This window comes from Artibeus jamaicensis, unplaced genomic scaffold (genome assembly GCF_021234435.1).
Source record: "Artibeus jamaicensis isolate MK-2021 breed Jamaican fruit bat unplaced genomic scaffold, CSHL_Jam_final contig_685, whole genome shotgun sequence".
Lineage (NCBI taxonomy): Eukaryota > Metazoa > Chordata > Mammalia > Chiroptera > Phyllostomidae > Artibeus > Artibeus jamaicensis.
Window position 1 is genome coordinate 51,720 of NW_026521924.1, and position 576,716 is coordinate 628,435.

The 576,716-nt window shown below is 40.2% G+C and overlaps 1 protein-coding gene across 6 annotated transcripts; it reads left to right on the forward strand.

The window, feature by feature from the left end:
• The first annotated feature begins 92,189 nt into the window (after positions 1-92,189).
• Positions 92,190-409,324, forward strand: KIF16B (kinesin family member 16B). Of its 6 annotated transcripts, XM_053671041.1 has the most exons (27): positions 92,201-92,373; positions 126,157-126,226; positions 128,172-128,285; positions 145,024-145,140; positions 147,292-147,389; positions 148,112-148,221; positions 152,651-152,793; positions 154,234-154,402; positions 154,580-154,711; positions 157,009-157,184; positions 164,174-164,239; positions 167,185-167,244; positions 256,762-256,881; positions 257,974-258,025; positions 259,676-259,813; positions 276,352-276,434; positions 277,812-277,900; positions 306,954-306,986; positions 307,333-307,386; positions 308,871-310,229; positions 313,947-314,099; positions 315,368-315,464; positions 316,650-316,700; positions 330,692-330,814; positions 352,150-352,239; positions 377,692-377,775; positions 408,044-409,324. In XM_053671041.1, the coding sequence occupies exons 1-27, from the start codon at positions 92,327-92,329 to the stop codon at positions 408,200-408,202; spliced, it is 3,987 nt and encodes a 1,328-aa protein (XP_053527016.1). In that variant the 5' UTR covers positions 92,201-92,326; the 3' UTR covers positions 408,203-409,324. The 6 variants fall into 6 exon arrangements, 5 of the variants coding, with proteins under 5 accessions (XP_053527013.1, XP_053527015.1, XP_053527014.1 ...); XM_053671042.1 differs by lacking the exon at positions 306,954-306,986 and having other exon boundaries at positions 92,202-92,373; XR_008392618.1 differs by lacking the exons at positions 330,692-330,814; positions 352,150-352,239; positions 377,692-377,775; positions 408,044-409,324 and adding exons at positions 316,874-316,951; positions 318,341-318,372 and having other exon boundaries at positions 92,198-92,373.
• Positions 409,325-576,716: the final 167,392 nt, after the last annotated feature.

The following is a 576,716-nucleotide window of genomic DNA, read 5'->3' on the forward strand; positions in this document are numbered from 1 at the left end:
TAGCAGTGGAATTGCTGGGTCAAAAGGCAGGTCGATTTTTATTTTTCTGAGAAAATTCCATACTGTTTTCCATAAGGGTTGTACCAGTCTGCAATCCCACCAACAGTGAACTAGGGTCCCCTTTTCCCCACAACCTCTCCAACATTTGTTGTTTGTTGCTTTGTTTATGATAGCCATCCTGACTGGTATAAAGTGGTATCTCATTGTGGTTTTAATTTGCATCTCTCTGATAGCTACCGATATTGAGCATCTCTTCATGTGTCTCTGGATGATACCTCAACCTCACAATTTTTAACTTAATTGTTCTAGGTCACAGGTAGCAAACACAAGGCCCAAAGGCCGAATCCTGCCTTCTATCTTGTTTTATCCAGCCCAGCACCTTGTTTCTACCCAGCCATAGCACCAAACTCCTTACCCCTAGTTAAGGAGTAGTTACATTTATACAGCCCTAAAATTATTTTCATCCCTTTGAAGGCAACCACAAGGCTGATGTGGCCCCTGGTGAAAATGAGTTTGACACCCCTGTTCTAGGTACAAGCAAATTAGAATCACCTGAGTGCTCATTAAGATCATTTGAGTGCTACCACAAATCAGTTAAATCAGGATTGCTAGCAGTAGGTTGTTGATTTAACAATTCTGCCTCAGCTCCAGGCCGAGACATGTGGGCAGGTTCCACACACCTCCTGTGTATTTTTGTGAGTGAAAAGGAGCCTTTTTAGGTTGCTTTCTCATTATATAACGCTGCATCATAAACTACCCTAAAAACTCAGTGGCTTGAAACAACAAATACTCGTGAGCTCTTGAACCTACAATTTTGGCAGGAGTCAGGAAGAACTGCTAATCTCTGTTCCAATCAGCATCTGCTGAGACAACTCACCTGGGGACCATAGGATTCTCTTCTAAGATGGTGCACTCACATGGTTGGGAAGGTGGTTCTCTCCATTAGTGGAAAGCTCAGCCAGGGTGGTGGGTTGGAAACTTTGGTTACTGTCACTGTGGTCCTCTCTACAGGCTGCTTGAACTTCTTCACAGTATGTTAACTGGGTTCTTTGAGTGTTCCACAAAAGAGCCAGGCAGAAGCTATACGGCCTTTTATGGCCTGGCTCCAGAAATCGTTGAATCACTTCTACCATAATCACAACATCCAAGAGGAAGAAATTAGTGGGAGGAGTATAAAAGTCACTACATAAAAAAGAGCATTATAGGTGAAAGATAGTGTTGTAGCCTTCTTTGAAAAATATGATCTTCCACAGACCACTTAGAACATGTATATATAGTGATAAAGTGATCAGTGATAGAGCTATTCTATCAGCATGATTACTACGATAAAAAAAAAACTTTTAATATCCAGAAGAAAGTAAAGCCTGGCTCCAATATCTAGAGACTTGTTTTAAAATTACTGTATTAATGGAAAATTTGAGATATAGAAATGCCAACACATCACATGTGGGATAACACTTAGGACATGGACGATCTCAGAGAAGAGATGGCTCCCTGGCCAGCAGCCATAAGGAATGAGGAAAACAGTCTGTATCTGGATGTTCCAGCCCTCTCAAGGCTCCTGTGTCTCAAGCCTCTTGTGTTTATTACAAAAGTGTAGAATTTTCACATACAACTGCTGTTCTTTCCACCACTGTGACTCCTCCCAACCCTATAAGTAGTGCAAAGGCTAGAGGCAGGGTGCAGTCTCTCTTGCCTGATCTGCTGCCATTGGGCACTCTCCTGTAACATGAATAATAAGTAGCATGTCCACATCTGCTGGTCCTCCGGGTGGGTTTTTTGTAATATTACAAACACAAGTGCTTGGAGCTCCTGCATTACAGTTGGTGTCACAAACAGGATATTCCAGAAAATATCCCTGTTCAGAAAAACTAGAATGCCAATAGCAGAGCTGGGGACATAACCAAAGAATATCCTGGAGTGGTCACCAAGAGATAAGCCCAGGGAGGTCACTGAAAGGAATCCCGGGGAGATTACTGGGAGTATAAATCTAATTTGCTATTAGATTCTTGGGGCCCTCCTTGAGATTGGAGGGATGCCCCCAACACTGCCGTGGGCCTTGTAGAACTTTTACAGGTGGCAGAAGAACACTGCTACTGGGGGAAGAGGAAACAAGCATGCACTGCAGTGGCAGCAGTGGATTGGCTTCAACTGCACGTGCCGCATGATTGCATTACCTATCATCTGGTGGCCAAAGCAAAAGTACGCTTGTTAGAGGGTGAGCTTAAGTCAGAGAGGGAAATGATGGGGTAATGTCTCTGCTGTTTGAGCTTCATACAATTTGGACCTCATCAGGGTCATTTGGGGTACCAGTTGATGTGAGATAAGATTCTAAGGCTAGTCCCAGTCCCTTTTTAAAACTGTCTTTGTTTTAGATTTGGTTTTTGCTTGTTTTGAAAACGAACAATTTGGTCTCTATTCCATTGGAACATCCTTTAGGTGGCATTTTAGACTAATTAGAATTGTTTTGCTAAAGGTCTAGTAAATGGGGTAAGATCTCTAATGTGCAAGCTTTTGTGTTGTTACATCACAAGGATTCTACTCAGAAAGGATTTTAATTGATGGTTCAAAGAAGGGGAAAATATATCACTCCCTGCTCAGACTGTAAAATTCAGAAGGAGGAAGAAATGAGAAAATGAATATTTTAAACACTGAATTCTCCTTCTGGAGCTCCAGGAACTGCAGTCCCAGGAACAAGCCCTAGGCTGAAACCTTCTATGCCTCCTCTCCAGCTTCTGTAAAAGTTGTCAAGGACACTAGACACTGAAACAACTCACTTCTGAGCTCACTAAAGGAATGCAGTAATCACCAAGAATAAAAATGTGAGTGTGTTTGCCAAAGGGGGAAAATTGTTTGTAAAAATTATGAAATGCATTAATAAATTTGTCAATCTAAACATGCTAATTACTTTTAGTTATTGCTAAAAATTAAAAATTCTAATTTAATTGGGAAAGAATATATGGTTTTGATAATAAAAAGTGTAGGTTATGGCCATATATTTTGAAGAAAATAATATTTAAAGTAAATTGTTCTAATTTCTGGATGAGTTAAAAGAGCAAACTAAATGGGACTAGGGAAGTGGCAGGATTGCATAAAGGGAAGAAGCAAAATTACCAGCAAATGAAACAATCTTGTGCTTTCTCTATAAAAATTAGTAATTCAAATTATGTATATACCTATGTGTTCAGTCTTTATGTGAATGGTCTTTATGTGATGTATGTTCATCTGTGTAGCATATGTGGTATGTTCTCTGCCTCTGGATGGAATAACTAAGGGGCAATATTTTATTGGCCTAAAGAAAGTAAACACATATAAATTAACCACAATCATGTGGCCTAGACAAATTCTTTGATATTAAAACTGGTTTTAAGTTTAATTAATGTTTTTTTAAAGTTATTACCACAAAATGTGTGTTTTTTTTACAAAAAGTTTATGTTATACTCTTTTGGTCCAGTTTATTTGAAACCTTCCCAAAGTCCAAATTTAAGAGACTTTGTAACTGTGAAATGACTTTCAGTTATTCCAACGGGCCCCTGGAATACCTCAAGAATTTGTTCTTTCTACTTATTAAGAAGAAATTTTGAGCCAAGTAGGCCTATTTAATGTGCGTCAAGTACATGGGAGTCTTTGTCAAATAAAGAAGTTGTAAGTGCTCTATTCGTATATACATATTTTTATTATTAGAGTAGATGTCCTAGAGATTATATAAAAATCCCCAAGATTCTACAAAGTTCTGATATAATTTTGTAATTTTAGTTATTGTCTGAAAACATTGTTACAGGGAAGCAAATTGTTTTATTAATTGCATTTATTCATGTGTATAAGTATGTCATTTTAAGTTTTGTCAGTTATAAACAGCCATTATTTTACTCTAATGCACCTGCAACATTATAGTGTTTTTGGAGGTGTTCATGGAGAGGATTCTGACTTATTTGGGGTTGAATATTTCTGAAAATGGGTTTTTGGACCATATCTTTGAACTGGGTAAAGATTACTGGAGCTCTAGGAAATAACTGGATTTATAGATGTGCTTACAGGTGATCAGAATGGACAGATGTCGATTATTAAACATAATAAACTGAAGATAATTCTGACTTTTATAACTTTTTGTTGAAAAAATATTGCTAATTTTTAATCTTGTCTTTCAGACATAAGAAAATTTTTAATTTTCATAAAGCAATTTGGTAAAAGTATACTTTAATAAGCAATACTGAAGCATTTATACTTTTTTTCCTACCTGATCCCTGCAGTATTTGGCAATTCCCGATGAATGAGTAATAATTTTTCCATGGCGATACGTTTATGTGCATAAATCCAATAGGAATCTGATTTCTTCATAGCAAGTCACATAAAGCCAGTTTCCAATTGCAATTTTATTAACTAAGTCTTTGTCTGGAATGTCATGATCACACAGACATGCCTGAACTCTGGATGTCACTAGAAAACCTAAAGAAATTCAGATTGACTTCTGACTTGATAAAAGACCACTGCAGAAATGGCCTGGTCCCTTGCTTGGTCAGTTGGTTCATGGCTGTCTTTCCAGGTAAGGAGCAAAAGTTGCTTTTCTGGGAGATGGCAAGGAAAGAACCTAAAACATTCGGCGGACCTTGAGAACTTGAGAAACTCACCCAAATCTGCAGGTACTACCAAGAAAGCCTGATAGCAACTGTGTGACTTGGCTTCCCATCCCTGAGGGGCTAATTAAGTTCAATCTAGAAATTTCTTGTAACATTCCAGCAAAGTAAATTTAAGAAAGTCTATATGATCATTTGCTATTCTTGTTGTGTTTATTAAAATAAGGCCAAATTGAAACTGGACTTAATGCAGTCAATAAATTGATGTTGATTTAGCTTATTTTGATGTTGATTTATCCTTATTTTGATCAAAATAAGGATAATTTTAGGGGAAAAACTATGTACCAATAAAACCTATTATACACAATTATGGAAATTAGACTAATTCAGTGAGTTTTCTGTAAAATTTTCTCATCTATGAACTAAATGGGATCCTGAGTTTTTTTAGTTTTCTTCCAAACTAAGTTTCATTTTTCTTTCATCTTTTGATTGGGAATTACTGAGAACTACTGATGCAGTGTCAATCATACAGAATTTACCTGAGCACCTGATGATATCACCAGAGACACATAAACTACAGAAAAAGAGGATCTATCAGATTGTCACCACTTAATTTAGTTCCAGCAAAAGCCTTGCATTTGGAAGTTTTTTTCATCTAACCCTCTTGCAGACTCAGAAACTGGTTTATGATTTACTGTATTAATTAATCTTTGTGTTATTTCTGTTTTATTTTCATTAATGTATGTATCCCTGATATCTCCAATAATGCGTCTCAGGCCTTGGCCACCTTGGGTGATAAAATCACACACATTTCAGCTTTGGTCATGGACCCTTTCACCTCTTGGTGGAATTTTTTGGAAAGCTGATGGTGTCATGTCCTCCTTGGCCTGTGCCTACACTGTATTTGTGGCATGTGGGTGCAATGTACCAACACTCTTACCATGCAGGGATTCCCTGTCCTGAAGGACTGATGTGAAAATTGTGAGGTGGAGGAACAATGTCAGGATGGAGTGTGGGGTAATTCAGGACACTGCCCATCGATGACCTCAGAGAACAAACGGCTGCCTGGCCAGCAGCCATAAGGAATGAGGAAAACAGTCTGTATCTGGATGACCCAGCCCTCTCAAGGCTTCCTATGTCTCAAGGCTCCTGTGTTTATCATGAAAGTATAGAAGTTATATACTCAACCACTGTTTCCTCCACCACTGCTACTGCCTCCCTTACCCCGTAAGTAGCACCAAGGCTGGAGGCAGGGTGCAGTGTCTCTTGCCCAAGCTGCCACATCAGGCCCTGCCCTGTAACCTGCATAATAAATGACATGTGCATATCTGATGGTCCTCTGAGTGGCTTCTTCAGAATCTCACAAATATAAGTACAGCTCCCCAGCTTGGAGATTCTATGTTAAATCAGGAGACAATCATTATTGAAAAGATAGTTTGCTATTCACAGTTCCCAAAAAGAGTTGAAATGCCACATCATAGGTTGGTCACTGGCAGAAAATGAGAACTTAGCAAGAGTCTTCACCATGCATTGTACAGGACGAAATGGAAGAGGCAAGATAAGCAGGTTTGAGATTGGATGGTTTGAATAATTTCAGTGGGCTCTGGGACAGAGGTGCTGTGGTTGTCTAGTACCTGGCCATGGGATGGTTAGGCAGGTGGATAGTGGCCCTGAGTGTGAAAGCCTGATGAAGGAGATGGTGGCATATGAGCTTTGGGTTGCTTGGTTTGTTCTGAAAAGCGTTCTCATGGGTGGGTTGTTTATTGTCTCTAGGAATTGACTAAGCATCAGAATAAAAAAAATAATCAATATAAGACTTCCATAAGGTCTATGTCCTTAAGGTTTTATTTTAAAATCTCATTGTGGCAACAACCTTCACTCAGTCTAGTCATTCAGCTAATATCCTGTGCTTCTATACTTTCATGATAAACACAGGAGCCCTGAGACATAGGAAGCCTTGAGAGGGCTGGGTCATCCAGATTTCATGGTCTAATAGCCCAACATTCTCCTCCGTGTTAGGCAGGCAAGGGCATCTCTTGGATGCTTGCCCCAAAACAACATTTTGTAATACCCAGACAGAATATTTAGGTCTTGGCAGTGAGGAGGATTAAATGATATCACAAGGACCTCAGAGATATACCAAAAAACTACTATTTATAATTTCATTTAAAGGATTAGCTAGGAAAAGGAGGCAATTCTCTTAAGTGTAAAGAATCTATGGATACCTCCTTTAAGAGGTCCCACTTTGGTAATGAAGGCGGTAAAGTGTGAGAGGATTATTAAAGCCTATCTATTTCAGAATTTTCCTTCCCTAATGAGGATTGTCATTCTGGCTACTCATTACACTGCCCAGAACATAAACTCAGTTGGGCTGTTAACAGGAAAGCCAACCAGTGGCCTCTCCATGTGGCTTGGGCCTCCTCACAGCAACCAAGCTGGACTCAGAGAATGACTGTCTCAAGTGCAAGCTTTCTAAGAAGCAGAAGTAGCTAATCCTCTTGCAGACAAGGCCTGCAACAGGCCCAGCACCATTCTGTCACATTCTACTGGTTAAGCAGCCCCTGGGTCAGCTCAGATTGTAGGGGAGAAAAAAGAGTGATGGAATCTGCAGTCTTCTTTAATCCACTGCACACAGTGAGGCCAAGTAGATGAGAAATTTCACTTAGAGCAAATGTGGGGTCAACCTAGATCAGGGCTGAAGCAACAGTTTGATGCTGATATCAACCTTTTTGCTGTACTTAGAAAAGTAACATTTCACTGTTTATCTGAATTCATAATTTTACCAGGATGTGCTGAAGCGTGTGTCTTTTTTTCATTAATCACATTTGGAACTCTGTGAGCACTTTTATCTGCAAACCCAGCCTTTTGACAAACGAGCAAATTTTCCAATTATGTGTGTGATTAACTCCCTTCCATCTGTTCCCTGCACTCCACTAGGAATATCTATTAGTCTCACTTAAGTCTCCTAGATCTAGCCTCCAAATCTTTTTTCCTTGTGACTTCTGTTTCTGTATTATTCTGTTTTGAGAAAGATTTTTTTTCATTTTGTGCTTTATCTTCCCAGCCATTCACTCAGTTGTCAGCATTGACCATTGTCTTTTTTTTTGGCTTGGCTAGTCATTGGTGATACAGGGTGCAGCGGGAGGGGGGGAGGACAAAAAAGATTTGGAATGGTGTCCAGAATTCAAAGTGTATAGGAATATTGGAGAGACATAGATGTCCTCACTGCCCCCACCCAGGGCCATTGAGAGCTGTTTTGCATAGCAATAGTTTTGCAGCTAACCTCTGGAATGATTATTTAACATATCTATAACCTTTAACTGGTTTCATAGATATGTTAAATAGCTGTGGCCAGGTTTTGAGCCAGGGAGAAGGTAGTGGCTGGGACTCAAGATGGGAACTCGGGGGCTGCGCTCCAGAGTGAGGAGGCTTGTGTGAGAGCTTGGAAAAGACTGGCTCTGGGACAGGAGGGGATAACTGCCCACATGAAAGGGAAAACCACGCAGCTTTGTCAGAATGGAGATCCCCACAGCCAGGTGAAGAAGAAAGCCACATGCTTTTGGTGGAGTGCAGACTCCTGCAGCTTTGGTAGAAGAGGCCCACGCGGCTTTGGGGTGCCCCCTTTGGCCGCGGGGCCTGAAAAGCAAGAGAGGCTTTGACTGGAACTGGGTACAAAGGACTCTTGCCAGTGGACCATAAGAGGGTACCACAGTACTTTGGATTAACTCGAGATCCTGCACAGTGACACAGCTGACGGTGCCAGCGGCCTGAAACACAGACGTGTGCTCTTTTCCTGATTTACGGTACCCGGAGTTGGGACAGTGGGAGAAGGGAGAACTGTGCGGGTGTAGGTGTATACCCTGAAGGACTTTGATATTTTAGTGGAAGCGTCAGGCCTGAGTAGCATTAAATAAACAGTTTGTTTCCTTTTCACAAATCTCTGGCATTGAGAGATGTCTTTCCAATTGGCAGCGGACAGAAGAGCCCAGTAGATATTAGTATTTTGGTTTTGGGAGGGGCCCCTGTTGTATAGCAGTTTTGGGCATCCCTAGGTGGGCCAAATATTGTATTGCCCCTCCCTCGGACCTCTTGTTTGGCAACATTGGGACAGAGGTTGTGTGTGTGTGTTGTCATGTGGGAATAGGTCCCACATTTAACATTTTTTTAAATTTCCAAATTAAAATGTGAAAACGAAAACATTTAAACAGGGAGGCTCTCTGCCTATCAGGTAGTGTGTGTGTGTGTGTGTGTGTGTGTGTGTGTGTGTGTGTGTATAACATGCATGCAGAGATTCTTTACATGTGGAAAGATTGTATAAGTGGGCATTTTCCCCTTTTGCCACTTTTAGAAAGATATGCCCTTCAAAACTAATCACAGCTTCTCAAAATGCTTTTTAGTATAATTAACATGAATTATTAATGTTTTGATATAAAATATAATTTCTTAAAGATGTATATACATTTGGTAAGAACAAATAAGTACCTTCTCACATAAGAGATTATATTTCCTCCTCAAAAAAGGAAAAATTATAATATTTTAATAGAAATGGAAGGATACAAAACAGATAATATGACCAAAATAATTGTATCCATGCTCCTTGAAGATTAATTCTGTGTGGGTTTCCTCACTTCTGAGTCTTTACCTACAATCACTTGCCTGTGCAAATGATCTGTTTATTTGTTGAGTTGCTCACAATAAAAAGAGAAAGTATATGTAGGTTAAAAGACAAAAGTAGTAGCAATCACTAACTAAAGCCTTTTCTTCTCAAAAGATGAAGTTGGGCCAGTCATAGTAGCAACACCTGAGAACTTTTTAGAAATGCAAATGCCTTGGCCCTACACCAGACCTAAATTAGAATCTAAAGAACTTGAGACACTAAAGGGGGGGAGAATGGTGGGGGAGGGGTGCGCAGGGTGGAGGGGAATGGAGGGGGGTAAATAGAACAACTGTAATGGCATAATCAATAAAATATATTTTAAAAAAAGAAACACTGGAGTGTGGCCCAGTAGTTGGTGTGTTAACAAGTTCCCCAGTAGAATGTGATGCACACACAAGTTGGAGAACCACGGCCCTAATCTTTATTGTAATCAAATAAGGTTAAAATTGTCACCTTTCTTACATACCAGGAAGCTAAGCTATTAACAATGGAACACTGGTCAGGTTTCTTGAATCCACTTCCTTTTCTACCCTTAATACATCAAATCTACTCCATTCTTCTGGAACCTCTCACAGTTTGTATTTCCATACTCACAGATGACTACTTAACTCATATTTGATGTTTTAAAAATAACTTTTAAATATTTTCTCCATCTAAACAAGTTTTCTATCTCTATCGAGTCTGTTCTGCTAATTTCCTAAACATTTATGCATAGCCAAATGTTTTATTCATCACTAAATATTTTTATTCCTTTGAACTATAATACATCCTAAGTTTTTCATTTGACACAATAATTATTGTGCTTACATTTTTCTACCACTTTATTACAAAAATCTTCAAACATACAAAAAAGTGAAATAATTATTCAATGAGAACCCAGAAGCCCACCATCTATATTCTACAACAGTTGACACTATTCTTTGTTTTCTTTATTACAAACAGATCTATCACTTTTTGAGACATTTATTAGTAAATTGCAGATATTAGTACACTTTACCCCCAAACACATCAGCATGAACATTATTAGCTAGGCATCAATACAGGGTGGGGAAAAAGTGGGCTTACAAGTGTTTATATGGACAATAGTACCATATTAATAAATAATAATACAAGAATAAAATGTATTTTGTGTACTCACAGTAGTAAATCTACTTTTGCTTCACCCTGTATTTATGTTTTATGTTTTTAAAAAGTGTTACTTATTTATTTTTAAATTTTTGTATTGTTGTTCAGTTACCATTGTATTTTTTTATATTTTCCATACAGTGTAAATGCTTAAATCACAAACTGTTCAATTTGATGTATTTAGTAATAGGCAGCTTGAGGTTTGAATGCTCCCTCCCTCCCCCTGGTGTCTGCTGTGACTATACATGTGGATTGAGTTTTGTATAAGGGTTCTTATATGAGTGAAGTCCAGGGTCTCACCATCAACTTGACCACCCAGCATTGAGCAAACAGTACATGTCCCTGTAGTGAGAACTAGTGTCACCAAGCTGTGAATATCCATAGCTCTTATTATCTGTATTAGGAACTTCTCTGTGATTGGTTTCCTCAAGGATCTTAATTTTGTTGGCTTTTTTAAAATTTTATTTAATTATTTTTCAAGTACAGTTTTCTGTCTATTTCTCCCATCCCAGCCCACCCCGCCCTGTGCTCCCCACCTCCCTCCCATTTCCACCCCCCTTAGTTCTCATCCCTGTGTCCTTCATACTTGTTCCTCCAAATCCCTCCCCTTTTTTCTCCTTAAATTCCTTCTCCTCTCCCCTCTGGTCACTGTCCCCCTATTCTCTATTTCAGTGTCTTTTGTTTTTATTCTGCTTGCTTGATTGTTTTGTTTTTTAGCTTCCTGTTAAAGGTGAGATCATATGGTATTTGTCTTTCAACACCTGGCCTATTTCACTCAGCATAACGCTTTCCACTTCCATCCATGTTGTTGCAAAGGGTAGTAGCTCCTTCTTTCTCTCTGCTGCATAGAATTCCATTGTGTATATGTAGCACAATTTTTTGATCCATTCATTAACTGACAGGCACCGAGGTTGCTTCCAACTCTTGGCTATTGTAAATTGTGCTGCTATGAATATTGGGGTGCATAGGTTCTTTGAAATTGATGTTTCAGGATTCTTAGGATATAATCCTAGCAGTGGAATTGCTGGGTCAAAAGGCAGGTCAATTTTTAGTTTTCTGAGAAAATTCCATACTGTTTCCCATAATGGTTGTACCAGTCTTCAATGCCACCAACAGTGAACTAAGGACCCCTTTTCCCCACAACCTCTCCAACATTTGTTGTTTGTTGCTTTATTTATGATAGCCATCCTGACCAGTGTAAAGTGGTATCTCATTGTGGTTTTAATTTGCATCTCTCTGATGGCTAGTGATATTGAGCATCTTTTCATGTGTCTCTGGATCTTCTGTAGATACTCCTTGGAGAAGTGTCTGTTCAAGTCCTTTGCCCATCTTTTAATTGGGTTATTTGTCTTCTTAGAGTGGAGTATATTTTGGAGATTAAACCTTTGTCTGTGGTATCATTGGCAAATATATTTTCCCATACACTTGGTTGTCTTTTTAATTTAATACTGTTTTCTTTAGCCATGCAGAAGCTTTTTATTTTGAAGAAATCCCATTTGTTTATTCTTTCCTTTATATTCCTTCCTCTAGGGGACATATCAGTAAATATGTTGCTGCTTGAAATATCTGAGATTTTCCTGCCTATGTTCTCCTCTAAGACTTTAATTGTTTCACAGCTTATGTTTAAGTCTTTTGTCCACCTTGAATTTATTTTGGTGTATGGTGTAAGTTGGTGCTCAAGTTTCATTTTTTTGCACGTAGCTGTCCAGTTCTCCCAACACCATTTGTTAAAGAGGCTTTCTTTACTCCATTTTATGTTACTGCCCCCTTTGTCAAATATTAATTGACTGTAGAGAGTTGGGTTGATTTCTGGGCTCTCTGTTCTGTTCCATTGGTCTATGTGCCTGTTTTTATGCCAGTACCAGGCCATTTTGATTACAGTGGCCTTGTAATACAGTTTGATATCAGGTATTGTGATCTCTACTACTTTGTTCTTCTTTCTCAAAATAGCAGCTGCTATTCAGGGTCGCTGATGGTTCCATATAAATTTTTGAAGTGTTTGTTCCATGTCTGTGAAATACGCCATTGGTACTTTAATAGGTATTGCATTGAATCTGTACATTGCTTTGGGTAGTATTGACATTTAGATGATGTTAATTCTTCCAATCCATGAACACGGTATATGTTTCCATTTGTTTGTGTCTTCCCTGATTTTTTTTCTTCAGTGTTGTGTAGTTTTCTGCATACAGGTCTTTTACCTCCTTGGTTAGGTTTATTCCCAGATATTCTATTTTTGTTTTTGCTATATCGAATGGGATTTTTTCCTTGATTTCTGCTTCTGCTGTTTCATTGTTGGTATACAAAAATGCCTTTGATTTCTGGATATTGACTTTGTAACCCACTGTTTTGCCAAATCCATTGATTAGTTCGAGCAGTTTTTTGGTAGAAAAAACTATAGGGTTTTCCATGTACACTATCATGTCATCTGCAAACAGTGACAATTTTGTTTCCTCCTTTCTGATTTGGATGCCTTTTATTTCTTTTTGTTGCCTGATAGCTGTGGCTAAAAATTCTAATACTTTATTGAATAGAAGTGGTGAGAGTTAACATCCTTGTCTTGTTCCTGATCTTAGTGGAAAAGCTTTTAGTTTTTGCCCATTGAGTATGATGTTGGCTGTAGGTCTCTCATATATGGCCTTTATTATATTGAGGAATGCTCCCTCTATTCCTATTTTGCTGAGTGTTTTTATCATAAATGGGTGTTGTACCTTATCAAAAGCTTTTTCCGTATCTATTGATATGATCGTGTGGTTTTTGTGTTTGCTTTTGTTTATGTGATGTATTACATTTACTGATTTGCAAATATTGAACCATCCTTGCATCCCTGGGATGAATCCCACTTCGTCAGCATGTATGATCTTATTGATATATTGTTGGATGTGATTTGCCAATATTTTGTTGAGTATTTTAGTGTCTATGTTCATCAGCAATATTGGCCTGAAGTTTTCTTTCTTTGTTGTGTCTCTATCTGGTTTTGGAATTAGGATGATGCTGGCTTCATAAAAAGAATTTGGGAGTTTTCCATCCTTCTGGATTTTTTGGAATAGTCTGTGAAGAATGGGGGTTAGCTCTTCCTTAAATGCTGTGTAGAATTCTCCTGTGAACCCATCTGGTCCAGGGCTTTTGTGTGATGGGAGTTTTTTTTTTAATTACTGCTTCAATTTTATTTGCTGTTATTGGTTTGTTCAGGTTTTCTGCTTCTTTTTCATTGAGTTTTGGAAGATTGTATTTTTCTAGAAATGTGTCCATTTCCCCTAGGTTTTCAAGTTTCTTGGCATACAGTTCTTCATAATTTCTTACAGTCCCTTCTATTTCTGTGGTATCAGTTGTAATCTCTCCTCTTTCATTTCTGATTGTGTTTATTTGGGTCCTCTCTCTTTTCTTGATGAGCCTACTTAAAGGCTTGTCTAATTTGTTTATCTTTTCAAAGAACCAATTCCTTGATTCATTGATCCTTGGAATTGTGCTTTTAGTTTCTATGTCATTTAGTTCTGCTCTGATCTTTGTTATTTCCTTCCTTCTACTTGCTCTGGGCTGTCTTTGTTGTTGTTCCTCGAGTTCTTGCAGGTTTCCTCAATGATCTTACTGCTCAGACCCTTTCTGTGATGGACTAGATGCAAATTAGCCAACCCTAATACATCCTGACCCTAGATATGATTAGTGCATATGCTGGCTGTGCTACCAAACTTCCCCAACTGGATGTGTGTGTTGTGGATTTGTGAAACAGCCACCCTAACCAGGAAGTAGATAGTTCTCAAGTGTAGATCCTGACAGAGAAATGACCAGAACTGGAAGTTTTAAGTCATAATTTATGTGTTTATTACACTCAGTCTCCACAAGATGTAAAGTTCTCAGAGGATGTCCTCAGTGCCCTTTTCCCTAGGCTGGAGATGGGGGCAAGCAATACCCCTACCCCAGGGTTTTGGTGAAAACTGAGGAGGACAGAATGTCTTATCCCTTTTATACCCAAGTGGTGACTAATGACCTAGAACTTCACTGTGAAATGTGAAGAATTTGGCATCTGTTGTTTTCTTTTAACCCTGTGGAGGCTTGATAGAAACTTAAGACCAAGATTCTTATTTTAATATACTATTAAATATTACTATTCTGTTTAAAAGACATGAAAGTTTATAAATAAAAAAGTATTCATGAAGCATTTGCAAAATTGATTAATTAAATATACCAAACATGAACAAACAATAACTGTGGTTTAAAGTATTAAAGGGCATACTTGTCTTGATGACTTGGAAATTCCACTAGTACTATTATTAATAAACCCACTGACATTGTTTTAATAAACCAACATCCCTGCAAGTCATTTTGGAAGGAAACAGAAAATTGACTTTTTTCTCATTAAATAAGAAAAACAAATAAAGCTAAAAGTCAATAGCTTGTTCCATTTCTCGGTGAAATAAACTCATCTTCACAATTGTCATCTTTTCATTTTGAGCCTCCTGTGTTACATAGATTTGAATATCTAGGTGGCACCTGATAAACAGCTGTACGTATGCTAGTCCGAAATTGTCCATGGATGTCTGATTCTCCCTTAGTTACTGATTAGAACTATGCCACTTGTCTCTGTTGTATCTTTATCACATAGAGTAGTAGTGATCAATGATCTCATCTAATACTATGATTGCATACAAGTTTGCTTTTGATATTTTCTAATTTTATAAAGGGTATTTGATTTTATAATCAAATGTGTTATGATCACCACATACATTGAAATATTATACATCAGCAAGGTGGCTTAACTTAAATAATATCATAGAGAATATTTAACCTATTCTTACCTTTATTATTAGTTAACATTCAGCAAATTTACCAGTTAGAAAAGGCAAAATTCAGAACAAATATTTAGTTTACCAACCAAACCATTAGATTAGTAAGAAATAAAGAGATTTAAAACATAAAGTTCCAGCAAGAGTATGATGAAATAGGCACTCTGATTAAAAGTCTGATAAAATTATAAATTTCTATCAATTTAGAAGAAAGAAAAATAATTCTAGCATATTTATTAGAATTTAAAATTCTTATACATTTTGATGCAGTTTTGTAGAAATAAAAGCCCCACAACATAAGCATATCAGTCACTTATTCTTTTCCTTTTTTGTCCTGGTATATTTTTTAAAAATTTCCTGCAGAAGGAAACTGGGCAAGGATGTGAGTGGTGAGGCTGAGAAACTTCATGGAACATCCTTTAGGGTCTATCCAAGTCCAAGAGAAATAGCTTTCATCCTGAAGATGTTAATTTTATGTTTTCCAAACTGTGAATTTCCCTGGAATGCTATGAATGAAAATAGCACTTATGCATCAAATAGTCCTTAACCACCAGAGAAGGTTTCTGAGGTAAACCTCTTTCCCCATTCTCTGACCATGTAATTTCTTTATTTCTTGACATCTCTTATAAAGGATTCTGGGGAAACAAGTGACAGAATTTCAAGAAAGAGGAGAAAAAAGAAAAATAAGCTGTTTGACAGATGAGAATTTTTAAAAGTCTTTGACTGCATATATAACACTTCTATCAAAACAATACCCATAGGTTTACGACGGCTCTATTTTTCTCCCACTTTTCTTACAATTGTGTTAAACTGCCACGGGTGACCAGTTACAACTGAAATCTAAAAGCAAAGTGTATCTGGTTTTGATGTTTTTTGTTGTTTCTTTTGTTTCATTCACAATAGCCACTGATCTCCTCCCTATGTCCCTCCTATTCCATTTTCATCTCTAAAAAAACACTTTTTCTGTAATACTCTGTTAGGCATTTGGATGGGAGAGAAAAAACAAACAAACAAAACAATTTCTGTTTTTGAGGCCAAACCTCAGCAAAAGGTACAGACACAAGAGGAAATCCAGTAACAAAGACTGAGGAAAATATGCCATATGGAAAGAAATGCAAAACAGCATAAAGGCGAGGCGTTATTTCATTTTACATTTGCCAAATGGACATCACCAACAAGGGTGTGGTAACACCGTCTGCTGTGAGATGTGTGCCAATACGAAGGCAGTCAGGTAGTACATATAGCACACACTGGTAGCCATTTGGGGGAAAACATGACAGGCCATAGTGCAAAAGATGCTTCAGTGTTCATGGTCTTTGTCCAATAAGTCTACACAGCAGGGAGATAACTAGGCAAATACTCAGATATTAAAAACGATAGCTTAAAATATATGGGTATAGTTACCCAGATTAAAGGAGGCTAAAAACCATGACATCTACATACAATATTATACCTTATACTGGATCCTATACTGGAAGGAAAAACTAATGCTACAATGGAAGTGTATGTTCACATGCTGAGAACACTGTCATGGTTATGGAAGAGAATATACCTATTCTTAGGGAGTGCATCCTTAAGTATTAGAAATAAAGAACTGTGGTGTACATAATTAACCTCATATGGTTTAGAGACTTTGTCTAGCTAGCCAGCTATCATCTACAGGTTTCTACCACTATTCCAAAGCAGAGTGTTCCTATGAAAACTTTTGTAAGTCAAAGTGGCATAAAACAAACAGTTACTTTAGGATGCATCTTGTCAATGATGCACAGAATAAATCGAGATAGAGCACAGATGCACACCGACACAGTCCAGAGCTCTGGCTGCTCGATGTGGAGATGTTGAGTGTGGTTGCTGGGGAAAGAGCTTGGCAGGGCTGCCCCTGTAATGACCCACGCAAAAGAAACACTGGACACTATTTTCACTTTTTGTAAAAGTGAAAATGCTCTGGGGATTTTTCTCAGCTAGTGAAAACAGGTATTACTGTAGGTCTTTCATAAAAGCAAAGTGGCATAAAGCAACTTTTAAAAAGCAGGGGATACCTGTATTTATCTATCTACCTACCTAGTGAGAGTGCACAAAACATAAAACTAATGAAGTAAAATGTTAACAACAGATGAATTTTGGTAAAGGGTACATGGATGCTCCCTGTAACATTTTTACTTTTCAACATTTTTTAGTTTGATATAACCTCCAAAGTGTTTTTAAAGGAATGCCCCTCAGGGGAAAAATGATAGTGACAAATAATATGTGAATGGAAAGAAGTATTTTTATATTTTTAATAATATGAAAAAATATGCAGAATATAAAATGTGTCCCCAGTTTCAGCTAGCCAACCAAATGGATTCCTGCTAAAATCACTTTCCCTGTCCCACCCACATTCTTCCATTCTAGGTGCTAGCTCTTTAGGGACTTCGCAATGCATGCCTCCTGACCCCACTTCCCTTTCCAGCTCTGGGCTTCCAGGAAGAAATTGTTAACAGACTATCTCAGGAGCCAAGGAGATTCTGCCAATGCCCTGCCTTTCTGACTCACTTCTTGAGTTATTTACTATAGGAGACCACCCTGCATGGTATGGGCCCAGCTGCCACTCAGAAAGACTAGTGGAAAGCAAGGTTTGGTGCACAGGACCCACGCCCATGGATAGGTTTTCCTGGAGGGAATCAGGCCTGTATTGTACCTAGGCCACTTTAAGACTTGTTTTTTGCTAAAACTCTTTCACCCTGAATTGAGACACCAAATGTTTACTGCATATCTTTAAAGTGACTTTCTAAAATCTATGCTAAGCCTTCCAAGGACTAGTGTAACCAGTTCAACTACTTTTTCCTTGCATTTGCAAATATCCTTCTTCTGTGATGTGATTAGCAGCATCCTCTCCTTTGTTTTCTGTAAAAGGTAACCACCTAAAGCAACCTGTGCATAGTAAATGAGGACTATCTTCAATGTAATGTGCCCAGAAAAGCAATAAAAGCTTGTCAAGGCAAGGGTCAGCTCACTCTCCCCTTGAGAGAATGGTTGTGCTATCCCTTTTCCTCCATAGGACTCAGTAGTTCATGTGAATTTGTCTCATCTCAGCCACAACACCACAGACCCCACAAGCCAGGTTCTGCATCAGTTTTCCTACGACTTGTATTTTTTATGAGCACATCAAGTCCACAACCCCTCCATTCTCTTCTGACAGACTTCTCTTTGTTTCACTTCCCTCCATATCTGGTTTAGATCCCATGACCAATCAATCATCATAATGATGCTCTTGGCCATGCCAGAAACTCCCCTAACCCTCTGTCATTTTCCATCTGGCCATATCTCTTTGTATTTGTGATTAGGACCAACCTTTGTGGCGCCTCAAAAAAAAAAAAAAGGCCCTCTGCAGTGTTTCCCTACCTTTCTCTCTCTGGGTGCACCAACTGGTATGTCTTTCAGCTCCTAAAATAACTGTGCTCATCCCTCCACAGGACAGGCTTTTCTTTCTGCTTGGTGCTCTCATTTCCCCCCTGTTCCCTCTTAATCCTTTTCTTCAGCTTTCACTCAGTTTCCACTTTTACAGTAGAACATCCTCTGACCTCCCTGAACAGATCAAATCCCTTTGTTCTAAACTCCCTTATTATCACATACCTCCCATCATAGCCCAAGTTTTCAGACAGTTCTAGGAGGACAGAAGCATCACCAGTGTACTCCACTTTTGGGGGCTAAGCTACCTCCAGCCACGTGTGGCCAGGGCAACAAAACCAACCACATGCCCCTAGTGGGACATGGCTACTCATAACCTGTTTGTCCTCAGTGAGAACTGGCTCAGAAAATGGGCGTGCTGCACCTGAAGATTCCAGACATCAGCTTTCAGCTGACTGATGAGGCAAATGAGATGGAAGGTAAGGTCAGTCCTCGGGCATTGTCTATGGTGAAGGAGGTAACCCTCTGATTTAGGGGAGCATGGTACTCAGAGCTTGGCTGAGTACCAAGTCTGAATTCCAGGCTGGTAGCAATGTGTTCTAGTGGGCTTTGTCTAAAACATTTGTGTCTTTAGAGTGGTCTGGTATAGGCTGGAGTGTCAAGGCTCATCATTAATAGCAACTGGCAGTGGCTGGGATGCTAGAGGTGACCATGAAGCAGTGACTATTTATAACACCATCAATCATTGGCACCTTTGCATGCAAATGTATATCAGACCATCAATCCATCAATGATGTTAGAACAAATATGGGTCAGATGAAGAAATTCCAAAGGCATAGAGGCAAAGGGGAAGAACAATGATTTTTGGACAGGTAAGCCTTTGAAAGCAAAACTATATGAAAATGCAACTAAGAACATGTAAGTAAGAGCATATAGACCAACTCTTGGTAACTGAAGAGAGAAGATATATGTCTACCCATTCTCTCAACCAACCAGAGAGAGGAATGCATAGAGGACTCATAACAATTTGATTTGCATTAGCCTTGTATTTTATTTATTTTTGTCCCATTTTCTTCTGGCTCAGCTGGCCCAGGAAGAATTGTGTTTATTTTATATTGAGGAGCTGGATCCCTTGGGCTCCTACTTGCTTTGAGCAACAGTGGAACCAAAGAAAAAATGAATTCCTAACACTCCAAGAAAACAGATTTGTGGAAATACACTGGAGATGGTGTTCAAGAAGAGTTTATTCAAGTGAAACCAGAGCTTTTATAACCCTGCCAAGGCCAGTGAATGCCATGGTGCTGGATTGCCATCCATGCTTCCACCCAAGGGGCCAATCCTCCCCTTCCAGTCTGCTCAGGAAGCCCCTGGCTCATCAGGTCTTGCTATTCAAAGACTCATTATTCAGTACCCTCGCTTCTGCCTCCACTCTGCCACTTTGGACCATTTCACTGTTCACTGACATTGCTGCCAGAAGTAGGCAGCAGGGGAAATTAAAGGAGTTAAACTGTGAACCCAGCATTATTGCCACTCCTGTGCAGACTGGTGGGTGATGGCGCTGAAAGTGAGGTAGAAACTCATGCCCTAGATTCTGGATATTCTGAGAATCTTAAGAGTTCATCCTATCATTGTCTCATAGAAATTTGACAGTTGACCGTACATAGGCTAAAAGTCAAGCAAGACTCAGACCAAACACGAAAGTAAGTTTATACTAAGTAATTGCTTTGAGAATTTGACTTTGGGGACTAAAGCAGGAAGGGAAGATGAGTAAGTAGTGCGTCTGAGTCCTAGGCAGACCATCCTATTCTAGAAAAAACTCCCATTGGATCATGATGCTAAAGTAGCCAGATGATTTTGATCACATGACCAGGACTCACCAGCAACCCAGCTAATGAGTCAAAGGGAAGCCATCTGATTCAAGGGCTGTCAGTTCACAGGCTTGTCATCAACCTATGAAAAATTGAGTTTGAAATTTTTTGAGCACTTAAAAAAAGTACCCTGAAGAAAGACTTATTTTACAAAATAGAACTAAAGCCAAAGAACCCTTACTGGGCTATGTTCCAGCAGAAATTAAAAGGGAGTAGAAAACCTGAGGAAAATGAACATAACTGAGTCTTGTCAGTGGCAGCAAAAGATCTGGGAACCCTGCTCCTGGTGTCTCTGGAGCAGTCTTATGAATCTGTGTTTTTGTTTGTGCAGATTTCTGAACAGTAATTATCACTAAAATGACAAAAGATCTTCAGGTATCTCCAAAATGGATTGTCAGAAATGATACAGTGGTGATGTCTGCTTCCAGGGATCGAGAAGGAGTTGAGCACTCTGAAAGTCAGTGGCCATTTGACTCCCTAAATTCAGTCTCACATTCCCCCTTTGCATGTCCTACAGAAAAAACTGATAGAATGAGGTACAGTTTGCTGCTTACCAAAGTTAAGACTTAGCTGAGTTTTGTCTTTTCTATTCAATAGTTCTTGTTTTTATATTATATGTAAGGTTTTATTGAAAGATAAATGTTAAGTGTATAGCTCTGTGAATTTTCACATACTGAACGCATCAATGTTACAAAGTCACCAAAAGCCAGATCAAGAAATTGAACATTGGGGAGGACTTCTGCCGAGATGGAGGCATAGCTGGAGATGCTGTGCTTCCTCACACAACCAAGTTTAGAGACAACTAAATAATAACAACAGAAAACAGCCAGAACACAGGAAATTGAACTTTTTGGAAGTCTGATAACAACAAATTCTTCAGCCTGACTGGTAAGAGGGGCGAAACCAGCAGCTGGCAGAGCGGGGTAGCACAGGAAAACTTGGTCAGACGGACTCAGGCGCGTGGAATCCAGGCGCAGGGTTGGACCTGGTGGGAAACTCAGCAAGCAATCACAGGGAAACAGCGAGGGAGCCGGGCTGCGGGTTGACTGTGGTCGCGCATTCGTGTGTGGATAGACAAGCAAGGGAGTGGGTGATTGGACGAGAGCCAGCAGCCCCAGCGGCAAATGGAGGCAGAGGGCGCCCCCATTTCCCTGCTCCGACCCGCCTCCACATATAGCATCATAATCCAGCGACCTAAGTGGCTGGTGAACAACCTAAGGCTCTGCTCTTCACCCAGCTGCAAGAACAGCAGAGGGGGCCGCCATTTCCCCGCTTTGGATCTGGGAGTCCAAGACTCCGCTCCTCAGGCTTAATGGGCGTAAACAGACCAAAAATGGCTCAAGAAGATCTCAAAGCCCCAGAGCCTATGAATCTAAGCAATGAAGAAATAGCAAAACTCTCAGATGCACAGTTTAAAACACTGGTGATCAGGATCCTCACAGAACTGGTTGATTATAGCCACAAATTAGACAAACATATGAAGGCGAAACTAATTGAAATGAATGGAATTGCACAGGAAACCAATAGCGATAAAAAGGAAACTGGGTCTCAAATCAATGGAGTGGACCAGAAGAAAGCAAATAATGGCCAAACAGAAAAGAGTGAAGAAGCAAGAATTCAAAAAAAATGAGGAGAGTATTAGGAACCTCCAGGACATCTTTAAACGCTCCAACATCCAAATTATAGGGGTACCAGGAGGGGGGAAGGCACAGCCACCAGTGGAAAACTTATTTGAACAAATAATAAAGGAGAATTTCCCCAATCTGGCAAAGGAAATAGACTTCCAGGAAATCCAGGAAGCTCAGAGAGTCCCAAAGAAGTTGGACCCAAGTAGAAACACACCAAGGCACATCATAATTACATTAGCCAAGATTAAAATGAAGGAGAGAATCCTAGAAGCAGCAAGAGCTAAGGGGATAGTCACCTACAAAGGAGTCCCCATCAGACTGTCAGTGGATTTCTCAAAAGAGACCTTACAGGCAAGAAGGGGCTGGAAAGAGATATTCCAAGACATGAAATCCAAAGACTTACAACCAAGATTGCTCTATCCAGCAAAACTTTCATTTATAATGGAAGGACAGATAAAGTGCTTCTCAGATAAGATCAAATTCAAGGAGTTCATCATCACCAAGCCCTTATTATATGAAATGTTAAAGGGACTTATCTAAGAAAAAGAAGTTAAAAAAACATGAACAGTGAAAGGACAGCAAACTCACAGTTATTAACAACCACACCTAAAACAAAAGCAAACTAAAAGGACAGCTAGATCAGGAGTGGAAACATAGAAATGAAGATCTCGAGGAGGGTTAGCAACAGGGGAGTGGGAGGAGGAGAAGGGGGGAGAAGGTATAGAAAATAAGTAGCATAGACAGTAGATAGAAAATAGATGGGGGGGCAAGAATAGTATGGGAAATATAGAATCGAAAGAACTTGAGACACATGGTCATAAACTAAAGAGGAGTAATGGTGGGCATGGGGGTAGGGTGGAGGGTAATGAAGGGGGGAATAGAACAACTGTAACAGCATAATCAATAAAAAAATAAATTAAAAAAAGAAATTGAACATTGTCTGCTGGCCAACAGTCCCCTTGCGTACATTTTGTCACTACCAGCACTTTTGCACTATATATGAAAGAATAACAGATTATGTAATTTGGGGTACCTGGATTCTTCAAAATCATTCAATATTATGTTTATGAGTTTCATCCCTGTTTTTGCCTGCAACTGTAAATTTCTATGATGTGTAGTATTCTGTTAGGTGAATACATTAAATGGGGCTCTCACAAATACTGCTGCTATGATTATTCATGTATATGACTTTTGCAGAACACATGTAACATTTCTCTTGGTCATGAAAAGGAAAGGAATTCTGGGTAATAGAGTGTGCAAATGCTTAGTTTTCATGGATACTATCAAAGAATCTTCCAAAGTGATTGCCTACTAGCTTTCTCTTTAATGCTCTCTTATTTCTGCTTTAACTTCTATATTTTTACACAGTCCTCACCCCATCCCATCACCCACTTCCCATACCCCTAAACATCAAGCTTGCCTACTGCCTCAGGGTCTGATCGAAGATATGTACACCAAACCTTGCACAAAATCAGATACTCCGAACCTTTCCCTTTGGAAAAGAAATCTTTTCTGAAAACCTGACTGTATGCATTCAGTCTCCCAAAAGGCTGCCTAGTTGCCTCTAGAATCAAGTCTATTTTTACACAGCAACACTTGAAGACTCAAGGCCATATTGTATTGCTCCTGCTGTGGTTTTCATGTGTGGAGTTCTGATTGTTCTCTTTTGTGTGTGACCTGATCCAGTGTTGACTAAGCTCCATCAAAGCTAATGTGTGCTGTGTCCCTAGCTCTCTGCAAGTGCCCTACAAGAGCCAGGCTGCATTTCCCCTGTCCAAACTGAGTGTAACAACATGTGGTGCTTCAGTGTCCCATCTGTTGGTCCTCTTCTCCTGGTGCTCACTAAGGAGAGTCAATGAAACTAGGTGGCTTCTTTGGATGAGACAGCATTTTGAGATCTATACAATGGCAACTTTGATGAGTGGGCTTCTGGACCTCACCAAACATTCCTGCAATGCTATGTACTTCTTTGACATGCTTAGCTGCCTACACAAAGAGGAGAGATCCCCAGGGAAACAATTTGAGAAGGCAGATCTTTTTTTTCTGAAGCCTCTGTGCTTCAATGACACTTGTCAAGACTCCCAGTTCCTATAATTTCTTAATTCACTAAGGATCAAGCAAGGTTGGGATAGTTGTGGGGTATTATCTTGAGACATAATTGCAATTCTTTTTTGTTCACTGAAATTAAAAAATCAGTAACCTAATAGAGTGCCTAGTTTAGTTTATAGTAGTAGGCACTAAACAAATATATGATTTTTATTGTTTATATTATATCAGTTTTGCTTCTGTGTATAATTCAATTCAACAAATATTTGTTGAGCAATTATTATGTGTAAAGTGTTGCAAGTAAGTTGTAGATTTAGTCCTCAAGGAAATTATAGAATGTAGTCCTTAGGGAAATGATTATCCTTAAAGAATCAGGAGCCATCAAGGATGTTACTAAAGTTAGTGTTTTGGGTTCAGCTTGCCTAGAAACAAGCCCTGAGACAAATGTATGAGGATAAGTTGCATGGGAGGTGTTGTAGATACGGGTTTCTTTCCCACATGCCTCAAACTTGCACTCATCAGGGTAGACCACAGCCAATGACTGAATATTGGGGATAGGAGGGAGGTGATAAAAGGTCAGTGCCTTTGAACTAAAGGTATGACAACCTTGTGATATCGATCATGCTCCAGAGTGCCACATGGAATCTAACTGAAGCTACACTTCTCAAGAAACTACGTCCTTACTCATCTCTTATTCCTGCCCTATTCTGCTTTCCTTTCAGGTTTTCAGGTTTCTCCTAAGAGCACTCTCTCAATAAATCACTTGTTTAAGAATCCCTATCTCAGACTTTCCTTCTAGGAAACCTGCCCTGAGGTGATGGGAGGGGGATCCCAGGAAGCACAGGTGGGAGGGAAGTGAAATGATATAGTTAAAAAGACTGAAACAGTAATATCAGCAGGTCACCATGTAGGCAACTGGAATTCAGTTCTCGGGCAGAGTTGTCAAATTTGGCAAATTAAAATCAATCTATAGAGCAGGATGACAGCTATTTGGGAGAGGGAAGTAGGGGGTGAAAGGTTAAAGCAAAAAGAAAAAAGGACTCATGGACAACAGTGTGGTGATTTTGGTGAGGGGGAATAGAAGTGAGTTAAATGGTAATGGAAAAAGTACAATAAAAATTTTAAATATTTTGAATGTCTGACACATAGCAAATAATTTCTTTTAGTTCAATAATGTCCCATGCAATATTTAGGGTATATTGAAATAAAAAAATTATTTATTGTTTATCTGAAATTCAAATTTGACTGCATTCTATATTTTATCTAGCAACCTTTCTCTACAGGCCTCTAGATCATGGCTTAAAGCCATCCAGCTCAAGGATGAGGAAGTTGGAGTATTTACCCTTAACTTTCATCTATTGTCAACTAAGTCATATTATTGATGGCATTAACTCTTTGACATTTTTGGTTTGGACCAGGCGCAGGCTAAGACAAAGCCATCACATAGAGGGCAGCAGTCTCGCCCAAGAATGCTCTCAACAGGTATTGGAATATTGAATGCAACAGCATACCGGCAGGACACCAGCGCCTCTGCTACATTCAGCAGCTAAAATTGGAGCTTTAGTGAACTCCTGAGAGCAGTTAGATGAAAAGGCAACTTTGTCTTTACTCATTTCTCTGCATGAGTTCAGATTATGACCGCAGGATGTGAAGGAGAGAATCAGACTGAAAGGAACTGTTACATTAAATTATGGCAGACTGAAGTGTGTGTGTTACAAGGAGAGAGGGAAGACAGTATATACTGTTCCAGAAATGGTGTAAGAAAATGAAGATTTTCTACCTGCCACTTTCACCTGAAGTAATTGGGGCAGTTATAGAAAGTCTCTGAGTATTTCTAATTTTTTTTCTGAAACTATGGAGTTCTCTTTCCACTTTCAGTTCAGATAGTAAAGCCAAATGATCGCTCTGTCATCAAAGCCAATTAAATTTTCAAAATTCTCTTTACACCAATAAATGTCAATACTATGAGTGTGTATTTTTATCATCAGTTCATTGAGTTTTCATACACCATCTGCTCTAACACATGGGGAATGTATATTTTCTCTTGTTTTTACCATTTTGGGGGAATTATTGAATCTCTAATCAAACCCAGAAAAAATGAACTAGTCATAATTTCAGTGTTATTTCTTCATTCATTGGGTAAATGTGTGCATTCTTCTGGTCTGAAGGGTCATGGCATCACTTATGCACAATGCAATTCATTTAGACAGTGGTCAGAAATCATTCCTTCCTTTATGGGTTCTCTTGGCTCAGCCTAGTTTTAAATTATTGGGAATAAATGTAATTTGGTCTTGTGACATGTAATGTACTAAATTTCTTTAGGGAGAAGGCATTAAATATTAATGAAATGAAATGTCTCTTTGTGGCATGGCAGAGGTTGGAAGGCAAGTTTCATTGCTCCTAAATAACATTAAGGACATTTGAATTCTTTCTTTTCCCTCACCTTAAAGGATGCATATCCTATTTGACTAATTTTTAAAGGCAGGGTAATAGACTATAGCCCAACAACAAACCACAGTCTGTCCAAACTGGTCTAAGGGCCAGCTGTATTGTTCCCCCACTGTACTATCTCTGTCTTGAGAGGCAATGTGCACAGAAGGTAGTCAGAGCCACCATGTAGTTACACAGGTTGTCTATTTGGACTATGGCTGAAATCCACCCACTCTCCGCTTACCAAGTCATATGTGCATATGCGAGAGAAGTAGGGTTACTTCTCTCTCAGAGGAAGGGACACTTTTCCTCAAAAAGCACAAAGGTGGCCAAATGGACTAATAAAAATCTTAACCATAGACTTCAAAAGCATGGATTCTGCTAATTTTGAAAACAAGTTATCTAGGCATTTTTTTTGAATTTTAAAAAAATATATTTTATTGATTATGCTATTAACAGTGGTCCCATTTCCCCCTCTTCATACCCCTTCACCCTGCACACCCTCTTTAACCTTCTCCCACCCACATTCCCCCCCTTTAGTTCATGTCCATGTGTCGTAAGTTCTTTAGCCTCTACATTTCCCATACTATTCTTGCCCTCCCCCTGTCTGCTTTCTACCTACTGTCTATGCTACTTATTCCCTGTACCTTTTCCCCCACTTCTCCTCCTCCCACTTCTTTGTTGCTAACCCTCCATGTGATCTCCATTTCTGTGGTTCTGTTTCTGTTCTAGTTGTTTGCTTAGTTTATGTTTGTTTAGGTGTTGTTAATACCTTTGGGTTTTCTGTCATTTTACTATACATGTTTTTTTTAATTTTTTTTATTGATTATACTGTTACATTTGTTCTATTCCTAGGCATTTTTAGCAGCATTCACTTTTAGTATTTCTACTACTATGCTTCATGCAGACCTGGTGATTTATAAATAATACCATCCAGGATCTCCGTGCATTGCTGTACAGCCCTTTCCCCACAATGCCTCCAAAAACATGCAAAGCAGTTTAGTTGTTCCACAGTGCAGGAAAAATGGCTGCGGGATCGCTGAGGCAGGTAGGAAGTCTTAATTGGGGTGAAGAATTTTCCAGGCCATGTAAGAATTGTTCATCACCACAGGTTTCTTGACTCTCAGAACCGTCATGACAACCTCTGCAGCACAGCTCTTTGGGGGACAATTCTGTGGAGACAGGTTAGTTTGGTTGGGGGAAAGCAATACTTATTACTTTGACGTGGTCAGTGAGCAACATAAATATGAGATGTCTGGAAGGCTACTACCAGTTTAAGCATCAATTATTTAAGAAGTATAAGTGCTATAAACTTACAACAATAACATTTGAAAGATTAATTTAAAAATAGTAATATGTTTTTATGAAATTCAACATAAACACTGTCCTGTGCTATGTATCACTCCAGTCAATTTTGAACCATGTAAAACTTAATCAGCAGCTGTTCAGTGATCATCCAACAACTGAGGCTTCAATACATACCTGATCATTTGATGTGCCCCTCACATGAAGCATGTTAAAACCATATCAGGTGATAACTTTGCCAAGCAAGAGAACCCCACCACAGATCCACCTGCCTGGGAAATGATCACCTGGAAACACTTAAGTATGAAAAATCAAATTAAAAAGGTATTGCTTAAAATTTTTGAAAGTAAACAACTGTAAAGTAAAATTAGTAATTTAACTGTTCAAGGACTTTTTTTATAGATTTGTAGCATTGATATTTCTACAGTTATTTAAGCTCAAAATTGCACAAACACTGCTGGGACCCCCTGTGTGGTCTTGCAGAGATGACACACAGCGCTCACACATGATCATATTTACTGAGGACAGAGCACCGCCACGAGGGTATCTGATTGTCCCCACTTTATAATCCAGTGAACTGGGTCTCTAGTCCAGTGCTGTCCATGTAGCAGCCACTAACCCTTTGTGGCTACTGAACACTGGAATTGTGAGATGGGATTGAGGTGTGCTATAAGTCTGGAATACATAAGATTTTGAATACTTGGTAAAAAAAGATGTAAAATACATTATTAAAAATTAAATATTGATAATATGAAATAAAAAGGAGTTCAAATAGGATTAAATAAAAATTAAAAGTAAGTCTACCTATTTTTATACATTTTTCAGTTTTTTAGATTTTTTATTGTATTTTCTCAATTACCATATATCCTTCTTATACTCTGTCCCCCTTGCAATCACCACACTGTTGTTCATGTCCATGAGTGCTTTTTCTTTTTTTCCTCAATCTCTTTACCCCCTGACCACCCCCAGAGACTCTTTGTCTATGATTCTGTCTCTATTTTGCTTGTTAGTTCAGTTTGTTCATTACATTCCACATATGAGTAAAATAATATGGTTCTTATTTTTCTCTGACTGGCTTATTTCCCTTAGCATAATATTCTCCATATAAATCAATACTGTCACAAAGGGTAAAACTTCTTTATTTTGTATGGCTGAGTAGCTTTCCATTATGTAAATGTACCATTTACATAGTAGTAGTAGATGAGTTGTTTTATCCACTCATCTACTGATGGACACTTGGGCTACTTCAGTTTCTTGGTGAATATAAATAACTATGCAATGAATATAGGAGTGTTTATGTTGTTTCCAATTAGTGTTTCAGGTTTCTTCAGTTAAATTTCCAGAAGTGGAATCACTGTGTCACAAAGCAGTTCCATTTTTAATTTTGTGAGGTATCTCCATACTGCTTTCCACAGTGGCTGTACCAATCTGTATTCCCACCAACAGCACAAAAGGGTTCCCCATTCTCCACCCTCACCAGTACTTGTGGTTTGTTGATTTATTGATGATAACCATTCTGATGGTTGTGAGATTCTCATTGTGGCTTTAATTTGCATTTATCTGATGATTAGTTATGTTGAGCATCTCTTCATATGTTTATTGGCCATAGCTATGTCCTCTTTGGAGAAGTGTCTATTCAGGTCTTTTGCACATTTTTAAATTGGATTGTATGTTTTTTTGGTGTTGAATTTTATAAGTTCATTATAAATGTTGAGTATGAACTTTTCATCAGCTATATCAGCAAATACATTCTCCTATTCAATGGGTTGCCTTTTTATGTTGTTCATGGTTTCCTTTGTTGTGCAAAAACTCTTTAGTTCTGAATTTGAAACAAAGAAGTAAAACTGTATTTGCAGATGACAGGATACTGTACAGAGAGGACCCTAAAGATTCCACCAAGAAACTACTAGAACTGATAAATGAATTCAGTAAAGTAGCAGAATAAAAAATTAATATCCAGAATTCAGTTGCATTTTTTATGCCAATAATAAACTACCAGAAAGGGAAAATAAAAAAGAAACAGTTCTATTCAAAATTGCTTCAAAAAAGAATAAAAACCTAGGAATAAATCTAATCTAGGATGTAAAAGACCTGTGCTTAGAAAATTATAAGACAATGAAGAAAGAAAATGAAGAAGATGCAAATAAGTGAAAACACATAGTGTTCATGGATAGGAAAAATTAACATCATTAAAATGTCCATACTACCAAAGCAATCTAAAGATTCAACACAATTTTTATTGAGATACCAGTGGCATATTTCACAGAACAAGAACAAATAATCCAAAAATTTATATGGAGCCAGAAAAAGATTCACAACAATCTTGAGAAAAAAGAACAAAGTTGAAGGAATCATGTTACCTGACAACAAACTATACTACAAGGTGATAGTAATCAAAACAGCATGGTACTGGCATAAAAACAGACATATAAATCATTGGAACCAAATAGAGAGCTGAGAAATAAACCCATGTCTTTATAGTCAATATTTGACAAAGGAGGTAAGAACATAAAAATTGGGTAAAAATAATCTATTCAATAAATGGTGTTGGGAATACTAGACAGATACATGCAAAAAATTAAACTAGTTCATCTTCTTACATCATTTCTCCTTATAAGGAGAAATGAAAATGCATTAAAGAATTAAATGTTAGAATCAAAATTATAACAATTTAGAAAAACATAGGCAGTAAAATCTGAAACATTTCTTGTAGCAATATTTTTTTCTGACATGTATCCTGGAGTGAAGGAAATAAAAAGTATTTAACAAATGGGACTACATTAAACTAAAAAGTTTTTGTACAGCACAGGAAACCATCAACAAAATGAAAACACAACCCACTAAATGGGAGAACACATTTGCCAATGATACATTTGATAAGGCACTAATACTAAAAATTTATAAAGAATTTATAAAATTTAACACTAAAAGAAACAAAAAATTCAATTAAAAATGGATAAAGGACCTGACCAGACACTTCTCCAAATAGAACATAGCAATGGCCAATAAACATATGAAAAGATGCTCCATATCACTAATATCAGAGAGATGTAAATTAAAACCACAATTAATTATCACCTCATACCTGTCAGAATGGCTTCCATCAATAAATCAACAAACAACAAGTGCTGGTGAGGAAGTAGAGAAAGGGGGACCCTCATGCACTGTTGGAAGGAATGTAGGTTGGTGCAGCTACTGTGGAAAACAATACAGAGTTACCTCAAAAATTTTAAAAAAGAACTGTCTTATTTCCCAGCCATTCCAAAGGAACCTGGGAATTTATCCAAAGAAACCCCAAACAATAATTTGAAGGAAAACATGGACACCTGTGTTCACTGCAGTATTATTTACAATAGACAAGATTTTGAAGCAGTGCCAGTGACCATCAGTAGATGAGTGGCTAAAAAAGCTGTGGTACATTTATACAAGTTGGACATTAAAAAAAACAAGTGTACAGATGTATACAGATGATGTGTTGTAGAAATGTGCACCCAAAATTTGTAATTGTGTTAACGAGTGTGACCCCAATAAATTCAATTAAAAGGAAAAAAAATAAGACTAGAGATATAAAAGCAACAACCACTGGATATACCAGTTAGCCCCTACTGCATAACAAATAATTTCATAATTTAGTGACTTAAAATATATTTTTTCTAAAAAAAATTTGTGGTTACCCTCATGGTTTTTCTGCATTGGGTTGGTTTTTCTTGGACTCACTCATGCAAATGAATTCAGCTTCAGGATGGGCTGGGCCTCTGTCTCCATGTGGTCCTTCCTTTTGATGGAAAATGGGCTTCCTCTGTTGTAAAGGAGACAACTTACCCCAGAGTCACTTGTCTTAAATCCCATGGCAGCAAACCAACACTTAATGCCTAACCTAGTCAGTTTCAACCTCCTCCTGGAATGTGACCTTTAACCAGCCAACCTGGACTTTCCTGGTGAGCACTAGGATGTAATCTTCTAATAGACCCCCATCCCCGTAGGTTGGAGACCTGGCCTAAAACAAGGCATTCTTTGCCAACACCTTCCTTTTGTTCTGCTCTTTATCTGCTTTTAAAAACCTCTCCTTTTCTGCAGCTCTGTGGAACTCCTTTTTGTTTGCCAGATGGCAGAATGCCTGATTTACCGATCATTCAGAAAAGCCAATCAGATCTTTAAAATTTACTCAGCTGAATTTTTGACATTTAACACCACATATGGAGGTAGCTGTGTTCCCAGAGGGAATGCTCCAATGCATTAGCGCTTATCACGCCTCTACTTCAATCACGTTTGCTGATACCCCATTGGTGAAAGGAAGTCACATGGCCACATCTAGAATCACTGTGAGAGAAGTCTGTACCAGAGACATGTTTCAACTGGAGGCCATTGATTAAACAACCTACCATACCAGGCCACCATTTATTGCATCCTTACTATATACCAGGCACTGTACTAAATAGTTCACATAGGCAATATCATTTAACTTATTGACAACTTGGAAAGGTTGCTGGCTTTAGCTAAATTTTACAGATATGCAGCTGAGGCTGAACAAGATTAAGCAACATGCCCAGGATTCCACACCTAGTAAATAACAGAGCCAGGAGCCACACATCATCTTGGCTTTGCTAAAGTTTGTATTCTGAAACCACTAATTATGCCTCTCACTACATATTAGGGGAAGGGAAGAGAAAGGGAAAGAACGTAGAAGATTCTGCTCTCTACAGAGCCTTGATTACTCTCCAGAATAGTCTCTGGTCCATATCTGGTCTAAAGAAACAAAACAAAGAGCTAAATGAACTAGGCAGCCCAGCTTGGAGCAATTCAATATGCCTTGCCTCTTCAAGTGTATACCTCTTAGCATAATAAGCCAAAGGAAGGCAGACAGATAATGTTGGAGTTCCTACTGCTATTATACATAATCTCTGAACTTGTTGGAAGCTAATAAGAACTACAAAACCCGTTGAGAGTTCAGTAATATTCAGTTCCCCCCACTTTGCCCAATTCCATGTTTAATTTTAAACCCTGCTCATAAAGAAGCAAAGATATTAAACAAATTACATATTCCACCCAAAGTCAATGAAAGCAACAAGCTCCAGAAGAATGGGAGTGCCATTATCTTTCTTAGAAAATGGGATATGGCTTAGAAAGGGAGCATCTCCATAGAGAGGTAGAAACACTCTTAGATAAAAATCTCATTAATAATATCTTCTCAAACAGGAGGAAGAAAGGAGAGATTTGTTGAGATGAAGACTGCAGAAGCAGACAGCAGCAGTCCCTGGCTGCAGCCTGGAGGAGCTGGAGGATGGCTGTAAAGGTTATATGAATGAGGGCCATTAATATTCACGGCAGCATCTGGTGCTATGTTGCCAGGAGACAGTAATGAGAACAGAACGTCTTCCAGATCTAATGGCACTGCAGCGGCCACATCAATCCTGCCGTCCCCAGAAATGAGATCTCTATCATTTGCAAACAGTGAAGCATTGGTGGCTTAGCTGTCATTTGGGAAGGTCAATAAAAGATATGCAGATGAGCTGCCTATATTTCTTGAGCTGACACCCACCAGGTTCCCCACACAGCTTTGCCTTTTCAGGGACACTGCCTGAGAAGGAAATTCATACAGGAATAGAGGGATCTGGGTCTCTGCTCTTGACCCTCAGGATGCTTTGCAAAGTGCTATCTTCTTAGATTGTTTTCCTTCCAAATATGTGCTATAGGCACTTCTTTGGAGGCATTTAGCCTTGTCAGTCTTGTACTCTCAAAACTTGTTTGAATGTCTTAGCTTCCCCAACTCTAAGCTCCTAATCAGCTAGCAAAACATATAACCATAACCTCTTAGCTCCGTGTCTCATGTAGATTCTCCCAGGAGCAGACCTTGAAACAAAGATTTGACTTAAACAAATTGTCCATTTCTTCCCATGGTTAATTGGATTCTAAATGGGATAGGTATTTCAACAGTGTTTCTGTCTACTTCCTCCCTAATGGGGCCAGAACTTTTCCTCACATGTGTTTAGGGACCCAGTAAATATAAAGCTTTTTTTTACATTGGCATCAGGATTTCCTCCTTTCTTAGCACATTTAAATACATGCTTTCATGTTATCCTTGTCACAGCTTGGTGGATTAAATCATTCAGAAGCTATTATTTTCATAATTGCTATGTGTGGGTGAGGACACAGCAGTGAGCAAAACTAGACAAAGTCCACACCCTCATGGAATTACATTCCAGTGTAATAGAGTGGAAGCAGACAATGGACAAATACAAGCATGAATTCAATTCATTCATTTATACATTCAGCAAATAGTTATTAACCACATATTCTGTACTACCTTCTAGACACTGAGTAAATGGCATGAAATGAGACAGAAATTCTGCCTTCTTGGAGATTATGACTCAGTAGGGGACAATGAAAAATCTAAAATGTAACCAAATGCAGGTTCAGCTGCCTGTCACTTGAAAAGCCAATACTCTCAATAGGCAAGTGCTGATGTAAAGGAAAGTGGTTTATTCAGATGCCGGCCATCTGGAAGATGGGGGACTCACGCCTCAAAGTCCATCTCAACATCAGCATAGGGAGAGGTTTTTATAAGGAGGGGGAGGGGAAACAGAACAAAGAGATCAAGGGAGTGGGCTGAAAAGTTCTATACGTGCAGACACAGTCCATTCTGATAAGGCCAGGGATGATCCAGTGTGGGTCATCCTGGTTTAGTCAGGCTTCACCTCACTCCATCTCCAGTTTAAGTTTTGCAAATCTCCCAGAGATGGGATGCCTGAAGGTGAGAGTCTATATATTTTAAAGTTAGTTCCTAGGATTCTTACACAAACATGCTGTTTATCCACAAGCTACATACTAGTCAGAATCAGCACTAACAGAAAAACAATGTCAAAAGTATGGAAGAGTGGGTTGCAGTTGTCTACTATTATAATTTCCCACTCTTACAAGAACAGGAATCTATCATATGTGGAAATTAATGTAATACACTAAGAGGAGAGAATGATTAAGGATGGTTATGCTGTTTTATCTGGTGATCAGGAAAGCCTTCTCAGAGGAGGTGAAATTAAACAGAGATAAGAAGTCACCCAAACACGGGTGCATGAAACCAGCTCATGTTGGCTCCTGATGGGACACATCTCTTCTTGACTCTATGTTTAGTGACATCACTTTAAAATCAGCTATAGTGGGAGGACTCACACACCAGAAATCAGCAAATGCTATGAATCAGGACTTCTGTTTTTAGAGAGTCAGTCATTACGGTATCAACATCCAATTTCATGCCAATACCCAAAGAATCTTCCTGCAGATAGAACATCTAGTACAAAAGGCCCTAAATTGGAAGAGTGCTTTATTTGTTGAGAAATGGCAAGACCAGTATGTCTAGAATAATGTTGCTCATCAGCAGAAAAGCTTTTGGAATTACAAAACCTTGGCTTCCACCTTAGAATTACTGAATCAGAAACTGGGGATGGGGCCCAGAAATCTGTTTTTAAATGCCGTTCAGGTGATTCTGCTGCATGGGAAAGTTTGAGAGTGAGTGGTCTGGACTGAGCACAATCACCCGGCAGGAGTGTGGTGAGAAGGAAGGTTAGAGAAGGGAGCCTGATCACAGGGAGTCCTATAGGGTTTGATAAAGGCTTGTGATAGTTAATTGTCAGTGTGGCTGGGCCACAGTGCACAGGTATTTGGTCAAACATTATTCAGGATGTTTCGGTGAGGGTGTTTTAGGATGAGATTTACATTTAAATTGCTGGACTTTGAGAAAATTAGATTGCCCTCCAAAATGGGGACAGGGCTTCAGCCAATCAGTTGAAGGCCTAAACAGAAGAAAAAGACTGACTTCCCAGAGCAAGGGGGAATTCTGCCAGCAAACAGCCTTTGAACTTGATGTAGCATGGGTTCTTCCCTGAGTCTCCTGCCTAATGGCACCCACTACAGATTTTAGACTTGCCATCCTCCATAATAGCATTCTCAGGTTGGCCACAGTATCTTCAGGCTTACATCCTTTTTACAGCTAACAATACTATAGGAAAGAAGGTTTCTCTTTTTTTTTTTCTTTTCCAGGTGGTCCTAGTATTACAGAAAACAACTCAACCTCTTTCAGGTGTATGGAGTGGCACGCGGACCCAGAGGAGGCAGTATCCAAATTCTGGGCCCCGAGCTCGGGCAGGGGCTTGTTTATATAGTGTGGCATGTGGAAGTGATTTTATTAAGCCTACGTGACAGAAGCAGGTTTATAGAAGCAAGAAAGCAGGGCTGCTGAGAAACCAGGGCTGCTGATAGGGTCAAACAATGTTCTTTTGTTCTTACTTCTTAGTTACTTAGTTGCTCACCCTTCCTTATCTTAGTGGCTCGGCAAAAGGACCATGTCCTTCTGAATTGTCCAGGCTTGTCTAAGCAGGTTTCCTGCTACACTAGAATTAGGTAATTAGGCCAAACTTTGGGTCCTGCTCCCATCGCTGTGCCAGCTTTGAAGGAAACCAAAATATGTCACTCTCACATATGCTTGACATAAAAATTATATTGAGCTGAAGGCAATTAATAAGCAGTAAATGCAGAAAAAGCCCCCCATTTATGGTTAAAGGCAGGAAGTATTTCCTCCATATACTAGATAGAGACAGATTCTTATCAACCCAAAGATGGTGCTGAAGGAATCACACAAACATCATTAAACTCACTCTTGTTCTCCTAGTTACTCCTTCACCATTCACTACTCCAAGCCCTAACCACTATGCCTTCTCAGTTCTTCAAAAATTTATTGTTTCTTTGTCTAAAAGATATAAAACTTTTTTGTTCTTGTCATTCATGTCTTCAGGTTTTCATTCTCTTTTGAATGCTTCCATGTAAACATAAAAACTTAATAAAATGTGTATGTTTTTCTCCTCTTTGTCAGTTTAATTTTCAGAGCCCACCAGTGACCTTAAGATGGTTGAAGAAAAACTTTTCCTCCCCTACAACCTCATGGGAAATCCACAAAACACACTTATTGGCCAGTACTGGGTCATCTGACCACTGTTAAGATATGGGGTGAAGGGAGTCATCTTCTCTTAAACCCATGGGCCAAGAGTGGGAGGGAGGTGGTTTCCTAAAAGAAAAGATGCTTTGCTTAGTGGGACATGAGTGATAGAAAGATCAAATTAACCCAAGTCCCATATGATAATGTAAGTAGACCATATATTTTAGTATTTCTGGACAAGTCAAGGTGACTCACTTGAAAGTCTAATGGTGAGTAAATGTCTAAGCAGGTGCTTTAACCACTGTCTCAAAATTCATTTTTGGGTGAGTCTGTGTCAATTCCCCAAATAAGAAAATTTTAGAAGCCAAAGTTGAGAAATTAGACATTTTCTTTACTTGCCAAATTTTCTCCAAATTGTTAAGAAGAGAGAACACAAAACTGACCTAAAATTTAAAAAAATTTGAAACCTTAACTCTCCTTTCTTCACAAAGCCAATCCCACTTGCTGAAATTGAGACTGCTCTTCCTTCTTCCCCCCATCCACCTATTTTCCTGACATTCAGTTACACTAAAGGGAAATGAGAGAGCAAAATCAATTGTCCACCAGGGGGCCAGAGCTCTGCAGGGCTCCCAGCAGCCCAGTGAATTCATCAATCTGTGAGTCTGCATAATCCAGAAGCAGGGCTGGGGAATTGGGAGTTTGAAGCCGGGGCACCAGGACAACAGAGGGGAATGTGGCAGGAGGGGGATTAGGAAACCTACCCATCAGCAGCTAACTCAGTTTTGATATATACCAGCTCTCAGAGCTTTCTTCTGAGATGCAGTGATAACAAGCAATCAGGAGGGAAACAGAAGCAATTAAAGAAACCAGACTCAGGGGGTGGCAGGCTGATTGCCCTTAGTACCTCCCAAAATTTCTGCCATTGATGCAGACAACGTGGTCTTGTGATCTGATCCTCACCTGTGGGTGTTTATTGTCTCCTTCTGATCACAAACCTAGCCCATCAAAGACAAGTATGTGTGCCAGATGATGCTAGGTTACTAACTTTCAGTAGAAAAGATGTCTTTTCAGTAGGCAGAGTACTCAAGTTCTCCACCCAAGACACCACCTTCCCAGAAGTAAGGTAGTTGGGAAGCCAAAGTAATCATTAGAAGGTCGCTTATAGCTGTTGTGGAAGCCAAGAGCATCGGAGTGAAGAGGGTTGGGAGGTCTTATGCAATCATTTGTCCTGCATGTGGAAGAGACTAGCAGATTTAGCCTGTAACAGACAGCCCTTTTCCAGGAACAAACCTGGAGCCAGGTAAGTAAGGTAGGCACACTTCTGTCCTTCACAAGGGTGAAACCTGGAAGAATTTCTACTCTTTTACTTTAAAAAATATTACCAGCCACAAACAGTCCCAAGTCATGGACTTGCTATGGTCTCCAAGATGTAGTTTATCTCAAATTAATGTAAGTGATGCCTTCATTTTTATTTCTTTAGTTTTCATTTTATTTGTTAATAAAAAGTTAGTTTTCCATTACAGTTGATGTACAATGTAATATTAGTTGCAATGTACAACCCAGTGATTAGACATTTATATAACTTATAAAGTGATCTCCTTGATAAATCCAGTACTCATCTGATACCATACATAGTTATTACAATATCACTGACTATATCCCCTGTGCTGTCCTTTACATCCCCATTATTATTTTGTAACTACCAATTTATACTTAATCCCTTTACCTTTTTCACCCTTTCCCTCAATCCTTTACCCATCTGGTAATAGTTCAAAATGTTCGGTTAAGTGATGCCTTTTTTAATTAGTGTATAACACTGGCTAGTCATTTTACTTCATTCTATTTTTTATTAACTCTACTGGGCTGACATTGGTTAATAGGATCTTATAAGTTTCAAGGGTACATTCCAATGACATAAGATCTGTATATTGCACCGTGTGCCCACCACCCAAAGTCAAACCATCTTCCATCACCATATTTAGGCCCTTTCTACCCTCTACCACCCTTCCACCCTCTTCCCCCTGATAAACACCACACTCTTGTCTGTGTCCACAAGTTCAGTTTTATATTCCGCATACAAGTGAAATCATATGGTTCTTATCATTTTCTGACTGAGTTATTTCACTTAGCATGATATTCTCAAGGTCTATCCATGTTGTTGCAAATTGCAGTATTTAATCCTTCCTTATGGCCAAGTTTGGGGGCGACTTTTCCTCAAGTCCCCCCGGTGCCACCGACGAGAATGAATATGACAGAGACATGATGGGATCTGCCTGGAGAGGAGGGATGGCCGATTTCTCTGGGGAGACAAAGGCCTGCAGCAGCCAATTTCTCCAAGGAGAAAAAGGCCTTGAGCACCTTTCTCCATAGCCTTTTATTGGGTTGTAATACACAGGAAGGATCAAACAGTAGATAACATTTCAAAGAGGTCTGAGGGTTTCAGTCTGAGTGAGTGTCTGTCAGGAAGAGAGCTGCAGAAACTTTGGGAGACATACTCATTTCCTCTCGGACCCTTATCATATGAATGAAAGCACTTTAAGCAGAGCAGATTTCACAGGTTTATCAGCAAGTCTTTGTGTTGCCAGATTTTTCCCCAGGGCACGCTCTAGCAAGGCAAGGAGCTGCACTTCTCCCCATCAGGTATTCAGGCTTAGGGGGATTAGAGCTAGGCAGCGCTTCTCCCAGAGAACATGGGGACTCGGGCTATGTCAAGGGGGGGGGGGGGGGGGGCAAGAGTCCATTGCTCTCTGTTGCAGCGCCCCCCCCCCAGTCCTTCCATGAAGGCCTCCCAGGTGATCGAGTCTGGCTTAGGTTGCCCCCCGCTGTGAGGGGTCTTACCTGTCATTGACTTCTGACCAAGCTCTGGGGGCAGGGAGAGGAATTGAGGTAGCATTTGCTACCAGAGACAAGCTTTGTCTCCTGTGGCTCACATTCCAGAGGCAGTTGGCTCACTCATCCTTAAGCCACAAGGGGCAGAGAGCTACAGTTCCTGAAATCAGGCAGAGCAGTACGCAACAGCTGAGTAGTATTCTATAGTGTATATGCACCACAGCTTCTTTATCCAATCATCTATCAAAGGATCCATGTCTTGGTCACCATGAATAATGCTGCATGAATATAGGGATGCATATATCTTTGCAAATACATGTTTTCAAGTTTTGGGGGTAGATACCCAGGAGAGGGATTGCTGAGTCATGTGGTAAAACTCTATTCTTAATTTTTTGAGGAACTGTCAGACTGTTTTCCACAGGGGCTGTAATGCCTTCTTGATGAGATTCTAGGTGAAAACTTTGAGTTCTTTCAATAATTCTGAAAACATCTCAGCTTAATCCAAAAACATTGTTCTGGAAGTCCAGTGACATTTACTGAATTTATCCTCAAATTCTGGAGTAAACTTTGCTTTCATCTTGAAGGTTCCTGGGCTTGGGATTCCAGACCCAGCTGTTGATTCTTTACCTAATCCCTTCTTTCTCTTCCTTGTCAGCCTTAAAGCAAGATTACTGAGTCTATTCTTGAATTATCCTTGTCTGCAAGACTGTGGACACAGGGCATGTGACATTCAAAAAGCAGGAAAAGGGGTGATCTTGTCAGTGATTTAAGCAATCCTGGCTAATAAAACACACATACACAACAGCTCTAATAGAGAATCTCTGGCTCCTAAGGGCACTGCTACTTCATCAAAGAGAAGCTGGTTAGTGGAAATTATCATGCCAACTCACAGAGAGAAATCAGCCATGTTAAGACATATCATCCCCACGGTCACAAGGGTGAATGAATATTTGGTTCTCACCTAACAAAAGAATTTTATTAGTTTCTTTGAATTAGGAGTTAAATGCTTAAGAATTAACAATAACTCCAAAAATTATTAGAGGTAACATCGGATAATATTTTGATAATTAAATACCATCTTTCTCATTCATTACAATTTGCTTTTTTATTTAGAAATTTATATACCACACAAGATTTATGCTCCTGCTGTATTTCAGTTTATTCACAAATTGGGATTTTGAGTTCCAAGCAAGTGTATTGAGAGAAAGCTCAAAATGGTAACAGAAGGGTACTTGACCTGGGATATTTAACACACAATACAATATACAGATGATGTATTGTAAAATTGTATAACTAAAACTGATATAATTTTATTAACCAATGTCACTCCAATAAATTCAATAAAAATAAATCAATAGGAAATAACATAATACAGCTAGAGCAATATTTTCCAGCTATTTTTATTATGTCTGCAAAGAAGCCAGTGTTCTATGAACCATTAAAAGGGGGGAAATAATCATGAGTTTCTTGAGAGAATATATTCACGATCTTAATATCCGCAGGTCCGTCATGTATAGAATATTTTGGGCTCCTCTGTCCCCGCCAATGAGTTTGATACAACACAAATATGGACAATGAATTTCTGTCATTCAACTACTTGGAATGACATAAAAAAAGAGTACTTTGGAAGTCAACTATTAACAATTTTTGATATTCAGTGCACACAAGAAAATGACAATAGGGCCATAATTGATTTAACATGTTTGTGCAAAACCTGAAACCAAGACCATAGGAAACACTGCAGCAGTAAAGTCAGACTGCTGTTGGTTTTATCTGTCTCATCAGGACCATCAACATGTGGGTTTCCCCAGGGGAAGCCTGGGTTGGGCATCTGAAGTATAGGAGTTGGTCAACCTGAGATTGCCTCTTGAACATAATAAGAAAAACACTCATGGAATATGATGTAGGTTGAAGTCCCAAAGCAGCCAACCACACAATGTAAGTAGTTTATTTGGAAGGTGACCTCAGGAAGCATCAGGGGAGGCAGAAAATGAGAGAAGGAAAAAAGGAAGCTATATTAGTTTGGGTCTTCTAAGAAAGATGAGATTAGATGTGCAAGAAGTTTATTGGGTAAGACAATTGTAAGGTAAAAATGCAAATGGAGAGAGGTCTCACTCCTGTGGAGGCAGCAGAAGAAGAGGGTTGGCTAGAAAAAATCCTAGACTGCAGCGAAATTCTAAGGAAGTTTTGACAAAGTCCATGGCAAGCCCATTAGCCCCAATAGACAGTCAGAAGAGCCTGGTGTCTCCCAAGCCTGGGCCTGCCTAACTATGCCTGCTGTGCCTAGACACAGTGCACAGCCCATGGGAAGGGCAGAGGCCTGGCCAATGCAGTAATGGATTTCAGAACGCATTAGCTGGGCCTGGGTCTTTAACACTCCATGTAGTCAGAGCTTTGAAAGGTGCATTTTCATGAACACCACAGAAGTCAATCCAGAGTGGAAAGGGTGAGGTTAATAAGCAGGTTACAGATGTGGGCAAATAAAGCTTAAAACTAATGGCAAACTCCAGGAGATTGTGCAGAACAAACATCAGAGATGTTACATCCAAGGGGTGAGGAAGCTTGGGTATTTATCAGCTCTGAGTTACTTCCCACCCTAGCATATAGACCAAGCTAACCCCTAAAGCCACAGAGAGCCCTCAGGAAGAGAGACCAAGTGCTTGTAATAGGAAGTAGGAAGCTGTCTCCTTGCACAGAATAGGGGATACAGGTGGAACACTGGAAGTACCCTGTGTAGGCATTCTAGGAAGGGGAAAACAGTGTGTGCAAGCATTACATAATGTCATGGGCAAATCATGGTAATAGAACATTCTACAGTGTTTCATACTGGCGGGGTCAGCCCAGGACTGTGCAGAGCCCAGGCAGTGCATATTAGTCACCCTCCCAGGTGAATGCAGCCAGCAGAGCTCAGAGCCATGACTCCCGTCACAGTGAGGCAACTGTCAGCGTCCAGTCCTTCATAATGTGCAGTGTCACTGGGCAACCAGTTCCATGGAATAAATTATGGAGGATAAACTTCCGAATTAATGCCTTTCGCAGGTTTTGTCCTAGAGGAAAGACATACTCTCAGATATCACTAATTGATCCCGGATCTATATAATTTAGGTCAAGCCAAAACACAACTTAATTGTACCGAATTATTGGCACTGACACATGAGATGATATGTTTTAGGAAAATATATCTATCTGCAGGTATCTATAAATTATATTTATAAAATATATACTATATTAGATATATATTATACATAATATTATAAGATATATATCTAATATATAGACATAAGTATAGATATAGATATATAGATACGGATATCATTTTCAGTTTGAAGATGGTACAAAAACAGGCTGTGGTCAAATTTGACCTGAAAGCTATAGATTTTTCAATCGTTGCTCTATTTTTAAAAGTTATTTTTTAAACTCTGGTCAATAAAAGCTAAGCAAAAGGTAATGGATTTCTGGAGCTGGACACAAGCAGCAACTTGGAGTATCTGGTGCTTTCCATGACTGGAGATACTAAGACCTAAGGGTGACCACGGAGGACAACCTGGCAGAGTGTACACCCACACAGAAAGTGAGGGTGGTTGGCGAGCAGTACGCTATGGGTCAGCATGCTCCAGTTCCAATTACCATGTCAATGGGAAAGTTGGAAGCCATAGTCCAGAGACCACAGTGCCAATGACTTAGCCTTGTCAGTCAGTCATTTTGTCTTCCCTTGTTGGTTTCTCTTTTGTGAGATCAGTGGCAAAACCGGTAAGAGATCTACATTTTTGTCTTTAAGGGCACCAGAGAAGAAGAGGGCTGAGGAGCCCATGTCTCTCTGCCCCCCAAGTCTCAGGTGGGGGCCGAGAGATATGGGTAAACAAAACGGGTAAAGGCAGAGCCAAAGCACACAGGGAAGGATGAGCCTTGGAAATCAACCAGGAAAGAAAGAAGTTTGGTGGATTCTGGACTCCAGAGATGACCCTGGGGGCCATGCAGTGAGGAGATGGATTCCTTCTTTCTAGTGCTAGAAATGAGATCTGACTCAAAGACTGTGCAGAAAACTGAGCACTCAAAAATTCTATACCAAAAGCATGGACCCTGGACAGAGCAGGCCTAGGATCTGGTATCTATCTATCTATCATCTATCTATCTATCTATCATCTATCTATCTATCTATCTAACTATCTATCTATCATCTATCTTTCTCTGCCCTCCACTACCACCTCTTGCTCTTGCTCTTATGCTCTGAAAGTGAGATTCACAATGAGACAAAATTCTGCACATGTAGAATTCTTTTTTAAAATATTTTATTTATTTATCTTTAGAGGGGAAAGGAAGGAGAGAGGGAGAGAAATATCAATGTATGGTTGTCTCTTGTGCATCCCCTGCTGGGACCTGGCCTGCAATCCAGGCATGTGCCCTGACTGGGAATGGAACCTTGACCCTTTGATTCGCAGGCCCACACTCAATGCACTGAGCTACACCAGCCAGGGCTAGAATTCTTACAGAGAACAGTTCTGCTGTTGTTATACTCTATTAACTTTCTAAGGCTATTCTTTCAGGAAATTGTTTTTGCTTACATACTGTTAGACAAGGGAAAAACAGTCTTTTGGAAAGCTGCAGAGGCTTAAATGGATTCGAGAGGTTTTCAAAAGCACTCCAAGCCATTGTAGATAGCACATGTGTTGACCTAAGTACTGAAGAACCCACTTCATAATATCTTCAAGTTTGGTCCAGCAAATTCCGTCTCCCCATTCTCTGTTATATAGGGCTGGAAGAAATAGAAATAAAGGTGGGTTGGATTGTGAGTCTCCCGGCAGCCAGATGCTTTGGTGTGGAACAGACTCCCTTTAAAAAAATTGTTTTTAAAGGAACAAAAAGACAGAAGTGGCTGAGAAGATACCTGGGATACTGGGATACCGTATTCGGTAGAAATTCACCAGTAGTCTCATTGAGCTGAGAAGTTAGTCTGAGAGATGACTTTGGTCATCTTTATCTAGGGAGATGTTCAGTGAGGAGAAGCACTGGGGGACAGGGATGTTACACGTTCCCAGTGTGGCTTTGTTATTTCCCAAAAGCAATACAAACTTTGGAGCATGAAACATTTATATTAAATTAGAAGGTCTAACGCAATATTAAAAGCCAAATATAAATGTTTCAGTTTGGTCTCTTCTGGATATTATTCGTTTCATTACCAAATTAAAATGATTCATTTCCATTAATACATGTGAGTATTGAGATGCTCCGTGTTAGTGGGTGGGTGTATATTCTTTTAGACCTTTCTATGTTGTACTTTTAATTATATATGTGGATACATAAACATAATTCCTATATAACCATATGTTTTTGTACATGTATATGTGTGTGTATTGCTACATCTGGATGCAGCAATAGAAGATAATGTGAGACAGAAGTTTTCCATTTTTATAGCTTTGTAATTTTTGAAAGTTTTATAAAGAATCTATACAACTATTTGAAATATTTTAATATTAAGTCTTTAAACCATATCATCTGGGAAGAGCCATGGCGGGGACTTCCATGGTGCTGCTCTGTGTGGTGGTTACATCGGCATCTACATACATAAATATTCATTACACATAGAAATTCACTGTGCACATAAGATTTGCATAATTTACTGTATGTGATTTATTCTTTAATGAAACAAAGTTTAAAACTGAAAAACAACCAACTTAAGTGAAATAGATAAAGGATATAACAATCTCAGATATTTGCAAGGTATTATTACCGGTAGACAGTATATCCAGAGCACCAGGGCATTTCCCCCACTGGTCAAAATGGTGCAGCCAGAGGTGCTGGACTAAAGACGCCTGTGCATCTGGAGAAAGAAGGGATTGGCTGAGGCGGGCCCACCCAAAGCACACGAAAGTTGGGGAAGTTAATTGGTTATTTTGAGAAAACACCTGACCTATCCCACACCTAAATTGATATAATCCCAGGGGAACTAAGAGGTTGAGAGCTCTTGAATCTCTCTTGCTCATGGATTGCTTGCTTGTGACCTGCACTCACATGTGACACTTGCCTGTTTCTCCATGGGCCACATGGCCCATGGCCTCCAAAAGAGAGCCTCTTTGTCTCTCTTGCTCATCTCTATCTGGTGATGTGCTATCCAGTGTGTTCACGCACCCTCCTGGGAGTAACGTGACCTTGCAGCCGTAGCAGCTGCATGGCCCATGGCTGTGTCGGTTCCACGTGCAGGCTTCAGGACAGCACCTGAAATGAACTGCAGTTGGGTAAAAGCTAAGCTACCTGAATTGGGACTATGACCAGTTAGCAGCCACCTGTGGGCTCCCAAGGACTATAATTTAAATTGGAGCAGGAACTTTGAATTCTGGCTTCTGTCTTGCTTTGAAACGGAAGTCTGCCATGCTCCTGGATTGCACAGCGCCTGAATGAAAGACCTCTTTCCTGTTTGTACCAGCATCTACCTCGTGAGTGTGATTTTATGGTGGCAGGCAGCAAGCCTCTGTTTTTCTGTTTGGTTACAGTATGAGACAACACACGGTAGCCGCACCTAAATAATTTCAAGTTATATGGCCTTAGACAAGTTATTCAGCTTTTCTGAAACTCATTTTTACTCAATTGTAAAGGAGGTGTGATAATAGTTTGCTATCTTAGTGTTATACTGAGAACCAAATGAGTTAATTTATAAACAATACTATGTGCCTGGCACATAGTAACTGTGAAGAGATTCATTGTTCTTATCTATCAGAGCAAGTGTACTAGTTTTCTAGGGCTGCTGTAACAGATGGCCACAAACTGGATGTCTTAAAACAGAAATTTATAGTCTCACAGTTCAGGAGTCCAGAAATCCCAAGTCAAAGTGTCTGCACAGTTGGTTTCTTCTGGAGATTCTGAGAGGAATCTTTTCTGTGTTTCTCTGTCATCTAGGGCTTTGGATTCCCTGGTTTGTGGACTGTTGATTTAATTAAACAAGGAGGCCATTAAACTAAAGTGGCTCTATTGCTTTGGTCATCTATGTAAGCAAACCAGAACCCCAGCCTGTAAATGCCTCAAGGTTAAGAAATGGAAAAGCAGGAACAACCGATCGCCAATTAGTCAATCAGGCTTTAAACTCAAGCCAAACACACACACAGTTTCGTTTCTTTGCTTCTGCACCTCCCTATCAGTCTTCCTCTTGCCCCCGCTCCCATAGATGCGGTGCTCCTACCCACTTCCGGTTTAGTGCTACCTGATTGAAATCGGTTTTTACTGAAGGAAACTTGTCAAATTTTTAATATGCCTGTTTGTCTTTTAACAAGATGCATCAGTCCAGCATCTGCCTCCATCTCCACACGGACGTCTTCCCTGTGTGTGTGTCTCTGTGTGTCCTCTTTCTATAAGGACACCAGTTACTGGGTTCAAGGCCCACCCCAAACGTGTATGACCTCATCTCGACTAATTCCATCTGAAAAGACCCTACTTTCAAATAATATCATACTCTGAAGTTCCAGGTGGATCTGAATTGATGGGTGGGTGGGAGGGTGACACTATTCAACCTACTGCAATAAGGCTTTAATACTCCGCTTTAGTTCTCACAAACATGTAAAGGGCAAGGGAGGAGTGGAGGAGTATCTCATTCTCCCCCGAGGCAGCCAGGAATCAGAATCCCTGATTACCCAGTATTTGTAGACTTGTAGTTTATTGTTTTTAATAAAAAATAAAGTGCCAAGTGAGGATAAATCACAAAACTCCTACAGCTATGAGCCAGCCTGTTATCTTGACAGCAATACCACTTGCATAAATAAAATGCAAACTTCACCACAATCCATAATAAACAAATATTATGACTCTCCCAATTCTTGTGTCAACTCTCTATTTGTTTTCCTTGTTTTAATAGGCAAGACTGTCCTCTGTGATACTTGAGGTTGCTTTTTAAATGTGCCACTAGAGGGAGAAAAGGTTGTATGTTTGCTTTTGAAGTGTATATTGCAGGATAATGAGGTTTTCTTTGTGCAATTATGCAAGTATGAGCTCTGTGTGTGATTGCAGAGTAATTTCATCTTAATGTTGATAATGCATACTGCAGTGTAGATCAAAGTGAAATAGTACAAATCACAAGCTGTGTTTCTATTAAAAACACATTGTTTGGACAGAGATGGGAATCTTTAACAATTAAAATGCTTTCTTTAATAACTGAAGTTCAAATGCTGTCTTTAAAATTGGACTTTTACAAAGTAAAGGCAGGGATTGCATTATACATGGAACAGCTTCTAAAAACAACTGTGATGCAGCAATTTGTGAAGAAGGATGATTCAATCAAAAAAGGCTTCAGAATCTGCTGTGTGCAGTCCAAAGGATGACCTCTCAGCTTTGTTTGTACATAATCTGGGTATTATGTAGCTAAGCAGAGTGATCAGCTCTAAAAAGAAAATAGAAGTACTAATGAATACTTACTTGGTACTTATTCTGTACTAGTGCTTTACATGTATTTACTCATGTAACTTTCACAACAACCTTTTAAGGTAGATATCCTACTATTACATCTGCATTATTTCACAGATGAGGAAACTGAGGCTCATGTTCACAAAGGTAGAGAATACCAAAGTTGGATGCAGGGTTTGGACTCTTCATCACAATGCTGCACAGCCTTTCAATCTGAACTTATGTCCTCCAAAGTCCCAGTCACATGCTTTAATAATGTACTACATCAGTATACACCTATTGGAATGACTGAAATTAAAATAAAAGCAAAATTAAAAACTGACAATGCCAAGTGCTGACAAGGATGTGGAACACTGGAACTCTCATACACTTTTGGTGATAATGCACAATGATTCAGCCCCTTGGTAAACAATTTGGCCATTTGTCTTACAAAGTTAACCATACAATTACCAAATAATGCAGAAATCCTATGTCTAGGTACTCACCCAAGCAAAAAGAAACACTCGTGTTCATATGAAAATCCACACATGAATGCTTATAGCTGCTTTATTCATATGAACTCCACACTAGAAATAATCCAAATGTTTCTCAATCACTGAATGGAAAGTTATTGTACATCCACATGAAGAAATACTACTCATAAACTAAAAGAAATGAACTTCTGCAAAAACATGTATGACTCTCATATGAAATATGGTGCTAAATGAAACAAGCCAGACTCAAAATGCTATTTCTATATGGTCTGTTTACATGAAATTCTGGAAATGACAAAATTTTAAGAATAGAAAATGATCAGGGATTGCCAAGAACTGGAAGTAGAAGGAGAATTGACTATAAAAGGACATCATGAGGAAATTTAGTGTGGGGGCAATGAAACTACTGTATGCCTTGATTACAGTGGAGGTTACACAATTATGTGTTTGTCTAAACTCATAAAGCCATGGACTAGAAAAGGTAAACTTTGTTGTAAGTAAATTAAAAAGTGAAAAACAATATAAATAGTGAGGGCAGAATCTGAACTCAAGCTGCCCAACATATCCTAGATGAATAAACTTGGAAAAGCTACTTAACATTCTTTTGTAGCACTGTCTTTCATCTGCAAAACAAAGTAGTGATATCTACATCACAGGGTTGCTAAAGGTGATGTGAGAGCCAGTATCCAATCATAAAACAAAAGCCACAAAAGGTGTTTTAACAGAGAGAATGTAATTACACAAGTACTGGAGGAAAGTGAGAGGAAATACAAAGGTAGTAGATGCAGGAAAAAGCCTCCATTCTCAGGGAAAGGAATAAAGGGAAGAAATCCTAGCTCTGATAGGACTTAGAAACTAGAAGCCCTATGGAGCTTGACCCAAGACCAAGAGTGTATCAACCAGTTGTGCCTGGTTTATACCATAATTATGGTCATAACTTACCATAACTTACCATAACTTACCATAACTCACGTAAGAGGACGTGAGGCCAGTTTTGAGAGAGCAGAATGAAGTTTTAAGCTAGAAGTCACTGATGTCACAGGGGAAGGTGCAATGGTAGGGCCACGATGACAGAAACAGCAGCAAAACGGACTGATGAAGTTCACCCTTCCCCTACCTTGTCCAGCCTCACTTTCAGCCTTCCAATTTCACTTAGAGCCTTTTACTGGCAGAAACTACCCTGGAAGCTGGCTGAAAAGGAGCCATGGTATTCACAGGGCAGAGGGTAGAAGGGAGGGTTTGGACCAAAGAACCTAATAACTGTCAGAGGCAAATACTCAGCATCCATTCATTTATTCATGAAGTTTTGGAGAAGATCAGATACTCAATTAGGAAAGAATCCCATCCTTACGAAGCTAAAGTTAAAAAAGCAAGCTAAAAAAAAATAAGAAAACAAGGTAAGCATGGGTGTGGGTATACATATTAGATTGGGTATTGCAATCAGATATAGGACTCTTTCCCTAGGGAAATCACCTCTTCCAGGTATTAGATGCTTGGAGCAATACAGATGTCATACCATTGCTCTGTATGAAACTCTGGCTCTGTGTGTTCTTCTGACATCCCTGGGTCACTATAAGATGGGCAGGATTCAATAATTTGAGTTGCTAAAAAGGAATCCTTGTTGGCCAAATATCTTTGAGATTTCAAGTGGTCAGGTCTCTCCTGGATTCTTCCTACTTCCTAAAAAAGGTCTAAAAAGTGCAGATTTCCCCTTTAGAACAAAGATGAAGTTCAGCTGCCTTTTGCCTATTACACGTATAGATACTCATGTAGCAATCTTTATCAATGTACTGATCTGACTCAATTATCCAGCTTTAGGAATACTTTGTTTGCTCTAGCTGGCTTATTACTAACTGTAGGTAAAATGTCTTCTGAATGTAAGGGGAATGTAAGTCCCTCTTACATTCAAACAAGACCTCTTTCCCCATCCCAGTAAATTGACTTCAGGTTCTAGGGAACTTGACCCAGACAGACATCAGTATTCCTGTGAGCTCTCAGAGTAAATCCTTACAGGCCCCCCAGAGAGTTAGGTACAGTCACCAACTGCTGCTGATGGTTCTCTTTCATAATGAGAACACTACTCTGCATAACAAGGATGACATCACAAGGTGTGCTCAGAACTTAGAATCCTCACTCAGGCAACTGGGTTTTGTGCAGTAAATTGGGGATGAGACAGAGATGCAAAACAGAGTGCATGGGCTTCAGTGCCTGGTGGCCCCCAAATTGATATCAACCCAACATATCAGAGCAAATAAAATTGATTACCTCCTTGTGTCAAAGCCAAAGACTTAATGTTGAGGGATGCTTGAGCTGATGTGCTCAATCTTCAAGTTTAGTTTTTGCATAACAGAATCTTTTTTCTTAGTGATTTTGAGTTGTGTAGTGCTTGGCAGAGGAAAGACCACATTTTTTTAAATCTAGTTCTGATGCAAAGAGTGGCTTATAGATTACTTAGCTTCCGTGTGCCTCAATGTTCTCATCTGTAAAAGAGAATAATAATACCCACATCATCAATTTCTCATGAAAATTACAATTAATCTGTGTGAAACAATCAATACAAGGCCTGATGTTTTTCGTTTGTTTGTTTCAAGTATCAGCATGGTAGTTATGGGGCAATGACTACTTTAACTGCAAGCATTGTCTTCACTCCTCTGTTTGATTTACCTACTTTATTTCATATAAATGAGTACAAATACTGACAGTACAACCCGCCTACAGTACAAAGACACTTCATAATACCATCTTCCACTTGGGACTTCCTTCACTTTATTATTTTCTTTCTTTTTCTTCCCTCTGTCCCCATCCCTGCTTCTTCACCCTTTTCCATTCCTCTTCTGTCTCCTCTCTTCTTTTTTCACCCCTCATTAGAAAGATAAATGGAAAGATACATAGAAAGATAGGCTAATCTATTTGGGGGATAATGTAAAATCATCACAGATCTACCCCTTACACGTTTGACTCTGGAAAGGTGCTGCCTCCACCTGAACCCCCTTGGCACTCACATTTTCTATGCATGCATTGTAAAGCAGGGTCACCCCACGGGATTTCTCTGGCATGTTCAGTCCACCCAAGGACCATCTGTAAGTGGTAGGGCCACATCTAGGAGTGGCTTTCAGCCAAGAGAAATGAGAGTTGGAGGATAAGAGCCCAAGTTTCTTGCTTCTTGGGTATATCAATTCTGAGGTATGTTCTCTTCCATCTCCCAAATATCCACAGCAGAACCGAACTTCAGCTACCCACCAGTGAAGCGACCTGATTAGGATTGGCTTCCCCCTCCCCATCTTCTCCTCCCTTGCTGGTGCATTCAATTCCCTCTCTCAAGTTCTGCCACAGGAAGCAAGCAACTCAACTTAAGACACCATCCAAACCTACACAACACCTTCAAACTCAGGCAGGGCCGTTCCTCTCACAATCTAACAGTTGGGAACCAGACAGCCCATATTAGAAAGGGAATAGAGGTAGTGAAGTTCTGCTACAGGATACCTGCTACCAGTTTTCTTTGTTTATTTCAAATAGAAAACATAATTATGGTCATAACTTACCGGATATTATTAAACCTTTCTGGCTCTTGCTGCAACAGGCATTTGTCACCCAGCATTATCTCTTTATTATTTCACCATACACTTCTCTCATTTCCCAAAAGACATAGCAACAGTTCTGTGAACAAAGGAGACAAAACTGGCTGATAGGGGAAATATAAGGGGCGGGGCAAGAGCTTACCGACAAAGAGTTGTTAAAACATCTCCCTGGTACAGTTAAGAGAGAAAACCAACAAATTGTTCCATTTCAGTTTATGTGAGGCAGGGAACCAGGGGAAGAGGAAAGAGATTCCACAGAGACATTCTCATTTTTCTACTCCCTCGTTCTGTAGCAATTAGATGTCAACCACAAATACCTATTCTTCATTTATTCCCTTATGTATTTTTCTCCAGTCAACATTCTTGCCTGTAATTGGAAAGCTGAGAGAGGTAATTTGTATTTTTCTTTCAGGGAACTTAACACTAATGGTCTAATTTAAGTGACAAACATTCCTCATGATAAAAATAAGGCCCAAAGTTCTAGCACTGGGTGCACATCGTTTTCAATACTTCCAAACCCTTTACAATAGTAGAAGCTTAAGGGTATAGCAAGCAAGGACTTCTACAAAATATGTTCATAATGAATTTTTAATATTTCAATTTTTAAAAATAGAAAACCCACAAAAATTAAGTAAGACTATCATTTCCACCACTTAAAAATTTATGTAAAATAAAAAAAATAAAATTAATTCTTCTTTCCACCCTTCCAGCTTAAATTCCACTCCAGAGGAAACCAAATCCTTGCTTTAAGGAGCTTACTGGCTAATGCAGTCAGTGAAAGCAGTCATCCCACTGGTACCAACCTGCCATTAGTAAAAGTCACACATTGTTTTGTGTGGTTTTCCCAAAAGCTGACCTGGAGTCAGGAGTCTAATGCAAGGAATATGTATTTGGGGATAGATTCCAGAAAATGATCAAAAATAGAAAAATAAGAGAGGGAAGAGATATAAATCAATAAATGATGATTCACCAAGCCCAATTGTTAGCAAAGACAGCTAGATATTAATAAGAGAAGGAAGGAAGGAGAATCAGACATTAAGAAGCCTAATAAACTAGGGAACATAAGCCTGCTTCACTAGGAAGTGGCAGCATTCAGAGCACCCAAGGGGACTGCAGCATTTCCTTACCAAGGGGATTAACGTCCCTTCCTCCCCGTGCACAGAGAAGGGACTAGCTTCCCAAGCTATCCCTGGGTACAACCAGTCCATTCTCTGCAGATTATGGGGGAAGAATAAACCAACAAAGGACAAATTCCTCTGCTGGGCGTAAACCCAGTAGAAGCCAAAATGGCACAAGGGGAGGTCCTTCTACTATGAGGCATGCATAGTAGGAACAAAGATGGCAGCCATAAAGGCCTGTCTATCTAGGCTGGGAAAAGAATCAAATTGGATAATGGACACAAAATTCTGGGAAATGGATTGGTTAGCGGTAGAAACCAGCAGAAACCTGCAAAATTTTAGGAAGTTAATTTGAAAGGGTGCCTGGTCCAGAACACTCACGCTCTTTCTCTCTCTCTCTCCCTCTCAGTAACACATGCTTGCCCATTTCACACACACATTTTTCTCTCCATAGCAGCCATGTAGCCCTAGCAGCTTCCTGGGGCATGTGGCCCAGCCTCATGGGCTCCAAGTGTGGGCTTAGGCACAGCCAGCCAGAGTACTAAGCCAGCCAGATGGTGACATGGACTGGACTAAACTGAGCCAATAGCAGAGAACTTTTGGACTGGCCCTTGTGGTACAGATAGGGACAAGGCACCAGAGCTGAACCTGGTACAGTCCTTTGTGTTTGCTCCAGCTTCTTCAACAAATCTCACCACAAAACCTCATCCTCCCATGCATGGATTTCCCGACTTTTGTTACAACCTTTTGAAAGAGCCCCATTTCCACCAGCAACACTATGTGTGTCTGTTTTCACACCACCAAGCAACCAACTTTATTCTGAGACTATCCATGTAGATATAGCATCAGACCCCACAAGTTAAGGGCTGTGTTGCACAACATGCCTGCCTATCCCCTTCAGATACCATTCACAGGTCTAGGTCGGCACCTAGATCAGAAGTTTCCACTCCTTCTCAGATTCTATTCATTTGCTAGAGCAGTTCACAGAACTCGGAAAAATATTTTACTTACTACATTACCAGTTTATCACTAAGGGATATAACTCGAGATCAGCCAGATACAAGAACTGCATAGGCCAAGGTATGTGAGAAAGTGAAGATTCCATGCCCTCTGCAGTAGGTCGCACTCCCCGAATATCCACGGGTTTATCAACCAGGAAGCTCTCTGGTCCTTGTCTTTTGTTTTTTTTCATAGAGACTTTGTTACATAGGCAGGATTGATTAAATCATGGTGATTGAACTTAACTTCCAACTCCTCTCCCCTCCCAAGAGGTCAGGGGGGGTGGGTCTGAAAGTGCTAGACCTCTAGTCACGCGGTTGGTTCCTCTGGCAGCAAGCCCCTAGATTAGGTTATCTGGGGCCTTCCAAAAGTCACCTCATTAACATCAAATAATACCTCTATTTCTCTCCTCAGGAAATTTTGAGTGTTTTAGGAGCTTTGTAACAGGAACTAGGATGAAGTCCAAATATATATTTCTTACTATAAATCACAATATAGCACCCAGTGAGTTACCATTTGACCAGCTGGGGCTCAGTCTTACAGGGAACTCTTAGATAATGAAGAACCTGTCTCGGTGTCATCTCATGTGATAGGAAGAAGGAGCTGGGGTTTTTATTAACCAGCTCCTTTCAGTCAATCGTTGAAAGCTGCTTGGGGGAGGGATGGGTAATAACTTTCCAGCATTTCTAGTTTGCCATATACTTGGACTGAACAAAACTCCCCAGACCAAAAAGTTCTCAAAAGAATGATGCTGGTGCTGTCAGCTGTCAATTCCCAAGTCTCGCCATGGCTTCAAGGTCTTCTAGGGGCTGGCCTCTACCTGCCTCCTCAGCCCAGCTCCCAGCCCCTACCCCCAGCCTTGTTTGCATCAAAGGCTCTTGTTCACTTCACCAGATATTTGCCATTTATAAAATGGACCACACTGGTTACAACTCCTAACTTTTTTATGCTATTCCTTCTGCCTGAAATACTCTTCCATATAGGTAAGACTTTGTCATGACTCAATGCATGGATCACCTCCTTGATGAGGTGATCCATGGTCTCTCCAGAAGACCTGACCATTCTAGCTTTTACTCCTTCTGCAAATGTTCGTTTTAGCACCTCTAACAGTTTGTCACTTTCACGAAATTGACCATGCCTATCCCTGAATATTATGGAGCTGACTTTCCAGCAGTGAGTAGCTTACTTCTACTTTTGGTTTTCTGCCACTTGTAGCAGAACTGAATTCCACTTGATCACTGCACTGTGCTTTACCCTGTGTCTCCATTCAGCTCCTGGCCCTGATCTAAAACACGCATGTTAAGGAAGATGGCTCTGCTGTGCTAAGCAGGAAGAATTCACAGAGATGGTATACTACAGAACCACATCAGGTTTTGTTTGGCCTTCCCAGTGCTTGCTCGACATTTAAAAATCAGCAATTTTGCAGTTAAAAATCCAGATCTTTAGCTCCTTACGAAATGTCAGATGAACGGCAATGCTGAGCCAGCCATAATTATGTGAGATGGAGGTTCAGGTGGCCCCTTTAGACAGAGCCTATATTCTGCATTTGCCACGGTTCCCTACTCTCCTTTAAAAAAGAAAAACAACTACTATGGGTATATTTCACTTAAAGATGGTTAGTAGATATTGGATGTGACCCAATCAAGCCTCTCCATCCTCCACCTCCTTGAAGTACTACAAATCATTATTCTTAGCCAAATATGAGTAGCCTCCCTGGAAGTCTGTATGTCCTTTCCCATTAGGGTCAGGTCATAACCACTGATTGGCTGTCATAGGTATACGAAAGTCTGATCTCCTGCCCTCAAGGTGGGACACACTCTGGTTTAATTCACACTCCATAGCTCTCTGTGGTAAGAGGCTGAAGCTCTACTCCAGCTGAGGCCATCTCCTAGCTCAGCATCTTTCCCTCCTCTCTCCTGCTTCCCTCACTCTTCTGAGTGCTCCTCTAACAAAGTAAATGCACCAAAATTCCTGTACCAGGCTCAGCTTCTAGGAAACAAGCCCCTCATAAAAATGTGAGTTCTCAATTCTAGGATTGAAGGAAGAACTGACATGTGCTGAAAAAGCTACAGAACCTCCCACCAAGCAGGACTGTAGTAGCTGCCCAGAAGAGGCATATTTCAAGTAGTCACAGTCAATCTTCATAGATCAATACAGACCATCAGATTGATGAGTATCATAAGGAACCCAGAATGCATTCCTGCAGTGGCCTGCAAGAGTTATTGTTCTGAGAAAGTACATGATCCTTTGTACCAAGCACCATGGGCTCACCTGTGTTCTAATTACTGCTTACCCTGACTTGGGTTTCCTCTCTCTATCATCATCTAGGCAAACAGCTCATCCACAGTCAACACTATGAGCAACATGACCCACAACTGCTGCTGGGAAGGGCCAGCCAATGAGGGTGTCCTTCCTTGACACTGGCCTAGCAAAAAAAGCCTAGTTTCTGGGCATACAATGGTTAGCTCATTATTTTAGACTAATGATATTACTCCATCTTCACATCCTGCTGGAAATGACTGACTCTCCCAAAGCATGCATATGGTATCCATGAAGCTTCAGAAAGAACCTGCTGAGGAATGGCATTGGCTGAGAGCTTCCAGCTACTGCAGTGCTCGCACTGAGGCCATGCTGCTGCCAGCAAAAGATGAAGCATGGTGGGGATATTAGACTCACGTTATTTCAGCCAGGATTCTCCTAATGGGCTTGTAGGCTCCCCATTGTCCCAGTTGCTACTTTCTCAGAGCTACACTGCAGTTTGAGGCACATCCACCCAATCCCCCTTCCTTCTCCCTCTGTTCTTTCACAAGACTCAGACCTGTATCTGTTCTGAAGACTACCTCTGCCTACTCCTAAAAGAGAAAGGGATTTCTCTTTTGTCCTTTAAAGGCATTGCCCTCAGAGAATTACTTGCATTTCTCATTCTATCTTGGCATCTGCTTTTCATAGAACCCAAGCTGACATATTGGATTTCAGCCCTTAGGTCTGATTTGTGGAGCTGTGTGTGGAAAGCGAAGATCAAGTACAAACAAGACATTTCAGTGGAATCCAAGTTGGCAACCTTTAAAATTGTGGCAAACATTTGTTAATTGGCATGGAAAACTGTTTGTGGTAAAGTAAATGGCAGCATTGCAAAACAGTAAGTAGGGTGTATTTCAGATTTATTTTTTTGAAAATGTGTATATAGAAAAAGTTTAGGCCGTTCTACATCAAGATATAAGACTGGTTTGCAGGAGTAGTGTTTTTGTGTCTTTTGAACATTTGCATTTTCAGATTACCCCATGATAATTTGTTTCAGTCTTGAAGAGGAGCAAGTTAGAGCATATGGCATTTGGGGAGGATCATGTTGGCATGAGATTCCACAGAGCCCCAGGCTGCCCCATGAAGGATCAGGGACCACCAAGGGCTTAGGGAGATGGGAACTTGGAGACCTGAGAACATGAAGACCTGAGAGAAGGCCTCAGAGAGTACAGGAGTCTCCCTCCCTTGTCAAAAAAAGAATTAGTCAATTACAGTTACTTTTACCCCTCCTATCTGATACCAATGCCTTTCTTTTATGTCCCCATATCTCACTACATTGTATGAATTATAGTTCATTCATCCACTCAACCAATATTTACTGAGCCCTAATCTTAGCTAGACCTTAAAACTATTAAGGTCTAAGGATTCTGAGATGTGACAGACACAGTTGCCTCTCAACATCCATTCTCTTCTTTTTCCTTGTTAAAAATTATCTTGATTCTGTTCAAGCATCAGGGTGTCTGGTTAAAAAGCTTCCGTCACAGCCCTCCTTGTAGCTGGCAGCGGGCGGGTACCATTTGCAGGTACCTTTGTCCTTTACCCTTTACCATCCTTGGAAAGTAGATGGGATGCTGGAGACAAACAACCCCCTTAGGACAAGGAAATGGATATGAGGAACAAAGACCATTTATTACAGAAGTTGGGCAAAAATCTTGAAATATCAGTTGCTGAAGGTATTATCAAACCACTGGAATGGACCTCCTTCAAACTTTGAGTTATGTGAGAAAAACAAACTGCATGATCTGTTTAAACCACTGTTGGGGCAATTTTGTAGTAGGTAGGTAGATAGGCATGAGCAGAGTAGGAATGGTAGACCAGATACAGATGGTCACAAGAGCATACAGCCCTGGTTACTTAGCAATGAGCAAAACTAAGACCCTTGTATGACCACTTCCTTAAGCATTAACCCTTGGAGATGACATCTAGGCCTCAGCTGTGTTTCAGCTCCAGCCTTAGAGAAAATACAAAATCAGAGAGAGTGAGATGCCATGGCTGACATCATGTCCACCTGCAATTACTAATGACCCTCTTCCCTGGTGCCGACCAATTAGTGGAGATCATGACCCTGAGGGGGCACACCTGGAAAGCTGATGAATATTCTATTGAGATTCTCCTCTGAGCTCTTCAGATAAAAGCCCTTAAGGAGCCTTCGAGTTCTCCCCCGTCCCTCTCCCCCCTCACCTCCCCCTCGACACTTTTCCCCCTCCCCCTTTCCTCTTTCCCCATCATCCAATCCCATTCCCCTCTCCCCTCCCTTTCCCTTTTCCTTCATCTCCCTCTTCCTTTCTCTCTCTCCCTCCCTGTCTCTCCCCCTCTCTTCTCCTCTCTCTCCCTGTATTTCCCCCTCTCCCTTAAGTTCCAAGATTCCTTTTTTGCCTCTGTAACTCATTTCCTGAGCCCATTTCCCCTAAAGCTCACTTATTCTACCTATGAGACTTTCTAAATTTTCTCTTATCATTTGAGTCTTGGCTGTTAATTCCTTTTTAGCCAGAACTCAAGTACCAAGGTTGCTAATCTAATGTCTAACACCTGGTGCTGTTTCACTGCCAACAGTTTCTGTAACTTACAGCTCAACAGAATCCTCAGTGGTGCAAACAGAAAACTCATAAACCTCAAACTGTGTATGTGTAAAGCAGGTAAGTAAAAATCAATTATAAAATGGTGCTATTAGCAGTACATAGGGAGATAACCTAATATTCTAGATGCATATTTCAAGGACAATCTACAAGAGGGTGGGAATCAGAGAGAATGTTTTACAGAATACAACATTTGGGTGTAGTCATGAAAAGTAAGTAGGGAAACAAAGAGGTGGAGAGCGTAAATGGTTCTGGGGAGAGGCAGTTTACAATGCTTGGAGCATAGAACAACAATAGTGTAGAAAGAGAACTGGGATGATAGGAGATGGGGCTTAGGGAACAAATCTTACTACTATAACCAAAGTAAGGAGCAAGATGTTTATCCGGAAGACAATGGAGCAGTTTGTTTGCATTTCAGTGTGAATAATTTTTTACCACTCCCATGGAGAATGGGTGGGGAAGGTGGGCCTGAGTGAAGCATTACTGATGCTGTCAAGCAAGAGAAAGGAGGTAGTGAGCCAGAACCTCAGAGGATGGCAAGAATTCCAGAAAGGTGAAAGGGTCTGAAAGGGAACAGGAGCCATAACGCATCCAAGCCCCGAAGAGTAAGGATTGTGCAAGAAGGAGAAGCAATGATATGGGAGGATTTGGGGAATGGCCAACCTGGGGCAGAGACAGGGAGGGCTCAGTAAGGCCAGAGGTGGAGGGAACATCCAGGAACAATACACTGCTCACTGTGTGGTACTTCTGAAGTTTCCTGGAAAGATATGGCAGGGCAAGTTGGGCAGGTAGCTGAAGGGGAAGATGCCAAACAGTGTGGGCAGAGGAAAATAAAGGTGGACGGCCATGTTTGCTGCTGATGGCAAAAATGTGAGGCACAAGGAATTAAGCTGGTTTCCAACAGAATTCATCCCTGCAATCCCAGTCCAGAATCAATCAGTTCACTAACATATGCATGAGACACCTACTATGTGCCCAGAAATCTGAGTTTTAAAACACCCTCTTAGGACTTCTAATGCCCATTAAAGTTTGCCTATCACTGGCCTAGCACTGTCTCTCTCAGACTTAAATGTACATTCTTGAGATTACTGCAAAGGGGGTGGGCTTCTAATTCAGTTGATCTGGGTGAGGGTGGAGAGTGTTATTAAGAAGTTTCCAAAGAGTGCTGCTGTTGCTGGTCATAGAATACACTTTGAGTAGCAAGAGTGTAGACAAGAGAAACTGTTGTTGGGGAAACAATTTCTACAGAGAGAGATCAAGGAATTGGCTGCTTTGGCCTCCGGGAGGCTGAGAGACAACTTGGTGGCATTCTTCAAAGTGAGGCAGGAAAGTTAGGATAGAGGAACAAAGGCTTCAATCTCTACCCCTTCCCTGTTCCATCTTGGCTGGAGCATCACAGATGTGCATTTCACTGACAACTTGTTCCCTCGCCTCCTCCCCAGTTTCCTGTAATTGAGATAAACAAAACTGGTCTCAACCAGATTCTACAGCCAAACTGACTTAAAAGTGACCAACAGGACCACTATAATACCTTTGCAATAAATATGCATTATTATTTGGGGACAATCTGCCCCAAATAAGAAATCGCTATTGGAGAGGAGGGACAGAGATGAGCCAAGTTCACAGTCACCCCACCAGCATAAAAGCCAAGGACCATATGTATCCCACTATCTCAATCCTCTCCCCCTACCCCTACCCCTGACTCTTACTGACCCTACCCCCTCACCCCCACCCACATTTAATAAAAACCTTCTGCCCAGACCCCATCAACATACCTTGTTCTCCCAAGTCTTCCAGTCTCACCTCTCAAGTGTGTACTATCACTTTAAAACATTTTCTGTGTTTCAGTAAATCCTCTGTCCTGCTCTCAAATCCTTTCTGGGCTATAATAAGAACCTGGACCCTAGTATCATGTTGAGGCCTCCCTTGGCCACTCCAGGTGCCACCTGCCTTCAAAAGGACATTGTTTTAATCTTTTATTAAAGATTTTTATACAAGCCAAGGCAGTGTAAAAATGGGCCAGTTTAAAGCAGGCATAATTTAGGATAGACTGCTTTCCTCTTGGCCTAGGTAATGAAATCATAAGAGGGAGCTCATCCAAGGGTTACACCAACTTAGGGTTTTTAGAGGTTTTCCTCTCTGTACCACTCTGCTAGCACCCAGTGTGTCTGCTGCATTAAGTCTGAATGTGACACACTAGGGGTGAGGCAGGACAAGGGGAAGGGTGAGTGCCTTTGTTGACAGTGATGGAGAAGTGAAGCAGTTTTAAGTGACTGCTGCTGTGCAGCAGCCAGAGGAAACCAGAGTCAAGAGCTATGGCTTCTCCCAGCTTCTCAAGCAGCCACACTGGAGCAGGGAGGGGCGAAATGTCATGTCACAAATGCCATTCATCCAACTTGACTATCAGCTGAACTTGGCAAAGGCAAAGTGGGAAGCGAAAGTCTCCAAATCCATTTAGACTGCAATGCTTAGACCAGCAGAACAAATCATTGTCTCCAGGAACCACCTCACAGCCTCAGGCTGGTGAAAGATGGATTTGGGTAAATATAAGCCCTTTCCAGCCCCCACCTCCACCCACATATCTGTACACCATTGAGCAAAACTTTAGCAACCAAAAACTCTCTTCCAAAGGAAATTTCACTGAGGAAAATGCCTAGATCAACAGTTTTCATAGTTCAGGGAAAGACAACATGAGTAGGAGTTAAATTGGCCAGGCTTTGGAATCAGAGTCTGAGTTTCAATACAAACTCTAATATTCAGTAGCTGTGTGTCCTTGGGTAAATTACTTTACCTTCCTGTACTTCAGTTTCTTCAACCCGCTATATTTGTTCTCTCACTTTTACCAGGCTATGGGCTAAGGGCAGTGACTGCATTTTGCTCAGTTTTGCCTTCAGGTGGCATCTGACTGAGAAGTTTAAGGTGAATAAGTGCCCATTTCGAGATTTAAGTTGGGAGCTCTAGGCAGTGAGTGCCACCCAGATTCCAGAGAGGGAAAGAGGATGGCTGTGTGCTGTGGCAGCTGTGCTGGGAAGCCTGTGGAGAAGAGAGGTCACTCAGGTGAGGACGGCATAATCAAACATTTCAGAGGAGGTGACAACGGCAGGGACTCAGGTGATGTCATCAAGCTTCAGTTCTCTTCCCTTCCCCAGAGAGTCCAGCTTGTCTTCATCATTGGCTCCATCTCCAGGTAAGCTATCCTCATTGTAACCAAATGGAACCTTCACCCAATTCCCACTGAGCTGCCTTAATACTAATGATATCAAAAGTTCTAGAATTGAGCCCTTCCTGGGCTGTGATTTGTTCACATACCAGTACCTCTAGCCAGGGTCTGCTCCTATTGGCTAATCCAGAGTCACATGTTCAGCCAGGCTGCTGAATGGGGGTGGAGTCCGCTCTACCTACTCCAGATGGGCTGTGGTTGGGGGAAAGTGTTGTCCCCCAAGAAAATGGGGCCTTGGAACCAGAAGCAGCAGGAATATGCTTTGCAGGACAAAATCACAGATGTCCCTCAGAGCTTCCAGGCCTGTGCTCTTGACTCCCTGACTCTTCTCACACCCCATCTTCCTTACTATGGGAGTTGTGCATAGACTGATTCCCTGTTTCTCAAACCTTTCTGTGCCCCCTCTGATTCCTGAGGTCAGCCTATAGAATTTAGCAAGATTCAGGGAAGACCAGAAAGAGTAAGTGATTCTACACTTGGAGCAGCTCAGCCCCTATTTGGCTTAACTTGGGTCTTTATAGCCAAACTTCATTACATTGTTTCAATGAGAAAATGCATTGTGATTTCCAGACATACAGACAATGAAAGGCCAGCCAAGAAACCTTTTGAAACAGGGAAGTGATATGATCAGACCCTTGTTATTTCACACCTAAAAGTGATGAATTTTTACGAAAACAATCTTTTCACATACTCAGCACCAAGATCAAGAAACAGGACATGACCAACCTCTAAAAGTCTCTCAGGTCTTTTTTCAGCAACTGGCCCACTGTTATCATGACTTCTCTGCCCCCATTCCTCTTAGGTTCTTTTCGTTTTTATTAGTTATTTTTTACTTGAAAAAGAGTATTAGGACTCATTTGTGTCTTCTGTATTTTGCTTGACATTACATCTGCAAGATTCTTCTGCATTGCCCCGTACAGCAGTAGTTGGTCACTCACTGAACTATCTTTTAGGAAAATGTGACAAAGATGTGAATGAGTGTATTATGCAACTCATTTTCTTCCCTTGCTTTACAGTACATATAACTAACCAATAACCTTGGCTCCTTATCCTTCACCAAACTGAAGTAGATGGGGCTGGCTTAACCCACTTATTCATTTCTCACATAGCTTACAATGTTCACCTAAGCTCTCCTGTATGTCTGTGTATGTATATTATGTACCTGTGTGTTTGTGTCTGTGCATGTGTATTGGTGGGATGAGAGGAAGAACTCTGTAGGATTTGCTCTAGCCTGTTCCCCACTAAGAGGGTGGCAAGTGAGGTGGAGAGAGGCGCTGGGTTGCAGGGTGTACAACTGTGATGGGCAAAGTAGAAATTAGAGCTGTGGATAGAGTGGCAGGGTGTGAATGATGAAGCCAGAGCTCAGGCTGTCCCAGTAATGAAGGGACCACCCTCAGAGGAGACCTAAGTCATTACTGTCATTCTAACTGCCACCCTCTCGAATACTTAGGAAGCTTGCAAATCCCAAAGCAATCCATTCTCTATTTCTGCTGGAGGAAAAATGAGAAATCATACACTGGGAGGAATAAGTAATCCCCACCTGTCTTCTTAAGAATACATCAAGCCCTGGAGAGAATTTGCTTTCAAATCAAAGGCCTTCAGATACCGAGCAGTCAGGCAGCTTCTTCTGCCAAGGTCCATGCTGCCTGACAGCACCCCATAAAATTCATGAGGGAAGATGTTATAGTCCTAATAAAACCTACCTTTGGAGACCCTCGGCTGAGTTTGCTCCTAGGAGCCTTTTATTCTTTCCCTCACCTGTTCAGAGGTTAATAAGCTCATATTTTCAAGGGCAGATCCAGATGCAAAGAGAGCTGGCCCTTTTCCCTCCCCACCTAGAATGATGATTTGCTCTTTCTTAAACTGACAGCAGAAATGTTTTGAGTCTTGACCTGATATTTGGAAGAACCCTGATGTAAATCCTGTAGGACTGAGTGCCTTGTGAGCAGTGGTAGCCTAGAGTGTGCAGAAAGGCAGTGACTCCTTGCCCCCAAAATATGCATTAACTTTCTCTTTGCGGGCAATCTGCTGCTTTGCCAGATTTCTTCACCTGCCCCTCTCCCTCTCCCTATCCCTCCCACTCTCCCTCTTCCACTCTGGGAGTTTCCTTGTCTGTGAGTCTGATTATCTTATATATTGGCAGGGTTGCCTGTGGCTTAAAAGTAACATCCCCCAGTAGCCTTAGATTATTGGTTGGGAGCCACCAAGATCCTGAGAAACAGAAGGGTCTGTCTGCAAACTTCCAGCTGTGTAGAGACACAATCAGGACCAGAGAGTTTCAAAAGTCAGTGTCTCTTCCTTCCTAAACTGAAATGTGTCTCTTCTGTTTATTTTACAGCAGCCTCCTGGTAAGGTCTCTGATATCATCTTTCTGTGATTTAAGTCACTGTTTGCTTCTAGTCCCCATGAATTATTTTCCTGATCATGTCAAGACTTAGTCTCAAGAAAAATATGGTATAATAACCACATCAGGCTATAACTGGCTGCTGATGGGTAATGTGGAGTCCCAGCCCCCCCGAAGATTTGCATTTCAGCAAGGGTACAGACATGCACACAGCTCGAGTGGGCATTCCTGGAATTTATAATGTTCTGATTTCTTGCCTTCTCGGCACATGGTAGGTTGAACTTCTCCATCCCTGCTTAATCAGGTGTAGCCACATGACACTCTATGGCTAATGAAATGTAAGTGGAAGTGACACGTGTCACTTCTGATGGGAGCTTTAAGAACCAGTGTGTGTATTTCACATTCTTTGTTCTTCCTCCGCAATTGAAAGTATATGTCAAGGTGGGTCTTTTGACTCCTGTTAGACCTGTAAGGGAGTGAGAAATTAATTTTGTTGGATTAAGCCTCTGAGATCTGAGGGATATTTGTTAGTGTGACATAATTTAATATACTCATTCTGATAAATACTCTGTGGAACTTCAGACATTGAAAACTGCATGCCCATTAGCACTGGATGATTAAAGAACAAGGGCTAAGTCATTATGCCTAAGATTTCTCCTCTAACCACCATGCACAAAGCCACAGTTTTGGGCATGTGGAATATATCCAGCACTTCAACTATATTTATTGGGGGCACTCATTGACTTGAAGGAGGAAGAAGTGTCAGAAAGCAAGCCCAAAACACCAAATGTTTGCTCCATTCCTCTGGGCCACACACCTCCAACTGTGTGTATGGCCAATAAAGACTGTTGGTCAGGCCCAGGAGCTGATATAGAATGGGCTATAAGCCCAGGTCTGTACGTTATTGGATTATAAGTGGCGTTTCTTTGCTTTGATTGGGTCTTTCCTTGTAAACAATCTATGTATTCCCTTTTACTTTAATAAATAAAGTATAAATCTTTATGATCAGTGTTGTAAGTAGAAGCCAAATCCATCTATTTATATTCTCAAACAGAGCCCCAAAGTCATTCATTGTAAATTCAATTCCACATAGTTTGACTAAGAACCCACTATGTGCCCTTACAGATGGTCCCTGCCTTGGTATTCACAGTCTACCAGAGAATATGGCACATTAAAAATAACTAGAACAAAAAAAAATGAGTACATTCATTCAATAAACATTTAGCAAAAACCATCAAGTTCTAGCTAGTGGAAGTTATAAAAATTGTAAATATCAGATTAGAATGTGTTACAAACATTCTGGGGGAAGGGAGGTATTCTAGATATGACTGTTTAATAACAAACCACTGAAAATCCTAGTGGCCTAACATAGCCATTGTATTAAGTTCATGATTCTGTGGGCTTCCAGGCAGCGCACAGTGGTGGCGGGGGTCGGCAGGGGGTGGGGGAGCGGCACGTGGCTTATCTCTGTTTCTCAACATCTTGAACGAAACTAAGGCTGTAAGTGACCTCATAGCTCGGGACTGGATTCATTGGAAGTTCCTTTACTCACATGTCTGGTGCCTGAGCTGGGATGACACAAAGACTGGGCTCAGCTGGGACTGAGAACCTACATATGGCCTTTCAATGTGGCTTGAGCGTCTCACCAGTATGAAAACTGGGTCACGAGAGAGAGCATTCAGAAGGGCTTTCAAGAGATTGAGTGTTCCAAGAGAAGCAGGAGCACTTGGTAGGACTTTTGTGGCCTGGACTCAGAAGTCTTGAAGCGTTACTTCCTCTGCATTCTGTTGGTTATAGCTGAGCCACTGAGACCACTCCATATTCAAAGGTAGGACATAGATGCCACCTTTCAATGCCATCTCCAAGGATATGCCCCGGAATGTGTAGACATGTTTTAAAAACATAGTAAGGGAGGTGCGGAGCTTTCTAGTTGTCTAATTTGGTCCTACTTTTACTTGCTTAGTAACAGAACCTCTATGTTGTTGTACAGTTGACTCAATCTTTTTCTAAACCTTCATTTCCCAGCTATCTTGATGGTCATGGTGTCTGATGAGAGGTGAGTCAAAGTCGTTGGATAAGGCCTCATAGAAAGTTTTGTAAAGGTTATAATTTTCTGAAAAGTGTCCCTATTCCCTATTCTTTATATTTCTTTATATTTCCCATCTGGAATGATATAGTTTGAGTGCCAGTAACCACCCTGAGATCATGAGACAAGCTTAAGGATGGAAGAGGACTATAGAGTATAAAAATTAAAGAAGACTGGTCTCTAGTCCACTGTGGAGCCAAATGCCAACCCTGACTTCTACATTTGAATTTCATGTCGTGAGAGAGAAAACCAAGCCTCTTATTTGGCTCTTATGTGGTAATCAAAATCAATCCCTTAACTGACGCAGAAGATAGAAAGAGTTACAGGAAGGAGGAAATGTCATTTATTTTTATAAAGTTGTAATTTCATAAGCACTTGCTAAACTGAGTAGGAGGTTGCCAGGTGAATAGTGTGAGGAAGAACATTCCATGCAAAAGGAATAGTGTGGTTAAAATGTCAAATAAGTAGAAAAGTTTGTAGTAAAGATGCTTCATAACTTCCTCTTGAAGAAGAGAATGTGTTTATGGTTGTTGAGTATGCTAGCTGTAATTTATATTTGATGATTTCAGAAGTAAAGATAACAACACTTCAATAAAGTTAGAAGAGGTAAGGCAGGTAGCATATTAATTTTTACTATTTATTATAATAAATTGTAACTAAATTCCTTATTTTGTATCCCAGTGAATAGAGAGGTACAGAGAGCCCTGACTGGTGTGATTCAGTGTGTTGGGCATTGTCCTACTAAACAAAAGGTCATTGGTTTGGTTCCCAGTTAGGAAACATGCCTGGGTTGTGGGCCAGGTCCCCCCCCCAGGGGGTGTGCAAGGGACAGCCAATCAGTGTTTCTCTGGCACATTGATGTTTCTCTCTCTCTTTTTCCCCCTCCCTTCCCCTCTCTCTAAAAATATAGATAAATCAAATCTTAAAATAAAGAGGTACAGAGAAACTCCAAGTAATATGCAAATCGTCAAGAACTACTTGGAGATTTCAAGGCTGATTTTGGAAATGTCTACACCTTAGTCAGTGATGGAGTATCTTAATCCATGAGCATAACAATAGTGTTATTTTTGACTCCATTTTGTCATAACCCATTGGGATATGATCCGCCCAAGTGCCAGAAAATGAAACCAATGTGCATCATAAGAGATCATTTTGCTCTGGTAATTATTGATATAATCAGAAATAATAAAAAAATTAGTGTTCTTGGGTCAATGTTGCCTTTTGCATTTTAATCACCTTACTTGCAGAGGCCCCAAGAGGGTTGTGCAATTTCTAAAAACAAACAGGAGATTATTTGTATTTCGTGGGTTTTTTCTTGTGCACTTTCTTTCTGAATGCCCATCCCACTGTCACCTTTGGCTGCTCTTCTAAGGGAAAATGCAATGTGGTGGCAAACAGCACAGGCTCCCAAGGTTTGGCTCTGAAGAGCTGTGTGATCTTGAGCTAGTAACTGTGTCTCCCTGAACCTCAATTTCTTCAATATAGAATGGTAATAATTTATACCTACTTCAGAGAGTCATCATGAAGTTTAAAGTGATCAGCCTTGAAAAGTGCTTAGAACAGTGTTGAAAATATAAAAAGAATTCAGTTAGTGCCTGTTACTGCAAATGTTAATTTTCAAAATATCTGTAACTTTTAGAACACTATAGCTTTTTTTGTGGGCATGCACTTGCCATTTTCACACAGTGCAAGTATAATATACATATAATCAGTGCTCAGTAAATACTTGCTGGTTAAGTTGGTTGAGTTTAATACACTCAACTTAAAGAAGTTGACTTACATATAAAATTGGAAAGAAGCAGGACTGGGGAGAAATTTGTCTTTTTAATGATTTTACAGCTCATATTCATGATCCAGAAATCCATTTTGATTCACTCATGATACATTTTATTCTTCAAGTTTTTAACAATAAAACAATGAAAAAGTCTATTAAGTAATTACAGAAGTAAATAAATCTGCTCTTCCCTCAAGTTATTGGTGCTGGAATAGTATTTGTGTAGGAAAGCTAATGTTTCAATGCCATTCTCTCCTCATCATGAACCTCTCCCACCCACCCATTCATGCACCAAACTGTCACTGAGCTCCTACATGTATGTCACTGTCAGTGCTTGGCAACGAGTCCATGGTGCTGCATAAGTACCAGCATGTTTCATGCCCTTCAATGCTTACAACCTAATGAAAAGATACACTTCAAATAATCACACAAAGAGAAGCAAAACTGCAACTGCAACCAGGGCTCTGAAAAGAAACAGCTGTGGTAATGATCCCTGAAGAACCAAGTCATATGTATATCTACATATGTAGATACCTGCATGTATGTGTTCCCACATGCATAGCCTTACATACATGTACAGATATGCACAAAGGTCCATGTGTTTTTAAACATGAGCGTGTTATGGGTATTACTGGTCAACAGTTATGATCTAAAAGAAACTGCTACTTGTATCTAATATTGGTATGAAGATAGATGACCACTCTTTTTTTAAAATATATTCCTCTCTTGCTCCTTTCTAATAATAGTCAATGTTTGTTGAGCACTAACAGATACTGCATTAAAATCTTGAGCATTCCTGAAACAATGAGGTAGAAAGTGGGGATTCCCCACTTTCAGATGAGGGACTGCAACAGGTTGAGTTCAGTACCTCGTCCTTAGTCAGCCATGTCAGCTGGTGTCTTCAGCCCTCTGCTGTTGCCTGTCCTCAGACAGATTAGAGAAACAGATTCTGTGGAAGGCAGAGGTGTGTAAGATCTATATGGAGATGCAAGGATGTGGTAACAGTTTAATCTGTTCCATAAGAGGTGGGTTTGGGAGAGCAGCAAGACTGGGATCTTCTTGGTACCCAAGTGGCACCTGGCTCTCCCTGTGACCTCGACTGCTTCCCCATTTCTACAGCCTCTTCTGTTTGGATGCCCTCTCATCTCAGCTCCTAGTTGAAGTTTCAGGCATGAAACTTCATGAGCCTGAAGTTGGCCGGCTCTCTTCTGGACACCTCTATCTAATGGTGTCCAGCCCTGCGAATTCAGTAGGACCAAGCTTATCATCTGCCTTACCCCATCTTCTCTTTATCTCCTGTTCTCTCATCAGCATTTATGGCATGAATTTCAGATTCATCTCCAACTGCCCTCCAACACTGAGTTCATTGTATTAACCCCAAGATACTTCAATCCTGTGTTTCTTATCTAACAATGCCATGGCTCCCAGAGTCCTCCTGGGGAACTTGTCTTTCTCCACTGACATTTCTCGTCCTCTTATTCTTAGAAATATTGGTCCCTGCATTACAACCCATATGCTTGCCTCATACCTCTCAACTTAGGTGTTAAGAATCATTTCCATGATTCTCATTTCATGTTTTAAATGGAAATGTCTTTGGCCACACTGATGGTTCTAAGGGATTTTTGTGACAGGAAAGAATCAAATTTCTCCTCTGGGAAGAGATACTGGTGTCAGCAGATGTGCCACTCTTTGAAAACTGAACTTGGCAATTCCTCAAAACTGCTTGGATCCCCCCCAACAACATGCTGGCAGACCCTCCAAAGAAGCTGGTTTCTGACTTCTCTGAAGTAATCTTGAGGGAAGCCAGCTGCTCGGAGAATCCAAAGCCAATTTTTCAGGGGCCTGTGCCAGGTTATACTTCTGTGTAATGTATGTTTCAGGCTGTATGAGTAGGGGACGTCATGTATGTGTCTGGGTGTTTTGGAGGGCAGGTGGCATCTAAAATTTCCAGAGCAGCAGGGTTAGGGGAGGGGTGTTCAGCCAAAGAAATGGATAAAATTACTAAAAACTGTTAGTGATTAGGGCATGTTGTGAAGGAATGAATTTAAAAGACAACTTCCATGTCTGCCCAAATATTAATGACCATTAATACTTGTAAAGAACTTAATGGGTTTAAAAGTATTGATATTAGAGAGAGTGGAAGGGGAAAAGAGAGAGGGAGATTGAAACATCAGTGTGAGAGAGAAACATTGATCACTTGCCTTCCATATGCTTCCTGACCAAGGATCGAACCAGCAGCTGAGGTACAGGCCCCGACTTGGGGTCACAGCAGCGATCACTCGGTCTTGGATGATGCTCCAAACAACTGAGCATCCGGCCAGGGCTTGGCTTTTTTTTTCAGTGCTCATAATTTTATATTTATTTAATATTAAATGTTAAATAAAAAAGTACTATAAATCTGACCAATGAAATAATGCAGGTGATACATCCATAATGTATTTTAAAATATAATTATGTTAATCTCTAATAATATACTCACTTCAGTTGACATGCCTCTCATCATGTATAAAAGAAGTATCACTTTCAATTAAAAAAATTAAAAGTTAAAAGGTAGCACACTTTTAAAATGCTTGGTGGTGCAGGAAAGCTATAGTAAAGCATAAAGATACAGTAAAAGTTGTAAACATGTGTATGTTTTCATAACTTTAATGTGAGGCCACATGAAAGACAGTACATCTGTTAAATCTTATAAACTGGTAAAGCAAAAAAAGGAAAGCTTCAACACTCTCCATCCCCTATTATTCCAATACTTGGAATTCTAAGTATTCCAAGCACAGCTGAAATATTAGTATTTAAATCTGATACATCCCATGTACAGTAAATACCTTTCTGACATTTTCATCCAGCTGCGGAGAAACTCAGTGCTGTTATTAGGTACAACTTGCCTTTTTTTCTTTCTAAAGCTTTTTAAGCTTTGTTATTCATCGAGGTACAATTGGGATTAGTTATTTTAACTGTTAGTCCTCCAATTGCTGGTGAAATTGGGGATTCTTTCCCATCATCCTTCAAGCTTCCCTGTCTGTGAATTGCTTATCCACATTCTTCACTTCTTCACCCACTGTCTTTTGATTTCTTGAGTTTCCTTATTTATTTGCAAGTGTTTCTTATATATTTTAAATATTAACCCCCATTAATTTTAGCTAGTGGAAATATTTCCTTCCAAGTAGCCACCAGTCTATTTTTTATTGATATCATTATTCATAAATACATTTTACTTCATGAAGTATATAGATTTAAGGGATGACAGTGGTCTAAGCTTGTTGCTTGAGAATGTATAAAACACTTTAGAAGTATGAGAGATTGGAGCATCCATCCTCTCAGATCCAAAAGAAGCCTCACCACCAGCAACAAGATTCCAATGATTGTGGCTGTTTTCTTGTAAAATGTATACACACAATACACACGCAGACAGACACATATACACATCACGTAAGTTCCTCTAATTTTTTGGTTTAGGTCTCAGTGGCCTCTTATCATTGGTTTTCTTTCCATGTTCCTTCTTTTCCCTTTATTTTGAAGCAACTTTGTAAATGAACAGTGATCACTGCATTAAAAAATATCAAGAGGACATCAGTAAGGATGCCTGTGATTAGTGCCTTTCCTGCATCCCCCTACTGGGGACCCAGCTTGCAACCCAGGAATCGAACTGGGAATCGAACCAGTGACTCTTTGACTAAGAGGCCGGCATCAGTCCACTGAGCCACACCAGCTAAGATCAAGGGTGCCTGTTATCAGGAAAACAAAAACAAAAACAGAAAATAAATGTTGGTGAGAATGTGGAGAAATTGCAACCCTGTGCATTGCTAAATAGAATGTGAAATTGTTCAGCCTCTGTGGAAAACAGTATCGCGGTTCTTCAAAAGAATTAGACATGGCCCTAACTGGTATGGCTCAGGGGACTGAGGGCTGGCCTGTGAATCAAAAGGTTGCCAGTTCAATACTGGTCCCGGCACATGCCTGTGCTGTGGCCAGGTCCCGGCTGGGACCCTGTGAAAGGCAACTGATTGATGTTCCTCTCACACATCATTGTTTCTCTCCCTTCCCCTCTCTCTAAAAAATAAATAAAATATTTAAAAAAATTAAACATAACATTAGCATGTGATCCAGCCATCCCATCTCTGGGTATATAACAAAAGAATTGGAAGCCAAGACTTGAACAGAGATTTATACACATGTGTTCAGAGCAACATGATCCACAATACCCAAAAGATGAAAACAACCTGAGAGTTGACAGATGGACGAATAAAAAAATGTGCTATGTACATACAATAAGGTATTCAGACTTACAAACAAATGAAAGTCTGATATGTGCTATGATATGGATGAAACTTGACAACATTATGCTACATGTAATAAACCAGTCACAAGAGGAAAATACTGTATGATTCTACTTATATAAATTACCTAGAGTAAACAAATTTATAATAGGGAAATTTATAGAGACAGAAAACAGAATGGTAGTTGCCAGGTATGGGAAAGGGAAGAATGAGGAGTTAGTGTCTCAGTAGGGGAAGATGGAAAATATCTGCCAGTGGATAGTGGTGATGGATGGACAATAATGTGAATTGTACTTAATGCTACTGAACTGAACTGCACATATAAAAATGGCTAAAATGGTAAATTTGGGGTTGTGTGTATTTTACCAATTAAAAAGAACCAACAGACAAGTTGGTGGCTGTATATATTTGATGCACTACCTACAGAAATGAATTAAAGATATTTTGAGGGGTGAGGAGAAGCAACAGAACACAGAACCTTCTCCTATTCCTTGTGTGGAGATGTGCAGGGCTGGGCTGCCGCCTGGTGCCTGGAATGCCCCTGGGGCGGAAAAATTCTTTGCAGTGTAAAGTCAGCAGTCTGATTCCTGAAAGTTATTGGTAGGTCCAGCCACAGGCTGTTGTTGAGTAAAACAGGGTCAGGGGTCAGGACATTAATGACATGGCTCCCTAGCTTAGCAGGGGGTAAAAGTGTAAGAGGGAGGTTATTGAAGGCTCTCCTGCATCCTCACTGTGGACAGGCCACATGAGCCCAATGACCTGGGCACCCCTTGGTGATGGATAAGAAATGCACTGGGGACCTGGTGTGTGTCAACATCAAGTATATCACTGACCTGCTTAAGCAAACACTTACCCTCATAGCATCCACATGTCTGAGTGTTTCATTTCTGCTGACCGCTGAGCAAATGGGGGTCTCTGTCTCTCATAAATGATTCCCTGCACATTTCCTAGAGTGCCTGGGCCTGTGTGCTACCTGATAGCTCAGTGGGGCTAATGGATGACTACGGCACCATCTTTTTCAAAAGGCAAAACACCCAGGGATAAGGTAGACCTAGAAAAATCATTTCTGTGGGAAAGAGTTCACGGAGATTGGAGGCTGACTGTGGTGATGAACTGATCTGTAACTGTGACAGGCTAATATTGTTCCTTGGTGCTGCAACAGGCTTCAAGCATGAAAGAGTTCAGAAAACAATCTCTTTAAAAAAGATGAAGCACAGATAATGGTTTTATTTTGTCTGAACCAAATAGGAAATCACATCCCAAACCCTTTCAATCATTCTGCAATGTCATTACCCCACTCCATCAAGACTGCTCATAACCTCTGACAGAGAAAAGAAGACCTCCAGGATGGCATTATTTCAGGGAAATAGATGTGCCAGCTATTTGTGTGACCTCAGAGAGGAAACATTTGCAAGCTGAGAAGTGTCCACAGGAGCCATCCCTCTTGGTGGCTGTTTGTGGGCATGAAGTTGACATGTTGTTGCTGGAATTAGATCTATTTTCGAAAATAGACAAATGGGAGAAAACGCCGGCACTCTCCCTCCTCACTCTGCCCTCTCTTCAGCACTCTCTGCTTCATTCCAGTTCTCCCTGGTCCTGGGACATATGCCAGTATCTGTAATCAGCAAAGAAAGAAACGGGACTGGTCGCTCCACTCTGGAACTGCACCTGTACCCGATCGTTGCTGTAGGCAGCCTCTGCGAGCTGACACGTGGCTCTCCCTGCCTGAGAACCCCTTGCACAGGCTCCCCTGAGTGAACACATGCTCTATCAGCCAAACTCTCCCTTCGGTTTTCTCATTCCACTTCCACTTTTAATTTATATTTTTAAATGCAAAATTAAGTATACCCATACCCTTACGAGGAATATAAAGTTGTGAAACTTTGCAACTCCACAGTTCTCTTTGTTAAAAGAGGTGGCAACTCTAGGCAGTTTTCCTGGTCTAGAGTTTGGAGACTAGCACATTTGAAAAGACAAAATATTTTTCTTCCTTTAAAAACAGAGGCAGGGAATTAAAACACACACAGATAAACTGATCAAAAATAGTTGATGAGGTCCTAGCAACTGTAGACTCTCAAATAAATGGTGGCTATAATTATATGAACATCATAAATACATTATATAGTTGTGCATGTACATGTAGATATGCATAATTTGCTTATATACACACATACAAATAGATAGATATAGACATATAATTTAAGCCAGGCAAATTCTTTGAGGTAGGTAATATTATTTCTACTTTACAGATGAAACACTTAGTTTTAAGCCACTTACCCAAGGACACCCAAAACTGAGATTCCAACTCAGATGGCCTGAGCCCAATGAATGTATGTTCTGTTTTATTCTGACTAGTATCCATCTCCTTTCTTCTGGCGATGCCATTGCCATTGGCCTTTTTAGGGGACTACCTTTTTTCCATATTGTGCTGCCTTCTGGGGATTTACAGTCAATGGGCCACACCCTCCTCTGAACAAAGGGCAAGTCAGTGATCAAAGTGAGGTTAAGTAGACTTTTACTCCTATGAATCTAAATCCTGAAAAGAATGGCATATTGATAATTGGGGCTGATTCATTCCAATGGTTGTTGCCTGGTTGCCTAGAGAAACTGCTGCATTGTTCCTGCATTCCAAACCCTCATGGCCACACTGGGCCATGTCCGAGTTCTGCTTCTTCAGGGTGTCCCTCCAGGCTGTGAGCTTCTCTTCTGCACAGGAAGGTGTGGTGGGTGCAGGAGCGCCCCATCCCCAGGTCCTCTGTCTAAGACAGGACACTTGTTCTCACACTGCCCGCAGTGCTGGCCCCTGATGGTCCACAGCTGAGGTCCTCTGAGAACTTACTCTCAGCCACATGGGGCTCCCTCACCTAAGTTTAGACCTTATCCTGGAGAATAGCCTGCTGTTGTTCAAATGCCCTACCCCCTTGCCTCCATCAGGACAACCCTGAAAACCACCCCAGGACCAGAGCTTCACTTAGAATCAGCTGAGTCCTCTGCTGCAATTACATCATAGTTCAACTTCTCCTCCTCTCATTTCTTTTACTCCCTCACAGCTGTGGCTGCAGGAACACTTCCCTTGCACTTGCCACATGCAGACCCCCGTGGCAGAGTCCAGAGGACATGACTCAACACAGTAGCCCTGACTAAACTTCTGAATCAGAGTTCTGGAGGCCAGAAGTCTGAGGTCAAGGTGTCATCAGGGTTGGTTTCCCCTGACGCCTCTCTCCTTGGCTTGTAGGTCACTGTCTTCTCCCATTTCTTCACGTGGTCCTTCCCCTGTGCACGCCTGTGTCCTGATTTCCTTTTCTTATAAAGACAGTAGTCATTTGGGATTAGGGCTCACCTATGTGACTTCATTTTAATTTAATTGTCTTTTTAAACAAGATCTAAATTCAGTAGTGGTACTGAGAGCTACGATGTCAACTTATAAAGTTGAGGAGAATACATATCAGCCCCAAACCCCCTCCAAAGCCTGAGTCCCTTCCCCTACAATTTCCTGAAATTTAGAATTATGTAGCCAGTCTCTAGACCATGAGCAGATGAGTCTGAATATGTGAATATCAAAGTGCTTAAGCCCATTTGTTGGCAAACTGGATTCAATTGCAATATGTAACTAAAATGTAATGAATAATACCAATGGCAGTATAAAACATATGAAATAAAAAGTGGTATTAAGAGGCACTACTCATTTTAAGTCAAAAAGACTACTGCTTCCCTTCAAGAGGCAGCCAAGCTATCAGATTAGTGGAAGGAGATGCACAGGTCACTGGGACCAGGATAATGAGAAATCATGTTAAAATAAATCAAATTACAGCCTCTTTGTAATTGTTATTAGTATGAAAAAGAAAACCATGAGAGAATTTTTATAGAATTTCCATATGGAAGCTGCCTTCCCCTAAAATGTCACAAAACCCAGGAAAAATTTTAAAAAGGAATAAATGTAACCACTTAAAGAAATCACCATTGATATCCTGAGTGATGTGCAGCTGATTAAGACTGGAGAGAAAGGCACAATGCAGAACATGCTAAATATCTTCCCTGTCCTTCTTGGGCTGATCATCCAGCAGGCGTTTCAGAAAGGCAGTGTCTATCTACAAGACAAGGATCTTGACATCATGGAGGGTGTCTATCCTGTTAACAGCATATGTTTGCAGATTGATTCCCCACCTGTTGCATTGGTACCCCATTCTATCATCAATGGGTACAAGAGGATCCTTCCTGCCTTTGTCTGTGGAGACTGATTACACCTTCCCACTTTCTGTAAACATCAAGGCCTTCTTGGCTGATGCATGTGCATTTGCGGCTGCTGCCCTTGTGGCTGCTCCTGCTGCTGACACAGCCTGGGCCAAGGCTGGTTCCAAGGAAGAGCCTGAGGAGTGGGAAGAAGACATGGGCTTGGGTCTCTGACTATTTAGGGGAAAGTAACTGACTCAGCCAGCTTTATTTGTGAATCAAAGAAATAAAGATTTACTTCTCTTCCCAAAATCTGCATGGAACAAAAACCCAACAAACAAAGCCAAAATTGTGGGGAACTATTTATAATAAATACTACTGAAAATGCTAATTTCTCCAATTTAGAATTTTTACAGGTTAACAAGGGAATACTTTTAGAACTTCTACAGATTTACAGGGAAATAATTGATGAGCAAATGGGAAAGTGATGCAAACAGTTCAGAGATAAGGAAACTCAAATGGTTTCTAGACATTTGAAAAAGCACTCAAATTCACTGAAGATAAAAGCTCTAATAAATCCAATTTAGATGATTCAGGATACTATATTTTAGCTATCATATGGTAAAGGACAAAATATAAAAAAAATGTGAGCACACTCAGGGCCATTGAGGGTGTAGGGAAATAGGCACCCTCACATGTCAGCAGAGGTGTGAAGTGTTCCGTTGTCAATGGATGACAATTGATAATATTCATGAAAATAAGAATGTACATACTCTGTGATCCAGGAATTCTAGAGAACTTCCTACATGGTATGAAATAGGATGTTCACAGATCACTGTTTCAGTATGTATCAAAGAGCCAAGGACTGGCAATAATTCTAAAACAGAAACTGACTGTGGCATTCCAAGAACCATTCTGTTCTCCTTTCTTCTTAATAGGATCCACGATTTTTTTACAGGATCCCTAGATTATGACTATATTTTACATCCTCCCTTTGCAGCTAGGTGTGGCTTTCTGACTAGGTTTTGGAAAATGAGATATAACCGGAAGGACTTTGTGAGCCAGAACATGCCCTTCTTGGGGGGGGGGGAGTATGTTGTTCTTTCTTGATGATGGGAATGCAGACTTGAAGGCTGGAGCTTTAGCAGCCACTTTCAAGCACAAGGAGAAATTCATATGGTAAGAACAGAGAAACAAGATAGAAGGATCTTTAGTCTCTGAAACTGTAGCTACCAATACCAGCCCTGAGCCACTTGGCTCATCTTTTTCATGATATAAGCTTCTATCTCATTTAGGCCACTCAGTCATTATTTCAGATACTTTAAAAATAAATCAGAATATATATACAACATGTAACATATAACAACTCTTTGAAAGATTGAAGCAAATCTAGTGAAGTACGTGCAGATATACTGAGATGAAATTCTTCATACGACATGTTTTATGTGAAAAAAGCTAGGTGCAAAGGGTGTTATAGCTTGTTATTATTTCTGCAAAGAATAAAAATAAATTGTAGGTTTATTGATTATGGAATATATCTTACTGGAAAGGCACAAGACACTGGTGACGGTAGTGGTTCCTCTGAGCAAGAAACGTGGGGAATGGAGGAAGAAAATGAAAGAGACTTCCAGCTCTATGCCCTTTGGTACATTTTGAATTTATTCTCTGTGCACATTTTGATATAAAATAAGAAAAAAATGCAGCTAAAGCGGTCTGGTGTGTTTCTTTATTTGGGGATGAGGCAGAAAGATGGAAATAGCCAGGGTTGGGTGGGGAGGGAGAAGAGACGTCGTAAGTAATGTGTAGGAGGTGGCACATGTATCACAGTGTAATTGCTGACAGCACACCATTAGAACCAGCAGACTGGGTGGATGCAAATGAATAAGGCATTAGCACTGAGATTTAAAGAGAATCTAAAAACAGGCGGGGGGGGGGCATTTGTGTGACAAGTCCGAGAGGACCGGGTTCTGACTACTTTAGAGCCACCTTCAAGCACAGTGTTTCTGATTTGTGCTTTCTGCCCATCAGAAAAACCAGCAGCAGCTAGTTCCAGAGACTAGCCACATGCAGCCCTGTACATACTGAGGGCAGAGCAAGAAAGTGATTGAATTCTCTAGCAGTCTCCTCAGTGTGACAATTTGTTCATTGCAATGAAGCCTTTTTTTTTTACCCTTCCTCCAGCTTAGAGTGTTTTTGATAGATATAGTCTTAAAAGTAGGAGCTGGAGGAATGTTTGATATTCTGGGTACAGAGAAGACACTTAAGGTAATTAGAAGTAGGTAGTTGATTATTTTAAAAATGGCAAGAGGCAGTGAGGAGCCATAACCTCTAGGCATAACCTGTAGAGCAGCTGCAAATAAGATCCAGGACCTTGCCTTTAAGAAGTATGCTAAGGAAATTGGCATCAATGATGCTTGAGACTGAATGAGGAGAAGTAACTCCAGGGAGGATCATTAATATCAACTGCCTAATTAGTATGCAGCCAAGTAGCTTTCATATACATAGTTAGATGTTCAGGATTAATTTTAAGTCTACTCTGAACACAGCATAAATCGTGTGAACATATTTACTTAGCTTCAAAAATCTGTGCCACACACCTGGTGAAATGACTTTAAAAAATTGGCATTGCTAAGTACTGGTGAGCATGGAGCAACTTAGCCCATATGGAGCAACTAAAAGTCTCATACTCTGCTGGTGGGAATACAAAATGGTACAAGCACTCTAGAAAGTGGTTTGGATTAAAAAAAATAAATTTCTAATATGCATTTAGCATACACCAAAAAATTTGCCTCCTGGGTTTCTACCCTCCACCCCTAAAAGAAAAACTTAAATTCATGAGAAACCCTTAATGTGAATGTTTACAGTGGCTTTATTCATGATTGTCAAAAACTGGAAACAATCAAATATCCTTTAACTGATGAATGGACATGAAGATTGTGGTCTAATTAGGTACTGCTCAGGAATGAAAAAGAAGGAATTATACACAAAACTACATGGCTAAATTACAAATGTATTATGCTAAGTGAAAGAATTCAGACTTAAAAGACCACATACTGTTTGCTTCCACTATATGACATTCTAGAAATCAAAAACTACATATAGGGACAGAAAACATATTAATGGTTGCCAGGGTTGGAGATGGAAGGGGGGTCTCACCAAGGAGAACTTGGTGAGAATGAGCGTGATGATACAGTTCTAGATATTGATTGTATTGGTGGCCAAACGACTTGTCAAAACTCATAGAACTGCACACTGAAAAGGGTGAATACAGCTGTATGAAAATGCCTTTCAAATAGAAGCCTGTAGCTCTAGGGAGGTTTAGGAAATAATGGTAATGTCCTGAATCTCATCTGGGTAGCAGTTACACATGTGTATATATAAAATAATTTATCGAGCTGTACATTTAAGATTTGTATCATTTATGCCCTGCCGAATGTATTTTATAACTGTTTTTAAAAATTAAAGAAAAACGTCTGGGCATATCACATAGAGAGAGAGAAGAGAGAGAGGGGTGATACTAGAGGAGAGAGGACTAAATGACTTGTACAGCCCTGATGGGATTGGTACAAGACCCTAAGTATGATGTTTGATAATGGCAGGAAGGAAAGCTATGGACACTAAAGACTAATGTAACCAATGTCACAGTCTTGCTTAAGGCTGATCCTTTGTATCAATGGCATCAATGTTTGTATTTTTTTTGTTTTCTATCTATTCAATTCTGCTTCTGACAGCTGCTTTTGAATTTCTGGCATTTTGCCTAACAAATCCTCTGCTGAGGAGAAGGGGGTGAAAAGAGAAGGCCTAGTTGTGAGGCCATTCTCTTAGGCAAAATGTAGGGTCTTAACCCTACATTTGGGTTAAGACCCCCAATTTCCATCCTTAGAAGCTACAGGACTTAGAGCAAATTTCTCCCTATTTTCTCATCTGGCAGATATTTTGTCTCAATGATTCACACTTTTATACAGAAGACTTGGTATCTCAGAGATTTTCATGGACATTACAGATCTTTTAGCAACAATTGGGAAACACCTATTTTGTACTAACACTCCTTTTAGAAGGTTTGAATGATTTCCATAGCATGCCTTCTGGAGCAATAATAGAGAATTGTAAGAATTTCATGGCCTCATTATCAAGTCATCTGCACAGGACCAGCTGATTTGCATCATATCAGTTTTGTTAATCTTTTGCAGGAGTACAGTGGGCAGAGGCCCACTTATTTATTTTTAAGTACATTTTATTGATTATGTTATTACAGGTGTACCATTTTTTCTCTCCCCATTGTATTGGTGGCCAATTGTGATTATATCCCTCTTCCCTGAGCCCCTCCTCCCACCAGCATTCCCCTCCTTAGTTCATGTCCATGGGTTGTATGTGTAAGGTCTTTGGCTTCTCCATTTTCTATATTATTATTAACCTCCCACTGTCTATTTTTGCACCTATAATTTATGCTTCATATTCCCTGTACCTTTTCCTCCATTTGCCCCTCCTCCTTGCTAATAACATTCCATGTGATCTCTATTTCTGAGTTTCTGTTCCTGTACCAGTTGTTTTCTTTGTTTTTGTTTTTTTTAGATTCAGTTGTTGATATTTGTGAGTTTGTTGTCATTTTACTGTTCATAGTTTTAATCTTCTTCTTTTTCTTAGATAAGTCCCTTTAACATTTCATATAATAAGGGCTTGCTGGTGATGAACTCCTTTAACCTGACCTTATCTGGGAAGCACTTTATCTGTCCTTCCATTCTAAATGATAGCTTTGCTGGATAGATTAATTTGGATGCAGGTCCTTGCTTTTTATAACTTTGAATACTTCTTTCCAGCCCCTCTTGCCTGTAAGGGTTTTTTGAGAAATCAGCTGACAGTCTTATGGGCATTCCTTTGTAGGTCACTGTCTCCTGATCTCTTGCTGCTTTTAAGATTCTCTCCTTACCTTTAGTCTTGGGTAATGTAATTATGATGTGTATTTGTTTTTCCTCCTTGTATCTAATTTCTTTGGGACTCTTTGAGCTTCCTGGACTTCCTGGAAGCCTATTCCTTCACCATATCAGGGGAGTTTTCCTTCATTATATTTTCAAATAAGTTTTCAATTTCTTACTCTTTGTCTTCTCCTCCTGGTACCCCTATGATTCCAATGTTGAAATGTTTAAAGTTGTCCCAGAAGTTCCTAAGCCTCTCGTCATTTTTTGAATTCTTGTTTCTCCATTCTGTTCTGATTGGATGTTTCTTTCTTCCTTCCGTTCCAAATTATTGATTTGAGTTCTGGTTTCCTTCCCCTCACTGTTGGTTTTCTGTATATTTTTCTTTATTACCCTTTGCATAGCTTTTACTTCTTCCTCTATTTTGCATCCATTCTCAGTCATTTCTGTGAGCATCCTGATTACCAGTATTTTGAACTCTGTATCTGAAAGGTTGACTATCTCCTTGTTGCTTCATTCTTTTTCTGGAGTTTTGATCTGTTTTTTCATTTGGGCCATATTTCTCTGTCTCAGCGCACCTGTTATATTGTAAGGGGCAGAGACTTAGGTATTCATCCGGGTGGGGCAACCCACTTTGCATTGTGATGCTGCATGTGGAGGAGAAGTCAGAGATGGAACAAGACCACTTGATCAGCTCTTACCCCACTTTCAGTCACTTTCCCTGCTACCCACCCTTCTGGTGCCCATTCTTGGGTGGGTGGGTTTGTGTATATTCTAGGACCCCATGGGTCCCTCCAATGAACTCTCCTGTGAGTCTAGGAGTTTCTCTTGTCACTGCAATCCTCACAGGTTTTTACAACTAGAGGTTTTGAGGTGTTAGTTTCCCACACTGGAATCCTGGGTTGTGCAGTCTGTCTCACTCCCCAGTTGTTCCTCCCAGCTTATCCACATGTGAATGTGGGACCACATAGTCTGCCAGCTACCACCTTGCCTGCCTTGTCCATGGCTTCTCCGTGTGTCTTCTCCACCCTGGCTGCCTGTCTCTGACCCTCTTACCAGTCTGGATGAATGTTTTGTCTTTAACTTCTTGGTTGTTGGACTGCCATAGAATTCAATTTTCTGGCAGTACTGGTCGTTTTTTGTGTTTAACTTTGTTGTTGTCCTTCCTTTGGTTGTGTGAGGAAGCAAAGCCTATCTACCTACACCTCCATTTTGGCCAGAGGACCCCAGTTGTTTTATATAGAACAAAAACTTCTGCAGCTCCTATGAAACCCAGCTTTATTTCTAAAAATAAGCAAAAGCTCAAATGTGTGTCCATCCCTACTGGCAATTGACCTTAGTCACATGTCAGTATGGTAGACTCCTCTTAATGTGGATGTTAAGATCAAGTACCTGACCTCTGAGGTCAGAAAGAAAAAGAACTTAAATACAATCTCCAATATATTAGAATATGGTGGGAGGTGTTTTTGTTTTTTATATTTTGAGTAGTAGGTGGAATTTATTTTCAGTCACTCTGAGCTTTTTGGATTCAATACCTCTAAGTGCTCACTGTTGAGCATCTTTAACCTGCTGACCTAAAACCCTGGGCTTATCTCAGAACAAAAGTGATTTTGACCCCAGAATTGTTGTCATAAGCCTTGGGGGCTGTTTTGCTGTGACTAGACAATCCATCTGTCTGTCACCTTTGAAATACTCCCTCTTTTGGTTCAGCGATGAAATGAAGCAAGTTAATTGGAGCTGTGCCTTTAGTAATCCTACCTGAGGTTTAAACAGCTGTATTGTGGGTTTGTGGGGTGAATGTCTAATCAGGTAAACCTGATGAACAAAGTATTTTGTTTTTAGTCTTAGTTTTGTCTGGTACTATTTTTCTCTGTGTAGAGAGTGCAAAGTGCTAACCCGTCGTCTTCTATATTGCATTGAATTACTGATATAAATGTAATAAGCACTTTTGCAAAGTGCTGATGGCCTATTTTATACTTGTTTGTGTTAATTGATGTCAATTACAAAGTAAGTATGGGGTTAACAAATTATAATGGACTTAATTAAGCTTGACAGTAACAAATGGCATAACTTTTATTTATGACCTGATTAGAGGGACAAAAAAGGACAAAATGGGCCAAAGAATTATCACATAGAAATTCATATTTATATACTGTTTATCTGCAGAAACCAAATAATGTAATGAGTTTATTAGTTTTGCTAATTGTAAACTTCAGCATTTACCAATCTGGCACTACTGAGAAAGCAAAGAATTGTAATACTTGCTCCTTGCCATTAAAGGATTTCTAGTTTGATTAGAAAAGAGACACAGAAAAGCAAGGTTTAAAATTCTCCAATGAGTAACACTGAGTAAACATTGAGTAGCATGGTATTGACCTTGCTATGGGAGCAGCTAGAAGAGAGACCTATTGGTGCGTCAGGGAAAAACCAAGGACAGTAGAACTCCAAGGAAGAACTGGCCATAGAAGAGAGGTAGAGGGGATGGCATTTCTGCTGGATACACAGAAGAAGCGAAGGTGTGGTGGTGGGGATGCAGACAATGTGTTCAGAGAGCATTCATTCTTCCATAAATCTATTTCACTGCCTTCAGTTCCATTGAATAGTATGGGTGGTGAGGAAAGTGGTATCTGCAGTCATGTTGCCTGCCAGTGCCTTGGTCTCCTCATATGTTGTAACACAGAAGCTCCAATTGGGGGAGCTGCAGTTGTGCTCCTGATATTTGGGGGGGAACCAGCTGGGGGACCAGCAGATCTGGGGAACATGCTGTTTGTTAGTCACTTTACAGGAGAGTGAACTGATGGTGGTGGTGGTGGACTGCTTCCAGCCTTGGTGCTATTCGTAGGGTTAGGGAGGAAGTAGTGGCAGTGGAGGGAGTGGGGGTTACATGTGAAAGTTCTATACTTTTGTGATAAACACAGGAGTCTTGAGGCATGGGGGCCTTGAGAAGGCTGGGACATCCAGATACAGACTGTTTCACTTGCACCTTTGGCTGCTGGCCAGGCAGCCATCTGTTCTCTGAGGTTGCGGAGGGGCCATGTCCTGAGTTACCCCACATATGTAACATACAAAATGATCTTTAAGACTCTTTCTATGGCAAACTACAATTCTAAAGGCCCTTGTTTAGGGCTGAGTTCACAAGTGTTATTTTTTTCTTAGTTCACACATATTTCTGTATAATTGAAAATGCTCCTGAATTACCACATCCATCTAAACTTTTCTCATTTGAATGCAAGCAATAACACACACATACCCTGAACCAAATGGCTTAAGCAACAATCATTGATTTATTGCTTATAAGTCTTATTAGGGAGGAAAAAAACCCCTTTCCTCTAGCCTCTTAAGTTTACTACCTGAACCACAAAAATTAAACCAGCAAAGATTAACAGAAGAAAGGGTTTATTTTGTACCCACATGAAGGGCATCAGAAAAGAAAGGAAAACCCCAAAAGCGAGTAGGCCTTGGAGCTCATATACCATTTTAACAAAGAGTGACAAATTGTAGAGAAGTGACTAGACAAAGGAAAAGGAGTTTGGGTTTCTAGTGACAGTATATTTTGGTAAAAATATGGGGGAAACTAATAGAAGATAGGGTTACTTTAGTAAGCTTTGAGTTTCTGTTTCTAGTAGTAGGAGTTACTCTTCTCTTGGTATGGGAGAGGAAGGAAAAAGACTTTCACAAAGGGAACTTATGTCTTGCTTTTAGAAAGATGGGGAGGGCAAAAAGCTTTTTCTGTCTTTGCTTCTTGTCAGTGGCCTTCAGCTTGAAATAATTCTTATGTCAAAGTGGCATATTTGGGGGTAACATACTCTGATGTCATTCAGTCTACCAGTCACTCGGTGGTTCTGCTGGTTTGGGTGGGCTCTGTTATTCTGGGCTCATACACCTCACACATACACCTGTGATCAGCTAATGAGTTGCCTGGGGTTGGCTGGTGCCAGGTAGCCTCATTTCCATGTGTGGTGGATGGCTGGCTATTGTCTATGGCACTAGGTTTGACTGGGTCATACTGTCATTCAGCAGGTTAGCCTGGGCTCGCTCAGATGACAGCAGCAGGTGCCCTGGAGCACCTAAGGCCTTTTGAGGCCTAGAGTTGGAAATAACAAAGTTAATTCGGTTGCATTCTATGGGCAAGAGTACGTTACAAAGTCAACCACATTAAAGAGGAAAAGAACCAGACTCCTACCCTTATTCAGGGTTGCTGCAGAGTGACATTGCAAGGACAAATTTATAATGTAGACAAGAAAAGGCCATATACTAACCTGACAAGGTCATGGGAGGCCTGCATGGTGGACTCAGACCAGGCCTTGGTTCAGCAACCTCAGTACTTCAATTCTGGCTCAGAAAGAATTCAGAGTCAAGATTCAAACTAGAAGAAACCACTTATCTACAAAGTCACAGAGGTAGAACTAATGGGCTCAGGAAAGAAGTTACAGAGGCAAAAGTGGGTCTTTGCTGCTTAGGAGAGAGAAAGGTAAAGGTAGTGCACCTGGCAGGGAAGAAAGAGTGAAAGGGGAAAGCCACGGACATGCTCCCGGGAGGCAGAGCCACAACGGGTCCTCCTTGAGGGTATTTATCTGGAGGTCTCAGGGGAGAATCCCAGTAGAATATGTACCAGCTTTCAGGGTGTGTCCTTTCAGGGTTGTGATCTCTAATGATTGGTGGGTCCCAGAGCAGAGGGCTTATTGGTCGATGCAGCTGGTTGTAAGGTTGGCCATGGCATTGCTTGTCTGTTTTTGCTGCTTTTCTGGGCCTGGAACTGAAACACAGCTGAGGGGCCTGGATGTATTTGATGCAGGTCAGAATGTCACTGTCCTGGGGGCTTAATGCTTAAGGGCTATTTTCCAGCCCCTTTAGAGGAGGTCTAACCTACATAACTGACAAGATGCCAGAGGAGTAAAGGTCAATGTAGGTCTGGAACCACATGACCAGCAATATGAAAGGCCAGGGGGTCTAAACCCCATGATCAGCAATATGCTAGGGGAGAAATGATCACCCTGTGGGTGAGGTCTCAGCCCAGTTTTTCCCATTGCTTTGTACTGGGGGCTTTCAGCCCTGGTGACCTTCTATACCTGGCCTAATGTCCTTGCTCTGCTCATGTCTGTCTAACTGACTACCACAAAAGTCAGCAGGTCATGGAGGGTAGTCATGTCTTAGGCCTGTAGTTTCCCTGGCAAGGATCCATCTTTACTTTAAGTGAAACTTTTGTTATTTTGCATGAAGGATAATGTACCTCTGAAATGTCAGAATAATCTTTTTCTTCAGACAATCTCAGAGGACATCCCCTGCACCACAGCATGAGCTCACAGACCCTGCATTGTTGTTTTGTTCCCCGAATGCTATCTCTGCTTGCTGTAAATGTTAACTCTCCTGCACCCACCAGTGTAAAAGAAGTATGTGTTCTACCATTTTAGTTTTTATTTGATACCAGAGATTTCTCCACTTAGCTTTCTCCTACTCCCTTAATCTACCACCAATAGATCTCATGTAACTCTTTTTCAGTTTCCTCTTTTGATTCTGATGCAGAAACTACGCTGTAAAACTGCCATCCTCCAGAGAATTTTCTCAGTTCCTTGAGATTTTGCTTCTCGGCCATTGTCATTAGTTTGGCTCAAATAAATTCATAAAAATTCTCTACAGGTTTGGATGTTTCTTAGGTGGACAATAACTATCTTTAAATCACTCACACTTTGCTTTAGGTAAAGGGGCTTTCCCACTATTCCCAGAGCAAAACTCTTGCTTTTCCAACATTTGTTTAAGGTATTTTCTCTGCTCAGAACATCAGCTCCTTACCCATCTTGGTGTTTGAATTCCATCCCTCCTGCAAGGCCCATCTCCAAAACTAATTCATCCACAATTTTTTTCCTCATCACTTCAACTAAATGTGATTTCTCACTCTGAAGAAGTTGAAAGGCTGCCAGAGACTCTACGAAGTCCATCAATCCTGAACTATTTGGGACCATAGGTACAGTTACATGCAATTGAAAACAATCTTATTTCATCTTAGTATATAAAATGACTATGATTTAGGGTGGTTGTTTCTATTAAATTGAATCTGCTGTGATTTCTTTATTCACTTCTGCTGTAATAGAAAGATGGCATTCATAGTTGCCTGCCTATAGTTTTGCAGCAAAATTACTATGTATGACTTTTGTGATGATCGTTACCATTACTTTGGAGCTCAGATTTCACTCATAGGCCCTAAAGTACACTTTTTCAAATTATCTTTGCTCTCAATGTTTAGTATTTATAAGATGCTAAATTTACCTTACATTTTATGACTTAGAAAATGAAAATGGGTTTAGATTCAATATCTATGATTTCTTTCTCTGATACTATTATGTATTTGTTTGAAAACCAGGAGAACACTTTTGTTTTTTGGCTCACCTCATAGCTCCCAAATTCAACTTAAGTCTCATGGTGTAAAGTACCCCACAAGGAGATATTAAGTGCACTGTGTGATATAACTCTTGAGGTCAGTGCTTCTAGCCCAGAGGAAAACAGCTGAGTCTCTGAGATGTCAGTGTATTCTTTGTTCCAATTTCAGTGCGCCAGGTTGCTGTTTATCAAGGTTTTTTCAATGTCATGCTTGTGAGAGAGTAATAAATTTTATTCCTTAGAGGTTAGGGGGAAAATACATAGCTGCATATATAGCTGGTAGGGATATAATCCTTTTTTTCTGATAATGGTATTTCAAGATGATTCAAATATTTTAAGGTGGAGTGAACATTCTATTTCAGTTGCTATGTCACTTTGAAATGAAGAAGCTAAAACTCAGGGAGTTTAAATCACAACTATTTGGCAGTAGTAAGATTGCTGAACATAAAAAAAAAGAATTCAACAATAAGTGCAGGGCCAAATAAACATCAAAACAAGCAAATAAAATAAAAATAACGTACACAAACACCCCTTACTGGTGACTGGATTAATACTTTCATCTCATTTAATACCATTTGGGTTTTTAACCCAGGTGCAGAATCTTTTTTTTTCCATCACCATTCAGCCTTTTTAGGAAAATAGAAATACCCTTCACTCATCCAAATGAATTTCTAAATTATGGATTCTTAAATTTGTTTGTGCCATGGACACTTTTGGTTGTCTGGTGAAAGGAACATTTTGAGAATAACATTTTTAAATGCATAAAATAAAATACATGAGGTTAAAAAGAAAATCAATTATAATGAAATACACTGATCAAGATATGAGAAAAATACATTTGTTTTTGAGTTACGTGTGGTTATATTAAATAGCAAGATAAGACAAATAACATTTAGTGTCAGTCTAATGACTACCATAATTTCAAAGTAATAATGATTTTAACATTTGGTGTAAGCTGCAGCAATTCTAATTTAAAACGAAAGTATCTGTGATTTCTAGAGGTGCCACATCTCTGATATTACTAAACTAATACATTTTAGTTAGTGGCTATTACAGAAATACATTTTTTCTCATCCAAGTTCATGAAAGCTTCTGATAAATTTGTAACTTTAGTGGTTCCCGTGAGTACCCCCTCCAAGTGGGTGACATCTCCCACACTGATGCTAGGCTTGCTGCCTCTGGCTAGTGGGACATCAATCACTGGGCGTGTTCTCCCAGAAGGCTACTTTGCCAAACGGAGAAACCTGGTCTAAGCTTTTTTGAGGATGAAAAGGAGAAAGAGGCACAGGCTTCCCAGTCCTCCCAGCTGAGTCCAATCTTCAGCCCTTAGCTCCACAGGTAAGTTGTTATCCCAGGTGAGACCAGCAACCTTCATGACAGTGAGAAATAATAAATGGTTCTTGTTGTAAGCCGCTAAATTTTGGATTCTTAGGTTATGATACATAACTGATATGAACTCCTGAATTCTATTCACTGACCCTTGGGACTCTGGATTGAGACCTGTGACTGTCTTTCAGTATCAGCATTTGAAAGCTCCCATAGTTTAGAGACCACCAAGTCGTCCCGCCTCTTAAGTGTGGGTCCCTGATCTGCGGCATCCGCAACCTCAGGTGACTGTTGGAAACACAGCATCTCAGGCTTCACTCCAAATCTGCCGAGTCAGAATTTGCAGTTTGTCAAGCCCCTCAGGAGACTGGTATAAGCGTTAAAGTTTGCAAAGCACTACAAGTGTGCACGTTAAAGTTTGAGATGAGCCATCCACTTATTTTCTAGTTAATATTTTCTTTCAAAAACTTTTTAATTCTCCACTAGAAATATTCTCTGGCTAAATGTATGTTCCATCCCACCTCGGGTGAGCAGAAGTCCTACTGCCTCCTGCCTATTAAAACGCCCCAGGAGCGCTGTTTGGGGTCTTTGTGTCAAAAGGCCAACGCCACGGAAGGACAGGGCGTTTAAAGGCACGCGTAGGTTGCTGGAAACACAAGAACGAACGAACTGATGAATAAAAGAAAGAAACCCCTCAAAAAACCAACTACTAAAGTCTCAGGAACAGATAATCCCCTTAATGAGTAAACTAAAACTTTCCCTACAAAGGTTAATTTGTTGTCCTTAAGAATTGGGGTACTTCAGCTGGGCGTGAGGTCCTCTTGGTGTTCAGTGCGCTGAGGCCCGGAGCTCCAGCAGGTGGCTCGCAAAGGTGCCGGGTCAAGCGCCGCCGGCGAAGGCCCACGCAGTTTGTCCCCCCGCAGCTCCCATATAATGCAGGTCCGCCCCTGCCTGGGGCAGCAAGGGCACTGAGCTGGCTTCATTCCCCAGCTGCCAGCCAGCCGGTCGTTACCGCGCATGCCCAGCCTTCTCCAGAATCTGGCGCTACAGGTTTTATCACAGCCCGGTGGTGTGATCTGCACACAGCTCTGCGCTTTGGCACTAGGAAAGGACACTCAGGGTTTTCAGTGCTCTAGAAACCAAAGGGGCGCTGATACTGGGCTACCTGCGGGGCTTTAGGGAAGCTGATGATATAGTGATTCTTTTTCTTAGTGGGTCACATGTTTGCAGGCACCATCTCAATGCATTAACCAACTCCGCATGGAGTTGTTGATGATTTGCAGTATAGCAGAAGCCTCAGAGGTGCCCAATAATTCAGATTGCAGGACCCTAAAACTAGTGTTGGAGCTAGCGTTCAAATCCTGGAGCCCATCCTGTACTTATTTTGACCTCCATTATAGCTTGACTTCCTGGGGAAACAGACCCACTTACCTGCTTCTGTCCCCTTTATTTGAACTAGGGCTGCAGCTAGTCAGTTCTGGGTGTCTTGGAGGTGTGAAATACTGGCAGGGAGTGGGAGGGATAGGGCAGAGCATCCCTTTGGGGCCCCATTATGGGCTTGGGAGCCGAAGTGGATCTTGAGGGCTGAGCACTGTATTCAGTGGACTCGCCCGCACCCCTGTGTTAGCTGTGGGGGTAGGAAGAGTGGTATCTGGGCGGAGGGAGGTGGAAGGAAGGCTGTTGTGTTGAGCCTCCCTGAATAGGGGAGCAGGAGGGAGGCAGAACAGATGGTTTGTTACATATGGGCTGCAGGTAACCCTGTGGCTCATAGGTGGGCTCTTGGGTATGTGTAAATGAATGCACAATGAATGAATGAATTTACATCCTGCCGATAGGAAAAGTGGCCGGGTAAGACCTCACTTCTACTACAAGCTCTAACCCTTAGTAGGGTGTTCAACCCACTGCCCCCGGACTGCATGCAGCCCAGGATGGCTATGAATGAGGCCCAACAGAAAATTGTAAATTTCCTTAAATCCTTTTATTTGCTTATCAGTTTTTGTTAGTGTTTGTGTCTTTAATGTGTGGCCCGAGACAGGCTGGACGTCCCTGCTAAAGAGAGGGTCCTCCCCACCCCTAAACCCTTATGGTTAAAAGTAAACTATTAAGCTGTAAATAAGTGCAAAAAAGTACATCTAAGACCTGGTTTCAACCAAAATAGCTAATTTTATCCAACATTAAAAATATTTAGTACCTTTTTATTTTCATTTCTCGGTAGCCCTGAATGGAGGTGTCCAAAACCCATGCTTGGTCAGCCTTAGAGCTGCAGAGACGGCCGTAGAGGGGCTCCCCACTAACAAGCTGCGATCATCGCTGTGCCCGTTTCTTCCTCCCTAAATTTGATTAGCTAACTCCTGCACTGTGGGGCAAAGCCAGGTCGGTGTTTAAGGCTGAAATACTGTTTTTACTAAGCTGCCCTCCAGGACTCGTCCTTGCTCAGGCCCTGAGTTACTGAGACTCCCTCTTCTTCCTCCCGTTTTTAGTGGGATTAGGTTGAGGTTCCAGTTTTCCTGAAAGCACACCGCTTTGGTCGCTGTCAGTGACTGCCGTGCCACTGACTTCAGTGATATCTTCCCAACCACGTAACCTCAGGCGGCGGCGTTCATGCCTGCCGGCCCCGCCCTCCCACGCCTCCCAGGCGCGGCCCGGGCCCGCGCACGGATCACGCGGGTCGGAGCCGCTCTGAGCATGCTCAGTGGCGGGGCAGGTGGAGCCGCCGCGGGCGCCCGGTCCGAGCGACGGGGGCGTGGGCGGGTCAGAGGGAAGTGGGCGGGAGAGGCGGCCGGAGTCCGGAGTAGCCGCTGCGTCGGTGAGCTGAGCAGGTTTGATCCCCAGCGCGGGCTGGTCCGGGATGATCAATGGCATCGGTCAAGGTGGCCGTAAGGGTCCGGCCCATGAATCGCAGGTGAGTTGGGGGCAGTGCAGGCGGCTGCCCTAAGTACCTCCACTCGGAGGAAGTTGGTCTCCGACTCCCTTCCAAGGCCAGCCTGGACTTAAGTGTCACGGGGTGGTGTCTGGCCCCCTGGGCCCTGCTCGTGGCCTCTGGGGGTCCGGAACCCTTTAGGCTTTGCTCTCCCTTTCACACTCCCCCGGAGACCCTGGGGGGTAAAGAGTTCAAGAGGCACGGAGAAGATTCCTATAAACTCTTCCCCACTCCATTAACTTGAGGTTTGCTTGTTCCTTTTTTTTTTTTTTTTTTTTTTTAAATCAAGGGATCACTTTCATGAAGGTGTAAGAGCCTTCAGGGACATGAGAGTGGTCGTGGGGTTCCACGAGCTGTCAGACGAACTCTGCTTAGTTATGCCAACTCAGAAGTTCTTTTGAGTATTAGCAATGATACCTTTAAACATAATAAGAGATGATTTCGATTCCCTGAATGTGAATCCTAACTTCTAATCAGTAATTTACAATTCTTCAGATTGATGAATATAGGAAAAGTTTTAACCAAGTTTTGACTCCTGGGCGCAGGAGGAGGACACTTAAGTACACGTGTTTGAAATATGCTGGCAGTAACAGAGGGAGAGTTACCAGCACATGTAGAATTTATCTTCTATGTTGCTACAAAGTAGTGCTCTTCAGAATGATTTGACTCTTCATTTACCGAAAAATAATCTGGACTTCCTTTTCACTGACTTCTTTCAATCAGTTTAGAAAGATGAATTAGAAGAGTTACTTTTAAAATTGGTTTAACTTTGAAGAATTAAGTGTCCTCCGGGTTCATAGACACAGGCCATTTGTATTGGCTCTCAGTGAAGTTTGACGAGCCGTATGGTCTTCCCCCTTTCATCATATGGGTTTGTGTCCGTCATTGCTTTATGGTTCTGACAGGTGATTGGAGTATCACAAGATCATAAAATCTGGAGATTGCCAGAATGTTCTTTGGCTCATCCGAATCTCTTTTTCTATTGGTGAATAGGGATTTTTTTATTATGGTTTATAACTGCATTTTTGTGATTTTCATATTATTTCTAAGGTTTTTAGGAAAGGAATTTACCTTTCTGTAAATTCTAAGAGAATATTTATATTTCTATATATATTCAGTCACACAAGACAAACAGATCCCAAAAGCATTTAGATGATTAAAATTTTTTTCTCTTGTTCTGGATTTACATGTGCTATATAGATGTTCCTTTCCTTATTTGGAGTAACCGGAGCACCTGCCAGAAGATTGTATCCAGTAACTTTAGAGAACATTTGTTAAGCACCTACCAAATGCACAGCAGTGCGCTGGGTGCCCTCTGAGGTCCAGGGTGAAGGAGGCAGGGTGAATGTCTTCCAGGAGTCCAATGTGTGGTGAGAGAGGGACAACCTGCTGGCAGAACTCCTGTAAAACATTTAGTGCAGTGCCTTCTTGTTGTAGGCCAGGAGCCGGGTATATGGTGAGATGGCAGGGAACACGTCCAAAAGTCATGTGCTCTAAGGAGGTAGATTGAAGTGATGATATTTGTGCTGTCAGCAGAGGGCTCTCGTGGCATCAGGAATGGGGCAAAAGGTAAGGAAGCAGCAGTTTGGGCCAGAGGTGGGGATGGAAAAGCTGGATAGATACACCAAGACAGTTACTGGCAGAATTGACCAGATTTGGCAGCTTCTTGGATAAGAAGAGGGGTGAAGAACATGGTCACTGATTGAGGTTTGATGATGAAGGAAGTGGAAGAAGTTTGGGAAGGTGGACAGTAAGGTAGTTATGTTCTCTTGTGGATATGAGGAGTTATACGAGATATAGTAAGTATCAAGTACAAGCACAGTGTCCAGCACAGAGTGCTGCTTGCATGTTGACCCAGTTTGTTATCTGGAGTATGGTAAGGACACCCATCTCTCCATGGTCTTCATTAGACAGACCCATAGGTTCAGGTCTCAGACGATCTGAGGATTGACATTGGGAAGTCTTTGCACATAGATGACATTTTAAGAATGTTATAGTAAGGAAAGGGAACCAGAGATTTGACATTAAGATATGCTTGCTCCTCTTTAGGATTCCAGGGAGAAGATTGGCTTGCACCTCATGGAGAACCAGCACAACAAATTGTCATAGCAGGGGAAGAAGCATCTCCTGAGGGAGGTGGTTGTTGGTGTCAGATTTTGTTAAGATGGTGATCTGATGATTGGAGTAAGATGAGGTTCTTGGTCTTGGAGAGAAAGGCATTGATTACCTTTCAAAGAGCAGTTTCAAGGAGAGAAAATGATCTAGAATTTGGCAATGAAATGGGAAGAGGTATACAAATGGCCAAATATACTAGACCTAACTCATAGGAAAGGCATACAAATTATAATAGCAATAAGAAACCATTTTTTACTATGAGATTGGTGACTGTAAACAGAACATCAAGTGCAGGTGAAGTGGGGTAACAGAAGCATAGAGGTCAAAATCTCTAAACTCTTGTATTGAAAAATTTAACAGTAGTTGTCAAGATTACAATTATATAAACCCTTTGATCAGGCAATTTTATTTCTAAGAGTTTGTTTTATAGGTTCTACTCCTACCTACCCAAGATGTGTGTATGGATGTTTGTTTATATCATTATTTGTAACAAAAAAATCATTACTGACCTAAATGTGCAACGTTGGGGGATTTAAGTTATGGCGTATTTGTTTGCTGGAATGCTGTGCAGTACTTAAAAAAGAATGTGTTGATAAAACAGTCCAAGATAGGGGACTAAGCAAGAGGTCCCCACATACTACAATAGAGTTGTATGGATTCATGTTAAAAAACATATACGCACATGCACAGCGTATGCACGCAGGACTACATCTGTGTGGAATGACTCATAAGGAGCCTGGGAGTGGTAACTCCAAAGAGGACCTATGAAGAATTTGTTAGGTGAAGACCGAAAGCTTTTCTTTTTTCTCTTTTTACTGCTTGAAGTTTTACTTTGCCCAGGCATAGTTTTATAGTCAATAATTAAAAATTGTTAGTGTAATTTTCTAAAGTTACCTAAAGAGTCATTGGCACTGGAAAATGAATTTTTAGCTGGTTGTTTGGGAAGATTGAAGGAAGTTGTTAATTTTTTTCTTCCAGTTATTAAGTTTAAGGTGTACAGCATAATAACTTGACTTACATATATTGTGAAGTGATTTCTATACTAAGTTTAGTTAGCATTCATCATCTCATATAATACAAACAAAGTTTTTTTGTGTGTGTGTATGTGAGGTGAGAACTCCTAGGACTTACTCTTTAACGTCAGCTGTATCACACAGCAGTGTTCACTGTAGTTATCATGTTGAACTTGACATTGCCGGTTCTTAATTGTTTTATAACTGGAATTTTGTCCCTTGAGTCCACCTTTATCAAATTCCTCCACCCTCTGCTTCTGGTAATCATAATCTGATCTGCATTTCTATGAGTTTTGTTTGTTTGCTTGCTTATTTGATTGTTAATTTTTGTTTTTAGAGTTCGCATAAAAGTGAGATCATAGAGATTTGCCTTTTTTTGGTCTGACTTCATTTCACTTAGTATATGTACTCAAGGTCCGTCCATATTGCCACAGATGTCAGGAATTTCTTTTTTTTCTATAGTGAAATGATAATCATTCCATGGCGTGTATGTATATGTATGTATGTATCAACCACAGTTTCTTTAGCCACTCATCTGCTGATGGACACTTAGATTATTTTCCACATCTTGGCTATTATAAATAATGCTGCTGTTAACATAGGGGTGCATTTATACATTTTTTAATCTTAATTTTTAGAGTAGAGGAGCCTCAGGCAAGAAGGAAGCAGCCAACAGATAGGAAAGGCCTGGAGTATCTGGAAAGTGGGGGCAGCTGTTGCAGCAAGGCTCTTAAGGAATGGGGGCAAGGTCTTAAGGTACCGAGATTTGGGGCTGGGAGCCTTGGCAGTAATCAGTCCTTGCTAGAAACACCTGGTGCTTGATTCAGGCCAAGACGTTTTTTAATTCGTTTCTGATATCTTGTAACATTTGGTTATGTGTCAAAGTATTAGTTTCAAATTTAAAGAACCGTTATGTTGTATCACGTCATAATAGCATCTACCTTTATTGAGAATTTGCTCTGTGCCAGAGGTGCAAAAATCTAATATTTGCAGCAGGTTTAGCAGGTAGAGGCTACTATTGCCGTACCCTGTTACAGTTTGAGAAACATAGTTAATTGCCCAAAGTCAATTTCTTAGGACAGTCACAGCTCTGATTTTTAAAACGAGGAAAACTTTAGCAGAAACGTAATCACTCAAAACTTATGTGCAAAAATTTAACATTTATTTATATATTGTCTGTACACCTCTTGTGTGTGTGTGTGTGTGTGTATGTGTGTGAGTGTGTGTTTGTGTGTGATTTCTTCCATTGTTCTGATGCCTAGTTTTTTTTACTGGTTTCATTTTTTTACAATTTTACAAGATACGATTGTTTTGTACTCTGAAGAGACAAGCAAAATGATAATTTAGTAATTAATTTGCCCATGTCCTGTCGATTTCATGTGCTTATTTTTTTGTGGAAGCACTAGATGATTCCTCAGGGCCAAGCCCAGTCCCACAGCCCCGACGGTGTCCCCAGGACCAGGGTCTGAGGGCAGCCCACCCGGGTCACAGATTTGGCTGCCATTTATGAGCCGGCTACATTTGAGCACTGACTTAATTGTTGTAAACCTCAGTTTTTGCTTCTGAAAATGGTGATAATAATTTTTGTATACCTTAAAAGTTGTGAGAAGAGGTTTTTTTTTTCCAGTGTATATTTTTCTACCGTGACTCACAATAAGAAATGTTTTAAATTGAAACTGTAGATAATGTAAAAGATTCATGGGGTGTTTCATGCTATTTACTCTTGTATTTCTCATTCTCACTCTGTCTCAATTTTTAAAAAAACGCTATTTCTAGAACTACTGAATTGACTTCAAGACCAGCTGAGGAGTTGCAGCCGGCAGTGTGAAAACACTGTTGGGAGGTTCAAATAATGGGGTGTGTGTGGGGACCTTGATCCTGACATGTAGCCAGAGCTGCTAATGATTGGTTATTACTGTTTTTCTCTTTTACAATTTAATCACTGTAACTTTATTTAGTAACAACTATTTAAAAATGTTTTACCAAAAAAATAATTTGCCAAGTGCTGGCAAGGGGTCAGGTGATAGCTTTGTAATGTGCTTTTTTATTAGGTAAGTCAAGTCCACCTCATTCCTTCCATTTTCTGACTGTTTTTAGCTTCTCTTGCTGACTAACCTCTCAGGTGGAATTCAGTGTCTTGCCCATCAAGTTAAAAAGAGCAAAAAAAAAAAAATGCCAGTGGTATTTTGACCAGGATTGATATCCTTGGGGCATACGGAAGTATTCCCATTTTGAGAGCAAGAACTATGAGCAAACACAGTTCCTGGTCTGTCTCTTAGGTCCGTGACAGTGATGGCAGACGTCACTTACGCTAGAGGTGAGGGACATCTGTGGGGTTGCTGCCCACACCTGGCACCATGCGCATTTTTTGTTTTACCTGGCACCTTCGTTTCCTCCTCCCATTCACTGACTGACCGAGGGCCTTTTATTCTCAATTTACAGAGGGAACTGGGGACCCCTAAGATAGTACTGATAATACTGGCTGAGCTGGTCCAGTTCCCTCTAGAGCCCTTTGTATGGTGACTTGTTGCCTCCAGGCTCACTGATGACAGAAGCCTTGGGCTCAAGGGTTTGCTGGTCTAGTGGCAGAGAAGGTGCAGACACACAAAAATACCATTGAATCTGTGGGCAGTAGACATGGAGCCTGGGTGAGGGCAGGCAGAGATCTCCAGGGCTTCAGCTGGCCCCTCTGAGAAGAGGTGGAGTTTGAGTTGTGCCCTGAAGGTGTATTACCAGCAAACATATAGATGGCAGGTGTTCTTCAGCAGATGCTCTTTAGAAGATGCCACTCTTACCCCATTCTACAGATGAGCTCACAGGCTAAAGCAACCTGCCCAAAGTCCCACAGCCAGGTTTATGTGTAGCCTGGGTTTGAACCCACATCTCTCTTACCGTAACTTCAAAAGCCCCTCCATTCACAGAGGACTTGGATGAGATGAGGGTAGGGGATGGCTGGAGGTAGGAATGAGTACAATTACCAGGGATTTTAGACTTCAGCGTTTTGTAAGAATTAGTTGAGAGGTAAGTAGGCAAGGTGTTATAAGGACTTTGATTTGTTAAGCTTGGGAGTTTGTGCTTTTATATTCCAGTCCTGTGCTGCCCAGTGTGGTAGCTGTTGGCTGCATGGGCCTATTTAAATTAACATGAAATAAAGAAAAATTAAGTTACCCAGTTGCACTAGCTGCATTTCTAATGCTCAGTAGCCTCATATTTAATCATGCAGATACAGAAAATGTCCATCATGAAAAGTTCTGCTGGACAGTAAGACTGAACTGGGTTTGAGTGCCAGCTCTACCCCATCCTAGCTCATTCTCTGTGCTTTGGTTTTTCATCTGTAAAAGATCTCGCAGATCCTCTTCACGGGGCTGAGATGGTGATTGACTGAGGTACTACTTGCTAATAGTACTAGGCCCAAAAGTAATGGCTTTGTAAATATTGGCTATTATTATTAGGCACTGAGAACTACTGATGGTTTTAAAATAGGGTTGTCATTTGCCAGTTAGTGTTCTCAGAAGTTTCATTGAATAGCAGTTTTGTCTAACAGCAATAATGAACATTTATTTGCTCATTGCCAAGTGCTGTGCTAAGTGTCTGCAAAGCACTAGTATCCCATCGACTTTCCTGCCATATTCGGTGATGCAAGACCCCAGGGCCTCAGGGGCCAGAGCAAGAAGACCATAAAGAGAACTGAAATGTTGAACCACCATGGTGTGATTCTGGACTAGGTCTGAATTGTAATAGGAAAGGGCATGCTCAAGGGCTAAAACTTACAAATAAGCCCATGGAAGCTTTCACTGTATGAAAATCATATATCTGATAGGGGGTTAATAGTCATGATATATAAAAAACCCATGTGACTCCATAGCAAAAAACCAAAGATTCCTATTAAAAATGGGCAGAGGATCTGAATAGATATTTTGCTAAGAACATATAGAGGCGGCCCACAGGCATGTGAGAAGGTATCACTAATTAGGGAAACGCATGTGAGAAACTGCAAATCATCAGGGAAATGAAAAAACTCTTGTGAAGAAGAGAGTTCTTGTGCACTGTTGGTGGGAGTGTGAATTGGTGCAGCCACTGTGGAAAACAGTGCAGAGGTTTCTCAAAAAAGTTAAAATATAATTACCATACAATCCAACAGTTACACTGCTGAGTGTTCCCTCCTCCACCACCTAAATGAAAATGCTAGTTAAAAAAGCTATGTGCATCCCTATGATTATTGCAGAATTATTTACATCAGCACAATATGGAAACAACCTAGTTGCCCATTGGTGGGTAGATGGATTAAAAAAGATGTTTTCTATATATAAAACTATATATAACTATACATGTGTAGATACATATGAAGGGGGAGTCCCCCAAAACAAAATTATCTTCTGTAGAGTGGGCTCTTTATAGTACAGGCTTTCCCCACTGGGTTCTAGGAACCCATCTGTATCAGTGTACCAGCTGGTAGTGTGAGGGGCTGCATTTGGCTTCAGTGAATTTATTTTTGAAGACTCTTTCAACATGTTTGCCTGTTTCATGATGAGTAATTTATGAGAGCACCTGCCCACACTGCACTGATTGTTCAGTAGTTTTTGACCAAAAAACGTCATGACCCAGGTGCCCCACTCTTCCTATTCACCTGATCACACCTCACAAGTGACTTTTCTTTGTTTCTTTTGATAAAAGAAGTCCCCAAAGGGAAGAGTTTTTCCAATGAGGAACAGATGAAACAAAAAATGGCAGACGCACTAAAAGGCATCAGAACTGATGAGATCAAAAACTGTTTTGAGCAGTGGAAAGAAAGTCTTGATAGGTGTAGTGCATGTAATGGAGAGTACTTTGAAGGGGACTGAAGTTTAAGCATGTAAGAATAAATGCACAATATTTTAAATAATAAATTCCTTTTCATATAGTATTTTTTTGATTGTGAAAATACATATGCTTAAAAAATGTGTGCTATGCAAAAAGTGTATTAAAGAAATCAGATAAAAAAAACTTGCTCATACTTCCATGATCCAGAGATAACTCCTTGTAAAGTTTTGGTGCATCCAGTCTTTTTTCCCTGTTTTGTGTAGGGACATAATGTATACACTTTTTAATATCCTATTTTTTGCATTTGCAAGACCAATTAGCAGGAGAGAGAGAGGTGAAGAGCTAAAGCTGACTGAGGGGTTTGGGGCCATATTAAGCGGAAGAATGACTTTTCTGAGAAGTTAGATGCCAGGATGAGCTGGCTGGAGTGAGGGTTGTGGTAATCAGTTGAGTTGGCTCAGGTGCTGGGGGCATCCAGGTGGGATGAGCTCAGGTGTGTTATGGGCTCTGTGAATGCACACTCGGAGGTGGGCCACTTGAGGGGATAGTGGCTGTGGTGGGAGTGATCGTTGTTTCTGACCATAGCACAGAAAGAGGGAAGGGTGAGGGGGAACAAAGGGGACAGAGGGGACAGCAGAACTGCATAACCCGGGCTACGACAGCCTCTCAGAAGACTGGCTGGGTGATCAGGGCAAGTTGATTTCACTCTTGAAGGTTCAGTTTCTTTTCTGGTAGGACGGTGATTCTCCAAGTGTGGTCCAGGGTTGCCTGGGAATCACTGAGATGCTTATAGAGGCGGTTTTAGTTAGAACTGTTTTCATGGTAGTACTGCTGGGATGTTTTGCCTTTAAAAATTTTTTTAAAAGATTTTGTTTATTTAATTTTAGAGAGAGGGGAAGGGTGGGATAAAGAGATGGGGAGAAGCATCAGTGTTCGAGAGATACATCGATTGGTTGCCTGTCACATGCCCCCAGCTTGGGACCTGGCCAGCAACCCTGTGCCCTGAACTGGGAATCAAACCAGCAACCTTCCTGTCTGCAGGCCAGCACTCCATCCGCTGAGCCACACCAACCAGGGCTGTTTTTGCCTTTTTAACCTCATCTCTCAAGGGGTACAGTGGAGTTTTCCAGAAGCTACAGGGTGTGTGGTGATGCTGGGGTGCTGTGCTGTGCATCGTGTTTAATTTTTTTCAGTTTTAATTTCTAATATGGGATGACAGCTTCGCCCTGCGTCCTTTGTATTAAGTTAATTATACATACATTACACATCCATTGTTCATATGTTTATTATGTCTTAGGGTTAGAGAATTGGAGGTACACCACTCTTACTTGGTTTAAATGATACAGACTTTGTGGGGCAGAACACTCTTGTTTCTTTCTTCAGGAAAAGATCTTTTAAAAACTTTGATCTTGAAATAATTTTAGAGTTGTAGTGAGGTTCCCATATACGCTTTGCCCAACTTCACGTAATTAACATCTTACATAACCATGGTATCACAGCCAATAAATTAACACTGGCACCTCACTGTTAATGAAACCACAATGTTTCCTCTAATGCCCGCCTCCTGTCCCAGAATCCAGTCCTGGAGTCCACACTGCATGTAGTTGCCAGGTCTCCTTAATCTCTTCTGCATGGTGAGAGTCTCAAGAGGAATGTCAGTCATTTTGCAGAATGGCCCTTCATTTGGGTTTCTCTGATATTGTACCATGATTAAATTAAAGTTACGTGATTTTGATAGGAATACCACTTAAGCGATATTGTGCTCTTTTCCTCATCATTTCAGGGGGTGCATGATGTGAATACATATATCTTACTACTGGTGATGTTGACCTTGATGGCTTGGTTAAGGTGGTGTCTGCTGGGTTTCTCTTCCGTAATGTTATATTTTTTCCTCTATGTAATCAATAAATATCTTAGGGGAGACACTTTGCAGGATGTTTTTGACTTTCATTTACAAGAGAATTTTTCCTCTGTGGGAACACATTCAATAAAAGTGATATTGTACATATAAGATAAATTTAAAAACCAATTTTCCCTGTGACTTTTAGTGAAAAAGGATTTTCATATTATTTAAAATGAAGGCTATTTGTATGTTGTAGGGCTGGTGATGATTGTACAGGACTGTGTGCTTGAAACATGATCTGCAGCAAGACATTTATCAGATAGCTCAATGCATGCTGATATTTTCTTTCTTTTTAAAGATCTTTTTAGGATTTTACTTATTTACTTTTAAAGAGAGGGGAAGGGAGGGAGGAAGAGAGAGAGACATCAGTAGGTTGCTTCCCACATTCTCCCAAGTGCTCAGGCTGATATTTTCTACTCTTTACCATTTCATTAAAAAAGGAAAGATGGCTGTTACCTACTAAATTGATTTTATGATCTGTGGTTTGAAAAACACTACTGTAGTGAAGTTCCTATCCAGAGCAGATGTTGACAAATCTGATTTTGTTCCTTGAGAGGACGCTGAAATGAGGCTGCCATTAGAGTAAGTCAGTTGTTTCCTTCCTTTCGGGAGCGTGGGGGTAGAGGGTGGGGGCTCACCATCCCAGGGAAAAAAGCTTTGAATGGGAATTTTAGGAGGCTGGGATCCTGAACCCACTAAGGGATGTGCACTCTCAAGAGCTTTCTTTCTTGAGCCCTTGTGACCTCATGGTCTGTCGCTTGGCTGTACCTGCTGATTCTTGTTTTCAGGCTTTATTAACAGAGTCTAAGGCCTCCAGTGGTCCTGCTTAGAAATTTGGCTTGGAGCACAGGTGAATCACTTTGTGAACTCCCTCTGGGTGGGACTTAAAAGGTCCCCAGGGAGTTTTCAAAATAAATGATTCAAGGTGATGGAGACAAGCTCAAAAGTGAAAAAAAGTTGCAGAGATGAAGCCTTGAAAAATAGCTTTTTGGGGCCCTGGCTAGTGTAGCTCAGTGGATTGAGCGCGGGCCTGGGAACCAGACAATCGCGGTTCGAGTCCCAGTCAGGGCACATACTGGGGTTGCAGGCCAGTTCCCAGCAGGGGATGCATGAAAGGCAACCATATATTGATGTTTCTCTCCCTCTCTCCTTCCCTTCACCTCTAAAGATAAATAAATAAATAAATCTTTAAAAAAAATAGCTTTTGGTCTTTTTGCTTTCTTTTCCTGAAGTTAATGTTCCCATGGGAGCTCTCTCTGCTTGATCAGATTGAAGGCCAGTCGTGAGAAAGTGTCAGTAGCCCTGGGCTGCTGCTCAGATAGGATGAGCCAATCAGGGCACTTTTATTTTTATTTTTTTAAAATTTTTTAAATGACAGCAAACTCACAATTACTAACAACCACATCTAAAACAAAAACAAACTAAGCAAACACCTAGAATAGGAACAGAACCACAGAAATAGAGATCACATGGAGGATTAGCAAAAGGGGAGTGGGAGGAGGAGAAGGAGGGAGAAGGTACAGAGAATAAGTAGCATAGACAGTAGGTAGAAAATAGACAGTGGGAGGAGCGCAAGAATAGTAGGGGAAATATAGAAGCTAAAGAACTTGTAAGTATCACACATGGACATGAACTAAAGGGGAATGTGGGCAGGAGGGGGTGTGCAGGGTGGAGGGGAGTGAAGGGGGAAATGGGATAACTAATAGCATAATCAATAAAATATATTAAAAAATAAAAATATTTTTAAATGTTTTAAATTTTGAAGTATTTACAAAAAGTCGCAAAAACAGTGCAGAGTGCTCATGTGTCTTCCACCCAGCATCTCCAGATGTCATAATCTGATATTATTACAGTATAATTGGAAACTAGGAAAGTAACATTGATACGGTATTATTCACTGATCTGATGTATTCAGATTCCTCAAATTGTCCTTTCTTCTGGTCCAAGATCGGGTCCAAGATCACACAATGCATTTTGTTGTCTCGTAAAATATTTCCTTCTTAATTAAGCTTTTCTGGCTGTTTGGGGACTTCACCTATACTGATAAGATATTAAGGGTAAGAACAGATAGCATTTCCTCCATAACAGCTCTATTCAGTCAAAAGGTTTAGGAATTATGGCTCTGGTGTCCCTTGTTGGACTATAAATAGGCACTTAGAGCTGTTAACACCTTGATTGGGTTAATTGTTCAGTTCCACAGGTCAAATGAAAAGGACACGTGGGGACCTTTAATCCTTGATGGGGAGAAAGGGTTGGAGTTTTGAGTGAGTTGGGAGAAAGCAGGCCTCAGGGGTGTGTCAAGGATTGGTTTTAGGCAGAATTAATTAAACCTATAGTACAGGGGCCACAGACTCAACACCTGCAGGGGACAGAAAGTCTGCAGTAATCCACAGTAGAAACTGAGCACAGAGGAGAGGATGAGTAGCCTCAGATGATCAGCTTCAAAGTCAGAGAGGGAATCCTGTGTGGAGGGGCACTTCCTAGCTTCTATAATAAGTTTACACCCCCCCCCCCATTTTAATGGTTTGGCACCAAAGTTACCAAAGAAATTTACCTTTGCTTATGTAAGCGGGTTTCCAGTGAGCAGGTGGTTTGTCTCCTGCTTCCTGGAGCCCTCCACTCCTAGGGCCTCAGTGTTGTCTCTCAGGCCAGTGGGAGGGAGCCTGGGAGGTTGGGAGGGAAGCTGCATTGCTTCTTGGCTGCCTTGGCATGGGAGGGACACACGGCTGCTGCTTACCTTCCATGGGTCACATGGCCACAGCTGGATGCAAGGAAGTCTGGGAACTGTACTTATACTTATTGCCTGGGAAACCACTTTCCAGTGAAACTGTCATACCTGAAGGGGAAATTATTTCTACTGCACCCTGTGTCTAGAGAGATGGTGGTTCTCCATTCCAACCAGTGATCCACTCAGGACCTTGCACTCACCGTTCCATCTGCTGGAGGTGTAGAAACCCAGACGTCCGCATGTTCTCCTTCTTCCTTCTTTAGTTTTTTGCTCAAATGTGAACCCCTCAATCATTCCATTAGAAATACCATCCCCCAGTCCTAATGTTTCCTATCCCCATTCTTTACTTTTTCTCTTTACAGCCCTTATCACAACTTCCTCTACTATATATTTGTCTTATTTATTTATCATCTGAACCCATTCATGAGGACAGGCGTCATTTCTATTTAGTTCTTGGGTATGTTCCTTGTGCTTTTTGCATGTAGCGTGTTCAAGTGTAAAACAAGAATGAGAACCTGGACTGTTAAAATCCCTAAAATGTCAAGCGTTGGCAAGGATTACAGCTAAAATATACAAGCAAACAGATACCATGCAGGCCAAGCAGACCATGTCTGTGGGTGTGGGGCTGGCTGCCAGCCTGGGCCTTGGGTGGAGGGTCAAGTATCCAGGACTAGAGCTGGAAGACTCGTGTTTGCTTTCTTGGTCTGCCAGTTGCTCATTGTATAGGCTTGGGTGTGTCATTTCATTTCTTTGGGCCTTGTATCCTTTTTCTAAAAGGAGCACTTCTAATAGTCCCCCCTCGTCTTCCTCCTGCATTGCTATGATAATTGAATGAGGTAGATGATTCATAGATACTTACTCAGTTAATGGTTGCTAAGTTATTTATTAGACTTATATCTGGACCCTATGCTAGGTGCTGGGGGAACAAGTGTCAAGTGGGGTGATCTCAGAAAGCTTCCAGGAAGAGGGAAGGTGTGATATGCATCTTGTAAGATGGGGAAGATTCATAGCAGGGGAAAGTTCTTTCAAGCATTAAATATTTGTTGAGCACCTCTATGTACAAGGTTCTGTTTAAAGTTCTGAGGTTCATTGGTGAATAGGATACATAAACTGGCTGTCCTCAGTGAGCTTATATTTTAGTATACTGCTGTATAATAGAAACACCATGTAGCCCTATATACAAATTAGAGTTTTTCTGATAGCCAAATTAAAAAGCTACCCTGGCCAGTAACTCAGTCGGTTGAAGCATCATCCTGATATGTCAAACTTGTGGGTTTGATCCTTGGTCAGGGTACACACAAGAATCAGCTAGTGGTTACATAAATAATTGGAACCAAAAATGGATGTTTTTTTTTCTTCTCCCCTTCCTGCTCTCCTTCCCACTCCCCCTTTCTCTTTTGCTCTAAAAATTAATAAATAAAAAATGTTGAAAAAGTAAAAGGAAATAGATGAAATTAACTTTAATAATCTATTTTATTTAACCCAGTGTATTTAAAATATTATCATTTCAATATGCTATCAATAGATTATTTCATAGATAGTCTTTGAAATCTGGCATGTATTTTACACTTTCATAACAATGCAATTTGGACTAGTTACATTTTAAGTGCTCCGTAGCCGCCTGTGGCTAGTAGTTGCCATATGGGACAGCATAGGTCTGGTGAGGAAACAGGAGATCATATAATGGCAGGCGGTTGGAAGTTCTATAAAGAAAATAAAGCAGAGTAAAGGAATAGATATCTATAGAAAAAAGTAGTCAGGGAAGGACTTGTTGTGCTGCTGAAAGAAGGTAATGAACTGTGGGAATGTTTGGGAAGAATGTTCTAGGCAGAAGAAGAGCAAGTACAAAGGCTCTGGGGCAAGAGTAAGCCTGGAATGTGCACTGGACACAGGAGGCCAGTGAGGCCTGAGTTCAGTGAAGTAAGGGAAGTGTGGTGGATTATGTAGGGTCCAGTAGGCTTTATTCTAAGTGTGGTTAGGGCCATTGGAAGAGAAGGGGAGTGACTTGATCTGATTTAACATCAAAAGGTCACTTGGGCTGTTGGTGGAGAATGGACTCTAATGGAGAAGAAGAGAAATGGGTGATTTGACAAGAGGCACGAGTATATATGATCGTGATCATTTATTCCTATGATCGATCGTTCACCCTACAAGCATTGATGGGCCAACTACCAAGTGCCAACCATTGTGTTAGGCATTTGGGGATAATGGGCGTGGTCTCTGTTCTTAGGAAGGTCAGGCTAACAAGTGAGTGACTAAGTGGCTTACAACGGAAAGGTGGAGTAGAAGAGCAGTGGGAGAAAGCATTCTGTTGAAGAGGCAGGTGTGCTGCCCCCTGGCTGTGCTGGTTTTTTGTTGTTGTTGTTTATTTGTTTTTGTTATCGTTGGGCTGATCACCAGCTAGAGTGTCAGGCTTAAAGAGCTTGCATGTAAGTGACTTGTAAAGATCTTTGTAGCACTGAGATCAATAGTCTTTATTTTGTTGACAGTGGACAGCTATTGAAGGTAAGTTGAGAGATGGGGGCTCATACTCATTGTGTCTGGTCAATGGACCAGTGTTGGAAGGAGGAGGATGGTGAGAAGGGAAGATCAGAGCTTTCCAAAGGCAGGCTTTCCTTCAAGGGACCTGATTTTTAGCCTGCACTTTCTAGTGGGCTGGCGAAAAAGTTTGTTTGTTTTTTCCTGTAAGGTGGCTATAGGAGCCCTTAGTTGTCTTAACTTCTTTCGAAACAATTTTGTTAGATTGTATGGTGATGGTTGTGCATGTAAAAAACTTATCAAGATGGGTGAATTTTTGTGTAGGCATTTTAATATTGAAGATGGGAAAATATGCAACATATTTGGTGTATTATGCTTTATTATTTCAAGAAATGTAGAAATTCAGCTGAAATACAGACAAAAAATTGTGCAAGTACAAAGTAACAAATACTTTGTAGATTTTCTGCTTATTCTGATGACTAATAAATGATTGATAAAGAATCAGTGGAAGAAATTCATTCCTCCCTTCCTGAAACATAAATCCTTATGGAACTGATCCGATTGTCTTTAATTCGAACTTAGCTAGAATTCTTCTTTGAATTTTAAAGAGTCAGAGGATTTTGTGGTTGTTTCTGCTTTTGCCATCTTTCCCCTCTTCCTTTTATTCTACTCTGACTTGAAAGGTAGCTATTGCTAATCATTTCTGGATAAGTGTGATTTATTTTCTGTACTGTCTTCCTTAGCCTTGAGGCACGCTTGTAGTTATTGATCTGTCATTTCTTATTCATTCATCCATCCATCCATCCAGCAGACATTAAGTGCTTTCTGCATATGAGAAATTGCCATTTTTAAAAAAATTTTATTTATTTATCTTTAGAAGGGAAGAGAAGGAGAGACAGAGAGAAACATCAATGTGTGGTTGCTTCTCATGTGACCCCTGCCGGGAACTGGCCCCTGCTGGGAACTGGCCTGCAACCCAGGCATGTGCCCTGACTGGGAATCGAACCGCAATCCTTTGGTTTGCAGGCCTGTGCTCAATCCACTGAGCTACACCAGCCAGGGCAGAAATTGCCATTTAAAAAAAAAAAAAAAAAGAGAGAGCTTTTTCTTAGAAGTATACCTGTGGACTATAATTTGATTAAATTAGGGAGGCAGAGGTTTTGCTGCCTCATAATCCCAAACTTTCTGACAGTGCTCAGTACAGTGAAGATGTGAGATAGGCACAGATATGAAAGGGTAGGTAAATCAGATGGTCCTAGGGTTGCATCCTGGTTTTGCTACTAGTTACCTGAATGGTTTGCTAAAGGATTCTTTAGTCTTCTGATCTCTTCTTTCCTCGTCTGTACAATGGGGTTAATAATAACCTTATTCATAAGGTTATTTTGATATTTTAAGGAATTAATGGCTATAAAGTACTTGCACAGAATAGGTACAATTATGATTTTGTCTTGTACCTCTTAGGATTTTACATGAATATTGTGATGATAACTCAGTGATGAATGGACACAGTCCACCAGTCACCAAGTATTAGGTCCTGCTCTGCAGGTAATGAAGTCCAGTAGGTGTTTGAAGAAAGGGAGATCAGTGTGAGCTCCGGTCTACAGTGAAGGTGCGATGGTAGAACTTAAGCTTTGAAGTCTAAGTAGGCTTAGGTTGGTAAAGAGCAGATGTTTTCCTGGTGACTTTGACATCTGTCCAGCCATCCAGCTTTTATTTTGCCCTTTATTTGGTCAGAGAGGAATGAGAGCATGATGCCTATTCTCCAGTGGCTCATGATCTAGTAACAGGAATAAAGAGAGCCTCACAGGTTCTCTAGGTAATAATGGTGTATGATAGTGGGAATAGGAAGGTGCTGAGAGGGTCATCCTAAAGGATGACATGGCTGAGGGTAGGACTCTGCAGAATAAGTCAGTCGAGCACACAAGGTGAGCAATTGCATTTTAAGCAGAAAGGGTACAGAGGCCCTAGACCGTAGAGTGTGATTGGGGAGCTGCAAATATTATGGCATGGCCGAAACTCCAGATGGCTGGTGAGAGTGGGGGCAGGAGAAATGGGAGGTTCAGATTACAGGGTTGTCTGGTTTGACCAGTCGTGCAGTTTGAACTTTATTGTTGTTACTTCCTATCCATTGTTCTAAAAATCGTTTAGCTTTAAGCTGATTCTGTAGGTAATGGAAGCCATTTTATAAATGGGTGTAACATGATGAGATTTGTGTTTCAGAAAGCCAGGGAGTGAGACAGCTGTCAACGTATTTTGGAGGTCATCACATATAACTGGTCAAACAGGGACCTGAACTAGTGCATGGCAGTTGGAATGGATCCACTCTCCCACTCAGCTACTCAGGCACCGTCCAGCCAGCAAGTCAGTTATCTATCCACCCATTACCAATCTTCATTTGCCCACTCACCCCTTTTCACCAACTCATCCATCCACTCATTTACCCAACTACCTACCTACTCAGTCAACCAGCCACCTGTCTGATCACTGAAATCCCATCACTCACCTACCCACCAAAGCAGCCAACAATCCATTCATCATTAAGCTCCTGCTCTGTCCCAGACTCTTGGGGCAATTGCTTGGGATACTCTGGATGGACTGGGTAACACTGTCTTTTGCCAAGGCCAGCCCATTCCAGTGCTTCTGGAGATCACAGTCTAGTTGGAGAGTCAGGCATGAAAATCCCACAAATGGGTGTTTAGTTAGAGGCTAAAGGAAGTGCTCTGGAATAACAGGAAAAGCTTCTATTAAAAATCTGTAGTAGACTTAGCTAGGGAAATGGGCCCAGGAAATCTGCCTGGAGCAGGGACAGCCACACTAAATCCAGAAGGATTTAAGAGTTAACAGTGACTGACAAGATGCAGGTGGGGGAAGGAGCGGGTGACAACTACTGGGTGACTGGAGATGGACTGGGTAACACTGTCTTTCGCCAATTTTTGTACAACTTGGAAGGTAGTATTCATTACACTAGAACATGCTGGATAGATGGAGTAACTGGTGTGGATTCAAGGACTTGTTGCGATGGTCCTGGCTCTTTCTCACTCGATGATTTCCCCAAATCTGTTTTTTTCCTCTTTAGCCAAGAGAGAGTGAACTGACCCCTGGGAACCTCTTTTTTCCATATTTTATCTATAACAGACCTTGAACTAGACATTAGTCTATTGATAGAAAGAATTACATCTACCCCTCATTGACTGAGTATTCACATAGTGTTTAAATGTTGACAGGTATATGCCAGGCTTTGTACTAGGCCAGCAGTCCTCAAAGTATTTGGTTTTGGGGACCCCTATACTTTAAAAGTTATTGAGGACCCCAAAAGTCTTTGCTTTGGTGGATTATATCTATATCTATACCTATACCTATATCCATCTATATATCTATCTACCACAGTTGAATTAAAACAGAAAAAGGTAAGCATACATTCCCTTAGCCATCAAAATGATTTGTCATCACACTCTTGCAGCCTCTGGGAAACCCCACTGTGCACTCAGGAGAGAATGAGAGTGAACAGGGCAGATGAAAGCTGGTATCATTATAAAAATAATTTTGAGCTTGCAGATACCCACTACCCCCCTTAAATCTTTAAAAGCCACTGGACAGACATATTGGAGATACAATGATGCCCAAGTCAGGCACAGTCCTTGCCTCAGTTGGACCAGGTGTTGTGGTACCACAGAAGCCTGTGGCGGGCTGGGCTGTAACTCAGACTGAGGGCATTAGAAGGAGTTCATCATGGCTGCCTGTTAATATTGCCTTTGCTGAAATAACAGCAGTTTACTTTCTCTGTGACTTCAGTGTGCTGTGGTTTTATCCACTTGTTTGTTTTCAGAGGCATTCCTAGCTGTTCTCAAGTCCCTTTCCTGTAGGAAGTTAAGGGTCTCCGTTCTTTGCACTGCTGTTGGAGAGCTTCCCATTTCAGGTGAGGACTGGGTTTGTCAAGCGTTGGAAATGCAAATAGAGCAGAGCCAGGAAACACAAGGACACTCAGAGGAAGCCTCAGCTTGCAGGATAATAGAGGCTGAATTAAAAGCACGACTAATAAAAGAATGGAAAGGCAACATTTGAGAGTTGAGGACTTGAGTGAAACAAGTAGAACTGGTCATTTGATGTCATCTTGTTATCTCCAGAGGAGGCCTCTGGCTTCAAACAGCGAGTGCCATTACATTATGTGCTGGCCCCTGCCCCTCCTTCTTTCCTCCTTTGAAATGAGTTCCAAATTAGAGGTGTAAGTATTATGCCAGGTGCAACTGGAGACTTCCTTCTCCCTTATATGGCTGTCCTGGGAGGGGTCCTGTGTTATTGTGTATAGACTATTTGGTCAGTTGAGCTGCAGAAATGAGGCCAGACTGTTTTGTTCTGTCTCTCCTTTATTACAAAGAGCATGGTGATGTCAGAGGGCTTTCTTACCTCAGGCCCTTCTGGCTCGATGACAAGGTTATTTCTTTTATTTCTGCCTGTAAATTGTGGTAGTATATTCAATTTCAAGGAATCTGGGATGGATGAATTCTTGAGTGTTAAGAACCTGCTAATAGTGTCTGCATTACAGCTCTGGGGAATAGCAGCTTTATTCTGCAAAGCCGCATACCTGGAGAGCCTCGGGAGGGGAGAGTACAGTCTAGGAGTCAGAGAGATTGTAAATCAGGGAGGTGTAGCCCATGCTGAAAAGACAAAGAACTATGGGAGAGAAAGCCCCCTCACTGGTGATTTCTGAAATAAATTCTAAACAGGGAATTAGAAAACCTGAACAAATCAAACCTTATTTGCTTCTAGCTGGATTAAATCATACATTATTTTCTTAAAATTCAGCTTGATTAGTTCCATCACCTTAGCAAGCATTTTAATTGCTTTCTGTCCCTTAGGGGCACCATGGGTGGGAAAAGATAATACAATTCAAAAGAAAGTACATAAAATTTGAGAAGTGACAATCAGGTCCTTTAAATTAGTTGCCAACTAGTCACTTAAAAGTTTATTGCTGTTAAATGCATAGTCCCTTCTCTGAAGGAGGCCAGTTAGGTTCCTACATGGGCCCTAACCCCAGTGTGCTGGGGTGACAGGTGGGTGGCCCTGGCCACAGTGGGCTGGGTGGGACTGTGGCAGGAAGTCGCACCTGCTGTTCCATGGGACACAGCAGTGCCCTGTCCTTCCATATTTCAAGAGAATCAGAAATCCAGATTTGATGTAAAATCATCTGATTGTTAAAGCACTGAGAACTAATTAAAGAGTTTTAGAACACAGAATGCAACAGTTCTAGCCTGGATGCCATTTTAAAACTTCTGGTTTAGAATGAATATTTCAAAATCTTTCTCCTTTGTTTGCTTCATTTAAAACTTTGTTTACTCTAGACCATTTACTCTTACTGCTTTCCTACATTATCAGTGTTTTCAGTGTGTTTGGGAGGTAACATCTTTGCGTGCCCTTTGCTCATTTCCTGATTGTGCCCCCAGCATCCCTGAATTACACCGAATGCTTGCAGAGACTGGTCCTTGTTGCCACAAAAATCAGGAAAGGGGCACCATGGGATACGGGGGCGGGGGAGGGAGGCTAAAAGATAGCACACAGCTCTAAACGGGCTTCTGCAAGTTATGCCGGCAGTGCTAAGGAAGGATGGAGATTGTGTTTGTGTAAGCCTCACTTTGTGCTTCACATCCATCCTCTGCATTGTCACCCTTCTGAGGCAGTCCCATTTGATGTATGGGTGGTGGGTAGGCATGTTCAGTGGTTATCAAAGCACCAATCAGTTAGAGATGCAGAGCCTCAAACTGGCTCTTCAGCCACGTGGTGGCACTGCTCTGGTTCTGTGTACGCTGCCCGCCGTCTCCGCCTTCTTTGCTGATGGTTTTGGTGGCCTGCTTGGTCCTTTTCCCCGTCTCTTACGTGGCTTAACCCAGGTCCCTGCCATGGTTCATTTGTTTCTCCTTTGGGCTTAGGTCGTGGCATCCGATTACGTGGGAGCCTCAGGTTTTTCCTCTGAGACATTTAATGGGTGCTGAACAACAAAACTAACTTCAACTGAGTAAATTTAAAGATCTTGGGTTTTATTTACCAATTCATGAGTCAGGCAGGCTCCCATCTTAGAAACAGCAAGGAGCTCCAAGAAGTTGTAAAAAATGGAAGGCACTTACAGGCAGAAGCAGGTGGGACAAGGAAGCTACTAGCAGTTATTTGAGGTACCAGTGTCATCTTTCCTTAGAGGCCAGGATGGCAGGCAGGGTTCTGTCAGGCACATCACCTTACTGTTGTTGAGCGGGAAACTCCAGATTGGCTGGTTTCAGACTCCATTCCCGGGAGAGGCTGACACTGTAGGGAGGTTAGATATGACGTCTGGCTTGCTGACCTGAGCCTTGGCACATGTGACTCCATTTGGGCTGTTGGTTCTTTTTTTTTTAACATGGGGAGGTAGAGAACCAGGAGGTTAGAACTCTGGCCTCATGTCTCAGCTGGTGGCTTTTCACCACAGAGAGTCAGATTTAACTGGTGAGGGGTAGAGAGGGGGCATCAGGAATTTTAAAGCCCCCAGGAGATTCTGTGTGGGGTCAAGTTGGAGAAGTCGTGGGCTGGGAGTCCTTGCTGGCAGTTTGAGTTCCTGGACATGCTCCAGGTACTGGATGCCCTGGATAATGGTTGGTGTGTTTTCCTCCTGCTGATGTTTCCTGGGTCATAGTAAAACGAAAAATCTGCCCAAGTGGAGAGTGTGACTTTCTCCTCCTGTTTTGTTGTTTTGCTGCTGTGTGTTACATCACTGCTCAGAAAGCACAGGAGAGCAATGACATTCTGTGTGTCCGACTAGTGGGGTCTGCGAAGGAGCGAGAGAAAAGGAAGAGGGGAGCAGGCACTGAGGAAGGCAGTATGGCTCAGTGTGCTGTTCTGGGAATATCCTGGGAAGGAACTTTCTGGTGACCCATGTATGCCTTTCTCTCCCAGGATGCCAAATGTGTGTGCATTAGGCAATGACTGGGGTTCTTTTTCCGACTGTGTTTCACCTACCACATCTGCTGAAATCAGGTCTCTCCTTGACCTTGCCTCCCATACCTGAATTTGGTGAGCCACCCATCCCACCACCCAAGGGGCTTTTAGAGGGGCTTTTTTTTGGCTTGTTTGTTCTCAGCGATATGGGGTCATCCTGGGTTGTTGAAGGGCAAGAGCATGATTATACATTTCTGCACCCCCCGCAGAGAGCCTTGTAAAGTGGAGACATCTGCATTTGTCCATTGGCCCATTCCTGCCTCCAGCTACTCTCTTTATTTAACATGCGAGTGAGCATTGCTAGCTTGCTCTAGGGAAGACTGGGGGAGGGCTGCCAGGCACCGCAGGACATCTTTAAATGGGACCTTCACTATCTAGTCAGAATTACCAGATGCAATTCACTGGCATTTAAAAATAAGTGAAAGAATTTTGGGGTTTCTGATATTTGTGTCTTTCTTAATGAACTGTGGCCTCCAGATTGTATTGATGAAGATAAACCGTTTGTAAACAAAACTTATGAAAATAAACCATGTGGTGGTTCTTCATTTTTTTGAGAGCTGGCTAGAAAAGTTGGCAAAATGTATTTTCTGGATTTCCTCCATTTCCACACTTTTTGGGAAAACATTGGAAAGGTTTCGTGAAAATAAATCTCCCTCCCAGGCCGTAAGCTCCAAGAGGGCGGGGCTTTTTTGCTGGTTATGTTTGCAGTTGAATGTCAGCGGCCTGCACAGTGGAGGCACTGTCAGCATTTGTTGAACGAATGGACGGATCTTGGGTTTGTGGTGGAAATAAACACATTGATTGTCTGTTGTACACCTGGCTTCGTGTTGCCTGCTTTCTTCTGTCACATCTTTCAAAAAATATATACATTGAGATAGCTTCCTACTCACAGCATTGCTGCACAGTTAGTACTTTTCAGTAGCTGTGTGTGGTAGGGTTTATTCAACCCTTTTACAGGTGCAGAAACCAAGGCTCGGCAAAGTTGAATGAGGTGCCAAAGTCACAGTGTGATTGTGAATTGGGAGTAGAACCCAGGTCCCCAAGCCCAGTGCTCCCCCCACAATGATTAAACCACGCTGCTTGGCAGCGTCAGGTGCTGCGCTTGATGAGAAGCTGATCGGATGATGATTGCATCTTATCCTGCCCTGACTTGAAGGAAAGTCTTTGGAGGAAAAAGCCCTTCAAATTTAGTGTTTTGAAGCATATTTTTCTCCTATATGGTATATTTGGCAGGCAATGTAGTAAAAGAAATCAATTTTCTTTTTGTAGGCCAGCTATATATATTTTTTTCCAAAAGCTGTCACTAAGAACATTTTTCTACAACAGATAAGTCTAGAAGAAAGGTTGTAGCAATGGTGTGGGTTAGAGCAGAGAATACTCATTTCTTTGTGCTCCTGGTGCTGCAGCACTAAACTGGAACATCTTGGGGCATTCAACAGTTGGTGTAATGTCTAACACAGGAGCACAAAAGGACCTATTATATTTATATTTATATTTACACTCCTCTTAAACTTCCACTTTTCTTTTATGAATATGTTGTGTGTGAGTTTTGGAAGTGTGTTGAGGAAGATTGGCCATAAGCCCACCCTTTGCTGAGTCTCCGAAGGGACAGAGGCCCCTGTGCCTGGGGCCTGAGTCGGAGTCATGATGGTGGGTCTGCGGGGAGAACCCAGCTTCCTTTCTGCCTTTGGAGTTAACATCTGCCAAGTTAACTGATATTTATAGGGAAAACACACCTGCATTTAAAAACTAAAAGATATAATAAACGTTGGAGCATTAACTTTATTTTAGTACTTGAGTTTAAGAATAGTATCATGTTTTTAGTTCATCTGTTTATTCACTCTTTGATTGCTTACTCATTCATTCATCCGCGTGCTTGCCTGTGTGGAAGGACTGCTGGGCAGTGTGGATCTGTAAACGGGAGGGCATGAACTCTGCCCCCAGGAAGCATCTGGACTGGTGGGGGAGACAAACATGTCACCCAGCAGTTAAACAGAACATGGAAACCTCTGTGGTGTGTTATGGAATATCACACAGGAGGTAATGACCGGGAGGCATCTGGGAAGGCCTCCTGGAGGAGGATGCATCTTTAAGGGCTTTGAAGGAAAAGTGAGAAGGAGAAGAAAAGTATATTTGAGGCAGAGGGACCAGCATTAGAGTCTTTGTGAGTCCTGGAAGAAGGAGTACTTTGGAATGGGATGGGGAGCTGGGGTGACTAACTTTGTACCCTGTTCAGAGAGTAATATTTGTATGGATTCCTTAAATGTGCTGAGTAGTCCATTGTGTTGCCACGGGAGCCCAAACTTATATAACCCCTGCCTTGAGGAGGATGTAGCTGAAATCAAGTTAGGGGGCTAGCTTTGCTCTCAGCAGTTCTCTGTGGCTTTGAAGTATTGACTTCTTGCTTAATTCCTCTAACCCTTCCTAGTGCTGACTGTAGAAGCAACTTTGAATGAGTCCCCTAACCTCCTGGGTCATCAGTTTCTCTGCATGAGATGAGGTCACGGGCAAGGTTTCTTCCTCTTTTCTGAGTTCATCCTCTTTTTGTCAAGTGAGCCTCATCTTGGCCCTCCGGCCCTTCACCGTCTTGGCCCCCTGCAGAGTATCCAGAATTACCAAAAGTGTCATTATCATCTTTAGTCTTGAGCAAAACTTAATTATTGACGGTTTTGGGCTTGAATTTTGTAATGTTTGAAAGTCTTCAGCTTCTCTCACCTGGGACCAGGCTTGCATCACAGAATGAAGCCTGATGCTCTTGAGTGAATTAACTTCACTCCTGCGCTTCTGGAATGGTACCAATTACGACCTTCTTTCAGGTTCTTACTCAGTAATGTGTATATTATCCACACCGCCCCCCACGTTCTGTTTTACCACAAGCTGGACTAGTTTTCACACTCCTTTGCTACTTGCTCTTTCTCCCCACTTCACAGTGTTTCTCAGTGACTTTGGTGTTTTAGAGTTCAGATGAGAGGCCCCAGTTGGGAGGCAACAGTGGCAACCTGAAAGGTGTAGGTCTCCTCCGGACTTCTGTTTGGAATTGGGGGCAGTTGGGTTGGGCTCATGTAGAGGATGGCCGAGACCACCCGGTGAAGCACCATCTCAGAGGGAGCTGAAGGCATTTAAGTTTCCACACTCTCTGGAGTCCCAGTTCCTCTAGGTGAGGAGGGAGTACAGGCCGAGGCAGTGGCGCTCAAGCCTGGTTGGCCGTCAGCATCTCCTGTGTTAAGTATACAGATTCCTGGTCCCTCGCCCTGGGATTCTCACTTGGTAGGTGTGGGTTGGGCTCTTCAGATGACTTGGGAATTCCAGCAGGTCTTGGGAGTTCAAATCTGGCTGCATTGTCTTTTGGGCACATCTCCACTCTCACCCCTTTGGAGTCCACACAGCAGCTGGAGGGATCATTTAGAAACCTGCGTGTGACTGTGCCACTCCCCTGCACTCAGTACCTTCCTGTGTCCTTCGCTTCAGATCACATTTTAGTTCCAAAGGCTCAGCCATTGAACCAAGGCCTTCAAGGCCTGACGTGGTGTGGCCCCAGCCTCCTCTCTGGCCTCGTCCTCCATTTTGCATCCTTTCTCTCTTCGGCAGTCACACAGGCCCTGTTGCTCCTTCCCGAGCCTCTGGCTGGTTCCTGCCCCAGAGCCCGCGCACCTGCTGTTCTCTTTACCTGAAATGCTCTCCCTGGATCTTTGCGGTGCCCTCTGTCCTGTTCTGGTCAAGTGTTTGCTCACACATTCTCTCTGGTGAGGTCTTTTCTGGCTACTTGCCTCCCCCTGCCTCTGCCCCGGGCACCCTTTCATTTCTTTATAGTATTTAGTAGTATCTAAAATGTAGTTGCATTTATTTTTTTCTAACCCCCTCACTGAAATGCATTTTCCAGGAGGACACAGTCCGTACCCTTTACCACTTTTTCCCTGCATTGAGAGTATTATCTGGCATGTCCAAGGTACTCACTAAATATTTGTGGACTGAATGAACGCACAAATCTCCCCATACAATTACCCGGGTAAGGATTTGTTAGCCAACAACTAAACCTCCATAGTCTCAAGGCAACTATTATGCATTGAAACAGTTCTGATTGTTAGGCTTTCTTTACTTCAGCTGGAAACAAAACCAGTATCTGCCTTCTTTGTTGCCCATCGCTGTCTGTTGGGGAGTTGGGTGTTGGCTGCTGCCTGTCAGTGTGCCCTATGGCATCAGTTTAGGGGAGGTAGTGTGGCAGACCCCTTGTTTGCTGACCAGATCTTCCTTTGCTGAAGCTCGTTGCCCAGTTGCTGGAGTGCTGTTGGCTTGGCCTTCATTGTCAGCGCCTCAGGGCCCCTTCCCTGGGAGGAGGGGGGATAAAGACCTAGTTATCCTGTTTCAACCTGGGCAACTCTGCAGGGTCACTGTCGCTCCAGGGCTGCCTGTGGGCTCCACCGAGGCAGCTGCAGTGTTCCCTCTGCCCAGTCCTGCTTCCGTCTCCTCCTCCTCAGGTGTTAATCCCTGGGGCACACCTTAATGAGCAAGCACGTGCATGCTAAACCCGCCCAGATTGTCTGCCTCTCTGGGATCCCAACCTCTAACAGCTGGCTCTTTGCCTAATGTTATAGGTTTATTACACCCTTTCTAAACCAGGGTAAGATAATAAAAGGCTCAGCTTAATAGCTCCCTCCTGTTTTAGCAGCAGGTCAGCAGAGGATTTCATTTAGCATGTGATGCTCATAGCATCTGAGACTGTGCAGTGCTGCTGTCCTTGGCTCACTCATAGTGGTAGCCCATGGGGAATGGGGTGGAGGCCATGCAGACTTGGCTGCCATCAAGGTTGGTGCTTGGATGTAGCTCACGGTGCTGCTGACTTCCACCTGCCTGCTGTGTGGTGAGGTGCATTCTGAGCACCTGAATTGAAGTTGGGGTAGTTGTCTGAGAAACCCCTTGCATGTTTTTTTCAGGGTCTGTTTTCCTCAAAAACTGCGCCGTGGGCTTTTAGGGATTCCATGAAGAGCTACTAAGTTTAGTTAGCAGCCCCAGAATCTTTGAGTGCTCAGAATCGGCCATAAGGATAAAGAAAATATGGCTTCAGGAGAACAGCCCTCCCTAAGTTTGTTACAAAACTTTAACATAACAGAAGTGACACATTATATTTATGGAGCCTCCAGTACTCCACTGGTTGCTGAGGGTGTAATTGAAGACTCCGTTCAGTCACTCTCTATGGAGGCTCATAGAAATGCACTTCACTGGAATTGCCTGCTGGGTGCACACCCCTGGGTAAGAGATGGTGCTGTCAGAGTTAGCAACCAGCAGTAAAGTATGAGTAGGTCTCATGTAATATTTGGGGTATAGTTATACTGAAAATTTATTTTTTTATCCGAAACTCGAATTTAATTTGGTGTCTTGTATTTTTATCTGGAACCTGAATGAAAGAGAAGAAAGCCCTGTTGGGCTGAGCGGAGGGACTGAGCAAATCATTGAGCACAGGGGATCAGGAGTGCTTCCCGAAGGAGGGGAGTCTGGGCCTGGATTTGAACGCTGAGCACTGTTTTGCAGAGAGGTAGGGAAAGAGAGAGGCACAGCTAGGCAGCGCATGAAGATACCTGTGGCAGGGGCCGTGTGAAGTGCAAGGCGAAGGTGAGGTGTCCTCTCTGTGGCTTGACAGTCAGGAGAGGAGGGTAATAAGCCCACCGTGTAAGGATATGGACTTAACCCTAGAGCACTGAGGAACATCCAGAGTTTAAATTCAGGGGCTTTTTGTCTTTTAATTAACTAAAGTTACTTTAATTATAAAAGTAATATGAAGTCATGCTAAAATAAATTTCAGCACTGAGATGTTCAATTTATTTTCTCATCCCCCGAGGTCCAGAGGTAACCACTGTTAACAGGTTCCTGTTTATCCTTTCAGAAATGTTCAGAGATGTTTTGTGCATCTGGAAGCATGTGTGTGCATATTCTGCCTTATTGTAGTTATTGAACTGCAAACTCGATTATGGTCAGCTCACAGTTTTGCACCTGTTCTTTCTCCCACTTACAGTGTTCCTTGGGCTTTGCATAGTAGTACACATGGAGGTCATACCTTTTTTTAAAAAAGATTTTATTTGTTTATTTTTAGAGAGAGGTGGAGGGAGGAAGGAAGAGAAACATCAAAGCGTGGTTGCCTCTCCTGCGCCCCCTACTGAGGACCTGGCTCACAACTCAGGCATGTGCCCTGACTGGGAACTGAGCCAGCAACTCTTTGGTTTGCAGGCCTCCACCCTCAATCCACTGAGCCACACCAGCCAGGACACTTTCTTTTTTAAAATAGACTTTTTTACTTTTATTTGTTGAGTGTCCTGTGATATGAAGGCAGTTAAATATTGGTTCCTAGTCTGTAAGTTTTAAAGTGAATTTGGGGGATACTGATTTACTTCAGAAGCTGGGGTCAGTAAGCCACTCTTTAGAGTTTTCCATGCGGGTGACTCAGTTTGGAGATCTTACACCATCTAGTCAGGCTGTTTATTATGGAATGCCAAAAATGCCATCAGTGAACAAATGGAATCAATTTGCATCACTGAGCAATTATAAAACATGTTCATAATATTTGAATGAACATAGGGTTTTTTTTTTCAAGTAAGCTTCCTCCTACTCACATGTCTGAAAGCTCATAATTTTTATCTTTTTCTGATTTGATATTTTAAGTATTTTTCTTCTTCCCTCCACAAAAATATTGTTCTGTAGCTCAGTTTACTTATTCTAGCTGGTCCATTTGTGGCATTTTATGATCTAGTTTCTAGACCTTGCAAGTAAATTCCTTATTTATATGAAGGGACCATAATTGACTTTTCGGTTGAGAAACCTAATTCAACAGAGTGGCCAGGGAAAGACAGAGTTCATTTTGCTCTATTATCAGATCAATGTTCAAATAATATTTTAGGATTATTTATTTTCTTCAATATGAGAAAAATGTCAAGATTTATTTCTTGTGTTTCTGAAATGTCAGAGGACATTGACCTGAGCTGGGGGAACTCTCAGTACCTGTTGTTTTACAGTTTTGAGCCAAAGGATTATGACAAAGCACTGAGCAGGGATTGTGAATGGTGTCCTCTCGTGCTCAGTGGACTCAGGTGGGAGGGTGAAGGAATCTGGGTTCTTGCTTCTCTGGTGTTCTCTAGATCAGAGATGGCAAACACGAGGCCCACTGGCCGAATCCGGCCCTCCACCTTGTTTCTGCCTGGCGGCAGCGCTGACCTCTCACTTTAACTGTTAAAGGAGTGGTTACATTTATACAGTCCTAAAATTACATTTGGCCCTTTGAAGGCAACTGTGACACCGCTGTGGCCCCCAGTGAAAGTGAGTTTGACACCCCTGCTCTAGACTAATTGGAGGGATGAGTGACATCAGTAGGAATGAAGTCCACATAAGCGGGATAGGTAGAGGAAGGGTAGGCATAGGAAGGGTAAGTGAATCAAACTAGATATGAGACAAGGCTTGCTAAAGAATGAAGATAGGAAGACACCATAGCTTGTGAGGAAGCAAGAACAAAGGACTCTAGGAGGGCTGGTGAGGGATGTGGCTTCAAGTAGAAGATGCCTGTGATGAGGAGTAGGCTGGGGTAAGAAGCATTCATTCATCACTTCAGGCAGTCCCTCACATTCAGCAGCCACTTTGTGAGCACCTCGAAGTTGCAGGTGCTGTGCCAGGACCTGGAGATGTACATGTAGGCTGGCAGGGTCCTTACTCTGAAGTTCTCTGTCTGGCGGGTGAGACAAGCATGTGGTCCATCTGATGAGGGGACAGGGCAGAAAGAAGGCTTGCACAGGCTCTACTGATGACATGTGATTACTTTTAAAATGACTTCAAACTGTTGCCAGCCTTACACTGGCATTGGGAAGCAGCCTGGAGGTGGACAGAGCTGGTAGCTGGGCAGAGGGCGGGGAGTGAGGGGACCTGGGTGTGGGGACACTCAGGTGACTCCTTAGGTCCGGTTAAGTCAGACCATTTCTGCTCTGGGTTAGAAGCTAATGTACAGTATAAGAGCAAAGTGTGGGGACAGTATCAGCTGACTTAGGTTATATCCATATTCTTGCATGCAATTAAAAAAAATAAACTTAAAGGTCAAAGTAAAAAGTTAGTGACTTTCCCAGGGTACAAAGTACGAACATTGTGGAGTTTGTTTCATGAGAGTAAATGTAAGACTAGTCATCATACTGCCGTAGTAATACAGTGTCAGAGCTGTGCTTGTCAAACGCTAGTGTTCATTGGAATCTCCTAGGGCTCTTGTTAAAATGCAGGTTTCTTCCCAGTCCGTAGGTCTGGGGTACAGCCTGAGATCCTCCAAATCTAATGAGTTCCCAGTGGCTGCTGCTGCTGCTGCTGGGTCCTGGGCTATGTTTTGACTGATAAGGGTTTGAGTGGGGTACCTGTCCTTGGGGCACAGAACTTTTTGAGAAACAGGAAGGCTTCCTCAGGACAGTGAACCTGTCGCCACCGCCTTCCCGATCACCACACTTGAGTCATGCAGCATCAAGGAGGCGGTGAATGTTTTGAAACCCACCGAGCATGTTCAGTTTTGATCTCAGAAGTGCTCATTGAAAGACACTCTCATATTACGTCATGGTCTTTCAGTCAGTAGCTTTCCTAGTATTTTTATAGAGTGGATATTAATTTAGAAGTAGGAAAGTACTTTTGTGGTTACCTACAGCTTAGACTAAATGGTCGCGTAGAGGGCCCTTGTACCTCCAAAGGTATAAGGCCCTGGACCTGTGGCATTACGTAACCTCGGGCTTCTGACACAGTGGCAGGGCAGGCGTGGTAGCTGCTGAATTGCTTCATTTTATAAACAAGAATTGACAGGGCCACTTCTAATCTTAGATCCCTGGATAATTCTGTGCTCCCTCCGCCCCACCCCCCAGGTACTTGTTGATATTAGTGGTTTTCAAATGAGAGTTCTAGGCAAGTTAGCGAGCGACTGAGAAATAACTCACAAGGAATGGGAGGAGTCCAGATGGGACAGTCCGGGGTATTAAACTCATTCACACAGTTTTCTTCACCGGCGGGGTATATACTCTAGGAGGCAGTTCGGATGCTTCAGGAAAGGGACCGATTGGTGGCGTATTTGTTTTGTGGGCCACAAGAACACGGGATTTCCCTGAGGCACGTCTCACTTTCGGGCCCAAGGCCTGGAGGGTGGGAGTGGAAGTGCCTTGCGTGTGGGCAGATTCCACGTGGCTCGTCTTCACTCTGGCTGGGAAAAGTCGAATGGGTGCTGGTGACTCTGCTGTGGTTTTTGAATGGTGTCGACTGCAACGTGCTCTTTTGGTTTATGTGTTTTGTCTGTTCATCTTGAGGTGGTCAGGATGCTACCAGCACCTGGTTCCTCTACCCCTGAATTATTTTGAAGTAAATCCCGAGCATCGTATCATTTAATTTGTAAGTATTTTAGTATGTATCTCTAAAAGGTTAAGACAGAAAATCATCATGATACTGTTATCACATTGAAAATAGTAATAATAATTCCTTAATATCATCAAATACCTAGTCATTGTTAACATTTCTCTACATATAATTTCAAAAAGTCTTTTCTGTTTGAGATCCAATTGGTTACATCTTTTAAGTCTATTTTAATAGGTTACTCTTCCATCTTTATATTCCTAGCAATTTGTTGTTACCGTCACTGAGTAAATCTGCTCATTTATCTGCCGGCCTTCCCAGACGCTGGACGGTGCCGACTGCCTCCCTGCGCTCTTGGCGGTGTTCCCTTGCCCCTGCGGTCCCGGTGGTTCAGCAGGCCTGGACTCCGAGGACAGGACGGCCGTGGCAGGGCTGTTGGCCCTGCAGTTAGGACGTGCCCATGTCTGACTGTGTCCTGGAGGCTGGAGTTAGCAACCCTTAATGGTGACTCTTTAGAGACATTAATTCACCATGGTTTGCAAAATGTCTGTATTCTAATTCTTGCATTCCATCTTCATTTCTTAGCTGGAATACCTTGGAAAGAGAAACTTCCCTTCAACAACTGTGACAGTTGTTTGGCTACTCTGGATTGCAGATTGTTTAGGGAACGCAGGGGATACGCTTGAATTTTTTTCCCCCTGTATCTAATAGCGTTCAAAATAATGAGGTGATTCTCTTGATCCTCTAAAGGAGACCATTCCGTTTCTATTTTTCAGATACGAGTTCATAAACCTATGCGTATTCTATCTATTTCTCTAACAGTTATTATTCTTTTTGCTGCTCAACTTTGGCCAGTAGGAACTTACTCAGGCTGACTCTTGAGTCCTTTTGACATGGCCTTTGCGTCAGTTGTTTCTTCCTGTGTAACAAGTTACTCCCAGTGTGGGGGCTTGAAACACTGGTTATTATCTCACAGTTTCTGTGGGTCGAGGGCCTTGTCTCTCAAGGCTGCGGGCAGCCTGCTCCACAGCCAGGGCCTGGTGTGGCTGCCTGTTCACCGAGTGGCAGGCCTCCGTTCCTCAGTACAGGGGCAGCTGGCTTTCCTCATTGCCACGGCCCTCTCTCTCCATCAGTTTTAAATAAAGTTCATGCTAGTTTTTTCTCATTCAGATTTAGGATTATAGAGCTTTTACTTAATCTCATAAATTTTATGCTTGTATCTCTTTTCAACCAAAAACTTTCATTCTCAGTAGCACCTGCATAATTACTCATGTATTATCCCACAGTACACAAACGGACATCTCCCAATGATGATGCCTCCTTTACCACCAAAAGCATGATTACGGAAAATGCTGTGAGATTTCTTTAGAGTTATTTGTCTCCTCACACTCTGTTCCATCACATTGTACAGTCAGATTCTTCCATGCAGTCATAATTGAAATGGTTTCCTACTGTGCAGTACATAGTTAGGTTTATTTGCTTCAACTTAAAAGTTTGCATTTTAGATTCTTTTAATACATAATTTGGAGAAGCATTTTTTTTTAGTCTGTTGATATCTTGCTTCCAGGCATATCCTGTTTAGATCAAATGAACTCTAATATACTCTTACAAAATTAAAAAAAAATTTACATAGCTTTGTTTCATTTTGTGTAAATTATTTTCATCATTCTAAAGGTGATTTACAGAATAAGGTATTTATTTTTTAGAAATCTAGGTTCCAGCCCTGTTTGTTCTACTACATTTTCTTCCTTTTCCAATGGTAGCTTTTTGAAAAGTGCCAGGTTATCCTTCTTATCTTTGAATGAATGGTAGCATTCTTGGATACCTTTTTCCACCTTGCATTCCCCACTTAACAATAGATCCTAGCTTCCACTCCATGGAGGTGGGTAGAGATCTCTACACTCTGTTGTGTAGACATGGTCATTTGTTTTAGGGAATGACACTTTTTTAGGAGTTCTCTTGACTTCCTGTTCTGAATAGAGATGGAAGGAGGATGAGAGGAGGTGTCGGTGCCCCTGCTACTTCCCGAAGCAGCACCTGGTTGTGACCACTAGGTCCACTTTTTCTCTTTGCTCTCATCCTGGCTGGAGGGATAAAGTGTCTTTCTTTTTATAATCAGCTGAATGGGGCTGCTTTTCTCATGATTTACAGCCCTCCAAAGTTTCTGTTACTTCATCTACGTTCCTTTTGACTTACAGTTAGAAATTTGTCCAGATTTTGACAACATGTGATTTGTCAGTTTTTGATAGTGCCAGCTATTTTATGTGTCTTCTTGTTTATATTAGTAAGGATTTGGCAATAGTGGTATCAGGGATTGTACTTCAGATGCCATTTAGAAACAAACTCCCATATGTAAAAAGTAAGAAAGAATTCTTTTTGTAACGATCTTTTTTTCTCCTAACCGAACTGAATTATTTATGTTGCAGGGAAAAGGACTTGGAAGCCAAATTCATTATTCAAATGGAGAAAAGCAAAACAGTAATCACAAACTTAAAGGCAAGTAGTAACCTGGTCTCGTTCCCCTTCTGTGAGCCCGGCGTTCATTGCAGTGACTTGCAGCCGCTTCTGCCCTTTGGCATTCCTTTCTCAGTTCAGTTTGCCCTGTCAGCTGGCTCTTGGATTGGGGTCAGTCATCAAACAAGGGGGTTGAGCTACCGTTTCCTCTTCTATCCCTGGTTTCGTTTGGTCTGAAAGCCAGATCCAAGCTGTAGCACTGGTAGTAAGCTCACTGGCTTAGTCTAGACCCAGGCATTTTTATCCTGTATCCTGTGTCCTTCGCCTGGACACTGACTGCATTTTGTGAATTACTAAATAAGCTTTGGCCCTATTTATTTTTAGTAAAAATAATGATGTTTATAAACTTTGAAAGAGGTGCTAGTATCATTAAAAATTCAAGGGATAAAAGATAAAAACACTGAATTTTTTTTTGGAAGAAAAATTGAAAAAAAATTTTCTAGGTTGGCAAGTTCTTTCTTTTGCACTTAAAATACTCTGTTATTTTCTTTGATCAGTGAATTGTTAGGTCCCTGAATCCTTTTTACCTAGGGAGGAGATAAGGGTGTAAAATTAATAATAAAGACATCACATGCTTTATGGATTCATCCCCTTTTTCCTTAAATATTTGTCACGAACTTACAGGTTTGAATTTCTGAGGCCTGCTGCTGCTTGGTCAAGTGCGGGTCAGTCTCAGGTTGGATTTCTCTTAATTTGTGGCTCAAGGGACTGGGCACTTTGAAATCTAATTTCACAGTGGTGCAGCTTGATCTCCAGTGATAGAAGGTGGGGACGGCCTGCATCTTCCAGTTGGGTGGTGCCCTAGATAATCCGATAGGCCTCCTTTGAGGCTCTGCTGTCCCTTAGCCTGAGGCATTCTCCAGTGGAAGGTCCTTCTTTCCCCACCCACCGCAGTCCTTGTACATTCTAGCTCTGACTGGCCCACACTTAGCTTTCCCTGCTTTGACCTCCCCTGTCTTCTCACATTTCTGCCAACCACCACGAGTTCTTTCCCTGCTGTTAGTGACTTTTGCTTTGCTTCGCTTCATGTACCTTTGTGTACTCATAGTACTGTGGTAAAACTTTAATCATTAAAAAATTGTATTTACTGAAACAGAGTGAGAGACTTTTCTTTGTGCGTGGTGAAATCAATTTTCCTTGATTGCTCTGTTGCTTTTTCAGATTTACAAACATTTCCTTGACTGATATAACCAGAACAGAAACACTCACACTTTTAACATTTTAATAAGAAGAACCTTAAAAAATCTTCTTTACAGTGTCTGAATTTTGTTGAAAAAATATGTTGCTCATTGAATTTATTTAGGAAGCTGTGTGAGGCTTTGGTGGCATATGAAGATTGTTAAATATGTTTTTTGGTTCAGTTTAGATATGGAGCAAGGTAGACAAGGTATATGCAAACATTTGCAATAACGTGATGTGTCTTTGGAGAGTCTAGTCTCTCGGGTGGAAGGAAGTGTTTCTGGATGGAATACTCAAGGGACACTTCATGGAAGAGGAAGCCTCTCACCTGGAGTTTTCACAGGGGCCACAAAATCACATGACTCTAGGGGATTTCAGTTACATAAGGGTCTATGTGAGTAACTGCCCTAGAGTTATGCAGACCCCAACTCTGATGGTTTCACTTATATAAAGGGAACAGTAAAAAGCATTGAAGATAGGATAAAACAGAGACAGGCTAGAGTGTTGGGTTCATATAAAGTAATCATGCTAACAAATCTAGGAAAGTAGCTTTGGGTCCTATCATGGATTGACTCTAGATTTATTTATTTCTGGTGTGGTGGGGGTGCTCAGGAGGAATTAAATGCTTCTTAGGATATGAAGATGAAAAATGGTGATCATTGTATGTTTTTTAAGAAGGAAAAACTTTAAATGAGATCAGCTGTCCACTGACAGTGCTCCTATTATTATCATAATCTTATCTCTCCAGATACCAGAAGGAGGGACTGGGGACTCCGGGAGAGAACGGACCAAGACCTTCACTTACGACTTTTCTTTTTATTCTGCTGATACAAAAAGTCCAGATTATGTTTCACAAGAAATGGTAAGATATTTTCAAAATCTTTATTTTGGTTTATTTCCATATTGAGGAAAACATACCTACCCTAAAATTCTTAAAACATCTAAATAAAAAATATAATTTATGTAAAATTAGTCTTTGCTAACTTAGCTTTTTGGTGGTTATAGAGCACCATTTATCTTAAGCCTGAGAATTCAGTCCCTAAAATGCTGATATTTCTTTTAGCCTCAAAGCATGATGATCATAAGTTTGTTTTAAAACTTTGACACTACTATTTTGAAGGAGCTCTGCAAATAAATCATTTTTAGGCAGACATTTATATGCTGCTGAACTAGACAAATAAGCCACATAGCCTGGAGTCTTGCTGTGGTGCAGAGCTTTATGAGGTGGACTTCAAACACAAGTCACATCTTTCTTGCTGGAGTGGGTCATTGTAGGTTCCAGAAAGAAAGAACATTTTGTCCAAAATAATTATAGAACTTCTAGTAACATGAAACGTGGGCTGTAGGCTTTTACAGTGTGACATGGGCAGATAAGAGTAGACTCAAAGATATTCCTAGGATGCTATTGAATATTGACATTTCATGTGAGCAGAAGGACAAGGGTATTTCCATACATGGGTCAGGGAGGGTATTTGAGCCCAGTGGTGATAGGGAAGGCACTAGTGTTGGGGGAAGAACATGGGTTTCATGGCTGGGCCTCCTCTTGGCCTGTCTGTTACTGCTTCAGGTCTTCATGAGTTTAAATAAGGATAAGAATTCCGGCATGTCCTGGGTTGTAATCCATGCAATGGCATCTCGTCTGGTTTGTTGCAATTAGATGTATCCACATACTTAAATAAATCATCGACACTGTCTGGGAATGTGCAGAAATGCAGAATCTCAGGACCTCTCCCTGATCTGCTGAATCTGAAATTGCACTTTTTACCATGATCCCCAAGTTATTTACATGTACCTTAACATTTCAGAAATTTAGTTGGTTTAGAAATGGATTGTGGAAAAGATTGGTTTTCTGGGGCAATGTAAATGTTGGCATAAGATAGGTTATGGAGCAGCACCACCGACGCTGGCCTTGGGGGTGACGGCCACGGGCAAACTTTCTAGTGGCTTCAGCTGTGGAGGTGGCTGCGGCAGCGGGCTCTGTCCACTAGCAAGTTATCGTGGGGAGCTAGTGGCTTTGGCTTGGAGCAGCTGTTGTCCTCTGCCCTTCACTGCTCTGCAGAGGATCAGCTGCGAGACTGGGATTGTTGACTGCTGTGAGGACCAGCATGGGATCTCTGGGCACCATCTACACACAGTAGATCTGGTATTTATTGGCGCTATATCCTGGGTAAAGAAAAGAATTCAGAGATGGCTGCAAGGTAGGTGGGAGTGGAGCCCAGTTCTCCCTGTGCCCAGCTGGAACACCTAGCTGATCTTTCGAGGAACAGAGTGAACAGCCAACGGAATCCCAGCTTGTATGAAGTTTGGAGGCAAAAAGTTTCAGAGGGCATTGAAAAACCTATGGTGAGGAGATTACCTGGGATGGTAAGATCCCTGAGATCTGCACCAGGATCCAGGCTGCTGCTCTCCTGCCAGCTCCTGCTGCAGGATATCGGGAGGAGAGTTAGATCAACAGTTCCCTTCCCTACCAGAGCAGGAGGGCAGCCTGGCACCAGGAGGGACCTGGATGCTGGAAGTCCCTGCAGGGAAGAGAGGTGAAGTGGGAGACTCACAGAGGTGGTATACACCTGCTAGGACTGTGGACTTGGCACCAGAGAATTGGGGGAGCCAGCCAACACCTGGAGAAAAGAGGAGCCGGGCCGTGTCGGACCCTGACGTGGATAGTCTACTGACCGGTTGGAAAGGGGGGCTGTGTGAAAAGCCGCGTGCTTGTTGGGAGCTGTGGGCAGCTGCTTTGTAAGGAACTCTCAGCAGTGGCTGGTGTGCACCAGGGTGATTTTAGCTCCACACGCCCAGAGTGAATGGCTGAGGGGAATGCTGCATTTTATTGTGTATGTGTATTATTTTTATCTCGTCATTACTTTTTACCACTTTTATTTTATTAGTGTTTTTTTCTTTTCCTTATATTTAGTTTTCCTTGTTTTATTTCCCTGTTTAATCACATTGATTGGTTTTTCTTATTCTCTCTGTCTTGTATTTTAATTTTCCTCCTTTTACTTAACCTGTATGCCAATAACACACAACTCTTTGATCGGGTACTTTCTATTCTGGTTATCCAAATCTTGTATTTCTTATCATATTGTTGTTGTTCCAGCACTATTGTAAATAATTGTTGTTCTATACAGTTGTACATACTACAAAGCAACTCTCCATGATCTCAGCCCACTTCACTTTAATCCTGAGCATTATTATTGTTGTGATTAACTCTATTCTCTCTTACACTGCTCTACTTTCTATACTTTAATCTCACTATATCTCATCCTCTAAACTTGCACAAGTGCTCCGTTTTCTGGATTCAGTTCACAATCCTCTTCTCCTCTAAAAAGAGTGTTATTTCTCTTTCACCTTTTATAAAAAGTGGCTAATTGGGTGAAATATCACAGTTAATGCTATACTTACCCAAAGAATCTCCTATCTCCTCTCTACTTGCTGGTACTTAAAATCCCTTAAAATACTTTCCTGCTGTCTTAATCCATTCTGCTTGCCCCCTGCCACTGATCACATACAAGAATAGGTGGGAGCTGTGAGCATCAGTATACCTGCTTGAGGAGAAAAACCACCAATAAATGAACCACCGAAAGGTAAAAACCCAAGTACAACAAGAGAGCCCACACAAACAGAAGAAAGGGCAAACCTAGAGCATCCAGTCAAGGAGATCAGAGATCACACCACTGAACCTCATAGAATTCCTACCATAGAAGTTCACCCTACAAAGACAGCTGACAAAGTGAAACAGCAGGAAGCACAGAAACAAACAGAAAGAGTCACCTAAAATGGAGAGACAAGAAAAGAACATGCAATAAAAAGAAATGGAAGACTCCCCACTAAAACAGAAAATGAAGGTAACCAAACTATCAGATATAGAATTCAAATTAATGGTTATAAAGATGTTCAAGGAGCTCAGAGACAATTACAAGGAACTGAGTGAGAACTACATCAGCATGAAAAAGGAAATAGAAACTATAAGCAAAAAACAGAAAGAAATGAACAGTAAAATCTCAGAAATAAAATATACACTAAAAGGAATTACAAGCAGGCTGGATGAAGCAGAGGATTGAATAAGTAAGTTAGAGGACAAGGTAGAAAAAAAACACTCAGAGCAGGAAAAAGAAAAGAGACTCAGAAAGAATGAACAGGTGGTAAGGGAACTGTAAGACAACATGAAACGTAACAGTGTCTGTATAATAGGGACACCAGAAGGAGAAGAAGAAGAGCAAGGAATGGAAAACCTGTATGAAAAAGTAACGATGGAAAACTTCCCTACTTTGATGAGAGAAAAAGTTACACAAATCAAGGAAACACAGAGAGTCCCAATCAAGAGGAACCCAAAGAGGCCCACTGCAAGACACATCATCATCAAAATGGTAAAATTCCAAGACAAAGAATCTTAAAGGCCACAAGGGAGAAACATGAAGTAACATACAAGGGAGCCTTGATAAGGCTAGCAGCCGAGTTCTCAATGGAAACACTCCAAGCCAGAGGAGAATAGCAAGAAATATTCTAGGTAATGAAAGTCAGAGGCCTGCAACCAAGCTTATTCCATCCAGCAAGATTCTCAATTAAAATGGAAGGCCAAATAAGAATCTACCCAGACAAAAGAAGTATAAAAGAATACACCTCCACCACACCAGCTCTGCAAGAGATGCTAAAGGGATGCCTTTAAGAAAAGGAAAAGAGTGAGAGAGAGAAGAACACAGGTACAAAAAATGGCAATGAATACTGTATTTTTTGGACTATAAGATGCACTTTTTTACCATATTTTAAAAAAGACTTTACTTATTTATTTATTTTTAGATAGAGGGGGAAGGGAAGGAGAAAGAGAGGGAGAGAAACGTCACTGTGTGGTTGCCTTTTCTGCACCCCTTACTGAGGACCTGGCCTGCAACCCAGGCATGTGCCCTGATGGGGAATTGAATGGCAACCCTATGGTTCACAGATCTATGCTCAATCCACTGAGCCACACCAGCCAGGGCGTTTTTACCACATTTTTTTGCTTCAAAAATTTTTTTTCCTGTTTTCCTCCTCTAAAACCTAGGTGTGTCTGCAAAATAGATGCACCCTAGGTTTTAGAGGAGGAAAAGATGAAAAAAATTTTGAAGCAAAGAATGTGGTAAAAAAGTACATCTTACAGTCTGAAAAATGTGGTAAGTACCTATCAGCAATCACCTTAAATGTAAATGGATTAAATGCTCCAATCAGAAGACATAGAGTAGCTGAATGGATAAGAAAGCATGACCCACACATATACTGCCTATAGGAGACCCAACTCAGAACAAAAGACCTACACAGACTGAAAGTGAAGGGCCGGAAACAAATAGTCCAAGCAAACAGACAGGAAAAAAAAATCCAGGCTAGCAATATTCATATCAGACAAAATAGACTTCAAAAAAGGAGCCATACAAAGAGACCCAGAAGGTCACTTCATAATACTCAAGGGAAGAAACCATCAAGAAGACATAAACATTGTAAATATATATGCACCCAACATAGCAGCACCCAAATACATAAAGAAAATTTTGGAGGACTTCAAGAAAGGTATTGACAACAGCACAATTATAGTAGGGGATTTCAGCACCCCACTGTCAAAATGGATAGATCTTCCAACAAAACATCAACAAAGATATTGCAGCATTGAACAATACCCTAGATCAAATGAACTGAACTGATATATATATATATATATATATATATATATATATATATATATATATATATAGTGCCTTTCATCCCAAAGAAGCAAAATTCACATTTTTTTCAAATGCACATGGAACATTTTCAGAGATAGACCACATGATAGGTCACAAAACAAACCTCAACAAATTCAACAAAATCGAAATCATATCAACATTTTCTCTGACCACAAGGGAATGAAACTAGAAACCATCCTCAAGGAAAAGACTCAAAAACACTCAAACTCATGGTGATTGAATAGCATGCTATTAAACAATGAACCGGTCAAGAAGGACATCAAGGAGGAAATAAAAAGGTGTCTGGAAAAAAATGAAAATGATCTCACAACAACCCAAAACTTATGGGACACAGCAAAGGCAGTCCTGAGAGGGAAGTTATAGCAATACAGGCCTACCTAAAAAACACAAAGAATTATTTCAAATAAACAACCCAACCCTACACCTACAGGAACTCAAAGAACAACAACAAAGACAGCCTAGAGCAAGTAGAAGGAAGGAAATATCCAAGATCAGAGCAGAATCAAATGACATAGAGACTAAAAGCACAGTTCTAAGGATAAGTAAATCCAGGACCTTTTTCTTTGAAAAGATAAACAAAATCAACAAGCCTTTAAGGGGGTTCATCAAGAAAAAAAGAGAAAAGACCCAAATAAACACAATCAGAAATGAAAGAGGAGAGATTACAATTGATACCACAGAAATACAAAGGATTGTAAGAAACTACTATGAACAACTGTATGCCAAGAAATTTGAAAATACTTAGGTGAAACGAACAAAGTTCTAGAAAAATATAATCTCCTAAAACTCAATGAAGAAGAAGCAAAAAGCTTGAAAAGGCCAATAACAGTAGATGAAATAGAAAAAGTAATAAAAAACTTTCAACACACAAAAGCCCTGGACCTGATGGTTTCAGAAGTTCAGGTTTGAATGGACCTGTGAAACTATTCAATGATGGTTTGAATTCTACAAAGCAATTAAGGAAGCGTTAACCCCAGTCCTTCACAGACTATTCCAAAAAAATCCAAGAAGATGGAAGACTCCCAAACTCATCATCCTAATCCCAAAACCAGATACAAAGACACAACAAAGAAAGAAAACTTCATGCCAATATTGCTGATGAACATATACGCTAAAATCCTCAACAAAATATTGGCAAACAGCATGCAGCAATATGTTTAAAAGATCAAACACCATGACTAAGTGGGATTCATCCCAAGGATGCAAGGATGATACAATATTTGCAAATCAGTAAACATAATATATCACATAAACAAAATGAAAGACAAAAATCACACAATTATATCAATAGATGTAGAAAAAGTACTTGATAAGGTACAGCACTCATTTATAACACTCAGCAAAGTGGGTTTAGAGGGAGCATTCATTCGTCAATGTATATGGGAGAGACCTATAGGCAACATCATATTCAATGGGCAAAAACTAAACATTTTCTCACTAAGATCAGGAACAAGACAAGGTTATCCACTTTCACCACTTCTATTCATTCAACATAGTATTGGAAGTCCTAGTCACAGCAATCAGACAAGAAAAGAAAATAAAAGGCATCCAGATTGGAAAAGAGGAAACAAAAACTGTGATTGTTTGCAGGTGACATGATAGTGTACATAGAAAATCCTATAGACTCCACCAAAAAAGTGCTTGACCTAATAAATGAATTTGGCAAAACAGTGGGATACAAAAATCAATATCCAGAAATCAAAGGCATTTTTGTATACCAACAATGAAACATCAGAAACAGAAATCAGGAAAAAAATTGCATTTGATATAGCAACAAGAAAAAGAAAATACCTTGGAATAAACCTAACCAAGGAGGTAAAAGACCTGTACTCAGAAAACTACACAATACTCGAGAAGGAAATTAAGGAAGACACAAACAAATGGAAACATATACCATGTTCATAGACTGGAAGAATTAACATCATCAAAATGTCCGTACTACCCAAAGCAATTTATAGGTTCAATGCAATACCTATTAAAGTACCAATGGCATATTTCACAGACATAGAACAAACACTTCAAAAATTTATATGCAACCATAAATGATCCCAAATAGCTGTAGCAATTTTGAGAAAGAAGAGCAAAGCAGGGGGGATCACAATACCTGATACCAAACTGTATTACAAGGCTACTCTAATCAGAGCAGCCTGGTACTGGCATAAAAACAGGCACATGGACTGATGGAACAAAACAGAGAGCCCAGAAATAAACCCAGGTCTCTATGGTCAATTAATATTTGACAAAGGGTGCAGCAGCATAAAATGGAGCAAAAAGCAGCCTCATCAACAGTTGGTGTTGGGAGAGGTGGACAGCTACATGCAAGAAAATGAAACTCAAGCACCAATTTACACCATACTCCAAAATAAATTCAAGGTGGATAAAAGACATTAAGTTGTGACACCATAAAAGTCCTAGAGGAGAATATAGGCAGGAAAATCTCAGATATTCTATGCAGCAATATATTCATTGATATGTCCCCTAGAGCAAGTGACACAAAGGAAAGAATAAACAAATGGGATCTCATCAAAATAAAAAGCTTCTGCATGGCTAAAGAAAACAGCATTAAAATGAGAAGAGAACCAACCATATGGGAACACATATTTGCCAGTGATACCTCAGACAAGGGTTTGATCTCCAAAATATATGAAGAACTCACATGTCTCTACTCTAAGAAGATAAGCAACCCAATTAAAAATGGGAAAAGGACTTGAACAGACACTTCTCCAAACAGGACATACAGAGGATCCAGAGACACATGAAAAGATGCTCAGTATTGCTAGCTATCAGAGAGATGCAAATGAAAACCACAATGATATACCACTTCACACTGGTCAGAATGGCCATCATAAACAAAGCAACAAACAACAAATGTTCGAGAGGTTGAGGAGAAAAAAGAACCCTAGGGCACTGTTGGTAGGGATGCAGACTGCTATAACCACTGTGGAAAACAGTATGGAATTTCCTCAGAAAACTAAAATGGAATTGCCCGTTGACCCACAAATTCCATTGCTACGATCATACCCTAACAACCTTAAACACCAATTCAGAAGAACCTATGCACCCCAATGATCATTGTAGCATAATTTACAATAGCCAAGTGCTGGAAGCAACCTAAGTGTACTCACCAGTAAATGAATGGATTAAAAAACTATGGTACAGTTACACAATGGAATTCTATGCAGCAGAAAGAAAGAAGGAGCTCCTGCGTTTTGCAACAGCATAGATGGAACAAAGAGAGCATTATTCTAAGTGAAATAAGCCAGGCAGTGAAAGACAAATACCATATGATCTTATCTTTAACAGGAACCAACAAATCAACAAAATCAACAAGCTTGTTAATCAACAAAATCAACAAGCAAACAAAATATAACCAAAGACTTTGAAATTAAGAACAGGCTGACAGTGACCAGAGGGGTGAGGGGAGGGAATAATGGGGGAAAAGGGTGAAGGGTTTACAGGAACAAATATAAAGGACCCATGGACAATAACAAGGAGGGGAGATAAAAACAGGGGAAGGAGATTGTGTGGTGGGGAGGGGTGGGGGGAAAAGGCAGAAAACTGTACTTGAACAACAAAAAATGTTTAAAAAATAACTACGAAAAATTAAAATATTTTAAATTAAAAATGTACAAAAAAGATATACGGTGATTTTATATTTTAAAATTTGTATAAATATATTTTGCATATGTATTGTATAATTCGTTTATCATTGTCTTGATGTTTATCAAGTTTGATACCAGTAATTCAAGTTGACCCATTTTAACTGTTTTATAGTAGCGCATTGAATGACTGTTCTTCATTTGTTATTTGTTAACCTGCTGTGGTTGGTAATTTAGATATTGTCATGGCTGTGACAAATACTATAATAAGCATTCATGTATATGCAAAAACAAAAAAGATAGGTTGTGAACTACAGAAGTTGTTCAGAGGAGAGGACTGGATGGAATCTTCCAGAAAATGTTGATTCAGCACTAGGGAAGTGTAGAAAGGGCAATAAGAGTGAGAGCCTTAAAGAGCAGTGACGTGCCTGGTATGAAAGAGGGGCCAGCACTGGAAAGATGAAACAATGCTGCTTGAGTTTGCATTGGTTTTGGAAACTCTGCTTTGTGCTCATGTACACTGTCTCACTCAATCCTCACAGGACCCAAACAAAGTCAACTTGAGCTCTATTTTTCTTTATCAAAGAGACTCAGTGAGCTCAAATAATTCGCTTAAGTCCATGGACATAATCGAGTTGATAGTAGTAGAGCTGAGATCTTGTGGCAGATGTATAAGGCATAAGAGAAAAGGATTGATGTCTTATAAATGACAGATGGGTAGGGAAGCCCTGCTGAGTGAATAAATGAATGAGTGATGGTGACTTCAGTGTTTCGGCAATTGGATTAATCAGTGTTGGTAGCTAGGAGTCTGGGGAGGAATTTAATGTTATAGATATTGGGTTCTAGATTTTGGCTTTAATGTAGGAATGGGAATGAAGTGGCTGGTATGAGGGAATTTGTTAAGGGAGAACAGCCAGTTCACTGTACAGTTTTTAGAATTGTCTTCAACAGAGGTTGAATGAAGGGCCATGAAGTTCTCCACTTCTAACTTACTTAATGAGCAGCTGGATGCCCCCCTTACTTAACCTGAATTTGAGGCCTTTTGGGGACAGAGGGCTGTGCTGAGGGACGGCCCAGGGACAGAGAGCAGAGTGGTATGTGAGGTCATGGCCTGGCACATTGAAGACAACACTCAGCAAACTTTTACTGAAGGAAAGAACTTGTTTACTGATGGTGATAAATTGTGGGAACAGGAGATATTTTCCAGTTCTTCAAGAGTCAACATTAGGAGAGCAGTAACAGGTTTAGCTTAATGCCCCAAATTTAAAAATAGTTTTAGGTTGTGAAAGTTTTCAGCCGGTAAGGGTAGTTTTCATGCTTCAGGTGTATGCGTAGCATCTCTTCTCAGATGCTTTGAGTTCTTTGACTTTCTAAAATAATCTGAGATTGTTCCATTAAATTGCATAACTAAACACTATTTTCTAGTATAATCACGTGTTACAAAACCAGCATAGATACAGGAGAATACCTGTTTTTAAACACAATATTAAAGAAAAGGCAATCTTCCCTCATCGCTAATTTTAATAGCTGTTCTAAAAGTGCCTTCAATTTCAAATATTGACTAAAGTTTTCATGCTGCCATACTCGGCACAGGAATTGAGCCAACAGGTTGTGTTCCTGCCATAAACGGGGAGACGCAGACCTAGCACAATGTCTGTCGTCTTCTTCCTTTCCCATTCTTGTTCTTCCTTTTCCATTCTTGTTCTTCCTATCCATCCTCATCTTTCTCCTCCTCCTCCTCCTTTTCTTCCCCTTCCTCTTCCCCTTGCTTGCCTCCTTCTCCCTCTTCTGCTTCCCCTCCTCCTTTTTGTTTTCATTTGACTATAAAGGCATCTTGAAAGATGTATATGATCTGAAAAGAAAATTTGGTACATAAAAATATGTACAGTGGGCTACTACTTCAGCCACAAGAAAAGATGAAATGCTGCCATTTGTGACAACATGGAAGGACCTTGAGAATATCATGCTAAGCAAAATAAGTCAGAAAAAGACAGTTATATGATCTTACTCATATGTGGGATTTGAAACTGAGAGCAGCAAAGGAACAAACAAGAAAAAAAAAAACAAATGAAAACTGATAGACACAGACAACCCTGTGGAGGTTACCAGAAGGAAGGAGGTTGGGGTTAGGAAAGGGTAAAACAGGGTCAAATATATGGTGTTGGAAGATTTGACTTTGGGTGATAAACACAGAGTGCAGTATACAGGTGATGTATCATAGAATTGTACACTTGAAACCTCTATGGTTTTATTAACCAATGTCACCCTAATAAATTTAATTTAAAGAGACATCTTGAGAAAATACAGCATGCCTATTACTATAAAGTTGAATGTCCCTTAATGTTAAATGAACACCAAGTAAGATGATCATGACTATTTCTTCTTTCCAAATTAATTTTAGATTTAGAAAAACATTAGTAAGCTATTTACAGCTAAACTCATGCAAATTAAAGGCCATTAGATAAGGTTTCATTTTCTTAATGATTCTTCAAAACTCCAGAGGGATTGATCTCACACATTCTGTTATTTGATTCAATCTTGGAGAAACTTGAAACCTGAAATGTCCCTATTGACAAATTGGATGGAAGAGTCTTCTGTTTTAATAGCGCCCTCTGGTGGGTAATTCCCATCAAGTGAGGCCCTGTGATACTTAGGATAACTGCAAATTAGCTTTCAAGTCTGCTCAGACAAGCGGGAAGATGGCTTTCGGATAACCTAGCCAGGTTAGGATCTCGGTGGGGTTTAATGCCAGTGGGGAGAGCAGCCTCTTAAAATCAGCTCTTCCCTCCCTACCCGGTTTGGTAGATGATGGTAAATACCTCCTTTGTGGGAGTTGTGATGGGTAGCCTCTTTTCCTTGCCAGGGACCCCAGAGATGTGGGCAGTGTTTGGCTGCTTCTCTGGGTCCTTAGCTATCTCTGGGTGGGTTACTTGAAGCTGAGATTGAGCAAGGCCTGTGTCTCAGTGCCTCCAGACCTGCATTTACAGGCATACCCCTAGCACCACCTGTGGCTGCCCCTTAACTTCCTATCCCCCAGGGCCCCGGCCCCTGTTCCAGATAACTCCAGCTGAGTTAACTTTGTGGAAAAGAAAATAGTAGCAAAATGGTGGGTGTGGATTTTAACCCTAGGCAAAAATTTCATTTTGAAAACTTTTGGGTTTGGTTTAAATGTTGAGTTGACCAGTGTTTTTTTAGGTTTTTTTTTTTTTTCTGTAAAATAAAAGACACATTTTTCATTTTCACCAATAACTTTACTGATTTGGACATTTTGAGTATGTCGGCTGTCTCCCACTATCGCCTTCTAGTGGGCAGAGTCCAGGGGTGCTGCTGTGCATCCTCCAATGCATAAGACAGCCCCACAGCAAAGAGTCATTTGGCCCCATGTCAATAGTACAAGAAAGTTTGCAAACCACTTTTGACATGTTCAGTCAGTCATAGCACCTTCTCCATACACTGCATAAATCTTTTTTGTGTGTTTCAGTTGTGTTTCTGCCTTTCTTGAAATAATAAAGCATAATACATTGAAAGTGTTGCATATTTTCTTCCATCTTCAATATTAAAATGGCTGCACAAAAGTTCACCAATTTTGGTGTTTTTTTTAATGCATGATGATATGACAACTGTCAGAATACAATCTAACAAAATTGTTTCGAATGAAGTTAAAGACAACTAAGGACTACTGGAGCCATTATATGGAAAAAACCCAAATTTGTCCAACCCAATATATTTTCCATGACTCTGTTTTATCCCAGACAAAACTATAAGGGAAACTCCTTTCTTTTTTCTGTGGCAAGTTTATGGAAGGCTGTTCTTCATATCTATTAGACTGAAATGGTTAAAATGATGGTTACCTTTTGTTTAATCAGAGAGAATTGAAGAGTTTTTCCTCATCTTCCTTGAGTAGTGGTGAAAATGAACCTAAAATGGGTGGTCTGGAGCCCTGAGTCTCCCTGAGATCCCTACCTTTTGCTTCTTCATAAGAGTTAGTGGGAGGAGGGGATCTTTCCAGGTAGGATAGGGACCTTGTGGTTGATGTTGAGGGTATGGGAAGAGGAAACATGCTATTAGGCCTTTAGATGCACAGGCTCTTTGGTTCCCTGGATATTTTGCTTTATTTCATTTTGGGTATCTTTCATTTCTCGACCAAGCTCTCAATCAGTTCTGTGAGCATTTTGATTACCAAGACTTTAAATTCTTCATCAGATAGGTCGGCAGTCTCCTCATTGGTTAGTCCTGAGGTTTTGCTGTGTTATTTCATTTGGGCCATATTTCTTTGTCTTGGCACTCCTGCTAAGTTGTAAAAGGCAAGACCTTAGGTATTCACCCAGGCAAGGCAACCCTCTTCGCTATGTTTCCTGTTGTGGGGGCGGGCAGAGGGAAAAATTCAGCTGGCCTGTTCATCTCCAGCGCACTTTCCTACAGACTCTCCTGTCAGCCTGGGAGTATCTGTCAGGGGGGCTATGGCTCTTAGTCTGGTACGGTTTCCCCTTAAGTCAGCCGCTCCCACGCAGCTCCTCTGAGCTTGGCGGTCGGCCCCGCCCCCCAGTCGCCTCTCCGAGGTTTCTCTGAGCGGGCTCCTGCTGTCCGCTTTACCCATCTGGTTATTCTGGTAGATTTTTTTCTTAATTTTTTGGTTGTCCGAGTTCCATGCAGTTTGTTTTTCTGGCTGTTTTGGTTGTTTATTGGTTTTAGATTGGTGGTTACCTCCTTTCGGTTGTGCGAGGAAGTGAAGGGTTTCTACCCATGCTTCCATTTTGGCCAGAACTGCTGTTTGTATTTTTGATCTACTTTTTCTTAGATAAGTCCTTTAGATAAGTCCTTAAAGACATTTTATATAATAAGGGCTCGGTGATGATGAACTCCTTTAACTTGACCTAATCTGGGGAGCACTTTATCTGCCCTTCCATTCTAAATGGAAGTAATATTAGATAGAGTAATCTTGAATATAGGTCCTTGCCTTTCATGACTTGGAATACTTCTTTCCAGCCCCTTCTTTTTTTTTTTACTTCTTCATACCTTCTTTATTAAAAAAATTTTTTTTAATTAAAAAAATTTTTAATTTAATTATTTTTCTTTTTTTCTTTTTTATTGATTATGCCATTACAGTTGTTTTATTTCCCCCCTTCATTCCCCTCCACCCTATGCCCCTATCCCCACCATTATCCCCCCTTTAGTTTATGACCATGTGTCTCAAGTTCTTTAGATTCTATATTTCCCACACTATTCTTGCCCCCCATCTATTTTCTATCTACCGTCTATGCTACTTATTTTCTGTACCTTCTCCTCCCTTCTTCTCCCACTCCCCTGTTGCTAACCCTCCTTGAGATCTTCATTTCTATGTTTCTACTCCTGATCTAGCTGTCCTTTTAGTTTGCTTTTGTTTTAGGTGTGGTTGTTAATAACTGTAAGTTTGCTGTCCTTTCACTGTTCATGTTTTTTAAACTTCTTTTTCTTAGGTAATTCCCTTTAACATTTTATATAAGTTTTTCAAGTACAGTTTTCTGTCTATTTCTCCCATCCCAGCCCCCCCCACCCCGTGCTCCCCACCTCCCTCCCATTTCCACCCCCCTTAGTTATTGTCCCTGTGTACTTTATACTTGTTCCTCTAAATCCCTCCCCTTTCTCCCCTTAAATTCTCTCCCCTCTCTCCTCTGGTCACTGTCCCCTTGTTTTCTATTTCAGTGTCTTTGTTTTTTTCTGCTTCCTTGTTTATTTTGTTGTTTAGCTTCCTGTTAAAGGTGAGATAATATGGTATTTGTCTTTCAACTCCTGGCCTATTTCACTCAGCATAATGCTTTCCAGTTCCATCCATGCTGTTGCAAAGGGCAGTAGCTCCTTCTTTCTCTCTGCTGCATAGAATTCCATTGTGTATATGTACCACAGTTTTTTGATCCATTCATTTACTGACGGGCTCCTAGGTTGCTTCCAACTCTTGGCTATTGTAAATTGTGCTGCTAGAAATATTGTGGTGCATAGGTTCTTTGAGATTGGTGTTTTAGGGTTTTAGGATATAATCCTAGCAGTGGAATTGCCGGGTCAAAAGGCAGGTCCATTTTTAGTTTTCTGAGAAAATCCAGCTCCTTCTTGCCTGTAAGGTTTCTTTGAAGAAATCACCTGATAGTCTTATGGGAACTCCTTTGTAGGTAACTGTTTCCTCTCTTGCTGCTTTTAAGATTCTCTCCTTATCTTTAATCTTGAGTAACTTAATTATAATGTGTCCTGGTGTGTTTCTCCTTGGATCCAACTTGTTTGGGACTCTCTGAGCTTCCTGTACTTCCTTAAAGGCTATTTCCTTTGCGAGCTTGGGAGAGTTCTTCTTCATTATATTTTCAAATAAGTTTTCAATTTCTTGCTCTTCCTTTTCTCCTTCTGGCACCCCTATAATTCAGATGTTGGAATGTTTAAAGATTCCCCTGAGGTTCCTAAGCCTCTCCTCATTGTTTTGAATTCTTGTTTCTTCATTTTGTTCTGGTTGAATGTTTATTTTTTCCTTCTGGTCCACACCGTTGATTTGAGTCCTGGTTTCCTTCCCTTCACTGTTGGTTCCCTGTGTATTTTCCTTTACTTCTCTTTGCATAGCCTTCACTTTTTCCTCTGTCTTGGGACCATTTCTGTGGTCATCCTGATTACCAGTGTTTTGAACTGTGCATCTGATAGGTTGGCTGTCTCTTCGTTGCTTAGGTGTATTTTTTCTGGAGCTTTGATCTGTTATTTCATTTGGGCCACATTTTTGTGTGTCTGCATGCCTGTTGTAGTAAGGGGTGAAGCCTTATGTATTCGCCAGGGTGGAGCAACCATGAAGCTGCGTTGTGGTGCTATGTGTAGAGGAGGGGCCCAAGAGTGAACAATGCCACTCGCTTAGCTCTGTGCCAGCTTTCAGTTACTTCCTCTGCTACCCACAAGCAAATCGGGCCCTTCTGGTGCTGATTCGTGGGTAGATGATTTTGTGTACATTCTAGGACCCTGTGGGTCTGTCCAAGAACCCTCCTGTGAGACTGGAAGTTTCTCCTGCTGGCCCCTCAACCCCCACAGGTGTTTTCAATTGGTGGTCTGAGGCTTTATTTCCCCTCACTGGAACCCTGGGTTGAGTGTTTTGTCTCACTCCCCAGTCGTTCCTTCCGGTTCACCTGCACACAAATGTGGGACCACCTGCTCCATCAGTCTCTCCCTTACCAGCCAGTCGCCACCTCGCAGTGAGTCCTCTCCACCCTGGCTGCCTGTCTCTGCCCCTCCTACCAGTCTATTTGGATGTTTCTTTTTTAACTTCTTGGTTGTCGGACTTCCATACAGTTTGACTTTTTGTCAGATCTGGTTGTTTTTTGTTTTTAAATTTGTTGGTGTCCTTTTTTTTGGTTGTTTGAGGAAGCAAAGTATATCTACCTATGCCTCCATCTTGGCCAGAAGTCCCAATGTGTCTTGTTTTAAAGCAGGGAGAGATTTTATGTGCCCTTGGAATGCTAGGCTGAGAGGGCAGGGGTGACGCGAAGGCTTGTGGGGATTTGGAAAGCTTTGTTTGGTCCCCTTCCCAGATGGCTGTATCTAGGATGACCCCTCATCTTGATTTGCTTCATTTGCATCAGTTGTGTTGTCTGGGGGAACTATTTGTGCTTTACCTCAGCGTCCCATTGTAGTTATGTGGAGCAGCAGACATGGGCACAGGCCCCACACAGCTTGGCTGCACATCCTCTCCATCTTGGGCAAATATCCAAGTAGGAAAGGGCATCTGGCTTCTGACTTTGGGGAGTCCAGCCATGCTGCTGCATCTACTTCAGGCACTTACTGTGGTGAATAGCCGGACTCTAAAAATGATGGCATTGATTTGGCATGGTTTGGGCAATAACTTCTGGCTGCTGTGACTGTTGGGTTTTGAATATTTAGTTTCCAGAACCTCTGATAGAATGAATAACTTTATAAGTTTATTTCTAAAATCGTAAATCATTATGCTTTAAAATCATCTTTGCTTCTGTGTATAATTGTCACTTTGCATTGTTTACATTTTTATATTTAAGGAATTTTTGTTAATGTAAGTAGGAAAAAGGATAAAAGTTGCTTTTTGCTTGTTTAAAAAGTTTCCTTTTTATAAACCTGGGAATATATATATATTATATGTGTGTGTATATATATACACACACAAAAAATCACATACACTCTATTGTTAATGGTCCTGCAGTGATTTATTAAAGTAGTGTAATCCTTATGAGATAAAAGTAGCATTCAAGATATTGTCAACACTGAAGGGACTTTTATTTAAATCTGTGGTAATTGTATCTTTTTTTCTCTTTTTGGCTTTCAGGTTTTCAAAACCCTTGGGACAGATGTTGTGAAGTCCGCATTTGAAGGTTATAATGCTTGTGTCTTTGCATATGGACAGACTGGATCGGGAAAGTCATACACTATGATGGGAAATTCTGTATGTTGTTTACACACTGTGGGAAGAAAATTTTTCATTATCTCTCTTTAAACTGATAAAATTGTCTGTGTTATCTTCTTTTCTGTACCAACTTGTTTTTCATGATCTGATCATTCTTTTGCAATAAGATAAAACTCAGTAATAGGTTGGACTAAATTTCATTTGAGAGATTTTATATTAGAAACAGTTTTAAGTTTATAAGACTGAATAATGGATGCAAGTTTCAGTTCATTTTCTCTTTTTAAAGGCTCTATAATCTTATCCAGAATGTATGCTGGGCACTCAAGTAATTTATTCTTCTTTTCTGCCAGCACAACAGTTTGAATAAAATTACTGAACTCTCTTCAATTTAAAATTATTCAAAACATTTTTCCTTAAGAAAAAATGTAAAAAAATTCTTTTTGGTAGAAATGTACTACAGAAGTTCAACAAATACATAAAAAGGGTTAGAATTATAGTTTGTATAGCTTGTGTATGGCTATAAACATAGGACATAGAGTTTAGTAGTTATGCTGTATAAATTAAGAGACCTTTAAGTTATATGTGCCTCCAAATATGAGGAGTAAAAACTAGGCATTTTTTGCCAGAGCTTTATTTCATCTCTGTTTTCTCCAGATCTGGATGGTGCTGTGTGTTTCACTTTTTTTTATGTTGTGGTGAAACCTGTTCACTGATTCTTGTACTTGTGTTACATTCTGGATGGAAATAGTAGAGGCAGATTGCAAGCTTCTTGCTGGCGAGCACAGTGGTGCCTTCAGCGCTAAGGGTTCGGCGGCACCTGTGCAGTAAAGGAGGCTTGATTACTCCAGATGAAAGCATTTCAGTGCACGTGTACTGGCTTCTAACTCCAGGTGTTTCCTTGATGTGATTAGTAGAAAGGTGTTGTATGAGAGAGGCCTCAGTGCTGAAAAGTGAGGAAGAATAAATTTATAGAGCAAACAGATGCATTTTCTTTTATCATTATGTTTCTCTTCCTACTCTCCTACTGTGCCTTTTTGGGGGAAAACAACAGCCTTATCTGAAAGTTAAATTACCCTGGAGCTATTTTTTCTGAGTTACACATGTATAAAGCACTTTTTTTTTTTTAAGATTTTATTTATTTATCTTTAGAGGGGAAGGGAAGGAGAGAGGGAGAGAAATATCAGTGCATAGTTGCTTCTCATGCGCCCCCTGCTGGGAACTGGCCTGCAACCCAGGCATGTGCCCTGACTGGGAATTGAATGGCAGTTGTTTGGTTCTTAGGCCCACACCCAGTCCACTGAGCTACACCAGCCAGGGCTTAAAGCACTCTTAAATTGTTGCTGTTTGCTCTGACCTTACAGTTGGGTAGTATTTGTGATGTTTTTCAAAAATATTTTTTAAAGAACAAAATGCATGGTGAAAGGCTTACTTTTTCTTGATAAGAATAGGTACATATTTCATGGTATAAAGAAAAAAAACTGTTAAAGCTGTGATGGTATTTCTTTTAATTTTTGGGTGTGGGACTGAGTGAACATGAGGACAGACTTTAGAAGCAAACATTGAGGCTTTGAAGTTTCAGTTTCCTAAGAACATTTTGCCTCTTCTGTTGTGTCGTTCTGACGTTCATCAGCTTGTTAACGCTGACGGAAATATGAAAATTACTGATTGTGTGCATGTTGTATAAGTAATATAACACATAAAGCACTTCCTGTCTAGGAAGGCCAGGTAGTGATTAATGTATCAAAGGAGGGATAGCTTACATGTTTTAATGTGGTTCTGCCACCTAAGTTTTAAGATAATTATTAGCTATTTTGGGGATTTACTAAGGTTTCCTTGGTGTTTCTTTTCTGTCCTGTGTCCATTTTACCTTCTCTGGTCATTCGACTAGATCATATTTTTAGCATTCATTCTATAGCTGTAGACTGTCTTGTTTGAAAGTTAGAGAATAAGTTTTCTTATGTTTTCAAGCCAAGATTTAACTGATTAGCAGCTGATAGCCATGTATTACCACAATTTCAGTGTGTAGAAATTAGAAAGCTCAATCCTCTTATTTGAGAGGGTAGGAAGCAGTGGTAAGTAGTGTGTGTTGGGCTTGGGATTGGCCTGCAGGCCCCTGAAGCAAACTACCTATTTAACCACCAGTTGCTTTTGTTTCGTGACAGCTGTTGCCATTCCTCTTTCCCACTGCAGGGTGATTCTGGTTTAATACCTCGGATATGTGAAGGGCTCTTTAGTCGAATAAATGAAACCACCAGATGGGATGAGGCATCTTTTCGAACTGAAGTCAGGTAGGGTCCACGGCTGGAGTGAGTGTGAGCTTGGCTGGAACTCGCTTTTAGGTGCCTGAAGTGCATAAAGCCTTTGGGTTCCTGAGGGGAACCTTCCTGAACTATGGTATTTGGGCATAAAAGCTTTAAAAACACTTGTTTTCTATGACTTTCTTGGGTACAATTTGAATTAGGACTTGGGAGGCTGGTGAAAATAACCCAGATTGGTCAGAAACACAAATTTTTGATGTTTTGCTGAAATGGAGTGAGCATTTGACTTTTAAGTGTATACCCAGTTTACTTACCTTCTTCTTTTAGCTGAATAAAGTTTGTATTTTTCTTTATGTTGGTGGCATCATTATCAATCTGACTTTTAAATAAATCTGGATAGTTGAAGTGTTTTTTTCTCCTTGAATTGAAATGTTTCTGGGAGCCCACTTCTTCAGGGGTTTTGAGGACAGATAAAGCAATTAAGAGTTCTCATGACTACTTGACCTCTTAGTAGCTGTATGGCCTTTGACAAATTGTTTAAATCACCCTAATCCTCCATTGCCTAACCTATAAAATGGGAATAATTTTAGCACTTACCTTTTGGGTCATTGTCAGTATTAAATGAAATATTCCACGTAGAGTGCTTAGCAAAGTACTTGATGCATAGTTACCAACTATTAATGTATGTTGCTGTTGTTATTTTTAATATCTAAAATAATTTCTGTGATTTCAATTTTATTTAACATTTTTAGCTACTTAGAAATTTATAATGAACGTGTGAGAGATCTACTTAGGCGGAAGTCATCCAAAACCTTCAACTTAAGAGTCCGTGAGCATCCAAAAGAAGGACCATATGTTGAGGGTAAGAGTGAATATTTTGAAACCCTATTCATATTGGGAATTTGTGCAAAAATAATAGTTTTGAGGGAAAAAAGAATAATAGACTTTAATTTTTAATTTTTTGACAGTTGATTATTGTAAAAATGATGTCTGTTGCTACACAATATTTTTAATAGTATATTTTACTGATTACACTACTACAGTTGTCCCAGTTTTGCTCCTTTGCCCCTTCCACCCAGTAGCCCCCATTCCCTCCAGCAGTTTCTGCTTACTTCACGTCCGTGGGTCATGCATATAAGTTATTTGGCGACTTCAGTTCCTATACTGTTCTTATCATCCCCCTGTCTATTTTGTACCTACCAATTTGTACTTCTTAATCCTGGTACCTTTCCCCCATTCTCCCCCTCCCCTCTCCGAATGGATAATTGTCCAAATGATCTCCATATCTATGATTGTGTTTCAGTTCTGCTTGTTTACTTAGTTTTTTAGATTCAGTTGTTGATAGTTGTGAATTCATTGCCATGCTAATATTCATGGCTTTGATTTTCTTTTTCTTAAATAAGTTCCTTTAACATTTCATATAATAGGGGCTTGGTGAATGATGAACTCCTATAGCTTTACCTTGTCTGGGAAGCACTTTATCTGCCCTTCCATTCTAAATGATAGCTTTGCTGGATAGAGTAATTTAGGTTGTAGGTTCTTGCTTTTCATCATTTTGAATACTTCTTGCAAGTCTCTTCTTGCCTGAAAAGTTTATTTTGAGAAATTAGCTGTCAGTCACATGGGAACTCCTTTGTAGGTAATTCTCTGCTTTTCTCCTTCTGCTTAAGATTCTCTTTATCTTTAACCTTTAGCATTTTAATTATGATGTATCTTGGTGTGGCCCTCTTTGTGTCCATCTTGTTTGGGACTCTGTGCTTCCTGAACTTGAATGCCTATATCTTTCACCAAAGAGGGAAGTTTTATTTCATTATTATTTTTTAAATACATTTCCAATTTCTTGCTCTTTTTTGTTTCCTTCTGGTACTCTTTTGATTAGAATGTTGGTATGTTTGAAGTTTTCCCAGAGGTTCTATACCCTATCCTTATGTCTTTAAAATCTTTTATCTTCTCACTGTTCTGATTCAATGTCTTTTTCTTCCTCATGTTTGAGATCATTGATTTGATTCTTGGCTTCATCCACTGCACTGTTGGTTCCCTGTAAATTTTTCTTTATTTCACTTAGTGTGTGTAACCTTAATTTCTGCCTAGGTCTTTTTTTATGATATTGAAGTACCCAATGAGGTCCTTGAGCATCCTGATACCACTGTTTTGAAGTCTGCATCTGATAGATTGCTTATCTCCATTTTGTTTAGCTCTTTTTCTGGAGTTTTGTTCTGTTGTTTTATTTGGGCCATGTTTCTTTGTCTCCTCATTTTGGCAGCCTCCCTGTTGTTTGTTTCTAGGTATTAGGTAGAGCTGCTATCTTAGTGGTATGGCCTATTATAGAAAAGTGTGCTGGTAAGTTGGATCGGGTGGAGCCTTGGGTAATCACCAGGGTGGGGCACCCAGTGTGAACCATGTTAGTGGAGTTACAGATAGGGTGTCAGTGCTCTGTGGCTCTGAGTGGAGAAGGGCTCAGAAAGGGAAAAATGCTGCTGCCTGGCTTCTGCAGTTTTGTCTGGGAGGGAGCTGTCATTTGGTACTCACTTTGTGTCACTGGGTGTCACTGGTGCTCTTCTAGCTGTTGCCCCAGTGCAAGATCCCAGAGGGAGTGATTCTGCAGAAGTCTTAAATTTGTTGTGGGCCCTTTAGGAGGAGACACCAGAGAATTGTGCAGTTCCTTCTGCCTCCCCACCAATGGTTTTTACATTCAGAAGTAATGGGAACTTATCTTCTTGACGCTGGAACCCTGGGCTGGGTGGTCTGTTGTGGGCCTGTGATCCCTCATTCCCAAGGTTATTTTTCCTGATTTTTACCCACCACATGTGGGTGTGGGATCACTCATATGGTGTCTGCACATCTCCGTCCTTTCTATCTGTCTGGATGAATGTGACTTTTTAAATTCCTTGGTTGTTGGACTTTCATACAGCTTGATTTTCTGATGATTGTGGCTGATAGTTGTTTTGTAGTCTAGTTGTAATTTTTGCAGTGGTTGTGCAAGGAGGTAATCTATGTTTACCTCTTCAATATTTATTTAATGAATTTATATTTCACAGTGCATTCACTCATTTCCTGGGGCTTGCTGATAGATTTCCTCTGACTTTAAGAACTCTCTGGTAATTTGTTTTCCAGTGTTCTTGGGAAAGATAAGCAACCTTATAACCTATCCTTTTAAATGGCGTTGCATTTTAGCTGTATATTTTTACTCACACTAATGGTAATGCATGACCATAAGGAGATTCTAAGTTGTCTCACCTTTTGAGAAGGTCATTTGCAGAGTAGCCTGTGCTGTGGTTCTTAGTATTTGTTTTCAGTTAGCTATGTTACAATCAGTTGTGTGGAATCACAAGTATAGATGAGTAATGGGATGGCCTGTGCTAATTATTTTAAAAATAGACTGGATTTAAGGTGCTTTTTATTAAAAAAACTATCCTCACTTATTCTGAATAAGGCAGCCAAGTAATGGCTGGCTCGTAGGAATCATATACATGAATGTGCTTGTGTGTGATGGTCTTTTGTGTGTGTCTCTTTGGAGGCAAGACTGAGAACTGGTTGTGGGTTGAAAGATGTTCCTGTTATGGTTATTCTTTTTACCTGCAGCTATCAGGTGTCCCATTCTGCATTTTATTAAATTGCCAATTGAACTTTTGCCTTTTATACCCAAAGTAAGGTGTGTGATTATGTATTTCTTTCATGGGGTTTGTAACAGCTATTATTGTTAATAGATTTAGCCTAACTGTGCTTTCATGTTTTCCCTTTAATTGTCTTATCAGATGTTAAACATGTTATAACTCTGGTTTATGAAGAGACAGAATAATCAAACTGGGTAAAACATCCAGAATCTGATGTAGGTACACATGGGGATTTAGTTTCTAATAAATTTGCTATTCAAACATCAGGGGAACATGAGTTATTAAGTTACTTATTTGCAGAAGTTTGGAGAAGGGAAAGCTTTAAGAAATTTGACTTACAACTAGAAACCATGAAATAAATGTGTTAAATTTGAAGTGGGAAAAAATAACTTTATACTTGGCAGAAAAACCATAAGCAAAGTAAAAAGACAACCTATACACGGGGAAAATGTTTTCAATTCAAGTTTCAGACAAAGGACTAATTTTCTTACTGTATATGAAGAGCTTCTATAAATCCATAAGGAGAGGTCCTGCAACTGAGTAGAAAAATGAACAAAGGATGTCAACACACTGTTCATAGAAATAGAAATATGGGTAATTTTTAAATGGAGGAAAGAACATTTAGCCTCATTCATAGGGAAAAGTAAAATAAAAATTCTTTAAGATTACATTTGTTACCATCTCCGGCGTATGTAAGTAAGCCTGACAGGACAGTGTTAGGAGACAGGCAGGATTATATACTGTTGCTGGGTCTTAATTGCCCTCTGTGGAGAACAACTCTTACATTATCTCTCAAAATTTCAAAAGTGCTTCATCAGGCTATTCCACCTCTTAAGAATTTATTCTGCATAAATATTTACACACATTTGAAAAGACCTATGTACAATATTATTTATAGTAGTGTTCTTTGTAATTGGAAACAAAATGTATACAACCTCTATAATCCCAATAGGCAGTGGGTAAATTGGTTATGGTGTATTCAGACAGTTGAATGCTCTGCAGCTATAAAAATAAATGAGGAATCACCTTAACTGGTACAGAGTATTCTTAAATCATTATTACATAGGAAAAAGCAGGATGTAAAACTGTTTTTGGTATGCCGCCATTTATGTGAAAGGGGGAAAGATTTTTAACATGTAATTTTTGTATACGTACATGTTCTTTCTAGAAGGGCATGGGGGACGTGGTGACATTGGGTTGCCTGACGGGGGGATAGGAGGAGTGGGTGGTAGGGCAGGGGGAGGGGGACACTTTTTACACATTTTGTAGTATTTGACTTTGGAACTATGTGAATGTTCCCAAGAAAATGAATGAAAAGTTTTTAAAGAGGATTTAAAAAATGCTTTTGCAGTGTTGCCTGAGCTCAGTGTTTACATTTTCCTTCTGTGTGCTATGACTGAAGCTAATGAGACTGATGAGAATGGTTAGCATTTATCCCCACGTTAGGCATGCATTATTTAGATGAAGTGACTGAGGTGTGGTGGGCTATGTGACTTGGTAAGCCACAGAGCTGGGATCTGACCCCAGGAGGCCCAGCTCCCAGCGAGTTATTAACCACCCCTCTATAGGAACATGTAAGATCTTTGTCCAGTCGTGTATTATCTCATAGAGGTAAGTTTCTTATTCCATTTACTATATGTTAAGAAGATTTCCTCACCCCCCCCCTTTTTTTTTCAGATTTGTCCAAACATTTAGTACAGAATTATAGTGATGTAGAAGAACTTATGGATGCAGGAAATATCAATCGTACCACTGCAGCGACTGGGATGAATGACGTCAGTAGTAGGTCTCATGCCATCTTCACCATCAAGTTCACTCAGGTAAGGGCAGATTTGGGGAATGGCTGGCTCCATCCCTGAGGTCTTTACTTGCTGATTAGCACCAGCTGAGGACTCATCATTGCTGAACCAGGAGCAGCAGCAGGCAAAGGTGACTGACTGTCATTTTCTTGTTAATGAGAGTTGAACATGTGCTCTGTTGTGGTTACAATCACAGTAATTTGAAATGCCCTGATGTGTATGTACTCTTAAGAGATGTTTAGCAGGCTTCTGCCCTGTTCAGGACATGAAAAATCTTGCTTTGTGCTTAATTAAGCAAAAGTTTTCATTGTTGCAAGCTCTGTGGGAGAAAGGGATTGTAAGTCAGAACAGCTGGAGGCCAAGGTAAGTGATTGGTTGCAGTGTATTATCGCTCCATGGAGCTCACTCCGCAGTGAGTGTGATTATTGACTATGATTATTGGAATGATATTAAAGGACAACCAACATTTTTAAAGACTAATACAAGAATAATTCTAATCAAGGGGTGGAGGGCATTTTGCATGTCTGGAAATTATTGAAGGTAAATATTTTAATACCTAGGCTAGTGGAACAGATGAATACAAAAATGTAGGGTCCTCTCATGGCTTAATAATATGTTAGGAGTTTGGGGATGTCCTGGCTTATATTAACCACTGAGCACATCACATAGAAAAAAGGTTATATTTTCTTAATAAGGGGATCAGAGAGCAAAAAAACGAAAAATGAAAAAAATTCTCTAAGGTCAGTTGATAAAAATTCTCCTCATCTTTACCTTTTCCCAGACCTTGCTCTTGATTTACTCTGCCGGTTTTTCTCCTTTCTGATTAATGTGAGTAGCATATAGCCGTCCCTAATTTCTAAGGGACTTACATTTCTGTCAAAATATGGTACTTTTCTTTTGGTATTTTGGTTCATACTGTAAAATGTAGATTAAAAGTCTTTGGGAAAGAATTTTTGGTAGAATTCAGAACCAAGGAATACAGTATTTAAGATGATTACTTTTTTATAATTTGCGAACATTGTAATATCAAATAGTGGTTGAATGATCTTTTATATAGTTGTCTACATTTATCATCTTTTGGGGAGCCATTGTGTTTGGAATGCTGAAGATTCTAGATGAAAACAAAACTAATTACTTGTTTCCTTATATTTTTCTTTGTTGAGGGCCCCTCAGTGCCTAGGTTTCTGTTCTGCAGTCAGACTCAGTGAGCCTTTGTTGAGAAACACTGAATGATTTGAATAATGGAATAGTTCTTCAGAAAATTTAACAACCACATATGTATTCAGTTTAATTTGGGGAATTTTTATAATCAGTGAGAAGGCCAATGAAACAACCAAATTAAAAAAAAAAATCCCATGCTGAGAGATCATAATGAGGAGTGCAAAATAATTAGAATTTGTATCATAAACAATATCAGAACTGTGTATATCTGTTCAATTTTCCTTTTATGTCTTGCTATAGGCAAAATTTGATTCCGAAATGCCATGTGAAACCGTGAGTAAGATCCACTTAGTGGATCTTGCGGGAAGTGAGCGTGCCGATGCCACTGGTGCCACCGGGGTGAGACTGAAGGAAGGGGGCAATATTAACAAATCCCTCGTGACTCTGGGAAATGTCATTTCTGCCTTAGGTAGGTTTATATTTGTCTCCTGTCTCCTCTTATTCTTTGGTCCTGTGGTCTTTTGTGGTCCATAATGGCGCAGAGCAATTATGTTTGTGTTACAGACTGAGGTTATATCCTCAAGGTTTTCTGAAGTCAAATTAGAGGAAAAGAACTTTAATAATTGTCTTTTTTTCTTCTCTGCAGCTGATTTATCTCAGGATGCAGTAAACCCTTTTGTAAAGAAGAAGCAAGTTTTTGTGCCTTACAGGGATTCTGTTTTGACTTGGTTGTTGAAAGATAGCCTTGGAGGAAACTCTAAAACTATCATGATTGCCAGTAAGAATTTTAAGTTCTTTTCTTCAACACAGTGTTTCATGTGAATTAATTGCAAACATTTAAGTTTAAAGAGTCTCATTAGGAAATAGCATCTTTTAAAAAAAGGTTTTATTTATTTACTTTTAAAGAGAGGGGAAGAAAGGGAGAAACAGAGGCAAAAAACATCAGTGTTCAAGAGATACATTGATTGGTTGTCTCTCAAATGCCTGCAGCAGGGACCTGGCCTGCAACCCAGGCGTGTGCCCTGACTGGAAATCGAACTGGCGACCTTTCGGTTTGCAGGCCGGTGCTCATTCCACTGAGCCACACCAGCCAGGTTAGGAAATAGTGTCTTTTTATGTTAAAAAATAAGTTTTTCTATCATATAGAAAACCACTTACTATTGTAGTCCACAGTATCGTATCACCCTTTTTTCCTCTTACAATGTCCATAATCTTGCCATGTTCATGGTTATGCAACCTGGGATTCATGTAGAATGAGTCTCAGGTTTTCTCTGCTTGCAGTATGAGATAGAAACGTTTAACTCCACTAACTCATAGCATAAAAATCATTATAGGAACATAAAGTAAAAATAACCCCACTTTTCCTTTTATTATAAACCAATGAATGTGGAATTTAATAAGAACCAAGCGGGAAAAGACCCAATAAATATAACAAATAGTAACAGTAATATACTTGTATGTCTTCACTAATTAAATGAAAGAAGGAGAGTAGCGAAAAATGTACAAAGAGAAGATAACTATTTAAGGAGAAACCAAAAACTGTTTCCCTCCTAACCCTAGTTTTCTTCCCCTGCTCTCCTTTTCCCTTCCCCTGTCACCAGTTACATATTAGCTCAGCAGAGGATCCCCCCTGGGGCATGTGCCACGGACACAACTGTGGAGCCACCTAAATTCTAAAGTTTGTGGTGAGGTGGGGGCATAATTAACCACAGCTTTATGAGGGAAAGAATTAACTGGTACACTGACTGTTTCAAAAATTTTCATGCTCTGGATTTTTCCAGAACTTTAAAAAATTTTTAATTTCTGCTTAATATTGAGAAGTACAAATATAATACTCCCTCGTGATGCACAGTTTTGCTCTCTGTGTTTTCAGTTACTTGTGGTCAACTTTAGTCTGAATATCTTAAATGGAAAAACTCCAGAAATAAACAATTCCTAAGTTTAAAATTGCACAGTATTCTGAATAGCGTGCTGAAATCCAACACCATCCCACTCAGTCTCACTGAAGATGTGAATCAAGCCTTCATCTCGCAGCTCCACACTGCACACGCTACCTGCCTGCTAGTCACTTAGTAGCCATCTTGGTTATCACATCAACTGTCCTGGTATCACAGTGCCTGTGTTCAAGTAGCCCTCATTTTACTTAATGACTCCCCAAAGTGCAAGTGTACTGAGGCTGGTAATTTGGGCATACCAGGTAGACTTCATAAAGTACTTCTTTTAAGTGAAAAGGTGAAAGTTCTTAACAAGAAAGTGAACTGTATGCTGAGGTTGCTAATGTCTAACCTCATAAGAATGGATATTCCTTGTGTCCATGAAATTGTGAAGAAAGAAAAAGAAATCCATGCTACTTTTGCTTTTGCACTCAAATTACAAAAGTTACGGCCATTGTGTGTGATAAGTATATAGTTAAGATGGAAAAGGAATTACAGTTGTGGCTGGAAGACATGAACAGCAAATGTGTTTGAATCAGTGGGAACATGTTGCACCAGAAAACATTGAGACTATATACAGACTTCAGCAAAATGTACCCTGAAACGAGTGACACCAGCTGTTTACTTCAAGTAAGGGATAGTTACACAAACAGGTTTGGACTAAACTCTACAAAAATGACTGAAGAATCTGTGTCAACCTATGAAAAAGCTGCTGCCATGTCTCCAGCAGAGTTGAAGGAGTTGATTGGGGTTTGAAACTATTACTGCTTTCAGGCATCCACTGGGGGGCTTGAACATATACCTCATGTATAAGGGGGACTACCATAGCCTTGAATTCCTCTTCCTCCTATATTTTTAAGAGGGAAAGCTCCCTAAACTACAATGAATATCTCATATCTTATTTTAGAGTTGTTTAGATGGCTGAATCTACACTTAAGACAGGCAAAATGACATTTAATTTAGTATAGTGAGCACCTTTCCTATAAACCTTAGATAATTTTTAACATTCATTACTGTGGCAATGAATATTGAGTATATCCAATGACCTGGGGTTGATCTGACTTTTAAATTGCAAACCAGCTTTGTGTCAAGTGAAACACGGAGTGCTGGATAAATTATTTTTCGAATTCATTCTTCACAGCCATTTCACCTGCTGATGTCAATTATGGAGAAACCCTAAGTACTCTTCGCTATGCAAATAGAGCCAAAAATATCATCAACAAGCCTACCATTAATGAGGACGCCAACGTCAAACTCATCCGTGAGCTGCGAGCTGAAATAGCCAGACTGAAAACACTGCTTGCTCAAGGGAGTCAGGTTGGGTTTTTCTGAGGGTTATGGATACTCTCTTTGAGTAGTAATGGCATCTATTTCTAGACCTTAATGAGACGGTTATCTCACTTACTGTACTGATTTGAGTAAATAAGTGCTAAGTAAAGCTTGAATGAGTTAGCTGGTCTCTTCTACAGCACCCTCTTATTGGCCTTTACATTTATTATGTGCTCCACGCGTAAGATTTTATTCACTAAATTTGAAATGATTATCTCATAGTTACCAATTACAGATGGAAATTTAGCATGCAGTAGGATTAGTAGCATAATCTCCAGTAGTAGAAGGAAATTTAGATGATTGGAGTTATATTTAAAATTTTATTTGTGCATGTTGTGATTTGAAAATGTGTTTTAACAGAAGGAAGGACTACTTTGAATACCTTTCTGAGCTTTTATTTATTTTATTTTTAAAAATATTTTATTAATTTATTTTTAAAGAGGGAAAGGAGGGAGAGAAGGAGACATCGATGTGTAGTTACCTCTCACATGCCTCCTACCGGGGACCTGCCCGGCAGTCCAGGCATGTGCCCTGACTGGGAATCGAAGGAGCGACCTTTTCGTTTGCAGGCTGGCACTCCATCCACTGATCCATACCAGCTGGCGCTGAGCTATTATTTTGTATTGCCTTCTACAGAGGTGGGCGTTATGGTGATAGAGTGACATGTGTGTCATGCTAGTGTCTGGTTGAGATGATATTCCTTGGGGCCTTGGTTGATTGTTGAAACAGCCTCACTTCAGGTCCTTTTAGGGAGGAGCCTTGTCCTTTGTGTTTTCACAGTAAAGCTTCCTTACAGTCTGTTTGACATACGTACAGAGTTACATTCTTGACGAATAGTGTGAGTTAGCTTCTTACAGGCTTACTCTTGTAATGAAAGGTCACTCTTAGAAGAAAATCAGATAGCTTTTCAAAGTGTTTGAGTAAGATAGGAGTTAGAGATAAAAAAAAGATACATTTCTTTCCATTTTCCTAACCTATGAATAGATATCTTAATTGTATCATTAAAAAAATCAGTTTTCTTTGAATGCAAAGTGCTCCGTCTCTCTGGAGTTGCTTTCTGTCTAGGAGTGCATGGCCTGTGAAGCCCTTGACATTCCCTGAGTGGTTCGACCTAGGAAAGTATTGACAGGATGAAAATCTCACTGAGTGTCCTGTGTCTTGAAATACAGCTGACAGTTCTTTCTCCTACATGGTGGGCAGCAGTTGCATAGGAATTGCTCATTGCACTTAAAAATATGTCCATATCCATTTTACTTAAAAATTATTTTTTTATCCTCATCTGAGGACATGCTTATTGCTTTTGGAGAGAGAAGAGGGGAGGGAGGGAGGAAGGGAGAAGGGGAGAATTACAAGATGTGGTGGAAGAGAGAGAGACAGACAGACAGACATTGATCAATTGCCTTCTGTATGTGCCCCGACCGAGGATTTGAACCTATAGCTTAGGTATGTGCCTTGACCAGGGATGGAACCCACAACCTTTTGATGTATTATGGGATGATGCTCCAACCAACTAAACCACCTGGCGGGAGCTCCCTTTTACTTTTTGGTGTGGAGCTTTTCTGTGTGTGAAGGGAAGTTCTCAGAATGAATAGTTTAGCTGTATATGATGCTGTCGGGCTTATGTAACTTATGGCATGAACTCCAATAGTCATTTTTATTGATACACCTTGCTATTGGGATCTCTCTTGCAGTGTTTTTAAAACATTATTTATCTGAAGTAAACACGGAAGCATGATTTTATGGCATCACTGAAATTGCTATATCTGAAGGAAAGTATTTGGAAAGTTCTTGTACATCTTCTTTATTTAATGTTTTGCTAAGTTAAGAGAATGAAGGAAAATAAAGATCAGCTTTTTAAATTAAACTGAGGAGATTTTTCCCCTGGCTAGTGTGTACCTCAGTGGATTGAGCACAGGTCTGGGAACCAGAGAATCAGGGTTTGATTCCCAGTCAGGGCACATGCCTGGGTTACAGGTCAGATCCCAGCAGGGGACACATTAGAGGCAACCGTACATCAATGTTTCTCTCCCTCTCTCCTTCCCCTCCAGAGATAAATAAATAAAATCTTTGAAAAAAGAAGGGTTCATTTAAATAAATAGCTTTAAAAAAACTGAGCAGATTTTTGAAAGGAGCCTTATCACATGGACAGAAAAACCTCTCATTTACTGAAACTTTTACAAATTCTGTCAGGGAATCTCTTCTGAGGGACTGTGCATGCCAGTTACCTTATACTCTGTGGTCTTTTATTTTGTTTCTTTCCTGACCAAAGACTACTATTGTATTTAAAGGAGTAATTCTGTTGCTGTAGTTTTGGGGTTGAGGATGGAAAAGATAGTTAAGTCTATTTTAGAACACACTGAAGATAAAAATTCTTTGATAAATTTAATACAGTACAATAAAATTGGGAGTCCAGCTTAATTTATCACATTATGAAACTATAAATTGTGAGAGAATACAGGCTTATTCTCAATTAATTAAATTTGTGATGCTCAATAAAAGAAGCAGGTGTTCATAAGTGCCCATTAAAAAGTTCTATTTAAATTTTTCTGATGACATTGATCTATTTCCACAATCTTTTATTCCAAATGCTGCCATGATTCATTGAGAATGTTACTCAAACCAAAGTTCTATTTTTGTGCTTATTTTGGTACAGCTAAATAAAAATGAAAAAATAAAAAAAAACTTCTACTTTTAATAATTTTATTAATTTGTCAATGCAAAATATCATGGGCATAGAGTTTCAAAAGCACAATTTAACTAAAACAAAATAATTTGACATGTATTGGATTTACTTTTATACTGATATAGATATATAGATATTGTAGTTGTTTATATATTTATGAACTCTACTGAAATATTACATATGTACAAAAATTACATAAGTATACAAATCACTGAATTTTCACAAGGTGAATTCACCCATCTAACCTATATCCACATCTGAAAACAGAACATTATCAGAACCCTGGAAGTCCCTCAAAATGTCCCTTTCCAGGTACTACCCACCCTTCTTAAGGATAACCAGTATCCTGGCTTTTAAGGGCATAGATTAGTTTTTCATTTTGCCTATTTTTTTCTTTATATAAGTAGAATCATGTAGTATATACCCTTTTAACCTCACTTCTTTCACTCAGTGTTATATTTGTGAGATTCATCTGTGTTGGTGCATTTAATTATAAACCTGTTTATTTTCATCTCTGTATTGTGTCCCAACTCATTTGTTCTTTCTTTGACGGGCATTTGGGAGTTTCTTTTCTGGTGCTATTAGTGCTGTTGTGGATTTTCTTCTCTCTTTTAGTGAACTTGCAGGTGCATTTCTGTTAGGTTTATACCTAAGAGTGGAATTGGTGGGTTAGAAGGTGTACATATGTCCAGTTTCAGTAGATATTGTCAAACAATTTTTAAAAGTGGTTATACCAATTTATCCTCCACCATCAGTATATGAAAGGGCCAGTTATAGTCCCTGTAGGTGTTAACACTGGACATTGTCCACTTTTTACTGTAACCATTCTGATGGATGAATAGTGATGTCACTGAATGATTTAGCTTGTACTTCTCAGATGGTTAATGAAATCGAGCATTGGGATATTGTGTGTTTTTTAAAATCCTCACCTGCAGACATTTTTTTCATTGCTTTTAGAGAGAAACAGACAGACAAACAGACATCAGTTGGTTGACTCTTGCATGTGCCCTAGGCAGGGATTGAACCTGCAACCTGGGTACATGCCCTGACTGGGAATTGAACCGGAAACCTTTCTGTCTGTGGGATGATGCCCTAATCAGCTGAGCCACACCTGACAGGGCTGGCTATCTAGTTTTTTCGGGTGTTCTCTTTTAGTATATTTAAAACGTATTTTCAGACTTCTGCTTTGAATTTGGCTGAGAGAAAATGTCGCTTTACTTTTTCTTGAATATATCTGGAGATAATAAGAAAATTAAACATTATGGAAAGGAAATGAGCAACAAAAGTCAGAAAGTGAAGAACACAATGAGAGAGCATGGAAGCAGGATGAATTCCTCACTTTTATAGCTTGAGTCACAGATAAACTTTAAATACTAGATAATAGAAATACCACTATGTGTAAACTTTTAAGGTAGACAACTAGACAACTCTTAGAGAGGGTCACACAAGAAAGCTCAGTGATACAATGTTTGTAAGGATAGGCAGAAGTCTGCCTGCTAATTCAAAGGGAAAGAAAGCAGTGCAAAGACAGCATTATTTGAGCCTAATATAAGCACTTTATCACAACAAAGAGTGCAATTCCCAATAAAAATCCGATACGACGTCAGCTTTCATAAAGTAAAAAGAACAACAGAACTGCAGGAAATAGATGTTTCTCCGAAGAGGACATGTAGGTGGCCAGTAGACATATAAAAATGCTCAAAAACTATCTGAGAAATTCAGATTAAAACCTCAATGAGATACCACCTCACACCTGTCAGAATGGCTAACATCAATAAATCAACAAACAGCAAGTGTTGGTAACAATAAGTGTTGGTGCAGATTGGTTTAGCTACTGAGGAAAATAGAATGGAGGTTCTTCAAAGAATTAAAAATGGAACTGCCGTATGACCCAGCAGTCCCACTTCTGGTTATATATACAAGGCAACAAGAAACACTAATGCCAAAGAATACTTGCACCCCTATGTTTATTGCAGAGTTATTTACAGTGGCCAATATATGGAAGCAGCGCAATAGACGAGTGGATAAAAAAGTTGTGGTACATGTATACAGTGGAATATGGAATGTTCATAAAGAAGAATGAGAATTTACCATTTGTGACAGTATGGATGGACTTAGAGGGTATTAAGCTAAGTGAAAGAAGTCAGAGAAAAATACCATATGATTTCACATTTATGTGGAATGTAAAGAGCGAGATAAACAATTGAAACAGAATCAGATTCATAGGTATAGAGAACAAACTGGTGGTTTACCAGAGAAGATGGGGTTGGGAGAGGTGGATGAAAAAGGTGAAGGGATTAAGAGCTACAAATTGGTAGTTACAAAATAGTCACGGGGATGTGAAGTAGAGCCCAGGGAATATAGTCAGTAATATTGCAATAACTACGTACAGTGGCAGATGAATACTAGAAATATCGGGGGGTTGCTAATTGTTTTGAAAGTTGCAATCATATATAATGATGTGGTCATTGTAATACCTACCACTTGCATTTCTTCAGTGAAAAATATTTATTGAGTACCATTTATGTGTAAGATGACATGCTAGGCACAGTGATGTATTGAACTAATATGTTAATAAAGCTCCTTTTCTTCTACTAGGGATGAATTTGATCATGAGTTAACTTGCTGGTTTTATTCTCTATAAACTGGATAACAATGAGATGTCAGCTGTATAACCAAGCAACATTTCTAATAATAAAATTACCCTCTAATTGGTGAATGGCATCTGGATTAGGATGAATTCTGTATAAGCTATAAATGTGCTGCTGTGAAGCCACAGTTTTGGGTTTCCCTGAGTGCAGCGAATCTTGTAATAGGTGTGTCCTTGCGGGGATCCTGAAGGATGTACCTGGGACATTATTATAAGAGATGTTGGTTCCCATGGGCATGGGACTGTAAGTCGAGGTGGGCCCCACAAATGCCTGTGTGAACCTCCACCCCTGAAGAAGGCAGAGGGAATACTCCTGGAGAGCTGTGAGGACTGCTGTGGAGAGCACACCATCCTTCCCTGCTGTAGCTCTGCAGTTTGCTGAGCAGACAGATGTCAAGTGTGGCCCTTGTAGTCTTGTTAGTCTGGAAGTTTAACTGAGCCTAATAAGACCACCTCATGGGTATTATATTTGTTTGAGTAGAAATTGAGAAGTACATAGTAATGAAAAACATGCTCAGCCTCTGGGCAGGGCAACTTAGCTATTAAAAAATCATGCATATAGATGATTCACAAATTTCCTCCTAGGAAATTATTCTGTTGACACAACCATGTGTAGTGTAGGCAACTAATATAGGAATAGTCATTGTAGCGTTGCTGGTAGAGCAGAAGATTAGAAAAGGCTGTATTTCCATTGAAAGGAAAGCACTGATATAAATTAGAGACTATCCATACAATTCCACTCTAAGTGGAATTGGAATTTTCAAAAAAATGAAGCAGTTTTATTTGTACTGAATTTCCCCCAAGATATGTTGTTTAGTGAAAAGGCAATATTTAGAATAGTGTTCATGTTGTTTATGTTTAAAAAACAACAAAAACATGCTTATATATGATGAGAATAATTGCAAGTTTACATAGCAAATTGGATAAAGGTGGTTGCCTGTGGGATGGGCTGGAGCAAGACTCCCTTTTGTTTTTCTTATGGAATCAGAAAGGTCGCTGTGTCCTGCCTGTCAGTCAAAGCCCCTCTGCCCCCTGCCTGCATCCACACGCCACTCTTGTCTCTATCTGCTTGTCCCTCCGAGTTCTAACCTGATTTTAGTGTTCATCATTCTATGTCAATCATTATACCTTTGTAACATGGATAAGGAAATGGATAAATAGATTGTGGTGTAGCTATACCACAGATAGACTATCACCCAGCAATGCAAATACATGACTTTTCTTCACATGTGTCAGTATGGATGGATTTCTGAAGCCTGTGATTGGGCAAGACTTAAGGTTTTCACATTTTGAATTTTGCAGTTTGTGCACATTCAAAACGGACCAGTCCTTTAGGATCTAGATATGTAGATCATGCTAGATTTTTATAAAATAAATGTCAGTTGTATTACATTTATCTTTTTCTCACTTTGCTGGTTTGCATTGTGAGAAATGCAACATTTCTCACATTTGGTTTTGAATATTATGAGATATGTAGCCCATGGAGTAAAGACTTAGTGGAGTGACTGACACTTTTTAGGGGTGTGAAACCTGTATTTAACAGTTTACTTGACAGCTTTTGGTAATTTACTGTGTCATGGAGCAATCCTTCCTCTAGGTTATTGCTGTTTACTAATTGCGTCTCTTTTATGATTTAAATTATAGATCGCCCTTTTAGACTCGCCCACAGCCTTAAGTATGGAGGAAAAACTTCAGCAGAATGAAGCAAGAGTAAGTGATAGCTTGGTTCCTTGTTATTTTAAAATCATAACTTTCACTATTATTTTAACTATATGCTTTTTAGTTCTTGCCATTTGAGACTCATTTACTTTTTTCATTACTCTTAACACTTCCTTCCTTGCCCCCACCTCTGATAATTTTTAAAGAACCACAATAACTGACTTTTTATGTATCTCATCACAATCTATGACTGAATAAATGGGGCCTGTCTGGCACATGACGATCAAGTGCAGTTGAAATCCACTTGCTGATGAAAGCTGGTGCTGATGAAACAGGCCTCTCCGGCGTCAGAGTAGACAGGAGTCCTGGGTCGAAGTCAGCTGTGTTCCACATTCCTGAAACCGGAGTGGTCCCCAGAGCTTAACCATAGCTAAGCATGCTCACCATTGAGTTTTTGTCATTCTTTTCCTCTGCTTTCCGGGGGGAGTGCAGCACTTGGGGATTGTGGAACACTCTTGGTAGATGAGATTTGAGGTTGGGGGAGCGAGTGGCAGCAGAGTGACCACAAGGAGAGTCTGCCTTTGGAGCCGCTGTGGGCCGAAGCCAGTGTTTGTGTGCTGGTGCTTTTTGAAAACCGGCTTCATGGCTGACCTGGCTCTACAGTATTTTTTTTTCAGTAACTCTGTTTGAAGAGATAAGTGGGCATTAAGAATATTTTGGGGTAGGATTATGTTCACTGTGCTGAATGGTTAAAACAGACTGAAAAAACCCCCCTGTATTTTATTGGTGAAGCCCTTTCAAACATACACGATATTGCAAATGTAAATTGAGTTGTGTTAGGGACTTGTTGACACTTCCCTGGATAATTATGTTGGATAATTTGATGTTAGTTGCATTAGTAAAAATATTAGTTTCTTAATTCCTATTTTTCTCATGAAATTTACATTTAGTACTTCAGATTCTAATTTTGAGTGCTTTGAGATGTTTAGATATAGTCTTAAATTATTTCTTAATAATAGTTTTCAGGCATACCTAGTAAGTTAATAGAAATCAATAAGCATTTTAATTTGAATTCATGGTACATGCTGTGACAGAAATGACTGCCTGTCTTGTTCATAACATTTTCTGAATTTTCACCAATTTTTTGTTGACCTTTGAAAATTGTTTGCCACTTGTTGGCTATAAATTTTTATTATCTGATCACATTGTTAGTGGAAAGTATTTGCATTGTTCTTGATTTTATAAATTAAGATTATTTGCTTTAAATTCAACAGTAAAATAAACCCAAGGCATAATTACAGTTTGGTTAAAGCTGGACTTATTTGATTGAATTGGAAAAGGATTGACTGGCTTATGTTATTCAGGGAGAACATATGTGTTAGTGAACACAGAAACATTTACTGTTGAATACTTTGTGTTTCTCATATAAATTGCTTATGAGAATCTGTTAACTGATTACTATGAATTAGTAAATTCAACACACCAATCTCTCCCCTTTTGTAGGAAGAGAAGGTATAAGAATATTTCCTCTTTGGAAGCTTTTCCAAAATAAAAGCCTGGAGAGCCATGTGGCATTTCCTGCTGTCCTTGCAGTGCGTGGGGTTGGCCTCACTTAAGAGCTGAAAGACTGGAGTGTATGGCTGGTTCCAGGTTGATCAGGCCAATCTTACCAAACCATTAAAAACAAGCAAAAACAGTTAGAGAGGCTCAGCCATGGTGGTGGTGTTTTTTTTTTTTTAATAAGAAAGATGAGAGATTTTTGACATTACTCATAAAAAAGAAAAGGCATTATTTTGGCTTAGAAGTTGTACAGTCCTATTAGAGGGAAATGGGGAATAAAAGAAAATGACCCATTCAGTTTAAGTGAGAGAAATTTGGTGTTCCTCTGGGATGAATGGTCAGTCCAGTTCCTCCATTTCTTGTCAGGTACAAACACTTTCAGGAAGGTTGCAGAGTGAGTGCCCTAACCCTTTACTATACTTAATACTAAGTGGGGCAAGTATCTTCCTTTAGGCAGTGAGAGTACTAACACAGGTACTCCATGTGTTCATTTTGTCCTGGCTCAGTAAGATGGCTTATCAGAGGGAAGACCAGTAAGTGTCCGTGGGGCAGGGTCCGCTCCTGGGGGTGGGGAAGTGGTGGGAGAGCTAGCGTCAAGAGGGGAAAAGGCTTGGGGAGCATGTGCGCCCCCACTTTGCCTCTCACGAGTCTCTCTTGTAGCCATGGTATATATACTCTTTCGTAGATACAGCTTTCATTCATTTTTTTCTACTTCTTCGAAGGAATCACTTTTTGCTTTTTAATGAATTACTCACTAGGATTGTTTTAAAAGATTTATGGAAGTAGCAGGATGTTTTTATTAACTTCGAGATGTAACTTCCAGTTGTACTATGCTCAACAGCTGGGGACATTTTCTCCCCTAAGTTCAGCAGACTGGAAAGAAGCCGATTTGTATCAAAAGATTTTGCTTTTACTAAGGGAGTCAAAGAGTCCCCTTACCTTTTAAAGATAGAATGAGATTTATAAGCCTTATTAATTAGCTACAAAAGCAGATTATCTCCTTAAAGAAAATTGCAGCATTCTAGGTGATTTAATTACATATGTAATGAGAAAGAAAAATAAATAATTATTTTTTAGGAACTAGAGTAGAATCAGGAAAATTAATACACTTAACAGGACATTGTCATTCTTGAACTTGTAATTTTGGTTAATATCCAAGGGAGCAGCTTTTATTTAAATATACCATGAAAAAGATGCAAAAATCTAGGCAACTTGACACACTGTTTTCTGTTCTTGCCTTTGCCATAATGTAGGAGGTGGGGTGAGATCAGCTGTTTGATTTATATTTGGCGATGGTTTTTTCAGGCATAGTTGTCTATCTATTTAAAAAATTGTAGTACATTGTTTCATAAAGCTGTAAGATTTAGAAACTCCCTAGGAGAAAATCACAATAATATTTTTATGGAACAATCACAAATGTGTCTTTTTCCTTTTAGGTTCAAGAATTGACCAAAGAATGGACAAATAAATGGAATGAAACCCAAAATATTTTGAAAGTAAGGACTACAAAAAGGTTGTTTTCATTTTATTTTGCTGGTTTAAATAGGTGAAACTTTTTATTTATCCTTCAAATATGGCTATTGTGTGCCTTGCTTAAGGTGAGGTCATGGAGCTGACTAGGACTCCTGGGGTACTGGGGTTCTGGTTTGATTTTTAGGAAATGGGAAAGAGAGCTCTTAGATATTAAAGCTATGTGTGTTTTAACACACAGAGGTGGTGTTGATACCTAGGGGTTGGCTGTCACCTGGAGTTTTTCCATTTTTGACTCAGCACATATTAAATTCCACTTAATATTCAAGGAAATGTACTTTCTTTGCCTTTCTGCTTTTGTTAAACTTAGTGTTAAGTGATTATGTTAAATGGAAAAGAAAAAACTTCCCATGGCAGTGTTGTAAAATATGTGTGCATAGTGTGACTAGATTTCAGATATTTCTAAAGTGGTTAATTTCTTTTTAAAAAATTTTATTTATTTATCTTTAGAAGGGAAGGGAAGGAGAGAGGGAGAGAAACCTCAATGTATGGTTGCTTCTAGTGCATCCCCTGCTGGGAACTGGCCCCTGCTGGGAACTGGCCTGCAACCCACGCATGTGCCCTGATGGGGAATCGAACTGCAATCTTTCGGTTCGCAGGCCCATGCTCAATCCACTGAGCTACACCAGCCAGGGCTAAACTGGTAATTTCTTATTGGAATTTTTTCAGTATGTCAAGGGCTAGGCACTGGTGGTCTGCATTTTGGGCAGACTTGTTGTGAAAGGACACAACTTATCCTACTCTGCACTTCAAAATACACCTTTCTTTGTGTTCCCATTTATTGCTGAGTTGATCAGAAACCTGTGTCATCTGTTGAGGGACAGCAGCACCAGATTCGAGATTCAGAATTTAGTTTTCTACTTTGATAGAGTCTGTCTGAGTTGATGCATGAGAGACTGATCACAGGCTGTTGAATCCCAGGCTTGTTTGTGAGGTTTGGCGAGGTAAACGGATTAAAATCCCCCTCTAATATGGACAAGGCTGGTAGATGAGGTTTAGCTGCATCTCTAATTTGAGCAGAAACCCTAATCCGGATCCCCTTCACATGCAAATGGGGCACCCAGTTACCATTTAGGGGGTTAAACTATTGAAGGCCTGGCTTAGCTGTTGTGCTCTGCTTCCGCCCACTCTCTTGGGGAGTGTGGTCAGTGTCGTGTTATGCAAAGCCCTATTTTTTAAAGTATACTTTATTGATTATGTTGTTACAGTTATCCCAATTTTTTCCCTTTGCTCCCCTCCATCTGGTAACCCCCTTAGCCTCCGGCAATGTCTCCCCCTGCCCCACCCCCGGCTTAGTTCACGTCTGTCCGTGGGTTGTGCATGTAAGTTCTCTGGCTTCTCTATTTTGTTCCTACCAATTATGCTTGTTGTACCATTTTGGTAGCTCAGTCTGCTCTGAGGGTTAAAAAGACTGCTCATGAAGTCAGAGGTTGTGCTGTGGATTGTGTGGGCCCTAGACTTTCTTTTCTGTCCTCCCGATTATGATGATAATGTATTACTTTGTGGTACTTCCTCAGCATTTCCTTGGTTGAGAGATTTTTGTGCAGGTTACTGAACAAAGACCTGACTTGCGTTTTAGGATAGTCAGGTGTGGAATAAGCCCACCAGAGTGACTTTTTTCATTTTTTTAAAGTTGTATCAGCTGTACCACGTGGTGCTGTGGCCCCAGGCTTATGAAGCCAAGTTGTTTGACCTTTCATGACACAATGTTCACTTTCCTGAGTAAATTTGCCAAAGAGAGAGGGCTTAAATCTGCTCTATTTAAGGAACAGAGAACTCAGATAGCTATTTGAAAGTCATTAGTGTACACAGTGCCTGCTAGCACAGGAGGCTCCGTGGCAGTGCGCTGGGGGACCCCAGCCTCGCCGCCTCTGCTTGGTGCCTCTCCTTGTCACGGCGGCAGGTGCGCTGTGGCGTTTCCGCAGAGACCTGCACACTGAGTGCCACTGTGCTGAACCCCTCCACCTTTTCTCTTTTCATACGGTAATTCTGGGCCCTGAAGCTAGGATTCTTCTATTCCAATTCTATTTCTCATAAACCTTATTATTTTTATTTTTTTATATTTTCATATGAGAAACATGGAAATGTGATATGTGCTAGGTGACAAAGGTTATGAGAAAGGCTAATGGTATTTCAAGTTATTCCTTTCTTTTGACCTTGCAAGCCCATGTTAGATTTCTCTGCTGGTGTTTGTGCTTTCAACCCATAGCTGTTTTCTGCTCGCATTTGATGAAGGCTTTCTCCATCTCTCACTGGAAGGCTAAGGGCTAAGGTGGCTAAGAGGGCTACTCAAATGCTTTTGAAAACATTCTTTGGAAGTTGGTGAGGAAAGAGACTGTTATGCTGGGTGAGTTTGTATCTGTGTGGTCTGTGTAATCCGTTTCCGTGTTTCTGCCATCTGACCCCTCAGTCAGCTGTTGTTCCAATGCTGCTGTATAGAACCCACTCCAACCCAGTGGCCTAAAACAACGTTTATTTTTCTTACGCTAGTGCAGATTGGCTGGGGTCAGCTGCTCAAGTCGATTCGGCTAGGTTGGGATCCAGGCCGTGTGTGGGTGGGCTCCAGGTTGGCTGCACAGGAGTCTCATTTTCTAACCAGCTAGTTGTCTGGAGCGTGCTCTTCTCGCAGTCTGGGCCCGGTGCAAGTGGAGAGGCCTCATGCAAGCACGTTTCAAGCTTCTGCTTCTACCGTGCCCGCTAGCGTCCCATAGCAAATCACTTGGCTGAACTCAAAATCAAGAAGGAAAGAAGTGTATTTTGCCCATAATAAGGCAGTGGCAAGTGTGCAAATGGATGAGCCTACTTTGGGCTCAGTGGTTTACTCTGTACAGGCTCATGTTAAAATATCAATCTTTTCAATTCTGGGAACTTGCTCTTTTACTTCATTGGCCCATTTTGTAGAGACAGGCCCAATGACGCAGTTTGTTTCCAGGATTAGCTTCTTATCAGGACCAGGCTGTTCACTCTGCCAGTTTGTTAATTATTATCCCTTCCAAGCCCCAAATTCTAAACATCCAAGGAGAGACCTTAGTAGAGAAGATGGGAAGAGAGTAAATCTCAAGAAGATTGAAGGGTGGTACAAGGACCAGTTTGGTGTTTTTTTTGGCACAGTAAGAACCTGACTGTTACTTCTTCTTGCCCAACTTTATTATTATTTTTTAAAATAGCTTAACATATTTATTTAAAAAATTTATCTTTAGTTGAAATATACATTTCAATTTGTAAATTATAATTACAATTTACATTTAATATTATTTTGTATTATTGCCTAACTTTATCAACAAGTTGTTTCAGCAGAGACTTGTAAGTTAAGAGAGGACTAAAGAAAGTTAAGAGAGGACTGAGGATCGCTCAGTCATCAGAGCGATCTTCTTTGTCATTGTTAAGTTGTCTATGATGTGTGCTTTATTTTCTGTCTCAGTTACAAGAGTTCATTAGTTTGTCAGCATACATCTTGAGCAGTTGCTTCAGGAATATACCAGAGCCCATCTCATGCAGGGGTTGGAGTCTTAAGTTGGTGTGTAAGGCAGAGATAACTTTAAGTTATCTTTAAGAATTTCTGTTGAAAGTCCCTAAATTTCCCAGGAAATCACCTGATCCTAGCTCTTGGAGTTCTCAAAAGCCAAGGAGTAACTTCGTTCTCTTCATTTTATAATCTAAGCTGTGGCTTTGCGTGCTCTGCAGGACTGAAATCCAAGGTCATGTTGGATGAGGGTGGAGGGAGGGTGAAAGGCTGCTGAGTAGACACATGCTCTGACAAAAGGCACTGGCTGTCCTTGGCCGAGCTGGTGGCACCATGGTGACAAGGATGGAGCTCCCGGCTTTGTTCTGTGGAACTTGGATCTTAGGCTTCGAAGTTGCCTCTTTGACTCCCTGGGTTGTGCTGCTGATCCTCAGCTGTTACACACTCCAGTTCCCAGCTCGGAAATCAGGGCAGGTGGCAACCTCTTCCTCACATCCGGGTTAACTGGGTAAGAGATAATAAAGTGCTTGGAGTTATTTGGAAAGTAGCTGATGACAGTGAGAAGTGTGTATCTTCAAGAGGCAGTTAGAAAATAAGTTTTATTATCTTCTACAGTGTACTCTCTTGCCCTTAATCTACATTTTTCATTAATCTTCATTAATCTTCATTTTCTATAAATTACAGTCCAAACTTTGTTGCCTGGCCTTTCAAAGGCACTGATGTCCCCCTCAGTTTCACATGTTCTGTCACACAGTTCTCTGTACCCCATACCTCTGCATCTCCTCCCTGCCTTGCCAGATGTCTCACTGGTCCCTGCATGAACCTGGGCATTAGGCTTTTTGGTGTCTTTGGGCTTTTGCCTGTGTTTTTGTATCATTCGAGATACTTCCCTTTTCTGTGCCTGTCGGAATCTACATTGAAGCTCTCTCTTATCACTTGTCTCTCCCACTTCCCAGGTAGAATGATTTCATTTTCCTCTGGCTTTTATAGCATTTGGTTTTACTTCTATCATAGTATTCATCATCATCATCTGAGTTTGGTGGTCTTGGTGTTTTCCCCTAAACAGGAGCAGGATCTAGGCAAGAACTGGTTCTATCATTTTGTACACCTACTTCTAGAATTCTGCTTCTCGCCTAGCAGGAGTACAGTGAAAATTTGCTGGATTAAAGTAGTGTCAAGAAACTAAAACAAAAATCTTTATTCAATTGTAGGGCTAGCATAATGGAATACTACAGACAGTGTGGTTTAAACTGCAGAACTTTATTTGTTCACGGTTCTGGAGGCTAGAAATCAAGATCAAGGTATCTTTAGGGGTGGGTTCTCCTAAGGGTTCTCTTCTGGGCTTGTGGATGGCCACTTCTCTGTCCGTGTGTCCTCACATGGCCTTTTCTCTGTGTGCCTGCTATACCCTGGCCTGCCTCTCTGGGTCTTAGTCTTTTCATCTTATCAGGACACCAGTCAGATTGGATTAGGGCTCACCTTAAGGGCTTCATTTTAACTTAATTACATCTTCAAAGGTCCTTTCTTCAAGTATGGCCACATTCTGATGTACTGGGTAGGGCTTCAACATGTGAATTTTCGGGGGACCATTTCAGCCCATAGCAACCTTGAACCATACAAATCTGATGAGCCAGGTGGGAAAGTAGCACAGAGTGTTGTGTAGGCAGTAATCTTGCCCTAGTAATGCTATCACCTATACCTTCCATCTTGTTTTTCTCATTCCTGTTTGAAATACACTTGTGTATTTTTATTCTTGAAAAGAATATGGTTGGATCCTTTTGTGTATAGTCCATTCATTCATTTAGGTCAGTTAGACCTTTGCTGTCTGTAGAGTGGCTCCTGGACCAGAAGCACGAGCATCATCTGGGAGCGGGTTAGAAATGCGAGCTCTCAGGCCCCACTGCAGACTTCCTAGTCAGATCTGCATTGTAGTAAGAGTCCCGGGTGACGTTCGTGCACTTTAAAATTCGAGTGCTGGGCTAAAAGAGCTGAGGAAAGGTAGAACAGTCTTGGGCTCAGATCATTTCTTCCCCTTCTCCTGCTCTGCCCTGAATAGTCGGGAACTGGCCCTATGGCCTGCCCTTCGCTGGGCTCCTGTGAGACTCACTGTGGGAGACGGGGGGAGAAACTGGACCCTGCCCCACTGGTCTCCTGCTGCATCCACATGGCCCGTTCTTTGAGCAGTTCTGACTGGTGGCACAGCTCTCATCTCCCGAACACTTCCTAGTCCCTTTATCCCTCTTGCCAAGGGGTGAATGCTGGTTTCCTGCCATTGTCACTTTGTGGGCAGCCTCACCATCCAGATGGCTTACCCTGTCTTCCTTCAACCGAAAGACCGAATTCCCTGTATTAAAGCATCTGGGACTTAAACACTGGAGTAGCTTCTGTTTCCTTGTTAGACCTCTGTTATATCAAAGTCCACATCCTGGTCTCTTGACATGTGCTGCCGGCTCCTCTGTGTCTGTGTTAACATCTCTTCTCTTTTGGGTTTATTGTTTTATCATCTCTTAGAATGCTGCCCCAAAGTGTTTTCATCCTAGCTGAATTGGCATTGAACTGCGATCTCTCTCGGACTTGGCACTTAATGTTGTGTTAAATCCAGCTCCTCTGGGCCCTGGGATCATGCGTTCAAAAGCCCTTGCTATTGGTTCCCCCTTTGCATAGCTTCAGTATTGCACTGACTGCTTTGTGATCATGGTGGCTTATAAAGTGGCTACTAAATGCCCTTCTCATGTACCTTTTGGCCTGGCTTTTTATAAATGTTTTATTCTGAATGATTTTTTTCTGTAATGAGGAATCCCCAGATTCTTTGGCCACACCCTCTCTCCCATCCTTTATGCACCGGTTTGCTGTTGCTCTGTACACATTTTGGTTTCTCTGTTCTAGGGTTTTATCAATGATGTTTAAGAAGCTCGAAGGGAATGTTGTCTAACCTCCAGATAATTCCTTAAGCTCTGTGCTTCAAAATAAATCACAGAGTTTGGACTGCAGCAAAGTCTCCAGAGACTGACAGATGGCGTGACAGAAGGGAGCGCTGACTCTGCGGTGTCAGTCCAGAGCCACTGCAAAGTGGTGCCCGCAGCCCTGACAGTGCTCTGTGTTTGCACCCCTCCAGCACTGGTTATCTTCTCAGTTTCTAATATATAGGGTTTCTTTCTTGTGGAAAACATATAATTTGGTTACTCCAGTGCCCGACTTGCTTTTAGTTATCATTGCCGTCAGCTGTGGCTTGGCACAGGGCTAGGAGAGCAGGGAGCAGGCTGCTCATGTGTGGAATCTGTGACTGGAGAGACATCCTGGAAAATCAGTGAGCTATTTCTACAAGTTGAATTAAAGTTATTTTTTTCAGTCACTAATTATATGGATTTTTTTCCTTATACTCAGTAAGCAATGTTTGTCGAATTGGAGGATGAAACATATTTAAATCTATATGATGATTAGATTCTAATGCAAATGATTTTAGTTTAAATTGTGCTGGTGCTTAATGTTCCATTTCTGGGGAATAGAAAACATAGGCTACTATTGATGGAAGAAAATTTTTTTACTCTTTCAGAATGTTTTGACTAATAAGAAATAATAGTGAAATGAACATGGAATTCTTTATTGGCTTAAGATTTTCTGAGTTTAAATTTCATGGAGAGGCATTATCAACTAACTTAATTCCCTTTTTATGATAGAATCAGTCAGCTGAACTTTCGTCTCTGGACTATTGTGGGAACTTATAAAATATTTTGTTCCTGCTGTCTGCAGTTTTCTGTTTCATATGGAAGATTTGTGTTGGGGAGTATAATTGACTTGGAGGCAGCATTGGGAACTGGGGCTATTGCTTATTAGCAGGCTTGTTTTGGGCCATTTTTGTGGTCCTCCTGATTCCTGCTGCCCAGGGCACTGAATCCACTGATTTCTAGATAACCTACACTCAAAGCGTTGGAGAGACAACTTTTTTTTTGTGGACTGTGCCTCTTTTAGAATCAGTTAATCTAGATTTTTGGTACAAAGATTATACAAAAATTGAACCTGAGGGTGGTTGAAGGTTAGAATTTCATTTATGGTTAACAATTTTGCCCAGATTTTGGATTTCTACCATGGGTTCCTTCTATCCTTACCAGCAACTGTTTGGACATTTGCTGGTTCAAAATTCTGACTGCAGAACAGTCACACATACTGTTATTGTTTAGATGTAGCCATCTTAAACACACAAAGTGTTGTCTTTAGAGCTCATCTAGCTGCATGAAGATAACACATTGAATTTCTAGGTGTTCGTCCAAGTGGGGATTATCTGCAGTGGGAATTTTAGAAGTCGGTGTTCTTTCCCGTTGGTTTTTCATTGTAAAAGTGAGGCAGTCCACGTGCAGGTGGTATCTTTAGGATCTTAGTATCTGCTTCCTGAGTTTCATACTTATAACTTTAAGAAACTTTATTTTTAAACTTTTGGAAGCTTTTTGGCAAAGAAGGGATAAAAGGTGGTAAGCATCTTTTTGGCATGCTGATGTTCTGATAAACTAGGATTGCTGCCTGTGTTGACAAAAGAAATTCCTTGTAGTTAGTTCACCAGATTAGGGAACTTTTTGGTCATTATTTTTTCAGATAGGTTCTAGATCTCTTGCTCACTCTTTCCTCCTGGTATTCCCATGATGTAGATGTTGTTATGTGTCATGTTGTCCATAATGTTTCTTAAGCTCTCCTCATTTTTAAAACATTCTTTTTTCTTTTTGTTTCACTTCTTGGATAATTTTTCTACCTTGTCTTCCAAATCACTGTCTCTAAGTTATGGGAGCAGCCCAACTGTCCATCAGTAGATAGGTGGATAAAACGTCTGTGGGACATTTACACAATGGGATACTACTTGGCTGTAAAAAAGGAGAAAATTTTACCTTTTGGATAGACCTGGAGAACATTATGCTAAGTAAAATAAGCCAGTTACAGGAAGACAAATACAATAAGATTTCACTCTTATGTGGAATCTAATAAACCTAACTAACAAGCAGAATAGAGACAGACTCATAGATAGAAAGCAGGATGACAGCTACGGTGGGGAGGTGAGCAGGTGGAAGGATTGAGCCAAAAGGAGAAAGGACTCATGGACATGGATATCAATGTGATATTTGTAGAGGGGAAGGGATATAAGGGAACTAAATGGTAATGGAAAAAATACAATAAAAAGTAAAAAGAAATTTCTAGTATTACTGTGAGTTTGAAAATATTCACCTTGTAATGGTTTGCCCAGCTTGCCTCATATTATCTCTTTCATTTATCCATCTACCCACCCACCCATTCCCCCACTCCCCCACTCATCCCTCCATCCCTCTCTCCTCCCTCAGTCGTTAAACACATGCTTATTGAGAGATCGAGAGCATCCTTTGTATTAGACTTAGCTCTAGACACCAGGAATATAGAGCAGGAAAAGAAAAATCTCTGCCATTATGGAGGTCACATCCTAAAGCTAGAAGACTTTCACACAGTTGGGCAATTTTTTGTGAAGCTCCCATAATCAAGTCCTTTTCTTAGTGCTTCTCTTTTTTGTTAAAAATGTATCTGCTAGTAAAATAATATAGTTCACCTCTTAGACTATTTGATATTTGAGGCATCGGATTATATAAAGTAAATGTCTTACTTTTTCAGTTGTAGTATTTTATTAATTAAATTTACTTTTAAAAGTGTGCTAAATCAATTAATATATCTGTCTATAGTATAGTGTGGTCCCTAACACATAGAATTTTAAAAATTTTTTAATTGTTAGGATACACAGGTCATAAGTTCATAGTTTCTATTTTTTTTCTTCACTGCTTAGGTCTGGACACTGAATAGAATGGATGGATTTTATAAAGGCCCCAGATGTTACAGGGAAAGTTGTTTGGAGGAGTGAGTTAATAAATGCAATGTGAATGTCAGGCATATTTGGAAGTGGGAGGAAATGATGTTTGCTCCTGTATGTTGCATTGTAATTATCTGTATGCTTATCATCCTTTTTGTTAGATTATAAACTCCTGGAGGAAACACATTTCACTCATCTTTGTATTTCTCATAAATTCTAGTGTCTCGTATGCTAGTTCTTTACAAATAGGAAGTGTTAAGTGAATTCTTGTTGAATTCAGCTGTGTTCTTTCATTTCCGAGAAACTTCAGGAGAAGTTTGAGGCTACATAACCATCTGCCCTAATACCTAGAAGCTTAAAGAAACTGTCATTATTTCACATTATGTTGTGGACCAGGCTGAAACAGTGAATTTGTGCTGTTGTCACTCATGCCCTGTGCTTGGATGGTCCAGGATGGCCTAACTCACATGGCCAGGGGTTGATTCAGCATCAGCTGGGGATGATTTGGCCTGTGTCTCTCATCCTCGGGCTCATTTATATGGGGTCTCAAGGTCTTAGGAAGAACAAGAGAGATACACCCCAATGTCCAAACATTTCTCAAGCCTTCACTTGCATTTCACTTGCTAATGTTCTATTTGCTAAAGCTAGTCGTATGTCTTGGGGATTGGGTGTGAGGGAATTACCCAAAGGCACGAGTACAGGGAGAATAATGATTCTTTCCATTAAAAATATTTATTTAATTTTAGAGAGGAGAGAAGGGAGGGAGAAACAGAGGGAGAGAAACATTGATGTGTGAGAGAAACATTGAACGGTTGCCTCTAGCATGCACCCCAACCAGGGTCCAGCCAGCAACCTAGGCATGTTCCTTGCCCAGGAATCGAACCAGTGACCTTTTGCTTTGTTGGATGATGCCTAAGCAAATGAGCCACACTGGTCAGGGCTCTGTTCGTTTTGCAAAAAAAAAAAAATGAAGCACAAGAATCTTTGTTTCTGTGCTTCTTTGTCTTCCCAACTAGCCCTAGTGATTTCCAGCTGTGTTTGTACACGTGCGTGTGTGTTCATGTTTTTCTGTACAAGAGTGTGGACGAGAGAGGGGATTTGTGATGTGGGATTGTAATCGGTGAATTGAGAGAACATTATAAGAAATTGTTCATCTCCCTGCTTTAATCTGTAGACTAGTGTGGATGACCTCTCGTCTATTTGGACAAAAGTCACTGTCAGTGCCCCCATGTGCAAAGCCCTTTATCTTTTTTTAGTGCATCCACACATTCTGTCTCATTGCCTCTTTCTTGATCTGAATGAAAATGAAAAGATGTTACTGTGCTCTATATAGTTTGCAGTTGTTAATTTGTCAACCGTTCATTAAAGTTAGACTCTGGCTTTTAATTTTCATCAAACTGTGTGTTCTTCCTTTTCTGAAGTTTTCCTGCAACTTTTTTTTAAGATGAAAGGAAAAGTAATGAAGTTCATTGTTCTCTGAAACTAGAACTTGATAATTAATAGGGGACATGACTGTCTGCACTGTAGCACTGGAGGTTGACTGAAGAGCTGGCGGGGTTGGAGGCTAAGCAAACCATTCACAAAAACGGCGCTGATGGTGTTAATAATGCCAAGCCTACCATGTTTTCCATGGCAGGTTTCATTTTGAGGGAATTGCTCATAAATAAAGACATTGCAAGTATATGTTGGTTCTTTTTGTTTGAATAATGTTTCTGGGGCAAAAGGCTCAGAAAGAAGTCAAATGCACCCTGCTAAATGTTAGTGCCATGCAATAAATTATTTTGAACGCATATGGGATTTTCCTTCTGATCTTCTGCAGTGAGGCATGTGCACCAATGGCTCTTACTGTGTATTTATTGCTACAGTCAGGGAGGGAAAGATTGCCTGGTCATAAGAAAGTTTGCTTTATGTACACTCGATTCACTGGATATGCTAAACTGTAGGAACTGGGGTTCATTGTCAGAGAAGCTTAAAAAGTGACCTTTTCATGGTGCAGTCAGTTAATTGTTCATGTCACCCAGAAACACATTTAACTCACCTTGGATGAGTTGTAAGAGTTGTGAGTTTGGAGAGGAGTGGGTGGTGGAGTGAGCTTGGGAGCCAGGAGATGGTTTTTGCCTGCCTAGCCTATGACTTTTGTCTGTGCATTACTCTCACCTTGGTCACATTGACCTTTTTGTTTCTCAGAACCTTGCAGTGAGATGCAGAAAATAATATTATCATCCAAGGTGAGAAATGAGCACCTGTAAAGTATTTTAAACCTGTGTCCAGCACATAGTCAGGGTTTTAAGCATTACAGTAATGTTTATTTCTTAATTTTTAATTGAGCTATAATTGACATATAACATTATATTAGTTTTTGGTATACAACTCAGTGATCTGATACTTGTATCATCAATGTCAGAAATATCCCAGTCTGTAAGAATTTTTATGAATTTATTTGAGCTGAACTGACGTCAGTTGCTAGAGAGCAAAATCTTAATGGACTGAGAAAATGCTCCAGAGAGTGGCAGTTTTGCACCTTATTTTATACATTACGATCAAAGGAGGAGGAATAAAGAGGGTTACATGAAGTTCATCAGTGATAGATTAGTGAGGTGGGAGAAAGCAAAGCAGGGCAACATCTGGGATTGGATAAAGAGGAAAATGAAGAGACAAGTACTTCTTTTACATTGGTAGGTATGGGACAGCTTATTTATAGCACATAGAGATGGAATTCATTGAGGGAATAAGATAACAATGAAGGGTTCCCTGGTCTGGAGCCCTGGTAGAAGATTGTGACCTGAGGGGTCTGGGAAAAGGGATTACTCAGACCTTCCAAAAGTATGTTATCTGAGATGCAGAGAGGCAATAGACAGGCTCTGTTTAGGTAAAGAGTGACCTTTTCAAGGAAGGTGCAGGCTTGGGACAGGACTATCCACCATGACTCACTTTTAATTATAAAGTTGTAACTTCAGACCACCTATGTGGTTACTTTCTGTCTCTGAGTTTGTAAGACCTCCATACGGGCCTCCCCTGAGCTTGTCAAGTTTAGTATGTGGCCCCTTTTTTGTCCACAGTATATACTGCAAAATGTTGACCACAGTACATCTAGTTAACATCCTTCACCATACATAGTTGCAAATTGTTTTCTTATAATGAGACCTTTTTAAAAAAAGATTTTATTTATTTTAGAGTGAGGGGAAGGGAGGGAAGGAGAGAAACATCGATGTACAACAGGAACATCCATAGGTTGCTTCTCAAATGCCCCCAACTAGGGACCTAGCCTGCAACCCAGGCATGTGCCCTGACTGGGAATCCAACCTGCAACCTTTTGGTTCACAGGCTAGCACTCAGTCCACTGAGCCACACCAGCTAGGGCAAGTAATGAGAACTTTTTACATCTACTTTCTTAGCAACTTATCCCATGCAATATTAACTATAGTCACTATACTTTACATTATATGCCTATGAGTTATTTATTTTAAAACTTGAATTTTGTACCTTCAAAAAAACTTTAATCCTCACTTGAAGATATGTTTATTGATTTTGGAGAGAGAGGGAGGGAGAAAGAGAGAGAGAGAAACATTAATTGGTTGACTCCCATATGCTCCTTGATCAGGGATGGAATGCACACCCAAGGTATGTGGCCTGACCGGAGAGTAAGCCTGCGACCTTTTGGTGTACAGGACGATGCCCCGGCCAACTGAGCCACCCGGGCAGGGCAAAACTTGAATTTCATAAGTTCGACCAACTTCCTCCATTTCACCCCTGCCTCTGACAATCGCTAATCTATTTTCTGTGCCTGTGAATTAAAAAAAGGGTTGTGTGGAGAGTAATCTCACATGGTGATCTGATTATAAATTTCTACTTGGGCAGGTCGTGGTGAATAGTCACACCCCAGGCATGGGTCTTCTTTCCTTGGTAAAGGCTTATATTTGCCTCAAGCAAACTCTTCGTTATGTCTGTGCATATTAACACACCTTTGCAATAAGCTGTGACTACCCCAAGAGAGCACATAATGTTAAGTACTCTGTCATCTGCTACTCTCTGCTTTGCTTTTTCCCACCTCCGTGTAATCTTCCTTACTTTTTCTTAATTCAAGACATAAAAGAAGCTTCAAAAGAAGCTTCTGTTATTCTCCAGAGCATTTGATATCTTGCTCCTGGCATATGTTGTCAATTTGGCTCAAATAAACTCATAAAAATTCTCCAGGTTTAGATGTTTCTTAGGACATATTTATGAGCTCAGGGTTTTTTTTTAAACTTGTTTTGTTTTTTTAAGATTCCACACATTAAGAGACCTAATTTTGTTTTCTCTGAATCTATCCTCTTACATGTAAAACTGGGTAGGCACTAATATGTGTTTTGCCAATTGGGCAGAAGAATCCAGAAAATATGTATATGAATCTCTTTTAAAAAAGTATAGGTTTATGCAGTTACAACATGTCATTACTTCTAAGAGATTTTATCACATAGCATTTTATATTTGTTTGTTAATTTCAAGTAAACCCAATTCCAAGCTGGATTAAATGGTAAAGGGGTTTAGTAGCTCACAGAGGAGTAATGGAATGGAGGTGTGGTGGGACTTGGGCATGGTTTCACCAGGACACTGGTTCTGGTTCTGGTTCCCTGGGATTGTTCTTGGTTTTGTCTTTGTGCTATATTGACTTCATCTTCAGGCATTCTGCTTTCAGAATGGCAAAGTGAAAGAAGCAGATATTGTTAATATTTACCTATCACACCATTGTGGGGTGCAAAAAATAATGTTCCTCCCACCTTCTAAATTCTTCTAGCTGGGCTAATAATCAAATTAACATCAGGCAGATTAACAGGAAAAATGTCCAAAGTTTATTTTATAGATATACATTTGGATGTGCCATAAGATATGACTCAGGGAGCAGTTGAGGCTTACATGCCCTCTGGAGCTAAGGAGAAGGGGCAGGGGTGTGTTTTAGGGCTTCAGAGGGCAAGAAGGTGATTTACATGGAGACAGAAAAGCAAATGTTTGGTAAATAGACATATGTCGGGCCATCTTTAATAATGGGACATAGAAGGGACTTTGCACAAATGGGCTTTGCTAGGTTCCTCTGTCCACACTGTAGTTTGTATTAAACTTGGAATTATCTGTGATATCTCCTGTCCTGGAGCAGGTCCTCTATCTAAATTCCTTTAGCAGGTAAAGGGGGAGGGTCAAAAGTTTTTTCTAAGTTTTCTGTTCCTTAATAACTAGGTTAAAATCAGTAACTCAAAAGGCAAACTCTGGAATACATTTCGAGTGGCAGACTGCTTCCCTTCACCATCTAAATTCAAAGAGCCTGTGTTTCAGTCCTCAGCAAAATTCTCAGGTTTTCACTGATTGGTGCATTTTTGAACCAATCCCTCAGGCCCTGTGCTAAGTAGCCTAAACTAGTCATTGGGTTATCTAAATCAGTGATTTTGATAGGAAGTAGATTACCCTAATATGTTGAAACAAACCAGGGCCTGCCTTTTGAGTTGGGTGAGGTCTGGCCCATTTGCCACAGCCAGTGTGTGCTTTAGGGTTGAGGGCAAGCAGGCGAATCCTGGAGACATTGACATTTCCACCCAGACATGGAACCTGGTCACTTGCCATAGTATAAGATATATTCAAGGCAAACAGGAAATGCAAATTAATTGGAGCATTCTTTTATTTAAGAGAAAATGTTTTTGAATATTTCCTTTATGACTCAGAATTCTTATATTCAGTTGGAAAATTTTGTAAAAGGTCTAGTTAAATATCTATAGTGTTGTGTGAACATTCTATACAGGCGAAACTGCTCTTTCTGGTGTTAGAATCGAAAGATAGCACACAATGAATTCTAAGTATGTAAATGCTTTTTCCTTTTCTCCTTTAAAATTCATTATATTTTAAAATTCACTGTAAATGTGGTGTGTTCTCTTCTCCAGCTTTTTGTGTAGTTTTGAATTTGGCTGAATTTCCAGTTGACCCCTTTAGTTTAAGAGTTGCCCAGCCCAGTCTACCTAGCAACAGTTACTATGAGCAATGAGTTTGGCATTGCCCTCCATTGTAACACAACAGCAGGTCTGAAAATACTTTTTGTTAGCATCCTGGTTGATTTCACCTTTGTATTATTTAAGGGTAACAGTAGTTTCTCTTAACTCCAGAAAACAAGAGTTCGAAGTCTCTTAGCAAAAGTGATAATTTTAAGAAGAATTTATCTGTAAGAATATAATTAGAAAGTGGGTATCTGTTGTAAAAGAAATATCCACAAAAATATTGCATGGGGATACTTATTACCAAGGTATTCTGATATTTGCAAGGGGGGGAGATGGCTATAAATTTCTAACATCTTAGGCAATGCTTTATAGCAGCTTTATCTGCTGAAGACAGCTTTCTGGAGGAAGCTGTCTGTCTCATTGATTAGAGGAGTTAGTTTGAAGTAGCCGTGTTTTCTCCTTGATACCACAGATATCACCAAAGATGGTTATTTTCCTCTAGGTCCAGTGCACTATATATGAATGTATTATATTTCAGCCTTTTTTCCTTGCCTTAAAGTAAAAATTATACTTGTATTTCCAGCAGATTGGACTGAAATCAAGCAACAGAACTTGCTATGACACTTCTTTGTGATGCTAAGTCCAGTTTCTCATCCAAAATCTCTTAAATATCTGTTATTCTTCTGTAAGGCATAGAAGCTGGCTATCCTTATAGAAGTGGTTTCCACTCAGAATCACTTGGGAACTTTTTAGAAAAGACCATTTTGTGGCCTCTGCAGCCTCATGGAAGGAGAATTATTAGGTTGGTACCCCTGAATCTCTGTTTTTGAATAAGTACCCTGAACCTCACAAGAGTTGGAACCCACAGCTCTAGAGCATGTGGAACATCATCCCCAAAAACCTACCTTGACATTTTATTGCGTGGTCATATGCTCCCAGAAACAAACAACAAACAAACAGAAATGGTGCACATAACTTCTTGCAGCGTTCTATAGTCCCCAAATTGTATATTTATGCAAGCACTTGGAGACATTGAGTGATAGCATTTGAAAAGAAATTTTAGCTGAATATACTCATATTTTTTTGTAAAATAGAGTGTTTTGTTATAGGACCTTTTAAAACACAATTTGAAAATTTTTAAATTGAAGTTCATAGTACACTAACTGTGCAAATATAAAGTGTGCAGCTCAGTGAACATATATAAACAAGGGCAAATCTGAAGTGTATTCGTCAGTTTTTACCTGTGTATACACACATGTAACCCACAGATCAAACCATGAATATTTCCTGCTTCCCAAGGGGACCTGTTGTGCCTCTTCAGGCAGTTACTTCCTGTCTGCCTCTCCCAGAAGTAAACACTGCTCTGGCATCTATTACATGGATGAGTTTTGCCTTTTCCTGAACTTCGTACCAATGGAATCATGCAGTATATTTTATTTTTGTGTTTGTCTTTTTTTGTGCATCATGTATCTAAGATTCACCTATGCTGTGTTTAGCAGTAGTTTCTTGTTTATGTGATGATACCACACTCTCCTTATCCATTCTGCTGTTGGTTATCTCCATTTGTATTATGAATATGCTTCTATGAAGATTGTTGAACCTGTTTTGTTGGGTGAGTGCATTCACTAGGCCCCCTTTTCAGGCTCTCATCCTGATAAGGGTTTGCCTGACTTACTTTTCTCCTGCATATGTCTGCCACCTCTTTATGACCATAGTATTCCTGATCCAAACAAACTCCCTACCCAGCTGGCTGTCAGTGTGAGCTGGACCAAGGGAGCAAGGTGAGATTCCCCCTCGGTGGATCAGGTCTGGACTCAGCAGCATGAAAACTGCCCATCCACAAACAGCTGCAGTTTGCCTTCAGTCTATGTAATATTTCTTTTCTATTTTCATCCGGATCTAGTCTAATTGGATAACACAAATAAATTCTTATTTCTGTAGGTTTTTAGAATGGCGGTGTCAAAGGTTTCAGTAAGTTTAATATATTCTTTGTGACATTTTTCCTGTAAGTGCTCTTTTTCTTTCCATAGCAAGATATTTAATAATTTGTGCCCTATAAAACTGTTATGGTCTGTCTGGTTTTCCTTTCCTAAATTTGGAGGTCCAGAGGCATGTTTTAATTGCTTTTAGACCCCCCTGACTGCTTTGTATTCCACAATCAATAATAATTATATGAATAGGGACAGTAATGGATAATATTTATTGCACTCCTACTATGTGCTGGTCATTGTTTTGAGTCAGCACTGTTTAATAGAAATGTAATGTAAACCAAATATGGGATTTAAAACTTTCTAGTAACCACATTAAAAAACTAAAAAGAAATAACAGAATTAATTTTAACAGTACATTTTATTTAACTCACTATGTAAAAAATATGATTTTGATATATAATCAATACCAAATTGTTAATGAGATGTTTTATAATTTTTTTCTTAAAAAGTATTAGACATGGTATGAAGTTTACTTTTAGCATGCATCTCAACTAGATGATCAGTTTGCATCAGGTACACTTGGTCTTTATTTTGATTTTATAAAATCCACAGTTGAAAAGTAGATTCTCATACTAGTTGTGTTTGTTCCAAATATATTTAGAAGTTTTCCAGTAACTTGAGTGTAGTTTAAATATTTAAATCAATAAAGTTAAAAGCTCAGTTTCCCATTGCATTTGCCACTTTTTAGGTGTTCAGTAGCCAGGTGTACTGTACAGATTTGAGTATTATATGTATTAATTAACTCATTCAGCAGTCTTGGGATATATATGTGTGTGTGTGTGTGTGTGTTTGTGAGTATATGTATATGTGTGTGTATATATATATATAATTTTTACTTTACAGACAAGGAAACTGAGGCCAGCAGGGCACACAGTTAAGGAAGAAAGAGGCGAGGTCAGAATTCAAATTTTGTCTGGTGGTCTGGGCTCACGACCCCACAATTTTGTCTAGTTAATTGTTTGAAACGGACCTTGCTTTTTTTTTTTCATGTTCAAGTGCATTGGCTTTTATTTTCTCTTTTTCTGACCTTTGTCTTTTTTGCCTTTCATCTCACCAAGATTCATGCAAAAAGTGGTCTTAAAAAGTGACTGTGATGTGCAGTGAATCTGGTAGTTCGTTAGTATTTTAAAAGCCAAAATTGATGATGGCCACTGTTCAAGCACCATCTGTTCCGTTATTTCTGTAAACGTCAAGGCAAGATTTGCTTTTTCTGAAATAAAGGCTCAAATTTCCTTTTTGTGTTTGGCAATGCTTTCTTTAATAATGATTCTGATTTTTAAATTTCCACCAAGGGTTGGGCTCAGTCATCTCTTGCTTTGGCTTGCCTCTAGTCTTTTTCTTAAGCAGAGTCATGGTTATTTCCTTGGATATGATTTTTTTCCTAATATGTTACTAGCATTTGTTTTTATAATAATGACTTCTCTGGACACATTTCAGATTTTATTTTTCAAATGTATCTAACCAGCTGTGTGTACTTGTCTGTCTTTATAGGTAATATTTTACTTCATACAAGACTTGCTTTTATGTAATTGTTCTATTGCCCTTTACTACAGTGATGTTTATTTATAAAACAGAGATCTAAAATGTGCTGTTTGGCAAGGAAAAGTGGTCCAGACGTGCAAGGAATTATTGAGTGCTGCATTTGAAGAAGGGGAATACGGAGATACAGTGATAGTTTGTTACATTTCATCTGCAGTGTGCTGTGTTCCCAGATTGCTCCCAGATTCCCCTTTCCTCTCCCTGAGGTGTCCCTTCTCTCTGTGAACATGGTGTGCATCGCGTCACCTTTCCACTGCCTGTGTCACTTAATGAAGTGGGCAAAATCTTGTTTTTGTCTTTAGTTTGCTCCCATTTGGGTTGGTTATATAATTCGTTCTTTTGAAATAACTTGATTTTGTAATAATTATTTAAGTCATATTAACTGAGATGATGTGGCGTTTACACTTGGATTTATCCCTAGCTAGCTGTGTGACTTTGAGTAAGTTATACCCACTCTCTCTGTCTCAGGTTTTTTCAGTCGTACCATATTTTGCCATGTAAAACATTCACCTTTTTGCCCAAATTTTTGAGTGAAAAATAAGATTGTGCATTATACATTGGTGGTACCAACTCTGTACCTACATAAATGTTTTTAATTCTTTTATTCATTATTATGCATTAAAATATAACTCTAGAAAGCAATAATGATATCCATATGCAAAATAATACCCTGGAATATAATAATTGGTTTTGTTTCTAAATATAAATAAATACAAAATTGAATAAAAAATTAAAACAAAAGATATTTTTCCTGAAAGTTTGGGACAAAAACGTGGGGTGCGAGTTATATACTGCAAAATACAGTAAATGGGGTGGGCTGGTCTAGGTGAGTTCTAAGGATTCCTTCTGTTTGAGCAGGACTTGGCTTCTTCCATAGGAAGCTGCATGGAATCATCTCCTTGGGCCCCCATCTTGGGTGTGGGGACCACCCTGTTTCTCTGTCTTCAGGGGTCTTCAGTGACTACTTTCTTTTTGTCCCTTGTTGCTGGACTTTTTGTTTGTATGTGTGTGTGTGACCATTCTTCACTCTTGAATGTCTTAGGAGACTGTTCTCAGTCATGGCATTTATGTATTACATACATACAGAACATTACACAAATCATCAGGGTACTGCTTGATGAATATTCACAAACTAACCATTCAGATGAAGAAACAGCACCTTTTCAGCCCCCGAGGGGTCCCTGCTTTATCCCCTTCTACTCTGTCTTCTAAGGGAGATGTCTTCCCTGATTGCTAAAGGCATAGCTCTGTTTATTTTACTTTTAAACTTGATACATTATAGAATTATACAGAATGCATTTTTTATGACTGACTTTATTCATTGTGTTTGTGAGATCCATCTATGCTTTTGCACATAGTTGTATTTATTTCTATTCTAGAACAGTGTGTACACATTGTGAATTTGTGTACACATTTCTGTTGGGTCTGTACTGAGGAGTAGAATTGCTGGGCCATACAGCAGGTATGCATTCAGCTTTAGTAGGTACGGAAAATAGTTTTCCAAAGTAAACTGTTTACACTTTTACCTGCTGTGGATGAGAGACCCACTGGCTGCTCTTCCTCACTAATGTGTGCTGTTTTCTGTCTTTTTTTCATTTTAGCCATTTTCATTGGGTGTGTAGTGGTATTACATTGTGGTTCTATTTTGAATTTCTTGATGATATAAAAAATTTCCCATTATTTTTAATTAGGCTCATTCTCCAAGTGACTTCACCTCAGACCTTGTCAACAGGTGAGCTGTTCCAGTGTTTGAATGTCCACAGTCACGGGGTGCTCCTGCAGCTTTCTCCGGCTCGCTTCTCCTTGTTTATGCAGCAGCTGGCCACCCGGTCATTCTGGAGAGCCTACGTGCACTCAGTGACCAGCTCTCCGAAAAGCCCAAGCGGACTTTCTGAGATACTCACGGCATATCAGTGCAGTGATCTGGAGCTGACCCAGATCTGGTGGGTCTTCTGGGTTCAGTTTAACCTCAGTTAATTTCTTTGTTGAGTTGGATTACTCATTCTGCTGGCTCCACTCCCGCCCCCTGCCAGCTGTTCTAAGCTATAGTTGCTTTTTTTAAAGCTAGGTCAAAAGGTAGTAGAAAACTCCAGGCACATTTAAAATTACTTAGGTGTCTTTTCTCATCTTAGAAAACCTTTGCAATGAACATTCCCTGTAAAATAAAGACCTAGACTGACTTTGGTGGCAAAACCTCTCCTAATCAGAAAGTTCATGAATATCCTAGTTTAGCAGCAAAGCCTACTACTTAGATAAATTACATTATTTCCGAACATCTTTATTAAAAGGCTTTAGATAATACTTAAGGTTTGGAAAGTACAAGATCAAGGTGGATGTGATTTAATTTGTCTGATCCAGACCAAGAGTTGTTATCTAGTTAAACATTTTACAGAAGTTTTCGTGTACTTCACACGGTTTCAGTTCTGTCTCCTTTCTTACCTGAGTCTTCTCCTTAGCACTTTTTTCCTCAAAGTGCTGTGTGGGTCTAAGGAATATGAAAAAAGATGCTCAAAGAGATCTTGAAGTTGATTTGTTCTTAGCACATAGACTATTAGAACAAGGGACTCAAGAATTTTGGCTAAACTCTTTCCTTGTCCCAACCCACTTTTTTTTAAATGAGGAAATTGAAAAGAAATAAAATGACTTGGACTGAAAGCTCTAGAGGTGGAATCGGGGCTGGATTCTGTTTTTCTCACTCCCAATCCAATGCTCTTTCTACCTGACTTCTCTTTTAAAATGGTTTCCTAACATCCAGAGTCTTAGCACCAAAATGGTACTTTATTTTGAAGAGACTATGGCTAGCCTGCATTGTTTAGAATATACTTTTACTATGTAAAATTTGGAGATAAGATTTAGCCTATGGCATACTTAAATCAGCAAACCATTCAATAATGAGCTTCATCTACATTTAAATTAGTCTCCTTCACAGATTTTGAAAGTTAGTTTTGTATAAATGGCTTGTATTTATGATTCTATTAAGCTAGAGTGCTTTTTGGTTAAATTTAAGGGGAAGTATTTTAATGTCTGCAGAATCTCGTAATATCTCAGTCTACTGTTAATAAAGATATGTTTGTGCTTAAAACAAACAAAAAAAATTGGAGAGCAAAATGATTTTTTTACCTCAACCAAACAAGTATATCTTCTAATGGGTTAATCTTACGAAATATTTTAAATTTTGGATTATGAGACAGTTGACATTTTGCAGTTCCAATGATTAGAAAAGTGACATATTTTATTGTTTACATATTCCTATTTTATAATATGCAGATTATGTAATAATTGGAATAAATGTGCAGTAGGGTGTGTTTTAGTTTCTTAGCACTAGATGTCGCTGCAGATAGAGAAAACAACCTCTGCCTATATTTAATTCTAGGGTCCTTGGTAGTGAAGTTGTCTGAAAGGACATGACAGGTATTGCTAAGTGGGCTTGGGCCTAGTTTCCGATTTCTGGATGCTGAATCTGTGTGAGAGATAAATTGTGAAGAATTTACTAAATGTAATGTTTTCTGCAGGCGACCTGACAGTTGCTGCCGAAAGATGTAAATGTACCTTCATGTTTCTGGAGGTTCTTTCCTCAGTTTTAAAAATAGTTCTTGGAGCCCTAGATTATGTGGCCTGCGAACCAAAAGGTTGCTGGTTCGGTTCCAAGTGAGGACATGTGCCTAGGTTGTGGGCCAGGTCCTCAGTTGGGGGTGTGAGAGAGGCAACCAGTCGATGCTTCTCTCACACATCAATGCTTCTCTCAACCATCGAAGTTTCTGTCTCTCACTTCTTTCTCCTCTCTCTAAAAATAAATCTTAAAAAAAGTTCTTTGAGAGTAGAATACCTGGATAAAAACTTACAGCTAAAGAGTTTTCGTAATCTGGGTGTTCGGTGGTCATTTTGACTAGCTTGACACTGGAAAAGAAAGTTTTCTTTGTCATTCACTTATATTTGCTAATTAAAAGACTTTTCTTGTTATGTCATTTCTTGCTTCACGTTATGTTTTCCTCATTTCTAACTTTGTAAGTTCTTAAGAGAATTAATATATACAGTTTTTTGTTTTTCTTTTTCTATTGCCAATTGTACATTCGATTCCTGTTTCATCAAGGTAACCTCAGCTCTTGCTAGAGTGGATGCAGAGTTCTCTTCCTTGGTGTCTGCTAGTTTGTGGAGCCAAGACTCTTTGTGTATATTCAGATGGAATTTTCTTTCCATCATTTATGGAAAAAAGCTCTTTCCTCATTTATGTAGAAATAGGAAAAAGAAGGTACTGCCCTTGTTTGTGACTGAGAGAGGCTGAGAATAACAGTAAGGATGTGAACTCCGGAACCCTTGAACAGGGTCCCAGCTCTGCAAGCTTCTTTTGATGTGACCTTGGGTGGCTTATTTAACCTCTGTGTGATTCAGCTTCCTCATTTGCTAAATGGAGGTAACAGCACCTGGCTCATTGGCTTGTTATGCAGAGTAAAAATGTCCTTGTGAGAGCAACTGAAAGTAGAAGAGTTGTGTGTCTGTGTCCCCCTGTCCCCTGTCCTCCACCACCACCTCAGGATGAGAACCACAGAGCTCAGCTGCTGATGGCATGGGTTTAGTGTGGTTCATAGTTGTCAGAGCTGGGTTCTATATCATTTTCTTGGTCTTTCCCTCATGGTGTGAGGGACACAGTTTCTGCAACCATGTGATCACTCTGAGAGTCAGTCAAGAAAAATGGGGAATGGCAGAGGAGTGTATGTTGCTGAGTTTGCCCCTCTTTAAGCTCAGCTCAATAACTTTGGCTTGTATCTTATTGCAGAGCTGTGTCACATGGCCTCTGCAGGCTGCTCTGAGGGCTAGGAATGGTTTCTTCACCTGGTTTCCTGTTCACAAGGAAGAAAGGGAAAGCAGTAGCCTGTCTGGACTACAAGCACCTGCTGTATGCTGGGCACTTTACATATTGTGATTCATTAGAACCTCATAACAATACTGCCACGTGGATTCTTGTTATTCTATTATAGGAGATGGAGGCTGGAGTGGGAATGAAACTTGTCACCAGGCTGGCTGGAAGTCAGTCTGAGGATTGGTGAAGACACAAGGGAAGACTTGGTCAAATAGGTCAGGCCTTTGAAAAGATGGTAGTGAGCTTGTTGGGAGGGATTCAGAGAAGATTTGACCTTGAAGCTGGCCATAGAACTGAGTTGATGTTGAGAGTCCTGGTTAATAAAGGCTCTCTGATGTTTTATGCCCAGAAGACTCCATTATCCTGGTGAATTGGTGCTTCAGGGGAAAATGAGGGAACTTTGGAGCAAGGGAGTGGGAGGATGGAGGTGCCCAGGCTGGAGAAGGAGCTGGGGTCAAATCGTGGCACACTTAATTTCCTCTCTAAAGCTTTTACTGCTTCATTGTTGCTTCAGGAAAAATACTCAGAGCTAATTTAAATTCGGAACATATATTCTGAAGACATTTTTCCAGTCTAGTTTTATTATCTGAGCCATCAGTTTGTCTTTTGAAGTGTCTGAGTAGTACATTGAAATTTCTTACTCATTCTCTCATTTCATATTGAAATAATGACATAGAACTTTCCAAAATGGATGGAGCCTCAGAGTTGATCTTGTTCAACCTCTTTGTGTCTTAGTTGGGAGTAGCCGAGCCTGCATGCAGTATTCCCTTGCTGAGGCTCTTTGGGGTTACATAAGGAAACGGTGTCCAAGTTTGGGCCAGATAATTTTCTGACTTCCTGTCCAGTGTCCTTCTGTTGTACAGTAGTTCCCAAAATGTGCTCTCTAGCCCCTGCATATCTCTTTCACAGTGCATGGATATTTAGTTAAGAATTTGCTAGTATGTGTTTAACAGGAATCCTCCCTGGATTCTAGTTCCAGCCCTTAGGTTGAGTGCTTGACATAGAGCAGACACTTAGGGACTGTTGGTTGACAAGACTATTCCAGTGGTAATGCAGTTTCTTGAGAGAGAGGAAAAAAACCTTGTACAAACAAGTCTGAGAAATACTGGGTTAAACAACATTAAATAGTCTTTCTGAATAGAACATTAGGAGATCCTTTAATATACACTCTTGTGGTCTGTGGCTCTCAATTGGGCCTAAGGAGGGAGCTGCCCCCTTCACACTTACTGAGTTCTGGGGGTTCCGGTTTGGCTCTAAGCCAAATGTTCCTTTTCATTTTGGTATTCAGAATTTAAGAAAACTTTTACCCTAAGTGGATTCTTTCGAACAAAAGTGATTTTTATTCTTTTTAGGTTGCCTTTGGTCTTTGATACTAAAATAGTGAAAAGTTTTCTGTTAAAAAAAACCTGTTATCTTAGGAGATAGTTGCACTTTAAATTCTAATGAATGTTATACTTAGTTTCTCAGAATATGGAGCTTGTTTTTGTCCAGTGAGTTACTGCTGTTCATTTGTGGATAGGTTCTAAGGTTGGTTCACTGAAGTCTATATAGTTCAGGGACTGAGGTGCCCTGAGATAATGACTTAGGTTGCTCTTAGAGAGGAGGTCAGCATGGTCATGGTAATCCATGACTATGGATTAGAATAGGTTAGCAAGGGCAAAATGCTAAGTTCAGTAAACTGATGGTCAGTCTGCTGAGAGGTTCTTGCTTGATCTACTGAGTGTCAAGAGCAAAAAAGCATGCATGGCTTTATCGTGGGAAAGGATAATACTGTGGTATCAGTTGTATAATGGGATTCAGGAGGTGTCTCTCCAGGGTGTGTGGGAGTCCCTCTGCTCCTAAGATTGGCTTCTGCTGTTCTCCTTTGTACCATGAAGATTTCTTTGCTTAAGTGACATTAGTATGCCCTAGATCTCACCCAGTAGGGCTGGGTACGTCAGAGCATCTGAAGCCAGGAGTTTGGGGCCGGAAGCCTGGCTTGACCGGCTGTGATTTTGGCTAAATTACTTAACCCTGTTAAGCCTTAGATTCCTCCTCATTAAAATAGGGATAATAATAATCTTTTTTTACCTCACTGGATTAATGTATGGAAAGAGGTAATGTGTACAACTGCTTTGCACAGTGCTCATAAAAAGAGGTTGGCAAGCTTTCTGTGAAGGACCAGATAGTACCTGTTTTAGGAACCGTATGCATATTACTAAGTGGAAAAAGCCAGTCTGACCAGACAACGAACTGTAAGAATCCAAGTATATGGCGTTCTGTAAAAGGTAAATCTATGGAGATAGTAAACAGATCAGTGGCTGTCAGAGATTCGGTTGGGGGGAGGGAAGGATGAGTAGGTAGCACACAGGGTTTTTAAGGCAGTGGAACTATCCTACCGTGGTAGGTGCATATCAAAGACCATGGAAAATGTTAGGTTGGTCAAAAGTCTCTTTAGTTTTTTTCTGTGAAATCAAAGGCGCATTTTTCATTTTCAACAGTAACTTTACTGATTCGGGTGTTTTGAGTATGTCGGCTGTCTCCCACTATCGCCCTCTAGTGGGCAGAGTCCAGGGGTGCTGCTGTACATCCTCCAATGCATAAGACAGCCCCACAGCAAAGAGTCATTTGGCCCAAATGTCAGAAGTACCAAGAAACTTCACAGAGCACTTTTTAAAAAAATTCTTTTTAAAAATTGATTATGCAATTACAGTTGTCCTGATTTCCTTCCCTTTGCCTCCTCCACTCCCTCCAGTGGTCCCCTCTTTTGTTCATGTCCATGGGTTATGCATGTAAGTTTTTTGGCAACTCCATTTCCTATACTTCCTCTTAACATCCCCCTGCCTATTCTCTAACTACCAATTTGTACTTCTTAATCCCTGTACCTTTCCTCCCATTCCCCCAGACACTACTCCACACTGGCCACCATCCCATTGTTCCCCACATCTGTTCCACTTGTTTGCTTAGTTTGTTTTTTAGATTCAATTGTTGGCAGTTATGTATTTGTTGCCATTTTAATGTTCATAGTTTTGATCTTTTTCTGAAATAAGTCCCTTTAACATTGCATATAATAAGGGCTTGGTGATGATGAACTCCTTTAGCTTTACCTTGTCAGTCACAGCACCTTCTCTATATACTGCATAATCTTTTTTTTTATTTTTAGTGTTTCTGTTGCATTTTTACCTTTCTTGAAATAATAAAGCATAATATGTTGAAAATGTTGCATATCTTCTTCCATATTCAATACTAAAATGGCTGCAAAAATTCATCAACTTTGTTAAGATTTTTTTAGTGCAAGCTGATGTGATAGCTGTCATAATATGATCTAACAGAATTGTTTCAAATGAGGTTAAAGACAACTAAGCCCTACTAGAGCCATCTTATGAAAAAAATTAAACAAACTTTCTGGCCAGCTCAATATAACTAACACCAAGAGTGCAAATGTGTTTTCCCAGTCTGGCTGATTTTTTCATCCTCTTGACATTGTCTTTTGAAGAGCAGAAGTTTTTGATTTTAATGAAATTCAACTTACTTGTTAAACTTATTCAACTTATTTATTGTTTATCAGCAATTATTTCTTTCATTGATAGTGCCTTTGATATTATATCTCAAAAGTTACCATACCAAAAGTTATTTACGTTTTCTCCTATGTTATCTTATAAGAGTTTTATAGTTTTGCATTTTACATTTGGGTCTAGGATTTATTTGGAGTTAATGTTTTGTGAAGATTCTTGCATGTCGTTTACTTTTTAAATTAAAGCTCTTAGAACGTTAATCATAATTTTCAAAAAGTCCTAATCTAGTAATTCTAACTTTCCTGCCATATGCGACTCTGGTTCTGGTGCTTTTTTCAGTCTCTTCAAATTGTGTTTTTACCTTTTTGTGTGCCTTGTAATTTTTAGTTGAAAGGTGGACATGTTGTACTGGGTTAAGAGGACCTGTGGTAAGTAGGCCTTTAGCAATGTAGTGGTAAGTTTGGGGAAGAGGGGACACATTCTGCAGTCTTACGATTAGGTCTAAGTTTTTTGGTGACCCCATGTCCCTGGGCTGAGTGTAACAATTCTTCTCAGTCAGTCCCCCACACCCCCTTAAGTGGGGTATGATGACTTCGTGAATTGGAGCTGGGTATTTCCCTTGCCCCAGATAGTTTAGGCCCTGGTAAAACCTGCAGGTGAGCCTCCGATAAAATAATTTCTCCTGAGGGCCAGCCTTATTAAAGAGGACAAAATGCTCTGGTGTATTTCCAAATGTCTACTTTACCCCATCCCCTGCTAGAAGGACAAGGGAATTTTTCTCTGATATTCACTATAAGGAGCTGGTAGAACTCCTGGGTGAGATTTACAAAAGCTTGGGGATCCCCCTAAGGCCCTGTCTCCCTGGAGTTTTTAACCATTAGCATTGTCTACCTGAGCCTCCAGCAGTTTGTCAAATTACCATTTAGATTTTCCCACATTGTCACTTTTCTCATAGGTTTATGCTCTGGGAGGTTGTGATCTCTGTATTTACTTGTCTGTCTCTCCAGTTTTGGGGGCAGCAGTTTGCCTTGTGGCCTTACTTCTCCGTAGATCCTAGGAGAGTTATTGATTCTTCAGTAGTTTTAGCTTTTTACCTGTTAGGATGATGTGGTTACATTTCACTTCCTTACATGGTGGACTAGAAACTGGAATTTAGGTCTGTTTTTGTTTTTTTTTTAAATTAATTCCAGAACCGTTTCTCATTCAACCACTCACCTGTGTTCACCTGTGTTGCTCATTATAGTAATTTATATTTTTGTTACAAAGCTATACTAATCAACACAGTATGGTACTGGCATATGAACTAGCATGTAGACCAATGGAATGGACTTGAGAGCCAGAAATTAGCCCACACGTGGATGATCGACTAATGTTTGACAAGGGAGCCAAGAATACTTGATGGGGAAAGGAGAGTATCATCAATAAAAATGGTGCTAGGAAAACAGGAAATTCACATGCAAAAGAATGAGATAAGACTCTTATCTTACACCACTTACAAAAAATTAACTTAAAGTGGAATAAAGACTTAAGTGTAAGAGTTGAACTGTAAAACTACTATAAGAAAACATAGGGAAAGAGCTTCTTGACAGTGGTCTTGCCAGTGAGTTTTTGGAGCTAATGCCAAAAGTGCAAGCAGTAAAGGCAAAAATAAATGTGGGACTAAAAACTAAAAAAAAAATCCCAAAACCAAAAAAAGGAAACAATAGCAAACTGACACAGCAAAAGAAACAGTGAACAAAATGAATGGGAGAAAATGTTTGCACACCATCTGTCTGGTGAGGGGTTAATATCCAATATATGTAAGGAACTCACACTACTCGATACCCAAAAAATAAAATATCGAAAAACAAAAACATAAAAAAAAAACCAACTCGGGCAAAGGACTCAAACAGACATTTTCCCAAAGAGGACATACAAATAGCTAATAGGTTCATAAAAAGGTGTTTGATCAACATCATTGAAATCATCAGGGAGGTGCAAATCAAAACGCCAATGAGCTGTCACCTTGCCCCTGTTAGAATAGTTGTTATCCAAAGGATATGAGATTAGTGTTGACAAAAATATGGAGAAAAGGGAACCCTAGTACACTGTTGGTGGGAATGTATATTGGTGTAGCCACTAGGGAAAGCAATATGGTGTTTTTCCCCCAAATTAAGAATTGAACTACCATATCTGAAGGAAATGACATGACTGTCTTGAAGAGGCATCTGCACTGCAGTGTTTGTTGCAGCGTCATTTACCATAGCCGAGGCACAGAAACAACTTAAGTGCTTGTCTAGGGAGGAATGGGTAAAGGAAATATACACAGCAGAATATTATTCAGCTATTAAAAGGAGGAAATCCTGCTTTTTTTTGACAGTTTGGAGGGCCCTTAAGAGTATTATACTAAGTGAAAGAAGTTAGAGAAAGACAAATATCTATGTTCTCACTTATATATGGAATCTAAAAAAGCTGAACTCACATGGGTAGAAAGTGCAATGGTGTTCGCTGGGGGCTGTGAGATGGGGCTGGAGCCAGGGAAGTGGGAGAAGGAGTACAAACCATCAGTGATAGGACGACTGGGTTCTGGGGATCTAATGTCTGTACAGCATGGTGATTATAATTAATGCTGTGTCGTATACTTGAAAGTTGTTGAGAGTAGCTCTTGAATATTATCAACACATACAAGAAAAGGCCATTGTATGAATGGACAGAGGGGTTAACTAATATTATTGTGGTAATCATTTTGCAATATATGTGAGTGTCAAACCATCAAGTTGTATACCTTAAACCTACATATACGTCAACAACAGCTCAACAAATCTGGAAAAATTGATATTTAATACAGATAAGCCAAACTGACTTCATTTAAATCTGCTGAGCTGTGAAACTATTGTTTAACTGCTCTGCAGGTCTGAAGTGTGTGGTGATACTTCCCCCTTTCCATTTGGGTCATCGTTGTATTACTGTGTAGCAGTAATTACTATGGGCCTGCTGTGCTCCAGGAAGGGTCCTAGGCACTAGGGATGTGGAGCAAGAGAGACCAGAACTGGGCTCTTGTGGAGCTCCCATCATTCTGATCTTAAATTCTGTAAGTTCAAGAGAAAAAGAAAAGAGAAGTGCAGGAGGAATGATTTAATTGTCTGTTCACTAAGAATTCCATTTAGAATTTTTTTTTAAGGGAGAGAAAAGGGCCCTGGCTGGTGTGGAAAGGGCTCAGTGGATTGACCGCCAGCCTGGGAACCAAAGGGTCCTGGGCACATGCCTGGGTTGTGGGCCAGGTCCCCAGTGCGGGGCAGGCAAGATGCAACCACAACAGTGATGTTTTTCTTCCTCCCTTGCTCCTTCCCTTCCCCTTCCTCTGAAAATAAATAAATGAAATCTTCAAAAAAGAAGTGAGAGAAAAGGTAGATAGATTACTTTGTTTAGGTTTGGCTATGTAGAACTTAATTTGTAACATGATTAAATAAATGTTATGCACATATATGTATGTGTGTTGGCTTCTCTGAGAGTTAAAATCAATTTTTTTCTTCACCTTTAGATGTTGAACTATGTAAAATAATTCATGTAGTGACTTCGCATATGCATGTGTTATGTATAGGAATGTGTCTAGATGCAGCTGCATGTTTTAAAATAACATCTATTAAAATGATTTAGAATAAAAAATTATGCAGAAATAGCTGCATGCACTTGGGAGGTGTGTGGAATGCTTTCACTGGTGGTGGGTAGAGGCTGTGTGATGGACTGAGGTTGTCAGACCACCTCCTATGAAGTGAGAGGCATTAGCAAAGAATCTTTTTATTAAAGAACCTCTTGATTTCCCATTTATTATGGTTAAATACCAGTGCTGCCCTCAGCTCTGTTTGGAATTTGCTCTGGTTTTATCTGGAGGCAGAGAATACACTAGAATAAATGAGTACTTGAAATCTTTTCTTGTCCCAGTGTTAAGCATTTCTTTCTTCTAGGAGCTAGAGATGCCCTTCCAGGCATATATTAATCTACTTGAGGCAGCTTTTACAATAGGGCAAGAGTATTTATCTCTCTACATTTATTTTTAAATAGATGGAAACCTGCATGAAGCATCCAACAGTTAAATGATTTATCAAAGGTCACTCCTAGAATTCATGGTGGTTTGAAGCTCAATTCCTGTCTTCTTTTCATGTAGTCCAAAGTTCAACCCATCTGCTCTCTTGTGTCTGATAAATGTTCAGCTTGAACAGGTTCTCAGAGAACAAGGAATTACTCTCTAACCTTTGGTAAATGACATTTTACTTCATTTTGAAAACCAGCACTTTTTGCATGACTGTCCTGTGCCACTGTGGTAGGCAGTTTGGATACAAGCATTCTGAAAGTGTAAACAGAGTCCAGTTCATTTGAAGAACTTAGCAGTGGGAGCCAGTGTGCCACAGAGAAATGGTTGAGTCTGAACCTTGGAATCCATTTCTGTCCTAAGTTGCAACCGAAAGGTTTTCTTAGTCTCCACTGAGGAAGAAATGCCAATCAGCCACAAAGTTAGGTGGTATAGAGCTTTATTGGGGTTTGTGCACCCAGGCGAGGTTCTCTGGTCTGCAGAGTGGGGCCGGGGAAGTTGCCCCCAAGCAGGGAATGGGGCAGGGTTTTGTTTTGGTTGGCTCTCTTCGTGGGAGCTGGGATTGGTCCCCTTTGAACGAAGTGGCAATATATCATTGGTGGTTCTCCTCGGGCTCAGGTTGCTGTATGGATATCCGTTTTGGTAAAGCCCACCATTTTGGCTCCCTGGTGTGACGTCAGCCGTCTTTTCAGGTTGTAGTTCAGCCGCCATTTTGGCCTGCCCTGCCCGTGCTGACAGCAACCGTGCTGGGAACTGGAGGACAGAGGCCTTTAGACTTCTTTACATGCATATCTACTAGAGAACTTTTGCTAAACTATACTCTTGCATAATTAAGTTGGTATCTAACTATGTTTTGTCACACATTTAATGTCTACACAGGAAGGAATTTTTGGCGGTTTTTAAATGTGGACATTTTATTTTATTTCATTTTGAGAGAGAGAGAGAGAAGCATCAACTTGTTGTTCCACTTATTTATGCATTCATTGGTTGAGTGTTGTATGTGTACTGACCAGGGATCAAACCTGCAACCTTGGCATATCGGGATCATGCTCTAACCAACCAAGCTACCAGTCCAGAGCCAAAATATTGGCATTTTAAAATAAAATTTACATACTGGTAAGTCTTTTAAATGAATCCAGTGGAATCTAAAACCACAGGGACTAAATTCATCATTATTCATGTAAAAATAAAGTTCTTTATAACTTTGGAAATTTTACATCATTCTCTTTTTACTCTGAACTTGTACACCCAATATGCCCTACAAAATTTTTTTCTGGCTTAATATATCTTTATGCTTAGAAATTTTTCTTGATCATCTTATATTAAAGATGATATTATATTATCATCTTATATTAAAATATTTCTTAAAATTATGAGGCTGTAATTGTTAAGAAAATTTCTTCCAGAGTGAGTTACCATTACAGTTGTTAGTGGTACACACTTTATGAAAGCAACTTAACTGTTATACATTTTGATAACTAATTATTAAACATTAAAAATGCTGTTAGAAATGTATCATTTAACAAAAATGTGTGGAATTCCCCCTTCAATTTGGTGACGGTTGCCAGGGACATTAATAGAGGGACAAAAATTTGCCTTTGATCAACAACTTTTTTTTCATGTAGGGGAGTTGATGGGAATGGAAGGAGAGTTGCTTTGACAGTGTCCTTCAGTTCTTCAGAATGGTTCTAGGTGATAAGCAAAAGGTCATGTGATCTGTCATCAAAAATTCTTGTTAATATTCTGTGTACCAGCAATCTGAGATTTGGTTGTCCTTCAGTTTTGCCGAAAGTCAAGAATTGGAAACCATCTGAGTTCCAAAACAACTGTTGTCCAGGTATTAGAATCATTTGCTTCCAGTGTCTGGGAAGTTTACCAGAAAGGCTTTATCTCGACTTATCAGAAGACTGTCAGTCATACATGTTGCTTTTTCACTGTAAGGCACCTTTACAATTCCATGTACTCCATGTACTCTGGAAAGGTAGAGAATGTATTTTTGTCTTATTGGATTTAAATATAGTTTTGTCTATATTTCTGTGGATGGTGAAAACTGGAGCTGCAGAACTATTGTCATTCCAGTTACAAAAATCAGGCCTTTTGTTGAAAAATATCTGACTTCATTTTTCACTTCAAATGAGATGTTAATATGTATTTCTGTGGCATTTATGTCATTTCTGTTTTCCCTTCCTAAGATAGTTAGATGTGAAGAGCTAAATACAGTGGCTTTGCCAACTTGAAGTAAGGAAACTATCTTCAACACGTCTTATCATGCTTTCTGCTTGCGTTGTTGTTGAGACACTCCCTTGTATTTCAATTCATAGCTTCCCAGCCTGGGCCAGAGTACCAGATTCTGTCACCAGGTTTGCCTTTCACAGAAGTTTGTGTATGATAGAGAAAAACAAATTCTATCATGTGCCTTGAAATAGGAGGGATTAGAACTTCTGGCCAAGATGGTGGCGTAGGTGGAAACACTGTGCCTCCTCCCACAACCAAGTATAAAGACAACAGTTTTAGTAACAAAAACACAACCAAAACACAGGAAATTGAACTGTACGGAAGTCTGACAACAAGCCATTCTGCCAGACTGGTAAGAGGGGCGGAGTCAGTGGCTGGTGGGGCAGAGTCAGGCAGGAAAAAGCTGCTGGACGGACCCAGAAGCCCAGGTGGCAGTTGGCAGATCCCAGGTGTTGGGTAGCAATGGGCAGACCCAGTGAGGGTGCAAGATGGCTGGCTGACTGCAGTCACACATTCACGTGCAGATAAACCAGGCGAAGGAATGAGCAGTGAGACAGACTACACAGGCTAGGGCCCCAGTGATGGGAATTGACACCTAAAAGCACCAACTGGAAAAACTTTCAGGGTCCAGGTTACCAGAGAAGCTCCCAGGCTCACAGAGAGTTTGTTGGAGAGACCCACAGGGTCCTGGAGGATGCACAGGCCCACACACCCAGGAGCCAGCACCAGGGGGCCCGTTTTGCTTGTGGGAAGCAGCAGGAGGGACAGAAATCCAAGAGAGAGTGTGGAACAAGCACCATTGCCCCTCTCTGACCCTGCCCCCACATATAGCAACACAACCCAGAGACTGGGTCGCCCCACCCTGGTGATAACCTAAGGGTCCGCCCCCCATACATGACAGGTGCAAAGAGACCAAAACATTATGGCTCAGGAAGAACAGCTCAAAGCCCCAGAGCCAATACTTCTAAGCAACCAAGAGATAGCCAACCTATGAGATGCACAGTTCAAAACACTGGTGATCAGGATGCTTACAGAACTGGTTGATTTTAGTCACAACTTAGAGGAACAAATGAAGGCTAAACTAATTGAAAGGAAGGGAAATGCACAGGAAACCAATAACAAAACTGGGACTCAAATCAAGGGAGTGGACCAGAAGGAAGAAAAAAAAATGACCAAACAGAAAAGAAGGAAGAAACAAGAATTCAAAAAAATGAGGAGAGGCTTAGGAACCTCCAGGACATCTTTAAACCTTCCAACATCCAAATTATAGGGGTACCAGAAGGGGAAGAGGAAGGGCAACAAGTGGAAAACTTATTTGAACAAATAATAAAGGAGAACTTCCCCAATCTGGCAAAGCCAATAGACTACCAGGAAGTCCAGAAAGCTCAGAGAGTCCCAAAGAAGTTGGACCCAAGAAGGAACACACCAAGGCACATCATCATTACATAAGCCAAGATTAAAATGAAGGAGAGAATCCTAGAAGCAGCAGAGATAAGGGGACAGTCACCTACAAAGGAGTTCCCATCAGACTGTCAGCTGATTTCTCAAAAGAGACCTTACAAGCAAGAAGGGGCTGGAAAGAAGTATTCCAAGTCATGAAATCCAAAGACCTACAACCAAGATTGATCTATCCAGCAAAGCTTTCATTTAGAATGGAAGGACAGATGAAGTGCTTCTCAGATAAGATCAAATTCAAGGAGCTCATCATCACCAAGCCCTTATTATATGAAATGTTAAAGGGACTTATCTAAGAAAAAGAAGATAAAAAATATGAATAGTGAAAGGACAGCAAACTCAGTTATCAACTACCACATGTAAAACAAAAGCAAACTAAGAGGACAGCTAAATCAGGAGCAGAACTATAGAAATGGAGATCACATGGAAGGTTAGCAACAGGGGAGTGGGAGAGGGAGAAGGGGAGGAGAAGGTACAGAGAATAAGTAGCATAGATGGTAGGTAGAAAATAGATAGGGGGGAGGGCAAGAATAATAGGGGAAATATAGAATCTAAAGAACTTGAGACAGGTGGTCATAAACTAAAGGGGAGGAGTGGTGAGGGAGGGGGTGTGCAGGGTGAAGGGGAATGAAGGGGGAAATGGGACAACTGTAATGGCATAATCAATAAAATATATTAAAAAGAAAAAATAAAAAGGGATTAGATTTAAACAAAATATTCAAATTTTCTCTTTTTTCAGTACCTTAAGTGTACTGTAGAAAAATGAAGATGGATAACAAGTATTTTTTTTTTTTTGTAAAATGGAAGAATAATTGTGAAAGAGGAGGTGGGGAAGAAAAGAGTTCAGGGAGGGGATTGGGACTTGCAAGTACCTTTTCTGGCAGATCCACTGTAGGAAAAGATACATGCTGAACTGAAAGTTGATTTCCTTAAATCTGTCCATCCTTAATCTCCTCCTTAGAAAACTGTCACTTTGAGACTTCTGCTTTTAGGGAGTGATTCTCAAATGTTCTCCCTTCATTCTAGTAGGCCAGAAACTTACTAAAAATCGATGTCTTCTCTAAGTTTTTTGAGCATATGATGCACAATTTTATTGGGTTTTGTTTTTATACCTAATAGGAACTTATTAAGTCACTAAAATTTGGAATTTATAAGTGTAAATTGGGAATTACTCGCCAGCACTCCACTAAGAGTTGTAATTTTCAGGAAGAGCTCTGCTGTCCTCACTGTGTCCTCCGTGGGGGCTTGAGTCAGTGGTGGTTTTCAATGGCTGATGTTCTAGTTTTTTTAACAATAAGTGATAAATTATCTTTAGTTTGGATCTGTTGTGATCAATATAATGAGACCTGTCTAGAAAATATACAGCCACATAATATGAAAAATAGAGGCATTTATTGAAGAAGATACAAGATACAGGTAACATTGTACATAAGGTGTCTCCTTCCCCTTCAAAGCAGGCACCTTTGGCCCTTACACAGTTCTTCCAGTCGCCATCACCTGCCTTGTCATATTTTCCTGAATCTCATTAACAGTCTGAAATCTCTTCTCTTCCAAAGGTGATTTTAGTGTTGGGAAAAGACAGAAGTTGCTGGGCACCAAATCTGGGCTGTAGTGGGTCTGAGTCACCTGGGTGATTTGATGTTTGGCCAGAAGACTCTGCATTCATTGAGCAGGCATGTTGTTGTGATGAAGCTGTCAGTCACCAGTTGCACATAGCTGTGGCTTTCTGAATCATTCAGATAGTTTCCACAGAAGAATGTTGAAGCTTAATGCAAAATTTGATGCAGATTTGTTGCTCTACTAGCTCAATCATTTTGAGTGTGACAGCCACACAGTACAGATGCTTGCACGGTAGTCTCCTCATCACTTAGCTCTCTTTCTGAAGCTTTTCTCTGTTCTTTCATTTGGGTTATATTTCTTTGTCTTGGAGCAGCTGATAAGTTGTAAGGGGGCGGGGCCTTAGGTATTCACTCAGGCAGAGCAACCCTCCTTGCTGCACTTCCTGTGGGGGAGGAGCCAGAGAGGGAACAATGCAGCTTTCCTGCTCCTCTCTAGCACACTTTCCAACAGACTCTCTTGTGAGACTGGAGGTGTCTCCCACCTTGGCAACCCCAGCCTTAATCCAGAGTTTGGAGTCTCAATTTTCCTCTAAGTCAGTCCCTCCCTCTCACAGCTCTGCCCCTCCCCTCAGCCACCTCATCATGGTTTTTATAAGTAGGCCTGCCTGGTCCACCTTACCAGTCTGGTTGTTCTGGTTGATTTTTTCTTTAATTCCTTGGTTGTCCCAGTTCCATGCAGTTTGAATTTTGTGTGCTTTTGGTTGTTTATTGATTTTAGATTGGTCGTTATCCTCCTTTTGGTTGTGCAAGGAAGTGAAGGGTTTCTACCTTCACCTCCATGTTGGCCAGAACACAGGATAATATCTCTTACGAAAACAAATAAATATATTCCAGAGAGACAACCAATTAATCCCACTATTGTTCTAGTCAAGGGGAGATGAAAAAGGTAAAGTCCAAATTTACAGGTGTATCATTTTATAGGAGGAGACACTTGGAGAGACTGTTTTAGCCAGGTGTTTGCTGATTTGTGATGCCGAAGCGAAATGCAGGTACTGTTGCTAGAACGCATTGCTAGGGAATGAAGATGCCGTGATGGAGAAGGCAGTGGTGATGGTGATAGTTGTGGTGGTCAGCTGATCTCTTCATGGAGTTGGTGGGAGGGTTTCTTACCACTGCCAAGCCAAGTAGCCTTGGCCAGGGTAGGAACTAATGCCCCAAAGGTCTTCAGAGAGTTTCTATGTCACCAAAAATTGCCTTCCCCAAAGGGAAATTTCATAGTAGTTCTCACACTCTCAGCATTCATAGAGTAAATGCCCCTTTGTTTTAGTTGCTTTTCCACTTGTTTTCATCTATAAGCCTCCAGAGGGCCCTTCAGCAGCTGGGGTGCCGACTGCTTATCAAAGACAGCAGATGAGATGGTGACATATCCTGACACAACTTACTCTATTTTTATGTCAAAATGCCTTCTTAACTTCTGAAAACAAAATTTTGTTGTCTTTTTATAGTGGATTAAAACCCTTTCACTTCATGTTGTGTAAGTTCTTTATAAATTTTGGAAATGAACCCCTTATCAGATACATCATTGGAGAATATGTTCTCCCATTCAGTACGTTCCCTTTTCATTTTGTTGATGGTTTCCTAAAGCTTTTTAGTTTGATGCAGTCCCATTTGTTCATTTTTTCTTTTGTTTCTCTTGTGAAGAGATATAAGGATCAGAAAAAATAATGCTATGAGAACTATCTCAGATATTACCATCTAAGTTTTCTTCAAGAATTTTCGTGGTTTCATGGCTTACGTTCAAGTCTTTAATCCATTTTGAGTTTATTCCTGTGTATGGGTAAAGAGGTGGTCTAGTTTTATGCATCTGTCCAATTGGTATTTTCCCAGTACCATTTATTGAGTAAATTGTCTTTATCCCATTGTATGTTTTGCTTCCTTTGTCAAATATTAGTTGACCATAAAGATGTGTATTTGTTTGTGGGCTCTCTATTCTGTTACATTGATCTGTAAGCCTATTGTATGCCAGTATCATGCTGTTTTGATTACTATGGCCTTGTAGTATAGTTTGATATCAGGTAGTATAATACCTCCAACATCTCAAGGTTGCTGTGGCGATTCAGGGTTTTTCACAGTTCTATACAAATTTTTGGAATAGTTGTTCTAGTTCTGTGAAAAATGCCATTGGTATGTTGATAGGGATTGTTTTGAATCTGTAGATTGTTTTGGATTGTATGGACATTTTAATGATGTTAATTTTTCCTATCCATGAACATGGTATATGCTTCTATTTGTTGTGTCTTCTCCATTTCTTTCTTCAGTATCCTATAATTTTCTGAATATAGGTCTTTTACCTTCTTGGTTAAATTTATTTCTAGGTAGCTTGTTTTTGTTGTTGTTGGTGGTGGTGGTGCAATTATAAAAGGGGATGTTTTCTTAGTTTCCTTTTTTGATAGTTTATTGTCATGGTATAAAAAAGCCATCAATTTCTGAATACTACATTTGTTTTTCATTACTTTACTCAATTCATTGGTCAGGTTTAGTAGTTTTTTTGGTGGAGTCTTTAGGGTTTTCTATATACAATATGTCATTTGCAAATAATGACAGTTTAACTTCTTTTCCAATTTGGGTACATTTTATTTTTTCTTCTGATTGCTGTGGCTAGTATTTCCAGTAGTATGTTGAATAGGAGTGATGTAAATGGATATTCCTTTCTTGTTCCTGATTTAAAAGGAAACACTTTTAGTTTTTGCTCATTGAGTATGGTGTTAGCTGTGTGTGTGTCATATATGGCCTTTATTTTGTTGATGTATGTTCTCTCTAATTCCACTTGGCTGAGAATTTTTATTGTAATTCATGCTTGATTTTATCAAATGCTTTTTTGCAACTATTAATATGATCATGTGATGTTTATCCTTCATTTATTTATGTGGTATATTGTGTTTATCAATTTGCAAATATTATTGTATCAACCTTGCATCCTGGGAATAAATCCCACATGATCATGGTGCATGTTCTTTTTAAAATATTGCTGGATCCAGTTTGCTAATATTTTGTTGAAGATTTTAGCATCCTTGTTCATCAGGCCTATACTGGCCTATACCGGGCCTGATACTGGCCTATAATTTTCTTTTTTTGTCGTGTATTTATCTGGTTTTGAAATTAGAATAATGTCAGCCTCATAAAATGAGCATGGGAGTCTTCCTCCTTCTTGAATTTTTTTGAATGGTTTGATAAGAATAGGTGTTAGTTCTTTAAATATTTGGTAAAATCCACCTGTGAAGTCATTTGATCCATGACTTTTGTTTGCTGGTAGTTTTATTTTCTGATTCTTCCTTATTCAGTTTTGGAAAATTATATATTTCTAAGAATTTATCCATTTTGTTCAAGTTGGCATATAGTTGTTTGTAATATTTCTTAACAACCCTTTGTGTTTCTGTGGTGTTGATTGTTATTTCTCCTCTTTCATTTCTGATTTAATTTATTTAGGTCCTCTTTTCTTTTGATGAGACTGGTTAATGGTTTGTCAGTGTTGTTTATCTGTATAATGAGCCAGCTCTTGGTTTCATTGCTCTTTTGTATATATTTTTTTAGTCTCTATGTCCTTTATCTTGGCTCTAATCTTATTTTCTTCCTTCTCCTAAATTTAGGCTTTGTCTGTTTTCTTTTTTTCTTTTTTACTTCTCTTAGGTGTAAAGTTAGTTTATTTCAGATTTTCTTGCTTTCTGAAGTAGGCCCATATTACTTTGATTTTTCTCTCTTAGAACTGCTTTCACTGTGTCCCAAATATTTTGTTCGTTGTGTGCTTATTTTCATTTGTCTCAAGGTAACTTTTGGTTTCTTTCTTGACCTGTTCTTTGTTTAGTAACATGTTATTAGCCTCCATGTATTTGTGTGTCTTTCAGTTTTTTTTTCCTTGTAATTGATTTCTAGTTTTATACCATTGTGGTCGGAAAAGGTGCTTGATATTTCAGTCTTCTCGAATTTGTTAAGACTTATTTTGTGTCCTAACATGTGATCTATCCTAGAAAATTTTGCATGTGCACTTGAAAAAAGGGTATATTCTACTGCTTTGGGGTAAAGTGATTTGTAAATATTAATTAAATTAATCTGATCTAGTATGTTAAGGCCATTGTTTCCTTGGGGATTTTTTTGACTGGAAGATCTATCTGTTGATGTAGATGGGTGTTAAAATTCTCTACTATGACTGTATTACTGTGAATCTCTCCCTTTAGTTTCACCAAGATTTTCTTTATATATTTAGAGGTGCTCCTATGTTGACTGTATGTATTTTTACAAGGGTTATAATCTCTTGTCGTATTGATCCTCTAGCATTATGTAATGAATGTCCTTCTTTGTCTCTTGTTATGGCCTTTCTTTTGAAGTCTATTTTGTCTGATATCAGTCTTGCTACCCCAGCTTTTTTTTTTAATTTCAATTTGTGTGGAATATCTTTTTACATCCATTTACTTTCAGTCTGTATGCATCTTTTGTTCTGAGGTTGGTCTTTTGGAGGCAGCATAAATATGTGTCTTGTTTTCTTATTCAGCTACCCTTTGTCTTTTGATTGGTGCACTTAATTTGTTTACATTTAAAGTAATTATTGAAAGGTACTTTTTTATTGTCATTTTATTTTTTATGTTTCTCTCTTCTTAAAGAAAACCATTCAACATTTCTTGTAATACTGGTTTGGGTTTAGTGGTAATGAAATCCAATAGTTTTATTTATTTATTTTTTAATGTATGGGGATCTCTTTATTTCTTCTTCAATTTTAAATGATAGTATTGCTGTGTAGAGTATTCTTGGTTGTAGGTCCTTGCTTTTCATTACTTTGAATATTTCATACCAATCCCTTATGGCCTAAAATGTTTCTGTTGAGAAATCACCTGACAACCTTATGAGAGTTCCCTTGTAGGTAACTTCCTCTTGTTGGTCTTAAGATTCTTTCTTTATCTTTAACCTTTGCCATTTTAATTATGATGTATCTTTGTGTGGGCATTTTTGGGTTCATCCTATTTTGACTCTGTACTTTCTGACTTGTGTCTTTTTCCTTTACCAGGTTAGGGAAGTTTGCAGCCATTATTTCCTTAAACAGGCTCTTGATCTCTTGCTGTCTCTTTTCTCCTTTTGGTACCCCTATGATGCAGATGTTGTGATGCTTGATGTTGTCTGAGAGGTCTCTTAAACTTTCCTCATTTTTAAAATTAATAATTTCTTTTCACTGCTCTGCTTTAGTCTTTTCTGTTACCTGGTCCTGTAAATCACTGATTCAGTCCTCTGCTTCATTTAACCTGCTGTTGATTCCTTGTAGTGTATTATTTGTTTCAGATACTGCATTCTTCATTTTTGACTGGTACTTTTTTATGGTTTTTATATACTTACTATCTATGTTCTCTGAGGTCATCTAGTCTTCCCCTAAGGTTCTTAAATATCCTTAAAACCATTGTTTTGAACTCTGCATCTGGTATCTTTTTTTTTTAAAGATTTTATTTATTTTTAGACAGAGGAGAAGGGAGAGAGAAAGAGATGGAGAGAAACATCAATGTGTGGCTACTTCTTGCACTTTCCCAGACCAGGGGCCTGGCCTGCAACCCAGGCATGTGCACTGACTGGGAATCGAACTGGCAACTCTTTGATTTGCAGGCCAGTGCTCAATCTACTGAGCTACACTAGCCAGGGCTGCATCTGGTATCTTGATTGCTTCTATTTTATTTAATTATTTTTCTTGGGGTTCCTCTCATTCTTTCATTTGAGGCATGTTTGTCTCCCCCTTTTGTTTGCCCTTTTGTCTTGGTCTCTGTGTATTAAACTCCCAAACATGTTATTATGGTTTTTATGTTGTAGGTGTCTTGTGAGGCTCAGTGGGGCAGTCTTCCAAATCCCCTGAACTAGGTGCTCTGGACATGTCTCCTGTCTGGGTTATGTGCACCCACCTGTTGTAATTGAATCTTGGATGCTGTTGGCCCATTTATGGGTGGGGTCAATCCTCAGGCTGGTTGACTCTAAGGACTGACCTTAATCACAATGTATGAACTTATGTGTGGGGCAACTGTGTCTTCCCCGGAGGCAGAGTTGTTTTCAGCAGGGTCTGGTGCCTGCCGGGATGTCCCTTTGGGTGTGCTGCTTGTGTAGTTAGTTGGTTTCAGGTCTGTTGTGGTCTGAAGTCCACCACTGATTGTGTTGATTGTGGGTCCGCTTGGGCAGGGTTCCAGTGCAGGTGGTTGTCTGATGCTCCCTGTAACTGGCCTTGGGCTACCTATTTGGTGCTACCACTCAATTCACTATTTGTGGACACCTCTAGTGTCCTGAGCGTGCATGGAAGGGGACAAGCTGTGTACAGGGGTAGGCTTCCTCCAGCTCTGAGCCTGGGGTAAATCATTAAAAAGTCCAAGGCAGCCTGTGGTCTGCCTCCACCTGTTGGTAGCTTCACCATCCCCTGAAGTTACCTGGTCTTCCTAGAGAGCTTCCCATAGAAAGACTCTAGAGTTAGCTCAGACTGGTCACAACCTGTAGACACTTCCACAAGGTTTGAACTCTATAGAGTGGAGTGACTGGGGTTTGGAGGACAGAGCTAGTGGGTCCCCTGCTAGTGCAGTCATGCACTCAATGAGGGTAAAGTGGCTTCTACTCCAGAGCCATACCGCTCAGTCTCTGCCCACTCCCTGACCCTAGCTCTCCCAGAAGGAGCCCATGCCTGTTCAGGTTGGGGGCAGCCAGCTGGCCCATCTGCAGCAGCAAACTCAGCCAAGTGGTGCCCCTGGGAATCGGAGAGAAAGTCAAATGAGTCTCCCATTATGGATGTGGAAGGGGGTGAGCTTTCATGGAGGGAAGTATGGCTCCTTGGTGGCCAAAGCTGCACAACTCAGAGCGTGTCTGAGTCCTAGACAAGAGCCTCCCAGGGAGATGCCCTCTGTGCAGAAGGTCCTGGCTCTGTGCAACACTCTAATTTCCCTGCAGGTTGGGCCCTGAGTTGTTGGAAGGGACAAGTCAAATGAGTCTCCTATTGGGGGAGTGGTGTTGGCTGAGCTTGGGGGTAAGGAGTGATAAGAACCATTATTCTTTAAACCTAGTTAGACATTTGTGAATGGAGTAATGAGACACGTGAATTTGTCGATTTCAGTTGTGTAGAAAATAGAGAAGCACTAACTCTCATGGCAGGCTCTTTCAGCACAGGTCAAATGTCAAAGAAAGTCTGGAAAGTATTTGGCATGTTTCAGGAACTTATATGATATTCCCTTCTGTACACACACACATCTTTTAGGGTTTCCGAGTTTCCTAGCCCATAGGAGATTAGCAAAAAGCAATTTAGAAGTGAGATAGTAGCTGTGAGGATCAGGTCTAGATAGCAGGGATATATGACAAACTGCTGATTTGAAAAGAGGCAAAATGATTTAAACGAATCCAAGCACTTCGATGGCTCCTCGGTTAGGATGAAAGCAGCTTCCACACAACCTTCAGGGGCTCCAGACTTCTGCAGACTTAAGTTCTGTTACACTCGAGTCATTTGAGGCCATAATGATAACTCGGAGTCCCAAGGGTAGATGAGAGTGTACTCAGTGCATGAGCCAGCAAAATAAAACATGCTGTTCAATTTCCCTTGAATATAATTGCATTTTAGAAAATGATTTAGATTTAGAATTTTATCAAAGAAGGCCAAGGCTTTTAGGAAAATTCTTTTGTGGAGAACACCTCGCACCCACCCCAAGCCATACTGTTGGTTAATAATTTTGATATTTGTGGATATTTTTAGTATTTTATGTATCTGTCATCCTCCTACATTTGCAAACTTCTTGAGGTCAGGGACCACATTTTGATCTTCTCTTATTACTTGGGGTAGATAGTCAGTATAGTATATGTCCATAGTATTTTTAGTGATAAGGGTATAATTCTCAGAAGTCAGTAATATCTGTATGCCTGTAATTCAATTTATATTAAAATAGTTTGTCAAGAATTCATGACTCTAGGAACTTGTTAAAAATGATACTCATATAAACATTAGAGTCGGTGAATGGAGAATTGGTGTTTGCTTAATAAAAATCTAAAAAGACTTCTGATTTAATTAATTTTCATTGTTGAAAGAAAGCAGACTGGATATTAGTTGCATGATGTTTCATCCAGAAGTGCATGAAAATGCCTTTTAGAATAATAAGAAAATTAATACCTTCCATTTATATAGCACCTTTCTTTCAGAGAGTCAAAGGACTTTCCAGAAATCATCTAATTAATCTCTGATTTTGCTTCAGAGCAGTTCATCACGATGTGTGTTTGTGTGTGCATTATTTGTACATGGGTTTCCTTCCTTCTTTTCTCCCATCCTCCCTCCCTCCACCTCTGTCTTCCTTCACTTTTTATTCCACTAATATAAACTGTTTTCTGAATGTATCCTGGCTAGAACTTGGCATTTTGTCAAGCCTATGTTTCAAACAACTGCATACCATTTTTAGAATATTAAGCCACATTTATTTAGAAAGATGGAGTTTTCTGGAGAAAAATAAAGTACAGCATATACTACCCATACACATAAGACCATTAAACAAAAATTGATATCAGAAATGCTGTTAGAACATGAATTTCTATAGCAGCTTCCTGTTTTGACTTTTATAATAGAATTTGTTTTCTTAATAATTGCTTTTATTTTCATGCCCACCTTCGGATGAGCAATTGCCTAGTGACTAAAGCAAGTAATTGATAGGAAAAATGAAAATTGTGAGAAGGTGAGGATATTCCTAATTCAACATTTTATATAAAGCAACCATACTAATTTTCTATAGTCCTCGTTTCTTTGCCAGACTTGCTTATTTAGCAGTTGTTTATGCTGCATCTGTCATTTCTTTAATCGATAATTCATATTCTGTAGCCATGAATGCCTTCGTGGGCTGCTTTCACAACAGCTGCTTTTTGGAAGGTGGCTCACAGAAAAACAACACTGTTTTGATCTGGGTTGTGGCAGAACTGTTGATGAATTTCTTGACTGATTAAACAAGTAAAGGTTCACAAAGCCAAAAGAAAACTATTTCCTCCCCACCCGCTGAAACACTGATTCTAAAGTTTCCTCTTGGTTGTGTTTTACTTGGGTAGTGCATATATATTTTTCATCCCGGCCCCCCTCCAAAAAAAAAAATCCATCTTTCTTACCCGGACCTGGAACGAGCGATGCAGGGGTGGCGTTGCAGAAGCTTTCCTGTTATGCTGATGCCTGTTTTGGGTTCTTGTTTGTTTCAAGGGTAGTTCCTTCTCTGGAGTGTGACCACCTTGAGCTGCAGGCTTTAAGATTCCATGAGGCAAAGGCATTTCATGGCATTATTTCGTAGCCCTCTTTGTTTTCTATCAACTGTAAGGCTGGGTGGTCTTCACGTGTGACCTGACCAGCTTTTGAGTATTGGATTATAAACCACAGCCAGGCTTTGCAGGGTTGAGGCAGTAAAGGCTTCAAAAGGCAGGGGTTGTTCAGGACTCACCCCTCCTGCCGTTGACATCTCCTGGAACAAAAATGATGGGCTGTGATGATGTTACATCATAAGTCTGTAACTTCATTTGAGGAACGTCAACCATTGAGTTTTAATTTTCATTTTCACATAAACAGCAACTATGATTTCTGGGCTGAGATCCTGCTCACAGAAATTTTGTAGCATTACATGTTCTCTGTCCTTTTAAGAATGTGTATATATATATATGTATATATATATTCAGAATATATATACATATATACACACATATATATATATATACATACATATATATATATATAATTTGTACCCCTGAAGCCTAGAGCAGTATGGTGAGGCATGTCCTACCATGGCTGAATGAGCCTTGTCTATTCTGCAGCATTCCTAGGTTGTTAAAAATGATAAGTGAGTTCAGGTCCATTTTATGTTCTTCCTGAAGCCAGCAGAGTGGGGAAAAAACACAGAAAAAGGATGCATGGAGGAGAATGTGCTTTGGAGGGGTAGTATAGTGTTTAATGTCATGGTCTCCAAAGTCAGGTTACTGAAGGTCCAGTCATAAGTGCATTTACTTGTGTAATTTGGGTAAGATAACTCACATTTTAGCTGTTAGGATATTAACTATCTTTTAAGGGCCTCTCTTCTTCCTCTTTGGGATTAGGGTATGGGCATTGGGGGGTTTCACCTTCTATCAGCACATTGGTTAAAGAGCACATAAAGTATGTATATTTTTGTATAGTTTGAAATACAGAATGAATGTGTATACATGCACCTTGTTTGGAATATGAAAAAAGGGAGACTATTTTTAGCAAGATCATGGAAGCACTTTTCTGTCCTTTTCTCGCTTACATTTTTTGTTTGTTTCAAAGAAAAGCAGTCTACTGCAAAGACCTTAATGTCAGTTTGAATGTGAGAATTTAAGCACTGGAGAGCTCTGTATTCCAGTTGGGTCTTTCATAGGAAATATGAGGCTGCCATGTGTTTATACGAGTAACATGTGGTGAGTTGGAGTTTAGACACCAAGAAATCTTTTGCTAGATTAGATAACTATCAGAATTACATGCCTGAACTGGGTCATAATAGCTTCCAGTAGAATTGCTTTGGTTGAAGAAACTTTTGTCAACATCTCATTAACCAGAAGGACATGCCCTAGAAAGCAGGTAGCCACGTTTAATCTGAGAAGTTGTTAAGGCCTAGTCCTCGCCTCTTTGTGAGAACCTACGTGGGCATTTTCTTGGGATCAGAGAAGATCACTACTGTGTTGAGGAGAGGTTTTGTTTTTAAATACACAGACACTGTGCATCACCTAAACAAGCATGCTCTCTCTTTTTATTGACAGCCACATTTAGAGGGAGAGGTTTGTCCATCCTAAAGGAATGTACATGTAGGGCTTCTTGGCAGGTGGCTTGTAGCCTTTTCTCACTTTTTTATCCTACTGTCCTTTGATCTGTTTTTGTTTGTTTGTTCGTTTTGTTCTTACTCTTTATTTTAGTGAGTTTTTAAAAACCTTTTTTTGTATGCAGACTCTCATTTGGATACCAGAGTAGAAATAATAAAGAATATATGTTGTGCCCTGACAATCTGGCTCAGTTGGTTGGGCACCGTACCAGGAAGTAGGGGGTTGCTGGTTTGATTCCTGGTCGGGGCACATGCAAGAGTTGTGGGTTTGGTCCCCAGTCAGGGCACATGTGAGAGGTGGCCAGTCTGTGTTTCTCTCTTGCACTGGTGCGTCTCTCCCTCTCTTTCTCTTCCCTTCCTCTCTTCCTATAAATAAATAGATAGATAGATAGAAATAAATATATGTTGTCACAATAGTTCCCAGGAAGTCTTTATATGTGGCTTTGATGACAGTTGATAATTTGTGCCTGAATCAATGATTTTATTACAAGTTGCAGATAGTGATATTCTCATTTTATCATTTCCTTCCTCCTTTGTTAATCAGCATTCTTTTGTAGAGTTTCACCTTATCACCAGGGTCCAGTTAGAGCTTCTGAAAAGGCAGAATAAATGCTTAATTTTTTTAAATTATTATACAATTTAAAGTAAGGAGTTTTATAGCTACTTTAAATGATGATAAATGAGGGTTTATTTGCTAACTTTTTCTTTTTTGATTATTACCGTAGAATTATGGAATTTCCCACTGCATACAGTGTTTCAGTTAACTACAATTCTTTTTGATGTGCAGACTTTCACAACTTTGTTAAGAGGCTATTTTTTAACCTATGTCCCTGTACAACCTTATCATTCTCTGAAAACTTTCTTTCTGCCAGAACAACCTTTATTAATCCGGGAGTTGAAGTCAGCCATTTCTTTGGGAGCCCTAGTTCTTATTAGTGAAGGAACAGTGTTAGAGACCAGTCTCTGAACACTGAGGTGTTCATTGCTGCTGAGGTGCTGTGGCTTCTAAATCATTTCATGAATACGGTCTCTGTGTTTAACTTACTTGAATTCGTAACTGTCCGGTTGGGGAAGATTTGACCCCCTCCACCTTCTCCTCTTCTTTAGCTCTTATAGCTAGACTAATAACAAAATAATAAACCTGGCAGAAAACTAAATTAACATGAGAAAAACAAACTTAATATGTGAGCATGGGAGAAATATAATATGATGCTTAGAATATGAAATGAAGGTCAAAGAAGTGTTAGTAACAGGCATTTAAAAATGCTTTTTAGACAAAGAAAGAATAAATAGTGAGAAATTGACAGGCAAAGAAAGTGCTCTTAAGAAAGGACTCTAAGTAAAGGCTGGGTTTGCGTTATGAAGGCAGTACATTTGTTTGTATAGACTCTGGACTCTGGATTCCTTTAATTTCTTGTGGTAAGATTATCTCTTAACCCTCAGGAGCAGGGAGGGCATGTATCACATGGGAGGTTTACCTCCTGCCTTTAGGAGGACAGAAGTCAGGGTTTGCTTCAACCCTTAGAACAGGCAACTTCCTAACTAAACTTAATTACATCATCAATGTGCCATAGTGGTGTATCGTGAGGCAGCCGCCTATATTGGGCTCTACATAATTATATGTCTTTTTTCTTACAGAAAATCCTGATTTCTGACACAATGAACAGATTATAATTTTTAATTTGTTTGAAAGCTATTTCAAACAGTATTATTAGTAACTAATATGAAAATAATGAATGAAGCTGAAGATAAATTTTTAACTCTTTTTTCCTCAGTGCTCTTTATTAAGGAGGATATGTAGGCAAAATGCTGTGTTATAAATTCACTGAAATAATAACTATTTATGAGGTTGTTTTCATTTTGATGAATGCTGGGATTAATTTATTTCCATTTGTTTTCAATTTTAGCATTAAAATTTTGTATATTACATGTTAAACATAAACATGTATATATGTTTATATGTGTAGATGATATATAATATATATTACCTTTATGCAGTTCTGCAATCTATATCAATATAGAAAGGTATACACAAATAAATCTTACTTTTATTCTTGCCTGCATAGATAACCATTTTATTAGTTATTTGTTTATTTTTAAGTTTTTATCTAGCAAAATATGAATAATGGGAATATGCTTTTGAATACATTTTTATTCTTCACACTTGCTACAAAAGTAGGTCAAGAAATTATATACATTGTTTTACATCTTGTTTTTATTCACTTACCAATATATTCTAATTCTCCTTGGAGATTTCTCTTTTTTTCCCCTTACAATTGCATGATGCATCATGGTGAGAATAAAAGTGTTTCTACTGTGGATTGTACCAAGATTTCTCTATTGCTGGTCATTTTTTTTTCAGTCCATGAAATATAAAGAGGATTGTAAGCAATAACTGAATAACTATGTGTGTGTGTGTGCCTGAAAGTCATTTCATACTTTTCCTGCAAATTCATAGGACACGATTCTAGACATGAAGTTGCTGAGTCAAGGACAAGAATTCTGTAATTGAGGAAAACACTGCCAAATTCTTCCCTGTAGGTGTTGTGTCATTTTTCTTTCTCCACAGACTCTCAACAGAACATATTGTGAAACTAAAATTTTGCCAGTCTGATAGATCAGAAACGGATCATGGTAGTTCTGATTTGCACTTCTCTCATGAGTGAAAGTAAGAGAAGGCTTTATTTAAGGGCCAATTAATTGTATTTCCTTTCCTATGAATTATCTTTTCTATAAGTTTCTTATTTTTCTATTGGCTTTATCGTCATTTCTCTTCCCTGATTGTATAGGGCTCTTTATATTCTAATCCTTTTTCAGTAGTATACATTGCAAATATTTTCCCCCAATTTTAACTTGTGTTTTCATTGTATCTTTGTATGTGTTTACATGTAAATTATGTGTGTTTGTGTTTATAAATGTATGTATGGATATATATTAAAAGCATATAATACAGTCACATAGCTTTTATAGTTAGTTTTATTAATCTTTTATGGCTTTTGTTTTTTTAATTTTAATTTTATTTTTCTGTATTTTTGTTTTTATTGTGTTTTTCTTTTACCATTTAGCCCCCTTATACCCCCTCCCCCAAGCAATCACCACACTGTGGTCCATATTCATGAGTCCTTCTTCCTTTTTTGCTCAATTCATCCGCCCCTAACCTCCCCACCCTCTACCATCTGTCATCCTGCTCTCCATGTATGAGTCTGTTCCTGTTTTTCTTGTTAGTTCAGTTTGTTCATTAGATTCTATGTATGAGTGAAATCATATGGTATTTGTCTTTCTTTTACTGGCTTATTTCACACTAAGTGAAATGTTCTCCAGGTCCATTCATACTGTCCAAAGGGTAAAATTTTCTTATTTTTTATGGCTGAGTAGTATTCCACTGTGTAAATGTCCCATAGTTGTTTTATCTACTCATCCACTTATGGACACTTGGGCTGCTTCCATATCTTGGTGACTGTAAATAATGCTGCAGTGAACATAGGGGTGCTTATATTCTTTAGAATGAAAGTTTTTTTTAAAGATTTTATTTAGTAATCTTTAGAGGGGAAGGAGAGAGGGAGAGAAACATCAATGTATGGTTGCCTTTCATGCATCCCCTGCTGGGAACTGGCCTGCAGGGAACCGGCCTGCAACCCAGGCATGTGCCCTGACTGGGAATCAAACCGCGATCCTCTGGTTCCCAGGCTTGTTCTCAATCCACTGAGCTACACCAGCCAGGGCTAGAATTAAAGTTTTGAATCATAATTAGAAAGGCTTTCTTTACTTTGAGATTATAAAGGAGTATACTTTATTTTTATAGCATCTATGTAGTTTTATATTTTACATTTAAATCTTTGACCCATCTATAGCTTATCATGTGTAAATTATATGAACTATAGGACCAACTTTATCTTTTTCTAAATATCCATCCAGTTGTCACACCACATATATCTACAAATTGATCTTTACCCAGTTATTTTGACATGCCACCATTTGTTAACTTCCCAAATGTACTTAGGTATGTTTCTGAACTTCTAGACTTTCTCTTTTGTTTGTTCACTCACTTATGCCATGCTGTTTACATGATTTGATTCTATATTGTTCAATGTCAAGACCATGACCCCTGTACTTCTTTGATTTGCGTTTGTTCTGTATATCATTGTTTCTGTCTTCATTTTGAAACTTTCTGGTGGATTTTGTGTTAGTGTCACTTGTACCTTACATAGGAAGGTGTTTTACATTGTTATTCTGAAAATCATTGAATTGAGCATATATATAGATATAGGCATACAGATATGAATAACGAGATGGATTTAGTTATGTGGTATTGACTTATGCATTGCTTATATATGCATGTGTGTGCATTTTACGGTTTTAGGTCTTGATTTCAAGTCTTTTTTTAAAGATTTTATTTATTTACTTTTAGAGAGAGGGAAGAGAGGAAGAAAGAGGGGGAGAGAAACATATCGTGGTTGCATCTCGTGTGCCCCTCTACTGGGAACCTGGCCTGCAACCTAGGCATGTGCCCTGGCAGGGAATCGAACCGACAACCCTTTGGTTTGAAGGCCAGCACTCCGTCCACTGAGCCACACCAGCCAGGGCTATATGCATGTGTATGCATTTTAAAGGATGCTCCGTATACTCTTTGTTTGCTTAGAAATATTTTATGCTTCCAGTGTTTGGGGGAGGTCTGTATTTTTGTGTTAGTAGTTTTAATTTTTACGACAGTATAATCACAAAAGACTCTTATTCACATTTTCCCTTACTTTAGAACACGTTTATTGGTTCCTGCAGTGAACAACAATGAAATTAACTTGTAGCTTCTTCTTCCAGCTCCTTCTCTTCTCTTCCACATTCACTTTTGGTCATATGTGTGACATTTCTTAATGTTTAACCTTTATTCATTATTAAGATTTATCAGTTTAAAGTGCCATCCTTTCTGCCTCCACTGTTACCTGTGAGGGGGCCCGACTTGTGCTGCTGCTGTCTTGTCGGTGCGTTAACACGTGCCTGCTGCTCAGTTCCCTCCGGCCCCACTGCTCCTGATGTCTCTGCTCTACAGTGAAACACTACTTCTGCCTCCTCGTCAGTCCTTGTGAAGTTTCCTCTCTGGGTTAGATAACGCTTGTTCTTTGGTCCTTTTCTTCAGAAGAGCTCTCAGGATAAATACTCCCTGAAAGCTTACCTGGTTCCTTTATATTTTCTTTGTAGCTCTATTACTAGTAGCTCTATTACTTTCTGGCATTGAATGTTGATGTTAAAGTCAATTGCTAACCTGGTTTATTTTCCTGTATCAGTGACTTGGTTTTTTGATTGGTTGCCAGAAAGACTCTTCATCTTTAAAGTCTGTTGGTTTTCCTAGTGAATGTCTTGATGTTTCCAGGCATGTATGTGGTGTGCCTTTCAAATCACAGTTTAGAGCAGGGATGAGTAAACTTTTTACGTAAAGAACAAGAATGTGGTTTTGGCTTTGTAGGCTGCTGTGTGCTGTGCTGCTCAGCTCTGCTGTTGTAGTGTGGAAGCAGCTGTAGATGATACAGGTGGACGTGACTGGATTTAGCGTCTGGGTTCCGCGTCGCCAGCCCCTCGTTGAAAGTGATACTTTATTTCAGAGATGTGTGCTTGAATTAGATTTCAAATCTGATTTTTGACCTATTTTATTGTTTTGGTTTTCTTGTTTAGCTGGAGAACTATATATGTATACACACACATACTCATATATTTGACTACTTATTTTCATTTTTATTTTTTAGAGAGAGAGGGGAAAGGAGAGAAAGAGAAATATCCATTTATTGTTCCACTTATTGATGCTTTCATGGTTGATTATTATATGTATCCTTACCAGGGATTGAACCTGGAATTGAACCTGAGACCTCAGCATAGTGGGGTGATGCTCTCATCAACTGAGCTACCCAGCCAGGGTATATCTATCAACTACTTTTTTATATCTATCAACTTTTGTCCTCCCTCCCTCCCTCCCTCCGTTCCTTCCTATCTTGGTTTCATTTTCATAGCTTTTCTCTTTTTTGTGTCCTTGACTGTACTTTCAAGGATCTCTGTTTTTTTTTCCAAATGTTCTTTTTACTTTAGTCTTCATCCCTTAATTATTAATTTTTGTATCACCCTTCCTGATTTCTGTACATTTTCTTCTCTCCTTTTGTTGTCTAGTTATCTCTTTGAATTCTTGGAAGGTTTTATTGCAGATTTCTAGCTTGTGGCTGTATTTTCTGGTAAATTTTCTTCTACTGAGAAAGAATTTTTTGTTTCTTACAGTGGATATGGTTATTTTACTTGTTTGTTTCCATTTGAATTATTTGTGTTTTCTTAAATTATCTTCTAGTAGCAGGGTCCTGTCAGGGTAGGGCACTTAACCCCCCCTGGTTTCTCAGCATGGGGTATCTTCTGCTGCTGCTTTCTGGAGAAGCAGTTTCTTTGCTTTCCATGCCTTTTCTCACAGCTTCCCCGGTGCTTCCTGCTCTATCCTGCTTGTTCTCAGACCTGCCCAGAGCAGTTCCCATCAAGGGTGAGCTCTTTTTCGCCTGGTGGCGAATACCTTTCACTGGTGTTTTCTGGGTCTGGTACTAATTAATATTCTTCTTTCTTCACCCTCACCTATTCTTCCTTGTTACATCCTGTTTTCTGTGCACAGTTGTCACTTCCCTTACCATCAGTTCTGCTGGTGCTGCTATACCCTCACATTTTCACATTATTTGAAACAGGTATCGTAAAAGGTTTTGTCTGTTTACCTAGTTGCTCTGTATGGTTTGTAGGAGAAGTGGGAGGAGGATTCAAGTGTGATCATTCCTCATATTCCTACCAGAACCTGGACAGATCTAGGTATTTCTTTTACAGTAGGTTAATATGAGCTGATTTTAAAAATATTGAATATTAAAGTTAACAAAACCATTTTGGTTCTCACTCCACTCTGCAGACATCTGTGGGCATGTTTCACATGCACTGGCTATGTAATCTTCCCCAGAACTGGAGAGTGTGGACATGAGATAAGGTTTGCTTAATAATTACTTTCTCTCTTGACCTCTGTTTGGCTAAATTCATGAAAGAGGGATTTAAATAAACTTGACTAAAATATTCTAAAAAATAAAAATTTTTTTACAGTGTGGTATTTGTTTCAGTTTAATGGAAATGACATAGTGATCGAAATAAGGAAGTTTTCAAGTTATGTAGGAGAACTATTTTGGGTCATTTATGACTTATTAATGATCACCATTAGTGAAAATTTCGATACTAAGAGAAATGCAGTTGTGTATGCTTTATATACTTTCTTGGTGGCTAGAGGAGCCCCATTTTTCCTGTTCCTCATTATCCTACGTAATGTGTTTTTATGTCTCCTAAGTCTAGCAGCATCTTGCATTTTCTGCTAAAACTGTCTCCTATCAGAAGGCCAAATAAGGAACTTACAATTATAGAAATGTTTTCCCTAAAGACATTAGCCACTTGAGATGCTAAATGGCTTACTCTATTTCAGTCTTTTTCATTTATATTTTTTTCCTATGTGAGCTTTGAAGTCAGCTTGCAGAATATATTCTGACAAGTGTATTTTCTAGGTAATGAGGAAACATTGATATAGAGATTTTTTTGGCCAAATCTGTCTGAAATATGCTGGAATGTAGATGACCTTGTCATTATCCATGCTGCCCCATACTCTATTCATACATATTACCTGTCACTTAAAACAAATTGCAGTATTCTTTGGTGGAATACAGTAAGATATAACCTGCTCACATCATTTGACTATTTCTCCTTCCAAGGAGTGGTACATTCAAGTCTCTTCAGAACTGAGCTCCTGCCAATTAAAATATGGATCTGAAATATGATATATTTGTTTCCAAATGTCACATGTCTCTTCTGACTTAAAGCTCAGTTCAGCCTCACATCATCTGTTGAGCATTTCTACATACCAGGCCTTGTTAGGTGCTGGGGTTACAAAACAGAATGAGATGCTGTCCTTGTTCTCAAAGGACACAGCCCAGGGAGTGAGACAGCACTTGATTATAATAGTCAGACGGGGAAAATGTGTAACGTGGGGAACTTGAGCAGAGGAAGAGCATGTTGGACAGGGGCTGTGTGTGTGTCTGTGTGTGTGTTTGCAAATGCAGTCACATAGTTCTCAATCCTCTGTGGCTCTCCTTTACCTTATGTTGGGAAAGCTTCTACAGTAGAACTTCGCCAACTTGAAGCCAATAACCTTGCAATCTGATATTTTAAACTAGAAGAAACCTAACGAATCTTTGAGCTCTGGGTGCAAGTGTTCAATGGTAGAGTCGGAACTTATTTGTAAAGTTTATTTCTGTTGAGATGCTAGTCCGAAGTTATATGAACACCAACATGATGGGGGTGTGTGTGTGTGTATGTGTTTGTGTCCCTTCTGGCTTCATATTTATTTCCTTTGTGATCTAGATTAGCAAAAAATCTATAGAATAGGAAGTGGTTAAAACTCAAACACAAGTAAACTTTACCATAGATTAGTACTGAAGTAGGCTGGATTACATTTAGAATTAAACAAAAAAATTATGTTTCCCCTTCTGGTACCATCAGCCAGCCTTTCACAATCTATCAATTATAAAACTTGCTCTTCTGTAAAATTTTAAAATTCTCCTTCTTTTGCCTTCCTAGTCAGAGAGATTCTCTTTCCTTGTCAGATGCTGGCCTTTTTCCGGCTTCCTTCCATTTGAGTCTTTGCAGCTTCTCTCTCTCACTTGTTCTCTTCCTCTCAGATACCCTTTTTCTTTAATTTTGATTTTCCATTTACCTTCCTCTGTATTGGTCATCTTGTCCTGCATTGTTTTCATCCATTTATCCTCTCCAGTCTGCATTTGATGGCTATATCTCCTGCTTGTACTCTGCTCCCCTCATTTGGTTATTTGGAGTGCAGATTTTGTTCTTTCCTCTTCTAATACAGAATTTAATTCTGAGTTTGCACTTACATCTCAGCTGTTTTATCTCCACTTTTCACTTCTTGAAAAGTCACATTCTCTTGTATTAGCTTCTGTTAACAGAAGCTAATAAGTACCAGAAATAAGTGATATTTTATTTCTGGTATCTTGAATACACTGTGCCCCTTATTTTGCATTGCAAAAATCATTTTGCCTGTAAAGTCTCTGTTGTTGGCTTTTGTGGACTATTGTTACTCGTTTACATTGTTGGCCACTGGTCTTGCTTGTTGGTAGTGATGCGGGTTGGTGTTCATTAATGTTGGTATTGTTGCTGCTTATATTCATAGCAGTGCTTGTTACTTGTTGCTTTTACCTGGTTGGAGATTTTCTTTAGTTTCCAACAGTGCTTACCTTCCTTCTTTGCCACTCACAGGCTGAGGCTGAAGAACTGGTCTAAGTGGACTAAACTTTATCAAATTCTTGGTATCTTTTAGTCATTTGTCTAGCTCAGTTTGCTTTTCTGAAAAGAGATAGTCTATTCCCATTGTATTTTATGGGATTATGTTAAAGGAAGATTTATTCATAATAAATAGAAGTATCTGCATTTTTTTTTACCTTGGCATAAATCAGCATGAAAAACTGTCTTTTTTATAGGACACTGTGTGGTTAGCTCTCCCTCTTTCTGCCTCTCCCTGTTACATCCTTTAGGTGCCAAAATACAATGTACCATGGCTTATTCCTTCCACCCGTGCTGAGAGTGACAGTGATGCACAAAGAACACTAGCAGTGGGGATGGTTGGGGTGAGATGAGGAGATGACATAGGCTACTTCAGAAAGGAGGGCCCCTGAGGAGAATAGGCAACAGGGGTATGGGGAGGCATGGGTAGAATCTCCCTGTCTAACCTTGCTATTGTTTTCACAGACACATACCTGTCTGCAGTTTTATTGATAGAAATGCTTCTTAGCATCTCACCCATTATCACTCATATTTCCAAATCATAAAGTATTCGTTAGTTTGCATTTCTTTCTATGTTCTCATTAGTATTTCTCTGAAAAAACAGTTGAGAGTGGAACAGCTGCCTCTAGTTTTAGCAGTTGCTATTGTAGGGGAGGAATAATGGTTTTTCTACCCTTTTAAGTTTTTTCTGGATAGTCTGTTAATCAGACTGATAGAAGACAGATTAATAGGAAAAAACTAACCAAATGTATTACGTATGTTCATACAAAGGCTCCATATTTTCAACCCCATGCAGTTGAGGCTTGTATATACCATCTTGAGCTAAGAAGGATTGGGGGGGGGCTTTTGTTTGAGACTTCAAAGGGCAGGGAGACAGTTGACATGGAGATGGCAAACACATGTTTGCTAGGCCATCTTTAACAATGGGACACAGAGAGGGGGACCTTGCTGGGTTCCTTCCTGTCACCCTTAGTTCATATTAAACTATGTTATCTGTGATGAATTTTCTTTTCTGGAGCAGATCTGTCTTAAATTCTTTTTAGTCAGGGTAAAAGTCAGAGTTTCTTTATGAGTTTTTATTAAAATACTTAATATAATCAATATCCCCAAAAGAGCATATTTGGGCATTACAACCCTTGTTCCCCCTCACCATTGTGGGCCATAACTGTTTATTAGAACTTTTAGCTTGAGGTGAACCTTTTTAGTGGCCTTTTTCAGTGTAAGTTTCTATCACTTCTTTTCTCTTTCTAATGAAACTGCAGGTCACCCTCTGGGACCCCATTATTTCTTTTCCCATGATTAATGAAGTTGGTGGTAGGTCTCTGATCTCAATTCAGGAAGCTGATCAAAAACATAAGGTATTTTTCACATCAGAATCCGTCTCTATTCTTTGTTTACCTGTACTTTTTTTTGACAGTCTCATTTTAGGGTAAAGATTTTAGGTTATAGTAAAGTCTTTTAGAACAAGGGGAAGAAAAATGAAAAGATGTTCTAAAGGGCCTGTATCTAATGTAAAGCAGATCAGCTCCTAAAGAGATTTATTAAACTCTTTTTCTCTTTTTCAGTTTTCAAGTACAGTCTGTGATTTGAAGTATTTAAAGTCCTCACTTAGTTTACAAGGGGGCATTCATTTCATGTTTGAGTATCTGTACTATGCTGAGACTGTGAGAACCAGAATATTTTCTCGAATTTGTCTGTAACTTTTATTTTAGGAACACTATTCAGTCTGTAAAGTCTTGAGAAATCCACCGTTCTACCTAGTGTGCCTACTGATGTTTTTAGCCTAAAGTGTTACAAAGCCTAGGATTTAAACAGTATCATCTCTAGTAATTAGATCAACATTTTCCCTGCTTTGCAGTTAGAGTCCCTGGACCTTTTAGGTAGCCAAGGTCTAGGAGCTGTATTACAAATACTGTATATTTTTTGAATTAAGAGTATAGTCTATTTTAAGGAATTGTTTTGATTTTTGCATATTTCCATTACTTAACATTTTTGTATTTTAACTGAGTTAATAAGACATATATTGCCACTGTTATCATGGCATATGAGAAGCAGATGTAAAATGTTCCTGTGGGGAAGAATTAATGGAATCAAGAGGGTGCAGGAGAGCTCCCCATTGGCTCAGTTGCACCCCTAGTGTGTCATGACATTTAAATAATGTCTACTGAAGCCAGACAGTTGGTTCATTGGATTAATTAAAGTACAAACTGACCCTGATCTGGTGTTTTGATAAGGACCACAGGGCCGTTGAAGTTGGAATCAGCCAAATGTTTGACATTGTTCAATTTAAAACCACAATGGAATTGCCCTTATGGTTTCTAGTAAACTTTTGAATTTACCTTTTAATAAAGAAGAGGACTTCTAGCATCCCTGGGTTTTTTGTTGTTGTTGTATAACTGATCCACAAAGGTAAATTGTGTTTTATGGAAGACAACAGCCTTTGTTCCCCGGTGTCATATAACCCGCCCTTTATGAGGCATTGGTGACATAAAGGCGATGACAGCAGGCTTCTCCTTTCCCACTGGCTGTCCATTCTAGCAGAATCTGGCAGGAAGAGGAGGCAGTCTGCACCATCCGTGGTCAAATGCAGGGTGTCTTTTTTTTTTAAATTTTTTTATTGATTATGCTGTTACAGTTGTTCTATTCCCCCTTTCATTCCCCTCCACCCTACCCACCATCCCCACCATTACCCCCCCTTTAGTTTATGATCATGTGTCTCAATTCCTTTAGATTCTATATTTCCCATGCTATTCTTGCCCCCCCATCTATTTTCTATCTACTGTCTGTGCTACTTATTTTCTGTACCTTCTCCCCCCTTCTCCTCCTCCCACTCCCCTGTTGCTAACCCTCCTTGAGATCTTCATTTCTATTTTCTTTTTAAATTCTAAACCAAGAGAGAGAGGAAGAGAGAAGCAAGATTGATGTAAGAGAGAGAGAGAAAGAGAGAAGAGAAACATGATTGGTTGTATCCCTAAGCATTATGCCTGGGGACCAAACCACAACCTAGGTATGTGCTCTGATTGGGGGATGGAACCCGTGATCTTTTTGTGAATGGGATGATGCCCCAAACCTACTGAGCCACCTGGCCAGGGTGCAGGTTGTGTTTTTCTTTTTTTTTTTTTTAAATTCATTGCCAATTAAAACCACAATGAGATACCACTGCACACTGGTGAGAATGGCTATCACAAACAAATCAAGAAACAGGTGTTGGAGAGGATGCAGAGAAAAGGGAGCCTAAGTGCACTGTTGGTGAGAATGTGGGCTAGTACAGCCACTGTGGAAAACAGTATGGAATTTCCTCAGAAAACTAAAAATCGATATGCCTTTTGACCCAGCAATTCCACTGCTGGGATTATACCCCAAGAGCCCTGAAACACCAATCCAAAAGAACCTATGCACCCCAGTGTTCATTGCAGCACAATTTACAATAGCCAAAAGCTGGACGCAACATAAATGCCCATCAGTAAATGAGTGGATCAAAAACCTGTGGTACATTTACACAATAGAATACTACACAGCAGAGAGAAAGAAGGAGCTCTTGCCTTTTGCAACCGCATGGGTGGAACTGGAGAGCATTATGCTAAGTGAAATAAGCCAGGCGGTAAGGGACAAATACCATATGATCTCACCTTTAACTGGAACGTAATCAACAAAAGAAAAATGCAGACATATAAACAGGGACATTGAATTTAAGAACAATCTAATAATAGCCAGAGGGGAGGGGGAAGGGGACACAGGGCATAAGGGTTTTCAGGAACTACTATAAAGGACACATGGAAAAAACCAGGGGAGGAATGGAAGCAAGGGAGGGAAGGTAGGTTTGGCCGGGATGGAGGGGAGCAGTGGGGGGGAAATGCAGACAACTGTAATTGAACAATAATAAAGTAATTAAAAAATTCATTGTACATTATGTAAATAAAATACACTAAAATGAATTACTGGAATAACAAAACAGCACATAAGAGAGACACAGAAAACAAGTCCCAGCATTTTATTATTAGACTCAATGATTATAAAATTACTTTGTCCAATTGTTTTTAAAATTTCTGAGTACTTGCATTTAATTTCTGTACTTAGGGTGGAATAGTGGCAAAGAGTTTGCAGACCACACTCTCTGAGTTGTTGCTTTGGACCTACACTTCTCTGAGAAGTACCCCATGATTTTGTGGAGAGGGACCTGACACACCTCACCCCATTAAAAATGCTGACATGTGGGCAAACATGAAATGCCCTTATGGTCTTTATTTTCAGGAAAGGGTCATTATGAGTGAGTGCTCCTTGGTTGAGACATTTGAGAACAGTAGGAATTCTAAGACATTTCTGACTTTCGTCTGTTACTCAAATTGCTCACTGAAAAGCGTATTTAAATTAGTTCTTGTCCCTGGTTGGAATGACCTCTCATATGTGGAAACACACACACACACACGAACACACACACATATGAATGAATATTTGTGCATATATATTTACTTGCTAATTTTTGTTTATTTTTCAAAAAAATTCTAATATATGCACATGTGATAACTAATGCCTTGTATACTTGCCTCCCTAGAAAGAGAGTAAGTTTGGCCTCATTTAACTCTTGTATATAGAACTTAGCTTATTTAGAACCCAAACCCTGAGCAAGGTTTAGCATTGTTTCTAGTGTGTAAATGAGAATCAATTATGAATGTGTATTCTTTCCCTCAAGCAGGACTAAAAGGTTCACTGTAAGTGCAGCATTGTTCATCTTAGCATTGTTGGCAGGAGGCAGAGAATGAAAGATTCTGAGAACCAGTTAAATGCTCATGAACAGAGGACTGGTTAAATAAATGAAGGTGTATCTACACAATGGACTGAATAAAAGTTAAAGAAGCTCTTTATAAATTAATATGGAATGCACACCAGAAATTAAGTGGAGGGAGGGAGGAAGAGTGGGAGAGGGAGAGACAGTGGGGGGGGGGAGGAAAGGAAAGAGGGAGGGAGGGAAGAAGAGAGAAAGGGAAGAAATGGGGCTCAGAAAGGTATTCATGATGTGCTGTCATTTGTGCACAGAAAGAGAAGGGAGGTAACACTAATCATATTCACGTGCAGTTGTGTCGCTGCGAGGGGTCACTGGAGCCTCTGGGGAGGGGCCCTCATTCGCTGGGGTATAGGAGTGGGAAGGAGCATGGTCCCTGTGTATACTTTGTACAGTTTGAGTTTCATTTCATGTAAATGTATCACTGATTCAAAAAAAATTGGTTGAAATAATGCAGTTTGTTGCTAATTTTAAAAAGCAGATCTGAGGTCATTGATGTGAGACTAGTTGTGGGCTACATCTCAGGCTGGGGCAAGGCTGTCTCCAGAGGGTCACTCCATTTCAGGGCAGATAACTACTTTATAAGAGAAGTATAGTCCTATTGAGAAATAATTGTGTTATAATTGTGAAGATAGAAATATATAACATTTATTGAACTCTTGCTTGAGGTAAGTGCTGGTTTTCCTACTTTTAAAAACATAGAACAAAGTTAAGAAATCACCTAACGTCTTAGGTCATGAGTAGGAGCTCTGGACTGAGTCCAGGAAGTAGGACTACCAATCCCCGCCTCTCCTGACCAGCGCCACGTGAAAAGTCCTGACAGCCAGTAACTCTCAAGTTTAGTAACTTCACTCTGGAGGGAGTGCCCGTACTGGCCAAAACAACATAGCACAACAGTATTTATTTGTTCCTTATGTCTGTAGTACTAGGTGCCACCCCAGGTAGAGAAGACTCAGTGCTATATTGTCTTTGCTCAAAACAGACAACAACAAAAATATCAGAATTAGAAAAATAGCTATTTTTCAATATGAAAATAAGTTTAGGCTGAGCCCGTATCTCTTGTTGTACTAATGTTGTTTCTCACATCTTATAAGAATACACAGTATTCATCAAACACTGATTAAATGCCTACTATGTGTGCCAGAAACCATGAGGGGTGCAGAGAGGTATAGGCATCTCTTGATCTCAGTTAACTCCCATGGAAATGACCATATTTTGGTAGATATTTATTTGTCTTTTGCTGGGCACATTAAAAGTATGTTAATTATAAAGCAAATCACCGTAGGGTTCTAGTAGGAGGAATTCACAAAGCTGAAGAAGCCATCCTTTCTTTGACTGATTGTTATAGCTTCTATTCTGCACAGTTGTCTATTTATACATAATTTTATGCATAAAATGAATTAAAAGAATATCTATCATTTCCTATTCTCTTCTAGGCTAACAACTTTTCTTAGTCCAATGTGGAAAGTAAAAGATTAGACAAGGAGGACCAGATTCTTTAATCTACTGATAATCCTGCCTCCTGAACAGTTTTCAGAGCATATCACTCAATGAAGAAAGGAAGGAAGGGAGGGAGTTCAGTCTTAGCACACAGGGAATGCAAACACAGGCAGCCAGCCAGTTTGGCTTCTGGCTGGAGTTGGCTGACACTTGCCACAGAGCACGTGCCGGGGGTGCAGTGCTGGGTCACAAGCTATTGTTTGACTAAAGAAGATACTACCAGTTTTCCAAAGTGTTTGTACCTCATTTCCTGTTTACAACATGTAAATTTTTAAAATGATTTTGTTTATTTTTAGAAGGGAAGGAAGGTAGAAAGAAAGGGAGAGAAACATCAATGTGCGGTTACCTCTTGCATGCCCCCAGCAACCCAGGCATGTGCCCTGACCGGGAGTCAAACCAGCAGCCCTTTGCTTCACATGCTGGTACTCAGTCCGCTGAGCCACACCAGCCAAGGCAACAACGTGTACTTTTTAAAAAATTTCTGTACATTTCAATATAATTTTATTTCATTTATTTTTTAGCTTCTTCATTTTCTGTTTTAGTTTTTTTTAAATTTTTTTATTGTTTTTCATTTACAGTTGTCCTGCCTTTTTCCTGATTACTCTCCTTTGCCCCGAACAACATGTAAATTTTTAAAAAATGAATGAAGGATATGAATTGTAGTATTTGGATTTTGTGATATCTTGGGAAAGAGTTGTTGGCTTAGTTGTGACTGGACTGGTCGCGATTGTCAGAAGTTAGATGTTGAGATCACAAGCTAGTGCTACTCTTATTAGCAAAATTAATTGAAGTGTGTAATTGGAAAGTGTTGCATGTGTACCTTTTCTCTTTTGCTATTAATGAACCAGATTAGGAAATGGCATTTATTTTTTCTTCTGAATTTCATGTTTGCTCAAACAGTTCTTTAAACCTTAGCCATATGTGCTGTACTTGTAAAAAGCTTTCAAATGTAATTTCTTTTTTAAAAAGTGGATCTTTCCTATTTTAATAAAGTATTGGGGCCATGTGCAGTCAGTATTCAAAATTATATTTGGGATTTCAAAAACTCTCTTTGTATAATCTGAGTGAATGTACCTTGTTGATTTATGGTACAGTGTATCTTGCTAAAGGTATATTAACAGTGTTTCAAAGAGTATTGTATCACACACAGGAATACCTGTGTAAAATATTGTTGACTATAATAGTATTTGTACAACCAAGACATACATTTATATTCCTGCTAAATTAATTGGTGGAGGAGGAGCTGCTCTTTTGGGATTGGTGTTCATCTAAAGTGTTGTATTATGATGTAAATGGCATGAACTGTCTAGGGGTTTGAGTGGCAGATCATTTGGAGAGTATTATTAACTACTTGGGTTCCTAGAGGATAGTTTATTTAATCATTGATTGAATATACCAGCCATGCCCCTCTGTGTTGGGTTTCTCCCCAAGGGTGCTGCACAGCCAGCTGAAACTCACTTTTGTGTTGCTGTGTGCTCTCGACAAGGCATTGCTGCTTGTGATGTAAGCAGCTGCCCTGACACTTTGATTCATTAGGCTAAATTGGTTTTAGTGAAATTGGGGTGGATATTTAGTTTAATAGAAGAGAGAGGGCTTATACTCTCTCTTCTCCTTGAAAAGCAGATTTTATTACTAACTAGGAGAAGCAATGAGCCCATTCACAGGGGGATTATTCACCTTCCAGAGGGAAATTGTGAGAAGCCAGAAGTTGGCCCATTTCATTTTTTGTTTTCTTCCTCTCTTTCTCTTTCTCCTTTTTTCTACATTCCCTTGTCATACTGGCCTAGTGACTGAGAAACAAATGAAACCCTATTACGCTCAGGAGTTAACTCTACTCTTCTTTCACTTACTAGAGAAGGCCTCCTTCCAGTATACAGAGGTTGACTAAAGTAGGTTTACAGTTGTTCATATGGAAAATATAACAATCAATTAATAAATAATGAAAGAATAAACTGTGTTTTGCATACTCCCAATTGTAGTTTTATTTTTGCCCCATATTGTATGTATGTGTGTGTGTGTATATATATATATATTCTCTCCTATTATATATATGTATATATATATATGTATTCTCTCCTATTATATATATGTATATATATATATTCTCTCCTATTTTATGTGAAAGAATGGTAAAAAGCAGCTTGCCAAAAGGTAAACTGGAGGATCTTTGCTTAGTATTTGTTTATTTCCTACTTAATTATTAGCTAGGAAGCCATATGCCTTGTACATTACAGCATCTTGCAAAGCCACCCTTACAAATTTTCAGAGAGTGTTAAATTTTATTTTCAAGAGTGCATTCCTGTTGCCTGTTGAGAGTGGTAGACTTTTACTGAAAGCATTAATAGATCTTTTAGGCATGATATCTGTTGACAAAAGGGTGGCTGAAATTTCTTTGTCCTTTTTTTTGCAGATTTCCCCTTTTCGTTTGTCCGCACCCCCCAGTTCTTTGAGATGTAATTGATTTAAGCACATTGTATTAATTTCAGGTGTATAGTGTGATGATTTGATTTATGCATATCGCAAAATGATGAACACAATAAATTTGGTTAGTATTCACCACCTCACATAGTTACAGTTTTTTTCTTATGATGTGAACTTTTAAGATTTACTCACCAACTTTGAATTATTATTGTTAACTTCAGGCACTGTGCTGTAAATTGCATGTGGGTAACATATTTATTTTACAGCTGGAAGTTTGTACCTTTTGACTACTTGTCCCCATTTCACTCTACCCTCTCTGGCAACCAACAGTCTGTTTTCTGTAGTTATGAATTTTTTTTCAATGTGAGACCAGACAGTATTTGTTTTTCTCTGTCTGGCATATTTCACCAAGTATAATGCCTTCGAGGCCCATCCATGTTGTTGTAATGGCAGAATTTCCTTTTTTTATGGGTGAATAATGTTTCATCATATATGTTTATGTCACATTTTCCTTACCCATTCATCCATAGATGAAGGCTTAGATTGCTTCTATGTCTTGCTGCAGTGAACATGGGGATGCGGAGAGCTCTTCTAGGCAGTGACTTAATTTCCTTCAGATATATACCCAGAAGAGAAGTTGCTGTATTGTAGAGTAGTTCCATTTTTGAACTTTTTGAGGAACCTCTGTGCTGTTTTCCATAGTGACCATAGCCATTTAAATTCCCAACACCAGTGCAGAAGGGTTTGCTTTCCTTCCCATTCTTCACAACACTTATCACTTGTGTTTTTCATAATAAAATAGCCACTCTAACAGATGTGAGGTGGTTTCTCATTGTGGTTTTGATTTGCATTTTCTTGATAATTAGTGATGTTGAACATCTTTTCATGTACCCGGTATTTATCTGTATGTCTTTTATGGAAAAATGTCTATTCAATTCATCTGCCCATTTCGAAATTGAATTTCTAAAAATTGACTTGTATGAGTTATATATATATATATATACACACACACACACACACACACACACACACATACATACTTACATATACGCACTCAAATTTTGGATCTTCTTATTAGATGTATAATTTGCAGATATTTTCCCCCATTGTATAGGTTGCATTTTCATTTTGCTGTTGGTTTCCTTTTCTGTGCTGAAGCTTTTCAGTTTGACAGTCCTTCTTAATGATTTGCTTTTATTGCTTTTGCATTTGGGGCCCAGAACAAAAAAATTATCACCAAGACCAGTATCAAGGAACTTAATTACTGCCTATGTCTTCTTTTAAGAGTCTTATAGTTCTAGGTCTTACATTCAAGTCTTTAATTCACCTATTATTGATTTTGTGTATCATGTAAGATAGTCTAATTTTGTTGTTTTGCATACGGCTGGTTGGTCATTTTTTCCCAGAACCAATTATTAAAGAGACTGTCCTTTCCCTATTATGTCTTGTTAGCTCTGCTGTGGTAAATTAATTGTCCATATATGTACGAGTTTGTTTCTAGGCTTTCAGTTTGGTTCTGTTGATCTGTGTGTCTGTTTTTCTGCTGGCATCTTGCTGTTTTGAGTGGTATAGCTTTGTAATATATTTTGATATCAGAAAGTGTGATGCCTTCATCTTTCCCCCCCCTAAAGATTGCTTTGGTTATTTGGGGTTCTTTGTAATTCCATATGAATTTTAGAATTCTTTGTTCTATTTCTGTCAACAATACCATGGGAATTTTGATAGGGATTGTATTAAATCTGCAGATTGTGTTGGGTAGTACAGGCATTTCAACAGTATTATTCTTTGAGTTCTTGGCATCGAGTGTTATTCCATTTATTTGTATCTTTTTCAATTTCTTTTATCAGTGTCTTGTGGTTTTCAGTATACAGGTCTTTACTTCCTTGGTTAAATTTATTCCTAGTTATTTTATTCTTTTTGATGCAATTAAAAAATGGGACTGTTTTTCTAATTTCTCTTTCTAATTGTTTGTAATTAGTGTATAGAAATATAACAGATATTTGTGTATTGGTTTTGTGTCCTAAAACTACCAAATTTGCTTATTCTAAAATTTTTTAGTTTTTCACGTTTTTAGGGTTTTTTAATGTATAATATCATGTTATCTGCAAAAACAGACAGTTTTACTTCTTCCTGTTCTATTTGGATAGATTTTCTTTTTCTTGCCTAATTGCATGGACTAGGACTTTCAGTGCTATGTTCAATAAAGCTGGAAAGAGTGGGCATTTCTTTCTTATTCTTGATGTTAGAGGAAAAACTTCCTGCTTTTTGCCATCGAGTGTGATGTTAGCTGTGGGCAGATTTTTTTAATTGAGTGCTTTTGGAAAAATGATCTCTGGGCTTTCATTTAGTCTGATACATTTTTGTTTCATCATTTTAGCATTCCATCTTCAGAATGTTATGTGAAATGCAATAATACTCAGACATGTAGGTGTACTTAACATAAGTAAAATACATTTTAAACAAAATAAATGGAAGTGCATTAACTGAAATAATTTTAAAAAATTATATGAAATGATGTCCCTTTATTTTGTATTAAAAATCTTTATTACCTTTACTATTTTGATTATAGACATGTTTGTTATAGAAAATTGGAAAGTTGAAAAGCATAAAGGAGAACATTACCTAGAGATAATCTCATTGTATTCTTGAGTATTGCATGAGATATCTCTGGCAGGCTCAGCCTCTCTCTTCTTGTCTTTCTCCCTTTCTTATATTTACTTATTGTTTTTATGGATATATTCTGTATTCAGTAGCATATAATGTTTGTATTACACATATATACACACACATATTATACCAATTACTGGAATTGGTATGTACCATTTTTTTTGCATGTACCATTTCAGATCCCCCAGCACCATTTTTTGAAGAGGCTATTTTTTACTCCATTTTATATTTTTGTCCCCTTTGACAAATATTAATTGACCATGAGGACATGGGTTTATTTCTGGGATCTCTACTAACAGTGTTCCATTGATCCAATTACTGAATTGTTGGTCTCCAAAATTCATGTTGAAGCCCTGACCCCCTATGTGACTGTATTTGGAGTCAGGGTCTTTAGGAGGTAATCAAAGGTTAAATAAAGGCATTAGGTTTGGGGCTCTAATCCAGTAGGACTGGTGGCCTTATAAGTAAAAGAAAGTGAACTCTTCTTCTTTCCCACTGAATGTGTGCACTGAGGAAAGGCAATGTGAGCACATAGTGAGATGGTAGAGACAACTTGTACTTGGATTGCAGTCTCTGGAACTATACAAAATAAGTTTTTATTTTGAAGCCACCCAGTCCTTGGTATTTTGTTTTGGCAGCCCTAGCTAAAACACTACACGGAGGTCCCTTTTCCTTTATTCTGGACTGTTCCAGATTGCTGAGTTTGTGGGATAACAGTGTGCTGAGCTGGGGAGAGATCACCCTGTGACTCAGGCTATTGCCTTTGTAAAGTGAATCCGGTGATACCAACTCCCTTGAAAAACCATTGTCAAGCTAATTCATTACATTGCCAAAAGGGAGAAGACGAATTTTCTTACTTAGTACATTGACATAAAGTTGTGTTATTTTCTTCTGTGGCCCTGCATGTATCTGGAATGCTATGCTGAATGTTTGACTGGAACTCAGGAAGAAGGATATACAATCTATGACTAGACTCTGGTAGCTCATTGGTGTCCAGTTTGGCCTCGAGGAGTTGACTCCTGCTACAAGAATTTTGTTGAATTAAAGAATTTTAATTTAACAAATTAAAGAATTTGTGAGCAAGAATTTTGTTGAATTAAATAAAGGAGTGGACAAAAGTAGGTTTATAATAGTGAGCACATGAAATACAGTTTATTCTTGTATTAGTATTTATTAGTTGTATTATTTATTTGTATAATGCAACTGTAAATCTAATTTTGCTCACTTTTGTATTATTTGAAGAACTCAGTCATATACCAAGATCTTGAAACTTTTTTGTTAAATAAAAATGCTAGTTGTGAATTTCAGGGTTTTGGTTTCAATTCTTTTTTTTATGAGCAATACTAATTATGCTAATTGAGGGTAGCAAGATATGTTTGTTAGTGATAATAGCTACTATCTCTAATATTGATAAGTAGAAATATAGAAATCTATTTAAAGTTAATAAGTTGATATATAGATATGCTACAGATATGCTTATTAATATAGATATATCTTTACATGTAACATAGATACAGATCCAGATCTATAGAGAGAACAGTATAGAGATAGAGATAATATATAAAGGAGTATCAATTTTATTCAATGATACATCCCTAACATAGACTTGTTAGCACCTGACAAGTAAGAAATGCTCAGTAAGTATGAGTTGAATGAGTTGCAGGAGAAATTCAGAGGATGAAAGGGGTCTGTTTGATAAACAGCAGCACTTATTCCTCTGAGCATCCTCAAAATGCACCCAGCAGAACAGAGGTGTTGGTCCTTTGGAGGATCCAGAAAATTATAACACCATGCTGAATGTAAAAAACCTGGGAGCTTAAAATCACACCCAAGCCTGGGCCCTGACCCTAAGATGCTTATTTAAAAGACTGGTACAGGGCTTGGGGCATGATATTTCGTAATTAATTAATTAATTAATTAATTTTGTTATTCTATTACAGTTGTCCCAGTTTTCACCCATTGCTCTTCCCTGCCCCTAATTTGATATAGTCCCATTTATTTATTCTTTCCTTTATGTCCCTTGCCCTAGGGTACTTATAGGTGAAAATATTGCTGTGTGGGATATCTGAAATTTCCTGCATATGTTTTCCTCTAGGACTTTTATGGTGTTACTGCTTATGTTTAAGTCTTTTACCAATTTTTTAGTTTATTTTGGTGTATGGTGTAAGTTGATGGCCTAGTTTCATTTTTTTGCATGTACCATTTCAGATCCCCCAGCACCATTTTTTGAAGAGGCTATTTTTTACTCCATTTTATATTTTTGTCCCCTTTGACAAATATTAATTGACCATGAGGACATGGGTTTATTTCTGGGATCTCTACTAACAGTGTTCCATTGATCTATGCATCTGTTCTTATGCCAGTACCAGGCTGTTTTGATTACAGTGGCCTTGTAGTGTAGTTTAATATCAGGTATTGTCGTCCCTTCTACTTTGTTCTTTCTCAAGATTGCTGATGCTTTTTGTGGTTGTTTATAGTTCTATATAAACTTTTGAAATGTTTGTTCTAAATCTGGGAAATATATCATTAGTATTTTAATAGGGATTGTGTTGAATCTATAGATTGCTTTGAGTAATATGGACATTTTAATGATGTCAGTTCTTCCAATGCATGAACATGGTTTATGCTTCCATTTGTGTGTATCTTCCTCTGTTTCTTTCTTCAGTGTTATGTGGTTTTTCAAGTACATGTCTTTTACCTCATCTGTTAAGTTTATTCTTAGCCACTTAATTTTTCTTATTGCTGTAGTAAATGGGATTTTCCCCTAGTTTTGATATTTCATTGTTGGTGTACAAAAAATGCCTTCAATTTCTGAATATTGACTTTGTATGCTATTTTGACAAATTTGCTTATTAGGCCAAGTAGTTTTTGGTGGAGTCTGTAGGGTTTTCCATGTACACTATTATATCATCTGTAAATTATGACACTTTTACTTCCTCCTTTCCAGTTTGGATACCTTTTATTTCTTTTTCTTGTCTGATTACTGTAGCTGGGACTTCCAATGCTATGTTGAGTGAAAGTGGTAAAAGAAGGCATCCTTGTCTTGTTCCTGATCTCAATGGGAAAGCTTTTAGTTTTTACTCATTGAATATGATCTTGGCTGTAGGTTTCTCATATAGGCCTTTATTATGTTGAGTTATGTTCCTTCTGTTTTCACTTTGCTGAGTGTTTTTATCATAAATGAGTGCTGCACTTTATCAAATGCTTTTTCAACATCCATTGATATAATTATGTGATTGTTGTCTCTCATTTTGTTTATATATTATGTTTTAACTTGCCAATATTGTACCATCCTTGCATCCCTGGGATGAATCCCACTTGATCATGGTGTATGATCTTTTTAAGGTATTGTTGGATCTGGGTTGCCAATATTTACTGAGGATTTTCTATATTCATCAGTGATATTGGCCTGTAGTTTTCTTTTTTTGTTGTGTCTTTATTTGATTTCATAATTAGGATAATACTGGCCTCATAAAAAGAGTTTCGGAGTCTTCCCTGTTCTTCATTTTTTAGAAAATAGTTTGAGTAGGATAGTAGTGAGCTTTTTTCTAAATGTTTGGTAAAATTCACCTGTGAAAACTGTCTGGTCCAGGCTTTTGTGTGCCCCAAGTTTTTTGACCACTGCTTCAATTTCACAAATTGTTATGATAGTCTATTCAGGCTTTCTACTACTACTTCATTCAGTTTTGGAAGGTTATATGCTTATGGAAATTTGTCTGTTTTATCCATGTTGTCAAATTTCTTGGCATATAGTAGTTTACAGTAATTTCTTACATGCCTTTGTATTTCTGTGGTATTGGTTGTAATTTCTCCTCATTCATTTCTGACTTTGTTTATTTGGGTCCTCTCTTTTTCTTGATGAATCTGGTTTAAGATTAGTCGATTTTGTTTCTCTTTTCAAAGAATCAGCTCTTGCATTATTAATCCTTTGAATTGTTTATTTACTCTCAGTTTCATTTAATTCTGCTCTGATTTTGATTATTTCCTTCATTCTACTTGCTCTGGGCTTTGTTTGTTGTTTTTCCTCTAGTTCTTGAGATGTAGGTTTAGGTTGTTTATATGAAATGATGACCTTTTTTAGGTAGTCCTGTATTGCCACGAACTTCCCTCTCAGAACTGCCTTTATTGTGTCCCATAAGTTTTGGGGTGTTGTGTGTTCATTTTCATTTGTTTCTAGATAATTTTTGATTTCTTTCTTGATCTCATTGTTTACCCATACATTATTTAATAGCCTGTTATTCAGTCTCCATGTATTTTAATGTTTTTGAGTTTTTTCCTTGAGGTTGGTTTCTAGTTTCAAGCCATTGTGATCCAAGAAGATGCTTGATATGATTGCCATTTTCTTGAGTTTGTCGATGCTTGTTTTGTGATGTTCTATGAGGTCTTTATATGAAAATGTTCTTTATGCATTTGAAAAGAATGTATATTTTGCTTCTTTGGGGTAAAAGGGTCTGTATATATCAATTAAGTCCATTTGATCTAGAATGTTGTTCAGTGCCACAATATCTTTGTAGATTTTTTGCTGGGAAGATCTGTCCATTGTTGACAATGGGATGTTAAAATCCCATACTATGAGAGTGTTGCTGTCAATAACTTTTTAGAAGTTCTCCAGTATTTTTCTTATATATATGGTGCTCCCATATTGGGCGCATGTATGTTTACAAGGGTTATATCTTTTTGATGGATTGCTCCTTTAAATATTATAAACTGTCGTTCTTAGTCTCCTTTTATGGCCTTTTTTTGAAATCTATTTCTTCTGATATAAGTATTGCTATCCTGGCATTTTTTTCCTGTCCATTTGCTTGGAATATTTGTTTCTATCCCTTCACTTTCAGTCTGTAGATACTTTGTTCTGAGGTGGGTCTCTTGTAGAGAGCATATATGTAGGTTGTGTTTTTTTGTTCATTCAGCTATTCTATATTGTTTCTAAAGATGTTATTTAATTTTAGAAAGAGGGGAAGGGAAGGAGAAAGAGAAACATCAGTGTGGGTTTGCCTCTCTTGGACTCCCACCTGGGGTCCTGGTGCACAACCCAGGCATGTGCCCTGATTGGGAATCCGATCTGGCAACCCTTTGGTTTGCAAGTCAGTACTCAATCCACTGAGCCACACCAGCCATGGCCTATTCTATATCTTTGATTGGAGCATTTAATCCACTCACATTTAAGGTTATTATTGATAGGCACTTAATTCATTGCCGTTTTTCCTCTTTCTTCATCTTCTTAAAGCATTCCTGTTAGCATCTCTTGCAATAATGACTTGACGTAGATGTGTTCTTTTACCCACCCCCCTTTTTGTGTGTGGGAAACTACTTTTTCACCTTCCATTTTAAAGGAGAGTGTTACTGAGTAGTTGGTTGCAGGCCTTTGCTTTTCATTACTTGAGATATTTCTTGCCATTTCCCTCTGACTTGTAGTGTTTCTGTTGGATAATCAGCTGATAGCCTTTTTGGGGCTCCTTGTATATTACTAGCTGTGTCTTCCTTGCTGCCTTTAATATTTTCTCTTTGTCTTTAAATTTTGCCATTTTTATTATGATGTGTATTGGATTGGGCTTTTTTAGATTCATCTTGATTAAGATGCTGTGTGTTTCCTGGACTTGCATGACTTTTTCTCTTATCAAATTAGGGAGGTTTCTGTCATTATTTTTTCAAATGGGTTTTCTACGCCTTGCTGTTCATCATCTGGTATCTCTGTGATACAGATATTATTACACATCATGTTATCCTGTAGCTCCCTTAAACCCTTTTCTTTTTTTTTTTAGTCTTTTTTCATTTTGTTGCACTGTCTGGGATTTTTTTTCTACCTTGTCCTCCAGTTCACTGATTCAATCATTTGTATCATTGAGCCTGCTTTTAATTCCTTCTACTGTGTTCTTCAATTCAGAAATTACATTCTCCATTTGCTCCTGACTCTTATTTATAATTTCTATGTCCTTTTTCATGCTGATATAATTCACAGTAAGTTTCTTATAGCTTCCCTGTAGTTTAATGTAGTTCTCACAGAGATCATTTAGCTTCCTTATAACCATTATTTTGAACTCAATGTCTGATACTTTACTTGCCTCTATTTCATTTAGTATGCTTTCTGTGGATTTCTCCTTTCCTTTTGATTTGCAGTTCCTTCTCTCTCTCCCCATTTTAGGTACTCTTGTTGTTTGTTTCTCTTCTTTAGTTGATGTGCTTTGACTCCCTGTCTTTGTGGTGTGACCTCCTATAATAGAACTGTAGGATCTTCACTCTCCTGAACTTGATGCTCCTGGGATGTCCTTTATGTCATTTATGTTGGCTCTCTGGTTGTAATTGGGTTTTGATTATTGTTGGGTCATTCTTTGATGGGTCCTTTCCTCTGGCTTGCTGACTGTCTCTCTGCCTACCATGTTTTGTATGCTGTTGTGTATGTCTGCTAGAACAAAACCACACAGCTCAGGAGACAAACAGACACCTGCAAAAATAACCCCTACCCACAATCACACTATAAATAGCAAATAAGCCAGTATTAATAAGGGTGTAAAGAAATTAAGACTATTATAAGAATGGAGAAATGAATACGACATATGACTAACTGAAAGAAAAATAATTTTGAGAGGGTAGAGAGAAGAGCAATAATAAGTGTAGGGAATTGGGACAAGGCAAAGAGGGAACGTAAAATTAACATCATAAAAAAGGGGAATAAAGAAAGTGAAATGGAGTAAGTGCAGGGAAGCATGGAGTATTCAATTTAAAAATAAATTTTTCAAAAGATACAGTGAGAGAGAAAGAAAAAGGAAAAAATAAATAAAGTAGGAACCAAATTGGAGAAAAATATCTACCTCCAGATATTTCTGTGGATTTCTCCTTTCCTTTTGATTTGCAGTTGCTTCTTTCTCTCCCCATTTTAGGTACTCTTGTTGTTTGTTTCTCTTCTTCAATTGTGGAAGAAGAGAAACTTCTTCTTATTCTTCAAGATGTGGAAATTTTACTCCTCCTTGCTCTGATAGACAACTTGAGACTTTTCTATCAAGGAACTGATGATATACCCTCCTATGGAGATGCCTATTTAGAAAAACATCTAGGAGAAACAGGGGCAAAGCCCCCTCCTCTATCAGGGCCAGGGACTGGAATCATTTTCCCTCCCTTGTTCCCAAGGAAACTCAGGCATGGTATTTTTAAAAATCTTTGGTGATCCATAGGTCTAGCAGGAGAAATAAGCAATATATGGATATAAAGATACTAGTCCTTTTTTGACTCAATAGGTCAGATAACTGTGGTCAGTACAGAAGAATAGTCTATCTGGACCTAAGTAGGCTCCAAGTGTTTCCAAGGGGGCAGAGATTGTGGGTAAGATTCAGGTAGAGGAAGGAACTGGAAGGCTGTCTCAAGTACACATGATCACTTGAGCAAATCCTGGGAGGTGGACATGAATGTGACATTTTTGGGGGTATAAAACAAGAGTAGGTGAGCTTCACAGACCAAAGTTTAAGGCCAATTTTAGCTTGAAGCTTTCTGGGTTACAAAAATGCCACTTAAAGTAATTCTTTCACTTTGCTTTCTTATTTGTATTAAAGTTTGTAATATATAGAAATGCCCTTGTAGAATCTTCTGGCAAACTCTTGAGTATTTTGGGGCTTTCATTTAGGTCAACTATACTAAAATACTTGTGATCACAAGATCCTGTTCTACTTAAAAAGTCTAGTTAAATATTAATGTGAGGAAATTTGCTCTTGCATATTTTCACACATAATTTCTTTAATAGGTATTATGCATTTTGCATAATTTAAATACAGACATCTGGGTGATTTGCTCTCCTGGCAGAGAGGACTGTTTCATCAGTAAGATCTGCACAGCATCTTCTCTGAATTGCCTGCCAACAGTTAGCTTTGTGGTATTTAAATAAAGAATGATGTTTCTGCAGTGGAGAATGTAGTGGAAATTGAACTACCCCATGAGCTTCTGTTCATTAAAAGGACAATATTAATTCTGTTTACTATTTAGGGGCCAAGTATCAATATGCCAGGAAATTTAGGTTTCTTAGTACTATGGAGTAGGCAGAGGCCAGGTTCTTCTCTTGCCGCTTCTGCCCTGGTGAGTCTGGGACTGTTCACCATCTGTTCTAAATATGTTTCTTTTGACCACAGGTACTGAAATGTGGATTGTTTCAAAGTCATGGAAAATACAATGGACAAATGCAAAGAAAGGCTTCTGTGTTCCTACTTTAGTTTTTATCATTTTTAACTTGTTTTCTTTCTTAATTATTAAAAATATGTTTTATTAATTATACTATTATAGTTGTCCTAATTTTTCCCCCTCACCCCTCTCTGCCTAGTACTGTGCTTGCCTCCAGCAGTACCTTCCCTTAGTTCATGTCCATGGGTCATGCATGTAAGTTCTTTGGCTTCTCCATTTCCTATACTATTCTTAACATACCCTGTCTATTTTGTACCTACAAAAATAGGACAATTATACTTTTTAATCCCTGCACCTTTCCACCCATTCTCACCCTTCCTCCTCCCCCTTCCCAATTAATAACCCTCCAAGTGATCTCCATATATATAATTCTGTTCGCATTGTGGTCATTTGCTTAGTTTGTATTTTTATATTCAATTGTTGGTAGTTGTGAATTGAATTGGCGACATTTTGGTTCACAGGCTGATGCTCAATTCACTCAGCCACACAAGTCAGGGCATTGTTGCCATGTTAATATTCATAGTTGTGATCTTCTTTTTCTTAAATAAGTTCCTTTAATATTTCATGTAATTATGGCTTGGTGATGATGAACTCCTTCAGCTTTACCTTGTCTGGGTAGCACTTAATCTACCTTTCCATTCTAAATGATAGCTTTGCTGGATAGAGTATTCTAGGTTATAGGTCCTTGCTTTTCTTCACTTTGAATACTTCTTGCCAGTCCCTTCTTGCCTGAAGAGTTTCTTTTGAGAAATCAGCTGACAGACTTATGGGAACTCCTGTGTAGGTAACTCTCACATTTTCTCTTGCTGCTTTTATGATTCTCTCTTTAACATTTAGCAGTTTAATTATGACGTGTTTTAGTGTGGTCTTTGTTAGGTCCAACTTTTGGGGGACTCTCAATGCTTCCTGGACTTATATGTCTATTACCTTCACCAAATTAGGAAAGTTCTCTTTCATTATTTTTTCAAAAAAGTTTTCAGTGTCTTGCTCTTCCTCTTCTCTTTCTGGCTTCCCTGTGATTTGGGTGTTGGTATGTTTGGAGGTGTCCCAGAGGCACCTGCTACTATATTTGTTCTTTGGGATTCTTATTTCTTCTTGATGTTCTTGTTGAATGCTTATTTATTTCTTATGTTCCAGATTGTTGATTTGAATCCTGGCTTCATCCACTCAACAATTGGTTCCCTGTAGAGTTTTCTTTATTTCACTTAGTGTAACCTTCATTTCTCTCTGGGTATTTTTTATTTTGATGCTGTACTTAATGAGTTTTTTTGAACATCCTGATCACTGGTGTTTTGAACTCTGCATCTGGTAGGTTGGTTGTCACTGTTTTATTTACTACTTTCCCTGGGGTTTTCTTTTGTTCTTTCATTTAGGTCATATTTTTTTTGTCTCTCCAGCCTCCCTGTGTTTGTTTCTGTGTATTAGGTAGAGCTGCTTTGACTCCCTGTCTTAGTAGCATGGCCTATGTAGAAAAGGCCTCTATAAATTTTGTTTATAGCCTTAGGTGATTGCCAGGGTAGGGCAATACACTTCACCACTTTGTGGATCTCTGTTGGGGGAGGTCTTGGAGAGGGAACAGTGTCACTACTTGGTTTCTGGAGGTTTGCCTGGCACTTGCCCTGTGTGACTGACTGGTGCTCTTCCAGCTGTTGCCCTGGTACTATCTCCCAGAGGGACTTGGTTTGCATACATTTTAAGTCCCTGTGCACTTTTTAAGCCAAGCCTTCTGAAAATCCGTCATTTTCACCCACTGTCCCAACTCTACTGGGTTTTACAGCCAGAAGTTATGGGGACTTACCTTCCTGGTGCTGCAGCCCTGGCGCCACACCATGTCTCTGTGCCTCTCTTTGCATCACTGCTGTTTCTACCTGTCTGGATGAATGTGGCTTCTTTAAATTCTTGGTTGTCAGACTTCCATACAGCTCGATTTTCTGACAGCTCTTCATGTTAGTTGTTTTGAGGTCTAGTAGTAATTCTTTTCTGTAGTTGCTCAAGGAGGTGAGGTATGTTTACCTATGCCTCTATCTTGATCAGAAGTCATTCACTTTTTATCATTAATAGGTTCCAATCTGATATCAATTTTATGATTCTTGGTATAGTTTATATACTTATTTATGACGATAGTCTTTTAGAACCCAATCTTTACTTTTACAGAAGATTCTCTTAAAAGCTTGACTTATTCAGGTCATTTTAAGTATTCATTTGTGGTTTCAGAACTGTTTTTGACTAGCAAGGAAAGTAAAATCAGAACTGATAAGAGGCAGTCTCAGACCCGGGATCAGGAGTCATGATACTGTTCATTAGTTTGGCTTTTGATGTATTCATCCTGATCTCTTTATCCTTGGACTTGACTTGTCCTGGACCCACTGTTTGCTTTTGAGAAGCAGACAGACTTAAAACAGTAAGCCAGTTGGAGTGGTAGAAGGTACCTGGGTAAGGGAACAGATGTGGAGAGAATGCAAAGTTTATCTGAGCAAGGGACCTTGTCTGTCTTACTCATATCTTTGATCTCTAGAGAGCATGTATGATAAGAGCTGACTGATAAGAAGGGGCAAGCCACAAAGATTTAGGAGGAGAATTTCCCAGGCAGGGAGAACAGCATGTGCAAAGGGTCTGCAGTGGGAATGAGAAGGCCGCTATGGCCAGAGAGTTGTGAGTCAAATGGAGAGTGGGGGGAGTAGTACTGGAGAGTTAGGTGGGTACAGATTAAGTTAGACGTGGGGCCATTTCAATCTAAATGCATGAGAAGGCATTGTAGAGTTTCATGCATGACTTCTTAATGTTTTGAAAAGATGACTCTGGCTGTCATATGGAGAATAGGTTGTAGGGCAGTAAGAGAAGCAGCATGAGGACCTATTTGGGCACGTCAGAGTCTCCAGGCAGGAGATGTTGATGGCCAGACCAGGTCAGCAGCAGTGGAGATGGAAAGCTGTGGATGATTCAGACTGTCCTGCATGTAGAGCTGCTGATGGGCCCACTGGTGGTATAGATAGGGGATTTGAGGCAAAGAGAGGGATCGATGGTCGCTTCTAGGTTTACCCACTTGATTCTTTTTTTAACTTGTGGATTTCTAATTTTGTCTTTGTACTTGATTCTCCTCCTCCCTGGGGCCTCCTTCTGATGGCTGAGCCTTGGTCATCCCTTGCTCCTTAGGTGTGCGGTATCTGTCAAACCTTTTTAGTTTAGATAGATTTCCAGTCTTTAATTCCCAGACTATCCTTTTTCTTTTCTCTGTGTGTTTTGAAAATCTGATTATGATACAAAGAACATAATTAATAAAACTCTCACACGAAGGATTATGTGTTACCGATCAGCCTTGTACAGGCATCGAATATGCTGCTAGCCGGCAAATATTGTTTTTCTTTACTTCATCATTCTCTCTGAGAACACAGAAAAAATAAAAAGTTACTTCCTGGAGTAATATGATGGAGATTCTTATTCCTTGTCATCATAGCTCGCTCAGGTTGCATGGACACAGCAGGAAGGAAGACAGGATGGTGGTTGAGGCAGTTGACTGGTACATTGACTTCCTGGGAATCTTGGCAACTATTTCCTTTCTCTCTCTCTTTTTTTTAAGATTTTATTTATTTATCTTTAGAGGGAAAGGAAAGGAGAGAGGGAAAGAAATATCAGTGTATGGTTGCCTCTCATGTGTCCTGCTGGGAACTGGCCTGCAACTCACGCACGTGCCCTGACTGGGGATCAAACTGTGGTTGTTTAGTTCACAGGCCCACGCTCAATCCACTGAGCTACACCATCCAGGGCTTCCTTTCTCTTTTTGATGGACAGGATTCTTTGTGTGTGCAAAACACTGTGCAGGAAACAGTGCTTCACATCTGGGTGAATGCCAGCTGTGTGGTGTATTTTCAGGATTTCAGAGTAATTAGTTTGTGTTGAAAATGACTTTATTATTTGTATATGATGAAAGAAACATGTAAATTACATGACAACACTTGCTGGTCAAATTGGTGAGTAATAAGTCAACAGTACCCACTTGCTGAACTATCCAGAGCATAACCTGAAAAGTCAGGATTTTTCCCCCCAGCAATAAAAACCTTTGGATATTTATCATATTTTTGCAAATCTTGCAACCTCTCTAATGTTCTTATTTCTTATTTAGAAGAGTATGTAAAACAGTTGTGAAGAATATCTCTACTTGAGATGAACCAGTCTAAACTAATTGTCACATGGAGTCTATCTACCTCAAGAGTGTCTCTCCAGCTACTACTTCTTTTCTAATCCTATCTCTGTTTTTCCTCTGTTTCTATTCATCCTGCCCTGTTCATCTTCTGAAGCACCAACCATTTCCTGTTCAGAATTCTCAATGGCTTCCCAGTTTCTGAATCAAATAATGATCAATCTGCCTGTTTTTTCAGACCTTTTTTTCCCAAGTTTATAAGTTAAACTGAATGTCCAGCAGTTCCTTGTATATCCCTCTCCATATCTTTACTTAAGAAATACCGCAAACCTTATTTTCTTCCTTTTTTGTAGCTTGCTGAAATCCTATTCTTGACTTTGATGCTAAAGAGGCAGTTGGAGATGATATCACAGATTTCAAAGAAATGAGGAAATGATATTAAAAACGAAGCAAACATCCCATCCTGCAGCAGAAACACCACCATGAAATCACTAATAGGAAGCAGATGGAAAAGGTCTTGAGTTGGCCACTGAGGAAGAGGGAGTAAGGTTGTAAGGAGGTTTATCTAGGCTTGTGCATTAGAAGCTGAATGAGTGAGGATTTATAAGTCCTCTTCAGTATCCTCATATCAGGGAGGAACCAATTGATGTTGCTATTCTCATTGAGAAATCCTGGAAATGGCTGATGCTGGTAACTGGGATACTGTGAAATACAGAGCCAAATGTGTCTGTAAGTGAAGGCCTGGTGAAAGAATGAGACTTCCTGAAAGCTACCTTCCCCGTAAGAATGGGATCTCTTCCCAAGCAGAAGGAAGGAGCCCAGTAAAGGATGCAGAGCCTAGGAACTCCAAGTCTTTCTGGTATGTCAGCTGCGATCTCCTGGCCCACTGTCATTCCATCTAGCTAGAGAAGAGAGGAGAGAATGTAGAGTACTCAGTCTTTGAACAAGATGACAGATATGGCAGGGCAAGAGTCAAGGACTTACCCATCCAGTGTTAGAGTATACAGAATTTCTGGGCAGACATACCTAAGCATATGTACAATGAAGAGAAAGAGTAGGGCAGTTATATAAACACAGTCTAGTGGTAGATGGATGGATAAATGGATAGATGGAGAGACAGACAGACAGAGTGCAAGAAAATGAGTAAAGTATGCAAAAGACAAAATATCCAGATCTAAATGAAAACATACCTCAAGGCATAGAAGGGAGTTTCTTACAATTGCTTCATTCTGTGAAACAAGTTAATAAGAAACAGGAATTCAATGAACAAAGCAAGATGATAATCAAAAGCAGAATGAGATAAAAAAAGAGATTACAGACCTAAAGATAGACTTTGATGTCTAAAACAAAATCTGTTGCAGGACTCATAAATAAAGTTAGAACTATCAAGGGTAACAATAGATGCGGTTGAAACCAAATTACTAAAAGTTAAAGGCTTGATAATCTCATTGCACACTAATGAAATGATCAAGATATTAAAGCAATCACAAACGGAAAAGTGAAGAAGACAAAGAAAATGTTTTTAAAGATGGTTTCTCCAAAGTAGATGGTTAGCAAGTAAAACAGAAAATGGAATATAAAAACAAAAGAATTTTTATGAAATGAAAAATAAAGAACTAAGTCTTCAGATTAGAAGAATATATTGTTTTCCAAGAAATTTAGAGTACAGAATGTTTAATACTGAGATCTGTCCTAATTAAACTATTGAATTTCAAGTATAAAGAAAACATTTTTTTCAAAGATTTCAGGCAGAAAACCAAATTATCTTCCAGGGACTAAAAGTCAGACTAGCTTCATATTTCTTTAGAGCAGCATTCAAGTTCTGAAGACAGTGGCATCATGTCTTCAAAGTTCCTGGGAAAAGGCAAGTTATGACACAGTAGGTGGTCCATTTGATGCAGCCCTCATGTCAACCAGGTATAAGGGCAGGAGGCAGAAATTCTTAAACATGTACACACTCGAGTATGGTACTTAAGACGAAAACGTGTGAAAAAAATATGCAGTGTTGTCAGCCTCTAAGTATATTTCGTAAAGTCTTAACATAGAAGGCTATTTTAAGAAATATCTTGTAGTGAACAAACGTTTCATTAATATTCAGTGAATATTTTTTCTAATGTTAAATTCAGATAAAATCACATACATTTTTTAAAATTAGGAAATAGTTTTGCTAGAGGGTACTTCTATTTTTCTGAAGGCCTTCCTGCCTACCAGACCTACGCCCTCCCTCTTCACACCCCTTCACACCCACACTGGGCATGTGGCTCTAAACTCCCAGTGTGGCGTTCTTCCTTCTGTTCTGATAAACGTTGTAGTCAAGTTGGCTGAACTTACGTGCGCTGTGAGGCATCGCTACGAAAGTCCACTAGTTAGTCAAACACATAATTCTCTGTAGACTATTCCACAGGAAGCTTCTGATATGTGATTCTTGGCTATCCCCCCACTTACTTAAAATCACTTACTCCCTACAGTGCCAAATGATCAGTGCTTACTGAGTGATTACTGTGTACCTGGTGTAGCTGTGTTCACCTAACATAGTAGTAGGAGGAAACTCAGTTTCTAGAACTCTTACTTTAGGTAGCACAGACACATTGCCCAGGTTTTCCCAATATTTCCCAAGCAAGATCTAGCTCTCAGGTCAGCTTCTCCAGAGAGAAAAATATTTTTTTGTTTTTGTAGCACAGCTGTTGAGTTTTGTCAGAGACACACTGCTAGATACAAAGGATATGATCGTGACCAAGAGGTTGAATCCCTGCTGGATCTTATAAATGAGGGTAGTGGTTACACGGGACACTCTTCAGTGAGCCAAGCCCATGTGTGGCTGGCCTTCTTCCCTTCCATCTGGGCCGTCCTGCCCGTAGCTCACCTGAACCTCTGGAACCTACAGTGCAATTGTCCTAGCACTGGACACATGTTTTACGTTCAGTGGTTGAATAAAAACATATTGAATATATTATTTGCAAATATAATGAGCATAATGTCTAAAATAAGCTGATTCTATGTTTTGACACTTTTAGTCAGGCCATAGTTTCCTTGTGATGCAAATATTGATTGCCAAAAGATTTGTTTCAATACAAAATATGTGCAGCTATCCATATTTTATCACTTTCATTATTTTGGACCCAGAGTGCCTGGAGTTGGGGGAGGGATCATCAACTCTGACATTTAAATATTCCATCTTCTGAAAGGGATATTTCATAAATTATGTATAACAGTAGATGCCACTCAGTAAATATTTTATATGTGATATTTTGGTCTAAAATCACTTTTTCACTTGAGCAATGACTTAAACCCTTGTTTTTAGTTTTATGAGGTGACACTTTTATAATATCATGTAGTAAATGCAGCTGGAATGTCATAGAGCTCTGGGGCAGCATTAATCATAATTCATGTGTCTCCACTCCCAGTCCCAGAAAACTTTCTCTTAATTCTGGTTATGTACATTCTATGTATGGAAGTGTGTGCAAGTGCGTGTTGGTGTGTGTGAGTGTGTCAGGAATTGGTGGGGACAGGTAGTGCTTTGGCTTAATAGCTCTGGAGTTATGAATTTCAAGTGATTTTCAAAGTCCCTAAGACTTATTTCAAGGAAGGAAAAAAAAATCAGTTGTTAAAAAATGGTATTAAACTAGACTGGCATTTGGTCCAAAACAATTTCTCAAGTTTGAGTGGGAGCTATTAGAGTTTAAAATACTGCCTTTTGTAGGAGGTGGGGGGAGATTATTGTCCACTTTTATGGAGAAACTACATATGTCTCTGGACTTGTGAGAACAGTCACTCTCCTTTTCTCATGGGCCTAGAGGCCTGGGATAATTCACTGTCAGGAGGCTCTCAACTGTGTGTGCAGTACTGTCACAGTTCTGAGCTATGAGGCCTTCCAGTGAGGACATTGCTTTATGAAGTGGAACTATATGATGAAATTCTCCACTGTAATGTAATATATATATACCTTAAAAAATCACATACTTTTAACTTATACTTGAATTCCATGGGCAGAAGAAAAAGCATTTCTACCAGTGTCCCAGAGGTAAGGGCACAGGTTGGTTTATTTCAAGTGCTAATTTTATTAAAATTTGCAAGGGCCTTGGTGTAGCAAATCAAGATGACAGAAGCTCCAACCTCGAATCCTGAGGTTCTGAACCCTGGGATGTGAACCTGGCTTACAGGAGTAATTGAAGAACAGTGACACACTTCATTTCCTTTTCTTGAACCTAAGTTACGCATTGGCCATTTTCTCTGCATCTATTTAATGGTTCTTAAATTAAACTCCTTTCTTTCAGGTGGTTTTAATGTTTTTTTAAATACTCCTTTTTTGCCACTTCATTCTTTTGCCCTCTTCATGACTTCAGCTCTTCTTGTGCACCTTTGAGACTCAAATAGCTACAGTTGTGAAGGCCTGAAGGCCTTTTCTCTTCCCATTGTTTTTCCCCAGAGCCTGGAAGGAGCTTCCTTGTCAGCCAGGCTGTGAAGTTTTGAATCCTTCACTTAGAGAATGGCAGATTTGGTACATTGTTTTGATATTTGAAAGACATAAAATACATTTATTTGTTCCAGGGATGTAGGGGGTACCCATTTTGTTGGACATTGGAGTGCCAGAACGGTGCCTTGCTCACTGCTATCTTACTGTCGAGGTGGGGTGGGGAAGGGATTCACCAGGAGTGTCTCTGACCAGGAGCCCTAGTTAGTAGCTTGGAGCTTGCTCCCCTGTTGTTCCCACTATGCCTGTAATCACAGAGCACAGTGTCATGCTCTCGGGTATGACAGCGAGAACTTAGCACAGCCCAACCGCAAGGGTGGAATTTTCACCTTTAGTCTTCTGCAGGATGTCTACTTTCCCTTGGACTTGCCAGAAGCCTAGTTTTATAGATTTTTTTTTTGTCTTGGGTCAGATGGGCCTGATGTTAGGACATAGGCCTGCAAGTCTTTTCCTGGAGGGGCTGCCATGGACCATTCTTCCTGCATTTCTCTGTAAAGTAGAAATCATTCTACTTTGAGTGGAAGTTATTAGAGTGTATTTATTTATTTTTAGAGGTTTTATTTTTAGAGTTAGAGGAAGGGAGGCTACAGAAGAGGGAGAAAAACACCTTGGTTGCTTCTGGTTCACACCCCAACCAGGGACTGAATCTACAACTGTGGCATGTGCCCTGACCGGGAATCAAATTGGCAACCTTTAGCTTTGCTTTTTTAATTTTCTTTCATTTTAATATATTTTACTGATTATGCCATTACAGTTGTCCCATTTCCTCCCCGTTCATTCCCCTCCATCCTGCACACCCCCTCCCCCACCATTCCCCCCCTTTAGTTTATGTCCATGTGTCACAAGTTCTTTAGATTCTATATTTCCCATACTATTCTTGCCCTCCCCAATATTTTCTACCTACTGTCTATGCTATTTATTCTCTGTACCTTCTCCCCCCTTCTCCTTCTCCCACTCCCCTGTTGCTAACCCCCCATGTGATCTCCATTTCTATGGTTCCACTCCTGATCTTGCTGTCCACTTAGTTTGCTTTTGTTTTAGGTGTGGTTGTTGATAACTGAGTTTTCTGTCCTTTCACTGTTCATATTTTTTATCTTCTTTTTCTTAGATAAGTCCCTTTAACATTTCATATAATAAGGGCTTGGTGATGATGAACTCCTTGAATTTGATCTTATCTGAGAAGCACTTTATCTGCCCTTCCATTCTAAATGAAAGCTTTGCTGGATAGAGCAATCTTGGATGTAGGTCTTTGGATTTCATGACTTGGAATATCTCTTTCCAGCCCCTTCTTGCCTGTAAGGTCTCTTTTGAGAAGTCAGCTGACAGTCTGATGGGAACTCCTTTGTAGGTGACTGTCCCCTTATCTCTTGCTACTTCTAGGATTCTCTCCTTCATATTAATCTTGGCCAAGGTAATTATGATGTGCCTTGGTGTGTTCCTTCTTGGGTCCAACTTCTTTGGGACTCTCTGAGTTTCCTGGATTTCCTGGAAGTCTATTGCCTTTGCCAGATTGGGGAAGTTCTCCTTTATTATTTGTTCAAATAAGTTTTCCACTTGTTGCTCTTCCTTTTCCCCTCTACTACTCTTATAATTCAGATGTTGAAAGGTTTAAAGATGTACTGGAGGTTCTTAAGCCTCTCCTCATGTTTTTGAATTCTTGTTTCTTCATCCTTTTCTGTTTGGTCATTTTTTTCTTCCTTCTGGTCCACTCCCTTGATTTGAGTCCCAGTTTTGTTTCCATCACTATTGGTTTCCTGTGCATTTCCCTTCCTTTCAATTAGTTTAGCCTTCATTTGTTCCTCTAAGTTGTGACTAAAATCAACCAGTTCTGTGAGCATCCTGATCACCAGTGTTTTGAACTGTGCATCTGATAGGTTGGCTATCTCTTGGTCGCTTAGAAGTATGGGCTCTGGGGCTTTGAGCTGTTCTTCTTGAGCCATAATGTTTTGGTCTCTTCCCACCTGTTATGTATGAGGGGCAGACCCTTAAGTTTCCACCAGGGTGGGGCGACCCAGTCTCTGGGTTGTGATGCTGTATGTGGGGGTGGGGTCAGAGTGGGGCAATCACGCTTGTTCCACACTCTATCTTGGATTGCGGTCCCCTCTGCTGCTTCCCACAAGCAAACCGGACCCCCCTGGTGCTGGCTCCTGTGTGTGTGGGCCTGTGCATCCTCCAGGACCCTGTGGGTCTCTCCAACAAACTCTCTGTGAGCCTGGGAGCTTCTCCCATCACCTGGACCCTGAAAGTTTTTCCAGTTGGTGCTTTTAGACTTTAATTCCCATCGCTGGGGCCCTAGCCTGTGTAGTCTGTCTCACTGCTCGCTCTTTCACCTGGTTTATCTGCGTGCAAATGTGTGACCAAGGTCAGCCAGCTGTTTTGCTCCCTCACTGGGTCTGCCCATTGCCACCCCATGCCTGGGATCTGCCAACTGCCGCCTGTGCTTCTGAGTCAGTCTGGCAGCTTTTTCCTGCTTAACCCCACTCCATCAGCTGCTGACTCCACCCCTCTTACTGGTCTGGCTGATTAGTTCCTTGTTGTCGGACTTCCGTACAGTTCAATTTTCTGTGTTTTGGTTGTGTTTTTGTTACTAAAACTGTTGTCTTTAAACTTGGTTGTACAAGGAGGTACAGTGTTTCCACCTTCGCCTCCATCTTGGCTGGAAGTCAACCTTTAGCTTTTTAGATTGACACTCAACCAACTGACCCATACTGGTCAGTGCAGAGTTAAATATTAATTTATTTGAAACATATTAATTGAGGAGCCACTATATGCTAGGTATGAAATTAGTTACTTGTTTGTAGTATTTGTATAATATATTTGTGTATAACACATGATGATAATTGCTGAGGAGAGAAACAAACTGAGGATAAGGGAGGTTGGTGATTACTGTCTTGTATGCGGTGATGGGAGAAGGTGGCTTTTGAGCAGAGATCTGAGGAAGTAAGGGCCAAGTTATATATGTATATAGGAAATTCTTTAAAATTGAGTCTGTCGCTCCCCACCCCCTGACCCCCACCTCCACGGGACATTTGCTGGTGTCTGGAGACATTTTTGCTTTTCACAGCCTTGGGGAGGAGGGAGTATGTTACTGGCATCTAATGGGTAATGGCTGGGGATGCCACTAAACCTGCAGTGCACAGAATATTCCCCCATAGTGAAGAATCATCTGGTCCACAATGTCAGTAGCGCCAAGGTAGAGAAACCTTGCTCTAGGGGAGGAGAATGAATTGACAGTGCCAGAACACAGAGCAACCCCAACATCAGAAGGAAAAAAGGAAAAACAGCAGCCCTGGGGTGGGGGTAAGCTGGCAAGTTGGAGGACAGCAAGGGTCTGTGGATTCCTAGACAGGCATGAACAAGGGGAAGAGTGGCAGGAGATGAGAGCAAGAGGTTGGCAAGGCATGCGATCATGTAGTGCTTTGTAGAATGTTACAAAGACTTGGCTGTTATCTCACTGAAATGGGAAGCTACATAAAGGATCTGAGCAGAGGAGTGGCCTGCTCTAATATCCCTCTGGCCATCAAGTAGAGTGTGTACCATAGGCGGGACTTAAGTGGTAGTATAATTGATCGTTGTGGTGATCTGGGTAAAAGATGCGAATGGTTGGGTCAGGAAGGAATGTGGCACAGGTGGCCTGATGCTATCAGATGAGGGGTGTGTTTTGATGGTGGAGTGAACACTAAGTATGTAGGGTTTAGAGAAAGTACAGTCATGGTTTGGGTCCTAGTAACTGTAAGGAAGGTTGGCATTCACTGAGAAGGGCAAATGTGCAGGTTTGGGAGGCAGGAGGAAACAAGAGTGGATTTTTCAGTGTGTTAAGTTTGAGCTTCCTGTTTGCTCTCCTCACAGATATGTTGAGATAGGCAAACGGTGTGTGTGTGTGTGTGTGTGTGTGTGTGTGTGTGTGTGTGTGAGAGAGAGAGAGAGAGAGAGAGAGAGAGAGAGAGAGAGAGAGAGAGAAGAGAAATGCAGGGGGAGAAGAGAGAGGGAGACTGAGGTCTGCCTGGGGATTTAGATTTGAGAATCGATCACTTTACAGATTGCAGGTGAAGTCTCCGTGGAATGAGTTCAAGAGAAAGGAGGAGGGGAGGAATTGGAGAATCACAAGCGTAGAAACTCTCTGGAGGTGCTTTTCACTAAAGGGGGAGAGAGAAATTGGTGGTAGCTAGAGGGAGATACTGGCCCAGGGAAGCGGTGGTGGTAGTGGTTGGTGGGAAATCTAAAGCAGATTTATGTGATCCACAGATAGAAGATGAGGCAGGAGACAGAGGGTCAAGTAGCTGTGGTGCCAGAGGAACTAATGCACAGGACAGTAGTCCTCTTAGGAACATGCACAATTTGTCCATAGTAACTCGAGAGAAGAGCCAGCAAATCAGGAGGCATCTTCAGATATTAAGAGAAATAAAAGTTTTGAAGAGGGAGGAAGATTCCTTTGTAGTCAGATGGTTATAGAACCTAAGAAAAGCAGAGTTTCAGCTTGGTTTCAGAGAGGTTATATAAATCACACAATAAGTTTAGTTCATTTTAGTTGAGGTTTTATGTGTTGCAGATTCACTTTACTTACTATGTGCCAGGATTGTAGTATGAAATTTAAGGTCCATTTTTCTTACAATGTTTTTTTATGAGAAATGAATAACTTTTACACTCTAGAAAATATTTAAAAAAGAAAAGAACACCAAATACGATGCTCTCTTTGTTCAAAGTAACCTTTTCCTTTTCTTTCATTCCTGATTTCAGGAACAAACTCTAGCCCTTAGGAAAGAAGGGATTGGTGTTGTTTTGGATTCTGAACTGCCCCATTTGATTGGCATTGATGATGACCTTCTGAGTACTGGAATTATTTTATATCATTTGAAGGTAAACACTGCCTATGTGGAACATTCTAATTCTGTTCTCAGTTTTCTCTTTAGACACTAGCAAGGTTGGTTATAATCCTTTGTGCCCACGAACACAGCTGTTGCATTCAGGAACATGCAAGGAGTCCTGGAGCCCAGTGCGGGTTTTCACAGGACGTTGTGACTCTGTGGTATTAGAGGTTCCCATTTCAGTGGAATCTAAAGCTAAATGAAAGTCCATTTACTTTACCTTCTAATTTGTAGAATCAGTAAGAGGAGGATAAGGAACAAAAAAGCAGACGGACTAAGGAAGGAAAGTCACAAGTACTTGGATTGGCTGTACATAGTTTCCTGGGCCCTCATGTTAATGTAAAAAATATTTTAATATGCTTATTGATTTTAAAGAGAGAAGGGGAAGAGGGGGAGAAAGAGAGAAAGAGAAACATTGTTGTGACAGAGATGTATTCATTGGTTGCCTCCATGTGCACCCTGACTGGAGTGCACACCCACAACCTAGGTGTGTGACCTGACTGGGGATTGAACCTTCAGCCTTTTGGCGTACAGGACAATGCTTCAACCAGCTGAGCCACACCAGCCAGGGCCCTTGTGTTTATTTTGAAATGGTGTCTCCTGCCTACATTATTGCCCCTGGTCCTGAACAGGTTACTCATATCAAGAGAAGAGAATTTCCATATCAGTATCAGTGGTTGCTTCTGTAATCTTGAGTTTAGTATCCTCTCTCTGATTGCACCCTGCTTTATGGGCTCCCATAAACTGTATCTTTAGACACAGAGAGACCCCTGTCTACTGGAGGAGAAACTCTTCAGCAAAGATCAGGAATGTCACGGGCAGATCATGATACATGCCAAAATAGGTGTGCATGCATTGTTGGACGGTAAGCCCTGGGAGTTCAGCTGTCATTCTCCAGACAACATTTGGTATTATTTCAGAGCCTCTGAACTCTAATTGTCCTGAGTCTTTGGACTTTCCCGAGACGTTGCTGTGGCCTTCCCAGGACATTGCTCATCAGGTCATCCAGTTGCTTGGACTGAAATAAAAATGGAGAAACTTCTCCATTGCTTACTAATAAATGTTACTTGTCTTTTCTACTCAGGAAGGTCAGACATATGTTGGTAGAGAAGATGCTTCAACAGAACAAGATATTGGTAAGAATCTTTGTCAGTTTCCTCTTCCCAATGATTTCCCCATGATTTTAAATATCATTTAATGAAGAACTTTTTTTCGAATGACAGACATAAAGTAATCACAAAAAAGGAAGTACAATCTTGATCAGTATATGTATTCTATAATGTAGAACTCTAATAAACAGAACATTTAATTCATTGAATGAAATGAAACGCTGAATCCTTTCCCCTCACCCTACATGTATTCTATATTCTTGTCACACCTTTCAAGAGTACATTTATTTAAATCACGCTTCTGGTCACATAGGACAATGATTGATAAAATATGTCAACAGACACAGGTAAAGGATACAAGATCCCTTAATGGGAAGGATATGGACACTTAATCTGCATAAAGGTGATAAAGGAAAGCAGAATGCACACATATACAGCATGCACATGTACCACTGCCTGGGTTTCCAGAAAGTCTTCCTGAGGCACGTAGCCAACCAGTGATTCTGCCTGAGCAGGTGAGGAGTTGCCAGACTTTAAAGGCAGAACTTAGGGAATTTGTGGCAGTGGTGGTGGTGGGTATAGGTGTGTGTGGCAAAGAGGATTGGCAGGGGAAGAATCATATCTTCTCAGCTGCTTTTGGAATTGCTGGTGATGAACTTTGTTTTTCCACCAAGTATAAACTATTAATCAAACCAACTGTAGCATATTAACCCTAGTGTATTCCTTCATATATTTACTATTTGCTTTGAAACTGGGAGAGCTGAAACCAGTTATAGGACGTCTTGAGGTTTAACTGTTTTTGAGTAGAACTAGGCATCAGGCCTCTTCTTCTAATGTTAAATTATGTTTAACCTTTGAGGTTGCTATCAGTAATGATGAGTGGTAAAAACACGTTTTCTGTGAGCAAAGAAGTTCAGTAGTGCAGGTCTGTGGAGAATAGTGGGAGCTAAATTTGGTCTGTACTCCTGGGAAGCTGGCCAAGACCTTTGCCTACAGTTGTGTAGGTTTATTTGAAAGGCATTTACCTCCATGCCTGGCCATTCATTAAATGAGAATAACTCAGGATGGTCATGTGTGATTAGGGAAATCTTAGCAGCCACGAGCTCTGAGAGGTCTTTGAGGTCAAGTTCTCTCAGAACTGGTACAGGGTGTGACAGTGTTCATTCTGGTACAGCTTACAGAGACTTCCTGGCACCTGCCAAGATCCACGCCAGTTTCACCTTTGGTTTCTGCATTTGGAACAGAGGGTCTGTAAATATGGATGTTACAATAAGTTCTTGACCCATGGAGCCCTTTTCCCTCCATTTTATTGAGAACCTTGGGTGGCTGATGAAGGAAATTTATTCAGGATCAAACACAGCTCAGTGGTATGCAGTTCAGACAAGTTACTGGTACTCAATTACTTTTTTCCCTGAAGATGAAGAAAATTAACATCCCAGAACTGATTTCCTTTTAGAGGTGATATTCAGATGCTTTAAGGTAGCATTCAAGGGGTACCTTCAGTTCTGTCAGCCCATGCCACACACTCCTGAAGTTCAGTTTTCTCACTAAACATAAATGTTCACAATATTTATGTGGAAAAGGAAAAGTATGCAATATGGAAAAATAAGTAAAGATAGGAATCATTGCACTTGATACCAAAGGAAAACATTTCTTTCTCTTCTTTTTCCAATTTAGTTCTTCATGGCCTTGACTTGGAGAGTGAGCACTGTATCTTTGAAAATGTCGGGGGGACAGTGACTCTGATACCCCTGAGTGGGTCTCAGTGCTCTGTGAATGGTATTCAGGTCATGGAGGCCACACACCTAAATCAAGGTATTTGGGTTTCAGTTTTCAGTGTTTTTGTGTGTAGTGTTTCTAGAACACAAGTAGGCTCTGTGCTAGGGGAACATGTACATCTTAGAATTATTTACCAATTAAGTATGAAAAGGGGGAAGATTGCTTCATTATGCTGTTTTCTCTTTTATTTTGCTGAAGGACTTCTTTATAATCCCCATTGTCTTATTGAATTACACAGGAACATGTATGTAGTTGTTTTAGAAATTATTGTTGTAAAGGATATATGGCTTTAAAGATGTTTTTTTAAGTTAAAAGAGTAGCCCTCAAATGCAAAACCTTAACACAATGGCCTCTTAATAATTTTATTACCTCATTTATATTTTTAAATCACAAGTTATAATTATAACATAAAGGGTCTTGAATTATATCCTTTTTTCTTTTTGAAATAATTTCAAGTATTATTCAAGAATAGTACAAAGAGCTTTTTTAATTTCAGAAGCATTTGAAAGTACGTTGCTAACCTGCTGCCCTGCCAACCCTGAATACTTCAGTGCATGTCTTCTTCAAACAACGGCATCCTCTATATCCACATCCACATTAGGAATCCACATCCACATCCAACCATTCACATTAGGAACCTGACGCAGAAACATTTCTACCCTTTGATTCTCAGCTCCCTTTACCTTTTGTCCCAGCAGTGTTTGTAATGGGTCCACCATTCAATTCGGTATCCTGTGTTAACTTTGTTTGCCACGTCCCCCTAGTCTCTTTCAGTCTGGGAGAAATCTTTAGTCTTTCCTTCTATAATTTTTACAATTTTGAAAACTGCAGGTCTGATATGTTATAGAATGTTCTCTACATAAATGTAGTATTTATCTGATGATGTCTCATGATCGGTCTAGTATCATGCATTTTGACAGGGATATTGGAGAATGATGCTGTACCTTTCTTCTGTCCCGTTACACAATGTCTCTTGCCATTACTAAAGGTGCTCTCTGTGACCATCTGAGTAAAGAGGAGCTTGCTAGACTTCCTCACTGTGAAGTTACTCACTTTTTTGCATTTTTGATATAAAACTGAAAACAGCAAATGAATAAACAAGATAAACAAATAAAATCTTATAGACACACACAACAGTTTGTTAGTTACCAGCAGGAAAGGAGGATGGAAGGAGGTTGTAAAGAGTAAAGGGGGTCAAATATATGGTGATGGAAGGAAACTTGACTTTGAATGGTGAACACACAATGCAGTATACAGATGATGTGTTATAGAGCTGTATACATGAAGTTACTATTTTCTCTTTTTTATTAATAAAGATAGTGGGAAGGTATAATAGTTTGAGATAAAAAATTCCATTGTTTATCATACTTTCATCATCAGTAGTTTTTAGAATCCATTGATTTTTTTGGTCTGATTTAATTTTTATGCTGATGGATGCTGAATGGTGATTTTCTTTTTTTACAATTATTATTTATTTTGAAACAATATTTTTGTAATTAAAAAAACTACTTTTACAGTAAGTTGGCTTTTTACTTTAAGAACGATATCTCTTTTTTTGCCATTTATTTATCCATTAATTAACTTAAATCAACAGGGTTATATGGCTTGCTATTTTATTTGGTAAGTTTTAGTTTATTTCTGTCATTTGTTTTGATGCTCAACTTGTCCCAGATTGGCCAGTGGGAGTTCCTCTTAAGCTGGTTTCTCTGTTCTTTTGGCTTGTCCCATTGTGAACACTTCCCAGGCCCATCTTTCACTTCCTTGGAACTGGGAGTTCTGCAAGGACCCTGGCTTCCTTTAGTGGAGAACAGGATCTAGAAACCAAGATCTGGGCACTTGGTGCGCTCATTGCCACTGAAGTATCCTTGCCTCTGGGTCCTGTCAGTCAACAGAGTTAAGGAAAATGTGTGTGTGTGTGAACATTCATAACTATTTTTATTTATATTGCTATATTGAAATATATTTTACTACCTATATTGCTAACAAGGAATTTCATACTAACACCTCTAATTTCAACGCAGTAGCAGAGTTCGTTCTAGTTTTCTCCTTTTTCTTATTTGTAGCACCGTTTTCTGACAGTGACAAACCTGACTCTCATTATGTAACCAGTATCCTGTCACTGCTTCCGCCTCTTCAAGCAGGGGCCCTCCTCTTCCTGCTCAGGCTGTGGCATTCGTGCTGGGTGCCCTTACCTTTCTCTTAGTGCAGAACCCTTCCTCACCCCATTCCACATGCCTACCATTTTCATGCAGATGCCCACTTTGCTCATGATGGCTTTTGGACTTATCATAGCAAGAGAGAAAGAAAGATGTTGTTGTTTTATTTAAGCTCTTTTTATATATTATACGTAGTATTTATAATTACATTTTTTATGGTTACATGCCTGTTCTGACATAGGAATTGGATAGACAGGGACTGGAAAACAGGCAGTTTAATGGTGTTAGCCAAATCATAGACAGAAGTCAGTTGCAAAGAGTTATCTCAGAAACATAGCACGGACCAGGTTGATCATGGTTTTGTAAGAGGTACATAGATTCCATCAAAGGCATTCTAAAAGCAGCTGATGGAATGCTCACCTTGTGCCTACCTGTACATCATTTACCCATCCACCCATCCACTGATCTCTCCATCTTTTTTTTTTTTTTTTACTCTTAGTTTTTAGTCTCAAGGTAAGTTGAGCTTGGGAAACATCGTGAGTGCCCTGGAGCTGGCCAGGAAGTCCAGAGGTCAGCAATAGCAGGTGACCAGCCCAAACCGAGGATACAGTGAGCATCCAGTGGTCATTACCAAAGCACTATTTCCTGTTTTTTTATGCAGCTGGGTCAAGGGCCCTGGCCATGTTGGATGGAGAAGCTGGTTCTTGCCAGGCAGCAGTGTTAGTCATAGTGAGAGGCTGTTTTTCTTCTCTGAACCTAGAAAGTTATCATAATTGGCTGGCAGACAGACAAGAAGTCACAAATGTAGGGATCTTCAGCGCAGCCCTACTTGGGAACACACAGACCCTAGTGCAGAAAACATGGATAACTGGAGGGTACACATTTGACAGGTGGCACCACCAGTGAACTATGTAACTGAATCTAGATTGCAGCTGACCACCTGTCTGTTCCCGTAGGACCTCACCTGGAGGTTCCTGCTGCTGTTCTTCCAGGCAGTAGGGGTGGTGCAGGGGTCATGATGAAAGACCAGAGACATGTTTTCCTGTCCAGTAGATTTCACTGTACTGGCTTCTTCTCTCTCAGGTCACAGGGAGGTGACCTTGTTCTGGCGACTGTGTTTATATTTACAGGGTTTTACAAGAGGTGGTGCTGGTTTTTATTGTCATCCTTAACACATAAGTAGAGTAGTTACACTATTGCCTGCCAGAATTGTGGGAAATAATCTTGTATTTTTTCCCTGATTAATTTGAATGTGTGTTCCATATAACCTTATAACTCCTTATAACCACTTTTTCATATTTGGTGTAGCTATTTTCCCAATATTATGTTTTATGTATAAATATAATTTTGTTATCTTTTAAGTCTACTATTTATTTGCTGACTTGACTGCATTTTTCTTTGGGATTTCTTTCATAATTTCAAAATCAGCCATGGAACTAGTAAGCATTTTACTCTTTTTTTCTGTTACTTATTCATGATTTAATTATGTTTTCCAGGATTTCTTGTTCATATTTTAAAAGTATATTTCATCTTGGGGCTTCTTTTTATTCTGTATGTGTCTTCTTGTATTTAAGTTTTTATCTATTTCTTCCCCTAAAACTGAAAGCATTTAATATATGTACTTGATCAAGTATGTTCATTCATGTATACACAATTCTGAACACAGCTCTCTCTATATATTAATTGCTCAAAAATGGGGAGAAAAAAACCTTCGCTCTCTCATAATCTGTTTTAATTATAATGTTTGTTGCAGGTTTTCTAAGTACAAAGGGCTTTTAAGATTATCAGTTTAAAACCATATGGGGAAAGTGGGGCCCAAAATTCAGTAATTGGACTCTGGGACTTCTGAGCCTTGTGCATTGTTTTTTTTTCAGAAACCCAGACTTACAGTCTGGTGTTCTTGTGGAAGTAGAGGAGGAATTATGGTTGGGATTAATGTGGGAGCCTTCTTTGCTGTAAACACTGCCCGAATCACAGCCGGCCCATGGACTTCAACACTGGCTGCTGGTTCTCCGGCCATCAGACTCTCTCCTCTGTGTGCTTTCCCTGCTCCAGCCTTGCTTCTCTGGAGCTTCTGGACCAGCCACAGCCCTGGCCACTGGATGCTGGGAGAACTGAGTGGATTACAGACAGTGATCATCCTGCTCTGTTAGGGGTTATCCATAGTCTCTCGTGGATTTGCCTGGAAACTGTTGCACGTAATGACGTTTCTGTGAGAAAGTCAGTCCTGACTTCCAAATATACTGAAAAAGGAACTTTTAGAGTACCTATTGTTTAATGTGGGAACTGCCTAGAATTTAATATATTTCCCATGCAGTATTTTTTATTAAGTGGTTTTTGTCCTAAAATTTTACCAAAATTGAAAGTCCATTTGAAAAAAAATATGACTGTTCAAGTTAGTGATGACTGGAACTAAATTTTTCATGTTTGTGTTGAAGATAAAACTTGTCCTAAGAAAGTAGTAGTACTCGTTAGCATTCGAGGTTAATTGTCAGAGTTTTCTCTCCTTCTGGGGTACTCTTAATTGTTTTACTACCACAGTGCCATGATTTTCAGATCCGATGGGTTTGGGTTCCTCTGGCATATTCTGCTCTGCTACCGAACAGCTTTCTCACTATAGCTGTTAATGAAATTGATGTAAAATGCTGTGTTCTAACGTTAAAACACCGTGCACTGAGTATAAATGTCATTTATAAGTCTTAGGCCAATGAAATGCAAGATGACTTTGTGTTTCTAGGCATTACATGAGAGAAGCATAAGACTTTTTAATACACATACTTTTAAGGCTGAGATTTCCATCAAAAGGAAAACATGTACAGTCCTTCAGAAATTAAAGATTAGAATTCTCTACTTAACCTTTCTTTATTTTTGAACCTTATTTAAGTGAGAACTTGAGCATCTTTTTAAAACAAAAAATATATGAGACAGTTTTCTGTGGTAACAAAAATACGGGGTTGGGCAAAAGTAGGTTTGCAGTTGTGAGTATGTGAAACACAGTTTACTCTTGTTTTATTGTTTATTAAGTATTGTATTATTTTCCATATGAATAACTATAAACCTACTTTTGCCCCCTGCCCCCTGAATGCACTAAAAATAAAAAATGTGACTAGGACTGCCACATACTTACTGTTGACCTTGAGAATGTTAAGTGCCTGTTAAGAACTCCTGGTGGCTAATTGGGCAAAAATCTGTAAACAGAGTATAGTAGTCATTGCTAGATAGGGGCTCTCCTGCTCTCTGGGCTTCAGGGAGAAGCTACACTGAGCTGCCAAGCCTCCTGCATTGTGCTCCTGCTGTCTGAATTGACCAATATAATGGATCTCTTAGGCTCATGAATCCACCAATAGGCTAAAGATCTGCCCTGCCCAGTTGGGGCTGCACAGCTATATATTTATTTACATCTTCACTGACCAATAAGCAGTTCCATTTGCATCAGTCAGGATGGTGCTCTTTGGTCTAATCAATTAGCAAAGATTTGGAATCCTCATTTGCATTAGAACAGACAAATCTGGGGCTGGGGGCTGGAACTCTTTTTTATACAGGGCTGCTTCACCTGTGCCTCAGTGAAGCACACTTACAGTTTGCGTTGAATATTGCCTTTCCCTGGTTGGAGCTGCAACACTGGAGACGGGCTGCAGACAACAGTGGAGCTGAACAGTGACACCTGAGCTGTGACACTGGAGTAACACTGGAGCTTCCTCACCGGGGCTACCTCGCTGGAGCTGTTCCACAGCCAGGATGTGTCACAACTGAACTGTTTTCACTGAACCAAGTCCGTCCCCCACTGCATGCCAAGTTAGGGACTCCTGTTGGTGTTGAATTGGTAACAATCACCTTGGGCTGACACTTCAGTGTACTGTTAACCTCTGGAAAAGAAACAGGACTTTTTGATTAGGCAGGGCTACAAAAGAATTTTCTACTTATCTGTAAGGTTTTATTTCTTTAAAGGAAAAAAAAAGACTGAAGGAAAATCAAGTGTATGGACTTTATTTAATCAATAATAATTGGGAAACAGGATTACACAAAGCTCTGTATTTTTACCCCAAAAGCTACCTTGGCTTTACTCATGAAGCAGTTTAAGTAAGTGTATCAAGAACAGAGAATACAGACGGTTGTTCACCCAGTCACAGGGACGTAATCATTTTAATTTTACATGTGACTGGATTCTTGATTCCCCCTGCACTGCCAGCAGCTTCCTATCTTTTTACAACTAGTTTCCAGTTCATTGCTGATATTTGGCATTTAAATGTTTCTTTTTATTAATAAATTACTGTTCATTTGGAAATGTGTTAGTTGGGCTGCCCCATTACAAAGCATTTGTAGTAATGACCTCTTCTTTATCTAAATCACTGAAGATGCTTCTGAATGTCAACTAATAGGACATTTATCTGTATTTAGCAGACTGTCGCCACTGGGGGGGAATTTTTACCTGTATCAGTTAACAGCTTTCTTCCTTTCAGACTGTGTAAACAGTACTTCCTTTGCCTTAAATTACAGGAATGTTTTTATCTGATAATGGTACTAACATGAAAAATGTTTGCTAATGCTGTGAGAATTCAGTGTGGTCACATATATAATGCATGTTGCCTGAAGCCTATTGCATGAAAAGTTTGCAACTTTTCTCCCCTTTTTTGAGTTTATCCAGAAACAGTGCATGGGGCATGTAGCATTTCATCTAACCATGCTCTTTAATTGACTTGTTCTCTGACACTTAGTTTTCTTCACTCCCGTGGTACTAAGGGCTCCATGGTATTGTTTCATAGAATAAGTTCATTGTATGATTCCATAGAAAATGGAGGCAGTTGCTAGAGAAGAAAGCATGAATTTGACTATGGTGTCTAGTGCATAGTCCTTGAGTCATTTTTGGTAGAGTCTCAGATGTTAGATTTTTCTCTTTTTAAAAAGGTACCTAATTTGAAATGGTAAAAAAATCAATTGAGTTATAATTTAGAAAGTAATTAAGGATTTTCCGTGCAATTACCAGGAAGTATTCTCTCTTATTTTGATTATTATTTCTTTTTATTGCAATGTGTTATTTTAAAGCTAGTAGTTCTTAAATATAATTAATTTTTCTGTTCATATCCGTGGTTTTCCTGTTAGTTTCTCAGAGGCATTGAATGCTCATTTCTTCTTTTAGAAGTGCTGCAGAAACTGCATCTGGGGAATTTACACTTAGGTGCATTTGAATGTGTTATGCCTGAGTGCCAAAATAGATTTGCATCTATTCAAGTACTCAAAAAAGAGGGAAGGGGTAATTGTCTTGGGGAGTGGAGCTGACGAGCCTTTGATAAAATTTTAATTTGCTGAAATTCTGGTCTGAGTTGGTCAGAAGGAAATTAAAAAGAATTTTAGTGGAACTGTAAAGGAAAATAAATCTTCCAGGAGTTTAGCCAAGGCATCTAGGGAACAGAGGAAGCCTTTTACACATTACAAAAAGCCAGCAGATATCAATGTCTAACCCCCCCCCTCATTTAACTTACCCGCGCTCGCCCATAAACACTTACTAGATTTAGTCCTCAAATTTGTGACTGCAGATCTGGCTCACATGGGTGTTTCAGTAGATACTGTTCAATGTCAAAGCTCTAACTATTCTGAAAGATATTATTTCTAAAGTCAGTGGTTCTTAAAGTGTGTCCCTGATCAGCACTGTCAGCATTGCCTGGAAGGTTTTTGTAATGCTCATCTTAGATCTACTGAGTCAGACCCGCTGAATAGGGATGGAGCCTGGCAGTCTATTTTTTTTTTACAAGTGATTCTGATGCACATTCAAATATGATAATAACTAACCAAAGCTAATTACGCTGAAGTCGATTTCTTGGTGCCCTTGACTTACTTTGGCGCGCAGACAACCTCTTGTCAATCTCTTTAACCCTTTCTTTTCTTGTTTGATTCATCACATCTAGTTTTCATGATCTCTCTTCTCCTTTTTAAATTTCGTTTGCAGCTTTACATCCCATAAAATGGCTTCCCAATGTCTCTCAGCATCGATTTCTTGGCATCTACCTGTTTGGGGTTTTCTGAGCTGCTTTAATCTGTATGTACATTTTTCTCCAGATTTGGGAAGTTTTCAGCCATTATTTCTTTAAACTTTCTCTGCACTATACTCTTTTTGTTCTGGGGCTTCAATTATATGACTGTTAAATATTAGTATTGTCTCACAGGTCTCTGAGGCTCCGTTTACTTATTTTTATTTTTTGGTTAACGTTTTTCCCCTTCACGTTTTTGTTTCCATAATTGTAGTCGATCTGTTTCAAGTTCCCTGAATCTCTTTCTCTGTCATCTCCATTCTTGTTTATTTTGGTTAATAAAGTTTTTTAGTTTACTAATATTTGATTCCTTATAATTTTTATTTCTTTGTTGAAATGTTTTTATCTTTCAAGAGTGTTCTCTGTATGAAAATTTTTATAATAGCTGATTTTAAGCCTTTGTCAAATAACTCCAACTCTGATCTCAGCATTAACATGTTGAGTATTTTTTTTCTTTGCCATATAAGTTGAGAGTTTCCCAGTTCTTCATATGCTGAATAATGTTAGATTGCCTGGATGGTTTTGACATCATGTTTTAAGATTCTGGGTCTTGTTTAGATTTTATGGGAAATGTTGATTTTGTTTGTTGTGTTTTATTTTAGCAGTCCATTGACCTGGCTGGATTCAGACCATAAGTTAGAATCATCCTCTGTGGGTTCCGAATCTAGTTACAATGCCAGTTGGGTTTTCAAACACTTTGCAGGCTATTCCAGTCTGTCCCGTGCACGTACTACCTGGTGGCCAGTCTGGCCTTGAGCAGTGGTCTGCATCTTAGTTCAGTTTGCCACGTTGTCATATTCTGTTGAGTGTCAGATTCATGCCTGCAGAGTTGGGGGTGGCCCAGGAATTCATAAACAATTCTGTGAGGATGCTTTCCTAAACTTCTCCCTCTATACCACCTTTCAGATGGGTCTTTGTTTTTCTGTCATCTAGCTAGAAATACAGAGCTTTATGCTACTTCTGATGTCCTTCCTGCACTTGTGCCCATGTCCAGAGCCCAGCAGTGAAAGGACAGAGAGAGGAAAAGGCAACAGAGGTGTGCCCCGCTCTCTTGGGGACCACAGCTCCTGTGATTAGGAAGGGATTTTTCCCTCCCTCACAGGTGGAGACATCTGTGGGTCCCCTGCTGCTGCCACTGTTGCTGCCAGGAGACCTTCTCCCTCCTTGATCCTGAACTCAAGAGCTTCTCCTGAAGTTCTCTCATGACATCATCAGATGTCAACTTTTGGGCCTCCTTCTAGACCAAGCCAGGGAATACTGAAGGGGGAAAAAGGTAAAATCACCACATGTTCAGTGGCAGTTCAGGTGCTGGTCTTCTTCAACACACCAGCAACTGTTTACTTTTGAGGTCCCTCCAATCCCTGCTGCTTGAGTGACATTCGGTGGGAGAGACAGGGTCAAGTGTATTTATTTCATCTCATGCAGAACCAAAACTCCTCTCATAAGGTGGCTTTAGACTGCTGAAAAAGGACTAATTTACCCAAAGCTGAATTCTGAGGTGAATGAATGTATTTGTCATAATGGTACATGTTGAAAAGTGTCCTAGATGTGCTTTGACCAAACTGTGTAGTGGAGAAATAGGGAGCAGGAGGTGGGGAGCAGGAGCAATGGGAGACCAAGCCTGCCGAATCACAGCAGGTGTGTGGGCTCGGGAATCCCAGACTGGTGCTTGGATTTCCTGTGGAGGGTGTTCCTGTTCAGTGGATGGGTAATGTGGTAGCAGAGGTGAAGGACAGTGCAGTGTTTGGTAGCTCCCTTGGAGGCTTGGAGATGAACAGGAACAAAAAAGGGGGATGGTGAAGGTAAGAGACTGTTGGAGCGTAGGAAGAAGGGACACATTTTGGAAGAACTACTTTGGGAGCAAGAATAGAATATTGATAGCAAGGAGTGTGGGGGAGGCTAGAAATGAACCTTTGAGATTGTTACTAACAGAATAAGTAGTACTGTTGGTAACAAAGAAAATGAAGTAAAGAAAGTTACTAATAGCTTGAGCAGTTAGCGTAATGCCTCCCATTCAGTACCTTTGAATTTATTTTATTGTCTACTATCTGGTGTCCCCTCTAATTACTTCAGACAGTTTCTACACTTTCCTTCAGAAGGACAAGACCTGTTCTTATATGCTTTTGTTTTGTATCTCCTCTGATGCTTGAAGAAGAAAAAAATCAGCTTCCACTTCCACTTTCTCATCTGCACTTTCACACACACACACACACACACACACACACACACCCCTCTAAAAATTTCTTTGGGGATGGGACTGAAGCATCTTGAATTTTTATAAGGCTTCAAGTTCAGCCATTTCATACAATTGGACAAATAATTTTTGATGGGTTACTTGGCTGGAAACCTCAATAACAAAGACTGACAGTCTCTTCTTTCTTCTCCAGGGTCCAATAATCTAATTTTTCGGTTTTTACTATACCAAGATTAAACAGGCTTTAAGTGACTTATCTAAAGCAGGAGATTGTAAATCCATATTTGAATTACAAATACGGAAAAGGTATTTTCCGATGGTTTATGTATCTATTTGGTGAGTTGTCACATGCATTTATGTCATTGGCCAATGCTAGCTGGTGATCTGAGGCCTGCTGTGATCCCGACGACCGCTGCCCTGGATGCCGAGTGCCCGTCTGGTCTGAGGCAGCCTTCAGCCCCAGCCTTGTGTCCTGTTTGAACTCGTTAGTATTCACAGGAAATTTTCTTCCCTACCACCAACACTGTGGCCGTCTTAATCTTCTCTATCACTGCCCAAAGCCAGTGATAGAGAAAAATTATATAGTTTCTCCATGTAGAGAAAATTACTATAATTTAGATGTCATAAATAATAAAGTCAGTGTCACAAGAGTTCAAGGCCCTAGAAGATATTACTCAATGTGTTCTTAAGTACTGGCATTAATATATGAAATTAGCCTTTCTCTCTATCAGGTCCCCAAAATGGTGCCATCATCATAACTTGTTTTAATATAAATATTTTTAAGACATTTTAAATCAGAAGGAAAATATCACACACAAGCAAGTTTCTTTTTGTTTGAGTTGGGAAACAAAATAAGAACTTCACCCATCCTACTTTGCCCTGACCTCTTATTCAGCACCTTTCCAGAGAGTGATGTGTTCCCAGATAGGGCTCTTTTTTTTTTTTCTGACTATAGTATCTAAAATGGAAATGTCTCTTTTCACTGAACATACTTTGGCAGTGTGATATATCTTGTCTGTGTGTGTGGAAATGGGGGTGGGGGGTGGCGTTCTAAAGAAATTAAATTCAGCCCTGGCTGGTGTGGCTCAGTGGATTGAGTGCCAGTCTGTGAACCAAAGCATCGCCAGTTCAATTCCAAGTCTAGGGCACATGCCTGGGTTGTAGGCCAGGTCCCCAGTAGGGGGTGTGCGAGAGGCAATCACACATCCATGTTTCTCTCCCTATCTTTCTCCCTCCTTTACCCTCTCTAAAAGTGAATAAATAAAATCTTTAAAAAAAATTCAGAATGTGCAGCGCTGAAGCACAATATCAAAGGGCCCCATTTTTTGGCCTCTGCAGTCACACTGCATGGGACCATGCACTTTTGAGAATATAATTGTCTTTTATGTTTGTATTAATTGTAACTCAGAATGAAATATTCATATATCATCCCCTCAGAAATATTCATATGGCATTTATACTAGAAAAAAAGATTTGTGTAGTAGCAGAATTAGAATATCTCACCTAAAATTTGAAAAAGTAATTAATAGTGATATTGATGAATATTATCACTCTACATCTTAAAAATCTCTAGATATGTTTAATATTTTTCATTGTGCCTGGAATATTAAAATAGAAAATCTCATGTGAAACCAGCCTTCAGAGGTTTCATTCACTGAGATTTAAATGAAGCTTTTTTTGTTGTTGTTAACAAGTATCTTTGTCCCTCCTTTTACAATGTCATTTCCCCTTTTGAGACCATCTGGAATTTGTCTATTTTCCAGTATTTAATAGGCACCGAAGTAATCTCAAAGAAGTCACCATAAATTTCAAGAAGGTTTAAACATATTCTAAAAGTTACAAATTAAGTGCATCACAAAAGTCCATCTGCTGTGATTAGTCAGTCACATTAACCTCAGATCAAGTTCACAGTTAAAGAGAATTTCAGATCTGGAAGGAACCTTATCCATTTTGATGACTAAACAAGGAGACGCCATGATCCATCCTTCACAAGAGTTCAGGCAAGATTCACGCAGAAACTTTACACCATCAGTCATTCTTATTCATTCACTCATTTATGTTCTTCGGCTCTCATGTTTCTTTTTAAAATATATGCATGAGTCTCCTTTTACCAAAAACACAGAGCACTGTCCCTATCAAGTTACCAACTCTACCTTTTTCTTTATACATAGATTTCTTGAATGAGTTGTCTGTCTGCACTCAGATACTTAGCTCTCAGTCACTCTGCATCCCCTTCAATTTGGCCTCTGACCATGCTCAGAATGCTCTCTCCGAGGTCACTTATGACCCCCATGCCACCACACCTGATGGCCTTTTTCAATTCTTGTATCTTGACTGACCTCTCTGAAGCATTCTGTATCCTTGACCATTCCTTCCCTTGGCTTTGAGGTTTTCCTTCTCCCTTTCTGATGTCCCCTTCTCTGATTCTTTTGAAGAATCATTCTCCTCTAGTTGGCCATTAAAAGTCAGCATTCAAGGTGACTTCTCTACACCTGTGGCTTCATTTATTAGAGATGACTCTCAAATATATAGAGAGTGATATACATACAGATATGTGTACACATACATGATACCTATATATGTGTGTATATACATGTAGATATTAAGTAGATGCATATATGTGTGTCTGTGTTATACGTACATATGTAAGTAGGTGGTAAGTAGGTTGGTAGATTGAGAGTAAGTCAGTAGAGAGGTTGGTAGATACACAGATAGATTGATAGGTATCCTAGTCATTTATTCTGGAGCTTCAGATCTATATTTCTGCCTGTCAAAGGCTTCTCAAATTCATTATGTCTACAACCAAAGTCATGGTGTTTCCTTTAACCCAATCTTAGCTCTATTCTAGGGTTGTCAATCTGTGTGAACAACTTACCACCCAAGTAATTATGACAGGCCAAACCCCATAAGCCTTCCTTACCTCCTTGTTGCGGCATCTAGCCCATCATTAGTCCTGTTAATCCGTATTTCCTAAACATCTTCCTAATTTGTTTAGCTCCCTTCTTCATCCCTCCTCCCCAGTTGTAAGCCGCCGTCATCTTTGACCTGCACTGTTACAGTGGCCTCCTACCTTGTTCATCCACATCTGCTTGTGCTGTCTTTGATTAATTCTTCAGCCAGTGGAAAGAAGGATCTTTCTGAAACTCAAATCTAATAATGCTGCTGCACAGAGCCCTTCAGTGTCTTCCCATTGCACCTATAGCACGGCGGGATGCTTTGCTATATCCTGAAAGATTCTCTGTCTTCTGCTCCCTCTCTCTCAAGCCTTATGTTGTTCAGTGCTTCTCCCTTGTTCCCTCTACTGGACATACAGCTGTCTTCCTATCACTCATTTTCATCATCATCATCATCATTTTTTTATTCCCCCATCCCCTGCTGATGTGCAGAGCTTGTCTTAAGCACCAGCTCCCTAAGGGCATCCTTTCCTAACCTCGCCTGCAGTCAACCCCCTTCTAATGCACTCTAGGAACCGAGATTTAAAGGAAGCTTTTTTTGTTGTTGTTAACAAGTATCTTTGTCCATCCTTTTACAATGTCATTTCCCCTTTTGTCATTCCCCAAGCTCTCCTTCAGCTGCAGCTTTGCATTTATTCGTGAAATTATTTGATTATTTACTTCTCTCTCCTACATGTTTATAAGCTTTATAAGGTTCATAAGGGCAAGGAAGATGCCTGATTTGTTCAACTTTGTATCCCAGTGTTTATCACAATGACTAGTATATGATAAGTGCTCATAAAGTATTTGTTGAATGAATGAATAAATGAATAGCAGCACCATGTCCAAATGAAGCAGATTTGTAAAGTCCATACGTTCGTTGAGTAAAGGGGTACAGTAGAGAAAATAGGAGAAAACCAGACATAACAGAGCCCCTTTTATGTGCCAGGTAGTTTACACACATTTAGATGGAAACAGGAATGGTCATGGATAGTTTTGTTTTCTTTTATATTTCCTTAAAGGGGTTTTTACATGAATGACCCAGGTGGCAATATTATCTTCAGTGATTTCATATGTTATGAAATATGTCTGTGATATATATTCTATTTTTTCCATTAACATATTTTAGCAATTTTCAACTCGCATGGCTGGATATTGGATTTAAGGAAGAAACAAGATTTGGATTAGAGGTGATTAACACCTCAAGTGCCATTGCCTTCTAAGGTCACTTTAAGACATTGTTATAAAGTGTCACTTAAGACACTTTAAGACATGTGTTAAGTATCTATCTGTACTCGTATATGCTAGACACAGCTGCTTGCTTTTGACTTTGTGTGTAGCATGTGGTTCTGAGTCCTAGTCATAAAAGGCACAGGAAATACCTTTTTTAATTATGGTAATGGTGCTTTTCCATAATCTGAAAGTATGTGAATGCAGTTTCATATGAGGGAATAAGGAATAAGCAGACTATAGAGTGGACAATATCCACTGCTGCCCTTCTGAGTCTCCTAAAACTGTGCCTCCCCATGTGTACTGACTCTGTTTACACTAAACGTTAGCCACCACCAGAGCCAACCCTTCACTGGCCCCTTAGTTCTGATCTAAGCCTGTTAGACTCTAACCACATTGAATTGGAAACATCTTTGAGAACTAGAGGTATGTAGAAGGGCAGGCGGATGTACTGGTGTGAAACTCCAGGATGCTGCCTGGGAGCGTGCTCTCACCTGTAGGCGAGAGGTGGGTGACTGGGCCTCACCAGAGACAGCAGGCTCTGTCCAAAGGAAGCAGCCATGGAGCCCAGGTAGTTTTGCCAAGAGGCATCACAGATCTACTGACACTGTATCTTCCAATTTTTGAAGAGGATCCAGAAAGAAATTTAGACTTTTATGTGAAAACTGTGGGTTTTTAACTGCTGCCAACAAATTATTTAAACATTGCACATAAAATATAAAGCCACACCTGTGAGCCGCATCTTTGTTCTGGCCACCCATTTCTGACTCTGGTGCAGATTCTTCATCCCAACTCTCCAGATCCTCACAGGCCATTTCTCTGTCATCTATCTAATATGGATTCTTGCCACTGTTTCTGGTGTCCAGCATTTTGGGTGGACTTTGCTCCCTCCCCTCTCCAGACGCAGCAGGCCTGTTCTCCTAAGTCAGCCCTTCCCTGTGGTTACCCCATATTGGAACACCTCTTGCCCTCTAGCCCTCCAGGGAGACCCAGATTATAGGTTCCTGGGTGCAAAAGTCTGCCCCGCCTACTGCAGCCTGGACTTGCCACATGGATGCTGGACACCTCATCACACGACATCCTTCATGGTTGACTTCTAGTGGGTGTGTCTTATCTTCACAAATCAGTTGCATTTTTTTTCTGGGCAAAGAATGAACATGGGGGTCATTCTGAGGCATGGTAGACTCGCAGGTGTTAATAGGACCAGATAAGATAGTGAATCTCTTCTGGAACATCATTTCCCTTAGATGCCTCCAGTGACAGGTAGCTCACTGCCTTCCCTGGCTCCTGGGCCAACTTCGGACAGCTCCGACCTTTGAAAGTGTTTGGTTAATTACTTTGACATTTGGTGCCCAGGCACAGTGGTTTTGTTACTCCTGGGCATTTACATTGACTTCTTTTACCCCTTGTGCAGTCATTTTCTGAATAAGCAGGACCCCGACCAACCAAAAGGGGTTTTCTTATGTGTCTAATTTGACCATCTCAGTTTTAACAGAATTTAACAGGAAGCTGTGTTTTTGCATGGAAATAGACACTATATGTACACAGTTTCTCTGCTGTCAAATTATGAGTGAGGTTTTAATAGTAGTTGCCAGTACTTTGTCATGTTTTCATTTGAAAGCACTTTCCTTTTAGATTCTTGCTTTTACTGGCGTTAATAAATATTTCCTATATTTGTGACCATGTGGTTTGCTTGGTATTAGATATCTTTGAAGAACTAATTTCCTTTTTTCCTCAACTATCAAAAATATAATTATCTACATATTAAGTTTTAAATCCCATATTTTAATGCTTGGATCCATTACTTCTACCTTGGGTAACATGAGCACTGTGATACTTGACTATAAAAATAAAAGTATTTGCACATTTAAAAGTGGCTTATGAAAGCAGACTTATGGGACTGAATCTTTCCCTTATTATTGTTGTTTTATAGTCCACTGGAAATTGCATTTCAACTATAAAATTCTATGTTATGATGTTACCAGCTGACCAGTGTGCATGCTATAAACTCATTACTGTTTTTATGTGCTCTTAGGTGCCGTGATACTCTTAGGAAGAACCAATATGTTTCGTTTTAACCATCCAAAGGAGGCTGCCAAGCTCAGGGAGAAGAGGAAGGTGAGCTGTGTGCAGTCACCAGGAGGCAGCCCTGATCTGGGTGGGGCTGTGGCCAGGGGCATCTCCGCTCTGGCTCCAAAAGTTTGAATTTCTGGAGTACAAAACCACAAGAGTTCTGTAGTCAGGCTTGATTGTGGGGAGTTTGTTTCATGGCACATTATTGGCCAATGAAGTGGGAGGGTGAACCAGTAAAGTTCAGAGCAGAAGGAGACTAGCTTCTTCTAGACCCTTCTCTTCAAATTTTTGCCCTCACAGGAGTTGGGGGTCACGTGCATTAAGGGGAGAGTGACTTCCACTTACAAACATCTTTTAAGAGTTAACCTATTATCAGAATCACTTCTGTTCAAAAGTTTGCTCATTTTTATTTATTTGGTTGTTTCTTGGGGGACAAAGCAGAAAGCGAGCTTAGGACAATTGGGAGAGACTTCCTCTTGGTTGGGTAGGGCTATCCAGAGGGCACTGAATGGGGGAGGGGGGTGGAGGACCAGAGAGACAGGGGAAGGAGTGAGAGGGAGAGAGATCTGTGCAGAGACAGTGTGCTGTCCTTAGACCGAGGAAGATAATGAGGACTGCAGCTAGCATTTCTGTAATCACGGCACTGCAGGGAACGTCCACATATTTTCTACTTTATCTGTGCAGCAGCTGTTACTAGCTCCATTTCACAGACGATCGAGATGAGAAACTGAGACAAACTTGTTCCACAGCCAGTGACTGGGGTGTCAGTGATAACCCTGACCTGCCAACCCGGATGTGTTTGCCCTTCATCCCCGAGTTGCGAAGCCCCACATCTTAGCATACTTGTAAGGACTGCCTGAGGTCGCCAGTACTGTAGATGGGAAACAAGAAAGCTGAAAACCTCAGCCTTCTTCCTCAGGCCAGTGAAGCCTGTAGCTCAGGGTCTCCCTGGAGGGTCCATTTTGATGCGCAGTTGCAGAAAATGTTTGCTAATAGCTTTCCATGGAAGCAAAACAGGTCAAGTCTTGTTTTTTGGTCTCCCTTCCCTCTCCCTGCTCCATCTCCATCACCCAGTACGTAAACCTGAACATTGCTGATGACAGGACAGTGCTCCTGCCAGGGAATGAGGGTGGCAGAGATGTCAGGACCCCTTCCCTCAGCTTGAATGCAGCATGGTCAGGGAGACCATCAGGGTGTGGAGCTACTGGCTGGTTTTCCCAGTTCAAGCATGCCAGGGCCCTCTGGTCTTTAGCTGAGGGCTTAAGGTTGAGACTGCCCTTGATTTGCCATCCTTAGAAAGGCCAGCTGAGAGGTGCATGAGAAGTGTCTGTGCCTCACTCTGTCTCACTCGTTGAGAGCATTGAGTCCACAGCACTGGCACTACCTGCGAAGGTAACCGTGTTGCCCTGTGTCTGCTCCTAGAGTGGCCTTCTGTCCTCCTTCAGCTTGTCCATGACTGACCTCTCAAAGTCCTGCGAGAACCTCTCTGCCGTCATGTTATACAACCCAGGGTGAGTGAACAGCAGCTTTTCCTGCCCCGTGACCATCACTGTTCTGTTGTGTATCGTGTCTCTCCTTTAAAGTCACTGGATAAAAGAAACCCTTTTGCAATCAGATCAGCCGTAGTCATTTTCCAGGTTCCTTTCTAGCTCTGGCTGTAGGTGTACATACTTTTACTTATAATTACAAAATAAATAAGAGTACATATTTTGATTTTTTTTTTTTTGCTAAACAGCATAATAAGCATTACTAAGAGTTTTTAAAAGATTCACTATTATTTCCATTACTGATGTTTGAGAGCTGGCACTTTGATTAGTCAGTGCAGTCTCTCTTTGGCTGAGGCCCTTTCTTCTCATGTTGTAAATTTATTGTAATAACAGTGACAGCTTTGATTCTGTGGGCATAGCATAGCACAGGAAATTATGTTCACAAATCCCAAGGACTGGGGGCCTCTGAGGACGCCAACAATAGTGTTTCAACGGACTTCATGGCTGGGTGACCTTACTCAGGTAAGCTTGATGGTTTCCTCAGTGAAATGGTGATAAAAATGAAAATACTTTAAAATGAGAAACTGAAAGAAAGGTCTTTAGGGACCTTTCCAGTTTTGTGAGTTTCTATACGTTTATGTTTCTATAAGGAAAATATGTAAAACAATGAAGGTAAATCTAGTAGCTAAGTGGGATAAAGCTAACAGCATCTTCTAGAGCTATCCTTTATTTAGTAGTTACTATATGCCAAGCACTGTGCTAAGCACCTCACTTCCATCTCTTAATTCTGAGGGCTCTTATCCCCATTTCACAGATAAAGAATTTATATCGCTTTGCTCGCCCGCAGTTTCACGGTTGGTGCTGTGGTATCAGAAGTCCAGGCCTTTCTGATTTCTAACCCACGCCCTGACCATGGGGCTGATTCAGACCTGTGGCCTGCTCGCTGCATTGCCCATGGCCCCTGTCTCAGCTCCTCACAAACACTGGGCGCAATGGCATGCCCTTCTGCAGCTCAAGTCAGTACTCTGATTCATGGAAAGCGGACAGGCCTGTAAGGAAATTCTTTATTTTTATAGGAGTTTAAACTTGAGAGGGGCCTTTGACCATGTCTCTAGATTTCTTATGTTACAGGTGAGCTGAAGCTCATCTTGCTTGAATTAAAAAAAAAATCCGGTTAGTGCGTCACCAGGGCTGCTGCAGGCTCCTGGGCCTCTCCCTCCTTCCAGTCCTTCCGAAAGTGAAAAAGCAAGCCGTTGAGTCCCTTGTGTCAGTTGAGGAGAGCGGTGCTTATTAAAATAAGTCTGTCTTGAAATAAGCCATATTTTAAAATCCCCTCAGAGCAGTGTTTACTGTTACTTTGGAAGGCATGTTTTGTTGTAGGTCTTTTATTCCTTGCAGTAGTTTTAGCAACTGCCTGTTAGAGTGACTGAGTTGAATTGTAACTGTGCAAACTGGAGCTTGGCCACTTGGTGCCTTGAGTTTACATGACTCAATGGTTTGTGTTAAAGGAAACAGTTTTTTTATTAACAGGCTTCCAACCTTGGGGGTGGCTGAAACTACTTCTGCTGAGAGCCGTCCTTTCCCATGAAACCCAGAACTTCCCTTGCTCCCCAAAAGGCTATAAGCCAAAACCATACTCAGAAGTTATCTGTCCACTAGCAGTCACGAAAACAGATCTCCGTCCTCTCCGATGTGCACTTGTGGGTCTCAGAGTCACCTTCCTCTCTCAGCAGCTCGCTCCTGCAGGGTCCGGGTACACTGCTCTCAGCCTTCATGGAGCAGTTCAGGAAACCATGTGCCACGTTACACTGCCCCAGATGCTGGAGCCCAGGGAGGCACATGTCCCAGCGTGGGACCCTGCCTCCGGGAGTGGGCGTCCAGCTCCGTGGGGTCTGAGTCCCTGGTGGGCCCTGCTTCTCCTGGTCCCATAAGCACTCCCATCCACACAGGGAGCAGGGCCAGAGGCCCAGAATGTCCAAATGCCAGAAAGCCAGAGGGAGAGGGCGTACACCAAGCTCTCAAGTCCCTATACCAAGAGTGACTTCTCCGTACGTCCTTCAGAGAAGCAGGAGTCTGCAGCTCAGCATTCCCAGTCAGAGTTCGGCTCCAAACAGCGCTTGTGCCTGTGCTTGGCCAGGCAGGCCCCCACAGCTCCGTGAGCTCTGCTGCTGTCTTCTGCAGACAGACGTCCAGGCAGACAGACCTCATGGCTAACTCACTGCAGACCTCTCTGCAAACCTCTGACTGCAAGTCTGACTCTGACTTTCTGACCTACTCCTATTCTGATTTAAATACTTGGCTCAGAACTTCCTTTGTGACCCTTCCTATGGTGTGTTAGTGCCTGCCATGGTGTCTTTGACCCTCTTTTGGCTGCCATCTTTAGTCTGGGCAAGAGTTCCTAGCGATGCACAGGCATCTGGGGAGGGCACCCACCCTGGCTGTGTCATGAGCCACTGCACATTCTCACAGTCACATACATGATTTTCCCTGGGCAGCAGTCTTCTTCCCTTCAGGAAGACACAGCTTTAATTTGCCTTTGTTATACAATGTATCTTAAATGCTGTGCCTTCCTCTCTTCCCTTCAACTAATCCTACCTGTAGTCAGGATTGTGGGGGTATTCCCCTGTTATCAGGGGACCCACGCACTGCACTCCATGCGCAACATATAAAGTGAGAATCATTTATGTGCTCACTTTGTTTAACTTCAATATAATATGCAGGTCTTCGGTTCAATTTCAGTTTACATAAAATCATCCACGTATTCACTACTTTGGGCCAGTGTAATTGTGCTGGGATATGAAGAGTGCTTGCTTGGAGTCGTCTTCTGGTCCAGGACCCAGTTCCAGTCTTGGAATCTAGGTGTCTGCTTTATCATTAAGGGTGGTACCTTTTACTTTGAAACCATTTGGGAATGTTATGTGGCTGTTCAGGGCCTTCGAAAACCAAAAAACTGCAGTTGGCCTGTCCCTCTGAGACACAGGGTCACGAAGTGTGGGCCTCTGTTTCCTTGCATTCAAAGATGGGATCTCATCCTTCGTTTTTCTTCTTAACACTGGAGAATATATAGTCCTCTGAAAAGCAATGCCATTTTTTTTGTTGTTTGCTGTTTTTATGTAAAAATAGTTTTTCTCAGTGCTTATAAAATACAGGTCAGAGTGTACTCATTTTCATCCTCAGAACTTTTCAGTGACTTCCCTGGTCTAAAAAACACAACCCCAGCCCTTTGCCATGTCACTCGGGCTCTCCGCCAGCTGTGCCCTTCTCAGCCCATGGGTCCCTGCGTCTCGTGCTGTGCTCATCACTCAGACTCACCAGGAATAGCCATGCCTTTGAGGCTTGTCCTCTGCCAGTTTCAGAGCCTGGAATGCATTTTAAGATGCACCCACTTGTCCTATAAAGCTTAGTATAAACCAGGCCCCCTCTGAAAGCTATTTCCAGCTTTTATCTCTCAATTTAAAAATGTGTTCCTTCCTCAGGCTACATTGCTCTATTTCCGGCGTCTTTATTTTGTTCTTTGTGAGGGACACTCACCTATCAATCAGCAGGTTCTTTCATAGCACCTCCTGTGAAGCAGGCAGGTTCTAGCACTGGGGCACTATTTCGAGCAATACCACAAAGGTGAGTTTACAGCTGGCTGGAGGAGAGAAGCAATTACAGATAATTTACAAATAAATACACAAGGTATCTATTTGTAAATTACCTGTAATTGCCAGAGGGAATGGGAGAGGGGACAGTGGGGAGAAGGGTTTTCAGGAACTACTATAAAGGACACATGGACAAAACCAAGGGGGAGGGGGAAGCAAGGGAAGGAGGTGGGTTTGGAGGGGGTGGGGAGAGAATACAGACAGCTGTAACTGAACGACAATAAAATAATAAAAACAAATACAGAAAGTGACAGTGAAATTAACATAAAATATCTGGGGCAGTATTTGACGGAATGATTAGGGAAGGCTTCCCATGGCGGGGATATTTAATCTAAGACTTGAGTGGGGAGAAGGTGGCACTCCTGCAGCAGAAAGGGGGAGAGAGCATAGTATTTCAGGCAGAAAACAAAGCAAGCACAATGGCTTCAAAATGGGAAGCAGAAAAAGGGCCAGTGTAGGGGGAATAGTAAGCACAAAGAAGAGTGTCTAGAGGGTGAGTCTAGACAGCTGGGCAGGGCCTGGTGGGCCCCTGGAAGGAGTTGCCTCTCGTTAGAGTGCTGGGGAAGCATCTGGGGGCCTTAAGAAGGAGAGTAACTTGAAGACGTGCGTACTGCAGAGAGGGGGAATGTCCTTTGGAGAAAGTAGCATAGACACAAGATACCATTTAGATAGCAGTATCCTTAGTCCAAGAGTGCCTTGGACCTGGGTGGTAGCCATAGACAGGGAGTAATCTAGGGTGATGTCCAGGTTTTGGGTTTAAACAACTTCGTGTATGGTATGTCCATATTTGCAATGTGGGGCACAGGGAGGACCAGCTTGGGCTGGCTTCTGGGTAAGAGTTTGACTTATGTGTCTTTCCTATTATTAGATCGGAAGCTTTTCAAGGTCAAAGGCCTGACTTATTAATTTATGTATCTTAAAGTACCATTCACTAAATATGCTTAGTAAATGTTTAGCAAACAGGTTAAGAATTAAATTTTAATGAGATACATGTGTCTTTTTTTGAAAGGGGTTTTGCTAATTTATTTGAGTATCAATATTCCAAATATTAGAAAATGGTATCTTGTGCAAAGGAATGCATTTTTGTGGCATAGGTCAATTCCCAAATTACACTTGCTGCAGTTTCTGAATAATTTCAAGGTCATGTTCAGAATCCTCAAGCAAAAGATAGGAAGAGGGCCTCATAACAGAATGAGGAATTAGACCAAGGCAGTCAGAGAATTCAAGTGAGAAACAGTGCACTTTAGGCTGCATTACAGTTGGCTAAGGAGATGGTTCTAGAGGCATTTGATGACACCATGATGCCTCCTGTTCACCTGGCTTCAGTTAACAGACATATTTTGTCTCTGCCACCCCTGCAACACTCATTTGTAAAAATTCAGATGAAAATTACTTTATACTTCATCTCCCTGACATCACACTCCCATCAACTTGCCACCTGCTGCAGAGAATGATAGCCCATGAATTAAAACATAATTGGAGAAAAATTTTCTACTCCAATGTATAGGAAGCAGATACCTGGTGAAGTTGACTGCCTCCGCAACCTGGCAGATGGAAGCAGAAAGAAAGCTGTAGCGATGCCCTTTATACCTTTTGTGATGTTACAGGTATAAATACCGTCAGCCTCAGTTAAGCACCGTACAGTAAAACTGAAAGAACATTGAGAGAACTATGGACCCTGACGAAATACTTATTTAAATCTGGATAATCTGCTTAGACACAAGAGCGTGTTAGTTTCTCAAGATGGAAAACTCAGACTGAGGTGCTTTAACAATTCAGTGCGCATTTTGAGAGTCTGCTGTGTGTGGAGAATCTGGGTGTCAAGTGCGCTGTCCTCTGCCTAGGAAAACTGACGCGCACCTGATCCCATTTAGAGAGAAAGCAAGGCCCTCTGAGACTTGGCACTGTGCTGTCTGGGAAGCAGCTCCCAGCCCACCCCTGCCAGAGGTGGGGGTGGGTGGGGCGGGGAAGGGATTGGTGGCAGTTGAAGTGCCTAGGAAGGGATTCTCTTCCTGTAGCCATGCCTTGTAAAGTGCTGGGTAACAAAACCAGGGACTTCCAGAAAGAATTTTTCTTGACGTTGAGATCGCGTCCTGTGGGCACCATGGGCTCTCTCGTAAGCCTAATTCACAGGAACCCACTTTTCCTTGGACCTTAGGGAAACCAGGCATTTTCCTATCTTAACATCTTCCCCTGTTTCCTCCTTCTTGGCTCACTCACAGTGCCATAGCGATACACAGCCTGTAGTAAACAGCCAGAGTGCATGTCAGGAAAAGGATGCCCTGGAGGGGATTGTAGGGGTTATAAGGAACCTTCCTCTTGGAAGCCTCTGGTCTAGAGCTTTCTTCTCTGCAGTTAGGACATGAAGATTTTAGAAATTTATAATAATGACAAAGCGAAGAAGAATATTAACCAAAGAATTGGTTCTAGTCACTTACCCTTGAGGAGCCCCAACTTACTTGCTTCAGCTCTGCTTGAAAATTCTATGCAAGGTTCACAAATAAACTGGATTCTGGGCCCTGTGGTGTTTGCAAAGAGGACCAGCGGGCTGAGGAGAAGATAGTCTGGGAGAAGAATCTTTTGTAAGTAAGTAGAGTGCGTGCTAGACAGAGGGGGTCATGCTGAGGGCTAGGAAGAGATAAGAAGAATCTGCACATTAAGGCCTGGCTTGTGAGCACGCTGAAAACCAAGTGTGGGTGTCTGCAATCGGCTTTTGATAGAAAGAGCTATTCTTTGGGGACATACACTCTGGGGTTTGGGCAGGATGGATTAGAAGTAAGAGAGATTTCAGGTCAAGTTCCATAGATACCTTCTTGGTACATGTATGTGTTACAGTTTTTATAAGTTTTGGTTAGCATGTTCAGAATTTGTGATTATGGTTTAAATGTATGGCCACAAATACAACAGAGAATTACTTTTTATGCACTCATAACTTATTTGCTTTTTAAAAATGTGTGGTATAAAAATGTAACTATTTTTTAAAAGCAAACAATTTATTAAAATAAATAAGTTAATATAGAAAAGAGTAAAGTTGGAAACTTAAAAGGTTTAAAATTAAAGTTTTATTTCATTTAGTTTTTTTTTTATTGTTGTTTAAGTATATCTATCTCCATTTTCCTACCACCACTTTCCCCCACCTCCCACTCTCAGTCCCACTCCCTTTGGTTTTGTCCATGGGCCGTTTATAAATGTTCCTTGATGACCCTTCCCCAGCATAACTACTTTTAGGAATATAGTTTAGTAGTGTTAAGTGCATTCACATTGTTGTACAACTAATCTTCAGAGCGCTTTTCACCTTTATAAGCTGAAACTCTATACCTGTCAAATACTAACTTCCTTCAGCTGATCCCTGGCCATCCCTGTTATACTTACTATCTCAGGAATTTGACTACTTTAGGTACCCCATGTAAATGTAAAAATAGACAGTATTTGTCATTTTGTGACTAGGTTATTTTACTCAGCATAATGTCTTCAAAGTTCTTTCATGTCGTAGCATATATCAAAACTTCCCCTCTCCTCAGGGACGAGAACTAAGGGGGGTGGAAATGGGAGGGAGGTGGGGAGCAAGGGGCGGGGGAGGCTGGGATGGGAGAAATAGACAAAAAAACTGTACTTGAAAAATAACTAAATAAATTTTTTTTTTAAATCACACACAAAAAAAATCCCCTCTCCTTTATTAAGACAGTAATATTTCGTTGTATGTCTACACCAAACCTTGTTTATCCATTCAGCTGTCAATGGACACTGAGTTACTTCTATGTACCATATGGGTGTTGTGAATAATGCTTCTGTGAACACAGGTGTACAAATATAGTTTGCATCCCTGATTTCAGTTTGTTGAGTGTATACTCAGAAGTGGTAGTGTTGGGCCATTTGGTAACTGTGTTTTTAATTTTTTGAGAAACTGCAGGCTGTGCCATTTGTCGACCCCACTGGCAGTGAACACTGGTTCCAGTTTTTCTATATCTGAGCCAACTCTTGTTTTGTGTTACTTTGTTAAAATGATAGTGGCCATCCTCATGGGTTTGAAGTGATCCCGTATTGTGCTTCATCTTCATTTTTTTCTTCCATTTTCTCATGAATGTCCAATCGAGAAAATAGTGTTTGGAAATATAGAAAGAAAAAAAAAGAAAGGAAGAAAGGGAGGATAGACATAAAATTCAAAATTTAGTTTCTCTAATAAATGTGGTAAACAAATAGCATAAATCTAACATGAATCAGTTGCCTAATGACCTCTCTCAAGCCCTGCTAAGTTCAGTTAAACCAGCTCATTCACATGTATCTGAACATTTAATTGATGGTAGGAATCCAAGAACTGTTTCTAGCCAAGGAAAGATGCGGTCATCTTTGCATTGAGGGGATCACTCTGGTGACTGAGTAACAAGGGCCTTGAGGAAGCAACAGGAAAGGCTTGAACTGAAGCAGCAGTTGGAGGAACCTAGAAGGTGGCAGTGCTCAGAACAGGTGTTCTGTTTTCTGGCTTAAATAATTGGGGGTTGCACACTACCCAGCTGAGATACAAGTACAGGTATAGGAGAAGGAAGAGCATTTGTCAAGAGGCACAGAGCATGGTGAGTACAACCTTAAAAAACCTGACTCCAGGTGAACTTTCTCCAGAGTGGGACTGTGTGTTTGAGAACTCTTGTCAGCCACCACGGGCCCCGTGGGAAAGGCTGGGGCCTGTGTGGCCTGTCAAAAGCACAGGATATAGTTGGTTCCCCATTGAACCAAACAGATGTTCACAAGTTCTGTCACTTTTTTCTCATCCATTCACTGCGGCTTGAGGGCCCATCTTTGTCCAACCCTGTGCTGGTGCTCCAGTGAGACAGACAGGGCCTGAGTCAGCTCGGAGCAGGATTTAGTTCACAGGGAAGACATTTGTAAAGCTTTTCAGAAATCAGCATGCCAGTAGCATTGTTATTCTGTTACAGCTGTCCCAGTTTTTTCCCCTTTGCCCTCTTCTCTCCATCCTACCCTGGTGCTCCCAGTCAATTCCCACCCTGTTGTCCATGTCCATGGGTCACTGATGAATGTTCTTTGACTAGTCCCTTCCCCTTCTTTCCACCATTAGTCTACTCTTCCCACCCCTCTGGTCACTGTCAGTCTGTTCTGTGTTTCCAGGCCACTGGTTCTATTACATGGAACATGTCTTAGCACATGACAAACTTGGTTTACTCTGGGGTGTCTTTAGTGCAGGGAAAGCTGCATCTCACCATAGTTTGTCCTTTGGCAGAGCACCCACTGTCCATCCATCCTGTGATCAGCCAGAGGCTAGCCCTGGTGAGAAGTGTAGGGTGTGGTGTCCCTTCACTGGTATTTGCCTTATCATCTCTCTAGGACCAGTTTTAACAAACAGGAATGAAAAAAAAACAATGGATGAGGCACCTCCTACTCAGACTTGTTTCAGAGCTTTCTGCTGCTGCCTGCAATACTCTCCCCTATCAGGCAAGTAGCATTGAGCCTTCTTAATTATTGCAAAGTATTTGTTTAATGCAAAATATTTGTTTAATAAATGGTAGCAGCACCTTTCTTTTAAAAACATAAACCCTTATGACTACTTATCTCTAAAGATACTGGATTTTTCTTGAATTTCAACAGCTGCTTTCCTTTCTTGCCCCAGGTTCCTGAGCACCAGCCTGCTTTCCAGTCTTTTAATAGAAAATCATTGCCCACTCTATCCCTTAGGAATTTTTTTTCCTCACATTGGCTCTCCACAGGGACTCTTCTCCCTGTTGCTATCCCCATTCCCCTCCCCTCAAAGCAAATCCATTAGTCCTTTTTACTCTTAGAACTTTGCTATGTATTTCTATGGAAGAACATGCATGAAAGGTTTTTCTTTTCCTTCAAATGGCCAATGTGCTGCACAGCAAAGGGAATCATCAACAAAATGAAAAGGCAGCCTGTAGAATGGGGTAAAATATTTGCAAATAATTTGCTACAAAAGGGGGTTAATATCCAAAATTTATAAAGAACTCAAAGTCAATATAAAAATTTCTATTGAAAAATGGGCAGAGGATCTGAATAGACATTTTTCTAAAGAAGGCATTCACATGGCCAATACACACAAAAAAAGATTCTCAATATTACTAATCAGCAGGAAAATACAAATCAAAACCTCAATGAGATGTCACCTTACACCTACTAGAATGCCTGTCATACAAGGGACAAGAAATCACAAGTGTTGACGAGGTTCTGGAGAAAAGGGAACCCGTATGCACTGTTGGTGGGAATGCGGACTGGTGCAGCCACTATGGAAAGCAATACGGAGTTTTCTCAAAATATTAAAAATGGAACTACCATACGATCTAGCAATTTCACTTCTGGATATTTATCTAAAGAAAACAAAAACACTAATTCAAAAATATAATATGCACTCCTGTGTTAATTGCAGTATTACCTACAATAGCCAAGATATGGACACTGAGTGTCCTTCAGTAGATGAATGGATAAAGATGTGATGTATTGGCTTTTTCCATATCTTGGCTATATATATAGTGGAATACTACTCAGCCATAAGTACTCAATGTAGTCAATGTCTAAAGAGTAGCTAATGTCCCAGAACCATCAGGGTGACTGTTATGGTCCTGATAATAATTCTTGACTTCTACGAGATGACCAAGAAAGACTCTTGGACCTGCCCCTGAAATCCTGGCCTACTCTTGCGCCAGAAGGTGGAGCTCATCACACCTCCTTAGCTTCATGGTAACCACTTCTCTTCCCAGCATCTGGTTTGGCCCCTCTGTACCTAAGGGATGACTTTCATACTCCAACACACTCATCTATGATTTTGTTCTCCAACACAGTCTCCTGTCACTTTCTACCTTGAACTTTTTGCTTCGGTTTATATGGACAAAACAGATTGTTCACACCTCTCTCCAGGTCAAGGCTATGTATAAAACCAATATTGTAATACCATCTATAAAACCTTCCCACTCATCTCCCCTGGGCCAGTCCTCTTTATCTTTTAAGCTGTGTATAGGAATTGTCTCCTCGGGAAGTGTCATGTGCATCTCCATTTTGAGCTAAAGGTTTTATCTTTATTCTCTGGTTGGCATTTTCTATATACCCTTACTATAGAGTTCTCTAAATTCATTTAACTGATGCTTATGCCTGCTTTCCCAGCAGGCTTCATGTGGGTAGGAACCATCCCTTCCTGTCTTTGGGTCTCAGAGGCTTGTATGCAGTGGGGACAATGAGGTGTAGCCAGCAGATGTGCCCTTAGAACGCAGGATGTCAGCTCATAGGTCTGTACGTGCCTCGCACTTCACAGGGGTCCTGTGCACCTCTTAGTATCCCCAGGTCGTCTGCTCCCTATCTTTTTGAGTTTCTTACTTACACAGATGTACTTTATACATGTTTTGTGGCTTTCTTAGCTATTGAGACTTAAAAAGTGTATCTTTTTGTTTCTTTGGTATCATATACACCTAAACATGTTTTTGCAATAAACTAAAAATTTACTGTATTCAGCTCCTCTTAGAGAAAAGCTCTCTTAAAGAATTATGTCTCCTTTACAAAATAACGTATCCGGTAAGACCCAATGTTCAAAGCAACTGGTTTTTTGTCTTTGTTTAGCAGCCAACCTACTAAATCTCAAAAGAGCAATTAAAAAAAGAAAAGAAAAAAGAAAAAAAGCATGCTCTGAATTATAGTAGGAGTTGGAGTCTTTAAAAGTGAAAACCATGCTATCCGAGAACATTTTACCAGCCCATCTGGGCACATAAATTTGGGTGTTTCGTTTCTAACATAGTTTTGGAACTCACTCCTGGCCCACATCTCAAGCTCCCTGGAAATTGGGATTTGTATACACACATGTGTGGTACTTGGTGCCAGAAAATTTTTGGATGAGACAAAGCAGCCTGGTGACTTCCTTTGAGAGTTAGCTTCACTTTGGAGAAGAGCCCAGGCAGTGTCCTTGCTGGAAAATAATTTTGCTGCAAGGGAGATATTACTCCTCAGTCAGCTGAGTGTCTTTGAGGAGAGACCAGGCGCGCCGCGCCGCTCGGGCCTCCTCTGTCTTGCTCTGAGACTGCAAGCAGGTAGCTCATTTGGCAGGATGTGGAAGCTTTCACAGCTTCTTGAAAGTGCTCTAAGCAAATGTACAATCCAGGTTCATTTCAGTCTTGCAAATAAAGGAAGGAATTTTCATTTGTGCACCATTTTTCTTTTAAATACTAAGCAGTGACAAGGTCATTTAAATGGATATATCTGAATAATTAAATTCTGAAGAGGAGAAACACCCAGGTTTCAAATCCAGTTGGACAAAAAATCATCTCAAAAATGAAAAGTCAGACCCGCATTTGGTGTAGCAGCTTCTTGGAGTACGATAGTCTGAAATGGGGTTTGGTTGGCCACCACAGGCCTCAGTGGTTATAGAAGGCCCCTTAATTCTGAAGATGGTCTGAAGTCATTAGCCATCAGGGGATGGAGACAAATGAGGGATAATTGCATTTAACCTAACTTTTTGTTTTAATGTGTTCATTGTGGAAAAATTTAGTAATCACAAAAAAGAAGAAATTACTACAAAACTAAACATTCTAGTTTGTACATCTCTCTTAGTCTTTCTCTGTATGTATATGCAAACAAACACACACAGGGTAGGACAGAAGTAGGTGTACGTTTTTTGTGAGTTCATGAAACAGTTCACTATTGTTTATTAATTACTGTATTATCTTTACCTACTTTTGCCCCACCCTGTTGTACACACACACACACATACACACACACACATGTCCAGAAGGAGAGCCATATAATATGAAAAACAGGCACTTATTAAAGAGGATACAAGAACCATTGTGCATAGGACAATGACACCTCGGCCCCCTTCAAAGTAGATACCTTGGGACCTCACATGATTCTCCCAGTCGCCATCAGCTGCTCCATTGTATTTTTCTGAATTTCATTGATAGTCTGAAATCTCTTCCCTTTCAAAGGTTATTTTAGTTTTGGGAAAAGCCAGAAGTTGCAGGGCTCCAGATCTGGGATGTAGGGGTGCTGAGCAACCTGGGTGATTTGATGTTTAGCAAAAAAACTCTGCATGAGACTTGATGCATTAGTTTATGTTTTGTCTTGATGAGGTTGCCCGTCATCAGTTGCCCATAGCTGCAGCCTTCTGAATCATCTGAATAATTTATGTGAAGGAATGTTGAAGTGTAATGCAAAATTTGATGCAGATTTGTTGCTCTACTGTGAGGGCCACATAGTTCACATGCTCATTCAGTGGCGTCTGCCACTCCCACTGACTAGTACAGTAAAGACATCATTGTTCATGCATGCACATTCCAGTCTACTGTCCTTGGCTGCCAGGTTACATGGATGTTGCAGAAACTGTTCTTGTATTAGCAATGGCTGTACTTTTTCCAGATAGACCTCGTGTGTGTGTGTGTGTGTGTGTGTGTGTGTTTATATGAGTTCTTCCATGAAGATGGGTTCAAACTGGATTTGTAAGAGTTTTCCACACTTAGAGATCTTTTCCTTTCATATATATTTTCCTACATCATTTTAACATTCATGTATTAGTCCATTGTATGAATATCCCATACCTTATTTAACTTATCTTCTGTTGTTAGGTATTGTGTTATCTAGTTTTGAGCTGTCACAAGCAGTTGGGGTGAACAGATAGCTATATCTTTGTTTACCTGTGGTTACTTCCATTGGGGAGAAAAATAAAGTAGAAATGAAATTACTAGGCCAGAGGGTACATATAGTTTTAAGGCTGTCTTGTTACATTTTTACAAATTATTTTATAGGATGGCTATATATCACCACCAGTTCCCATTGATAGTGTATGGGACTTTCCATCTCCTTGCAAACTGGAAGTAAGTCGTCTTGAAGTGTAGACAGTGTCAATAGAAGTATACCCTTCTCTTGCAGCTCTGAGCTCTGTTTGCAGGAACTAGAGAATCCCATTGCCAGTGGCTCTCTCTAGAACTGTGTCCTGGGCATCCTGATCACCACCAGTTTCATTACAAGACCTTGTTTGTCCTGTGCTGACCTACATGCCTTATTAGAATGCTACACGTTGGTAGCTTTAGCCTTCCTGGTCCTTTCAAATTAAAGGTAGGGATAGAATTTCAGAATATAATGCTAGAAGGAACTAAGGCCCAAATCACAACTGTCAACAATTATATAGAAAAAAAAGTTTTATTTTCCTTCTTGTCTTCCACTCCTTCTCTATTTCTTGCTCATGCTCTCTCCCTCCGCATTTCTCCCCCCCCCCCAGCCTCTCTCCCTTCCTCCCTTCCTTGCTTCAACTGAAAGGATGAGCACATCACATTATGGAGAAAGCAAAAAGACATCAATAATAGGGTTACATCCTGTATTGTATTGAGTCTTAGTCTCACTGTAGATGACTATAGGCTTCCAGAAAACAGGCACAGGATCTAATTTGTTGTTTACTCAGTGTCCAGCTTCATACCTGGAACTTAACAGACATCTAACAGTTTTGATCTAACTGAATTCAATTTACCCTCTTAATTCATACTAACATAGAACAGGTTTCAGAAACAGAATCTGGTCATAGCTGGAGATACTCTTCATAAGATTTTGTGCTTTTGGATGAGGTCATGGTCTTGACTGTAGGTCTTGGGAGGGGTGGTCACATTGCCTATAAATATAGTGTCTTATTAGGTTTACTTTCTCTCCTCCTCTCACTTTTTATTTTTTTTCTTGGTGACCTTGAACATGAAATTATATATATATATATAACTAGCAATATTTATGTTGCAGGTGATTTGGTAGTTAGCCTGTGTTTTAATTAATGGTTGTTTACTGTGTTTATCCCTGCTGGTTTATTTTATTGGGCCTTAATAATTTTTAAAAGTTTGCTTTGCTGCAAGGCTGATTTCTTCTCCATCTTTTTGTCCCAGTTGTCTTGCTTTTTTATGAACTATTTACTAACTTTACAGTTGCTGTAGAACACCTTAAATAGCTTGTTAAGATGCACAGTTGTAGGGAACTTGTGATGAAAGCAACTGAAAGAAGTGGATTTCTTCCTTCTGTTATCAGAGATTAATGTTAATTACTGACGTGCTTTTTTCTTTTATTGTCCTTGAATATTATTTCACTATGAGCCATTTTAAATGATGAGCTCCCTGTGTTTTCTCTTTTCAAAGTAGAAAGATGAGCTGTAGAATTCAAAGAATATTTTTTTTATCATTTTAGATTTGCATTGTGCTTCATTCATTTTATAATTGCACAGTCTCACGATGAATTTTAAAGGTCAATTGAGGAAATGAGACTTTTCCTAGTGAAATGATGAATGTTAGTTATGGGCAAGTAGTTATAGTTAGCACCTTTCCTTTGAGTCCTACGTGACAGCACAATTTTCCTTTCAAGTAACATCTTGTATTAACTTGATTACATGTCGCAAGCCCTCTATACTTTAACTCATTTGATTAGAGCTTATTGCTGATTCAGTCAAGGTTCCAGTTTACCTCTCCGTTCTTGCTCTCAGGTCTTTGAACACACTGCTTCCTTCCCCTGGAACCCCCATCCATGTGTGTGTGTACCAGCACATCACATGCCTGAATCCTTCATAGTGTCTAAAATCTTAGTTCACATCTCACTTCCTCATAGAAGCCCTACTAACCCCAATCCAAATTTCATCTCCTTGGCTACTCATTCATAGCATCCTCTATTTTTCCTTGATAGCCCTTTAAATAGTTGGTAGTTGCATCTGTTGGTGCAACTGTTTGTCAACTCCAGGTCTGTATATTTCCTGGTGAACCGAAAGGGTCTGACTTTCTTTTTTCTTTTTTAAAAGACTTTATTTATTGATTTTTAGAGAGAGGAAAGGAGGGAGAAAGAGAGGTAGAGAAACATCGATGTACAAGATATATCAATCGGTTGCCTCTCACACCCTCCCAACTAGGGACCTGGCTTGCAACCCAGGCATGTGCTCTGACTAGGAATTGAACTGGCGGCCTTTTGGTTTGCAGGCTGGTGCTCAATCCATTGAGCCACACCAGCCAGGGTGGGTCTGATTTTCTTAATACTGTATCCCCACTTCTAAGTAGGTGGTTTGAAAAATAATTGTTGAGTGTGTATATGTGTGTGAATTGATGTGCCCTAATGAGGTACTTCCAGCCACTTCTTTTATCACAGACCAAAATTGTAACCTTGAATAGCTATGTCCCATGTTAGTGACATCAGACATTTTCTCACCATTAACAACCCCCACATCTGATGATCTAAAAGTTAATCATCATTGTTGTTGAAAATAAATGGAAATGAACCAGAGATTTGTAGAAGTGAAAAGGAAGTGAAATGGTTGCTATAATATAGTAGATTGAGAAAAAATTTTGAAACAGGTAGTTTGCCTCATTATAAATTTAAATGCTTATTACAAAAAAAATAAAACATTGAGGAATGAATAATCACAAGTATTCATAGTCCTTCTACCAAGAAATAATTATTTGTCTATATCTGTAATATTTAATTATATTTTCAGTATATATTTAATTGTATATCAGATATTGTCATTATGCATTATAAAGAGTATTTAAAAATTAAAATTAAGATCATATTAGATGCACAGTTTTTATTTCACTTTTTCTTTTAATATTTTATTGTGAACTTTTCCCAATGCCATTCAACATGCCTTATTTCTGTGTTTATATCATAATGTAACTCTTGATTAATCATTAAATGCTTTTTGGGAATATTTCCTTTTTACATAAATCATTGATTATATTGCAATTAATCCACTTACACAAATCTTTCCCACTTGGTTATTTTCTACTCTAAATTTACACCCCCCTGAATTCTTTGTTTCACAGGAGTTGCAACAAGGAGAGGAATAAAGAGAGATCAGGGAGAGAAATAAGGGAAAGGAAGGTGGGAAGATCCAGAAGAGAAAAGGCATGACAGCACAGAGCTGGGACTGGGCAGATGGGCCCAGGGCGGTACAAGAGGTGTTCCCAGACCTCCATTCAGCCTTAGTCCCATACTTACACACATATCAACCATTGCTGGTTAGGCGTGTTAGCATTTTGTCTTTCATCACGCAGTATCAAAGGAGTACAGATAGGTGAAGCGGGCTTGTAAAGCTCTTCCCTTCAACCATGTATCCTCAAGGCAGAGGAACTGTGTGGTAGGTACATCATAAGTCTTTTTTACAACTTCAGACTTCCCTTTTCTGGTCTCTGTGTTTTTTCTGCCTACAAATATGCACAGCCTTTGTTTTTAAACTAACTTCTCCTTGGGCTACCCAGTGTAGATCCCCCCAGACTGTTTTGTCAGAATCATTTGCCATGTATATTTCCAACAGCATGAGATTGTGTACATAAATAGTGGAACACGTGTATTATGACTTGCATAATATCATGCTATGTTGTAGGGCAATAGTTGATGATCTGGGTTACAAAACAGATTCTGTTGTAGATTCTCACTGGTCAGTGTATGTGTATGGCTGTGAAGGCTAAAAGGCTGTATACCACAATGGGGTGTTCATGGTGAGGGACTTTCCTCTTTTTTCTACATTTGTAGCAGTTAATTGCTTTCATCTTGAGATAGTAGGCAACACCAGAAGTTGTTATTTCTTAAGGCAAAGAGAATACTGCATTGAGTGACACTACCTCTTCCTCCTTCAGTTATTCTGTGACTGTGTCATTGGGTCTGGCTCTGAGCCTCATTTCACTGACTTCAGAGCACTGTCCATAACAGTCATTGGTTGAATACTTACTTAATGTGTCTTGCAGAGGGTCCTCAGTATACATAAAGTCAAGTAAGGCAGGACTCTGTCTGCATTCTGTGACCTGTAGGGTCCTAGGTGGTCTTGGCTCTGGCTCTTTCTTGGGTCAAAATTGTCCTCCTAACATCACTTCCCTCTGGTTTCATCTGCTATCACCATGCTGGTCTTGCTGTGTCCCCACACATTGCCATACACATTGACTCCTGGTCATGGGTCTGGCTTCTCCCCCACACTACCACCAAATATGTCCTCATGGTCATCCTCTTCTTTCATTCATATCTCCTGAATATCCCTTTCTCTCTCTACTCTCTTTCCTAGATCCATTCTTTTTCAGAGCACTTATCACAAAACACACTAATTGTTAGTTAGCTGTTCCTTTCACTAGAATGAAAGGTTTATGATAGCAGGAGGCCTCTTTTGCTGCACCAAAATACCCAGGACAATACCTGGCATATTGGCAATCTGTTGAGTAGAAGAATTAATGGATGCATGAACTCACTAGGTCCTGTGCCTTGAGCTCAATGCCTTGTGTGGAGGACTGCATATTTTCCAAACGCTCTCCTTCCACCCATCTCCTGTTGAAAATGGAAGTTTCATGGTGGGCTCATCACATTCTGTGTGATTGGTACACATGTGTATTTGATTTCACTTAATTCACTGTTAAGACTGAAATGCACTTGTCCATCCGTATTCCTAAGACTGAAGTGCACTTGTCCATTCGTATTCCTCTCAGAGTCGGATACGTAGTAGGTGCTTACTGAAGGTTTGTTGGATATGTGGCATGCATAGCTGAATGAGGTGGCAGGAAGATTGCCTGAGCTGCACCGTTCTGGTTGGTCCAACAGGGAGAGGTACAACTTGGGATGATGGATTAACCTTTAACCTTCGGAAACGTGTTTCTGGGGTAAAAGTGACCATGGTTTGGTCGAGTAGGTAAGATGAAATTCAGAGTTGAAGTGAGGATGGAGGAGGGATGGGAGGACGTAGGCTTTACTCCTGACTCCTCTAAAGAGGTCATCTTGGACTTCTCTCTGAAAGTCTTTGGGCCTCCGTCTCCTGTCTTATAAAGTCAAGGGAAGGGGGAGCAGGGTGTAGGGGTGTGTGTTGAGTTCAGTGCATGATCTCTCGAGTCTGCATGTAATTCTGCCTGTGACCCTATGGCTTGATCAGGTATGTCTCCATTTCCTGGATTTAATATGCACTCCTGGCTCTTTATTAGAGCAAGTTATACCACTGTTATACCACTGTTACGAGAAGTAGGCTGAAGAGAAACTCTACTAAAATGCTTTGGTATCAAATTTTACTATTTTTAAGAAAATGATTTTTGTTTCTTTGAGCACTTTCATTTATAATACAAAAGGCTTAAGACTGGCTCCTGGAAAGTCTTTAGTGAGTGCTTTTTAGACCAGGGATTTGAAAGTTTATTATGAAATCCTTCCCAGGGTACCAGGGATATTTATGTTATAAACCCTGACTTTTACCTAAATGGGGTTTAATTTCACAACTTCCTAGATTAAATTGCATTGTGAGACCCCATCTTGATATACACACCTTGAATTGCATTTGCTTGTAATTCACTCTACTATAAAGATAACCTGACGTGTTACACCATGATTTGGGGGGGAGGGGTGGAGAGAGACAGGCAGTGAGTGGGGTAGCAGTTCTTAGCTTTCTAATGAATGTTTACGTGGGAACTGATGAACACAGGGACAACTGCAAGGCCTTTGCATGAAGAGTTGGCATCCAGATGAATGGACGCTTCTTCCTTTCATGCTTTCCTGGTCCTCCCTTGGGATAGTAACTGCTTTCTGCTCAGCCTTTAAAGAACAATTAAAATGTCAAGGTTCTCAAGGTCCTGGAGGACCTGAGCAAACTCCAGCCTCCAAACACAAACTTTCTCTTTAGTCTTTACGGTCCCTTGGGATTTACTTGTACGTAAGGGGACTTGAGACTGATTAGAAGTTTCCGAGGGTGGTAGGGTGGTGAGAAGGTCAGTCATTCTTGTCTAAACTACTACAGAATCCATTGTGGTCAAAACTAATCCTTCATGAAGGATGAGGGAGAGATGAACCATCTTACATTGACTTCTGGTCTTTCTTAGCTCCTTTCCATCCATCCAGTACCAGAATCTGGACTGGAGTGTCACCCAGCATTCCAAGAAAGAGGCTGGGAGTTCTTTAAAAAATGACATATACTCAGTCAGACCAGCTACATAATTAGCAGGGCTCAGTACATAATGAAATGTGGGGCCTCTTGTTCATATATTAAGAATTTCAAGACGACAACAGTAGAGCATCAAGTAAATGCAGCACCCTGTGCATCTTTATGGATTGCACATTCATGAAGTCATTCCTGTATTTGATTACAACCTGAGTCACATAGAAAACATCCAAGCCTACCCACTGACTGAAACTTTGTCTTTACCTGTTCACATATGCACTTTGTTTCCATGTGAGGGACTGCGTGACCTTCAGCTCACCTCCATTGCCTGGTGAGAGCTCTTTCCAGTCGTATTGTAGTCCGGAGCTCAGCTTCCATTACCTTCTTGCCCACCCTCCTTCTAGCTGCTGGCTCAGGTGTTGGCCGGACTTGAGGAGCCACTGTCCTCTTTTTAGAAAGTGAATGACATTAGAGTTACACTAGTCAACATTGGGACAACACAAGCACTCAGATATTTATGCTTGTAGTGCATCTAATTTTTTGTTGTTGTTGTTTATCATAGTCTCACTTTCAGTGCATTGGGGCAAACTGAGAAATTCCCACCCCTTTAATTTTCACTTCCAATAATAACAGGAATATAAATTGCATGATATGCAGTTATACCTTTAAATGCTAGATGTCTTTTAATGCAAAAAAAAGCAGCCATTTCTTGTAAAAACCAGTTGTATGCTATGCTTTTTGTGTTGGACCAACACAATGTATGTAGATGTAAGTGTCATTTTAAAATGCTAAAAACAGCTGCAAAAACTATAGCTTTTTGTGGTTTTCCTTTTAACTATGACATTTAGGAAGTTAGCATTTGGGGCCAAGTTAATTCCAGTAAAAGAAGATAGTGAATGACTTATGGAAAATGAAGCCACATCAAAATACAAACACAGTTGATATTTTTTCCTTGATATTAACACACATTAATATTATATAATCTATTGAGGTTTCCTATTTGAAATTATTACCATTGATAATAGAGAGGCATTTTAAAGTATGATTAGTAAATATACATTTTACAGAAGTTATACAGTACCAACATAGCTTATATCAGCTCATATTTAAAATGTTGTTCCTAACTTTTTAATCGTAACACTCTCCTCAGATTGTTTGGGACTTTTTTATGTTAAGACTGAGCATCCTTATGATTTTTGTTTTGTTTTATTTTTTACTCTATTTTTGAGGAAATGGGAGTCATTATTTATCAAGGAACATATTGCTTTCAGTAGAAAGCAGACTTTTCTTATTTAGAAACAGGTCACAGAAATGAAGGTATACTTCATTAAGAATTAGAATGGGAATCTCTGATATTTTTAAAATAATTTTTTCAATTTTCCAATTGAAGTTCACATACAATTTTATATTTCTTTCAAGGGTACAGCATAGTTATAATTTCTTGACTCAGAACACTACATTTCAGTAGATGCTACTGTTTAGAAGGGATCAGAGCTGTGGCCTCATACATCTGGGGTTGACAGCCACCACTGGTCCAAATACTTTTCCCTTCCCTATCCCAGTCCCATGTTCTGAAATGAAATCTCCCAAGGAGGAACCAGTGAGCTCATCAGCCCAGAGACTCCTGGGACTTCCCCCGGCTGCTCTCAGGCCACCCTTTCTCTGGCCTGCAGAGCACTCCTGATCTGTTCATATCAGGCAATCTGCCTCTCTGATGCTTTGCCTCTCCTTACGGTTGTCATCTACTTGCCTTTCAGGCATTTCCTTCAAAGCTTTGCCATCTTTCCAAATCCTGACTTTTCGACTCCCTGTGGATAACTCATCCTGGGAACTCATCCTTTGATTTCTTACCTTTGCCTGTAAGCCTCGTGTTGTCCCCATTTGCTTACTTTTTAATGAGGTCCTATTCCCAACACTTGAGCCATCATTGTCCTAAATGCTTGGATGTTCCTTTGGTTCTCCTTACCAGAGTCCCAGCTGTAACCACTAAACTGTCTTTCTGGCTTGAAAGTATAGCCATGCATCTGGGCATCTCAACTCAATGCTGTAAGACAAAAAACACATCAACACAGAGATTGGTTGGTGCCTCTGTAAATTGATGGTGTCTAAGTGTTACCGAACAAGAGGTCCGAGGGAGGGGTAATACAATATATGGCCCACCTAGGGACGCCAAATATTGTTACACAACAGGGGCCCCTCCCAAAAGCAAAATACTAAAATCTACTGGGCCCTTCTGTCCGCCGCCAATTGGAAAGACATCTCTTAATGCCAGAGATTTGTGAAAAGGAAGTAAAATGTTTATTTAATGCTATTCAGGCCTAACACCACCACTAAAATAGCAAAGTCTTTTAGGGTATACACCTACACTCACATAGCTCTCCCTTCTCCCACTGTCCCAACTCCAGGTACCGTAAATCAGGAAAAGAGCACACGTCTGTATTGCAGGCTGCTGGCACCGTCAGCTGTGTCACTGTGCAGGATCTCCAGTTAATCCAAAGTACTGTGGTACCCTCTCATGGTCCACTGGCAAGAGTTCTTTGTACCCAGTTCCAGTCAAAGTCTCTCCTGCTTTCCAGGCCACGCGGCCAAAGCGACATCCCAAAGCCGCATGTGTCTCTTCTACCAAAGCTGCAGGGGTCCATACTCCATCAAAAGCATGTGGCTTTCTTCTTCACCTGGCTGCAGGGATCTCCATTCTGGCAAAGCTGCGTGGTTCTTCCCTTTCACCTGGGAAAGAGGGGGTCCGCACCCTGCCAAAACCACGTGGCTCCCTCTTTCACCTCACCAAGAGGGGGAGGGTCCTCACTCTGCTGAAACTGCGTGGCTCTCCCTCACCTGGGCAGTTATCCCCTCATGTCCCAGAGCCCTCACCCAGGCCTTCTCACTCAGGAGCGCAGCCACCACCACCACCACCACCACCACCACCACCACCACTCCCACCACCCCCGTTCCATCCTGAGTCCCCTGCTACTCCCTTCTCCCTGGCTCCAAACTTGGCCACTGCTATTTAACATTATCTATGAAACCAGTTAAGGGTTATAGATATGTTAAATAACCATTCCAGAGGTTAGCTGCAAAACTGTTGCTGTGCAAAATAGCTCTCAATGGCCCTGGCTCTATTCATCCCTTCTGGGGGGGGGGGAGCGGTGAGGACATCTTATATGTCTCTCCAATATTCCTATACACTTTGAATTCTAGACACCTTTCTAAATCTTTTTTTTTGGGGCCCCCCTGGCTGCACCCTGTATCATAAGTTTGAATAATCCCCAGTCACTCCTTTTTGCTTGTTTTCCTTGTCAGTTCTCTTGCCCGCTGGCCTCTTCGCCTGTTACAAATAATCTCTGTGCTCTTTATGCCTGTAAGCCCACCACTGTTCCTCCTCACTCTTAGCAGAGGTCCTTGCTTCTGACAGCACAGAGAATATATAAGTCCTAAGAGAACACCACCATTAAATCTCATGTCTGCTTTAAATTCATCTTTCCCTTTTCCTATTTCAGTGGCTGAACTATGCTTTTGCCTTTCTCAGGCTACTTTCCTCCACTAGTACTATGGACCCTGTAGGATTCATAGCTAATAATTATTAACTGCTGATTTCTCAGTTTGTACTCTCATTGGATCTACCCTATAAGGACTAGTGTCATTTTGAGTTTATTTTCAAATAAGGAAACTGAGGCCAAGAGAAGTTGAGAACTTGTTCCACAGTCACACAGGAGTCAGCATTTGATCTGGGTTATGCTAATTCCAGAGTACTTGCTCTTAGCCATTGGTCCATCGTTTCCTCTCCTACACATCAGGGTCCCCTGAGTAACTACAACCTCTCCCTAGTTTTTTTATTCCCTCTTTCTTTTGGCTTTTATGTATGAGGACTGATTAATAAACATACACATTTCTTTCAGTGACCAAAATGAGCATCCATCCTCCTAAAACTACCACCTCCTCTTTGTAACTAAAATTACTAGGAAAGCTCTCTGCCCTATCTACATACTCAGTGTCCACTTTCCACCCATTTACTCCTCAGCCTATTGCAGTCTGGCCCCAACCCACAAAGGTTACTCCAAGGTCACTGGTGATCTCCATGTTGTTCATTTCAATGAGTTCTCCTTGAGCTCTATCTTTATTGACATCTCTGAAGCATTTCACACTACCAATTCCTTCTTTCTTGAAACACCTCTTCCCTCTCCTTCCCTATGCCTATTCTTTCTTGGTCTTCTCTCTCTGTCTTTAACTGCTCACTCCTGCCTTGTTGGAAGGCCTGTCCTGCTCTGCCAGTAGCTGCATTATCTGTGAATTTACACACTGTGCACTAAGCTTCTTTATTTTCATTCTATACATATGTCCTGGACACCGTCATTTACCCTTGTGATTTCAGTTTCTATCTAGATGCTGGTGAATCACAAGTTCATTTTCATCCTTGATAAAGGGCCTGACAGCCAGATCTTTGTACCCCTTGCCTTTTGCACACTCAATTTTGATGACCTTCTGGAATCATTAGATACAACATGTGTAAAGTTGAGGTTACCTTCTTAAGACAGATTAGAGAAGAGATTAAAATTATGGGCTCTAACAGCTAGCAGGTAGGTGCCATATCTGAGACTCTATCAACCTGGCTAACACTGTTTGCCTTGCCCTGAGTCTCTGAGATCCCCTAAGCCTCTGTCCCACTCAACTTACTGGTCTATTCAAGCTGTTAAAGAGCGACTTTTCCATATGAATGGCTGGTCTTGACTCATGCTTCACAACTTCCTAAATCTTCTCAAAGAAAGAACAGCTGGCTTCAGTGAGCCCCCAGCCACCATACATCTTGCTAAGTGGTCCTAGGCATGGGACTAGCAGCAGCCAGACTAGATTCACACCTTGGCTTTTCTTGTGAATTCCCAAGACCAGCACAAGTAGCAGCCATCTCATATTGCTTTATAGTGCAGGGTGGCCCTGGGCAAAACATAGCTGGGGGCTGACCTTGGCCTGCACCACCCAGGAAATGCCATAGCCTGTGTACCCCATACACAGCTACAGATCACACTAGAGCACCATCACCCTGCCTCTGCACAGGTGATCCTCTATGGAGAGCTGAGGTTGGTGGTCAGTGGTCACAGCCAGTCCTTATAGCTGACTGACCTGGGTAAATCCCTCCCATTGATCTGCCAACAGCAACTAAGGCTCAACTACAAGGGGAGGGTGTACTTGGCACACACAAAGGAGACTCCGTGAGTACCCAGCTTGGGTTTTAGGGTGGCTGTTCCTCTGGAACCTATAGGACATCTACTACATTAGGGCAAGCTACCAAGACGGGGAGTCATAGCAGCTCTACCCAACACATAGCAACAAACACAAAGAAGCTGCCAAATAAGGAGACGAAGAAACATGGCCCAAATGAAAGAACAGATCAAAACTCTAGGAAAAGAGCTAAATGAAATGGAGATAAGCAGTCTATTAGATGTAGTGTTCAAAACACTGTTTATAAGGATTGTTCAGGGAACTTAGTGAGGACCTCAACAGCATAAAAAAGATCCAGTCAGAAATGAAGGATGCACTAATTGAAATAAAGAACAATTTACAGGGAAGCAATGGTAGAGTGGATGAAGCCAAGAATCAAATAAAAGATTTGGGACATAAGGAAACAAAAACCAGGCAGAGCAACAAGAAGAAAAAAAGAATCCAAAAAAAAAAAATGAGGATAGTTTAATCAACCACTGGGACAACTTCAAGTATTCATATCATAGGGGTTCCAGAAAGAAAAAAGAAAAAGGAAGAAATAGGAAATCTATTAGAAAAAGTAATGAAAAAAAAACTTCCCTAATTTGGTGAAGGACCTAGATGAGCAAATCCAGGAATCATAGAGTCCCAAACAAGATGAATTGAAAAAGGCCCAGGCCAAGACACATCATAATCAAAATGCCGAAGTTTAAAGATAAAGAAAAATCTTAAAAGCAGTAGGAGAAAAGCAGTTAGTTACCTACAGGGGAGTTTCCATAAGACTGTCACCTGATTTCTTACAAGAAACTTTGCAGGCTAGAAGGGATTAGCAAGAAATATTCAGACATGAAAAGCAGGGACTTACAGCTAAGGTTGCTCTACCCTGCGAAGACACATCATTTAGAATTGAAGGGCAGATAAAGAGCTTCCCAGACAAGGAAAAACTAATGGAGTTCATCATCACCAAACCATTATTATATGAAATGTTAAAGGGACTTATTTAAGAAGAAGAAGATCAAAACTATGAACAATAAAATGGCAATAAATGCATATCTATCAACAATTAAATCTAAAAAACAAACTAAGCAAACAAGAAGAACAGAGACAGAATCATGGATATGGAGAGTATTTTGATGTTTGTAGATGGGAGAGAGGTATGGGGGAATGGGTGAATAGGTGAGGGGTTTAAGAAGGACAAATAGGTAGTTAGAGTATAGCCATAGAGATATAAAGTCAGTATAGGAAATGGTGTAGCCAAAGAACTGATATGCCTGACCCATGGACATGAACAATGGTGGGAGGATTGCCTGAGGGAGTGGGGGTTGCTGGGTGGAGAAGGGCAAAAGGGGAAAGTTTGGGTAACTGTAATAGCATAATCAATAAAATATAATTAATAAATTATGGACTCTAGAATCAATATTGGTTCTGCCATTAACTAGCAATATGGCCATTTCTCATAGGTAATATGGGAAATATATCACACAGGGCCATTGTGAAAGTTAAAGGCAAAGTATTCAGAGCACGGTATAAACTGAACCTTCAGTGGAAGTTAACTACTCCCACCTTCACCACCGTGAGTGCTAGGACTACTATAGCTACCCCTGCTACTTCTCCCCCTTCCCCAGCTGGCTCTGTCCAGTGTTCCTCCTTATCTTAGCGAGTCATAACAAGGAGAGGCAGTTGTTATGGACCTAATATGTGCAGATGCTCTACAAATATTTTGCATGTGTTATCTCATTTGAGCCTGGCTACAATCCTTTGAGGTAAGGCTTGTTGTTTTCCTCAATTTCTACAGAAAATAAGCATCTAAGGTTAAATAATTCATTACGCAGCCTCACAACCACTAGAATTTGTAAGACGTCACACTTGCTTACCTCTTTCCTCAGCTTCTCTGTGTAGCCTTCCCACCTTGTATGTAACTTTGCCAGAGAACTGAGAGTCAGCTTCCTTTCTCATCACACCCCCCCCAGAATGCAACGAATTATCAAGTTCTGTCAACCCACGCTCCTGAGAAAATCAGAGAATATCTTCTTTTTCTTAGTTATCCTAGTTTCCGCCTCCATCCTCTCTTATTTATATGTCCACAACAACCTCCTAATTTGTTTTTTGGTTACTCATATTGTCCCCCTCTCACCTGTTCTCTACAGAACACAGGTTCTATGTATTTTTGAATAACCCTATTCTAAGATACTTTTCTATCGTCATCTTTAGTGTCACATTCAGAATTCTAAATGTAACTTTAAGGCCCTTCACTCTCTGGCTTCTGGCATCCTACTGAGATTTGTGTCTTGCCACTTCCCCCATTAGCAAGCCAAGATTTGGTTATTTCGAACTTCTCTTGAGTTTCTGTATCATGCACAAGGAAGAATGATGCAGCTTAGATATAGGTTTTCTCACGTAGCTTGCTTTCATTTTACATACTTACCAATTGTGAGGTTAGTACCCTTCTCTGTGTAACAGTGTCCCTCCTCAGGCCTGGCTCATGACATACTTGTGTTTATGTGACTGTCACAGACTGGGGGCCCTCTGGGTACTTCCTTACAGACTGCTGTGTTCTCTGTGCCTAGCTCATTGCCTGATATTGTGCTCATTTAAGAAAGTACATGCTCAGAGTGTCATTTTAGAGAATTGAACATATTAAAACTCACTTTTTATGACCTGAGACCATGCAACTCATTAGCAAAAATTATATTTGTTGGCAGTACAGACTTTAGTATCAAATTTGGATTCAAGTTCTCCCTTTGCCACTTACATGCTGAACCTCAGCTTCCTGTTCTATAAAATAAGGATAAGAAACCTGTCAACCTGCTGGGGTTAGGGGAACAAAGTGAGGGCGTTGCACGCTGACTGCCTAGCCTGGTGCCTGCACATTGCAAACACTCCTCAGGTAATAGGTTTTCATTTGAACTTGGATCTCCCAACTTTTGGAGTAGCATTTGGCTTATGACTATGCACTTGTGACATTGTCAGAGCAGTGTCTAATAATAGTGTCTGTTAATAGTCACATTGAACTATTTGTTCACAAAAATAAAACTAGAGAATAAAGATAATTCCATTAGTGAAATTCTCTGAGTTTGAAAGTGTTTTATCCAGGGATTCTTTTTGACTGTATAAATATCTATAGAAAGGTTAAACTGTACCAAAGTCTAAAAAATAATCTACTAGGAAAAGTTTCCAAGGTTTGTTCATTGTCATATAAGAGAGAATGATTATATATTGACTGTAATGGAGCCCTATACCTACTTAGTGTAATTACATATGTTCTGGGCTCAGGAACTGGCAAAAACCTTGTGTGTTTGTGTGTGTGTATTAGTGACTTTTCATGGATGGCAGTGCCTATAATCTACAGATTACTTTCATTTGATAGAAGGATAAATATAACCCTAAATGGCAAGTTTTAACAGAAGGATTTAATACTTTTATATATCACAAATTTGAGCATTGCTTTTAAAAGTGAGTTAATTGAGGATATTTTGGAAGCAGGCTGCCATGGGTTCAAGTCCTGGTTCCATCATATCTTATATTTATGACCTCAAGTTCATTCATATATACAAGCTTGGTTCCTAATCTGTGTACTGGAGATACTATTTGCTACCTTTAAGGATTTGCAAGGAAGATAAAGTAAGCTAATGTGTGAATCACTAAGCACAACACTCATTTCTGCTTACAAAGTCCATAGCTATCTTACTCTTGGTATTACACCACATTAAATTGGTGACACATCTATTTGAAATATTTGTAAGCTCATTGTAAAGGTAACTGTGTTCAATTTGGACTTGCGCATTATCCAAGAAAATAATTCATGGTGAATTTTTTTATAGTTCAACTTTTTAGATGTATCTGCCATCTACCACAACAGGAAAATGTGTGAATTGTAGTTCATGCTATTTATTAGAAACAGTGAAATCTTACAGTAATTAAATCTAGTGTTTGAGAAAAATCAGCTTTCATTATAAATATTTATATGAGTTATTTTTTCAAAATTGCCAATGGCTCAACCCCATTTATTTTTCTACCATTGTGGTAAATCTGTTTCTGATCTATGTAGCCTCATGTAATTACTAGTTAAGGAGGATTTTGACAAACTTCCTGCTGCATAACTATCTGCAAAGTAGAAAGTGTGAATTTGACTATTGTTTGCAATTATTACTCACACTCAGCAATTATTAGTGCTATAACTATCATGGGAAGTATGCATAACAGCTAACTCTTTGGAGTGTTAAAGTGTTTGCTTCAAGAAATTATTGGGAAATGTGATATTTATGAATAGACACATCAATTTGTGCTTGGCTATTGGCTTTTGTACCTTATTGCTTTTCTCCTAATATGTTCCTCAGTTAATTCTTTTCTTAATTGATGTCTGTACTTTGTCTCTCTACCTCCCTGGCAGTCTTTTCCCTATAAAAGGACCCATCTGTCTAAGGTAGAGATTCTTCATTTTTATATGCTCATCGGTCACTAAACTGCATGGAGTAGACGTGCTTTTCATTTAGAAGTCTCCTCTCACTATGCTTTTTCAGTACAGTGGTGTTTTGTTTGTTTTCCTTTAAGTCAAGTGTTTTTATTTAGTCTGAATCAAGCACCCATAAAAGAATGTCTAATTTCTAATCATAGTCATAGAGCAGAGTATTCATTTTAAACTTGCTATTCATAGTAGTGAAAAATCATACTCGAATAACTGATGCTCTTTGTAAAACATACCAGTATAAAGATTAAAAGAGAGGAAAGCTTTGTAGAGAAGTGACTCATTTTTATTTGATTTTATTTAGACTTGAATTTGAGCGACAGCAGCGTGAAGAACTTGAAAAATTAGAAAGCAAAAGGTAAGCTACATGGGTTACTGAGTTTTAACGTACTGTAGTTGTGGATTCTTGTGTTAATGTCTTAAACTGATTTCCTCTGTGTCTGTTTCGGTGCCTCCCTCTGACTCTGTGTCTGTTTGGACATGTCTAATGGCTGTAGGCCATTCTTCTTTAGCTGGTTAGTTTTACATCTTATTTGAATTTTTCAAATAGTTCATCCTCAAATACTGGTGAGAAAGGAGGAATTGACTTAGTAGGCAAATTTAATACACTTTTTAAATTTGATATGCCAAGTATGTACTTGTTTAAACTTAACTCACAAAAATTTATCTTCTTTAAAAATATCAGCTGAGTTTTTAAAAAGCTGAAAGAACAACAATTTCCCTTCCTTATGCCTCCCCCCTTTTAAACATCTTTTCTTATGCTGGTTGGCCATTTGCATTACCCTCTATAATCCACTTCTTAGTATTCTGCACTTCATTTTTTTGTGTGCATGTGTGTGTGTCTGATTTTTTTTATTGATTTGGAGAGTTTTTGTGTGTTCTAAATACAATTATTTGATTTAAAAAATTCCTTTTCCTTTTTCTGTTCTATTTAATAGTCCAAGAAGTGGACTAAGATATTGGAGTAGAAATTAAAGCCATAGAAAATATGCAAAGTGAATATTTATTTTCTAGAATCTGGACTTTAGGTATTACAAATGAATTAGTTTCCAGTACCATATAAAGTAGATCCTTGGTAGGTCAGGAGAGGGAAGCCATGTATCCATGCTCTTACATACTCTGTGTTATTGCTTTGGAGGCCGCCCCAGCCTCAAAACATGGAGTTAGCACCCAGTGGAGATCATTTGCTCTCCTGGACTAAACATAACATGCAACCCCTGGGATCATGCATTTAAGTATTCTAATGAAGACTGTTATTTTCAGTTTTATGTATTAATAAGCTAATATTTTGGGCCATTTGGTGATTACCATTTTTCCTAAACTAGTGATTAAATGCTAAATAGCATGTAGTTATCTGAGTAGGAACAATGTTGATTATCTTGACTTTGATATTTGACCCCAAATGATTTGAAGACAGCATAAACATTTTTATATAATGTCATCTCATAACAGAATTTCTGTTGCATTTTAGCCACACGGCTGAACAAAATTATTCACATTTAAATTTAAATTGGGCATGCTTTTTTCTCTTTGAGCTCATGGGGCTTTCAAAATTACATCATTCATAACATATTATGCTTATAGACTCTACAAAAGAAATGATATCAGAGGCTACTTCAAGAGATTAGGCAAATAATATGAAATGATATGTTAAACAGTTCTAGAGTGAAAAAATTAAGCAGCCTGCTACTGGAAATGAAAAGGCAAACAGTTTTCCCTCATTTTTATTGTAGTGAAGGGTTTGGCTTTATATTGTATATTCATTTGCAGAGCATTTCAGGGGAAAGAGAAACATTTGAACACTGTGGTCAAATAATGACTAGTCAACATTCTGCATTTCAGGAAACTCATAGAAGAAATGGAGGAAAAGCAGAAGTCAGATAAGGCAGAACTGGAGCGGATGCAGCAAGAGGTGGAGAGTCAGCGCAAGGAGACAGAAATTGTCCAGCTCCAGATCCGCAAGCAGGAAGAGAGCCTCAAACGCCGCAGCTTCCACATTGAGAGCAGGCTGAAGGATCTGCTCGCAGAGAAGGAAAAATTTGAAGAGGAAAGACTGAGGGAGCAGCAGGAAATTGAACTGCAGAAGAGGAAACAAGAAGAAGAGAGCTTTCTCCGGGTCAAAGAAGAACTGCAGCGGCTCCAGGAACTCAACAACAACGAGAAGGCTGAGAAGATCCAGATATTTCAAGAACTGGACCGGCTGAAAAGGGAAAAGGATGAGCAATATGCCAAGCTTGAATTGGAGAAAAAGCGGCTGGAGGAGCAAGAAAAGGAGCAGGTCATGCTGGTGGCCCATCTCGAAGAGCAGCTCCGGGAGAAGCAGGAGATGATCCGGCTCCTCCGGCGAGGGGAGGTGCAGCGGGCGGAAGAGGAGAGGAGAGACCTGGAAGGCATCCGGGAGTCCCTTCTGCGGGTGAAGGAAGCCCGTGCTGAGGGCGACGATGATGGCGAGGAGTTGGAAAGGGCTCAGCTACATTTCTTAGAGTTCAAGAGGAGGCAGCTGGTTAAGCTAGCCAACCTGGAGAAGGACCTGGTGCAGCAGAAGGACCTCCTAAGGAAAGAAGTTGAAGAAGAACAGGAAACCCTAGAGCGTTTAAAATCTGAGAGTGAAGAAGAATTTAGGTTGTTGGAAAAAAATGATGATAGTGTCATGTATGTCACACAGGTCACTCAAGACTTAGAGAAAATAAAGCCAGCAGAGTACAGGCTGCAATATAAAGAACGCCAGCTCCAGTACCTCCTGCAGAATCATTTGCCAACTCTGTTAGAAGAAAAGCGGAGAGCATTTGAAATCCTTGATAGAGGCCCTCTCGGCCTAGACAACACTCTTTACCAAGTAGAAAAAGAAATGGAAGAAAAAGAAGAACAGCTTGCACAGTACCAAGCCAATGCAAGCCAGCTGCAGAAACTCCAGGCCACCTTCGAATTCACTGCCAACATTGCACGGCAGGAAGAAAAAGTGAGAAAAAAGGAAAAGGAGATTCTAGAGTCCCGAGAGAAGCAGCAGAGGGAGGCTCTGGAGCTGGCTGTAGCCCGGCTGGAGAGGAGGCATTCAGCCCTGCAGAGGCGCTCCACCCTGGGCCTGGAGATCGAGGAACAGAGGCAGAAGCTGGCCACTCTGAACAGCAGCAGCAGTGAGCAGTCAGGGCTGCAGGCCAGCCTGGAAGCTGAGCAGGAGGCCCTGGAGAAGGACCGGGAGAGGTGAGGCAAGGGAAGGTAGAGCCTGGCGTGTAGCACTGATGCCAGGTACATTGCACATTTCCCGCCTCTCATAGCAAGTATCTCACTCTTTTTTAAAAGTGATTCATTGAGCTTTTCTACTCTCTGACACACAGGCAAATGCTTATTTGCCTCAGAAAAATATCCTTAAACATCCTTTACTTCCTCCTTACAACCTTTATTTTAGAATCATTGGCCTAAAAGTTGGAAAGACTACACAAACCAAAACAAAGCCCTCGTCCATTACCTCATTGACTTATGAAATGTGTATGTTTTAATATTTGATAAATACGAGAGACTGAGAACTTACAGCCTCGAGTCCTTCCTTCTTTTTTCTTTGTTCTAGTCTGTCTTCACCCTTCCATTCCCTTCTATTTCCCTCCCCACTCCCTCTTCCCTCCTCTCCACTCCTTGTTCTCCCCTCCCCTCCCCTCCCTCCCTCCCTCCCTCCCTCCCTTCTTTCTTTGTTTTTTCCTCCTCCCTACTCAGCTCCTTCGTCTCTTTCCCTCTCCCCTTCCTCATCATTGGCTTTGCATCTTCCCCCTGACTAGCCCGAGTTACAGTAAAGCACCCCACACTGCCTTCACAGATACTGATTTCCACACCCGAGGTGGAAGGGAACATACTTTTCCCACCCTGATGATTCACAGTACGTATTTGAAGGGAGGCCCCAGGATTCTGTATTTAAAAAGAAACAACCAAACAAAACTCTCTATGTTTCTGAACTCCCAGTAATATGTTCCAATATGTTTGATGATTATTGACTGATATTACTGTTAGTGGTGTGAAAAATAAAACTAGGAAGTAGCACTATTTTCATGATGAAGGGAGAATACTCTCCTCTTTCACCTATCCCCTATCACTGTTCCACATACAGTAGGTTCTCAAAACGAATACATACATGAATTGGAGAATGCTTTTCCTGGTAACCTCAAGACATGATGCCAAGACTCTCAGGCCTCAGGGCCACCTGGTATGCATACATCACCTGGTTTGTCCTGCATGTGACTTAATTGCTGGCTCAGCCCTTTCTACCATGCTGACCTTGGGCAGGATCTTTCATCTTTGGGCCACAGTGTCTTCACTGTCATAGGGAGGGGGGGTGAGACCAGGGGTCTGTGCATTATCTAAGTTTCAGACCTTTGTTCAGCTGAGATCTTAATTGTAAGCCCAGGTTGGAGGGTCTGGAATGCTGCCCCCTTCCCAACATTCCCCCCGCCCTCTTTAGGGGCTGGAACAGAAGCCCAGTCAGCTGGCCTGTAGGAGCCCAGCTGGACATCGGCAGAGGCCTGGGGTCCATGCTAATGGCCAGGCAAGGCCTACTCTGAGGTGTTCCTGGAGCCTCCATCCATTGTCTTGACTGAAAATGTCTGGACAACCTCCTTTCAAATGATCTGCTTATACTGTGGGTTCTGCTTACAGTTACTCTCTAGTAATTCCCTCAGGCAAAGCAGCAACAAATAACAATAAAAAACCATAATGCTATTACTTCAGAGGAAATAGGTTAGAGGTTTAACAATGTGATTGCAGGTATGTTATATAAATGAAATTGCTGGACAAAACTCCAGCCCCAGGAAATTTGAAGTAGTGGAGGGCAGGCTCTCAATTTGTATCTTTCAGTGTGCAGTAAAAATGCAGCGTGAGCTTTTAGCTTGATGTCCCTGGCTCTCGTCATCTGGCTTTGCTCCCTGCCATTTAGTATTAATACTCTATTATAGCAGATACAGTATTGTGATTTCCAGGGAAGTGATTTTACAATGTCAGCATTCCTCCAGCAGCCACGCAAAGGAGGCTTTTACTGTCATGTGTTTTGATGGAGTAGACTTTTCTAAGACCTAATTCATGCCAACAAATCTGAGCTCTCTGCTATAGCTGTGATGCTTTTGTGGTTTTTTTAGTGTTTTATTATCTCTCCGAGTTCTTATGGCTAAGCCAGGGCCTGCCAGGCAGCCTGAGTTGACCACTCATGAAATGTGCAAGTGTACAGTATTAAATTCATGTGCAAACAGATTGGACAGCAGTGCACTGAACTTTGGCTTTGCCTGTCGGTTGCTTTGTGGACACAATTTAATCCATTTTCTGTCCTTTTTCTACTTAATGGTTATATAACCACTAAGGACAAGTGTCAAGCAGGAAGTGGCAGAGCAACAGCTTGAATCTAGGTCTACTTACCTCCCAACTCTTAACCTCTTGTCTGTTGACACAGAGTTGCTGCCCTGACAGGCTGGTTCTTCCTGTGTGCTGCAACCCTTTCTATAAATCCTGCTCAGCTCTCAAGGCTTTGCTTGAACCCCTTTGCTCTGTAGAGTCATTTACATGGTACCAGCCCTGAAAGATGTCTTTGAACAGCTCCATTGGGCAACATCTTAATCATAAACATTGGCAGTTACCTACTTATATTCAGCTAATTTTCCTTATGATCTCTGAGACTCTGTTAATATTGTTCCCTGGTTGTTGGCCCCAGCACCTGGTCCCTAACATCACTCTTTCATGCGCATTCCCTTGTCCTTCGAAAATATTGTGTGCTCTGAAAGTTGATGCTCTGTAAGGACTTGCTAATCAGTAGAAAGGTGAAGCACTGAGTTAGGCAGGGCATTGCATCCCAATGAACCCATGAGTGCTAACCTTGGTGACCCCATAATCTCATTTCAACAGTTAAGAAAGTGGCTTTCATGTTTCCAGTGGAGCAGTCAAATTGCTGCTGGTGACATCAGAGAGTTGGGGGCATTATAGTATGTTAGCATCTGAAGCTAGAATCCCTGATTTTTGGATCTGGATGAGTTTAGAGAGACTAATCTACTATCTCATTTGATACCTAAAGATATTGAGACACAGATTTCATTAACTTGCCCCTAGTTCACACACCAAGAGGGCTGCACCTCCTAGATGAGTCTTGTCTTCCCTGGGACCAAGTTCACTGCCAAACTTGGTCCTGTAGCCTGACTCCAGATTCAAGTACCCTGGTTCAGTGGAGAACAGCCTCACAGACAAATGACCTCATGTTAGATATATTATTTGTCATAGGAAATAAAGGTTTGTTTCCACAGTTTATGGTTTATATGAGTTTCTTGAGACAGCCAGCCTGCTTTCCTACATCTCTCATCATTTTGCCTCTTCTATACTCTCTGTCTCAGCCAAAGTGGATTCCTGATTTTTGTGGCTTAGCTTCTGTGTTCATACTGCTTTCTCTACCTGAAGAACCCTCTACCATCATCCCCAAAGCTCCAAATTCCTACTGGCCTCTGAAGGTTCAACTTAGAACTACCTTGTCCTTGAGGGTTTTCCTAGATTGATGATTTAAAAAAAGAACTCTTTAAAGCTTAGCTCTCTTTTGTCGAACAGAAATACTAAGTGGGATCTTGATATATAGTAAGCAACTGTTTTATGGAAGCCAGGGTAGAGGGCTCTAAATCCTGCACATCTGCCTCTGAGGATTTGCTTGCGGCACAGTGAAACATCTTGGCCCTTGATGGTAAAAGTCTCCAATTTTGGGTGCCTACAGCACTCGATCTGAACCACTTTTGTGACCTGTTATCACCTTATACCTTATCTTTTAGGTATGTAGCATCTTTTAGAAGGCAATCTGTTTCCACAGTTTTTGTCTAAATTCCCCATGGTTACTAAAGCAATGTCCCAACCAGTGATTATGCTCAGGAAATATTGTTAATGACTGAATTCATGTAATTTCCATTTATGTAGGTTAGAACATGAAATCCAGCAGTTGAAGCAGAAGATCTGTGAGGCTGATGAAGTTCAGAAGGGGCATTTTGGTACCTTGGAGGGAAAGGCTGCTTCTTCCAGCTTGTCATCCAATGCTGAAAAATCTCAACTGGTTCCTCTGATGGATGCCAGGTATTGGGCATTAAACCGATGCCACGCCTACATTTCTGTGGTTCAATGAGTCCCTGTGCCTCTTATTCGCCAATTAACTTATGGAGGGGTCTGTCAAAGTGACAAGTAATTTATGACCCTGAGATGTGCTGTGTTTCCATCAACTGCTACCTGGCCAGTGGTGGGTGGGTTGGGTTTCCTTTAAAGGGAACCAAATACCTGAGTACTGGCCTGCTAAGTCCAAGGAATGCTAGTGTGAGCAGTATGTATGAGAAGGTAGAAGTAAAAGATCCTGGGAAACCATCTCATCCAGAAAGGAGTGATGAAGGCCAAGTTGAGAGGGACAAAGAAATAGAGTTAATTGAATTGTACCAAGAAGAAGAACCTATACTGACAGTTAATCTGTAGAAGTTATTTATTACAAATAGATGAAGTCTATTACAAAAATCATACCAGTATATTCAGGATGACCATGAATAACATAACTGTGTATCTGGTAGTAAAATGACTCTCAACTTGGGTGGCATTGTCAAATGCTCTGTGGCTTAGATCTCTGATAAATTAATCCAGTTGGTCTTTGTCTGTAAGAAACTTGAATATTTTTTCAACCCCATTTATGTCATGGATGTGACATAACACATGGCTCCAAACACGTATCCGTTTAGCTATGAGAAGGTACTCAGAATATCAGAGCCTCTGTAGCCCTTTAGAGATAGGGCTGCACACTCCACGGGGCGAGTTTAAAAATTAAGTAAACGTCCTAGAGGTAATTTGTTTGTTGTAGCCTTGCCTCAGGTTCAGTTGCATTTGACTTTGTTTTCGGTACTGAAAGGTACATACTGTACTGTATTACTCTAAACTCTGGGCTATCTGTTTTCTGTGTGAGGAAACTAGGGCTGATTGAATGAAGTGTTGGGTCTGAGTCAGTGACTCATGGCTGGCGTCTGGGGAGCCCTGGGAGACCAGAGTCTGTGATTCTCCCCCACTTGCCAGCAGGGGATGGCTTAGTTTCCCTTCCCTTCTCAAGATTCTGTTTACCTGGCCAGTTTTGTTTTTTTTTTTTTTTTCATTTGGAGAAAACACAGATAGTAAACTAAGAAACCTAGTACCTAGTAAAATGGCTCTAGGTTTCTTAGAAAGCAGAAAAATGTTTAAGGTCCAAGAGTTGTTGTTCTGTTTGGCATTTAAAATGAGAAAGTTTCTTGTCATGAAGGGCATAATAAGAAAAGTATCTCCAGTGCCCTGTGATGTTAGAAATGTTCAAGTACCGCCATCTCCACCGTTCGCAGGGTCAGTGCTTACATTGAAGAAGAAGTCCAAAGGCGTCTTCAGGTTTTGCATCGTGTGACTGGCAACAGTAGCAACACATCTGCAGTTATGACAAAGGTGAGCTAAAGGAACCAAAGTAACAGAGTCATTTTAAAAATGAATTTTCAATAAGTTAGTGGTGGGAGTGGTTGTTGGATCTTTTGTTACTGTGTCTCAGTGAGAAAATTGAGATGCAGATGTTCTAGAAAAATTAAGCATTGCCTGGGTGGAGCTCAACAGTTCCCAAATAGTATTTGTTCAAAAGTAACTTTATTTATCTTAAAGTTTTGAAGTTCTGGGGGAAATTCTTAAGTGGATGTAAAGTTTCTTAAATATTTTATTTACTTTGTTTGATTTAATACTAGTGGCTGCAAGAAAAGAAAATTTTACCCTTTGCAACAGTATGAATGGACCTGGAGAGCATTATGCTCAGTGAAATAAGCCAGTCAGAGAAAGACAGATACCACATGGCTTTACTCATATATGGACTCTAGTGAACAAATTGAACTAACAGTGAAAATGGGAACAGAATCATAAATGGAGAGCAGTGTGACAGCTGGTGGGGGCAGGGGAGGTTAGGGGATGGAAGGATGAGCAAAAGGAAAGAGGACTCATGGACGTGGACCACAGTGTGGTTGGTGATTGCTTGGGGACAAGGAGTATAAAGAAACTAAAGATTTAGAAAATAAAGATTTAAAAAATAAAATCCCAACTGAAAAAAATATTAAATAAAAATTCTACATGTAGTTTTTTTTTATTTTCTGCAAAAATACAACCAGTTTCACCTGAAACTAATACAAAATTATATTAAGTATAAAATATAAACTGTAATTGAAAAGACATATAAAAATAAAAATATAACCAACTTCCATAACTAATTTATTTGATAAGTTATTCAAAGTAAAAGTATAATTTTGCCTTTGAGAAGATACATATTTGCAAAAGTTGATTTTTATCAAAATAAAAGCATTGTATTTCTAGCCCACACATTTAAGAATTGTCCTAAGGACATCTTGCTTTTAATATTCTTGCGATTTTAAAATTCAGAATAAATAGTGTAGTTATCTTACAGGGAGACGGATCGATAGAGTCATGTTTATATGACTCTATGAAATATAAATTCTATAGAAAGGTTGTCATTGTTGAATGACAAGTATATTTCTTTAGAATTTTGTTCTATAAACATTTCTAATCAAATTAGTTATTTCCTCCTCTGTGAACATGCTATAATTTAATATAGAGGGCTTTTTATTTTCTTTTCAGAATAATGAGAAACTTCACAATGGTACCATTCAACGTAAGCTAAAATATGAGGTAGGTAATGATTTTTTAGATTGATAGGGTTGCCTTAAATTATGGCATGATCATATGATTAAATTTTCTTAATGTTTAGTTGCATAATTAGAATCTTGAAGTCCCAGTGAGATTAATGGCTAACAGCAAAGGCAGACTATTATACGGACTAAAAATTAAATGAAATCCTGCAGCTCGAAAACCGCTTTGACTGTATCTGACTGGCATATCGCACTGGTGGAGGCACCTTGCCCACTTTTCCATTGGTAACAGTATCCTTTCCCTTCATTTGCATTTAAAAAGCAGAATTGTATAATCAGAATCAGATATGGGATTTGGAAATGTAATAGTACTTCTAGATATTTTAAAAACCCTGCTTATTTTATAGACTGAGTTGGCAGTAGTACAAAGGGAGTAATTCTTGGCTTATTAGCTTATTTGTCTGGTGGATTGTCAAGGCAAGGTTTATTCGGGCATACAATTTGTAAGGGTTTACTTTTGTTTTTCTCCACTGAGGGTGTTTCCCATACATTGCTAAACTTTTTTAAGAAGTAAGCTGACATAAATCTTACAGATGCATTTCTAAGTCACTGAACAGAGTGAGAGATGAAAAGGGGGCGCCCCACAGCGGGCTGGCCTGACCGGCCACGGCCCTGTCCTCTTCCAGGAATCCATAATGGCACCCTCCTCTGGACAGCCGTCTCTTTAGCTAATAACCTTGTGAAGAGCAGGAGGTTGCCTTTCATTTCTTCATACCCATAATGCCTGGCCTTTTGTGGTGCTGGTTTGTAGATACCGTAGTTGCAATCGAACCAGGTAAAATTAAGGAACATCATACAACAAATCAAGAGGTAAGAGAAATGTTACTCAGGTTAGGCTACTTGTCAGTTACTTTTGGCCTTGCTCTCTGATTTCATTAAGTATCCCCTGATTACTTTTACATTTTGGATATATGGTCATAGATTATTTTACAATTAAATTTGACTTTTTGAAAACTGACGCAAAGGTCTTAAGATTTAACTTAGAGTAAATGAAATTTTAGACCAAGAAATGGATACTGTTTATCAATTCTATAGAACGTATTTTTCTAAAAGGACTTGGCAATTTTTAAAATATACAATATGGAAATTGATGTTCTATCTGTCAATCTGGTCATTTATATTTTAAATCATATACTGATCAATGCTAATGGCTTAGGCTTTTGATTTAACCCCTGAATCAATCCACACAATGAAACCAATGGCTGCCAAAATCTTCATTTGCAAAGAATCACAAAAGCTGTTCCCACATCCCCATTTCATCTATTTTTGACATCTTGAACAGAAAGTGCATCTTACCCCACTGCTACCCAAAGATGTCACTGACACGTCCAACAGAGAGGACAGGAGGGAGGTGCGTCAGAACAACCACCAGAGAGATCCTGTGTCTGGGAGCATGTCAGGCCCTACAACTTTCTCTCCAGCATCAGGAGAGAGAATCCACCAGCGAAGGGATGAGCCCTCAGTGCCTGCGGTGCTGCAGGACAGTGATTGCAAATATAGTCATCCTGAGTACACAGGTGGTTTTCAGTCAGAATGTCTCAGTCTATCTAAAGTCCCTCTTCTTAATGAAAACAGCACCAGCAATGCACAACATTTTCACGTTAACTCAGAAAATTTCAGTGATCCAGTGATGCATAAAAATGAACACAACTTGGGAATCGAGTCCAGCTGGACTTTGCTGCAACACACATGCCAAGAAGTGTCTATAAACAGTGGAAACAAACAGACCAGGGAAAGCAAGCTACTCTGCTATGTTCTCTCTGAAAGTGTTTCTAGTGAGGAGAGCTCATCTGCCAGCATTTTTCAGAATTCACCCCCCTCAAGTTTTTGTAGTGAGCAGCACACTGAGAAGGAGTTAGCATCTAAAAACCTTAGCTCTCCAGAGTCACTGATAAATATCAGGACAGAAGGAAGCAGTGGATTGGGATACTTTTACCACAGGTTTTACAACCTTTATAAAGATACTAGCAGTCACCTGCTACAGGCTGGCACAAAGATGATCAGCCGAGCCAGGCATGTGGGGCACCTGTGGGATCCCAGTAAGCTCACCTCTCAAGTAACATTTATCAGAAGACTGCCATTTGTGAAACACTTACCTCTGGACATGTCCTCGAAGTCACACTGGGTATCACCAGAATCTCATTCTTTTCCTGCAGAAGATCAGGTTGGTGGCAGCAACAGCCAGGAGTCAGGGGCTGGCAAGAGAGCAGAGGTGCCGTACAGAGTACCAGGCTCTACAGCTGCAGAGGTACCAGGTCGCTTGCTGAGCTCAGTTGTCCGCCTGGAATGTGAAGATGCTGGAAGGATCTCTGCATTTAAGCAGACCCTTGTGCAATTCCCAGATCAAATGCTGAAACTTCAAGAGTGCCCTTTAAAAGACTTTCTTGAACATATGGCTTGTTTCTTACCAGAACTTTTGGGTGGCATGCATGAAGTCAGAGGCGTTTACTGGCTCGCTGTTGCTAACTGCACAGACCCTGACCCCCAGCCGGTGTGTTTGCTCCTGCTTCCTTCAACGTTGTGTGCTTTGGTTCTGTCAGATAACCCCTCAGGCTCCATGGGCATTTTTCATGCTCTACCTCTCTCTGAACTACAGGAGATTAAAATTGGCTTTGGTGGGCAGAGCATTCGATTCCTGGGCTCTGCAGAGAGTCTCCTGCTGACTGTATTTAGTTATAACAAAAGCCTATGTCAACAAATATGCCGTGACCTCCTGTGTGTCCTGATACCCGAGTCTGATGCTGCTGCCTGCACTAGTCATCCTTTGCTCCAGCAAGATCTGGTGCAGCTGTCTCTTGACTGGAAAGCAGAAATCCCTGATTTAGTTTTGTCAAATGGAGTTCGGTTGTCATCCAAATTCCAGAATACCATGGTTGACATGATTTACTTTCTTCATGCAAATATGGAAGTCAACATCCCACCTCTGGCAGAGGTTCAGTTACTGCTCTACACAACGGTCAGAGTTGAAGATGATTCTGGCCAAGACCCCTGTCAGTCACTGGTCCTTCTGAACACTCACATTGCCCTTGTGAGGGAAGACAGAGTTTTCTATCCATGCATTCGGTCTCTAAGCATACCTCCTCCACGAACACAGTTTGATGTCATCAGATTTCGTGCTTTAAGTGAATTCAGGTGCATCATTGTTTCAGAGAAGAAAACATTACCAGCAGTCCAGCTTGTCTTCTCTCAAAAACTAGAAGTTCCATCAGATTCAAGAAGTAGTCTGTCTGAGCCCTCTCAAGAAGCCCAGGATGTCCAGCCTTTCACCGGCTCATTGTGTCTTCAGGGCAATCGGAATGTGGCCCCTGAGGTCTGGAAGCTGACACTCAACTCTCAGGATGAGGCTCTGTGGCTAATCTCACATTTGACAAGGCTCTAGGGAGAAGACTGATGCAAACACTGTATATTTTTTGAGATCTATAATAAAATGAACATTATGAAAGCAGTCAAGGACTATGAATACCTCCAAGTAATGAATTGATGTGAAACTGGAAAAATGCAGACCTCTAAAATGAAAGATGTAAATGTATTAAATATCTACAATAAAATAAAGTAGGTCATAGCAGAGTATGAACTGTGCTTATCACCCCCTTGCTTTACTTCTTGAACTTAGCCTTGTGAATTTGGGCCTGCCTCATTATCTGTGAAGTGATTAAAGCATTTCTGATTGTGTTTGGCTTCATGTTGACTTATAGTATGGGTTAGAGCCTGACTCTGCCTGCTGGATTCTGGCAGACTAATTTGTGCTGCTTGAAAAAGTGTCCAGTCTGGCAGTGACCTTCACTGACATCCTCTGTTTTAGCTGTGACTAGGGCAGCTCTGTAACAGAGCACATTAGTGATACATCCAGCTTCCCAGAGGACCCAGGGATGCCCTCCCCTCACTGTAATAAGTAGAATGAAGATACTGCGTGCCCTACAGTGGCTTCTCAGTTAATTGCCTTTTCCTCTCTCTTTCAGACTTTGTGACCATTCCTCTCCAACCTTTATAATCTCAGCTTCTTACCTGTTGGTGTGTTTTTGACTGCCTTCCCCCTATGCAACATGCCCCCCAACCCAATACCAGTTCTTTCTCTGAGCTCTTGTATTTCTGACCTAGAAATGCTTGTCCTGTCCAAGTCTTTTTTTTTTTGGACAGCTCCTTTTTGTTGTCTTATCAGATACAGGGTCACCTCAGAAGGCATTCAGCATTTTTCCCTGACTGTCCTCCCTCTTTCCTTTCCCCCAACCCATCACTCATAATCTCCGACCAAGTGTTTTGCTGGCCTGAGTCAATGTGCTGGCCCCCCTTCTGAGATGAATTCATGCCCACGTCGGCCTCAGGTAGGTCTTCTCTCCTCAAAAGTACCATCCAGAAGTCAGTGTCCCACCTCCTCTGTTAGAGGCTTAAAACTAGCCTCTTCAGAATTTCCCTTTCTTCTGTTTGACCCTTTTATCTACCTCTGTTCACATTTCAGTAAGGAATCAGATTCTGTGTTTTGTGTCTACTTTTTATGTCATCTGGGTTGCTCTAGCAGCGTGCTCCTGGTTCTCGACTTTGTGTGCTGTACTGTATTCCCAAGTCTGAGACAGAAAGAGGCAGCCGTCCCTAATGCTCCGTCCACGCGGAGCCCCCTTCCACCTGGGATCATGCCACGCTGGTGACAGCAGCTACCGAGTAGTGACGTGCATTGTTGAGGAAGTCATCTTTTCCCATAAGCCATTCATATTACCCCTGGCATGGAGGGGTCATTTTCTTTTCTGGTCAGATCTTTGCATAACAGGCCGTGTGAATGTTGTAGCTTGCCCCCTCTTTATTTCTGTTCCTAACTGATGATAGGGAGAGTGTCAAAGCTTAACCTGTCCGGAACTTACCTTCTCCCTTTGGCCAAGAAATGCAGATCTTCCCTCTTTCCCTCGTCAGAGCCAACAACAAGCTACATTTTCCTCGTTAATTTTCCTCTACCCAGGTCCTGGGGAAGTGAACAGGAGTAGGCAATAAACTGGAGAGTATATGAGGATCCACACACTGGTGGCTTCAGCCTATTTGCGGTGGCCAAGTGGATGCTTTTTGAGGCCATAGAATTCAAATGCTTTAAGGTGGAGCATGTTTTTATTATTGCCACCTCTCCCCGCCCCCACACACATACAGGCATGTACACACCCCATTGCCTTGTACAGGAAGGCTTTTGAGTCTGTGATGAGCACATCATTAAAATTAGTTTATCACGTTCTTGCTGGGTAGATCTTCCACCATGAAAAAATAATAAAAAATAAGCCATGATAGTCTTCTAATATCTCAATAATATTTCTCCTAATTCAATATCATGTTTCACTTTTTTCAGCTTTTAAAAAAATTGTCCCATTGAGTATTTTCTCTTCATGATCATGAAGAACAGGGGAGTGGAATTTTAAATTCCTGTATAGGGACGCTGTGGCTAAAAAGGAAATAATACATAAATAGTACGAAATTTTGATAAAGAATGATAAATATTAAACAGACATTCTTGTACTCATAGGTTAAAAAGCATAACTCTGTTGTGTGGTAAATTGTGGTCTTTAACATTGTTCATACATGGAGCATGCAGCAAATACAGCCACCAAATAAAAAATTGTATGAGTCATTGTAACTTCTCAGTCTGCTTTGTGACCCAGGCAGGCCACCGTGAGGGTTGCACGGGGAGTCACTACATAAAAGAAGTAGCCTCCAGCGTTCAAATTTTACATGTCATTTCTCTGACCTAAACACACTTTTTACCTTGAGATCAAATATAGACTTTGATATGAAAATTTGATTTACTATCCATGAAAAGTATTAAAGTTGTCATAATTCCTGTGGAAGCCAGTGGAGTAGTGTCTGTGCCCTCATCCACTGTGGCTTCAATCCTGGCAGCCTCCCTCTGGCTGTATTCAGTTCTGAGCCCAGGAGCTACTGTGCTAGGGCGGGTGTGTGTCTCAGCATCCAGCTTAAAATGACATCTACATTGTAGTGAGTTCCTGCAACAGGGGAAAAAGGGGGCTTATACATACTCTATGTGGCGTTTTGCATTGTAATATAGGAATAAACATATACATTGTGGGGCTTATTAATGCATTCTTCATAAAAGCTCCCTGAATGCTTTTAACACAGTGATTTTGTGTGAATTTGATTAAACTCCACTTTGCATACAGCTGCCTGTTTTGCAGACTTGTGGTGGGATGAATTTATTTAGGCTTTGTTGAAAAACATTTCAGAATACGTTGTCTCCCTGTTCTCATTACTTTAAAAAATGCATGTGAATCCTTTGGAGAGAATCCTTATGCCTTCCAGCAATAGTAATTATGATAATTTTTGTTTATACTTCTTTTCCTGGATGATTTAATATTTTGAATGATAAGCAGTTTAGAGCACTTTTATTATTGCTTCTTTGATGGTCAAGCAGTCTCACTGGTGACCAGTTTCTAATGAGATCATTTTAATTTACCTACATAGACTCCAGAATGAAAGTTGGGCAATTCTGAATCATTCCTTAGAATATATTTCATAACACATGTTACACCAGTCAGCTATTGCCAAATAACAAATAACCTCTAAAATTTCAGTGACATACAAAAAAAAAACCTTTTATTTCTCATTGATGGCTTACAAATTGGTTGAGGCAGGTCTGCTATAAAAAATCTGGTCATCCAAGGTCAGCCGAGGTTGGTCTGCTCCACAGGTCTCATTTTGTGTTCTGTGCTGAAGGGGGAGTGGCCATGCTGATGAAGACAGAGGCAGAAAAGGTCAACCACGCCTCATGTCGGCTAATGCCACATTGGCCAGCACAAGTCACATGACTGAGTCCAGAGTCAAAGCGAAGGCATATGCTCCACTCATCAGGAAGCCACGGCATGACTGAGACTATATACTAGTACTGCAAGGGAGAGGAGAGTTGGGACCAATAATTCATTCTATCACATATGTATTATGTCAAGGTTCCCAAGGCATTGAAGATAAAAGTTCAGATACGTCTTTAGGACTTTTCCCTAACAGAAATAGGCAGTCATAGGAAGAATATATATTATAAGATATTTAAAAGTTAACCTAGTTCAACTTGCTTTTCAATTCAGTCTTTGTTTGACTTGGTCATGGATAGGCTGATCACTCTGTACCACTGAAGTGGTTTATTCATTGGGAACCGCTATTGCTGTTAGACCATTCTTTCCATAGTCTTCCCTCTTGTGATCTCCACCTTCAGGGTGTGCCCATGGCACTCATCTACAGCAGACTAGAAGAGGTCTATTCCACCCTCAGTCTCTCTGCTGTTTCTTACACAACAGTTTTCAAACCACCACCATCCAGTGTCTTGTTAAGGGTGCAGCCTTGTAATTTTGTAAAACCTTTGCAAAGAATGGAACAAAATAATCCAGTTGGTGGGCAGGAAAGAGATTCATTGTAAATTATTTTTCCTGCTTTAAAAAAAAATCTGGGTAAAATCTTTTGTTGCCAAAGATGCAGTGGATTATAGTGATAATAATCCTAAACACCCTTTATATTGCAGTTTAAATGTACAGTTCTTTTTTCATGTACTGTTCCCTGGGAGCCCACAGTGATCCATCTGTCTGGGGTAGAGAAACTGCTCCCTTAATCTTCATTTCATACTTGGGAATGGGACTCAAATAGGGCCACGTAACTGAGATTTGGAGCTCAAACCCAGACCCTACTCCGTAATATCTGTAGTCGTTCCACAGTGCCAAAGTCTCTTTCTCATGATGATTATTCTTGACACTGATAAGTTTTTTAATTGATTTTTTTAAAGTGAAAATGACTATACTAGGAACAAATATTTGGAAGAAATGTTAATTCTTCTCTGACTTGTAAGGTTTTTTTTCTTGTAATTTCTAGACATTCAAGAATATTCTTTTTACGAGATTTTTTTTTTTCTTTAAGAATTGCCTTACACATTTCTTTGCGATTCCATGTTTCCATGTATGGACCTCAGTCTTTTCATTTTCCCCCTTCTCTCTACATTATTAACTCCTGTGGAAGAGAAATCTGGATATAGTGATAGCATGGATACAATACAGATAATCATATCATTGTTGTTTCTTAGTATATTCTGTTGTTATTCTACGGAAACCTGATGAAGAGAATCCCCCCTCCCACTTTCATTTCTCTGAACCTTGGACTTCAGCACAGTTTGAACCAAAACCAAATCTCAGCAAAACCCAGTGAGTGAAAGCGAGTGGCCCTCTCCTGCTTAATGAAAGGCATTGTAGAACTAGAGGGGAGCATACCTGATTTTCCCTCCTCAGGGCTCTGCACTGTCTGTAATCTTACTCGGTGATGAGAGCCACGCAGCAGTTGGCTCCATGTTCTCAGTCATTCTAGACCCATTATTCGATCTACTTTAAATTTCCATTTAACGATGAGTTATCTAGAAACAATGACCATTAAAGGGACTAGTCATTGGCAATCTAGAGACAAATGGCAACAATTTTAATAGTTTCAGGTTGAAACATTCATCAGATACCCACTATTTCCAAATCCTGAAACAGTGTTGATCAACTCAGATCTGTGTGGATGAAATAATCTATTCTGGTGAGAATCTTGGATTAGAAATGTTAGCCAAACCTTTTGAATTTACCCAGAAGGCCACTAGGATAAATAAGATATTCCACGAGCGTCTGTGTCCAAAATGGTGTCATTTTCTGGGTAATTTATCCTTAAAGTATATTAAATACACTTTAATATACTTTAGTGTATTAAAGTTCAGTAAAGTAAAATATATTAGAGAAATACTCTTATTTAAAAACCTTTTTTTGTATGTGTATACATTTCTGAAAACCCATATTTCTGTTTGTGTGTGTGTGTGTATATATACATATAAATTAAAGAAATACTCCTTATTTGAAAACCCTTATTTCTGTTTCCTGACATGAGTATTCTAAACTTACTTCAAAACAAGGCAAGTTTAGCATTATTTCTTCATGCCAGGCTGCTGCTAAGTCCTCACCTTGAATGGGATGGTCAGGGTGTCCCTGTGGCATGTGTGGCCAAATGTCATAGCAAAGTCCAAGTCAGTTGTATGTACTAAGCCTTCAAAATAGTTTGATATTAGCCCAAGTTTTCTTTGTGGCATAGGCAGGCTTCACCTTCTAAAGATAAATATAAACATCTTGGTCCTTTACCATATTCATAATTTGTACCTGTTCACACAAGTAACCTTTATTTCCAGTTTCTTATAACATAGCTTATATTTAAGAATGTAACAGATCCGTTCCGTATCTGCGCCAGGCCATTTTTCAAGCTGCCGCAGCAGAGTAGGTACTTGATACATAGTAGCCCTAATTAGAACTGTAACTGTGGTGTGTGTGGTTGAAAACAGGAAGGGTTCATAATGCGCACCATGCAGGGAAAAGAGAAAGGAGAATAAATAACTTTGTTGAATCTGATAAAAACCAGTATTTTAGAAGCAAGGTTGGATATTTGAGTCTAGGTTATCCAACAACAGTTCTTAGATCTGACCTTGGCATGGTCAAAGTATAGACCGCTGTCAGCCTTCCAGTACATAATTAGAGTGTTAGGGAGAAATGCTGGTGATTCCCTGGAGAACTGGGCCGTCCTATGCCCTCTGCACTGCTGACAGCAGTCCGAGTGGATATATTAAAGCCACTTCTTACCAATTTTCTTAATCTTGCCCTTTTGAAGGAGGCAGCCTGTGTAGGAAGAGAAGATTCTAATCTGGATATTTAAAATGTAGCCTATGCTCTGCCTGCTTTTTTTTTTTTTGTCCGAAACCCAACTGTAGTGTTTCTCCAACAACTGAAAAATAGCCCATTTCTGGACACAGAACATCATTTCATTAAAAGCTTCTGAAAGATACTTCTTTGTACTTTAAACAATATTTTTTCTTGTCTATAGAAATGTAATCCAAGTTACTAATTGCATGCTTTTCCTTGACCTTTCACTTCTAAGTAGAACCACTCCACAGTTCATTTGAAATTTCCAGAGGTGCCCCGTGCCGGATCTGCTGTACAACATGCCTCTGAACATCCAGGCCTTCATATTCCTTTGTTCCCTCTACAGTGTGTCGCCAGCTTACCTTCAAGTCTAAGACTCTTCTTTGCTACACGTAGGGAAACTGTGACTGATTCCAAAATAAATAATTACACAGAAGCTTAAAAGCTTCCATAAATAATGGGATAAAATATGATACAGCACACTTTACTTGCCTAGTATAAAATTCGAGATATTCAAGATAATAGCTACTTTCAAATAAACATAAATTTAGGAGACAGTTATGTTACTTCTCTTTCCTGTCCAACATAAACATGGTTTGGGAAAAGGTCAAGAGCCTTTCCCACTGTGTCCTGAGAGCCACATTTCTCATGCAGTTGACTTCAGAGAGTAACTTCTAAAACTCACATTGCAGCAGTGATTAGAAGTAAACACATGCTTCTTTGATTTTTTTGTTTATATTTTTACTCTCTCATGCCTTCAGATCTCTAGCTTTATTTCTCAGTTCTTTATATCTGAAGTTTGTCATTTCACTACACTTTTTATTTAGTTCATTTGAAATTAGTGAGATTGAAGCAAACTGTGGCCACTGATGACAACAGAGGACTCAAACAATATTCCTAGTGTTCAACATGTAAGATTATGAAGAGAAATATGCTTTGTCTCAGCAAAGGGTTTTGTTACGCTTTGCTGTCTGATCCTGACTGGGGCAGTGTCTCTCTCAGCCCACCTACAACCATTGCTTGAGCTACAGGTGCGGATGCTGGTGCGGAAGGGGCTGTCCTAGGTACTAGGCAAACTGCATAAAGACTGTAAGATCCAGCTCCTCCCAGATAACTGGTTCCTGTGTAATCTGTATACCCAGTTATTGAAGGCAGGGATTTTTTCCACTTGGCCACAACCACACAGAATGTTTTCTTTAAAGGGTCTATGAGCCTGAGCTTCACACAACTTTCTTGACATTAGAGTTTGATTTCACAATCCTGCATTCTTAGAAACAGAGAGCTTTCTTGTCTTAAAAGGCCTATATAGTAGTAACCAGACCATTAGTTACAGTCTTACCCACTTTGAAAGTTGACTTATAAAAAGAGAAAGTTAAGGTAGTATTCATTAACTTTAGAATGCAATCTATCTAAGGTGGAAAAATCAAAACTTTCTTCAAAACTTAATGTAATTAAAGAAAAAACGAAAAGCCTTAGAAATTGCAGATACTTAGTAAAAGTTACTTTGTACCCCCAGGATCTGGTTCTCTGCATAGCCTGTAGTTGGTGCTCACTACACAGTAGCCAACACTGACGGTGTATCCTGGGGTGCCTATGAGGAAAGGCATCTAGAAAGATAAAGTTAATTCTCCGTTGCTTAGTTAACAGGATACCTGGGCCATTTTGACTGCAGTTCTTCAGTAAAAGTCATGATATTTAATAGCAGTGTACATATTCATAGTTTTTCTCACTCAGTGTCCCCATCACAACTTTCTGTTCCTGCTGTATGATCCACTCACTTGTCCGAGTCTGCCTCTACCGAGAAGTCCCCCAGGACAGAACGCGGCCTTGTTCATAGTTGGGTTCCTGCCATATAATTGGGATTTGGAAGACAGTGAAACTGAGGGACAGAGGGGTAGGAGAGTGTTGTTGCACAGAGTCCAAGTCCTCCAGTCGGAACTTGATTCTGAGTCTTTGGACTCAGCACTACACGGAATCATCCCATGTCCATTTTCTGTGACTGCTTCAAGGAAGCAGAGATTCAGTACCAAGTGTGTTACCCTTGTTGATACCATCATTCACACCTTTTTTGGGAACCCATAAAACACATTATAACACACTGTTCCTACTTGATTGAAGGAATTATATTTATTTAATTGCCTTTCTTCCTTCTTCCTTCTTCCTTTTTCTTATTTTGACCTCTTAGGAAAAGAGCCTGTAACTGTTTAGACAGCTCCTCATCAGGTCGGCTGCAGTGTTGGCCTCTGGTCTAATCAGTGGGGAGGACTCAGGTTCCTCCTAAGTTAGAGCAAGTGGGTCTTTAATTCTCAGCTGGCAGTAGCGATTGCTACTTGTTGCTTAAAATCCCTTTGGCAGAGCGTTCCCTTCCACTGACGTTGTTCCAAATTACAGTGTGCTCCCTGCCCCAATCCAACACCCAACACACACACATGAAACAAGTTGAGCTCCCAAGTGATAGTGTCAGATTTAAAAAAGAGATTATGTTCCTACTTGAAAAACACAGTTATTATGCATGACATAGCAGATTTCAGAGCTTAGACAGGAGAGCAAGAACTTCATGGCATTTGTAGGTCAAAAACATTTCTTTATCTTAAATGTGTTCTTTGAAAAGAAGTAAAATCATTACATTATTTCTCTGCCTCTTCACTTTTAAATAGAAAAATACATTTTACGATTCGGGAAATGTTCCCACTTAAAGTAATTTTGAAATATACTAGCAGTGGATTGAAAGGTTTTTGGCAATGCACATGTTGAGAAACTCACTTTTTAAGAATTTCCACTATGGGTTTGACATCAGGGACAGCTAAATAGGTGCACCATTGTGATAAAATTAATGGTTCTTATTTTGGGTGGCCATCCACACAGGGGAAGATGAAGACGCGCTAAAAGGCTTTAGTAATGTCATATTATGCCAAAATCTTTACACCATCCTCTAGATGAAAGCAGTAATCTGAGAAATTATACATCTCAGTGTCATTCGGAAATCAGTGCTCTCTCCGTCCCTCGCTCTCTCGCTCTCTCTCTCTCTCTCTCACACACACACACACACGCGCAGATTTAGGTTGGATCTGCTCTGTTACACCTGGCAGAAGATCCAAGGATCCAGGAATGCTTTCTCTCTGAGACAAAGGGAGTGTGTTGCTCATGCTTTTTTGTTTTTGTTTAAAGCCATAGTGCAGTTACACTGCATGATTGTGGAGTTTTCAACTTTAAATTCTTCATATATTGAAGTGTTCATTAGCTCAATTTATCTGAGATGGAAGAAATGATTTTAAATTTTCACTATAGCAGAATGGCGTAGTGGTTATGTAGTTGAGCTCTAGGTTCGCCTGAGTTCCAATGCTGGGTCTACCACTTACCTCTGTCAAGTTACTTAAACTCTCAGTGTTGGGCTCCCCTCTGATACATAAGGTGAACTAAGGTTAATAATACCTCATAGGGCATTGTGAGGATTAAATGCAACAGTGCACATAAACTGTTAACTGAAGTTCTTGGTATATAGTAAGTATTCAATAAATGCAACTATAATTATGACTGCAATTATTACTGCTACTGCTTGAAAAACATTTTCTTATGTTTTCTAAAGCCTCAGGTTAGTGCAAATGATAAGGATTGTTCAGAGATTTCCTCCCATTCACACTCAAGAGAATACATTTTGAAGATTTATTTTTTTTATAATGCCTCTTCCTCAAACCCTCTGGCTTCCCACTGTTCAGACCACAAATATTTGTCAGAGCAAAGTAGATTATTAATCAAATGGAGCCTAAAGAAAATACTTGGGATTTGTTTTAATTGGAGTTTAAAGAGCTTTCTATGCTACACTGGCTTATAAAAATGCCTAGAAGTTAAAAATGAAGTAAATTTGAATAAAATTTTCAGCTTTTGGAGCATTATGTACAGCAATCTGAGTCTGTGAAGTAAAAAAGAAGTCAGATGATAAAGACTTTTCAGGGAGGAATCTGGTTTAGACTGATTTTTTTTAAGTCGTGATATGTAATCTGTCCCTTTCTTCACTTGTTTTTATAAATTGGAAGGAACTTCAAAGCCAAACAATGTTTTGAAGTGCTTTTGCCCTAACTCCTGGGAATGGTATACCTAAAGAACTGGTCTGCTATTATGAGAGAGACTTAGCATTTTTCTTTCAAAGGCAATCATCATTTTTCTAAATAAACTACTGGTTTGATGCTCTCTTCTCTACTTGAAACACATTTTCTCCTCTGCCCAAGCAGGATATTTGCTATTGAGTGATTTTGGTTCTCTTTGTTCTCCCCATCTGATGTGCCTTTGATAGCGGATGGTTTCTCGCTCTTTGGGAGCAAATCCAGACGACCTGAAGGACCCAATTAAAATTAGCATTCCACGCTATGTGCTCTGCGGGCAAGGAAAGGATGAGCATTTCGAGTTTCAGGTAAAGGTAAGTGTCCCTTCTTCACTCTTCTTGAGAAATGGAGGTTTGAGGTTATGCAGTGCTTTTCTTTGTTTTTGTGTGTGTGTGTAAAGAGAAGAAGCTATATGTCGGATATCGGTCACACCCTTCTTTACACCAGTATGTGAAAGTCTCAGCTGTGTAGCACCTGGAGAGAAGTTACCCTGTAGAAGGTAGTGGAGGTTGGTGAGTCAGGCAGACATGCAAGTTGCCATCACTCATCAGCCCCCACAGGCACAGTGACCAGCCGTCCCAGGTGGTCCAGGATTTTCCTGCATTCAGCAGTGTAAGTTACATGCTCTGGGAAACCCTGTAGTGCCAGGCAAACGAGGACAAGTTGGTCACCCTGTTCATGGGCTTGGGCTCAATTTTCCTATCTATAAAAGTGGGAATAATATTTATGTCACAGGGATATCAGCACATATAAAGTATTCAATCTAGTGTCAGATATGTGATAAACACTTACACCTATACTCTTATTACTACTGCTGTTTTTATTGTTTCTAAGATCATTATTTAGGAAGCTTTCCTAATCTGTTTTAGGCATTATTCAATTTATTCAACTTTTCAAGAAGAGATGTGCCTGTTCCCTTACATCATGCTTTCTGAAAAAATGACTTCATCTCCTTCCTGATCTGTTTCCATTGACTCATAGAACTTCATTAAATATTGAGGTGCTGACATTCACCAAAGTCACCAGTATGTGGCTGCAGGAAGGCGTTCTCAGAAGTGGCCTTGGTCAGATAAACACCAGACTGGGAATCTGGATGCTGGCTTCTGTAGGTGCTGATTCTGCTGAGGTCTGCTGAGTGACCCTAAGTGTTTCACCCTCTCTGAGCCTCAGTGTCCTCATAGGTAAAATGAGGAAATTGGGTAATACCTGTGATTTCCAAATTTCTTCCTAGCTGAGCCCTTCGTGGAGCTGCTACTGGGGGAGGCTGAGGGAGGGAGCCCGAAACCAGCCCTCCCCACTTCCCTGCTCCAGTGCCCCTCTGGAACCCCGGGCCCCTAGGTGATTCCTCCCTTTAGACATGCGTGTTCTTTCAGTTTTCGTAGAGAAACAGTGCAGGTGCCTAATGTTGTACTGTGTCCTTGATGCAGTACTTCCCACTGCCCCTGATGTCACACCTCATTGCAGGTCACTTCCTCTTTCAGCCATTTGAAATTGTGTGTATGCATGTGCAGTGTGTGTGTATAGAGTTCCTTTTGTACGTATCCGTAGTGGTTTATACATACATAAATAATTTCGGAACTTGTGTTTGTATTATATCCATGTTTTTAAGACTGGGTTTTACCAGCGCAAAATTTGAATTCTCCTAAACAGAACTCACAGCACTGGAGGACATGCAAGGATTTTCATTGGTGCATAGATTTATTTTATGTGCTAATAAATAATGGATAAATGTGCTAATAAAATATAACCAGTAAATCAATCTCATGCCTAAAACTTAAGACATGGATAATAAAGATACTTAATTGTTTAAAACTAAGTTGATTTAGGATGGTCTCATTTATATGTGGGAGCTAAAACACAACTAAAAACCCAAGCTCAAAGATACAGAGAATAGATTGGTGGCTACCAGAGGGAACTGAGGCCTGAGGTGGGGAGAAGAGAAATGGGTGGAGTCAAAGAGCTCCAGTTATAAAATAAACAAGTCCTGGGGAATGTAATGGACAGCACAGTGACTATAGTTATTAGTTTTGTATTCCATATTTGAAAGTTGCTAAGAGAGTAAAAAAAATTGCAGCTGTGTGGTGACAGATGTTAACTAGGCTTATGTGGTAATCATTTCGCAATATATACAGATATTTAATCCGTATGTTGTATACCTGAAAATAATAAAATGTCATGTGTCAGTTGTATCTAAAAAAGAAAAAATAAGAGAAACTAAATTGATTTACATAGAAATGGCAAACAAGTAATAGTCCAGGCTGTATGTAAATCTGGCCAAAATTGTGAAGATGCTACTGTAAAGGCAAGTTAGAGAAACCAAATACAAAAATGCTATGGGGCCTTTCAGAATTTAGGCTTTTACTTCAAAATATCTTACGTCCAAATTCAGAGAGTTTTGCTTTCTCTGAACTTACCAAAGTGAAGTTCTGAAAGTGTGTCATTGTTCTGCTTCCTTTTTGTGCTTATCTCAGGCACTGAATCATTAGGACCAGGAATAGACTGTTAGCAGTTACCTGGAGAATTCCTAGTTCCCGTGTATGCAGGGCTTCCTGAGGCATTCACAGGTGTGCTGAGGGCCTCACATGGTCTGGGGGTTACCCAGTCATGGAAGTGTCAGAGTTCAGAACTAGAAACAAACACGACATGAATATACTGTCCCTCCTCTTAACAAAACAAACGAAAATGGCCTAGCTCCAGTGAAGGTTTGGCCATTGGAGTAGTGTTGGGTGCACTGATGTCCCTTCCAGTCTCCTCCAGGTGACCGTGATAAGTCAGGCAACCTCCCATGTAAAATGTCAATAATGAAACCTGCCCTGCTGGGTTGGTATGAGGGGTGCATGAGCTTAGGTATGTAAAGTGTGTTGAACAATGCCAGCCACATACTAAGTGCTGGGTAAATGTTCATTATTAGATATAAATTAATTAAAATAAGATTTTACCCTGAGAGCCCTTGTGGGAGCAACTTTACCCACAAGTCCCCCCATTCACCATGGATGAAAGTAAAACTACCAAGACATAATCTGCTTGGGAAGGAGAGGTGGTCAATCTCTTAGAGGAGAAAGACCAAGAGCCTCTTCTTCAACAGCTTTTATTAGGTTCGGAACACACAGAAATACAGGTAAAGCTCATCAATCAGTATCAGGTGGCAAGGATCAAACAGTAGATAACATTTCAAAGATATCTGAGGGCTTAGTCTGAGTCAGTGTCTGTCAGGTAAGGGGGTTGCAGAAACTTTGGGAGACATGTCAGAATATAGCTGAGGGGTGAGGGTCCATCATCCCCTCTTTGCTGCAGCCCCCTGAGTCCTTCCTTGAGGGCCTCCCAAGTAATCATGTCTGACTTAGGTTGCCCCTCCTCTGAGGGGTCCTACCTGTCACTGACTAACCAACCAAGTGTTGGGGGCAGAGATGGATGAAGCAGAAGCGGCGCTGCTGCCAGGGAGATAAGCTTTGTCTCCTTAGTGGCTCACAGTCCGGAGGTCGCTCACTCAGCCTTATCCATGGGGGGTGGTTACAACTCCTGAAACCAGGCAGAGCGGTTCCCAACAAACTCTATTAATGATTTCTAGTGTTAAACTGTGTCTTGTATTTTGTGGGCTTCTTTTCTGTCACACCCCCTCAACATTCTGACCTTTAAAATTAAGTATGTCAACTTTTTCCATCCATCATTTGATTATATCATGCAGAGGCAATGTTTTCTAGAACAAATAGTCATACTTAGGAGATAGTTTGGCTACTCCTAAATTATTCTCTTGGTGAGCCAGTGGCTTTAAGAAGGCTAAGGTAAAAAATATTAGTCTAAGATTCTGTTCTATTTCATTTTAGATCTTCTTACAAGGAAAATGTGCTATTAATGTACACAGATTTGTTATTGCACCTTATACTTTAGAAAAATCTTTGTGGCTTCTCCTTAAAATATCTAATTTTGTTTTCCCCCATTTTCCCATGAAGCTCTTAATGGTCTTCTGAGGTCGTGAAGGCACTCAGCAAGGCATTGTGCCTTCTGTAACCAGCAGGGGTGGGTCTTGACACCCTGTTGACTATGCAAATTGGTAGTGGTCCCTGGCGGTTCATTTCATAGGCTGAGCTGACTCATCAACACACAGGGCCTGCTCAGTACTGGCCTCCACTAGCTCAGATGGCAGGCCCAAGAGAGACAGTACACAGAGGTGTGGCTGCTCCTGAATTCACTTGCTTTTAGCTTCTCCCAAACCTTTCTGGTTCCCTCTGCCTCCTGCCCTTTGCTGCCCACCTGTATCTAGGATTTATTAGCTATTTAAATCATTCCTTCTTCCTGACCATTTTCATTTTAATCCTCAGTCTGCTGGCTTCAGAGCTCTGTTCTTCGCGGAATGAAGTAATAGGAACCCATGTTTCAGGAATGTTAAAGACATGTTCAGGGTAGGGTTCGGGGAATGGAATCTGGGAGCAGAAGGTAAGACAATAGTGATTCTCAAATGCTCATCTGCTGATGCCTGATGGATCCTGAGGAGATTTCCATCACTGGGCTTTAAAGAGAAAAACAGTGCTTTCCATTAAACTGAAAGATACTGAACTCAAAAAGACTGTCATATCCTCTTTACTTTAGGGATTAAAGATAACTTTTATAAAGTAACTGTGAGAATAGATAAATATATAGGTTTTTTTCCACATTAAAAAAAATCAACTCTGTTGAGCCATAATTTGCATACAATGAAATGCATACATTTTAAGTATAGTTTGATAAGTCTTGACATATGTATACACCCATGTAACCAATGAAGATTTCAAGCTTTTCAATCATTCCAGAAAGTTTCTGGTGCCCCTTTAGAGCTGGTGCACACACCCACTCCTCCCAGCAAGTGTGGATCTGTTCTCACATGGTGAGCACGGGGGTCAGGCAGCATTTTCTCTCTTGCATCTGGCTATTCCATTCTGTGTCATGTTTTAGAGATTCATCTATGTCGATTGAGTATAACAATAATCAGTTTCTTTTTATTGCTAAATTGCATCCTAATATGTGGATGAATCACAATTTGTAGTTTGGGGTTTGTTTCATTGCCCTTATCTGACAGTACAAAAGTTGTCATCTCCATGTTGCCCCCCTCCCCTATTTATTTTACTGGTCCTTGGAGAACACATTTCCATTTTCCTTACACCTTCCAGAAAATCCCAATAGCACACTCTCCTGGGTCTGTGTCCATGTTTACTTCAAGAGACGATGTCCTTCCAGCCAATGACAGACACAGGAGAAGCTCAGATTGTGCCAGTCTGGCTGCTCTCTGTGAGGAGCGCCTTCTGTTTTCAATGTCATCGACTGTCACCTGTTGGTCAGCAAAGTGTACCTGTACAATATGCGCCTGCCCTACACAGCAGGTACCACTAACTGGACTATGACAGTCATTTTAAAACTCCCGCTTCAAGTGCTTTCCAGTGACTGGTATGTGAAATCAATTATGCTGTATTTTCCTTCCCATTTTCAGTTACTCAGGACCAGAATGGGTAGAATTTAATTTTTAAATTGCATTTCGGCATAATACAGAACAACCTAGGAACTCTGGTTAAGGCTAACAGAGGCTGTCATAGTCTTGTTATAGAGATTAGCTGATGTTTCCAGCATTGTTTTAAATCCCGCCTTTTAATTTACATATTAATATGGTAATATAAAGAAACAAGCCAACAACTTCTATATATTTTTAAATACTTTGTATCCTGAGAGTTTTTGTTCTCGGAAAAGCTGAAAGTAATCTTTTAAGCTTGTCTTCCCATCCTTCCTAGAGCGGTGACATCTGCTGTGTCCCCCCCTTCTCCCTCCCTCATCTGGTGTACTCCCCTCCCCCTCAGCAGCTGTCACAGTCCGCAGTGGCAGTGGTTTGTTTTCCAGTCGTCTTCATGTTTATTGCTAGTTTTCTCCACTGATGTACACTCCATGGGCCCTGTCAGTCTGTCAGCACTGAGTTCCCAGTCCTCACTCAGGGTCTGCCTCGTAATGGTCACCCAGTAGAGATGACTCATCAACACAAGCCACGCAAGCCCTGTCGCAAGGTGTTCTCACTGGACACATAGCCTGTTTAGAGCTTCAGGGGTTTTGTGACCATGTGTTCTTTGTAAATAGCCCCGACTCCACTCTCACTTCCTGGCCATGGGTTCCCCATGCTCTATCCATGCTGACAGGTTCAGTCATTGATTAGTTATGTCGCTTCTTATCTTCCTCAGGCAGCGGCTCAATCGCTAGTCATTCAGTGAGGATGTGGGCAAAGCAAGCTTCTTGACTGTGTCTCAGTCTAAGACAGCTGCTGCCTCCTACCTCCTCACCTCCCTCCCACCTTTTCCATTCTGCCCCCCAGTATAACAGTGAGTGTGCACACACGCATACATACACATACTCCAGCACACATGCACATGTCCCAGCTCTCCAGCAACCAGAGTGTAGTTTAGTTGTGCTCTGACTTATCTGCAGAGAGGAGTAGACCTCTGCCCACTCTTCACCTTCTGGGCATTATCCTGAGCTCCTGGGTACTCTCCAGCCTTTTCCTTGCTCATAGGACTACCTTAAGGAGCCTTCTGGCACCCTAGTTATATGCCCCTCATGCTGTTCAGTACCTGGTGGGTCCCTGCTTTTTTCCACATGATTATAGGGAGTCAGCCCTTTCTCCAGAATCACTTTGGCCCACTTGTTAATCAGAGCTACCTACTTCACTTCAAATATATGACTTCCCGAACCTGTCCTGATTTTACCCGTCTGATTTTTGTTGAAGGTACCATAGTAACAGTCTCTTCCTTTTGCCCCAAAATGCCACCTCATTTTGCTGTAACTCCTGGCCAGGGACTGAAAAGAGAGAAAACAAGGATAACAAATGATAGAATGAAAGTATAACTTATAGAAAGTTTCCCAGCACAAGCTTGCAGGCCACGTGCAAATATTGGGTTGGCCAAAAAGTCTGTTTTGTTTTTTCTGTAAAATAAAAGACATTTTTCATTTTTACCAATGACTTTATTGATTTGGATATTTTGAGTGTATTGGCTATCTCCCGCTATTGGCTTCTAGTGGGGAGAGGGGAGGGGTGCTTCTAAATATCTTCCAATGCATAAGACAGCCTCATGGCAAAGAATTATTGGGCCCAAAGGTCAATAATACAAGAAACTTTGCAAACCACTTCTGACATATTTGATCAGTCACTGCACCTTCTCCATATACTGCACAAATCTTTCTGCATTTCAGTTGTGTTTTTACCTTTCTTGAAATATTACACAAATTACTGTGTATTTTCTTCCATCTTCAGTATTAAAATGGCTACCCCAAAATTTGCCAATTTTGATACATTTTTAAAATGCATGGTGCTATGACAGCTGTCACAATGCAATCTAACAAAATTGTTTCAAATGAGTTAAAGACAAATAAGTGCTACTAGAGCCATTGTAGGGAAAAAAACTAAACAAGCTTCGCCAACCCAATAATTCGTGAGTACCTGAGGCAGTGGGGTCGTTTTCTTTTCAGTCATGCAAATATGAATATGGGATAAGCCCTCCCTTCTAATTTCAGTCATTGTGCCCCAGAGCAGGGGAGCCACCGAGCACCCTCAAGTCTGCAGGGTCCTCCCTAACCAAAGGAGCCCCTGAAAATGAGAGACCATAACTTGCAAAACTTCAAATTTTGGTATCTTGTTTTTATAACTGAAGGAGCACATGATAGGGACTGTGGTACCAAGATTGGTGGCATTTCTTAACTGAAGGCAGAGGGAACAAACTGGTAGTGGATGATGTTTATTATTTGGCTTGAAAATATGTTTAACATTTTGATTAAGTTGTCAAGATTTAAAACTTGGGAGATTTGACATGGAAATTTCGATTTTCCAAGTTTCTGTAAAATGTCAGAAAGCATGGGAACCACCGTCCAACATGCCCACAGGACAGCACTGGCCGGAGCAGAGCAGTGGCTCGAGTCAGGCTTGGGCTTCACTTTGTCACTCACCTCAGAGCTCCTTGTCCCAGACGAGGTCACCTGCCTGTGGGCTCAAACACAGTCCAAAAGCACTGTACAGAAGTGCTCACGACCACAGGAAGTCTCTGATGATGCTGTTGATTAAATCAGTTTAAACCAACACAGAAGCCAAGGGAGGGAAGGGAAGGTAGCAGAACGCACTGCCTGACCCCAGGGACACACTATGTTCATCTGTCCTCTCTCTGCCACCTCAGCCTTTCCCACCGTGCTTACCAGGTTGGAGATTTGAGCAAGGAGTTTTAGCCAGACACAGTGCCCAGAGCAATTCATGCTTGTTCCACGGGAGAATGGTTGGCTGGTGGCCTGCTGAACAGGTCTGGTTCTCACATGCATTTCTTGGGCAGAGCCCATGTGGGGCCAGCATGGGATCAGGCCAGTTGTCACCAAGGGCCATTAATTCAGAGTTGACATAATGTCAGCCCAGAGTAGGCATGACCATGACTTAATACTTTCTATATCTAAGTAGCATTCTGTTCCTTCATATTTATTTATTCTATGCTTGGCATATCTTATAGGTTATAGGCCTATATTTAATTAAGCAAACCTTATGAATTCTGTTGAGTCTCACAGCTGCTTGCTTACTCGTTATCTGTTCTGACAGATACACTCCGTGAGATTTGCCTATACTGCATAAGCTTCCAGCTTACTTACTGGCTGTGCTTAGCTCTTCTTATGAGCCTCATTCATCCTCTGTAGCAGGATTGAATGTGCTCAAGTAATACACAGACACCCGCTGTGCTCCCTGTTATCTTACTGTCACAGGCCCTCCTAGAGTTTCCTTCCTGACTGGTCCCCCTGTAGGCAGTTTAGTTTGTAGCATCTTTTCCAGGGAGCACACTGACATTTGTCAAACACCTTCTTCATCCTTTCAGGCACTTTGCCAGACATTTCCACAAGTGTACAAATGTGGCAAAATGGGGGTTTCAATTGCATTTAATAAATTAGATAAATTATGAGTGACTTGCCAAAGGCCATGCAGCTAGTAAGGAGATCCAGGTACCGAATGTGCATGTCAGCTCCAAGTCTTCTGGGCTGTACTGGTTCCCTTAATTTTAATGTACTCATTTTAATGCACATTGTAAATATCACAGATTTCTGCACTTTTTAGAAGTTGAGGCCATATTTTAGTTTTTTCCTAGACATGGTAGCTTTTTCCAAATCTTTGCTTGTTCTCAAAAGTTGCCATTATTTTTGTGTGTGTTTTAACTTCTTATCCTAAATTTGGCCAAGTAACAGGCATTTTGTAAACTGCGGCTGTCGATAAGGCCTTAACAAAACTTGAGAGTTTGATGGTAGATAGATCTGCCAGGGAACATGAAAAGGAAATGCCCAGAAAATTTGTGGTTTGGGAAATAAGGCAATCAAATTTATAGTCAGAGAAATTTCTTTTTATTAGGTAGAGCATAAACAAGAACCATTCCTGCCTGTTAATTAAACCATGCACTTCCACATCTTTTAGAAATAAATACCCCCAAGTTGATGTAAAATGAATGTTCAAAGGGATGTCTGTGTTGGCTTCTGAATCTCTGCTTCTTAGCAACTCGATAGATTATATTCTTGCATGTGTTTTAGCATAGCTGAGACGAGTGGAGTGCTGCATATGCCATGGTCCATGCAGATTCAAATACTCAGTTTGTGTATTATTTTTAAACATAAATAACAAGCTACAGAAATAACATTGGGACTTGACGAATCGTATTTTATCCTTAGTTTTTTTAAGTACCCTTCCCATTTCTTTGAGAACATTGAAACTTTGAGAACTCTCTGAAACTTTCACAGAAAAAAAAATTAAGAAAAATATTTTTTTTCACTATTTTCACACAAAGGTACTAATCTTTTATATTACTTTTACTGGGCAGTGTGTTTATCTTCACAAAGTAATTGCTGCATGTTTGAGAAATGAGGAAGAAGAAAAGAGATTGAGTCACAAGCACAGAAAAAAAGCAGTCATTTCCTTGTGGCCATACCTTGAATTTCTGTTTCAATCTTGTTTTCCTCTATAAGAATATATTGATATTTTCTTTTTCTTAATTTCATAACTTTGGGAGTTTTACATCTCTTCCTAGAATAAATTTCCTTTAAAATAAATCGCAAAATTGTTTAAACTCCCCTTTGTGCAATTGCTGCCTATGGATACCTTTGTTTTCTTTACTGCATAAGGCAAGACCACTTTTTAGGAAAATGACCACAGTGCCAAGAGTTACATTTACTGAGCACCAGGCACTCTGCTGTTTGCTTCCCTTTTTTTTTTTTTTTTTTTTTTTTTAAGTTTATCTGCAGGTCAGGTATCATGAGTTCCTTTTACAGATAAAAAAAATTAGTCCTGGAGAAGTTGCAAAATTTAGCCCAAGTCACACAGCTTATTAGTGACTGGACTGAAGTCAGGATCCAGGGCTGTCTTAATCCTGAACTTTTTATTATTTTATTCTCCACTAACGATTGGTAGAGAGTTTGCGTTTCAGGCTATGCTGAATATCTGGATAATTTGAAGGAAAATTGCTTAGGCTGTCATTCTTACAGTATCCCACAATTTCAAAGAATAATTTCTTCTAACCCTTGCCTGCTTCACAGAGGTGTTAGGGGAAGGGAGAAGTACTTATTAGTAGTGATCTTGGATTTGAAAGGCATCTATTTTATCAGAATCTTGGGGTCTATCTGCATTCTTTCAGGTTCACTTTCAAACTTCTAAATAAGTATGCTAAAATAAGCAGTATCCCTATTTTGAAGGTGCTGAAGTTGAAGCACAGGGAAGCCGTTATTCTAGTTATTGTAGAAGGATGAGATTTCAGTCAGCTACAAAGCCCTATTTGATCTCATATCACTTTGTAGTTCTGTAGCATATGCCATGACTCGGTAGTCAATGGCTGCATTCCTTTCTTTGTGGCACATCAGATATAGACCAGGTTCAGATGCCAAAGGATGAAGGCACTTTCTGTGCTTGTTGGGGATGCATCTATACAGATGGATGTCTGGGTAGTTTCCTGGATAATAAAGCTGGAAATCTGCATTATTCAAACTCCATGCACCTCTCACCTATGTTACCAGCAGACAGGGGCAGATCTAGCTTCAGAACTTAGACTCCTCTGTCCTTGTACAGTGCTCCTCCTGCAGGGACCCAGCCTTCTTCTCTCAGGTGCCACTGAGACAGAATTGGTAGAGTTAATTGGGCTGTTGTTCATGGAGCCCACTGCAGTGTAAGGGGGATTTCTGCTTGGTTCAGGAACCCTTTAGGCAGCTTTTGGATGTGATTCAAAAGACAGCTATTCCTGTGGATGAGGGAAGAGTACCCCTGGATGGTCACCGACACAGTCTCTTTTCCTTTGTCTCCTCTTGGCTGGAGACTTCAGCACTCTTTTGGATTTCCCCAAAAGAAAGGTATATAAACTTTCCTATTTAAACTGTCCTTAGAGAAACCAGCTAAGGAGGCACATTGCACATTTCATAGCAATGACTGAAAATACCCCAGTAGGCAGTCATGTTCTCCCAAAAGCACCAGCAAGCCCTGTCCTCTTCTCTAAATAAATTTTAGATAAAATTTGGGAGCTCCTTTGCTAAGTGGAATAATTCAGCTCCAGCTTATGTCGTTAGCTTTTATCCTCAAGCTTGCATACCCAAAGGACCATGACATACAATATTTATCCCTCAAAATGAAAACGCTAATTCAAAAAGATACATTCACCCTTCATGTATTGGCATTATTTACAATAGTCAAGATTTGGGAACCTTGGCTGCCATTGATAGACGAGTAGGTAAAGAAAATGTGGTATATATATACAATGGAATATTACTCAGCCCTAAAAAGAATGAAATCTTGTCATTTGTGGCAACATGGATGGACCTAGAGGTATTATGCTCAGTGACATAAGTTGGACAGAGAAATGCTTATATGATTTTACTTATATGTAGAATCTAAACAAATGAACAAACAAAACAAATAGACTTATAGATACAGAGATCAGACTGATGGCTGCTAGAGGGGAGAGGAGTGGGGAGATGGGCAAAACGGGTGAATGGTCTTGAGAGGTACAAATTATAGTTATAAAATAAATCACAGGGATGTAATTCTTGGCATAGAGCATATAGTTAATAACATTTTAATGACTTTGGTAACAGATAGTTACTGGGCTTATCATGTCATAAGGTATGTAAATATTGAATTACTGTGAAACTAATATATTCTAATTCAACCATTATTTAAAATTAATTTAAAAAACAAAGGACCTTGACACTTAGAAACAAAGGCTCTTAAGTTAATAGACCCACCCTCCAAAGACAATTTAGAGACCGGCTTTCGTTTCTTGCTGTTTTGTTTGGGGGGTTTTAAAAGATTTTTTATTTATTTATTTTTAGAGAGAGGGGAAGAGAGGGAGAAAGAGAGAGAGAAGTATCAATGTGTGGTTACCTCTCAAGTGGCCCCCACTGGGGACCTGGCCTACAACCCAGGCATGTGCCTTGACTGGGAATCGAACCCATGACCCTTTGGTCCGCAGCTCGCACTCAATCCACTGAGCTACATCAGCCAGGGCTCTTGCTGTGTTTTTTAGGAGCCTCACATCCTGCACTCACTTTACCCCCATATTGTTTAACCAGCATTGCTGCAGGCTCCTCTTTCTAAAAGGAATTTGGTAAGTGGCATATTTTTCTTCCTTTATTTTATGATTCTTTACCCTCTTCCCTAATACCTACATTTTAAAAACTTTAAACAGTTACTGATAAGTCAGGAAAGGACAAAAATGCAGGTCACTCTACTGACCACATTTCAGGATAGAAAGTGAATTAGAAAATAAAGTAAGAAAATATTTATTGAAAAGAGACTTTGGGCCCTACTCGCTCCATTATTCATTTATTTATTATTTAACAAATATTTGGTACCTGTATATATGTGTATATATGTATATTAATTACTTACTATATATTTTAATCTTTATTGTATTTTTCATTGCCATTTAGTCCCCTTATATATACCTCCCTCCCCTGCAGCAGTCACTACACTGTTGTCCATGTCTGTGAGTCCTTTTTTCCTTTTTGCTTAACCCCCCCACCCTCCCCACTAGCTGTCATCTGCTCTCCATCCATGAGTCTGTCCCCATTTTCCTTGTTAGTTCAGTTCATTAGATTCCACATGTGAGTGAAACCATGTGGTATTTGTCTTTCTTTTTGACTGGCTTATTTCACTTAGCATAATTTCTCCAGGTCTGTCATACTATTGCAAAGGATAAAATTTTCTTTTTTACAGCCAAGGTATAAGAAAGATGAATAAGCAGTTCATGTACTCAGGAATCTTCTAAGTAGGGGAAGAGAAACGTGGATAAAAATAGGGCTGTGCAGAGGAAAGGGGTCATGAAGAGACAGTTAAGAAGACTTAACATGTTTGTCTGAGAAAGATAATGGAGATGAAAGAGAAAGAGGGCATTCTAGGCAATGGGAACTCCAGGACAGAGGCCCAAGGGCAGACAGGTACAGATGATGTATTGGTAATAGGAAAGAGTACAGTCCAAGGCTAACCTTGGGGAGGGACTCTCCTTTCAGGAAGAAGTGAATAAGGAAGATGAAGAGGTTTTGAAGGAAGGAAGAGAACATATGTTGAAACACCATCATTTTGAGATACACTGAAAGGGTGTTCAGGGAGCTGGTTGTGGGTGACTCTAGTCTTCTCAGTAAAACAAGATCATTGTCCATTAGGATTGAAAATCAAGAATATTTGGAAATACTCATCAGAGAGAATGTAGTTTGGAAGAATTTCCAAATGAGAGTGGACCTGCTGAGATAGAATTGCATAGTTTCATGAAAATGCAGTCTGCCTTTCCAGGTAAGGGTGGTGGTGCTGAGGCTATTCCTCAAAGAACAGCGTGCAGGGAAGCAAGCTGACATTATAGGCTGCTGCCTGATTTGGGGAGTTGTTCTTGTGGGGACCCACCAGAAGGTCCAGGCAGTTAGGGATTTTGATGTCCTGATCTCCCAGTGGCAGACAGACTGACCTGCCATTCAGCCTGGGCCTATAGGTGAGTGATCAGAGCAGAGGAGGTGAGCTGAGAGACCAGGAGAGATTATGGGCAGTGACAGCGAAGACGGACAGCAGATTCAGACAGCAGGGTGAGCATGCCTGCTGGAAATCCAAAATCACCAGTGTTGCCTGTCCCCAGATATGGCCATTTTACTGGTTGACCAGAGCCAGGAGTAATTGAATGGCAGTCTGTGATAACTGTGGGGTATCACTGTGATTAATGGGGTGCTGGCTTCTTCTACCACTTCTGGTGTAGTTCCCCTTGCAACAGTTGTCTAAAGAAATTTCAATTAAATATAATGCATTAATAAATATTACTAAACAAATATAAACATTTGAAAATATTTCATGTTTTCTCAAACATATTCATACTTATGTGGCTTCATAAGATTGTATTTTGCAAAAATCTGACAAAACTCTTTAGTATATACTAGGTTGCAATTAGACCATTTCCTTCAAACTATTATTAAATACGAGGAATTTTTTTATATACTTGATATAACCCCTCCAAATGTTGTTAAAAAATAAATATTGTTGAAGGGAACTCTATAAGTAACTGTTTAAATGAGGGCCAGAATATTTTTCTTTGTTTTAGTTTTGATTTCCTCCTTACACAGCTAGATATACACAGCAAATATATACTGACGAATGGTCTTAGAACTGACAATCCTTAAACCAGCAAAATATGTATATAACAGAAATTTGTGGAAAGCACTCAATTCAGAATTGTTTATAAGTAAATGCAGTTCATCTTGTGGATATGTTTATGATGTTTAAGTTGGGCTTGATCACTTTATGGCCCAGGAAAGATAGATTTGTATCAGCAGAATCACTCCGTGAGAGAGAAGTAATGAATTTGCTTCTCAAAGATGTGTAGTAATGATGGCCTGCATTCTCAACATCGAAGCAAATAGAGTATTTCGATCTGATTTATTTGTCAGTGATCTTCTGTCTCTGCTCTCTGCATCAAACCCCCATTTCATACCTAGTTTTAATCTAGGGCAAAATAGAATTTTGATATATATTTTTCTTTTATGTGTAGTTTCTCCAAACCTCATATACACTGTTTCTCCAGCTGTATGTGTGCAGGTTTCTTCATTATAGTGAAGGGATTTGACCATTTGCTGTGGAAAGATCACACCTGTGGTTGCCTTGCCCACTGTGGTCTCATCTGTCTGATGATCTATTCATCATCATTGTCTTTGTCTTATTTACATGCTGATAAACAAAGGGGAGATATAAATGTTCTATATATAAAGTAGGAAGTACAATCCTTTGTAATCATTGTATTTAACCTAAACTCAGGTAAAAATCTCAAGGGTGAAAAATTTGGACATCTTCCTATGCCTCACTGTAGACTTGTATTATCAATAATATAGAAAATTTACCATATTCTCAATGTAGTTAAAAAATCATACTATTATGCCAGTAATTCAAATAATTCGATTCAGGCGAACCTCATGGAAATCACGGGAACAGAGTAAGTAGAGCCAAGGTTGCAGCAGGCCTTGTTCTCCCTTTTGAATAATCTGGGTCAAATCCGGAACCCTTACCTGATTTAAGAAACAAAATCATCTTAACTATCTCTCTTAGAAAACTGCAAGCATCTAGTATTGTGCCTAGCACATAGTGGTCGCTGAGTAAATATTTATTTCTACGAGAGCCCTCTCACCTCCGCTTCAATTAGTACCAAAGGCTCATTCCCTTAAAAGCTTAAAATCTTGTAGTGCAGAGACATTTACGTAATTAGTATCAGTTATATAAATTAATATAACATTAATTGTGTAATTGATATCCTGTGATTATGCTCTTATCAAAGTATGAACTACATGCTGACGAATCATGGAGAAGGGGATGACTCTTCCAGGAAGAAAGGGGTAGGAGTGAGAACGCTGCCAGTGGAGGGATTGTGGCCGAGCAGGTGTTCTCCAGTCAAAACAGGCTGTTCACATTCAAAAGACCTTTCAGAAGACCAGTGGGGAGACTATGCTTATTTGTTGACAAGTTGCCTGAAGTGTGAGATTTTTAATCCCCTGGGACCTGCGGTTAGGCAGGTAATATTAGCTCAGCCTGGCGTGCTAAGGGCATTTGTGTGGGAGGGGTAGGGGTATTGGGAAGAGACCATATCTGATTTGCAGCATCGCTGCTCAGACTTTAACCTGCATCAGAATTCCCTGGTGGGTTTGCTAAGTCACAGTTGCTGGGTCCCATGCAAGAGTTTCTGATGAAGTGGGATAAGACCTATAATTTGCATTTTAGTAAGTTCCCAAGTGAAGCTGATGCTGCTGGTCAGCCATCACACTTTGAGAACCAGTGGTTTAGACGAAATACTGAAACATTGAAGGCAGAAGTTATTGAGATTCATATGTGAGTTTATTAATGTGAATTTAATAAAATATCAAGATGTGAGGCAACAAAGTAAATTATTCCCTGGAATATACCAATAATAACCTTCACTGTTGAACATTGTAGAGAACTTTTATAGACACAGTGTTAACGTTTCAAGAGAGTCCCCTCTCTCTTCATTAATAGTATGACTCCTGGAGTTACCAGGGTAACACAGTGAAAACAAAGATCCCTTTGATACCTTTACTGACTTCATTAAGCCAAGTTCAAAGGCATACACCTGTGAGACTTTGAATAGCCATGTTGGGCCATCTTTCCCTGTCTTTTCCCAGGTCCACACCCCACCACTGCAGCTTCCCATGTCCCAGTACAGGCACGGCGCTGGTGTCAAGCAGAGGAAGTATATCGGGTGATTTGGGGGCTCTCTCAGAGATTTTTTTTTTTTACTCCCTTATCATCTTGTGCCCAAATGCCCTCGATATTTACTGCCCAGGAAATCACTTAGCTGTATCATGTCCTCCCCAGAATTTGGTATGTACATGGTAGAAAAGTTGATATTCCTTAGAAAGACACTATTCTGGGAAAGGGAAATGAAACCCAAATTTGTGAGGTAAATTTGGAGAAGCCATTTCGTTAATCAGAGATCTCAAAAATTGGTTGACATTAAGGAGCTGTAGAAGCTAAAGTCCCCACAACCTAGGTGTCCAGTTCACCTTACCCTAATTCTGCTTGAGGCCGTCTTGAGGGCTTTTCTACCCAGAGAGATGAAAAAAATGCATTGCTGGCTTATTGCCACTAGTAGCTTGAGTTAATTTAAGACAGGTCCACTTTGGGACTTCATCTTCCAAACTCTTTGTTCAGGATGCCCATGGTGTGTCAAGTACTCTTCTATGATGCAGTGAAAAACCAGCTAAAAATCCAAGCTCTCATTACATTCTAATGAGGAAGAGATACTAAAAAGCAAGATATAGAATTTATGTTAGGTAATAAGAATTATTTCATAGAGATGGAGAAAAGGGGTGTAATTTTAGGTAGCATATCCAAAGAAGGCTTCTGGGAGAAAGTGACTTTTGAACAGAGACTTGAAGGAAGTGAGTGAGCTAGTTATTTGAAAAGAGCATGCCAGAAAGATGAAAAATCATATACAAAGTTTCTGGGGCTATACTTACTGTGTATGATGTATTCTAGAAAAGCAAGGAAGCCAGAGTGAGCAAGGGAGAGAGTAGTTAGAATGAAGACAAAGAGGAGACAGATCACGGAGATCCTTATATGTCAGTGAAAGAACTTGAATTTGTACCCTGGGTGAGAAGGGATACTTTAGGACAATGTCTATTTTGAGCAAAGAAATAGCCTCATCTAACTTAACTTTTAATATCACTTTGGCTGTTGTGTTCACAAAAAATGAAGAGAAAATAGGAGAACAAAAACAGAAGCAAGGAGTCCAAGTAAAAGGTTCTTAAAAACAATCTGAGGAAAAGATGATGATGGCTAAGACCAGGATGTTATCAGTAGAGATAGTGAGAAATGGTCAGATTCTCATGGTACATATTGTGAAGTTTGGTGGAAAGGATTTGCTGACAATTGGATGTGAGATGTGGGAGAAAGAGGAGCATCGAGTATCACCCCAAGTTTATTGGGCTGAGCAAGTAGAAGGATGGTATTGTAATTTATAACAACAGGGAAGCAGGAAGAGGAGTGATTTGAATTAGAATAATTTGAGGTGCATATTAGACGTCCAAGTGGCAGGAATATCCAAGTAGGTGGTGGGATATATGAGTCTGAGTTCAAGGGAGAGATATAAGCATCCAAGGAGTCATCAGAATATAAAATTAAGCTATGAGGTGGGACAAGATCACCAAGGAGTTAGTGCAGGTAGAAAATAAAATATGTTCAAGCACTAAACCCTGGGATGCTTCGATGTTTAGAGGTTAGATACATGAGGAGAAATCTCAGCAAAGAGAATTCAGGTAAGAGAATGTAGAAACCTGGAAATGAAATGAAAAAAAATGTTAAAAAGAGGTGCTCTCAGCTATGTCAAATTCTGTTGATTGATGGAGTAAGATCAAGACAAATAACCATTGGATTTAGCAACATGGAGGTTGTTCGTGACCTTGTTAAGAGTAGGTAAGAGTAGTGAAAATGAAATGCTGAGTAGATTAGAGTGCATTTAAGGGGTAATGGAAGAAAAAAAATGATGGAGAGCATCAAGAATAAACTCAAGGAGTTTTGAATAATGGGAAGGAAAAAATGGAGTGATAGTTGGAAGGGAAAGTGAAGTAAAAATGGAGCTTAATGAAAGAAATAATAGCTTGTTTAAATTCTGTTGGAAATAATCTAGTAGAGAATGGGAATATATTGGTATAGGAGACAGATGAGAAAATTGCTAATTCCAGTATCATTCAGAAGGGAAGAGTGATAAACTCTAGTGGAATAGGTTGGCTGTCCTTAACTAGCAGCACTGATACATCTCATGTTTGCTAACAGGAGAAAAGATGAGGTCCAGGGCACATGGTGGCAGATGAGTAGACTTGGTTGAGGGTACTGGTGGAAATGTTCTGTTAATTGCTTCTATTTCCTCAGTGAACTGGGGATTAAATTATCTACTGAAAGTTAGAACAGGGAAAGAAGCGATGAAGGCTGCTTAAAAAGGAAGATGGAGTAAACTGTTTAGATACTATTATCTAAGAAAATGGAAGAGTGAATGGAATTAGGAAATGTGGTATGACTAGTGGGAGGCATCCAGTCTGGCCTGAAGACAATGCCTGTGTCTTTAAAATGAGACCAGTCCCTTTAGCCGTGTGTTTTCCTTCAGCTACACTGGAAGTAAAAAGACAGTTGGATATAACCAGGGTTGTGGTTTGGCATAGTCCTGGGAATTTCAGTAGTAGGACAGGGATTTTCCTGGTGATTGACAATAAATTCATAAGGAACAGTGGAAGAATTTTAGGAGAAGGAAAAAGCTCAAGGGACCATTAGAATCTGGGAGATGAGGGCAACCTAGGTGTCTTGGGTGACATTTTCTGGAATCCAGAGTCCCACTATAGGATGTTCTCACCTATGAGCATCCTGCATCTTATTACTCCTAGGTCACAGGCATGATTCCATTAATTCTCTGAGCTTTCCTAGCAAGTAGGCTGTACCATGGCTACCCGTGTTCCATTTCTCCTTTTGACACCTGCTTTGTGACCAGCCAGGGCAGCAGGTTGCTGTGCTCCTGCCCTGAGGAAGCTGTCACTGCACTGCTAACTGTGCTGGCCTTGCTTGGGTGCTTCAGTGGGGTCTGTTGAGGAGAGAGTTGGAGAGAAAGGCTCCCCCAGCTTATCTGCCAGCAGCGGTGTTCCCCAGTCTTGAGTGACTTGCATAAACAGCTTAAAAAACTTAGAGCTACAGATGCCTGTACTACTTTTACTTAATTTTTTTATACATCTGATAAAAATATCTTTTTAAAAGAACGTGTAAGAAATCTGTCAATTTAAACAGTTATTGTGAGTAATGAATACAGAACCAGAAAAATGAAAATTAAAAATGCCCCCTCTATATATACCAAATTATCTCATTCGCCACGATGGGAAATGAGTAAACCAGAGAATAGCTAAATCTCAAGACTCACTCCTCCCTGAGACGATCCACCTGTTTATTCTCCGCACGACTGCTTCCACTTTCCTGTAGTCTCCTGTGGCTTACATGTGGGAAAACCAGGTGGAATATTGTGCTTGAGGAGGGTGTTTCTCTAAAGTGTGGGGTGAGATTTCCCAGACAGGACTCAGCTCATGAAGAGGTCCTGAGGTGGAAGGGAGTCATCTCATTCAGGGAATGCAGCAGGAGTGAAGACACCAAGGGGGAAAGGGCTTCTGGTGGAACTGTTGCAGGCAGTGGTTAAATTAAAAATTGGAGTCTTTAAGGTTAAAAATGTGAATCTTTTATTTATTGATTTTTAGAGTGGGGGAGAAAGAGAGAAACATTGATCTTGTTATTCCACCTATTTATGCATTCTTTGGTTACTTCTTGTATGTGCCGAGACTGGGATCAAACCCAGAACCTTGACATAACAGGATGATGCTCTAACCAACTGATCTACCTGGCCAGGGCCAAACATATGAGTCTTTTTCTAGGAGCAATGTGAAGCCACTAGGAAGGGTCTTAAGAGTGGAGGTGGAATGATCAGATATAAGTTTTTAAAGCTCCTCTGTCATTTGTGCAGAGTAGGCATTTGAGGGGATAGTGTGACATAGACAACTGGGAGTGGCCCTGGCAGAGGCCACATGAGCCCTGATGGCTTAGAGTAAGATGGTGGTGATGGTGAAGAATGGAGGGATAGAGCTCTAAGAAATATTTAGGAGGTAAAAGGAGAGCAGAATCTGGCACTTGGTCTACTGTGAGCGTGCTGATGGGCAGGAGGGAACAGAGATGGCTTTGGCGTCTGTCTGCCATAGCTTGGTAGTAGACTATGAAATGCACTGAGATGGAGTAGTCTGGGTATTCTCTAGCAAGTCTATGTCAAGTCCAATTTTAGATACTGAATTTGAGGTTCCTATGTGACATCTAAAAAAAAATGTCTCCAGATCGGGTACTTGGGTCTATAGCTCAGAAGAAAGGTAGGAACTGAGATAGGAATTTGAGACTCACCAGCCTGTGCTTTTAGGCTGTGTGATTCTTAAGGCTGGCATTGCCTACCAGCTTCTGCTTGTCACTGTGACATCAGTGAGCTGATGTGCACCAGAGTTTCCACCCAGTCAGCTCATTCAGCAGGAACTGTGGGTGAAAGGCTGGGTTGAGAATTCTTCCTCTAAAATAAAGCAAACTATGTTGTGTTTTTATCATTGAGATGCAGAATGATATTGCCCCCTTTTTTTACTTTCTCCTCATTTCCTTTCTCCTTCCTCCTCTTCCTGTGTTTCTTTTTCCTTTGCTTTTTCTTCTTTCACTTTACCCCCTCCTGTCCACTGTGATGGCACCTGGGGCCTGTACCAAGATTTTACATGGGCACATCATTGTGACAGAAAGGTCACCCAGTGGGATTTTCTTTCTATGGGCCAAGTGGAGGGTTAAGGGAGACTTTCATAAGCCTTTGAGAAGTAACAGTCAGTCCCTCACTTTACATAGTTCCAATGCTGCTTCTAACCATATTTGAAAACCAGAGATGCATGCTTAAGTAGAGAGCAATTATTATTGACAAGTCTTATTTATGCAGCTAGACTAATGTCTTCAATCCTGCAGAAATCTTACATGCTAATCACTGTTTGTTAATTTTTTAATTATTTAAAACAATTGTCACTTTTTTCTCTAACACTGATTTATTTTGATTTTCCTGGTTAATAGATTACTGTCCTCGATGAAACATGGACTGTATTCAGGCGTTATAGTCGTTTTCGAGAAATGCATAAAACATTGAAGTTAAAGTATGCAGAGGTAAGTTATGAAATACTTATCTCCAGTTAAAAACATTTGTTTTATAAAGTAAATGAGTTTATTGCATTATCAATACCCCCTTTAGATATGAGCTTATGCGTCACCACGTTTATTTCAATTACTCATCAAAGATACCTTGTAATTTTCCTCCTTTGTTTCATTTCTGTTCTACACAGTTTAAGCATTTTCTGAATACAATATTTTGAAAGTCATAGTAAAGTGACAATAAATGAACTCTATTTTAAATTTTAAATAAATATTTTAGTCAGTTTACAACTTCTCAAAACTGACATGTATTAAAATAAAGTAGTAATAAATTTTTTGTTATAGATTTACCTTTCTTTTCTCTTAAAAAAGACTGTATTCATGCTTAGATTTCTACTTAATGAAAAGTAGAGTTATAAAAGTTTATTTGCCATAAAACATGGAAGGAGATAACAAACACGTCATTCTTCAAAGCAAGGGGGCATTTCATGCTTTCATCAGCTATCTGGCATGATACATTAGTAGTTATTTTGGACAAAGATTGGTCTTTGAAATACTTTTAAACAAAGAAAAATATTCTTAAAACTAATGCATACCCACTAATAGAATGTATTATTATTATTATTATTATTATTATTATTACTATTTTTACTTCAACTCAGGGAAACCTTGCAAGGCACAGCTCTTTGGGAATTTGGAGTTGAATCGACTGCAAGTCAGTCAGCAGTCTCTGCTTAATTAGGCTGCTTGCCCTAAATGTTTTTTTTTCAGTGCTGTTTTGTAGTGTCTTATGGCATCCTACAAAGTAATTTAGTCAGATATATGACCTTAATTTGATTCACATTAACTAACATTTCTTTAACATTCCCATGCCTTCCGCTCTTTCTCATCTGATGCACAATGTAAAGAGAAACATCTTTTTGTAAATAAAGTGGTCCCTTGATGTGTAAAAACATCTTGATCCCAGTTAAATTTAAGCCATCTCTGAATTCTGTCATTAAGCTATCATAATAGTATTATATTTAAAATTGAAGAGGCTTTGGTTATGAGTTATAGTTCAGTGTTCCTAAGAGGCTTTAGTTCCAGAAGTAACTTCTTCAAAGTCAAGTTGTTAAGTTCGTTTCTGCAATTTACTCTTCATGCCCCAAGTTGTTAATAATAAACAATAAACAATAATAAACAATAAAAAGTGGAAGCATTGTGTACACATTAAATGTACAGAGCCACTCGTTTTCAAGTGAGCTTTGCAGTTCATTAACTGCTTGGTTTTAAGTTACCACCTCAGTGTTTTAATGCTGTACAGATATTCATATTAACAGACAATGTTCCTACACTAATAGATGTAAAAAATTGAAACAGAAGGCCAAAAACTTTACCAGGATTTTATATATACACACACACACATATACATATATACACACACATATACTTGTGTATATACACATACATATATACATGCATATGTACACACATATACACAATATATTGCACATATAATATATAGTATATATTATTAATTCATGATTTATTTTATATTCTTTCAGTGTGATCAGTTCACCATTCTATGAGGGCACAGTTTTTAGGTTCTAGTAATACAGTAGTGGACAAGAGCAAAAATGTCTTCTTACATATCTTAATTCATATGGGGACAGACTGACAGTAAACGAGGAACTTGTAGTAACTAGCACTAAAGAGTAAGCATGTTGTGTGACAGTTAAATGAGTTTGACTTTGTAGGAAAAATATCAGTGAAATGTGATGGAGAAGAAAATGTTGAGCACTTCTACTGTAAGGTTATTTCAGGGTTGGGCTCTTTGAAGAAATGTCATTTTAGTTGAAATCTCAGATAAGAGAATTTAAATGAGTTTACAGAGCAATAACCAACAGTGCTAATCAGTGTTTTTAAAGAAAACTTCAGAACAAATAGAAGCAGTCTTTAAAGATAGAAGAAAATTTTCTTAAGATTCACAGTTATGTGAACCCATAAATCAAAGAGATAGCCTGGTACTAGGCAAACATAATGAACAGAGATAATTATACATGTAAAATCGTTTTCAAGGGGAAAGAGAGAGTATTGCATACATCCTGAAGTTAGGTGATAGGTGACCTTCACATAAAAATAATTGAGCTGATTTCATTCATTTATTCATTTATAAATATGTATTGAACATCTTTACACTGTAAATATAATTGCAAACAACACAGCCACTTTCCCTCCTCTCGTGAAGCAGAGAGAATGAACAATAAACAAAAATAATAGTAATAAAGATAATTTTAGATAGTGTTCAGTGCCACAGATAAAATCAAACAGGGGCTGTGAAAGTGTGGCAGGAGACCTGGTCCACGGGTTACGTCAGAAGGGGCAGGCCTGAGAGGCTCCCTGACAGGGTGAAATCTGAGCCGAGATCTCAGTGTGGAAAAGGAGCTGTGCCTGAGAATCTGGCGGGGAGCACATCTTAAGTAGAGGGAACAGCAAATGCAGAGGCCCTGGGGTGGGAGGAAGCTTTCCAAGAACAGAAAATCCTGTGCAAAATGGCAAGTGTGGTAGCAATAAAGGCAGGGAAGTAGGTAGGGACTTGATCATGATACAGGGTGTGAATTTTATTGTTAGTGCTGTAGGAAACCACTGGAAGATCTGAGCATTGAAACTCAGCTGTAATTTTCATTCTATTCATAGATGACTTCTCACAGACACCCTTTTCCTGAAGACAGACTCTTTCAGTGGTGTCCATCCAACCTGCGGCCCAGGATAGCAATGACTGCAGCCCAACACAAAATCATAAATTTACTTAAAATGTTATGAGATTTTTTTGTGATAACGTATCACAATGTACTTCAGGTATGGCCCAAGACAACTCTTTTTCTTCCAGTCTGGCCCAGGTATGCCAAGAGGTTGGACACCCCTGAATGATGACAGAGACTGAAAATTGCTTTTCCATGTTGAGCCCAACTTTGTGACTTACAGTTTTTTTTTTCTCATAAATACAAAAAAATATTTATGGAAGAGAACTCACAGACACGTGTGTGTGTGTGTGTGTGTGTGTGTGTGTGTGTGTGTGTGTTTGAAAAAGAAGAGACAACATGAGTAGTGATTTGAAACCCTGTGGTGTGTTACATCCCGTCCTCTCGAGCAAGAAGGGTCGGAGACTGCTGGGTAGTCAGAGGTGTTTTATTGGCCAAAGTTTCAAAGTTTTACCTGCGCAGGGGCGAACTCTCGGGGTGCCTCCGGAGACACACGAGTGCCAAAATGGCTGCAAATGAGAGTCGCACCGAACGCTTACAGGCTAGGATTCTTACAGAGGCGAGCAAGCAAGCAAGTTCCAGAAGCAGAAGGTGGCAGTTAGCTATTGGCTCAGGGGCTATACTAAGGTGCGTGATCTGACCAAGGACTGGTTACTAGAGCTCGTGGACAGCTCGTGATAGTATGGCTGATTGGCTCTTAAACCTCATGCTGTGGTTGTGGTCTTTACCCCCCCCCGCCCCTTGGCGTTCCAGGAGCTGACTTAACACAATCAGCTCTGTACCTCCTTTAAGTGCACTCTGTCCTTATGGTCAAGCGAGCAGCTAAAATTGAGAACAATCACTTCCTCATTTCCCTGGCTCCTTCATGGTGTAAGATCCTGAAACAAACACTGCATGCAGGAAGGGAAACTGCTAATTACACACTGTGGCTGGGAGCGCTGATGCACTGGGGTTTTGGCTCCATGGCCACTACTGTGATTTCTTGAGCATTTCCTGAGTGCTCACCGTGCCCTGGGCATTGTGCTGTGCTTTGACGTTCATGCTCCCCTGTGCTTGGAGCAAGAGACTTGCCTCAAGTTACACAATTGGTGAGTAGAAGTGGGTTTAGAATCCCAGGAAGTTTGATTCTGTTTCCTGTCTCTAAACAGTAATATAGAAATAAAAATGAAGGAAAAATATCTAAAAATACAGTAGCATCTCATTATAGATCTAGATAAGTCTTATTTCAATGAGAGAACAACATTGTCTACATAACATTTTCAAGGTGAAGCTTATGTGTGGTTGAATGTCAGCTATATTTTATTTTCTATAAAGTTGACTTTTCTTTTGTGTAGCCTAACTTCACATAGTCTTACTCGGTAAGTATTTATTGGCAATTGAGATCAATAATATGTTTATTAGGCAGTCACCAATTGCTCTTATTATTGTGCATAGTTTTGCAGGCTCTGTATATAATGTTAATCTTCTTGATTAGTTAACTATTTCCAAATGGTCCTTTTGGCCTGAGAGCATCCTAGAAATCACTGGGCTTGTTAAAGAAAAAACTTCTTCAGGAAAGCAAAGGGTTCATATAAAAGAATGCTAAAAATTTCCTCTCATGCATGACTGTTTCATAGCCAAATGGGAACACGTTTTATTTGCCTTGCTGCTATACCAAATGGGGCTCTTTATTTCTGTGGAAGTAGAAGACAGAGTACTCTGGCTTTCTTAATTGCAAGGGTAACAAAATGGTTGATGATCATTTTTCTCATGATATATATTAAATTTAGTCATAAAAGTGCTAGTCCAGATTTTAATCAATCTGAAAAAATATTGAAAAAATACACGAGTACAAAATATATAGAGTTTGTAATATACTTGCCAAGATAGAGAATATTTGTTCTACTTAAAACTTCAATTTTGGTTATAGCTTATGATCTTTGGGAACTCTGTCTAAAATTATACCTATTCATTCACATTTCCTTCTGGAATATTAGCCTTGTGTTCCTGGCAGATTGCTATCACAGTTCCTTTTTTTTTTTTTTTTTTAAGATTTAGTTTATTTTATCTTTAGAGGGGAAGGGAAGGAGAGAGGAAGAGAAACATCAATGTATGGTTGCCTTTTGTGCATCCCCGGCTGGGAACTGACCTGCAGGGAACCGGCCTGCAACCCAGGCATGTGCCCTGACTGGGAATTGAACTGCGATTGTGTGGTTCGCAGGCCTGCGCTCAATCCACTGAGCTACACCAGCCAGGGCTTCTTTTTTTCTTTTCATAGTTCCTTTTATGGAGATTTTTTTTCATTTATTTTCCAATAATGAATTACATATTTATGATAAAAATTAAAAATTTTCAAAGATATATGCATTGAATGTGAAAATTTCTTTTTATCTAACCCTCAGAAGTAACCACGTATAGTGCACTTTTCTTAGGTCAGCTAGACATTTGGCCTCCCAGGACTCCCATAGACCATACTCAGATCCGGTGACCAGGAGGCATGTAGGACAGAGATCACTGCTCCTCAGCAGTGCCCACAGCTGTCCACACAGCACCCACAGCTGTCCACACAGCCCCCACAGCTTTCCACACAGCACCCACAGCTGTCCACACAGCCCCCACAGCTTTCCACACAGCACCCACAGCTGTCCACACAATGCCCGCAGCTGTCCACACAGTGCCCGCAGCAGTGCCCACAGCTGTCCCCACAGCGCCCACAGCTGTCCACACAGCACCCACAGCTGTCCACAAAGCACCCACAGCTGTCCTCAGCATTGTCCACAACTCTCCTCAGCAGCACCTGCACCAGTCCACACAGTGCCTGCTCCTGACCAGTGCTGTTCTTTTTACCCTTCCCCCCAGTTATTAGTTTAGGTGCAAAGAGTTGAGGTCCACATGGGGCAGATTAGAGAACTACTCTGACAGAGCATTCCATGCATTAAGAGCATCTTTGGGAACAATTCTCTGGGTAGAACTTTGAGAGTCTCTACAAGGTACATACTGAGTTACAAGTCACCTCACTCAGAGAAGCCTAAAGCTATGGCTTCCTATGACAGTTCACAAATAATCAATTTATCAAGCAATTTTTCATTTTATCACTTTACTGTGAGCAGTGGTGCCTAGTAACAAAGTTGGCATATCACCTTCTCAGGTTTCCAGAATCTTCTTGATGGATATACCCTATGCATAGTTTATCATTTTTTTCTGTGACTCTTTGATTATGGATATTCTTGAAGAGAGCTACATGTATTGTGATTGATATGTGCAGACCATCTCTGAAGAAATTTGATAATTGTTTGACTGTTCTTAAGTATTTAATTTATAAAAAAACCAAGAATAAGAAAGAACACACAAACTGGGTAGGCTGAAAACCCATAGGGACCTTCACCCCCACTAGTGAAAAGGTATTAAGAATTCCTTATCCATAACTTAGTTAAACCTTCTAATCTCCCTATTTACTCTTAAGAATTTGCATAATTATTTTCTATGGTGCTTCCGTAAGGAGACTGGTATCAAGTGAAGACCCTCTCAGGGACACTTTATATACACATGGGAAGTGAACCAATTAAAACAAGAAGAACTTGTTGATTATGAGATATATGCCTGTGAAGAAAACAGAAAAAAAATTAGAGTGATTCCAAGCAGAATGACTTTTGAATCAAAAGAGCAAGAAGCCAGTGTGTTCCATGACACTCAGGCACACAGACTGAGTGAGCGCTGGGAAAGGCAGAAACCAAAGAAAAATGTAGTTTATTGTTTTTGTATGGTGGCAGATTTCAGAATAAAACCCCCTAAATTCTTCATTCTCTGTAAAATTAAAGCAGAATGCACTGGCTGCCCATGATCTTGGGTCACTGTAGGTGTTCTGCTCATTCTATTTTCGGAGTCATTGTGTAAGTGAGCTGAGTTCTCACCAGATGTGCTGCATTATTCAAGATTCTTAAAACTAGTGTTTTATTTTCTTTTAATTATTTACTTTAGCAGTTTCTTCTGGATTCTAAATAAGTTTCCCTTTTGTTTTGATTTAATTTGTCTTCTTGAAATACTGACATATATTGCGCAAAATAATCTCTTCTCTGGCTTTCCTTCTCCATCCCCCTTCATTGACCTTGTGTGGAATCTTAATTGAATTAAACCCTATGTTTTGAAGTTCCACATCTGTAAAATGATAATGCCACAGCTAGTTTGTAAAACTTGTGAGAGCCTCAGATAGAGTATGTTATCGAAGGCACTCTGAAGTGTTGTGCAGCATCTTCTAGAGAGCATATCTTTGAAATTTTTTCATGCAAATCATTTTCACTTTGCTCTTTATCTATGTGAAAACTCTATTAAAATCAGTGTGATCCTTTTGAGTATCAGTAAAGGTATGTGCTCAGGTACAAAGCCTCATTGTGTCCTCTTTTCTCAATGGAAGAGGCAGAGTTACTATTTATGGTTAGTGTCTGTGAAGTCCAGATCATAAAGAGTCGATCAAGCCAAAAACATAGCTCATCAAGGAACTGAAAAGAAACACCGTTTTAAAACCACATCCCCTTCGACCGCTAGAATGAATAGTGAAAACCTAGCATGTCCTTTCTCCCTCTTCTTTTGAATGAGTGTCTAGTAGGCCGTGAATGTGTTTAATAAAGTAGGACATGGGGCTGGAAGATCAGAGGGTAATGAGAGGTTTGGAGATGCCAACCTCTGTCAGGTTTTTAGAGGAATTTATTTTAGTACATTTAACAAGGACCCCTTCCTTCTGAGTGCTATAACCTAGGGGCACCTTACCACTCTGGAAGGTGAAAGCAGGTAAGTGTTGGAATCCATCCTTGAGGGCCCTTTTATCATCTTGGCTAAGAGGGATTCTGAAGCACATTTGTGTTGGTCTGCTTAGAGTCAAGAGGACAAACCATTAAAATGGGCTATTTTATGTATTAAGATGTACAGAGAAAATAAATGCTAAGGGAACAGTCAGTACCTGTGTGGGGCGAGAACATAAGTGAGTGGAATGGGCTGGGTTGCCAGTCTGCATCGTAACTCAGGTATGATGTCATTAGAGTCCCCCTGAGTTTGAGACACGATCAGCCTCCACCAGCCTCATCCTAAGAGGTGCTCCCTTCTTCCTGCAGAGCTGAGAGGAAAAGATTTCCAAAGCCTTCAAGTAAAACATGAAACATGCTGTGTTGGAGCAACTCTTCTATCTCACACCTGGCATTGTCTTGGTTCCCAGTAAATACCAGTGAGACTGAAGAAAACGATTAGGCAAGGGGCTATTTAATTTGTATAGGAGACTTTCAGTTGGTGCTGATAGAACTATTTCTCATCTTTTTTTTATTTTCCAAGTAATTTCCCCAAAACAGCACCAAAAAAAGGGGAAATAAAAGAAAATGGCCATTGGCCTTGTATTCATCTTGGACAGCTTTTTATCATCCATCACCGAAATGCATTTAAAACAGTTTTGTAACCAACATTCCACATTTAATATTAAAATTGCAAATCCACTCACTACCCAAATTATAACGCTGCCAACCATAGCCACAGGGAACATCCAGTAAACCTTAGATAAATTCAGCTGCATCAAGCCCTCAGCCTGCTTGAATTTTTAAATAGCAAACAGCTATGTAGGCAAAAATAGAATGCTGCCAGCTTCCTGACCTGGTACGTTATCAGAGGCCAAGCTATCTCACGGTTTGATTTGTGTCATACCGTTCTCTCCACTTGATAAAGAGTATTTAAATCAGTTTTCAAGGCTGGATGGGGGTGCACAAAAACATCAGAATTAGCTTGGAAGCTTCTCCAAGATATGTGGGCCTGGGCTGTAAACTAGGAAATTCTGATTTAGTACATCTGGTGTGGGGCCTGAGAGTATGGAGCTGGGGAAAAGTATCCCCAAAATGATACTCTCTGGACCACTGGTTAGGACACTGACTGCCGTTTCTTTTGCATCCACCTTGGGAGCATTAGTTGATTTTTCATTATGATATATCACCAAATCTAGGAGGTGATTTCCAGTGACACTCTCACCAGAATTAACAACAGGCTAGTTTAAACCTAGACAATGGAAACATGTGGATTGTTCCTTCAGTCACCAAAGACTGTGAAACATAGGCTGCATCAGGCTTTCCTCTGCAACCAAGGAAACTTCAGGAGCAGTGTTTTGGAACCATTTGCACACTATGAAATGTCAGTACTTAAAGATGGATAGTCCCATTTTTCATTTTAGAAAGAACAATCATATACACAGAGAGAGTTTTATTAAAAGTCACATCAATTTGGCTGGCATAGACAAGGTTCACATCTCCTGATTCCTAGTCCTTTTTAGTTGAGCCTCCCACTCTGTGACTTCACTCAAGAGGGGCTAGTTTTCAGAGTGCTCTAAATGAGACCAAAGAGAAGAGAATATATTCCCTATGCAAATCTAATGAACAGCAAGACCCCACAGATAGCAACTAAAAATTGGGATCCTTCTTTTGAATGTCATGACAATGACAGATTTCTGTAATGTCTCAGTTTCTGAAAGAGACAATTAACATCATAGTAAGAGAGGGAAAATACAAACATTTTAATTAGTTCAACTGCATAATTATTCTCTTAAAATGCAATATTAAATTCTTACATATTGGAAATGTTACCTTAATAAATTGTGACATACATGAATGTCCTCTATTCTATCTTCCCTGGCTTTTGCCTAAATAGGAATGACTAGCTTTGGGAGAAGTGACATTGTATATAGAGAAGTTGCAACCTTTATACTAAATATAAGGAATTCAGTACAGTTCTAGCTACATTTCCAACTGTGGTTTTACACCTACAATGACTCTTAAGTTTAGCACTTCAGTGACAGCAGGACAGCAGCTTCCATCAGTGGTGTGTCCTAGTTGTAATCACTGGCTGCTCCACATGCACCACCAGCAAAGAACTTGCCTTGCTCACTCATCCAGTAGATATTTAATGAGAGGCCTGTGTGTGCCACGCTCTGGGCTGGGCACACAGCAGGTGTTCATAAATATTGTGTAGTGTACTTAAGTTGCCATGTCAAGGGTGCTCCTTTAATAATCCACCTAGGTTGTCCTGAAGACTTGCTGCTTCATGTCTCTAACGAATTAAACTCGGAGGTGAATTGCTTATTTGTTTGGAGTGTATTTCTCAGTGACAGCTGTTCTTATAAGGCCTTGGGAGCTGCTATTAATTTTGAGTAGTCAGAATGCTTCCATGTAGTCAGCTGTGAGAATTATGGCATCCTTTGGATGAGTTTTCATTATTTGCATTTCTCAAAAGCTGGAGAGGCTGAAATTTACAGCCGCAAACTTGCAGGGTGTGGATGTTTCAAATGCTGCCAATTATCATGTAGGTGCATCTACTTGCAAAAGAGACTTTACAGTGGGTTTGACCAATTAGAGTGCCATGTAGGGTTTTTCCCTCTAATCTTTAAAAATTGTGTACTAGGTAGGCAGTCAAGTATTACACTAGTAAAGAAAATGTCTAGTAAATGAGGAATGACAATAAAGTACACTTTTATCAAGTGGTTAATGGAAGTCAAATGTTTTCATTAGTAAAGATTCCGTACTTTATTAGTAGTTCTGTTTTTTTTCAGTGATTTATATTCCAGTTTTAGCTGTTTAATTGTTACACTATCATAAAGATAGGGAAGACTTTTTATTGCTCAGTTTAATTTCTTTTCTATATTAGGGCTGTCCTTACTTATATCCAAAGGAATAACAGTGCCATTTATTAGAATCTATGGTGTCTGTTGCCTCTGAGACCACCTGGACCTAATATGGGGTCTGTCTAACCTAAGAAAAGTGAACGTAGCCAGGAAAGAAAGGCTGCTAATAAAAAGCAAACATTTCCATTACGTTTAGTTTATCTTCTTGATGACAGCAACTGGCTGACCTTTCTTATTATAATGTAATAAACCTTGAAATCAGGATTTGAGTGTGATGGTTAAAAGATAATTGGGCTGCATCAGTTCATGGGGAATCAGGAAAGGGAAAACCAACTTGTAGGTAGAAATTTCACCCTGAGATTATTCAGATCATTAAGCAATATTACAAAGCTGTAGAGAATGCTGACTATATTCCTAATGTACATATAGCTAGCTATGGATAAATGGATGGATACTCAGTGCTTTCATTTTCCAAATACTGAGATTCACAAATAATTCTGCAAAATGCCTATGCTAGTTGTAAGCGACTTCTGATTCTCCTATCTAACTCTGTTGGTAAGTTATGTAGGCCTATTGTTCAACCTAAAAATTAGAGGCTTGTTCGGTCAAATACTCAAAATAAGTACTTGGGTTTTTAGACTTCACAGGCATTGAAAAGAGAAAGACAAATTTGACAAATTTCATTGGAAATTAGTAGCCTCAGAATTATTGATTATATTTTTCTAATAGCTTTTATTTCAGTTCTTTCATCTTTAGAATATGTTTTATTTACTGATTTGCAGAATAAGCTTGTCATTATGTTTCTCTAGGGCCAAAAAATGTGCTAGTTTACTCCTGATTTATCTGTTTCCTGTGTTTTATTCTGCATAATCAAATTTCATAATTATACAAAGTAGACCATTAAGCTGTTGTTAAATTTTCTTCCAGTGTTCTCTACGCCTGTTGTGTCTCCTACAAATATCTAATATATTTAACCTCAATCATCATTTTTAATTTTGATGTATAGTTTTCCCATAAGCTCAAACATCTTTGCATCATTTCCCACTCCTGCTCTAAAGATAATGGCTATAGCAGGAAAAGTTTCTCATGTATATTGCATTCCCATTTGTATCTGTCCTTCTTCTATTCTGCAGCCTCTTGAAAGTTAATGTTTTATTATTACATTGGGCTCTATTTTCCCTCTATACATCTTTGCTGCACTTCAAATAAGAATGCTCTAAAGATTTTACAGGAAGTAAGGTCCATGCCTCAAAAGCAATGTAGCCAAGGTAATAAGTAAACTCCATGGTATCTAAAGGGCTGGGGAGATTTTAATCATCAGCTCCTGCGTTACAGAACTTCAGAGCTGAAAGAAAACTTAACCATTTTTGTTCAACTCCTTCATTTTAATAAATGACAAAGCTAGAAACTAGAGAGATTCTATTCATTGTTTAAGATTATACAACCAGCTCTTTGCTGAGCTAAGACTTGAAATGTGATTGCCCCAAACCCAGGTTATTAAAACGAAAAGACATATGGTATTAATTTTACCATTCCATTAGATTTCTAAAAAGAATGACACTTTTTATTACTTCTATAAAAATGATCCATGCTCATTTATAAAAACTACACATAATACAAGAAGAAAACAGATTACCCTCAATCGTTCTTTAAATACAATTAATGTTATCATTTAATGGACATTATTTTTAATCCTCACCTGAGGATATGTTTAGTGATTTTAGGGGGAGAGGAAGGGAAAGAGACAGAGGAGAGAGAGGGAGAGACATTGATTGATCAGTTACCTGTGGTAGGTGCCTGAGCACAAATCAAACTCGAAAGCTAGGTATGTGCCCTGACCGGGAATCAAACCCACGACCCTTTGGTGTACAGCATGATGCTCCAACCTACTGAGCCACCTGGCAAGGGCAATGGAGATTATTTATAAGTCCTTCAGTGAATAGGCCCAGATAAATGGATGGATATATAGATTGTTAAAAAATTAAAACATGAAAAAGAATAGGAAGAAAGACTGAAATAGCTTCATAACATTGTGTTTATTCTAGATATGCTATTTTATTTAAAAACATTTAATTTAATGTAACAGAAATGAAAGAATAGACAGTAACAGTGAAGAAATTGCTGAACCTCAAGTTGAATGTTTCTTAACGACAATCTACATTAAGATCTCTAAAATTCATGACTTAAGAAAAAGATTACAAAAACATGTATATGTTCATTGCTAGTTTTCATTTTACAAATTATCAATGGTGTTTTGTTTTTATAAATCATTTATTGACTATCCTAGCAAAGTTAACACTAGCACACTTTACTCCCATCTCCCAATTTTTAAATTATATTATTATTTTATATGATTATTTTTACTCTGTCCTGATATATAGCATTCACATTCTTTTATACATAAATCAGACATAATACCATGTTAGTGGTAGTTTAAATAGATGCTTTCCCATGGTTTCTTCTTCCTGACATCTTTATATTATTCTTCTCTTGGTTTTGGTTATAAAGTGTATTTTTGAAAAATACACCTTGGTGTGCTTTACCTGAGTTTTTACCTGCTTAAGGATGTGGGTGTGGCCTGTACACTTTCAAGACACTGTGGTTAGGTATAAACAAAGACCTTTGGGTCACACTCTCTTTCCCTAAGCACATTTCATTTTGAGTCGTTATTTTCTCTGTGCTACATACTGCGTGTAATCTGTGTTACTGCTTTCATTCTACTTCTGTTCTGTCTACTGGAGCATTTATGGTAATTAGTTTTTCTTTTTTCAATATACTTTGTTTTAGAATAGTTTTAGATTTATATATATATATATATTTAGATTTTATTTATTTATACAGAAAGGGGAAGGAAGGTAGAAAGAGAGGAAGAAAAACATCAATGTATGGTTGCCTCTCACATGCCCCCTACTGGGGACCTGGCCAGCAGCCTAAGCATGTGCCCTGACTGGGAATCAAACCAGCAACCCTTTGGTTCACAGGCTGGCACTCAATCCACTGAGCCACACCAGCCAGGGCAGTTTTAGATTATATTTTTGCCTTTCACCATGCCTTGCAATTTATTGCTGAAAGTCAGACATGATGTATTGGGTGAAAGGAATTGAGGTATACAGACCTGTGAATGTGAGGCTTTATGTCTGATTTGCTAGAATACAGGCTGTGTTTGCTGTTTGCTGTAAATATACTGTCAAATGCTCAAATTTCCTCTGGTGCCCTTGTTTTGGTTTCCCATGTTGTCTTTGGGTTTTATGGGAGACTTTGTTATTTTATTTTATCTTTTAAGATTTTATTTATTTATCTTTAGAGGGGAAGGGAAGGAGAGAGGGAGAGAAACATCAATGTATGGTTGCCTCTTGTGTTTCCCCCATTGGGAACTGGCCTGCAACCCAGGCGTGTGCCCTGACTGGGAATCGAACCGTGGTTGCTTGGTTCCCAGGCCCGCACTCATATTTTATTTTTTAATTACAGTTTACATTCAATGTTATTTTGTATTAATTTCAGCTATACAGCATAGTGGGTAGACTATCATAGGCTTTACAAAGTATTCCCCCTGATATTTCCAGTCCCCATCTGGCACTGTACGTAGTTATTACAATATTATTGACTATATCCCCTGTGCTGTACTTTGCATCTCCATGACTGTTGTAGCTGCCAATTTGTACTTCTTAATTCATTCACCTTTTTAACCCAGCTTCCCAAGCCCTAACCCCTCTGGCAACCGTAAATCTGTTGTTCTCTGTGTCTCTCAGTCTGTTTCCTGGAGACTTCTTCAGCGGAGTCTAAGGGGCAATCCTTTTAGCTGTAATAAAGGAGCCCTAGTGATGTGGTGGCGAGGTGTGGGGGAGGGGTGCTCCCTAGGTCTGTGATAGGTCCCAGTCTTTTAGTGAGCCTGAGTGGGGCATTTAACTTCCCCCAGCTCCGTTAGGCTTTGGTAAAGTCCAAAGCGATTAGATTTTGGTAAAACAGTTTCCCCTTGAGGGCAGGCCTTGTTAAGGAGAATAAAGAACTCTGGGTGTATTTCAGAAAGGTTACTTTTTTCTCTTGCCAAAACTGAGGGGATTTCTCTCCCATCTTCACAGTGAGAATCTGGTGGGACTCTGGGAGGTAAAAGTCATGAAAGTGAGGAGACCCCCCCAGCACCTTCCAGTGCTACCCTCCTGCAGCTTTTAAGTCTCATAATTGTCCACTGGTGAGCTTCCAGCAGTTCATCAATTACACTTTAAAGCCTTCCTACCAATACTGGTTCCAGCTTGGTCTTTTTCACCTGCTAAGCTGTGATTTTCTGCCCCCTCCTGTCTGCCTTTTTAGTGTTGGGACAGCAATTTGCCCTGTGACCTCAATTCTCCGATTGATCTAGGAAGAGTCCCTGGTTTTTAGTTCGTTCAGATTTGTGTCGTTGTTGTTGTTGCGAGTACAGGAGTGGTCACACTCCTTAGAAGTGGACTTCTAAGGTCCTTAAGTATCAGGTCAGAAACCAGAAGTTCTACTTGAATAGTTTTAGATTTACAGAAAAAAAAGTGATATTACCTCAGAGAGCTCTCATGTACCCAGTACCCAGTTTCCACTATTATTAACAGCTTACATTCGTGTGTACATTTGTCACAGTGATAGCTACATTATTATGAACCACTGTTCATACGTTATTATTAACTAAGGTATATTTTTTAGATTTCCTTAGTTTTTACCTGATGTCTTTTGTCGCAGGTGCCCATTCAAGGCACACCTTTACATTTAGTCATTATGTCTCATTATGTCTCCTTAGCCTCCTCTTGGTTGAGACAGTTTCTCATGCTTTCCTTGTTTTTGATGACTTTGACAGTTTTGAGGAATGCTGATCAGGGTATTTTATAGAATGTCTTTAATTGGGATTTGTCTGATGTTTTCCTTATGATTAGATTAGAATTAGGGGTTCAGGGAAGGAGAACCACAGAGGTAAGTAAAGTGCCATTTTCGTCACATCATGTAAAGGACATATGCACAGTCAGTATGACTTACCACTGTCCGCACTGACCTTGATCACCAGGCTCAGGTTTCTTCAGGTTTCTGCACTGGAAATTTACCCAGTTTTTTCCCTTTCTATACTGTGTCCTTTGGAGGTCATCACTGTGCACAGCATACATTTTAGTATGCTATAGGGAGATATGTTCTATTTCCTTGAGGGTGAAGTGTCTACATAAATTATTTGGAATTTTTTTGCATGGGGGGGCTTGTCTGTCCTTCCTCATTTCTTTATTTATTCAATCATTAATCCAATCATTGTGCTTTGGGTTATAGGCCAATATTATTTTTTTTATTTTGTTTTTGAAATTGTTATAGGTTGGCCATTAGGAGCTCTTTGGGTGGTCACCCATGTTCCCTCATAACATTCCCATCGAGGCAATTTTGCTTTTGATCACTTCCCTACTTCCGGCACCATGGACGCTTCGGGCTTATTTTCTGTGTTCCTGTGCCAGTCCTGGAATCAGCCATTTCTCTAAAAGCTAACTCACTTTTATACCCCCTTTTCCCCTTGTACCTTCTCCTTTCAACCTGTGTATCACTTTTTTATTTTGGCTCTTTTTTAGAAATTTTTTTGTGGTTTCTATAAGACTATGAATATTTTTTATCTGAATTATTTCTGGCTGTCTTTGACCAGTCTTTCTTGCGATATATGTTCTTTTTCTGCTTATTATTTATGTTTCATTCAGCTCTCCTCATCCCACCTTTTTTATTCAAGTTCCAGTTTGGGTTGCTGCTTATTATTTTCCATCTTTAAGTGAAAGGGGCTGGTTGCTGGGAGAAAACACTACTGTAGCATGGGGCCGAGGAGGGGACAGATACTGGGGAGGTGAAAGTCAGCAAGCTGCTACACGCCTCAACCTCTACTTGGAGTTTTCCTGAATTTTTTTCCACCAGCTTGTTTTCTTCATTTTGAGAAACATTCTTTGTTATTTTTTGGTGTCCAAAGGGCTGGGGGACTACTGGCTGGGGCTCTAAAGCCAATACTTGCCCTCTGGCCTTTTCTGCCTCTAACACTATGAGCTCTTCTGAGTCCTTCCTCTCACAGCCTCCTCCTAAGGCTGCGGGTGCAGGTGTCCTTATATTTTTCATGTCCCCAGAATTAATCTCTTAATTACAGCATAGTGGAAGGCCTGAGAGTCTACAGGCTGAATTTGGTGGACAGCTCACGGGCTGTCAGTGCTATGGTCTGGAGGTGAGGTGAGCAAGGCTCTGGGACGCCTCCATCTCATCCCTTCCTCACAGTGCCCTCCCTGGGTGCTGCCTGGCCTGTGATGTGAGGCCACCACAGTTTCCTAGTTTGGAGATGGTGTTCCCTTTGCTTTTCATCTCTTTTGTTGTTTTGGTGCTTTTGAAGGAGATGAAGGGAGAAAAGAAAGCTCTACGATTTTTAGGCCGAGCTGTTCCATCAATTTTATGGTTTGTAGAAAGATTATTTTGTTGGAATCACATTTTTCAACATGTGACTCTCCACAAAAGTTATAAGGGGAAATATGATGCTTGCTTTTTATGAAAATGAAATTTTATAGAAAGGAATTATCATTCTCTCATTTATGAATGCCAAGTATTTTAATAATTCTATATGAATCAGAAATATTTACCTGAGCTCCTTTAGAATTGACTTACTGTGAGGAATATAGAACTTCAGGGACTTTAATTTTTAGAAATACAGGGCACTGTATACTCTTTGTCAGAGGTTACAAAGCAAATCAAAGTGGAGTCTGTTCTCCACCCTCGGATGGCAATTTACTGTTCCTGACAGTACAGCTCATGGAAGTCAAATCTAGACCATCTGCTAGATTAAAAAATGAGACCACAAAAATAAAAATTTGTACATATAAAGAACTTCAGAAGAAATGAAAATATCCAGGTAATATAATTGATTTTTAAATCGCTGTTTACTTGAGAAAGTAGCCAAGCAGTTCAATGAAAGTTGGTAACTGTAGGTCGTTAGTGGAGAAGTCAGTCGGTGGCTTCCCTGCGACACCTGCCCTGGGAGCCTCTTGTATGTTCATAATTAGGTGCAGATAGTAGTTTTCAGACAGGAATACTTTCAACAAAATGGAAGAGGGGTTTTTTTTTTTTTGACTCTCTAGACACAATATTTGTCCTGACCAGTGGTCCTTCTCATCTTGGTAAATTGCCCATTTAAAAAAATATTGTTATAATTTAAATTATTCATAATCCAGATTGGAAATTTACAGAGGATTGCTTTTGCTGTCTACTTAAAATAAATGAGGCAGTTGCTTTGCATTTATGGGGAGAAAAAATTCAGGCCTCTTTTCTATGTCAGGTTTCTAAACTCTTTAAGGATTTTTATAATATAGCTGTTTCAAGAATGGACAAGCAGTTCCTGCCCTCTTTGCTCTAAACCAGGTATAGACTATGATGGTCTTTTCTTGCTGGAAGAGGGGCTGATTCAGATGGCTGAGTGTCCCTATATGTGCTGTGTCAACAACTGTTAGTCCCTAAATGGCTTCCTGTGCCAGTGGCTTCCTCTGAAGTCCCAGCTCCTCAACCACAAACTTTCACTATTATATGTACTTTTTTGTTGTTGTTATTTGTCTTTTTTAAAAATTTTATTTAGCTGTTTTTTTTTAATTTATTTATTTTTATTGATTATGCCATTACATTTGCTCTATTCCCCCTCCCTTCCCCTCCACCCTGCATACCCTTCCCCCACCATTTCCCCCTTTAGGTCATGAACATGTGTCTCAAATTCTTTAGATTCTGTATTTCCCCTACTATTCTTACCCTCCCCCCTATGTATTTTCTATCTACTGTCTATGCTACTTATTTTCTGTACCTTCTCCCGCCTTCCCCTCCTCCCACTCCCCTGTTGCTAACCCTCCCTGAGATCTTCATTTCTATGGTTCTGCTCCTGATCTAGCTATCCTCTTAGTTTGCTTTTGTTTTAGGTGTGGTTCTTAATAACTGTGAGTTTGCTGTCCTTTCACTGTTCATCTTTTTTATCTTCTTTTTCTTAGGTAAGTCCCTTTAACATTTCATATAATAAGGGCTTGGTGATGATGAACTCCTTGAATTTGGTCTTATCTGAGAAGCACTTTATCTGTCCTTCCATTCTAAATGAAAGTTTTGCTGGGTAGAGCAATCTTGGTTGTAGATCTTTGGTTTTCATGACTTGGAATACCTCTTTCCAGCCCCTTCTTGCCTGTAAGGTCTCTTTTGAGAAATCAGCTGACAGTCTGATGGGAACTCCTTTGAAGGTGACTGTCCCCTTAGCTCTTGCTGCTTCTAGGATTCTCTCCTTCATTTTAATCTTGGCTAATGTAATTATGATGTGCCTTGGTGTGTTCCTTCTTGAGTCCAACTTCTTTGGAACTCTCTGAGCTTCCTGGATTTCTCGGAAGTCTATTTCCTTTGCCATCTTGGGGAAATTCTCCTTTATTATTTGTTCAAATAATTTTTCAACTGGTGGTTGTGCCTTTCCCCCTTCTGGCACCCCTATAATTCTGATGTTGGAACATTTAAAGATGTCCTGGAGGTTCCTAAGCTTCTCCTCATTTTTCTGAATTCTTATTTCTTCATTCCTTTCTATTTGATCATTTTTTTTCTTCCTTCTGGTTCTCTCCCTTGATTTGAGTCCCAATTTTCTTTCCATTACTATTGGAATCTTTTGTATCCCCATTCATTTCAATTAATTTAGCTTCCATATGTTTCTCTAATTTGTGACTAAAGTCAACCAGTTCTGTAAGGATCCTTATAACCAGTGTTTTGAACTGTGCATCTGAAAGACTGGCTATTTCTTCATCACTTAGGTCTATCGGATCTGGGGCTCTGAGTTGTCCTAGAGCCATTTTTGGTCTATTCGTGCTGTTAAGTGAGCGGAGCGAAGCCTTAGTTGTTTACCAGGACGGGGCGACCCAGGTCCCTGGTTTGTGATGCTGTGTGTGGGGGCGTGGTCAGAGAGGGAGCAATGGCGTTCCTCTCCGCTAGCCCAGCGCTTCCAGTCACTCCGCACGCCTGGGGTTTATCCGATAGGAATTGCGCGAGCCTGCTGCCCCACACCGGCTTCCCTTCTCACTGGTTTCTCCGCACGTAAATGCGCGCGACTGAGCAACCCACCGCGCCCTTCTTTGTGCGCTCCGGCAGCGAGCACGGCCCGGGAATTTTTTCTTGCTAACCTGCTCCGCTGCTGGCCTCGCTCCTCGTACCGGTCCAGCCGAGTATCTAGTTGTCCTTTGGACTCCGTATTGTCGATTTTCCGTGTGGCTTGGTTGTGACTGCTGTTAAAAATAGTTGTTCTTAGATTTGGTTGTGCACAGAGGCGAGGTGGATCCTCCATCTACGTCTCCATCTTGGCCTATTTAGCTGTTTTTCAAGTACAGTTTTTTGTCTATTTCTCCCATCCAAGCCCCCCCATCCCGCGCTCCCCACCTCCCCCCCATCCCCCCCAGCCCTCGTCCCTGCATCCCTCACATTTGTTCCCCCAAATCCCTCCCCCCTTCTCTGTTAAATTTCCTTCCCTCTCCCCTCTGGTCACTGTCCCCTTGTTCTCTATTTCAGTGTCTTTGCTTTTATTCTGCTTGCTTGTTTGTGTTGTTGTTTAGCTTCCTGTTAAAGGTGAGATCATATGGTATTTGTCTTTCAACACCTGGCCTATTTCACTCAGCATAATGCTTTCCAGTTCCATCCATGTTGTTGCAAAGGGTAGTAGCTCCTTCCTTCTCTCTGCTGCATAGACTGCCATTGTGTATATGTACCACAATTTTTTTATTTATTCATTTACTGACGGGCACCTAGGTTGCTTCCAACTCTTGGCTATTGTAAATTGTGCTGCTATGAACATTGTGGTGCATAGGTTCTTTGAAATTGATGTTTTAGGATTCTTAGGATATAATCACAGCAGTGGAATTGCTGAGTTAAAAGGCAGGTCGATTTTTATTTTTCTGAGAAAATTCCATACTGTTTTCCATAATGGTTGTACCAGTCTGCAATCCCATCAACAGTGAACTAAGGACCCCTTTTCCCCACAACCTCTCCAACATTTGTTGTTTGTTGCTTTGTTTATGATAGCCATCCTGACCGGTGTAAAGTGGTATGTCATTGTGGTTTTAATTTGCATCTCTCTGATAGTTAACTATATTAAGCATCTCTTCATGCGTCTCTGGATATTCTGTATGTCCTCCTTGGAGAAGTGTCTGTTCAAGTCCTTTTTTCGTTTTTTTTTTTAATATTTTTATCTATTTATTTATTTTTAGAGAGAGGGGAAGGGAAGGAGAAAGAGTGGGAGAGAAACATCAATGTGTGGTTGCCTCTCGTGAGTCCCCTGCTGGGAACTGGCCTGCAACCCAGGCATGTGCCCTGACTGGGAATCGAACTGCAATACTCTGGTTCGCAGGCCCGTGTTCAATCCACTGACCTACACCAGCCAGGGCCTTTTTCCGTTTTTTTAAATGGGTTAGATGTCTTCTTAGAGTGGAGTTGTGTAAGTTCTTTGTATATTTTGGAGATTAAATCTTTGTCTGAGGTATCATTGGCAAATATGTTTTCCCATACAGTTGGTTGTCTTTTTAATTTAATACTGTTTTCTTTAGCAACGCAGAAGCTTTTTATTTTGATGAGATCCCATTTGTTTATTCTTTCATTTATATTCATTGCTCTAGGGGACACATCGGTAAAAATGTTGCTGCATGAAATATCTGAGATTTTCTTGCCGATGTTCTTTCTCCTCTAGGACTTTAATGGTGTTACGGCTTATATTTAAGTCTTTTATCCACCTTGAATTTTTTTGGTGTATGGTGTAAGTTTGTGCTCAGCTTTCATTTTTTTGCACGTGGCTGTCCAGTTCTCCCAACACCATTTGTTGAAGAGGCTATCTGTACTCCATTTTATGTTACTGCCCCCTTTGTCAAATATTAATTGACTGTAGAGAGTTGGGTTTATTTCTGGGCTCTCTGTTCTGTTCCATTGGTCTATGTGCCTGTTTTTATGCCAGTACCAGGCTGTTTTGATTACAGTGTCCTTGTAATACAGTTTGGTATCAGGTATTGTGATCCCTCCTACTTTCTTCTTTCTCAAAAGTGCAGCTGTTATTCGGGGTCATTTATGGTTCCACATAAATTTTTGAAGTGTTTGGTCTGTGTCTGTGAATTATGTCATTGGTACTTGAATAGGTATTGCATTGCGTCTGTAAATTGCTTAGGGTAGTATGGACATTTTGATGATGTTAATTCTTCCAATTCATGTACAAGGTATATGTTTCCATTTGTTTGTGTCTTCCTTGATTTCTTTCTTCAGTGCTGTGTAGTTTTCTGCATACAGGTTTTTATCTCCTTGGTTAGGTTTATTCCCAGATATTTTAGTTTTCTTTTTGCTATATCGAATGTACTTTTAATTTGTTATGTTTTTTTAGTTTGTGTTATTTTTAAATGCTTTCTAAGAAATATTCTTTTGGACAAATGCTGGTTTAGATATAACCAACTAATAATCTGAAAATATGAGAATATTTATACTTGTCAGGTAAAGCAGGTAGAAATATATCTTTTCCCTGGTGGTTTCTTAAAAATGTGAAAGTTTGATACAGGGTTTAAGCAGATGAAATCACTGATACTCAACCATTTTTAACTGACAAAATTGGAAATTTCATTGTGCCCATTTTAAGAGCTTATAGATAGCAAATGGCACTGTTAAGAATCTCTACAAAGGAGAAATGGAGGTAATTTCCATTCTGTCAGAAGGAGACTTGGAAAGCTGTTTCCCGTGTAAATACAATTACTTTAATGGAGGCCATATTTCCATTTATACTTTGTCTTGTTGCCTTGCCTTTCTATTTTAGTTTGTTCACGTCCCCACCAGTAGGACGTGGACTCAATAGCATGCATTTCTATCATGAATCACATTGCAACTCGCCCCATTTTTTTCACTCTTGCTTCAACCCTCTGACTATACATAAGAATATTCCCCACTATTGATTTCTTTTTGTATGGCGAGTATGAGGTGATAGGGACTAACTAGTCTTAATGTGGGTTTCGGGGAGTCTGCCTCCAGGCTCATCCCTTTTCCTGTTGTTCCCACTGCTGTTGCTGACCCTGTCACTCTCCTGTTGGGTACAGGTCCTTGGTGAGGTTCCACTGACAGCTCTTGTTGGGATGTTGATCACTGCCTAGCAGCCGTGCATCATTTTTCAGATTCTTTGATCTGAATCCTGATCCCAACCACTTCAGAAGAGGCTCTTCCATACATGGCAGACATCCTTTACCTGGAGTTCGTTCTGACTCCTCGTCTGGAGTCTACCATCCCATCCATGCCTTTGAACCTTTCCCAGTCAGCTAACTCTGGACCTGCGTTCATCTCTAAAGTTAGATGGTTGAATATCGGAGTCCTATGATTATGTGCCTAAAAGCCATTTAAAGTTGTTCTTTCCTTCCTAAAATCTAAACAACAGTATTACGCATAATTTTTACATAGTTATTTCACAGGGTGAATACTAATAGCATAAAATATTAGCCTTCATCTCAGAATGGAATACTACTGTCCACTCCGAGGATATTTAAATGCTTGGTTCACACCCAGTTCAGTTTCCTGAAGTCCTTGTAGTGCATCATTTCTGATGGAGCATGCAGGTGCGACTATAAAATCCCCCAACAGAAACCACATCACCTCGTCAGCCACATAAGAAAATGACAAAACAAACAACTGTGAAAGCACACTTGCCAAGCTTTTAGCATCACCACATCAAGGTGAGGAAACATTTGTACTAGATGAAATTGAGGCTGGATAAAGCCCAAACGAGAAGTCTGGCCTATCTGTCTTTTCTAAGCTGCAATATATGGGAAGTGTGTTTGCGTCAGTGAGGCCAGGGTTCCAGGAAACTCTTTGCTCCCTAAAGCCACATCACCAGTCCAGGGATGGGGAGAGGATACAAGAAAACATGCATGCTGCCTTCTTAGTCATTACCATATCTCTGACAAGTAATAATGGGAGCTAATGTCCATTTGACATTGCTTCACCAAATCTTCACAGAAACCTGGTGAAGTGTAGTATTACTGTCTGCCTTATTTTCAGCAGAGAATAGTCAGGCTCAGAGAAACATATATAGTTAGCTAGTTATCAGTCAACCCAAGATTCAAACTAAGTCTGTCTTACCTCAGTACCCATGGTCTTTTACTTTACCTTACACTGGTTTTAACATTGAATGCCAGCAATGAAATTGGAACATCAGTGAGAAAAGGATTAGAGGCACTATATACCCTACCACACAAGGTTTTTCTGCTTTGGTAGAAAGAGCTTCAGAGTACAAAAGAAGCAAGCATCTGCCTGACTTCAGTTAACTTTAAAAAAGGACTATAAAGTAATTAAAGGCACTGAACAGAGTGAAAAGGAAGAGTTGGCTCTTAATGAGAAAAAGGCAGATTACCCTAATAAAAAAATGGGCAAGAATTGAACAGACACTTCCTCAAAATAACTAACCACACGATCAATGAGCATGTGAAAAGATGTTCAACATTGTTAGTCATTGGAGTAAAGCCAATTGGAGCCACAGTAGAAATCACTGCATACCCAGCAGAAGTGCTAAGATGAAAAAGACCACACAGTTCTAAGTACAGGTGAGGATCTGGAGCCACTGGATCTCCCAGTCACTGCTGGTGGGAGCATCCCTCAGTAAAACCACTGTGAAAACCATTTGATAATTCCAAATACAAACAAACACTTGCATAACACATGACCCAGCATTTTACTTCATGTAATTTACCATTACATGAAGTTCAAAAACAGGAAAAACTAAGTTGTTAGAAGTCAGTCAACCTTTGCAGGGGGGTGGGAGGGAGCATGTGGGACTTCCTGAGGTGCTGGGTATGATCTGTTTCTCCATATGGGTGATTACAGTGTGTTGAGATGTTTAAAATTCACCAAGTTATATTCACTTAGGGTATGTGCATTTTCAGTATGTGTATTCTACTTTAATGCTGTTTTTTAACGTACTCTATGTACAGATGCTAGTTCTTAAATTTTTACTCCTGCTGTGGCAATATAAATTTAAATCAACAAGGGGATTTACATATGTATAAAATAGGAATTTTTGTGGCATATTGTGGACCTGTGTTGTGGGAGAAAGGTTGTTGATTTTTTCTTGATAATGGTTCATTGGACTCTCAATTTGTCTGAACCTCATAAAGTGAGGAAGGAAGAAAACGGTGAATTCCATCAACACCGGCAATAATGTTGTTTAGCATTCATTCAGCCAAAGTGACGCTGACTGGTCAGGGATTTACCAGATTACAGGCTCATTCTTGCCTTGGAGTCTAGAATAAAACTTATCTTTTTATTGTGATTCTTATACTTGCAAGAAGAAAAGCATAAGGAAAATAACTGTGAAATTATAAGACCTGGCTAAAACAAATCCTGAACCTTCGTTCTTTAGGAAACTCTGCTGAGGTGAGAAGATTTGGTGAGAAGTCCTCTTTTTACAGGGACAGGTTTCATTTGCAGTAGTGGTTGAAAAAGCCTGTATGGAATGTTTAAGGAACCTCAGCAGAGGTCTTAGAACTATTGTACAGAGTGTTCAGGTGGCTGTGCAAGATGGGTTTCCCAATTCTCATCACAACATAAAAATAACTGAATTCTAGTATAAGACGGGGCAAAAAGAACAGGCTTGTATTTTGAAAATAAAAATTGTGAAGCGTTATCTGGCAAAGAGTCTAATATCGTCTGAAACAAAAAATTGAGACTTGCAGCTGTCCTTTCTCTGAGCTCCCATTGTCCTGCCTTCTCATCTGACCATTGTGGATCCCTGCCTGACCCATTTAAGGTCACGCAGTTGATTGGTGGCAAAGCAAGGCGGGGCCTACCATTTTTTCACTCCATGAGAGATATTCCAAGTAGTAGGTTAATAATGATTGCCTTGGCTGGTGTAGCTCAGTGGACTGAGCACGGGCCTGCGAACCAAAAGATCGCTGTTCGATTCCTCATCAGGGCACATGCCTGGGTTGCAGGCCAGTTCCCAGCAGGGGATGCACCAGAAGCAACCATACATTGATATTTCTCTCCTTCTCTCCTAAAGATAAATAAATAAATAAAATAAAATAATGGCCCAGACATCACAGGTGTGATATTAATGCATCTCTTGTAAAATATGTATTTCAGCTTTCTACCCTTGAATTTCCTCCAAAGAAACTATTTGGAAACAAAGATGAACGTGTGATTGCTGAGAGGCGGAGTCACTTAGAGGTAACGGAATGAAGCTTTTCTTTCTCTGTGTGTGGAAAATGTGCCATCTGTTTGACCAGTGAGAATTGATCCTGTGAAAACACTACCACCTTGTTCCATGAATGTGCAGGTGCTGCTTCACTGACACAGGAGATGGCAGCAGTAGATTATAAAGTAACGATACCAATGTATTTAAAATACGTCCTTATCCCCCTGTGGGTTAGCAGAACATTTTTTTCTGGTTTTTAAGGAGCTACTTTTATTCTAAGGATTAGGAAGCAGGTTGTGGGTGAGAACTAAATATTCACCATAGACAGATGGTCTGAAGAAAAGATGAAGGTATGAAGTTTGCTGGAAAAAAACCTTGAATTAATTAACTGAAGATAGTATTGCATCATTACTTTTTCAAGATAATTGGGAGCAAAAAGACACATGCCTATTTTAGTCATGGTTAGGTTTTTGTTTTTTAAATTTATTTTAACTTAGTCTTCTGAGACAGCTACATGTAGAACTTCGGTTCAAGATAACTGGTTTTCCTGAAGGCCTCCCTGCCAACACACATTGTGGGCCACTGTATATATTGTAGATAGTATGTGTTTCTTTTCAGGATGGAATTGCTAACTTGGTTGGGATCTGATGCTAGCGTCCTGAGTGTGTGTATTTTTTTTGTTTTTTGTTTTTGTTTTTGTTTTTTTGAGTTTTTTTTTTATTTTTTTTTTTAAGTACAGTTGTCTATCACAACAGTCCTAAATTGTTGGCTTCTCTCCTGCCACCGTGAGCTACTGAGGCAAGACAGTATAAGGTTACAAATAGCTCACTACAATGTGTCAGCAAGGATTAGGAAAACTTCCAGAGGCTGGAGATTCCAGTGAGAGCCAAAGGGGAGAAGCGGGGGACATGGAGAAATAGAAGACTCGGAGATTGCAGGCTGTGAGGCGCATTGTAGAGTTTTGAGATCCTCAGTACAGAACTGCTCTGAGGACAGACAAGTTTCAGGGTGTGGCCATGCTTACAAGCAGGCGTTTGAGTTCAACCATAACGTTACACATTTGAAGAGGTCCTGGAACTCCTAAGACTGAATTCTGGATGCTTCACTGCAGGCTTCTAAAAATCATCCTGAAAGATGGGATGAGCCCATTATCCAACTGAAGAATTTGCCTGCAAGGGAAGGATTATCATGGTGAGCCTGCTGTTCAAATTTTGATAAAGGTTTGATTGTATCATGCAAGAAATTTAATAACAGTAGAACTAGGGATGATTTTCTTTACATAATCCTTAGCTGTCTCAGTGATCTAGACTTGTCTACAGTGAAAACAGGGAGAATAATAGTATATAGAAACAAGTTTATAAACAACAGGAAATAGACCGTTGTCATTCCTAGCTACCTGGCTGTGCCATGGCAGACTGGGCGTTTTTTGTACTGTGCATCTGTGAGTACAGCTTTGAGTGACTTACATCTTTCTGTTCCAGCTTTCAGCATCAGAGCAGAGTTCAGGGCTATCTTTCATTCCTGGTGCCTTGTTTGTTCTTTCAATATCTCCTACTTAATCACTTAGCTGTCAACTGTTGATGAGCAAAGTCCTATTTAATGTCTCTGTCCATACAAGGATCCTTTCTGTTGCCTGTGACTGTTATTTACCTGTGGCATTGGCCTTCATAGAATAATTCCATACCTCATGGAAATAGGCACTTACACTTTAAATAAATGTATTTCATCTAATGTTGACAGTTAAATTTTTGAATGTTATGGTTTTTTCAAAGAGAAAGCATAATTCAGCTTCACATTTTTATGGAAAATTAACAAAATTACTTTCCTTGAGCTTCCCATTTGATTTAAATCTTTGTACATGTCTTTAATTCCTAATAAATACTGAAGACAGTACTAGGCATTATGTGGAATATAAATGAGACATTGCTTTCCCTCTAAGAACATGTTTTACTTCCTGTATGAAATTATCCAGAGGTAAAACTTAATACATAAACACATACAGGAAGGTGGTTTTCGTTGGAACACGTTTGCACTGATACGCACTAGCATACACAGTGTGTGCTCAAAAGGAATTCTCTGACAGTGTTTAAAATCCAGAAGTGCAACATTATAAGCCTCCTCACCTTGAGTCAGCTATATAAAGCAGTATTTTAATCATTCAGTTGTTTTAACCTTTCTCACTATTAAAATATTTCCAAGATTTTGATCTTGTATTTGAGCTTCTTACCAAACAGTATAAAATGTTTACACATTAAAAACACAGATACCACGTTTGGACTTTCCAAGTTAAATCTGTTAAAATAATGATGTGTAAAAATTGATGGGTAGTGGCAGAAATTTCCAACTCTCACGAGATATCTTGGAGATTGATTTTCTTACTTTAAAGAGAGGAGTATTAGTTGTATGTGTGGCGGTGGTGGGGGTCGAGGGTGGAGGCCTGAGGTCAGCAGCTTTGCACACGCTGCACCACAAAAGGCAGGAGCGAGTGAGGACATGGTGATGGTGAACGAAGGAGCGTGAACTGGGCCTCTAGCACTCGTACTGATGAACTCGCATCAGCTCCACCCCAAAAAAGTCACTGCACCAACTGTATACCCGGAGCCAGTTCTTCCAGAATCTGGCCCGTTCCTGATCTGCATCTTGTGCTCAAATCAAAGATTCACACCACACAACTTTTGAAGGCTTCTAATGTGGGCAGGTCTTCAAGCCAGTCTGCCACTGCAGCTGGCCAGAACCAGTTCAGGGTTAAGTGTGTGTGTTGCGGGCTGATCCTGCCCTCAGGCAGTCAGAGGGTTATGACAGCGACACTTCCCAGGTGTGATGTCCCTTCTTGTAACCCAGACAGCAGCCAAGGAAACAAAGGCTGGCAGATGAGGCTGTCACTTTGAACAGAAAGGCACTTTTTACTGTATTTGCAACCAGATACCATTACTATTCATTAGGTTGAATCATAAGGAACTGCAGTGTATGTCAGAATGGTGGCACATTCATTGGCAGTAGCATACGCTTCCACCTCGTTCTTGGCTCTTAACTGACCATGACTGAAAAATGGCCTTTCATTATAATCTTACCAGTTTTTGTTTAAAGAAACATGTTTATTATAATTGTTGATTTTTTCATATTCATCCCATGGCTCATCGGAGGTTCTGAATCTCAGTGGCCTATGGCTTTGTTTATTTTTAAAGCACATCTTAAGCTCAGTGTCACATTATTTCTATGCAAATTTATTTCCTAACTGAATTACTGAATTTGAGAAATTTCTAGTAACTTTTCTTGAAAGTCCTGGAACATGCAGCAACCCTAGGCCACCTCTTTCTCTCTTCCCCATTTTCATGTTAAGAACTAAAGCATTATTTAAAAGGATAAAAAGGAATGTGGTAGCTTAGAGTCTGGGCCTTGGAGCATCACTCTGGTCTTGAATTCTGGTTCTGCTCCTTTGCAGTTATTTACTACCACTGCTTCAGTTTCCTTACCTGTAAAGTGAGAAACAGCAATACCACCACCTCCTGGAGTTGACCTGAGGATTAAATGAGACCATGCACAGAGAAAAATCACTCAAAAATGCTAGGTGGTAAGCTGGTGACAGTAAAGATGGTAGGAGTGGGGGTGGTGCATGCACAGAGAAAAATCACTCAAAAATGCTAGGTGGTAAGCTGGTGACAGTAAAGATGGTAGGAGTGGGGGTGGTGCCACCAACAGCAGCCAGGGAGCCAAGGATGGGCAAAGAGCACCAGCCACTCACAGGCATAAAGTGAAACAATGCAAGTTTCTCAGAGACATCGATTTCTGAGGGCAGAGGCACTAATATTATGTGAGTATTCTTATTCATGGTGATTTCTGGAAGAGAGGAGGGATTTCTTGCCCTAATAGCAGCTTTTTATTCAACCTGTAAAATTGTAATCTGGAAAGCAGAAATGCTTTCTGATAATTTTAGCTACATTGAGCTTTTGTCCGTGGTGGCCAAGATTAGAGGCATAGCATTATTATGAAGTGAGCGCAGCTCACTTTGTGGAGCTGTTATGCACAGCTGGTTAATTCTGTTTGCATGGACCCCTGGTCACTGACTATAGGACTGTCCACTACGGAGTCCCTGGCTCCCTTGAGTCTAGGAACAAACACAGAAGTATCATCACCTTTCAGCAAAGGTCCCAGAAATACACCTATATTTTTAACATTGTTAGCTTTATTGACTCATGGCACAAAGGGAGAACCACATACCATGGGAAACATAGGGGCGTCTCAGCAAGGGGGTGTTGCAGAGAACGTGGGCATGTTCTAGTAATGCTGGGAGGAGTGCAAGCAAGCGGGGCTTTGCTCTGGACTGGGTGTCAGGCTAGTTCTGTGACTGAGTATTTTAATCTTGTCTAGAAGGCAAAAAGAATAGAATAAATTTAAAACTATGATTGATTTTTAAAAAGTAGCAGTAACCCATATTAGCCAAAATAGGGGTATTTGATCATAGTCACGGTTTGTACAGTGTTCATGTTTTTGTCTGTGTTAAGACTTGATTATTTAGTGATTTTTTTTTTTTGGTCAGGCTTCTTCATAGTCACAGAGTAGCCTTGCTTGGTGTGGGTATTCTTTGAAATTGTTTAAGGTTGGCAGGAAAACACTACAGTTTAGCTTTGAGTACCAGGACAGCTCCCAGCTGCTTTTTATTCCCCCCCTTTTTTTATAATAAAGCTGGTTTTTTTTCTTAGAATACATGGATACTCAGAGTTTATAGGTATCATTCTTTACATGGGAACAATGAAATAAATGAAATAAGGAGTTGCTTTCAAAATAAAGTCTTAATAGTTCAACTATCTGCCCAATACAGGTATTAGTAGAAGCTGCCTATGTTGACACCTCTACCACAACTGCCCCCAGCCCTTGCCAGGAGTTACTTTTCTGACTTATGGTTCCCGTAACACACAGTCTAGCTTTTCTGACTAACAAGTATCTCATTCTCCTTGAGCTTTATGTTTCTTTCAAACCTTAAATTCATAACAATAGAATCATTTGTTTTATACATTTTTATTGGTTGAGACCTTTCAGTTTCAAAGTTAATTTCAGGAGTTAAAAGTCTTTGAGTTGTTTCATTCATTTGGCTGTATGAAAGATACCTAGCAGTTCTGTGCTTAATTCAACAGTCTGTCTACTCTCTGCAGACATGACAAAATGGATAATGGTAGAACCATTACCAAACATGCAGAGATTTAAGAAATACCTCACCGTACATACCTTAAGAAGAAGGAAACATTTTCTTCTTCACTTACGTTTTTGTCTGGTTATCTGGTTATTTATATTTATGTTTATATTTAGGTTATCTAGTTATTTGTATTAGCCCATATTCACCACTGTCAGTAGCAAAGCATTTTTGAAGGGAATTAGGTGACTGTGGAAGTGTCAGAGGAGTTGAGCGAGGAGACTGAGCTGGAGTTTGGGGGCTGATCCATCTTGGGGCTTCATGGAGTGTCAGAGGAGCTGAAAATGCTGTGATCCTGGGGCTAGTTTCAGGAAGGAGAGGGGAAACTCAGTGTGCTACTGGAACAATGTGGAAAGTTCTAGAGTAAGACCTGAGTTTAGAAATCCACTCTATGATACACCAGTGTCTGTGTGACCTTAGCAAGTTGCTTGCCTCCCTGAACTTCAGTTTCTTACTTCTAAATGGCAGAAATCACTATCTACTTTGTAGAATTATTGGAACTACATGAGAAAACTACATACTATATGGAAGTAAGCAATGTCATAAAGGGGGAGCAGGAAGTATGAGAAAGAATGAACTCTAGAGGCAAACGACCAGTAAAAAAATCATTTTATACAACAGAAATTCTTACAGTATTGATGTAAGTTGGTGCTTCATGATCACATCAAAGAGTATGAGTCTCCACCTGAAGGGAAAATCCTACTTTGGTTTCCATGAGTAGTGAGTGGTTCAAGAAGAAACAAAAACTAAAACAAGTGAATGTTTCCAAGGAGAGTCACAACTGCCAAACCACAGGGAGGCCCGGAGGGGGAAGGGAAGCACCCACCCTGTGTCTTCAGACAGTTTTGCTCTCTGCCATTTTCACCTTCTTCTTTGTTCCAAAATGGCATCCTCTGTGGGATAATGGCCAACAACTCTGGGATTCAAAGCACAGGAAAGTGGAAAAAATATTCTCCATCATTGTGCTCCCAGCCTAAAACTCTAAGCTGGCAACCAGATCTTCATTACTTTATTAATTGTAATTTAAGTCATCTGACACATCTCTGAGCTTGGAGCACCTCTCTCAGCTCAAATGTAGTCTGCTTCGAGAGACCTGCCCCCAAGGGGGAGCAGTCCTACCCCAGGACTCCCCACAGGATGCCCCTATTATTTCTGGGTCACGGCACTTAGAAGTGGTTGGAGAGAACTATTTGTTCATTGGTTGGTTGGTTTTGTTTTTTTCAAGTGTTTTATATTTTACTAGAAGATAAACTCTATGAGGACAGGCATTTCAGCTGTGTTGTTCACCACTATTTCCTCAGTGCCTGGAATGGTATCTGGACCTTAATAGGTCCCTAATGAATGTTTGGTGAACAACCACTTAAAGCTGTGTTGAATAGCAAGTAGCACATGTTTGTCCTGACACAAAACATTCTTAAATGAGAGCATGTGCTTAACCCTGGGGTTCAGATGCTAGATCTGCCACTTTATAGTCGGCCTTTGGGCAAGTCACTCGGAACTTCATTATTATCCGTGTAAAACAGTGATAAGAAGAACTAAATTTCAGAGCTGCTGAGGGGGTCAAATGAGGATGGCATGGAAAAACACCTAATAGAAGGTACAGCCCATAATGCATCCTCAATTAATATAGAATAATGATTACATACACTGTGGAGTCCAGCAGACCTCACAATGAATCCTTGCTGTGCTACTTACTGATCTGGTGCATTGGACAAGTTACTTAACCTCTCAGTGAATCAGTTTCCTCCTAAAAAAGGGACAATGACAGTTCTCAGTTCATGAAGTGACTGTGAGGGTTAAATGAGATAATTCACACAAAATATTGGTCATGTGCCAGGTACATAGCAAATACTAGAAATGATATGGCAGTTGCTATATAGTGATGTAGAGTATACTTTTAAAATTAAACATTTAAAGCCCTGTTTAATGCAACAAGACAAGAAAAAGAAATAAAAGGTATACTGATTCAAAAGGAAAAGGAAAAGTGTCTTGTTGCAGAAAATATGAATACCTATGTAGAAAATCCAAAATAATTGACAAAAAAACTCCCCGGAACTCATAAACAGTTGCAGCAAGATTGCATTATACAAGGTTAATACACAATCACCAATCATTTCCCTGTATACCAGCAATGAACACCTGGAGTTTGAAATTAAAAACACACCATTATTTAATATTAGTCCCCTCAAATATTAAGTAAGTAGAATCTACCAAATATATATAAGATCTATGTGAGGAAAACTATAAAACTCAATTTATAAAAAAAAAACTAAACAAATGAATAGGCATTACATGTTCATGGATAGGAAGATTCAATGTTGTCAAGATGTCAGTCTTTCCCAGCTTGATTTATAGATTCATTGCAATCTCAATCAAAATCCCAGCAAATTATTATGTGAGTATAGACGAACTGATTCTAAATTCTCTACAGTAAAGCAAAAGACCAAGAATAGCCAATGAAGGTTTAAAAGAAAAGAATGAAGTTGGAGGACTGACATTACCTAATTTTAATACATAGTATAAAGCTATAGTATTCTAGATGATGTATTATTGTCAAATGAAGAGACAAATCAGTGGAGCAAAATAGGAAGCCCACAAATAGACCCAGATAAATGTAGCTGACTGATCTTTGACAAAGGAGCAAAGGCAATACAATGGAGCAAAGATAATCTTTTCAACAAGTGATGTGTTGAAACAACTGGATATTCACATAACAAAAAAGAAAGGAAAGAATCTAGATATAGAAGTTACACATTTCACAAGAAATAACTCAAAATGGATCATAGAGCTAAATGTAAAATACAAAACTATAAAGCTATAAGTTAACAGGGAGAAAACCTAGATGACCTTGGGTATGGTGATGATTTTTTAGATATAGCATTAAAGATATGACCCATGAAAAAAATAATCAATAAGGTGGACTTCATTAAAATTGAAAATTTCTGCTCTATAAGAGACAGTGATGAAAGAATGAGAAGACCAACCATAATCTGGGGGGGGGGGGAATATTGACCAGAGACACATCTGATAAAGGACTCTTATTAACAATATGAAATGAACTTTTAAAACCTCAACAATAAGAAAGTTTTAAAAAACAATAAAAAATGGGCAAAAGACCTGAACAGACACCTCCCAAAGAACATACAGAGATGGCAAATAAGCATACAGAAGGATACTCATCAACATCATATGCCATTAGGGACCTGCAAATTAAAATGCCAGTGAGGTACTTCCCCACACCTATTAGAATGGCCAAAATCCAAAACTCCAGAGACAAGTGCTAGAGGATGTGGAGCAACAGAACTCTCATACATTGCTGGTGGGAATGCAAAATTGAGACAGGCACTTTGGGAGACAGTTTGGAAGTTTTTTACAAAACTAAACACACCCTTACCATACAGTTTAGCAGTTGTACTCCTTGGTATTTACCCAAATGAGGTGAAAATAGGTCCACATAAAAACTTACACATGTAAACTACAGACTGTATTATATGATGTATCAGTGTCACTTCATTGATTATAACAAATACAGCACTCTGGTGTGGGGTGTTAATAGTGAATGTAGGGATGTATATGGAAAAATCCCTGTACTTTCTTCTCAATTTTTTGTGACCCTATAACTTCACCTAAAAATAGTTGATAAAAATCACTTAAGAGTAAGTTGTCATGCAGTCATCATGCAATTGTAATCTCCTTCCTTTCCTCTTTGTCTCTCTTTATTCCACTTTCACTTCTGTTGTCCCTACATTCTCTTATTTTTCCATTGTCCCTTTATTGCTTTGCTAAACAGAAGGAGGGAAGAAAAATGGATGGATAGATTGGTGGGTGAGTAGGTTTAACAGTATTACCCATTTTTCTTGAGAGTATGAGGTAAAAGTATTATTAAAATGAAGGTAATAACCCTATAAACAGATTATACTTCTTATACATATTTTCTCCATTGCTAAGCGCATGATAATTTATATTTCATTAAGAATGGCTCACTCATTACTCTGACATTTGATAGTCACTATTTTATGTTTTTACCTAGCACCATTTTTATTCACATTTTCAGCTGTCTGTCTGTATGAATTGATGCTTTTCAGAATCTTCAGATTAGTGAGATATTCACCAAAAAAACTCTCTTTACAAATTAAAACATTTGAACACAGAAACCAAGAAAGAAATCTCTTGTAATCACATGTAACCATAAAATAGCTTAGAGGCTAGGTGGAATCCTGATAAAATCAACAAAGAGTTGTAAAGATCCTTTTTCATATTACTACACAGACCTCTCCACACTGATGTTTAGTTCAGAGGACCTTCATATTCTTTTATCTTGTATATTACCTGGAATATTCTTGTTTTTATTTTTATATATTTCATTGATTATGCTATTACAGTTGTCCCATTTTCCCCCTTTACTCCCCTCCACACTGCACACCCTCTCCCACCCACATTCCCCCATTTTAGTTCATGTCCATGTGTCATACTTACAAGTTCTTTGGCTTCTATATTTTCCTTACTCTTCTTGCCCTCCCCCTGTCTATTTTCTACCTACCATCAATGCTACTTACTCTTTGTACCTTTTCCCCTCTCTCCCCCTCACACTCCCCTGCTGATAACCCTCCATGTGATCTCCATTTCTGTGGTTCTGTTCTTGTTCTAGATGTTTGCTTAGTTTGTTTTTGTTTTTGTTTTAGGGGTGGTTGTTAGTAATTGAGAGTTTGCTGTGATTTTACTGTACATGTTTTTTTGTTCTCTTTTTTTGTAGGTAAATCCCTTTAACATTTTATATAATAAGGTCTTGGTGATGATAACTCCTTTAATTTGACCTTATCTGAGAAGCACTTTATCTGCCCTTTCATTCTAAATGAAGGCTTTGCTGGATAGAGCAGTCTTGGATGTAGGTCCTTGCCTTTCATAACTTGGAATACTGCTTTCCAGCCCCTTCTTGCCTGTAAGGTCTCTTTTGAGAAATCAACTGACAATCTTATGGGAACTCCTTTGTAGGTAACTCTCTCCTTTTCTCTTGCTGCTTCTAGGATTCTCGCCTTCATTTTAATCTTGACTAATGTAATTATGATGTGTCTTGGTGTTTCTCCTTGGGTCCAAATGTTTGGGACTCTCTGAGCTTCCTGGATTTCCTGGAAGTCTATTTCCTTCACCAGATTGGGGAACTTCTTCATTATTTGTTCAAATAAGTTTTCAATTTCTTGCTCTTCCTCATCTCCCTCTGGTACCCCTATAATTTGGATGTTGGAATGTTTAAAGATGTCTTGGAGGTTCCTAAGCCTCTGCTCATTTTTTTGAATTTGTGTTTCTTCATTCTTTTCTGATTGGATGTTTCTTTCTTCCTTCTGATCCACTTCACTGATTTGAGTCCCAGTTTCCTTCCCATCACTCTTGGTTCCCTGTACATTTTTTCTTTATTTCACTTAGTGTAGCCTTCATTTTTTTCATCTAATTTGCATCTCAAATTTGACCAAGTCTATGGGCATCCTGGTTACCAGTGATTTGAACTGTGCATCTGATAGGTTGGCTACCTCTTCATTACTTGGTTGTATTTTTTTCTGGAACTTTGATCTGTTCTTTTGTTTGGGCCATTTTTTTGTCTTGATGTGCCTGTTATGTAGTGAGGGGTGGAGCCTTAGGTGTTCACCCAGGAGGAGTAACCCAAATTTCTGTGTTGTGACACTGTATGTGGGGCAGGGGTTTGAGAGGGAACAATGGCACTTGCTCTGTTGGATTTCAGTCACTTTCCCACTTCCCACAAGTAAATTGGTCTCTTCTGGTGTTGATTTCCATGTGGGTTGGCTCGTGCACATTCTAGGACCCTATGGGTCTTTCCAATGAACTCTCCTGTGATACTGGGACAGTCAGTGTTTTGAGGCTTTATTTCCCCGAGCTGGGACCCTGGGTTGTATGGTCCAACCTGCTCCCCAGTTTCTCCTGGTTTATCCGTGCGCGAATGTGGGACCACCTGGTTTGCCAGCCACCTCGCATGCTGCACCCTGCTCCACAATCCTCCAGCCACCACTTTGCCTCAAACCCTCTCTGCCCTGGCTCCCCGACTGCACCCCTCCCACCAGTCTGGACGAATGTGTCTTCTTTAACTCCTTGGTTGTCAGACTTCATACAGCTCAATTTTCTGTCAGTCTGGTTGGGTTTTTTGTTTGTTTGTTTTTAAATTGTTCTTGTCCTTCTTTTGATTGTTCGAGGAGGCACAGTATTTTTACCTATACCTCCATCTCAGCCGGAAGTCCACCTGGAGTATTCTAAGTGACCCATTATTACATTTAATTACAGTCAGTATAATTTCTAAAATTTTTTCAGGGGTTAAAGAAATCTCAATGTTAGTTTTCCCCTCCTCTGCCACTTAACTTTAAACTATACTGAAACTAAATTCCCTTCAGTTCTTTGTCAGACAAAAAGATGAAATGATCTTCTATCAAGTTAGTACAAAGATCCCAAAGGACCTGAGCACATTAACTTTAGCATTGAAATATGGTTAGAATTTCCCAAGAAGAAGGGAAGAACATCTTCATTTACAGGCATGCCCACACTTTTCCTTCATATTGAGTAACTCATCTTTAGCAGTTCTTTGCAGCCCATTCTGGCTCAAAGGAGAAATTCCCTTTACCTAGGTTTGTTGGAGTGGTTAATATCTGGTGTTAAAAGAATTCTTAGAGTCAAAGGACACAGCTTTATTGTAGTAGCAAATTTCTACTATGCAAAGGGTTATGCAACCATGTTCAGCTCTCTGAACTTCAGTGCATTAAAGGAACTTTGAGATATCATAATACAGAAATCAATGAGCTGTATCCTCTTTTTCTACTTTATTTCTTATGACATTGTAGACAAAACCAGAATGAATCCTGTTATAAACCCCAGTGTACCCTCCCACATCACCCAGTTTTAACTTTTATTCAGCGTGTGACCAGTCTTGTTTCATGTACACACACACACACACACACACACACACGAAATGATTTCAAATACCAGATACATTATTTTATCCATAAATATTTTAGGATATATCTCATAAAAAGCAAGAGTTTATATTTTTAAACACAATCACAATGCCATTCTTTCTCTCTCCCTCTTTCTCTCTATCCCTCCCCCCACACACTCACACTCCAAATTAACTAATCTCTCAGTATAAACAAATATTCTGTCAGTGTTCCATCCATACCAATTTTTTATTTTTTTCAATAGTATGCTTGAATTAAGACCCAGATTATATCCATTCATGGCGCTGTTTGGTCGATGTGTTTCTAAAGAGTGTTATAATCTGCAGGTTTCTCTTCCCTCTGTTTCTCAACCTCTGTTTGTCGATGAAACTATGTCATTTCTCTATTAAATTCTCACATTTCGAATTTTGTAACTGCATCCCCATAGTGTCCATTCACCATGCTCTTCTAGTCCTGAATTTTCTGAAAGCCAGTAGTTAGATTAAGAGGCTAGATCAAGTTCAGGTTTGGTTTTCTTTTTCTTTCTTCTTTTTGGCAAGGCACCATTCAGGTTCTGCTATCCTGTCAGATTTCAGAGAAAGCAAGTGTTGTCTGGTGGTCTCCCTCTTGTAGTCTTTGCTGTCTTTGTTAAAGCAGTCCAGTGACTGTGACAGTCATTGTTCATGCTCAGGACTACTTCCCACGCTTGGACTGAGCCCGTCCTACACACACCATTCAGAATTCACAGTTCTGTAGGAGCAGAGACAATAAGTAATTACTCACCACTGTCATAACTAAATGAACAGTTGTAACTAAATGGATAACCACCTTTGAGGTTATCAGAGGGCATGATTCCCAAAGCAGTGGTTCCCAAACCTGTCTGGTCAATCTCTGAAATTATCCTGAGCAGATTTTTGGAAAATACAGATGCTCAAACCCTTTTCCTCTATATTCCGGTTCAACAGGGCAAGGATGAGACCCATGTAGGCATGTGAAAGATCAGACTACTGTGGTGGTAGCCAGGAAAGGAAAAGCCAGATCTGAAGCTGTCTCCATGACTTTGGACCTGATTCAGAGCACCGTGAGGAGCCATTGAAGTATTTTAAGCAGAGAAGTGGAGGAATGAGATTGTACTACTGTAGAGAGAATGGGTGGGAGCAGGGGAAACAGGAGGAGGGAGGACAATGACTAGACTGTTTTTAGGTAACAAATAACTGTGGCCTGGAGAAGAACTGTTAGTATAAATTCCATTCTGAAAACTGTAATTCTTGAAACCCAAGAAGAGCCAGTATTTTCAGTCAAGACCGAAGGCAAGAAAAGACTGATGACCCAGCTGAAAGCAGTCATGCTGGAGGAGCTCTTTTGTACTTGAGGCCTTCAACTGATTGAGGAGGCCCATCTCATTAGCAAGGGCAGTCTGCTGTACTCAGTCTATTGACTCAAATGTTAATCTCATCCAAAAATGCTCTTGTGGGAACACTAGAATGTTTGAGCAAGTATCTGGGCATTCTGTGGCCCAGTCAAGATGACACATAAATGAACCAGGACAGAAGCCATTTCTGTTTACTCCAGATATAGCAGGAGTGGTAATTTTTCCCTTTTTTTTGGGGGGGGGAGCTTTTGATATTCTAATATCAAACCAAATTATCATCCAAGCTCATGTGCAGTCCTAGCATTAAAACTGTAACATCTGTCTTCTCCCCAGCTCCCATATTCATTTACAGAGTGTTTGGGGCTTGACAAATATGTAATAGAGACTCTTCAACCCTTTCCTGTTTATGGAAATCAAATCGCATCAGATGAAGAAGGTGGGAGACTTCAGAGTTGTGCACGCTCTGTTTATGGAGTTGGTGTAAAAACAGTTTATTTGCTTGCTTACTTTTAAAGGCAAAATGAAATGGAGCTGGAACATCACAGTGTCAACAGCTGGAGGATTGTTCCTCCTCTCTACCTAGATACACCAAGGAACCACTATTTGCCTTCTTTTATGAAATGTCTCATTGCTTCTGAAACAGAAGTAGGTACCACAGCTGGCAGAGACAAAGGGGCATGCAGCACGGGCTCACTTCTCTGTTGCCCGTACCTGTTGCTGCCTACTCACCTTGTTCAGAAACAGATGTTCGCTTCAAGTCACTATTGACCTTATTGTTTACGCTGCTTCATTAAATTCCATTTTAATATTTTCTCATTCTGCCACCCCTTACATCTCACAGTCATGCTGCATCACCACGGGGGTGAGAACGAAAGGTCTTTTAAACTGAAGCACTTAATTAGTTCCCGGGCCCCTGGGGAAGTGTCAGATAGAAATACAGCTAAAAGTGGAAAAGAATAGCTCGACACGAGATGTGATGATTGATGGTAGAAAAAACATTAACCATGTTCCAGTGGAGCCTGTGATTAAAATGGTTTTGGAACTAGTGATCATTTTGAATCATGTATACATAGTGTCATGTCTGTGTTGTTAATTTCTACTAGAATTCCTGTTTATTCAGTTAGAGTTGCTCATTTCTGCTAAAAGCCTACTACTTTTCTTCTTTTCCCCAGTGTGCACATACTGTTCTGGGTGAAGATAAAGAGACGGCCCATCAGTAAGGTTCTCAGTCCCTTCCTGGAGCTGTCTGGCAGCCACGTAGTCGTTTGGAGCCTCCGTGTTGCACTGTAAAGATTAACAGTCTTGTAAAACACTCACTGACGGAGGAGATACACAGTGGCATATTAGTTAGAAAGGAAGACTAGGTATGCTATAATAATATTTAATTATATAGATTTAATTTCTATAGATAAAATTATAATTATAAATATAGTCATATAAGTTAAACAGATGTAGATTATATCTGTATAGGTCATAGATGTGGATTAAGATGTCAATCACAGATATAATTCAGTATTTTAAGTATAAATATATAGATACACAGAGTCATTGTATAATAGAATAAAATAAGAATTCACTCTTGTAAAAACATAAAAGGCAGGAGATCCTTGCAGGGACAGCAGCGTAGCTGACTCCCTGGGGACCTCGGCACTGGCAGCCGTTCTCACCTGCTCCCCATGGGGGTGCCACAGCTGGGCTGAGTGGTATTAGCTAAAAGTTGGGAGCTTATCAGTGGCTCTTTATCTTCTGAATGCCCTGGAATCATTTCAGTGATGGATTCTCTAAGACACAGTTGTATGAATCACATTCACCTGAGTTCTTATTGCCTATGGTTGCAATAAAACTTGTATTTTAAGTACTTTAAAACTGCTTATTTTTCCAAGGAAAATAATGAGTAAGCTTGTTGTGAATCACAAAGTTCTTATCAGAAAATTGGATGCTAAAGACATAGTAAGAACACTGTGGAGGACACAAAGCAGCTAGAGCCCAGAGCACGGACTAGCTCCAGCAGTATACTGGCTTCCCAGGGTGTATAGTAGGCACCACTAAGCAAAGGGCTCCCTCATTACAGCTAAAGCTGAGATTCCCCTATTAGGTTAATCTAATAAATACACCACCAGTCCCAGTCCTGTCCAGCGGTGTATTTATTTCACAGCTTTTTGGCCTGCAGCGATACTGGTCATGACCCTGATGGACAGTGGCAGTGTGTGCTGGCCGTGCCCCGTGGGGTCTCTCAGCTTTCTTCCCTCAGCCTTCCCCAAAGCCCAGGTAGCTCCCTCCAGCCTTCACTGGGTCAGGCAAGAGGTTGGAGGGAGGGTAGAAGTCTGTCATAAACATGCCTGCCTCCCGTCCTTTACTGGGATGACCTGGAAGCCCATTCTACATGTTTCTCACCATGTCCCCACCAGGACTGAGTTCCATCACCCACAGCAGTGACCCACTTCACCACATCTCCTTCACTGGTACTTCTCCTTCTCTTGCTTTGCTGCCCCTTTGCTTCTATGTCCAGAATCACCCTCACATCACCTTCCCCAGCCTCTGCTTTCAAAGGACCTCAGACAAAGTCAGTTGCCCTGAGGCAACTGCTCTTACAGGTTGGACATATACCCTTCTGACCATTTTGGGGGGAGGAAGAAAGGGGAAGGGAGAAAGAGGTACATGTGTGTGCATGCTTGTGTGCATGTGTGTACACCTAATGTTTTGTTCATGTGTGTATTTTTAAAACATTCTTTAAATATCAATTATGGATATGGTCTTATAGTCCCTATTAGTTCTTTTTGAAAAGCAGTCCCTGCCCTTTGTTTATACCCTCCAATTTTCCTTTCCCAGGCAGTGACTTTCAATACCTTTTGGTGTTTTTCTTCAAACTGAAATTGCATTTATGTATTGCTTCTTGATTTTTGTTTGAACGTGAGCTGCTCTCTCTTAACAACCCACTGTCAACAGGGTTCCCTCACATGCACCGACAGCCTCACCGCTCTCCTAAAACATGCGATGTGTCAGTTCTGCAGGTCTGTTTGCTTAGTTTATTACATACTTACTGATTGCTAATTCAACTTTAAATGCTTGGTCAGTTGTACAGATCGCTTTTGGAATATTCAAGGCATCAAGTATTTCATGAATTCAGCCTCATTGATGAACTCCTGGAAATTTCTTGCCTCCTCTAGTCCGTCTGACTCACATCTACTCTGATCTCCCTTCTCAGTCACCCTTGCTTTCTGTCGAATTGTTCCCCCTGCTTCCTGTGCCCTGTTTCTCTGTTTCTTCCTTATTTTGATGGAGCTCATCTCTAGCAGATTCCTGAGAAAGGATGTGTAAGAGATAAATTTCTAGAGACGTGTCTGAAAACATCTTTCTTCACCCACACACTGGCTGGAGAGAATATATTAGTTGGGAATTATTTTCTTTCAGAATTTCAAAGGGATTGCTCCATTGCCTTTCAACTCCAGTGCTGCTAAGCAGTTCAAAGCCATTTTGATTCTCAATCCTTTGTATGGATCTCAACCTTGCCCCCATTGCTCTGAGCTTTCCCAGTCTACTTTGGGAAGCAGTTCATCAGTTCAGCTTCATATACACGATCTCTCATGTCCTTCATTTTTGGGGAGAATTTCATGATGATTTCCTCTCTTAAAATTTTTTCTGTTGTTTTGTTCTGGAAATTTTTGTTGAACTTCCTGGTCTTGTCCTCTCATTTTTCTGTCTCCTCTATTTTCCATGTCTCTCCCCCCCCCCCCCCCGCCAACACCCTTCTTCCATCCCTTAATTACTCCTTCTCCGAGATTGTTTGAAAAGCCCCATACTGTGTGGTGTACCTCACTCTTTCTTCCATTGTGTTAACATTGCACTTGTTACTTTTGCATCTTCTAGTGCTGTTTTAAACCTGAAAGCCTAGCTGCATGCTTCCCGAAGTAATCAATTATATTTATTTCCACTGATGTTGGTACAGTCCCTCTTCACACACTTCCCTTGTTATAACAGCCCAAAAGACATGTTCAGATTTCTTCTTGCAAATTTGTATATTTTAAGAACCACAGTCTCTGTCCTGTCCCCACTAAGTTCTCTGTTCACTGTTTATATCAACATTTGGGAATCATTATTTCTCACTTAAATACTAATTAGGCTTTTCTTAGACAAAAGGTGCTGCTCATGATGGCCTTTTGCCAGTGAATCTTCATACTGCCCTTTATGGACTTTGAAAGCACATCTTCATTTCAGAATTCAGCTGGTTATTTTTGCCCTTGACAACCCTTTTTTATTCTATATGTGTCACGTATTTTACAACAGTGATGTACCTTGGCATATGTTTCAGCCCTATGAGGCAATATTGGTAGGAAATATATGAAAACGTCAGTTTGTTCCAATTCTCAACAACTTTTTGTATTTCTCGTGTGCCCATGTAAACCTCCCATCCATTTTTAGATAAACTTACTTTGATTCCCAGAATTCACTACAATATCATTACATTTACATATATTATATTCATTCCAGGCAACTAAAAAATTAAGACTCTCTAATCTGTTTTCTAGTTCAGATCACCCATATTATATTATATCATATCATATCATATCATATCATATCATATCATATCATATATCATATCATATATAGGTAGAGTTTGGAAACTGATAGTGGAATCACTAAAGCCTTTGCTAATCAAAGTTGAAATGGTAGTAAATTAAGCCATTGCCTTTTCTCAGTGGATTTTGTTTAGCCAACAGGACACAGAGCCCAGCGGGTCATAGGGCTTTCATTTCAGAGCTCTGCGGATAAGTGCCATGAGCAGCAAGAGGACTCTGTCTGCTCTTACTACCTCCGTAGTCTGGGGCATTTATGCTCTTGGTATATGTCACTAATGATTCACCCTTTCTTTTCCATTTATAGTGCTTATCTTTCACTTCACAAAATTGCATTTACTTGCAGTTTCTTTGAAAGACTCTGGGCATATCCAAGTAATAGCTCAGCCAATATAAACTGACATTTCTTGCTTTGAAAGGCAGTTTCCTTTTGGCAAAAACTGTGGATGTCAAATTAGCCCATTATTTCTTGATTTAATGCCTCGGATCATTTTCCGAGATCCCCTAGCTAGTAGGATTTCCCTTTGATCTTACAGATCTTCGTTCTGTCCACATTTTGCCAATATTTCTTTTTAGCTTTTTCTGCTCTACTTTTTACCAGCTTTCACTTGAACACATCCATGGGTGCTAAAAGTTCTGATGACTGAAAGACTGATACACAGTTTCAGGTTCATTTGGAGTTAACACAGCCAGACCCAAGTATCCTAGGAAGTATGTGTCTGGTCAGCTGCCCAGTTGACTACACTCTTCACTTTTTTACAGCAACCTCTCAGAATGTGAGTGGGGCAGGGCAGTTTTAAGAGTTTCTAATATTTGGCTTTGAAGCACAAATTAAGATTTGCTAGACACCTTCTTTCTAGGAATGTAATAAATTTGCCTTGTTTAGAAGAAAGGAGACATTATAAAACTGTGAAATTTTTCTACGAGGTAAGATCCTAAGGAAGGAAAACTCATGCTTCTCATTGTTCATCATGATTTATTGACATTGCCTAATAGCCACTCATTACATCAGTCATCTAATGGATAGTGTCTTTTGTGAGCAAAGTACTGAACAGGAAGTTTATGCTATCAGTGCATATATTTTTTTAACTTAGTTGCTTAATTCTGTGGATAATATCTGTTTGGTGAAGGAATTTTTTATTTTCTGGTATGAAATCTACACCTACCCCATCCTTTTTTTAGAATTAGAGATGTTATATTAGAGAAGTTTTAGTCTGGCTCTTCTACCTGCTTTCACCTTCCCTGATGTAGTCAGTCTTGGTCATTGTCCCCAGTGAAGGGGATCATTGGTGCAGATGATCCAAATCCCTACCTAATCCTCTGTGTGGGATGGGGTCACAGGCCCACCACTTGAGGCCACAGTTCTTATCAGCCTGGGGCATGACCATGGCTCCCCAGGATACAGGGCAGTGTGCGGACAGTGGGAATCACTCCCAAGGCAGGAGGATAATCTGCAAAGCAAATAGTCCTACAGGGATCATCAGGAGCCCCTGATCCAGACAACAAAGGAGGACACTGGGTCTTTTCTCCTAGAGTGTCAAGAGCTTACCCTCTTGCCCTTGAATTCGGAGGCAGAGTGCTATTCTGATGGCCCAGTGCTAAGCCAGTCGTATGCAAACAATCTTAGGTCAGACAGTAAAGGGAAGGATTATTCTGCTCAACCGCAGGAATGGCTGGTGATTTAAAGAATCGCTCAGGGTCCTTGCAGCTTTGCACAGAATCCAGTTCCCGATTCTACGAACAGGGAAATTTGGCAATCCAGTAATTAATATGCAACTACTTCTTCATTCTCAGGTTTTTCAGGACCTGGTTCTTTGAATTTGAGTTAAAGTACATTACAGCCAAGAGGTACCACACAGCAAGATTCTCATTCGAAAGTCTGTCAGTCAAATCAGTTACTGGTAGCAGGCATTCTATCTCAAAATGTCAGGAACCTTGATAAAGGTTTATGCAGGACAGGAAGGAATCATGAGCTTAGAAATAAAGAGAAAAAAATTTTTTTCTCCAGATGGAAAATCTCAGTATCCAAAATGTATCTTAAAATGAGCTTTGAAGGATAATGGATTTACCTGGTATAGATTAGATTTTTAATATGATTCATCATTTTGAAAAACAGGTTAATTTTTTTAAACAACTCTTTAGGGTGTGTCAATATCTAATATGAGGTGACTTTGGGATTCTTGCTGTCTTCTACTTTCCTTTGAAGGGGAGAACATTGACATTAAATACTTCCACATTTTAAACTCATGTGTTTTTAAACAACTAAAAGATGGAAAAAATGAACATATTTGCAGCTTAAACTCCCTGAGGAGAAAGCTATGTGGAACACATACTGTGAATTGGGATCTTCCCTAAGCACTTCGTAGGAGCTCATTTCATCTTCTGATCCTAAAAGTACAATATAATCAGATGAGGAAACTGCAGTGCAGAGTTCCAGGACTTATCTTGCCCCCTGTGCTGTAATGTCCCTTTCACCCAGCATAGTAGCTGTAGTGACTGAGTGCCTTGAGTGCCCTGAGTGCAGTTAGACTACACCAAGCTGGTGGTGCCAACGATGGGACATGCCTCCGGGACTCTCTTTCAACCTTCCCGTAGGGCTGAGGAAGTTGAGTTGCTATGCATCTGTGTTTAGCCTGTTACCCATCTCTTATGTGGGTCCAATAAACAAGTATCGAAGTACTGGGCTGAGCCCCGAGACCTGGGTTTCTCCTGAGTGTCCTCTCATATTTTGCTTCAAACAAGTGAAGTTTAGAGCAGAGCCTATCAGACTGTCTGGAGGCTATTAGTCTGCTCTGTCTTAGCTGAGGTGTGTTTTCCCTTCTGGCTCACAGGTGCAGCATAAACTAAATTTCTCTCTTCCATGAACCGAAATGATGGGACTGCTCTTGACTTATGTTGTGGATAACACTCAATCAGCCTTACAGTTGAAGCAGAGTGGGGCTTTCTCATGTGGCTTGTTTGTGGAGTTCCACCCTAAGCTTGCTTATCAGCCACACTGAGTCATGGTCATTGGAGCAACTTAGTAACCTGAGCTGGAACATCAACCTATGAAAACTGAATATCACGTGGACTTTAAATGCACATCTCTTATAAAATTTTTAAAGCTTCCTGGATTTTATTAGAATATTTGAACCAGTCTGAGTATATTAAATTTATGAGTCCAATTAATGTGGTACCATAATAATTCAATACAGTATGCTTATGTCATTAAACACATAAGGAAGATTCTCTGAATAGCTGTAATGAATAGTTCTGATTTTGTAATCATGGACTAACATTTCACCCTGATGAATTTTAACTGTGAACTTTCAGAATTTTCTATAACATCAAGACATAAATGCCATATTTTAATGAGTAGTTATTTCAAGTATTATTTTAAAACTTATGATATAGATAGAAAAGAAGTAACTGCTAAAACAGAATTATTAATTAGAAATACTAAAAAGTTTGGGAGAGATTAGCATGAAGTAGAATAGTACTGTGATTTCTGGCTAGTCATAAATTATAAGTAGAAACCAAAGAAAGCTTTTTGGGGGCCTGGTCTCAGCTGGGACACTGGCACCTACAAGGCAACTTCTTCACTGTCAGCATTACCTCCAGTGCATTGTCTTGGTTAAGACAAGTAACAGGCTCCACCCAGAAGGCTTGGTAGTCTTCTTCTGGTTCAGAAGAAGAGAGATCCCCAGGGCGCAGGGCAGGACTCCCAGTGTGAGAACTGGTAGAGGGCTGATCCAATGACCAGTGTGTTCCAGGAGTGCATACCCCACTCAGTGGTCCACACACGGTGCACCAGTCATGCTGGATTCCTGGTGGTGCCCCAAGCTCTGCTTCCCCACTGTGAGACTTGCATATGCTCTTCCCACTGGCTTGACCAAACCTCCTCTGGTATCTTCCTGCTTGAAGCTTTACTCACCCCTCTGGTCTTAAAAGTCACCCATTTCCAGGACTAAGCTGGATGCCTCTTTTTTTGTCCTCCAAATCACCTCATTCCTGTTTTCTTCTAACCATATTTTAATTACTGCTTTATCTCCCCATCTCTCCAAAAAGCCTGAGTTGCTCAGGACAGGAACTGGTCTGATTGAGAGCATGTAGAAAGCTTTCAATAAATATTTGTTGTGTGAAAAAAATGAAATCTTAAGAGAGAGAAGTCAACAAATAACAAACCTTTATCCAGTCCATAAAACATAAGTAGGATTTAGATGCTGGGAGCAAAGCACCAATAAGAACAATTTCGAACAAGAAGGAGATGGGTGTGGGCCAGCCCAGGCACCTTGTCAGGACACGCACTGTCTTATTCAACACCCAGTACCTGGCACACTGCTTCGTGTAGCACAAGTGTGCAGTAACTGTGTGCAAGATGAAAGAGGTGCTTGAATCAAACCATTCTAATTTTGTCAGAGTGTGGGGGATGTTTGGGGCATGTTGGGAAAGCTATCCAGCCTATCTGATTGGTAGAGAAAAAATTTAGGATTCCTAAACAAAGAGAGAGAGGAGTTCAGATTAGAATTTATGAGAGTTTAGAATGAGGAAAACTTGACCAAGTAAATAATACTGATTCTACTGGTTCAATTTGTGATACATGGCCAGTGATGACCACGCCTCTCTCAGGTCTAGAAATATCCTAGTGTGTCCCCACCTGAGCCTGATCTCTCTTCAGAGAGATTTTTCGAGTGCTTCACCGTAACTGAAACCTCTAAGTCTTATTAGATGGATGTTTGTCTTTAAGCCGAGATTGTGGCTACTGACTTCTGGAAACAAGAAATGCCATTGAACTGTCTTCCCTGTTAGCATGTCAGGGTGGAAATGTGGGTAAAGACCTGTTTGATTTTTAAAGACCATTACAATTTTAATAATTTCAGTAACTTTAAATTAAGGATTTATGTTGAAATTTAGAAAAATAATGAGGACCCACAACAATGAGATGGCTGGGAAAATCATTAAAGTGAAACAGCTAGTGAGGCATACTGCAGATAAAATAAGCAGTAGGCTGCAGTAACAGTCACGTGCAGAAACAGTCACGTGTGTTTCTCTAAAACAGAAATGTTTTAATAGCATAAAATGACCGTGATTTTAGTCCCCTGACAATTAAAATAGAAGCAAGGGGAGGTAAGGTCTTTCAAATGTTTCTAAGGCCTATTGTCATAACCACATCTTCTGTACACACATGCACATATGTGCACACATGTACACACACACAGGGTGCTTGACTGAAATTCAAGGTGAATTCTGAAAGCCTACCTGGGGATGGTGTGGACAGCACCGAAGACAGGTGCTACATTTACACTTACACATTACATTTCATGCTTAAAGGGTGGCGCTGTGAGAATTAGAATAGACCTTCCTGAGTTTCTCCTGAATGAGGAGCCAGTCATTTTGTCAGCCTCTTATAGACTGTTGACTTCGTCCACGTCCTGCCTCTTGAGATCTCAGTTTCTTTATCTGCAAAGTATACCCGTACCTGTTCTGCTCTTCAGTGTGTCTTAAGGGTCATATAAGCTCATGAACAAGGAAATGCTTTGTACAAAGTGCCTGCAGACCCAAAGCCAGATCTAAGGCCTACTACGCTCTCTTTCGTGTCCTGCTGTTCCCACCCAGAGCTCCACACATGCTGGCCTTGCTCCACTGTTCACACTGTTTGCTGGTCTTAGATACTATGTACTCCTCCTCCCTCCTTTCCAGATCCCAGACATGAAAGGAAATGACTGCATGATGGGAGGGGACACACCATTTAATGCCTTGCCAATCTCACAGGGTTTTGCCTGGGTGGACTATATGGTGCACGGTCAGTCCCTAAGACCCTACTAGAAAAGTTCCATAGGCGAAAAGAACAACCCAGCAGAGGCTGTCTAAAGGCCAGCTCTTACCAGGTTGTTCCAGTAACTTAAGTACTTTTCCTTTCAGCTAGAGCTGAAACAGAAATTTTGTTGTAGGTCACATTTGAATCATGTTAATATAATGACCTTCATCAAGGTGTCTAAAATGAAATAGCATATACCAGCAAATTATATTCCACTTTTCCCCCTAATGCAGTATATTGATTGAGGTACCAGGCTAAAACTCTAAAATAATTGACCAAAGTCTGTCTGAATTACCCTGGATTGCTGTGAGGAGTGTGTTTCATTTTTCAGAACTTATTAACACAGTCAGTAGACCATATTAGCCCATTTTGGTTCAAAAGATTAGACAAATACCGTATGATCTCACCTTTAACAGGAAGCTAAACAACAAAACAAACAAGCAAAATAAAAACAAAGACACTGAAATAGAGAATAAGAGGACAGCGACCAGAGGGGAGAGGGAAGGGAATTTAAGGGGAAAAAAGGGGAGGGATTTAGAGGAACAAGTATAAAGGACACAGGGACAAGAACTAAGTGGGGATGGAAATGGGAGGGAGGTGGGGAGCAAGGAGCGGGGTGGGCTGGGCTGGGTGAAATAGAAAACTGTACTTGAAAAATAACTAAATAAAAAAATTTAAAAAGTACTTTATAAATTACAGAATACTGAATAAATGCTGTTTGTTACTAACAAAAAAAAAGATTAGTAATGTTTAGTTGTATTTTAAAGTGCTGTTGGAATTTTAAAGAGTGGCCTATATGTGTAGCAGGGTTAGGGCAGGGTCCTTCCAGCTTTACACTGGACTGGGAGGTACCACTAGGATGTGCTGACCCATTGGAAGGTTATTCACAAGAGCCTCCTGGGATTGACCTCTTCCTAAGAGATGAGTGCCCTGAGCAGATGCCTAGGTCTGACAGCAGACTAGCCCCCCAAGGAGCTTGGGTGTGGTGTAGATGGAAGGTTTCCTCTGATTCCTGGCTGGTGCCTCCCAGGGTAGGAAAAGGGCTCATCAGCTCCTAGGCTTGGGAATGGGCAGACCAAAGACTCTCCTGAAGATCCCCCACTGTGGGAGGCCACTGAATTTCTTACACTTGAAAATGCTCTATGGCAGCGACTTCTCAATATGGAAGAGGCTTGCCCCAGAAGACCCTTGGTTCCAACAGGAATCCATGACCTCTGGCTGTGAGAGGCCCATCCCAGAAAATGAATGGGAAAAATTCACCAGTTCTTTGCACTACGTCAGCCAGATGACCAATCCCAAAGAAGGGAAAGGCATTTTTTTCAGAAGGGAATCTGAAAAATCTGAGTGCTGTTTGAGAAGAGAAATGGAGGCAGGACAGTCAAAAAAATGGCCAGTGCTCACCAAGGCACTGCGAGTAGGAAATCAGAGCATAAGCAGAGCTGCCTAGGACCCCGTGTGGAAGAGGGTAACCCCATGGAAGATGCCCGTGTTTGTATGGACATTAACTCTAGGACCCAGTGCCCTGGTCTGTTCTCCAGGAGAGCACCATCAGGCCCAGGAATGGCAGTGTCTCTGGCCCAAGCAGCTGCAATGCCCAGTGTAAACAGCTTTGCCCATTGAGAGAGAGCAGTGCTCAGGAGAGGGGTGCCCAGCTGCAGAAGAGGGGATGGCGGACCCTGTGGGCAGCAGCCTGCTGATTGAGACCCAGCCTCTGGGGTTAGGAGATCGGGGTGCCAGTCCTGGAACTCCTACTTCTGTGCTCTGTGACCTTTGGGACATTACTTAAGCAACTGGACCTCAATTTCTTCATCTAGAAGATAAAGATAAGCCTAGTCCCTACCTCATAAAGTTGTGGTAATTAAGTAAGATATGCCATTAAAAGTTCTCACTATGCCCAGAACATTGTAAGCCCTTATTAAATGGCCTCTTCATAAGAGTAATGAGATGAGAGCTAGTCAGCCTGGCATGTGCACAGGGGAGAGAGCTGTAAGGAAAGACTCCGAGGGGTGTTGGCAGGTAAGAGTTAAAGGGGAAAAAAGTACCACTTTGGAAAGAAGGGATCAGGAGCCTGGTGTGGGGTATCTCTGATAATCTATGTGTCCCTCGTCCTTTTGTTGTCTCTTGGTCTCTCCTTTAACAGCTCGTGGTCCCTACAAGATTTTGTCTGTATCGAGGGAATTTTTAAAGGCACATACGTGCCAGTTTAACACGTTGGAAAAGGTCCATGGGGCCCATCTCTCCTAGTTACTTCTATCTCCTGCTCACAGCACCTACACAGATTGACTTTAAAAAAATAAAATATAAAATATGCCTGCAGCCTATAGAAGAAAGGCATTTTTTTCACAGCAAGGTACACAGCATCGGTACTGAAATATGCCTTAAAGATTAGCCATCTAAATTTGATTTTCTGAAAGTATTGATAAGAAAACACCTTATACTTCAGTGTTGATCCAAGCAGCAAAAAATAAATAACCTAGATAAGTGTATAATATATTTTTTTATTCTTAAATCTTTTTGCCACCTTGATAAACAAAAAGTCACGGGCATTCGTCTCCACTGTTGTGCTGTTTCCTTCTCTCAGCTCTGTCTTCTGTTCTCCCCTCTACCCTCTCGTGCCCTCCCAGCCAGACCTCCCAGCTCTCTGCGGCCTGCTGTCCTCTTGGCCCCTTCCTTTTCCCTTCATCCCTCAGTGTGACAGACCCTCTCCCAGACCTCCGCCTTCTCTGCCACTCCGTTTGCAGGTTTGTTGAAGGTTTGCTTTAATCTGACTTTCACCCTCCACGTATCTGAGACAGAGTGGATATGTTGCACAACTTGAGGGGGTATCACCGCCTTTCTCAGTGGCCCAGCTCCAAAGTGCCTAACAAAGCAGAGACTCAGGTGGGGACACCCAGCAGCACGGTGGGCAAGGATCGCGGGCCTTCTGTGGTCCCCGACGGTTACCAATATTTAAATATGACCGCTGTTATTCTTTTATTAATTGAGCAAATGCCATGTGAAAAAAATTAGATACTGGATTTCACAAACCTTTTTCTTACTTTGTCCTTATAACCATGATAAGTCACTTAAACTCCCAGCGTTCTTCGATTTTTGCGACACTCTTCGATGAAGCGTGCCGCCCTGGGGATGCAGCGCCACGTCTGGACTTATCTTTCACGTACCAGGAAGGGCTGGGTGTCTCTAATTCAACAATGAAAGGAAGGCTTTGACAAGATTAACTTTCATTTTCTCCCTTCAGCTATAGATGCTGTGGAAAACATTGTGTGCGGGCAACAAAAATTACTCATGTAAATATGTGTATGTTTAAGTATATATTTTATGTATGATTACAGTGTATATTGAATATGTATAATAGAGTATTAGCACACTGGCTGATCTTGGACTGATCCCAAAACCCTAAGGGTTTTTTTGAGGAATAGTAATGAACTTGACTCACCAGACACCATTATATGGAAGTAGATTTTATTAGGAAGAGCTTAGGCAAAAGACCCAAGTCAGTCATAGCTGCATGCCCTGTGCTAATGTCAGCCAGTGGGATGGTCACACGTGGAATACCACACAGCAGTGAAATGAACAGAGTACAGCTCTGCCAGACACCGCGTGAATCTCACAAGCACTGTGGTAACTAGTGGAAGCCAGGACACAAAAGAGTGTATTTTGTGTGAGTGGCTCCATCAATATGAGTGAGTCCATTTATATGAAGTTCAAAAACTGGCAAAGCTAATGGATGGTTCGAGAGGTCAGAATAGCAGTTACCCTCGAGGTAGGGATGGTGAGGAGGGCCAGTGTGCCAGGGATGATGGGGGGTTACGAAAAAGAATGAGATGCTGTGTGTGAATTCAAGAAACTTCTGGAATTTTACTTCTGTCTTCTTTCCCCACCCCTGGGCCTAGTCCTTCAGTTTTGTGATTCATCAGAAGGAATATTCCCAGCCCATTTCAAGCACATGGCTCTGAACGCAGCCAACCAAGGTTACACACCTCACTTCACACATTTCAGAGTATGCTGAGGGCTCAGCAAAGAATACTTCCTACTCAGAGCATGTCTTTAAACAAGGAAACATTCTGTATAAAGAGAGGCAAGGCTGCTGAATTCAGCAAAGCAAAGAAAAAACTATCTGTAATGTTTACAATTAACTGAGGCAGATCCTTCTATCTGGAACTTTTGTTGAGTCATGCTAATGAGTTTATTTAAGGAAAAAGGCATTACCTGCAGCTAGTTTACTGTTCTCTTTTTCTGGTGGTGCGCCGGCAGGGAACGTGTCTCCAGTACCTTCTCTTTTTCTTTTTTTTTTATTTTTAACTTTCACTTCTTTTTTCATTATGCCCTCAGGCTCTATTGGCCCTTTAAGGGACCTCTGCTTTGTGAACTAATTATGACAAATGTTGACATAACACCTGTTCCCAGATTTAAATACCTCCTATTCTGTCCCAGTTTATCTTGAAGGCAAGTTTACCGGAGAGTTAGTCTGCAGCCACTGTAGCCCACGGGAATCCTGAAGCAGGAGCTGAGAACCAGCCTAGTGGGAGCCACTCTGATGACACCTGCACGGCCGCCCAGCTCTGGCAGCACTGGGGACCAGCTCCTCCCCTGCCTCCTCAATCATTTCACTCTTGCCATTCCAAAAAAAAACACAGTTCATTGTGCACCTCGCAAGCTTTGGCTGGTCAGGTGTTGTCTATGTTATTTACTAGAAACCATGTTGGATGGAATTCGGGTCCCTGTGAAATGGATACTTTCAGCCTCCCTTCCCCCCAGAAAAGCTGAGTCAGGTTCCCTTTTGCCTCTCTGATGCAAAAAAGTACTGGAGTAAGATCTTATTTTTTAGCAGTTTTGATACCTTCCTACCTCAACCTGATGGCCATTTCAAAAACCTCTCCTGAGAGATGCCGTGAGACCAGTAAGTTAGGAACACTGAGCAGGGAAAACAGAGTCTGAGTTATAAACACACACCCTCCCTTGACCCCTAGCCTTGCTCCCCTTACCTCGCTTCCACGGTGTTTCCCAGGTGTGCTCACACGCCAGGACGCATGTGCTCGCATGTTTGGAGAATGTGCAGTTCTGTGCATCAGTTACACGTCCTAAAAATCAGGGACTAGAGACTTTTAGAAACTGGTAGTTACTATAGAAATGTTAATGATTTATTAATAATCCTTAGTAACAATTATTAGTAATTGTTTTTAAAAAGGTAGCTAACAGATTTTCCTTGAGCAAAGTGTCTTCCTTCAAAAGTAAATTTTAGGTTGGCAATTCATAGAGGTAGCTGAATTCAACTTCCTCTGGTCAAGGTTTCTCAGCTGGGGCACTGTTGACATTCGGAGCCAAATGATTCTGTCCTTAGGTTGTAGGATGTCAGCTGCACCCCTGGCTGCCACCCCTACCTACAGCAACAATCAAAAATGCCTGCGACAATGCTGTTTATCTCCTATGGGGCAATCATTGCTATAGGCCTACGCCATGTTGCTTAGACAAGTTCTTTTTGTTAATCAAAGTCTGTAATTATTGTGTTTCATTTCTAAGTTTGTGACAGGACTGTTTATATTTTTTAAAGAAGCTGACACAGTAGTAAAGTTTTAGTCCTCAGCACACCCTCTCCTCCATTCTCTCCCTTCACCACCATCCATCTCGTTTTCTGTTATGGCTCAGCTGTGCTTGACCTGAAATACAGTAACTGTTTTTGTGTCCTCTTTTCCTTTACTACATCCTGCCAGTACCCACATCTGATCTCATCCCCAGTACTTTGGACCCTAGTCCCAGACACAGACTCTGCTCTTCAGTACCAGGGAAGGCAGATGGTGCTGTGACAGACATGTGCGAGGGGGGGGGGGGCAGTGAGAAAGGGCTCAGAGCGGTTACTCTGAATTTCTTTTCATCAGTGATCATAAGATTTTCAAAATGATCTGTAAATATTAGTACTTGAAATTGACTCTTTTGTCCCCAGTATTTCTTTTCCTTTATGTATAAGGATCCAAAACAGAGAGTGACTGTCTCATTTAAAAATATCAGTCAGCAGCATGTCTAGCATTGGACGGATGGTTGGCCTTTCCTCCCTCACCTTTTTATTCATCTTTCTACTTAATTTAGTAAGTTGGGGAAAATGGCTTTTTAAAAATATAGCCTATTGAATAGTGACAATGTTGCTGAAAGCAGAGCCTTGTACGAGCACCTCTGGGCACTGTCTGCAGATAAGCCTGAGGCTGTGTTGCTGTGAGTCAGAGTGCTGAGCCAAAGACGTGTCACCTGCACCTGCAGAATGGATATCAGGGCCCTAGGTCCTTGGTACGTCACATGGCAGCAAAGGCAGTGGAGATTTCACAAACTCCATTTCCAATGATGGTGATAGCTGGATGGGAAGCCGTGTCTGGACGTTTCTGCTCTCCTCCTCAACTCTTCCCAACAATGTCCTGACCATGTTTTTAACTTTGTCTCTTCCTCAGAAATACCTCAGGGACTTTTTCAACGTGATGCTGCAATCTGCGACGTCTCCCCTGCACATCAACAAAGTGGGGCTGACTCTTTCCAAACACACCATTTGCGAGTTCTCACCATTCTTCAAGAAAGGAGTCTTTGACTACAGCAGCTATGGGACCGGGTAGAGCTGGGGAGACCAGAACCACCAGTGCAGTGCCTTCTCTGGAAGCGAGCCCTCTGGTGCAGGGCAGCCTCCCCGGCGGGGCGGGCCTGCTTCCTGCTGCCGCAGGCGCAGGCAGACGTGCGGCACCTGCCCACCCTCACCAGTCCCTACCTAGTGCCTGAGTCTCAAGCTGGGATCCTTTGCTTGCTGATAGTGACTCGGATCGGTAACAGTTACTGTCCCATTGCGGCTGAATTGTGGCCTTTTCTGCGTAGTGCTTCCTTCTCATTGCACAGTGGAGCCCACCCCCTGTGGCCAGGTGGAGGTGGCTTGATTATCTTGGGTTCCTGAAAAAGCCAACATGGGACCTTCCAAAGTGGGTGGCTCACCAGACCTCCTTTAAATGACTTTCATCTGGTTTCCTCTTTCACCAAAATATACTCTTATTTTTTATATTCCTTCCATGTTGCTGACTATATCCCAAGAAGAACATTTAAAATTATTCTGCTCTATTTTTTCTTTTTCCCCTTGTTCGAATCAGAATTTTTGTATATACCTAAACACTGATGTTTACACAGAATTTCATATTCTGCAAAAGGGATTTTCAGTCTAATCATGACTGGAGCCTTCCATGCCTGACAAATTGGATGTAGGTGACATCACTTAAAACTTCTGTAAATCCATACAAATAGGATATTTGTTTAATCTTGAATATTCAAGGAAATTTTCCCAAATATCAATGTGTACTGTGCATTCTCAAGCTTTCTCCACTAAGCACAAAATGAGCATACAGCTGAAGGCATATTTTTAAACATAATTTTGTTCACATTATTGTCATCGAATCTCCTGGATCTTTAGCTGAAAACCTGGAATACACAGTAGCTTATCGATGATTCCTTAAATCACTCAGGACTTGATGTAGCTTTGCACATCTATGTATAGTGAAATTGCTTTGCTTTACTAAAGAGAAGAATGTGAGTAGAAAAAATATATATGTGGTATATATTGAAATGTATATAATTCTGCCTTTAGGTTTATATATGTATACACTCTGTACAATAGTTTTATCAAGTATATGATTATTCACACCAATTTATTAAAGGTATTTGCTTTTCAAAATTTAAATTGAGCTGTCAATATTAAATGAAGTTATGGAATCCACCATGTAGCTCAGTTTATTGTAAGTGTGCAACATGATTATTTCTACACATCTGTTCAAAAACTTATCTAATGTGCTTGGGAAAACACAAACTATGTAACTCAGCATTCGCATTGCAAAAGATGCAGTTTAATAATAGAGGTCACAAAGGATGGGTAACAAATATTTACATTCAGTCTTCTCGAATATGCCTGCAAAACACACCTCTCCAGCCTGGAAAACATATTTCAAGGTGCAATTATCCCAATAAGGAGAAAACTATTATTAAACTAATTAGGTATCAGAGTTTAGCATGGAAAAATATGAGGAATTTTTTTTAAATGGCTACAGAAAAACTAGCTTTGGTCTGCAGTTGTGATTACAAGCATAGATTTTGGGGCAATTACTATGGGAGAATTCAGACCTAGAGATTAAAAGACAAAAGCTAGGAGATAATAATTAACCATAGGGTCACTTATTTTAAAGGAGCCCAAGTGCTAAATATTGTCTCTCATTTGCTGAGTGAACTGAATGGTTTATGGTTTTCTCAGTAATCTACTTCCTGCCCTTTGGATCTGTATTGGAGGCCAGGCTTATGGCAGGCATTTCATTAAAATTACACAGGGTACAGCAATAACTTGGCAAGAATAAATAGACATATGTTTGTGAAAAGGGCAGGAACCAGAAGATCCTTTGATTCCAGCACTCATCTTAAGTAATTAGTGTTGAGTTTAGAGTTCAAGTACAAGCTGTCTCTGGGTAAAGCCAGTTACAGGCGAGTCATTTCACTTCTCTGAGCCTCAGTCTCTCCATCTGAAAATGAAACTGTTGCATCAGATGACCTCTGGGTTCCACGCTCGCCCATGGTTGCAAGCAGAGGAAGTTAAGTACTTCAGTTGGGCCTGTACTTCAGTTTCAGGGACTGTAGCTGGTGTGTGGATGTGAAATACAAACCTCCAATCAAAGGCAGTTTACTTAATCTGAATAAAGCAGGAGGAAATCTCAAAAAGCCAATGAAAAGTTTCATCTAAGCAAATAATGGAATCCTTTTCTGGAAGGCAGGTGAGACACGTGACAGAGTCGGGATACAAAAGTGAAGTTTCGGTAATTTGGACTCACTCAAAAGGGTAAAAGAAAATAAGTAGATGTATATTTTATTACTTTCAAGTGCGTCAAATAAAAAAGTTAAGCCAGCCAGTTTAGGAAGTTCAGATTGAGGTACCATCAATTTATCAACACATTTATAGTGAGTTGGACAATTCTAAGCAAGTTAACAGAATTCTTTAAGTAGTTTTTACACGTCCTGCTAGGGAGGTCTTGCTTACACAATAAAATATGTGCACTGAATTTGTTTAGAATCACAGTGGTATAGTAATCTTTGGCCTGGCTTCCACCCAGTCCTTGCTGGTTCTGAATTACATTAAAATTAATTTCTGTGATTAATTTGGGCATGTGAGTAGGGAATAACCAAGTCATATGGGCTCCCTAATGATGGACGTCAAAAAGATTCTCTGGCCCATAATATACAAGGGGAGGGATTTGGAGGAACAAATAGGAAGGACACAGGGACAAGAACTAAGGGGGGTGGAAATGGGAGGGATGTGGAGAGCACGGGGCGGGCGGGGGGGCTGGGATGGGAGAAATAGACAAAAAACTGTACTTGAGAAATAACTAAATAAAATTTTTAAAAAAGATTCATGAACAAGGCACCCAAGCACCAGGCCACTTTGATGTATGTTCGTATGAAGAAAGAGCTAGTTCTGCTCACCTTAGCCCTGACCTGCTTACTGAGAGCTCCGGACAGCTTGTGCTTTAGCATCTGGGATGCAGCAGCTGTCAGAGCCTAGAACATCTGTGCTCTCAGAAGTGCAGCTGCTGTGGAGCTGCAGTCCCCAGCCTCAGAGCTGGGGCACCTTAGTATTCTGGGTCCAACTGTTAAAGGCATGATTTTTCCTCCTGGAGGGCACATCTCCCTTAGCACACAGTCCCACATGTGCCCCACTGTCCCCTCTAGCTGCTCTTGGAGAGGGACAGCAGCATTGCATAACGTGTCTTGTGGTTACTTGTTGTGAGCCTACCACAAAGGCAAGCCTTGCCTCTCAGAGAACCCAGGTAACAATTCCAGCCTAGCGTAAGAGAGAATATTCAGTAGCATCCTGCTTTCTAAACAGTCATGTTGGCAAGAGGTTTTTAAGTACACTCTTTCACAAATATTTAAATGATTCCTTGAGATGTCATTAGTCCAGAGAGGAGCATTCCTGCCACATGAGACCCTTGTCCTCCCACAGTCCTGCACATACCTGCGCGAGTCATTCAGATTTGATTTGTTACTGGAAACTTTTTTTTTCATTTGAAATAAGAAGAGTAAGGAAATTTGGGTAAATAACTCCACAGCCAAATCAACTTCTTCAGTTTAAATGATCATGACAGGTGATTTATGTTTGGGGGAAACTAATTAAAGACCATTCATCAGAGGAGACTCATTCTTGACAAATTGATCTGGCATGTGCCTCCTTTTAAAGCCGGGGTTCTTTACACAGGCAGGAAGAGGACTTCGCTATTTTGTTTTCCTCTGTTAAGAGTGTTTTTTCTGATGATAATACATTAAATTGAAAATGATTTTGTGATGCTCAACTTTTGAATTTCACCCATACAAAGTTACTTCCAAGTTGAAACCAATCCACACATTTCTTATAAAATTCTAAAGCATTATCATATTGCAAAAGAATCAATGGTACCTGGGAATTAGTGGGGCAATGTCGGTGTTGGCCAGGCTGTTACCTTCAGATGTCTTTTTCTTAAATTTGGGAACCCAGGAGAACCGTGTCATATTTTTAAATGACGAGGACAGGAGAGAAAGGCAGTTGATTGAAGGGGTACAAGGGTGTGAGTTCGCCCTTGTTCCCTGCAAATAGCATTTGCATGCACTTCTATGGAGGAATTACAAACACTGAGCTCTGTCTCCTAAGGTTACCCCACACCTTTCTATTACGTTCTCTCTTCTGTGAATCTCTTGCAAAATGACTGAATACAAAATGAGAAATATACTCATATACCCTTTTATTTGAAAGTGTAATAGTCAGACATTTTTTTCCTAAGGGTTACCCCTCCAAAAACTCTCTTCTGTGGGAGTTTGAGGTTCATCAATTTGGTTTTGCTTCTTCTCCATTCAGAAGACAGAATCGTCCCCATTCATAGAGGAACAAATACATATGTTTGCAAAAGCCATCTCTCTTTAAAATTTGAAGACGAGGAAGTGCACTAGGTACAAAATGGGAAGTGCATGGAGGAAAAGGCATCAGCAGAACATACGAAGCCATGTGGTTAGCGTGACAGCACTGTTTGGTACCACTAAGGCAGGTCACCAGAAAGAGAGAAATGTTTCTGCAGAATTTAAAAGTAGAGGGGCAAAAACCATGAAAATGTAAACATCTTCATTACCTGAAAGCAGTTTTTTCCCTCAAAATGTCACAAAACCTTATGCATAGTTAATGTTTGCAGAAGTTTCTGTGTCTTTTCAGTAGCATTTAAAGTTGTGCCCAAGAGCTTCTCACTAAGAACAGTCTGTGGTCTGCTCTTCCTGAGACCCCTGCTCCCTCTCAGGCAGGGAGGGGGGAGGGAGAGGGGAGGGAGGGGGGAGGGAGGGAGGGGAGGAAGAAGCCAGCAGCTGCTTCTACACAGCTGCCAGGGAATCATCTGAGACAAGAATCACAGTGAACATTAATACCAGTTTGACATGATTACCAGCTTTTTTAATATTTGTACTTCAGTTGACTCTAAACTCTGTTAGCTTTTCTCCGGAAAACATAGTAGAAGCCATGGAAAAGAAGAAGGTGGCTTACAGTCTTAAATGACCCTTTTTGTATAATGTTTTAAGTTACAATTGCAATGAATATAAATGCTGGCTCACAGAGGACACAAGCCTTTGGTGGTAAAGGATTATTGAAATACTAACTATTTATCCTCCTCTATAAGCAGATGGGGAAGGTCACATTCACATTTATGAAGGATTTTCCATGCCTTCCGATACAAGGGCAGCAGCCTGGGAGCACCCACATGTAGGTTTTTTGGTAAAGAACTCATGGCCAAAGCGTGCAGTGCTCCTCAGGGTCTGGAGCACAGTGTTCTCGGGTGACTCCTCATCTGAAGGGCTCGCAGTCCACCAGGCTCACTCTTCCGGACATGTTGCCCGTGTGTGCGAGTCTGATCAGAATATTGGTGCCCGGTAGCCCCACCCCCACTGTGCACCCCACCAGCACAGGGCCTCCCCACCTCATAGCACCCAGGGTAAGTTGTCCTTCACCCCACTAGCCCCTCTTACTCTGTACCCCTGGGAGAATGAGCAGAGTGAAGTAAGCCTCAGAAAGTTCATAGGTGATGATGATGTTTGCTGTCATGTCCCCCCCACCTGCAGAGGGATGGTGAAGGGAGGATCCGAATAAACTCTGGCCATTCTTGTGACTCTGCTGGCCACAGGGTGTGTGGAGGCCCTTGCTGAGAGAGAGCATGGCTCGGAGAATGGAGAGCAAACTGACTGTGTTCTTCTCATTCCTGCTTGTTAGAGAACCACCTTGCTCTACAGCACCCCACACTTCACTGTTCAGTCATTCAGCACATCTTCATGAGCATCTTCTATGTCCCACACAGGACAGTCCTACACACTGGTAAGCAACATGACCAACGGACATTCCTCAGAGGGAGGTCTCATTCCCCTCGGAGACGGACCAGTGATTGCACACTTGTGTGACTGCAAATTGTGATGTTTCAAGGAAGAGTAGACGGTGCTGGGAGAGCACATACTGGAGAAATAATCTAATCTGGGAGGCTCCAAGGTTTCCAGGAGCAAGTGGCATTTGAGTTGAGACCTGAGCCTTGAGAAATGAGGGCTGGGGTCACAGAGATTGCCCAAGCTGAGGAAAGTGTGTAGGAGAGAAAACACCCATCGCATCTATAATACGAAGAGGACATCGGTGGAGTGACAGGATGCAGAGGGAGATGGGGCAGCCGAAAGGGCACCTAGAAGGATGCTGGCCAGAATGTTGTAAATGGGATCATGTTTCCCATCAGCTACCACTGTTTTTGGAAGGAGGAAGGAAAGAGCATGTAACAACTAGGACTCATCCTTTAAAATCCCATGTACAGGAAGAAACTGACTTCCTGATTAAATATTACTGACCAAGGGACAAGAGTTCTGTGCCATCTAGAAGATGACTCATAGCTTTGACCTTTGCTATGTTCGGGGTCCTGAGATTTCAGGAGCCCTTGCCATCAAGAAGCATGATCCCCCCAGACCCTCCAATGTCCAGTTGGGGTGTGTCCAAAGTCCTGCACTACAGTAGCCAGCAGGTCTGGGTGAAACTCATGGCCTCTTTGGGTTCCTACCTAACCCTTGCTTTGGGAACAGAAGAACAGGGAGCCCCACACAGGCACAGCTATCATGAAGCTACATGCTAGTTGTGGGGCTCAGTTTGTGACTTAGACAGGGACACCATGTCCCCTTAAGCCTGGGAATTCCAGGACCTGCAGCCCCACCTGGACATCAAGTCATCTCTCTATTTTGGGGGCCTGAAAATAATCATTCTACCCTCCATAGGAGAAAGGGCTTTTTATTTTTTAGCTCAAATTCATAGCATGTAACCCATCCATTGGATATACAGAGAAGCCCCTTTGTTGGAAAATAAAGCAAAAGCCCTTCTGCAACCCTAAGAATGTGGTTCAGTGATGCGGGTCAATTTCTATTGATTGGGTGATAGACTGATGCTCCTAACCCAGGGCCTGCACAAAATTTCAGTCTGCTACAATCTGTAAGAAATCAGTGCTGTCATTCATGAGGACAGTTGCTGTTCATGCATGAATTCACGAGGCTTTACAGTGAGCTGGTGCAAGCAGAAAGGGTCCTCCTTGATCTCCATCAACACTCACCAATAGGGAACAGAGTGCCATAGGCTATGGTTGCAGTGGGTGATAACTTCTTATAAAAGCAAGAGGCCACAGGGGCCAGGTGAGAAGATGCAGCAGAGGTGGAGGGAGACGGGCTGTGCTGACCCGACACAACCTCCCTCCCACAGGTTGTGGCTACTCGGGAGGCGCTATATATCTCAACATCCAGGCCCAGGAACTTTTTTCTTGCTGCCGCTGCTGACCCTCAGCTGTTCTGGCTCAAAGGCCTCCTGCCTCAGAGTCAGGGCGGGAAGGGGGAGGGTGGTGTGTGTGTGTGTGTGTGTGTCAAGAGTTTATTTTACTGGAGAAAGGGATCCTTCAAAGTCAACCTCCCTAAGTAATCTTTGTCCAGGGACTAATCTACAAAGTTAAAGCCAGAGGAAAGAGGATGTGGGCCATCTAGGGCCTTCTAGCTGCACAAGACTCCAGGTAAGTTGGCCTCCTCCTGCCTCCACCAAGTGCCATGCCATCTCCGTGTGCCACCTCCTTACACATGTGGCTGTGATCTCAGTGAGCTGTGTGGGGCTCCCGAGAGTCTCAGAAACCCATGGGGATGGCAGGAGCCAGCTAGTTTCTCAGAAAACCATGAACATTTGGCTACCAGCAGCCCAGGCTCTTGTTGCTTTCTTGAGCCAGACAATGCATTCAAAGCATAGAAAGGAAGTCTCTACCTGTCCTGGCAAACCCACCTGTAAATCAGCATTTGTTGTGGATGAGGAGTGGGTTACGATCCATGCGGACCCCAAAGAGCACTTTAACGTGATTTTAATACCTCCAGGGAGTCTATATCGACCAGAAGAGAGAAGACAGTTATTGCATTTTTTTCCTGTGCCCTGTGGCTGGGCAGAAATTACATCAGTTGAACCTGGTGGGACATTCTTCAAGCTCCCAGCAAAATACAGCAGGTCACAAGGACAACTTTCATCTGGCCAGAGATGCAAGGATATCACAGCTGGAAGGAGCCTTGGAAATAATGTGGATCCAGGGTCCATTTGGGAGCTAGACAAACAGTACAGATGTGCATGGAGAGGATGAAGGACATTCAGCATGTGCCGTATAAGCCTGTGCCCCGGTACCAGGCAAACCTATTACACCTGTGGTCTGCACACTCCCCATGGTTACTGTTTGCAATTCTTGATTTTAGTTGATATCTTAATTTTATTAAAGGTAAAGCCACTTGAAGGATATGTTGCGTCTTACTCAAGTCACAAAGCTGTTTGCGGCCTGAGTCTCAATGTCTCATGTTAACAACTCCTTCCACTGCCCGGGTTGAAGGAAAACACTGGGTGCATCAGTCTCAGGGGGTGGGAGAGCAGGGAAGTCAACCGATAGTGATCATACCAGTTATTTTCATAAAGAGAATTAAAGATAATTATAGTTAACTAAAAGGGTAAAAAGAGAACTCAAATATGTGATGAGGTAGAACTACAGGAAGCAGCTGCCACCCTGGGGGCTGGGGGAGCATGAGAAGGAGACTAGAATTATTAAAACTTAGAAGCACACAGGAAAGGCTTCCATTAGGGCTAAAACTTCAACCCCCAAAGAGCAGGGAAGTGGCACTGGTGCTGTTGTCTCTGAGCTGGGGGAGAGGTCATGGAACTTCTACAGGAGAAATGCGGGAAATGGGCTGGGAGCCAGGCCTCTGAGAAGGTGCTGGCATCTCTGAGAGACAAGCAGGCCTCAACGAGGCTTGTTGACAAATGTTGGGAAAACTGCAAACTGGATTGAGCTACTGCTACTGGGCGGTGTTGACAGGGTAAGAAGTAAGGCTGAGATGATGCTGACAAGAACAGGAAGCAATCCAATGAGCAAGAGGAAGAAGACAGTGTTGCTGGGATGAGGCTCACAGGAACAGAAAACAAAAGGAGTAGGTCTCTCTCCTTCAGCCTTGAGGTCTCCCTCTAGTGCCCTGTCTTGGCAGAGGCTAACTGGGGGCAGCTGGCAAAGCAGAAATCTGTTTGCAAAGCCCCAGCCCCAATATTCCAGAGCGGAGCAGAGAATGGTGGGCATGGAACTGGGAGAAAAGTGCCCACAAACTGGCACATTGAGCTTTTGCTCCAATTGAAGCCTGGACCTAACACTCATCAGCTATCAATTCTGGAAGAACAATCTGGAACCCCATCCTCTATCAGAACCCTTCACTGGACATCCTCGAGTTGCTCTATGTCAATCACTGGGCAAGGCCACTCTAACTTGGGAATCAGTCTGGGAGCTTACCTGCAAAAGTAAAATTTCTCCCAAACTTTATTAGGTGGCCCAAGAGGCTGAAAACTCCTGTCTCAAAGCAGCCTTGGCCATGTGGGGCCTGCAGAGTACAATACTCGTCCAGTGTAGGAAATGGTGCCGCAAGCATCAGTCTACCTCTCCTGGGCTTTGCTACAGGCTAGTTCTCCAGAAATGGAATTAATTGTTGAAAGACTGCTCAAACACAAGGAACCAAAACATCTGAGGACAGCCATCCCTCAACCAAAGCAATAGTTGGTTTTGCATTCTTCCCTTATGTAACCAAGAAAATTGCTTTGGTGACTAAGAAAATGGATTTGGGAGGATTTGCTATAATTTCATGGCCATATAAGGGCAAGATACTGTCTGTTTAGGCCTTCCGGGCACAGGTGAGGATGTTTCTAGAGCATCTGGCAGGGGAGTAAGCTTTATGGTCAAGGGCTTGAGGACCCAAGGTTATATATAAGCTATTGATTAAATGTGTGGTTTATTGTAGTGTTTCTGTGGCTGATGATAGCACCGTCACTAATATATATTGGAATTGCCTCTATTCCCCATGGACTCTTCATTTGAGTTGGAAAACTTCAGCTCTTCTGCTGGAGTAATCTGAAGTGCTACTCACCTGAGAAACTACTTCGTGCTTTTTCCCATGTGAGGCAAGATCAGGCATAACATTCCTGACACTGGACCATGACAATGGCCCCCGGAGACCTGAAACGTCTGTTTTCCTAGACGTTCTGAACTTTAGAACTTGGGAATAGCTGTTTTCTGAGGACGTTTAACACCCCATGAGCATCAGTGGGACAGGTGTCATCTTGGTCTTGCCTTCCCCAGGCTCTGGTGGGCTCTTCTATCTAATTACTTTTCTAAAGTGGAGGCCATGCCTAAGCCATGGATTCCAATGGTGTCTTCCCATTTGAGCTTTTTCCTGATCATCTAGGCCAGGAGGTAGATCAAAGAGGAGTGGACAGGGTTGGGCAGTGGAGGAGTTATGTAAGAAAGGAGTTCTGATGGAGAACTGGCCAAAGAATCCAGATCACAAGAAATAACTTAGATGGCATAAAAAAGCTCTTGGGCTCTGGAGCTCAAACTTACCTAAAGGCTTTCATAAAATCCTCAAGAAGTGACATGAACATTCAATATGTACTTATTCATGTATCTCACCCCTTCAGCCAGCCCACAGTAGCTGGCCTGGTGTTTGTCTGTCTTCCTCTTAAAATGAATGCTGTCCTGGAAGCTCAAAGAACATTCATTCTCATTACATTTCCTGGAATCAATGAGAGACCACTGGCTCCTTGGTGTGGGGGATGCAAGTGGTTGGGAGTATATCTATCTGATCACAAAGAAAGCTTCTGTAAAGGTGCCAGGAGCATGGGTTGTAACAGTTTGCCATCCGAGATATACACTGTCATAGAGCTTATCAGTGGAGACAAGCCAAAACCACACCTATGAATTTAGGGGAACTCAAATAAAAGTGAGGTTTATCAGAAGGGAAAGTCTGAATAGATAAAACACATTTTAAGCAATCTCTATAATTAGCCATCAATCCAGTTGGGAATGACAAAGTATAGGTAATTCAGAAAATTTGTTCAAGCACTTCAGTTTATCTTTTCCCTCCACTACCCTTATAAAAAAAAATCTCTAGTTCAAAATCTACTAATTTGAGTCGTGCCCCCCTTTTTTTCTGTGAGCTGGAAGTGATGTTTCAAAAAGACATTGAGAACAGACAGAACAGCCTGATGAGCCATTTTTGCACCCCAGTGTCAAAGAGTTATGAACAGAGGAATGTCTTTTAATGCCTGGGGAAAATGCTGTGTCTCTGAAAATCCCCTGCTATCCTAAGGGAAATTAAAAGGCAGAGATAGACTTTCTGGGAAGATGTTTTAGTATAAGCCTCTTAACATGCATAGACTCCTTCCAAGCTCTCTGGGTTCTGTGCAGCCGCTCAGCCTCCGCTTGGGTATCATTCCACCCCCTGGAACCTGGGGATTCTTGCCAGCACTTTGGTGGGGGCAATAGGCTGCCTCCATCACCCACAGTAGCTGCAGAGTAGTGGGGCTGGGGAAGGGCAGGACCTAGCTGAGCTGGGCCAGCACTGCCAAGGCAAAGGCCCTAAGGACTAGTTCTGGGGTGATCAAAGAGCTAGTGCTCTCCTAGGACCGACCTTTAGGCAAAATCACTGCCTACAAGATGTGGCATGTCCAGTGTTAAGTTGTGACTCCAAGGAAAGTCTGCCTTTCTATCCTCTCTAAAGATGATGTTAGATCATTTTCTGATGTAGAGGTAATCAAAGAAAATACAGCAAAAGAAATTGGGAAACAAGTATTATAGAATTAGGTCGAATAGACACTTCTGCCAAGATGGAGGCATAGGTGAAGACACCGTGCCTTCTCACACAACCAAGTCTAGACACAACTAAATATTAGCAACAGAAAACACAGCCAGAACACAGAAAATTGAACTTTTTGGAAGTCTGTTAACAACAAATTCTTCAGCCTGACCGGTAAAGGGCGAAACCAGCAGCTGGTGGAGCGGGGTTGCACAGGAAAACTCAGTCAGATGGACTCAGGCGCTCGGAATCCAGGCGCAGGGTTGGACCTAGTGAGAGACCCAGCGACCTCGGGGAAACTGTGAGGGAGCAGGCCTGGGGTTGACTGTGGTCAGGCATTTGTGCGTGGACAGACAAGCGAGGGAGTGGACAATTGGACTGGGACCCAGCGGTCCCCGCGGCAAGTGGCAGTGGAGGGCACAACCATTTCCACGCTCTGACTCCACCTCCACATACAGCGTCACAACCCAGCAACTCTGAGTGGCCCAGCCCTGGTGAACGACCTAAGGCTCTGCTCCTCACCTAGCAGCGCGAAACAGCAGAGGGGGCCGCCATTTCCCTGCTCTGACCACGCCCCCACATACAGCGTCACAACCCAGCAACCTAGGAGTCCAAGGTTCCGCTCCTCACACTTAAAGGGCATGAACAGACCAAAAAATGGCTCAAGAACATCTCAAAGCCCCAGAGCCTATAAATCTAAGCGATGAAGAAATAGCAAAACTCTCAGATGCACAGTTTAAAACACTGGTGATCAGGATCCTCACAGAACTGGATGATTATAGCCACAAATTAGACAAACATATGAAGGCAAAACTAATTGAAATGAATGGAATTGCACAGGAAACCAAGAGCAATGAAAAGGAAACTGGGACTCAAATCAATGGAGTGGACCAGAAGAAAGCAAATAATGGCCAAACAGAAAAGAGTCAAGAAGCAAGAATTCAAAAAAATGAGGAGTCTTAGGAACCTCCAGGACATCTTTAAATGCTCCAACATCCGAATTATAGGGGTACCAGAAGGGGAAAAGGAACAGCCACCGGTGGAAAACTTATTTGAACAAATAATAAAGGAGAACTTCCCCAATCTAGCAAAGGAAATAGACTTCCAGGAAATCCAGGAAGCTCAGAGAGTCCCAAAGAAGATGGACCCAAGTAGAAACACACCAAGGCACATCATAATTATATTAGCCAAGATTAAAATGAAGGAGAGAATCCTAGAAGCAGCAAGAGCTAAGGGGACAGTCACCTACAAAGGAGTTCCCATCAGACTGTCAGCTGATTTCTCAAAAGAGACCTTACAGGCAAGAAGGGGCTGGAAAGAGGTATTCCAAGTCATGAAATCCAAAGACCTACAACCAAGATTGCTCTATCCAGCAAAACTTTCATTTAGAATGGAAGGACAGATAAAGTGCTTCTCAGATAAGATCAAATTCAAGGAGTTCATCATCACCAAGCCCTTATTATATGAAATGTTAAAGGGACTTACCTAAGAAAAAGAAGTTAAAAAAAACATGAACAGTGAAAGGACAGCAAACTCACAGTTATTAACAACCACACCTAAAACAAAAGTAAACTAAAAGGACAGCTAGATCAGGAGTGGAAACATAGAAATGAAGATCTCAAGGAGGGTTAGCAACAGGGGAGTGGGAGGAGGAGAAGGGGGGAGAAGGTACAGAAAATAAGTAGCATAGACAGTAGATAGAAAATAGATGGGGGGCAAGAATAGTATGGGAAATATAGAATCTAAAGAACTTGAGACACATGGTCATAAACTAAAGGGGGGTAATGGTGGGGACAGGAGGTAGGGTGGAGGGAAATGAAGGGGGGGAATAGAACAACTGTAATGGCATAATTAATAAAAAAATAAATTAAAAAAATGAATTAGGTCAAATAATAATAGTAATTCTTTAATATAATTACTATACAATTCCATTTATATGACAAAGTTGAAAAGGCAAAAGCACATAGAAAGGAAACAGACCAGTGGTTGTCAGGGTCTGGGAGTAAGTGAGATGGGGTAGGGCTGTCCAAGAAAGCACAACTTTCAGGGGACTGTTTTGGGGTATGTATATGCACTTTCGGAGACTTGTATAAGTTGATTGTGTAGGTGGTTACATGACTGCATCAGCTTGTAAAAACTCATAGAACTGTACATTGTAAGGGATGAATTTTACTGTATGTAAATGAAGCCTTACTCAGCAATTTGTTCTGTAAAGCATGTTGGCTGAGTGACTGTTCCATACCATGCTTGTTTCTTTTTCCTTTGTAAAAGAGACAGGTAACAGAGGTCTGTGGGAGAAAAGCAAAACAAACATTAGTCTCCTAAATCCCATTGGTGAGCTTAGGCCCTTCAAGGCCCGACTGGCATGGGGACCTGGGTGCCTGCCTCCTCCCCCCAGCCTGTCAGCACCAGATGGCAGGGAGCATTCCACGGGCCATTCAGCATACAGCAGGTGTTCAATAAGAGTTGTGAAAGTGATGATAGGGATGGGGGCTCACCCACCACACAGGCTCCGAAGCCCTCTTCCCTCTCCCTTTCACTCTTCCTTCTCTCTCCCTCCCTCCCTTTTTCCTTCCCTCTCCAGCCCTATTTTTGTGAATGTCTAAAGTGTTTCTACCATCTTGCAGGTGAAAGACCATTGGCCCAGATTTGGTCAGCATGGTTTTTTTAGGAAAAGAAATCCAAAATATTTTTCCCACAGCACTACCATTCTCTAGGAAGACTTCTAGAAGCAATATATGGGAACTCACCTGGACACACCTGTGACTCACTGGGGAAGTGACAGAGGGGCTCTCCAGGCACACGGAGCAGCATGCTCACAGGACAGAAGGCTCAGTGTACTGGGGATATTAGGGGCCAGTGGGGCCAGTGTGGTGAGTCTGTAGGGAGGGGTAGGGTGAATGCTGAGGTTGTGAGGGTCAGGCTAGAAAAGCACCCAGTGAGGGGTGAAACTTTATTCAAATTTAGTGGGAAATATAGGACATTTAACAACTGCCTGACTCCCTCTTATGAAGTGATTTCTGAGAGGAGGAACCCCATTTTTCTGTTTGCTGTTGGTTTCCTTAGTTCAGTGCCTGGCCTTTTCAGTGGTTAATGAGTTAAACTGGTGTGTGTTTTGTGCTTGGGGCTGGGGGGATAGTGATGACTAATGGTGTAAAAATATTCTCTGGCTACTGCTTGGAAATGGACTAGAGGCACCGAAGTGGCAGATATGAGAAAAATTAGGGGACCACAGGTGATGGGAGCCTCACTGGAGCAGCTTCTGCAGAGACAGAAAGAAAGCCTTGTGTCCACCGAGGTGCAATGCAAGGGTGTTAAATGTGGTCCCCAAAGAAAGATGACACCAATGCTCTCTACTATCTAAAACTGGGTGTGGGGCTAATCTTAGGGTCTATTAGTATTTGGGAGAAAAGGAAAATCAAGTTTGGGGTTAACCAGCCTTCCTTGCTCAAACACAAACTGCCTGGATGCACTATCTAAAACCTTAGATAAGGCCAGAGCAAGAAGATGGCGACAGAGTAGGATGGAGCGGATTCCATTTCCCTGTACACATGGGAGAAAATCCTGGCCGATATACGGAGGAACAGTACAAACAGCCAACAGTTTCCTAGTGTATATGAAAATAAGAGACCAGATATTGTAACAAACACTGAAAAACCAGATGGTAAGGAGACGGCTGCAGGACAGTAGGGTCTCAGGGACCGGAGCGAAGACAGGAGCAGCAGTGGCCTTGGCCGGCGCCCAGTGCCTGGCACCCAGTGCGTCAGCCATGGACTCTTTGGGAGCGTCAGCCATGGACTCTTTGGGAGCCCCTGGCCTGACGAAGGGTTCTTGGTAAGAGCTAGGTCATCGGCTCCCTCTCTCTCCGGCCTAGCAAGGTTGGGCACCAGGAGAGACCTGTTTGTTTGAGTTTGCAGAGAGGGTACTAAGGACAAAGGGCCATGATCAACCACGGAGTCTGTGGTCACCAGCTTGGGAGAACTGAGGGGCGCAGTGTCAGGCTCTGACTCCGATAGTCACCAGTCTGGCTGGGGGATTAGGCTGTGCTGAGAGACAGGCTTTCTTAAGGAGAAATTTTTTGGAAAGTAAACTGAAGGATTCTCCGGCGCAGCCGCTTGGCCTGCTCCCCACCCAGCCTGGCAGCGATCCAGAGTTTTGGGTGGAAGCCCTTGCTTTCCCTCACAGAACTGGGAAGGGTCCTGACCAGATCCCAAGGGACCCAAGCAGCCTGGCTGGCACCTGCCCCCCCCCCCTCCCATACTGCAGCCCACAGTGGGGAAAGTGCTCTGAAGAGGACGTAGATCCCCTTTATGGGGCGCTGGGGAGAGGTGCCAGGTTAGCTCTGGGAAGAGTGCTCGCAGAAAGACCACACCAATCGCCCCTCAGCCTGCTGCAGTCAGCGAGACCAGAAAAACTGGTTTGGCCAGTTTGAAACCAACAAGAGGTTTTTTAAAAGTAATTTTTATCTTTTTAAATCTTTTATCTTTTAAATTTTATTATTGTTTAATCTTTCAAAACCTTTTTCCTCTCTTTTATTCTTTCCTGTTTTATTTCTTCTTTCTTTCTTTCCAAACTTATCACTTCTTCCTCCCTTCTCCTGCCTTTTTTTTTTCTTTTACCCACAAGTGACACGAACAACTTGGAACTGCGAAGACCAGAGTTGGACCCATAGAGGGGGCATCCCAACAGTAGAGACAGAGACAAATTTCACTTTGCTGTAGCAGAGAAGCCACAAGTTGCTGCATATTTGTATTGTTTTTTCATTTTTCTCACTTCTGTTATATTTTAATAGTATCTTTATATTCCTCCTCTTTTTGTATAGGCTTCTTTGCATTGGCCGGTTATATTGTATCATTTGACAGGTTTCCCTGTTCTCTCCTCCACAGTGTATTGCCAATTTTCTACACTTCACGCCACTTGTTTTCATTTAGTACACGACCCAAAGTTCTATACCCCCATTCATGTTATCCAGATCACACATAATCTGTCAAATGATTCTTGCTTTAATATTATTTTAAACAATAGCTGTTCTATACAACTGTAAATACTTCACAACACATCTCCCGGATCTTAGCCCACTTCACAGTTTCCTGAACTCTATTACCTCAGTGGTTAACTCTATTCTCTCACACACTACACCTATTCACTATCCTTTACTCTCACCTTATCTCAGAATCTGACCTCCCACAACTTCACTGCTTTCTAGATCCAACTTGCAAAACTTCCCTCCCCAACAAGAGACTTAACTTTTGTCCAACCTTTCTTAAAAGTGGCTAGTTGAGTGGAAGATAATGGTTAACACTATATATAGCTTAAAGATCTTCTGTCTCTTCTGTACTGTCTGCAACTGTAAATATTATACAATACTCTCCTGCTGCCATAGACCATTTTGCCTCCCCCTCCAATTGATCACACACACAGAAAAGGAGTAGGTAGAAGTGGAGAACACCAGGATACCCACTGGAAGAGGAAACCCCACAACAAAAAAACCACCAACAGATAACAACAGAAGAAGGTGAAGGAGGAAGTAAACCACACAAACCTCAATCCAAAACCTATCTGGAAATACAATAAATAGTGGAGAAACCTACCCAGTACAAACAACTGAACAAGAGCAAAAGAGAATACTCAAAATGTTGTACAAATGGAAGAACTAGCTTCAAAACAACCTGCCCTCAACAGTACAACAAATTAAAACAGGTGGTGAACAGAGAGACCATTAATTCACTAGCTGGTGGGAAGGACCCACAAAAGAAAGACCCCAAAACAACCAAAACCCAAAGACAAACACACAGCCAACTTAAACGTCAGCCCAAGACAAGTGAGCTTGGGAGATCAAGAAGACTACACAACCAAAGCTCACAGGTATTATACCACAGAAGTTCACATCATAAACCCAAGAAGCCAGAACAAATCAAATTAAGAAGCTGAAGCTAATAAGAAGAGTCTCACAAACAATGGGAAGAAAAAGAAACAATCCCCAAATGAAAGGAAAGGAGGAAGCCTCAGAAAGAATATTAGATGAAATAGAGGCAAGTCTACTATCACATATTGAATTCAAAGCACTGGTTATCAGTAAGTTAAAAGAGCTCACAATGAGTTACCAGAAACTACAGGGGATCTACAATGAACTCACTGCAAAATATATCAACATGAAAAAGGAAATAGAAACTATCAACAAGGGCCAAGAGGAAATGAAGAACACAATTTCTGAACTGAAGAACACAGTGGAAAGAGATTGGATCAGCGAGCTGGAGGACAAAGTAGAAAAAAAACACGTAGAAAGAGCAAGAAAAGGAAAAGAGGCTCAGAAAGAATGAAGAGAAATGCAAGACAATATGAAATGTAATAATATCTGAATAATAGGGATACCAGAAAAGAAGAAGAGCAAGGTATAGAAAACCTATTTGAAAAAGTAATGATGGAAAACTTCGATAATTTGATGAGAGAAAAAGTCACACATATCCAGGAATCAAAGAGAGTCCCAATCAAGAGGAACCCAAAGAGATGCACTTCAAGACACATCATCATTAAAATGGCAAAATCCCAACACAGAGGGAATCTTAAAGGCAGCAAGGGAAAAATAGGAAGCAACATACAAGGGAGCCCCAATAAGGTTACCTACTGACTTCTCAATGGACACACTCCAAGCAAAAAGAGAATGGCAAGAAGTATTCCAAGTAATGAGAACCAGAGGCCTGCAACCAAGGCTACTTTACACAGCAAGGCTCTCAATCAAGATAGGAGGCCAAATAAAGAGCTTCAAAGACAAAAGAATTCTAAAAGAGTATGCCTCCACCGAACCAGCTCTGCAAGAGCTGCTAAAAGGACTGCTTTAAGGAAAGGAAGGAAAAGAGGGAGACAGAGAGGAACACAGGTACAAAAATGGCAATGAATAAGTACCTATCAATAAGAACCTTAAATGTAAATGGATTAAATGCTCCAATCAAAAGACATAGAATAGCTGAATGAATAAGAAAGCATGACCCACACCTATGCTGCCTACAAGAGACACACCTCAGGACAAAAGACCTACACAAACTAAAAGTGAAAGGCTGAAACAAATTTTCCAACCAAATGGCCAGGGAAAAAAAAAAGCTGAGGTAGCAATACTCATATAAGACAAAATAGTCTTCAAAAAAGGCCCATAAAAAGAGACCCAGGAGGTCAATTCATAATAAGGGAAGAATCAACCAAGAAGACATAAGCATTGTAAATATATATGCACCCTACATAGGAGCACCCAAATATATAAAGAAAATCTTAGAGGACTTCGAGAAAGATATTGACAGCAACACAATTATAGTAGGGGATTTTAACACCCCACTGTCAAAAATGGACAGATCTTCCAAACAAAATATCAACAAAGATATTGTGGCATTGAGCAATACCCTAGATGAAATGGACTTAACTGATTGTATATATATATATATATATATATATATATATATATATATATATATATATATATATATCCCTTCATTCCAAAGGAACTCAATACACATTCTTTTCAAAAGCACATAGAACATTTCAGAGATAGACCACATGATAGGACACAAAACAAGCCTCAACAAATTCAAGAAGATTAAAATCATCCTAAGAATTTTCTTCGACCACAAGAGACTGAAACTGAAAACCAACCCCACAGGAAAAACCCCAAAACGCCCAATATTATGGAGATTGGATAGCATGCTATTAAACAATGAATGGGTCAAGAATAAAATTAGGGAAGAAATCAAAAAGTTTCTGGAAACAAATGAAAATGAACCCAAAACAATTCAAAATTTATGGGACACAGCAAAGGCAGTCCTGAGAGGGAAGTTGATAGTGATATAGGCCTACCTAAAAAAGATAGAAACATTTTAAATAAACAGCCTAACCCTACATCTACAAGAACTTGAGGAACAACAGCAAAGACAGCCCAGAGCAAGTAGAAAGAAGGAAATAACCAAGATCAGAACAGAATTAAATGACATAGAGACTAAAAGCACAATTCTAAGGATCAATGAATCCAGGAGCTGTTTTTTTAAAATGATAAACAAAATAGACAAGCCTTTATGTAGGCTCATCAAGAAAAGAAGAGAGAGGACACAAATAAACACAATCAGAAATGAAAGAGGAGAGATTACAACTGACACCACAGAAATAGAAGGGATTGTAAGAAATTACTATGAAGAACTGTGTGCCAAGAAATTTGAAAACCTAGGTGAAATGGACAAATTTCTAGAAAAATATAATCTTCCAAAACTCAATGAAGAAGAAGCAAAAAGCCTGAATAGACCAATAATAGCAGATGAAATTGAAGAAGTAATAAAAAAACCTCCTGTCACACAAAAGCCCTGGATGAGATATTTTCAGAGGAGAATTCTACAAAGCATTTAAGGAAGAGCTAACCCCTATTCTTCACAGATTATTCCAAAAAATTCAAAATGATGGAAGACTCACAAACTCTTTCTATGAAGCCAGCATCATCCTAATTCCAAAACCAGATAAAGACACAACAAAGAAAGGAAACTTCAGGCCAATATTGCTGATGAACATAGATGCTAAAATCCTCAACAAAATTTTGGCAAATCACATAAAAAAATACATTAAAAAGATCATGCGCCATGACCAAGTGGGATTCATCCCAAGGATGCAAGGATGGTTCAATATTCACAAATCAGTAAATGTAATACATCACATAAACAAAAGCAAAGACAAAAATCACATGATCATGTCAATAGATGCAGAAAAAGCTTTTGATAAGGTACAACACCCATTTATGATAAAAAAACACTCAGCAAAGTGGGAATAGAGGGAGCATTCCTCAATTTAATAAAGGCCATATATGAGAGACCTACAGCCAACATCATACTCAATAGGCAAAAACTAAATCTTTTCACTAAGATCAGGAACAAGACAAGGTTATCCACTTTCGCCACTTCTATTTAATATAGTATTGGAAGTTTTAGTCACAGCAATCAAACAAGAAAGGAAAGAAAAGAGATCCAAATAGGAAAGGAGGAAAAAAACTGTCACTGTTTTCAGATGACATGATAGTGGACATGGAAAATCTTATAGGCTCTACCCCAAAACTGCTTGACCTAATAAATCAATTTGGCAAAACAGTGGGATACAAAGTCAATATCTAGAACTCAAAGGCATTTTATATACTAACAATGAATCAGCAGAAGTAGAAATCAAGAAAAATTCTCATTTGATATAGCAAAAAGAAAAATAAAATATCTGGGAATAAACCTAACTAAGGAGGTAAAAGACCTGTATATGGAAAACTACACAACACTGAAGAAAGAAATCAAGGAAGACACAAACAAATGGAAACATATACCTTGTTCATGGGTTGGAAGAATTAACATCATCAAAATGTCCATACTACCCAAAGCAATTTACAGATTCAGTGCAATACCTATTAAAGTACCAATGGCATATTTCACAGACATAGAACAAATACTTCAAAAATTTACATGGAACCATAAACAACCCCAAATAGCAGCTGCAATTTTGAGAAAGAAGAACAAAGTAGGAGGGATCACAATACCTGATATCAACCTGTATTACAAGGCCACTGCAATCAAAACAGCCTGGTACTGGCATAAAAACAGGCACATAGACCAACAGAACAGAACAGAGAGCCCAGAAATAAACCCAAGTCTCTACAAGCAATTAATATTTGACAAAGGGGGCAGTAACATAAAATGGAGTAAAGATAGCCAATTTAACAAATGGTGTTGGGAGAACTGGACAGCTATGTGCAAAAAAATGAAACTTGAGCACCAACTTACACCACACACAAAAATAAATTCAAGGTGGATAAAAGACTTAAATATGTGTCATGACACCATTAAAGTCCTAGAGGAGAACATGGGCAAGAAAATCTCAGATATTTCATGCAGCAACATTTTTACTGATACATCCCCTAGAGCAAGGAACATAAAGGAAAGAATAAACAAATGGGATCTCATCAAAATAAAAAAGTTTCTGCATGGCTAAAGAAAACAGTATTAAAATAAAAAGACAACCAACTGTATGGGAAAACATATTTGCCAATGATACCTCAGACAAGGGTTTAATCTCCAAAATATACAAAGGACTTACATGACTCCACTCTGAGAAGACAAGCAACCCAATTAAAAAAGTGGGCAAAGGACTTGAACAGACATTTCTCCAAGGAGGACATACAGAAGATTCTGAGATACATGAAAAGATACTCAGCATCACTAGCTATCAGAGAGATGCAAATGAAAACCGCAATGATATACCACTTCACACTGGTCAGAATGGCCATCATAAACAAAGCAACAAACAACAAGTTTTGGAGAGGTTGTGGAGAAGAGGGGATCCTAATCCATTGTTGGTGGGATTGCAGTCTGGTACAACCACTATAGAAAACAGTATGGAATTTTCTCAGAAAACTAAAAATGAATATGCCCTTTGACCCAGCAATTCCACTACTAGGATTATATCCTAAGAATCCTGAAACAGCAACCAAAAGAATCTATGCACCCCAATGTTCATAGCAGCATAATTTACAGTAGCCAAGAGTTGGAAGCAACCTAGGTGCCCATCAGTACAAGAATGGATCCAAAAACTATGGTACATTTACACAATGGAATTTCTATGCAGCAGAAAGAAAGAAGGAGCTCCTACCCTTTGCAACAGCATGAATGGAACTGGAAAACATTATGCTGAGTGAAATAGGCCAGGTGTTGAAAGACAAATATCATATGATCTCCCCTTTAACAAATCTAAACAACAAAACAAAGAAGCAAGCAAAATATAACCAAAGACACTGAAACAGAGAACAGGCTGACGATGACCAGAGGGGAGAGGGAGGGAATTTCAGGGGAAAAGGGGAGGGATTCACAGGAATGAGTATGGAGGACACATGGACAAAAACTAACAGGGGTGGAAATGGGAGGGAGGTGGGGAGCACTGGGGGGGGGGCTGGGATGGGAGTAAAAGACAGAAAACTGTACTTGAACAATAAATTTTATAAAAAGATTAAAAAATCAACAAAACCTTAGATAAAGAGATACTTCTAGGCTCTTAAATTGTTGTTATTTCTTGTTCTGTAAAGGTCCAGAGCAGATAGCAAGTCTGTAGCCAGGGGCTCACAGAGATTCCAGATGCAGCAGATACCCATGTGTTTCTGTGGGAAATAGAAGAAAGGAGACAGTTGGGTTCTTTGAAGTCTAGACATGGCAAACTGCTGCCAGATGGCCCCAACCTGGAGGATGGTCATCCGCAGTGGAGCAAGAAATCAGATCTTGGAAGGAGTGGAGGATGCAGTTTGGCAGAGGCCTGGAAAGGGATTCTCAGCCAGAGATTTGTGAGGGACAACAGTCAGGGATGGCCTAGGTTTACAAACAACGAGGCAGAGATGGGGTGAAGGAGGGTCCCCACTGGAGTGAATGTCTTGGGGCAAAGTCCTCACAAAGTGCCTGTTCAACTCCAGACACTGGCTGATCCAATCTTATATGACCCGCCCTCAATCAAACTCTGAGATGAGTCATCTGTATTTCCTCACTTTCTATCCTCAGCAGGCTTAGGATTGTTTCAGCCTGAAGTTTACTTTTTTGTACTTATTCTTTCCTTTCTGCTTGTTTTCTTCACTGATCTACTGAAGGACAAAATTTAAAACTCACACCTATGGAGTCCCTGAGTGCAGAACTAGCTAAGGCATCCTGGCAACTGGAGTGGTTTCAGTGAGCTAAGGTCATCTCCCAAAGAAGACATAGATGTGGTTGTGGGCTGGCTAAGCAAGTCTGAGATCTGTAGGGCAGCGTTAATAAAGGGAGACCATGAGAAGACTGGAATTCCACAGGATTCACTGAAGCTATTGCCACACATATGATTTCATCTCTTTTGCTCTCAGAAATCTCAGCCTAATACCTCCCATAGATTCAGTCAAGTCCACCCAAGTTGTTCCTGAAAACCTCTCTTTCTTAAAGTTAGCTGATTAGAAGTTTAATTACATGAGCAAAAATACTTTCAAACAACAGCTAGTTTAGTATTTGATTGCATAACTAGGGACTTTAGCCTTACCATCAAAAACCTGTCACAGAGGTCTGACTTGCTTCCAGAGCTCAACCTGCTTCAAACCTGGAAAAATGCTAGCAAGCCTGACTGTTCTGCAGGCCACTGAATGATGTTCTCCTGAGGTGCCTGCGGCTGGGCTCTGCTGCTGGTGAGGGGAAGCCCTTGAAGCACAGAGGAAAGAAGTATAACACTGTCATTCCTGGGACTGGCAGCAAGCTTAACTTGGGCCCCTGCCAATGATGAAAAGTCTTGGTTGTCTGTAATAACTCTGCTGAGCTTGTTCTTCCTTTTCCAGGATTTGAACTCTTCAAATATATACTATTGGTGGGAATTTTGACTCCAGGAACACACGCCACGATGAGCGGGGTTACCTAGCACATTCCTCTCAGTGAGCTTCCTAAACCAGCATTGTAGGTACTTCACAGGTGGACGGTCAGTGCAGGAAGTTGCCCTGAGGATGTGCCTGAGAAGACAGAGTGCACAGGAGAATCTAGACCAGCTGGGCCTGAATGCGATCGTGCTGTTGATGTGAAGGATGCAGATGGTGTGTGCATTATAAGGAATGTAATTAAACACACTGGAAAAAATGTTTACAGAGAATTAGTAACATAGGTAAATAGCGAATTCAAATTAATAAAAGGGACAGGATCCATTTTTTCTAAATGGCTTTTTGAAACTATTTGATTTTTAAAATGGCAAAGAATATGAACATGCTATTACCACCAACAAAAGAAATAGAAGTGGTCAATGAACATACTAACAGATGTTTAACTTTACCAGAAATTAAAAATTTAAATGAAGTCATCACTAGGTTATCATTTGAGACACCTCAGATTGATAAAAGTTCAAAGAGACTTCTGCTAAACTACTAGTGAACACATGAAGGAACAGATATTCTGACTAATTGCTTCATGGATGTTACTGGTATAATATCTCTGGGGGTCAGTATTTGCCAACAGCCTTTATAATTTCCATGTGTTTTGACTTCTCCATAGTTTGTTTATAAAGATGGCTAGAATTCCTCCCATTCCACATATCCCATTGCAATGTTATCTGCATCCTCCCACCAAATACTGGGCTTGCCGAGAGACTTGCTTTGTCTAATACAATGCAGCGGAAGTGAAGTACGCAACTTCAGAAGCTAGGCCTTAGGAAGACTGGTGGTTTGCATTTTTGTTATCTGCAACCCTGAGCCACCATGTAAAAAAAGTCTGGCTACACAACTGGAGGGGCCACATGGGGAGAGGCTCTGGCTGATGGACAATGTCAACTACGACACATGTGAGGGATACTAACTTAGATGCTCTAGCTCCAGCCAATGCTCCAGAAGACTGCAGCCATATGTGTGGTCTCAGCCAACACCTCTTGGAGCAGAACTGCCCAGCTGAGCCCAGTCAACCCATATCATTATGAGAAATATAAATTATTACTAATTAAGGTATAAGGTTTCAGGATGGTTTGTTACATAACAGCAGACATCTGACATATATGCTTAGATTGCTATAAAAATAATCAGAAAAATGCACAAAAATATTCAGGAAAACTTACTGTAGTCCTGCAACAGAAATGCTGGGACATAACTGAAATGACACCGATAAACAGAGAAACAGCTTAATAAATCATGGTGTTTCTATTACAGTGAAATGTAATGCAGCCTTTAAAACAAAAAAATTTATTGACATAAAAGTATAAATGTCATAGTGAAAACAGTAGGTTATACACAAGTGTCAATAGCCTAGTGGTGGAACATGCAGGCTTGAGAGCTGGTTGAGTCTGAATGGCAGTCTCCACCATCACCCTGCGGTGTGTCCTTGGAGAGGCACTGTATCTTTCTGCTCTCTCAGTGTTCTCATCCAGAAAAATGGAGAGTCATCCTAGCAACTGTCTGAGATTTATAAGAATTGAATGAGGTCATTAAATAAGTAGCTTATTAATAGTATGTGTAAGTTTAACTTATACCAGGAGCACAATTTATGGTAGCTATTATTATGATGCCAGTATTATGATTTATAATTATTAATGTTTGTTATGGTAAATATTTATCACATAATATATTGTGTTACATTAATATTAATTAATAATTATAAATACATTATATTATTATAAAATATATGCCTTTATATATATAAACATATGATATATATGTATATAAAATCCACATATGTATATTTTTGTGTACATATATGATGGTGAAATTAGCAGAGTTTTCATTTTCTTTTTTTTATTTTCAGAATTTTTATGGTGAGGTATATATACATTTTATTTTTGTAACCATTTCTACATTTTGAAAAGCAAACGTAAAAGCATGTTTCTCATACTTCTTGATGATTTCATTTAGCTATGTTTGTGAAGAGTTGCCCTAGACTGTGTATGTATTTGTGTTCCTCACAGACAATACTGCTGTTGGTAACAAGCCCCAATGTTGCTAGTTTAAATGTATTACTTACCAAAGCATCTAATGAATCTGTGCTTTCAACTAGAATCCATATCAGCACATCTCGTCTCCCCTAAATCTGGTGATAAATTGCTTGTGGAAATGTGACATACCATGTTTTAAAATCACTGAGTCATTTGTGTTGCATAAGATGTGAAAAATAAGTAGACAAAATAAGTGTTTTTACCTTAATAAAGTACTTCTACTTTATTATATATTATTAAGAAATTTAGAATATCAGCATTAAAAGATCCCTAAAATATAGGATCATTTCAGACAAAGTTAAGGATTAGTTTTCAGCATTATTACAGGGGCGCCTTAGAAGTCCTTGCAAATTTTTCCCCAGCAAATACATGGGACTCGCTTGAAGTTTTGGAGATGAAGACAGCTAAGGATGGACCATGTGTACAGGGGACTCGCAACATGGATCATTTAAGAAAGGGCACTGTCTGTAACAGCTCACCATGGTTGTCTGTGACCAAATACACACCAAATCTCTACTTTTAGAAATTTACAAACCTTGTATAAGGTTGAGATTTCAAATAATTGATGGAGTAAAAAAATTTTTTATTTCAAAAAATTACCCCAAATCACTTCATTATGAAATAATTTTGTTTGTTTGAAATGGGGAGGGAGGTGATTATTGATAGAAACGAGATCTGTTATCATCTCCCAGAGAATATTAGTAATTTAAAAATGGATAGACCAAAGGATAGAGGGAAAGAGGAGAGTCAGGGAGAAATTAAAGAAGGGAGGAATGTAGGAAAAGACATAGAAAAAAAAAGTAAATCACCCATTTTTTAATTTAAATTGGTGGCCAAGACATAGAAACCACCCAAGGGTCCTTCAATAGATGACTAGAAAAGGAAGAGGTCCGCAATTTCTAACCCATGATTCTAAACCCAAGAATGGTCTGAAATCAGAAAGTTTCTTCCTCAAGTTTATGCAGTCTCATTAGGTAGCAGAACATTACCAGAAAGACAACTGTGGTTCTAAATAAAATATATTCATAAGTTAAAAAACAAATAAATGTCCAACCAAAAGTGGCAGAAGAGTGTTGATAATTTTTTGATCCCTCTCAGTAAGACTATTCTTATATTTTTCTGCAGGTGTATTTCTGTTAGATGTTGGGGTCCCACCTCAGACCATGACAGAGAGTCATACTCTAGAGTCATTTCATTATGTTACCTTTTCTAAATCTAATACATTCTGAGTTTAGCTAGTTAAAATGGATTTTGAGAAGGGACTGCAGATCTGTTTTCTATTCATAATTTGTAGAGCTGTTCATACCAGGAGAGGGGACTCCCAGGTGCGTGTTGGTGGTTAAATTAAACAACGCACACCAGGAACCCACCACAGTTCTGGACACTGAGCCCTTCAAAATGTCTGCTGCTCTCTTCCCACTCTCTGCTGACCTGTCCCACCAGACCCTCCTGGTCAGCATCGGTGGTTAGTGGAGAAATAGGTGGTTAGTGGTCCCTGAGCTTTACCCACCCAGGAGGGCAGTGAGCAGAAACTAGGAGTGTGTCTCTATTTGTTTTTCCCCTGCCGAAACTTTGACATAATTACTACATACGTCAACTCTGCAACAAATAGCTGTGTCTGGACTTGTTTTGTTTTGCTTCATACAACTTTAATGACTTTCTGTGTGTAAAATATACCATTTTAAATTTAAAAAAATTAAAATTTAAGGGTCAGGTCACCTGACAAGACAGCAGTACCCTCTGTTGGCTGCCGTGCGTGGAATGCACTGTGGTGCCAAGGACTCTGCCTCCATAGCTGGCAGGGCCCTACAAATGTTATGAACCTGAGTCTACAAATGCGGGTCCTGAGGCTGAAATAATTATGAATGGATTTAATTTAACCCGATTGCTGCTTACATACCCCGGTTTACACTGCTATTTAATGAGAACAAAGTATTTGGGGGAAAGGAATAGGAATGACAACTCCCCAGCCTCATTCTCTGTTTGAGTGTTGTGTTCTTTTGCAGATTACAGAAAGAGGAGGGACAGGAATTTGGGAGGAGGAGCTAAAGACATGCAAAGTAATAAAACATCTAAATTATTTCTCACTCATATAAAAAACCCAAGACTTTTAGAGCTAAACCTTTAGGAATATGAAGGCTGATGACAAACCACTTTGAGCTGCTTTGGAAATACGGAGCCCAGGCTCAGGTGCTCAGAAGTCCCCAAGTCGAACAAGAGCTCCCAGGGCCAACACTAAGCAGGGCTTTGGAAAAACAAGGTGGGACTTGTCGTTCCATGATCTGCCTCATGACTGCTCCTGCAAGGTACACTTAGACAGGCAGTGTACCTCTCCACCCTCTGGCTTCAGCTGCTGTTCCTCTTTGGTGTAAAATTGTTTATTTGACAGATCATTATTAAGCTCCTGCTATGTGTCAGGTAATGTTCCAGACACTGAGGAGAGAAAGGTAGATATCCCAGCAGATAGCAGGACAGGGTCCAAGCGTGTGGGCTGCTAAGCCAGGTAAAGACTTCTACTCACTATTAAGCCTTTTGTCCCCCATTTCTCAGAGGCGTGGGTACCAGATCTATCCCTTTGTGTCTCTTACTAGTTTAGTGGAGCTGGCTAGCTGTTCATGAAAATTTGTTTCCTGACCCTGGCTGATGTGGCTCTGTGGACTGACCACCAGCCTGTGATTCAAACGGTCGCTGGTTTGATTGCTAGTAGGGCATATGCCTGGGTTGCGATCCAGGTCTCCAGTAGGGGGCGCTTGAGGGGCAACCACACATTGACATTTCTCTCTCCTCTCTTCCTCTCTGTCTAAATATAAATAAATAAAATCTCTTTTAAAAAGAAAATTCGAGCCCTGGCTGGTGTAGCTCAGTGGATTGAGCACGGGCCTGCGAACCAGAGGATCGCGGTTCAATTCCCAGTCAGGGCACATGCCTGGGTTGCAAGCCAGTTCCCTGCTGCCCAGCTCCCAGCAGGGGACGCATTAGAGGCAACCATACATTGATGTTTCTCTTCCTTTCTCCTTCTCCTCTACACATAAATAAATAAATAAATATTTTTTTAAAAAAGAAAATTCGTTCCCCACTTTTATTTTATTTTTTAATTTTTATTTATTTATCTTTAGAGGGGGAGGGAGGAAGAGAGGGAGGGAAATATCAATGTATGGTTGCCTCTCACATGTCCCCTGCTGGGAACTGGCCTGCAACCCAGGCATATGCCCTGACTGGGAATTGAACCGCGATCCTCTAGTTCTCAGGCCTGCGCTCAATCCACCAAGCTACACCAGCCAGGGCTGTTCCCCACTTTTATATTAATATATTTGTAGCTGGGAAGTGGCTACTCAGCCAGGAGGCTCTTTATATCCCAGCTAAGTATGGACTTGTGACTACTTTCTACCAATGGAATATAAGTGGAGGTGATGTGAACCTCTTCAAGGATAATGCTTTTAAATATTCTTTTTTACCATTAGTGAGTACGGACCAGGACAAGATCCTAGGGGATGAATGTGTGTCCTTGAATCACCACATTAAGGAGGGCCGCCTGACCCAGACAATTACTGGGTAAGACATAAATTGCTACATTTGATTTATTGCACTTTGGGATATATCTTTTGCAGCTGTTTAGCATATCTCAACTAATACACATCTCTTACTTTTTATTATTTATTTATTTATTTATTTTATTTTTTGGATTTTATTCTTTTTTTATTGATTATGCCATTACAGTTGTTCCATCCCCCCTCTTCATTCCCCACCACCCTTCCCCCCATCCCCACCATTACCCCCCCTTTAGTTTATGACCATGTGTCTCAAGTTCTTTAGATTCTGTATTTCCCATACTATTCTTGCCCCCCCATCTATTTTCTATCTACTGTCTATGCTACTTATTTTCTGTACCTTCTCCCCCCTTCTCCTCCTCCCATTCCCCTGTTGCTAACCCTCCTTGAGATCTTCATTTCTATGTTTCCACTCCTGATCTAGCTGTCCTTTTAGTTTGCTTTTGTTTTAGGTGTGGTTGTTAATAACTGTGAGTTTGCTGTCCTTTCACTGTTCATATATTTTTAACTTCTTTTTCTTAGGTAAGTCCCTTTAACATTTCATATAATAAGGGCTTGGTGATGATGAACTCCTTGAATTTGATCTTATCTGAGAAGCACTTTATCTGTCCTTCCATTCTAAATGAAAGTTTTGCTGGATAGAGCAATCCTGGTTGTAGGTCTTTAGATTTCACGACCTGGAATACCTCTTTCCAGCCCCTTCTTGCCTGTAAGGTCTCTTTTGAGAAATCAGCTGACAGTCTGATGGGAACTCCTTTGTAGGTGACTGTCCCCTTATCTCTTGCTGCTTCTAGGATTCTCTCCTTCATTTTAATTTTGGCTAATGTAATTATGATGTGCCTTGGTGTGTTTCTACTTGGGTCCAACTTCTTTGGGACTCTCTGAGCTTCCTGGATTTCCTGGAAGTCTATTTCCTTTGCCAGATTGGGGAAGTTCTCCTTTATTATTTGTTCAAATAAGTTTTGCACTGGTGGCTGTTCCTTTCCCCCTTCTGGTACCCCTATAATTCAGATGTTGGAGCGTTTAAAGATGTCCTGGAGGTTCCTAAGACTCTCCTCATTTTATTGAATTCTTGCTTCTTCACTCTTTCTGTTTGGCCATTATTTGCTTTCTTCTAGTCCACTCCATTAATTGGAGTCCCAGTTTCCTTTTCATTGCTCTTGGTTTCCTGTGCAATTCCATTCATTTCAATTAGTTTCGCCTTCATATGTTTCTGTAATTTGTGGCTATAATCAACCAGTTCTGTGAGGATCCTGATCACCAGTGTATTAAACTGTGCATCTGAGAGTTTTGCTATTTCTTCATCACTTAGATTCATAGGCTCTGGGGCTTTGAGATCTTCTTCAGTCATTTTTGGTCTGTTCGCGCCCATTAAGTATGAGGAGTGGAGCCTTGGACTCCTAGGTTGCTGGGTTGTGACACTGTATGTGGGGTCAGAGTGGGGAAATGGCAGCCCCCTCTGTGGTTTTGCTCTGCTGGGTGGTTCACCGGGGCCAGGACATTCAGAGTCACTGGGTTATGACGCTGTATGTGGAGGTGGGGTCAGAGCAGGGAAATGGCGGTGCCCAATGCTACCGCTCACCTCCGGGACCTGCTGGGTCCCAGTCCAATCGCCCACCCCCTCACTTGTCTCTCCTCGGACGAATGCGCGACCACAGTCAACCCGCAGCCCTGCTCTCTCGCTGTTTCCCCGCGGTTGCTCGCTTGGTTGCTGGCTCGGTCGCTCACTAGGTCCAACCCTGCGCCTGGATTCCGCACCTGAGTCCGTCTGACCGAGTTTTCCTGTGCTACTCTGCTCCGCCAGCTGCTGGTTTCGCCCCTTAGCGGTCAGGCTGAAGAATTGTTGTTAACAGACTTCCGAAAAGTTCAATTTTCTGTGTTCTGGCTGTGTTTTCTGTTGCTAATATTTAGTTGTCTCTAAACTTGGTTGTGTGAGAAGGTAAGGCGTCTCCGCCCATGCCTCCATCTTGGCGGAAGTCTCTTATTTTTTATTTTACAGGATATCTCTATACTTGCCTAACAATTTCAATTTTTAGTTCTCAGAGATCCCTTGGTTTTTCTTCCTTTTAGCTAATTATCCTAATCCCTTCTAATTTCTTCTGCTGTTTTTGGTATGTTTTCACTCTTCTTGCAAATATTTATAAATGAGATTTTTTTCTTTTTATACATTTTGATAGCTGCTTAAACCCCATTCTGATGCACATCTCAAAGAGAGGATTATCTCAATATGTAAAAATCTCCTACAAACCAGTAGAAAAATGGAAAAGTATATAAATAGATGGCCTGCAGAAAAATAAATACAAATAGTATTTATATTTGAAGGTGCTACTATTTCAAAATAAGAGAAACCTCAATAAAATTACAGAGAATAAAACTGAAATGCCTTTCTCAGTTATTCTACAAAAGAGGAAGAGTATTTTAATATTAATACATTCCATTGGCAAGAGTGTAAAAAAATAGGTACCCTCACATACTGCTGTAGGGAGTTTAAATTAGTACAAGCTCAAAGAGTGACTTGGCAATACCTATCAAAATTACTAAGGCATTTACCATTTTGCCTAGCAAGTCAATTAACTGGAACTTGTTTTTCACATAGTTTTACATGTATAAATTTATGCACGGTCAAACTTATTTCTTCAGTTGCCAGGATATTAAAATAAGTTTATATAATCAAGATGATTATAATTGAAGGACTAGTTAAATAAATTATTGTTCATCTGTAAATAGGAGTATTAAGAACCTTAAGAAATAATGAGGAATATTTTTATGCCCATGTAGGAATATATTAGGTGAAAGAAAGTAGAGAATAGTGTCTATAGTACCCTACTCTTTGGGTAAAAAATACATAAGTTCATGAATATGTAAACATATATATTATAATGTACTACTTATCTCATCTACATATACACACCCATAAACTACATGTAATTGTGTACATATATGTATATTTGCTTCTGTAATATAAACACCATACACATAAAGGTAGAGAATATTTTTGGGAAGCTGCATAAGAACTGGTACAGTACTCCTACCTTATCTGTTGTTTCAATTACTTGCAGTCAACCACAGTCCAAAAATATTACATGGAAATTTTCAGAAATGAATGAGTCATAAGTTTTAAACTGTACATCATTCTGAGTAGTGTAAAAAAAATCTCCCACTGTCCCACTCTGTCCCACCAGGGACGTCAGTTATTCCTGTGTCCAGGGATCTACACTGCCCATTATTCATTCAGTAGCTGTCTTATTTCTCTTATCTGAGAACAAAAGAGTCCTGCCTAAGACAGAGGGTTTATCTTTTAATTGCCCTCAATTAGTAATAATAATGTCAAAGATAATGAGCATTTTGAGTTAGAATATTTTCCACAATGTATCCTCTCTTGCTTCTTAAACAGACCTCCAGAACAAAACTGTCTCCTGAATGTCTCCAGAACATTCCTTAGCATACTGGCTGGAATTTGACACTGATGTCCACAAGCCTACTTCGGGCCCTTACATCTGCATTAAGTAGACTTGCTATATAGGAATTTCACTCTATTCTCATGTCTAATTATTTTGAATGAAAACTTTTCCCCATTGCTGCCAGGCTGTTGCTCTCTGTCATTTCTCTCTGTTATAATTGCTTCTACCAATCTCTCTCTTTCTCCTTAAGTGCTATTTTGACTCAGAAATATGATCTCTGAGTTTATCTGAATTTTGTTTAAAGTAAGTGATCATAGGTTTTAAGAAAATGCCAGAGAGACTCCCCTATGCCTTAAGTGTCTAAGTTTTTGATTTGTGGACATCGGGTATTAAATATGGCCATTCCATTGCATTTCAGGAGTTTTATACTTGTCATGAGATATATTTTAATTGGGAAATGTATAGGCTAGGAAACCTCCATATAGGTAAGATATGATATTCATCCATGCAACCAGAGAACTTCTTTAGCACAGGGTGACCTCTATCTGGGACACTGTTCTATTCTGAAAATAATGTTCTCGAATGAACTCATTGCACATGAAGCAGTGACTTTTTTGTGTCAAGAATATTAGAATGAAGCCTAGAGTAATTGGATCCATACATACATTTATCAGTTTCTACAAACCCAAACTAGCATTTATGCAAAGTGATCCCCAACTGCTGTTGGTGTGTCCTGTGCTATCCTAGTTACTAATCATCCTGGGTACTCTGTGCGTAATATACCCAGAGATGAAAGTAAAATTCCTAGTATTAGTTTCATTTCTCAGCATGATTCTAATTATTTGTCTCGTGACTTTGACTTAGAGCAGCCGAATATGATGCACTGACTTCTGCTTGCACCAGGGACAGAGTCTGGGAACCTGTGCCAAGAGACAAAGACTGGGAAGGGAGAGATTCGCTATGTTCCCCTTTCTCAATTGAGCAAAGAACAGACATAAAAAGGAGTAAAATGTTCCCATGAAGGAATGAAATCTGACGGTCCCGGATAGTCAAACATCTTCAATTAGTATGAAAATAACGTGCATTATTTTTTGCACAAAGAGAACTGCTTTTGCCAATCACTTCAGTGCCGCTTTATCACTTCCACATATGTTTATTTTGATGGCCTTTTATTTATTCTTTTTTCCAGTGGTAAATCATAAATATGGCCCCATCTGGAGACAGTGCACTATTTGATGCTTTCCATGACCCTTCCAATCAGGAGTTACTACAGCCATCAGGGGAGCACTGAAAAATGTCAATTAGCTATAAAAGTTCCACAAACAAGCATTTTGTCTTCCTTTTATGAGTCCCTGGGTGCAGCTCAAAATTGAGCAATAATGTCCACAGTTAAAAATGTCTGTGGGAGGCCCCAGCACTCTCTTTTCTCATTAATAATTGCTCCATGCTGGTGCTGGAGTCACTGCATGGTTATGGTGGAACACAGGCAGGTCTCTAAATTAAAAATAACTACAGCTCCCAACACATTTCCAGGGGAGGAAGTGTAGGTGAAGACTTGGTACCAAGTCTCTCTATGTGCATACCACATGGTAGAATTAATCCCTCCAGGGAACTGGAACTTCAGCTCTGCACTGTCCTCCGGCCTCTTGGTACTCTCGCCCTGCTCCCCAGGCACTGGCTACTTACTCCTGTTCACGTCTGAAAGTCACATCAGGGTTGCTCTGGCTCTCAGTAGAAATTACAGAGTAATATGTCTTCTGGTGTCTCTCTTTGTGATTCTCCAGGACCCAACCCACATGGCCCTTATTAAAACACAGGTGCTCTCTCTTCTGTCTAAAAAAGCAAAGAAAGTCTCTTTTCCACAAGTGAAACCAGGCCCACTATGCCAGTGGATGTGGCCTGTTTTGACACTTGAAGTGTAATAACACTGTATTTACAAAACATGGCAGTCAGCCCACGTGCTGTAGTTTGTCAGTTTGATTTATTTTAAGTATTATATTAAAACATTATTTATCTTGATCATTGAGGTTTTGGGCACTCCCTTAAATATTGAGCCTGAAGCTAGGGTCTCATTCTCCTTACTCTGGCCTGAGGCCTGATCTTCAGCCAGAGAGGAAGTAGCCATGTGACCTTCACAAGGGCTCAGCTGTGCATTCCAAGGAAATGACTGTCATATTTAGCAAAGCTGGAGGAAGGATTCAGTGGTGCCTTCCATGGAGACAGCATCTGGAAAGAGCTGCATATAGACCTTGGTTCTGGTTCTTGATCTGCAATCATGTGAGCTCCATCTTCCCCGAGTCTCAGGCTTCCCATCTGCAAAGCTGAAATAGTATTGACCTCAGACCATGGCTGTGAAGATTAAAAGAGATAAAGTATGTCAAATGGCTGGCATCGGATAAATGGCACTTCAGCAAATATTTGTAGAGTAAATAATCAATGCACAAAATGTTGGTTGACAAACAGGAGGATTTTATATCATCATATTGACTTCCGCACAGCAGGATTTTTTAGTATTTCACTTTGTATAACAAGCTTTCATGATTTATGCACATATTTATGTGTTGTGCTAGACCAAGTCCAAGGGCAGAATTAATGTATGACTCTTTTCTGTAGCCCCCAAGCCTTCATTTTGAAGGCCAAGCCTTTGAGTGAAGGAAGCAAGGAGAATAAAATTTAGTGATTTTTCTAGGTTCCATGATTGGTCCATGCAGATTAAGTTAGTTCATAACTATTCAAAAGTCAGAAAATTCTGGGTCTTCATTGAATGACTGTTACAGAACAGACCCAAAGTGGATGTACGATATACTATTATTACCAAAAGGACCTCCCTTTTTTCTCCAGGGGTTCACCCCCCCCACTAGGTTCACTATGCCCGCTGCCATAGGAAAGATGTCTCTCAATGCCAGAGATTTCTGAAAAGGAAAGGAATTATTTATTTAAAAGCTATACAGACTTAGAGTAGTGATTTAATGTCTTCGTTAAAATACTGAAGTCCTTTAGAATACCCGCAGATGCACACAATCCTTCCTTCTCCCTCTGCCCGAGTCTGGGGTACAGTATCTCAGGAAAAGAAGTAGAAATCGTGATTCAGGATCCCAGCACTATCAGCTGTGTCACCCCCATGATCCCCAGTTAATCCAAAGCCATGTGGCACCTTCTCCTGGCCCACCAGCAAGCATCCTTTCACCCCTTTTCTTCCAGGCAAAGTCTCTCCTGCTTCCTAAGCCATGTGGCAAAAGGGAACATTCCAAAGCCATGGGGTCCCCACTCTGCCAAAGCTGAATGGTTCTTTCTGGGTATAGCTTCCACGCCTGGGTTTAAATCCCAGAGCGAGTCTTCTTCTGCTGCCCCATTTCTCACTCTTTCTACAATCAGTTATGCCTGCCAGTATTCCTGTATTCTTCCAGGTTTACTGGGCTGCCATTGTAAGTCTGGGCAGGTGTGGCCCCATGGTATGGAGCCAATCATCTCTAAGCTTTCACGCATTTGCTGCAACCAGAGGGAGTTGCCTCCCAGTTACATCTTGGGTGGAAGTCACTTCCATGCCCCTGGCTCAAAGCATAGCCACAGCTATTTAACATATCCATTAAACCAGTTAAAGGTTATAGATACGTTAAATGACCATGCAAGAGGTTAGCTGCAAAGCTGTTGCTACACAAAACAGCTCCGAATGGCCCTGCTTCATGTGCCCCATCCCCCAGCTCAGACTGGTGGGGGTGAGGACATCCTATATGTATTTCCTAATATTTCCTGGACACCTTGAGCATTGGACCCCATTAAAATCCTTATTTGGGGCCCCCCTCTTGGCTGCACACTGTTACATGACTATTTGTTAAAGAATGTCTATAGGGAATCTGTAATACAGGTAACTATGCAATAGATGATTCAAACTGGGGTCATTTGTTTTTATTTTAAGAATAATTATTTTAAATTACAATTGACATTCAATACTATTTTTGTATTATTTTCAGGTGTACAGCATAGTGGTTAGACAATCATATACTTTACAAAGTGTTCCCCCTGATATTTCCAGCATGGAATAATTTTTAGAGTGAAAGGGAACCCTATTGATAATTATGCTGGAATAAAAGATGCCAATCCAGGCAGGACACATACTCACCCACTTCTAAAGCAGCCTTGCAAGGAGCTTCCTGCTCAGTGTTGGAAAGAATTAAAGTCATCTCTGCCTCTGCACGGTGAGCAGCCCTGGCTTCTTTTGCAAGGTAGGTAGGTGCATACCTGTCCTTCGCTGTCTGATGATAGAACCATTGTGTCTTCCCTTGCTGGCAATGCCCCTCATCAGCCAGACCTGGGGGCCCTGGGATATGGGCTGCTCACCTGCAGCTATAGGCTGGCTCCTCTCCTGCACCTAGGCTCTTGGTTTGAAAGAGTGATGTTTTGCAGGCACATGGAAAATTAAATCAGAAATGATGAGCCCAGTGAGCCAGAATGCTAGAGTGTAGGACACAGAATTGTCTTGTATCTAAATGACTGGTAATAGCACTTAAAGGGATTATAATCATCTGGTGTAATATCTTGCTAGTATCCTCTCCCTCGCCCCAATTGCATGAAGAAGAGGAAAATCAAGAGAGTGAAAGAAGGCACTCAGGTTTATTAATTTCTTCAAATTCATGTCTCTACTCACACTTTTTCCCTGGGTTACAGACTCGAATATCCCACTGCTTCTAACATCTCCATTAACAGAAACATCATACTCAACTTGTCCAAGCAGGGCGCATGATCCAACCCACCTCAGCCAATAGCAAGTCCCCCCTTTTAGTTGCTCAGATCCCAAGTCTTGGAGTTACTCATGACTCCTCAGGTCTTCCCCTTTCACACATCGCCTCAAATCTATTAGAAAATACTCTTCATGATACATTCCAAACCTGACCACTTCTCACCCACTCTTCCAAGTCCCTAACATCTCTCACTTGGATTATTATTTTTGCCTCTTAATTATTTCCACTCAGAGCTTCCTACAGCCCCCTTTTCACTTAATTGAGCAGTCAAATCAGTCCTTTTAAAGCCTAATCAGACCATGTCACATCACTGCTCAAGAATCCCTTAGGAGTTTTCCTTCTCACACAGTGAAAGCTGACATTCTTACTCTGCTCAGTAAAGCCCCGCACAAATTGCAACCACCCACATTTCCAGGTCAGTCTCATTTCCTAAAAGGTGCTCCCTCATTCACATGGCTGCAGCTACTCAGGCCTCTTGGATGTTCTTCAGAAGAACCAGGCATACCCCTCCCTTAGGACCTTTGCAATGGCTGTTTCCTGTGCCTAGAACACTGTCCCTAGCTCCACTTGGCTAAATTCCTCTTACCTTTAAGTTTCTGCAGGACACACATAGGATTCTTGTTCAACCATGTGGGGGAGTGGCATTAAAGCAACAATATTTTCCCAGAGGCGCAACACTGGGGCTGGATAGCGACAAGAGAGTGAAATTTTACCAGGTGGTGGAGCAGGTTGCCAGAGCTGTCCCTCATGCCTCAGCGGGGTTTCTCTCTGCACACTGATTCAGGGGCCAGGCTTGGTCCCAAGGAAATATGGATAAGAGATTATTTGTGACAGGCATGTTGCTTGGATAGCACGTGCTTCTCAATAGACAGACAGACGGCCAGACTGCATCCCAGGACATTTGAGTCATTCAAGTGATCAAGTCTGCTCACCTGGCTGTAAATGGAAGACGATTTCCTTTGAGAGTAAGCAACCTGGGCAGGTGACCTTGCAACACTACAGCCTCTGCACTGAGTATTGCCCATGGGAATCACTCATAGGATGTATTGATGGCCTGCTTTCCCCACAATGCCTTTTCAGAACACAGCATAGTCCTGTGTCCAATTTTCTCTGGACCTTCAGGAAGCCCTATCTTGGAAAGGGCCTTGCTTTGTGATTTCTTAGAATAACCTCCTTTAAGTCAAAGAGTTGTCTAAGATGAAATTCACCTATTTTGGCTGAGTCCTGATATCCTCTGGGGAATGAAAGGACCACCAGATATTTGATATTTGTGAATTACTTTCATGACATAATACAGAGAGGGAAGAGAGAGAGGGAAGAGGGATTGAGAGAGAGAGAGAGAGTAGGCATTTGGGCAGGTGCTACTTTTCTAATTTCTGGCTTGAGGGCCTCTGGGACCATGGAATTATTCCAAATTTCATCATTGCCTGCCTAAGCAGATTTGACAGTTCTGGCGGTAACAAGAGTGTAGCAGTTAATGATTTCTGCGTAGCAAATCTCCCCTACACTTAGTGGCCTAAAACAATAAGAATTTATCACTCTTCACACTGTGAGCTTCCTGGGTCAGTCCTCTGCCAGTTTTGTCTGAGACCACACATGGGTCTGCATCCTACTAGTGGGGCAGGATAGCTGGCATTGGGTTCAGCCAAGATGTCTGGAACTTCCTACCAGGTGGTCTTTCATCCCAATTTCTTTAGAGGAGTAGTCTTCATAGCATGATGATCTCAAGGCAGCATTCCTGCAGGGCAAGTCTCAGTGGACAGCACATATTGAGTGCTTACATCCTGTTAATTTGGCTGGAGCTAGTCTGTTGGCAAGCCCAGAGTCAATATGGGAGGGGAACAGACACTGGGAAGTGTGACTCACTGAGCCTTGACTGTAACCATCTTGCACAGAAGAGACCATCAACCACACCTCGAGTCCAGGTTCTCTGTTTCTCCTTCTTTAACTTTTACTCACTGCAGTTCCCACCTGCAGCCCTGTGTGTGCTGCTGTCTGGGGGTGATAGAAAATTGACCCAGGCAGTACTTAGGCCAATTGTGCACATTCTTAGCCCATTTCCCTCAGTGAAGGCAGGCCCTGCTTCCAGCTCTCATTCTGACCTTGAGCATTTAGGCCAATTCTGTGCACGTGCAGATACCCCTTTCTTTTTTTTCTAGTGTCAGAGGTTACAGTCTGCACCACAGAAATAAACCCCCCTTCGGAGTTTGCTGAACAGGATACGCGTTTGCTGAACACGCCTCCATTTTCATGCTCAGGTGATCTCTCCAAGACAGCAGGTCTCCCTTCCGTCACGGTCATCTCTGAGATGGTCTCTAATAATGCTGCTTCCTGGTATCCATGCCCTTGTGTGATCCTCTTTGTTTGAGTGGGAGCTGGACATACTGGTGTACTTCTCACAAATGGAATACAGCAAAGTGAGGTGACCTCACTTCAGAGACCAGGTTATAAAGAGACTGGCTTCCATCTTTGGTGCTCTTCCACTTTTCTTGGGCCACTTCCTCTGGGAGAAGCCAGCTTGCAGGCAGCCTAGTGGAAAGGCTCACATTGCTGAACCTGAAAGCTGGTCTTCCGAGGCCTCCTACCAATAGCTCCGTCAGTGAGCGAGCTCAGAAGCTGACTCTCACCAAGACAGCACTTGAATGGACCGCAGCCCAACTAACACCTGAGTGCAGCTTTGCAAAAGACCTCCAGGCACAACCAGGTGGCTGACTTGCTCCTGGATTCCTGACCCACAGGAACCGTGAGTTTATACATGTTTGCTCTTTCCAGCTGCTATGCTTGGGGTAGTTTGTTACATGACAATGGGTAGCTAAGGTATCTGATGTACAACCACATCCCCACTTCAGGCCACAGCCTTTGAAAAGTGTGCAGAACCTAGGGGCCCCCACACCCAGCCAGACAGTATAGGACTAGCAGAGGCAAGAAAGGGAGTGGGGACTCTGGAGGACTGCCTTGGCCCCTTTGAGCCATTTGCCCCCACCCACCATTTTCTGTTGTGGTCTTTCAGAGCCCTCAGCTAAGCAGAAAACAGTCTTCTCAGGGTTAAGATGGCAGCAACAAGTAATTGAATACTTTTTTTGATTGGATCAGTAGCAAAGGCATTGACAGTCTCTAGCTGAGAGACGGAAAGTTTAGCCTGTCTAAATTAAATCTCTTCGGCATCATTGGTTCGAACAGCCTACTTATTATTGCTCCAGATGCTCTATACATTTTTATTGTTGTTCTGGGCTGGGAGGAGAAGCAAAAATGAATTCTGTTTTCGTAGGTAGAAAGACCCCGTCTTTACCTACCCAGTGTGATTATTGCAGCACATACGGTTTGGAGCCGTGGAGAACAGTAATGGATCTGCCTGAATTAGCACCTGACTTAGGTGAGCACTGAAGCAGAAATTATCCCTCCTTTTAACACTTTGGCTCAGCAAGGCAGGCCAAGTCTTATAATCATCATTGATTATCTCATTTGGCATGACTCCTAGGAAATCTTGGGTGAAAGCAAATTGAATTGGGTATTTGTTGCCATGCTTGTAAAAGGGGCCCTGTTAGATTAATTTCAGGGATGATGGCAGCCCGGAAAATGAGGCCCCACGGTAGTTGGCCAAAGGGGCTGTCTGGCACTGTGAGAAGATGCAGCTTTTGTGAGCTGATGTATGTAAAGGGTAGCTTTGGAGCTAAGAACAGTCTTTTAACATAGAGGATTAGTCACAGAGGGGAGCCTCCTTCATAGATAAGCTCACTGGGCTGGCATAAGAAAAAGGCAATTGTTAAGGAAGATTAATTAAATAAAATGCATTGTTCCTGTGGGTGTCCTAGGCTCCTAGGGAGGGAGGGCTGAACAAGGTCTTTTAGGATAGGATCTTAGGCACAAAGAGAAAAGAAGCCCTTTTTATAGACTGTGGGTCATTCCAAGAAATCCTGAGCCCTTGATACGGGAAGGGAAGATGAATAGGCAAAACTTAAAAAGGCCTAGGATTTATTTAACGAGAGAGGGGATTTGCGCTTGGCGCATCCTGCCGGAGGCCCAGTGACATTGCTGAGAGAGAGCAGCACTCAAACCTGAGCACTCTGCCATCAGCCTCCCTCACAAACATCCCACCTGACAGGAGGTGGAGCCTTTCTGGACAGAGAAGAGGAGATCCCTAAAAGGGATCATGAGAATGAGCAATAGACATGGTGCCAACTAGAGTAAATTAATGATATGAAATCAGAATTTAGGCATCAATCAGACTGCCAAATGGAACACATGGACTTCACAATGCAGAGGAGATGAGACTTCTAGCTGTGAACCTGGAGAGATCATCCTCAGGAAGATTTTACAGGCAAGATTGGAATAATAATAACAACAATAATAATTATTATTATTTAAGTGCTTTCTATCTATCTATATCTTGTCTGTCTATCTATCTATCCATCTATCTATCTATCCATCTATCTATCTACCCAGCAAGAGAAGTATTGGTTTTTAAATATGTTTTATTGATTATGCTATTAGAGTTGTCCCAATTTTTCCCCCTTTCCCCCATCTACCCACTACCCTCCTTCCCTCCAGCAGTCCCTCCTTGGTTCATGTCCATGGGTTGTGCATAAAAGTTCTTTGGCTTCTCCATTTCCTATACTATTTAACCTCTCCCTGTCTATTTTGTACCCACCAATTATGCTTCTTAATCCCTTTTCACCCATTCTCCCCCCTCCCCCTCCCATTTGGTAACCCTCCATGTGATTTCCATTTCTGTGATTCTGTTCCTGTTCTAGTTGTTTGCTTAGTTTGTTTTGGTTTTTGTGTTCTTAGATTGAGTTGTTGATAGCTGTGAGCATGTTATCATTTTAATGTTCATGGTTTTGATCTTCTTTTTCTTAAGTCCCTTTAACATTTTACGTAATAATGGCTTCGTGATGATGAATTCCTTCAGCTTTACCTCATCTGGGAAGCACTTTATCTGCCCTTCCATGCTACACAATAGCTTTGCTGGACAGACTAACCCAGGCTGTAAGTCCCTGTTGCCACCACCACCACCGCCACCTCACCACTGCTACACCATGTCCTCTGCACCCCGGCTCCTTGACTCTTCCCCGCTGCCCATCTGGAAGAATATGGCTTCTTTAAATCCTTGGTTGTCACATTTCCATACAGTTTGATCTTCTGGCAGTTCTGGGTGTTTTTTGATTGGAAATTAGTTGTGATCCTTCTTGTGGTTATACTAAGAGGCAAAGTGTATCTACCTACAACTTCATCTTGCCTGAAAGTCCAAAAGTATTATTTTTTGTGGTGAAAAGCATTGATGCTCCACCCAGATCACCTTGGGTTCCTTTTCATCTGTTCTATATTTTGTGCAGCCCAGGCTTGGCTGTACTCTTTCCTCTAACAGTACGAACCTGTTTTTCATAGGATTTATCTCAGGCTAATGTAGCTTGCATTGTAGAGCTGAAAGTGCCTCAGAATTTACATTCACCCTCCTTTCTACATCTCCTATCCAATGACAAACAGATGCAAAAATATGAAAGCCCAGATACTTTAGGTAGTGCCAATTCTGAGGCATAATTTACGGTCCAGAGTACCTCCTCAGTATTAGGCTGAAGCTGCCCTTTGCAGGACCTTGGCCTGAGATTATACTCCTGGTTGGCTTCCTTCATTTTCCTCTTCTGCTTTCTTCATTCAATTTCCAGTTTCCCTTGGGAGTGCTCCCTTAATAAGACAAAGCCTCATCTTTGGATTTGCTTCTGGGAAACCTAACTTAAGACATTATCCCTGATTTGTAAGTTGGAAAACGGAAACCTATAGTGATGAAATCACTCTCTATATAAATGTCTGAGGTAACACAAATAAATGACTGAACTTGAACTAACAGCCTGTCGTAGCTCACTCCACAACCCCTGTTCTTTACATCACCCACAGAGCCTATTTCCAAAGAGAAAACATTGATGTACTGAAAACCTGGAGAAAAGCTAGTGCTTATTGTCATACTTTTGTTTGTTTTCAGGAGTATTTTCTGCCTGTGGGACCAAGAGCTGGTCAAAGCCAAGACACTTTTAGCAGCAACTCTAAGGAAGAATACAGCGTACTTGTGCAAATTTCTTAGTAGGTGTATTTCTTTTCTTTTTTTTTCTTTTTATAAACTTTGAATCCAATGGTCAATGAATTAGCCTCAGCGGAATTACCCATTCCATAAAAGATACAAATCTACCTACAAGGAAGGTGTAGGTGGATTTGTATCTTTTATGCCCCACTTCTCTTTCATATCAACAAGATACTGTCATGTGGGATGTAGCATACAGAGGTGACACTGTTTTGTGTGCTTCTCCTTTGAAAGCTACAGGTTAGGCGACCATTGTCATTGATCTCACCATTGTTATCTGCCTGCAGAAGAAGTGGTTGGGCCTAAGGGTAGATAATCTTTGGGAGCCATGGTAGAGCTCAAGCACTGTTCTTAGGTGCCCAAGAAATTACCTAAAATTGAAGATGGAGGAAGAGTGATGGCAAAAAGGTGGGCAGTTGCTAGAGACAGGGATTACTTTGGACTCAGACAACCCAGATTGAAATTCTGATGCAAACTAAGTGGGAGCCTTGGAAAAATTAATCCTCTAAGCCTCATGTCCTTTTCAGCAGAATGGGAATAGTAATTGTCCCTAATTCCTAGAATTGCTGTCATTTTTGAATGGAATAATGCATGCAAAGTACCTGATGTAAAGGTTGGCACAGAGTAAGTAATCAATAAGTGTAACTGTGTTTTAATTAATAGCTTAATTACAAATAGTTTTGCTTATGTTAAGTAGGAGGAAATGGTCAGGAAATACAGTTGCATGTCAATGATAACCGTGTTTACTTGAACTATAGCCAACTGCTTATTCACAAAACATCTCTTTTTTTGTGCCTGCAATCAGGAGGCAATACCTGTATTACAAAAGCTCCAATTTCTTGTATGACTTGTGCCTTTCACAAACTGCTCAATGATATAGCACAAAATATGGGGCCCATAATTGTGAATTTTTATATTCTTGTGGGGCTCTATACCTTTCATACTTACAGATAAATAGTTAATGTTTGGACAGGAATTGCTTGGCTGCTGGTTTGAGGGCCACTCAAAATCACTTTTTCCATTTGTCCTTGTCTTCTAGGTAGCAATTGCTTTTGGTTATAATCTCTGACAGAGGCTTCACAATATTTATATTTATTGTATGTTTACTGGAAATGTGCATTAATCACTATTACCTCAATAATACTAACAGCAAAGTGCCTATTAGTTTCACCAGAGGTTTATTTCCTTACTTAGGTGACTTCAGGTCAGATGAATGGCTTTGCTTCAAAATGAGTGGGGCTCAGGTCTCCTCATGTGTCTTCCTTCTGAGGTCCAGGCAGAAGGAGCAGTGGCTCTCTGGGCATGCTCTGCTCATGGTTGTCATAGGCCAAAACATGACAGGACATTTAAAGTCTCTGCCTATTTCTCATCTTCTAGGATTTCATTGGCCAAAGTAATTATCAGGCCAAGCCCAATGTATACTCAGTCTAGCTTAGTGGGAGGTTTCCCAAAATCACATGATGAAGCAAGTAGACATATAATTTTATTGTGGGAAAAGACATGAAGGAGTGTAACAACAATCCAATCTATCATACAAGAATGATAAATTTCACACTGTATTCAGAGCTAAGAAAAAGACATAGACCATCAAAAGAAATGTGTTAACACTGATGCTTTGAGTATCAGCTATGCAGCTGGGAGAAATCTCCCACTAAGGAAGGAATAATCACCCTAGAGGATAACTGGAGGACCTTCTCCTCCTCCCCAACTTACCAATGAGCATGAGCAAATATAAAATAAATTCCACTGGTAGGATTATATCCCAAGAATCCTAAAACATCAATTTCAAAGAACCTATGCACCACAATGTTCATAGCAGCACAATTTACAATAGCCAAGAGTTGGAAGCAACCTAGGTGCCCGTCAGTAAATGAATGGATCAAAAAATTGTGGTACATATACACAATGGAATTCTATGCAGCAGAGAGAAAGAAGGAGCTACTACCCTTTGCAACAACATGGATGGAACTGGAAAGCATTATGCTGAGTGAAATAGGCCAGGCGTTGAAAGACAAATACCATATGATCTCACCTTTAACAGGAAGCTAAACAACAAACAAACAAGCAAACAGAATAAAAACAAAGACACTGAAATAGAGAACAAGTGGGCAGTGACCAGAGGGGAGAGGGAAGGGAATTTAAGGGGGAAAAAGAGGAGGGATTTTGAGGAACAAGTATGAAAGACACAGGGATGAGGACTGGGGGGGGGGAATGGGAGGGAGGTGGGGAGCACGGGGTGGGGGGTGGCTGGGATGGGATAAATAGACAAAAAACTGTACTTGAAAAATAACTAAAATTAAAAAAATAAATACACACATGTATGTATCATGAATAAATGTTACATAAATGGTACCTCTAGATAGATAGTCGCTACTGTGGGTATACTTGGGTAACCACACAAATTCTTGTGTAACTGGAATTTTGGGATAACATCATAATTTTTTTTTAGTTTATCTTGCTTTATTTTTCTTCACAACACATTATTATCTGAAATGATTTGTTTCCTATTTTACTGACTTTATTGGGGCGACATTGGTTACTAAAATCATACAGGTTTTGAGCACACAACTCTACAGCACACCATCTGCACACTGCACTGTGTACCCACTACCCAAAGTTGAGTTTCTTTTTGTCACCATCCACCAGCCTTCTTGCCCTCGTTCACCGCCTCTCTCCTCTGTTTCCTTCTTGTAGTCACCAAACTGTTGTCTGGGTCTGTTTTTTTAATTTTTTGCTTAATCCTTACACTTTTTTCATCCGGTCCCCCAATGGTTCTCCCCTCTGATTGTTGTCAGTTTGTTCTCTGTGTTTGAGTCTGTTTCTGTTTTGTACGTTTGTTTATTTTGTTCATTAGATTCCACATATAAACACAATCATATGGTATTTGTCTTTCTCTAGCTGACTTATGTCAATTAGCATAATATTCTCCAGGCCCATCCATGTTGTTGCAAAGGGTAAGATTCCCCCTTTTTAATGACCAAATAGTGTTCCACTGTGTAAATGTACCTCAGCTTTTTTATCTAATCACCTGCTAGTGGGTACTTAGGCTGCTTCCAAATCTTGGCTATTATAAAAAATGCTGTAATGAACATAGAGGTGTATATATTCTTTTGAAATAGTGTTTTGGGTTTCTTCAGATATATTCCCAGAAGTGGAATTGCCAGGAATATAAGGCAGTTTCATTTTTAATTTTTTGAGGTCACTCCATACTGCTTTCCAGTAGGTACACCAGTCTGCATTCCCACCACCAGTGCACGAGGGTTTTCTGTTCTCCACATCATCGCCAACACTTGTTTGTTGGTTTATTGATGGTAACCATTCTGACAGGTGTGAGGAGATATCTCATTATAGTTTTAATTTGTATATCTGATGATTAGCAATGTGGAGCATATTGGCCAATTGTATGTCTTCTTTGAAGAAGTATCAATTCAGTTCCTTTCCAATTTTTCAATTGGATTTTTTGGTATTGAATCATAAAAAATTTTTAGAAGTTTTAGAAATTAACCATTTATCAGGTGTATCATTGGAGAATATGTTCTCCCATTCAGTAGGTTCCCTGTTCATTTTGCTGATGATTTCCATTGCTGTGCAAAAGCTTTTTAGTTTGATGCAGTCCCATTTGTTTACTATTTCTTTTGATTTTCTTGCCTGAGGAGATATAAGGATCAGAAAAATATTGCTATGAGAAATGTCTGGAAATTAACACCTATATTTTCTTCTAAGATTTTTATGGTTTCACAACTTGAATTTAAGTCTTTAATCCATTCTGAATTTATGGTATAAAGTGGTGGTCTAGTTTCACTTTTTTTGGCATGTGTCTGTCCAATTTTCCCAACACTATTGAATAAACTATCATTACCCCATTACATATTTTTACCTTTTTTGCCAAATATAATTGACCATAAAGGCATGGATTTATTTCTAAGCTTTCTATTTCCTTCCATTGATCTATATGCCTATTTTTTTAAAAAAATTTATTTAGTTGTTGTTCAAGTACAATTTTCTGTTTTTTATTCCCATCCCAACCCACCCCCCAGTGCTCCCCACAACCCTCCTGTCTCCACCCCCTGTGCCGTTTTTTGTCCATATGTGTCCTTTATACTTGTTCCTGCAAACCCTTCCCTTTTCCCCTGAAATTCCCTCTCCCCTCTGGTCACTGTCAGCCTGTTCTCTATTTCAGTGTCTTTGGTTATATTTTGCTTATTTGTTTGTTTTGTTGTTTAGGTTCCTGTTAAATGTGAGATCATATGGTATTTGTCTTTCACCACCTGGCTTATTTTGTATATGCCTATTTTTATGCCAGTACTAGGCTGTTTTGATTACAATGAACTTGTTAGTATAGTTTAATATCAGGTAGTATAATACCTCCAATTTCATTCTCCTTTCTCAATATTGCTGAGGCTATTCAGGTTCTTTTGTGGTTCTACATGAACTTTTTGAATATTTTTCTAGTTCTGTGAGATGTGCCATTGGCATTTAATAAAAATTGCATTGCATCTACAGATTGCTTTGGGTAGTATAGATATTTTAATGGTATTAATGCTTCCTATCCACTAACATGGTATATGTTTCCACTTATTTGTATCTTTCTCAATTTTTTGTGTCAGTAGCTTATAATTTTTTGAGTATAAGTCTTTTACTTCCTTGGTTAAATTTATTCCTAGGTATTTTGGTTTTTGTTGCAATTATAAATAAGATCATTGTCTTAGTGTGTCTTTCTTGTAGTTCATTGTTGGTATATAAAAATGTCATCAATTTCTGAATATTAACTTGGTATCCTGCTACTCTACTAAGTTCATTTATCAGTGCTAGTAGTTTTTCGGTGGAATCTTTAGGGTTCTCTATATACAGTATTATACCATCTGCAAGTAATATTTCACCTCTTCCTTTCCAATTTGGATGGCTTATTTCTTCTTTCTTTCTAGCACTTCCAGCATTATGTTGAATAAGAGTGGTTAAAGCAGACATTACTGTCTTGTTCCTGACTTAAGGGAAACATTTTAGTTTTTGCCTATTGAATATGATGTTGGCTGTGGGTTTGTTATAGATGGCCTTTATTATGTTAAGATATGTTTTCTCTATTTCCATTTTGCTGAGAGTTTCTATGATAAATGGGGGTTGGATTTTATCAATTTTTTTGCATCTATTGATAGAATCATATGGTTTTTATCCTTCATTTTGTTTACATGGTGTATCACCTTTATTGATTTGAAAATACTTTCATCCTCAGAATAAATATCACTTAATTATGGTATACAATCTTTTTAATGTATTGCTGGATTTGTTTTGCTAATATTTTGTTGAGAATTTTAGCATTTATATTTGTTGTAGACCACTCTGCCTGGTTTTAGGAATTGTATCTTGATCCCTTGTGGCTAAAGGCAAGGGAGGACCTTTGGAATATGAGCCACAGGAGACAAAGCTTGTCTCTGGTAGCAAACTCTGCCTCAGTTTTCTCTTCCTGCCTCCAAAGCTTGATCGGAAGTCAATGATGGGTAAGACCACTCACAGTGGGGGTCAACCTAAGCCAGACTCAATCACTTGGGAGGCCTTCGTGGAAGGACTCAGGGGGGTTGCAACAAAGAGCAATGGACTCTCACCCCCCCGGCTTTGACATAGCCCAAGTCCCTGTGTTCTCTGGGAGAAGTGCTTCCTGGCTCTAATCCCCTTAAGCCTGAATACCTGTTGGGGAGAGGTGCAACTCCTTGCCTTGCTAGAGGGTGTCCTGGGGAAAAATCTGGCACCACAAAGACTTCCTGATAAACCTGTGAAATCTGCTCTGCTAAGAGTGATTTCATTCATATGTTAAGGGTTTGAGTATTCTGGTTCCTGACAGACTGACTCATAGTAAACCCTCAGATTTCTTTGATATGTTATCTACTGTTTGATCCTTGCCACCCTCTATTCCTGTGTATTACAACCCAATAAAAGGCTATAGAGCAGGGGGCTTGGGACCTTTTTCTCCTCAGAGAAACTGGTTGCTGCTGGCCTTTGTCTCCCCTGAGAAACTGGCTACTGCCCACTCCTCCTCCCCAAGCAGATCACGAATATCTTGGACACATTCACTCGTGTCCATGGCATCTGGGGGGACTTGCAAAGAAGTTGCCCCCTCATATATTCATCAGGGATATTGGCCTATAATTTTCTTTCTTTGTCCTCTTTTACCTGGTTTTGGAATTAGGATGATGCTGGCCTCCAAAATGAATTTGAGAGTCTTCTCTTCTCTTGAACTTTTGGAAATAGTCTGAGGAGAATAGGTGTTAATTTTTATTGAATGTTTGGTAAAATTCACCTGTGAAGCCATCTGGCACAGGACTTTTGTTTGTTGGGAGTTTTTTTTTATTGCAGTTTCAATTTCACTAGTTTTAATCTGTTTATTCAGATTTTCTGATTCTTCCTGATTTAGTTTTGGACGACTGTATGTTTCTAGGACTTTATCCTTTTTGTCCAGTTCGTTGGCATTTAGTTGTTCATAATATGTTCTTACAATCCTTTGTATTCCATTGGTGTCAGTTGTTACATCTCCACTGTCATTTCCAATTTTATTTATTTGGGTCCTTTCTCTTTTTTACTTCAAGAGTCTGGTTAAAGATTTGTCAATATTATTTATCTTTCCAAAGAATCAGCTGTGGTTTGATAGATCTTTTGTACTTTTTCTTTTGCTTCCATGTTATCTATTTCCATTCCATTCTTTATTATTTTTTTCCCTTCTGCTTACTCAGGGCTTTCTTTTTTGTTCTTTATTTAGTTTTCTAAGGTAGAAAGTTAGCTCGTGTATTTGAGGTTTTTGTTGCTTCTTGAAGTAGGCCTGTCATGCTATGAATTTTGTCTTAGTATTGTTTTCACTGTGTCCCACAGATTTTGGGTTTTTCGTGTGTTCATTTTCACTTGTTTCAAGGCAACTTTTGATTTTTTTCTTGATTCTATTGTTAACCCATTTGTTTTTAGTAACAAATTTACCTTCCAACTGATTGAATATTTATCAGTTTTTTAACAATTGTTTTCTATTTTCTTATGATTGTAGTCACAGAAGATAGTTGATATGATTTCAATCTTCTTGAATTTATCAAGAAGATTGTTTTATGTCCTAACATATGGCATATCCTAGAGATTGTTTCATGTGAACTTGAAAATAACATATATTCTGCTACTTTGGGATGAAATGTTGTGAAAATATAAATTAAATTTATCTGGTCTAGTGTGTCATTTAAGGTGGCTTTTGCCTTGTTCATGTTTTATCTGGAAGAGCTATCCACTGATGACAATGGAGTGTTAAAATCCTCTAAAAAATGTCTGTATTATTGTCATCCTCTTCCTTTATGTCCATAAAAAATTTCTTTATATATTTATGTTCTCCTATTTGGGTTCATTTATGTTTTCAAGGGTTATATCTTCTTGATGGATTGAGCTGTTTAGTATTATGTAATGTTGTTCTTTGTCTCTTGTTATAGCTTTTGCTTTAAAGTCTATTTTATCTGATATCAGCATTGCTTCCCCAGCATTTTTATCATTTTCATTTGCATGAGACATATTTTTCATTCCTTCTTTCAGTCTGTGTGTCTCTCATTCTGAGGTGCATCTGTTGTAGGCAGCATGTATATGGGTCATGTGTTCTTATCTGTTCTGCTAAACTATATCTTCAAATTGGAGCATTTAATTTATTTACATTTAAAGTTATTGTTGGGTACTCGTTTATTGGTATTTTATTCTTTATACATACCTCTTTCTATTTCTTTTTTCTTTCTTCTTCTTAAAGAAGGTCCTTTAATATTTCTTACAATACTAGTTTAGGGGTAATGAACTTAGCTTTTTCTGGGGGGATGCTCTGGGAAGGTCTTTATTTTGTCTTTAATTTTAAATGATGGCCTTGACGTTTGTCCTTGCTTTTCATCACTTTGGATATTTCATGCCATTCCTTTCTGGCCTGAAATATTTCTGTTAAGAAATCAGCTAACAGCCTTATGGGTAACTAACCGTGTTTGTCCTGCTGCTTTTAAGGTTCTTTTTAACTTTAAACTTTGTCATGTTAATTATGGCATATCTTGATGTGTGCTCCTTTGTGTTCCCCTTGTTTGAGATTCTCTGTGTTTCCTTGATTTGTGTGTGTGTGCGTGTGTGTGTGTGTGTTTTCTTTCATCAGGTTAGGGAAATGTTCAGCCATTATTTCTTCAAACAGGACATTGATCCCTTGGTCACTGTCTTCTCCTTCTGGTACCCTTGTTATGTTGTTTCAGAGGTCCCTTAGCCTTTCCTCATTTTTAAAAGTATTTTTTGTCGTTGTTGCTCTGCTTAGGTGTTTTCTGTTATCTTGTTTTCTAAATTGCTTATTTGATCTTCTGTTTCCTCTAATCTGTTGTTGATTCCTTATCATGAGTTCTTCATTTCAGATATTATAGTCTTCATTTCTGACAGCTTTTTCTGTTTCTATGTCCTTTTTCATGCTTACTGTGTCTTTGTTTAAGTTCTCACTGATATCATTCATTCCTTCCCCAATGTCCTTGAGCATTCTTATAATCATTGTTTTAAATTCCTCATCTATTATTTTGGTTGCCTCTCTTTCCCTTAATTCTTTTTCTGGGGATTTCTCTTATTTTTTTCTTTTGGTGCATATTTCTTTATGTCTCTATTTTGTCTCCTTTTCTTATTTTCTTTGTGTATTAGGTAGATGTGCTATGTATCCCAAACTTATGATGGCTTTATGATGTATGTTTTGTGTGGCTCAATGGCACAATCTTCAGATCACTTGAGCTAGGTTCTCCAGGAATGTTTCTCATGTGTGTTGTGTGTACCCTCATGTTGTAGTTGTGTCTTGAATGCTGTTTGTCCATTCATTACTGGGATTAACCCTTAGGCTGGCTGGCCATTAGGATAGACCTTGATCACCATTTATGAGCCACTGTGTGAGAGCTGCCCTCCAAGGAAGAGTTGTTCCCATCATGTTTTGGTGCCTACCAGAATACTTCTGTGGCTGCGCTGCTTATGTGGCTAGTTGGGTCAAGCTCTGGTGTAGTCTGAAGCCCAACACTGGTTGTATTGGTTTTGGGTCCTCTTGGCAGGGGTCTGGTTCAGGTAGATATCAGATACTGCTTGTAACCAGCCTTGTGCTACCTCAAGGAGCTATCTGGGGCTATCATGCTTGTGTATATACTCTGTTTGTGTCTATTGAACCTGAGTATGCATAGGAAGGGCCAAGTTCTGTATGAAGGTTAGTTTTCTCCAGCTCTTAGCTGGGGGTAGATCATTGACAGGTTGAAGGCTCCCTGAAGTCTGGTTACCTGTCAGCTACTTCTCCACTCTCTGAGGTTGCCTGGTCTTCCTCCAGAGCCTTCCTATGAAAGACTGTAGAGTGTGCCCAGGCTGGCTACAACCCACAGACCATTCCGCAAGTTGCAAGCTCAGTAGGGTGGGACTCTGTCCTCCCCACCCTACATCTCAGCAGGGTCGGGAGGACAGAGCTAGTGAGTCTCCTGCTTGGAGGTAGCATGGTCAGGAATTCAGTGGGGGAAAGTGGCTTCTATTCCAGAGCCATACCACTCAGTCTCTGTTGGAGTTTCCCACTTTAGCTGCCCTGGAGCAGTGCACTGCAGGTTTCAGGTTGAGTGCAACCAGATGATCTGGAGCAAGCTCAGCAGGATGGTCCACCGGGACTCAGGAGGACAAATCAAAACAGTGTTCTGTTTGGTGTGGTGCCAGCCAAGCCTACAGGAACAGGGGTAAAACTGCCCACCCCCCTTCCAAAGCCACACAGCTCAGTGACTTGCCTTAGTGTCTGCCTAGAGCTCATCCAGAAAGAGAGCACATCAAATGTCACTGTTCTGTGTCCCCAACAAACCTTTCTGCAGGACGCAAGCTTGGCAGCTCAGTGTCACCAATAATTAGAGGTCCAGGTTAGTGCACTACCCAGGCTAGCGCTGTAAGACTCGGAGTGCTTAACCTTGTGAAAATGGTGTCTAGAGCCGTGTGGAATAGGTACTTATGACTGGATCCTTGGTTCCAGTCAGACCCTGGAATTTCTCCTTAGGGTCTCCCATATCTTCTCTTTATAAGTCTTGTATGCCCTGAGTCACTTTCCCTCTTTTGGAGCTCTGGTTGAGTGTTTGAAAGCAAGATCCTGTGTATTGGCCCTTTGAGAGAGCATCTGGATTTCTAGCAGACTCCTTTCTCTTTCAGGCGGACAGAATCCCTGCCGATTTTCACTGCCAGATGTTCTAGGTTGGGGATTCCATCCTGAACTTGAGCCCTCACATTCATCTGGGGGTACTCTTGCAGCTGACATATCCCTCTGACTTCTCAGTCACTGCACATGGGTGCAGAGGCCAGCACTCTCCACATCTCCTCCCTGCTTACCAGTTTCTGTATAGTTTCCACTGTAGATTTTTTGGTTATAATATTACTGTTCCGCTGTCCATCAGTTGGTTACTCAGGTTGATGGCTCTATAATTTAGCTGTAAATCCAAACAAGAGGAGGAGGTGAGTATTGCTTTCACCTACTCCACAGCCATCTTGAAATTTCAAATTGTAATTTCTTGAGCTGTTCAGAATTTCTTATGCATATATTTGTTAGTTTGATTTTGTAAGTTGAATTATCTGAAAGCACTTCTTGTTTGACTTTTAGTTAAGCAAAGCATTCCTGTAAATATATATCCCCGAGTCACATTCATTTTTGAAAAATTGAGCCAGTGGAGGGCATGTCACAGGGCTCCAGTGCTCTTGGCTAAGTCATAGGCTGATTGGGGTGTATTTGGATAATGGTCTGGGCTCAGGCTGTGTCATCCGAGGGTGTAGAATCATGGTAGCTATGGAAAGCAACTATCACTTCAGGCAATGGCATTCCTGGGGGCCACACCCTGCACCCCTAATGACTGAGCTAAGTGGGCAGAGAGAGAATTCCCAAAAGGCTGCTGGATTTCTTATCTCAGCCATGCTTGACCCAGCACTGAAAGATTCTAAAAAACAATACTTGTTCATCCATTTTCCCAAATACTTATTGAGGGTCTTGGTAAGTTCATGGTGGATTTCTTGCAGGATTTATTATTAATGCAGACTCCATTGGGTGGCTAGAAACAGGGACAGAAATAAAATAAACCTTGATAAAATTGATCTTGGCTTTTGCTGATGAAAAATCCAGCACCATGTGGCCAAAGCGCATGTTTGAAGTGTGGTTCCTCTCCATAGCAGCTTTCATTTATCAGAGGTCAAAACCTCACAGTTCATGGCTGAATTTGGCCAAGAGATGTATTTGATTTAGCTAAAAATATCATATTTTTAGGTAAATATGGAATATGGAATTTTTTCTTTTGGTACAAGTATTCTCTAGTTCACCACATTCTGCTACCCTCCTGTTACCTCAACTTCGCCTCTTATACTTAATCGATGTCTCTTACCTGACTGTCCTTGTAGCAATGTAAGTCTGCCATGACCCAGAGCCTTATTCTCCTCATATTCCACTTATATTAGCGATGAGGTTTTTTTCGCAGTGTTTTGGTGAAAATCTCATGTGTCAACACGGATAACATGCTTAGCACAGGGTTAGCCCTCCATCAACACTTTTTCTTTCTTTTTTTGCTTCCTTTTTTTGTTTTGCTTTCCCTTTTCTCTTTCCATTTTTCACTTACATCCCTCTTTTTTTCATTTTTATTTTGTGATCCTTTGATGTTTCTCTTTGGTAAACTTTAAAGGGGTATTCATTAGTCAATAGGAGCACCAGGTTTTCTGGCTTATCCTAAAGTAAAAGTTGTATTAAATGTGTCCTCTCGTTCCCCACAATTTCTCTATTAAAGAAGACCTACTGAAAAGGCATACAAGTGATTCAGCACTGAGTTAGTCATGCCCTGAGTCCAGATGAGGTTCATTACTCCAGATTAATCCAGTATGTGGTTGAAGATTATGGCCATGCTTCTCACCTGGGGATCTTATAGGTAGTGAAGTTAGACTGCTTCACCATGAGAATGGGAAATAAAGAAAATATAATTCTAGTCTTCAGACACACCTAAATAGGTGCATAATCCAGTAATAAAATAGCAAGAGGAGAGTTAGACAAGATGATGAGAACTCAAAGCAGTCATAGTGACAAATCCTTCTAACTGACTCTTGTTCTTTTAGTTAAGTAAATGGAGGCTTATTAAGTTAGGGGACTTATTCAAGACACAAGGGTATTGTGTGCCAGCAACTGTGGTGCCAAGTGCCCAGTTTTCACTCCTCACTCTGCAACATCACTAACCTCTAAGGTCCAGAAGATTTTCAGGCCTGCATTTTGAATAACAAGAATCGAACTGGATATTACTAGCAGTACATGTTACCTAATCGATTAGGAGATTATTGAGTAACAATGTGAACAGAGACAAGAAGGCACTGCCATAAGTACTCACATAGCCCAGGGGAGAGGAGTAGAACCTTCTTTGAGATCACTGAGATGTGGGGATCAGCCCTGATTTTGATACATGCCAGCTGTAAACTTGAAAATACCATTTGATTTCCTTAAGCATCATTTCCCTCATTTTCAGAGTGAAGATCATTTCTGAACTGCTTGCTTTAGAAACTTATTGTGAGTTTTCAAATATAGATGATTTAGTCCAACAAAAACATTTACTCTATATCTTCTATATGTAGGACACCTTATGCCAGGTGCCAGGGACTCAAAGATGAATACAGTTAGTCCTGAAGAACATGCTGCATAGGCAAAATGATGAAATATTACAAGTGCATAAGAGAACACACAATTATTCTTACCACCTTGAGGGCTGCTCCCTTCTCCCTGGAAGCAGCCAGTAAAAGACAACTGTCAGCACCTCCATCATCCACACAGCGCAGAGCTGTAGGATTTGTTGCTTTCAGTAGTTATAGTAGCACAGTATATTGTCCAATGATCATTGTTGAAAATGATGCTTTCAAAAGTTTTTATGCAGATATATATATATATATATTTCACAGGTAACTCATGTGTTCTTGATTGAGAATCATGATCCATGAGGCAAAGTATAAGACAGAATATAAAGGAACAAGAGCTGCATTTCTCAAGTTGTTTCATTCCCAACTTCCTTTAAGATTCTGAATGACTCACTCAATTTCTCTGACTTTGAATTTTCCCATGCAGAAGAAGAATCTTGCCCTGACTGCTCCAGAGTTTTCTTAGGATAAAAAGATGACAATGGGTATGGAAGCATTTTAAAAATTTATAAATGCTAAAAATGAAAAGGTTAGAATCAGTCTTGCCACTTATATTTGGCTTTTACTTGGGACTTCTGGGAAAGAAAGTGATTAACCAGACAAAGCCCCTTGCAAACTCACTGGAAAGCAGACTTCCCGGAAAATCTACCAATGACATTTGCCAGCAAAAAGATGAGGGAGAATCCTTGTCTGTGAGATACTTTTAGTAGGTTATACCTAGTCTGTGTCAGTTGCTTACTGTAAATAAACATGAAATTTATGCATTGATGGAACAGAGCTCACTAGAAAATTTTCCATAAGCTATGTAGTTTGTTGGTTCCTGCATCTTTCTGTTGCTTATAAATTGAATCAGAAGTAAACTTAGTACTAGTTCTGATCAATGATTCATGTTGAGTCTCATTTGCATTATATTTGTGTTATGCCAGATGTCATTATTGGAAAAGTATAAAAATATATAGCTATAAAGGTGTAGGTAGGTATAAAATGAGATTTTTCATAACTGAAATTGCTCCTCTGTTCAAGCAATATATAAGATGATATACTTAAACCTCACATGTGAAACCTGAGCCAGAACAATCCTAATTCAGAACAGACATTTGGGAAGCTGTATTGATAGTCTTGGATCTTTCTGAGGGAGAACTGATTGGCTGTATCTTGATATTTCAGGTAAACTTTGAATCAAAACTATTTTTGATACTTGGTATTATCAATGGTTCAGGTTGAATGTCATTTGTGTTATTTCTGTGCTTTCCCAGGTGCCCTCACAGATAAGGCACTGTTATTGCATAATTTTTGAGGAGCAGGGAGGAAAGATCTGTGAAACCCAATTCAAACTTTAGGGTAAAGATTGTGTGTATGTGTGGGGCACATGCAGGTGATAAAGACAAACTCAGATTTGACACAATGGTACATTAGAACACAGGCCCGAAAAGCTGGGGGGAGAAAGGAAATGCCCTGGGGTTTTGCAGACTTTGTTACAATGGAAGAAGTAACAAGTTAGAGACAGCTCTTGAGAGAATCCCTTGGTCACTTGGCCCATACGGTGGATGTGGTCACCAATGTCCACAGTCATTCTTTATCACTAGACTTTTCCCTCTCAGCTAGCCCCTACCAGCCCCAAACCACTTCTGATGCTCCTTAGGAAAGTAGCATTCCACACTATTGCCTTCCCTTGATGTTTACCTTGAAGTATATGAGCAGGGACCCCAAAGAACCTGGAATTTATTTGTAAAAAATTGTGTATCTATCCCTGGCTGGCGCAGCTCAGTGGATTGAGTGTGGGCTGGGAACCAAAGTGTCACTGGTTTGATTCCCAGGCAGATCACATGCCTAGTTTGCAGGCCAGGTCCCCAGTGGGAGCCATGTGACAGGCAACCATACATCGATATTTCTCTCCCTTTCTTTCTCCCTCCCTTCCCTTCTCTTTAAAAATAAATAAATAAAATCTTAAAAAGAATGTGTATCTATTTATTTTTAAAAGGTTTTATGTATGTATGTATGTATGTATATATGTGTGTATGTATTTTTAGACAGAGAGGAAGGGAGGGAGGGAAACATCAATGTGTGGTTGCCTGTTGCATGCCCCTACCTGGCTCACGACCCACGCATGTGCCCTGACTGGGAATTGAACTGGCAACCCTCTGGTTCACAGACCAGCACTCAATCCACTGAGCCCCATCAGTCAGGGCTAAAAATTATGTATCTATTCTTACATAGTTAAACTTCGGTTACCTTCAAAGTACTCTCCATTTTATGCAACACTACAGTTAAGACATTTTTTCCATTGCTCAAAACAGTGTTTGAACTCATTGATTTTGATGCCTTTTAGTGCTCCTGCCATTTTTTGTATCACCTCTTCCATGTCAGCAAAACGTTTCCTTTTGAGGACTTTTTTTCATCTGAGGAAACAAAAAAGAAGTTGCTTGGGAAGAGATCAAGTGAATGGGGATGGTGGGTCATGGAGGTCATGCCACTTTTGGCCAAAAATGTCTGAACACTCAGTGTGGTGTGGGCAGGTGTGCTCATAAATCACCCATCATGAAATGGGCAAATGCATTGTCTTAAAAAATAAAATTCACTGAAGCCAAATGCAGCCTCTCACAACAATGCCAGCTGGTAGACTAATATAGATGGGTTCCTAGAGCTCACCTGACAGGTGAAGTCTATACTACAAGGGCCCTTCCCTCCAGAAAATAATTTTATTTGGGGGGGCTCCCTTGTATGTACAACTCAGTAGCAGCAGGAATGAGGTGGGATTGGACTCCCATCTCACATGCTTTACCACTCTGATCCCTGTTTTCACACATTGTCTATTGCAATTCTCAAAGCCAAGGTATATGCAAGAGAGATATTCTCTTAGTATATATATTCTTTAGGAAAATTAATCCAAAAAGGCAAGATATAGTTTATCTTCTTGGAACATATAAAGGCTTACTTTTGCAGGCCCCAGGCAGAGAAAGACTTGAGAGAACAGTGGTTTCAGAATTACCTTCAGTGCTTTTAAAAAATACTATGTCTGGGCCTGCTCTGGACAAACTAGAATTTCTAAAAATAAGGAACAAGTATGTCACTTTTAAAGTGTTTTCTAGGTGATTCTAATGAGCAGTTGTAGTTGCACATCACTGGGGTAGTTTTGGGATCATTTGTCAGGGTCCTTATGAAAAGAGTCAGGCAAGAAGTGCATTTGGGGGCATAACATGTCTCAGGGTTGAAATATTTGCTATTGCAAGGAAGGCTACATAAAGGCAACCTGGCTGCAGATGAGAGCATTGTCAGCCCATTTATGAAATAATTCATTCTGATGTTTACGGCAGTAACGAGTCCTGAGATGGTGTGGCATAATGAAAACATGTCTAATGACCCAAGTCCCTCTCTGAGCAAGAGAAACATTCTGACTTGACTTCTCCCTTTTCGAGTTTATCAGCTATAGGAAGAAATTAATATTTTTACCATGTAACAAAATTACTTGCAAGTGGGACCTTATTAGAAAGTGTGAGATCCACATTTTATCAGAGACATGACACTTTCCACTTTTTTCCTGCTTATGGAAGAGCTGACACTTCTGTTCTCAGGAGAAAAATCATTGAATTTATGTTATTCTAGAAATTCTGAAATCTGCAGTCAATGGTTCACTTTGAGGACCCAGGTGAGAGACATATTTGCTGTCAATGTCTGTCCATAAAAGATTTTTTATGCATAATTTTGTTCTTAAGGATAATGGAATGAGGCCCACTTTAATTAAATGCATGGGGAACACTAATCTACTTTAAAAGGCATGACTAATCCTCTTATTGGTGGCCAAGAAATATAGATAGTGAAGGGACTTTCAAGATAACAGGCATAAGAGGAAGAAGATTTTCAGGGAATATCCACTCTTGGAACAAGAACTGTCTTATATTTTTTTCTCATGGACAATGACTACCAAGCAACCCCAAAGTTAATCAATTATATTGACTAACTTATGTCTGTCTTCATTAGAGTATTATGTGTATGATGTAAGCAAATGACATTTCAAAATTATAGATCTATTTATAATTTGGTTCTCATGCTCAATTGTACATAGTTTGGTCTTCTTTTAATAAACCTTTGTTTATGTACTCCAAACTTCAAGTTATTTTTGTATATATTATTATGGCTTTGAATTTCAGTCCTGTGGAAAACTTGAAAAAGAGTTATATGCTATTGCTTTTATTGGTGTTATGAATAGTTTTATGGCACTTCCCTTTTCTTCCTTAAATAGGCACAGGAGATTCTTTAGCAAATTACTCACAAAATATAACTGTTATTCAGGAAAAAATTTAAATTTACAATTCAAAAATTTACAATTCCATCAAAGGAATAACATAACTAGGAATAAATTTAATCAAGGGTATAAAAGATCTGTATTCAGAAACTTATGGGATACTGAAAGAAAGAAATTGAGGAAGATACAAACAAGTAGAAGGATATCCTATGCTCATGGATTGAAAGAATCAACATGATTATAATGTCCATATTACCTAAAGCAATCTATAGGTTCAATTCAATTCCTATCAAGATTCCAATGATGTATTTCATAGAACTAGAACAAATATTTCAAAAATATGTATGGAACCACAAAGACCCAGAATAACCACAGCAATTTTGAGGGAAAAAAAACCACAACAAAGTTGGAGGAAACACACTATCTGTTATCAAACTATACTACAAGGCCGTAGTAATCAAAACAGCATGGTAATGGCATAAAACAGACTTACAGATCAATGGAACAGAATAGGGAGCCCAGAAACAATCTCACACTTTTTAAAAATTTTTAATTTTTAATTTTTTAACTTTTTTATTGATTATGCCATTACATTTATTCTATTCCCCCCTCCACCCTGCATGCCCCTCCCCCACCATTTCCCCCTTTAGTTCATGAACACGTGTCTCAAATTCTTTAGATTCTGTATTTCCCCTACTATTCTTACCCTCCCCTATCTATTTTCTATCTACTGTCTATGCTACTTATTTTCTGTACCTTCTCCCCCCTTCTCCTTCTCTCACTCCCCTGTTGCTAATCCTCCACGTGATCTTCATTTCTATGATTCACTCTTGATCCAGCTGTCCTCTTAATTTGCTTTTGTTTTAGGTGTGGTTGTTAATAACTGTGAGTTTGCTGTCCTTTCACTGTTCAACTTTTTTATTTTCTTTTTCTTAGGTAAATCCCTTTAACATTTCATATAATAAGGGCTTGGTGATGATGAGCTCCTTGAATTTGATCTTATTTGAGAAGCACTTTATCTGTCCTTCCATTCTAAATGAAAACTTTGCTGGATAGAGCAATCTTGGTTGTAGGTCTTTGGTTTTCATGACTTGGAATACCTCTTTCCAGCCCCTTCTTGCCTGTAAGACCTCTTTTGAGAAATCAGCTGACAGTCTGATGGGAACTCCTTTGTAGGTGACTGTCCCCTTATCTCTTGCTGCTTCTAGGATTCTCTCCTTCATTTTAATCTTGGCTAATGTAATGATGATGTACCTTGGTGTGTTTCTTCTTGGGTCCAACTTCTTTGGGACACTCTGAGCTTCCTGGATTTCCTGGAAGTCTATTTCCTCTGCCAGAATGGGGAATTTCTCTTTTATTATTTGTTCAAATAAAGTTTCCACTCATGACTCTTCCCCTTCTGGTACTCCTATAATTCGAATGTTGGAACGTTTAAAGATGTCCTGGAGGTTCCTAAGCCTCTCCTTGTTTTTTTGAATTCTTGTTTCTTCATTCTTTTCTGTTTGGCCATTATTTGCTTTCTTCTGGTCCACTCCATTGATTTGAGTCCCAGACTCCTTTCCATTACTATTGGTATCCTTTGCATTACCATTCATTTCAATTAGTTTAGCTTTCATATGTTTCTCTAATTTGTGACTAAAATCAACCAGTTCTGTGAGGATCCTGATAACCAGTGTTTTGAACTGTGCATCTGAAAGTTTGGCTATTTCCTCATCACTTAGATTTATCGGCTCTGGGGCTCTGAGTTGTTCTTGAGCCATTTTTGTTCTGTTCCCGCTGGTAAGTAAGTTAGAGGGGCGAAGCCTTAGTTGTTTACCAGGGCGGGGTCACCCAGGTCGCTGGTTTGTGACGCTGTGTTTGGGGGCAGGGTCAGAGAGGGAGCAATGGAGGTCCTCTCCGCTAGCCCAGTTTGTCCGGTCCCACCACTCACCCCAGCCTGTTTATCCAAGCAGAATTGTGTGAGACTGCTGCCCCGTGCCATGCGGTCTCAATGCTTGCCTCTTCACTGGTTTATCTGCACGCAGATGCGCGACCTACCGCAGATGCTAGGAAATCATAAGTCATGGCTCATCTGACTTGCTGAAATCTGAAATTACCAGGAGCACTCAACACTGGTCAAGTTAAAAGCATTAAAATGAAACCCCAAAGCTCTTTCTAGGAGCTTTTAGAATTCACAGTGGAAACCAGCATCTGTGGACCCTGTGTGCCTTAGCCTAAGCTCCACCCCCACCCCCCACAGAGCACTAAATCTGGTTTGAGTTCTATTATAAAGTATCAGCCATGTGGGTGCATGGAGAGAGGAGCTGCAAACAGGACTTTGTGGGCAGCATGGTGCTGGTCAACCTAACATCAGCCCCTAAACTGTGGGCTGGGAAAGGCTGGGCTGTGAGGATGTTGCAACGACAGCTGTCATGTGAGAAAAGCATGGCTCCATTTCAAATCTTCTGGTGATGCAAGTTTCTAGGGTTGTTTTCTCTTATAAGGACTCTGCTCAGAGGAGATACCACTCGTATCCCATTGGCTCAGCATCTCGATCCATGAAATCTCCTTTCAGGTGTTGTCATGTACATCTATAAATGCCTAGAAATCAATGCCATATAGCCAGTGGTAATGACCTTTCAGACACATAAATGATTTCAAAATGGCATGTGAACGATTACCTGCAGCAGTTCCAATACAACACTCAGGGTGTCCGATACCACTGTAATCACCCTCTTTCACCAAAAAAAAAAAAAAAAAGGAGAAGCCCAAGCTCAGTGTGCTGTAAAGTCAGCTCTCAAAACTAAAGAAAACAGGGAGGCTGGCCTGATTCATAAGAAGGGTGTTGATTGTCCATTTTAACCCCTTTATTAAAGGTCACATCCAGGTGACTCCAGCCAGTCCGAGAAAGGAAGGGAAAACAGAGCCAAGACTTGGAGACTATGGTTCTAGTTTTCTCTGTTAGCTCTGCTTTGTGATTCTTCCTAAGAATATCCTCTTTGAGCCTCAACTTCCCCATCTATGTAATGAGGCAATAATACTATTTATGTATTTACCTTAGAGATCCATGGGGGGAGGTTTTTGCATGTGCGTTTTTTTAATTGCATCCTCAGGACTTATCTTGTAACTGGGAGTTTGTAACATTTGACCCCCTCACCCATTTCACCCACTCCCCACCCCTACAGATCAGGCAACCACCAATCTGTTCTATTTATGAGTTTTGCTTATTTTTTTAGATTTTACATGTAAATGAGATCATACAGTATTTTTCTTTCTCTGTCTGACTTATTTCACCTAACATAATGTCCTTGAGACCCATCCATGTTGTCAAAGGGTTTTTTTAATGCCTAAATAATATTCCGTTTTGTGCATATATGCATGCATGTCTACATACATACATATATATGTTTATATATGTTAAGTGAAATAAGGGCATTATCATTGACACTTAGGTTTTATCCTTGGCTATTGTGAATAATGCTGCAGTGAACATGGCAGTAGGAGATAAGAAGAGGTTTTGAAACCTGGAAAGTCCTTTTGTTTTTTTATCATCCTTTCAAAAGCAAAAACTTAAATCACGGAGATAAGCTAAAACAAGAAACTAAAAATGACTGAATTTCCACCATCAATTTTTTCATCCGTATATGGGTTCTTATTTATCCCCCCTCCCATGCTCCCTCCCTCCCTCCATCTCCCTCTTCTTTCCTTCCTAAAATGGAATTAAATTGAACATACTGTTTGATAACCTACTTTGTTACTATATTGAAAGGCATTAAATATTTTTTCATATAACTTTAAATTGTATAATATTCTATTATCTATTTGTAACATATTTTATCTAACCTATCACTTAATATTGGCCATTCATGTGGTTTTCTCTTCCTCTTTTTCTTTGTTTCTCTTTCTTCCTTATTCCATTTCCTTTTCCTTCTTTCCTTCCTTCCTTCCTTCCTTCCTTCCTTCCTTCCTTCCTTCCTTCCTTTTTTCCTTTCTTCCTTCCTTCCTTCCTTCTTTCTGATTAAAAAAAATTTTTTTTCTTTCTCTCCCTCCCAACCTCTCTCCCTCCCTTTCTCCCACCATCCTCTTCCTCTTTTTTCCCTCCTGGCTTCCCCCTACTATTGTGGTAACCCCAAGAACAGGAGCAGTAGAAAAAAGGGGCAGCCATTTAAAGGAAGGATGGCTAAACCATCCCCCTAGGATTCTGAACCTGGACTGAAAAGATGTGGAGAAGGATAAAAGTTTTAGAGTGCCTTTATTCTAGACATTGTGGTACCAAGCAACTCAGGCTACTAAAACTGTTTGGATCTGCTTCCATCCATTTTAGTCCTGGTCCTTCAGCATCCCTTCCCTTTTCTCCCATAATCCAGTGAGAGCCTGCTAAGCCCTCTAATGAATTTTCTTTTTTTTTTTTTTTTTTTGATTTTTTTAAATTTATTTTTTTAAATTGATTATGCTGTTACAGTTGTTCTATTCCCCCCTTCATTCCCCTCCACCCTGCCCCCCCATCCCCACCATTACCCCCCTTTAGTTTATGTCCATGTGTCTCAAGTCCTTTAGGTTCTATATTTCCCATGCTATTCTTGCCCCCCCCATCTATTTTCTATCTACTGTCTATGCTACTTATTTTCTGTACCTTCTCCCCCCATATCCTCCTCCCACTCCCCTGTTGCTAACCCTCCTTGAGATCTTCATTTCTATGTTTCCACTCCTGATCTAGCTGTTCTTTTAGTTTGCTTTCGTTTTAGGTGTGGTTGTTAATAACTGTGAGCTTGTTGTTCTTTCACTGTTCATGTTTCTTTAACTTCTTTTTTTTAGATAAGTCCCTTTAACATTTCATATAATAAGGGCTTGGTGATGATGAACTCCTTGAATTTGATCTTATCTGAGAAGCACCTTATCTGTCCTTCCATTCTAAATGAAAGTTTTGCTGGATAGAGCAATCTTGGTTGTAGGTCTTTAGATTTCATGACTTGGAATATTTCTTTCCAGCCCCTTCTTGCCTGTAAGGTCTCTTTTGAGAAATCTGCTGACAGCCTGATGGGGACTCCTTTGTAGGTGATTGTCCCCTTAGCTCTTGCTGCTTCTAGGATTCTCTCCTTCATTTTAATTTTGGCTAATGTAATTATGATATGCCTTGGTGTGTTTCTTCTTGAGTCCAACTTTTTTGGTACTCTCTGAGCTTCTTGGATTTCTTGGAAGTCTATTTCCTTTGCCAGATTGGGGAAATTTTCTTTTATTATTTGTTCAAATAATTTTTCCACTGGTGGTTGTGTCTTTCCCCCCTTCTGGTACCCCTATAATTCGGATATTGGAGCGTTTAAAGATGTCCTGGAGGTTCCTAAGACTCTCCTCATTTCTTTGAATTCTTGCTCCTTGACTCTTTTCTGTTTGGCTATTATTTGCTTTCTTCTGGGCCACTCCATTGATTTGAGTCCCAGTTTCCTTTTCATCTCTATGGGTTTTCTGTGGAATTCCATTCATTTCCCTTAGTTTAGCCTTCATATGTTTCTCTAATTTGTGGCTATAATCAACCAGATCTGTTAGGAAGCTGATGACCAGTGTTTTAAACTGTGCGTCTGAGAGTTTTGCTATTTCTTCGTCGCTTAGATTTATCTCTGGGGCTTTGAGGTCTTCCTGCGACATTTTTGGTCTGTTCTGGCCCTTTAAGTGTGAGAAGCGGCGCCTTGGACTCCCAGGTCGCTTGGTTGTGACGCTGCATGTGGGGGCGTGGTCAGAGCGGGGATATGGCGGCGCCCTCTACTGCCGCTTGCCACGGGGACCGCCGGGGCCCGGTCCAAGCGCCCACTCCCTCGCCTGTCCGTTCGCCCGCAGATAGGCAACTGCAGTCAACACGCAGCACCGCCTCCCCACTGTCTCCTCAGCAGTCGCTCACCTGGTGGGTTGCTGGGTCGCTCACTAGGTCCAATCCTGCGTTTGGAACCTGTGCTTCTGGATTCGCGCGTCTGGATTCCGCGCCTGGGTCCGTCCGACCGGAGTCCTGTGCAACCCCTCAGGAGACGCCGGTTTCGCCCCTTACTGGTCGGGCTGAAGAATTTGTTGTTACCGGACTTCCGAAAAGTTCAATTTTCCGTGTTCTGGTTGTGTTTTCTGATGCTAATATTTAGTTGTCCCTAAACTTGGTTGTGTGAGAAGGCACGGCACATCCACCTATACCTCCATCTTGGCGGAAGTCCCCATGAATTTTCTTCTTGCCTAAGGTAGCCACTACCCATTTCTGCTGCTTGTTATCAAAATATCTGTAGCAAATGCAATCAGGAAACATCTGTAGATTGTAAAGTACTAAACTGACTTTTTAGCATGTTAAGTTAATCAAAAGAATGGTCGTTCTACAGACATTAAAATTAAGGATAAGTCTATAATTTTGTTTATACTGAGATTTATAAATGTATATTGCCCCTGGAAATAGCAAACTTTTGTAGTTGTTTTTTTAAGCCTGCCAAGTAAATTAATATTTGTTTAATTCACCAACAAATTATTTCAGTGTCTTGGCTAGAAACTGTTGAGTTTCAGCCTAGTCCCAGGTTTCATAGGTCATACCTGATAGGATGGTTTCTGTGTGTCCATATGGCTTTCAGAGAAAGTAAAGGATTACTTTTTTTTTTTTACATTCTTTTGTCTGGTTTTCTTTAAGAATTCACAGTTGAACTTCCTCAGGGTTAGCCTACATAGCAGTCCTCTTATTATTTTCCCATACAAGAAGGAGTTCACTGGGAGGCAAACTCTCCAGAGTGGTGACCTTTGGAAATCCACCTGAAAATCACTGATTCTAGAAAATCAGTTAGCTAGAAAATCAGCTAACTCAGAACCAAGTGCAAAACAGTGATATTAATGATGGTGTAGGAATCTCCAGCTAATCACCTGTCCATCTTCGAAGGGTGCTAAAGATGGTACACATTTCTACAGAAAAGATTCCAGTCACTACAAAATGGTGTTGAAGAATCAGACTGATTTGGGATTTATAACATGATACACTGAGTTATAAATGCAGTTCAGCCACTTGGACCTGAATTTGAATAATTTATCCAACCAATTCTCTAGTAATGGCCCTTTTGTCTAACCATTCAGTTTCTTCTTCTCTAAATCCTTTTATTTATTTTATTTTTTATTTTGGTGGGGGGTATTTTTAAATTTTTATTTTAACTGTTGTTCAAATAAAGTTTTCTGTCTTTTACTCCCATCCCAGCCCACCCATCCATCCTTTCCTCTCTCCCATTTCCACCCCCCCAGTTTTTGTCCATGTGTCCTTTATATTCGTTCTTGTAAACCCTTCCCCTTTCCCCTGAAATTCCCCTGAGATTCCCTCCCCTTTCTCCTCTGGTCACTGTCAGCCTGTTCTGTATTTCAGTGTCTTTGGTTATGTTTTTGCTTGTTTGTTTGTTTTGTTGTTTAGGTTCCTGTTAAAGGGGAGATCATATGGTATTTGTCTTTCACCGCCTGGCTTATTTCACTCAGCATAATGCTTTCCAGTTCCATCCATGCTGTCCCAAAGGGTAGGAGCTCCTTCTTTCTTTCTGCTGCATAGAATTCCATTATGTAAATGTACCATAGTTTTTGGATCCATTCCTTTACTGATGGCACCTACGTTGCTTCCAGCTCTTGGCTATTATAAATTGTGCTGCTATGAACATTGGTGTGCATAGATTCTTTTGAATTGGTGTTTCAGAGTTCTTAGGATATAATCCTAGTAGTGGAATTGCTAGGTCAAAAGGCAGATCCATTTTTATTTTTCTAAGAAAATTCCATAATGTTTTCCACAGTGGTTGTACCAGTCTGCAATCCCACGAACAGTGAATTAGGGTCCCCTTTTCTTCACATCCTCTCCAACACTTGTTGTTTGTTGCTTTGTTTATGATGGCCGTTCTGACTGGTGTGAAGTGGTACCTCATTGTGTTTTTAATTTGCATCTCTCTGATAGCTAGCAACATTGAGCATCTTTTCATGTGTCTCTGGATCCTCTGTATGTCCTCCTTGGAGAAGTATTTGTTCAAGTCCTTTTCCTACTTTTTAATTGGGTTGCTTGTCTTCTTAGAGCGGAGTCGTGTAAGTTCTTTGTATGTTTTGGAGATTAAAACCTTGTCTGAGGTATCATTGGCAAATATGTTTTCCCATACAGTTGGTTCTCCTTTTATTTTAACACTGCCTTCTTTAGCCATGCAAAAGCTTTTTATTTTGATGAGATTCTATTTGTTTATTCTTTCCTTTATGTTCCTTGCTCTAGGGGACATATCAGTAAAAATGTTGCTGCATGAAATATCTGAGATTTTCTTGCCCATGTTCTCCTCTAGGACTTTAATGGTGTCATGGTTTATATTTAAGTCTTTTATCCACCTTGAATTTATTTTTGTGTATGGTGTAAGTTGGTGCTCAAGTTTCATTTTTTTTTTTTTGCATGTAGCTGTCTAGTTCTCCCAACACCATTTGTTGAAGAGACTATTTTTACTTCATTTTATGTTGCTGCCCCCTTTGTCTCTAAATCCTTTTAAACTGTTGTAGGATTTATAAGATTGTGAATGTCTGGTACATGATAAGAATTCTTTAATAGTGTCCATTATTTTTTATAATAATTATATTTGCCAGTAAGATATTTTGGGGTTTAAAGAATTCCATAAGTCTCAAGCAATTCTACTGAAAGAATACATAGATGAATTAGAAAAATAGGAATCTCTGCCATATTAGTAACAATGAATGTGGGAGACCTCAGCGAGCAGGGCCAGGGGACCCATGGCATATCTGATCCTTGCAGAGTATGGAACTGGATCATCACTGCAATTCTATTGTGTCTACTTTCACCAAAAAAGACAAGATGCTGTGTCAATTTCAGGCTTAGCTTAAATTGACTGACCTTCCTCTTTCTTCCACTGGGTATGTCCACTTTTGAGACACTCCCTTTGAGAATCCAGCTGCCTTGCTGTGGAACTCCCAAGCCACATGGAGGTATTTCAATTGACAGCCTCAGCCAAACTACAGCATTTACTGCCAGCCAAACTACAGCATTTACTGTCATGTAACTGCATCAGCTTAAGCATTCCATAACCATTGGTACTCCTTCCATACCCAGCACAGCCTTGAGATGACTGCAACCCCAGTTGACTCCTAACTGAATTGCATGAAACACATCATGTGAAAACTACAGTGAGTCCAGTCAAACCAAGAACCGTAAGAGAAAATATGTGGTTTCAAGCTACTAACTTTTGGGGTAATTTACTATTGTCCCAGAAACAGAGACCTGGGACAAGAGCAACCATCACTTAGTGGGTGACCATGCTGTACCATTAAAGGGCATATATGAGATCATGGCCACTTAATTTGGAGGTTTGAATTCACAGACAATAAAGACCCCCAAGTCAAAGGTGAATAGTTAAGCACTTCATTAAGTGAGAGCAATGAGAAAAGCAAGAATCAAGATGCATCACCAGATGGGAAATTACCAACACCTGAACACAGACACTGGCGAATTCGGGGTTTGTCTGGGAAAGGTTCTGAGCAAAGCGTCCTTCCCCAGGGTGGGATTCCAAAGTCTCACTTTGGGGGCTGTGATGAAATGTTTTAGACACAAGTGGCTATGTGCCAAGGGCCTTGTGTGATTTTGACTAACTAACCGTTCCCTCTGGGAAAAAGCCAGTTCTCCCAAGGGAACAGCTAAAGATCAAAAGGTACTAATCTCCTGGGGAGAAGGGCCAATTCTCCCTGGGAGACACCACTATATTTTGCTTTTCCTATGAAGGTCACAGCTCAGGCATAAACAGGGAGAATTCTCAAAGTCCCTTTAACCCTTCATATGCCAAATCATTTAGTGGGTGTCCATGCCAATTGGAGTGGATGCCAAATCTCATTCTTTTTGAGGTAGCCTGAGACTCTTCTTACTTGCTATCCACTTCGCAGGCATAAGAAATAGTATGTCTGAATCAACATCATCATAGATCCATGGAGTCATGTGTGAGCCCTAGGTGATTCTTTGCCATCAGCTCCATCTCCATATCACTTCCTTCTCTTCCTTACCTTTTTCTGGCTCCTACTTTATGCAGAACCTGAATTTCTTCTTCCCCTTCCCCTCCTTCCCCTCCTCCTCCTCCGCCCCTTCCTCCTCCAACTCCCTCTTCTTTTAAATATAGCTCTCTCCTCTGTATAATTTTCTTTCATTCCTAACCTTTTTCCTCTTCATCTACCTCTTCTTCCTGTTTCCTAATCTTTCCCAGGTTTGTAGGTGGTCCTCCTATCTGCCTTTGAACTCCACCACTCTCCTCTCTTATGGGTTCCCTGTTGGTACTGGGCAGTTGAAGCTTCTGCCTGTCTGGGATCTATTGCTCTTTGTTTCAGTATTATCATGAAGACTCCCTATTCTACCCAGCCCATTCTACACAGTCTGTGAGAAACTGTCAAGATTCCTTCCTCACCCCTGAGTGAAAGGTAGGTCATATGATGAAAAATACACCAGAATCTTTCTCTTGGGGATTTGAGTTTCCCTGGGGTATCAACAGAAAATGATGAGTACTCAGGGCAGATACCTGAAGAGATGGCCCATTTTGTCCTGATGCTTAGATCTGGGGGACTGCCTTATTCTGTTCTCCTGAGGCCTGCATATTTAAATTCTTTTCCCTCTGCTTTATGAACTGTTATTCCAATGAGTCATTTTAAAATGGAACCAACCAGAATTATTATTTTCAATATATTTTATTGATTATGTTATTATGTTGTCCCATTTTTCTCCTCTTTATTCCCCCCACCCTGTACTTCTGCTTCCACCATCACTCCTGCACCTTAGTTCATGTCCATGGGTTATACATATAAGTTCTTTGGCTTCTCCATTTCCCACACTATTCTTAAAAATCTCAACTGATAATTCATTTCTCTCCTTCCCCCTTTTTTATTGTTTCTCTCATTCACTCAGTTTTCCACTTTGTTACTATCTTTCTATTTATAGTCTTCTTTTTTTCTTATTGTCTCTTTTTAAAGACAAACATACTCAAGAATTTTCTCACATTTTTTTCCTTTCAAGGTCTGTTTTTTATCTTTGTATAATTAAATTGTTTTTAAGTTAAAATCTTCTGGGCCTTGCTTATGCCCAATCAATTCCACATGGCTCCACTTTCCTGCCTGGTGGTCTGTGGGACTATAATGAATATGGAAGTCTCTGTTATTGCTTTTAGTCTGCCAAGATTGAGCTTATTTCTTACAGATTCCTCCCAGAGGGTCTACAGGTTCTTCCAGAAAAAAAAATATCTTGCTGCATGGCTAGGCTCTTCAAGCAGGATATTCTACTTGAAGAAAGTACTAGGTTCTCTACTGCTGGGTTTTTGTGCAAATCTAGTATTAATCAGCATGTCATTGGTACTGCTTTTGGGGGCATCTATTAGAAATTTGGCTGACAGGGTTGGCTCATACAAAATATTATAGTCCAGTGCTAAAATAACTTTGAAGTGAGAAACAGGTGATCTGAACTCCAGTTCTAGGCTGCGGGCTGCTAGCATCCATGCTTTATCCACTATGTATACTGAGTCTGATTTGGTGCCTGTCTGCATCTGCCCCTTTTTTCTTTGCCAGCATTGGCCCTGGTCAGGACTGTGTACAAGGACACGTCACAGGTAGGGTCTTCTAGAGAGAGCTTCCAGGGTTCATTTCTAAGTGGCCTGACTATTGAGGCAGAGATGATGAGTGATAGAAAGTCCATTTCAGAGAGCCTGGAATGGAGGATGTTTATATATAGCACAAAGCAGACATTGTCAGGCTCCTTGCCCACCTTTGCTTTCCACTCACCATTCTTGTGTATGCTATGCTGATGGCTTCCCATTGCTATCCCCTGAAAAAGCCTGAGGGCTTCTTCTGGCTGCAGAAGTGTGCTTTTGTCTGTGTGTATGGGGGTGGGGTTGGGGTGTGGAGAGCAGGCAGAGCAGAAGGGCAGAAAAGTTTATCTGCTGCTGACTTGAATCAATGATCAAAAAGAAGCTGGTGGGTAAGTACTTCAGCTTTTTCACCTCTTAGAGGAGGAACTTCTGTGAGATGTATTCTGGACAGACTCTCAGAAGTCAACTGTGGGATTGAGCCCCAGTGGTTCATAGTGGTAACATGATCATCAGAACATTCTGTATTGGCTGCCTTTCAATCTGTCTCACTACCCACTCCTGCCAGTGATTCCCACGGTCACCCCTCCACACCCTCAATAAACCATTTGCACTCAAATCCTTGTTTCAGGGTCTGTTGTTTAATAAAAACTCAACATGAAAAGAGAGTCTTCCAACTGCAAAGCCATTAGATGACAAGTCAAAAGAATGCTCCTAGGATATAAAAGAGGTAGCAAAATTTTCAAAATACAGTTGGCATTCAAGGGGTTTCTCTTATTCAGTGTAGGTGTGTTTGTATGCATATATTGTGCAACGGTGGGCCGGGGATTGAAATACTGTGAAAATGACTCTGGACTGGGGGATATGAGCTAGAAACCAGAATTTACTACACATGAATTAAATCATGGAACTTTCTGTATTAAATTTCTTTTGAAGAAAAAAAATAGCCCATCTGGCTTCACCAAGGTGCCATAAGAAGAAAGTATTAGCTGACAGCTGTGAGCATTTCTTAGCCTGTTGAAAAAAGGTCGTGATGCTAGGGCATTTGGGCTCCTTACTTAATTGAAAGTTACTTTAGTTTTAATAGTGAAATAATTTTGATAACAATTTCTAGAATTCCAGCATTATGCACTAAACTATTCCTGTGAATAAGGCTGATTTTCAACAGATATGTTCATTATAAACTCACTGACATCAAAAGTGCCATAGTGATAAATACATGTCCTCAGCTCTGAAATCATGAAAATTTAATGGTTGCACTTTTGTAGCCCTGAGTCATTTCCATTGTTGTTTTTCAATTCCTGTTTAACATGCTGGAAACATCCACAATCCAGTGATTGAATCCTTTCAAGACACTTTTCCTTTGACTATGTTCAGGACTGGGCCTTGGGGCTTTGATCTTCCCTGATGTACTCTGCAGACCAGGTTACGAGTTTTCCTACAAGGCTTGGAGGCTATATGGGACAAAAGGAACACCAGTGATATTTTATAGTGGGTCGCAAGAGTGTGCTGGGTTTGTTCTAGGATTCAGAATTTAGAACTGCAGATTTAAAAACTGATTAATTTTGCTTTCTTCTAAGAAGCTTCTCGGAAATGGGTCTTAAGAGTAGAGAGGGATGAACATGATACAGGGTGCAGCCAAGGAGGGGCCCCCAAAAAAAGATTTGGAATGGGGTCCAGAGCTCAGTGTGTCTAGGAAATATTGGAGAGACATATGTCTTCACCCCTTCCCCCCACAGGTGTGAGTTGGGGGAAGGGAAACATAGAGCAGGAACATGCAGGGCTGTTTTATACAGCCACAGCCTTGCAGCTAAACCTTGGCAGGGTCATTTAACATATCTATAGCCTTGGCTGGTCACTTGGATATGTTAAATGGCTGTGGCCAGGCTTGGAGCTAGGGGGATGAAGTCACTTCCCCCAAGATGTAACTGGGGGCAGGTCCCCCAAGTTACAACACCTGCGTGGGAGCTTGGAGAAGATTGGCTCTAGGACATGGGATGATTACTGCCCAGACTAACGATGGCAGCCCAGTAAATTTGTATTAATACAGAAATACTGGCAGGTGTAACTGATCTTGGGAGGAGTCGGAAATAGGGGTACAGAGGAAGATGGGTGCTAGGATTTAAAAGCTAGACACAGCAGCTATTAGAGAGAGAGCCACGTGGTTTCAGCAGAGTGAGGACCCCCTCTTGGTGAGGTGAAAGGGAAAACCACGCAGCTTTGCCAGAATGGAGATCCCTGCAGCCGAGTGAAGAAGAAAGCCACATACTTTTGGTGGAGTGTGAACCCCTGCAGCTTTGGTAGAAGAGGCCCACGTGGCTTTGGGGTGCCTCCTTTGGCCGTGTGGCCTGGAAAGCAACAGAGACTTTGGCTGGAACTGGGTACAAAGAACTCTTGCCAGTGGACCGTGAGAGGGTACCACAGTACTTTGGATTAACTAGAGAGAGAGATCCTGCCTGAATGGTGACACAGCTGACCGTGCCAGTGTTGTAAATGATCGGCGGGTAAATACACACTCTCGGAGTCCGGAACCGAATTGATAAAAAAATTAATGGCCAAAGATTTTCCTGCGCAGGGGCGAACTTCCCCAACTGTGACCGGAGTCACGTAGCTACTCAGAGCTACAAAATGGAAGTCGCGCCTGGCTTACAGACTACTGGGTATTTATATTTTCTAGCAAGCAAGCAAAGGCATACAGAAGCAGAGGTGGCGGTTAGCTATTGGCTTATTTAAAAACGGCAAGGGTCCCTGATTGGTGGGTGCTGCTGCTGGCGGGCACTTTCTGGTGGGCCAGTGTTAGTTACCTTATTTGGCTAGAATTTTAAACCCAATTGTTCCCGGATGTTTGTTCATTACCCTGTTCCAGGAACTGCAGATTTAGGGTTGGGTAATGCCCTAGCTATAATTTTCCTAGCTGGGTATAACACCAGCTGCCTCAAACACAGACATGTGCTCTTTTCCTGATTTACGGTACCTGGAGTTGGGGCAGTGGGAGAAGCGGGAGCTGTGTAGGTGTAGGAGTATACCCGAAAGGACTTTGATATTTTAGTGGAGGCATTAAGCCTAAATAGCATTAAATCAACATTTTGTTTCCTTTTCACAAAACTCTGACATTGAGAAATGTCTTTCCAATTGGCAGAGGACGGAAGAGCTCAGTAGATATTAGTATACCTCTGTTCTGTACCAGTTTTTGGCATCCCTAGGTGGGGCAAATATTGCCCCACCCCCTCGGACCTCTTGTTCTGTAACAAACAGATAATCCTAAGACTCGTAAGAAAATGTACAGAAAAGTTATATGTCATGTACTATGCTGTGGGTCCATGATTCCATGGTTCATTTTCACAGCAACCCTATGTTGTATTTATTATATCCATTTTGCAGATGGTAAAACTTTAGTTCAGAGAAGTGAAGTGACCACTAGAGAAGTGGTACCTGAGCTCACACCACTCCTGAACACAGTGTTGGAAATTCCAACTCAGTCCTTCCTTTGTCACTTTGTTTTATAGTGGTGTTTGGATATTTGAAGATAAGTATTAGGTTCTTCCAGAGTCACATAACATCTTTGAACTTTATCTGTATAGGGGCCTTGAGACAGATGCTCACTGAAGTACCTCCCAACTTTCACACTTTAGGATGAGCTGTGAAAGGGCAAACCTGTGCCAAAAGATTCTGGGTCTTTTATTTTATTGTTCTTATAATAGGACAAATTCCCACACAACATGAGACATGTCTAAAATCATGAGGTGTCTTTATAGTGATTCCATTTGAGCCCTCCTTTGGAGATTAAAACCTCTCAGTGTGTTCTCTGCTTTAAGCTGGGTGGTTTCTGAGGGGGGTTCCAACATACAACTGGTCCCAGCCGAGGTGTATGGACTGTTTTTGGTCCATCTCCCCACACAAATTCCAGAGTAGACAGGTAGAAGCTTTCCAGAGAAGTTAATGTGGGCTAGCCTCAGAGGCTTCCCAAACCTGTGGGCTAGTACTTGGTGAAGGCCAACATTAATTGTGCATCTCCTTGCTCTATACTTTTACATTGCCCTGGCATATACACAGACCACTCACCTGCTTACCTCCAATGTGCCCACTGAGCCATGGCTTTTACCAGAAATGGCACAGGGCTTCCTTTGCTTTGGATCTTTATTTTCAGCTCTTGGCTTTGGTGTGTCTATAATCAAAGCTCTGTGTTTTATCTTTTTACCTTTGACTTTTCACTTTTGAGATAATGATTCTGACTCATTTTTCTGGTCCTTTTCACTTTAGGATCAGATTGTCTCAAGCACTCAGCTTTCACTCTGGTCACTTTTCACTGAGTGCACTGTCACCCCACATTAACGTGGTGAGAGCTGGTTGGAACTTTCCCTCTCTCCACTGAGAGAATTAAGTTTCAAAGCCTGTTTCTAATTTGAGTTTGGAAAATGGGGAAAGTAGTCTTCTCTCCAATTAAAAGTGGAGGAATAAATATGAAGAATATAAGATGAAAAATTTACTCCTGCCGAAGTAACAGTGAACTTGGCCTGTGGTCTACTTCCTCATTCTTTCTTGGCCATTTTTTTCATTGATACTATCCACAGGTATTGGTTTTCTACTGTTGCATGGCAAATTACCACAAATAGTAACGTAAGGTGATCCAAATTCACTTTCTAATTTTCCATGCTTCAAGAGTCCGGGTATGAGTTGGCTAGTTCCTCTGCTCAAGCAGGCTGAGTAAATGTATTGACCAGGGTAATGATTCTTACCTGAGGCTCAGGATCCTCTGCCAAGGTTACTGGTTGTTGGTAAATTTAATTCCTTGTGGATATAGGATTGAGGCCTCCTTGCTAGCTATCACTTGGGACCACTGTGAAGTCCTCCCACAATTCCTTACCACAGGGCCCTATGGGCAGTTCAGCTGCTTACCACAGCATGGCTGCTTACTTTCTCTCAGTCCAGCAAGAGAATGTCTCTCTGATGCTTCACCTACTTTTAAGGCTCCTCTAATTAAGTCAGATTCACCCAGTGTAACCTCCTTTTGATTAAGTCAAAGTCATCAGAAGGGGTGTTGGTGATGTACCCAAGGTGGATCTACAAGGATACTTCTGGTCCTCACTGTTTATGTGTGTCATATTTGAGAGTCAATACCTGGAAAAACAATTTAAGAAAACAATAGTTAGTATTATTAGTGACAGTTGCTAGCACTGGATCTGGGCTCATCAACCCTTGGCTCTGCAGTCAAGTCTGTTATTCAATACCTATAAACAATAATTCTCAGTTATCACCCCCATTCTTCCATTGTACTGAAGGAGGGCAGTGGCTTCGTTGCATGGGCATATGGAAGGGGTCTGGGATCTAACTGCCCCTTAAGTAAACTCCCAAGAAATTCTCTTTTTCTATAATACACAAATAACTGCCCATTCCAAAGGAACTTGGTGCAAGTAATTCTTGAACACTTTTAGGAGTTCTGTAATGTACATAAAGTTCTCCTTGGCTAAGAATTCAGATTTTTAGAGTTAAATAACACTGATTCATCTACTTGTGAGATTCCAATATTTCATTTCTGTTGTCTTCTCATATGTTCTTACTGTTGCTTTAATAGAGTTTTGGGATGAAGGGAATCTTAAAAGAGTATGAATTATGTGTCATCTTTAACCAGTAGCTTGTTAACTTCAGTCTTTGACTATCAGGAACCCCTGAGTGATAGAAAGAAAGCACAGTATAGTGGACTCACTGGGAGTTTTGTGACTCAGCTTTGACATTTGACATGAACTAGCTGCATGACCTTGAACAAGTCATTATCTCTTGTTGAGTTTTACTTTCTGTGAAATAAGGCTTTGGATTAGATATGCTTGAAAGACTCATCAATGATTGTACATGACATCTAAATTTCCCAAGATTCTGAGCTGATTAAAACAACTTCAGCTTCCTAGTGCATTACAGCAATGGGAGGAAAAATGGGGACAACTGTAAGTGAACAACAATAAAATTTTTTGAATTAAAAACAAAGAACTTCTGGTGTAGAACTACCATTCACATAGCTTTCTATCCCAGTGCACACAGTATAACAGGGATTACAGTAGACTTCTGACTACAGTACTCAAATCTGTAAGTTCTCCACACAGAAGACCTAGCAGTTTTGCCACATTGAAGAACATGCCATCGTTTGGGAAGATACTATTTATTGGGAAGTCAACAGTTAGCTACAGCCCCAGGTGCTTTGTTATTCTCAAGGCTTTTACCTGGTTCCACTTTGGAAAGACCATTAGGATAGATTCTAAAATGAAGGCATCTCAGCCAAGACCTAAGTCTCCTTTAGAGCACGGTACCTAGTGTGGGTTGTCTCCTTAGAGCAAAGCTATTGTGTAAGCATAATGAAGACCCATTTCTGGTCAGCCCTGCCCTATGCCAGAGTTGATGGCTGTAGTTGTTCTGATGGGACTGAAAGACTTATTCTTAGGTCTAATTTTAGCATCTGGAAAATGAGACTATTTATTATAGTCTTATATGACCTGTGTCTTATATATATCCTACAAAGACCTATTTAGAATAAATAATATAATAAAATTGTTTTGAACTTTTGGGAAGAAAAGTAGACTCTTTGATTTATTGTGCATGTATACGTATGTGTATATATATTTCATATATGTGTGTATATATGTATAGATATATATGTATGTATAAGGTCTTTCCAGAAGGTATCCAGCCATGTAATATGGAAAATAGAGACATTTTTTGAAGAAGATACAAGAAAAATTATACATAGGACAATTACACTTCACTCACCTTCAAAGTAGGCACCTTGAGACCTCACACGGTTCTCCCAATTGCCATCAGCTGCCTGTTGTATTTTCCAAAACCTTATCTGTGGTCTGAAATCTCTTCCCTTTCAAAAGTGATTTTAGTTTTGGGCAAACCCATAAGTTACATGGTGCCAAATCTGGGCTGTAGAGGGTCTGAGTCACCTGGGTGATTTGATATTTTGCCAAAAAAACTGCACAAGATGTGATGCACGAGTGGATAGATGGTCATGGTAAAACTGCCAATTGCCACTTGCCCATAACTGCAGCCTTCTGAATCATCCAAGTAATTTCTGCAGAGGAAAGTTCAAGCTTAATGCAAAATTTGTTGCAAATTCATTACTTGACTTAGTCATTTGGAATGTGAGAACCATACAGTGCACATGAACATTCAATGGCATCTACCACCCCCTCAGACTAGTACAATGATGTCATTATTATTCATGCATGGGCATTCCAGTCCCTCCCTTTGGCTGCCAGGTTACATTGATGTCACACAAACTGCTCTCATTATGTTAACAATGGCTGCACTTTTTTCTGACAGACCTCATATATACATGAAAGTTTTCTACCAATACATACCTTGGCAACTTTTAATCTTATGATTTTTTTGTTTATATTTTGCAAGACTGTTCTAACTTCCTATATTATGTTTAAAACTATGTGTAAAAGAGGCCAATAAACATGAAAAAATATACAATCTCAGGTAACCATGGAATATAAGTACAAATAATGAGTTGTTTTGATATGTCATACATAAAAAAACTAAATGATGTGTAATATGAAATTTGATGTGTGTGAAGGGGAACATGCATATTCATACACTGTTGGAGGAAATATAAACTATGAAGTATTTTATGGAAAGGAAACATGAAAATATTTTCATAAATAAAAATTAACTTCCCTTTGACCTAGACATCTGCACAAAAGTGAAGATGTCTATTCTTCCATTGTTTGACATTATATACAATTTGAAAACTAAATGGCAAAGAAAGCAGACCAGAGTAAGAACACTGGGAAGAGAGGGGAAATGGAGAGATGAAGATCATTCAGCCCTTGCTTCTGAACACTTCAGTATTGTTGAATCTTTTGCAATGAAGATTTTCATGATACCTAAAGTAATTTAAAAAGGAAAGACAATATCTATGTTTTTTTTCCCCAGGAGAAATAAAGATCTACATTTACTTTTCAAAATAGAAATGAAACCAGCATGTTGTCAAACCAAAAAGTTCAGGCAGCAGGTGAATAATTTAGTAATGGAGTTGGCTGGTTAGTTATTTAGGTAATTGAATTTAAGCCATCAAGGATAATGCAATCCAGTTAATTTGCAAAAATGTTAGGCCTGGAGACAGATCAGAAGAAAAACATTTGGTGATGGCAGAAACGTCATTGGAGAGACTTGCTTTGTGTTATGAGCTGTCTGTATGAGCTGACCCTTTCACAATGTAAGGGCCTAGATTGAAAAGATTAGATTAAGAACCTTGGCAACCTTGTGTGCATCATTAATGTTAGTGTTACCTAATGCATTTTGCTAATTTATTTATGAAATGTTTGATTTAGTAGTCCATTTACCCCTTGTCAAAAGCATCTTGGAATGCCTTCATTTTCAATTTGTTTACTTGAACAATTATTTGATTTGGATTTTTCCATTTGGCAAATTTATTCTGTCAGTAATATCTTTAACAAGACCACATTGTAGATTCCTATTGTTCTGAAAATTTTGGGCTTCATATCAAATGCCAGATTCAGTGCATACCCTACCATTTGTCAGCCCAAACATGTACTTGTTGGCTTTGAAAAGGGAGCTTTAAATAAAAATGACATTTTCTCTATTTATTTCTTTGGTTCTATGGCCAAACACTTTCTACTATTATGGATCTTTGTTTTAGTCTCAATTGTGCCCACTGCTTGAGTCCCAAGGTTTGGGAATGACTGGTGAATAGGTTGGAGAGAACAACTGACATTTATATACTTGGAGTCTCTTGGAAGAAATCTCATTGTAAAAAGGGGCGATTGAAAGAATTTGAGATGATGTAGGAGGAGAATAAACCTTATAAATATATGTGAAGACTTGAACTTAAATATAGTTTGTTTCAGAGAGACCCATGAATGACTGGGTTCTAGATACAGAGACTGAAATACTGGAACATACTGGGATACAAGCACCCTGTCTTGGGGACCCCTCTAATGCACATTTAACCTGGTGCCCTGTGGGTAAGATTGCAGAGAATAGTACTTACTGTCTCAATGTCATAGGGGAGTGAGACCTGGCAGGACAGCAACATGGGACTTTGGGGCTTTTGAATCCCTCTTGTGGGACTCAAAAACACATGGAATAGATTTACTAGAATCTGACTGTAAATTAGATTACAGTCACCCCAATATCACGATCTCCATCTCCATTCACATGCTAATGATAATCGGTTATATTTAGCCTTCACAATGAGTCCTGAATTTGAATGTTTCATTGGGTCAATCTTTTTGCAATAGTTGATTTTACCAACGTCAATATTGCAGAACAGAGATGTATGCAGTAGGAACCTTATGTCTGTAACTGATAGATCTTTTCTGGGCACTAGAGTACTATTTGGTGTCCTCAAAGTTATCTTATTATTCAATAATATTTATGGATAATTCCCAAGAGGTCACAGAGAGGACATAAAAATAAATGAAGAAAATAGTAACTTTTTATGTATATGTTCAACTACATTAGAAAAATTTACTAGAACCTAGGCTTCAGTTGCCATCAGATAATAATATGATGGGTTATACCTGAGACAGCTTTCTAAAAGTGAATCAGTGAAGGAGTATCACTATCACCAATTCTGAGCCAGGGGATTAGAACCCAAATTCTGTTTAAATTTTTTCAATGAATGTTCTAAATCTAGCATCTCTTTCTGCACCTGTCTCCTGAGCTAAATCTGTTTTTTACAATGCATTGGTTTTATTGTATTTGTACTCCTTTAAACATATGTTAGGCCTTAATAGTCACATCATATCTATCTTCTTAGGTGTGAAGACACCCAAGAAGGCCCTGCCTGGGTCATTAAGCCAGGCAGGGCATAATTCGTACTGTCCATCTTCAAAATCCACTGGATCAAATCCTAGGGCTTCTTGAGAAATCACAAGGTGTCCCTGAAGTCCTCACCAACATGTCTTCCTTATCTTAAGTCTTTGCCAAAGCACTTAGTCATTCTGCAAGGTGGAGATAGAATACTGGTCCTCTTTGGGAAAGATAGACTTATACTAGCCCCTAATTATTCAAATATGTAATTTATCTTTGCTTCAGTCTTCCTATCTGAATAATGCAGAAGACTTTATCTTTCTCCTGGAGTTTTGGTATGTGGTGCTTGAATGAGATAAAAATACAAGACTCTGAAACTTCTCACACTGGACCATTCAGATTGTGTTCATGGGAGTCACTGACCCCAATGTTCTAATTCTTTATGTTGGGAGCCTGGTCATTTACTCCACAAGGGTCATATTTAATTTCAAGCACTCTGGTGGCATTGTGAACAATGGTGTACTTCCTTAATGATTTGGCTGTAAAGTTTTCATGGAAAGGAGAGGTCAGAGCCACAGAGCTCTCTGCAGGAGCTCACAGTGGGCCATGTGGAATGTCTGTCAGCTGCATCTTGCCTTAGACCACTATTCACCAACTAAGCTACACTTTAAAATCACCTGGGGTGCTTTCACGTTCTTCTGATGTCCAGGCCACTCTTTTGGCCAATTAGATTGGAATCTCTGGAGTGGGATGGGGTAACACCATGCTTTTACAGCTCCTCAGGGGATTTGCATGTGGAACCAAATTCAGGAACCACTGTTCTGGTCCTTTTGCTTCTCCAAATACAGTCCTTGGATCAGCAGCATGTTAGAGATACATACTTTTAGCTCTATCTCCATTTCAGACCTCCTGAATCAGAATCTGCATTTTGACAAGATCCCCACATAGTTCCTATTGTCCCTCTAGAAAATTTAGTAACAAGGCTTCAGAGAGAAAGAAAAAAAGCAATCTACATTTTTTTGTCTTAATGTGACAGATTAAAGTGAATATGACTATCATATTATTATGCAATTTTAATGTGCTAAAAACACTACTTAAATGCTTAAAATAAAAAAAATAGATTTTACGAAAGGCTGACAATTCTGCAGGCAAAATGTGATTCCAAACTGTACCTAAGACAGTATTCAAGATAAATGGCAAGGATTGAGCTTTGTTTGGCTCGGTGATGCTCTCGAAAGCATCTCACATATAGGACACAAGGCACAAAAATTATTTTGTGATTTCTTTTGTGTGTGTTTTAAAGGTCTGTATCTGTTTGGGGGAAAGATTACCTTTTCAAGAAGGGATTTAAAATGGGAGAGCTCGAATATAAAAGGGTAATAAAAAACATTAAACGAAGGCTTTGCCACTTGTAGAAACACAAATACAGACAGAGGTTAACTGTACTTTCAAAGCACAGGAAAATATTCACTCTGTTGGTGGGTGGAATTTACATAGATCTTGATCAAATATGCATTCTTATCCTAAGTTTAAGACTTCAGCATAGCACACGGCCTTTTTCCACAAAATGTTGGTTCTTTGAAATAACAGACAAGAGAGGTCAATAGCTGCCGAGAATGGGCACAAAATAAACATTCAGCTATGGGGAGGTCTAGGCTGAAAATAGAAACTGCCTTTATTGCACTCCCATTGGCTTCCCACCACTGAGGGTGCTCAGTATACAAAGGGCAGAGAGCTGATTGCGGCTTCAAAGATATGCTCCTTGCCAGTGGAGAACTGATGTGCGATCTTACCTTTTTGCCAGAAGTTTTGAGGACATCAGTAAATAATACCATTTTTAAATTTGAAGCCCGGAATACACCTTTCCAATTTTCAATGACTTACAAAACATCAGGATACTATTCTATCCATTCTTTTCCCTTCTTCCCCATTCTTTCTTCTACCTTGATTGTTGCTTTCCTGTTCTCTGGCTTCTTAAACTAGAGATAATCTTCCTTCAGAAATCAGTGTCAGAAAATATTTTCTCTTATTACATTGTTCCAGGTTCTGTTAAGCTTTTGGTGAATATTTGAAGATAATTTACTGGTAGGAAATTTCTGTCAACTTGCCTGGCAACAAGAGAGGCTACATTTCTAAGATTCTTTTTTGACAATTCTGATGTTATCATACCTATGTAAGATGCAGCACCCCAATATTTTGTGCACTTAGTATGTCTATTGTCCCAAGGACATGAATGTTCAGTTTGATTTTTTAGAAACTCCCTGATTGAATGTCCTCACCTAAAGATCAGGGCAGTTTGTTTATAGAACAGCAGGGTCTCAGATTGAACTTTTCAACTGGTTGGGATATACTAAGCTGAACTGGCAGGTATGTGCAGCTCTCTCTCTCCTGTCTTGGAGGGAAAGCAAGTCAGTGCTCATGGCTCAATCTGATCCCAGGCTTAATCATTCCTGTTCTGGAATGACCTCCACCATTGGTTTTCTTCCTCCTCACCTAGACTTGAACTTCTAGGAAGAAGTACTCTCCGGTACTTCTTCAGTACTCTCCAGTCATAAATTGACCAAACATTGGCTGCAAGGCCTACAGACCTGTTTTGTTTTAACTGAATTTCTGTCTAACGTTTAAAAATCAAGAGATTCACAAAAAAGTGATATTTTTATTTTTTTATTAAAACCTCAAAGAAAACAAAACAGAAGACCTAGCAAACTGGGCCGAGCTAGCAGCACACTGGGAGAGCCTGCGTTTTCCCTGAAGGTGGCTCACCACACCTCCCTCCTTCACTTGGTCCATTCCTTTGCACCTTGGGATAACTAATGGATAATTCCATTCTATCTTCATTTATTCTCTTTTTGTGTGTGTCAAGTCTTTTGTTTAAGTTATTTTAGAAAATGTTCAATTGTTATGCTTTTCATTTTAAGAAGTTTTGTTTGATTCTTTTTCAAATTGTTTTGACCATTCCTTGGGTTATCTGATTCTTTTTTTCTATGTTCAAATTTCTCATTTATTTTCTTAAACATGGAAAATAGTCATTTTACACTGTGACCTAATGACTTGAGTTTCTAAAGACTTTGAGATCTGTTTCTTTCCTCTATTGTTCATACTCGTGGCACCTTGTCTGTGAACTGCCAAGTTTCCCTTGAGCTTGACCTGTGTGAGTTCTTTGAGGTCCTGGTTGAAGCTGAGTTTCTCCATAAAGGGTTTGTATCTGGTCCTGCCTCTTACCTGGGCACTATCAACTTGGGACCACATTAAGTCAGATTATCTGTTGAGGTTTCTTGGACCACATAGACATTTCTAACACTGAAGAAACAGAGCTAGAGGTGTTGTAAGCATGGGGTCACCTTCATTGGGCTGTCCTAACACATGCTCATCTCCAGAGCTACTGACCCTTGGGCAGGGCTTTGGCATAAGTTTACTAACAATGGCTGGTGTTCTGTAATCACAGATCAGTGAGGGGTTTCAGAACATGAGGTGGCAGTCTGTCAGCACTGTTTAGTAACAATAGTTGGATTTATGACTTGTTCCTGGTTTTGTCAGAGGCTGAGGAGAGTAGTTGGATTTCAATGGTTAAAACTTGTCATTTTGCTAAAATGTGTCTATGAGAAACCCTATCATGATACCAAGGTACCAAGGTGTTTCACACACCTGCAGCCCAAGCACAAATGCATGTCCATATGCATGTGCGCACAAATGCACACGTGTGAACACACACATTCACATGCACATGTGCTTGGTAGAGAGAGACGAGGCTCTCCTGTGAAACCAACTGTGGGAGGACAAAGAAACCATGGCCTATGGTCTCCAGACCCTTTTCAAGGCACATCCAGTGGTGTTGCCCTGAATTCTTTGTCAGCTGTTTTATGACTGTAAACTGAGTCTTGTGAGTCCTTTCAGCAATGGAATACCTAAGGTGAATGCCGTCCAATAAACACAGTGGAGAGGAGCTTCTATTCAGTTCCCACTTTGTTCAGGTGAGGCTTCTGGGCCTTTGCACAGAGCCCCATGCAGCTGACAAAGGGAATCTCAATGTTTTTCACAGTTTACTGCACACACACAGGGTTTCTCCTTTCATTCTGTTTCTGGGTTCTTCTGAACATTTCTTACTCGCAGTCTAGGTTAAGAAATGCATTATTTTAATCAGATTTTTTTTCACTTGGAATCTTATGTAATATATCCAATCTTCTCAACTGCCAGAAATGAGAATACTCCAGTACACATGCATACACACAGAAATGTGTGTGTGTGTGTATACACTTACGTAATCAGCACTCTAACCCACTGTAATCTGGTTTTTACTCTCCTACACTCCTATTCTTTAGATTTGTCATACTGAAAGTTCTGTCCTCTTTCTGCCTATTCTATTTCACAGTACTACATCAAACTATTGCTTGCAAGCCACATGTGGCTCACTGCATTTTTTGTCAATAAAGTTTTATGGAAACAGAGCACCCCAAGTTGTTTCTGTGTCATCAATACTCCAATAACGACAGAACAAAACAGTTTCAAAAAAGACCTTCTTGTCCATGAAGCCTAAAATATTTACCATGTGCCCCTTTATAGAAGGACTTTGGCAACACTTGTGACTCTGATTACCCCTTTGTAAAAGGAGAACATCTCTAAGGTGCCTTGCTATTGCATTATTTGTATCATCTTTTGGCATTTGGTGTTATTTGAAATTACATGGCATTTCAAATGGGAGCATGTGCTGGTTACTGGGAAAAGTTCATTAGGCGTCTTGTGGAGATTATGTCTTGGGTTGTCTCATGTTGGGTGGATGTGTATTAAAACACAGCAATAATACCCATAGGTCCTTATTAGAAATCTGTGAAGAGTAGATTTTGTGAGTATGGATGATAGATTGTTGACCTGTCAGGGACTGCCAGTGTATCTTTGACATCAAGAAGGAAGGAACAAAAACCACAGTGTTGTAGAGCCAAGCCAGATGTTGGGTAAATACAGTTTCTTCTTGAACATCTGTAGAGACACCAGTAGAGATCTACCCAGCTCTGTGTCCTCCTGCAGTACAAGCAACTGTGAGGTCCAGTGGTGGCCAGGTTGCCAGGGCTGGTTGGAGAGAAACTCACTCTAGTGCAGCACCTGCTTCTGCTCTAAGGGGACCATGGAGCGGCAGTTATTAATCACATAACCTTCTGGATTGAGGGCCAGGAGTTGGAGAACTTACAAGGCATTCTGTGCTTCTCTTTTAGTCATAGTGCCTCATCCAGGCATCTCTTTTGAGAGCTTGTGCATTAGGAGGGTTGAATCCAATTACTTGCAGGTGGGTTTGCTGCACCTTCTCAGATAGGGCCCCCTGTAAGCTTGCTGGGAACCTGGGATGAATCCATTGTTAAACATCCAGGGAAAGTCAGAGCCATAGTTTCGATTTATAGTGGAGGTGAGAAATTTGGAGACTATGTTCCTAAAGGGTTCTAACTAGTAAATGAGGTTAGACCCCAGAAATGATCTCACCTCGGCTAGGCAGAAGGCAGTGAGCAATTTTGGATTTCACCAATTTATCCACAGTTCCCCTAAACAAGGTTTGTGTTGCTGTCTTTTGAGACCATGTCCTCTTGTTTACCCATATCTAGGGTCTTCATATACTTTCAGCCATCAGACCTGGGGTCATGCACCTCACATTGGATGACAGCTGTAGAGTTTATCTGAATCACCTCTGTTGCTGCAGACTCACAACCGCATTTTCAGGCTTGCCTTCACTGCCTGCCAAGTGGTTTATTCACATCCTGGCTTCTCCTGGAGCTAAGCCATGCCCTCCTCATCACCATACCTGTCTGTCCCCACAATGCATTGTCCCCAAACTGCATTGTCTCCACAATACACTGTCTCTACACTGAGCTCAGGCGTGTGGCAGCTCTCAGTCACTGAGCCTCATTGGTTTGGTCTCCCTTAGATCCCATGCTGGAATGTTAGCTCCACTTGGGCAGGAATTTTTATTTTACTCATGAATAAATTCCCTTAGCACAGAGCAATGCTAAGCACATAGTGGGTTCTCAGTCTGTATCTACACAAGAAAGAAATATGAAAGAGTTTTTCTTTGTAATCGCTGTAGTTCCTAGTCGCCTTCCCTTCCCTATCAGTGAGTTTTTCTTTCTGTGAAAATTAAACCATCTGCAGCTAAACAATTGTGTTTCCTTGTATGGGTTTTTGGTGGAGCTGGCCAATCAATTAGGCTCCCTTTGCTATAAGAACTGATCTTGAATTCAAGGGATTTGGTGAGTCCTTGCTGACATTTCTTCCATTTACTCTGATTAATTTTGAGGTCTTGAATATTTCTTCAGAACAATTTATTATTTTCACAGACTAGTCTGTAAATGGCCACATTAGGTAGGCAGTTTCTGATGTGTACAAAACAATACAAAGTTTGGGCTTTTCTTTTTTCAAAACCCATAGTGCTCTTAAAAGCATCTTGAAAACAATGCCTGGCACTCAAGTGAGTTCACTGTGTGCTTTAGTCTGGGAAAGTCTGTGAGCCTGAACACCTGAGATGGTGGATCTGTTTCTGATGGCAATGGTCAGGGTATAAGTGGCTGCCTCCACCCGATTTGGTTGCCCTTGGTTGGCAAATGCAGCCATTCAAGATTTGCCTTCTTGGAGATGCTCAAGACTCCTTTTCCCCTAGGGAAGACTGTCCTCAGAAATGTTGAAGCTGGAAAAGAGATGACCACAGTTCATCTGCTTTCTCCACCCTGCCCATCTTCTGGCTGCGCCCACTAGTGGGTGTGGAGGGAAGGGAAGAGGAGGGTAGCACTCCACTTCAGAACAAAGTGGTCTCTCAAAACACTGTGTCCAAGACTTGAAATGCTTCAAAAAACAGGTGTCTTGAGCTACTTTGTTTGACCTTGCTGAGAGCCTCAGGTGAGATGGAAGCAAGTCCTAAGCCAGCCTGTGCCATGCACATGGAGTGAAGAAGTTTCAAGATGCCCCAAACTCCACTGGCTTCCTGAAGTGTCTGCCCCTTGCTAGCCATACCCTTTGGATATCCATCTACATTCTGAAGCTTAAACGATATTTCTAAATCAGGAACCAAACCAAGACTCTTCTCTGCTTCATATCCCTCAAAACTCTCCATGATTCCTACACTCTGTGGTGATCCATGGCCTGGCTGGCATCTCTCTCCCTGGCATCATTTCAGACCTTGGCCTACTGCTGACCCAATGCTCTGATCATCAGAGTTCATGGCCTCTTGTTGTTCCTGTCTATACCTCTTCTCTCTGTCTGGGATGCTCTTCTCACTCATATTTTCCCTTACTGGAATAAACTCTACCCATCTCTTCAGACTCAATTTATGGGTCTCTTTTTCAGGAAAGCTTCCTACCATATCTTCACCTCAATGTCAGGAAAAAGTGTTTGTTTATTTGTGAGTACTTATTGAGTGCCTCCTGTATGCCTGGTATTAGAGACAGAGCAGAGTTAAAGAGTCAATCTTCACCCTTGAGGACCACACCAACCAGATATCCAATGTCCTGGTTTTAGTCCAAGGACTTCAAAGAGTGAGAAAATCAAGAGACCATTCCTTGCACACTGTAAGCATTTAATTATTATGAGATAAATTTTTTTAAAAGTTAAAAATGAAACATAAACTTTCAAAGTCACTAAATATGGTACCACTCAGATATCAAAGTATAATATTCCCTTTTATGATGAACATGAATGCTTGTATTACTACACATATTTATTAACACAATGTGTTGCTTTATAAGAATTCAAGGATTTAGGAGGGAAAAAATGGAACCCTTTCCCAGTGGGAACATTTCACCATGCCTTGCAGAAAGAATCCCGTTCTGGGCTCAGAAGAAACATTCAAAGTTTAGAGTTTATATTTAATACTGTCCTAATGGGATGCCGTGGTTGCTATGACATTGTTTATTATTAAATGAGGAACAATGATGAATCCAGTAAAATAAGTTTATATTGATACTGAGCAATCCTGGAATGTTGTTATTTTGTTTTTGCCTTCTGCATTTATGGGAAGCTGATTGAAAAAAAAACCTTCCACTTAGTGGAAGGACACACTGCATCTGTGTATCTGCTGGCCTCATGAGGTAATTCATTTCTGATAATAAAAAGGAGCATTACCTAACACAAACTTTTATTATGGTGGTATATTGGGCAACCATAAAATGCACCTAGGCAAATGATTTATTGACTTCCAGATAATGAGGCAACACACCTCAGCTGCCAGAAAATCCTCCTCAGGCCATGGAGACCAATGGGCAGAATTGATCATTTTCAGGTTGGAGGTGTTAACATGGGAAACAATTAGTCTAGCAGCCTGAATGCTCCTATTAATATCCAATAGAAGTTTGTTTGTAGAGTTATACCCAGTGGGAAATGAAATCTCATATTTAAATATTTTTCTGTTAACTGTCATTTGTCAAGCTCAGTAAAAAGATTAATAAAGGGCAAAGAGATTAAGAGTTGCTAAATTGGCAGCCAGTGGCTCTCAGAAAAGTGGGATGCCCTCTGATCCCCAAGGGCTGCTGGAAAAGTCTTTAGGGCCAGATAAGGTAGTTGAATTTGAATGGTATGGCCCAGCCCTGCAACTCATTTGGTTCTGCCTTTAGTCTGCCAAGAGAAATGCTCTGTACTCAGTGATAATGACACAAAGCACATTCTGATCCTTCTAATAGCCCAGCTTTTGGTAGGTCTTCCCAATTACTCCAAGTGGAGGAAGAGCATGGGTGAGTTTTCTGTTGATGCATAGCCACTACACAACTCAATACCTTTAAATAACAACTGTTTTATTGCTCAGTATTTCATGGGTCAAGGATTTGGGCATGGCTGGTAGGGTAAGTGTGATGCTTTATCCTTGTTCCGAGCAGTATCAGTGGGTATAATCTCAATTATAGATAGAGGGGCCATCACCCTCCATCAGGAGGAATTCCAAGCAAGGTCATGTGACCTGAGCAAAGATAATCAGTCTTTCCTTAGAACAGGCACATTGATATTGAAAAAGGTCTGCCTTATCATATGGTTACTGGTTGGTCATTTCTCAGTTTCGTAGAGAATTTTTTATGTGTTTCATAGGAAACAATGAGGACAACATAGGAAAAGGAAAGAGACAAGAAAAGATGAGAGATGGCAGAGAGAGTTGCTAACAGGACTAAGAACTCAGTTATTGTTCTGGAGATGCTGAGTCGCATATGTTTTTCTTTCAGTTCTATGAGTTATTCAGCATCTTTTCTGGTCATGAGAGCCTATATATTTCTTTTGGAACTTGATAAGCCAATTTTACTAATATAACAAGTTCTGTCAACATTTTACCATATAGAATTGCTATGCTTCAAAGGACACAATTGACTTCTAGGCTCCTAATTCTGTACTCTAACAAAGCACATAAAAAAGCACAAATGACAACATAATATCAATATTGTTCTTTGTCATATTTCCATAGAAAAAGATAAAGATTGGGTAGGCTAAGATCACTTACTCATCTAGATAAAGTTAAAATAAATATCTTCTCACTGTATATGCCCTGTTGCTGATTAGCATTTTAGCTATAACAATAGCTCCCATCACATGTTTTTCTAAAATGTGACCCCAACACTTCATCCATCATGATGTGCAGTCTATGTTCACTTCCTTTGGAACCCAGCAAGATTGTTTCTCATTAGAAATGGGTGGAAAGTAGCAGAAGAAATGTTGAGTGGTTGCTGGGGCTAGGTCATGAGAGCGATGCAGCTTCTACCTTGCTAGCTGGGACACCTGCTTTTGGAAGACTGAGCTGCTATGTGATGCGGACTCTGTCCAGTGGGATCTATATGTTGTGGATGCAATGAACAAATTCACAAGGACTACAGAAGTCCTGTGGAGAAAAGGGGACAGCATGGCCACTCTCTGAGAGAGAGAGAGAGCACCTTGACCCTTGCCTTGACAAGCTTTTATTGTCTTTCTAATAGCATACATCAAAGAAGGTTTTCATTCATTATGCTCAGGTTTGCTTTAGGGGATTACTTTTTACAGATAACAAAGGAAAGGATGTTACTGATTTCTTCTTACAGATTAACAAGGAAAAATGTTGCAAATGCAAGGGAACTATAAGAATGATTGGTCTGGTTACTACTCAGTCCTTGGGGGAATTAGCACAGCCTTCAGGAAGTTACTTCAAAGACGCATGGTAAGCATTTTCTGCTTCAACTCAGAGTGAGGGAGTTTTAGCAAGAGCAAGCCTCAAAGTGACCTAAGTATAATGCAGGCCTCATTTCCCATGGGAAAGCCAATTCGTGGGTTTGGCTCCTGTGTGCTGACTCACACCTGTCAGTTTTCTGATAGGGCTGGGATACATTTGCCATGCCAAATGGATCGGTTCCCTATAGCTATGGAGGATGTTTGAATACTTTGAGGTTGCCATGCTGTGACAAAGCCCAGACTAATGTATGGGTGCTCCAGTTGATTCCATAGAAAAGTCAGCATCAATTGCAAGATATGTGAATAAAGACACCTCCTAATGGATCCATAAAGCAACCATCAAGCCACAACTAGTATATTATTTCTGGGTGGTCCACGAAGGGTCTCTCATGTGTACTCACAAAGCCATCTCTGTATGTTGTCTCAGCTGTTGTAACATGATTCATCATCCTCACTGTCTGTCTTCTCCTGTTAGTGATGGTACCTGGAGATACCCCATTCCTGCCTTTGCCTTTACTCCCACACTCATTTAAAGGTCTTTGTTAGAGAAGAATGATACCAAAGCTTCTAGTACATTTCAACATTACTGAAGATTCAGTGTTAGGGCTGGAAGAGGACCACATCCCCAACTTTCAACCACACTTTGTCACCTGTGCTCCAAAGCAGTTTGGGGTGTTACAAAGCCACTCAGCAGTTTCATGCTGCCCTTCAATAATTCTTACATAGTGCTACCTCTGGGAATGGCACTAATCAAAGCACTTTAAGAATATTAACTTACTTAACCTTCACAATAACTTCATGAGTTTTGCTATTGTTTGTTTAAATGGATGAAGGTACTGAGTTACAGTGAGGTCGAGTAACCTGCCCAGTATCACTGAGCCAGAAAGTGGGAGAACCAAAATTCAAATCCAGGCAGCATGCTTAAAATTCATGCTTTTACCCACTATATCTGATGTCTCCTGTGGATCCATATCGAGTCAGTGCTGCCAGAGAGAGAACAGAGAGTACACTATCACCTGCTTCTTCCTTGTCTCTCTTATACCTCCATTCCACTTATTTATCATGCTGGTGGATCAAACTGTGTGTGCACACTCTTGTGTACTCATGTGCACCCATGTTTTTCTCTGCTACGTGCACTAGGAAGCTAATCATGGCTTATCTGAGTCTAAGGATAGAGGTAAGAGCTGATGAGAGTTGAATAAACCCTAACTCAGCCAACCCTGAAGGCATGTGGGCTTTCTGGACCATTTGACAAAGCCCATCAGGTGAGATTAATGATACTGTAGTTTGCCATTCATTCTCATTGGGTTTAATGAAGATAAAGGGGCTCTCTTTACCTGTTCATTTGGACTTAACAAATTAACCATGTGCCAAAAGGGTACATGTGAACAGAATATTTGTCCTCATAATGTTCATTAGGAGGGTGAAAGTTAAGTAAACTTTTCTTCTGTGTTTCTTTTCCCAGGCCCAGTGAAGCTGCAGAGCTTAAATGTCATCTCTAATCTCATTTCTGAGGAGCCTTTTCCTAACTTCTGATTTTATAATCTATAATAACTATTACATTGAATCAGTATCACTATGTGTTTAAAAACATATTATGCTCTGTATCTCAGAGCCAACTGTCTAGAACTAAATATTCTGGTCCTTTTTGAAGATGACAGGCTGTTAGAGATCAAGATACTATGGAGGGATTGTTGGTTTTCTTCTCATTTCCTTTCTGTGGCTCCTGTTGAATGAATGAAAGCTAAGCTTCTCAGATTTTTGCTGTGGATTCATGGTTTGACCATGACTAGCTTCTTATGGTAGATTGCAAAAATGGTTCCAAATTCTTCCTTTCCCTAAATGCACACCTCCTTGCAATGAGATTTTTCCACTCTTGTCATGAAGAGGTGGGATGTGTACTCCATGCCTTGAATCTGGGGTTAGACATGTGATTTATTTTTTTGTCTAGTGGGACTTAAGAGAAGCTTGAAGGGTTTGCTCTCATTTGCTACATCTGGAACCATGAGGCCCCATGTTACCTGGCCTGCTATCCTGCTACAGGATGAGAGACTATAAGGAAAAGAACAAAAGTAACCCAGCTGACCTACATGCAGTCTGCCAACTGCCAAGCAGTGAGTGAAACTACCCTCCATCATCCAGTCACCAGCCAACCTGCTGACTGTCTGTAGACACATGAAAGTGGAACAGACATAACTAATCCAACCCAGAGTAGAACTGTTGACTGACCCACAGAATCATAAACTAATAAAATGGTTATTGTGCCCTGGCCAGTGTGGCTCAGAGGATTAAGCACCAGCCTGCAAACCAAAGGGTCACTGGTTTGATTCCCAGTGAGGGCACATGCCTGGGTTCTGGGCCAGTTCCCCTGGTGCGGGGCGTGCCAGAGACAACCATCCATTGATGTTTCTCTCCCTTTCTTTCTCCCTCTCTCTATAAATAAATAAATAAATAAATAAATAAATAAATAAATAAACAAACTTTAGAAATACAAATAAAATGGTTATTGTTTCAAGTCACTCACTTTTGGGATAGTTTATCCAACAGCCAAAGGTAACTGATATATTCTCTTTGTCTTACAGCAGGTGGCAGCTCACCTGAATGAGGTGCATCTTATGCCAAGAAGTCTCTGAGTAATGCAAAAATCCATGTGCTGAAGGACTTGGTTTTAAAGCAGTCAACCTCCCTTCATTCAAGTCCTATGTTTTCATCAGTGCCATCACTAAAGCCCCTTTCACTCTGAAACTGACATTCAGTCCACCTGTCAGCTCTGTCCTTTTACCTTGTACTATGCAGATCAGAGTGAGTCAAGTTCATCTGACTCACGTAACCAATTCCCTATTGAGTTAGTCTGGTATCCAATCAGAATGTCAAAACTGAGGGTAACTCTTGTTGCAAATCAATTATATAATACATTGCCATGTTCATGAATGTCTGGCAGATTGAATAAAAGTGATTTCTTCCTTACATACCAAGATCACAACTCAGTTTCTCGGGTCTATCAAGTTTAGTTATGTTAGGTTCATATCCCCAAAATGATCTTGTAACCCAAGGCTTTGGGAATAAATAAATTAATTAAGAAGAGCTAAAATTACATGGCTGATTAATCATATTCATATTTTCAAAAATATAGTACAATATTTACCGCTAAGAAAATAATTTGATACGAATAGTGTCTTATGTGGTGGCCATTTTCTCCTCAACTTGGTATTAAGCTTTCTCAGATATGGAGAGTGTTCCAGATAGCTATTTCTGGGTAACAAATCACCCCAAAACTTAGTGACTTAAAACAACAACAATCATTTAATTGTCTCTTACGGTTTCTCAGGGTCAGTAGTTCGGGAAGGGCATGAATAGTTGGTTCTGGCTCAGGTGTCCAGTGGTTGTTGGTAGAAAGTGGCTATAGCAGGAAAAGAGCCTGATACAGCTGGTGGTCTCCAGGTCTCTCTCCCTTTGTGAGGTCTCTGCAGGGGCTATTTTGGACTTCCTCACAGAATTGCTACTCAGGACAGTTAGACTGCTTAAGACTGCAAGCCAGTGTCCCACTAGAATGCTGTCTGGCCTTTTATAACTTACCCTCAGAAGTTATAAGCTCTGACTCAGCAAGAGAGGGTATAGACCTCAAATTACCATGGGAGGAGTGTCATAGTCCTATCATTAGAAGAGCAGTAGTAGGTGGGATATATCACTGTGGCCATCTTTAACAATGCAACCTGCTGCATATGGCCAAAGGGAAAATCTCCAACTTGACCTTAGATGTATTTTTTTTTTTGGTCCATTAATAGAACTGACACTATGTTATCATTTAGGTCCTTTTCTCCACTACCTGCCTCCATTAAGGTCCACCGACAGCAAGTCAGTTACACAACAAAGCAATGCACAAAAAGCCAGCACTGTGTCCAGGGGCAAAGGTGAAATAAATTGTTTAAGACAAAAGGGGTTTTAGCTGTTTACTGAGTCCCTGTGCTCTGTGTAATAGACAAGGTAATTCAAGAGTCTGAGAAAGCACTGAGGTGAAAAACCAACCAATCAACCAACCAAACAAAAAACAAAATAAGAACAACTTTGAATTCAACTCCCCTGAGGAGGAAGAAAGCAAGGAGGGACTACCCAGATCTTACTCACCTTGCACTTATTATCATCTCACATTTTTCACATCTTTTGCATGAAACTGACTGAATGTCTATAAACTTTCATAAATCACAGGTTTATAGATAATAGGAAAATTACATTCGTCTAGTGTAAAAGCTAAATACAAAATAAAAATAAAAGAAAGGTGATATTGCTCATAGTTTAAATGATCTCATTTGCAGTTTCCCACAAGATGGGGCATGAAGACACAGAAATAGAAGTAGATTGTCAGGGCGAGTCATGTCTTCTAAACCATTTCCTTCCCCATCATAAGATGCTCCTACTCTAGCACAAGGAGGCAGCCCTGAACGGGCTTCTGGATTTTGCAGCTGTCACTCCTGTTTCCTGTTATATCTAACTATTTCAACTTTTTTAAATGCGTAGCTCATTTTGCAATTTCAATTTTTAAAATGTGTAGTTCATTTTGCAATTTGGTAAGTTTTAAAATTATTTCCAGATAGAATTTTTAAAATATAACTCCATGGAAAATGCTTTAGAATAATTTATTGAAAACCTATTATGTACCCATTACTGGCTGGGCACCATTACAGAGTAATAAATAATGACCCCCATTGTTACTCTTTGGTCAGTCCCTTGAGAGGATAACTCTCAATACATAGCTATTTCTCATACTGTCCATTTTTAGATTCACAATCAGCCATAATATTTTCAAAGTAGAGGTTTTGTCAAAGTTTTGGTGGCTTTAAGTTTTTATTATATCACAAACTAAAAAGTAGTTCAAGGACTTCGCTTTTCCCCAAGGAGCAGTTATGAAATAGCATCCCTAAATAACCTTCCCTTGCCAGATCTTTATGCCCTTGGTGCCTTCCTCTCTGGAAACTGTATCCAAATGGGCTTTGCTTGGAGCTAGGGTTTTGCTGTTTCTTTTCTTTTCTTTCCCTTTTCTTAAAATTTCAGGGGCAAGAGGAAGGGTGCTTTCTCTGGCATTTCCAAACTTCTATGCAAGCAGTCTCAATGCTCTCTATGGGTTATAATACATTAAAAATCCTCTTTCATCGTCTCACTTATTACTTGAAATTACTTAGCACTGGAACAATAGAAGTTCCCCTCTTTACCTTAATAAGCTAATTTTGATGCTTAACTAAGGAACCATTAAATTTTACGTCACTACTTCACCTTCAGTATAGAATTAGTATTAACAAGATGGTTGGGAAGAGTCCTAATGAGGGGAATGTCTCTTTGCTTCTAAAGTAGCTGAGGCTTAGATCTTCTAAATATGGATCTTAAAATCGTAAAAGTCACCTGAATGAGTTTTCTGGAAATTTCAAATAATCTTGCATTCTTTCCACCCTCTAATTGATTTGGTATGAAGACTGAGTCGATTTTATAATGTCTCATTGTTAAAAACTATAGTAGCTCGTGCTCTCAGTCGTACAAGGACATAGACAAAACAGGCCATGTTCCTCCTCAGAGTGGACTACTTCTTTCTGCAGCTCCAGAGATGTGAAGAGGAACATGGAATGTGGATTTCAGTTCCTGTTATTCTTAAAGCTTCTCAGATGGGTCACTTCTGGGTGTTTATTGGGCGAACAGTGTGAGCAAGGATTTAAGCATCAAAGAGTGACCAAGGAAGGGGTACTTCAAGTTATTTCCTACTGAGATTTTTATGATTTCTACTTTTAGCTCTTGAACCTCAATTCTATCTCTCCAGGCTTCAGTCATGGTCCACATCCATCACTGTAGGAGAACAAAATTATGTTTCCAATAAAGATTTTTATGACCACCTGCTGCAGATGCGTTTGCTGCCTATCCCGCTCCCCCCAGAACCATACATTCCTAGATACTCTATTGGAAGCATGTGTCATTCCCTCAAGACAAACCAAGGAGTTAGCCCTCTGGGAATAACACAGCCAAGGACATATACGTAAACTAGAGAATCAATACACCAGCTTTCTCACACCTTAGTGGGTAGGACCCCTCCAAGGTGGTTCATACTGAGAGCTCTGTGGTTGTATTGAGCCCCAGCTGTTCAGAGTGGCAATCGAACTTACCCAGAACTGGCATTTTCTCTTCCTTGTCTCACTTCACTACTCTGCTGCAGGAGCTTCATGGGGGCATCACCCAAATATAAATTTTTACAGACAGATGCCAGAGGAATCTAACTGAAGACATGAACTTTAAAATAAAACTTAATTCTGTTTGTTCATTATTCATTTACCATACATTTACTCTGAACTCACCATGTGTAATGCATGAGGAAGAAATGAGAGGAATGTACCTTTCTGTTCCTTAGAATTGATTTGAAACAATGACACTGAAAGACAGGAATGTGAACTTTCCTAAGATCTCTGGCTATAGAGTTCATTCAGAATCATCCAGAATGATCCCCCAATCCCTGCCATTTTTCCTAAACTGATTGTGAATAGAAGATTGCTACCTGAATTCCACTGCTTTTTCCTGTCCACTGCTTCTTTTATTTCTTTGTGTTTTCATTTGGTTTTGAGTCCTTGAAGATATTTATCTTGTTTTTTTAAACAAGGCTATAACTTTTTTGAAAATTTTTATTGAATTATAACATTCATAAAGAGAAGTACACCTATTATCCAAGAAGTCTTCCTCAGAACCCCTGGGCACTCCTCCCTCTCCCCATGAGGGTGATCACTCTCCTGACTTCTCCCAGCATAGTTTGCCTCTTGTTTTGTTTTTATTTTAAATGTTCATATTTGTGAGTTTTCCCTTAGTTTTTAATGTAACTGTACATTGTCCATGCTCGTTACTGTGTAATATTCCAGTGTGTGAATAACCATGATTGATTTATCCATTCTACTGTTGTTGGGCACTTGAGTGGCTCTTAGCCAGAGCCCATTAGGAATGGTGCTCTTCTGGGCATTCTAGTACATCTATGATGAATACAGAAGCAGTTTGGTTGGGTACATGCTCAGGAATGACATTGTTGGTTCATAGAATATACATATGCTCAGCTGCTGTGGGTGTGAACCATTTTCAGCAGTGGCTGTATGGATTATACTTCCACCAAGAGGGTATGAGAATCCCATTGTTCTGAATCCTCACTAATGCTTGGTTTTATCCATCTTTTCTCATTTTAGCAATTTGACTTTTCTATAGAGAAAGATTTATATGTTTTATCTCTGCAGCAGAAAACAGAAGTCTCAGATGAGGATTTTGTGATTAATAGAAATTTGCACCTGCTATAAAATTTTCTATTTTCCATAATCTTTGAAGTTGTGACTCATCTTGGGAGCTGCCTTTTGCAAAGCCAATTTTAATACTTCAACTGGGTAATTCTTCTTTCTACCTCCTGGGAGGTGTTTGCATCACCTCCTATCTAATGAAATCTGGGTCCACCCACCAGTGTCCCTCCCTGTCAGTTCTTTTTGCCTCATTAGCTCCCTGATGCTTTCATTTTTCATTCCATTTTTCCTGCTTGATCTCCGCCATCCTTTTGAAACTTTTTTTCTCTCAAAACTAAAAGTATTTTTTTCATTTTCTTTTGACTACATGTTCATCTTTTCTCAGAAAGTCCTTGAGAGGACACTCAAGTTAGTTTGCATTCTTAGTTATTATCCTTTTGCTTCGAAACTTTAATTTGTCCTTAGAAGTGATATACTTGTTAAGACTGGTTAACAGTGTGGGCTCTGAGGTTAAACTGCTAAGCATCAAAAGTAAGCTCTGCCACTTGTCAGTTCTTCAGCCTTGGGCAAATCATATCACTACTGTAAATCTTAGTCTCCTTATCCATAAAATGAAGTGAATGATATTAACTCCTACAGGGTTGTTGGAGATCAAATGAGATATTCACCTTAGCATATCATCTGGCACATACTACTATCTAATGAACGTGACTGTTACACAAATCATATCTTAAATTTATGTAACTTACACCGTATGGAATTTCCTTTCCCTTCCATTTTCTTTTATTTTCCTTCCCTCCCTTCCCTTCTGTCTCCCTCTCTCCCTCCCTTCTTTCCTTCCTTCTTCAAATATTTATGGAAGCCCACGATGTGCCTGATTCTGGGCCAGGACCTAGTATGTAATAGTAAACAAAGCAGTATGGTTACTGTCCTAAAAGAGTATAGAATTCGGTTTGGGCGACAAGAAGTATGATATTCACACATCTTTGCGAGCTATAATATGCATCTTGGAAGAAAGGCATGTAGTTCTTGGATAGTGACTAACAGGAAGATATGATTTAATCAGATGCCCTGAGAAAGATTTTGATCTGAGGCCTAAATAGTGGAAAGAATTAAATAGATACACTTCCCTTATTGTGGAGTGTCTTTAAGGGGTTGTTTGCTCTTTTAATAATAGTTCATTTTCTTTAGAAAGACTGGGTTGTAAACTGCTTATTTGGTGACCCCCAATAAATCACATATCCTGATATTCACACCCTTGTTTAGCTCCCCTCTAGATTGACTCTAGGCTTGGTCATGTGACTTGTTTGAGTCAATGGGGTGTTAGCAAGCATGACACAAGCAGAGGCTCCCTTTTGGAGCCTTGGATCATTATGAAGAGGTCTGACTAGCCTGCTGCAGAGCTCATGTGGGGAGATGCCCAGGAGGCTTTGAGATGAGAGAGAGACAGAGGGAGAAGAGCAAGCCCCCCAGTGGTGCTGGCTGCAGGCACCAGACATGTGAGTGGAGCCATCTGGGTTCCTCCATTCCCCAGTCAAGCTGTCCAAGCCAATGCACACCGGGCAGAGCCAAACCCACTGTGTCCTGCCCGAACTGAAAAATCCTGACCAGTAAAATGTGGCTTTCTTTTAAGCCACTAAATTCATTATATAGCAATATATAACTGAAAGAGGTTGTTCTTTCACCCTGATCTAGATAGACAGATGACACAGAATGAAATCAGTGCCTTCCTTGATGTAGCTAAGTCAAACTCAGGGATTTTAACCTTGAGTTCATAGACTCCTTAAAATTGTATTCCCAATTGTGCACATATTGTATTTTTTTCCTGGGAAGAAGACTCATGGATTTCTATTTTCAGAATGATCGGTGATTCCCAAAAATAAAGAACAAGTGTTTCAGAAGAAAATGTAGACACATAATATATTCAATAAAATGTAATTTTTGAATAAAGTGCTCTGTGGGAACAGAGAGAAGAGAGTGAGTAACTGTGCTAATTGTAACTGAGGAAGTGTCCACAGTCTAGGAGATGTAACTACATCTGCTTGAGGCCATACCACCTTCAGTAAAATTAAGCCTGGAACCCTTATGTTAAATAATTTATTTCTCCTTTTGTGTTACATAGAGTTCATTTTACCCATGATCTTTTAAGATGGATCATTTTACTCATAGTTTTTTTTCTAAAGACAAATAAAAATTTATACCAGATATTACAGTAAATAATAAAAATTTAGGATTAAATTTGCTTCCAGCATTTGTGGGGTCCAGGGCAAGAGTGAAAATGGAGGCTCACATACCATGGGTAAATGTTTTAAAGTCACAAATTAGGCTAACAGATTCTTAAATACAATATGTTGTATTCTACCTTGTCAAATTTAGTTTCAAACATAGAATTCTCAGCTACAGAGTGACCAGCTTCTTTTTCACCACAACTCTGTTCTAAACCTACATCTCCACTCTCTGTCCATACCTCTCCACAAGTGACCATCCTTTTGGTTCTCCTCAACCCTAGAAGCTAACAGAGCAGAAATAAAGTTTATCCTCAGAAAGGAAGACCTTTTCCTGGGACAGACCCAGGAAAAGGGTTTATGTAAACCCTGCAAATGGGCTGTGGACCTTTTGGACAGGGAATATGAAAGTCTCAGGTATATGGTCTTTGACCTGGAAAAAGTTGTGAGGGATCTGGGTGGGCAGGTTCCCCTTGGTCTCACAAGTTTCTTCACCTCACCCATGGATGAGGGATGTAACCAGAAGAGGACCAGGGTGGAGCCCCCTCAAGCTCTGCTATGCAAAATGGTAGCCACTAACCACATGTGGCTTTTGAGTACTTACAGTGTGGCTAGTCCAAACTGAAATGGGTAAATGAGTTGATTATAAAACTCATATTGAATTTCAAAGATACAATGCAAAGAAAAAAAGTAAAATATCTCATTAAATATGCTACAGTTACTTCTTTTGCCTAAAAATGTGGTTACAGAAAACTTTGAATTACCTGTGTGACTCTCATTTGTGACTCTCATTTGTGACTCTCTTTGGACAGTGCCACTGTAAAGCATGGGGCCTAGGGCAGCAGCCCCTTCTGTCCTGGTGTAATGGTGTCATAGTGGCAATGCTCTGTTGATGGCTTTCTCCATCTCCTCCCAGTCCACTCATTCCCACACAACTTCCTCGTTTTGACTGATTTCACCTTCAAGATTCTGAGTCTTGTATTCATGGTGAGACGTGGAAGAAAAACTGTGGATACCTACCCTGGGATTTAACAACTTCGAATGAGCTTTCCAATATTTTGTTTTTGAATTATCTTTTTTGCATTCCTCCCTCACCTTCCATTGTCTTGAATGGGAACCTTCATTTCCATCCCCAGCAACATGTCTCTGACCCTTTTGGTATTACCCTGTCCATCTGGCTCTTCTTATGAAGAGTGACATCTCATATGCTCCTTGCCTCTCTGGGGTTCATTTGGTGTCTAGACTCTCTTAGATATTTACTCTCATGCCTTGGATTTGACAGATAATAACTTCCTCTCTTAATTCTCTCAGAAAACATATCTGCATTTTTGCTGGAACTTTCAACTATTTCCTCAAGGGCAGAATCCGGTGGCAGGGTGATGAGAGAGGCAAACTCTAAACTTTCTTTAAGGATTTTACAAATAAAAATTCTTGTATTTGCAAATATTATTTACTCAAGAATAGTTTTTTATTCCTTACTATGTTATTTTTTAAATATATTTATTGATTATGCTATTACAGTTGTTCTATTCCCCCCTTCATTCCCCTCCACCCTGCACAACCCCTCTTCCACCATTCCCCCCTTTAGTTTATGACCCTGTGTCTCAAGTTCTTTAAATTCTATATTTCCCATACTATTCTTGCCCTCCCACTATCTATTTTCTACCTACTGCCTATGCTACTTATTTTCTGTACCTTCTCCCCCCTTCTCCTCCTCCCACTCCCCTGTTGCTAACCCTCCATGTGATCTTCATTTCTATGGTTCTGCTCCTGATCTAGCTGTCCTCTTAGTTTGCTTTTGTTTTAGGTGTGGTTCCTAGTAACTGTGAGTTTTCTGTCCTTTCACTGTTCATCTTTTTTATCTTCTTTTTCTTAGATAAGTCCCCTTAACATTTCATATAATAAGGGCTTCTCGCAACCCAGGTGCGCAGGCAGCCATGGGCGCATCCCAGGTGTGGAGTAGCATTGGGCGGACCCACTAAGGGCTGACCGTGGTCACACATTCGCACGCAGATAAACTGGTGAAGGAACGAACAGTGAGACAGACTGGACCGCGCAGACCCCAGCAGCAGGAAGCAGCAGAGGTGACTGCCATTGTCCCTCTCTGACCCTGCCCTCATATACAGCATCACAAACCATTGACCCGGGTGGCCCTGCCCTGGTGAACACCTAAGGCTCCTCTCCTCATAACAGGCTTGAATAGAGCAAAACATGGCTAAAGAAGAACTCAGAGCCCCTGAACCCATAATTCTAAGCCACAAAGAAATAGCCAAACTTTCAGATGCACAGTTCAAAACACTGGTGATCAGGATGCTCACAGAACTGGTTGATTTTAGTCACAAATTAGAGGAACATATGAAGGCTAAACTAATTGAAATGAAGGGAAATGCACAGGAAACTAATAGTAATGGAAAGTCCTTACTATGTTTTTGTCACTGTTGTTTCAAGCATGAGGGCTCAGTAGTGAGTGAAAATGAAAAGTTTCTTTTGAAAAATTAACAATCAAAGAATCACAATGGTGCAGCTATTTCAGAGGTGCATTGGGTGCTATATCTGAGAGGGTCAGGGAAGTGAGGGCAGCTTCTTTGACAGATATCCCACGAGAAATTAATAAATTACTGAAAATACAAATGGCTGCTTCAGACCCTTAATGAGGATTAGTGCTTAGAGGAGGAGAGAAGCACAAAGCCCATGAGTAGCACACTGGGGACCTCGCTCACTTTGGGAACTTTCTCTGTACAACATTCTCACAGAAAGTAGGATTCGAATTTTTGGTCTTATGTCTCCAAGTTCCTTAGCATGTAGGATTAAATTTCTTGGCTAAGTAAAAGAGCACATTGCTGCCTCATGGATATTTGGGCCTAAATTTAACAGGAACAATATTTTAAAATACTGTCATTTGTTATTATTCTTTTTGGAAATTATTCCCTCCACAGAGATCACACTTTTAAAAGTAGAAAAGCTGAGTTTAACCCTCCACCCCCGAGAAAGCAGGATACAGAACTACTCAGAGGAAACCAAAGATTCAAATCTTGGCTTTTGAGAGTCTATCAAGGGTATCCAACCTTTTGGCATCTCTGTGCCACACTGAAAGAAGAGTTGTCTTGGGCCACACATTAAATATGTTGTGACGCAAAATCACAGAAACATCTCATAGTGTTTTAAGTAAATTCACAATTTTGTGCTGGGCTGTGTTCACAGTCATCCTGGGCTGCATGTGGCCCACGGGCTGCAGTTCGGACACCCTTGGTAGGTACATGCTATTGCATCTATGGTAAGACAAGCATCTCAAACATCTGCTGAGAGAACCAGACAGTTGAGAAAGAAAAGCAACATACTGTTTTTTTTTCTCCTGAGCAGACCTGACAGTTTATCCTTGAAGAGTAAATTGAATGAAGAAATTTGCAAGGATATGAGAGTTTGGTGAATTCTTACTTGTGCCTTAAGACTCAACTGCAAGATCTCCTTCTAAGCAGCCCTGAGTTGAGGACCCAATTTTACAGCTCCCATTGTGCCCCTCAATGAGGATCTATGTTCTGAAGAAATACTTCAGGGATCACATTTTCTTTATTTTGTATCTCCAGCTCTAGCATTGGAACAGTGTTGGCACTCAATAAAATTTTATTAAGTAAATGAGTAAAAGTTCATATTCTGAATAGGGAGAAAACTGCAAAAAACAGAGCTGATAAAAGGTTAGGCTATGAGTATATGTTTTCTCAATCACTGATCAGGATTTCAAACACTATTTGTGGAAAAAACAAGAATTGTCCTATGTTCTCAGTGGCCATCCTGAGAAATTTCCATGTGTCAAATACAATGTAATCATTGTGCCCTATAATGGGTCAAATGGAGAGGGTCAAAGGGTCCAAATTTGGGTCTACTCCCTTCTGTGGTACTGGCTATTTATGTGACTTTGGGGATTATTTTATTAACCAGAAGGCACCTTGGTGCCCTTCTTGTCCAATGCTTTCACTTTATAGATGAACAGACTGAGTTCTAGAACAGGTAGGTGACTTCCTGAAGTTTAAACACAGGTATTGGTTGAGGTGGGACAGACCCTTTCTGCTGACTGAGGTGCCCAGGCATTTAGCCAGCAGGATGCTGAGCATGGTGCCAAAACTTAGTTGCCAATAGAGGAGCTACAGCATGATTGAAACCTACCATTGTGGGCAAACGTCAGCTCCAAGACAAAAGGCTGTTGACTAGGTGTCTGGACAAAAGGTGCTAGGACGGATACTACAGTCACAGACCTGAAGTGAAGTAAAATCATGAATCAGAAAAGATAAATGTGAGGGCTCCAGGAGGAGATGTAGGGAACTTGGGTTATTTTAAGAGCCCAGATTCAGTGCTGGCCTCCCAGTTCACCCTGCAGTAACATCTTACAAATGGCAGCCGCCACCTAACAGTGCCATTGTAACAACTCTTCTCAAATGTGATGACAGGGCTTGTCAATGGTATTTAAAGGTCTTAAGTTGCTGGCTCAGCCTGGCCATCTGTTCAGAAGACTCTTCACTTTGAATAATGGCTCAGTAATTTTGTTAGCTCCTCAAAAACAGAAAATGTCTTACAATTTCAGTTACCCTTAGCACCCAGTATGATGCTGGGCAAAGAATTATTGGGTTTTCTATTTTTCAGGTAGCAGAGGTTCTGCTGGGTAACAAATAAGCCCTGAAATCCAGGAGGCTTCACATAACAAGGGTTGCAAGATCTCTTTTGTGCAAAATCTGAGGTAGACTGGCAGAGGTTCTCCTCCAAGCAGACGCTCAGGTATCCAGGCTTCTTCCATTATAGGCTCTGCTATTTCAGCACCTGCTCCCCAACAGTACCTTTGCAAGAGGAAGAGAGATAGGGTGGAGGCACACTAGCCCTTAACTGCTTCAGACCAGAAGTATTTATGTTACTTTAGCTCAAAATTCTGGGAACATTGGCCAAAGTGACCGCAAAGGAGGCTTTAAAGCCTGGTAGCTTTTGGTGAGGGCGTAGTGTCTTTGCCTGGGTGCAACAAAGCCATGCAGCTGATGGAGTTGTAGTGACATGTGGCACATGCCAACCCAGCACAGGTAGAGGACATAGAGTCTAAAGTCCAGCTCTGTTACTTACTAGCCCTGTGTGGATACTCTTCTTAGCCCTCTTTTCTTAGTTTTCTCATCTGTTACATAAATATTATAATAAAATATTTTTTTAGAGTTCTTTAGAAGACTCATGGTGAATGTGTAAAGGGCTTTGTAAAGTGTTAGATTCTATTAGAACTTCCATAGTTTTGTTTTTTCCATTGTAGGGTACGTTGTAATTGCTTACTAGGGATACCTCCATATAATGATACTTATGTATCTGCTAACTGAATGGGTGGGTGAGTGAGTGAACTTTAAAACTCACCAATGCAGTAAAGAAAGGGAATATACTCAAATTCTCTGGCTTTCTGACTTAAATGTAAATCCTTAACACTCCACCCTAATATTCCACATGTACTGAACATTATTCCTTTTCACTTTTCTCTCCACAAATTCCATTATTTCTATCCCTGTCTTCCATAAACTCTCTCTCTTACACAGTGGCCAGCATCATAAAATGGTCCTTTGGGCCAGATATGCAGTAGCTGTCAGCTGGAATGACTCTAACAATAATAGTGGCAATAACAGAACAGCAATAATAACAGAGAGTTGACCAAGCATCGTTCTGTCAGGCACTATGCCAACTACATGACACTCATTATGTCTGTAAATCCTCACAGCAACCTTGTGAGTGAGGTCTTCTTCCTGTTTTAGAGATGAGGGCATTGAGGAGGAGGTAATAGGGTTATAAGTTGAATGCAGATGAATCTAATTGCAAACTTTTGCTCTGAACCACTTTTCAATGTTGCCTATTTAAGAGTAAGCCACAATCCTCCTTTCAAATTTTTCTGTGTGCTCCTTTTTTCTAAGAACTTTAGCTATAATTTAAGCATTCGTGATTATCTGTTTCAAACATAAAACATGATGCTGCCAATGAATTTACATAGGAGACAAACAGAATTGTGTAAGGTCAAGACTCCCAAAATTGCATCTTTTTCTTTTACCTGCAGGTTAAGGTAAAGTTATGTAGTCGCTTTTCTGTTCTAACTCTGTGCTTTAGAATGTCCTTTCCCTAGTGCCTCCTAATCATGTGGGTTTTTAGTCTATGGCACTTTTGTGGTACTATTGCTGGTGTAAACCACCTGAACTTGGGGTACAAATCAACAGCTCTTACTTGTTCACAGATTCTGTGGGCCAGGAATTTAAATATGGGAAAGTGCAGACGTCTTCCCTGGTGTGACTAAGGACTCAGCTGGAAAGACTTGACTGACTGATGACAATGTAAACATCTGGGGGCTGGACAGGTGGGGCTGGAGAATCACCTCCATATTGATTTACCTACTCACATGTCTGATGCTCGGGCTGAACATCTATACATGACCTCTCCATGTGGCCCAGGCTTCCACATAGCATGAAGGCTAGGTTCAAGGAAATACAATATTAAGAGCAATCAGCCTAAGAGCATGTATTTCAAGATCCTCAGGTGAGAGTTGCTCTTTTTGGATCTAGCCTTAGTGGTCACCCAGCATCATTTCTGCCTGTTCTCTTAGTTACAAGTAAGTCGTAAGTCTAGCCCAGATTTAAGGGGAGTGGAATCACATTCAACCTCTCAGCTGGAAGAGTTCCAAAGAATTTACAGCCATTTGAAAAACTGCTTCAAGTGAGTAAAGAACACTTTATGCAGGTACTAATATTCTTTGGAGCAACTAGTTATATTACCCAAAGAAGAGAGAACAGGGTGACTCAAACAGAAACAAAAGGAAAAATCTATACTGGTAAATTAAGTAATGGCTCAATTATAGGAGACCCATTAAATTTTTTTCAACTTATATAAAAAGATAAGAAGAAATGTGTCAGTGTATTATTAAGTTGAGAAATCCTGCCTATACTATGCAGAATACACACATATATAATAGATTAAAAATCTGGCTTTGTGAATGATTTCATTTTTCTTCTGCTTATGTGTGAATATTTTTACAGTAAGCATATGCTGCTTTCCCTTTTTTTTGGTAAATTCCCCTTTATTTATTTATTTTTAATAAGTTTATTATTGTTTAATTATAGTTGTCTGCATTTTCCCCTCTACCATTCCCCTGCTTTCATAATAAGAAAAAAATTAATCAGATAGGAAAAAGGACTTTGAAAAGAAAAACATTTGCATTAATTTTGAAGAACCAAGAAAAAAATTGAGGTCAAGCTAATGTGTTTGTGGTGGAGAGCTGAACTTCTGGGGCCCAGCTGGCTCTGGTGGTCACGTAAACTACGGAATACTGTGAAACTGGAAGGGGCGTTCAGATCTCCACACACGTGCTCTGGCTTCGGGGAGGAGGAAGCTGGGTGGGGAGTGACTTATGCAAGGCCAAATGGCTAATTAGTGGAAAGGCTTAGCAGAGAGCATAGGCCTCTCAGTCCCTGTTCAGGGTGGTTTTCTTTCTTCTCCACCTGATGGTACGGGCTGTGAACTGACAAGCAGCAGGCTGCCTGTTCCTTACATGAAGGACTGACACGGTTCTACTCCCAGTGGGTGTCTTGCCTGCACCACTGCATCTATGGAGGACCCTGGACCCTGGAAGCTCCTGGCTTGGAAAAGCAGAGGGTTATTTTATGGCAATTGCACTGGGTGTTGCCAAAAACTTAGCAGTCATTGGGCATATTCAATGACAGGTGAAAGTTTTATTTGGTAAGAAGCTAAATTTGAGAGTTAGAAGTGGGAATAAGGTTATTGATAGTGGATGTCCTTGGTTAAAAGGAAAATGACAAAGATTCAGCTCTAGGGGTGGCTCAGGAGGAGAAGGAGCCTCATGCTTTGAAAACTCTGTTTCTAAAGATTTCTAGGGGGCCAGATGGCATTGGTGCATCTAAAGGCAGCTTAGAGAGAACATATCTTCTCTGTCCCTAACATATTTTCCCTTCGCATTATGAGACCTTTGAAAACGAGGTATTTTTCCCATCAGTATTCCCCATTTTCACTTTTAAGTTCCATCTCTTTAGAGTAAAAGCCTCATATAGGTGCTTCTGACCTTTCACATCTTCTTTTATTACCTGTAACTTTTAATTAAGAGGGGTTGCCTGAGGCAGATGCAGATGGAAATAGAATAGTTGTGCGTGTGTGTGTATGTGTGTGTTGGGTGAAATGTTGGCTGAAGGAACTAGGAAAGAACAAGCACTCATAACCTGGACTCAGTAATTCAGGGGGTTTCCTGGACAAGACCACAGCCAAAACACTTCCAAGGACGTGGGCTGTGGAGCAAAGAGTTTACCGATATAATTTAACAAGGCCAAAGTTTGACTTTTTTCCACAGTTTTTATTGAATTATAAATAACATTTTACAAATTGCTTTTATAGATTTTGGGGGATTTTTTAGAGAAGACTTTATATGTATATAAATATAAAATATATCGTGTATATATCTAAATAAGGTCATAGGTCCACATAATATGGGTAGTTTTTTGTAATTCTTAGACAAGGACACTGCTCTTTTCTGTAGAATAATAATGATACCACCTTTTCTTGCTACCTTTCTCCCTCATTGAGTGCTTCCTTTGTGTGTCAGCATGTTATGTAGATTTTTTAAAAATTCTCATAAGAACCTTATGAGAGTAGTTATGATTCTTTTCATTTTATGATGAAGAAAACTCTAGACTATAGGTTCATAGAGGTTAGTTACTTACTCAAAGCCATATGCTCCTAAGTTATCGAGGTGGGTATCAAAGCCATGCTATATGGGATATTTTATATCCCGGGGATGGGGAACCCATCTACTTCGTGTAGTTAATGTTAGGTTCCCCACGACAGATGTAAAGTTTCCCAGGAAGAGCTGTGGGTGATGCAGATTACAAAGTTCATGTCTTTTTAGAAGACACAAGAAATATCCTCCAGTGGAGAGCAGCTTGAGTGTACCTAGGACTGCAGGGGCCAGCCTGGGAGGACGCCAGGGAGCAGAGCTGGTAAGGGACAGGGTGCAGACAGCGGTACAGTTACCCTGCCCCCTGGCAGTGTAGAAAGTTCCATAGTATATCACTTTACCTACAGATCATCTAGAATACAAAGTTTTTAAAATCTTGTTTTTAGATTTTTATTTTTTAAGTATATTTTATTGATTATGCTATAACAGTTTTCCCATTTTTTCTCCTCTTTATCCCCCACCCGCCCTGTACCCCCTAGCATTCCAGCCTTTCCCCACCTTAGTTCATGTCCATGGGGGTACATATACGTTCTTTGGCTTCTCTGTTTCCTATGCCATTCTTAACCCCTCCCTGCCTATTTTATGCCTACCATTTATGCTTCTTATTCCCTGTACCTTTACCCCCACATTCTTCCTCAACCTCTCCCAACTGAAAACCCTCCATGTGATCTCCATTTCTGTGATTCTGTTCCTGTTCTAGGTGTTTGCTTAGTTTTTTGTTTTTTTGTTTTTTAGGTTTGGTCATTGATAGTTGTGACTTTGTTGTCACTATACTATTCATAGTTTTTGACCTTCTTCTATTTCTTAGATAAGTCCCTTTTACATTTCATATAATAAGAACTTGGTGATGATGAATTCCTTTAACTTGACTTTATCTGGGAAGCACTTTATCTGCCTTCCATTCTAAATGATAGCTTTGTGGATAGAGTAATGTTGGGTATAGGTCCTTGCTTTTAATGACTTTGAATGCTTATTTCTAGCTCCTTCTTGCCTGAAAGGTTTCTTTTGAGAAATAAGCTGATGATCATATGGGAACTCCTTTGTAGGTAACTGTCTCTTTTTCTCTTGCTGCTTTTAAGAATCTCTCCTTATGTTGAATCTTGGTTAATGAAATTATGATGTGCCTTGGTATGTCCCTCTTTGGGCCCAAATTCTTTGGGACTTTCTGAGCTTCCTGGACTTCCTGGAAGTCTATTTCCTTTGTCAGATTGGAGAAGTTTTCCTTTGTTATTTATTCAAATAAGTTTCAACTTCTTGGTCTTGTTCTTCTCCTTCTGGCACCCCTATGACTCTGATGTTAGAGCACTTAAAGTTGTCCCATAGGTTCCTAAGCCTCTCCTCATTTTTTAAAATTTTTGTTTCTTTATTCTGTTCTGGTTGGATGTTTATTTCTTCTTTTTGTTTCAAGTTGTTGCTTTGAGTTCTGTTTTCCTTCCCTTTACTGTTGGTTCCCTGTAGATTTTGCTTTGTTTTACTTTGGATAGCCTTCATTTGTTCCTTTATTTTGCCACCAAGCTCAATCCATTTTGGAAGCATCCTGATTACCAGTGTTTTGAACTGTGCATCAGATAGGTTGGCTATTTCCTCATCGCTTAGTTCTTTTTCTGGAGTTCTGATTTGGTCTTTCATGCAGGCCACATTTCTTTATCTTGCTGCACCTGTTATGTTGTAAGGGTATGGGGTCTTAGGCATTGGCCAGGGCAAGGGCAACCCTTCATGCTGTGTAGTGCTGTCAGTGGGGCAGGGAACAGAGAGGGAACAATGCTGCTCACTTGCTCCACTCTAGCCTCACTTTCCCCGTGAACTCTTCTGTGACACTGGGAGTTTCCCCTGCCTTCACAACCCCTGCAGTATTATACAGCTTGCTTTGCATCTTTAGTTTCCTGTTCAGCTAGCCCCTCCTCACCTTCATGATCCACCAACCTGCCATGTGTCCTCATTACTTGCTGTCTGTCTCCTGGCCCCACCCCTCCTACTGGTCTGGGTGAATGTTTCTGTAACTTCTTGGGTGTAGGAGTTCCATGCAGTTTGATTTTCTGGCACTTCTGTTTGTTTATTGTTTTTAAATTGGTCGTTAGCCTCCTTTTGGTTATGTGAGGAAGTGAAGCATTTATACCTATGCTTCCATCTTGGCCAGAACTCCTGAAATCTTAAATATAAATATCAATTATATATTTAAAAAAGCTCCTTTAGACAGTGGGTTAAAATGACCTTAAAATGTTAAATTACACATAAAATTGCAAAAGACACCCAAAGGGGACATTTACAGAATGGTACAAGTTTGGTATTTGAAATACAAGAATAATTCAGAAGCGCCCATGGGCAAATTTGTTTAAAAATGATATAAACCCAAAAATATTTCAAAAAAGGATAGATGGTGAAAAAGACTCAGGAAGATTAAATACTCGATAACTTGATCATAAGATCAATTACTAAATAAACTGGATTTAAGGAGAATTAGCTCAAGGCCAGAAAGATTTCCTGGGAGCTATGATCATGGCTAATGCCCCAGGGATTATGAGTGATGGTGAAGCATGTGAGACAGTGACAATCTCCTCAGAGATCATATAGTTGTGTGGAAAAATAGCAGCACATCTAAATAATGAAGAAAACACATACTCTACATGAGCAATTTTTCTTGCCACAATTCCAGAGCAGGAAGGGTTGATTTGTTTGAGAAAAAAAAACCAATGTATTCTCCCCCAAATAGGAGAGTCATTTGCTGAGCAGAGGGACTCAAAGGGAGAAATGAATATTTTGGGGATTATGTAGCGGCAGAGAGAGGGGTGGAGAAATGCTTGGTAGCTGCTGAGTGGGGCCCTCTGGGTAGAAAAAGAAGTATCAAAAGATTAATTTTAAGGAGAACACCATGCTCTTTGTGGTGCTCTTGCACTGCTCCTTTAAGGAAATCTAGAACAAAGGTAAATGTTATTCTTCAAGCTTCTAAAGGCAGCTTTTGTTGTTGTTAGATGCCCTAACGAGGAGAGAGGCCTCAAGTTTGCCCTGCTGCATTCATGTTACAGTCTGATAGAAGGCATGTTGGGAGATGTAGACTAACACGTTGAGCTTTTAAGGTTCATCTTCTTTCCATGTCAAGAAAAACTAAGAAGTAAGTAAGGAGTAAGAAGTGCCAGGTCAGCTAATACGGTACATTTCCAAATACATGGAAGTGGGAATGTGTTTAAAGGATGCTTTAACATAACTGTTAGCTTGTAGATGTGCTATTTTATTATTTTTTATTTAATTGAGTCAGAAGACAAAAATCTGAAGATTTCACATTAAAATTGGATTTCCAATTTCTGGTGAAAAACTGGAAGTTGTGAGAGTGACTTTCTGTGTGACATTATTGGCTGGACCTGGGAGGTGGCTGTCCCCTTTAAGCGGGATGTGTATTCTCCAGCTTGCCATCAGCCCCAGCACTCCTTGCTAAATTGCCAGTCTGCTGTCATTCTTGATGACCTGTCTTCAGAGTTGCCACACTGTATTAGGAGCCATTGAGCACCAGGTATCTGGGCCTGTCTATTAATCATTGTGACCAGGCAAGGTAAATGCAATCTCCCAAATACCTTCTGAGGATTCTATAGAGTGAGGGAGAAAGAAAGACTCCCACAAATAAAACTGGAGGCTGGTAGCTTCACACAGTGACTGTGAAGGTAGAAGGCAGAGCATGTGCCTAGTGAGATGGCAATTTTCATGAAGAGCTCCAAGGAAGGGAGTGATGAATTGGGTTAAAGCCAAGAGGTAAACATATAATAAATATTTGACACAGAGTTCTAAAGCAGTAAGTGGGACAGGAAGAGGACAATAAATAAAGATAAAAAAGATAAAGATGCTCTTCAAATGTATGCAAATCAACCCAGCCATATTTGGGACCATTACACTGAGAGAATGGGAACTATGTGATACATGAGGTTGAGAAAGCTGTGCATTGAATTTAAATTTTGTCTTGGGTATTTATGAGAAGGCTAAGACACCTTCTCTGAATTTAACCTGAAAGCTCCTCCAGGTATTACCTCTGATGCCTTTTGTGAGCCGTAGCAGAACACTGGGGAAGGAAGACAGGAGTGGGGTTAGCAGAGCAGCAAACCACTGCAGGCTTCATACCCCGGTATGCCTTGTGTTGCTGAGTTAAGTGCAGCTCTCTCCAAGCACCAGCTCCCCTGGGACAGCATACCTCAGCAGCTAGTGCAGCTGAGTGATTAACCCAGTAGGACCTTGAGTCTTGCTCCTGTGTCCCAAAGACAGTGGAGGTTTCTCTGAAGTCAGGAAACATTCCCAAGAGCCCAGCATGGATGAAAACAAGCCTCTCTTGAGAGGGCAGCCCCCAGGGAGAGAACATCTTCCTATGGGATGTGTGGGTTCTCAAGAATCCAGAGTGTGCTTTCAAAGAAGGGTAGGAGTTCTATGTTTAATTACTAGGGCACTGAAAAAATCTCTTTGAGAAGACGTGCCAGTTATAACCACTTAATTAAAGGCAGAAACTGTTCAGATGGCTTTACTATGCAAAAGAGAAGCCAAAGAACTTGTATGTATGACCCATGGACATGAAATAAGGGGGAGAATGCTGGAGGAAATAGGGGTACCAAGTGGAGGAGGGCAAAAGGGAAGATAATGGGACAACTGTAATAGCATAATCAGTAAAAGAAACTTAAAAATGCAAAAGTAATGCAGATGAATAAAGACATTATGGTTACAATTAGAAGTGCTATCACTTTTATTATTTTATCTGTCTGGTGGGAAAAAGGTTAAAGGTAATTTGGGTAAGAATGGTTGCCAATTATCTGCAAGTGGACAGAGTAATGGCTCTCAGTTCTCTAAAATTGCATGCAATGAAAACTGTCCTGAAGCCCTGCTATTCTGAAACCTTTGTTGAGAGAATGAGACAGAGGCAATTCCTTCATTCATTTATGTAGTCATTTACTTTTTTGAACTTTGTCCTTTCTGGGGTCATCTGTCTTTCTTCTTCCCTTACCCAATTCAATAAGTCTTGCAGATTATACCTCCCAAACACCTCTAACTGTGTTTACTTCCTGTCCTGTCCAATTTAGTTAGTACATTTCTTTGTCCTTTAATCTGTTCTTCACATCTCAGCTATTTTCCTCTTTCCAGAATAAAAATCTGTTGCTTGAAATCCCTTAAGAATTTCTAGGGGCTATTGGGATAAGAATAAAATAAAAATAAAACTTTTAAACATGTTATACAACCTTGCTACTTAAACAATGGTCTCTAAACCAGCAATGTAGGCACCTTCTGAGAACTTATTACAGATGCAGAATCAGTGCCTTTGTTTTTTTACAAGATCCCCATGTAATTCATGTGCACATTGAAGTGTAAGAGACCGTGGTCTGCAAGATTTTGTGTTCTTTAGCCACTACCTACCTATCTGGCAAATCTGCCTAACATCTGTGGGTCCTCAGGCAAGAAATAAAATGGAGGCCCATAAGTTCAACACCTAAATATTTAAAATAATAAATCCAGCTAGCTGTTAAGTAAAATATTTTCTACCTATCTTGACAAACACACCTTCATAACTATGGAGAAAGCTAGGTTTCCTTTGTAAGTCCACGTCATAACATACTGAACAAGTTTTGAGCATGAATGGACATCACACACACACAACCGACATCTGCCCTCAGCCCAACCAACAAATATCCTGTGGTCACTTCTCAGGCCTAGAGGTGCTTTGCCAACAACATGGTCTTCCTCTAAAATATGGACCAGGGAAAGTGGTCATTCAGGCCTTAGAAGCAGGGTGGGTGTTCTTTAAAGGAGAAATTCTGTGCATCCTCTTCCTGAAAAGTGGTCTAAAAACAGGGGAGCATGGACTCTGGTGGGGAAACATTTCTTTAGGTCCACAAGTTCCTTGCCCCATGGAATGATCCAGCCTGCCAGAGGTGGGTCCTTCTTAAGTGTGGGGCCTTCTTACCTAGGCTGAAGTCAATACTGTTCCAAGTTTCTCTTGAGTTGTAGCCTTCATCACTCACTAGCACAGGCATTTGGGTGTTTTGTTCAGCCCCTCATTCTCGCTCACTTTCTCTTTCTCAATGTATGGCCTTTATATTTGTTGATCACTCTGCCCATATAAGTGTTTACATTTCATGTGCTTAATGCCATGCATCCTTGGGATATCAACTTAAGCATTATTTCCAAAGGAAATACTTTCATACCCTCCCCGATAATAAGCTTCATTAGGGTTGGAACCATGTATGGTTTTGCTCTAGCATGAAGCACAGGGCTTTAACACAATACTACACATTAAGGATATATATGTGTGGAATGATTATGTGAATGAGGGCTCAATGTTTTGTAAAAACAACAACAACAACAGAATATGAAAGGTTTCATTGTTAAGCAGAAAAGAGTTTTTTATATTTCAAATGGAAAGGTCCAACAGGTCATACATGCTATGTAGTGCTGCTTAGAATATCTGGGTTGACCTTTCGAAAATCTGCAAGATGGATATAGGATCCTGATCTTTTTATTCCAAAAGAAACCACTGGTTCTTTTAATGAAAGCTCTGTTTTCTAAAAATTTCTATCACTTCATTGTTCTGCTTTGGAAAATGTATGTGTAAACTTTAACGATATCAAGGTATAGAGAAACAAAATTTACTACATTTTCATTTCTTGCTTATGTCTTAAGTCAATTTTATTTGAACTGTGTTAGTTTGTTTTTCAAACTATCTTACCTTGGTTTGCCCTGTGTATCAGCTTTTGCTATGTAACAAACCACCCCAAAACAGTGGCTTAAAAGATCAACTCTTTTATTTAGTTAGTAATTCTGTGAGTTTGAGAGGAAGTTCTTCTGTATTAGACTAGCTGCTCTGGGATCCACCATGTGTCTGTGGTCAGCTGGTGGTTCTTCTGACAGCTGGTTGACCTAAAATGGCATTACTCACACATCTGATGTTTGGAGGCTATGGGCTGGGGGCTTGCTGTTCCTCCCTGAGGTTCTTCATATTATCAGGCTAGCTTGGGCTTGTTTACATGGTGCTCTCAAAGTTTCAAGCACAAACAGAGAATTTAAGCCTCAATTTACTCTTTAATCCTCAATTCTTGCCACATTTGCTAATGTTCCATTGTTCTAAAACACGTCACATGGACAACCAAAATTGGAAAAATGCAAATTGTGATCCTCTTTTTTCAGTCTACCATGCCATGCTGAAGCCATGTTTTCTCAAGATAATCCTCTACTTATTCTGTAGGATTGCCTGTCAGAAAGATGCTTTTTTCTCCTTGGTTGTGACCAATATATTTAATAACCAATGAAAGAACTAATCCTGCCTTCAGATGTGAAGTTAAAAGTGACAGGAAATGGAAGTGGCGCCTGCCTGTGACGAGGGTTGGTTTTGTGAGTGGGCACCCAGTCCCAGTCCAAGCTGGAAAAGTTCACAGGACAAGATGGCACCAGCTGAATTTATCACAAGTGGGCAGCAGGAAGAGAATGGGGGCATCTGCGATTTCTATCCTGTTCTTCAGAAAACCTGTTACAGACTATATTTCTGGAAGGCAGTGCAATCTGTTCTGTCAGATGGAAGCCACCATGAATCATGTCTTAGGACTATGAGACTTTGGAAATCAAATATTGGATTGTGTTGCCAGAACAAAATGCATCCAGGGGAAACAATATATCGTGTCTCTAACAATTCATCTATCTTGACCTTAATATTACCTATGACATGATGAAACCTTGTCACTGTGAGGCACTATTCTGGACCCAGACAGCTTGAGTTTGAATCCAGTGTTACCACTAATTTGCAGCATGATTTTTATTAGGTTAGTTAAACAATCTATACCATGTCTCAGTTTCCTCACATATAAGAATGAGATAATAACAGTACTTATACCATTGGTGACACTGAGAATAAGATGAGTACATATGTCTATTATACTTAAAATAAGGTTGGTACATGTTAAGCATTCAATAAATATTAGGTCTTTTTAACATTTGCCAGTGACATAAAAAGAAAAAAAAGGATCTTCATGGTGAAACTCTGATCAAATGGATCATTTCTGTGTTGAACTTATTTATTTTCCTGTACTCAAGCTACGTACTCGAGATTGTATTCTCCTTTAAACAAGAGGAGAAATTATGAGATGACTCACTTTCTTGCCACACTTAGGAAAGCTAACAGTTTAGAATAATGTTCTTGTAGGATAAAGGGGAAAATGACAACTAAAAACACTTCATATCTGTCTTTTTCCTCCCTTGTGTAGTTTAAATTTTCATCACTTTCCAGGTGATACTTTGCCAAATTATGATATTGGCAAGAGGATCTTTGAGTAGGAAGCAAAGGGTCTTGTTGCCAGGTCTGACACTTCTGCAGATCAGCAGGGTGGTCTTGGAATCTGTCCCTAACATCTTCTAATACCTTCTTAAATAGAGATGATGGAGCCTCATAGACTGGAAAAATCTCTACAAGATAATCAATCTATATTGGGAAACCCAAGAACAAGCCAGTAAGTGGGTGTTTGCTACGGGATGGAATGAATGTTCTGTGGTGAGTGATATATAAAGGGATGTTTTAAGGTGTGGTTTATTCTTTTGGTTACTCTGTGAAGAGAGTGAGGTGAGGTTGCTACTAGACTCTTAAAAATGGTTTTAGAGATACTGTTGCCTAAATTGGGGGCTCACAGTCTGCAATGACTTTATCTTAGAGTCTGGGGAGGATGGAGCCTGGTTGGACTCTAGCTTGGGGCAGCTGCTTCTATAAAGTATCTGGGCTATTGCAGTGCCTGTGTTCAGGACCTTGGCAACTGCACCATAATTTTGGATTTTGAAGGAGTTAGTGGTATGGTAGTTCAATAGGATTTAATTCGATTAATATTTATGGAGTGTCTACTCTGTTTGGGGCCCTATGTGATAGGATGGCAGAAGGAGAAACACTGGTTTATGATTTTACAAGTGGCTGTAAAATTCCATGTACCATCCTAAATCTCTGGTATTAGATATGTTAAGGCACTCGGTGGAGAGTCTTGCACATGGACAATTACTGTGGGGCAATGGGTCTTGACTAGAGCTTTGGTGCCCCTTAATTGGAGCTTAGGTGCCTATTATGATGAATTAAGATGTATAGGATATATGAAGGCTGGCCCAATTATGTATAGATGCTTGTATAATTGTGAAGTTTTATGGTTTGGTCTGAAGGATGGCTAAATGCAGAACTTGTATTTGATCTGAAGCAAAGTAGTCCTAGAGATGGAGGATCCATGCCAGAAGATCTAGTTAAAGTTAGATACAGACAGCATATTTTGGATATAGCCCATAGAATGACCTTTCTTAGTGGGAGTCATGACTTTCAGCTTCTCTAACAGAATATGGAATTTCTTGTTCTTCAGGCATATATAACATATAACTGTGTGCTGAGATGTAGAAAAATGGATCTTGTACTGTCTTATGCAGGACATTGCCTGCTAAGTCCACAATTATTTCTAAGGAAATCTGCATATCTTTCAGGAGACAGCATGTCTGCAAGCATAGCCATGTGGTTTTTTTGGCCACAATTTTCCTCACTTCCAAGGGCATAACTCATACCAAGGGCAGGTTTTCTGCCAATGGGAAACCAATCCATAAAGTAACGGTGACTTAGGACATTATCAGGAGTAGAAACTTGAATAGGTTAATTAAAAATTGTTGAGAAAAAAAATGAGTCAGTTTGTCATAGATACAGAGATCAGACTAATTGTTTCCAGAGGGAGGGTGTTTGTGGGGCTGGGTAAAACAAGTGAGGGAATTAAGAAATACAAATTGGTAGATACAGAATAGTCACAGGGATATAAAGTACAGCACAGGGAAGATAGTCAAAAACATTGTAATAACTTTGTACAAAACCAGGTGGGTACTTGCAATATTGGGGTCCCACTTTTTAAAGTATAACCACTATACTGTATACCTGAAACTAATACAAAATAATATTGAGTGTAAATTATAATTGAAACATTAAAAAAATTGAGTCAGTTGAGCCCTGGCTGGTGTAGCTCAGTGGATTGAGCGCGGGCCTGCGAACCGGACAATTGCAGTTCGATTCCCAGTCAGGGCACATACCGGGGTTGCAGGCCGGTTCCCTGCAGGCCAGTTCCCAGCAGGGGATGCATGAAAGGCAACCATACATTGATGTTTCTCTCCCTCTCTCCTTCCCTTCCCCTCTAAAGATAAATAAATAAAATCTTTAAAAAAAAATTGAGTCAGTTGAATTTTCAAGTAATTCTAACACTCAAGCCAAGATTCAGAAACAGTACTATGGAGGGTGAGGCCCTCAAGTCCTTGAAGAACAAGGGTCCAAGGAAAATCCTCATCTACTCAGAGTTTCCAGGGATAACCACTGGGTATAGTTCAGTCTCATCTTGGGGAGTAGCTCTCCTGTGAGCTTGCACACTGCTTGTTTGAGGATCCTTTCCTTCATGTCCCAGCCTCTGTCTCTGAAAACAGGTTAGAAACATTGGAGGCAGAGACTACCACCCATTTGACAGTGAAGTTTGTATAGTAATGTCTCTAGACAGAAAGGCAGAAGTGGAAAAGTTACCCTTGAGTTTATGAGGTCTGTCCAGAAGGTATCCAGCCATGTAATATAAAAAATAGGGACTTTTATCAAAGAAGATACAAGATATAAGAAATATTGTATATAGGACAATGACGCCTCAGTCCTCTTTCAAGTAGGCACCTTGGGACCTCACACAAATCTCCCAGTCGCCATCAGCTATCCCATCATATTTTTCTGAATCTCATCGACAGTTTAAAATTTCTTCCCTTTCGGCCCTGGCTGGTGTGGCTCAGTAGATTGAGTGCCAGCCTATGAATCAAAGGGTTGCTGGTTCAATTCCCAGTCAGGGTACACACCTGGATTGCAGGCCAGGTCCCCAGTAAGGGGTGTGCAAGAGGCAACCACACATTGATAATTTCTGTCCCTTTTTGTCTCCCTTCCTTCCCCTCTCTCTAAAAATAAACAAAGAAAGTCCTAAAAAAAAAACAACAAAAAAACCCCTTTTCCCTTTCAAAGGGGATTTTAGTTTTGGGAAAAGCCAGAAGCCACAGGGAACCAAATTTGGGCTGTAAGGGGGCTGAGCCACCTCAGTGATTTGATGTTTCACCAAAAAACTCTTAGCAAGATGCAATGCGTGAGTGGACATATTGTTGTGATGAAGCTGCCAATCACCAGTTGCCCATAGCTGTGGCTTTCCGAATCATCCTAATAGTTTCCACAGAGCAATGCTTACTTAATGCAAAATTTGATGCTGATTTGTTGCTCTGCTTGCTCAGTCATTTTGAACATGACAGCCACACAGTACACATGCTACTGCCCCACTGACCAGTGCAGTGAGGTCGTCATTGTTCATGAATGTGCAGTTCAGGCTACTCTGTTTGACTGCCTGGTTACACTGATATTGTGCAAACCATTCTCATTATATTAACAATGGCTGGGCTTTTCCAAGACAGATCTTATATTTCCAAGCCTGTTCACGGAAAGTATACCATGAACATCTGTGTTTTTATTGCTCAATAACCTGAAAGCCTCTAATCTGGACCTTTAGGTCAAAACATTGAGAAATGATGAAGAGCTCTAATTGAAGAATCTGATAGTTTATATTTTCCTTAAGCCAATGGTTAGTCGTGAATCTTGGGATGTAAGTTAAATGAGGCATACTTTAGTTTTTTAATCTGTAAAGTGGACAAAACACTACTTCCATCTTATGGTTAGTTGGGAGGACTAATTACATATAAAGCATTTAGATAGTATCTGATGAAAAGTCCTTAATAAATTAGACCATTTATATTATTCCTGATAAGGCAACCAAGTGATATAGGTTTACTTGGGCTTGAATTTTTAATTAGTTAACATAGAAGTTTCACAGTGCACATTTTTTGTGTGCTAAGGGACACTTTGGCATTTTGCTGTTTGAACTGCTGTTATCTATAGGTTATGTCTGTACCATGCAATTAAATTGATTGTTTTCCATTCAATTCTGCATCGTTTTTCAGCTTACATAATGGTCAGTTGCAGAGATATTGATGGAAGTTACTGAGCTTACTTAAGATAACCAAGCAAACACATCCATCTTTTTCTTTAGTGGAAGCAGTCCGCTGCAACTGTCCAGGAAGCATTTGAATTTCTCTTAGAAAATTCTGGCTTCTCCCATTGTGCTCTAACTCTTAGCTCTCAAGTCTTTCTAATGAATTTGAATGATGTAAAAACTCACTGGTATTTAACAAGAAAGGAGGAAGGTGTGTCAGTAATCCATTGCTGCATAAAACAATCAACCCAAAATTTTGTGGCCTAAAACAATAATTATTCTTTTAGTTCATGATTCTGTGGGTCACCCATCTGGCCTAGTACAACCAGGTAGTTCTTCTGCTGGTGTTGCCTGAGGTCATTCTGTGGCTATGGTCATCCATAGGTTAGCTTGGGGTGGGAAGGTGTAAGATGACCTCCCTACCATGTCCGGCAGGGTGGAGCTGACTTGCCACTAAGGTACCTATCTTGAACAGGTCAGCTCAGACTTCTTCACAAGGCAGCAGTATTCCAAGAGGAAAAAGCAAACCCTGAATGACCATGTGAGCCTTAACCTCAGAAGTTGCATAAAAAAGCAAGTAAAAAGGCCAGACTGAGTCAGGTTGTAAGGGAACAGACTCCACTGTTTAATGGAAGAGCTGCAAAATCTTTGTGGAATATTATTTTATCACAGGAGGGGGAGGGTGAAATAGCTAGCATTTGTCAAGGGCTTGCTGTGTGCTAGACGCTGGCAACACTCTGTATGCATTGTCATTAGTGTTCAAGAACCTTAGGAGTAAATAACATCATTACCCCATTTCCCATATGAGAGCTCAGAGAGTGTAAGAATGTTTTCAAAGTGACGTCAGTTGTCAGTGGCACATAGGACTTCTCATTTTAGAGGTATCATACTCTGGAGAGCAAATTCTTGATTCTTATGCTCTTACAAATCAGAAAGTCCACAGGAAATCTCACTGTCCTACTTTCTATTTTGATGGCCAGGAGGCTCATTGACTGGCAGCCAAAAAAGTGGCAGTTGGCAGTTGGATGGGCCACCAAGGAAACTTATTTTATTTGCTTATAAATCCTCCCAAAGACCTAAGGTGTTTCACAGTCTCTGTATTATGTCTGCCAGTATCTTTGGGTAACACTTGGCTATACCAGGTTGGCTCCATTTCCTTTTTTAGAATTTCTCAGCCTGGAGGACAATGCTGGTCTGAGCTGCAAGAGGCCCTAGGGGGTAGCCATCTACCCTGTCAGAGCCAGCTACACCAAGCATGCTCTTTCTTGGGTTTAAAATGCTGACCTTACCAGTCCCAAATATATCCAGAACCATAGGAAGTGAGCAGGTGGATTGCTTGTCAGCCCCCAAGGACTTGCAGCCTCTTACTCCATGCGCTCTCAGGAGAATGGCAGCTTCTCCTCTCGCAAGCGCAGCAAACTCTCACTTACCTCCTTTTCTAGACTATAGAGCTATGCAGTCGGCTTCTAGGTGGTCTACTCCCCTCTTAGGAGAAAAAGACATCTTTGTGTTTTTTCTGTGATTTTTCCTAAAAACAACTAAGTGACTTTCTGGATCCTCTGTCACTAAAGTAGATAATTTAAAACAATAGCAAAACAATTTAATATTCAAGAAGCATTTGCTATAATATGTTTTGATTTTTTATTACTCTTTGGAATGGTTCTTAACCTTTTCTTTTTTTTATTTACTTATTTTTCAAGTACAGTTTTTTTTGTCTATTTCTCCCATCTTCGCCCCCCCTGCCCCGTCTCCCCACCTCCCTCCCATTTCCTCCCCCCCAGTCCTCATCCCTGTGTCTTTCATACTCGTTCCTCAAAATCCCTCCCCATTTTCCCCCTTAAATTCCTAACCTTTTCTGAGTTAAGGTTATTACGAATAGTTTGCTAAAATGATCTTACTAAGCAAATTGTACATGCCAAACACCAAATATTGTGTATGTCTGCAGCATGGCTGTTCATACATCCTGGATTAAGAAAAACTGCTTTAGAAGAATTTGAGTCAATAATTTAGAAAATGCAGTAGGTCAGAGTTATGAAATGAGATGGGGTTCAGAACAGTGTTTCTCAACCCTGCTTGCTCAGTGGAATCACTGGGAGAGTTTAAAAGTTGAGATGTCTCTGCTGTACCCTGGACCAGACAAGGCAAAATCTTGGGGTGGGTCTCAAGCATAGGAATTTGAAAAAAGTTTTCTAGGTGATATCAAATTGCAGGCAAATTTGTGAGAATACCACCATTCAAAACCCAGCTTGAACACTTACTAGCTGCCTGACCTTGACCTCGGTTTCCTCAACTACAGAACATTGATGACAACTGTACTAAACTCAAAAGGTTAGTCTGAGGAAATAAATTATTCACTATATTTAAAGCCCTTAAAATGCCTGTCACATACTATGATCTAAGTTAAAGTTATTAATATTTTATTGGAAAATACAATGAATTGACTTCATATACATCACTTAGAAGTTACTGCATTGTAATACCAATGGTTCATACTTGAACTGGTTATTTATTTATTTTTTACATGGGGGAAAACTAAGAGCAAAGGTGATTGATTGCTTTTGGGGTGAGTAAGCATCATTGCCTCACATTTCAAAATGGGAGTGTTGCATCTTCTTCCTTAAATTTAGCTGTTCTTTATCCCAGTTATTCAGTATTTTTGGTTAAAGTTGTCACTTAAGCTGCGGCGTTGGTTATAAATTCTCTTGGTGTACAGTTTCCAAGCTCCCTGAGATATGTTTTATCTGCAGTGCTTATTCAATCTTTTCCCTTCAAGGGCAGCTCTGAGGTGTCTGCTATCCTCTGTTGACAAATGTATTTCATGCAGATTATGGAGAGCTTTCTGATGTAGAGTGGAATTTTCCATACACATTGTGTACCACTAACTTCTCCATTAAATAAATGTAACCAGCAGCTTTAGCTGAGACACTTTCACGTTCTCTTCTGCCAAGCTTGTAAACATAAACCTCATGTTCCACTCTAAGTGCACTGACAATAGTCATACAGGAGACAGTGTCAGTGCTCCCTAAAACATCAGTCATGTCCTTGTGTTGTATCCTCTGTCTGTGCTGGAAATTTTAAAGAAATAGCAAAAGAATGAAATTTAGGCTCTGGTCTGAGGAGACAGATTATTGAAATTCAAGGCTTAGAAGAAATCTGGATTTGTAATTATAAAAGATGGTCAAAAAGCACAGACTTCCAGGTGTATGATAAATAAGTGCTAAAGATCCAGTGTGCAACATGATGATTATAGCTAACACTGCTGTGTGGTATATATATATATATATATATATATATATATATATATATATATATATATACTGTTAAGAGAGTAAATCAATCGATATCAAAGAACCTATGCACCACAATGTTCATAGCAGCACAATTTGTAATAGCCAAGAGTTGGAAGCAACCTAGGTGCCCATCAGTAAATGAATGGATCAAAAAATTGTGGTACATATACACAATGGAATTCTATGCAGCAGAGAGAAAGAAGGAGCTACTACCCTTTGCAACAGCATGGATGGAACTGGAAAACATTATGCTGAGTAAAATAGGCCAGGAGTTGAAAGACAAATACCATATGATCTCACCTTTAACAGGAAGCTAAACAACAAAACAAACAAGCAAGCAAAATAAAAACAAAGACATTGAAATAGAGAACAAGGGGACAGTGACCAGAGGGGAGAGGGAAGAGAATTTAAGGGGGAAAAAGGGGAGGGATTTGGAGGAACAAGTATGAAGGACACAAGGACAAGAACTAAGGGGGGTGGAAATGGGAGGGAGGTGGGGATCATGGGGCAGGGCTGGGATAGGAGAAATAGACAAAAAACTGTACTTGAAAAATAACTAAATAAAATTAAAAAAGAGCAAATCCAAAGAATTCTCATGAGGACATTTTTTCTTTATTCTTTTCCCTATTCTTTTAATTGTATCTTATGAGAAATTGATGTTAGCTGAACATATTGTGCTAATCATTTCACCATACATGTAAAACAAATCATCATGCCATATGCTTTAAATTTATACAGTGATGTATGTAAATTATTTCTCAATAAAATCGGAAAAATTAAATTAATATGCTGCTTAATTCTTTAAAATAGAGCTTCCATAAGGTTTGTTGAGGCCTATTCTACTCAGAGTTCATTACTGTAGCCTTGGAGAAAATGTTGGTGAAGAAAATTCTTATATAGGATACTCCTGAAACTTAAGGCAAAAATAATGCTTAGGTGAAATAAGTGTTTCTTCAATGTGGTTGCACATCAGAAATATCTGATAAAAAACAAACAAATTTATAATCACCCTGGCCCTGGCTGAGTGGTTCAGTGGGTTGGAGCATTGTCCTGTACACCAAAAAGTTAAGGGTTCTGTTTCCAGTCAGGGCATCTACCTCGGTTGTGTGTTCAATCCCCGGTTAGGGTGCAAAGAGGAGGCAATCGATTCATGTTTCTCTCTCTCTCTCTTTCTACCTTCTTTTCTTCTAAAATCAATAAACATATCCTCAGGTGAGGATTTAAAAAGAATTTATCACCGTGTAAGAGTTTTGTTTGAGACATAAACCCTATATAATAAAATGCATTAGCTCATAGGTATTCAGTTGAGGCATTTGGGTTGTTCTATACAATCACATTACTACAATAAAATAAAGAACCTTTTTGTTACTCTGGAAAGTTACTTTATGCTTCTTTCCAGTCGATTGTCTTATTCCCTGGAAACTGGCAAATTCTGACTTATCACAGTAAATTAATTTAGCTTGTCCAATACAGTGCATCCTATCTCGGGTCTGGCTTTTGCTCAATATAATGCTGGTGAAATCTAATTTTATTGTTGTAAGTTCATTCATTTTTTATCATTGAGTGGTATTCCACAGCATGAATGTATCACAGTTTCTTTGCCTAGTCTCATTGATGGACACAAGTTATTTTTAATCTGTCCTTATTTTTCCTAAGGATTCTATGAAAAAAAATCGTATAAGTCTCTTTGTGGACAAAGTCCTTCACTGCTTTTAGGTAAATATTTAAGAGTGAACTTGAAGAATCTGCCCCAAAAGTGCTTATATTATTTTATATTCCAACCAGAAGTACATCAAAAAGCTTATTGGGTAGCTTTTAAAGATTAGAGATATCTGTCCTCCCATTTCACTCAGATGCTCTCAATATTTGTAAATAGAGTTCTGCACACTTCTGGTCTATGCAGGCAAATATTTAATTAGTAACCTCAGAAAAGATATGTATGATAATAATAAGCAGATAAATTTGTAAGATTTGTATTTCTTAGGCTTTAAGTTTCTTTCCCATTCATCAACTCATCGATATTTAAAAAATTGATATATAATTTACACACCATACAATTTACTCTTTAACAGTGCTCAATACAGTGGTTTTCAGTACGGTACCAAAGTTGTGCAACCTTTACCACGACCTCGTTCCAGAGCATTTTGTCGTCAAAAGGAACCCGGTACCCGTGGCTGTCACTTCCTTCCCTCCGGCCCCATCCCATGACAACAACGATGCTGCTTTGTGTCTCTGTAGATTTGCCTTCTTGAGTGTTTCATATAAATGGAATCATGAAACACACAGACTTTTTGATCTGGCTTTTTTCACTTAGCATGGGAATTATCAACTGGTAGGCCAGAAGAAAGTTTAAAACATGTAATCACTGACTATTTAGTCAGGGGCACTGATCTCTTTTCCCTTATATTGTAAAAAAAAAATGACAACAGAACAACAGCTGTCTGGTGTGAATAAATGAAAATTATACTATTTTTGTCAGATCAGCAAAAAATGTATTTTCGATGTGCCACAGAATTTTAGTAATTAATTTATATGTACCACGAGGTTGAAAATAGTTGAAAATGACTAACTTAGGAAAATGTTTTCAAAGTTCATCCATGTTGTAGAATGTATGAGTACTTCAATCTTTTACATGGCTCACTGTTATCCTGTTGTCTGAATGTTCCAAATTTTGTTTACTTATTTATCAATTAATGGACATTTGGGTTTTCTCCACTTTTGAATATTATGAATAATGCTGCTACAAACATTTATGTACAAGTTTATACATATGGACATATGGACATATGAACATATGGACATATGTTTTCAGTTCTCTGGGGTGTATATTTAAGAGTGAAGTGTTGTGTTACATGGTAACTTTTTCTTTACCTATTTGAGGAGCTGTCTGACAATCCTCCACAGCAACCGCATCATTTCACCTTCCCACCTATAGTGTGTGAGGGTTTCAGTATATTCACATTCTTTCTAGCATTTGTTATTATCAATCTGCCTTTTAGATTATAGCTATCTTAGTGGGTACAATGTTGTATCTTGTTGTGGTTTTCATTTGCATTTCCTTAATGACTAATTATATTGAGCATCACTTCATATACTTATTGGTCATGTGTACATATTCCTATTTAAAACCCTTATCCCTTTTAAAAATCGGGTTATTTGATTTTCTGTCATTCAGTTGTATGAGTTTTTTATATATTGTGAATACAAGTCCCTTCTCAGGTATACAGATATTTTTCCTATTCTGTGTGTTGTCCCTTCACTTTCTTTTTTTAAAAAATATATTTCATTCATTATGCTATTACACTTGTCCCATTTTTTCTCCCCTTTATTCCCCTCTGCCTTGCACCCCCTCCAACTACCATTCCTCCACCTTAGTTCATGTCCATGGGTCATACATGTACATTCTTTGGCTCCTCCATTTCCTATACTATTCTTAACCTCCCCCTGTCCATTTCGTACCTACCATTTATGCTTCTTTTTCCCTGTACCTTTTCTCCCATTCTTCCTCCTTCCCATACCCATAGAAATTCCTCCATATGATCTGTATTTCTGTGATTCTGTTCCTATTTTATTATTTGCTTAGTTTGTTTTTGTTTTTGTTTTGTTAGGGTGGATTGTTGATAGTTGTGAGTTCGTTGTCATTTTACTGTTCATAGATTTTGATCTTCTATTTCTTAGAGAAGTCCCTTTAACATTTCATATAATAAGAGCTTGGTGATGATAAACTCCTTTAACTTGATTTTATCTGGGAAATATTTTATCTGCCCTTCCATTCTAAATGATAGCTTTGCTGGATAGAGTAGTCTTGGATTTAGGTCCTTGCCTTTCATGACTTTGAATACTTCTTTCTAGCCCCTTCTTTTCTCTAAGGTTTCTTTTGAGAAATCAGCTGATAGTCTTATAGGAACTCCTTTGCAGGTAACTCTCTCCTTTCCTCTTGCTGCATTTAAGATTCCCTCCTTACCTTGAATCTTGGTTAATGGAATTATGCTGTACCTTAGTGTGTGCTTCCTTAGATCCAACTTCTTTGGGACTCTCTGAGCTTCTTGGACTTCTTGAAAGTCTATTTCCTTTGTCAAATTGGAGATATTCTTTTTCATTATGTTTTCAATTTCTTGCTCTTCCTCTTCTTCTTTTGGCACACCTATGATTTGGATATTGGAACATTTAAAGTTGTCACAGAGGTTTCTAAGTCTCTCATTTTAAAAAATCTTGTTTCTTTATTCTGTTCCAGTTGAATGTTTATTTCTTCTTTTTGCTCTAAACTGTTGATTTGAGTCTGGTTTCTTTCCCTTCACTGTTGGTTCCCTTTGCTTAACTTTTCATAGCCTTCACATTTTCCTCTATTTTGTGACATATGCAACCATTTCTATGAGCATCCTGATTATCTGTTTTGAAATCTGCTACTGATAGGTTGTCTATCTCTTCATCACTTAGTTGTATTTTTTCTGGAGCTTTGATCTTTTCTTTAATTTGTGCCATATTTTCTTGTCTCCACACATCTCTTACATTGTAAGAGGATGAGCCTTAGGTATTCACCAGGACAGGGCAACTCATGTTGCTGTGTTGTGGCACTGTGTGTGGGTGAGGGGTCCAAGAGGGAACAGTCCCACAGCTCTGGGCTGGCTTGCAGTTACTTCCTCTGCTACCCACAAACAATTTGGGCCATTCTGGTACTGATTCCTGAGGCAAGGAGTTGGGGGGGGGAGTGTTGTGTACATTCTAGGACCCTGTGGTTCTTTCCAATGAAGTCTCCTATGGGGCTGGGAATTTCTCCCACTACTGCAATCCTCACAGATTTTTTCAGTTAGAGGTTTTGAAGCTTTATTGCCCAATGCTGGAATGCTGGGTTGCTCAGTCTGTCTTTCTCCCCAGTTGTTCCTCCCAGTTTATCTGCATGAAATGTGGGACTCCCAGCTCCACCAGCAGCTGCCTTGACTGGTCCATCAGCTGCTGCCCTACTGTGAGTCTTCTCCACTCCAACTGCTGGTTTCTGCCCCTCCTATGGGGCTGGATGAATGTTTCTTCTTTAACTCATTAGTTGTTGGACTTCCATACAGTTTGGTTTTTTTGGCAGTTCTGGTTACTTTTGTTTTTAAATTTGTTGTTGTCTTTCTTTTGGTTGTGCAAGGATGCAATGTGTATCTACCTACGCCTCCATCTTGGCTGGAAGTCACTTTCTTAATAATATCCTTTGAGGCACAGGGTTTCTATTTTTTAATGAAGCTCAATTTATCTGTTTTTTCTTTTGCTATTGTTTCTTCTTCTTTTTGTGTCATATCCAAGAAATCAATGCGTATGAGTTTTTTCTTAAGAGTTTTAGCTCTTATGTTTAGGTCTTTGATCCACTTTGAGTTAATAGTTTTATATGATGTGAGGTAGGGATCCAACTTTATTATTTTGTATGTAGCTATCCATTTGTCTCCATATCATTTGTGGAAAATATCATTCTTTCTCTATTAAAATGCTTTGTATCCTTGTTGAGAATCAATTGACCATAAATACAAGAAATTATTTTTGGAATGTCACCTCTATCCCATTGATCTATATGTCTATTCTTATGCTAGTATCACACAGTCCTGATTCTTGTTGCTTTATAGTAAGTTTTAAAATTGGCAAGTGTGAGTTCTTCAACTTTCTCCTTTTTAAAGACTGTTTTAGTTTTCATGTCTATGACAACCATAGGATCAGTGTGTCAATATTTGCAAAAATGTCAGCTGGGATTTTGATAGAAATTACATTGATTTTGTAGATCAATCTATGGAATATTGTCCTACAGTGAGTTGTAGGTTGCTGGTTTTCACTGTGATAATTGCTGTTAGTTTTCAAGGCTACCATGGAGCTGGGGAGAGAGATATGGGTAGAGAACATGTTGAAACACAACAAGGCTTTCTCTTCTTACCAAGATTTAGACATTTATCTTGAATAAACACTCTCCACATTGTTGCAAGACTTTGCTTAATTTTTATAGTTCTTAAAAGTTTATTTTGATTTTTTGGGAGGGTCAGTGTTTTTATTGCTTTTATGGAGGAGAAAATTTTAGAGTTCCTCACTTCATTATTTCTGCTGATGTCACTGTAAGTTCACCTTTTCAACTTAACTACCAGAATATGTAGACTTTAGAATTAGAAGTCCAAATGAATGATTCTGGTTTAGTCATCTGTCAGCGGATAACCTTGGGGAATTTTACTTAATCTCTCAGAATCCCAGCTTTTTCTCTGTCAAATAAAACTCCATTGAAGAATGTGGGGGAATAATAAATGACACAAACTGAAAATACAAACTTGAAGAGCTTTATACATAAGCTATTTCCTTTTTCTTTCCTACTTTTAAAGTCACAGTTCAATAATACCACCATGCATTGACCTTTTGTTTTGGACCTCAAGACTTTGAATATATGATTACTTCTTCTTGATCCTCATGGCTCCCAAACTTGGGGCTTTTCTTTTTAATCTATGTGATAAACAGACTTTAGGATGGCACCATGATTCCTGCCCCCAGTCCTCATGCATTTTATAATCCTCTCCTTTTGAATGTGGGTAGAACCTGTGACTTACTGCTAACCAATAGAATATGGCAAAATGATGAGATGCCACTCCTGTGATATCTTGCTATGAGACTTGCTCTTTTTCTCCTTTGATAGTTTTGAAGAAGCAAGCTTCCTTGTTGTACAACTTGGCCTATGGAAAGGGCTGTATGGCGAGAAACCCCTGGAAATTGAGGGTGGCTTTCAGCCAACAGCCTTATTTTATGGCTGTAAGGAAATGAATACTGCCAACAACTTGAGTGGATATGGAAGCAGATCCATCAGCAGTGAATAACTTTTACAAGACCCTCGAATCCCCAAAGAACACACACATGATCTCTCCTTCAAGAAAAAGGCTCTGGGATGGTAAGCTCATCTGATTTCTGCTGCTTAAATATGGAGAAGACATCCGAAAATAGTAAGGGATCCAGGTTGTATTCATTCTGGAGAAATAGTGAGAATTTAAGAGATAATTTTGTACTTCACAGAGGAGTCACAAAGCTTCCCCCACTCTGTCCTGCACTTGGACAGCAATTTGTCAGATTCTCAGCCTTTCCATAGCACCTGGTGCAGGGCCCTTAGCCAGATGCTGGGGAGGCCTGGCTGCAGGACACAAGTGGCCTCATTCCCGTGTGATTTTCCTCAGTGCCAGGGAACATCACAAGCACTTTCACCAGCAGTGCGGCACCAGCAGGCACCTGCTCATGCCTCCCCCAAGCCAGTGTAGAAAAGTTTGTGCACCTATATTCAGGAATTCATTACTGCACCTGTCTGGTGGAGCCTGGGCCTCTCCAGCTGTCTGGCACATGACTGCCCTGGGTTCTCACAAACAATGTACCTCTGGGGAAGCCAGCTGTGTTCCAGAAAATGGCAAAGGGTCCCTGAAGGCAGTGGAGATGAATGAATTTGAGGAAAATTATCCCAGTTGCTCTAGTCTCAGGATTCCTGCTGCCAGCTCTGCTGTCTGCATCTCCCCACTCACAGACATGGCTCCAGGTGGAGGATGGGCTTCACCCCACAGCAGGTGACATTCTGTTCTTTCCCTGAATTTCCCCCTGGATCTGATTACCTGGCAAGTTAGCATTGAAGACAGTACAATTGGATGTTAGTTTTCCACAAGGCTAGCAGGGGCCTTCTCAGGGCTTCTGGTTGTTGTCAGCAGCGAGAGGCAATGCTGTGTGGTGGCCCTGAGCATTCTTAAGGCTTTGGAGGCAGCATAGGGCCTGCCATGCCTTCATGATGCCTTAGCAGCAAGAATTAGGGCCCACCATGGGTTTAATGGACAATCCTGACTCCCTTATTTGGTTTCAAAGGCCGTGAGTGAGAATGAGCTTATTTTTGTGGTGAGAACATGCATAGTTCATTTTCACTATAGTCTCTAATTTATAGGTGCTAAGATTTTTTCCAGGTATGGTCCTAAGCACTTAACATACACTTACGCTGTTTAATTCTTTTAATGACACACTGAGGTATGTATTATTTTTACCTGAATTTTAAAAATGAAGAAGTTGAGACTGCAGATGGAAATTTACTTGTTCAAGGTTGTACACTGAAGAAGCAGGAAAGCAAGGAGTCAAGCTCAGGTTGTACCACAACAGTGTCTGTGACCTAAAAAAGGTTGTGATGATTTGTTTGAATAAGCCCATACAGAAATAACATTACTGCCTCTTTCCTGGTAGCTCGAGACATGATTCTCATTCACAAGGTGGTTGGACATATTTTCATTCACAAGTATGACACATGACATGACCTTTACAAATGACTTGCTATAGGATATATTGGTGTATTTTTAAAGTTTTCATCCATTCTTTCTTCTTTCCTCCCCCCATTTTATTTTCTTTCTTTCTTTTTTTAGTGTTTAGTGCAGTAATAGACAAATACAGCTCAATAAAGTTTTTCACACATAAATACGCATGTAGCTACTACTCAGATCATGACATAGAACAGAAGTCAGCAGACTTTTTCTCTAGAAGGCAGATAATAAATAATTTAGACTTTAAAGGCCATACAGTCTTTACTGCAACACTCAACTCTGCCCTCAGAGTTTGAAAGCAGCACTGCTATACATAAGTAATGGGTGTGGCTGTGTTCCAAGAAAACTTTATTTACAAAACCAGGCCGTGGATCTGATCTGGCCCATGGCCATGGCTTTCTGAATCTTGATATAGAATATTCCCACCACTTCAGAGTGCTCCCTCATGCCCTTTCATAATCAACAGCAACTCTCCCCATTTATCCAGAGGTAACCACTATTTTGACATCTGTCACAATATATTCATTTTTTTCCCTTGGACTTCATAGAAATGAAATCATACATTACACATTCCTTCGTATCTTGTTTTTCTTTCACTTAACATCATGTATGCGGCATTCATCCATGTTATTGCATGTAGTAGTAGTTCATTTATATTTATGATTAATGAATGCTTTGTAGGATTCCACTGTGAGACAATACTATAATTTACTCATCTTTTCTCCTGTTGATGGGAGTTTGAATAGTTTTGGGCCATTGTACTACTGAGGTAAAAAAAATTCTAGTTCCTTTTTAGGGGTATAAAAAAGGCAAACAAAACCTCTGGCAATATCTTGACTGCTCAGCATGCTAATTAGTTTAATACATTGCCCTCCTACACATTTTGAGAATATGAACCTAAATAGATTCAGGGTTCAAGTCTGCTTACATTGTGGACTGTCTACCTTCCAAGGGACACTCTTGTTTGGAAAAAATAAAGACACATTTTCAGTGACTATTTATCCAGTGCCTGCTAAGTAAAAGTAAGGGACTTTGAACCCAAAGTTCTTGTTCTCCCACTTGATAAATCTATGCCTTTGTCTGTGACAGGTAACTTCCCTGAGCCTCCTTCCTCACCTGTGAAATGGTGAGGGACAATAATGTGAGAATGAAAAGGCTTGTGAACTGTAAACTGACATTCACACATGAGGTAGTAGCATTATTATTTTATGATCCCTGTCATCAAAGAGTACCCACCGTGGAAAAATAGCTACCATAAAGTGTAGCATGTGATGATGTCAAACAACAAAACCTGAGGGGGCTTTATGCTTGGACCAGCTGCAGGTTAGTGATGATGGTGAATATGAATATGAATAGGTCATCAGGGAGAGCTAAGGGTTTGCTGATGGATCAAATGTGGAGTGTGAGAGAAAAAGGTCAAAAGTGATTTCAGGGTTTTTTTGCCCACGCCACAAGACCAATGGAGTTGCCACTGATTATGGTAGGGATAGATTTGTTCTGGGCCTTACTGTGAGGACAGTCAGGATTTCCCTAAGAGGGTGATATAGGGATTTCTAAATGGGAAGTCAAGTTCATACAAAGGGGAGGGGAACAGGGAGACCTTTGGGGAGTCAGTTGGTCAAAGCTGAGGATGTAGGGAAAATAAACAAAAACTGCATGAAAAATGCTGGCAGATTTTGTGGATCATGCTGACAACCTTGGTGACTGTCCTATGTGCACAGGAAGACAACTGGAGGGTTTTAAGTCATAATTTTTAGAGTCTCAGGAATAAATCAATGAGGCTTTAAACACTTCTTACTGAATCTTTTCTTCAGGCCAGTTTGCTCAGTGATTAATTCTTTCAGAGGTGTCCAACAATATTGTTGAAAATGCTTGAAAATAAAAGCAAGTCATTGCTACTGTGCTGATCCTGGTGTTCCCCATGTCTCAGATGCCCCACAGCCACAGTAAGAATTTTTGGGGGATTCTTATTTGTGATTGCCAGGACCGAAGTGAAGAGGCCAATGATGCCATGCTTAGATTTACAGAAACATACATTTCCTTTAAATATTCAAGAATCAAGAGCAACCAAGGAAGGCAAACCACAAGAGAAAATTTAAAGCAAAAGAAAACATAAACTATAATGTTGGAAGCACCTGGTTGTGGTTCTTATTCAGCCACCCAATTATCAAGTTATCTTGGGCTAATTACCCACTGAGCTTATTGACATTAGTGTCTTCCTCTGCCAAAACAGGTGGTTGCCCTTTCCTGATATTTTTCCAGGGCTGTAATAAAAATATAATACAATGCTGTAAGTCAAACATTACACATGCTGCAGCGCACTAATCAAAGTCTCCTTGTCAGTGCAATGAATTAGAGCAGCAAACTTATTCTCCTTCCAGTTCCTACTCATTTTTTATAGAGCCAACCAGTCTGGTTTTCTAGACTCTATTATGAGATTGATGGCTTGTAATCCTGCAGGCCACTGCTAGCACAAGCCTGGGATAGGCAGAGCAGAGAGGGGAAGTCCCAAGGGCTCGCCTTAGAGAGTGCGGATAGATCCGGGCAGTTTAGAATCTAAAGTTCTTTAGGATTCTAATATGAGAGCCCTGAGTGGTCCCAGGGCATAAAATTTTAACTTCCAAGCTCTTTGACAATCTTGGTTAGTTTTTCAGAGCTCTCTGAGGCAGGAAAACTATAGGAGGTTGGATATGACATCCTGGAAAATGAAGGAATGACTCTCTTTTCTCTCTTCTGTTTTCACAGTGTCCTGCTATACCCTCAGGCAGCAATCTCCCCCTCCCTACCAGCATCCCTGACACTGCCAGAGAACCCACAACTGTTTGGACTTCTATGGATCCCAGGTGCTCACCTGCCCTATTTTGGCAGAATTCTGAGGGCAGCTCTGGACCTTTGTATTGTTTTCACTCTTTTGGGCTTTCGGGGTCCTTGAGGAAGAGACCTTGTGGAGGCAGACACATCTGCCTGTGACAATGAATGCAGAGTAATTACTGTCCTCTTTAATGAATTACCTGATGCCTCATAACTGAAAAAGGATCTGCCAAATTATTTTAAAAAACATTTAGTCACTTATGGAAAGAAGTGGTTGTACAATTGATGTTTAAGAGCTTAAAAACTGGCCTTGGATAAGATTGCCATTTACAGAACAGAGGTGACCCTCGACTAGAGACTTCACTGTCTGAGACTCATTCTTCTCATCTGTGAAGTGGACACAATAACACCTGCCCTGTGGGATTATTGAATGGGTCATATTAATGCATGTAAAATGATTCCATTATGCTTGCTATATGTTAGACAATCAAAAGATAGTATTTTGATAATGAGAGGTAAGCAAAAACTGCATGCCATGTCCCATAAAAATTAGTTGAAATGAGGGAGCATGTGTGCATTTAATATATGCTAGAAAATCAAGGACATCAATTATGGTAGGTTGTTGGCATATTTGACCTTGATATGTTCATGCCTTTTTGTACGCACACCTATGAATAATGCCCTGCCTTACTGATCCTGGGTTTAGACATGTAACTTGCTTTGGCTAATGGAACAAAAGCAAACTATGCAGACTGAGACTTGAAAAGTGCTTGGTCATTAGTGTTTGCTCCCTCCCACAGCTATTGGAGACTTATTGAGCAGCCAGGCAAACAAGCCTGACCTGGCCTGCTAGAGGATGAGAGGTACATGAAGAGACAAGCTGTCTCAGCAGAGGGCATCCTATATCAACCATCTCCAGGGTGACCTGGCAGCTGACATCATGTGCATGAGAGAGCCCAGCAGAAGAATCAACCAACTGAGCTCAGCTCAAATCACTGACCCATGGAATCATGAGCTAAATAAATGGTTTTGTTAAGCCACAAAGTTTTGGGTGTGTTATTTTATAGCTATAGATAATTCATACACCAAGTCTCTAGAACTTGAGAACTTTAGTGAAATATTAGAAAGGACTGAGTTGGGTCTTTTCTCCTTTGGGTCCGGAAATGCAAGGAGTCCTTGTGTTTTGCTGTCCTAGCCATCTGGGACCCCAGAATTTTGCTGCCCCAGCCACCTGGGCCTCATTGGGAACCAGAGAAATGCATCAGAGACCTCTGGTAGAAATCTCTGCCTGGATTTAGTAAACCTTTCATCCTATAATCTGAGCATTCATATACATACCATGAAGCCTTATGAAGCTTTGTTCATCAGTACCAGCCTGCAACAAAAATCCTAGATAGAATAATTGATCAGTACTGAGCTGGCTATAATCAATAAAGCACTGCTCATAGGAGTTCATCATTTTAGACTTAATTATAAGAGGCTTGGTTGTTAAACAGAGAATATTTAAAGTCAATAAATGAGTTCAATGTCATTTTTTCATTTCTAGCCTAGAAAGGTGGGTTGTGTTCTTTTTCACCTCCCAGACATGAGGAAGAAATTTTTAAGAGTGGTTATGTGAGCTGGTATTTACCCTCTAAAAGGTGTTCTTGGGGTAGCTGAAAGAGTAGTGAGGCTGAGAGAAAAAGGAGGATGATCTGAGATTGGCTCACCTCTGTCGGAATTCAAGGGTCAGTTGTCAGAAACTAGTCAGAGCTTCTCTCCTAACAGCCAGAGCTCTTGTCTGTCCTGGACATTCTCTGAGCACTGTGATCAGCACAATTCCTGTAGGAGAGGAGGAAAACCTTTGTAGGTGTTAAGTCCAGTCAACTCTTTCATGTCCAGGTCTGGCGATGATGTTTTATCTTTATAATGTTAATAAATAGTGCCAACCACCACCACCACCACCAGTTATTAAACAGACTCTAAAATTTAGGCACTTTTATTACAATGTAGTAAGTGTTGTTCTCATTCTCCACCAACAGAGTGGGAGACCAGCTTCACAGGGATATTAAATAATTTACTCAAGTAAAAACAACCAGTTGAGATTTGAACTCAGGAAGGTTGTTTCTGCCTTACACTATGCTCTGCTGCCTCTTGCAATATTCCAAACAGGCCTGGTAATGCCTCCAGAGGTCATGAGGTCCAGCTCCTGCCTCCAGGTAAGGCTAAATCAAGAGCATCTTATCATCATAGTGTGCATTGTTCTGGATATATGGAACAAAGAAAAGTCAGATGTTCATAGAAAATATTACAGGCCTTCCCTTTTCTGAAATAAAAGGTTTCTTTGTATTTTTTGCCCAAATATTTAAGTCTATGTTCTTCGCTTCTGCTCTCAATGAGAATGAGAGATTCATTCATTGCCTGCATGGAAAAACAAAGAAGACAGTAGCTTAGGTAGTGTAATTCTGGGGCTCATAGACGGTTCTTCTTCTTTAAGGCATCCTTTTATCACTCACTCACCCAGTTGTTCATTCATTCATTCACCCATTTAATAAGCATTTATCATCTACCATGCTTACTATTAATCTCATTTCTATTTTTAACCTCATTGTCATCTAAAATTCTCAACTATGTTTATGTTGTATGTAGAATAAGTGTAATAAAGTGGACTTCAGCTAAGCCCAGAAGGAATTAAAAGTTCCTGGGAACATTATCCTTTTTGTAACCTGGGGAACTCCCATGTATAATTGAGGGCCAAGACAGTTTTGTCTGGAGCAGATACGATTTGTAGTTATTAAGACAAATACCCAACAAGTAGATTAAAAAAAGTGCTCAACATTACTAATCATCAGGGAAATGCAAATAAAAACCATAAAGATATATTACCTTACACATCATAAAAGAAAAAGACAAAAGATAACAAGTGTTGCAAAGTTGTGTAGAAAACAGAACCCTTGTACACTGTGGGTAGGAATGTAAATTGGTATAGCCACTATGGTGAACACTATGGAGGTTCCTCAAAAAGTCAAAAATAAAACTACCATATAATCCAGTAATTTCGCTTCTGAATATATATCCAAAGGACATGGAATCTGGATCACAAAGAGGTGTCTGGACTCCCATATTCACTGCAGCATTACTCACAATAGCTAAGATATGAAAACAGCCTAAGTGTCCATTGACAGATAAATGTGCAAAGAAAGTGTGAGAGTTTATATATATAATAATAATTGTAATATATATGTATAAATGTGAGATTATATAAAGATGTATATTAATGTGAGATTCTATATATATATATATTTTTACAAAGGAAATCTTGTAATTTATGACAACATAGATGAACCTGGAGGATGTTATGCTCCTGATGTAAGACAGACAGAGAAAGAAAATACTGCATGATCTCACTTACATGTATAATTTTTAACAATCAGACTTCTAGAAGCAGACAGTAGAATGGTGGTTATCAGGGGTAGGGAGTGGAGAAAATGGGGAGATATATGTCAAACGGTGTAAAGTTTCAGATGTGCAGGATGAAAAAGTTCTGGAGGTATATATTTACTGCATGGTGACTATAGTTAACAATACCATATCATACTTTTGAAATCTGCTAAGAAAGTACATCTTAATTGTTGTCACCAAAATTAAAAAAGAAAGAAAGAAAGGAAAGCCCTGGCTGGTGTAGCTCAGTGGATTGAGCATGGGCCTGTGAAGCAAAGGGTCGCCGGTTCAATTCCCAGTCAGGGCACATGCCTGGGTTGCAGGCCAGGTCCCCAGTAGGGGGCACACGAGAGGCAACCACACATTGATGTTTCTCTACCACTCTTTCTCCTTCCTGTCCCCTCTCTCTAAAAATAAATTAAAAAATTTTTTAAAAAAGAAAGGAAAAGAGATAATTATGGGGTGATGGATGGTAATTAGCTTGATAGTGGTAAACATTTCACAATGTGTGTGTGTATCTGAACATCATGTTGTACACCTGAAACATATACAATTTTAAAGTGTCATACTGTAATAAAGCTGAGACAGGGAAGAGGGGTGGAGAAAAGGGCTGTGAGGATTTTGCACTGTGTGGCTTTATAGCAAGTGTTCAATAAAGGACACCTATTAGTATTGTTACTTATTCAAACTGCCTAAGCCAACTGTATAGATTCATGGCATTTTGAAAACTTTTAAAATAAATCTATTTTATATGGGGTGAAAAACAGGGGTTGTGAGTTGGATAACATGGATTTGGATACTGGCCTTGTCATTTATTAAATTCTATTCTTGGGCAAACTTTGTCCCCTCTCAGACCCTCAGTGTTTTACCTCTCCACTGAAGGAACATTACTGAGTACTTCTTGTAAACTGTACTTTTTGCTAGGTGCTTGGTAAGATTAAAATATAAATTAAGGTCTAGTTCTTGCCCTAGGGATTCTCTACTATGGCTGTGAAACCAAGGGAATGGCCACAGGTAAAATCCTGAAAGGAAAAGAACTGTGAGGAATGGGGCAATGTTCAGAGAATAAGATGAAACAGGGCTTCATGAATTATGGGACATCAGCTGAGCCTCAAAAGTGGGGGAGGTATTAGGCACAAACCAGCTCAGAAGAAGAGCATTCAAACAGAGATGGGAAGTGAAAACTGTGAACTCTGGCTGAAATTGCAGGGTGTGTTCGGGGGAATTGAGGAGATAGCCCTAGCAAGAGCACATGCCTGGGCTAGGAGTGGTGAGTGATAAGGGTACCCAGGAAGAACTGGGTCATTTTAAGAGGGCTTGTAGAAGTAAAACCCGTGAATTGTACTTTTTCTTATTCTTGTTCAGGTAACCTTCAATGTGATGAGCTAGAAAAAGCTTTGTTTTCTTTGCTTTGATGAAACCTTCAGAATGGAAGGCAATGAGGAAGTTGTCCCAAGGGGAGCTGTCTTCTGTTCTTCCAGTTGATAAAAAAAGTGGCTAAGCTGGACAGAAGCACATTGCTGAGTATGTGGACATCAGGAAGCAGTGTCTGTTGGAACTCAGGACCCACTTTCAAAGACAGAGTGTGGTCTTAAACAGACAAACTGGAATTTATAATGATCATTTCAGATGACTCCACTATGGACTTACCTTCTAAGATACTTTTCCCAAGATTATGCTTCCTGAAAGTTTTCCAAAGAAATGTCAATAACAAAAGTAATTTTTATGATTTCTGTTTTTGTGTCTTCATTCTTTTTGGGTACTTTATTCTCTTTGTTAATGTTGGGTGGTCATCTGTTCTACACCCTTGAATATATAACATGGGAGGATTGGTCCAGATGTGGCAGAATCACGACTGACTTTTCAAAGCACATTTTGACCACCCAATGGAAACAACTAAAAAGCTTTGCTTGGCTTCACTATGGTATAACATGTGTCAGGCATATTTTCTTGTTTAATAATTCCTTTAATGCTTTTTTGCAGCTTTATGTTCTGTGTCCAAGAACACACAACGAAAAGTAATTGGGAGTAGAAATGACATTTTAAGTATTGGACTAGCGATGAACGGGTCTCTTAGACTCCAGGACTGAAGGGTCATATAACCAAATACATAGAAGGCATGTGAAAAACTAGAGGACAAGCTGAAGCTGATCAATATCTATGAGCAAAGGAGGCCTTTGCCCTACCTTTCTTATATTTTCTTGTTAATTGGTCAAGGGCAAGTTGGTCATAGTTTTAAAAAATAAAAAAAAAAATCAAGGGAAATATTTATAGTCACTTGGGCAAGAACTTAACTCTAAGAACCTGACTTCTCCATTGTTTTTAATAGAAAGATGAGAATAAATATTGATTCTAAAGAATACTGGGTCTGCAGTTTGAAGGAAGAACAGTTTCTTCTTTTCTCAGGATAACCGAAAAGGTTATTTATATACAATAGTAAGTATTTCAGATCCCCTTGTCTCTTGCCCTCCCATAACAGTTGAAAGGAGCAAAAGGGTGAACAAACCAAAAGATGGAAGCAGGGGTGCAGCTGTGTCTTCTCACCACATTCTCATGTGTTCACCCTTTCAATTCATCTCAGAGGCATAATCTAGTCTTACTTTGGATGTCTCCTACCTAAGACAAGTCAAGCCTTAGATATTTGTATTTTATTTTGAATTTTTAAAATATATTTGAAACTATAGCTATAGCACAAATTCTGGCTTGACTATAGGGTCGAAATTTTTGTTGTTGCATTTTGTTTGTTTTTGTTTTTACATCGGCCTTCACACATACACTGATTTTTGTTTTTCTAGAACTTTTGTTTTCTTAAGAAATATATTTTATTGATTATGCTATTACAGCTATCCCATTCCTCACCCTTTATTTCCCTCTACTCTGCAACCCCCCACCCACATTCCCCCCTCAGTTCATGTCCATGGGTTGGACATATAAGTTCTTTGGCTTCTCCATTTCCTACACTATTCCACTATTCTTAACCTCCACCTGTCTACATTGTACCTCCCATTTATGCATCTTATTCCCTGTACCCTTTCCCCCAGTCTGCACCCTCCTCCTTCCCACTAATAACCCTCCATGTGATCTCCATTTCTGTGATTCTGTTCCTGTTCTAGGGGCTAGCTTAGCTTTTTTTTTTAGGTTCAATCCTTGATAGTTGTGACTTTGTTGTCACTATATTACTCATAGTTTTTGACCTTCTTCTATTTCTTAGAGAAGTCTCTTTAACATTTCATATGATAAGGGCTTGGTGATGATGATGAACTCATTTAACTTGACTTTATCTAGGAAGTACTTTATCTGTCTTTCCATTCTAAATGATAGCTTTGCTGAATAGAGTAATGTCGGATGTAGGTCCTTGCCTTTCATGACTTCAAATGCTTATTTCCAGCCCCTTCTTCCTGAAAGGTTTCTTTTGAGAAATCAGTTGATAGTCTCATGGGCACTCCTTTGTAGGTAATGCTCTCCTTTCCTCTTTCTGCTTTTAAGATTCTCTCCTTATCTTTAATCTTGGATAACTTAATGATGATGTGCCTTGGTATGTGCTTCCTTGGGCCCAAATTCCTTGGGACTCTCTGAGCTTCCTGGACTTCCTGTAAGTCTATTTTCTTTGCCAGATTAGGGAGGTTCTCCTTCATTATGTTTTCAAATAAGTTTTCAATTTCTTGTTCTTCCTATTCTTCTTCTGGTACCCCTATAATTTGGGTGTTGGAATGTTTAAAGATGTCCTGGAGGTTCCTAAGCCTCTGCTCATTTTTTTTAAAATTTTTATTATTTTTTTATTGATTATGCTATTACAGTTGTTCTATTCCCCCTTTATTCCCCTCCACCCTACCCCTCATCCCCACCATTACCCCCCCTTTAGTTTATGACCATGTGTCTCAAGTCCTTTAGATTCTATATTTCCCATGCTATTTTTGCCCCCCATCTATTTTCTATCTACTGTCTATGCTACTTATTTTCTGTACCTTCTCCCCCCTTCTCCTCCTCCCACTCCCCTGTTGCTAACCCTCCTTGAGATCTTCATTTCTATGTTTCCACTCCTGATCTAGCTGTCCTTTTAGTTTGCTTTTGTTTTAGGTGTGGTTGTTAATAACTGTGAGTTTGTTGTCCTTTCACTCTTCATGTTTTTTAAACTTCTTTTTCTTGGATAAGTTCCTTTAACATTTCATATACTGAGGGCTTGGTGATGATGAACTCCTTGAATCTGATCTTATCTGAGAAGCACTTTATCTGTCCTTCCATTCTAAATGAAAGTTTTGCTGGATAGCGTAATCTTGGTTGTAGGTCTTTGGATTTCATGACTTGGAATACTTCTTTCCAGCCTCTTCTTGCCTGTAAGGTCTCTTTTGAGAAATCTGCTGACAGTCTGATGGGGACTCCTTTGTAGGTGACTGTCCCCTTAGCTCTTGCTGCTTCTAGGATTCTCTCCTTCATTTTAATCTTGGCTAATGTAATTACGATGTGCCTTGGTGTGTTCCTTCTTGGGTCCAACTTCTTTGGGACTCTCTGAGCTTCCTGGATTTCCTGGAAGTCTATTTCCTTTGCCAGATTGGGGAAATTCTCCTTTATTATTTGTTCAAATAAGTTTTCCACTGGTGGCTGTTCCTTTCCCCCTTCTGGTACCCCTATAATTCGGATGTTGGAGCATTTAAAGATGTCCTGGAGGTTCCTAAGACTCTCCTCATTTCTTTGAATTCTTGCTTCTTGACTCTTTTCTGTTTGGCCATTATTTGCTTTCTTCTGGTCCACTCCATTGATTTGAGTCCCAGTTTCCTTTTCATTGCTATTGGTGTCCTGTGCAATTCCATTCATTTCAATTAGTTTCGCCTTCATATATTTGTCTAATTTGTCGGTATAATCAACCAGTTCTGTGAGGATCCTGATCACCAATGTTTTAAACTGTGCATCTGTGAGTTTTGCTATTTCTTCATCGCTTAGATCTATTGGCTCTGGGGCTCTGAGATCCTCCTGCACCATTCTTGGTCTGTTCGGGCCCTTTAAATGTGAGAAGCGGCGCCTTGGATTCCCAGGTCGCTGGGTTATGACGCTGTATGTGGGGGCGTGGCCAGAGCAGGGAAATGGCGACCCCCTCTGCCGCTTCTCACAGCTGGGTGTGGAGGCGCAGTGCCTTAGGTGGTTCACCTGGGCCGGGCCACTCAGAGTCGCTGGGTTATGACGCTGTATGTGGAGGTGGGGTCAGAGCAGGGAAATGGCGGCGCCCTCCACTGCCGCTTCCTGTGGGGACCTGCCGGCCTGGTCCAACCGCCCACTCCCTCGCCTGTCCACCCTCGCACAAATGCGTGACCTCAGTCAACACGCAGCCCCGGGCCTGGCTGTCTCCCCCGAGGTCGCCTGCCTGGTTGCTCGCTGGGTCGCTCACTAGGTCTGACCCTGCGCCTGGATTCCGCGGGCCTGAGTGTGTCTGGCCCAGTCCTCCTGTGCAACCCTGCTCCGCCAGCTGCTGGTTTCGCCCCTTACCGGTCAGGCTGAAGAATTTGTTGTTAACGGACTTCCGAAAAGTTCAATTTTCCGTGTTCTGGCTGTGTTTTCTGTTGCTAATATTTAGTTTTCTCTAATCTTGGTCGTGTGAGAAGGCACGGCACATCCACCTATGCCTCCATCTTGGCGGAAGTCTCATGCTCATTTTTTTGAATTCTTGTTTCTTCATTCTTTTCTGATTGGATGTTTCTTTCTTTCTTCTGGTCCCTTTCATTGATTTGAGTCCCAGTTTTTTTCCCATCACTATTGATTCCCTGTATATTTTCCTTTATTTCACTTAGCATAGCCTTCATTTTTCATCTAATTTGCAACCAAATTCAACCAATTCAGTGAGCATTGTGATTGCCAGTGTTTTGACCTGTGCACCTGATAGGCTGGCTGTCTCTTCATTGCTTAGTTGTATTTTTCTGGAGCTTTGATCTGTTCTTTATTTTGAGCCATGTTTTTTTGACTTGGTGAGCCTGTTATGCAGTAAGGAGCCATAGCCTTAGGTATTCACCACAGCAGGACAACTCATGTCACTTTGTTGTGGTGCTGTTTGTGGGGCTGGGGGTCTGAGAGGGAACACTTATGCTTGCTGGGTTCTTAGCCATCTTTCAGTCACTTCCCCTGCTACCCACAAGCAAACTGGGCCTTCTGGTGCTGATTCCTGGGCTGGTGGTTTTATGTACATTCTAGGACTCTGTGGGTCTCTCCAATGAACTCTCCTGTGAGGTTGGGATTTTTTCCCACCACCTCAACTCCCACAGTTTTTTTCAGTCAGAGGCTTTGATGTTCCAACCCCAGGCTGGAACCCCAGGCTGCATTGTGCAGTCTGTCTCCCTCCCCAATTGTTCTTCCTGGTTTATCCACATACAAATGTGGGACTTCCCAGTCTTCTAGCCATCACCTTGCCCATTCTGGGAGCCTCCACCTTGCCCACCTCCTTGCCATAAATCCTCTTCACCCTGGTTGCCCATCTTTGCCCCTCCTACTGGTCTAGATAAATGTTAATTGTTTAACTTCTTGGTTGTCAAATTCCACACAGTTCAATTTTTTTAGCAGTCCTGGTTGTTTTTTGTTTTTAAATTTTTTGTTGACCTTCTTTTGGTTGTGTGAGGAGGCATAGTGTATCTACCATGCCTCCATCTTGGCTGGAAGTCTGTTTTGTTGTTTTTAAGTCAAAAGGAATTGGCAAGAGAAAGGTCTGGGTGGCTTTTAATGGTTCACTTTACTGGTGGGCTTGAGCCCTGAGAAAATGCTTCCACTTTAGAATGCAATGGGATCACCTCTTGCATACACAGTGAAAAAAGGACATTTTATTTATTAAAAAAAAAGGAAGGACAAACCATTAGACAACCAATAGTTATATTTTCTTTTGCCACAGGCAAACTAGAATATATGGTGTGAGCCAGTTCATTATGGATCATGTGAGCTAATTGTTAAATTTTGAGGAATTTGGTAGCTTGAAATTGCTCATTTTGGAAGAATTTATACTATAGAAATTGGCAGATGCTACAAATCAGAACTCCCACCCCCCACACAACCCTGACTTCTCAGGCCATGGAAAGCAGTGTTCCATAGCTACTTAGAAATGATGGAGGTTTTTCTCAAGAATCTGTCAAACTTGTAGGAGAACTTTGGCCTCCTCTGTGCCAGTCTATCTTTGGGGCTCTTTCATCACAATGAAACACATGTTCAAGATTATAAAAAAGAGATAGGTAAAAAGTTTACACGCATATCAAATATAAAGCCAAAGAACAGATGCATATAATACATACTTTTCCAGCCCATCATTTATCTGAAGTGTCTTGAACCCTAGAGAGTGTTGGTCACTCAGTGTTTGGGACTGAAAGAGAGGGACTTTATATACAGCCTGCAGCCAAGTCCAAGTCCATGGAGGAATGACCAATCTAAAAATATAAATATTTATCTCTCTCTGAAGTGGAAATCAAAGGCTCATAATGAAATATAATTGTAACTTAACATATTTTTTCCTTACATGAGATAAAAAAAAAACAAGTGTTTCATTATCTGCCTATGAAAGTACACATATCCAAAAGAGTAAGTATGGTCCTTAAATATAAGTGTATATATATGTGTATATATATATATATATATAAGTATATGTGTAAATATAAGTGTATATATATGTGTATATATATATATGTGTGTGTATATATATATATAATATGTAATATATATATATTACATATTAGGGTATTGGCAGTGGTGCCTATTTTCTCTCAGGATGAATGTAGTCACAATGTTATATGACAGTTATTGAGTTCTTATAACAGGCGCTGCTTTTCAATTTGTATGTACTAATGTCTATGATATATGTAGGAAGCAGATAATTGGCCTAAATTTTATTCAAGGATGCAGCATTACTACTTACAAAAAACAGCACCTTTTTTTTTTTTCCAAACAAGGAAAGACATTTCTAGAAGAGGCTAGCTCCTCTAAAGATTTCCCCCTGAGAGTTTTTCATATGGGTGTTTTGTCCTCTCAACTTTGGTTACTGAGATTTTCCTCATTAAAATAACTTCTGTAATGTCTTAAACAGGGTTGCTCTCTTCTGGACCCACTAATTTAATCTCCTTTCTTATCTGCATACCCATCTTCCTGTCTGGTAAGAGGGTTTGGGAATTTTATCGGGGAACTCTTTTTTTCCCCTTGCTTTAGGATGCTAGGCTTACCTTTGAGAATTTGCTCTCTAATCATGGATTCCTTCTTTACTAGTGTTGAGAGCCCACCCCCCAGGTTCAGAGCACCAGAATCAGAACCTATGAGGTCACTTACTTATATACAACCTCTGTTTTTGGTTGTGGGAGGTCCGTGTTACTGTTTCAAACTCAGCGGGTCTACAATTCATCCCAGGCCTGGGTATTCTGGCCCCCCTAGGGTCAGGGTTGGGTCCCTTTGCCTCAAAAGCAATAGTCCCTTTGATCAAGGCCTAGAAGTCACGGTGTCAACCTTCATTTCCCACACAGCAGTCATGTACACAGTGACCTCTCCAGAGGTAGCCCACTTTCAGGACACTTCTGATTTTTAAAAATGTCTTTTTGTTGTTGAACTGAACTTCCTGTTTCTTCCGTCCATTGATTCTAGGTCTATACTTTGAAGCTCTGCAGAAGCAGCTTTTTATCCTCTTCTCTGTCAGAGTCCTGCACACACATAGCACAGCCATTCTGTCCAGGCAGCTTGGCCTCCTTCCCAAGGGAAGCTGTGGTTTGGTGATAATGTGTAGTGAGCACGTAGAGCCTAAATGCTAAAACCAAGCAGAAGAAAGGATACTGGGAAGTAGGAACATGGAAGAATTTTCTCTGAGCTCTATTCTCACTAAGGACTTGTGGATTTCTAGGGATCGTACCACCTGATTTCTCAGAAACCCATGAGACTTGTGTGGTATTTCTCCATTGTCCAGCTGTTTTAGGCCCTTTCTAATCCTTCTTTCTCACTTCCTACTTGCTTACAGAATTTTAAAATCTTGATTCAGAGCTAGATTTTTTCTGTGGTATATTGAACTTGAGACAACTTATTATCCTTAAATGTCATGGCTGTTGTTTCCAGTAAGTCTGAGATGTAGGGAAGACCTTTGGAGGTGCCATTTGCAGGAACAACCATGAGAAATGTGAACTTTTGGAGACAATGATCCTACAGCCGCTATACACATGGGGCCTCTATATGAAGGGGTTTGTGGTCTGTGTAAACCTTCATCAACACCATACTGCTTATAAGTTTATGTGGTGCACTGCTTTCTCCTACAATGTTTTGACTTTAAGAAGATACTTTGAGAGAGGAAGGAAGATGGCGACGGACTAGGATGAAACGGATTCTAGCTCCCATACAAGTGGGTGAAAATCCTGGCAGATCTACTGAGAAACAGTGCAGTCAACTAACAGATCCACAGCATTTATGAAATTGGGAGAGCAGCCATTGTGACTGACTCTGAAGGACCTGTCAGCGGCAGGTCGGTGGGGTCTTGGGGAGTTGAGTGGAGATAGGGGCGGTGTCGGAGGCGTGCTGGTCTCTGTGGCCAGTAGGCCCCGGTGCTTCCACCGAGGCCAGTCAGGGTTCAGAGGCATCGGTCTGGGACCAGTGCCGGAGGCATCATCCATGGGAGCCCGGGCACCCAGCGGCCTTGGTAGGCGACCAGCGCCGGTCGTTAGCTCCATCCCTCCCTGTCTAAGCAACTCCAGGCAGAGGCCTGTCTGCTTGAGTTTACACAAAGGGCAACAAGAACAAAGGGCCATGTTCAGCTGTGGACTCTGAGGTCGCCAGCCCTGGAGAACTGAGAGGCACATTGTTGTCACGGGTCTGGCTGGGGATTGGGCTGGGCTGAGAGGCAGGCTGTCTGGAGGTTTTTGTTTTTTTTTTTTTGAAAGTGTACTGAGGTGTTCTCCTGCCACAGCAGCTTGGCTTGCTTCCCACCTAGCCTGGCCAAGATCTAGAGAAGGGGCGGAGGGATTTGAGTCCCGCCACAGGTCTGCAAAGTACCATACCAGAGACCGCAGGACCCAGGCAGCCTGGCGGGTGGGCGGGTGCCTGCATCCCAGTCTGGTAGCCTGGCTGGCATGTGCGCCTGTACCCCAGCCCACAGAAAGGTCCTGCTGCAAGCAGAAAAATCAGTTTGGACAGTTTAAAACCAACAAGGGAGTTTTGTTTTGTTTTGTTGTTTTTTTGCTTTTTTTAGTAATCTTATATATTTTTAATTTTATTATTGCTTTATCTTTCAATACTTTGTTCCTCTCCTTTCTTTTTTTCCTGTTTTAGTCCTTCTTCCTTTCATCCCAAACTTACCGCTTTTTCCTTCCTTCTCCTGCCTTTTTTGTTGTTGTTTTGTTTTGTTTTGTCTGTTTGTTGGTTGCTTTGTTTCTTTTACCCACAAGACACACAAACAACTGGGAACTGTAAAAAGACCAGAATGGGACCCAAAGAGGGAGCATCTCAACAATAGAGACAGAGAGACAAATTTCACTTTGCTATAGCAGAGAAGCCACAAGTTGCTGAATACTTGTATCATATTTTTTCATTATTCTCACTTCTTTTATATTTTAATAGTATCTTTGTATTCCTCTTCTTTCTGTATAGGCTTCTTAGTCTTGGCTGGTTATACTGTATTATTTGACAGGTTTCCTCTGTTCTTTCCTCCACAGAGTATTGCTAATTTTCTATACTTCATTGCCTCTTGTTTTCCTTTAGCACACTACCTGAAGCTCCACACCCCCTATTCAGACAGAACACATAGAGTCAGTCATATGATTGTTGCCCTAATATTATTGTAAATAATAGCTGTTCTATATAAGTGTAAATACTTCACAACAAATCTCCCAGATCTTAGCCCACTTTACAGGTTTCTGAATTGTATTACTGGAGTAATTAACTTTATTTTCTCACACACTACACCTATTTACTATTCTTTACTCTCACCTTACCTCAAAATCTTACCATCTGCAACCTCACTGCTTTCTAGTTCCAACTCACAAGCCTTCCCTCTCCAAGAGAGGCTTTTGTCCATCCTTTTGTAAAAGTGGCAAGTTGGGTTGAAGATTACAGTTAATGCTATATATAGCCTAAAGATCTTCTATCTCTTCTCTACCAGCTATGACTGTAAATATCATAAAATATTCTTCTGCTGTCATAAACCATTTTGTCCCCTCCCAACTGATTACACACACATGAAAAAAGAAATAGGTGGAAGTGGAGACCATCAAGATACCTGCAAGAGACTGCACCACTGAATTTCACAGGTATTCTACCACATAAGTTCACACCATAAACCCAGGGAGTCAAAACAGATAAATTTTAGAAGCTGAGGCTACCAAGAAGAGTTCCACAAACAATGGGAAGACAAAGAAACAATCCCCAAATGAAAGAAAATGCGGAAGCCTCAGAAAGAATGTTAGGTGAAATAGAGGCAAGTCAACTATCAGATATTGAATTCAAACCACTGGTTATCAGGAAGTTCAAAGAGCTCACAATGAGATACCAGAAACTTATAGGGGAGCTACGGTGAACTCACCGCAAATTATATCAACATGAAAAAAGAAATAGAAACTATCAGCAAGGAACAAGAGGAAATAAAGAATACAATTTCTGAATCGAAGAACACAGTAGAAGGTATCAAAAGTAGAATTGATGAGGCAGAAGATCGGATCAGTGAGTTGGAGGACAAAGTAGAAAAAAATCTCACAGAAAAAGCAAGAAAAGGAAAAGAGGCTCAGAAAGAATGAATTAAGGGATTAAGAGAAATGCAAGACAATATGAAAAATAATAACATTCAAATAATAGGAATACAAGAAGAAGAAGAAGAAGAAGAAGAAGAAGAAGAAGAAGAAGAGATGGAAAACCTATTTGAAAGAGTAATGAGAGAAAATTTCCCTAATTTGATGAGAGAAAAAGTCACACAAATCTACGAATCACAGAGAGTCCCAATCAAGAGGAACCCAAAGAGGTGCACTTCAAGACACATCATCATTAAAATGGCAAAAGTCCAAGACAAAGACAGAATCTTAAAGGCAGCAAGGGAGAAAAAAGAAGTAACATGCAAGGGAGCCCAATAAGGTTAGTTACTGACTTCTCAATGGAAACACTCCAAGCAAGAAGAGAATGGGAAGAAATATTCCAAGTAATGAGAACCAGAGGACTACAACCAAGGCTACTTTACCCAGCAAGGCTCTCAATCAAGCTAGAAGGCCAAATAAAGAGCTTTCAAGACAAAAGAAGTCTAAAAGAATATGCCTTCGCCAAACCAGCCCTACAAGAAATACTAAAAGGACTACTTTAAGAAAGGAAAAAAAAACCCAGAGAGACAGAGAGGAACACAGGTACAAAAATGGCAATGGATAAGTACCTATCAATAAGAACCTTAAACATAAATGGATTAAGTGCTCCAATCAAAAGACACAGAATAGCTGAATGGATGAGAAAGCATGACCCACACATATGCTGCCTACAAGAGACCCACCTCAGGACAAAAGACCATCACAGACTAAAAGTGAAAGGATGGAAACAAATTTTCCAAGCAAATGGACAAGAAAAAAAAAGCCGGGGTAGCAATTCTCATATCAGACAAAATAGACTTCAACAAAAGGGCCATAAAGAGAGACCCAGAAAGTCACTTCATAATACTCAAGGGAAGAATCCACCAAGAAGACATTAACATCATAAATATATATGCACCCAACATAGGACCACCCAAATATATAAAGAAAATCTTAGAGGACTTCAAGAAAGATATTGACAGCAACACAGTTATAGTAGGGGATTTTTACTCCCCACTGTCAAAAATGGACAGATATTCCAAACAAAATATCAACAAATATATTGCAGCATTAAATAACACCCTAGATAAAATGGACTTAACTGATACATATAGAGCCCTTCATCCCAAAGAAGCTAAATATACATTCTTTTCAAATGCACATGGAATATTTTCAAAGATAGACCACATGATAGGACACAAAACAAGCCTCAACAAATTCAAGAAAATTGAAATCATACCAAGCACTTTCTCTGACAACAAGGGACTGAAATTGGAAACCAACCCCAAAGGAAAAAAACCCAAAACACCCAAAATCATGGAGACCAAATGGTATGCTGTTAAACAAAGAATGAGTTAAGAATGAAATTAGGGAAGAAATCAAAAAGTTTCTGGAAACAAATGAAAATGAACTCACAACAACCCAAAATTTATGGGACACAGTAAAGGCAGTCCTGAGAGGGAAGTTGATAGCAATACAGGCCTACCTAAAGAAGATAGAAACATTTCAAACAAACAACCTAACCCTACTCTTGAGCAAGAAGTCAAGGAACATCAAGAAAAACAGCCCAGAGCAAGTAGAAGGAAGGAAATAACCAAGATCAGAGCAGAACTAAATGACATAGAGACTAAAAGCACAATTCTAAGGATCAAGGAATCCAGAAGTTGTTTTTTTTTTTAAGATAAACAAAACAGACAAGACTTTAAGTAGGCTCATCAAGAAAAGAAGAGAGAGGAAGGAAATAAACACAATCAGAAATAAAAGAGGAGAAATTACAACTAACACCTCAGAAATAGAAGGGATTGTAAGAAATTACTATGAAGAACTGTATGCCAAGAAATTTGAAAACCTAGGTGAAATGGACACATTTCTAGAAAAATATAATCTTCCAAAACTAAATAAAAGAGAAGCAGAAAACCTGAACACACCAATAACAGCAAAAGAAATTGAAGCAGTAATAAAAAAAAACTCCCATCACACAAAAGCCCTGGACCAGATGGTTTCACAGGAAAATTCTACAAAGCATTTAAGGAAGAGCTAACCCCTGTTCTTCACAGATTATTCCAAAAAATCCAAAAGGATGGAAAACTCCCAAACTCTTTTTATGAAGCAAGCATCATCCTAATTCCAAAACCAAATAAAGACACAACAAAGAAAGAAAACTTCAGGCCAACATCACTGATGAACATAGATGCTAAAATTCTCAACAAAATATTGACAAATCGCATCCAACAATATATCGAAAAGATCATACACCATGACCAAATGAGATTCATCCCAGGGATGCAAGGATGGTTCAATATTAGCAAATCAGTAAATGTAATACATCACATAAACAAAAGCAAAGACAAAAACCACATGATCATAATAATAGATGCAGAAAAAGCTTTTGATAAGGTACAACACTCATTTATGATAAAGGCACTCAGCAAAGTGGGAATAGATGGAGCATTCCTCAATATAATAAAGGCCATATATGAGAGACCTCCAGCCAACATCATACTCAATGGGCGAAACTAAAATCTTTTCCCCTAAGATCAGGAACAAGACAAGGTTGTCCACTTTCACCACTTCTATTCAATATAGTGTTGGAAGTTTTAGCCACAGCAATCAAGCAAGAAAATAAAATAAAAGGCATTCAAATCGCAAAGGAGGAAACAAAACTGTCACTGTTTGCAGATGACATGATAGTGTACATGGAAAATCCTATAGACTCTACCCCAAAACTGCTCAACCTAATAAATGAATTTGGCAAAACAGTGGGTTACAAAGTAAATATCCAGAAATCAAAGACATTCTTGTATACTAACAATGAATCAGCAGAAGCAGAAATCAAGACAAAAATCCCATTTGATATAGAAAAAAGAAAAATAAAATATCTGGGAATAAACCTAACCAAGGAGGTAAAAGACTTGTATACAGAAAACTACGCAACACTGAAGAAAGAAATCAAGGAAGACACAAACAAATGGAAACACATACCTTGTTCATGGATTGGAAGAATTAACATAATCAAAATGTCCATGCTACCCAAAGCAATTTACAGATTCAATGCAATACCTATTAAAGTACCAATGGCATATTTCACAGACATAGAACAAGCACTTCAAAAATTTATATGGAACCATAAACAACCTCAAATAGCAGCTGCAATTTTGAGAAAGAAGAACAAAGTAGGAGGGATCACAATACCTGATATCAAACTGTATTACAAGGCCACTGTAATCAAAACAGCCTGGTATGGCATAAAAACAGGCACATAGACCAATGGAACAGAACAGAGAGCCCAGAAATCAATCCAATTCTCTACAGTCAATTAATATTTGACAAAAGGCATAGTAACATAAAATGTAGTAAAGATAGCCTCTTCAACAAATGGTGTTTAGAGAACTGGACAGCTAAGTGCAAAAAAATGAAACTTGAATACTGACTTACACCATACACCAAAATAAATTCAAGATGCATAAAAGACTTAAATAGAAGCAGTGACACTATTAAAGTCCAAGAGGAGAACATTGGCATGAAAATATCATATATTTCATGCAGCAACATTTTTACCGATATGTCCCCTAGAGCAAGGAATTTAAAGGAAAGAATAAACAAATGGGATCTCATCAAAATAAAAAGCTTCTGCATGGCTAAAGAAAACATTATTAAAATAAAAAGAGAACCAACTGTATGGGAAAACATATTTGTCAGTGATACCTCAGACAAGGTTTTAATCTGTAAAATATACAAAGAACTCAAATGATTGCACTCCAAGAAGACAACTAACCCAATTAAAAAATGGGAAAAGGACTTGAACAGACACTCCTTCAAGGAGGACATACAGAGGATCCAGAGACACATGAAAAGATGCTCAATATTGCTAGCCATCAATAAATGCGAATTAAAACTACAATGAGATACCACTTCACACTGGTCAGAATGGCTATTATAAACAAAGCAATAAACAACAAATGTTGGAGAGGTTGTGGGGAAAAGGGGACCCTAGTTCAGTGTTGGTGGGTTTGCAGACTGGTACAACCACTATGAAAAACATTATGGAATTTTCTCAGAAAACTAAAAATGGACCTGCCTTTTGACCCAGCAATTCTACTGCTAGGATTATATCCTAAGAATCCTAAAACACCAATTCCAAAGAACCTATGCACCCCAATGTTTATAGCAGCACAATTTACAATAGCCAAGAGTTGGAAGCAACCTAGGTGCCCATCAGTAAATGAACGGATCAAAAAATTATGGTACATATACACAATGGAATTCTATGTAGCAGAAAGAAAGAAGGAGCTCCTACCCTTTGGGACAGCATGGATGGAACTGGAAAGAATTATGCTGAGTGAAATAGGCCAGGTGTTGAAAGACAAATACCATATGATCTCACCTTTAACAGAAAGCTAAACAGCAAAACAAACAAGCAAGCAAAATAAAAACAAAGACACTGAGATAGAGAACAGGGGGGCAGTGACCAGAGGGGAGAGGGGAGGGAATTGCAGGGGAAATATGGGAGGGATTTAGAGGAACAAGTATAAAGGACACAGGGAAAACAACTAAGAGGCGTAGAAATGGGAGGGAGGTGGGGAGCATGGGGTGGGGTGTGATGGGATCATAATAATAGACAGAAAACTGTACTTGAAAAATAATTTTTTAAAAAAGAAGATACTTCACAAATTACTAGCTTTTCTTTTCCTTTCTTTATGGTTACCTTTTATATTTAAGTATACTTAATATGAAACAGTTTTTGTTAGTCAATTAAGGATATTGAGGCTCTAAAAATTGTGTAATTCAGAATTTTGAATCTTTTCAGTATTCATATATATGTGCCCTGATATTTGTAGTAGTTGAAGGGCTCCTAATGATAAGTACAGAATTAAGGATTTAAAGTTAAAAGCATAACTGAAGAAAGTTATTGTTGAGGCATTAGGGTGGAAGAGTATTTCCAGTTGGATTGAGCTGGGAAAGTTTGCTGAAGGAGATGATACCTAGGGCATTGGAGAGCTGGTTTGTAGTTTTATAGGTGGAGAGTAGCTGTTGGGACTATTTAGGAGCAGAGCAGGTATAATCAAAAGGGAAATGTGGAAGGCACGACAGTCCCACAAATCCTAATCCTCACCTAGGATGAGGTTCCTAATCCAGGAAGCTGTGAATACATTGCCTTACATGGCAAAAGGACTTTGTGGATGTGATTGATGTTACCCATCTTGAGATGGAAATGTTATCCTAGATTATTCAGGTGGACCTATCTTACATGATTCCTTAAAAGCTTAGAATCTTTCCCAGTTGTGGTCAGAAACAAATGTGATGATGGAGAAAGAAAAGGTTAGAGATGCAATGTTGCTGGCTTTGATGACAGAGAAAGAAGCCTCAAGCCAAAGAATGTTGGTGGCTTCTATAAGCTGGAAATAGATTCTCTGGAGATCTTCCAGAAGGGCACGTGGTTTTGTCAACACCTCGACTTTAGCCCATTGAGATCTGGTCAAATTTCTGACCCACAAAATAACAATATAATAAATGTGTGTTGTTTTAAGTCACAAAGTTTTTTGTGCTTTGTTATGGCAACAATATGAATTTAAAGCAATTGAGAGAGGGTGAGTGGGTATCCCTGGCCAGAATTTAGGGAACATGAAGAAAAAGACATGCAAAGGAGGTTTGAAAAGAAGGTTGGTTTTAGAAGGTTTCAGTGTCTTTTGTGATTTTATAAAAATTATTGACAGCATTATCTACTGATTAACATAGATTCCAAAATAGGTCTTAAGGGCATTTCAGAAGCTACATATCCTATATTTCATGGTTCAATTAACTGTTATAAAGTAAAACCACATTGAAGCAAAATCTCAACATATAACAACTAAAATTACTCAATTAACAAACTTTTATGGCAAAGAATTTGAATAGCTTTTTAGAATCTAATAGAAGACTTTTAGAATAAAAGAACCTGCTCTGTACTACCTTCTGCTCATTGTCTAGATTAATGCAAAATTGGCTTGATGCTCCACATTTGAAATTGTCTCCATACCCTGGGGGAATCAGTGAAATGGTTAAGGAGACTGATACTCAGTGGCACTAGGTGACTTGACCTAGGTTATAAAGCCTTTGAATGAGAGCTGGTACTGGGATTCCAGTTTTCTCCTGGAGTGCTGCCAGCTCCAGGGAGTGCACTGGCTATTCTTTGGGCTGTAGGAGTGGTAACTCTCAGACAGATCACTGGGCCTCCTGTTGCCAGCTTGTGAGAGACATGGCCAAAGGGACAGGAGACTTCTTTAGATCTGGTGTCGACTGGCAGACAGCACTGCAACCTCTTTTTATTGCAGTGGGACCCATTTAAAGGCCCTGTCAAATTAGCTGTAAAGGGACTGTTTTCTGGAATTCATGAGGAAACAGTAAGTATACTCATGACATGCTCTAATAATATTTTGAGAAATGAATAAATTCTCAAAATAAAGTTGATGCCTACTAATGGCATGTTGTCAAAATATATTCCATTCCTAAGCCATACTTCTCCTTCCCCTCTTAGCATAATAGGTTCCTTTGGCTCACAGTATCCAGTGGTTGATCACAAGTGAGGGGAGAGAGAGATAGAGGGCTGTGTGTATTTAAGGGGTGGGTCACAGTTTTCTTGAAGAGGTTTAGGTTATGATCTATACATCTCCGTGTTCCTTTCTTTCTGCAGGTAAGCAGCCTCCAAGACAATGTGAGAGAAATATAGAGGCTTTTGTTATATATGGAACTAAAATGTATAATTATTTTACTAAATAAAGGGTTATGGTTTTTGAACAGAAACTTCTATTTGCAGGGAAATTTCTGTTTGCAGGGGAGAAGCAGTTATCAGACTTGCTTATCCCCCACTTTAAAATGCATCTGTGGGTGTATGTAACATTAGAAGGACATTTGTCATGTTGTAAGGACCTATGTGTTACTTGTTGTGAGATTGAGGTTTTAAAGATGTTTAAATGGAGAAATTGTTTCTGTCTGTCTTGAGGATATAAGTTTATGGATGATTTTCTTCATTTTATTTAGGCTCTATATGTGTATCAATTAGCTGTTGCTGAATAACAAACTACCCCTATAATTAATGGCCTAAAAACAACACTTTTATTTCGGTCATGAGTCTTTGGGTTGGATGGGTGGCATCACAGATTTTTGCTAGACTCATTCATGTGTTAGTGACCAGCTAGAATCTAGATGGTCTAGGATGGCTCATGTATGTCCTGGAGATAAACAGGATGGTTGGTTTTATGGGAACTCAAATGGAGCATCTCATCTGTGCTCTCTGTCTTCTATCTCAGATTTCTTCATATGATGGCTCAGTTTTACAAGCACCTAGAGTGCAAGACTCCATGAGTGAGCACTCTCAAACCTTTATTATATCACAGGGATTGAAATGTCCATTGGTGAAGCCAGATCACATGGCCAAGTCAAGATTGAAGGGGAAGAGAAATAGATTCTGCATCTTGATAGAAAGAGCTTCAAAATCACATCACAGAAAGACATGGGAAGAAAAAAGGAAAAAATATATAACCATGTTTGCAATCTACCACTGCATGCACTATTGCCCTAAGATCAGGCAGATTGTAAAGGAATTCAGGCCTCTGTGGCTCAGTTGGTTGGAGCATTCTCTCATAACTGAAAGGTTGTGTGTTTGATTCCCAGTCAGGGCACATACCTAGGTTATGGGTTTGATCCCCAGTCCATGGCTACGATCCCCAGTCCAGGCACATATGGAAGGCAGCCAATAGATATCTCCCTCTTGTGTTAATATTTCTCTTTTTCCCCTTCCTTTCTCTTGAAAGCAATAAAAAAGTCTTTGAATGAGGAAAAAAAGGAACCCAAGAAAGACTGTCTGTGTTGATCAAAAGCCTACTTTCCCTTCCTCTCACTAAATTTGTTTTCCATCTCTGAGGTGTCAACCTAAAAGTGGTCAATTTAGTACTATATATATAAACCATTAAAATATTCAGACTCTTTTTCCCAGGAATATTTTCTTAAAGTCTTAAATATTTTCTAAGTAAATAATTCTAAATATGGAAAAAGTTATATGCATGTCAATATTCCTCCAACTTTATAGAAATAAAAATTATAAATAATTTAAATAGTCAACAAAAGAAGAGTGGTTAATAGCAGATCCATATGAGAAAATATTAGAAAAAGTGAAATGATATTTATGTGTATAATAAGAAAATGTTCTCTTATTATAATGGTAATTTTAAAATGAAATATCAATACCAGCAGATAAAATATATAAAAACATATAAAAACCTTATTCATGCATTGTTGTTATTTTGAGGATAATGAAATTATGAGTGACTAGTTTTTCCTTCTACCATTTCCTTTTTCCCCAATAATCACACTTGCTTGTATCATTATAAATAGTACTTTTATTTAAATTTTTTTAAAAGAAATAATATAGCTTTCTCTAGAACTATTCGTATCTCTTTACTCTAGAAAAATGACTACCATTATTATATGCCTTCTCTGGAGTCATTATTCACATACTGGGTTGTTTTGTTATCCTCTTTGGTTAGAATGTGATTTTTTTCCTTTCTGAGCCCCTGACCACTTTGAACTATGAAAGTCCCAGGATTATACTATCATGTGACTGCGACCTCTAACAATATGCTCCTTTTCAAATTAGCCTTGTTGTCTTTCCCTGTGTGAATTGTCTGTTCATTCCTGAGCACATCAAGTGTTCAAAGTATCTAGGGAGCTTTGGAAAACACTATGAAAGCGCGAAGTAAGGAATCTCTGTTCAGTCCATTTGATTTTGACAAACATTTATGAACTAGCTGCTTCAGGCCATACAGAGCCCTCATATTAGAGCTTTACAGGAGGATTTTCAGGGGCTAATGTCAAGTTCAAGGGCATGTGGGATGACTGCTGACTCTGTGGCAATGCAGAGAGTGAGCATCATAGGAAAAGGAGACATGAGTGTTATTTAAGGGTTTATGAGAAATGGAAAGCCGTTCCAGAGGGTAAAGTGCAGAACTAATCCCAAGACCAATTCAGCACAAATGAATGGCCAGGTGCCATGGGAGGCTGGGAGGAGAGGTTGAGGTCATAATGAGGAATATAGGGAGTTTGGACTTTATTTGTAGTGATGGAGAACAATTTTTGAAGCAAAGGTCTAACAAAGTTATATCTACTCATAGGAAGTAAACTAAAACAGGGATTGTAAACTGGTGGCCCTCAGGCTGCATGGGGCCAGAGAAAGGGTTAGCTTGGTTCCAAGATATTTTATTTTCAGTAATTTTTTTATGACAGATTCAGTACAATATTATAGGAGTAATTCCGATTTCAAACTTTTAAGAAAAAAGAAGAATATAAGAGGAGATCTGTGAGTAACCAGGCCATGTTTCTCTAGATTTCTCTAACCTTCACTCACCACTTTTGTGTATTTTGTCTCTTGCCTCACCCCTGTAGATATTGTTGCTGAGGATATCAGCTAAGAGAACTATGAAGAAGTTACTGCTATACTGTTCACTCCAGCAGCCATAAGTGGCTATCATTTCAAATCAAACATTAATTTAATTAAAAACTCAGTTTCAGTTACATGAGCCACATTTCTAGAGCTCACTGGTTATGTGTGGCTCATGGCTTCCATACTACACAATGTAGATATAGAACACTTCTGACAACACAGAAAGTTCTATCGGAGAGCATTGGTACTGGGGCAGAGTAGGAGGCTACTGAAGTAGTCGGAGGAGAAACAACATGGCTGCTAATATAGAGACTAGAAGAGGAAATGGAACAGAACATACTTCCTCTTTAGAGCACTATTTTGGTTAGCCTCTCGTTGATACAATTAGACTGAAGTCTGCTCTTGAACTCTCATTTTTGTTGAGTGTTTGAAAGCACATTTTGCTGCTTGTGGGACAATGTTTGAAAAGTGTTCCAGGAGTATGTACTGTTTGTATCTGACAATAGTGATCATTTTCACCCTCGGTTGGTTTCTTTGAAATGCTTACTCTTTGGTGTCTGAGAAACCAGAAGATTTAAGTGCTATAAATGCTCATGAAAGCACCAAGTGGGAAGCATTTTGAGTGCTTTAGAGAAACGGTGCTTCAAACATTTGAAGCACTATTATTCTCAAAAACAGTAACAAGACCCTCCTATTTGTGACTTCTATCTATTAAGATAGTAGGCGGGGAAACTTGCTGGTAATAACAACAGTGATTCAGACAGCTTTATTATCCCAGATCGTGATTCCTACATAATGCTTCTGTGGAGTTCAAGGCCCTGAGAACACAGGATTCATGCCCCCTGGGTTTGTCGCTCCTCAATACTCACAAATATACCAATGTTGGTGGAAGTCCAAAGAGCTTCTCAGCTTGACCCAGCTAGTTTCCTCAACAGGGATCTCATCCTGGGCACAGCCTGGTGAGTGAGAGATGGAGCTCTTTAAATTAATCACTACAAATAAACATCAGGGCTGGTGTGCTGAGTGATGGACAAAGAGAAGGGATATCTTTGAGAAACACTGAATTCCAAGACAGGAGGGCTAGCAGTTAATTATTGTACTTTTAGGGGGTTCAAATTTCTCATCCTGTTTATTTGACTCTTGGTAAGGCCAGTTGATTCTCACATAAACTTTTCTAAGTGAAAATATGCAGGGACTCACTCACTTTTCTAAGTCTTCTTTGTTGGAGAATAATAAACTTCATTCTTTGGCACAGTAAACCTTCTTTTGATGGATAAGGTATTGATATCCTTGGACAAATACTAATGACCACAAAAGCATGAAAATATTTTTTTCTTTTGAAGAAAATAATTTTATTTTCTCAATTGTTTTGCAAATTCTTGTTTATTTCTTCTTTAGAAAAAAATTCTTAGAAACATTGTCTTATAGATTATTGATTTTCCCTTGCTCCTATGTCCAATAAAAAAAACATGACATTTAAAAAACTAATTAAGAATGTTTAATAATAAATGCCTTATTGAAGTATAATACAAGTATGCCCACTGAAAAGTGCACAAATAGTAAATGTTTGGCTCAATTAATTATTACAAAAGGCTGATGCTTACATCAACACCCAGGCCAAGACATAGAATATTATCAGCACTTCAGAAACCCTCTTGTACCCTGTCCCAACACTTTTACTTCCTCCTTTCTCCCTAAAGGTAACTATTATCCAGAACCATAACATCACAATTACTTTTACCTACTCTCTTATATATATCATACAACATATACTCTATTTCTCAGTACACATTGTGCTCATGAAAGTCACACATACTGCTATGTAGATCATTCAATTTCTTTAATTGCAATATGGTGTTTTACTGCATGAATATATTATAACTACTTATGCATTTCACTGTTTATGGACATTTGTGTTGTTATCAGGTTTATGCTATTACAAACATTGTCATGATAAGCATTCTTGTACATGCTTTTTGGTGTACATGGAATTCCTGGGTCTTAGGGTAAATATGTGTTCAACTTTAATGGACAGTTCTAATGAACCTTCCAAAGTGGATGCACTAATTTACATGCTCAGCAATTCAGTTGCTACATATCTTTCCCAACACGTGTTCTTATTAGTCTTTAAACATTTGCACCGTTTTAGAGGATGATCTGGTAGCTCTTTGTGATTTTAGTTTAAAATCTCTTTCTGATTAATAGAGGTTGAACGTGTTTATTTCTTCATATATTTGCTGATTGTTTGGATATTCTCCTTAATTAAGTGCCTACTCAAACATTTTGACCATTTTTCCTTCTTTTTTAAAAATTATAATTTTGCCCTGGCTGGTGTAGCTCAGTGGATTTAGCATGGGCCTGTGAAGCAAAGGGTTGCTGGTTCAATTCCCAGTCAGGGCCCATGCCTGGGTTGCAGGCCAGGTCCCCAGTAGGAGACACATGAGAGGCAACCACACATTGATGTTTCTCTCCCACTCTTTCTCTTTCCCTTCCCCTCTCTCTAAAAATAAATAAATAAAATATTTAAAAATATATATTTTATTGATTATGCCATTACAGTTGTTCTATTCCCCCCTTCATTCTCCTCCACCCTGCATACCCCTCCTCCACCATTCCCCCTTTCATTTATGTTCATATGTCACAAGTTCTTTAGATTCTATATTTCCCATACTATTCTTGCCCTCCCTTCTGTCTATTTTATACCTACCATCTATGCCACTTATTTTCTGTACCTTCTCCCTGTCTCTCCTCCTCCCACTCCCCTGTTGCTAACCCTCCATGTGATCTTCATTTCTATGGTTCTGCTCCTGATCTAGCTGTCCTTTTAGTTTGCTCTTGTTTTAGGTGTGGTTGTTAATAACTGTGAGTTTGCTGTCCTTTCATAGTTCATCTTTTTTTATCTTCTTTTTCTTAGGTAAGTCCCTTTAACATTTCATATAATAAGGGCTTGGTGATGATGAACTCCTTGAACTTGACCTTATCTGAGAAGCACTTTATCTTCCCTTCCATTCTAAATGAAAGCTTTTCTATATAGAGCAATCTTGGATGTAGGTGCTTGCCTTTTTTTAAAGATTTTATTTATTTATCTTTAGAGGGGAAGGGGGGAAGGAGAGAGGGAGAGAAACATCAATGTATGGTTGCCTTTCGTGTGTCCCCTGCTGGGAACTGGCCTGCAGGGAACCGGCCTGCAACCGAGGCATGTGCCCTGACTGGGAATCGAACTGCGATCGTGTGGTTTGCAGGCCCGTGCTCAATCCACTGAGCTACACCAGCCAGGGCTAGGTCCTTGCCTTTCATGACTTGAAATACTTCTTTCCAGCCCCTTCTTGCCTGTAAGGTCTCTTTTGAGAAATCTGCTGACAGTCTGATGGGAACTCCTTTGTAGGTGGCTGTCCCCTTATCTCTTGCTGCTTCTAGGATTCTCTCCTTCATTGTAATCTTGGCTAATATAATTATGATGTGCCTTCGTGTGTTTCTCCTTGGGTCCACCTTCTTTGGGACTCTCTGAGCTTCCTGGATTTCCTGGAAGTCTATTTCCTTCACCAGATTGGTGAAATTCTCCTTCATTATTTGTTCAAATAAGTTTTCAATTTCTTGCTCTTCTGCTTCTCCTTCTGGTATACCCCTATAATTTGGATGTTGGATTGTTTAAAGATGTCTTGGAAGTTCCTAAGTCTCTCCTCATTTTTTTGAATTCTTGTTTCTTCATTATTTTCTGATTGGATGTTTCTTTCTATTTTCCTGGTCCATTTCATTGATCTGAGTTTCAGTTTCCTTCCCATCACTATTGATTCCCTGTATATTTTTCTTTATTTCACTTAGTGTATGTGGGGAGGAGGTCTGAGAGGGAACAATGGCGCTTGCTCCACTCTCTGCCAGATTTCAGTCACTTTCCCCACTTTCCACAAGCAAATTGGGCCCTTCTGGTGCTGAATCCTGGGTGGGTGGGCTTGTGTATCTTCTAGGATCCTGTGGGTCCCCAGGGAATTCTTTTGTGAGGCTGGGAGTTTCTCCTGCTGCCGCCTCAACCCCTATAGGTGTTTTCAATCAGTGTTTTGAGGCTTTATTTTCCTGCTCTGGGACTGTAGGTCGTGAGGTCCATCCCGATTCCAGTTTCTCTTGGTTTATCTGGGCGTGAATGTGGGACCACGTAGTCCGCCAGCCTCTGTCTTGGCAGCCAGTTGCAGCCTTACATGTTGTGCCTGGTTCTACAATCTGCGGCCTCACTGTGTCCACTAGCCATTGCTTTGCCTTGAACTGCCTGACTCCACCTCTCTTAATGGTCTGGAAGAATGTCTTCTTTAACTTCTTGGTTGTTGGACTTCCATACAGTTTGATTTTCTGTCAGTTCTGGTTGTTTTTTATTTTTAAATTTGTTACTGTTTTTCTTTTGGCTGTGCAAGGAGGCACAGTGTGTCTACCTATGCCTCCATCTTGGCTGGAAGTCCTCCATTTTGTTCATTTTTCTATCGGGTTTGTCTTTAATGATTTGTCAGAGCTCTTTACCTGATGTGAATATGAGCCCCCTATCAGTTGTACATGTTAAAAATATCTTCTCCCACTTTGTAACTTGACTTTTCACTTTCTTAATGTTGTCTTTTGATGACTAAAAGTTCCCAATTTTAATGTAGTCAATTTAACATTTTTTCTTAACATCACATACTAAAGAGACTGTCTTTACCTCATTGCATATTCTTGCCTACTTTATCAAATGGTAATTGACCACATAGGTGTATGTTGATTTCTGGGCTTTCTGTTTTGTTCCAATTGTCTAGATGTCTATTTTTAGGTCAATACCAGGCTGTTTTGATTACAATGGCCTTGTAATATAATTTGATATCAGGTATGGTGATACCCTCAACCTGTTCATCTTTCTCAATATTACTTTGTTCATATTTCTCAATATTACTAAGGCTTTTAGGGTTTTTTTCTTTTTTCTTTCTTTTTTGTCCCATATCATTTTTTGGAATAGTTGTTCTAGACCTGTAAAATATGTCATTGGTGTTTTAATAAGAATTGTATTGAATCTATATATTGATTTGGGTAGTATGGACATTTTAATGATATTAGTTCTTCCAACCCATGAACACAGTATATGCTTCTACTCATTTGTATGTTACTTAATTTCTTTCTTCAATGTCCTATAGTTTTCTGACTACATGTCTTTTACCTCCTTGGTTAACTTTATTCCTAATTAGCTTACTTTTTTGTTGCAATAGCAAACGAAATTGTTTTCTTTGTTTCCTTTTCTAATAGTTCATTGTTAGTATGTAAAAATGCCACTGATTTCTGGATATTAATTTTGTATCCTGCTACTTTGCTGAATTCATTTATTAGTTCTAGTAGTTTTTTGGTGGAAAATTGGAAAAATAATTGCAAAAAATGAAATTAGACCACCAACTTGCACCATACATAAGAATAAACTCAAAATGATTAAAAGTGTTAAATGTAAGTGGCAAAATCATAAAAATCTTACAAGAAACATTGACAGTAAAATCTCAGATGTCTCTTTGAGTAATATATTTATTGATATGTCTTCTAGGGCAAGCAAGGGAAATAAAGAAAACAAACAAACAAATGGGACTATATTAAACTAAAAAGCTTCTGCACAGCAAAGTGAACTATCAACAAAATGAAAAAACTCACTGTATGGGAGAACATATTTGCTAATGGTATATCCGATAAAGAGTTAGTCTCCAAAATATATAAAAATGTATACAACTCAATACCAGGAAGACAAATAATTTAATTAAAAATGGGCAAAAGACCCAAATAAGCACTTCTTGAAAGAGGATGTACAAATGACCAAAAGAAGTGAGAAAAAAATTTTAATGGCACTAATCATCAGAGACATGTGAATTAAAACCACAATAAGATATCACTTCACCCCACAAGAATGGATTTCATCAGTAAAGCAACAAACAAGTGTTAGCTAGGATGTGGAGAAAGGGGGAAACTTCTGTTCTCTTGGTGGAAATACAGATTGGTTCAGCCACTGTGGAAAACATTATGGAGTTTCCTTAAAAAATTAAAAATGAAACTGCCTTTTGTCCCAGTGATTCCAGTTCTGGGAATATATCCTGAGAATCCTGAGACACCATTCTAAAGAATATATGCACTCCAATGTTAATAGCAGCATTATTTACAATAGCAAAGATCTGGAAACAGCCCAAGTGCCCATCAGTAGATGAATGGGGAAAAAATTGTTACATTTACTCAGTGGAATACTATATGACCATTAAATAAAAAAGAAAGCTTACCTTTTGCAGCAGCATGGATGAACACAGAGTTTATTATGCTAAATGAAACAAGCAAGTCAGAGAAAGACAAATGCCATATGATTTCACTTATATGTGGAATCTAATGAACAAAATAGAAATAGAGGCATGGATACATGGAACAGACTAACAGCTCTCAGAGGGAAGAGGGTGAAAAAAGGTGAAGGGATTAGCCAAACATATGCATAACCTATAGACACAGATAACAGTGTAGTGATGGCCAGAGGGAAGAGATAGTAGGGGCTGGGAGGAGGGTGGTAGGAATGGGAACATCTGCAATGTTCCCATTGTAGTGTTAACAATAAAAATAAAGAAAAAAACATAAAAATAGTTACTTGGGGGAGAATTAACAATTTTTCCTTATGCTTAGTTTTTTATATATATTTGTAAAACAATGTTGGTCTACTCTAAGGCCATAAAGATATTATTTTACATGTGTTGAGAAGCTTCATTACTTTTCTCATTTAGATCTACAATCCATGTGGAACAGATTAATTGATTCTTGAATATCATTGTTCATTGTTTTCATATGGATATGAATAGTTCATCTAAAAGCCTCATTCCCTGTTGATCTAGACCCATTTAATGAAAAATTCATCCTTTTTTACTGCTCTTTTTGGCAAATGTTGTCATAAATCAAGAGTCTATGTATGGGTCTGTTTCCCACCTCTATTCTGACCCATTCCTCTATTTGTCTATTCTTTTTCATTTATTTACTATCTGCTAATAATAATTTTTGACATTTGCAAGAGTAAATCAACTTTATTCCTCTCGTTCAAGATTGTTTTGGCTTTCTGGCTTTTTACATTTGCTTATAATTTTAAAATCAGGTTATGAATTTTGAAAC

What these genes read in the sequence shown, in the direction of transcription:
- KIF16B (XM_053671038.1), top strand. Translation starts at nt 92,327, where the DNA reads ATGGCATCGGTCAAGGTGGCCGTAAGGGTCCGGCCCATGAATCGCAG. An exon ending in TTCAACAGAACAAGATATTG is followed by an intron (nt 258,026 to 259,675) that starts GTAAGAATCTTT and finishes TTTCCAATTTAG; the next exon opens with TTCTTCATGGCCTTGACTTG. An exon ending in AGCTCAGGGAGAAGAGGAAG is followed by an intron (nt 276,435 to 277,811) that starts GTGAGCTGTGTG and finishes GTCTGCTCCTAG; the next exon opens with AGTGGCCTTCTGTCCTCCTT.